Genomic DNA, 576,716 nt, shown 5'->3' on the forward strand with positions numbered 1-576,716 from the left:
ATCTGAACTGGGTGGGCAGATTTAAATGGCCACCCTATTGTGACGTCAGCCATGACACATCGGTCCGACTATTGGTGTTATGCACATCAGCTGAACGTCGACCAGGTAAGTACCCAGCGTTAGGAGTTGGTTGTTTGGTAGTTTATCTCTCTATACTTTATTACTCTCCATGGCTTAGTACCTCTGCCCCTGTGGGTTACACTGACACTTAATGCCACTGTGAGCCAGCAATTGATTTCCCTTGTTGTACGTAAGTAATTTAACACAGCTACGATCAGGCACTCAGACATGCGGGGGGACGCCCAGCCCAGGGCTAGTCCGCCCCGCATGTCAGTGCCGCCCCGCCCCCCCTCCGCAGAAATGCGAAAGCATCGCACAGCGGCGATGCTTTTGCATCTCAGGAGTTACTCCCACCCAGCGCAGCTCCTGAGAACCTCCTCGCTGCCCCGGGTCGCAGTGGCTGCGTGTGACGTCACGCAGCGGCCGCAGCCCCCCCCCCCCCCCCCCAACGGTCCGGCCACACCTGCGTTGGCCGAACCGCGCCCTCTAAATGGCGGTGTCCATCCCCCTCCCACCCAGCGACCGCCTCTGCCTCGGAGGTGATCGCTAGGCAACGACGGCTGGCATGCACATGCGCAGTTCCGACCCGATCGTTGAGCTAAACTGCAGCGAGCGATCGGGTCGGAATGACCAACCCCCCTAGTGCAGCTCTCTGTATTATTCACCATATCTACCATCTCAGTATGTACATAATGTTATGGCGGCCTCTCATGGTATAAAAGACACACATGTCTAACTACAAGCAGCATGTATGCAGCATAGCAAAGTGCCTACGCGCGTTTCGCATTGAGCTTCTTCAGAGCAATATCTACTAGCATCTCCCCTATAGACCACGAATGTAAACAATCTGCACTACACACCATGACAACACGGCCGCTGAAGTGACCATTACGTTCTGCTCCCGTCCATTGGTTGCCACTGACGTCCATCGCACAACTCAGCATTTCATTGGTAGACGTTGTCTATTTTCCCAGGCAGAGGCCTCCCCTTTGCGAGTCCCGTTAGACCATGTGACTGAGCTGCTGTCTTCACATTGGCTACACCCGCCGGAGTGTCGCAGGCACCAGTGACTGTATGAGAGCCGCTTTCATATTGGCTACCGGCCTGTTTGATCCAGCATGACGTCAGCTATGGGTTCTCCCGTTGGAGAATGGAACATCATTTCGCAGTAGAAGTTACGCAACTGTAAAGGACATTAGGGGGGGCTGCGAATGCATGGACTGGACCGGTGGCGTAACGTTGTTCCCACCAGCGCAGGAGAACCACGTGATGCTGGGGCTACTGAGCTGCCAGGCAGACAGGTTGGTGCATGCAATACAATCACTATTCACTGCAGTGTCATTGGGCACCGTATGGGCATCATAGCAGTGTGCATGCCTGTGTGACAGTGTGCACTGTGCTTCTTCTTGCCTGTCTTATATGACAATGCATGCTAATGACCATAAACTGTGCCTCTGGGCAGAATACAGACAGTCAGTGTCATTCAGCTGCAGGAGACAGTGACTGCAAAACATCTTAAAGCCCTGATCAACCCAACTTTTCAAGCTATGTGCAAATCATATTGGTGAATGGACTTTCCACTGTATAAAACCAAATTTTAATATATTAAACTCCCCGTCGTCAGAAATGGCACCAGTACCTTGCACAGTTTTCAGCCAGTGGATGTTGATATAGGGAAAAAGGTGCAAATGGCAAAGCACAGCGTGTCAGTTATGCTTTCTGTGAAAACATGGGGTTGGTGTACGCATCTTTCAGTAAGCATTGTGGTAATGAGTAATCCCTCTGATACTCTGCCATGCCTTTTATTTACAGCTTTTCTTTGCCAGTGCTCTCTAATTGGCATTGCTGGCTTGGGGACCCATTGCTGTGACCTCTCTGCTTTCTTTACTGGGCATGCTTCACATATTATTGCACAAGCTGACAATGCAGCTGCAAGTGCTGAAGAGAATGTGATGCATGGATACAGTGGCGTACACCTGTAATACATTTGTAGTATATATTAAATATATTATTTCGTTGGCACTATATATTTAGTAGGTGCTTTTATGTGTGGGATAAATAATCTGCTGTACCGATTCATTCTTTGGGTATCTTGTATCATGTATTTGAACTTCATGTAAATGTTGCCACTGTACAATGTTACCTTTGTAGTGGGCAAAAGATGGCTGTCTCTTTTACAAAACATGTTTGCTGCATATGTAAAGCGCTTTGGGGAGATTGTATTGTTTTTTGGGCACCTGATGGAGCAATTCATTTGTTGCTGCAGTGTAGTGCGAATGCCATGTTAGCCCATATTTCTGCTCATGACCTACTGAGGTGGCGAGTAGAAATCAGTGAAAAGTCCATGTTTTGGCAGCCCTAACCAGTACTTTAGATGGGCTTAGTTGGGTTACGTGGCTTAACATGGTTCTTTTGGGCTTGAAAATCAAATTAATGTAATGGGCATCTGCGGCAGTTGAGCCCCATAGTAGCAACAATTGAATAGCTCTGTCAGACCGCATTACTTAGAGTGCCCGTCAAAACAACTGACTCTCCCCCTTTGAGTCTTTTCAGAAAGAAGAGTTATATAAATATTATTATTATTAGTATTGTTATTATTACTTTGTAAAAGTAGTAGTATGAGAAAATAAAGAGCTATAATGTACTGACCAGTAAAGTCCAGTAATCTCTTTAGTGAAATTGGCTGACTCCTGTTGTGTCTATCTATATGAATGATGATATAACAGTTTAACCAGTTCTCGCTAGTTTTTTCTTTTATAATGTGAGGTGCTGTATTTTTGTAGAAAGAGATCATTCCTTATGAAATGTTATATTTGTTGGTCACATTCTTTTAGCAGTGTGCTTATGTTATGACCTGAGGGTTCCAGTTACAGAACTACAGCAGAAACATATTGACGTTGCTCTACCACAACATAGTGAATATTGTATAACATTATAAACATTTACCATACATAATGCATTAGAAAAAGATAGTCATTCTTAAACCAGGTTCAAAACGTAGTGTTAAGGATGCTAAAGGATGGTTTGCAGTGATGTAAATGGGGTGCTTACATGGGTAAGAGAATTTGTGAAACGCTAGAAGGGCTAAAGATACTGGGGTGACAAGAAAGAGTAAATTAATTAGTGTAGACTGACAGGGCCATCTAGAGCTGAGAAGAGCCTGGGTATTGGGGAGGGACATGGCCAAATCAGGGAGGTGTGGCCATGTCCCCATTCAAAAAAATAAAAATACCATGCAAAGTGCACATAGGGCCTAATTCAGACCTGATCGCAGCAGCAAATTTGTTAGCCAACGGGCAAAACTATGTGCACTGCAGGGGTGGCAGATGTAACGTGCAGAGAGAGTTAGATTTGGGTGGGTTATATTGTTTCTGTGCAGGGTAAATACTGGCTGCTGTATTTTTACACTGCAATTTAGATTTCAGTTTGAACACACCCCACCCAACTCTAACTCTCTCTGCTCATGTTACATCTGCCGCCCCCCCTGCAGTGCAACATGGTTTCTCTGACGTCCTAAGTGGATGCTGGGGACTCCGTCAGGACCATGGGGATTAGCGGCTCCGCAGGAGACAGGGCACAAAACTAAAGCTTTAGGATCAGGTGGTGTGTACTGGCTCCTCCCCCTATGACCCTCCTCCAAGCCTCAGTTAGGTTTTTGTGCCCGTCCGAGCAGGGTGCAATCTAGGTGGCTCTCTTAAGGAGCTGCTTAGAAAAAGTTTTTAGGTTTCTTATTTTCAGTGAGTCCTGCTGGCAACAGGCTCACTGCATCGAGGGACTTAGGGGAGAGAAGTTCAACTCACCTGCGTGCAGGATGGATTGGCTTCTTAGGCTACTGGACACCATTAGCTCCAGTGGGAGTCGGAACACAGGTCTCACCCTGGGGTTCGTCCCGGAGCCGCGCCGCCGACCCCCCTTGCAGATGCTGAAGATTGAAGGTCCAGAAACCGGCGGCAGAAGGCTTTTCAGTCTTCATGAAGGTAGCGCACAGCACTGCAGCTGTGCGCCATTGTTGTCACACACTTCACACCAACGGTCACGGAGGGTGCAGGGCGTTGCTGGGGGCGCCCTGGGCAGCAATGTATAATACCTTATTCTGGCTAAAAATACATCACATATAGCCCCTGGAGGCTATATGGATGTATTTAACCCCTGCCAGGTCTCAGAAAAACGGGAGAAGAAGCCCGCCGAAAAGGGGGCGGGGCCTATTCTCCTCAGCACACAGCGCCATTTTCCCTCACAGAAAGGCTGGTGGGAAGGCTCCCAGGCTCTCCCCTGCACTGCACTACAGAAACAGGGTTAAAACAGAGAGGGGGGGCACTTATTTGGCGATATGTATTGTAACACTGTAGGGGTGCAAGGCGCCTTTTCCTGGGGAATATGGCCGCACGCAGCAGCTGAGGAACAACACAAGTCCAGTTTCTGGTACAACTGACCCCGGCCAGTTTTATTGAAAAAGAAAATAAAACAAACCCCAAAATAAAAATACCTTGCCTGTCCGGCACTAACTAAACATAAGATATTCCTAACTGTCACTAAACAAAACACAGAGTTCTTCAGTACATACTGTATAGCGTACATACTGTATAGCTTACTTGCATCAGAAAGCGTGTCTCTCACACACAGATCCTGCAGCCTTCCCAGGCAGTCTGCCCATACTAATCAGGCTAGCAGCACTATAACACTCTTACACAGCTGAAACCCTGATTAGCCCTCTGTGAGGCCAAAGACCCGAACTGGGCCCAATGTCTAGAACTCGCCTTATCTCTCTCTCAGAGCCTTTACCCAGCTTTTACAGCAAACTGAAAAGGTTCAGACAAAACAAAAAGCATTTTTCCTAGAAGTTAACATTTTCTAAAACATGTAAGACAAGAACCTGGGACAAATATACCTGCCCTCAAACACTATCCCAGTGTTCTTGTCACATATCCCCCTCCCCTGTTTCGACCTAGGGGCCGGAACACTTGTAGCCCCCAAACAGAAGATGCGAGACAATGCATCTGCGTTGGCCAATTGTGTTCCCGGTCTATGTTCGACAGTAAACTTAAAGTCCTGCAACGCTAGAAACCATCTAGTTACACGAGCATTCTTGCCTCTATTTACATACATCCATTTTAAAGGGGCATGGTCTGTCACTAGTCTGAATTGTCTACCCAAGAGGTAATATCTCAAGGTATCTAGTGCCCACTTAATGGCCAAAGCCTCCTTTTCCACAATGGCATACCTTTTTTCATGCTCATTGAGTTTCCTACTCAAATAAATGATAGGGTGTTCGTCCCCATCTCTGGTTTGGGACAGCACAGCACCTATCCCTACCTCTGAGGCATCTGTCTGTACCACAAATTCTTTTGAAAAATCTGGTGTTATCAACACCGGTTGTGAACACAAAGCCACTTTTAACGCTTGGAACGCCTTTTCTGCATCAGGGTTCCATTTCACCACATTTGACTGCTTCCCTTTGGTAAGGTCTGACAACGGCACCGCTGTGGTCGCAAAATTAGGAATAAACCGTCTATAGTACCCAGTAATTCCCAAAAAAGCCCTTACCTGTTTTTTATTCACTGGACGAGGCCAGTTTTGAATAGCATCAACTTTATTCAATTGGGGCCTAATCAGACCTCTGCCTATGGTGAAGCCCAAGTATTTGACCTCCTCCATTGCGAGGCAGCACTTCTTTGGGTTAGCAGTTAACCCTGCCTCTCTGATTGAGTCCAGTACTGCTTGTACTTTAACCAAATGGGACCCCCAGTCTGTACTGTGAATTACCACATCATCCAAATAGGCAGCTGCATATTTTCTATGGGGCCTCAAAATTTTATCCATCGCCCGTTGAAAGGTTGCTGGAGCCCCATGCAACCCAAAGGGTAACATCTTATACTGGTACAGCCCCTCCGGAACCGAAAAGGCTGTTTTTTCTTTGGCGCTATCAGATAAAGGTATTTGCCAGTAACCTTTGGTCAGGTCCAATGTGGTGAGAAACCTGGCTGTTCCCAGCCTTTCTACAAGCTCATCCACACGGGGCATGGGGTATGCGTCAAACTTGGACACCTCATTTAACTTACGAAAGTCATTACAGAAGCGTATGCTACCGTCGGGCTTCGGGATGAGCACTATGGGACTGGACCACTCACTGTTAGACTCCTCTATGACTCCCAGTTCTAACATGGTTTTAACTTCCTTAGAAATAGCTTCTCGCTGAGCTTCAGGAATCCTATATGGCTTTAAATGAACCCTGACCCCTGGTTCTGTGACAATGTCATGTTTTATTATGGTCGTTCGGCCAGGCAGCTCTGAAAATACCTCCCTATTTTGGATGAGAAATTCTTTAACCTGATTGTTCTGATCAGCTGATAATGTCTCTGACACCTTCACTGCGGGAAGCAACCGGGGTGAAGACACCGAAGGGCAAGGCTCCGCTGACAGAGACAACCTATCTTTCCAGGGTTTGATTAAGTTAACATGGTAGATCTGTTCGGGTTTTCTCTTTCCCGGCTGGTATACTTTGTAATTAACCTCATTCACTTTTTCCCTAATCTCAAATGGACCCTGCCATTTAGCTAGGAATTTGCTTTCCACAGTGGGTACCAAAACAAGAACTCTATCTCCAGGAGCAAATTCCCGTATCTTGGCACTCCGGTTATAGACCCTCTGTTGAGCACTTTGGGCCTGTTCCATGTGCTCTCTGACAACAGGTACCACGGCTGCAATCCTATCCTGCATTTGTGTTACATGCTCAATAACGCTTCTATAAGGAGTGGGCTGTCCTTCCCACGTCTCTTTGGCAATATCCAACAGCCCTCTGGGGTGTCTACCATACAACAAATCAAATGGAGAAAACCCCGTAGAGGACTGAGGAACTTCTCTGACGGCCATTAACAAGTAGGGCAACAAACAATCCCAGTTTTTCCCATCTCTCTCAACAACCTTTTTTAACATACTTTTTAATGTTTTATTAAACCTTTCCACCAACCCGTCAGTTTGGGGATGGTAGATGGACGTCCTGAGGTGAGTGACCTTAAATAACTTGCACAACTCTTTCATGATCCTTGACATAAATGGAGTACCTTGGTCAGTCAAAATTTCTTTTGGTATTCCCACTCTACTAAATACCTGCACCAGCTCCCTAGCTATTGCCTTGGTTGTGATAGTGCGTAAAGGGACAGCCTCAGGATATCGAGTGGCATAGTCCATAATTACCAGGATATACTGATGGCCCCGAGCAGACTTTAACAAGGGCCCCACGAGATCCATGGCTATTCTGTCAAACGGGACCTCTATAATAGGCATGGGAACTAGTGGGCTCCTGAAATGGGGTCTAGGGGCATGATACTGGCATTCAGGACAGGAAGAACAATATTCAGACACTTCTTTATAAACCCCTGGCCAAAAGAACCTTTGTAAAACTCTTTCAGTGGTTTTTTCTGCCCCTAAATGTCCTGCGGTAACGTGACTATGAGCTAAATCTAGTACCGTTCTCCGATAAGGCTGGGGAACTACCAGCTGTTCCACCACATCCTCACCCCTTTTGACAATGTGGTACAAGAGCTCATTACAGATGGCCATGTGGGGATACGTAACCCTGTCACCTGGTACCACAGGTTCCCCATTAACAATCTTAACATTCTCTCTAGCCTTTATTAAGGTAGGATCCTTTAACTGTTCAGACGCAAACAGATCCTTCTTTACCTCCAGGTCAGGCACGCTTTCAGTTCTAACTACTATGTCTCTGTTCCCGGCAAGAGGGTCCTCACTGGACTCCCCATCTGTCACTTCCCCAGCCAAACTAGCAAAAGGCAAAGGGCCAGAAAGTTCCGAAGACCCACGTACATCCATAAAATCACCGGTATTATCAACTGGCTTTTTACTTCTCACATCTGTTGATAACCGTGATTCCCACAGTTTCCAAAAATGAGGAAAATCCCTCCCTATTATGGCCTCATGCACCAAGGTAGGGACCAGTCCCACTTTAACCATTGCTGACCCACAACAAGTTTCTATATTCACCTCAGCAGTGGCATAATGTTGGGTATCCCCATGTATGCAAGTTACCCCAATAGGTATTTGCTGGACCTTTAAGGGGTTCACTAACCCAGCTTTCACGAGGGTAACTAAACTTCCTGAATCTAGCAAGGCCTCTACCCGGTTACCCTCTAAGAACACATCACACATTTGTTTTTCCAGCTCAGGTGAAGGTACCACAGTACAGGCTAACCTAGCAAAGAAAGACATTCTGCGACATTCAAAGGCAGCATCACATTGCATGGGTTCTTGCGTGACTGGGCAATTGGCAATAACATGACCTGGCATACCACACCTAAAACATTTAACCACACGATTATCAACCCGTTTGGGCAGCATAGACCGTTCTATCCCCATTGGCCTGTCTCCAGGGCCAGTGTTTACAGTCTCTCCAGCCTTGCGTTCTCTTAACCGCCCAGCAACGTTTTCCCACGGAACAGTCTTACCAGTCTTTACTGAAGGGCGCTGTCGAGGATCTATGGGTTGCTGGGTGGTCATCAGTAGTTCCTCTGCTGCCAAATACCTCTCTACCATGTCCACTAATTGGTCAGCAGTACCCGGGTTTCCATGGCTCACCCACTTGCGCAGGACCATGGGCAAAGATCTCAAGTAGCGGTCCATGACGACTCTTTCCACCATCTGGGGACCAGTTAATGTCTCTGGCTGTAGCCATTTTTTTGTTAGCTGAATAAGGTCGTGCATCTGGGAGCGCGGAGGCTTCTCCATGGCGTACAGCCAACGGTGCACCCGTTGTGCTCGTACTGACAGCGTGACTCCCAGGCGGGTCAGGATCTCAGTCTTTAGTTTATCATAGTCCCGAGCCTCAGCAGGGCTTAAATCAAAGTAAGCTTTTTGGGGCTCACCTGACAGGAAAGGTGCCAGCAGACTGGCCCACTGTGCTTTCGGCCAGTTCTCACGCTCGGCAGTCCTTTCAAACGTGGTCAGATAGGCCTCCACATCATCAGCCTCTGTCATTTTCTGCAGGAAGTGACTGGCCCGTATAGAACTAGAGCTGGTTGGAGCACTGACGGCCACATCTCCAACCCGAGCTGCAAGTCTCTGCACCACTTCTGCTAAGGCCTCTCTATCCTGACGCTGTTGCCTGTAAAGTTCATCAACAACTGCCTGCTGTTGTCTCTTATTTTCCTCCATTGCCACCTGCTGCTGTCTTATATTTTCCTCCATTGCCACCTGCTGCTGTCGGTTGGCCTCCTGCTGAACCGCTGTAGCTTGCAGCAAGGCTTTAAGCAGATCCTCCATGTCGACAGATTTTTCAGGCGGCTTTGTAGCTGCTTTCACCCAGGACATATATCAAACCCTCAGGGGTGAGTCTCAGTAACTTCACACTGGGCTGTATCTGCATAAACCACCGTTTTCTGCAGGCCTCACAAAGCTGCTGCTTTCACTTATGCGCAGAACGGTGTGCTCGCATTCTCCACCAAGTTGTAACACTGTAGGGGTGCAAGGCGCCTTTTCCTGGGGAATATGGCCGCACGCAGCAGCTGAGGAACAACACAAGTCCAGTTTCTGGTACAACTGACCCCGGCCAGTTTTATTGAAAAAGAAAATAAAACAAACCCCAAAATAAAAATACCTTGCCTGTCCGGCACTAACTAAACATAAGATATTCCTAACTGTCACTAAACAAAACACAGAGTTCTTCAGTACATACTGTATAGCTTACTTGCATCAGAAAGCGTGTCTCTCACACACAGATCCTGCAGCCTTCCCAGGCAGTCTGCCCATACTAATCAGGCTAGCAGCACTATAACACTCTTACACAGCTGAAACCCTGATTAGCCCTCTGTGAGGCCAAAGACCCGAACTGGGCCCAATGTCTAGAACTCGCCTTATCTCTCTCTCAGAGCCTTTACCCAGCTTTTACAGCAAACTGAAAAGGTTCAGACAAAACAAAAAGCATTTTTCCTAGAAGTTAACATTTTCTAAAACATGTAAGACAAGAACCTGGGACAAATATACCTGCCCTCAAACACTATCCCAGTGTTCTTGTCACATAATATATATATTAAAATGCTATAAGGGAAAAACACTTATATAAAGGTTGTCCCTGTATAATATAGCGTTTTTGGTGTGTGCTGGCAAACTCTCCCTCTGTCTCCCCAAAGGGCTAGTGGGGTCCTGTCCTCTATCAGAGCATTCCCTGTGTGTGTGCTGTGTGTCGGTACTTGTGTGTCGACATGTATGAGGACGATGTTGGTGAGGAGGCGGAGCAATTGCCGGTAATGGTGATGTCACTCTCTAGGGAGTCGACACCGGAATAGATGGCTTATTTAAGGAATTACGTGATAATGTCAACACGCTGCAAGGTCGGTTGACGACATGAGACGGCCGGCAAACCAATTAGTACCTGTCCAGGCGTCTAAAACACCGTCAGGGGCGTTAAAACGTCCTTTTACCTCAGTCGGTCGACACAGACACAGACACGGACACTGACTCCAGTGTCGACGGTGAAGAAACAAACGTATTTTCCTTTAGGGCCACACTTTACTTGTTAAGGGCAATGAAGGAGATGTTACTTTTTTCTGATACTACAAGTACCACAAAAAAGGGTATTATGTGGAGTGTGAAAAAACTACATGTGGTTTTTCCTGAATCAGATAAATTAAATGAAGTGTGTGATGATGCGTGGGTTTCCCCCGATAGAAAATTATTGGCGGTATACCCTTTCCCGCCAGAAGTTATGGCGCGTTGGGAAACACACCTTAGGGTGGATAAGGCGCTCACACGCTTATAAAAACAAGTGGCGTTACCGTCTCCAGATACGGACGCCCTCAAGGAGCCAACTGATAGGAGGTTGGAAAATATCCTAAAAAGTATATACACACATACTGGTGTTATACTGCGACCAGCGATCGCCTCAGCCTGGATGGGCAGCGCTGGGGTGGCTTGGTCGGATTCCCTGACTGGAAATATTGATACCCTTGACAGGGACAGTATTTTATTGACTATAGAGCATTTAAAAGATGCATTTCTATATATGCGAAACTCTGGCATCAAGAGTAAGTGCGATGTCCATATCTGCCAGACGATGTTTATGGACACGACAGTGGTCAGGTGATGCAGATTCCAAACGGCACATGGAAGTATTGCCGTATAAAGGGGAGGAGTTATTTGGGGTCGGTCCATCGGACCTGGTGGCCACGGCAACAGCTAAAAAATCCACCTTTTTTACCCCAAGTCACATCTCAGAAGAAAAAGACATAGTCTTTTCAGCCTCAGTCCTTTCGTCCCCATAATATCTGCCCAGAGATAGAGGTAAGGGAAGAAGACTGCAGCAGGCAGCCCATTCCCAGGAACAGAAGCCTTCCACCGCTTCTGCCAAGTCCTCAGCATGACGCTGGGGCCGTACAAACAGGTGCGGTGGGGGGTCGTCTCAAGAGTTTCAGCACGCAGTGGGTTCACTCGCAAGTGGACCCCTGGATCCTACAAGTAGTATCCCAGGGGTACAGATTGGAAGTTCGAGACGTCTCCCCCTCGCAGGTTCCTGAAGTTTGCTTTACCAACGTCTACCTCCGACAGGGAGGCAGTATTGGAAACAATTCACAAGCTGTATTCCCAGCAGGTGATAATCAAAGTACCCCTCCTACAACAAGTAAAGGGGTATTATTCCACACTATATTGTGGTACTGAAGCCAGACGGCTCGGTGAGACCTATTCTAAATGGAGTCACTCAGAGCAGTGATAGCGAACCAGGAAGAAGGGGACTATATGGTGTCCCTGGACATCAAGGATGCTTACCTCCATGTCCAAATTTGCCCTTCTCACAAAGGGTACCTCAGGTTCGTGGTACAAAACTGTCACTATCAGTTTCAGACGCTGCCGTTTGGATTGTCCACGGCACCCCGGGTCTTTACCAAGGTAATGGCCGAAATGATGATTCTTCTTCAAAGAAAAGGCGTCTTAATTATCCCTTACTTGGACGATCTCCTGATAAGGGCAAGGTCCAGAGAACAGTTGGAGGTCTGAGTAGCACTATCTCAAGTACTTCTACGACAGCACGGGTGGATTCTAAATATTCCAAAATCGCAGCTGTCTCCGACGACACGTCTGCTGTCCCTAGGGATGATTCTGGACACAGTCCAGAAAAAGGTGTTTCTCCCGGAGGAGAAAGCCAGGGAGTTATCCGAGCTAGTCAGGAACCTCCAAAAACCAGGAAAAGTGTCAGTGCATCATTGCACAAGGGTCCTGGGAAAAATGGTGGCTTCTTACGAAGCGATTCCATTCGGCAGATTTCACGCAAGAACTTTTCAGTGGGATCTGCTGGACAAATGGTCCGGATCGCATCTTCAGATGCATCAGCGGATAACCCTGTCTTCAAGGACAAGGGTGTCTCTTCTGTGGTGGCTGCAGAGTGCTCATCTACTAAAGTGCCACGGTTATGCATTCAGGACTGGGTCCTGGTGACCACGGATTCCAGCTTGAAAGGCTGGGGAGCAGTCACACAGGGAAAAAATTTCCAGGGAGTGTGATCAAGTCTGGGGACTTCTCTCCGCATAAATATACTAGAGCTAAGAGCAATTTACAATGCTCTAAGCTTAGCAAGACCTCTGCTTCAAGGTCAGCCGGTATTGATCCAGTGGGACAACATCACGGCAGTCGCCCACGTAAACAGACAGGGCGGCACAAGAAGCAGGAGGACAATGGCAGAAACTGCAAGGATTCTTCGCTGGGCGGAAAATCATGTGATAGCACTGTCAGCAGTTTTCATTCCGGGAGTGGACAACTGGGAAGCAGACTTCCTCAGCACGACCTCCACCCGGGAGAGTGGGGACTTCATCGAGAAGTTGTTTCCACATGATTGTGCACTGTTGGGAAAGACCAAAGGTGGACATGATGGCGTCCCGCCTGAACAAAAAACTGGACAGGTATTGCGCCAGGTCAAGAGACCCTCAGGAAATAGCTGTGGACGTTCTGGTAACACCATGGGTGTACCAGTCGGTGTATGTGTTCCCTCCTCTGCTTCTCATACCAAAGGTACTGAGAATTATAAGACGTAGAGGAGTAAGAACTATACTCGTGGCTCCGGATGGGCCAAGAAGGACTTGGTACCCGGAACTTCATGAGATGCTCACAGAGGACTCAGGGCCTCTGCCGATAAGAAGGGACTTGCTTCAGCAAGTACCGTGTCTGTTCAAAGACTTACCGCGGGTGCGTTTGACGGCATGGCGGTTGAACGCCGGATCCTAAAAAAAAAAAAAAAAAAAAAGGCATTCCGGAAGAGGTCATTCCTACCCTGGTCAAAGCCAGGAAGGAGGTGACCGCACAACATTATCACCACATGTGGCGAAAATATGTTGCGTGGTGTGAGGCCAGGAAGGCCCCACGAAGAAATTTCAACTCGGTCGATTCCTGCATTTCCTGCAAACAGGAGTGTCTATGGGCCTCAAATTGGGGTCCATTAAGGTTCAAATTTCGGCCCTGTCGATTTTCTTCCAGAAAGAATTGGCTTCAGTTCCTGAAGTCCAGAAATTTGACAAGGGAGTACTGCATATACAACCCCCTTTTTGTGCCTCCAGTGGCACTGTGGGATCTCAACGTAGTCCTGGGATTCCTCAAATCACGTTGGTTTAAACCGCTCAAATCTGTGGATTTGAAATATCTCACATGGAAAGTGACCATGATGTTGGCCCTGGCCTCGGCCAGGCGAGTGTCAGAATTGGCGGCTTTGTCTCACAAAAGCCCATATCTGATTGTCCATTCGGACAGGGCAGAGCTGCGGACTCGTCCCCAGTTTCTCCCTAAGGTGGTGTCAGCGTTTCATCTGAACCAGCTTATTGTGGTACCTGCGGCTACTAGAGACTTGGAGGACTCCAAGTTGCTAGATGTTGTCAGGGCCCTGAAAATATAGATTTCCAGGACGGCTGGAGTCAGGAAAACTGACTTGCTGTTATCCTGTATGCACCCAAAAAAAAAACTGGGTGCTCTTGCTTTTAAGCAGACGATTGCTAGTTGAATGTGTAGTACAATTCAGCTTGCACATTCTGTGGCAGGACTGCCACAGCCAAAATATATAAATGCCCATTCCACAAGGAAGGTGGGCTCATCTTGGGCGACTGCCCGAGGGGTCTCGGCTTTACAACTTTGCCGAGTTGCTACTTGGTCAGGGGCACACCCTGGCTGAGGAGGACCTGGAGTTCTCTCACTCGGTGCTGCAGAGTCATCCGCACTCTCCCGCCCGTTTGGGAGCTTTGGTATAATCCCCATGGTCCTGACGGAGTCCCCAGCATCCACTTAGGACGTCAGAGAAAATAAGATTTTACTTACCGATAAATCTATTTCTCGTAGTCCGTAGTGGATGCTGGGCGCCCATCCCAAGTGCGGATTGTCTGCAATACTTGTACATAGTTATTGTTACAAAAAAATCGGGTTGTTATTGTTGTGAGCCGTCTGTTCAGAGGCTCCTACGTTTGTCATACTGTTAACTGGGTTTAGATCACAAGTTATACGGTGTGATTGGTGTGGCTGGTATGAGTCTTACCCGGGATTCAATATCCTTCCTTATTGTGTACGCTCGTCCGGGCACAGTATCCTAACTGAGGCTTGGAGGAGGGTCATAGGGGGAGGAGCCAGTACACACCACCTGATCCTAAAGCTTTAGTTTTGTGCCCTGTCTCCTGCGGAGCCGCTAATCCCCATGGTCCTGACGGAGTCCCCAGCATCCACTACGGACTACGAGAAATAGATTTATCGGTAAGTAAAATCTTATTTTTGCCCATTAGCTAACATATTTGCTGCTGCGATCAGATCTGCATAAGGCCCATAGTCCCCAGTAGCAGCTGGCCTAGGCCACAATGCGTGGCACTGTAAAGTTGGCCTGCGAGCTTCAAAGGGGTTTCCGATGGGCTCCTCCAATAAGCCCGGACCCCCCGGAGTCTAATAAGATAGCTGCTGTTACTTGTTGTTACACTGTACAATTATCTGGAAGATAATCCGCCAGATCTGGCTGGTTGGAATGAAAAACTGGCGATGGATGTGAGCAAATGACAATCGGACATTTGCTCCCAAACACTGGAAAATGGACAAAACCTGTCTTTCAGACAAATTGGTTAAATCCATGATTTAACCAATTTGTATGAATGACAGTTTTTGTCTGTATTCCAGTGTTTGGGAGAAAATGGTCAATTGTCATTTGCTCTCATCCATCACCAGATTTTCTTTACAACCAGCCAGATTTGGCGGATTATCTTCCAGATAATTGTATGGTGTATGGCCAGCATTAGGCTGCTATATATCATGCGGCATAGTAGTAGAGCACTCCATGACCTTATATCAGGGGTGTATACGGGGCCATTACATTACTTTTGGATTCCTGGCATTAGAATATTTACCAGGCTCTGCTGATTCATTGTTTGCCTGATTTCAACACCTGTGTTTTCTAGACTTAACTGTTGCATCAGTGTCGGATTACTAATCAGCAAAATAGAGTTATTGGGAAAACTCTAGGTGTGTACACACGGTGAGATAAATCTGTAAGATTTTCTCTCTACAGTCAAAATCTTAAGGAAAGTTAGTGCATATCTCAAGGTGTCAGGCAGCTTGCGATACCAATTCGATCCCGATGCGCGCTCCTGTGGGGTCGGTATCGTAAGGCTAGATAGACTGTGCAGGCAAGTCAATCTTGACTATCTAGTGGGGTATGGGTCATTAGGTCGACCACTATTGGTCGACATGTCCACTAGGTCGACAAATACTAGGTCGACATGAGTTTTTTTAAAAACAATTGGTGTCGTTTTCTTCATAAAGTGAGGGGGAACCCCAATTAGTTCTCTGTGTCCCCTCGCATGGTGAGCGAACGGGCAAGGTGCCTCGTTGTGCTCGGCACATGTTTCTATTCCTGATAGTAGTCCATGTGGATGGTAAGGTATGAAAAAGTTAAAAAAATAAAATAAATACATTTATAAACTCTTGTTGACCTAGTGACCATGTCTACCAATAGTTGTCGACCTAATGACCGTATACTATCTAGTACAAAGTATAGTCAAAGTTGGCACTAAGGCCCCATACACTACTGCGACATGTCCATCTGACATGTCGCAGGCGATCACCTCCGGCAGCCTCCCGGGCGGCAGGATCGCCCAAGATACATCGTATGCTGTCCTTTTGCATACGATATATCTTGGGCGATCCCAGCCATGCCTGCGGGGTCCGACATATCACGAGTGCAGCACATTCAATCTGGAGGATCCGATCCGATGCTCAATGGGCCGCACATCGGATCGGATACACAGCCAAAATGCACGATTTTCACCCAGAATATCGGCCCGAATTGGGCTGAAATCGGGCATAATCGTGCTAGTGTATGGGGCCCTTTAGTCAAAATCGCACATAGACAAAATCTTAAGCACAGATAGTCCAAATCTGTTCTATCTGTGCGCTGGAGGAGGTCAAGGGAAATCGCATAGTCAAGATCGGGCATAGCAGGGATCTCACCGTGTGTACACACCATAAAGCGACAAAAAAAATAAATAAATTTATATCAATCAAACAAGATGATACAAGTTTTATTTATTTTTGTTGTTGGAAGTTTACGTTGAAAGCACATAGGGGTATCCAATTAACTGCTATAATGCGATTTCACCATAAAAACGGCTTTTTATCGCATCTGCGAAAACTCATTATCCAGCTAGCAGCGAAAAGTCTCCATAGGTTTTATCGCAAATTTCTTTTCACCATCTCTGAGCTGGTGATAAGTCGTGCAAAATCCCTATTTCTCTATCGTCCTAAGTGGATGCTGGGGTTCCTGAAAGGACCATGGGGAATAGCGGCTCCGCAGGAGACAGGGCACAAAAAAGTAAAGCTTTACTAGGTCAGGTGGTGTGCACTGGCTCCTCCCCCTATGACCCTCCTCCAGACTCCAGTTAGATTTTGTGCCCGAACGAGAAGGGTGCAATCTAGGTGGCTCTCCTAAAGAGCTGCTTAGAGAAAGTTTAGTTTAGGTTTTTTTCTTTACAGTGAGTCCTGCTGGCAACAGGATCACTGCAACGTGGGACTTAGGGGGAAAGTAGTAAACTCACCTGCATGCAGAGTGGATTTGCTGCTTGGCTACTGGACACCATTAGCTCCAGAGGGATCGAACACAGGCCCAGCCGTGGAGTCCGGTCCCGGAGCCGCGCCGCCGACCCCCTTGCAGATGCTGAAGCGTGAAGAGGTCCGGAAACCGGCGGCTGAAGACTCCTCAGTCTTCATAAGGTAGCGCACAGCACTGCAGCTGTGCGCCATTTTCCTCTCAGCACACTTCACTGGGCAGTCACTGAGGGTGCAGAGCGCTGGGGGGGGCGCTCTGAGAGGCAAATATAAACCTTATACAAGGCTAAAAATACCTCACATATAGCCCATAGGGGCTATATGGAGATATTTAACCCCTGCCTGACTGGAAAAATAGCGGGAGAAGAACCCGCCGAAAAAGGGGCGGGGCCTATCTCCTCAGCACACGGCGCCATTTTCTGTCACAGCTCCGCTGGTCAGAACGGCTCCCAGGTCTCTCCCCTGCACTGCACTACAGAAACAGGGTAAAACAGAGAGGGGGGGCACATTAATGGCTATATATATATATATTAAAGCAGCTATAAGGGAGCACTTAATATAAGGATATCCCTTGTATATATAGCGCTTTGTGGTGTGTGCTGGCAGACTCTCCCTCTGTCTCCCCAAAAGGGCTAGTGGGTCCTGTCTTCATTAGAGCATTCCCTGTGAGTTTGCGGTGTGTGTCGGTACGTGGTGTCGACATGTATGAGGACGATATTGGTGTGGAGGCGGAGCAATTGCCAAATATGCAGATGTCACCCCCCAGGGGGTCGACACCAGAATGGATGCCTTTATTTGTGGAATTACGTGATGGTTTATCTTCCCTTAAACAGTCAGTTGAGGACATGAGGCGGCCGGACAATCAATTAATGCCTGTCCAGGCGCCTCAAACACCGTCAGGGGCTGTAAAACGCCCTTTGCCTCAGTCGGTCGACACAGACCCAGACACGGGCACTGATTCCAGTGACGACGGTAGAAATTCAAACGTATTTTCCAGTAGGGCCACACGTTATATGATTTTGGCAATGAAGGAGACGTTACATTTAGCTGATACTACAGATACCGTAAAACAGGGTATTATGTATGGTGTGAAAAAACTACAAACAGTTTTTCCTGAATCAGAAGAATTAAATGACGTGTGTGATGAAGCGTGGGTTGCTCCTGATAAAAAGTTGATAATTTCAAAAAAGTTATTGGCATTATACCCTTTCCCGCCAGAGGTTAGGGCGCGCTGGGAAACACCCCCTAAGGTGGACAAGGCGCTCACACGCTTATCCAAACAAGTGGCGTTACCCTCTCCTGAGACGGCCGCACTTAAGGATCCATCAGATAGAAAGATGGAAGTTATTCAAAAGAATATATACACACATGCAGGTGTTATACTACGACCAGCTATAGCAACTGCCTGGATGTGCAGTGCTGGAGTAGTTTGGTCAGAATCCCTGATTGAAAATATTGATACCCTAGATAGGGACAATGTTTTACTGTCGTTAGAACAAATAAAGGATGCATTTATCTATATGCGTGATGCACAGAGGGATATTTGCACACTGGCATCTCGGGTGAGTGCTATGTCCATTTCAGCCAGAAGAGCCTTATGGACACGACAGTGGACAGGCGATGCGGATTCAAAACGTCACATGGAGGTTTTGCCGTATAAAGGGGAGGAGTTATTTGGAGTTGGTCTATCAGACTTGGTGGCCACGGCTACTGCCGGGAAATCCACTTTTTTACCTCAAGTCACTCCCCAACAGAGAAAGGCACCGACCTTTCAACCGCAGCCTTTTCGCTCCTACAAAAATAAGAGAGCAAAGGGCTTGTCGTACCTGCCACGAGGCAGAGGAAGAGGGAAGAGACACCAACAGGCAGCTCCTTCCCAGGAACAGAAGCCCTCCCCGGCTCCTGCAAAAACCTCAGCATGACGCTGGGGCCTCTCAAGCGGACTCGGGGACAGTGGGGGGCCGTCTCAAAAATTACAGCGCGCAGTGGGCTCACTCGCAGGTAGACCCCTGGATCCTGCAGATAATATCTCAGGGGTACAGGTTGGAATTAGAGACGGATCCTCCTCATCGTTCCCTGAAGTCTGCCTTACCAACCGTCTCTTCCGAAAGGGAGAGGGTGTTGGAAGCCATTCACAAGCTGTACGCTCAGCAGGTGATAGTCAAAGTACCCCTATTACAACAAGGAAAGGGGTATTATTCCACTCTATTTGTGGTACCGAAGCCGGATGGCTCGGTAAGGCCTATTCTAAATCTGAAGTCCTTGAACCTCTACATAAAAAAGTTCAAGTTCAAGATGGAGTCACTCAGAGCAGTGATAGCGAACCTGGAAGAAGGGGACTTTATGGTATCCTTGGACATCAAGGATGCGTATCTACACGTTCCGATTTACCCCGCACACCAGGGGTACCTCAGGTTCATTGTTCAAAACTGTCACTATCAGTTTCAGACGCTGCCGTTCGGATTGTCCACGGCGCCTCGGGTCTTTACCAAGGTAATGGCCGAGATGATGATTCTTCTTCGAAGAAAAGGCGTATTAGTTATCCCATACTTGGACGATCTCCTAATAAGGGCAAGGTCCAGAGAACAGCTGGAGACAGCTTTAGCACTATCTCAAGAGGTGCTAAGACAACACGGGTGGATTCTGAATATTCCAAAATCCCATTTAATCCCGACAACTCGTCTGCTGTTCCTAGGAATGATTCTGGACACGGTTCAGAAAAAGGTTTTCCTTCCAGAGGAAAAAGCCAAGGAGTTATCCGATCTGGTCAGGAACCTCCTAAAACCAGGAAAAGTGTCAGTACATCAATGCACAAGAGTCCTGGGAAAAATGGTGGCTTCTTACGAAGCAATTCCATTCGGCAGATTCCATGCAAGAATATTCCAAAGGGATCTGTTGGACAAATGGTCAGGGTCGCATCTGCAGATGCACCTGCGAATAACCCTGTCACCAAAGACAAGGGTGTCACTTCTGTGGTGGTTGCAGAAGGCTCACCTATTAGAAGGCCGCAGATTCGGCATTCAGGATTGGATCCTGGTGACCACGGACGCCAGCCTGAGAGGCTGGGGAGCAGTCACACAAGGAAGAAACTTCCAGGGAGTATGGACGAGTCTGGAAAAGTCTCTTCACATAAACATTCTGGAACTAAGAGCAATCTACAATGCTCTAAGCCAGGCGGAACTTCTCCTGCAAGGAAAGCCGGTGTTGATTCAGTCGGACAACATCACGGCGGTCGCCCATGTAAACAGGCAGGGCGGCACAAGAAGCAGGAGTGCAATGGCAGAAGCTGCCAAGATTCTTCGCTGGGCGGAGAATCACGTGATAGCACTGTCAGCAGTGTTCATCCCGGGCGTGGACAACTGGGAAGCAGACTTCCTCAGCAGACACGATCTTCATCCGGGAGAGTGGGGTCTACATCCAGAAGTCTTCAACATGTTAATAGACCGTTGGGAAAGACCAATTGTAGACATGATGGCGTCTCGCCTCAACAAGAAACTGGACAAATATTGCGCCAGGTCAAGAGATCCACAGGCAATAGCTGTGGACGCACTGGTAACTCCTTGGGTGTACCAGTCAGTGTATGTGTTTCCTCCTCTGCCGCTCATACCAAAGGTATTGAAGATCATACGGCAAAGAAGAGTAAGAACAATACTAGTGGTTCCGGATTGGCCGAGAAGGACTTGGTATCCGGAACTTCAAGAGATGCTCACGGACGAACCGTGGCCTCTACCTCTGAGAAGGGACCTGCTACAGCAGGGTCCCTGTCTTTTTCAAGACTTACCGCGGCTGCGTTTGACGGCATGGCGGTTGAACGCCAGATCCTAAAAGGGAAAGGCATTCCAGAAGAAGTCATTCCTACCTTGATTAAGGCACGGAAGGAAGTCACCGTGAAACATTATCACCGCATTTGGCGAAAATATGTAGCGTGGTGCGAGGATCGGAGGGTTCCGACGGAGGAATTCCAACTGGGTCGTTTCCTACATTTCCTGCAATCAGGATTATCTATGGGTCTCAAATTGGGATCCATTAAGGTTCAAATTTCGGCCCTGTCAATATTCTTCCAAAAAGAATTGGCCTCTGTCCCTGAGGTCCAGACTTTTGTCAAGGGAGTACTGCATATACAGCCTCCTGTGGTGCCTCCGGTGGCACCGTGGGATCTAAATGTAGTTTTAGATTTCCTCAAATCCCATTGGTTTGAACCATTGAAAAAGGTGGATTTGAAATATCTCACATTGAAAGTGACTACGTTACTAGCCCTGGCCTCTGCCAGGAGAGTATCTGAATTGGCGGCTTTATCTTATAAAAGTCCTTATCTAATCTTCCATTCGGATAGGGCAGAACTGCGGACTCGTCCGCATTTTCTCCCTAAAGTGGTATCAGCATTTCATCTGAACCAACCTATTGTGGTGCCTGCGGCCACTAGCGACTTGGAGGACTCCAAGTTGTTGGACGTTGTCAGAGCCTTAAAAAATATACATTGCAAGGACGGCTGGAGTCAGAAAATCTGACTCGCTGTTTATATTGTATGCACCCAACAAGTTGGGCGCACCTGCTTCTAAGCAGTCGATTGCTCGTTGGATTTGTAACACAATTCAACTTGCACATTCTGTGGCAGGCCTGCCACAGCCTAAAACTGTAAAAGCCCACTCCACAAGGAAGGTGGGCTCATCTTGGGCGGCTGCCCGAGGGGTCTCGGCATTACAACTCTGCCGAGCAGCTACGTGGTCGGGGAAGAACACGTTTGTAAAATTTTACAAATTTGATACCCTGGCAAAGGAGGACCTGGAGTTCTCTCATTCGGTGCTGCAGAGTCATCCGCACTCTCCCGCCCGTTTGGGAGCTTTGGTATAATCCCCATGGTCCTTTCAGGAACCCCAGCATCCACTTAGGACGATAGAGAAAATAAGAATTTACTTACCGATAATTCTATTTCTCGGAGTCCGTAGTGGATGCTGGGCGCCCATCCCAAGTGCGGATTATCTGCAATACTTGTACATAGTTATTGTTAACTAATTCGGGTTATTGTTAAGGAGCCATCTTTAAGAGGCCCTTTCTGTTGTCATACTGTTAACTGGGTTTAGATCACAAGTTGTACGGTGTGATTGGTGTGGCTGGTATGAGTCTTACCCGGGATTCAAAATGCCTCCCTTATTGTGTATGCTCGTCCGGGCACAGTACCTAACTGGAGTCTGGAGGAGGGTCATAGGGGGAGGAGCCAGTGCACACCACCTGACCTAGTAAAGCTTTACTTTTTTGTGCCCTGTCTCCTGCGGAGCCGCTATTCCCCATGGTCCTTTCAGGAACCCCAGCATCCACTACGGACTCCGAGAAATAGAATTATCGGTAAGTAAATTCTTATTTTCTCTAACGTCCTAAGTGGATGCTGGGGACTCCGTAAGGACCATGGGGAATAGCGGCTCCGCAGGAGACTGGGCACAAAAGTAAAGCTTTAGGACTACCTGGTGTGCACTGGCTCCTCCCTCTATGACCCTCCTCCAAGCCTCAGTTAGATTTTTGTGCCCGAACGAGAAGGGTGCACACTAGGTGGCTCTCCTGAGCTGCTTAGTGAAAAGTTTAGTTTTAGGTTTTTTATTTTCAGTGAGACCTGCTGGCAACAGGCTCACTGCATCGAGGGACTAAGGGGAGAAGAAGCGAACTCACCTGCGTGCAGAGTGGATTGGGCTTCTTAGGCTACTGGACATTAGCTCCAGAGGGACGATCACAGGCCCAGCCATGGATGGGTCCCAGAGCCGCGCCGCCGGCCCCCTTACAGAGCCAGAAGACAGAAGAGGTCCGGAAAATCGGCGGCAGAAGACGTCCTGTCTTCAACAAGGTAGCGCACAGCACTGCAGCTGTGCGCCATTGCTCTCAGCACACTTCACACTCCGGTCACTGAGGGTGCAGGGCGCTGGGGGGGGGGGGCGCCCTGAGACGCAATAAAAACACCTTGGATGGCAAAAAATGCATCACATATAGCTCCTGGGCTATATGGATGCATTTAACCCCTGCCAGAATACATAGAAAAACGGGAGATAAGGCCGCCGATAAGGGGGCGGAGCCTATCTCCTCAGCACACTGGCGCCATTTTCCCTCACAGCTCCGTTGGAGGGAAGCTCCCTGGCTCTCCCCTGCAGTCACTACACTACAGAAAGGGTTAAAAAAGAGAGGGGGGGCACTAATTACGCGCAGTATTAAAGATACAGCAGCTATAAGGGGAAAAACACTTATATAAGGTTATCCCTGTATATATATATAGCGCTCTGGTGTGTGCTGGCAAACTCTCCCTCTGTCTCCCCAAAGGGCTAGTGGGGTCCTGTCCTCTATCAGAGCATTCCCTGTGTGTGTGCTGTATGTCGGTACGTTTGTGTCGACATGTATGAGGAGAAAAATTATGTGGAGACGGAGCAGATTGCCTGTAATAGTGATGTCACCCCCTAGGGGGTCGACACCTGAGTGGATGAACTGTTGGAAGGAATTACGTGACAGTGTCAGCTCTGTATAAAAGACAGTGGTTGACATGAGACAGCCGGCTACTCAGCTTGTGCCTGTCCAGACGTCTCATAGGCCGTCAGGGGCTCTAAAGCGCCCGTTACCTCAGATGGCAGATATAGACGCCGACACGGATACTGACTCCAGTGTCGACGGTGAAGAGACAAATGTGACTTCCAGTAGGGCCACACGTTACATGATTGAGGCAATGAAAAATGTTTTACACATTTCTGATAATACGAGTACCACCAAAAAGGGGTATTATGTTCGGTGAGGAAAAACTACCTGTAGTTTTCCTGAATCTGAGAAATTAAATGAGGTGTGTGATGATGCGTGGGTTTCCCCCGATAACAACTGATAATTTCTAAAATGTTATTTGCATTATATCCTTTCCCGCCAGAGGTTAGGGTGCGTTGGGAAACACCCCCTAGGGTGGATAAAGCGCTCACACGCTTGTAAGGGCTCTACTCTCTCCTGAGATGGCCGCCCTTAAGGATCCTGCTGATAGAAAGCAGGAGGGTATCCTAAAATGTATTTACACACATACTGGTGTTATACTGCGACCAGCAATCGCCTCAGCCTGGATGTGCAGTGCTGGGTTGGCGTGGTCGGATTCCCTGACTGAAAATATTGATACCCTAGATAGGGACAGTATATTTTTGCCTATAGAGCATTTAAAAGATGCATTTCTATATATGCGTGATGCACAGCGGAATATTTGCCGACTGGCATCAAGTCTAAGTGCGTTGTCCATTTCTACCAGTAGAGGGTTATGGACACGACAGTGGTCAGGTGATGCGGATTTCAAACGGCATTTGGAAGTATTGCCTTATTAAGGGGAGGAGTTATTTGGGGTCGGTCTTTCAGACCTGGTGGCCACGGCAACAGCTGGGAAATCCACGTTTGTACCCCAGGTCGCCTCTCAACATGAGAAGACGCCGTATTATCAGGCGCAGTCTTTTCGTGGACAAGCGGGCAAAAGGTTCCTCATTTCTGCCCCGTGATAGAGGGAGAGGAAAAAGGCTGCAGAAATCGGCCAGTTCCCAGGAACAGAAACCCTCTCCCGCCTCTGCCAAGCCCTCAGTATGACGCTGGGGCTTTACAAGCAGAATCAGGCACGGTGGGGGGCCCGTCTCAATGAATTTCAGCGCGCAGTGGGCTCACTCGCAAGTAGACCCCTGGATCCTTCAGGTGATATCTCAGGGGTACAAATTGGAATTCGAGACGTCTCCCCCTCGCCGTTTCCTAAAGTCGGCTTTACCGATGTCTCCTTCTGACAGGGAGACCGTTTTGGAAGCCATTCACAAGCTGTATTCCCAGCAGGTGATAATCAAGGTACCCCTCCTGCAACAGGGAACGGGGTATTATTCCACACTGTTGTGGTACCGAAGCCGGACGGCTCGGTGAGACCGATTCTAAATCTAAAATCTTTGAACACTTACATACAGAGGTTCAAATTCAAGATTGAGTCACTCAGAGCAGTGATTGCGAACCTGGAAGAAGGGGACTACATGATGTCTCGGGACATCAAGGATGCTTACCTTCATGTCAAAATTTACCCTTCTCACCAAGGGTACCTCAGGTTTATGGTACAGAACTGTCACTATCAGTTCAGACGCTGCCGTATGGATGGTCCACGGCACCCCGGGTCTTTACCAAGGTAATGGCCGAAATGATGATATTCCTTCGAAGGAAGGGAATTTTAGTTATCCCTTACTTGGACGATTCCCTGATAAGGGTAAGATCCAGGGAACGGTTGGAGGTCGGTGTAGCACTATCTCAGGTAGTGTTGCGGCAGCACGATTGGATTCTCAATATTCCAAAAATCGCAGCTGGTTCCGACGACTCGTCTTCTGTTCCTAGGGATGATCCTGGACACAGTCCAGAAAAAGGTGTTTCTCCCGGAGGAGAAAGCCAGGGAGTTATCCGAGCTAGTCAGGAACCTCCTAAAACCGAGCCAAGTCTCAGTGCATCAATGCACAAGGGTTCTGGGTAAAATGGTGGCTTCCTACGAAGCAATCCCATTCGGCAGATTCCACGCAAGAACTTTCCAGTGGGACCTGCTGGACAAATGGTCCGGGTCGCATCTTCAGATGCATCAGCGGATAACCCTGTCACCAAGAACAAGGGTGTCCCTCCTGTGGTGGTTGCAGAGTGCTCATCTTCTAGAGGGCCGCAGATTCGGCATTCAGGACTGGGTCCTGGTGACCACGGATGCCAGCCTGCGAGGCTGGGGAGCAGTCACACAGGGAAGGAATTTCCAGGGCTTATGGTCAAGCCTGGAGACATCACTTCACATAAATATCCTGAAGCTAAGGGCCATTTACAATGCTCTAAGCTTAGCAAGACCTCTGCTTCAAGGTCAGCCGGTGTTGATCCAGTCGGACAACATCACGGCTGTCACCCACGTAAACAGACAGGGTGGCACAAGAAGCAGGAGGGCAATGGCAGAAGCTGCAAGGATTCTTCGCTGGGCGGAAAATCATGTGATAGCACTGTCAGCAATTCCGGGAGTGGACAACTGGGAAACAGACTTCCTCAGCAGACACGACCTCCACCCGGGAGAGTGGGGACTTCACCCAGAAGTCTTCCACATGATTATAAACCATTGGGAAAAACTCGACCGGTATTGCGCCAGGTCAAGGGACCTTCAGGCAATAGCTGTAGACGCTCTGGTAACACCGTGGGTGTACCAGTCAGTGTATGTGTTCCCTCATCTGCCTCTCATACCCAAGGTACTGAGATTGATAAGATGGAGAGGAGTAAGCACTATATTCGTGGCTCCGGATTGGCCAAGAAGGACTTGGTAACCGGAACTTCAAGAGATGCTCACGGAGGATCCGTGGCCTCTACCTCTAAGAAGGGACCTGCTCCAGCAAGGACCCTGTCTGTTCCAAGACTTACCGCGACTGCGTTTGACGGCATGGCGGTTGAACGCCGGATCCTGAAGGAAAAAAGGCATTCCGGATGAAGTCATCCCTATCCTGATCAAAGCCAGGAAGGATGTAACCGCAAAGCATTATCACCGCATTTGGCGAAAATATGTTGCGTGGTGCGAGGCCAGTAAGGTCCGACGGAGGAAATTCAACTGGGTCGATTCCTACATTTCCTGCAAACAGGAGTGTCTATGGGCCTGAAATTGGGGTCCATTAAGGTTCAAATTTCGGCCCTGTCAATTTTCTTCCAAAAAGAACTAGCTTCAGTCCCTGAAGTTCAGACGTTGTAAAAGGGGTACTGCATATACAGCCTCCTTTTGTGCCTCCAGTGGCACCTTGGGATCTCAATGTAGTTTTTGGGTTCCAAAAAGTCACATTGGTTTGAACCACTTAAATCTGTGGAGTTAAAATATCTCACATGGAAAGTGGTCATGCTGTTGGCCCTGGCCTGGGCCAGGCGCGTGTCAGAATTGGCGGCTTTATCCTGTAAAAGCCCTTATCTGATTTTCCATTCGGACAGGGCGGAATTGAGGACTCGTCCTCAGTTTCTCCCTAAGGTGGTTTCAGCATTTCACCTGAACCAACCTATTGTGGTACCTGCGGCTACTAGGGACTTGGAGGACTCCAAGTTGCTAGACGTTGTCAGGGCCCTGAAAATATATGTTTCCAGGACGGCTGGAGTCAGAAAATCTGACTCGCTGTTTATCCTGTATGCACCCAACAAGCTGGGTGCTCCTGCTTCTAAGCAGACTATTGCTCGTTGGATTTGTAGTACAATTCAGCTTGCACATTCTGTGGCAGGCCTGCCACAGCCAAAAATCTGTAAATGCCCACTCCACAAGGAAGATGGGCTCATCTTGGGCGGCTGCCCGAGGGGTCTCGGCTTTACAACTTTGCCGAGCAGCTACTTGGTCAGGAGCAAATACGTTTGTAAAATTCTACAAAATTGATACCCTGGCTGAGGAGGACCTGGAGTTCTCTCATTTGGTGCTGCAGAGTCATCCGCACTCTCCCGCCCGTTTGGGAGCTTTGGTATAATCCCCATGGTCCTTACGGAGTACCCAGCATCCACTTAGGACGTTAGAGAAAATAAGAATTTACTTACCGATAATTCTATTTCTCGTAGTCCGTAGTGGATGCTGGGCGCCCATCCCAAGTGCGGATTGTCTGCAATACTGGTACATAGTTATTGTTACCAAAAAATCGGGTTATTGCTGTAGTGAGCCATCTTTTCTAGAGGCTCCTCTGTTATCATGCTGTTAACTGGGTTTAGATCACGAGTTGTACGGTGTGATTGGTGTGGCTGGTATGAGTCTTACCCGGGATTCAAAATCCTTCCTTATTGTGTACGCTCGTCCGGGCACAGTATCCTAACTGAGGCTTGGAGGAGGGTCATAGGGGGAGGAGCCAGTGCACACCAGGTAGTTCTAAAGCTTTACTTTTGTGCCCAGTCTCCTGCGGAGCCGCTATTCCCCATGGTCCTTACGGAGTCCCCAGCATCCACTACGGACTACGAGAAATAGAATTATCGGTAAGTAAATTCTTATTTTTCTCTGACGTCCTAGTGGATGCTGGGAACTCCGTAAGGACCATGGGGAATAGCGGCTCCGCAGGAGACTGGGCACAAAAGTAAAGCTTTAGGACTACCTGGTGTGCACTGGCTCCTCCCCCTATGACCCTCCTCCAAGCCTCAGTTAGATTTTTGTGCCCGAACGAGAAGGGTGCACACTAGGGGCTCTCCTGAGCTGCTTAGTGAAAAGTTTAGTTTTAGGTTTTTTATTTTCAGTGAGACCTGCTGGCAACAGGCTCACTGCATCGAGGGACTAAGGGGAGAAGAAGCGAACTCACCTGCGTGCAGAGTGGATTGGGCTTCTTAGGCTACTGGACACCATTAGCTCCAGAGGGATCGAACACAGGCCCAGCCATGGAGTCCGGTCCCAGAGCCGCGCCGCCGGCCCCCTTACAGAGCCAGAAGCAAGAAGAGGTCCGGAAAATCGGCGGCAGAAGACATCCTGTCTTCACCAAGGTAGCGCACAGCACTGCAGCTGTGCGCCATTGCTCCTCAGCACACTTCACACTTCGGTCACTGAGGGTGCAGGGCGCTAGGGGGGGGCGCCCTGAGCAGCAATAAAAACACCTTGGCTGGCGAAAATACATCACATATAGCCCCCAGGGCTATATGGATGAATTTTAACCCCTGCCAGATTACACTGAAAAATGGGAGAAAAGGCCGCAGAGAAAGGGGCGGAGCCTATCTCCTCAGCACACTGGCGCCATTTTTCCTCACAGCTCCGTTGGAGGGAAGCTCCCTGGCTCTCCCCTGCAGTCACTACACTACAGAAAGGGTTAAAAAAGAGAGGGGGGCACTAATTAGGCGCAGTATAAACAATACAGCAGCTATAAGGGGAAAAACACTTATATAAGGTTATCCCTGTATATATATAGCGCTCTGGTGTGTGCTGGCAAACTCTCCCTCTGTCTCCCCAAAGGGCTAGTGGGGTCCTGTCCTCTATCAGAGCATTCCCTGTGTGTGTGCTGTGTGTCGGTACGTTTGTGTCGACATGTATGAGGAGGAAAATGATGTGGAGGCGGAGCAAATTGCCTGTAATAGGGATGTCACCCCCTAGGGGGTCGACACCTGAGTGGATGAACTGCTGGAAGGAATTACATGACAGTGTCAGCTCTTTACAAAAGACAGTGATTGACATGAGACAGCCGGCTACTCAGCTTGTGCCTGTCCAGACGTCTCATAGGCCGTCAGGGGCTCTAAAGCGCCCGTTACCTCAGATGGCAAATACAGACGCCGACACGGATACTGACTCCAGTGTCGACGGTGAAGAGACAAATATGACTTCCAGTAGGGCCACACGTTACATGATTGAGGCAATGGAAAATGTTTTCTCTAACGTCCTAGTGGATGCTGGGGACTCCGTCAGGACCATGGGGAATAGCGGGCTCCGCAGGAGACAGGGCACATCTAAAAAAGCTTTTAGGTCACATGGTGTGTACTGGCTCCTCCCCCTATGACCCTCCTCCAAGCCTCAGTTAGGTTTTTGTGCCCGTCCGAGAAGGGTGCAATCTAGGTGGCTCTCTTAAAGAGCTGTTTAGAAAAGTTTTTTTTTTTTAGGTTTCATTCAGTGATTCCTGCTGGCAACAGGATCACTGCAACGAGGGACTTAGGGGAGAGATCTCCAACTCACCTGCGTGCAGGATGGATTGGGATCTTAGGCTACTGGACACTGAGCTCCAGAGGGAGTCGGAACACAGGTCAGCCTGGCGCCGCCGATCCCCCTTACAGACGCTGAAGAGAACGGAGGTCCGGAAACAGGCGGCAGAAGACTTCACAGTCTTCATGAAGGTAGCGCACAGCACTGCAGCTGTGCGCCATTGTTGTCACACGGCTCACTGACCTAGTCACGGAGGGTGCAGGGCGCTGCTGGGGGCGCCCTGGGCAGCAATATAAGTACCTTATTGGCAAAATAAATACATCACATATAGCCATTAAGGCTATATGTATGTATTTTAACCCAGGCCAGTTCTTAAAAACCGGGAGAAAAAAACCCGCCGAAAAGGGGGCGGAGCTTATTCTCCTCAGCACACAGCGCCATTTTCCCTCACAGAAAGGCTGAGGGGAAGGCTCCCATGCTCTCCCCTGCACTGCACTACAGAAACAGGGTTAAAACAGAGAGGGGGGGCACTGATTTGGCGATATAAATATATATATTAAATGCTATTAGGGAGGAACACTTTTATAAAGGTTGTCCCTGTATAATTATAGCATTTTGGTGTGTGCTGGAAAACTCTCCCTCTGTCTCCCCAAAGGGCTAGTGGGTCCTGTCCTCTATCAGAGCATTCCCTGTGTGGGTGCTGTATGTCGGTACGTGTGTGTCGACATGTATGAGGAAAGTGTTGGTGAGGAGGCGGAGCAAATTGCCTGTAATGGTGATGTCACTCTCTAGGGAGTCGACACCGGAATGGATGGCTTACTTGTGGAAGTACGTGATCATGTCAACACGCTGCGAGCCGGTTGACGACATGAGACGACCGGCAAACAAATTAGTACCTGTCCAGGCGTCTCAGACACCGTCAGGGGCTTGTAAAAACGCCCATTTACCTCACGGACACTGACTCCAGTGTCGACGGTGAAGAAACAAACGTATTTTCCTTTAGGGCCACACGTTACATGTTAAGGGCATGAAGGAGGTGTTACATATTTCTGATACTACAAGTACCACAAATAAGGGTATTTTGTAGGGTGTGAATAAACTACTTGTAGTTTTGCCTGAATCAGATAAATTAAATGAAGTGTGTGATGATACGTGGGGTTCCTCCGATAGAAAGTTATGGGCGGTATACGCTTTCCCGCCAGAAGTAAGGGCGAGTTGGGAAACACACCTTAGGGTGGATAAGGCGCTCACACGCTTATAAAACAAGTGGCGTTACCGTCTCCAGATACGGCCGCCCTCAAGGAGCCAGCTGATAGGAAGCTGAAAAATAGCCTAAGAAGTATATACACACATACTGGTGTTATACTACGACCAGCAATCGCCTCAGACTGGATGTGCAGCGCTGAGGGGGCTTGGTCGGATTTCCTGACTGAAAATTTTGATACCCTTGACAGGGACAAGATTTTATTGTCTATAGAGCATTTTAAGGATGCATTTCTATATATGCGTGATGCGCAGAGGGATATTTGCATTCTGGCATCAAGAGTAAATGTGATGTCCATATCTGCCAGACGAAGACACGACAGTGGTCAGGTGAGGCAGATTCCAGACGGCACATGGAAGTATTGCCGTATAAAGGGGTGGTCCATCGGACCTGGTGGCCATGGCAACAGCTGAAAAATCCACCTTTTGTTCCCCGAGTCACATCTCAGCAGAAAAGGACACAGTCTTTTCAGTCTCAGTCCTTTCGTCCCCATACGGGCAGGCGGGCAAAGGCCAGTCATATCTGCCCAGGGGTAGAGGAACGGGAAGAAGACTGCAGCAAGCAGCCCATTCCCAGGAACAGAAGCCCTTCACAGCTTCTGCCAAGTCCGCAGCATGACGCTGGGGCAGTACAAGCGGACTCAGGTGCGGTAGGGGGTCATCTCAAGAGTTTCAGCACGCAGTGGGCTCACTCGCAAGGGGACTCCTGGATCCTACATGTAGTATCCCAGGTGTACATTGGAAATTCGAGACGTCTCCTCCTCACAAGTTCCGGAAGTCTGTTTTACCAACGTCTACCTCCGACAGGGAGGCAGTATTGGAAACAATTCACAGGCTGTATTCCCAGCAGGTGATAATCAAAGTACCCATCCTACAACAAGGGAGGGGGTATTATTCCACACTATATTGTGGTACTGAAGCCAAACGGCTCGGTGAGATCTGAAATATTTGAACACTTACATACAAGCGTTCAAATCAAGATGGAGTCACTCAGAGCAGTGATAGCGAACCAGGAAGAAGGGGACGAGATGGTGTCACTGGATATCAGGGACATTTACCTACATGTCCAAATTTGCCCTTCTCACCAAGGGTACTTCAGGTTCGTGGTACAGAACTGTCACTATCAGTTCAGACGCTGCCGTTTGGATTGTCCACGGCGCCCCGGGTCTTTACCATGGTAATGGCCGAAATGATGATTCTTCTTAAAAGAAACTTGGACGCTTTCCTGATAAGGGCAAGGTCCAGAGAACAGTTGGAGGTCGGAGTAGCACTATCTTTAATAGTTCTACGACAGCACGAGTGGATTCTAAATATTCCAAAATCGTAGCTTTTCCGAGGACACGTCTACTGTTCCTAGGGATGATTCTGGACACAGTCCAGAAAAAGGTGTTTCTCCCAGAGGAGAAAGCCAGGGAGTTATCCGAGCTAATCGGGATCCTCCTAAAACCAGGAAAAGTGTCAGTGCATCATTGCACAAGAGTCCTGGTAAAAATGGTGGCTTATTACGAAGCAATTCCATTCGGCAGATTTCACGCAAGAACTCTTCAGTGGGATCTGCTGGACAAATGGTCCGGATCGCATCTTCAGATGCATCAGCGGATAACCCTATATCCAAGGACAAGGGTGTCTCTCCTGTGGTGATTACAGAGTGCTCATCTTCTAGAGGGCCTCAGATTCAGCATTCAGGAGTGGATGCTGGTGACCACGGAGGCCAGCCTGAGAGGCTGGGGAGCAGTCACACAGGGAAAAAATTTCCAGGAAAGTGTGATCAAGTCTGGAGAATTCTCTCCACATAGATGGAGCTAAGAGCAAAATTATAAGGCTCTAAACTTAGCAAGACCTCTGCTTCAAGGTCAGCCGGTATTGATCCAGTGGGATAACATCACGGCAGTCGCCCACGTAAACAGAAAGGGCGACACAAGAAGCTGGAGGGCAGTGAAAAAACTGCAAGGATTTTTCGCTAGGCGGAAAATCATGTGATAGCACTGTCAGCAGTGTTCTCTCCGGGAGTGGACGACTGGGAAGCAGACTTCCTCAGCAGGCATGACCTCCACCTGGGAGAGTGGGAACTTCATAGGGAAGTTTTTCCGCATGATTGTGAGCCATTGGCAAAGACCAAAGGTGGAAATGATGGCGTCCCGCCCGAACAAAAAACGGGACAGGTATTGCGCCAGGTCATGAGACCTTCAGGCGATAGCTGTGGATGTCCTAGTAACACCGTGGGTGTAACAGTCGGTGTATGTGTTCCCTCCTCTGCTTCTCATAACCAAGGTATTGAGAATTATAAGACATAGAGGAGTATGAACTATACTCGTGACTCCGGATTGGCCAAGAGGGACTTGGTACCCGGAACTTCAAGAGATGCTCACAGAGGACTAAGGGCCTGGGGAGCTAAGAAGGGACTTGCTTCAGCAGGTACCATGTCTATTCCAAGACTTACCGCGGCTGCGTTTGACGGCATGGCGGTTGAATGCCGGATCCTGAAGGAAAAAGGCATTCCATAAGAGGTCATACCTACCCTGGTCAAAGCCAGGAAGGAGGTGACCGCACAACGTCATCACCACATGTGGTGAAAATATGTTGCGTGGGTGAGGCCAGGAAGGCCCCACGAAGAAAATTCAACTAGGTCGAATTCTACACTTCCTGAAAACAGGAGTGTTTTGAGCCTAAAATTGGGGTTCTTTAAGGTTTTAAGTTTCGGCCCTGTAGAATTTCTTCCGAAAAGAATTGACTTCAGTTCCTGAAGTCCAGATTGTCAAGGGAGTATTGCATATACACCCCTTTTTGTGCCTCTAGTGGCACCATGGGATCTCAACATAGTGTTGGGATTCCTTAAAATCATATTGGTTTGAACCGCTCAAATCTGTGGATTTGAAATATATCACATGGAAAGTGAACATGCTGTTGACCAATATCTCACATGGACAGTGACCATGCTGTTGGTCCTGGCCTCGGCCAGGCGATTGTCAGAATGGGCGGCTTTGTCTTACAAAAGCCCATATTTAAATTTCCATTCGGACAGGGCAGAACTGGGACTCGTCTCCAGTTTTCTTCCTAAGGGGGTGTCAGGTTTTTCACCTGAAACAACCTATTATGGTGCCTGCGGCTTCTAGGGACTTGGAGGACTCCAGGTTAATAGACGTTGTCAGGACCCTAAAAAAATATATATATATATATATATATATATATATACATATATATATATATATATATATATATAGTTTAGGACGGCTGGAGTCAGAAAGTCTGACTTGCTGTTTATATTGTATGCACCCAACAAGATGGGTGCTCCTGCGTCTAAACAGACGATTGCACGTTGGATCTGTAGCACAATCCAACTTGCACATTCTGTGGCAGGCGTGCCACAGCCTAAATCTGTAAAGGCCCACTCCACTAGGAAAGTGGGCGCATCTTGGGCGGCTGCCCGAGGGGTCTCGGCATTACAACTTTGCCGAGCAGCTACGTGGTCAGGGGAGAACACGTTTGTAAAATTTTACAAATTTGATACTCTGGCTAAGGAGGACCTGGAGTTCTCTCATTCGGTGCTGCAGAGTCATCCGCACTCTCCCGCCCGTTTGGGAGCTTTGGTATAATCCCCATGGTCCTGACGGAGTCCCCAGCATCCACTAGGACGTTAGAGAAAATAAGAATTTACTTACCGATAATTCTATTTCTCGTAGTCCGTAGTGGATGCTGGGCGCCCATCCCAAGTGCGGATTGTCTGCAATGCTTGTACATAGTTATTGTTACAAAAATCGGGTTATTCTTGTTGTGAGCCATCTTTTCAGAGGCTACTTCGTTTTGTTATCATACTGTTAACTGGGTTCAGATCACAAGTGGTACGGTGTGATTGGTGTGGCTGGTATGAGTCTTACCCGGGATTCAAGATCCTTCCTTATTGTGTACGCTCGTCCGGGCACAGTACCTAACTGAGGCTTGGAGGAGGGTCATAGGGGGAGGAGCCAGTACACACCATGTGACCTAAAAGCTTTTTTAGATGTGCCCTGTCTCCTGCGGAGCCCGCTATTCCCCATGGTCCTGACGGAGTCCCCAGCATCCACTACGGACTACGAGAAATAGAATTATCGGTAAGTAAATTCTTATTTTACACATTTCTGATAATACGAGTACCACCAATAGGGGTAATATGTTCAGTGAGGAAAAACTACCTGTAGTTTTCCTGAATCTGAGAAATTAAATGAGGTGTGTGATGAAGCGTGGGTTTCCCCCGATAAAAAACTGATAATTTCTAAAAAGTTATTGGCATATATCCTTTCCCGCCAGAGGTTAGGGTGCGTTGGGAAACACCCCCTAGGGGGGATAAAGCGCTCACACGCTTGTCAAAACAAGGGCTCTACCCTCTCCTGAGATGGCCGCCCTTAAGGATCCTGCTGATAGAAAGCAGGAGGGTATCCTAAAATGTATTTACACACATACTGGTGTTATACTGCGACCAGCAATCGCCTCAGCCTGGATGTGCAGTGCTGGGTTGGCGTGGTCGGATTCCCTGACTGAAAATATTGATACCCTAGATAGGGACAGTATATTATTGCCTGTAGAGCATTTAAAAGATGCATTTCTATATATGTGTGATGCACAGCGGGATATTTGCAGACTGGCATCAAGAGTAAGTGCGCTGTCCATTTCTGCCAGAAGAGGGTTATGGACACGACAGGGGTCAGGTGATGCGGATTCCAAATGGCATATGGAAGTATTGCCTTATAAAGGGGAGGAGTTATTTGGGGTCGGTCTTTCAGACCTGGTGGCCACGGCAACAGCTGGGAAATCCACGTTTGTACCCCAGGTCGCCTCTCAACATAAGAAGACGCCGTATTATCAGGCGCAGTCCTTTCGTTCCCATAAGGGCACGTGGGCAAAAGGTTCCTCATTTCTGCCCCGTGACAGAGGGAGAGGGAAACGGCTGCAGAAATCAGCCAGTTCCCAGGAACAGAAGCCCTCTCCCGCCTCTGCCAAGCCCTCAGCATGACGCTGGGGCTTTACAAGCAGACAGGGAGGCAGTGTTGGAAGCCATTCACAAGCTGTATTCCCAGCAGGTGATAATTAAGGTACCCCTCCTGCAACAGGGAAAGGGGTATTACTCCACACTGTTGTGGTACCGAAGCCGGACGGCTCGGTGAGACCGATTTTAAATCTAAAATCTTTGAACACTTACATACAGAAGTTCAAATTCAAGAGAAGGGGACTACATGGTGTCTCTGGACATCAGGGATGCTTACCTTCATGTCCAAATTTACCCTTCTCACCAAGGGTACCTCAGGTTTGTGGTACAGAACTGTCACTATCAGTTTCAGACGCTGCCGTTTGGATGGTCCACGGCACCCCGGGTCTTTACCAAGGTAATGGCCGAAATGATGATATTCCTTCGAAGGAAGGGAGTTTTAGTTATCCCTTACTTGGACGATCTCCTGATAAGGGTAAGATCCTGGGAACAGTTGGAGGTCGGTGTAGCACTATCTCAGGTAGTGTTGCGACAGCACGATTGGATTCTCAATATTCCAAAATCGCAGCTGGTTCCGACGACTCGTCTTCTGTTCCTAGGGATGATTCTGGACACAGTTCAGAAAAAGGTGTTTCTCCCGGAGGAGAGAGCCAGGGAGTTATCCGAGCTAGTCAGGAACCTCCTAAAACCGAGCCAAGTCTCAGTGCATCAATGCACAAGGGTTCTGGGAAAAATGGTAGCTTCCTACGAAGCAAAGCCATTCGGCAGATTCCACGCAAGAACTTTCCAGTGTGACCTGCTGGACAAATGGTCCGGGTCGCATCTTAAGATGCATCAGCGGATAACCCGGTCACCAAGGACAAGGGTGTCCCTCCTGTGGTGGTTGCAGAGTGCTCATCTTCTAGAGGGCCGCAGAGTCGGCATTCAGGACTGGGTCCTGGTGACCACGGATGCCAGCCTGCGAGGCTGGGGAGCAGTCACACAGGGAAGAAATTTCCAGGGCTTATGGTCAAGCCTGGAGACATCATTTCACATAAATAACCTGGAGCTAAGGGCCATTTACAATGCTCTCAGCTTAGCAAGACCTCTGCTTCAAGGTCAGCCGGTGTTGATCCAGTCGGACAACATCACGGCAGTCACCCATGTAAACAGAAAGGGTGGCACAAGAAGCAGTCAATGGCAGAAGCTGCAAGGATTCTTCGCTGGGCGGAAAATCATGGGATAGCACTGTCAGCAGTATTCATTCCGGGAGTGGACAACTGGGAAGCAGACTTCCTCAGCAGGCACGGCCTCCACCCGGGAGAGTGGGGACTTCACCCAGAAGTCTTCCACATGATTGTAAACCATTGGGAAAAACCAAAGGTGGACATGATGGCGTCCCGCCTAAACAAAAAATTGGACAGGTATTGCGCCAGGTCGAGGGACCCTCAGGCAATAGCTGTGGACGTTCTGGTAACACCGTGGGTGTACCAGTCAGTGTATGTGTTCCCTCCTCTTCCTCTCATACCAAAAGTACTGAGAATTATAAGACGGAGGGGAGTAAGAACTATACTCGTGGCTCCGGATTGGCCAAGAAGGACTTGGTACCCGGAACTTCAAGAGATGCTCACGGAGGACCCGTGGCCTCTACCTCTAAGAAGGGACCTGCTCCAGCAAGGACCCTGTCTATTCCAAGACTTACCGCGGCTGCGTTTAACGGCAGGGCGGTTGAACGCCGGATCCTGAAGGAAAAAGGCATTCCGGATGAAGTCATCCCTACCCTGATCAAGCCAGGAAGGATGTAACCGCAAAGCATTATCACCGCATTTGGCGAAAATATGTTGCGGGGTGCGAGGCCAGTAAGGCCCCGATGGAGGAATTTTCAACTAGGTCGATTCCTGCATTTCCTGTAAACAGGAGTGTCTATGTGCCTAAAATTGGGGTCAAATTTCGGCCCTGTCAATTTTCTTCCAGAAAGAACTAACTTCAGTTCCTGAAGTTCAGACGTTTTGTAAAAGGGGTACTGCATATACAGCCTCCTTTTGTGCCTCCAGTGGCACCTTGGGATCTCAATGTAGTTTTTGGGTTCCTAAAGTCACATTGGTTTGAACCACTTGAATCTGTGGAGTTAAAATATCTCACATGGAAAGTGGTCATGTTGTTGGCCCTGGCCTCGGCCAGGCGCGTGTCAGAATTGGGGGCTTTATCCTGTAAAGGCCCTTATCTGATCTTCCAGACAGGGCGGAATTGAGGACTCATCCTCAATTTCTCCCTAAGGTGTTTTCAGCGTTTCACGTGAACCAGCCTATTGTGGTACCTGCGGCTACTAGGGACTTGGAGGACTCCAAGTTGCTGGACGTAGTCAGGGCCCTGAAAATATATGTTTCCAGGACGGCTGGAGTCAGAAAATCTGACTCGCTGTTTATCCTGTATGCACCCAACAAGCTGGGTGCTCCTGCTTCTAAGCAGACTATTGCTCGTTGGATTTGTAGCACAATTCAGCTTGCACATTCTGTGGCAGGCCTGCCACAGCCAAAATCTGTAAAAGCCCATTCCACACGGAAAGTGGGCTCATCTTGGGCGACTGCCCGAGGGGTCTCGGCTTTACAACTTTGCCGAGCAGCTACTTGGTCAGGGGCAAACACGTTTGCTAAATTCTACAAATTTGATACCCTGGCTGAGGAGGACCTGGAGTTCTTTCATTTGGTGCTGCAGAGTCATCCGCACTCTCCCGCCCATTTGGGAGCTTTGGTATAATCCCCATGGTACTTACGGAGTTCCCAGCATCCACTAGGACGTCAGAGAAAATAAGAATTTACTTACCGATAATTCTATTTCTCATAGTCCGTAGTGGATGCTGGGCGCCCATCCCAAGTGCCGATTGTCTGCAATACTTGTACATAGTTATTGTTACAAAAATCGGGTTATTGTGGTTGTGAGCCATCTTTCCAGAGACTCCTCTGTTATCATGCTGTTAACTGGATTCAGATCACAGGTTGTACGGTGTGATCGGTGTGGCTGGTATGAGTCTTACCCGGGATTCATAAATCCTTCCTTATTGTGTACGCTCGTCCGGGCACAGTATCCTAACTGGAGGAGGGTCATAGGGGGAGGAGCCAGTGCACACCAGGTAGTCCTAAAGCTTTACTTTTGTGCCCAGTCTCCTGCGGAGCCGCTATTCCCCATGGTCCTTACGGAGTTCCCAGCATCCACTACGGACTATGAGAAATAGAATTATCGGTAAGTAAATTCTTATTTTAAGGTAAAAATATGGAGATGTGGTTCAAAACCCTTGGGTGTCCCCCCCCCCCCCCCCCCCCTCCCCACTGAATAACTAATTAGGCACTAAGATGTCTTTTAATTTATTTTTAATTGACCAATGATGGCATAAATTTTGGCGTCCAAAAATGTGAAGTAATGCAAATTGGGGTACACGGTATGGGACAGGTATATTGGGGTGCTTTTTGAGTGGGACAAGTGTTTTTTAGGCTTGCTGGTGGGAGTAAACTGTTTCCACTTTTTTTTTTTTTTTTTAAAGTCCCCTAAAATGACCTAAATATATACTTAATTCATTTTTATGTACCCCAAATTTAATGAGAGCACTTATTTTGCTGAAATAAACGGCTTTCTATAATTTTTAATTTAAAATAAATAAATAAATGCATATCTCCTATATATTAGCCCAGAGTGACTGTGTGTATAACGCTGGGCGGAGTCCAGTGCTGTAACTAGACATTTTAGCGATGTGTGCAAAAAAAACAGCATCGCCGCCCCCCCCCCCCTTAATATACAAAGAAGAGCCAGTGCGCGCCGCAGGCGTGCGCCAAAAATATAGGGGTGTGGCTTCATGGGGAAGTGGCGTGGCCACAGAACTCCCTTTTACACATTACGGCAGGCAGAGTCCCCTTTTACACATTAGGCAGGTAGTGCTCCCTTTTACAAATTACGGCAGGCATAGCTCCCTTTTACAAATTACGGCAGGCATAGCTCCCTTTTATACATTACAGCAATTGTAAAGCGCAACGGAATATGCTGCGCTATATAAGAAACTGTAAATAAATAATAAAATAAATTACAGCAGGCAGAGCTCACTTTTACACAACATAGAGTCCCCCTTTTAACACATTACGGCAGGTAGAGTCCCCCTTTCACTCATTACGTCAGGCAGATTCCCCCTTTTTTACACATTATGGCAGGCAGTCCCCCTTTTTACACATTATGGCAGGCAGTCCCCCTTTTTCACACAATATAGCATGCAGATCCCCTTTTTCACACAATATGGCAGGCAGTCCCCCTTTTTCACACAATATGGCAGTCTGTCCCCCTTTTTCACACAATATGGCAGGCTGTCCCCCTTTTTCACACAATATGGCAGGCTGTCCCCCTTTTTCACACAATATGGCAGGCTGTCCCCCTTTTTCACACAATCTGGCAGGCTGTCCCCCTTTTTCACACAATATGGCAGGCTGTCCCCCTATTTTACACATTATGGCAGACAGTCCCCCTTTTTCACACATGATGGCAGGCAGTCCCCCTTTTTCACACATTATGGCAGGCAGTCCCCCTTTTTCACACATTATGGCAGGCAGTCCCCCTTTTTCACACAATATGGCAGGCAGTCCCCCTTTTTCACACAATATGGCAGGCAGATCCCCTTTTTCACAGAATATGGCAGGCAGGCCCCCTTTTTCACAGAATATGGCAGGCAGGCCCCCTTTTTCACACAATATGGCAGGCAGATCCCCTTTTTCACACAATATGGCAGGCTGTCCCCCTTTTTTATACATTAGACAGGCAGAGTCCCTTATTTCTCTGACGTCCTAGTGGATGCTGGGAACTCCGTAAGGACCATGGGGAATAGACGGGCTCCGCAGGAGACTGGGCACTCTAAAAGAAAGATTAGGTACTATCTGGTGTGCACTGGCTCCTCCCTCTATGCCCCTCCTCCAGACCCCAGTTAGAATCTGTGCCCGGCCAGAGCTGGGTGCTCCTAGTGGGCTCTCCTGAGCTTGCTAGAAAAGAAAGTATTTGTTAGGTTTTTTATTTTCAGTGAGATCTGCTGGCAACAGACTCACTGCTACGTGGGACTGAGGGGAGAGAAGCAAACCTACCTGCGTGCAGCTAGCTTGTGCTTCTTAGGCTACTGGACACCATTAGCTCCAGAGGGTTCGAACACAGGGCCTGACCTCGATCGTCCGTTCCTGGAGCCGCGCCGCCGTCCCCCTTGCAGAGCCAGAAGACAGAAGAAAAGATGAAATCGGCGGCAGAAGACTCCTGTCTTCATTAAGGTAGCGCACAGCACTGCAGCTGTGCGCCATTGCTCCCGCAGCACACCACACACTCCAGTCACTGTAGGGTGCAGGGCGCTGGGGGGGGGGGTACAAGAGGGGTTAAAAAGAGAGGGGGGGCACATAAATTTAGGCGCAAATCGATACAGACAAGCAGCTATTGGGAAAATCACTTATTAGCAGTGTGAATCCCTGTGTTATATAGCGCTGTGGTATGTGCTGGCATACTCTCTCTCTGTCTCCCCAAAGGACTTTGTGGGGTCCTGTCCTCAGTCTGAGCATTCCCTGTGTGTGTGCGGTGTGTCGGTACGGCTGTGTCGACATGTTTGATGAGGAGGGTTACGTGGAGGCGGAGCAGAGGCAGATAAGTGTGGTGTCGCCCCCGACGGGGCCGACACCTGATTGGATGGATATGTGGAAGGTCTTAACCGACAGTGTCAACTCCTTACATAAAAGGTTCGATGACGCAGCAGCCTTGGGACAGCCGGGGTCTCAGCCCGCGCCTGCCCAGGCGACTCAGGAGCTGTCAGGGGCTCATAAACGCCCACTAGCTCTGATGGTAGACACAGATGTCGACACGAAGTCTGTCTCCAGTGTAGATGAGGATGAGACAAATGTACAGTCTACAAAAGCCATCCGATACATGATTACTGCAATGAAAGATGTATTGCACATTTCTGATATTAACCCGGTTACCACCAAGAGGGGTATTATGTTTGGGGAGAAAAAGCAGCCAGTGACTTTTCCCCCATCTGATGAATTAAATGAGTTGTGTGAAGAAGCGTGGAGTTCCCCTGATAAGAAACTAGTAATTTCTAAGAGGTTACTGATGGCGTACCCTTTCCCGCCAACGGATAGGTTACGTTGGGAAACATCCCCTAGGGTGGACAAGGCGCTAACACGCTTATCTAAAAGGGTGGCACTGCCGTCTCAGGATACGGCCGCCCTAAAGGATCCTGCGGATAGAAAGCAGGAAGCTATCCTGAAGTCTGTGTATACACACTCTGGTACTCTACTGAGACCTGCTATTGCTTCAGCCTGGATGTGTAGTGCGGCAGCAGCATGGACTGATACCCTGTCAGACAACATTGATTCCCTCGACAGGGATACTATTTTGCTAACCATCGAACATATAAAAGACGTCGTCTTATATATGCGGGATGCACAGAGGGACATTTGCCTGGTGGCATCTAGAATTAATGCAATGTCCATTTCTGCCAGGAGAGTATTATGGACTCGGCAGTGGACAGGTGATGCTGATTCTAAAAAACACATGGAGGTTTTGCCTTATAAGGGTGAGGAATTGTTTGGGGACGGTCTCTCGGACCTCGTATCCACAGCAACTGCTGGGAAGTCGACTTTTTTGCCCCAGGTTCCCTCACAGCCTAAGAAAGCACCGTATTATCAAATGCAGTCCTTTCGGCCTTAGAAAGGCAAGCGGGTCAGAGGAGCATCCTTTCTGGCCAGAGGCAAGGGTAGAGGAAAGAAACTGCACCAGGCAGCCAGTTCCCAGGAACAAAAATCCTCCCCTGCTTCCACTAAGTCCACCGCATGACGTTGGGGCTCCACAGGCGGAGCCAGGTGCGGTGGGGGCGCGTCTCCGAAACTTCAGCAACCAGTGGATTCGCTCACAAGTGGATCTCTGGGCTGTACAAATTGTATCTCAGGGATACAAGCTGGAGTTCGAGGCGACTCCCCCTCGCCGTTACCTCAAATCAGCCTTGCCAGCTGCTCCCAGGGAAAGGGAGGTAGTACTGGTGGCAATTCACAAGCTGTACCTCCAGCAGGTGATAATCAAGGTCCCCCTCCTTCAACAGGGCAGGGGTTACTATTCCACAATGTTTGTGGTACCGAAACCGGACGGTTCGGTGAGACCCATCCTTAATTTAAAATCCTTGAACACTTATATAAAGAAGTTCAAGTTCAAAATGGAATCACTCAGGGCGGTTATTGCAAGCCTGGAAGAGGGGGATTTTATGGTGTCGCTGGACATCAAGGATGCTTACTTGCATGTCCCCATTTACCCACCTCACCAGGAATACCTCAGGTTTGTGGTACAAGACTGTCATTACCAATTCCAGACGTTGCCGTTTGGTCTCTCCACGGCACCGAGAATATTTACCAAGGTAATGGCCGAAATGATGATACTCCTTCGGAAGAAGGGAGTTATAATTATCCCGTACTTGGACGATCTCCTCATAAAGGCGAGGTCCAAAGAGCAGTTGTTGGTCAGCGTAGCACTCTCTCAGGAAGTGTTGCAACAGCACGGCTGGATTCTGAATATCCCAAAGTCGCAGCTGATTCCTGCGACGCGTCTGCTTTTCCTGGGCATGATTCTGGACACAGAACAGAAGAAGGTGTTTCTCCCGGTGGAGAAGGCCCAGGAATTGTCATCTCTGGTCAGGGACCTCCTGAAACCAAAACAGGTATCGGTGCATCACTGCACGCGAGTCCTGGGAAAGATGGTGGCTTCTTACGAAGCAATTCCCTTCGGCAGGTTCCATGCAAGGATCTTTCAGTGGGATCTGTTGGACAAATGGTCCGGATCGCATCTACAGATGCATCGGTTGATCACCCTGTCCGCAAGGGCCAGGGTGTCTCTTCTGTGGTGGCTGCAGAGTGCTCCTCTTCTCGAGGGCCGCAGGTTCGGCATACAGGACTGGGTCCTGGTGACCACGGATGCAAGCCTCCGAGGATGGGGGGCAGTCACTCAGGGAAGAAACTTCCAAGGACAGTGGTCAAGTCTGGAGACTTCACTACACATAAATATACTGGAACTAAGGGCCATTTACAACGCCCTGAGTCAAGCAGAGCCCCTGCTTCAAAACCACCCTGTACTGATTCAGTCAGACAACATCACGGCGGTCGCCCATGTAAACCGCCAGGGCGGCACGAGAAGCAGGATGGCAATGGCAGAAGCCACAAGGATTCTTCGATGGGCGGAGAATCACGTGCTAGCACTGTCAGCAGTGTTCATTCCGGGAGTGGACAACTGGGAAGCAGACTTCCTCAGCAGGCACGACCTCCACCTGGGAGAGTGGGGACTTCATCAAGAAGTCTTCACACAGATTGTAAATCGCTGGGAACTGCCACAGGTGGACATGATGGCGTCACGCCTCAACAAAAAGCTAAAAAAATATTGCGCCAGGTCAAGGGACCCTCAGGCGATAGCTGTGGACGCACTAGTGACACCGTGGGTGTACCAGTCGGTTTATGTGTTTCCTCCTCTTCCTCTCATACCCAAGGTACTGAGGATAGTAAGAAAGAGGAGTAAGAACTATACTCATCGTTCCGGGTTGGCCAAGAAGAACTTGGTACCCAGAACTACAAGAAATGATCTCAGAGGACCCATGGCCTCTGCCTCTCAGACAGGACCTGTTACAACAGGGGCCCTGTCTGTTCCAAGACTTCCCGCGGCTGCGTTTGACGGCATGGCGGTTGAACGCCGAATCCTAGCGGAATAGGGCATTCCGGATGAAGTTATTCCTATGCTGATAAAGGCTAGGAAAGACGTGACCGCAAAACATTATCACCGAATATGGCGAAAATATGTTGCTTGGTGTGAGGCCAGGAAGGCCCCTACAGAGGAATTCCAGCTGGGTTGATTCCTGCACTTCCTACAGTCAGGAGTGTCTATGGGCCTAAAATTAGGATCCATAAAGGTCCAGATTTCGGCCCTATCTATTTTCTTTCAAAAAGAACTGGCTTCACTGCCTGAAGTTCAGATGTTTGTTAAGGGAGTGCTGCATATTCAGCCCCCTTTTGTGCCTCCAGTGGCACCTTGGGATCTTAACGTTGTGTTGGATTTCCTGAAATCACACTGGTTTGAGCCACTTAAGACCGTGGAGCTAAAGTATCTCACGTGGAAGGTGGTCATGCTGTTGGCCTTAGCTTCGGCTAGGCGTGTGTCAGAATTGGCGGCTTTGTCATGTAAAAACCCATATCTGATCTTCCATATGGACAGGGCAGAATTGAGGACTCGTCCCCAATTTCTCCCAAAGGTGGTATCAGCGTTTCATTTGAACCAACCTATTGTGGTGCCTGCGGCTACTCGGAACTTGGAGGATTCCAAGTTGCTGGACGTAGTCCGGGCTTTGAAAATTTATGTTTCCAGGACGGCTAGAGTCAGAAAAACTGACTCGCTATTTATCCTGCATGCACCCAACAAGCTGGGTGCTCCTGCTTCAAAGCAGACTATTGCTCGCTGGATCTGTGGCACGATTCAGCAGGCTCATTCTGCGGCTGGATTGCCGCATCCAAGATCGGTGCAGGCCCATTCCACAAGGAAGGTGGGCTCTTCTTGGGCGGCTGCCCGAGGGGTCTCGGCATTACAGCTTTGCCGAGCTGCTACTTGGTCGGGTTCAAACACATTTGCAAAATTCTACAAGTTTGATACCCTGGCTGAGGAGGACCTTGAGTTTGCCCATTCGGTGCTGCAGAGTCATCCGCACTCTCCCGTCCGTTTGGGAGCTTTGGTATAATCCCCATGGTCCTTACGGAGTTCCCAGCATCCACTAGGACGTCAGAGAAAATAAGAATTTACTCACCGGTAATTCTATTTCTCGTTAGTCCGTAGTGGATGCTGGGCGCCCGTCCCAAGTGCGGACTCTCTGCAATACATGTATATAGTTATTGCTTCACTAAAGGGTTATTGTTATGAGCCATCCGTAAACGGAGGCTCAGTTGTTGTTCATACTGTTAACTGGGTATGGTTATCACAAGTTGTACAGTGTGATTGGTGTGGCTGGTATGAGTCTTACCCTGGATTCCAAATCCTTTCCTTGTTGTGTCAGCTCTTCCGGGCACAGTTTCCCTAACTGGGGTCTGGAGGAGGGGCATAGAGGGAGGAGCCAGTGCACACCAGATAGTACCTAATCTTTCTTTTAGAGTGCCCAGTCTCCTGCGGAGCCCGTCTATTCCCCATGGTCCTTACGGAGTTCCCAGCATCCACTACGGACTACGAGAAATAGAATTACCGGTGAGTAAATTCTTATTTTCACACATTATGGCAGGCAGTTCCCCTTTTTCACACATTATGGCAGGCAGTACCCCTTTTTCACACATTATGGCAGTCAGTCCCCCTTTTTCACACATTATGGCAGGCAGTCCCCCTTTTTTCACACAATATGGCAGGCAGTCCCCCTTTTCACACAATATGGCAGGCAGGCCCCCTTTTTCACACAATATGGCAGGCAGGCCCCCTTTTTCACACAATTTGGCACTCACTCCCTTTTTTATACATTAGACAGGCAGAGTCCCCTATTTTACACATTATGGCAGGCAGTCCCCCTTTTTCACACATTAGGGCAGGCAGTCCCCCTTTTTCATACATTAGGGCAGGCAGCCCCCCCTTTTCACACATTATGGCAGGCAGTCCCCCTTTTTCACACAATATGGCAGGCAGTCCCCCTTTTTCACACAATATGGCAGGCAGATCCCCTTTTTCACACAATATGGCAGGCAGATCCCCTTTTTCACACAATATGGCAGGCAGGCCCCCTTTTTCACACAATGTCAGGCAGGCCCCGTTTTTCACACAATTTGGCATACACTCCCCCTTTTTTATACATTAGACAGGCAGAGTCCCCTTTTTCACACATTATGGCAGGCAGTCCCCCTTTTTCACACATTATGGCAGGCAATCCCCCTCTTTCACACAATATGGCAGGCAGTCCCCCTAGTTTACACAATATGGCAGGCAGTCCCCCTTTTTCACACAATATGGCAGGCAGATCCCCTTTTTCACACAATATGGCAGGCAGGCCCCCTTTTTCACACAATATGGCAGGCAGGCCCCCTTTTTCACACAATTTGGCATGCACTCCCGTTTTTATACATTAGACAGGCAGAGTCCCCTATTTTACACATTATGGCAGGCAGTCCCCCTTTTTCACACATTATGGCAGGCAGTCCCCCTTTTTCACACATTATGGCAGGCAGTCCCCATTTTTCACACAATATGGCAAGCAGTCCCCCTTTCTTATACGTCCTGGAGGATGCTGGGGACTCCAAAAGGATCATGGGGTATCCGCAGGAGACATGGGCACTTTAAGACTTTAAATGGGTGTGAACTGGCTCCTCCCTCTATGCCCCTCCTCCAGACCTCAGTTAGATTCTGTGCCCAGAGAGACTGGACACACAACAGGGGAGCTCTCCTGAGTTTCTCTGGAAAATACTTTATTTAGGTTTATTATTTTCAGGGAGCACTGCTGGCAACGGGCTCCCTGCTTCGTGGGACTGAGGAGAGAGAAGCAGACCTACTTCTGTGAGTTAAAGGCTCTGCTTCTTAGGCTACTGGACACCATTAGCTCCAGATGGTCTGATCACTTGGTTCGCCTAGTTGCTCGTTCCCGGAGCCGCGCCGTCGTCCCCCTCACAGAGCCAGAAGAAAGAAGCCGGGTGAGTAACCGAAGTACAGAAGACTTCAATAAAGACGCCATTGCTCCCACACACAAGTGGCACTACATGGGCGCAGGGGAGGTGCCCTGGGCAGCAATAAAACCTCAATTTCAGTCTGGCAAAAGGGATATACAGTGCATAGACACTGTATACAGACCCCCGCCAGTATAAAAAAATAGCGGGACATAAGCGCGCCATTAAGGGGACTGGGTTTGGTCCTCCCAGCTCTAATCATCACCATTTTCTCTTCACAGTGAGCTGCAGAGACGCTGGTCCTGGCCTCCTACACTTTTGTCACAAGTAACAGGGTGCTAAACGGGGGGGGGGGGGGGGGCAGCAGATTTGGTGTTGAATTATTGTTTATAAAAAGCGCTGACAGGTCTGGGGCATTATATATACTTTCAGACCGGGATAGGCGCTGGGTGTGAGCTAGCAAACTCCCTCTGTGTTTCTGTAATAGACCTTATTGTGGGTCTGTCCCCTATAGCCCAGTGCGATAGTGGGTGTGGGTACGAGTGTGTCGACATGTCTGAGGCTGAATGCTCTTCCCAGGAGGAGACTGGAGTGGGGACAGAACAGAGTGGGGGAGTGAATCTGTCGGCACCCCGACTGCTGATTGGGTAAATATGTGGAGTGTCTTGAATGCAAATGTGGCTTTATTAAATAAGAGATTGGATAAATCTGAGGCTCAGAACCAAACATGGAGACAGTCCATAGAAGATGTTTTTTTCCCAAACGCAGACACCCTCAGGGTCACAGAAACGGTCGTTTACCCAAATAGCAGACACGGATACTGACACGGATTCGGATTCCAGTGTCGACTATAGTGATGCCAGGTTGACTCCTAAACTGGCTAAGAGCATTCAGTACATGATTGTGGCGATAAAAGACGTGTTACATATCACAGAAGACCTTGCTGTTCCTGAGACAAGGGTCTGTATGTTTAAAGGAAAGAAACCTGTGGTAACGTTTCTTTCATCTCATGAACTGAACACTCTTTTTGAAAAGGCTTGGGAAAATCCTGACAAAAAGTTGCTGATTTCCAAGAGAATTATTATGGCATACCTGTTCCCCTCTGAGGATAGGGAAAAGTGGGAGTCAACCCCCAATGTGGACAAGGCTCTAGCACGGCTGTCCAAGAAGGTGGCGCTTCCGTCCCCTGACACGGCGGCCCTAAAGGATCCTGCGGATCGTAAGCAGGAAACTACTTTGAAATCTATTTATGTCACTATGGGTACGCTGCTCAGACCTGCCGTGGCATCGGCATGGGTGAGTAGTGCAATTGAAAAGTGGGCAGATAACTTATCATCTAAATTGGACACCATGGATAGGGATAGCGTTCTCTTGACACTGGGTCATATCAGGGATGCTGCAGTCTATCTAAAGGAGGCTGCGAGAGATATTGGCCTCTTGGGATCAAGGACCAATGCCATGGCAATCTCGGCTAGGAGAGCTTTACGGACTCATCAATGGAATGGTGATGCTTACTCTAAGAAGGCTATGGAGTCTCTGCCGTATAAAGGTGGTGTTTTGTTTGGTGAGGGCCTCGCGGACCTGGTATCTACAGCTACCGCGGGTAAGTCATCTTTTCTACCGTATGTCCCTGCACAACAAAAGAAAACGCCTCTTTATCAGATGCAGTCCTTTCGGTCTAATAAATTCAAAAAAGGACGAGGATCCTCCTTCTTTGCTGCTAGAGGTAGGGGAAGGGGAAAAAAAGTCGCCGGCTGTGGCAAGCTCCCAAGAGCAGAAGTCCTCCCCGGCCCCTACCAAATCCACCGCAGGACGCTTGGGCTCTGCTGCTGGAGTCCGCACCGGTGGGGGCACATCTTTAACTCTTTAGTCAGGTTTGGGCTCATTCGGCCCTAGATGCTAGAAATAGTGGTCCAAGGGTACAAACTGGAGTTTCAAGACGTACCGATTTTTAAAATCGGCCTTACCAGCTTCTCTTCCGGAAAGGGAAGTAGTATGCGCTGCGATACAAAAGCTGTGTCTACAGCAAGTTATTGTCTCGGTCCCCCCATCACAGCAGGGAGAAGGCTTTTATTCAAGCCTGTTCGTGGTTCCGAAGCCGGATGGCTCGGTCAGACCGATTCTGAACTTAAAATCCCTCAATTTATATCTGAAAAGATTCAAATTCAAGATGGAATCTCTCCGAGCAGTGATCTCCAGTCTGGAAGGGTTTTTTTTTTTTTGCGTCAGTCGACATCAAAGATGCCTACTTACATGTCCCAATATATCCTCCACATCAAGCTTACCTGAGGTTTGCTGTTCAGGATTGTTATTACCAATTTCAGACGTTGCCTTTTGGTCTTTCCACGGCTCCGAGGATTTTCACCAAAGTAATGGCGGAAATGATGGTGCTCCTGCGCAAGCAGGGTGTCACAATTATCCCGTACTTGGACGATCTCCTGATAAAGGCGAGATCAAAGGAGCAGTTACTAAGAAACGTTGCGCTCTCCCTGACAGTCCTGCAACAACATGGTTGGATCCTAAATTTGCCAAAGTCACAGTTTGTTTCAACAACACGGCTGTCATTCTTGGGAATGATCCTGGACACGGAACTCCAGATAGTGTTTCTCCCAGGGGAAAAAGCTCTGGAAATCCAGAACATGGTCAAGGAGATTCTGAAACCAACAAGAGTGTTGATTCATCAATGCACTCGGGTGCTGGGGAAGATGATGGCAGCCTACGAAGCCATTCCGTTTGTCAGGTTCCATGCCAGGGTGTTTCAGTGGGACCTGTTGGACAAGTGGTCCGGGTCTCACCTGCACATGCACTGGAAAATAAGCCTATCTTCCAGGACCAGAGTATCTCTCCTTTGGTGGCTCTAAAGTTCTCACCTCCTAGAGGGATGCAGGTTCGGGATCCAGGATTTAGTCCTGGTGACCACGGATGCAAGTCTCCGAGGCTGGGGGGCAGTCAGACAGGGGGAAAATTTCCAGGGAAAATGGTCAAGCCAGGAAGCTTGTCTGCACATAAACATTCTGGAATTAAGAGCCATCTACAACGGCCTTCTACAAGCGGAACATATTTTCTCGTTCTGCCTGTCCTCATTCAGTTGGACAACATAACAGCAGTGGCGTACATAAACCGCCAGGGTGGAACAAAGATGGCGATGGCGGAGGCCACAAAAGTTCTCCACTGGGTGGAAAAACATGCAAGCGCTCTGTCAGCGGTCTTCATTCTGGGCGTGGACAACTGGGAAGCAGACTTCCTCAGCAGACACGATCTCCATCCACGAGAGTGGGGTCTTCATCAAGAAGTCTTTGCAGAAGTGACAAGTCATTGGGGAATTCCTCAAATAGACATGATGGCGTCTCGCCTCAACAAGAAGCTTCAGAGATATTGTTCCAGGTCGAGGGACCCTCAAGCCAGTGCAGTGGACGCCCTGGTGACACCGTGGGTGTTTCAGTCGGTATATGTGTTCCCTCCACTTCCACTCCTTCCAAAGGTGATAAGGATCATAAGAAGAACAAGGCGATATTCAGGCGATATTCATTGTTCCAGATTGGCCACGGAGGGCCTGGTATCCGGAACTTCAGGAATTACTCATAGGAGATCCCTGGACTCTTCCCCTGAGAGAGGACCTATTACAGCAAGGGCCGTGCGTGTTCCAAGACTTACCGCGGTTGTGTTTGACGGCGTGGCGGTTGAACGCAAAATCCTAGCTCGGAAGGGTATTCCCGGTGAAGTCATCCCCACTCTACTTAAAGCTAGAAAGGAAGTAACGGCGAAGCATTATCACCGTATTTGGAGAAAATATGTGTCTTGGTGGGAATCCAAGAAGGCTCCTACGGAAGAATTTCAGCTGGGTCGTTTCCTCCATTTTTTGCAAGCAGGTGTGGATGCAGGCCTAAAGTTAGGCTCCATTAAAGTGCAGATTTCGGCCTTATCAATTTTCTTTCAAAAAGAATTGGCCTCGCTTCCAGAGGTTCAGACTTTCGTGAAAGGAGTGCTGCACATCCAACCTCCATTTGTGCCCCCAGTGGCAACATGGGACCTTAACGTGGTTTTGCAGTTTATGTCACACTGGTTTGAACCTTTACGAAAGGTTGAGTTAAAATTTCTCACTTGGAAAGTGGTCATGCTTTTGGCCTTGGCGTCCGCAAAGCGGGTGTCGAAATTAGCGGTTTTGTCTCACAAGAGCCCTTATTTGATCTTCCATGTGGATAGAGCGGAATTGAGAACTCGTCAACAATTTCTGGCAAAGGTGGTTTCTTCGTTTCACATGAACCAACCTATTGTGGTGCCTGTGGCTACGGAAGCCTTGGCTGATTCAAAGTCTCTCGATGTAGTCAGAGCTTTGAATATTTATGTCGCCAGAACGGCTCAGATTAGGAAAACAGAGGCTCTGTTTATCCTGTATGCTCCCAACAAAATTGGGGCTCCTGCTTCTAAGCAGACTTTTGCACGCTGGATCTGTAATACAATTCGGCATGCTCATTCTATGGCTGGATTGCCGTTACCGAAGTCTGTGAAGGCCCATTCTACCAGGAAGGTGGGCTCATCTTGGCCGGCTGCCCGAGGAGTCTCGGCGGTTCAACTTTGCCGAGCAGCTACTTGGTCGTGTTAAGAATGCCAAATTGATTTCTCACAAATATTTAAAATGCCCGCTCTAATATATATTGTAAATGCCTGGATCTCTTATTACCATATCCCATGAATGTGCGCTATACATCGCAAAACACTGCATCCCATAAGAGAAAACAATACACCCACACATTATCTGAGTTCCAAAGCTCATTGATGTATATATTTGTTATTAAAAGGATATGGATTCAATATATATTACAAAGTACAGTATACCTATAGTTACATGATTACAACTCACACAGTAAGCAGTTAATACATAAAGTTACATACAGTTACATGCCATTACATACAGTTTCAGTTACAGGCCAGCGATACAATTACCATTCCCTCCAATGCATCTTATGTCTCTCTCTCTCTCAGTAAATATGTATAGGAACTGATCTGCCAGCAAGTCCATCATCGTCTCAGACCTTACAGCCACTAACTTCCTGTGTGGTCAATGTGTTATCTAGTTTCTGGGGGAGGGATTCACGATGAGTCACCAGTTCCTTTGTATATGCTAATCAGGTTCAGCCTTGAAGACATCCAAAGGGCTGGCCTGAGTTTCCTGTCCACTGTCCTGTTTGGAATATCTGTTGTTCTAATAAAAGTGATTTTAGCTTTCATACATTTAATCATAATTCCGTGTTGCAATGTCCTACAACTTAATAACAAGTATCAAATTAATCTACACATCAATCTGGTTGCTTCAATAGTAAACATGACCGGTCTATCTTGTTTCGTTCAAATAATACACATATTATGACACCACTCCATCATATACAATTCTAAATCATCATGATGTCTGGCGCTTGATATTATTATAATTATGTACTGTATGAGAAGTGTCTAATCCATCTCTGTGGCATGTCCGTGTAAATGCGTGTGTTACCATATATTGCTGTGCTTGCTGCGCGTATTTGCAAGTATAGCGACTCATAATGTGTGTAGTTTTGTATGTTCTCTTTATGTAATATTTTTTTTGACTTCGACAGTCCACCCTTTGGCAGCAAACAATAACTGCCATCAGTTATTAACATAAGAAAAAATATTTCATACCATAATCGGTGTCCTAGACACAAGTATGTATGCATTTCGCAAATCAGAGAAATAGAACAAAACAACTCTTGTTCATAACAAATCAATTACAATGACTGGTCTTTCTGCAGTCCTTTAGTACGCTCAGGTAGTGTTCAACAGTGCTGCCTCTCAGTCTTCACGGAACAGAGTCTCTGGTGATACGAGGTTCTCTTTGCTCTTTGAACACACAGTTCACTTGGAACACACAGCTCACTTCGAACACACAAACTCGATGAATGTGAGCAATAAACTACTTTGTCACGAGTTCTCTCCGGGTCAGCGACCTTCTTGCAGTGGGACGAGTGGACTCAAATCTCTCTTTCGGCGACCTTTAGTGCTGTCAACAAAACTTGGTATGGTCCTTCCCACCTGTCTATTAGGCAACCTGAGCATAAGAACAATCACACAGTCTCTTGGTTCACAATCAAGACAGTTTGTATTTGGCATACCAGCAATCAACAGTTTCAAGTTCTTTTGTCAAGTTCTCAAATGCTGGCTCATCTCAATAAGGTACTGTACTGTCACCTCATTGGTGTATTTCTGATCCTTGTGCGGATCAATCATGACATGAGGTTGTCTTCCAAAAACAACCAAAAAACACAAATACCAAAACAAAAACAAAAACTATCACTGACCTGGTTTGGGAGTGTTGTGGACTCAGGGTTTCTTCCGGTGACCGGGAAGAGGAACCGCAACTGGGCCGCAGCAGAGATGGCCGAATGTAGGTTTTCCTCATGCAGGATTTGGTCGGCAGACAGGAGGCACGTGTGGACGCTGGAGGTCTCCTGAAAGACAAGACTTGAAAAGGCGCTGATGAATCGGTGAAGAGTACCGGACGCTGGAGGCACAAACTGCGCTTGGGAGCACTGGATATTTGGAGACACTGAGGTGCTTGGAGGCGCTGAGGTGCTTGGAGGCGCTAAAGTGCTTGGAGGCACGGAGGTGCTTGGAGTCACGGAGGTGCTTGGGGGCGCTGAAACCGCAGGAATACAAGTGCTCTGGAGATCACCACTTCTTAGACAGAATAGACGATACTCAGGCGCCGGAGCTCTGCCCGGCGTCTTAATTTAAACTTCCCGCCAGTGTCTGATTGGTGGGCCGGGTAGATGACGTCACCCGCACCTTTAGTGGACGCCGAGCGTACCCGCGACGTCCACACTATGACCGCTGGACGGAGCGCCGAGAGCCGGAGACCGCCAGCGAGGACGGCCGCCCGGAGACTCAGCGCGCCTGGAGAGGTAAGTACGGCGGCTGCGGCGGCTGCATGACAAAAATAAATTTCGAAGAGGGTGATTCGTTGAGTGAAGATCTGGGAGTGGTTCCGAAGCTACATAATACTAGTGGCAGTATCTATGATCACAATAGTACAATTCAAGCTTTGCTCCTACTTCTAGGGGTACCATTATCTACACACAAATTTCTGTGCAATTTTTCTTTGCGGTAAACACAGCAGCATCCGTGGCGGCAGGAAATGCCTCTACCCAATTTGAGAAAACATCAGTGCACACCAATACATAACAATAATTCCTAAAGGGTGTTAACTGTACGAAGTCGACTTGTATTTCCTGAAAAGATCCGTCTGCAGGAGGGATATGGGATGGCTCTGTTGGTATTGCTTTACCAATATTCTTCCTCAAGCAAGTAAGACAGGTCATTGCTCTCTTTACCTGCATGAGAAAAGAATCCTGGCGCACACCAGTAGGCTCTCATCAGCCTGCACCTACCCTCTTTGCCTAGATGAGTCAGACCGTGTGCCACCTCAGCTAGACTTGGAAGGTATGCTCTGGGGGCTACTGGCTTACCGTGTCCACCTGCCCACAGTCCTGAGGACTCCTGGCCATACCCCTTTGTCCTCCAGACTGCCTCTTCCTGCATGGAACACAAATTTTTTGTATCTTAATTTTCTATTGTGTGTTTGCAATGTAGAGTACCATGAGCATAACTCATGAGAAAAAAGAAACATCTCTAGAGGAGGAAGGAAGAAGAAAATGAAAAAGAAAATGTCAGGTTTGCCATTCACCAACAGACATATCGGTGTCTATACAAAATTTCCCTTCACCAGTATTCCCATTCTCCACCCTTTGTGCATGACAAGGCACACTGCAGTAATACTGGTGTCATCGTGCTGTTGAGATATACTGGGTTCGGGCAGAACTCTGAAGGACCTAGGCATGTGGAGTTTGAACTGTAATTGGGTCCATGTATTGTACCACCCTGTGTGAACACAAAAGATGAAGAGGAAACTGTCGAGAAACAGAATAAAGGTTGGTGACAGATGAGTTTGTAGATGTGAAGAAGATTTTATAAAAATTTGACAACTGGATTGGGCACTACGGGGAAGTGATTCTCTACTTGGTCTATACCCCTAAAAAAAATTGTGTTTATCGTATCGCTATTGGGACTATCCCAGCCATCAATCCAGTGTCCTGTCCATCCTAAGTTCATAGGGAACCCGGTATCTGTGAGATAATTTCCTCTACCTGTGATGGACATGCATCTAGAACAGTAGAATGCGACATTTAGCCTTTGAGGGGTGTCTAGTATATTTTGTACTTCTTGAGCATGGTTCTCAGGTATATCCAAGAAGACACCCTCAGGAGTACAATATGTGACACACCGCATTGTACACACTAAGTCTCTGCCGAGTAGATTAGTCGGAGCCGATGTAGCCAACAGAAAAGACTGTTTGGTTTGCAAGGGCCCTATCGTAATCTCTGCAGGTCTACTCAAAGGGTATTGTTGCATCGTTCCTGTTACTCCTATTGCCCGAATCTGTGTTTTCTATATTGCTCGTGATTCCTTACTATATGTCCCTTGGACATATAGTAAGGAATACCCGCCGGCTAAAGTGTGTGAAGGAGCTGGGCGCACCTCACTGCGGGCGGCAGCGCTGCAGCTAGCGGTGGGGTTGCCGGAGCTGGAGATAACAGAAGCAGTATGGAACCTGCACAGCGGCAGGTGCCCCACAAGACTGCAGCTAAGAAGCATGTAGTGTGCCAAAAAGTGACGCTCCTCTGCGCCAGAGAGCTCCTGCTGAGTTTGCTGATGTGGGGGGGGGTCAAGCACACAGAGAGCCGGTGCCCGTCTGTCTGTACGGCATACCCCCTCACACACCCCCATACCTCCCAACTGTCCCGATTTTTGCGGGACAGTCCCATTTTTTTGGGGTCTGTCCCGCTGTCCCACCCACGGGCCGCAGTGTCCCGCAGTGAAGGGGGGGCAGTTGGGAAGCTCCTGTACTCGCTGTTCTGCTTATCAGAGCAGCGGTGAATAGACGCTGTGCACATGCGCACAGCGTCTATTTAATGGAGACAGAGGGAGAGGGGGCATCAGGGGGTACGGATTAAGAGGGGGTTCCGGCAGCAGAGCCGGATTAAGGGGGGGGGCCACGGGGTACATACCCCGGGACCCACAGTTTTAGGGGGCCCCCCAGCTGCAGTAGCTCTGTCCCAGCTCTGAAGCTCCCTCGTCCTGCCTGCAACAGCAGCAGCATTGTGCTACAGTCAGCACACACTGCTGCGTGTTGGCAGGTCTGCTTTCTTCTGCCTGTGCGGGTGTGTAGGAGGGAGCAACCACCCCCTCTGGATTTACCCCTAGCTTAGGGGCCAAAATTCCATTAAAAAAACAACAACCCGAAATTTGCATAAGAGGCCGTGGCCACGCGGGCCGCGATTAGGCCACGCCCCCCAAACACACAGCAGGCACAGCAATGAGATGAGACAGGGGGGCCCTAAGTGCCCTGGGCCCCCCGGACTCATAATCCGCCTCTGGAGGCATGGCAGCAGCTCGCAGAGCGCTGGGCATGCCCCCTCACTGACGAAAACGGGGGCCCTCCTGTGAAGCCACGCCCCCTTTTCGGTGGTCACACCCCTTTTCGCTGCGCGTGTGTCCCTCCTACCTGAAGAAAGCTGGGAGGTATGCACCCCTTCCTGTGCCATGCCCATACCATCTGCTTCTGCTCCTAGTCTCTTATAGATTTGCCCAGATCTGTGACTCATTTGACTATCTCCGCCCAGTGTTGTGACTCCGCCCAGCGTTAGCAAATGAGTCACAAAGTCACAGATCTGGGCTATTATATAGGAGATGTACACAAATGATACCATACTTACCTGTTCCACTGGTCTCAGCCACTTCCCCCACAGGCTACTGCTCTTCTTTTACCGGTTGGATACTCCTCTGGGTGCATGAGAAATGGCTGAAAACTATTAGGTCACCTTCTCCTCCTAAATAAAACTTCAACATTCATTAGTACATATATAGGTTACAGTCATATTTTTATTATTTTCTATAGTTTGTATGCTGGCCGTAACTGCTTCCACATCTACATAAGGCGGTGTACTTGCATTCTCTTTTTTTCTTCCTACTTATTTATTTATTGTTGCTACAAGTTCAAACAATTCTTATATTTCCATTCTTGTCTTATATGACTTTGGTTAAACATACCACCTGCAATACCTTAGGATCAAACTCACCAACCCCTCTTGCTGTCACAGGTTTAAACAATTTGTATGTCTGACCCTTTGTTTTCGAGATTTTATCAGACATATTCTTATCCTTAAGTTCTGCAATACCTCTGGTTCAAAGCTGCCCACCCTAGGGAATGATACCCTATCTTTGTCAGTCATACGTACCCATTCAGACAAAAAGTCTTCCGTGTGTGATCCATATTTACCACACATAACAAACCTCGCTGACCCCCTGGGCCGCGGCTCTTCATCCTGAACCCTGGCTACAAAATGTCCACCGCTTGTGCAATTGGATCTCATTGCGGACTTTTTCCTTTTTACGCAATCCCCAATGCACAATACGAATAGACGGTGAAAGTTCTTAGAGCGCTTTCACCCACTCGTTCTCCGCTGAGTACCACGACTCACTCCAATAGTGACCACCGCGAACCCAGTGAGGCCCCTATCTGGTTTCTATTCACTGGAAGTGTTTAGGAGTGACTTACCTATTCCAGTGAATATACACCGCTGGAGATTTTCCTGAGAGAGACCAGCGAAAACTCCCTATACACTTATACACAAATCACGCTTGCGTATGCTCTACACAGCGCTAATGATACCACGATTTTACGCAAAAGTTCGTAAAGGGGTATCAAGTTGCGCTGTATATATCGCACCCACAAACGCCGGTCCAATTGCACAGCGTATAGGTACTTGTTACCTAACTGCCGTACAACCACGGGTCAATGTACAAACTGTGACCCTCAGCCCGGAGCGTAATACAAAAACCTTTTTACTTCAATACTTCGCAATACTTATGCACTATCACGCTCCTTTGCAAATCACCTCACGATTTGCGTATTAAACCTTATACTAACGTGAGTCAGCCACTTCACGCCACCAAGCCTCCTCTTACTTGATGTACCACACGACGGGATCCCGAATTCCCTGGTTTAAATATCCACTCACTCCTACGTTCGCTCACTCAAATACACTTTGTTTTTCTGTACAGAAAATTTGGATTCATTCAGGTAGGCAGCTTTACCCCAGAGGCAATACAGTTTTTAAACTAAATTTAGAGTAACCTGCTTTTGAAATCTGATAGTTATGTGCTATTGTATTAAATGTCTACTATCCCACCTTTGAACTAAACGACACTATTGTGTGGTTTTGTTATGCGCACACAACCCTATGCAAGCTTGCGTAATTACGCAACTGTGCGTACCTCTATGCCACGTGTGCGGCCTTGCGCCACATGCACGTTTTTGTATGCTGTCCTCACGTTCCATACCACGTGTACCAATGTGCGTACGCAATAAACAAATCACACAACTTCGATAAATGAGAGCAATAAAAACTACTATTGCCCACTAAACACAACACACACTTGTTCCATTTAACCCTATTACGACTGGGCCAGAACTGCGTTTTGTGTCTTTACGCTTACTTCCTTAAAATACTGTTATTTCAGTTTTAACTATATAGCAACAAATGTATCCTATTTCACACAGATCTATAGTGACTCTAGCAATAATCAATAATTTAAATGATATGATTTAGATTGGATAGCTATCCTGCAGAACATACACTGATATAAACACACACATAATTATAATAATATTATATATAATGTACCATTCACTGGTCTCCTATGAGACTCATTTACCCATTCAGTGCTTCTAATTTGCATATCAAAGCTATGTGCTTTTGCCTGCCTGTAAAAGTGGTTTTTCACTGCTAAGAAAAAGCAGTTACACAGGTTAATTAACATTTCAATGGCTATCCTAAACTAGCAAGCAGATTTAACTAAATCCTGGAGGAAAAAGAAAAAAAACTTTGTTTATATCTGTGTGTAATTCTTACATCAAGTATTCATCTATTAACTCTCACTAGGCCCAGCTGAAACTATTTGTAATTGACTATGGCATGGGTTAAATAAATGCATTGGTAACTCCTAAATGGTGTTTGATGTGACCAAGGAAAGCTGATTATTCTGAGCAGTGAAAAACAGCCATTTAGAAAATGACTTTCCCAAAATGGCCGCTGCTCCTCCCCCTTCCACATCCATGAGGGTTACACAAAATGGTGGACAGGCCATGTGGTTAGTCCAAAATGGAGGACAGACCATGCGGCTTCCTTTGTCACAAAGAAATCACACACCATACAAGCACCAGAAGTTATTTTAAGCCTGAGTTAAAAAAAAAAAACTATATCAAGGCTATGCAGCAACTTTTAAATTTACTTTTAAACCTACTTAAACAGATAAACAATCCAATCTGAATCAAACACAATATGACTTATTTGAACCTTGTTTTGCAACAATAAAAATACATTTTAGCATCTTAAATATTATGAGAAACGCATTGTCCCTTGAAATTTCATATCATTGGCTTACTGATAACACAACAATACATTAACGTGGATGTTATTTTCATCAGCTTCGCAATGCGTCCATCGGAGCCGGTCAATTAGAGCCGCGTTTGTAATGTACAGTGCATCATTAAGACCCTGATATCCCGTAAGAGCCCCTATCTAAGAATGCCAAATTGATTTCTCACAAATATTTAAAATGCCCTCTCTAATATATATTGTAAATGCCTGCATCTCTTATTACCATATCCCATGAATGTGCGCTATACATCGCAAAACACTGCATCCCATAAGAGAAAACAATACACCCACACATTATCTGAGTTCCAAAGCTCATTGATGTATATATTTGTTATTAAAAGGATAGGGATTCAATATATATTACAAAGTACAGTATACCTATAGTTACATGATTACAACTCACACAGTAAGCAGTTAATACATAAAGTTACATACAGTTACATGCCATTACATACGGTTTCAGTTACAGGCCAGCGATACAATTACCATTCCCTCCAATGCATCTTATGTCTCTCTCTCTCAGTAAATAAATACAGGAACTGATCTGTCAGCAAGTCCATCATCGTCTCAGACCTTACAGCCACTAACTTCCTGTGTGGTCAATGTGTTATCTAGTTTCTGGGGGAGGGATTCATGACGAGTCACCAGTTCCTTTGTATATGCTAATCAGGTTCAGCCTTGAAGACATCCAAAGGGCTGGCCTGAGTTTCCTGCCCACTGTCCTGTTTGGAATATCTATTCTAATAAAAGTGATTTTAGCTTTTATACATTTAATCATAATTCCGTGTTGCAATGTCCTACAACTTAATAACAAGTATCAAATGAATCTACACATCAATCTGGTTGCTTCAATAGTAAACATGACCGGTCTATCTTGTTTCGTTCAAATAATACACATATTATGACACCACTCCATCATATACAATTCTAAATAATCATGATGTCTGGCGCTTGATATTATTATAATTATGTACTGTTTGAGATAAGTGTCGAATCCATCTCTGTGGCATGTCCGTGTAAATGCGTGTGTTACCATATATTGCTGTGCTCGCTGCGCGTATTTGCAAGTATAGCGACTCATAATGTGTGTAGTTTGTATGTTCTCTTTATGTAATTTTTTTTTTTTTTTTTACTTCGACAGTGTTCAAACACTTTTGCTAAGTTCTACATGTTTGATACCCTGGCTGATGAGGACATCGTGTTTGCTCAGTCGGTGCTGCAGAGTCGTCCGCACTCTCCCACCCGGTCTGGAGCTTTGGTATAAACCCTATGGTCCTTTTGGAGTCCCCAGCATCCTCTAGGACGTATGAGAAAATAGGATTTTAATACCTACCGGTAAATCCTTTTCTCTTAGTCCGTAGAGGATGCTGGGCGCCCGTCCCAGTGCGGACTCTATCTGCAGTACTTGTTGATAGTTATTGCTTTTGTTACACAAAGGTTGTGTTTTGGTTATGTTCAGCCTGTTGCTGTTTTTGGTTCATGCTGTTAACTGGTATTTTCTTAAAAGCCATGTTGTACGGTGTGTTGTGGTGTGAGCTGGTATGTATCTCACCCTTAGTTTAACAAAAATCCTTTTCCTCGAAATGTCCGTCTCCCTGGGCACAGTTCCTATAACTGAGGTCTGGAGGAGGGGCATAGAGGGAGGAGCCAGTTCACACCCATTTAAAGTCTTAAAGTGCCCATGTCTCCTGCGGATCTCGTCTATACCCCATGGTCCTTTTGGAGCCCCCAGCATCCTCTACGAACTAAGAGAAAAGGATTTACCGGTAGGTATTAAAATCCTATTTTTTTCACACAATATGGCAGGCAGTCCCCCTTTTTCACACAATATGGCAGGCAGTCCCCCTTTTTCACATATTATGGCAGGCAGTCCCCCGTTTTTCACACATTATGGCAGGCAGTCCCCCTTTTTCACACATTATGGCAGGCAGTCCCCCTTTTTCACACAATATGGCAGGCAGACCCCCTTTTTCACACAATATGGCAGGCATATCCCCTTTTTCACACAATATGGCAGGCAATCCCCCTTTTTCACACAATATGGCAGGCAGACCCCCTTTTTCACACAATATGGCAGGCAGTCCCCCTTTTTCACACAATATGGCAGGCAGTCCCCCTTTTTCTCATAATTTGGCAGGCAGTCCCCCTTTTTCACACAATTTGGCATGCACTCCCCCTTTTTTATATATTAAACAGGCACAGTCCCCTATTTTACACATTATGGCAGGCAGTCCCCCTTTTTCACACAATATGGCAGGCAGTCCCCCTTTTTCACACATTATGGCAGGCAGTCCCCCTTTTTCACACAATATGGCATGCAGACCCCCTTTTTCACACATTATGGCAGGCAGTCCCCCTTTTTCACACAATTTGGCAGGCAGTCCCCCTTTTTCACACAATTTGGCATGCACTCCCCCTTTTTTATATATTAAACAGGCACAGTCCCCTATTTTACACATTATGGCAGGCAGTCCCCCTTTTTCACACAATATAGCAGGCAGTCCCCCTTATTCACACATTATGGCAGGCAGTCCCCCTTTTTCACACAATATGGCAGGCAGTCCCCCTTTTTCACACATTATGGCAGGCAGTCCCCCTTTTTCACACAATATGGCATGCAGACCCCGTTTTCCACACAATTTGGCATGCACTTCCCCTTTTTTACACATTAGGCAGGCAGAGTCCCCTATTTTACACATTATGGCAGGCAGTCCCCTTTTTTAACCCATTATGACAGGCAGTCCCCCTTTTATGGGGGGGGGGGGGGGAGAGAGAGAGAAAGAAAGACAGACAGAGAAAAAGAGTGGGTTATACTCGCCTTCATCTGTGACCTGCGATCCGGCATCCACGGCAGGCTGTTAGTCTCGCTCCTGAGTCCCTCCGACAGAGACAAAAACAAACACTTTTCTCCTTGAGGGGCTGCAGTATACGAGAAATTAATAAATGGGTTCAATACGTCAGCAAGCTTTTAGGGTAGTTTCCCATGGTCCAGCCAATCAGGCACAAGTTTTTTTTTTTTGTATGTATTTTTTTTAAACACTGAATTTTATAATGTGGTAGCGTTGGCGTGTCATAAAAACAATTGCTCTGTCTCCTCTATCAGTGGTTGGCACAACACTACAATCTCCTGTGCTGCAAAGTGTGTCGGGAAGTGGATTTTTGGATGAGTACGTGGTGATTTTAGATATCAGGTGCATTCCAAGATTTTATCGAATGGTTCAAATGGTCAATTTTCTTTTAACTACGCATGCGTCTAAGTAACTAAAAAGTCACACACAGCATGCGTCCTACAGTGTGTATGCAGTCGCAGGACCGATTGAGACGCACATTGAGAATTCTATTGGGCGTCCCTGGCGGTGACTGGGAGGTGGCTCTTCGCACGCATCAAGATGCACAGTTTTATGGGAGTGTTGCATAACTGGTTGGGAACTCAGACGCTTAATAGCTCACAGTACTCTGACGGAGATTCTGCATCTAGCATGTGGCTACTGCAAGTTTTGATGGTGAAGAAATGTAGTATGGCAAAGGTGTTGTAATGTTTTCTATTTGCCATGATAGAAGCAAGAGGAACTAATCAGAAGCACCCACATGTGACCATGTAATTCCATAATTTTATTTATGTCCTTATTGAATTGTGCAAAAAACTGTGTGTGCGTCATGCAGTAAATAGGAAAGTGGATGGGACATGCTGTCATGAATTTGGAGGCCCCTAGGCATCAGGTATTGTACTGTTTCTATCAGTCAGAGCTGTAGAGAGAGAGAGAGAGAGAGAGAGAGAGAGAGATCTATTCTATACACATATTTTGTGGGTTTCAGTCAGGGAGCTATTTTTGTGAACGTAAGCACATGGACGCATGATATTAGCTTGCAATTGATATTAATAGACACAAATGTCACTGGTCTTATGCTCATTGCAGTGTGGGTAGAACACAATGTAAAGTTTCTTGTAGACATTATTGATTCTTATCCTAAGTGGAAAGTACAAACAAACACAAATGTAACTAGAGGTAAATGTGTGGAACACTGGCACAAGGATTCAGTCACCTGCCTTCTGCATACATCGAAGGAATTATGCTTTTTTGAAGCTTACTTAGTAAATGCAGCACAGTCACATGGGAACCTTAGAGGAGTGTAGGTTTGCTTATGATACAGAAACAAACTCATTAGGTGGAGATGAGCACATGAGCCCAGCTGTTACCCAGTCTGGGTAGCGCACTGCTGAAGTTGAGCAATACGAAGTTGCAGCACCCCGCCTTGCTTCTGCTAGGTAAGCTTGCAGTCTACGCCTATCTACACACAATAACCCTGCTCCCTCCCATTTATTTCAGTGGTACCAGAGCATTAAAGGTGTGATTGATAAGCCATGTGACTATTGTTTAATGGCACTGTGCGTCTAAAGAAATATGCTTTATCTGTGTATTACCGATTCAGTCACCATGTCTCCTTTCACAATGTCAGCAGCAGAAAGTTGACATTGCTTATGCCGACTTGGTAAAAATGTCAACATTTCTATTAGGGTCAGAGGGCCTTATTCTGAGATGGATGCAAGAGGGGGGCGGTGCTGCGTCTTCGGTTGGTGCGGATCTGAGAAGTTTTGCTAATACTACAGGTGCTGTCTTTTGTTAAGAGACGCCCATCAGCAGCTTATTAGATCCACCCCTTGCGCCCCGGAGACATACATCTGTTGCAACAACTGACCATATAGTTAATCAGAATGTCTTTTGCAACTGAGACAGCGGGGCCAGAAGCATTGCATGCGAAGACGCAGTCGCATTGCGTATGAAGACGCAGCCGGTTGTTGCAATAAGCCCCCAGAATGGTAACAACACTCCTGCGTATTAGTCGCCACTCCACGCTAACTCCCGTAAACTGTCACTGGCTGTCAATCAAAGTGCATCTAGATTCACATAGCAAGACCATATTGGGAAGTGCGCAGTGTGGCCCAAGTATCATCAATTTGCAAAAAAAATGAATGTGTGATTCTCTGAATCTAGCCCATAATGGCAGAAAAAACAATCACAATTCTAACAGTCGGCACAACATCTGTGTCGACATGTGAAATAATAACAATAATTTTCTTTATAAAGCAAACTCTCCCCTATAGGACTCAAGGCGCTTGAATGTCTAACAATATACCAAACCTAAGTTTATCTGTCATGAACATATTTGTCAGATGAGCCAATATTCAGGCTGCTTATATTAGTAACCATTTATCGCTAATGGATGGGGAACAAAGTACAACATAAAGGTTAAAGTCTGAAGAATGATTTTGTTAAGCTCACAAAATATTTGCCTCCTTTGTCAGTGACACTTGCATGATATGATATGAAATGAAAATACTATTTAAGCAAAGTAACCAGTGGACTAAAACACTTGTAAGCTCTTAAACACATTTCAGATAGTAAACGATTTACAAACAGCTGTAAAGTGGATCATTGTCAGGATTAGCCTATAAAATCAGTTCTTTATGGCATCTGTCAATATTAAGATCTCTGGCAAGATAAAGCGGCACACTACCCAGAGGAGGTTTTACCACAAGGCGACCAAAGCGGCTGCTTAGGACCCTGTGGGCCCTGCTGGTCCCAGGGGCCCGCCTATAAGGCTGTATAAAGGGCATTTCTATATCCAAGTTGGCTAAAGGACTTCTGATGTCACCAGGGGGAGGAGCAAGGTTACCCGTAATGTACCCTTGCAGGCTGTGCTATGTGCTTGGTGACTCTCTTTGCTTGCCACCGGGTTAATAAAGGGAGTAGTAGTTGACGTGGGTAGTGAAAGTATTATCCCACTGGCCTTGCTTCTCTCCCTGATGTCAGAGGTCCTTGGATCTAGCATCTACCATGTAAAAAACTCCTCCAATATGCAGCGGAAACAACTAGTGCAGTTGACACTCGGAGAAGAGGGAAAGAGCAGACACGGGAGTGCAACAGAGACTCAGAGAGGAGGGGAGGGGAAATGCACTTGGAGAGGAGGAAAGGGGCGGGGATGGTAAGTACAATTGAGACGCCACGGGGAGGTAGTGGGAGTGCCCCCTTCTCTTGTCTGCCTCCTCCAAGTCCTTCTAGTTACAGCCGTGGCCGCTGCTGTGTACAATGAATGATGGGCATTTCAGTACTCCTGTACTGCCGGTTGTGGGCCCCTTTACTTCGGTGGGCCTCGGTGCATTGCACCTGCTGTACCGCTGGAAGTTCCGCCACTGCTTCCAGTGTACTTTATAACAGAATTTGTTTTCATTCTATAGAACATCCACCTACTTCAAATTCCAATCAGTCGGGAGTGGGGAATGAGGGGTGGACAGTGTTATTTTAAGTACAATGTCTAACATCCACCTTCTACAATCATGGCTGGGGAGGAGGCACACACAGACTGGTGATATATAAATATGCTATAATACTCTATTTTAAGTTTCTTCACTCCCCCCGTCACCTGGCTCTATAGCCCTGCATTTTAATATGAACAAGAGTTTGCAGATTGGCCTGCAGGTATGAACGAGGCGGCACCAACGATAAACGAACACGGGGCCGCGCATCGTTCATCAGTGGTGCCTACACACTGAACGATATGAACGAGAACGTTCATTTCGTTCAGTAAAATAAGTGTATAGGGCCCATAACTGTGTGGAGTTTGTATATTCTTGTACTTGCATGGGTTTCCTCGGGGTACTCCGGTTTCCTCCCACAATCCAAAAATAATCCAATACTGTAGGCTAATTTCTCTCAAAAAACCTAACCCTAGCGTGAATGTATGTACATGTCGTAGGGAATATAGATTGTAACTCCACTTGGGAAGGGACTGGTGTGAATGGCCAAATGTTCTCTGTAAAGCACTACGGAATATATTTGCGCTATATAAATAACTGGTAATCAATAATGAATACAACTACCACCCGGGGACCTGTCTGCTACAATTGGTGGGGGAGGGGGGCACACTGAGGATTGCTTGAGGAAGGGGGGACCCAAATCGGTGTCTTGGTTAGGGACCGATGAGGTCTAAATCCGCCTCTGACACTACCACACCAGATTACACCTACTGTGGTTTATTCCTGTTTATAAATGTCCCATCATCTACCTGTTAATTATAATACTGTACAATAATAATATAGATGTAGCAGACTAATACCTGACCAGTTACTATCTGATATGGGGGAATGGATATGATATACCGACTGACGGGATGCCGGCTGTCAGTATACCAACAGCGGGATCCCGTCTGCCAGTATACCGACAGTGAGTCCCCTCGTGGGCTAGCTCCGCTCGACACGCTTCGGGCCCGGTGGTAAGTTACGCTCGCCGCAGGTTCTATTCCCACTCCGTTGGTGTTGTGGACCCACCAACCGAGTGGGAATTACTGGGGGGTGTCCGCTTTCCGACCGGCGGCAATATGTCGGCTGTTGAGATTCTGGCGTCTGACTCCTGAACATCGGGATCCCGACAGCCAACGTTATAACTACAACCCGATATGGGAAGTCTCGTCATTTATATGTACCAAAACACATAAAAGCAAAAAGTTGGATGGATCACAATATTTATTTAAATGTAAATAAGAAGATAAAGCCGATTAACTGTAGCCGAGGAGAGATAACAAGCCGGAGAAGTGGAAACCGTTTCTATGGTCAGGACATCCCTGTCATTAGAAACTGAAAGGAAGAAGATACCGAGAGCGCCTTACAGTTCTAATATATTTATTTTCTAAGGGACACTGGCTAGTCCTTGATGGATGTAAATTATTACTGCAACATAAGGCATGTCATGTGGGAGGCTGGTACAATGTATCAAATTTTGTTAATAGACAAGAAGCCAGTCATAAACCCAGAACATTTGTGTCTACGGTATCACCCTAATCAAATTAAAAAATACAAAAAAATATCTATAGTGTATAGATCTGAATTGTCGAAAAAGCTATATAGTGTAGAAAAAATGTTTTAAGGCACTGTGGGGTGGATGTACTAAGCCGTGGAGAGAGAGAAACTACCAACTACTTCCCTGTAGTGTCCTTTTGTACGGCGCTGCGAAACACTTGTGGCTGTTAGCACCGGGAGGCACGTGTCCTGGGCCGTTGCCGTGGAGCCGGAACACCGCACCTCCCGCTGACCCCCGCCCGGCGCCTAGCAACAGGCGGACGCCAGGCGCAAGGTTTTCTGGACCCCGCCCGGCACCTAGCAACAGGCAGACGCCGGGCGCTGTGAGCCGCCGGATCCCTAGCAACGAGGACGCCGGAGGCAGACTGCGTTCCCCGATGCTGGGTAACTAAGTACCCAGCTGTGTACAAGGAGTGCAGCAGGACAGCTGCACGATATTTTTATTAAGGAGTTTTTTCTGTGATTGGTGCAGCACCATTTATATTCTCTTCCTGGTCACTCCAAAGACGTTGGTGATAGTTCTTACTTCTGTGTGAACCTGTCAGCTCGTTGGAGATCCTGCCTGTGTTGTGCTGTGATCTGGAGACTTTGATCGATTCTTGACCAGATCTTGCCAGCCGGTGTTCAGGTTTTCATGGAGTATCCACGCAAACAGTTCTTTGTATATATTTATACCTTTAACATCCCTGAGCATTGTTGCTCTCACTGTTTATTTGCTTATAACATCTAAGACCATTGTTGTTCTCATTATCACTCGTGCATTGATGTTGCAGGGTTAGGTAAGCTCCCCCTTACTCACTCACTTGCAGTCTCGGGTGGTGCCTTGTCACTTAATAAGACCGGGGGCATCAGAGTTTGGGCGGACCTAATTTGCCCATTCAAATGCAGCTGCCGTGGGCAGAAGAACACTAGCACCACAGGCACCATCTGACCACTAAGGGGTAACGGAGTCAGGTGTAGAGCACGAGTTGCTGCAGACATCAATTCTAGCTGCAGCTTTACCTGTGAGTTCTGAAACCTCCCAGTTGTTGCATACTCCCCTGAATTCCAGGTACTCATCCATAACAGTATCACCAGCCAAAAAAAACGTAGCGGCGTGGGTCGTTTGTCTTCGGATGGAACCAACACAAAATCCGGCTCAGATTCTGGCGGGCCAGGGTTTGACCCAGCAGCTACAGGATCTTACTCTTCAAGTGGACACTCGGGAGGAAACTTGTAGGACCCAGACTGTCTCATTATCCGCTCTCCGGGATCCGAAGCTAAACCTCCCAGATAGGTTTTCTGGAGACCGTAAACAGTTATGTTGCAAGCTGTATTTCAAGCTCAGGCCTTTCTCTTCGGGCACTGAGACCCAGCGAGTAGGGATCATAATTTCCCGGTTACAAGGTGACCCACTGTCTTGGGCCTTTGGCCTTTCAGCAGATCACCCTAGTCTGCTTTCCGTGGATTCCTTCTTTAAAGCCTTAGGTGTTCTCTATGATAATCCAGATCGGGCAGCGTCCGCAGAGGCCCATTTTAGTTCTCTTAAACAAGGGAGAAACTCTGCCGAGGTATATTGTACCGAATTTCGCTGATGGGCCAATGATTGTGGCTGGAATGACCCAGCACTTTGGAGTCAGTTTCGGTTAGGATTAACAGAACAAATCAAGGATTTTCTCATCCAATATCTTTCTCCGGCCACCCTGGATGCACTCATGGAGTTAGCCATCAAAGTATATAGGCGGATTCAGGAACGAAGAATGGAGAGGAAGGTCCCCTCACCTGCGTCTCGTTGGATGGTGTCAGAGGTTGTAGGGGATATGGAGGAACCCATGCAAATCGGGGCTTTCTGTTTAACGCCTCAAGAGAAGGTGAGATGTCGCACTCTTGGACTGTGTCTATTGTGGGACCAAGGGACATCTGGGGAACATTTGTCCACAGAAGGTGGAAAACTGGTAGACCCGAGAAATTTTGGGAGAGTCTTTTCGGGTCTCTGTTAAATCTCCCCAAATAATTTGTTGTTGTTACCCGTTAGGATAACAACCCCTTCTGGTCCTAGTGAGGTTACTGTTTTTGTTGATTCCAGGGCTGCCGGAAATTGTATGGACTTGGAATTTGCTCTTGCCAGAGAAATTCCTACAGAAACTCTGCTTACCAATTCCCTTTTGTGGATTGGATGGTAGTCCTCTCCAAAACTGTCGGGTCAGTACCCGGGCTCCAGTCCTCCAGTTATTTGTCGGAGTGTTCCATTGTGAAGAGTTATCTTTTTTTTTTCTGGTACATTGCCCCCTAACTCCTATTGTTCTGAGCCTGCCTTGGCTTAAGATTCATAGTCCAGTATTCAACTGGAGTACTGGAGATCTGGTTTCTTGGGTAACGGAATGTGCAATCAAATGCCTGACCATGCTGGTTCGCTCAGCTCTTCCTGTCCCTGAAGGATTGCCAACCCAGTACATATCTTTTACAGACATTTTCTCCAAACAACAAAAGCTGAATCTCTGCCTCCTCACCGTCCTTATGATTGTGCAATCAATCTCATACCTGAAGCTAGACTTCCCAAGGGCCGTCTTTACGCTCTCTTTGCCCGAGACGAAAGCTATGGAGGAATATATCCGGGAGAGTTTAGAAAAAGGCTTCATCAGGCCTTCTAAATCACCGGTAGGAGACGTTTTTTTTTCTTTGTATGTAAAAAGGACTGCTCTTTACGGCCATGTATTGACTACAGGGGACTGAATAAGATTACAATAAAAAATTCATACCCATTACCCCTGATCACTGTCTTGTTTGATCAGCTCAGAAGTTCTACAATATTTTCCAAGATCGATTTACGAGGGGCATATAATCTCCTTCGGATCTGGCAGGGAGATGAATGGAAGACCGCATTCAATACTCATTCGGGTCACTATGAGTACTTGGTTATGCCTTTTGGACTCTCCAACGCTCCTGCCGTCTTCCAGGATCTCATAAATGATGTTCTTCGGGATTTCCTTGGAAAATTTGTTGTCGTCTATATCGATGATATTCTGATCTACTCTGCCTCACTTAAAGAACATCGAGCTCATGTAAAAGTGGTCCTCACCAAACTAAGGGAAAATCATCTGTATGCAAAATTGGAAAAATGTGAATTTGAGGTTGAGAAGGTGGCCTTTCTAGGATACTTCATCACCTCCAAGGGGTTTTCTATGGATCCTAAGAAACTTCAGGCAATTGTGGAATGGGTCCATCCTTCCAATCTAAAAGCTACTCAACGTTTCCTTGGTTTTGCAAACTATTACAGGAGATTCATTGATTATTTTTCCTCAATTGTTGCTCCAATTGTGAGCCTGACCAAGAAAGGTGCAGATCCTGCTCATTGGCCACCACAGGCGGTAAAGGCTTTTGAGGATCTCAAAAAAGCGTTTCTCTGCTCCTGTTCTTCGGCATCCCGATCCAAATCTACCTTTCATTGAAGAAGTGGATGCCTCCAAAGTAGGCGTTGAAGCTATCCTTTCGCAAGAGGATCCACTCCGTCATAAGCTCCATCCCTGTGCCTTTTTCTCTCTAAAATTTTCTCCTGCTGAAGTCAACTATGACGTAGGGAATCGAGAGCTTCTAGCAGTCAAATGTGCTTTGGAAGAATGCAGACACTGGCTGGAGGGAGCAAGGCATACAATAACTGTTTTCACAGACCACAAAAATTTAGTCTACCTTGAATCTGCTAAAAAATAAAATCCTCGACAAGCCAGATGGGCACTATTTTTTGCCAGGTTCAATTTCATGATTACCTATAGGCCCGGCTCTAAAAACATCAAAGCTGACGTTTTATCCCAAAGTTTTCTGTCTTGTCATGAAGTCTCTAAGCGTCCGGAGCCGATTCTTTCCCCAGGGTGTATCCTTGCTGGCCTAACCATGAATCTTGTCTCTCAAGTCCAGTCAGCACAGATGCAGGCCCCATCTGAGACTCCTTCAGGACTCCTGTTTGTTCCAGAGAAACTCAGATCAGCTGTGTTATCTGAATTCTATGACAACAAGACTTCAGGACATCCAGGAGTTAATAAGACTCTACATCTTCTCTCACGCTCTGTATGGTGGCCAACTATTAAGGCAGACATTCAAGAGTTTGTTAGGGCCTGTCCTGTCTGTCCCAAAAACAAGTCTCCTCGTGTTCTTCCTTCTGGACAATTACTTCCCCTGTCTGTACCCTCCAAGCCATGGACCCATTTGTCAATGGATTTTATTGTAGATTTACAAAAAACATATAGGATACCACTGAACCGGCGCTGTAGGGAGGTCAATTGTTTTCGTGTTCATGCAATCTCATTTCTTTGGCTCAATGTACCCAAAAGAAAGAACATAGAAGGAACATGGTGTGATACCTTCTAAAAACAAATTTAATATCACAAGTTCACATAAAATTAAAATATAAAAGGTCAGTGTGTTATGACCAGTAATCTCTTGTTCTATTTAAACAACAATAGATATCTAGGCATTCTTTGGTGGACTGTATCCTGAAAGGATAGGCAATGGGTAATTACCAAATGCAGGTTGAAAACTGGCACAAACAGTTTTACTGGCGTATGGACTTCAGGCTTTCCAGCTGCAGCAGGAGAGTTCCTCTGATGTCCGTCCGCCTTCCTTCTTTGGCATAGATCGTACCACGTCCTCCTCTCACGAGTAGATCCACCGGGATACAGTCCACCAAAGAATGCCTAGATATCTATTGTTGTTTAAATAGAACAAGAGATTACTGGTCATAACACACTGACCTTTTATATTTTAATTTTATGTGAACTTGTGATATTAAATTTGTTTTTAGAAGGTATCACACCATGTTCCTTCTATGTTCTTTCTTTTGGGTACATTGAGCCAAAGAAATGAGATTGCATGAACACGAAAACAATTGACCTCCCTACAGCGCCGGTTCAGTGGTATCCTATATGTTTTTTGTTTGTCTATTCGTCATTGGAGTGTGGTGAAACTCCTTTTTAGTTTACCCGGATAGCAGCTGTGGTAGCGCACTTTTTTGCCCTTTTACTTCTGTATATCACATTTATTGTAGATTTACCAAGATCTTCCAAATGTTCGGTCATCTGGGTGGTGGTTGACCGTTTCAGTAAAATGGCTCATTTCATTCCTCTGTCTAAATTGCCTAATGCTAAGGATCTTGCTTCTTTATTCGTTCAGCACATATTCTGTATTCATGGCCTACCACAAGACATTGTCTCGGATAGAGGCTCTCAATTCATAGTCCGTTTCTGGAGTTCTTTCTCTGCGGAACTAGGAATCAATATCAGTCTCTCGTCAGGATATCACCCTCAGCCCAATGGCCAGACAGAACGGGTTAATCAATCTTTGGAGCAATATCTACGATGTTATATCTCTAAATGCCAGGATGATTGGGTTGACTATCTACCCTTTGCAGAGTTTGCGTATAATAATTCTGAACATTCTTCAACTTCCATGTCTCCTTTCTTCTGTGTTTCCGGTATTCATCCTAAATTCAATACTTTCACTCCATCACGACTGTCTAGTTCTTCTTCTTTTTCTCCTGTGTCTCGCCTTAGGAGTACATCAAGCCTTGGAGGATGTGGCAGTCCGATCTAAGAGATTTGCTGACCGATTTCGGAAACCTTGTTCTTTTAAAGTAGGGGACATGGTATGGTTATCTGCGCGAAACATCAAGCTCCACCAGAAATCTAAAAAATTGGGTCCCCGTTACATTGGACCATTTCAAATCATCCAGAAAATCCTGTTGTTTTTCGTCTGCAATTACCCAGGTCTTTGAGAATCAATAATACCTTCCATTGTTCTTTATTTAAATTGCCATTTGTTTCTAAGAAATTTTAAAGTAAGAGGTTTCAGGACACCTACTCCAGTCTTGATTCAAGGACATCAATAATTTTGTTGTTGAGAAAATTCTGGACTTCAAGTTTGTACAGGGTCAAGTACATTTTTTAGTTCATTGGAAAGGTTACGGCCCTGAAGAGAGAACTTGGTTGCCTGGGAAGTTTCCTTCATGCTCCTGAATTAAAGAAATGATTTTTCAAGAAATATCCCCAGAAGCCTGGAGCTGGGGGTTTCTTAACCCCTCTTCAAGGGGGGGTTACTGTTAGCGCTAGGGGGTGCGTGTCCCGGCCGTTGCCGTGGAGCCGGGACGCCGCACCTCCCGCTGACCCCAGCCCGGCGCCTAGCAACAGGCAGGCACCGGCTACAAAGTCTCCTGGTCCCCGCCCGGCGCCTAGCAACAGGCAGACGCCGGGCGCTGTGAGCCACCGAATCCATAGCAACGGGGATGCCGGAGGCAGACTGCGTTCCCCGTTGCTGGGTAACTAAGTACCCAGCTGTGTACAAGGACGTGCAGCAGGACAGCTGCACGATATTTGTATTAAGTAGTTTCTTCTGTGATTGGTGCAGCACCATTTATATTCTCTTCCTGGTCACTTCAAAGATGCTGGTGATAGTTCTTACTTCTGTGTGAACCTGTCAGCTCGTTGGAGTTCCTGTCTGTGTTGCTGTGACCTGGACACTTTGACAGATCGATTCTTGACCAGATCTTGCCAGCCGGTGTGTAAAGGTTTTCGTGGCGTATCCACGCTAAAGGCCCATACACACTTGTCGATAAAATAAGTGACGTCGCTCATTTCCCCCCGCCCTGAGCGACTTCGCTCATTTTATCAGCAAGTGTGTATGCAGCCAGCGACAGCCGATGCGCAGCCCTGCGGGTCGGCAACGGTCGTCGCTGTCGGCAGTGCATGCATGCAGGATCTGGACTGTTGTTCAGGACCTGCATGTACGGCTGGTGGAGGCGTGACGTCACTGAGTGATATGAGCGGTCATATAGCTCAGTGTGTACAGGCGGCCGCCGACCGGCCGGCCCGGGAGGGGAAACATTAGACGTCGTCGCTTATAGAGTGACATCGCCTAATGTGTGCGGACCTTTGTTTATATTTATATTTATATCTTTAACATCCCTGAGCATTGTTGCTCTCACTGTTTATTTGCTTATAACATCTAAGATCATTGTTGTTCTCATTATCACTTGTGCATTGGTGTTGCAGGGTTAGGTAAGCTCCCCCTTACTCGCAGTCTCGGGTGGTGCCTTGCCACTTAATAAGACCGGGGGGCATCGGAGTTTGGGCGGACCTAATTTACCCATTCAAACGCGCCTGCCGTGGGTAGAAGAACACTAGCACCGCAGGCACCATCCGACCACTACGAGGGGTAACTGAGTCAGGGGTAGAGCACGAGTTGCTGCAGACATCAATTCTAGCTGCAGCTTTACCTGTGAGTACTGGAACTTCCCAGTTGTCGCATACTCCCCTGAGTTCCAGGTACTCATCCATATCAGTGGCGCCTTATAAATAAAATGTAATAACAACCAATCCGCTCCTAACTGTCATTTTCATGCACAGCCTGTGATATGACAAGTCGGTGCTAATTAGCTGGTACTTTATCTCCCCTATTTCGTTTTTTTTTTTTTTTTTTTATAGGATAAAACTTATTTTAACAAATATTTTGTTAGTTTTTAACCAGTATTAATACATATGTAACGATTTTTAATTAATTCATAAAGTTTAAGTAAAAAAGAAATAAAGTAACTTCTTGCTTTTAGGTGTTTGGGAATATTGATCTTGGGCCAGATGTAATGACGTCCGAGTTGGCTGGAGGTGCGGGTTCCTGGCCGAACTCATGCCTTGTAAATGATTGCCGATTTAAGAAAAAAGTCTGAGTTTGAGCGGGAACCCGCACCTCCGGCCATCTTGGACGTCATTACATCCGGCCCCTTTTCGGTAACAATGCTTGGAATGCTTTTAATCTTTTTTTTACTTATTAGGTCATCATGAATCTGCATTTTGGAAACTGACACAGCTGACGAACATAAAGCGAAACGATGGACACCACCTCTGAGCTGCTGTGGAAGAACGTGTCTTCTGCCAATATGACTGACACCCTGGGTGAACAAACAAACGTCACCAATGGGAGTCCCACCATGTCCATAAACAGGCTCTTCCCTGCTCTCTTGGAATGTTTTGGAATCATCCTGTGCGGCTATATTGCCGGGAGAGCCAACATGATAACTTCCACTCAGGCCAAAGGACTAGGCAACTATGTTTCCCGTTTTGCACTTCCGGCTCTGCTGTTTAAAAATATGGTTGTCCTGGATTTGTCTGACGTTAATTGGTCGTTCCTGTATAGCATTGTGATTGCCAAAGCCTCTGTGTTCCTAATAGTATGTGTGTTAACTTTATTAGCGGCAAATCCGCAAACTAAATACAGCAAAGCTGGCCTTTTCCCTATATTTGCAACTCAGAGCAATGATTTTGCACTTGGCTATCCCATAGGTAAGATGTTTTGTGACTTGTTTTAGTTTAGTGAGAAAATTGTATTTAACAGTTTTTTCATTTCATGGTGTATTCGTCTGAAAGACAGCACACATTATATCTGTGCCCAGCCATTAAAGTAAAGCTATGTCCGTATCCCGTCCTGCCTCCTCCATCCTGCAGTCCTTACCCCGTTCCAGCTGGTCCTCCATCCTCTCCTACTAAGGCCTGTCCTGTCACTCGCTGCAGCTGGAGCCGTTGAAGTGGGGCGTGCATGTCGGAGATGGGACAGATCTTACAGTATATAGATACTTGCACTGTACATTGCATTTGTTATTTTTGTTTTACATTTTTTTGTTTTGTTTCCTTTATTATCTGGGCTTGTAAGAAATACAGGTGACCTTGAAACTCCAGTTTACTTCTGCTTTGCTTTGTAAGTCAGCGATGCTATTCGGTTCCGTGTATTAGTAGTCTTCATTGTTTTTACTACGTGTTTTAAAAAAACTGTTTAGAGTTTATATATGTTTAAAATGCGAGTAGTAATCCTTTATGTAAACAGTCTCGCTGTATTTAACTTCAAAGAGACAGTTAATAAGATGATAATTTTTATGTTGTGTGCTTCTGTTTTATTCTTTTTCACCATTTTATTTATAAATAATTTTATTAACAGTGTAACTGCAAAAATGTGATCTTCTTTATACACATAGCAATATAACAGTTTATATGAAAATGACAGCAATATTTATTAACACCCTAGCAGTGGCGTCAGTAGAAGGGTACAGGGGGTGCAGCCCGCACCCGGGTGTCACCCTCAGACTGGTGACACCAAACTGCCATCTCCTCTGCAGTGACAGGAGCCAGGTGCTGCAGTATTACACTCTCCTGCAGCACCCCGCTCCTGCCACAGAACCTGCAGCACCCGGCTCCTGCCACAGAAGAGGAGCCGATGGTGTAGGCAGCGCAGTCACCAAGGGCAGCCCAGCATCTCCAGGGATGCTGGCCTGTCCCCGGAGTGATGTCATCCGGAATTCCAAGAGACCATGCCCCCTCCAATTTAGGCCACACCCCATTTCAGCCACGGGCGCACCAAGTGATACAGAGTGTGCACCGGGTGTCACCAGACCCCGTGACACCTCTGTGTCCTAGTTACCAGCCTGTTAAAATGATGGAACAGCATAACAGTAATGTCAGTGCCGGCGGCTGTGCCATCCAGTGGCCGCCATTTTGCAAAACTCTTGAATTCCCCCCCAGAGTGAGGAGCAGCATAAGCCTTTTATTATAGAGGATTTGAGAGCAGAATTGTCTTTTTCTCTATCGTCCTAAGTGGATGCTGGGGTTCCTGAAAGGACCATGGGGAATAGCGGCTCCGCAGGAGACAGGGCACAAAAGTAAAGCTTTTACAGGTCAGGTGGTGTGTACTGGCTCCTCCCCCTATGACCCTCCTCCAGACTCCAGTTAGATTTTGTGCCCGGCCGAGAGCTCTCATAAAGAGCTGCTTAGAGAGTTTAGCTTAGGTTTTTTATTTTACAGTGATTCCTGCTGGCAACAGGATCACTGCAACGAGGGACAGAGGGGAGAAGAAGTGAACTCACCTGCGTGCAGGATGGATTGGCTTCTTGGCTACTGGACATGAAGCTCCAGAGGGACGATCACAGGTACAGCCTGGATGGTCACCGGAGCCACGCCGCCGGCCCCCTCACAGATGCTGAAGCAAGAAGAGGTCCAGAATCGGCGGCTGAAGACTCCTGCAGTCTTCTTAAGGTAGCGCACAGCACTGCAGCTGTGCGCCATTTTCCTCTCAGCACACTTCACACGGCAGTCACTGAGGGTGCAGGGCGCTGGGGGGGGGCGCCCTGGGAGGCAAATGAAAACCTTTAAAAAGGCTAAAAATACCTCACATATAGCCCCAGAGGCTATATGGAGATATTTACCCCTGCCTAAATGTACTAAATAGCGGGAGACGAGCCCGCCGAAAAAGGGGCGGGGCCTATCTCCTCAGCACACGGCGCCATTTTCTGTCACAGCTCCGCTGGTCAGGAAGGCTCCCAGGTCTCTCCCCTGCACTGCACTACAGAAACAGGGTATAACAGAGAGGGGGGGCAGAATAAATGGCAATATATTAATATAAAAGCAGCTATAAGGGAGCACTTAATCATAAGGCTATCCCTGTCATATATAGCGCTTTTTGGTGTGTGCTGGCAGACTCTCCCTCTGTCTCCCCAAAGGGCTAGTGGGTCCTGTCTTCGTATAGAGCATTCCCTGTGTGTCTGCTGTGTGTCGGTACGTGTGTGTCGACATGTATGAGGACGTTATTGGTGTGGAGGCGGAGCAATTGCCAAATATGAGGATGTCACCTCCTAGGGGGTCGACACCAGAATGGATGCCTTTATTTGTGGAATTACGGGATAGCGTCAACTCGCTTAAGCAGTCGTTTGCCGACATGAGGCGGCCGGACACTCAATTAGTGTCTGTCCAGGCGCCTCAAACACCGTCAGGGGCTGTAATACGTCCCTTGCCTCAGTCGGTCGACACAGACCCAGACACAGGCACTGATTCCGGTGGTGAAGGTGACGAATCAACCGTATTTTCCAGTAGGGCCACACGTTATATGATTTTGGCAATAAAGGAGATGTTACATTTAGCTGATACTACAGGTACCACTAAACAGGGTATTATGTGGGGTGTGAAAAAACTACCAGTAGTTTTTACCGAATCAGAAGAATTAAATGACGTGTGTGATGAAGCGTGGGGTGCCCCGATAAAAAACTGCTAATTTCAAAGAAGTTATTGGCTTTATACCCTTTCCCGCCTGAGGTTAGGGAGCGCTGGGAAACACCTCCTAGGGTGGACAAAGCGCTAACACGCTTATCAAAACAAGTGGCGTTACCCTCTCCTGAGACGGACGCACTTAAAGATCCATCAGATAGGAGGATGGAAAATATCCAAAAAGGTATATACACACATGCAGGTGTTATACTACGACCAGCTATTGCGACTGCCTGGATGTGCAGTGCTGGGGTAGTTTGGTCAGAGTCCCTGATCAAAAATATTGATACCCTGGACAGGGACAATATTTTACTGTCGTTAGAACAAATAAAGAATGCATTTCTTTATATGCGTGATGCACAGAGAGATATCTGCACACTGGCATCACGGGTAAGTGCTATGTCCATTTCGGCCAGAAGAGCTTTATGGACACGACAGTGGACAGGCGATGCGTAGAGGAGTTATTTGAGGCCGGTCTATCGGATTTGGTGGCCACGGCTACGGCCGGGAAATCCACCTTTCTACCTCAAGTCACTCCCCAACAGAAAAAGGCACCGACCTTTCAACCGCAGCCCTTTCGTTCCTTTAAAAATAAGAGAGCAAAGGGCTATTCATATCTGCCACGAGGCAGAGGACGAGGGAAGAGACAGCAACAGGCAGCTCCTTCCCAGGAACAGAAGCCCTCCCCGGCTTCTACAAAAGCCTCAGCATGACGCTGGGGCTTCGCAAGCGGACTCGGGGGCGGTAGGCGGTCGTCTCAAAAATTACAGCGCGCAGTGGGCTCACTCGCAGGTAAATCCCTGGATCCTGCAGATAATATCTCAGGGGTACAGGTTGAAATTAGAGACAGAGCCACCTCGCCGTTTCCTGAAGTCTGCTTTACCAACGTCCCCCTCAGAAAGGGAGACGGTTTTGGAAGCCATTCACAAGCTGTATTCTCAGCAGGTGATAGTCAAGGTACCTCTTCTACAACAAGGGAAGGGGTATTATTCCACTCTATTTGTGGTACCGAAGCCGGATGGCTCGGTAAGGCCTATTCTAAATCTGAAGTCCTTGAACCTATACATAAAGAAGTTCAAGTTCAAGATGGAGTCACTCAGAGCAGTGATAGCGAACCTGGAAGAAGGGGACTTTATGGTATCCTTGGACATCAAGGATGCGTATCTCCACGTTCCAATTACCCCTCACACCAGGGGTACCTCAGGTTCGTTGTACAAAACTGTCACTATCAGTTTCAGACGCTGCCGTTTGGTTTGTCCACGGCACCTCGGGTCTTTACAAAGGTAATGGCCGAGATAATATTTCTTCTTCGAAGAAAAGGCGTATTAATTATCCCATACTTGGACGATCTCCTAATAAGGGCAAGGTCCAGAGAACAGCTAGAGATGGGTTTAGCACTATCTCAAGAGGTGCTAAAGCAGCACGGATGGATTCTGAATATTCCAAAATCCCAATTAATGCCGACAACTCGTCTGCTGTTCCTGGGGATGATTCTGGACACAGTTCAGAAAAAGGTTTTTCTTCCCGAAGAAAAAGCCAAGGAGTTATCTGACCTGGTCAGGAACCTCCTAAAACCAGGAAAGGTGTCTGTACATCAATGCACAAGAGTCCTGGGAAAAAATGGTAGCTTCTTACGAAGCAATCCCTTTCGGCAGATTCCATGCAAAGGGATCTGTTGGACAAATGGTCAGGGTCGCATCTTCAGATGCACCTGCGGATAACCCTGTCGCCGAGGACAAGGGTATCCCTTCTGTGGTGGTTGCAGGAGGCTCATCTATTGGAGGGCCGCAGATTCGGCATACAGGATTGGATCCTGGTGACCACGGATGCCAGCCTGAGAGGCTGGGGAGCAGTCACACAGGGAAGAAATTTCCAGGGAGTGTGGTCGAGCCTGAAAAAGTCTCTTCACATAAGCATTCTGGAACTAAGAGCAATCTACAATGCTCTAAGCCAGGCGGAACCTCTGCTTCAAGGAAGACCGGTGTTGATCCAGTCGGACAACATCACGGCAGTCGCCCATGTAAACAGACAGGGCGGCACAAGAAGCAGGAGGGCAATGGCAGAAGCTGCCAGGATCCTTCGCTGGGCGGAGAATCACGTGATAGCACTGTCAGCAGTATTCATCCCGGGCGTGGACAACTGGGAAGCAGACTTCCTCAGCAGACACGACCTTCACCCGGGAGAGTGGGGACTTCATCCAGAAGTTTTCCACATGCTATTAAACCGTTGGGTAAAACCAATGGTGGACATGATGGCGTCTCGCCTCAACAAAACACTGGACAGGTATTGCGCCAGGTCAAGAGATCCGCAGGCAATAGCTGTGGACGCGCTGGTAACACCTTGGGTGTACCAGTCGGTATATGTGTTTCCTCCTCTGCCTCTCATACCAAAGGTATTGAGGATTATACGGCAAAGAGGAGTAAGACTAGTGGCTCCGGATTGGCCAAGAAGGACTTGGTACCCGGAACTTCAAGAGATGGTCACGGACGATCCGTGGCCTCTACTTCTGAGAAGGGACCTGCTTCAGCAGGGTCCTTGTCTTTTTCAAGACTTACCGCGGCTGCGTTTGACGGCATGGCGTTGAATGCCAGATCCTACAAGGAAAAGGCATTCCAGAAGAAGTCATTCCTACCTTGATAAAGGCAAGGAAGGAAGTCACCGCGAAGCATTATCGCCGTATTTGGCGAAGATATGTTGCGTGGTGCGAGCAGCGGAGTGCTCCGATGGAGGAATTTCAACTGGGTCGTTTTCCTACATTTCCTGCAATCAGGATTGTCTATGGGTCTCAAATTGGGATCTATTAAGGTTCAAATTTCGGCCCTATCAATATTCTTCCACAAAGAATTGGCCTCAGTCCCTGAGGTCCAGATTTTTATCAAAGGAGTACTGCATATACAGCCTCCTGTGGTGCCTAAGGTGGCACCGTGGGATCTAAATGTAGTTTTAGATTTCCTCAAATCCAATTGGTTTGAACCACTAAAGAATGTGGATTTGAAATATCTCACATGGAAAGTGACTATGTTACTGGCCCTGGCTTCGGCCGGGAGAGTATCTGAACTGGCGGCTTTGTATTATAAAAGCCCTTATTTAATTTTCCATTCGACATAGGGCAGAGCTGCGGACGCGTCCGCATTTTCTCCCTAAGGTGGTATCAGCGTTTCACCTGAACCAGCCTATTGTAGTGCCTGCGGCTACAGACGACTTGAAGGACTCCAAGTTGTTGGACGTTGTCAGAGCCTTAAAAATATACATTTAAAGGACGGCTGGAGTCAGAAAATCTGACTCGCTGTTTATACTGTATGCACCCAACAAGTTGGGTGCACCTGCTTCTAAGCAGTCGATTGCTCGTTGGTTTTGTAACAAAATTCAACTTGTACATTCTGTGGCAGGCCTGCCACAGCCTAAATCTGTTAAGGCCCATTCCGCAAGGAAGGTGGGCTGATCTTGGGCGGCTGCCCGAGGGGTCTCGGCATTACAACTCTGCCGAGCAGCTACGTGGTCAGGGGAGAACACGTTTGTAAATTTTTACAAATTTGATACCCTGGCAAAGGAGGACCTGGAGTTCTCTCATTCGGTGCTGCAGAGTCATCCGCACTCTCCCGCCCGTTTGGGAGCTTTGGTATAATCCCCATGGTCCTTTCAGGAACCCCAGCATCCACTTAGGACGATAGAGAAAATAAGAATTTACTTACCGATAATTCTATTTCTCGGAGTCCGTAGTGGATGCTGGGCGCCCATCCCAAGTGCGGATTATCTGCAATACTTGTACATAGTTATTGTTAACTAATTCGGGTTATTGTTTAGGAAGCCATCTTTCAGAGGCTCCTCTGTTATCATACTGTTAACTGGGTTTAGATCACAAGTTGTACGGTGTGATTGGTGTGGCTGGTATGAGTCTTACCCGGGATTCAAAATCCTCCCTTATTGTGTACGCTCGTCCGGGCACAGTGCCTAACTGGAGTCTGGAGGAGGGTCATAGGGGGAGGAGCCAGTACACACCACCTGACCTGTAAAAGCTTTACTTTTGTGCCCTGTCTCCTGCGGAGCCGCTATTCCCCATGGTCCTTTCAGGAACCCCAGCATCCACTACGGACTCCGAGAAATAGAATTATCGGTAAGTAAATTCTTATTTTTGATCTTGTTTTTTTTTTTTCCTCTACAGTCTGTGACTAAAGCATTTGCCTGTGTGTTCTCTTCTAGTTGAAGCCTTGTACCAGACCACATATCCTAAATACCTCCAATACATATATTTGGTGGCACCTGTGTCTCTCATGATGTTGAATCCCTTAGGTTTCGTTTTCTGCGAGATACAAAAATGGAGAGACAACCCGAACACTTCACAAGGCAAATTCAAGATCCTGGGATTTGCTCTCCTCCGTGTCTTCCAAAACCCCATTGTATTCATGGTATTCATTGGTATCGCCTTTAACTTTGCACTCGGCCAGAAGATCCCCATCTACTTAGAGAACTTTCTGGATGGTCTTGCCAGTTCCTTCTCTGGATCGGCTTTATTTTATCTGGGCCTTACCATGGTTGGACAGATTCGGAAACTCAAGAAATTTTCTTTTGTGGCGTTGCTGTTACTTATCACTGCAAAGCTGTGAGTATGATTTATGGGCCTTTTGTTTGACAAAGAACATATGGCAGCTGTTTTTTGTTTTATTATTGTATTGTAAAACGTTTTATCTCTGGGCCAAGGTAATTGGCTGTGTGAAATCTTGTTCACCAGTACTCGCTCTGCAGATGGTAAATTCAGCACATTCCTTCTCACTTACAATCCTGATAATGGAAATACTGTAGGCCACAGCAAGTGCCACTGAGTGACATTAGCATTCTAGGTAGAAATATATCATATAGTTTTAACAGGAATATATGTATGTAAAATTTGTGCTAATTTTGTCAGATTTTCAAAACAAAAACTTGAGTAGAGGTTTTGTGTTTTGGAAACCGAACAATGTGGATTGACTTTGTAGTATGCAAATTTCTCTGACGTCCTAAGTGGATGCTGGGACTCCGTAAGGACCATGGGGAATAGCGGCTCCGCAGGAGACTGGGCACAACTAAAGAAAGCTTTAGGACTACCTGGTGTGCACTGGCTCCTCCCACTATGACCCTCCTCCAGACCTCAGTTAGAATCTTGTGCCCGGCTGAGCTGGATGCACACTAGGGGCTCTCCTGAGCTCCTAGAAAGAAAGTATATTTTTGTTTTTTTATTTTACAGTGAGATCTGCTGGCAACAGACTCACTGCAGCGAGGGACTAAGGGGAGAAGAAGCGAACCTACCTAACTGGTGGTAGCTTGGGCTTCTTAGGCTACTGGACACCATTAGCTCCAGAGGGATCGACCACAGGACCCGACCTCGATGTTCGGTCCCGGAGCCGCGCCGCCGGCCCCCTTACAGAGCCAGAAGCAAGAAGTGTTCCGGAAAATCGGCGGCAGAAGACTTCTGTCTTCAACAAGGTAGCGCACAGCACTGCAGCTGTGCGCCATTGCTCCTCATGCACACCTCACACTCCGGTCACTGATGGGTGCTGGGGGGGGGGGGGGGCGCCCTGAGGGCAATATAAACACCTTGGCTGGCAAATCATCACAATATATAGTCCCAGGGCTATATATGTGATAAATTACCCCTGCCAGAATCCATGAAAAAAGCGGGAGAAAAGTCAGCCGAAAAAGGGGCGGGGCTATCTCCCTCAGCACACTGGCGCCATTTTTTCTTCACAGTGCAGCTGGAAGACAGCTCCCCAGGCTCTCCCCTGTAGTTTTCAGGCTCAAAGGGTTAAAAAGAGAGGGGGGGCACCAAATTTAGGCGCAATATGTGTATACAAGCAGCTATTGGGGGAAAAATAAAACACTCAGTTATAGTGTTAATCCCTGCATTATATAGCGTTCTGGTGTGTGCTGGCATACTCTCTCTTTGTCTCCCCAAAGGACTTTGTGGGGTCCTGTCCTCAGTCAGAGCATTCCCTGTGTGTGTCGGTACGGCTGTGTCGACATGTTGGATGAGGAAGGTTACGTGGAGGCGGAGCAGAGGCCGATAAATGGGATGTCGCCCCCTGTGGGGCCGACACCAGTGTGGATGGATAGGTGGAAGGTATTAATCGACAATGTCAACTCCTTACATAAAAGGCTGGATGACGCAACAGCGGTGGGACAGCCGGCTTCTCAGCCCGCGCCTGCCCAGGCGTCTCAAAGGCCATCAGGGGCTCAAAAAAAAAAAAAAAAAGCCCGTTACCTCAGATGGCAGACACAGATGTCGACACGGAGTCTGACTCCAGTGTCGACGAGGTTGAGACATATACACAATCCACTAGGAACATCCGTTGCATGATCTCGGCAATGAAAAATGTGTTACACATTTCTGACATTAACCCAAGTACCACATAAAAGGGGTTTAATGTTTGGGGAGAAAAAGCAGCCAGTGTTTTGTTCCCCCATCAGATGAGTGAATGAAGTGTGTAAAGAAGCGTGGGTTCCCCCGATAAGAAACTGGTAATTTCTAAAAAGTTACTGCTGGCGTACCCTTTCCCGCCAGAGGATAGGTCACGTTGGGAGATATCCCCTAGGGTGGATAAGGCGCTCACACGTTTGTCAAAAAAGGTGGCACTGCCGTCTTAGGATACGGCCGCTTTGAAGGAGCCTGCTGATAAAAAGCAGGAGGCTATCCTGAAGTCTGTATATACACACTCAGGTACTATACTGAGACCTGCAATTGCCTCAGCATTAATAGCGCTGCTGCAGCGTGGTCTGATACCCTGTCAGTTAATATAAAGACGTCGTCTTATATATGAGGGATGCACAGAGGGATATTTGCCGGCGGGCATCCAGAATTAATGCAATGTCCATTCTGCCAGGAGGGTATTAGAGACCCGGCAGTGGACAGGTGATGCTGACTTTAAAAGGCACATGGAGATTCTGCCTTATAAGGGTGAGGAATTGTTTGGGGTTGGTCTCTGGGACCTCGTATCCACAGCAACAGCTGGTAAGAAAATTTTTTACCTCAGGTTTCCTCACAGCCTAAGAAAGCACCGTATTTTCAGGTACAGTCCTTTCGGCTTCAGAAAAGCAAGCGGGTCAAAGGCGCTTCCTTTCTGCACAGAGACAAGGGAAGAAGGAAAAAGCTGCACCAGACAGCCAGTTCCCAGGATCAAAAATCTTCTCCCGCTTCCTCTGAGTCCACCGCATGACGCTGGGGCTCCACAGGTGGAGACAGGTGCGGTGGGGGCGCGTCTCGGGAACTTCAGGGACCAGTGGACTTGCCCACAGGTGGATCCCTAGGTTCTGCAAGTAGTATCACAGGGATACAAGCTGGAGTTCGAGGCGACTCCCCCTCGCCGTTACCTCACATCAGCCTTGCCTGCTGCCCTCGGAGAAAGGGAGGTAGTACTGGTGGCAATTCACAAGCTGTACTTCCAGCAGGTGAAATCAAGGTACCCCTCCTTCAACAAGGCCGGGGTTACTATTCCAAAATGTTTGTGGTACCGAAACCAGACGGTTCGGGGAGACCCATTCTAAAATTGAAATCCTTGAACACTTATATACGAAGGTTCAAGTTCAAAATGGAATCGCTCAGGGCGATTATTGCAAGCCTGGAGAATTTCATGGTATCACTGGACATCAAGGATGCTTACCTGCATGTCCCTATTTACCCTCCTCACCAGGATTGTCATTACCAATTCCAGACGTTGCCGTGGGTCTGTCCCCGGCACCGAGGGTATTTACCAAGGTAATGGCCGAAATAATTATCCCGTACTTGGACGATCTCCTTTTATAAAGGCGAGGTCCAGGGAGCAGTTGTTCGTCGGAGTAGCACTATCTCGGGAAGTGCTACAACAGCACGGCTGGATTCTGAATATTCCAAAGTCGCAGCTGGTTCTTACGACGCGTCTACTGTTCCTGGGTATGGTTCTGGACACAGAACAAGAAAAAAGGGTTTCTCCCGGAGGAGAAGTCCAAGGAGTTGTCGTCTCTAGACAGAGACCTCCTAATACAAATACAGGTATCGGTGCATCAATGCACGCGAGCCCTGGGAAAGATGGTAGCTTCTTGCGAAGAAATTCCATTCGCCAGGTCCCATGCAAGGATCTTCCAGTGGGATCTGTTGGACAAGTGGTCCGGGTCGCATCTTCAGATGCATCGGCGGATAACCCTGTCTCCAAGGGCCAGGGTGTCGCTGTTGTGGTGGCTGCAGAGTGCTCATCTTCTAGAGGGCCGCAGATTCGGCATACAGGACTGGGTCCTGGTGACCACGGATGCCAGCCTTCAAGGCTGGGGGGCAGTCACACAGGGAAGAAACTTCCAAGGACTATGGACAAGTCAGGAGACTTCACTACACAAAAATATTCTGGAACTAAGGGCCATTTACAATGCCCTAAGTCAAGCTAGACCCCTGCTTCAACACCGGCCGGTGCTGATCCAGTCAGACAACATCACGGCGGTCACTCATGTAAACCGACAGGGCGGCACAAGAAGCAGGATGGCGATGGCAGAAGCCACAAGGATTCTCCGATGGGCGGAAAATCATGTGTTGGCACTGTCAGCAGTGTTCATTCCCGGAGTGGATAACTGGGAAGCAGACTTTCTCAGCAAACACGACCTCCACCCGGGAGAGTGGGGACTTCATCCAGAAGTCTTCCAAATGATTGTACACCGTTGGGAAAGGCCACAGGTGGACATGATGGCGTCCCGCCTCAACAAAGAGCTAAAAAGATATTGCGCCAGGTCAAGGGACCCTCAGGCGATAGCTGTGGACGCTCTGGTAACACCGTTTGTGTACCAGTCGGTGTATGTGTTCCCTTCTCTGCCTCTCATACCCAGGGTAATGAGAATAATAAGAAGGAGAGGAGTAAGAACTATACTCATTGTTCCGTATTGGCCAAGAAGAGCTTGGTACCCAGAACTCCAAGAAATGATCTCGGAGGACCCATGGCCTCTGCCGCTCAGACAGGACCTGCTGCAGCAGGGGGCCTGTCTGTTCCAAGACGTACCGCGGCTGCGTTTGACGGCATGGCGGTTGAACGCCGGATCCTGAAGGAAAAGGGCATTCCGGAGGAAGTTATTCCTACGCTAATTAAAGCTAGGAAAGAAGTGAACGCAAACCATTATCACCGCATATGGCGGAAATATGTTGCGTGCTGTGAGGCCAGGATGGCCCCAACGGAGGAATTTCAGCTAGGTCGATTTCTGCACTTCCTACAGTCAGGGGTGACTATGGGCCTAAAATTGGGTTCCATTAAGGTCCAGATTTCGGCTCTATCGATTTTCTTCAAAAATAGAACTGACTTCACTGCCTGAAGTTCAGACTTTTGTTAAGGGAGTGCTGCATAGTCAGCCCCCGTTTGTGCCTCCAGTGGCACCGTGGATTTCCTGAAGTCGCATTGGGATTGAGCCACTTAAATCCGTGGAGCTAAAATACCTCACGTGGAAAGTGGTCATGCTGTTGGCCTTGGCGTCGGCCAGGCGTGTATCAGAATTAGCGGTTTTATCATGCAAAAGCCCTTATCTAATTTTTTTATATGGATAGGGCGGAATTGAGGACTCGTTCCCAATTCCTTCCTAAGGTGGTATCAGTTTTTCATGTGAACCAACCTATTGTGGTGCCTGCGGCTACTTGGGACTTGGAGGATTCCAAGTTACTGGACGTAGTCAGGGCCCTGAAAAATATATGTTTCCAGGACGGCTGGAGTCAGGAAAACTGACTCGCTATTTATCCTGTATGCACCCAACAAGCTGGGTGCTCCTGCTTCTAAGCAGACTATTGCTCGCTGGATCTGTAGCACGATTCAACTTGCACATTCTGCGGCTGGACTGCCGCACCCTAAATCTGTAAAAGCCCATTCCACGAGGAAAGTGGGCTCTTCTTGGGCGGCTGCCCGAGGGGTCTCGGCTTTACAAATTTGCCGAGCTGTTACTTGGTCGGGTTCAAACACTTTTGCAAGAGTCTACAAGTTTGATACCCTGGCTGAGGAGGACCTAGAGTTTGCTCATTCGGTGCTGCAGAGTCATCCGCACTCTCCCGCCCGTTTGGGAGCTTTGGTATAATCCCCATGGTCCTTACGGAGTCCCAGCATCCACTTAGGACGTCAGAGAAAATAAGATTTTACTCACCGGTAAATCTATTTCTCGTAGTCCGTAGTGGATGCTGGGCGCCCATCCCAAGTGCGGATTGTCTGCAATACTTGTATATAGTTATTGCCTAACTAAAGGGTTATTGTTGAGCCATCTGTTGAGAGGCTCAGTTATATTTCATACTGTTAACTGGGTATAGTATCACGAGTTATACGGTGTGATTGGTGTGGCTGGTATGAGTCTTACCCGGGATTCAAAATCCTTCCTTATTGTGTCAGCTCTTCCGGGCACAGTATCCTAACTGAGGTCTGGAGGAGGGTCATAGTGGGAGGAGCCAGTGCACACCAGGTAGTCCTAAAGCTTTCTTTAGTTGTGCCCAGTCTCCTGCGGAGCCGCTATTCCCCATGGTCCTTACGGAGTCCCAGCATCCACTACGGACTACGAGAAATAGATTTACCGGTGAGTAAAATCTTATGTATGCATGTTTACTTTTTAGGTATTTTATGCAAATTGTATAAATCGCTTATTATGTCTACTTGGGCTATATGTTCTGTATGCTAAATAAATAGCTGTCACATTTTTAATACTTTGATTTTATCAAAGTTGCATTTGTGGACACTTCTCTCTGAGTAAAGGCTGTACAATGGCCATGAGGTGTAATGAGAATACACTTTTGGAAAATTTCACAAGGGAATTCTCTTCATCATTCCCAGGGGGAGATGTATCAAAGCTTGGTGAGAGATAAAGCGGAGAGAGAAAGTACCAACCAATCAGCTCCTTTCATTTTTCAAACACACAGGTAAACGTATTGTGACGCTATAACACTTCCTGCTTCGCCTCATTACCGAGGTGAAGCAGGAAGATACATCGACAAGATGTATTTCGCTCCCCGCTCCGGCGATGTCTCCCGAGCACACATCGCTTCAGCTCGGAGCGGACGCTCTATGTTTCCCTGACCCGGCCGGCTCCTCTACGCATATGCGGGATCTCGCTACTCACGCGAGATCCCCTGCGCACCCCGCAGCCAGCACCCGCCACAGGCAGGGACAGGTCTGTTGCTGTTGTGATCTATGGTCATCGCCACCTGCAGCTGTCAAAATCGACACTGCAGGTGTCGTATCGGTCTGTTATCTTTTAGATAGCAACGCCTATATGGACAGGGGGGCATAGCGCCCCTGTCACTGTGCACTCTCCACAGCCTTCTTACATGGGGGAGAAGCAGTATAGCGCACATAACGTGCACTGATACCGCGTCTCCCCCATAGGGCCCGTTCTTACATTTACCCCACAGCCTGTAAAATTACAGTTAGGGGCTGATTGGTACTTTGGGGCAGGTGTGTTAAACATGGAGAAGTGATAAGTGCAAGGTGATAATGCCAACGGCCAGTCAGCTCCTAACTGCAATTTTTCAAATCCGTAATGATTGGCTGGTGCGTTGTCACCTTGCACTTATCACTGTTTTATCACTTCTTTATCCCTTCTCCAGGTTAATAGATCTTCCCCATTATCTCCAAGCTTTGATACATCAACTTCGGGTGTGGTATGTTAGGTAGATTAGACTTAGATCGATACTGTCTAGGTTGACCACTGTTGGTCGACAGTAAGTAGGTTGACAGGGACTCTAGGTCGACATGTACTAGGTCGACATGAGAAAAGGTCGACAAGGTTTTTTTAACTTTTTTTTTGGTGTTGTTTTCTCCGTACAGTGACCGGGAACCCCAATTAGTGCACCGTGTCCCCTCACATGGCTCACTTCTCTCGCCATGCTTCGGGCAAGGTGCCTCGCTCTGCTACCGCTGCCCTCGGCACAGGTTACCGTTCCCAATTGTAGTCCACGTGGATTGTAAAGTATGAAAAAGTTCAAAATATGAAAAAAATTGTGAAAAGCTCATGTCAACCTTTTATCATGTCGACCTAGAGTCCCTTTCGACCTAGAAACCATGTCAACCTACTTACGGTCGACCTACTTACTGTCAACCTAAAGACCGGATCCCATCAATTTCACCCCCACACATGTGGACTGGAAGTGGACCTAATCAGATGGTTAAGTACAAGATACATTTTGTCAACGCAAAGGCAGGGGACGTCCGATTCTCCCATAAAACAAATTGTTTGTTTTTGGGTTCTTTTTTATGTTCTACACCTTGCAGCTACCTGTCTTTAAGCCATATTAAGGCTCGGATATAAACGCTTGTATACATACCTACAGCAATAATTGTTCTGGTGCTTATTTTTGCTAAATTTATACCTGTTTAATTGAAACAGACTCTTTAAGAACAAGAACAAATACAACACACAAAAAAGGAGGGGAGGATATGGGACAGAAAGGGAGGAATAAAAGGGAGGGGGTGGGGGAGAGTGTGGAGCTCCAGAATACGAATAGAGAGGATACCTGAGGAGGGCCAGCTTTCCACATGGGCGAGTAGACTGGACAGGAAACTGAGCTCAGGCAGCATTCATCAGTTACAGTCGTGAGGATTTCAATTCCAACCCCAGGTGCCAAGTAGTTGTGAACTCCTAATTCATCTCCAAAGTTGACCGGAGATCCTCCATAGACATATACATGTCAGTTCAGGTGAGCCGTTCCTTCAGAGTAGGCGGAGAAGTAGAAAGATAACAGAAAAATATCCGGGCGCCAAAGAAAGAATAAAGCAGCAGACCAACTGGTCAAAAGGTATCCCCGAATACCAAAAGATAAATAGCGTGAATAGTGAGGTTTATGACCAGCTGAAATGCGCTAGAATGACAATATATAAGCAGATAATACTTCCCTCACAGGTGTTCTTTCATGAATCTTCATGTATATTTCATGAACCCGAAGTCCATATACAAAAAAAACTGAAATAATTCCAAAAATAGTGTAATATGTTTCGTAAACGAAATGGAATACAATAAGCCAATACAGATAATAAGTGAAAAACACTTAAAGGTGTGGATGGGGGTTTACCAGATAGGTAGAGTTAAAAAGCCTTGTATTGAAAATGAGAATATCTTCACACACCATGTGATAATCAATCAATATGGAGGTTTACCAGATTCCAATGAAGTATGGACCTTAAGATTTATTTCCCTCATAGGTTTTCTGTCGTAGGGCTTTGTACGTACAACATACGTTCGGAATCAGACTTCCATGAGGTATGGACTTTCAGATGTATCAAATGAGGAAGGAAGAGGTCCCGAAACGCGTCGGCATTGTATGACAGGAGCTCCATCTTTGTTGGGAATTTTTACCATACGGACAGAGTTCTTCTGGACTTAGGAGATAGGTTCTGGAGCCGGTTTCTCCTTCTCATTTGATACATCTGAAAGTCCATACCTCATGGAAGTCTGATTCCGAACGTATGTTGTACGTACAAAGCCCTACGACAGAAAACCTATGAGGGAAATAAATCTTAAGGTCCATACTTCATTGGAATCTGGTAAACCTCCATATTGATTGATTATCACATGGTGTGTGAAGATATTCTCATTTTCAATACAAGGCTTTTTAACTCTACCTATCTGGTAAACCCCCATCCACACCTTTAAGTGTTTTTCACTTATTATCTGTATTGGCTTATTGTATTCCATTTCGTTTACGAAACATATTACACTATTTTTGGAATTATTTCAGTTTTTTTTGTATATGGACTTCGGGTTCATGAAATATACATGAAGATTCATGAAAGAACACCTGTGAGGGAAGTATTATCTGCTTATATATTGTCATTCTAGCGCATTTCAGCTGGTCATAAACCTCACTAGGCGGAGAAGTAGATCGCCAATGAACTGGGATCACTGCTTTTGCATCACTATTTAGGAACTTTAGTAAGGATTTTTTATAGGTTGTCAGAGGGTCAGGGTATAAATTAAGGAGGCAGAAAGAAGGGTCAGAAGGGACCTCCGCACCCACTATCAACCTGGAGATGGATATCACTTGGTCCCAGAAAGGACGGAGTAGCCGGCAGTCCCACCAAATGTGCAGTGGGGAACCAACCTCTACATTACACAGCCAGCATGTGTTTGGCGCCCAAGAAACATTGTAGCTAGAGTAAGGAGATATCTATCCCATCATGATAGGACTTTGAATTGTGTCTCAATCACAGAATACTTAACAGAGCTAATGGGCCCTACACTATTATTATTATTATTATTACCAGTTATTTTTCTCTAACGTCCTAGTGGATGCTGGGGACTCCGTCAGGACCATGGGGAATAGCGGCTCCGCAGGAGACTGGGCACAAAGTAAAAGCTTTAGGACTAGCTGGTGTGCACTGGCTCCTCCCCCTATGACCCTCCTCCAAGCCTCAGTTAAGATTTTGTGCCCGAACGAGAAGGGTGCAATCTAGGTGGCTCTCCTGAGCTGCTTAGAGTAAAAGTTTAAATAGGTTTTTTATTTTCAGTGAGACCCGCTGGCAACAGGCTCACTGCATCGAGGGACTAAGGGGAGAGAAACGAACTCACCTGCGTGCAGAGTGGATTGGGTTTCTTAGGCTACTGGACATTAGCTCTAGAGGGACGATCACAGGCCCAGCCATGGATGGGTCCCGGAGCCGCGCCGCCGGCCCCCTTACAGATGCTGAAGCAAGAAGAGGTCCATAAATCGGCGGCAGAAGACTTTCCTGTCTTCATAAGGTAGCGCACAGCACTGCAGCTGTGCGCCATTGCTCTCAGCACACTTCACACTCCGGTCACTGAGGGTGCAGGACGCTGGGGGGGGGGCGTCCTGGGAAGCAATGAATTTACCTTAGTTGGCAAAAAATACATCACATATAGCTCCTGGGCTATATGGATGTATTTAACCCCTGCCAGTTTTCCAGAAAAAAGCGGGAGAAGAGCCCGCCGTGAAGGGGGCGGGGCCTATCTCCTCAGCACATAGCGCCATTTTTCCCACACAGCTCCGCTGGTAGGAAGGCTCCCAGAATCTCCCCTGCATCCTGCAACTACAGAAACAGGGTAAAAAAGAGAGGGGGGCACTTATTTGGCAAAATAACAGATATAAGCAGCTATAAGGGATAGACACTTATTGTAAGGTTGTCCCTATACATATATAGCGCTCTGGTGTGTGCTGGCAAACTCTCCCTCTGTCTCCCCAAGGGGCTAAGTGGGTCCTGTCCTCTATCAGAGCATTCCCTGTGTGTGTGCTGGGTGTCGGTACGTGTGTGTCGACATGTATGAGGAGGAAAATGATGTGGAGGCGGAGCAGAGTGTCTGTAACAGTGATGTCACCCCCTAGGGGGTCGACACCTGAGTGGATGTACTGTTGAAAATTACGTGACAGTGTCAGCTCTATATAAAAAAACAGTGGTTGACATGAGACAGCCGGCTACTCAGCTTGTGCCTGTCCAGACGTCTCATAGGCCGTCAGGCAGATGGCAGATACAGACGCCGACACGGATACTGACTCCTGTGTCGACAGTGAAGAGACAACCGTGATTTCCAGTAGGGCCACACGTTACATGATTGAGACAATGGAAAATGTTTTATACATTTCTGATAATACGAGTACCACCAAAAAAGGGGTATTATGTTCGGTGAGGGAAAAACTACCTGTAGTTTTCCTGAATCTGAGAAATAAAATGTGTGATGATGCGTGGGTTTCCCCCCGATAACAATTAATAATTTCTTAAAAAGTATTGGCTGCATACCCTTTCCCGCCAGAGGTTAGGATGCATTGGGAAACACCCCCTAGGGGGGATAAGGCGCTCACACGCTTGTAAGAACAAGGGCTCTACCCTCTCATGAGATGGCCGCCCTTAAGGATCCTGCTGATAGAAAGCAGGAGGGTATCCAAAAAAAGGTATTTACACACATACTGGTGTTATACTGCGACCAGCTATCGCCTCAGCCTGGAGGTGCAGTGCTGGGTTGGCATGGTCGGATTCCCTGACTGGAAATATTGATATCCTAGATAAGGATAGTATATTATTGCCTATAGAGCATTTAAAAGATGCATTTCTATATATGCATGATGCACAGCGGAATAATTGCCGACTGGCATCAAGTATAAGTGCGTTGTCCAATTCTACCAGTAAAATGGTCAGGTGATGCGGATTCCAAACGGCATTTGGAAGTATTGCCTTTGAAAGGGGACATTTGGGGTCGGTCTTTTAGACCTGGTGGCCACGGCAACAGCTGGGAAATCCACGTTTGTACCCCAGGTCGCCTCTCAAAATAAGACGCCGTATTATCAGGCGCAGTCCTTTGTTGGCAAGCGGACAAAAGGTTCCTCTTTTCTGCTCGTGACAGAGGGAGAGGAAAAAGGCTGCAGAGATCAGCCATTTCCAAGGAACAGAAACCCTTTCCAGCCTCTGCCAAGCCCTCAGTATGACGCTAGGGCTTTACAAGCTCAGGCACGGTGGGGGCCCGTTCTCAATGAATTTCAGTGCGCAGTGGGCTCACTCGCAAGTAGACCCCTGGATCCTTCAGGTAATATCTCAGGGGTACATATTGGAATTCGAGACGTCTCCCCCTCGCCGTTTTCAAAAGTCGACTTTACCGACGTCTCCCTCTGACAGGGAGGCAGTTTTGGAAGCCATTCACAAGCTGTATTCCCAGCAGGTGATAATCAAGGTACCCCTCCTGCAACAGGGAACGGGGTATTATTCCACACTATTGTGGTACCGAAGCCAGACGGCTCGGTGAGACCGATTCTAAAATCTAAAATCTTTGAACACTTACATACAGAGGTTCAAATTCAAGATTGAGTCACTCAGAGCAGTGATTGCGAACCTGGAAGAAGGGGACTACATGATGTCTCGGGACATCAAGGATGCTTACCTTCATGTCAAAATTTACCCTTCTCACCAAGGGTACCTCAGGTTTATGGTACAGAACTGTCACTATCTGTTCAGACGCTGCCGTAGGGATGGTCCACGGCACCCCGGGTCTTTACCAAGGTAATGGCCAAAATGATGATGTTCCTTCGAAGGAAGGGAATTTTAGTTAACCCTTACTTGGACGATTCCCTGATAAGGGTAAGATCCAGGGAACAGTTGGAGGTCGGTGTAGCACTATCTCAGGTAGTGTTGCGGCAGCACGATTGGATTCTCAATATTCCAAAATCGCAGCTGGTTCCGTCGACGTGTCTTCTGTTCCTAGGGATGATCCTGGACACAGTCCAGAAAAAGGTGTTTCTCCCGGAGGAGAAAGCCAGGGAGTTATCCGAGCTAGTCAGGAACCTCCTCAAACCGAGCCAAGTCTCAGTGCATCAATGCACAAGGGTTCTGGGTAAAATGGTGGCTTCCTACGAAGCAATCCCATTCGGCAGATTCCACGCAAGAACTTTCCAGTGGGACCTGCTGGACAAATGGTCCGGGTCGCATCTTCAGATGCATCAGCGGATAACCCTGTCACCAAGGACAAGGGTGTCCCTCCTGTGGTGGTTGCAGAGTGCTCATCTTCTAGAGGGCCGCAGATTCGGCATTCAGGACTGGGTCCTGGTAACCACGGATGCCAGCCTGCGAGGCTGGGGAGCAGTCACACAGGGAAGGAATATCCAGGACTTATGGTCAAGCCTGGAGACATCACTTCACATAAATATCCTGAAGCTAAGGGACATTTACAATGCTCTAAGCTTAGCAAGACCTCTGCTTCAAGGACAGCCGGTGTTGATCCAGTCGGACAACATCACGGCAGTCACCCACGTAAACAGACAGGGTGGCACAAGAAGCAGAAGGGCAATGACAGAAGCTGCAAGGATTCTTCGCTGGGCGGAAAATCATGGGATAGCACTGTCAGCAGTATTCATTCCGGGAGTGGACAACTGGGAAGCAGACTTCCTCAGCACGACCTCCACCCGGGAGAGTGGGGACTTCACCCAGAAGTCTTCCACATGATTATAAACCGTTGGGAAAAACTCGACAGGTATTGCGCCAGGTCAAGGGACCCTCAGGCAATAGCTGTAGACGCTCTGGTAACACTGTGGGTGTACCAGTCAGTGTATGTGTTCCCTCCTCTGCCTCTCATACCCAAGGTACTGAGATTGATAAGATGGAGAGGAGTAAGCACTATATTCGTGGCTCCGGATTGGCCAAGAAGGACTTGGTAACCGGAACTTCAAGAGATGCTCACGGAGGATCCGTGGCCTCTACCTCTAAGAAGGGACCTGCTCCAACAAGGACCCTGTCTGTTCCAGGACTTGCCGCGGCTGCGTTTGGTGGCATGGCGGTTGAACGCCGGATCCTGAAGGAAAAAAGGCATTCCGGATGAAGTCATCCCTATCCTGATCAAAGTCAGGAAGGATGTAACCGCAAAACATTATCACCGCATTTGGCGAAAATATGTTGCGTGGTGCGAGGCCAGTAAGGCCCGACGGAGGAAATTCAACTGGGTCGATTCCTACATTCCTGCAAACAGGAGTGTCTATGGGCCTGAAATTGGGGTCCATTAAGGTTCAAATTTCGGCCCTGTCAATTTTCTTCCAAAAGGAACTAGCTTCAGTCCCTGAAGTTCAGACGTTTGTAAAAAGGGTACTGCATATACAGCCTCCTTTTGTGCCTCCAGTGGCACTTTGGGATCTCAATGTAGTTTTTTGGGTTCCAAAAGTCACATTGGTTTGAACCACTTAAATCTGTGGAGTTAAAATATCTCACATGGAAAGTGGTCATGCTGTTGGCCCTGGCCTGGGCCAGGCGCGTGTCAGAATTGGCGGCTTTATCCTGTAAAAGCCCTTATCTGATTTTCCATTCGGACAGGGCGGAATTGAGGACTCGTCCTCAATTTCTCCCTAAGGTGGTTTCAGCATTTCACTTAAACCAACCTATTGTGGTGCCTGCGGCTACTAGGGACTTGGAGGATTCCAAGTTGCTGGACGTAGTCAGGGCCCTGAAAATATATGTTTCCAGGACGGCTGGAGTCAGAAAATCTGACTCGCTGTTTATCCTGTATGCACCCAACAAGCTGGGTGCTCCTGCTTCTAAGCAGACGATTGCTCGTTGGATTTGTAGTACAATTCAGCTTGCACATTCTGTGGCAGGCCTGCCACAGCCAAAATCTGTAAAAGCCCATTCCACACGGAAAGTGGGCTCATCTTGGGCGGCTGCCCGAGGGGTCTCGGCTTTACAACTTTGCCGAGCAGCTACTTGGTCAGGGGCAAACACGTTTGCTAAATTCTACAAATTTGATACCCTGGCTGAGGAGGACCTTGAGTTCTCTCATTCGGTGCTGCAGAGTCATCCGCACTCTCCCGCCCGTTTGGGAGCTTTGGTATAATCCCCATGGTCCTTTCGGAGTCCCCAGCATCCACTAGGACGTTAGAGAAAATAAGAATTTACTTACCGATAATTCTATTTCTCATAGTCCGTAGTGGATGCTGGGCGCCCATCCTAAGTGCGGATTGTCTGCATTACTTGTACATAGTTATTGTTACAAAAATCGGGTTATTGTTGTTGTGAGCCATCTTTTCAGAGGCTCCTTCTGTTATCATGCTGTTAACTGGGTTCAGATCACAAGTTGTACGGTGTGATTGGTGTGGCTGGTATGAGTCTTACCCGGGATTCAAAATCCTTCCTTATTGTGTACGCTCGTCCGGGCACAGTATCCTAACTGAGGCTTGGAGGAGGGTCATAGGGGGAGGAGCCAGTGCACACCAGCTAGTCCTAAAGCTTTTACTTTGTGCCCAGTCTCCTGCGGAGCCGCTATTCCCCATGGTCCTTTCGGAGTCCCCAGCATCCACTACGGAATATGAGAAATAGAATTATCGGTAAGTAAATTGTTATTTTTTGCAGTTTGTAAATGCCCATTATTCTCTGTTTCTGTTTTATTTGGTTATTTTAATGCGTTGGGTATGGGATGCTGGCGGCTGGGATCCTGTCCGTCAGAATTCTGTCCGCGGGGCGAGTGCTAGCAAGCCCCTTGCGGGCTCACTGCGCTCGCCACAGTGAGAATAGCCCCTGTTAGCCGGGATTCCGGCTGCCGGCATTGTCAGCAGTCAGGAGTCCGGTGTTGGTAGCCTGACCGCCAGGATCCCGACTGCCGGCAATGTAAGTGTATCCCATTTTAACACCCACTTCTTAAAACACACGAAAATAAAGTTTATAGACTCTCTTTATTTTTGCTTTTGTCAGATTCTGATAACTAGTCTTCTAGATAGCATGTTTTTTTTTTCCTATATCCTGTACGTTTTGTTCCTGTTTTCTTATTTTGCTTTAATAAGCAGTTGTTGAACCCCCTGCCCTATATTCTTGCACTGTTGCAGAGTATTCCTGGCTGTCATTATTCCTATTTTGAAAGATACAGTTTTGCTACAGACAAACTCTAGCAAATTGCCTAATTTGTAGTAAATGCCATTGACAAACTATTCATGAGTGTAGCATGGTCGTGTATGAATGTACGCAACTAAATTCCATAATCTTATGAAGACTCCAAAAATACTAATTATGGAGCTCTCGTCATGAGCAGGGAGGGTAATAATATAAGACATAAAATGCTATTTACGTTGTAGGTTAGGTCTTTCAAAACCCATCAAAGTACTTTTACATTGTCCCTAAACTGTAGCCTTGTGTAACTCAACAATGACTGACTGTCTAACATCAGGTTTGTAGGATCTTAAATGACTGCTATACCTAGTGATGGTTGGCTGGTGGCAGCTAAAACACTGAAATATGTCCGTATTTTACTTTTCCTGGGAACATGCTCTGTGTATTTGAGTTATATGCTAAGAAATGGGGATAGTATTAATCGTTTAAATGAAAATGAGTTCTCCCTGGGTCTGATGTAATACCCTTCCAGGCCCTGGGCTTATTATTCACAATTACATAAATAAATGTCCCACCATCATGGCAGCAAAACCTGTTGAAGGACACTGGAAATTATATCAGATCTGTCAAGGGGGTGTAGTCAGGAACACTGCATCAGGATCCTGACGGTCAGAATACAGACGCCGCAATCCCGACAGGCAGAATCTGGCAGCGCCACCACAGCTATTCCCACTCCTGGGTGTCCACGACATCCATGGAGTGGGAATAGAATCTTTGGCAAGCCACCGAGCCTGCAAGGGGCTTCGTTGTGCTTGCCCTCCTGCCGGCATTCTGGCGATCAGGATCCCGGCGACGGTATTCTAACCGCCGGGGCCCGACCGCCTGGATTTCGTACACAACCCCTGTCAAGGTGTGGTAGCTTCTATATCTGTATTTTGTGACCTCAGTAGCTTACTTTTATTTTTTACAGATTCAAGTGTATTTTAGGTTATTTGATCCTTAACGGAGGAAATGTGATTCATTTTATTTTCCAGGCTGTGACACATTCTTAGTAATGACATGGATTGTTTTTAATAAGCTTTCCAGCTCTTTATGTGTGCCCAAGCACTGTGGGGGCTGAGAACAGGATTTTATGACAAGAGGATTGTTAATAAAAAAATGTGTTACCTTTTAGGTGCACCCTTTGCCTACACACAATGAAGGCAGACATTGTTTGGGCTGATCCATTGCTTTATAATGCTGCTGTCACTGGTTCCTAGCACATGATCCATTGCTTTATAATGCAGCTGTCACTGGTTTCTAGCACATGATCCATTGCTTTATAATGCTGCTGTTACTGGTTCCTAGCCCGTTGATCTGTGCAGAGTCCTTGTATAGACCTATTGAGCTGATAAAGTGGCTGCCTGCGGTTTATAGGTGACAGGCTTTAAGTTCACAAATACTGTCTCTCAGTTATCTTCATCTGCTTCTTGTTTCAGGCTGGTTCTCCCGCTTATCTGCAGGGAAATGGTGGAACTGCTGGACAGGAGTAACTCCATGGTTAACCACACCAGCTTATCTAACTATGCATTTCTGTACGGAGTCTTCCCCGTGGCACCCGGAGTCGCACTTTTCGCAAACCAGTTCAACATGGAAGTGGAGATTGTACGTGTTTGGAAAGTTCAGTTGTGTTAACTTATGATATTGTGGCATTTCCAGAGATATGTGTTCTGATCATCCTGAAATAATTGATAGGACAGGTATTTATTATATAAGTGATCATTTTCCCTGTACAGCAAGTCTTCTACAGTAATAATTTGGTAAACCTTATATACATGGAATAAAATAGAACCAAACCTAAAAAAAAAAGAGGAAACCTATTTTTTGTTATTTCAAAACTTCTATTCCTGCTTGTGAAAGTAACATATGGGAATTATAGACTAGCTTATGTCAGCTCTACTACCTCAGCGTTTTCCTGTTGGTGCGCTGCTGTTTTGGTATATGGAAGTTACTGGTGCAGAGGTTTACATTCTAAGCACTGCGGAGATGCCTCTGATGTGTCAAGTGACCAGAATTATCATTTAAGTATTGCTTACGATAGGTAGCCAGATCTGACGGGATAGGTCTTCAGTGCTCGGAGCAAGTAGCAGGTTCACTGATAGCCTCATTCCATAATATTGGTGCTGCCATAGGCAAGCAAACAGCGGTCATCATCTGCATTATTCACTATGTCCCGATAATGGTCTTATTGATTTCTAGCAGATCCTCTTACAATATCGCAGTCCACATCCAGTTGTTGTTATAAGGGAAGAAACAAATTACCAAGTAATTGGTCTGGCGCTGATTATGAGCTAGTTCTGCTAAATGCAGCCAATGAAAAAGTGATAGTTAGTCCCAATGCAAATGAATATTAAAACCGAAAAAAATAGCGCTAATAAACTGGATATGTTTAAAATGACATACATTTATTACATATTCCACAGAATTGATTGTTGCAACAAATATCTAAAAATATGATAATAAGGGCATATCAAAGCACTGCTTATATTTGATTGATTAAAATCCTGAACATATGAGCTGGGACTTGTAGTTCATCTTAGGAGTGTAGCCACAGTCCTGGGAAATAAAGATGGTGCGAAGATTATATTACCTGCTGTATTGGAAGATACGAGACCTCTGATGGCTTGATTATGGACTCCACTTTGTCCTAGTGAAAGCGCCGGTCCACCGCAAATGTCCACTTGGTCGCAATATTCCCTGGGATTGAAAAAATGCCCCGGTATTGGCCACCCTAGTGCTGATCCCGGCTGTCTCCATTTCAAGCAGGGAAGTAGCCATCAGCTCGCAGCAGCTCCAGGGATCGCACAGCAGACAGGTTATCAGCTGATTACAGAGGTACCCCTGGACTTGGGTATTTATGTTTGGTCCAGTGTGGCAATTTGGAAATGTCACACTAATATTAGATTTTCTGTAATATTCGTAAAACCTCCAGTGGGACCAATAGGTAATGGTAGAGGAAATCCAAGAGGGAGCAATTGTTTTCCATGACACTGTATACTTTTTGTACCCTTAATAAAGTATGTTGCAGTATATGCAATCTTCTATATAGTGACAATATCAACATTGGTAGGTTTAGTGCAACCCAGCGCTAACAGCAGCTGACAGCAATAGATAAATACATTGACGAGATTGCAACACTGATGTGTACTGTACATATACTGTATACAATAGCGATGCATGTCTGTTAAATTGTACTATTTCATTGATCTTCACCCAATTTATCATTTGGATTATGACATAATGCAGTGACTTCTTCAGTGCAACACATGGGTTTAAATGTAACCCATGCACACAGTGAAGCCAATTAATTTGCTGCGAACCAACACTGATGCACTCTCTGTCATTTGTAAGGACTTGTGTGCGTTTATTGTATTATCAGTGGTGCCTATTCATCACCATTCCTAGCGCCATCCTGTCCCTGTCAATGACAATGTTGCAGTATTGATGATCAAGTCTTTCATTAAAACAATTTTTGCTTGCAGATCACTTCAGGCATGGTGATCAGCACCTTTGTATCTGCTCCTATCATGTATGTCTCCGCCTGGCTGCTCACTATCCCCACAATGGACCCCAAGCCCCTAATGTCGGCTCTGCAGAACGTCAGCTTCGATATCAGTATTGTCAGCTTGGTGGCCTTGGTAAGTTTATAGAAAGCGATAAACTGTATTACACGTACTGGATAATTAAAATGTATTATAGTCAATTGTTTTTGGCAGCGGTTCTGAAATTTCAAACTCACAGGTGTGCTGTGTGACTGCTCTAACAAAGTATAATGTGTTGGTGGACAGCCCTGCACTCTGCATGGGTCATAGGTAGTTAATCAATTGACCACATTGCTCTCAAACACTTAGTGTTCTGCATGGTTTTTTGTAACCCATCAGCACTGTCAGGAGGTGTAGCATTGCCCCTGGCAACTGTATTCGCTAATACCTTGCTGTGAGTGGCCGCTGATTGCAGCATGCGGCATAGGCAGGCTGCATGATACTATGGAGTGATCACAGAGGTAAAAATTGATTGCATGGAATAAAAAATATAATAGCAATAATAATTCTATTTGTGTCGCTACAAGTGTTCTGCAGTACATACAGTTATACATCAGTACATAGGATAACTATTAATGCAATGTTACATCCAAACACAGGGTAGAGGGTATGAGGAAAGTGAAGGGTAAGAATACGGAGTCACTATGGTTAGTAAAAGCAAGTAATGATGATTCATAGGAGAGAAGGGAGAAATGAGTAGGCAGTAAGTCCGCACTCACTGATCCTGTAGCCAATAAGTGGGCTGACTGGAATGGTCATAGTCATTGGTGGGGGATGGGAGACAGGGGCAATGGTGTCAGGGATAGTACTAGAAGGAGAGTACAGGGAAGAGAGCCCGGCATGTAAGGACTTGCAGTCTCAGTAACTGTGTAGTGTGCATTAACGCCTTCAGTGCAGTGCATGGTGCCCATATCCTAAATGGCACTGGCTAACCCTGGAGAAATGTTATAGGGCATTATTCATTGTACTATTATGCCTTATTACATATTAGTGATTTTTTTTTTTTTCCAAACAGGTACTAAGTTGTTAGGGCATATAAATGTAGGATTTAGTTGTGGGGCCATACCAATTTATTACACTGAACGGTTAGGTTTTTCTTTATGGCCTAGGGGAGCCATAATATAAGGATAGAGATTATTATCTTGTGACTTTGGTATAAAGCAGACTTACCAGTCTCTCCGCCAAGTCACTGATCTATGCACTTTGCAGAAGGATTTCCAGCAATTTTGAGGAACGTGATTGTACTCCTCTAGTGACTTTTTTACAAAGTAGAGGCGGCTGTATTTTTAGTTAGTATATCATGTATTATTTTATATGTTTTTTACAGATCTGGTCTCTTGCTGTTTTACTTCTGAGTAAAAAATACAAAAGACTTCCTCATGTACTTACTGCAAATCTACTTCTTGCTCAGGTCAGTATAATTTTGCTACTTTTTTGTACCAAGTCTACAATCCCTCTACTGGTCATCACACAGCAGTGTGCTAGTCTTACATGGTCTGCTGCTAATCCATATTCTGCTATCATTGTGTGGTGAGCTATTGGGCCACGTTCTATCTAAATAATGATGTCCTAAAGATGATGTTGAGAAGCATACAGAAGCCTGCCTGTACTCATAACTCTTTAGCAGTATGTGCTTTTATCCCCTTTTTCATCAGCTCATTGTCTGTATTGGAATGGTGCTGTGGAATTTCATAATACAAGAGAGGAACGTAGTGGGGCAGATCCTGGTGTTTGCCATCCTGTACAGTGCCCTCTACAGCACTTACATGTGGACAGGTAATTTCTATAATTAATGAAACCTAGAACAGGGGCAGCCTCTGCAAATGTTATGCTTGTTTAAACATTGTTCATCTTTTGAAATTGGTCAAATGTGTTGTTTCATAAGTAAATGATTGCTTTAGTATTTAGGCCCTCATTCCGAGTTGATCGCACCAAGCAACTTTTTGCTGCTGGTGCGATCAACTAATCTCCGCCTATGGGGGAGTGTATTTTAGCATAGCAGGGCTGTAAACGCTTGTGCAGCCCTGCTATGCTAAAAAAGTTTCACACAAAACAAGACTAGCCCTAGACCTACTTACCCTGTGCGACGGCTCCAGTGATGCAGGTCCCGGCTTTGACGTCAGACAGCCGCCCTCCGTTCGCCTGGACACGCCTGCGTTTTTCTTACCACTCCCCGAAAATGGATGGTAAAGGTGAGTATCCGCCCCGGAACGACTCCCACCTGTTCATCTTCTTGCGATCGCCGCTGCGATCACATTTGTCGATTGTAGCCAGGCAACGACGCGCGTGTGCAATGCGTCCGCCGCGCATGCGGATTTCCATCCCGTTCGCACCGCAGTGAATAACCGCTGCGTGCGAACGGGTTGGAATGACCCCCTTAGTGTTTACAAGTGCAGAAGGAGTACAAATATACTTCTCCATTATACTTTTACTTAATTAGTGCAACCTTAGATACGGTATTTGCCATACAAATGTTTGATCTAGTCCTTTTTGGTATAGGGATACCAAATATGTATATGTTATGTAAGATGTGGTGGCAGAATGAAGCCTATACATTTTTATATTGAAGATTGATAGGTAGATATGCTCTGGAATGGAAAATCTAATTTCAGTATGAGGCTGTAAAATATATACACAAGGGTAATCCGGAAAGTAAAGACCATTTGCGCATTCCTGCTGCGCTGGTATTTCACCCTCCCCAGTTCATGGTTGGACGGTCTCCCTAACCTAAGCTCTAAGTGCTCTTTGAGTAGCAGTGCTGTTATTTTTGTGTTTGGTGATGTTGTCCGTTGTTAAAATGAAGTGTATAATACAAAAGACATCTGACTATGAAGTGAGACGTGTTATTTGATTCTTGAATGTGCAGAAAGAGAGACCTGCTGAAATTTATCATCAATTAAAGCCAGTGTATGGTGATATTTCTCATATCACTATACACCCTGGCTTTAATTGATGATAAATTTCAATAGGTCGCACAGTGGTGCGAAATGTTGGATATTGGACGAACAATCGTGCATGATGAAAATCGGCGCCCTTCGCAGTTTTGGGTGGAAGGTTTTCGATCATCCACCCTATAGTCCAGACCTTGCTCCAAGTGATTTTCATCTTTCTCCTAAGCTCAAAGAATAAGTGGGTGAAAACATTTTTGAAGGGATGATGACTTCAAGCTTGCAGTCAATAACTAGTGCAGAGAGGGGGGAGTGGGTAATATTCACTGCGCTAGATCGAGGAGCATGGGTCTACAAATGCCCCCCTCTGCTCTGCCCAATACTGCTGGCTGTGCTTGTATAGCAGCACAGCCAAGTGGCACATTGGGAAATGAGAGAGCGGAGACTGCTGCTGTAGTAATCCCCTTTCACTGTCCGATACGCTGCTGGGCTGCACTGCTATGCAGGCACAACCAGAGGTAGTAGGTAGAGAGGAAAGGGGTTCCCTGAAGCCGCTTCCCCCCCCCCCCCCCCCCCCCCCCCTGTGCTGAGTGTGTGGCAATTAGTCATTTATTACATTTTTTTAAAGTGGGTGTGGCCACACCTTTCCGGATTTGACCATGCCCTCTGAGTTTTCAGGGGAGCTAGAGTTTTTGCCGGCCCTGCAGCTAAGTACAACAATGGGATTCTAAAGCTCGTGGACATATATGATAACTGCTTAAATGGAGGTGATTTTGTGGCCAAAGTCCTCTGTGTTTAAAAATACAAAAAAAAAAAAACTAACAGAAAATATTTTTTTTTTTTACACAGCCAAAAGGTCTTTATTTTCTGGATTACCCTTATGTGTTATGTATTTGTGTGTCTATATATCTTTTTATTTATTTGTTATCTACTCTCTGAACTAGATCTGACGCCTCTGTTAAATGCATATTTAACTGTTTGTCCATCACTATTAACATACAGTAAAGACCTGATACATGTCTCCTTGCAGTAGCATGGGGTTCTCGAAACTGAGGGAAATGCCGATAATGTCACCAATGTAACATCACAGGATTTCCTGTTTAGGCTTCACCATTAAGTTATACTGAACTCTCAATTTGAACATTGTACAAACCATTGATTCTTCCGATTCGCTCCATTTGCAATCCAAAGCCAGAGGTATTAGGTTTTTAAATAAATACATATTTAGGGCTGAATTAAGTAATGGCCAAAATAAACAGGCTTCCCTGTGATTTTTTGACAATTTTTTTTCTGGCCAACTCAATTGAAATCTATTTTTTTTTTCACCTGAAAATTAAAAACACATAGGATTCGGGGTAAGTTCCGGGACCTATGTGTATTCGCGGACGAAAATAACAGGTCACTTATCTGCAACTTTTTTTCGGGACCTCAGTAGGCCCCGGGAAAAAAATCCCAGATAAGTGCCGGCGTCTGCGCTAATTGGATTGCCCCCAAGGGATCAATTAGCCACAGTAAATTAACGCAGTTAATTGAATCCCCCCTTAGTATGTGCAATAAAAATACTCTGTAAGTTTAGAAAAAAATGTATCAGTATTTTTTCATTTCAAATTCCTTGGTTCCCCCTTCCACCTGTCTTCCTAGGCCTGATCTCATTATCCTTGCTTTTACTAAAGAAGAGAGAAGTTGGAAATGTTCCTGTAATTATAATATCCTTAGTTGGTTGGTGGTAAGTACTGAATACATAAGTACTTACACATAAGGCCTCATTTAGAATTTGTAGTAAATATAGCTAGAAGGAGCAATTTTGGACCTTAGTAAAACCTTGTTGTGTTGCAAGGGAAGCAAATTTACAGTGTGCAGACAGATTTAGAGTTGGTAGGAGAGCACACTGTAGCTGATAAACTGTTCTGTATGTGTGTTCTGCATGCAAATTTAGACAGTATTTTCCCTGCATGCAAAACCAGAAATTCCATTTTTAACTGTTGTATTGTAGTTTGTCCAGGGGCAAATTTACTCAGTTTATAGTTTGATTTGCTGCTAACTAAATGATCCCATAATGTATTCATTTAAATATTGTAAGGGCCATGTGTTAAATTAACTATTTCTTTAACAATCTGTTAATGTGTATTTGAATTTCATTTTTTTCTGGGAAGAAATGCATTTTTTACAGACTACAGATGTCTGTCTTTTTACGCCCTACATAGTAAATATAAATGTGTGTTGAACAATATAAAAAAACAACAACAAGTGTATTGAATACATTTACACACAGGATGGTGGCAGATTGGAGAGTTCGTATATTGGAAAATTATGAACAATTAACTTTCTACTTTAGAGTTGAGCAAGATGATTTTCTGTGTTGAATGCTGAGCCTAAAACAGGCGACTTCCTCGCCACGTATAACTGTATAACATAGGTAGCGCACAATTCGAGAAAGGTGTCCTGGAAAGTGTTTGTGTGTGTTTGTGTGTGTGTGTGTGTGTGTGTGTGTGTATTTATCTTCTGTACCAACTAACAGCCCCTTTGCTATCTGGAAACAACCTGTCCCATTTACCTACCCACTTGTGTGATGAAATCGGAAAGTGATCCTGTTGCTTGACTTTGGGACCATGCAGAGTGATTGGCTCGTGTGTCTCAGCAGTATAAAATTTAGGACAAAAGTAATACAGGTTGAGTATCCCATATCCAAATATTCCGAAATACGGAATTTTTTGAGTGAGAGTGAGATAGTGAAACCTTTGTTTTTTGATGACTCAATGTACACAAACTTTGTTTAATACACAAAGTTATTAAAAATACTGTATTAAATGACCTTCAGGCTGTGTGTATAAGGTGTATATGAAACATAAATGAATTGTGTGAATGTAGACACACTTTGTTTAATGTAAAAAGTTATAAAAAATATTGGCTAAAATTACCTTCAGGCTGTGTGTATAAGGTGTATATGTAACATAAATGCATTCTGTGCTTAGACTTGGGTCCCATCACCATGATATCTCATTATAGTATGCAATTATTCCAAAATACGGAAAAATCCGATATCCAAAATACCTCTGGTCCCAAGCATTTTGGATAAGGGATACTCAACCTGTAATAAGCAATCATTTCCAATGTCACACTATAAGTGAGAATGTTAATTGTGTTTGTTTTTTCCATCCAGCATTCCTATATTAGTCGTGTGTGTTCTCCTGAGTGTAGGCGAACGTTGTACGGACAACATTGACTCCGCTTTCTTTTACGGGAAGGCTCAGGTAAGTCCCTGAGATGCCATTACTGGCAGACACATTTTCCAAAGTGATAATGCTGTTAAGGTGTCAAAGTTTTTGGTTGTAAACTTCTTCTAATACTGATTTTGTGAATCTGCTATTTGTGCAGCAGTATACATTGGTTTCCACAGGGAAACATTGGGTGTAGAGTGGATCTGGATCCAGAGGCAACAACAGGTAAAGCTTTAGCTGTCCCAGGATGCATAGGGGCCTCTTCTATAACCCCGCCTCCAGGCACTGAGAGCTGAGTTTTGAGTTGGTGCCTGCAGCAGCAGGTCACTGAACAGAGGGGCCCTTAAAGCTTTTCAGTTTGAAGAAAGAGTCTTTGCTTTTGAGCTGGCAGCACTGTATGTCATTGTGACATTAAGTGCTGCAGCTCCATCACCTCCCAACCTAGGCACAGTCACAAACTGCTCTCCGGGATCGCATGGCTGTTACGGGGAGGAGGTAAGAGGATACCCTAGGTGGGACCCGCCATTAAACTGCGATCCGTCCGTGGTCTGGGGAGACTACCAATATCTCTTGCCCTGCCTCTGGTACGGAACAGGCCTGTTCAGGTACAGTCAGACAGCGCCACCACAGTGGCATACATAAACCATAAAGGCGGCACTAGAAGCCACATGGCATTGATGGAAGTGTCAAAAATCTTTTGTTGGGCGGAATGTCATCTGCCAGCCATATGGGCAGTGTTCATTCCGGGTGTCCTAAACTGGGAAGCGTACTTCCTCAGTCGCCAGGACATTCACTCCGGAGAATAGAGTCTTCATCCAGAAGTCTTCCAACTTCTAGTGGACAGGTGGGGTCTACCGGACGTAGATCTCATGGCGTCTCGGCACAGTCACAAGGTTCAGGTCTTGGGATCATGAACCAGGGATCCACAGGGTGCACTCGTGGAGGCACTGGCGGCTCCGTGGAACTTTCAGCTTCCTTACATATTCCCTCCGGTGTCACTCCTGCCCAGGTACTGTGGAAGTTCAAGCAAGAAGGAGGTATGCTGATTCTGGTCTCCTGCGTGGCCCAGACGGCATTGGTTCTCAGACCTGCAGGGTGTCTCGTCGGAGCGTCCTTTCCAAGACCTCATCAGACAGGGCCCTTGTCTCTACCCGGACATGTCCAGACTGGCTTTGACGGCGTGGCTCTTGAAACATCTCTCCTGAAGGCCAAAGGATTTACTGATCCGGTTGTTCAGACTATGCTGAAGGCCTGCAAATTGGCCTTTGCCTGGATTTATTACAAGTTTTGGCATTCTTACTTCACCTGGTGTGCTGATAAGAATTATGATTCAAAACTTCCAGAATTCTGGCTTTTCTGCAAAGAGGCTCTTCGTCTAGCCTCCCTCAAGGTGCACATATCTGCCTTGCCGGTTTGGTTTCAGCACAAGATTGCCTCTAATCCTTGCCTCTAATCCTGCCTCTAATCCTAATTCACACACGTTTACTCAGAGTGTTTTACGTATTCAGCCTCCTTATGTCCCCCCAGTGGCTCCATGGGACCTGTCTATAGTATTGAAAGCCCTCACGGCCAAGGTCCTGTTCTTGCTGGCTATTGCTTCTGCAAGACGGGTGTCAGACTTAGGCGCTTTGTCCTGTCGTCCACCCTTTCTGATTTTTCACCGTGCCAGGGCGGTTCTACGAACTCGGCCCGGTTATTTATCAAAGGTGGTGTCATCCTTTCACCTTTAACCAAGAGATTGTGATCCCGGGCTTTATCTCTTCGGACTTGTCAATCAAAGAACGTTCTTTGAATATGATAAGGGCTCTCTATGTCTATGTGGACAGGACTGCTTCCATTAGGCGTTTGGATACCCTTTTTAACCACCAAACAAAAATAATAATAATTGAAGCGCTGTACAGCCAGATATATTATTATAAATTTATTTAAAAAACACATACATATACATACAACAACACTAAACACACGGCCGGTGTAAATTAAAATCAATTTGATAATTAATTCCAAAATTCATTGATACTACACACTAACCATTGGATATACATCATGCAATATTCTCTAAGAAAGTGCAACAAACAACTCAGTACTTGTTAGTTGATTAATTGATGTACATTAGTCCTCAGAAAAGACTTTGTTAGTCCTTCAGTAGTTTGAGCCTCAGTTCAAATCAAATGAACATGCAGATCATTTAGTGCAAATTGATGTTAGAAACACTATCCACAACTGTTAATCAAACACTGCATGCATAGATGGATATAAGCCTCTGCTGAGGTTTGAAGCAAGATTGCAATTGATTAGTGAATAATCAGAGAATATCTGTAGCAATGTCTATAGTCACGATTAATGTGTTTCCAAATTAGTACATTTTAAAAGTTTTTGTTAGTAAATGGCATGCACTCACAACTTGGCACATTCCCCGTTGCTACGGGCGATGAAAAGGACACTGGAATCTTGGTTGGCTTTTCGTGCAGTGATTACCCCCAGTACCTGCAGATTGTACTGGGAGCCGATCCCCCCTCCAGCTAGACAATTGCTGTATGACACTTTAGCTTGTCCGGGGTCCCGCCGCACCAAGTCCGTTAATTGATGTCCAAATGGTTAGCAGGTCGCAGCCGTGCATAAAGATCCAACTCTACGCGTTTCTCCGCCTCTATACTCGGCGGCTTCCTCAGGAGTAATAAATCTTATGCTCCCATTCATTCATTTAAGTAGTGGGAACTTTTTGTATTTCCGGGCGCTTTGTCCGTATACACGCGCTTGCGCATTACATGCGCTCCACTTGCGTGTCACCGCTCCTCAGATTCCACAGCCGACTTATTTGCACATGCGCCCTACGTATATTATTTCCGTAGTCACACTGACTGGTGCATGTGTAGTTCAAGCGCAGCAGATTTCATTCAAAGGCTCATTTGTTATTTCTTCCAAATTAGTATCATTATAAATTACGATTCCAGCGGTACATTATTTCACATCATAGTCGCAAGAATATTTTACACTTCTCCAATTAATTAGACATTCTTATTCTATTAATGCAGCACATTGTATTATCTACTCTGTACTTGTAATCACCACTTATTTAGATACATCTGAAATCATAATAGAAATCGGGCGGCATAATCTAAAGAAAAAAAGGAACCCTGCATATCTCATAGGAGATGTTTCTACACTGTCACACCATAATTACACAATATGAGAAATCCTCCCCATTATAGTACATGATGTCAATCCCACAATTACTGTTAATAATAAAGAATTGATAAAAAAATAATAAAATATAATGATAAAAACATGATCAGAGACATAAATATATAGATGACAATAATATTTGCATAGACCAAATGATTATACTTATAAGTCCATGATTCTTATCTACCCCATGGATGGATCACCAACCCTGATGACCATCAAATGAGGCCCCGACAATTAAGCCCCATGTCGAGTCAGTACTCGGATGACACCCCCCAATCATTAACATAATAATATTCCTAAGAGGCTCATATGACTCCCACAATCCATCTATTATAAGTGGCATACTTGGTTCCCTGTACGGGATTCGTTTTAATGAATATTATTTAACTCTACTGTGTCGTTTAAACCATACGGTACTAAGGTCCCTAACCGGAAAATCCAATATGCCTCTCTCTTACATAAGAGGCCAAAACGATCTCCTCCTCGTGCTGTTTTTCTTATCTGTTCGATACCGAACATCTGGATGTTGTTTATATTCCCTAGTTTACAACTGGTAATATGGGTATAAAGACTTTGTTTCCTTAATTTATTCCCTATATTTCTCTTATGCTCCATCAGCCTCTCATGTACCGTTCTGGTCGTCCGACCTACGTACTGTTTCTTACAGCCACAAATCAATAAATAAATGACAAAAGAAGACTTGCAATTAATAAAATCCTTAATATCAAATGATTCTCCTGTATTTAAGGACTCAAAGGTCGTCACTTTTCGGTGACAAAAGGAACAAGTTTGACATTTAATATTCCCACACTTGTGGAAGCCCAATGGCTTCTCAGGAAACCAGCTCGATGTAATCTTACCAGACCCTATATTCTTCATATGGCTAGGTGCTAACTTTATTTTAAGATTGTCAGACCTTCTAAACGTTACCTTATCACTACACCCCGATCCCTTATTAAGAATTTCATCCATCTTCAACAAGGAATGATTTTTCTTTATGATTTTTCTAATGTCATAGGCATGTGAATTGTATTTTGTCACGAAATTTGCTGATCTATCATCTACCCCCTCCTGTTGTTGATCGCCATCCCTTGTTTTTCTTCCCTGTAATAACTGAACCCTATCAATCTGGCATACCTCCCCATAAGCCTTGGTCACTACATCCCGAGGATAGCCTTGTTCAAGGAAGGACATCTTCAACTTTTCTGCCTGGTGATTGAACATTTCTATGGAAGAACAATTTCTTTTATGTCTAATAAACTGACTCTTAGGTATGTTGTCACGCCATTTTTGCAAATGGCTACTCCCATAATTTAAATAGCGGTTTTGATCAACCTCCTTAGTAAAGGTGCAGGTCTTCAATTCATCATCCTTCACCTCTAGAGAGATATCCAAGTATGAAATATCAGTTAAACTATATGTGTAAGTGAACTTTAAACCAAAACAATTAGTGTTTAAACTAGTCAAAAAAGTGATAAGTGACTCCTCACCACCACCCCAAATTAAAAACAGATCATCAATAAACCGACAATACAGGACGAGATCCGCACCGAGCCCGCCCCCCCACACATGTTCCTCTTCAAAGCGGCCCATGTATAGGTTCGCGAACCTCGTCCCCATCGCGGTTCCTTTCAACTGTAAATAATAATTGGAATTGAAAATAAAATAATTGTGATGAAGTATAAATTCAATGGACTGTTTTAGAAATTCACATAGTTCTTTTGTTAACGATCCATCTGTTTTCAAATAGTGCTCAGCTGTAGCTACACCTAAGTCCTGCGGGATATTAGAATAAAGTGCTTCTACATCACAAGTGACTAAATAATAACCCCTTTTCCACCGAACATTGTGAATAATATTAAGAAAATGTGTAGTGTCCTTAATAAAGGATTTTAAATTGCGTACATGTCCTTGTAAAAAAGAATCCACATAATGTGACAAATTGTTAGTGAGTGAATCAACCCCCGAAATAATCGGGCGACCTGGTGGAGAAATAAGAGTTTTATGTATTTTTGGCAAATGGTAATACGTGGGTGTGACTGGGTGAGCTGTAAATAAAAATTTGAAAGTGTCCTTAGATATCACTCCAGAGGTCAGGGCTAGAGAAAGCATATTCTTCAACTTAATTTGAAAGCCAGTTGTCGGGTTGGTGGATAGTTTCTTATAAACAGTCTGATCGTCTAACTGTCTATAAGCCTCCAGAAGATAGTCGCTTCTATTCTGGAGTACTATCCCACCCCCCTTGTCTGCCGCCTTTATTATTAATTCATTATCCATACTTAGACTTTTAATAGCCAGTCTTTCTCCCTTAGATAAATTATCCTTAAAATAACTTTTCTCCGCCCTGTTACATAAGGTCCGAAAGTCTTCCAAGGTTGATTTATAGAAATGTTCTACATAAACCCCACGATATTGTAGAGGGTAGAAATCTGACCGTCTCCTTTTGATGTGAAGCATAGAACCCCATTTATGTAACAGGGCGGAGAAAAGTTATTTTAAGGATAATTTATCTAAGGGAGAAAGACTGGCTATTAAAAGTCTAAGTATGGATAATGAATTAATAATAAAGGCGGCAGACAAGGGGGGTGGGATAGTACTCCAGAATAGAAGCGACTATCTTCTGGAGGCTTATAGACAGTTAGACGATCAGACTGTTTATAAGAAACTATCCACCAACCCGACAACTGGCTTTCAAATTAAGTTGAAGAATATGCTTTCTCTAGCCCTGACCTCTGGAGTGATATCTAAGGACACTTTCAAATTTTTATTTACAGCTCACCCAGTCACACCCACGTATTACCATTTGCCAAAAATACATAAAACTCTTATTTCTCCACCAGGTCGCCCGATTATTTCGGGGGTTGATTCACTCACTAACAATTTGTCACATTATGTGGATTCTTTTTTACAAAGACATGTACGCAATTTAAAATCCTTTATTAAGGACACTACACATTTTCTTAATATTATTCACAATGTTCGGTGGAAAAGGGGTTATTATTTAGTCACTTGTGATGTAGAAGCACTTTATTCTAATATCCCGCAGGACTTAGGTGTAGCTACAGCTGAGCACTATTTGAAAACAGATGGATCGTTAACAAAAGAACTATGTGAATTTCTAAAACAGTCCATTGAATTTATACTTCATCACAATTATTTTATTTTCAATTCCAATTATTATTTACAGTTGAAAGGAACCGCGATGGGGACGAGGTTCGCGCCGAGTTTCGCGAACCTATACATGGGCCGCTTTGAAGAGGAACATGTGTGGGGGGGCGGGCTCGGTGCGGATCTCGTCCTGTATTGTCGGTTTATTGATGATCTGTTTTTAATTTGGGGTGGTGGTGAGGAGTCACTTATCACTTTTTTGACTAGTTTAAACACTAATTGTTTTGGTTTAAAGTTCACTTACACATATAGTTTAACTGATATTTCATACTTGGATATCTCTCTAGAGGTGAAGGATGATGAATTGAAGACCTGCACCTTTACTAAGGAGGTTGATCAAAACCGCTATTTAAATTATGGGAGTAGCCATTTGCAAAAATGGCGTGACAACATACCTAAGAGTCAGTTTATTAGACATAAAAGAAATTGTTCTTCCATAGAAATGTTCAATCACCAGGCAGAAAAGTTGAAGATGTCCTTCCTTGAACAAGGCTATCCTCGGGATGTAGTGACCAAGGCTTATGGGGAGGTATGCCAGATTGATAGGGTTCAGTTATTACAGGGAAGAAAAACAAGGGATGGCGATCAACAACAGGAGGGGGTAGATGATAGATCAGCAAATTTCGTGACAAAATACAATTCACATGCCTATGACATTAGAAAAATCATAAAGAAAAATCATTCCTTGTTGAAGATGGATGAAATTCTTAATAAGGGATCGGGGTGTAGTGATAAGGTAACGTTTAGAAGGTCTGACAATCTTAAAATAAAGTTAGCACCTAGCCATATGAAGAATATAGGGTCTGGTAAGATTACATCGAGCTGGTTTCCTGAGAAGCCATTGGGCTTCCACAAGTGTGGGAATATTAAATGTCAAACTTGTTCCTTTTGTCACCGAAAAGTGACGACCTTTGAGTCCTTAAATACAGGAGAATCATTTGATATTAAGGATTTTATTAATTGCAAGTCTTCTTTTGTCATTTATTTATTGATTTGTGGCTGTAAGAAACAGTACGTAGGTCGGACGACCAGAACGGTACATGAGAGGCTGATGGAGCATAAGAGAAATATAGGGAATAAATTAAGGAAACAAAGTCTTTATACCCATATTACCAGTTGTAAACTAGGGAATATAAACAACATCCAGATGTTCGGTATCGAACAGATAAGAAAAACAGCACGAGGAGGAGATCGTTTTGGCCTCTTATGTAAGAGAGAGGCATATTGGATTTTCCGGTTAGGGACCTTAGTACCGTATGGTTTAAACGACACAGTAGAGTTAAATAATATTCATTAAAACGAATCCCGTACAGGGAACCAAGTATGCCACTTATAATAGATGGATTGTGGGAGTCATATGAGCCTCTTAGGAATATTATTATGTTAATGATTGGGGGGTGTCATCCGAGTACTGACTCGACATGGGGCTTAATTGTCGGGGCCTCATTTGATGGTCATCAGGGTTGGTGATCGATCCATGGGGTAGATAAGAATCATGGACTTATAAGTATAATCATTTGGTCTATGCAAATATTATTGTCATCTATATATTTATGTCTCTGATCATGTTTTTATCATTATATTTTATTATTTTTTTTATCAATTCTTTATTATTAACAGTAATTGTGGGATTGACATCATGTACTATAATGGGGAGGATTTCTCATATTGTGTAATTATGGTGTGACAGTGTAGAAACGCATCTCCTATGAGATATGCAGGGTTCCTTTTTTTCTTTAGATTATGCCGCCCGATTTCTATTATGATTTCAGATGTATCTAAATAAGTGGTGATTACAAGTACAGAGTAGATAATACAATGTGCTGCATTAATGGAATAAGAATGTCTAATTAATTGGAGAAGTGTAAAATATTCTTGCGACTATGATGTGAAATAATGTACCGCTGGAATCGTAATTTATAATGATACTAATTTGGAAGAAATAACAAATGAGCCTTTGAATGAAATCTGCTGCGCTTGAACTACACATGCACCAGTCAGTGTGACTACGGAAATAATATACGTAGGGCGCATGTGCAAATAAGTCGGCTGTGGAATCTGAGGAGCGGTGACACGCAAGTGGAGCGCATGTAATGCGCAAGCGCGTGTATACGGACAAAGCGCCCGGAAATACAAAAAGTTCCCACTACTTAAATGAATGAATGGGAGCATAAGATTTATTACTCCTGAGGAAGCCGCCGAGTATAGAGGCGGAGAAACGCGTAGAGTTGGATCTTTATGCACGGCTGCGACCTGCTAACCATTTGGACATCAATTAACGGACTTGGTGCGGCGGGACCCCGGACAAGCTAAAGTGTCATACAGCAATTGTCTAGCTGGAGGGGGGATCGGCTCCCAGTACAATCTGCAGGTACTGGGGGTAATCACTGCACGAAAAGCCAACCAAGATTCCAGTGTCCTTTTCATCGCCCGTAGCAACGGGGAATGTGCCAAGTTGTGAGTGCATGCCATTTACTAACAAAAACTTTTAAAATGTACTAATTTGGAAACACATTAATCGTGACTATAGACATTGCTACAGATATTCTCTGATTATTCACTAATCAATTGCAATCTTGCTTCAAACCTCAGCAGAGGCTTATATCCATCTATGCATGCAGTGTTTGATTAACAGTTGTGGATAGTGTTTCTAACATCAATTTGCACTAAATGATCTGCATGTTCATTTGATTTGAACTGAGGCTCAAACTACTGAAGGACTAACAAAGTCTTTTCTGAGGACTAATGTACATCAATTAATCAACTAACAAGTACTGAGTTGTTTGTTGCACTTTCTTAGAGAATATTGCATGATGTATATCCAATGGTTAGTGTGTAGTATCAATGAATTTTGGAATTAATTATCAAATTGATTTTAATTTACACCGGCCGTGTGTTTAGTGTTGTTGTATGTATATGTATGTGTTTTTTAAATAAATTTATAATAATATATCTGGCTGTACAGCGCTTCAATTATTATTATTTTTGTTTGGTGGTACTTCTTGGGAGAATCAGTGTTCTCCCTTTTTGAAGCTGCAGTACACCCAGATTGAAGTGGGAAGTCAGTTTGGGAAATTCTCCCTAATTAAAGTCAGCGCCTTGACAAAAATCTTTTTTCTTTTTAGTATTGTTTACCCTTTTTAACCAGTATGGTTTCCACAAACGTGGCTGGCCTGCGAACAAGCAAACCTTGGCCAGATGGATTAGAATGGTGATTGCACATGCTTACGAGCAAGCTGGTCTTCCAGCTCCTGCTTTGATTAAGGCCCATTCTACCCGGTCTGTTGGACCTTCTTGGGCAGCCCGCCGTGGCCCGTCCGCAGAACAGTTGTGCAAGGCGGCTACGTGGTCCTCTGTGAACACGTTTCTTAGGTTCTATGCCTTTGATACTTTTGCCTCCCAGGATGCTTCTTTTGGTCTCTGGATTCTCACATATGCTGAGGCGCGTTCCCTCCCTTGAGGAACTGCTTTAGGACATCCCCGATGTTTCCAATGTACCTGCTGCAGAAAAGGAGAGTCATGGTAGACTAACCATTGTTAACTCTTTCTGCGAGGTACATTGGGTTCCACAAGGCGCCCACCCTGACGCACCTAGCTTCTTTGGGTTTGTATGGCATTAGCTACTGGTACCTACTCCTGTTGTGTGAATGTGTTCTTATTTGTCTAACATCTGCCTTCTCTCTTGCCTGCTCCTACATTGGACTGGTTATCAAAACTGAGCTCTCAGTGCCTGGAGGCAGGGTTATAGAGGAGGCCCCTATGCATCCTGGGACAGATAAAGCTTTACCTGTTGGTGCCTCTGGCTCCAGATCCACTCTACACCCAATGTTTCCCTGTGGAACCCAATGTACCTCGCAGAAAGAGAGTTAACAATGCTAAGTCTACCATAACGCCTTTTTTCTTGACATCGGCCTCCCTTTAGGCCATTCATTAGTGAAGTTTGAGAGCTTATAAAATAGGCAAAGCTAATTAAAATCTTATACTTTGAAAGCATTAGAAGTATGTTCATTAGTTCACACCAAAGCTTCCCTGCTGCGTAGTGTAACATGCGCTTAATGTAGGGAGAGGGAACGTCAGAGCAAAGCAAGTGCTTCTTAGATGGGTGCAGCAGGCCAATCACTTGCCTTCATTTTTGAACGATCATCATATTTAATAGCCAGAGCTGAGCTCAGGCATCTACAGGCGATTAGCAGCTATATGCAACTTGTTTGCATCTCCACTGATGGCTGATTGGAGAAATTGGGTGGTAACAATACATTATCGTTCAAAGTTTAGCGAGGGTGTGTAAGCATACGTGACTCTATGCCTGTTTCTCAGATGGATATATTGCTAGTGCGCACTGATAATGCCATCGGCTATGAAACCAAGCATATGGATAGTAACTGTACACCTCTGCAGACGGGAGATTATCTGCATTTTTATCCATGCATGCAATGCGGCCTTAATTCAGCTTTTGTGTAAACGCCTCCAAATGATTGCAGTTAAACATGGTGTTTGAAGCCTTAATGGTTAGCCCTGATATTTGTGTAGCACTACATTTATTCTTCGGTATCTTGAATGGGTTGGGTATAATATGTCGACATTTATCAATCATTATGTTGAATTGTCATAATGTTGACATTGACCACGTAGACAGTGATGAAATGTGACCATATCATCCCTGGTGGCCCAGCAGTGTCTTCTGGGTCTCGATGGTCATGTGACCTCCGATTCTGCAGTGGTCTGGTAAGTATTTCTCTGCTATACCTAACCAGGCTTGCCTACCCTCCCACAGTCAGCGGGAAGATCACGTTTTTTACTTGAGGTTCCCACTGCCCCACAAACCTTGCTAGTCCTCTTGGTTTTCCAGTCACAGTGTCCCTCTGCAAAATATCCAGGCTTTGCATGTGTGAGTGTGGAAATGCCAGGAGGTGGATCCTACATGGGAGACATTGCAACAGATGCGCTCTTGCGCCCAAGATGGGTGCGCTCCAGGAGAGAGGGTAACTCCAGCCCCTGTAACTGTACTGTAGCCATCTTCAGTGCTGGGAGCTTCTGTTAAGGGAAGGAATGGTGCATTTACTGTATCACAGGCTTTTGTGGAGTCAGCACCACCTACCCCATCACCCCTCTCAATGTAGCCAGTGAGCAGAACATTAACACTGGCTGCTGGCACTGCTGGACGGCTCTTCTGTGTCCATATGCATCCTACTCCAGCTGCCATTGTGTAACCCACTCTCACACCCATTGTGTGATGCCAGCATGCCCCTCTGGCTGAGGCACTACTGCTGGCATCATTACAGAGAGCTACTATATGTATATTCCAAAATATGTGTCACTCTGGTGTTATACAGCAGCTGCAAACCACCAGATACAGAATAATGTTCCCTATTTTCTTACCATCACACCTTACTGCCCCCCTTCCCCTCCCCCCTCCCCCCTCCCCCCTTGTGGCGAATCATCATGACTCGTACTTGGTGCATATTTTAATGTGGGGATTTCCATGTGTCAGGCAATTTTAGCTCACCTGAAAGTATTTCTTTGAGCTTTTTTTGGGTATATTCTGAAAACATGATTAGTTGGTAGTGATAAACATATGAGATGTTACCCAGTAGCTGTATAGAGAAAGGTGGCGGGGATGGGCTGCAGAGTGAGAAAATACCTATAGGGGGTAATTCCAAGTTGATCGCAGCAGGAAATTTTTTAGCAGTTGGTCAAAACCATGTGCACTGCAGGGGGAGCAGATATAACATTTGCAGAGAGAGTTAGATTTGGGTGGTTATTTTGTTTCTGTGCAGGGTAAATACTGGCTGCTTTATTTTTACACTGCAATTTAGATTTCAGTTTGAACACTACCCACCCAAATCTAAAGGGGGGTACACACGGAGAGATCCGGGCTTAAAATCTAAGCAATCTTGCTAGATTGCTTAGATTTTAAGCACGGATCTGCCGTGTGTATGCCCTCCAGCGATAGCGATGCGCGGCCCCGCGCATCGCTATCGCCGATGCTAGATTGAGCTGCATGCAGGCTCAATCTAGCGGGTCGCTCACTTCACCGTTGTGTGAAGTGAGCGGCCCCCCCGTCGGCTTTCCCCCTCGCTCAGCACATCTCGCTGTGCTGAGCGGGGTGAGAGATGTGTGCTGAGCGGTCTGTGTTAAGATCGCTCAGCACACATCTCTCCCGTGAGTACCCCCCTTTACTCTCTCTGCAAATGTTAAATCTGCCACACCTGCAGTGCAAATGGTTTTGCCCAACTGCTAACAAATTTGATGCTGCGATCAACTTGGAATTACCCCCATAGCCCATTTATTTATGACTCAGACTTGCCGACCCGCTTTTTGCCTAAGTTCCCCGCTGCACTGCAAATTGACCATCAGCTCCCAGATTCCCACTGCCCGTAGCCAGCCTTGCACGAGTCCGGGGCCTGCAGGGGAGACCTTGCAACATATGCTGTTTAAAGGCCAGCCGCCGGCACTGCCGTGGGGTTGTGGGTAGCGATGGCCGTCTAGCACTGAATCGCTAGCACGCTGGGTGAGGTCTCACATCTGAGGCTGTTTCTCGGCAGAAGAGGCAGTTGGGTTGCAGCAGTGGTCTCTTCCTCCCATGGTGGCCTGTTTAAAATAAAGAAATGTAAACACATTAACATTTCAATTTTAAAGCAGTAGTTGCCACCAGGGCCGGATTAATGTCTGTCACATGTATAGCTCACATTTCTACGTGTATAATGATGTAGGTGTGATGTCAATATGTAGCCCTGCCGAGTAATGTAGGTGTGATGTGGGTGTGTAGCCCTTCTGTGTAATGTAGCTGTGATGTCTGTGTGTAGCCCTGTTGTGTAATGTAGGTGTGTAGCCCTGCTGTGTAATGTAGCTGTGATGTCGGTGTGTAGCCAGTATTGCGCTTTGTACTTTAGTTTTTACCTGCCACTGCATGACACCCCCCTGAGTGACAATAGATATGCCCATAGGTGGAGATAGACACGCCCTTTGGGTGGAATGTAACACGCCCTCCACATTGGCGTGCCGCGATCTATGTGGCGCATTAGAGTCCAAGCTATAGTGTCACTGAAACTACTTTGCAAAAGTAGGCAAGTATGTCCCTAACCCTTCCACTGGAGCCTAACCTTAACCTCCCCCTGGTGCCTAACCTTAACATCTCCCTGGTGCCTAACCTTAACATCTCCCTGGTGCCTAACCTTAACATCTCCCTGGTGCCTAACCCTGACCACCCCCTGGAGCCTAAACTTAACCTCCCCCTGGTGCCTAACCCTAACCTCCCCCTGGTGCATAGCCTCCCCCCTGGTGCCTAACCTTAACCTCCCCCTGGTGCCTAACCTTAACCTCCCCCTGGTGCCTAACCCTAACCTCCCCCTGGTGCCTAACCCTAACCTCCCCCTGGTGCCTAACCCTAACCTCCCCCTGGTGCCTAACCCTAACCTCCCCCTGGTGCCTAACCCTGACCACCCCCTGGAGCCTAACCTTAACCTCCCCCGGGTGCCTAACCCTGACCACCCCTTGGAGCCTAACCTTAACCTCCCCTGGTGCCTAACCCTGACCACCCCCTGGAGCCTAACCCTAACCTCCCCCTGGTGCATAGCCTCCCCCCTGGTGCCTAACCCTAACCTCCCCCTGGAGCCTAACCCTAACCTCCCGCTGGAGCCTAACCCTGACCAGCCCCTGGTGCCTAACCCTGACCAGCCCCTGGAGCCTAACCTTAACCTCCCCCTGGTGCCTAACCCTAACCTCCCCCTGGTGCATAGCCTCCCCCCTGGTGCCTAACCCTGACCTCCCCCTGGTGCCTAACCCTGACCTCCCCCTGGTGCCTAACCCTGACCTCCCCCTGGTGCCTAACCCTGACCTCCCCCTGGTGCCTAATCCTGACCTCCCCCTGGTGCCTAATCCTGACCTCCCCCGGGTGCCTAACCTTAACCTCCCCCTGGTGCATAGCCTCCCCCCGGGTGTCTAACCCTAACCTCCCCTGGGTGCATAGCCTCCCCCCTGGTGCCTAACCCTCACCTCCCCCTGGTGCCTAACCACCGCCTGGAGCCTAACCTCCCCTTGGAGCCTAACCCTAACCTCCCCCTGGTGCCAAACCCTAACCTTCCCCTTGTGCCAAACCCTAACCTCCCCCTGGTGCCAAACCCTAACCTCCCCCTGGTGCCTAACCCTGACCACCCCCTGGTGCCTAACCCTGACCACCCCCTGGAGCCTAACCCTAACCTCCCCCTGGTGCATAGCCTCCCCCCTGGTGCCTAACCCTAACCTCACCCTGGTGCATAGCCTCCCCCTGGTGTCTAACCCTTACCTCCCCCTGGTGTCTAACCTCCCCCTGGAGCCTAACCCTAACCACCCCCTGGAGCCTAACCCTAACCACCCCTTGGAGCCTAACCCTAACCACCCTCTGGAGCCTAACCCTAACCTTCCCCCCCCTAACCTTCCCCTGGAGCCTAACCCTAACCTTCCCCTGGAGTCTAACCCTAACCTCCCCCTGGAATCTAACCCTAACCTCCCCCTGGAGTCTAACCCTAACCTCCCCCTGGAGCCTAACCCTAACCTCCCCCTGGAGCCTAACCCTAACCTCCCCCTGGAGCCTAACCCTAACCTCCCCCTGGAGCCTAACCCTAACCTCCCCCTGGAGCCTAACCCTAACCTCCCCCTGGAGCCTAACCCTAACCCTTACCTCCCCCTTGTGCATAACCTCCCCCCTGGTGCCTAACCCTGACCTCCCCCCTGTGCCGGGGCCTAATCCTGACCTCCCCCGGGTGCCTATTCCTGATCTCCCCCGGGTGTCTATTCCTGTCCTCCCCCGGGTGCCTAATCCTGACTTCCCCCTGGTGCCTAACCCTGACCACCCCCTTGAACCTAACCTTAACCTCCCCCTGGTGCATAGCCTCCCCCTGGTGCATAGCCTCCCCCCTGGTGCCTAACCCTAATCTCCCCCTGGTGCCTAACCACCCCCAGGTGCCTAACCCTGACCTCCCCAGGGTGCCTAACCCTGACCTCCCCCTGGTGCCTAACCCTGACCACCCCCTGGTGCCTAACCCTAACGCCTGCAACCTAATCCTAATATCTGCATTCTGATAGTGTCTACATTTCACCTGTCAACATTTTAACAATGTCATCATAGCTGTTGACGTGGTGTCAACATGAATGTCAACATTGTTATTGTCAACCTTTTGACTACATCCCGTATTGAAGACTGAAGCGATGTCGGTAGTGATATCTGTGTTTCCATATTCATTCTTGTTTATTGCAGATCATCAGCACAGCAGTGATCCTGTCGAGCAGTATACTGTTATCTGGCATTTCTCTTATGTGCATGAGTCGAACTGGGCAAGCTGACAACTACCAGGTACTGAACCAGTCATCCCAAAGCAGCAGTAGCAGGACAGCAGACACTTCAACAGAGTCCAAGCCAGAAAGCCCTGCATGCACTCCATTAAACTCTAGAAGAGGTAAGCGCAGAGTTCCGTGGCTATACTGAGGATTCAGTACTCGTGAAAATTGAGATGGATAAAGAAGCGGCTATCTTTACGGTTAGATAACTGAAAACTGTAACAGTGATCATTGTTCATGTGTAATTAGCCAGATTATTATTATCAACCTTGGCTTTATTCTGTGTTTGGTCTATTTGACTTCTGTTTATATTTCTCATACGTCCTAGAGGATGCTGGGGTCACCATTAGAACCATGGGGTATAGACGGGATCCGCAGGAGACATGGGCACTTTAAGACTTTGAAAGGGTGTGAACTGGCTCCTCCCTCTATGCCCCTCCTCCAGACTCCAGTTTTAGAATTGTGCCCAGTGAGACTGGACGCACTACAGGGAGCTCTACTGAGTTTCTCTGAAAATACTTTTTTGTTAGGTTCTTTATGTTCAGGGAGGCTGCTGGCAACAGTCTCCCTGCTTCGTGGGACTTAGGGGAGAGAAGTATGACCAACTTCCAGTGAGTTCAAGGGCTCTGCTTCTGGCTACAGGACACCATTAGCTCCTGAGGGCTTGATCGCTGGGTACGCTCAGATGCTCGCTCCCGCAGCCTGCCGTCACCCCCTTTCAGAGCCAGAAGTCAGAAGACAGGTGAGTAACCGAAGAAAAGAAGACTTCAACTTCAGTAACTGCATTTTCTGAGGTACCGTGCAGACGCTGCGCTCCAAGCTCCCACTCACCCGGCACTGCAGGGGGAGGGGGGGGGGGGGAGGGAGACGCTGGTCCTCCTCACTGACAAGTACCAGGGGTGCAAAACGGAGGGGGGAGGCATATAATTGGTGCAATATATATATGTGATAAAAGCGCTATAGGTTTGAGGCATTATCTTGGCGCTTTCAGACCCGTTTTCTCAGCGCAGGGTTGTGAGCTGGCAAAACCCCTCTGACAGACTTTACTGTGGGTCTGTCCCCTATATGCCCGGTGTGTCTGTGGGTGTTTGGTGCACGTGTGTCGACATGTCTGAGGCTGAAGGCTCTTCCCAGGAGGAGGCTGTATTAGGGACACAGACGGCTGCGGGGGTGACCCTGTCGGCACCGCCGACATCTGATTGGGTAAATGTGTTCAACGCTTTGAATGCTAATGTGGCTCTTATTAGTAAGAGGCTAGATAAGTCTGAGTCACAGACCCAGGCATAGAAGAAATCTGTGGAAGATATGTTATTCCAAAGTCAGGTCCCCTCAGGGTCACAAAAACGTACGTTGGCCCAGTTGGCAGAAACTGATACAGACACGGACACTGATTCCAGTGTCGACTATAGCGATTCCAGGTTAGAACCAAAATTGGCTAAAAGCATTCAGTATAAGAGTTGTGGCGGTTAAAGATGTATTACATATCACTGAGAACCCGGCTGTCCCTGATAAAAGGGTCTGTATGTATAAAGAAAGGAAACCTGAGATAACGTTTCCTCCCTCTCATGAACTGAACACGCTATTTGAAAAAGTTTGGGAAGGTCCTGACAGAAAGTTTCAGATTCCCAAAAGAATTATGGCAGCTTATCAGTTTCCCTCGACGGATAGGGAAAAGTGGGAGTCACCCCCCACCGTGGACAAGGCCTTGTCTCGTTTGTCTAAAAAGGTGGCTCTCCCGTCACCTGACACGGCGGCCCTTAAGGATCCTGCGGATCGTAAACCAGAAACTACGTTGAAGTCCATTTATGTGACCACGGGTACACTACTCCGACCTGTCATTGCATCTGCGTGGGTAAGTAGTGCTATCGAAAAGTGGGCAGATAACTTGTCATCTGATATAGATATCCTAGTTAGGGATGGCATCCTCTTGACGCTGGGTTATATCAAGGACGCTGCAGCATAACTTAAGGAAGCTGCGAGAGATATTGGTCTTTTGGGATCAAAGGCCAATGCCATGGTTGTGGATTCACCAATGGAATGCTGATGCTGACTCCAAGAAAATTATGGAATCTCTGCCATATAAAGGTAAGGCCTTATTTGGAGACGGCCTTGATGATTTGGTATCTACGGCTACCGCAGGTAAGTCATCCTTTTTACCTTATGTTCCTCCACAACAAAAGAAACCGCACCATTATCAGATGCAGTCCTTTCGGCCCAATAAATTCAAAAAGGGCCGAGGTTCTTCCTTCCTTGCTACTAGAGGAAGGGGAAGAGGTAAACGATCTCCAGGCTTGTCGGGCTCCCAGAAGCAGAGGTTCTCCCAGGCTTCTGCCAATTCCACCGCATGACGTTGGGGCTCCTGTGCGGGAGTCCGCACCGGTGGGGGCCCGTCTGAAACTTTTCAGTCAGTTTTGGGATCGTTCGAACCTAGACCCTTGGATTTTACAAATAGTATCCCAGGGGTACAAGCTGGAGTTTCAAGACGTCCCCCCTCGCCGGTTTTTCAAATCGGCCTTACCAGCTTTTCTCCCGGACAGGGAGGTAGTTTGCAACGCAATACAAAAATTGTGTCAAAATCAAGTTATCGTCAAGGTTCCCCAGTCACAACAGGGAGAAGGTTTTTATTCGAGCCTGTTTGTGGTCCCGAAGCCGGACGGCTCGGTCAGACCAATCCTAAACCTGAAATCCCTGAATTTCTACCTAAAGAGATTCAAATTCAAGATGGAGTCCCTCCGAGCAGTGATCTCCAGTCTGGAGGAAGGGGATTTTATGGTATCGGTGGACATAAAAGATGCCTATTTACATGTTCCCATTTATCCTCCGCATCAGGCTTATCTGAGACTTGCAATTCAGGATTGTCATTACCTATTTCAAATGTTGTCGTTTGGTCTGTCCACGGCTCAGAGGATTTTCACCAAAGTGATGGCGGAGATGATGGTTCTCCTTCGCAAGCAAGGAGTCACAATTATCACATACTTGGACGATCTCCTGATAAAGGCGAGATCCAGGGGCCAGTTGGTCCGAAACGTTGCACTCTCCATGACAGTTCTTCAACAACATGGTTGGCTCCTAAACTTGCCAAAATCACAGTTGATTCCGACGACGTGGTTGTCGTTTTTGGGAATGATATTGGACACAGAACTACAGAGAGTCTTTCTTCCTGTGGAAAAGGCTCTGGAACTTCAGAGTCTGGTCAAACAAATCTTGAAACCAGCAAGAGTGTCAATCCATCAATGCATTCGGTTGCTGGGGAAGATGATTGCGGCCTTCGAGGCCATTCAGTTTGGCAGGTTCCATGCCAGGGTGTTCCAGTGGGACCTGTTGGACAAGTGGTCCGGGTCCCATCTACACATGCAACAGAGGATAATCCTGTCTTCCAAGACCAGGGTATCACTCCTGTGGTGGCTGCACAGCTCTCGCCTCCTAGAGGGGCGCAGGTTCGGGATACAGGACTGGATCCTAGTGACCACGGATGCAAGCCTCAGAGGCTGGGGGGCAGTCACAATGGGAGAAAACTTCCAAGGAAGATGGTCAAGTCAGGAAACTTGTCTCCACATAAACGTTCTGGAGTTAAGTGAAAAAGGGGGTGTGCTCTCTCTACAATGGCGCTGGTCTCTCTTACGGTCACCTATGTATGTGGATAATACCAAGGTGTGAAAGTGTATGTTGAAACACACTGGTATGGTAAATAAAATGGAATTTCTCTATCGTCCTAGTGGATGCTGGGGTTCCTGAAAGGACCATGGGGGGATAGCGGCTCCGCAGGAGACAGGGCACAAAAAGTAAAGCTTTAGGATCAGGTGGTGTGCACTGGCTCCTCCCCCTATGACCCTCCTCCAAGCCTCAGTTAGATTTTTGTGCCCGGCCGAGAAGGGTGCAATCTAGGTGGCTCTCCTAAAGAGCTGCTTAGAAAAGTTTAGCTTAGGTTTTTTATTTTACAGTGAGTCCTGCTGGCAACAGGATCACTGCAACGAGGGACTTAGGGGAGAAGAAGTGAACTCACCTGCGTGCAGGATGGATTGGCTTCTTGGCTACTGGACATTAGCTCCAGAGGGACGATCACAGGTACAGCCTGGATGGTCACCGGAGCCTCGCCGCCGGCCCCCTTGCAGATGCTGAAACGAGAAGAGGTCCAGAATCGGCGGCAGAAGACTCCTCAGTCTTCTTAAGGTAGCGCACAGCACTGCAGCTGTGCGCCATTTTCCTCTCAGCACACTTCACACGGCAGTCACTGAGGGTGCAGGGCGCTGGGAGGGGGGCGCCCTGGGAGGCAAATGAAAACCTTTTTTGGCTAAAAATACCTCACATATAGCCTCCGGGGGCTATATGGAGATATTTAACCCCTGCCAGAATCCGTTAAGAGCGGGAGACGAGGCCGCCGAAAAAGGGGCGGGGCCTATCTCCTCAGCACACAGCGCCATTTTCCCTCACAGAAAGGCTGGAGGGAAGGCTCCCAGGCTCTCCCCTGCACTGCACTACAGAAACAGGGTTAAAACAGAGAGGGGGGGCACTAATTTGGCGTTAGAAATATATAAAAAAGATGCTATAAGGGAAAACACTTATATAAGGTTGTCCCTATATAATTATAGCGTTTTTGGTGTGTGCTGGCAAACTCTCCCTCTCCCTCTCCAAAGGGCTAGTGGGTCCTGTCCTCTATCAGAGCATTCCCTGTGTGTGTGCTGTGTGTCGGTACGTGTGTGTCGACATGTATGAGGACGATGTTGGTGAGGAGGCGGAGCAATTGCCTGTAATGGTGATGTCACTCTCTAGGGAGTCGACACCGGAATGGATGGCTTATTTAGGGAATTACGTGATAATGTCAACACGCGCCAAGGTCGGTTGACGACATGAGACGGCCGACAAACAATTAGTACCGGTCCAGACGTCTCAAAAACACCGTCAGGGGTTTTAAAACGCCCGTTTACTTTAGTCGGTCGACACAGACACAGACAGGGACACTGAATCCAGTGTCGACGGTGAATAAACAAACGTATTCCTTATTAGGGCCACACGTTAAGGGCAATGAAGGAGGTGTTACATATTTCTGATACTACAAGTACCACAAAAGAGGGTATTATGTGGGATGTGAAAAAACTACCGTAGTTTTTCCTGAATCAGATAAATTAAATGAAGTGTGTGATGATGCGTGGGTTCCCCCCGATAGAAAATATGGGCGGTATACCCTTTCCCGCCAGAAGTTAGGGCGCGTTGGGAAACACCCCTTAGGGTGGATAAGGCGCTCACACGCTTATCAGAACAAGTGGCGGTACCGTCTATAGATAGGGCCGTCCTCAAGGAGCCAGCTGACAGGAGGCTGGAAAAATATCATAAAAAGTATATACACACATACTGGTGTTATACTGCGACCAGCGATCGCCTCAGCCTGGATGTGCAGAGCTGGGGTGGCTTGGTCGGATTCCCTGACTAAAAATATTGATACCCTTGACAGGGACAGTATTTTATTGACTATAGAGCATTTAAAGGATGTATTTCTATATATGCGAGATGCACAGAGGGATATTTGCACTCTGGCATCAAGAGTAAGTGCGATGTCCATATCTGCCAGAAGATGTTTATGGACACGACAGTGGTCAGGTGATGCAGATTCCAAACGGCACAAAGGTGTATTGCCGTATAAAGGAAGAGGAGTTATTTGGGGTCGGTCCATCGGACCTGGTGGCCACGGCAACTGCTGGAAAATCCACCGTTTTTACCCTAAGTCACATCTCTGCAGAAAAAGACACCGTCTTTTCAGCTTCAGTCCTTTCGTCCCTATAAGAGTCATATCTGCCCAGGGATAGAGGAAAGGGAAGAAGACTGCAGCAGGCAGCCCATTCCCAGGAACAGAAGCGTTCCACCGCTTCTGACAAGCTCTCAGCATGACGCTGAGACCGTACAGGACCCCTGGATCCTACAAGTAGTATCCCAGGGGTACAGTTTGGAATGTCGAGACGTTTCCCCTGCGCAGGCTCCTGAAGTCTGCTTTACCAAGGTCTCCCTCCGACAAGGAGGCAGTATGGGAAAAAATTCACGAGCTGTATTCCCAGCAGGTGATAATTAAATTACCCCTCCTACAACAAGAAAAGGGGTATTATTCCACACTATATTGTGGTACTGAAGCCAGAAGGCTAGGTGAGACCTATTCTAAATCTAAAAAAATTTGAACACTTACAAAGGTTCAAATCAAGATGGAGTCACTCAGAGCAGTGATAACGAACCGGGAAGAAGGGGACTATCTGGTGTCCCGAGACATCAGGGATGCTTACCTCCATGTCCCAAATTTGCCCTTATCACTAAGGGTACCTCAGGTTCGTGGTACAGAACTGTCACTATCAGTTTCAGACGCTGCCGTTTGGATTGTCTACGGCACCCCGGGTCTTTACCAAGGTAATGGCCGAAATGATGGTTCTTCTTCGAAGAAAAGGCGTCTTAATTATCCCTTACTTGGACGATCTCCTGATAAGGGCAAAGTCCAGGGAACAGTTGGAGGTCGGAGTAGCACTATCTCGGATACTGTTACAACAGCAGGGGTGGATTCTAAATATTCCAAAATCGCAGCTGATCCCGACAACAAGTCTCCTGTGCTTAGGGATGATTCTGGACACAGTCCAGAAAAAGGTGTTTCTCCCGGAAGAGAAAGCCAGGGAGTTATCCGAGCTAGTCAGGAACCTCCTAAAATCAGTGCATCATTGCACAAGGGCCATGGTAAAAAAATGGTGACTTCCTTCGAAGCAATTCCAGTCGGCAGATTTCATGCAAGAACTTTTCAGTGGGATCTGCTGGACAAATGGTCCGGATAGCATCTTCAGATGCATCAGCGGATAACCCTATATCCAAGGACAAGGGTGTCTCTCCTGTGGTGGTTACAGAGTGCTCATCTTCTAGAGGGCCGCAGATTCGGCATTCAGTTTTGGATGTTGGTGACCACGGAGGCCAGCCCGAGAGGCTGGGGAGCAGTCACACAAGGAAAAAATTTCCAGGGAGTGTGATCAAGTCTGGAGATTTTTCTCCACATAAATATAGCTAAGGGTAAATTTATAATGCTCTAAGCTTAGCAAGACCTCTGCTTCAAGGTCAGCCGGTATTGATCCAGTGGGATAAAACATCACGGCAGTCGCCCACGTAAATAGACAGGGCGGCACAAGAAGCAGGAGGGCAGTGGCAAAAACTGCAAGGACTTTTCGCTGGGCGGAAAATCATGTGATAGCACTGTCAGCAGTGTTTCATTCCGGGAATGGAAACTGGGAAGCAGACTTCCTCAGTAGGCACGACCTCCACCCGGCAGAGTGGGAACTTCATGGGGAAGTTTTCCACATAATTGTAAACCGTTGGGAATTACCAAAGGTGGACATGATGGCGTCCCGTCTGAACAAAAAACGGGACAGGTATTGCGCCAGGTTAAGAGACCCTCAGGCAATAGCTGTGGACGTTCTGGTAACACCGTGGGTGTACCAGTCGGTGTATGTGTTCCATCCTCTGCTTTTCATACCTAAGGTACTGAAAATTATAAGACGTAGAGGAGTAAGAACTATACTCATGGCTCCGGATTGGCCAAGAAGGACTTGGTACCCGGAACTTCAAGAGATGCTCACAGAGGACTTATGGCCTCTGCCGCTAAGAAGGGACTTGTTTCAGCAAGTACCATGTCTGTTCCAAGACTTACCGCAGCTGCGTTTGACGGCATGGCGGTGGAACGCCGGATCCTAAGGGAAAAGGCATTCAGGAAGAGGTCATTCCTACCCTGGTCAAAGCCAGAAAGGAGGTGACCGCACAACATTATCACCACATGTGGCGAAAATATGTTGCGTGGTGTGAGGCCAGGAAGGCCCCACGAAGAAATTTCAACTCGGTCGATTCCTGCATTTCTTGCAAACAGGAGTGTCTATGGGCCTCAAATTGGGGTCCATTAAGGTTCAAATTTCGGCCCTGTCGATTTTTCTTCCAGAAAGAATTGGCTTCAGTTCCTGAAGTCCAGAAGTTTGTCAAGGGAGTATTGCATATACAACCCCCTTTTGTGCCTCCAGTGGCACTGTGGGATCTCAACGTAGTTCTGGGATTCCTCAAAACACATTGGTTTAAAACCAGTCAAATCTGTGGATTTGAAGCATCTCACATGAAAAGTGAACATGCTCTTGGACCTGGCCTGGACCAGGCGAGTGTCAAATTGGTGGTTTTTTTCTCAAAAAAGCCCATATCTGTTTGTCCATTCGGACAGGGCAGAGCTGCGGACTCGTCCCCAGTTCTCTCCCTAAGGTGGTGTCAGTGTTTCACCTGAACCAGCTTATTGTGGTGTCTTGCGCCTACTAGGGACTTGGAGGACTCCAAGTTGCTAGATGTGGTCAGGGCCCTGAAAATATAGGTTCCAGGACGGCTGGAGTCAGGAAAACTGACTTGCTGTTATCCTGTATGCACCCAACAAACTGGGTGCTCTTGCTTTTAAGCAGACTTTTGCTAGTTGGATGTGTAATACAATTCAGCTTGCACATTCTGTGGCAGGCCTGCCACAGCCAAAATATGTAAATGCCCATTCCACAAGGAAGGTGGGCTCATCTTGGGCGGCTGCCCGAGGGGTCTCGGCTTTACAACTTTGCCGAGCGGCTATTTAGTCAGGGGCAAACACGTTTGTAAAATCCTACAAATTTGATACCCTGGCTAAGGAGGACCTGGAGTTCTCTCATTCGGTGCTGCAGAGTCATCCGCACTCTCCCGCCCGTTTGGGAGCTTTGGTATAATCCCCATGGTCCTTTCAGGAACCCCAGCATCCACTAGGACGATAGAGAAAATAAGAATTTACTTACCGATAATTCTATTTCTCGGAGTCCGTAGTGGATGCTGGGCGCCCATCCCAAGTGCGGATTATCTGCATTACTTGTACATAGTTACAAAAATCGGGTTATTATTGTTGTGAGCCATCTTTTCAGAGGCTCCGCTGTTATCATACTGTTAACTGGGTTCAGATCACAGGTTGTACAGTGTGATTGGTGTGGCTGGTATGAGTCTTACCCGGGATTCATAAATCCTTCCTTATTGTGTACGCTCGTCCGGGCACAGTACCTAACTGAGGCTTGGAGGAGGGTCATAGGGGGAGGAGCCAGTGCACACCACCTGATCCTAAAGCTTTACTTTTTGTGCCCTGTCTCCTGCGGAGCCGCTATCCCCCCATGGTCCTTTCAGGAACCCCAGCATCCACTACGGACTCCGAGAAATAGAATTATCGGTAAGTAAATTCTTATTTTAATACAATACTAGCATACAATGTCTAAAAACAAGCAATACATAAAAAAACAAGTGGACTAGGAACAGGCCATGGGGAGAATGTGATCCTACCGATGCAGGTGGAGGAGCCGCAGGTGTCAAATAAAGGCAGGGTACCCCGGGAAATACCCTGCTGGTGGCTCCTCTGATCGAATTCCCTTCCAGGCGATCAGGAAAACAGTCCGCCATATGTCCAGGGGGTGGGCAGCGCCACAAGGTATCTCCATTTTATTTACCATACCAGTGTGTTTCAACATACACTTTCACACCTTGGTATTATCCACATACATAGGTGACCGTAAGAGAGACCAGCGCCATTGTAGAGAGAGCACACCCCCTTTTTCATTTTGCATTTTTGTACTGAGCCCTCAGGGAGCTCTGGCACTCTCCACATGGCCAGCTGTCTCAGTCCTATACAGCGCAGACTTGCTACTCCCGCCCTCCAGTTCTGGAGTTAAGGGCCATTTACAACGGCCTTCTGCAAGCGGAACATCTTCTTCGAGATCTGCCTGTACTGATCTAGTCGGACAGTGTAACAGCAGTAGCATACATAAACCGTCAGGGCGGAATAAAAAGCAGAGCGGCAATGGCAGAAGCCACAAGAATTTTCCGTTGGGCGGTAAAGCATACAAGCGCTCTATCAGCGATCTTCATTCCAGGAGTGGACAACTGGGAAGCAGACTTCCTCAGCATACACGATCTCCATCCAGGAGAGTGGGGACTCCACCAAGAAGTCTTCGCAGAGGTGACAGGTCGTTGGGGAGTTCCTCGAGTGGACATGATGGCTTCTCATTTCAACAAGAAGCTACAGAGATATTGTTCCAGGTCAAGGGACCCTCAAGCAATAGCAGTGGATGCACTGGTGACACCGTGTGTGTTTCAGTCGGTGTATGTGTTCCCTCTACATCCTCTCATTCCAAAAGTTCTAAAGATCATAAGAAGAACAAAGGTCCGAGCGATCCTCATTGTTCCAGACTGGCCAAGGAGGGCTTGGTATCCAGATCTTCAGGAATTACTCATTGGAGATCCCTGGCCTCTTCCTCTGCGCGAGGACCTGTTACAACAGGGGCCGTGTGTGTATCAGGACTTACCGCGGCTATGTTTGACGGCGTGGCGGTTGAATGCAAAATCCTAGCCCGTAAGGGTATTCCCAGTGAAGTCATTCCCACACTTATTCAGGCCAGGAAAGGGGTAAAGTCCGTACATTACCACCGTATTTGGAGGAAATATGTTTCTTGGTGTGAATCCAGGAAGGCTCCTATGGAAGAGTTTCAGCTAGGACGGTTTCTCCATTTTCTACAAGCAGGTGTGGATGCGGGTCTAAAATTGGACTCAATTAAGGTTCAGATTTCAGCCTTATCGGTTTTCTTTCAGAAACAATTGGCCTCCCTTCCAGAAGTTCAGACTTTTTCGTGAAAGGCGTATTGCACATTCAACCTCCATTTGTGCCTCCAGTGGCACCATAGGATCTTAATGTGGTGTTGCAGTTCCTTCAATCAGATTGGTTTGAACCTTTACGGAAGGTGGAGTTCAAATTCCTCACTTGGAAAGTGGTCATCCTGTTGGCCTTGGCATCTGCAAGGCAGGTGTCTGAGTTAGCAGCCTTGTCTCACAAGAGCCCTTATTTAATCTTCCATGAAGATAGAGCTGAATTGAGGACACGTCAGCAATTTTTTTTTTAATTCAATAATTTTTTATTTGATTTTTGATTTTGCATTAACATCTTACATACAAAACAAATCTAAAACTACAAACATACCCAGATTACACAGAAACAGCTGTACCTTTACAGGGCACATGGAACAGCCAGTGGATAACATTGCATAAAACACACAGTCGCAGCTCGTCGGTGTTTGGGCGTGGCATACCCAAACACATCACTATCCATAGTAGCAAAAGCATAGCACGTTAAGCGCAGTATAATGATACATAGCGTAGCATCACAGCAACGCCGGGCGCGAGGGCACCCACCCCCAAATCATCCCAGGCTAAAAGAAAAAAGGAAAGGGGGTACAAGTCTAAACATCATCTATCTCGAAAATATCTAGATTCCAACCACCTACCCCATATTGTGAATAATTTCTTCTCCACCTTCCTAGCCAGGAACACAAATTTGTCGTGTGCAATAGTTTCATTGACCAGGGATATCCAGGCCCCAGGTGTCGGGGCCTCAGCAGCCAGCCACAGCCTGGCTATGCAGACCCTAGCCAGGGCGCATAGATTGATGACATATCGCCTGCTGGACGGATCAAGAGCTTCCTCGTCCACAACCAGCAATGTACACAGCACAGGCGTACATATAGAAGAGGGAATACCGGTATCAATTATGGTGCGTATAACAACCTTCCAGAACAGAGACACGCTAGGGCACACCCAGAGCAGATGCCAAAAGTCAGCACCCATGGCTCCACACTTAGGGCACCGTGAGCCATGAGATCCCCCAATGTGTGTTAGCCTTACCGGGGTCATATACACCCTATGTAAAATATATAGTTGTATTTGCTGGTATCTGACAGAGGAAGTGGAGATCCGATGGGATCCCAGGGCAGTGTTCCATGCATCATCGGATAGCACACCTATATCCGACTCCCATCTACCCCGGAGACAAGTCAGAGGGTCACTATGGTGCATCTGAAGAATACGACCATATATCTTCGAGACCAAGTGTCCCGAGTCCAGTGTTCGCAGCATTAATTTGACCGGGGAATCAACTAGGACCGGAGGGCCATTCGGAAACTGGGCGGCCAGAGCGTGTCTCAGCTGAAGGAAACGAAAGAAAAACCCGGAGGGGATATTGTGTGCCTGTTGGAGTTGCTGGAATGAGTTAAGGGTCCCATCGCTATATAAATGGCCTAAAGAGTACACTCCCCAGTGTCCCCAGACCTCCCGGACCTGAAGTCGGCATAGCTCTGGCAGCCCATGAGCATTATCCAGTGGGGCATCAGGATCAACACCGTGGCCTCGCATCACAGAGTGCACCAATTTCCATATCAGGATGGATTGTTTAATCAGTGGCAATGAGGACATTTTGACGCTACCGCAAAGGAGTAGCTGTAACGGGGAGCCACCGGGATAGTCATGGCGTATCATCAGTGAGTGCAAGGCCAGGGCATCGAGGTCGCCAACCCACTCCCAGACACGTGCCAGCTGTGCTGCATAGTAATAAAAATGGAAATTCGGGAGGGCCAGACCCCCCAGTTCCCGTGACCTGGTCAGGGTATCCAGTCTCAGACGTGCCCGCCTGCTAGCCCACACCAGGGAGGAAAGCAACCCATTTATTTGTTTAAAAATCTTCTGCGGAATATAAACGGGGGAGTGCTGCAGGACATACAGGAGTTTGGGCTGAAAAACCATTTTAACCATGTTAACCCTTCCCGTAACCGTTAAAGGTAACTTCCCCCAGGCCTTCACCCGGGTACGGAGATACGTAATTTGAGGAGTGATATTCAGGGGGGAGAATTTCTGAGGATCATTAGACACCCAGATGCCTAGATATTTGAAGGAGTCCACCCACCGCAGCGGGAGAGTTACTAACGGGGCGGAGGGGACTTCACCCTGAAGTGGGGTGATAGAGGATTTTTCCCAATTAATTAGGAGCCCAGAGTAACGCCCGAATCCAGTAATAACTTCTAAGATCTTAGGCATAGACTCCGCATAGCGATCCACAAACATCAAAATATCATCGGCGTATAAGGCCACCTTATCCTCACGGGCACCCACTTTAAAGCCATAGATCCCCACATCCGCCCTCACGAGGCACGCAAGGGGCTCAATGGCCATGGCAAACAGAGTAGGAGATAGTGGGCAACCCTGTCGTGTACCCCTAGATAGAGGAAAGGAGTGGGATACAAAGCCATTCACCGCAACCCTCGCCGATGGAGAGGAATATAGTAATTGAACATATTTAATAAAGTTTGGGCCTATGCCAAATCTGCGCATAACTTCCCACAAATAATCCCACTCCACAGAATCAAAAGCCTTCGCGGCATCCAAAGAAACGACTATGGAGGAGGAAGGGTCCCTATGGGGAATCTGTAGGAGGGTATACAGACGTCTAAGATTAATGGAAGTCGATTTAGTGGGCATAAATCCCGTCTGATCCGGATGTATTATATGAGAAATAACTGCATTTAATCTGCCCGCCAGCACCTTGGCCAAAATTTTAATATCAGTGGGTAAGAGGGATATAGGGCGATAGGACTCGACTTTCCTAAGATCTTTGTCAGGTTTGGGGAGAACCACAATCACTGCCTCCGCCATGGATGGAGGGAGAGATTCCTGTGTGAAGATTTGACTATACAACTCAAGTAGACGGGGAACAAAGAAATCCAAGTGATGCTTATAGACCTCGGAAGGTATGCCATCCAAGCCTGAGGCCTTCCCACCAGGGGAGGCCCTCACGGCTGCCACAATTTCATCAGAGGAGATAGGCGCCTCTAACATAGCACAAGCCTCGCTGGACAAAGTGGGGAAGCAAACCCCGTCTAGATAATCATTCAGTTGTGACAAAGTACAATCCAGTTTGGATTCATATAAACGGCTATAGTAAGATACAAATTCAGCCGCCATTTGCGGAGTCTGTGTCAGGGGAATACCAACAGAGTTCACAATCTCTAGCACAACACCAGTAGGTCTATCACCTCGGGCCAGGGAGGCCATGTATGACCCGGGCCTATCACCAGTAGCGTAAAATGTATGGGAGGAGAAAAGGAGTCTATGCTGAGTCTTTTCCATCAGATAATCCTTCCATTCCTTCTGAGCCGACAACCAGGCTAGCCTAGAACTGTTCAAAGAATCTTGTAAATATTGTAATTCTGCAGCGACACTCCGGGCCTCCAACTCCACCTCCCGCCGCCTATAAAATGACTTCAGACTAGACACCCTTTTAATCAAACTCCCCCTCAGAAAGGCCTTAAACGTGTCCCATAGAATAGAGATAGATTTTTCAGCACTATTTAGTTCAAAGAATTCCCGCCATGCAGCCACCAAGTCCGAGCCGTCCCCCATATGTACAAGCCAGAATGGATTAAATTTCCATACAGCTTGGCCTCTAGAGCAGTTAAAGTCTAAGGTAAAGGACAAGGGGGAGTGGTCAGAGATACCCCTAGTCTCGTACCTAATACCACTAACCCGGGGCACCATGTCGTTCGAGAGGAGGGCCAGATCAATCCTGGAGAACGAAGAATGAGAGTGTGAAAAACAGGAGTATTGTTTAAGAGACGGGTGTCTCAATCTCCAAGGATCAACCAGGCCCAAAAAACGGAGTTCCCAGGACATGCTGCGAATGAAGACATAGAGAGCCTGTCCTTCGCCGCATCTAGCACATAATTGAAGTCCCCCAGGCAAATAACGGAGATCCCGGGGGATGAGGCCATGAACCCAGCAGCCTTCTTAAGAACATCAGGGGAATAAGGAGGGGGGGGCACATATACAGCTAGAAGGAGGACAGGAACATAAAATAGTCTACATTTCAAAAACACATATCTCCCCCAGGGGTCCGTTTGTATAGACTCCAGCACAAAGGGGACGGTCCGCCTAATAAGGACTGAAACACCACGAGAGGCAGAAGTGTGCGTGGAGTGGTATGCCCATCCCACCCAGGGTCTTTTCAAGGATAAAATCTTACTACCCACCAGGTGAGTCTCCATGAGGCAGACAATATCAGCGGCATAATGTTTAATCTGTCGGAGTACCAGGGACCTCTTGACTTTATCATTGAGCCCTCTCACGTTCCATGATAACATTCTAAGCCCAGCCATAGGACGTCAGGAGTGTAATGAGCGCAATCCCCCGCGGCCGGCCACGCCCGCCACGCAGAAGCGCAGTCGCCGCGCGCCAATGCTTAAATAATGCAGCTGCGATCCACATACATACACAACATAAACTGCAACACATAAAATAAGTACAACCCGAAACTATTCCCTGCCCCCCTCCCTGTATACCACCCCCAACATGCAGCATACTTGGATCCCAAAACAAAATACAAACACCTAAAGAAAAAAATAAACAATACTTCGTAGCACCATTAGCTAGTGCAAACGCACCGCAATCGGGGCCAAGAATATAATGACCCTCGGGAGAGAACAAAATATAGAGGCAGCCACCAGCCACCGATTACCGCCCCCCTCCATAAAATTGAGGGGAGATTATAGAGGTCCACCCCCTGGGTCAACCTAATACACAAAGCGAAACATATACGGATATCAGAGAAACAAACATAGCAAACCATATATGCAGCCCTCTCCCGCCCTCCCCCCCTGGGAGAGGCGAGCATAAAAACAAAAAAAACTAAATGAATGAATAAAAATACAAAAACCACATAACAGAGATATCCGAGCAGGCAAATGAGCAACCACACAACCCGTCCCAATCTCAGGAGCGGAGTAGTGGGGAATAAAATGGTCATCAGTATCAATCAGACCCTCCCACATCCTACCGCCTTGCAGTGACTAGCTTATATGAACACAACAGGTAAAATACACAGCAAGGAAAACAAAAAAGGGGGAACCGGAGAAAGTCTGCCTCCAGAGTTAGGCCGGGTGTTCAAGGATTCGCAAGGGCCCGTCTCGCCGGAAACCGTCTGTCCAGCCATACCATGGCCTCACGAGGAGTTGCAAAAAATTTTGTTTCACCATCAGCCACCACCCGCAGCCGAGATGGGAAGAGCATGGCATATGGCAGGTCAAGTTCACGGAGTCTCCTCTTAACAGGCAGGAATTGAGCCCTATCTTTTTGTACATCCACCGCAAAGTCCGGGAACACAGATATGGGCGCCCCGTTCCATTTCAAAGGGCCTTTGGTACGAGCCAGCCGTAACACTATGTCACGGTCACGGAAATGGAGAAACTTAGCAATAAAGGTGCGGGGTGGAGCCCCTGGGGGCAATGGGCGCAGTGGAACTCTATGAGCCCGTTCAACTGAGAAGTATGGCGAGAACTCCTCAGATCCAAAGGCGTCCCGGAGCCATTTCACGAGAAACTCCTCGGGAGCGGAGCCCTCCTCCTTCTCGGGCAGGCCAACGAAGCGGACATTATTACGTCGCAGACGTCCCTCCATGTCTGTCAGCTTTTTGCGCACATCCGTCATCCGAGATTCTAACACATCGGTGTGACGGCCCAGCGGACCGACAGAGTCTTCAACATTGGATATACGGGTCTCTGCCTCTCCCACTCTCTCCCTAACCCGCTGCAGGTCTTGATGAATAATGGAGAGGTCCGACTGCACCTGCCCAATTTTGTCAGCCAGACGTGCCTCGCTGGCGGTCACAGCATCCAACACTCTCTGTAGTGCGGCATCTGGAGGGTCAGAGGAGGCGGAACTATATGCAGGAGATGGGGGTGATGCCTCAGATCTTACAGTCTCTCCCCTCTGTTGCTGAGATCCAGGATTACGGACAAACTTATCCATTGCTCCCGCCGCCGCTCCAGTCTGGCGGCCTTTCACCATTTTGGACAGCACGGTGTCACTCCCTCCAGTCGACCGGGTATATCAAAGCAAATATAGGCAGGGGGGGGCGCCCGCACCACCACCCCACACAGCGACTAGCGGCGTGAAAGAGGATATAGATATGTATAAATAGGCAGCAGGGTTTGAGATTCCAAGTGAAAAGCAAAATGTCCGCTGAAGGTATCAGGGGGGGCAGGGACCGTCTCCCCCGAACAGAACCGTGGGTTGCAAGGGATCCGTCCCCTGACGCCAACCCCCAGGCTCAGCAGATCCGCTCACTTTACTTATAATAGAGGCAGGGTCGACAAGCCGGAGGAACGAAGCAGGGGGGGGGGGAGGATAGATTATATGCAGCTCACTGACACAGCTCCAAGCACGAATATTACTAATAGCCCTCACAGTGGTGGCTCGTATCTCACATATCAGGGTCCCAGTCTGGAAGGGGACAGGAGCCAGGTGTCCTGAAAATGGCCGCATAGGCAGGGGTTTTCATATAGGACAGCTGCACTGCCAGAGGCTCCGGCTAGAGGCACAGCTAGAGGCTCCGGCAACCAAGTCCCCCAGTCAGCTTCAGCGGACGGCGGCGGATAGCGGGAGCCGCACTTCCGGTTCCCCAGGCGGCGAGAGTCCACGGCAGCCGGGCAGCGCAGGCACACTGGATCTGAGATCCGCAGATCGACAGGGCGGCAGAGGAGAGTCCCACACTCCCGTCCCCCAGCGGGAACGGCTGGCCGCAGCGGGCGACGGAGCACCACAGGAGCCGGACTTCCGGGCAGGGGGAGACACGAGGCAGCGCCGGCTCAGCACGAATCAAGCAGGGCTCCAGGGCATCAGGTAACAGCCGCAGCCTGCTTGAACTCACTCCAGGGGGGGCAGGAGACACTCACAAGTCGATGGTCACAGCTGTGGACCCAGGGGGGGAATATAGGATATTAATTCAGGATCAAACGGCTGGAGAGCTGCACACTGCAAGTGCTACTCCATGCCCGTCCAGGCCACGCCCCCCACGTCAGCAATTTTTACCGAAGGTGGTTTCCTCTTTCCACATAAACCAACCTATCGTGGTTCCTGTGGCTACTGACGCCTTCGTTGAGTCAAAATCTCTGGATGTGGTCAGAGCTTTGAAGATTTATGTCGCCAGAACGGCTCAGATTAGGAAAACAAAGGCTCTGTTTGTTCTGTATGCTCCCAACAAGGTTGGGTGTCCCAGTGCGTACTGTATCTGCAGTTAATAGTTCTGATTACACACAGGTTGTGTTACGTTTATTGTCAGCATATTGCTGCAAATTGTTCATGCCGTTGGCCTGTGTTCTGTTGAATGCCATGTTCTGCGGCATGCTTGAGGTGTGAGCTGGTATGAATCTCCCCTTCGTTTAACAATAAATCCTTTCCTCGAAATGTCCGTCTCCCTGGGCACAGTTCCTATAACTGGAGTCTGGAGGAGGGGCATAGAGGGAGGGGCCATTTCACACCCTTTCAAAGTCTTAAAGTGCCCATGTCTCCTGCGGATCCTGTCTATACCCCATGGTTCTACTGGTGACCCCAGCATCCTCTACGGACTAAGAGAAAAGGATTTACCGGTAGGTATTAAAATCCTATTTTTTGTTGCTTTTATTTTGAAGTTCTATATTTATTTTGAGAACTTCTGTTTGCATTTGGTGTCATTTTATATTGTGGCCATTGTTGGAATGGTATCCGGACTCTGGGTCGACACCACTTAGGTCGACACCCATTAGGTCGACATTAAATAGGTCACTAGAAATAGGTCGACACGACCATTAGGTGTATTCAAAAAAAGGTCGACATGAGTTTTTCACATTTTTTTTCTTCTTTTTGTGCCCTTTTTCATACTTTACGATCCACGTGGACTACGATTGGGAACGGTAACCTGTGTCGAACACAGCAAGGCACCTTGCCCGAGGCATGGTGAGCGAGGCGAGCCAGGCAAGCCATGCGAGTTGACATGGTGCACTAATTGGGGTTCCCGTCACTTTACGAAGAAAACGACACCCAAAAAAATGAAAAACTCATGTCAACCTACAGTAATGGCAGTGTCGACCTATTTCTAGTGTCGACCTAGCCACTGTCAACCAATAGGTGTCGACCTTGAGTCCCATACCCGTTGGAATAGTAGCACAGTCTAGTCAGCTTCTTGTACATGTTACTACAACTCTCTAACATCCACTGTCAGTGATAGAGAACCTAGTAAACTCCAACTTACTAAAGGGCTGCACATTTCCTTTAATAAAAAAGCCACATGTTGACCTTTGTACTCTCTCATCGCTCATCCAGAATACTTCTGCCACTCAGATTCCCCACTTGCTCCAAAATTCCCCCCAAGCCCCCACTTACTACACAATGTCCACACACATCACTGAAGTACCCCATGTGTCAGTAGTTGGATACACTGATCTTGCCAAATGCCTCCACCGGTACACTGGTATTCCACAGGGAATAACATCGGGATGTAGAGTTGGATCTTGATCCGAGGCACCAACAGGCTAAAGCTTTGACTGCTCCCAGGATGCCTTTCACCGCCTCCTCTATAACCCAGCCTCCGTGCACAGGAGCTCAGTTTGTTAGTTGGTGCCTGCAGTGCAGGCAGCTAACAAGGACGGCTGCGCTAGGCAGCCCTGAAAAGAGCTTTTACAGAAGATAGAATACTTCAAGGGCCGCAGCATAGGCACTTACAAGTGCTATATGTCATTCTGACATATCGTGCTGCGGCTCCCTCACCTCCCCCGGCGGCGCTGTATACTCCCGCGCCCTGGTTGCCGGGTACTTACAGCGGAGGGCTCCGGTTTTCTTTAGGGCACACACACTTGCCGCTACTCTCCAGGATCGCGTCAAGGGAGGAGGTGAGGCGTTCCCCCAGGCGGGACCCGCTGGAAATCACGATCCGGCGCGATCTCTTGGAGACGAACCGCGCGTGTCGGTGTGGACACTGTGGCCATACAGGGACCCCACTAGACCACCAGGGCAAGGGCACAGATCGGATTCTATAAAAATCAGTTTTACTAAGGCCCACAGTACCCGGTGGGGAAGTCCAGCAAGGGGATAAGGCTCTGACCTGTAGCCCCTCCCTCAGCCCCAGGCGCCATTTACTGCAAATGTTCCCGCCCTGGAGCTGCATCTCTCTGTCTCCCTCACTCCCTGTCCGCATTTGGGCGCCATTTCACACATACTGAGCTGATTCTGGGACTGCTGGGCAATGTCTCCTCTGTAAAGCCGCCTGCATCATCCGCACTGTGCATTTACAGGACATTTGAGTATTCTACATGTCTGTTAGACAGTGTTAGTTAAGAACAAGTGCATACTTTCAGTTATATTTTTAGTACAAGTACCCTGGGATATACATCCACTCTTTACTGTGCATTGTTATATCTATATAGCTTTACTTAGTAGTGAAATTACTTAGTATTTCTAGTCCAGTGCAGTTTTATTGTTGTTTGTAATAACTTCTGCATTGTACATGTGACTGTGTGTGTGCCAATAGCTGCTGTGTGATCTCCATTCCGTGTATCCCACACATATTGCGATCCCTATATTCTTTACCCTGAGGGGGGCAAAGTGCGTCAGAGTTTTCATATAATATAGTGTTTCACAGGATATACTTATTTGGTATTTTTCTCTGTGTTTTACAGTCACCACATACCTCTTAAATCCTCTGTTTGTGCTCTGCTTGTAGTCACACTATACAGGGTTTTTTTTGTCAGGTAATTTGTCTGCTTACATTGTACTATTACACCCTAAGGTTACGCTTACAAATAATATCTGCTAAACGGGGTGGTAGCTCCATGGCTGATCCTGCACCAGGCAGTGCTGACGCCACAGATTACCCGAAGGAATACATAGCAGCTGAGAGTTCAGGTACTGGGGGTTCTATACCCCACAGTCAGTCTGCAGCATCGGGGGGCAAATAAAGACTCGCCGTGGGCTACCTTCTCTAATTAACTGACTACGCTGGTAACTAGACTTGCGCCTCCTTTGTGCCCTATGTACCTCCTGTGCCATTACAGCCACATATTGTCCCTGCAGTTAATCCGCCATGGGCAGATACCCTGTCTTCTCAGTTACAGCAATTAAATCAGTCTTTGGCTAAACAAAATCCTAACCCTCGCCCGCCTAAGACCAAGGGGTCATCTAAACGGGCCATTACCTCCTCACAATCCACACATGTTTCCGATACTTCATCCGATGAAGATGGCACTTACACTGACCCATCAGACACTGATGCAGATGCTTCTGATGGGGAATCACTGTCACAAGTGGATGTTCCTGACCTCTTGGAGGCTATCAGGCTGATTCTTCAAATTGATGATGACGAAGAGCCTCCAGCTACCTCTAAGAAACCAGATAAGTTTAACCGTCAGAAGGTTACTAAATTAGTTTTACCCCATTCTGACCACTTGATTGGCATATGTCAGGAATCCTGGGAATTTCCAGGAAAGAAATATTCCCTGTCTAAAAAGATGATAGCTCGTTATCCCCTCTCTGCAGAGTTAAGTAAAAATTGGGAAACACCACCAACATTGGATTCACAAGTTGCGCGTCTGGTGGTGTCCTCTGCTCTGCCTGTCACTACCATCACCTCGCTGAAGGAACCGACGGATAAGCGTGTGGAGGGTTGCTTGAAGTCCATTTACACTCTTGCAGGAGCTGTGCATAGGCCCACTATTGCGGCTTCTTGGGCGGCAAAAGCTATTGAAGCCTAGGTTCAGGAAGTTGAAGCGGAACTATCGTCTGATTTTCCTGTTAATGTTAGACAATGTCTTTCATATATTATTACAGCCTCTCATTATATTCAGGAGGCGGCATCTGATGCAGGTGTCCTGGCGGACAAAGCATCTACTACGTCCAATCTGGCTCACCGAATTCTCTGGTTGTGGTCCCGGTCCGTAGATCTGGACTCTAAAAAGACCTTGGGGGTGATCCCTTTTAAGGGAAATATATTTTTTGGGGAAGATCTCAACAAAACTGTTGCTGACTTGGCATCAGCTAAGACTGCATGTCTGCCTAGTACTACTCCTTCGGCTCCAAAGGCTTAGAGTACTTCCTTTCGTTCCTTTCGACCTCCAAGTAAATTAAAGGGTCAGGCGTACCCGAAACAGACTCGCACTTCCAAATCCACTAAGCCCAAACCTCCACGTGCCTGGGATGCCCATAAGCCTGCTTCCAAAACAGACAAGCCTGCTGCATGACGGGGCGGGCCTCCCCCTGGGGGATCCCAGGGTGGGAGGCTAACTGCTACGGTTTGCCCAGGTGCAGTTACAGACCACTTCGGACGCCTGGATAAGGGAAGTCGTCACTCACGGATACACCATCTCTTTCAAGAAACGTCCCCCTCGCCAGTTTTGCTCAACAAACATCCCTTTGGATCAGTTGAAAGCAAAAACTCTCCATTTGGTGGTACAATCTCTCCTGGATACAGGAGTGATAGCTCTGGTGCCTCTGGCTCAGAGAGGCAGGGGGTACTATTCAACGCTGTTCCTAGTCCTGAAACCAAATGGGTCCTCTTGACCCATTCTCAGCCTCAAGTCTTTGAACAAATTTGTGAAAGTTTCCAAATTCCTAATGGAAACGCTTCGCTCTATTGTTCTGGCTTTGGAACCCGAGGACTATATGGTATCACTGGACATACAGGATGCTTACCTGCATATTCCTATTGCCAAGTCGCATCAGCAATACCTGAGGTTTGCTGTTGGCAACCTACATTTTCAATTCCAGGCCTTACCTTTTGGTCTGACCACGGCTCCACAAATTTTCACCAAGGTCATGACGGCTCTCCTCCGCCGTCAGGGCATCAGTATCCTGCCGTATCTGGACTACTTGTTGATCCTGGCGAACAACAGAGGTTCTCCTTTGTCATCTGGAACGGACGGTCCAATTCCTACAAGCCCACGGGTGGCTCATCAACTGGAAGAAATCTCCCTTGGTCCCTGCTCAGAGCATGGTGCACCTGGGGGCGTTGTTGGACACACACAACCAGCAGTTGTTTTTGTCTCCGGAGAAGGTCCTGAAACTTCAGGACAATATAAGACACTTCCTATCCCGCCCACGTGTGTCGATACACTCGGCTATGCAAGTACTGGGCATCATGGTGTCGGCTTTCGACATGGTAGAGTACGCTCAATTTCACTCCCGCCCTCTCCAGAGGTTAATTCTTTCCAAATGGGACGGCCTGCCTCACCGGATCAGGACTCACATGATCTCCTTAACTCCGGAGGTTCGCCTGTCACTGACCTGGTGGCTAGAGGACCAGCAATTGAGCAGGGGTTGTCCCTTCTGGATCTCCAACTGGGTCCTTCTGACGACGGATGCCAGTCTACAGGGTTGGGGCGCGGTGTTGGAGCAACACTCTCTTCAGGGTCGGTGGACCAGGGAGGAGTCTCTCCTCCCAATAAACATTTTGGAATTACGGGCAGTGTTCAATGCATTGACACTAGCCCTGCCTCTAGTACAGAACAGGCCTGTTCAAGAACAGTCGGACAACGCCACCACAGTGGCGTACATAAATCATCAAGGCGCACTCGAAGCCGCATGGCAATGAGGGAAGTGTCAAGGATACTTCAGTGGGCGAAACGCCATCTGCCAGCCATATCGGCAGTGTTCATTCCGGGAGTCCTCAACTGGGAAGCGGACTTCCTCAGTTGTCAGGACGTACTTGCCGGAGAGTGGAGCCTTCATACAGAAGTCTTTCAACTCCTAGTGGACAAGTGGGGCCTACCAGACGTAGACCTGATGGCGTGTCGACACAATCACAAGGTTCTGGTCTTCGGAGCAAGGACAAGGGATCCTCAAGCAGCGTTCGGGGACGCACTGGCAATTCAATGGAACTTTCGGCTGCCGTATGTGTTCCCTCCGGTGTCACTCCTGCCCAGGGTAATACGGAAGTTCAAGCAAGAAGGAGGAATACTACTTCTAATCGCTCCATCGTGGCCCAGACGGCATTTGTTCTCAGACCTGCAGGGTCTCTCGATAGAGCGTCCTCTTCTGCTTCCACAGCTCCCAGACCTCCTCGTTCAGGGCCCTTGTGTCTACCAGGATCTGGCCCAACTGGCTTTGATGGCGTGTCTCTTGAAGCTTCAGTACTGAGGGCCAAAGCTTTTTCTGAGGCGGTAATTCAAACTATATTGAAGGCCCGTAAACCGGCTTCTGCTCGGATTTATTAGGGACTGGAATTCTTACTTCACATGGTATGCTGCTAAGAATTTTGATGCATTCAAGTCCAGTATTGCCAATCTTTTGGCATTCCTACAACAGGGCCTGGACTTAGGTCTTTGTCTGGCCTCCCTCTAGGTTCATATTTCTGCCTTGTCGATATGGTTTCAGAGAAAAATTGCGACTCTGCCTGATGTTCATACATTCACTCAGGGTGTTTTACGGATTCAACCTCCCTATGTTCCTCCTGTGGCTCCTTGGGATTTGTCGGTTGTTCTGGACGCCTTACAAGAGTCTCTGTTTGAACCTCTTGAGTCTGTGGACATTAAATGGCTTACTTTTAAGGTCCGGTTTTTGCTGGCTTCGCCTCTGCTAGACGGGTTTCAGACTTGGGTGCCTTATCCTGTCAGTCACCTTTTTCTGATTTTTCACCGTGACCAGGTAGTTCTTAGAACTCGCCCTGGTTATCTGCCTAAGGTGATGTCGTCTTTCCACCTTAACCAAGAGATTGTGGTTCCGGCCTTAACCTCTCCAGGTTAATCCTCCAAAGAGAGGTCTTTGGATGTGGTACGGGCTCTCCGTATTTAGGTGAAAAGAACAGCTTCGCTTAGGAGATCTGATTCTCTCTTTGTTCTCTTTTGGTTTTCACAAATGTGGCTGGCCTGCTAATAAGCAGATCTTGGCCAGATGGATTAGAATGGTGATTGCACATGCTTATGTACAGGCTGGACTTCCTGCTCCTGCTACCATCAAAGTCCATTCTACTCGGTCTGTTGGACCTTCTTGGGCAGCCCGCCGTGGTGCGACCTTTGAACAATTGTGCAAGGTGGCTACGTGGTCCTCAGTGAACACGTTCATAAGGTTCTATGCCTTTGATACTTCCGCCTCCCAGGATACTTCCTTTGGATGCCGGGTTCTTGTGCCCGCTACAGTGTGTCTCCTCCCATGAGGAACTGCTTTAGGACATCCCCAATGTTATTCCCTGTGGAATACCAGTGTACCCCGCTGCAGAAAAGGAGATTTATGGTAAGAACTTACCCTTGTTAAATCTCTTTCTGCGAGGTACACTGGATTCCACAGGGCGCCCACCCTGACGCACTTAGCTTCTTTGGATCTGTATGGCATTAGCCGCTGGTACCCTCTCCTGTTGTGAGAGTGTGGTTCGCTGTGGCTACAAACTGTTATTGTCTCTTTTTACCTGCTACTGCATTGGACTGGTTAACAAAACTGAGCTCCTGTGCACGGAGGTGGGGTTATAGAGGAGGCGGTGCAAGGTATCCTGGGAACAGTCAAAGCTTTAGCCTGTTGGTGCCTCAGATCAAGATCCAACCCAACACCCTGATGTTATTCCCTGTGGAATCCAGTGTACCTTGCAGAAAGAGATTTAACAAAGGTAAGTTCTTACCATAAATCTCCTTTTTATTAGTAGCCACATAAAAGTTGCTTTATGTGCACTATCCCCACCCCCAATTAGATATGCTGCGTGACCTTCCATCATGGTATAGAAAAGGTCAAATGATGCACAGTCCAGAAGCAGGACCAGCAGCATGCTTTCTTTAATTCCTTCCATTCAGAGGTTTAAAAAGTATGCGTAATGCAAGAGACTGGATACATGTTTCTGACGCCCGTTACAGAGAGGTTAGCCACAAGTAAGATGACGCCCACTGCAAGAAGGTGACATTGCCAAGAAGAAATACATGACACTTCTGCCCTATGAATATGTAGTGAATAAGGTGAAAGGACTTGGTCTATCTAATGCTTTGGCTACGGGGCAGGAATAACACTGTGGTGTCTTCTGTGCAGAGATCTGTGCATGTGGTCAGGAGAACGGTGATGCTTGTCAGCCTGTCGGGTCGCCAACTGGGCTGAATATAAATGAGGCTCCCAGCATCGAAGATGGTACAGTATACAGATTGTTAAGATCATACAGTGTGCTCTGTCACTATATAAAAACCTCATCTTTCATGATCATTTACTGACATTAGAACTGCGTAATCTTAGTATTTACTTTAAGTGCAGCTTTTTATGCTACTAGAATTCTAGCCTGATAAATGTTAATACTTTATGTGTGGATTGGTTAGAAAAGTGACCACTATCAAACTTCGAATGAACACAGATGGGCCAGGTGAGTGTAACAGATGCTTGGTACTTCTGGCACAGCATTGAGGGTAAAAAAGAAAAATGACCAGAATGTCAGCGAACATAGGCCCTCGTTCCGAGTTGATCGCTCGCTAGCTACTCTTAGCAGCCGTGCAAACGCATAGTAGCCGCCCATGGAGGAGAGTTTTTTTTCGCTATGCAAGAGTGCGAACGCGTGTGCAGCCGAGTGGTACAAAAACATTTTGTGCAAAAAAAAGACCAGCCCTGTAGTTACTGTACTTATTCTGTGCGATGATTCCTGCGACGAAGGTCCCGGAAATTGACGTCCGATACCCCACTTCCTGTCAATCTCCTTGCGATCGGCTGTGCGAATGGAATCGTTGCTAGAAGCAGTGCAAAACAACGATGCTCTTTGTACCCGTACGCCGTGCATGCCCATTGCGGCCCATACGCATGCAGTAGTTTTGCAGTTTTTTTAAATGACCGCTACGCAGCGAACAACGGCAGCTAGCGATCAACTCGGAATGAGGGCCATAAAGTAATGCTTAACTGAAGGGACAGGAATTGGTGTATTTCATTCTATGTGTCCTAATTCTGAATTTCCCCTCTAAAAGCCCATGAATGTTTAAGTCGATGCAATTCCCAGAGTTGTCGTCTGTCCCAAGAAGAACAGCAGCTGCACAGTGGAGACCGGCAGATAGCAAGACATGTGTTGCTGTGCTTACTTCTCATTGTGGGGCTCTTTGCCGTAAGTAGGTTGGACAGTGCCTGTTCCTTCTCACCAGCTGAAATAACATTTTCTGCACTGCTTGTAAAGAGACTTGGGGCCTAATTTATGTTTAAACGCACATGCCTACGCAGCTACGATTTTCCAGGCTATGGACTTGCTAAACATCGCAAGTGAAGCTGCCGCCAAGAAAAGAATATAGATGCCTTTCAGAGCCATCGCAAAGTGCTCAGCAACTGCAAATGCAGCACCGACGCAACAACAAGGAACATTGACTCCTAGAGTTGACCTATGGCTCCGCAGACTGGCCGAGGCAGTAGCTACGCTTGCGCCATGTTTCTCTACGTACGTGATCGCAGCTGAAAGCACATACACTCCTCAAAAATGGCCAGTACACCCGTTTCTCTTACGTCTTAGAGGATGCTGGGGACTCCGTAAGGACCATGGGGATAGACGGGCTCCGCAGGAGACATGGGCACTTTAAGAAAGACTTTAGATCTGGTGTGCACTGGCTCCTCCCTCTATGCCCCTCCTCCAGACCTCAGTTTGATACTGTGCCCAGTGGAGACTGGGTGCTTTTCAGAGAGCTCTCCTGAGCTTTCTGACAGAAAGTATATTTGTTAGGTTTTTTATTTTCAGGGAGCCTGCTGGCAATAGACTCCCTGCATCGAGGGACTGAGGGGAGAGAAGCAGACCTACTTCTGTGAGTTTCAAGGCTCTGCTTCTTAGGCTACTGGACACCATTAGCTCCAGAGGGAGTCAGAACACAGGTCTCACCCTGGAGTTCGTCCCGGAGCCGCGCCGCCGTCCTCCTCCTCACAGAGCCGGAAGATAGAAGCCGGGTGAGTATGAGAAGAAAAGAAGACTTCAGAGGCGGCAGAAGACTTCATGAGCTTCACTGAGGTAACGCACAGCAGTGCAGCTGTGCGCCATTGCTCCCACACACCTCACACACGGCAGTCACTGAAAGGGTACAGGGCACAGGGGGGGTGCCCCGGGCAGCAATATAAACCTCATTTCTGGCAAAAGAGATATATATACAGCTAGGCACTGTATATATAAAGAGCCCCCGCCAGTTTTTATTATATTTAAGCGGGACAGAAGCCCGTTGCCGAGGTGACAGGGCTTCTCCCTCAGCACTCACCAGCGCCATTTTCTCCACAGCACAGCTGAGAGGAAGCTCCCCGGAATCTCCCCTGCTTATCCACGGTGAAAGGGGGTTTCAGAGAAGAGGGGGGGGGGGTCACATAATTGGCAGCAAATAATAGTATTACAGCGCTACTGGGTAAACACATTGTGTGTTTTTCCTGGGGTATTAGCGCTGGGTGTGTGCTGGCATACTCTCTCTCTGTCTCTCCAAAGGGCCTTGTGGGGGAACTGTCTTCAGATAAGAGGATTCCCTGAGTGTGTGGTGTGTCGGTACGTGTGTGTCGACATGTCTGAGGTAAAAGGCTCTTCTAAGGAGGAGATGGAGCAAATGTGTGTGTGTGGTGTCTCCGTCGACCACGCCGACACCTGACTGGATATGTGGAATTAAGTGCTGAGGTAAATTTATTGCACAAAAGATTAGAGAACAGACAGGGAATCTACCCATGTCTGTCCCTATGTCGCAGGGACCTTCAGAGTCTCAAAACGCCCACTATCCAAAATAATAGACACTGATACCGACACGGAGTCTGACTCCAGTGTCGACTACGATAATGCAAAGTTACAGCCAAAACTGGCAGAAAAGTATTCAATATATGATTATTGTAATAAAAGATGTTTTGCATATCACTGATGACCCATCTGTCCCTGACACGAGGGTACACATGTTTAAGGGGAAGAAAGCTGAGATAACATTTCCCCCCTCTCATGAACCAAATGAATTGGGTGAAAAAGAGCGGGAATCTCCAGACAAGAAACTGCAGTTTCTCAAAAGAATTCTCATGGCGTATCCTTTCCCTGCTAGGGCCAGGATACGATGGGAATCCTCCCCTAGGGTGGACAAGGTGTTGACATGTTTACCCAAAAGGTAGCGCTGACATACCAAGATACAGCTACCCTCAGGGATCCTGCAGATAGCATGCAGAAAAGTACTTTGAAGTCCATTTACACACATTCTGGTACACTACTCAGACCGGCGATTGTGTCGGCAGGGATTTATAGCGCTGTAGCAGCGTGGACAGATACCTTATCAGCGGAGATTGAAACCCTAGATAAGGATACCAAGTTATTGACCCTAGGATATATAAAAGATGCTGTCTTATATATAAGACATGCTCAAAGAGACATTGGTCTACTGGGTTCTAGAGTCAACGCTATGTCGATTTCTGCTAGACGTGTCCTGTGGAACATGCAATGGACAGGTGATGCCGACTAAAAGAGGCATATGGAGGTTTTACCTTACAAGGGTGAGGAATTGTGTGTAGAAGGGCTCTCGGACCTGGTCTCCACAGCTATAGCTGGTAAATCTGATCTTTTGCCTTATATTCCCTCACAGCCTAAGAAAGCACGACATTATCAAATGCAGTCCTTTCGGTCGCAGAAAAACAAGAAAGTACGAGGAGCGTCCTTTCCTACCAGAGGTAAGGGCGCAGGACACAGCTAGTTCCCAGGAACAGAAGTCCTCCCCGGCCTCTACTAAATCCACCGCATGACGCTGGTGCTCCGCTAAGGGAGTCCGCCCCAGTGGGAGCACGTCTTCGACTCTTCAGCCACATCTGAGTTCACTCACAAGTGGATCCCTGGGCAATAGAAATTGTTTCTCAGGGTTACAAGCTGGAATTCGAAGAGGTGCCTCCTCGCCGGTTTTCCTGATCGGCCCTACCGGCTTCTCCCCCAGAAAGGGAGATCATATTAAATACAATTCACACATTGTATCTCCAACAGGTGGTGCTCAAGGTTCCCCTCCTTCAACAAGGAAGGGGATATTACTCAACCTTGGCTGCAGTCCCGAAACTGGACGGTTCGGTCAGACCTATTTTAAAATTAAAATCTCTGAACCTATACTTGAAAAGGTTCAAATTCAGGGGAGAATCGCTCAGAGCGATCATCGCCGGCCTGGAAGGGGGGGATTTTATGGTGTATCTAGACATAAAGGCTGCATACCTTCATGTTCCCATTTATCCACCCCATCAGTCGTACCTGAGAATTACGGTACAGTATTGTCATTACCAATTTCAGGGTAATTGGCGGAAATGATGGTGCTCCTACGCAAGCAAGGAGTCACAATTATCCCATACTTGGACGATCTCCTAATAAGGGCGAGATCAAAAGAGCAGTTGTTGAACAGCGTGTCACCTTCGCTGAAGGTGTCACTGCAACTCAGCTGGATTCTCAATATCAGTTGGTTCCTATGACTCGTCTGCCCTTCTTGGGTATGATTCTGAATACGGACCAGAAATGGGTTTATCTTCCGATAGAGAAGGCCCAGGAACTAATGACTCTGGTAAAACACATATTAAAGCAGAAACAGGTGTCAGTGCATCAACTCGGGTCCTGGGAAAGATGGTGGCATCTTACGGGGCCAGTCCCTTCAGCAGGTTCCATGCAAGGACTTTCCAATGGGATCTACGGAACAAGTGGTCCGGATCACATCTACAGATGCATCAGTTAATCACCCTGTCCCCTAGGGCCAGGGTGTCTCTCCTATGGTGGCTGTACAGTGCTCACCTTCTGCAGGGTCGCAGGTTCGCCATCCAGGACTGGATTCTGGTAGCCAGGGACGCGAGCCTCCGAGGTGGGGGAGCAGTCACACAGGGAAGAAACTTCCAAGGTCTTTGGGTCAAGTCAAAAAAACTTGTATTCAAATCAACATCCTGGAGCTGAGGGCCATACACAACGCCCTTCGGCAAGCGGAAACATTGCTTCGCGACCTACCGGTTCTGATCCAGTCAGACAACATCACCGCAGTGACTCATGTAAACCGCCAAGGCGGCACAAAGAGCAGAGTGGAAATGGCAGAAGCCACCAGGATTCTCCGCTGGGTGGAAAATCATGTAAGCGCACTGTCAGCAGTTCATTCCGGGAGTGGATATCTGAGAAGCAGACTTCCTCAGCAAACACGACCTGCATCCAAGAGAGGATTTCTTTAGGAAGCCTTCGCACAGTTTGCAAGTCAGTGGGAACTGCCACAGATAGACATGATGGCGTCCCGCCTCAACGAGAAGCTACAGAGGTATTGCGCCAGGTCAAGAGACCCTCGGGCAGTAGCTGTAGATGCCCTAGTGACACCGTGGGTGTTCCAGTCGGTCTATGTATTTCCCCCTCTTCCTCTCATACCCAAGGTGTTGAGAATGGTAGGAGGGAGAGGAATGAGAACAATCCTCATTGTTCCAGATTGGCCACGAAGGACCTGGTTTCCGGATCTGCAGGAAATGCTCACAGAAGATCCGTGGCCTCTTCCTCTAAGACAGGACCGGTTGCAACAGGGGCCATGTCTATTTCAAGACTTACCGCGGCTGCGTTGGACGGCATGGCAGTTGAACGCCGAATCCTAGCGGATAAGGGTATTCCGGATGAGGTCATTCCTACGCTAATAAAGGCTAGGAAGGACATGACATCTAAACATTATCACCGTATGTGGCGAAAATATGTTTCTTGGTGTGAGGCCAGGAATGCTCCTACGGAAGAATTCCATCTGGGCCGTTTCCTTCACTTCCTGCAAACTGGAGTGAATTTCGGCCTAAAATTAGGATCTATTAAGGTTCAGATTTCGGCCTTATCCATTTTCTTTCAAAAGGAATTGGCCTCTCTCCCTAAAGTACAAACTTTTGTGAAGGGAGTACTGCATATTCAGCCTCCTTTTGTACCTCCGGTGACGCCTTGGGACCTTAACGTGGTGTTAAGTTTCATTAAGTCACACTGGTTTGAACCACTTAAAACGGTGGAGTTGAAATATCTCACTTGGAAGGTAGTCATGTTATTAGCCTTGGCTTCGGCTAGGCGAGTGTCGGAATTAGCGGCTTTATCACATAAAAGCCCCTCTCTGGTTTTCCATATGGATAGAGCGGAATTGCGGACCCGTCCTCAATTCCTGCCAAAAGTGGTTTCATCTTTTCATATGAACTATTGTGGTGCCTGTGGCTACGCATGACTTGGAGGATCCCGAGTCCCTTGATGTGGTCAGGGCTTTGAAAATTTACGTGGCCAGATCGGCTACAGTCAGAAAAACAGAAGCACTGTTTGTCATGTATGCAACCAACAAGATTGGTGCCCCTGCTTCAAAGTAGACTATTGCTCGCTGGATCTGTAACACGATTCAGCAGGCGCATTCTACGGCGGGATTGCCGTTACCTAAATCGGTCAAGGCCCATTCCACTAGGAAGGTGGGCTCTTCTTGGGCGGTTGCCAGAGGGGTCTCGGCGCTACAGCTGTGCCGAGCTACTACTTGGTCGGGTTCAAACTCCTTTGCAAAGTTCTAGAAGTTTGATACCCTGGCTGAGGAGGACCTCCTGTTTGCTCAATCGGTGCTGCAGAGTCATCCGCACTCTCCCGCCCGTTTGGGAGCTTTGGTATAATCCCCATAGTCCTTACGGAGTCCCCAGCATCCTCTAGGACGTAAGAGAAAATAAGATTTTAAACCTACCGGTAAATCTTTTTCTCGTAGTCCGTAGAGGATGCTGGGCGCCCGTCCCAAGTGCGGACTACTTCTGCAAGACTTGTATATAGTTATTGCTTAAATAAGGGTTATGTTATAGTCTCATCGGTCTTGGACTGATGCTATGTCGTTTTCATGCTGTTAACTGGATAGTATATCACAAGTTATACGGTGTGATTGGTGTGACTGGTATGAATCTTGCCCTTGGATTAACAAAAATCCTTTCCTCGTACTGTCCGTCTCCTCTGGGCACAGTTTCTCTAACTGAGGTCTGGAGGAGGGGCATAGAGGGAGGAGCCAGTGCACACCAGATCTAAAGTCTTTCTTAAAGTGCCTATGTCTCCTGCGGAGCCCGTCTATCCCCATGGTCCTTACGGAGTCCCCAGCATCCTCTACGGACTACGAGAAAAAGATTTACCGGTAGGTTTAAAATCTTATTATTTTTGCCGCCACTCCCACATTATCTCCCCCAAACCATCCCTTGCTCTCAATCATGCTGCGTATAAAATGTCAGTGCAAGAGCGATTGTACCACGATCGCCATGTGATCGCACATGTGCAGTCTGCTAATAATCGCTCCATTGTGAAAACATCTGAATTGTGTACAAACATAAATTACGTCCTTAGATACCAAAGACTCTAGTGCTATATCTCTCTCTATCATTCTCCCTCTTCCTACCCCCCCCTCTCTCTCTCTCTCTCTCTCTCTCTCTCTCTCTCTCTCTCTCTCTCTCTCTCTCTCATTATCTCATGGAAGTAGTGGGGCATTGATTTATCGTTTTAGTGTAAATTATTTGCGTGTTTTTATTACACTAAAAATAAAAAACACTAAAACTTAACTCGGGTTGCAAGGGGCTTGTTGCGCTCATGCTCCCCCGCCGACAGTCCACTGCGGGATACCGGCGTCGGTATGCTGACGCGTACCCAACCCCCTGTTTTACGTGTCTTTTTGTTTTAACAGAATGTTTCCAGCTGCTTCTGGTGGTTGTTTAATCTGGAACCGGGGAGACTTTATGTTGAACTTCAGTTCTTTTGTGCAGTATTTAACTTTGGTCAGGTAAGTAGGTATATTATAATTTGTGATTTACCAACATTTTATTGTCCTTACAGACACGTTGAGTAAGGCACATGTATAACAAAAAAACCTTATCCGTATTGGAATATCAGACATTAATATAGTCTATGGGGGTCATTCCGAGTTGATCGCTCGCTGACGTTTTTCGCAGCACAGCGAACAGGTCACTACTGCACATGCGTGTGCACCGCAATGCGCAGGCACGTCGTACGGGTACAAAGCGGATCGTAGCTGGGTGATGGATTTAACGAAGAATCTATTCGCACAGCCGATCGCAAGGAGATTGACAGGAAGAAGACATTTGTGGGTGTCAACTGACCGTTTTCTGGGAGTGTTTGGAAAAAACGCAGGCATGTCCAAGCGTTTGCAGGGCGGGTGTCTGACGTCAATTCCGGGTCCAAAAAGACTGAAGTGGTCGCAAGGGATGAGTGTCCAGAGCTACTCAGAAATCGCAAAATACTGTTTCGTCCCGCTCGGCTGCACAAACGTTCGCACACTTGCAAAGTGAAAATACATTCCCCTATAGATGACGACTATCTGATCGCTGCAGTGCAAAAAAAAAAACGAGCGAGTGATCAACTCGGAATGAGGGCCTATGTCTACATGTATAATGGCCCAAAGGAAAATCACATACTCGTTAGACTACTATCTCTGAATGTGTAAACTCACAGGTATAAAAAGAGCAATCACTCTCTTATTGAGCTACTTTAGAAGTCACATTCGTATATGTCCCATCAATGCAAAATATATTAAAAACATTTGGGTCATAAAGAACAGAAAATGTGAATAGAAGGTAAAATATATTAATAGGCTCCATGCCGCAGTTCTGTCTAGATAAGCCCACGGAACACTTATCCTACTTGCCAAATCCCTGTTGAGACACACCCATTCCGCTGCATGTAGCGATGCATAGGAATGTGCATTGCCTGTAGTCACTCATAGTTGCGCACACTTGGATACGGAGCAGCCAATACGTTTATGTAAATCTTGCCCAATATTCAATCCCATATATTCCAGGGCAGTTACAACGCTTGGTATCTCTCCTGTGAATTATGTCTGTTTTTACTGGATAATTAAATTGTCTACCTGTGACCTAACACTCAACATCCAAATGTACATTTCATTATTGGGCAAAAAAAAGAAAAAAGACGTTAAGATAGGCCACAGTAGTAAATGGTGCAACAAATAATTCACTTGTTCAATACAGTACAGTGGCTATGGATTGAAAGATTAGCTAGTTTTTGTGTTATACTGTATATGAGGTATTTATATGTGTGTGCTATGTGATCTCATCTCCCTCCTTAGCAAATGATATAAACACATTTTAAACCTTGCACATGATCTGTATGCACTAAGAGGAAGTTGAACTTCAGCACTGGTTTTGTACCAGCCTGATATGTCAGGGGTTTAACATTGGAGAACAAGGAGAAATAATACATACAATTAATGGCCCTCATTCCGAGTTGTTCGCTCGCAAGCGGATTGTAGCAGATTTGCTCATGCTAAGCCGCCGCCTACTGGGAGTGAATCTTAGCATCTTAAAATTGCGAACGATGTATTCGCAATATTGCGATTACACACCTCGTAGCAGTTTCTGAGTAGCTTCAGACTTACTCGGCATCTGCGATCAGTTCAGTGCTTGTCGTTCCTGGTTTGACGTCACAAACACACCCAGCGTTCGCCCAGAGACTCCTCCATTTCTCCGGCCCCTCCTGCGTTTTTTCCGGAAACGGTAGCGTTTTTTCCCACACGCCCATAAAACGGCCTGTTTCCGCCCAGTAACACCCATTTCCTGTCAATCACATTACGATCTCCAGAACGATGAAAAAGCCGTGAGTAAAATTCCTAACTGCATAGCAAATTTACTTGGCGCAGTCGCAGTGCGAACATTGCGCATGCGCATTAAGCGGAAATTCGCTGCGATGCGAAGAATTTTACCGAGCGAACAACTCGGAATGAGGGCCAATGTTTCAGTGCAGCGTGCATGTTGTATTGGCTGGCATTACTATTGTTTTATATATGTTATGCACCCATGGCAAAATGAATTTGCTACTGACAAAAAAAAAATGTGTCGCTATATAAATAACTGGTAATAATAAATCAAATATATGTTACCAACACTATATAGAAGTTCCACTATGATTTTTATTTTATTTTATTTTTACCACTGATACTAATCATATAACCTGTCTTAATTTCTGAATTGATTTTAACAAACACAGTCCAGATGAGTTTCATTTTTACCAGTGCTGTCTCCACACACCTAAATGTGTAGATTACCTTTCATTTTCCATTAGCTGTCTTTAATGAGCTTATTGCAGGCATGTCCAAACTACGGCCCTCCAGCTGTTGTGAAACTACATATCCCAGCATGCCCTGACACAGTTTTGCTGTCAGAGAATGCTAAAGATGTTTCAGGGCATGCTGGGATGTGTAGTGTCTCAACAGCTGGAGGGCTGCAGTTTGGAAATGCCTGGCTTATTGGAATGTGAGAGAAAAAAACCTGCACATATGTTTTGTTAGTGCTACCTTGGCCTGCAGTATCTTCTTTTTCTAGATTTGTCATTCTGTGTGATGTAGTTCATCACATTATGAACATTACCTGTGTATAGTGCAAGTAATACCTGCCTTTGACCTGTCATATACAGGGTTTCATCTCATTTGGCATATTTGGATTGGACAAACATTTGATCATTCTTCCATGCAAGAAAAGGTATGTGTGTTTCCATACTGATTGTATGCGCTCCGTACAAGTTTGTGAACTTCTGATTATGATATCCTATAGAGTAACTATTAGTAGCATGATTCTTATAATGTACTTCATGACAGTGTTGGACTGGTGCATGAAGGGTCCACAGGGGGAATGCACTGGTAGGGGCCCACTGAAGGGAGGCAACACAAAGCTAAAGGGGTGGTGACAGTCAGGGATGTGGCTAGCCTACCAGAGGATCACAAGTAGAGTAAGAAAACTGCACAGGTCCGGAGCCAAATTAAGAATACAAAAAACATTATTACTGGTGAAATTGGTATTCTGGTTATAGTTTAAAACCAGTAATAATTTTTATGTCCAGTGTCCAGAAGGGATTGCGATATAATGTAACCCCCCTGGATTCCGATATGGCAGGAGAGGGAGGGGGCGCGACCCTTTTGGGGGCGGTCCGGCCCCCTTGGCATCACTGATGGGAGTGTACCCCAGCTATGGCATCACTGATGGGGGTGTGCTGCTGGGCTCCCCCCCAAGCTCTCCATTTAATGGGCATCTATTCACCCGTCGGCAGGCTGTTTTAGCAGGGCGCTGCCAAAGGGGCAGGGTACATTTTCCCTTTTAAAAATTGGTGAGGGTGCAGTGCCCTGCTTAAACAGCCTTGCGTGAAGACTAGAGATAAGAAGCTGTAGTTCTAGTCACCTTGGGATAGCTTGGATACAGCTGCAACAATGTAAAGACTGAAATATATCAACGGTAAGGGAAAAAAACATATTCATTGCCATTACATTAAGGTGCCAGTGCCTGCTGCAGTTTTTCTGTGATTCGGGAGTATCTACACTTTTCAATGGAGCATGCAGACTTAACTGTCTCAAAAATCATTGCCTGTACTACATTACGTCACCCATCACAGAGTATTGCAGTGACCACCATACTCTACAGGGAACATCGCAGTGACCGTTTTACCATACAAAGAGAGTCACAGTGACTGCCATATAATGCAGAGAACATAAGAATAACTGCAAGATAATGCAGAGAGTATAACAATAACTTAAGTTAATGCAGAGAACATCACAGTGACCACTATATAATACAGAGAACATCGCAGTGACCACTATATAATACAGAGAACATAGCAATAACTCAAGTTAATGTAGAGTGTTGGTGACCCCCATATAATGTAGAGGATATCGCAGTGACCCCCAAAAATAGAGACCATCAGTGCCTACCGTATAATGCAGACCCCATCACTGACATAGCCTGGGGCTCCTCCACCCGCTGACTGTGAGTGATGTCACAGCTTATTCCTGAAAATGGAACCAGTGGTGTTTATGCGGGAATCCGCCCCCCGTCCCCTCCCCTTCCAGTCACCTGCAGGCACCACTGGGTCAGCCAAAAGCCTCTTACTACTCAGCATTGCAAGCAGCTGCATTGTGCTTCGCAGCCAGTGATCTGGCTAAACCCGTAGGCCCCACTGTACCTAGAGGGCTTGACTATGAAACAACGGGACCCACTGGGGATCTGATTCTCTGGTGGCTCAGTCTGACCCTGCTTCCTGGGATGACATATGACTAGAGATGACTGCATATACCGCAGTTTCCGGACTGTCCTATTCTTGCATGTAATCCCTTCTGTATGAAACACCATATTACATCCAACCTAATTTTGCTTGTACCCCAGACTTGAATTCCTCTGGAATGGTCGGGAACCCAGTGTGAGTACTGAGGAGACCAGGCTGCCAGAGGAAATCCGGATGACGTGTCACCAGTTTGTACACTACCACAAAGACCAGTGCATCAGGAGCATAGTCAAGGAGAGAAGGTATCCTCATTTTACATGGCATAACATGAAGCTAAATTACAGGAATACATCTTATGCTATATAGGTCCTAGAAATATGTCTAGAGGATATATTTTTCCTATGTGATGTAATTATAGTTGTACTGAAGGATGTGCATGGCTGCAATATGTTACTGAGAGAAAACTACTTGGGGTCTTGAGTTTTGTTCTCCAGGCCACCATTTAAAGCAACCATTAGTGGGAAGATACGGCAAAGATACAGACAATCACATACAGTACACCTCTACAGACAGCGGCAGCTCCTCACTTACCTGAATTGCAACAACACATTATGTCTAACAACTGCAGTGTTTTTCCACTTACTATAGAAATACCGATGAAATTGTCAGTTAACTATTTCTATTAACTCCACATATTAATGGGCATCTAAGTGCAATGGAGAGTTAAGATATTGGGTTGCCTGCAGAATTCATTAAACTGTATATCACCAAAACAATATAGTGTCAGCAGTATCCGGCCAGACCTAGCTAGCTTACTTCAGTGAGTGATACTCGGCAGGAGTACTGATGGGGAGATTTATCATAGTGTGAAGAGAGATAAAGTTCCAACGAATCAGCATCTGACTGCCATGTTAGAGGCTGTGTTTGAAAAATGACAAGGGCTGATTGGTTGGTAATTTATTTTTCAAGCTTTGATAAATCTCGCTGAGTCCATCCTTCAAACTTGGTCTGTTAGCGGACTATGAGGACCAAGTTCAAGGAATACTGATCTGGTTTGGCCAAAGAGGGCTTCCCAAGATTGTAAGCGAGACCCTCACATTCCTGGGGCACCTTCTTTGGGCACTACTTTGGGTAGCGGCCAGGATTTCCCCTCAATGTGGACCTGTTATGCACTTAATGTTTAATGTTTCCTATGGATCTCCAAGGAACCAATGATTCACAAAGGCGCTGCCTAATATTTGTTCAACGTTCAAAATGACTCCCTGCATTATGAGATGACAAATCTATTTTAGAAAGGTTTTCCACCTTCAGATTGATTTGCTTTGTTGATTCTTTTCTTCAACTTGTGTTAAAAGCAGTGATTTATCTATTACCTTCAGTGTCTTCCACATGCACTGCGTATACTCTAATGTGAAGACGTGAGGTTTAGTATCAGTGGACAACAAAAGTAGGAAAGATAATGCAATGTAATTAAAAAAAATAAAATAAAAACTTGCTGAAATACATATAAAACAAAGTTTTATAAGGTGTTTAGCCCATTTAAGACATATTGCAGTATAAGAAAATGAGTGTTTCCATATGATTTGTGTAACCTGCATTCATACTGTACTCTGCACATGCTAAGCAGTGATACTTGTTACCACAGCCAGTTTCTCCAACGATGTCTGTTGTGCCATGTCCACATATATGTGCAAGAATGATGTCTTACTGTTTTGCTGATGTATTTGTGCATGTAAGCATCTGTCATCTGTCATTCTCTTCCCTCTTACGTCACACTTTCTGCACTTACTGTGGTTCTTCTCCACTCTAACATGCATGTTGTCATCTGTATTGTGTTTAGAAACCAATTTTTGTCCCGTTTGACCTCTCAGCCATGTGAACCAAGTGACTGTAAGTTATATATATAAAAGATCCAGAAGAAGCTGCTAGCCACGAAGGTGCAAACACAATTGCCTCTGTTAAACCTTTACAATCTGCAAGGAAAGAACCTGTTTACTATACGATAAAGGCAAAACATCTTTCGTCATTAGTTCTTTTTAATTGTATTTCTTGTTATACATACATGGTAGAAAGCAGTTAGCTAGCTGTAATAGCCGGAATCAACTAGAGGCTCTATTTGCTATCTGTCAGTTTTTCAAAGCCGATGATGATTGGTGGCTTTGACCAATGGATTTAAAGCAGCAAAAAAAGAAATGATAAACTGACAGATAATAAGAATTTACTCACCGGTAATTCTATTTCTCGTAGTCCGTAGTGGATGCTGGGAACTCCGTAAGGACCATGGGGAATAGACGGGCTCCGCAGGAGACTGGGCACTCTAAAAGAAAGATTAGGTACTATCTGGTGTGCACTGGCTCCTCCCTCTATGCCCCTCCTCCAGACCTCAGTTAGGGAAACTGTGCCCGGAAGAGCTGACACAACAAGGAAAGGATTTAGAATCCAGGGTAAGACTCATACCAGCCACACCAATCACACTGTACAACTTGTGATAACCATACCCAGTTAACAGTATGAACAACAACTGAGCCTCCTTTTACGGATGGCTCATAACAATAACCCTTTAGTGAAGCAATAACTATATACATGTATTGCAGAGAGTCCGCACTTGGGACGGGCGCCCAGCATCCACTACGGACTACGAGAAATAGAATTACCGGTGAGTAAATTCTTATTTTCTCTGACGTCCTAGTGGATGCTGGGAACTCCGTAAGGGCCATGGGGATTATACCAAAGCTCCCAAACGGGCGGGAGAGTGCGGATGACTCTGCAGTACCGATTGAGCAAACTCAAGGTCCTCCTCAGCCAGGGTATCAAACTTGTAGAATTTAGCAAATGTGTTTGAACCCGACCAAGTAGCAGCTTGGCAAAGCTGTAAAGCCGAGACCCCTCGGGCAACCGCCCAAGAAGAGCCCACCTTCCTTGTGGAATGGGCTTTCACTGATTTAGGATGCGGCAGTCCAGCCGCAGAATGTGCCAGCTGAATCGTGCAACAGATCCAGCGAGCAATAGTTTGCTTTGAAGCAGGAGCACCCAGCTTGTTGGGTGCATGCAGGATAAATAGCGAGTCAGTTTTCCTGACTCCAGCCGTCCTGGAAACATAAATTTTCAAAGCCCGGACTACGTCCAGCAACTTGGAATCCTCCAAGTCCCGAGTAGCCGCAGGCACCACAATAGGTTGGTTCAAATGAAACGCTGATACCACCTTTGGGAGAAATTGGGGACGAGTCCTCAATTCTGCCCTGTCCATATGGAAGATCAGATACGGGCTTTTACATGACAAAGCCGCCAATTCTGACACACGCCTAGCTGAAGCTAAGGCCAACAGCATGACCACCTTCCACGTGAGATACTTTAGCTCCACGGTCCTAAGTGGCTCAAACCAGTGTGATTTCAGGAAATCCAACACAACGTTAAGATCCCAAGGTGCCACTGGAGGCACAAAAGGGCGCTGAATATGCAGCACTCCCTTTACAAACGTCTGAACTTCAGGCAGTGAAGCCAGTTCTTTTTGAAAGAAAATAGATAGGGCCGAAATCTGGACCTTTATGGACCCCAATTTCTCTAACGTCCTAGTGGATGCTGGGAACTCCGAAAGGACCATGGGGAACAGCGGCTCCGCAGGAGTCTGGGCACAACTAAAAGAAAGCTTTTAGACTACCTGGTGTGCACTGGCTCCTCCCACTACGACCCTCCTCCAAGCCTCAGTTAGATTTTTGTGCCCGGCCGAGCTGGATGCACACTAGGGGCTCTCCTGAGCTCTTAGAAGAAAGTATATTTTAGGTTTTTTATTTTACAGTGAGACCTGCTGGCAACAGGCTCACTGCAACGAGGGACTAAGGGGAGAAGAAGCGAACCTACCTGCTTGCAGCTAGCTTGGGCTTCTTAGGCTACTGGACACCATTAGCTCCAGTGGGACCGACCGCATGGAACTGGCCTTGGTGTTCGGTCCCGGAGCCGCGCCGCCGTCCCCCTTACAGAGCCAGAAGCAAGAAGAAGTCCGGAAAATCGGCGGCATGAAGACTTCTGTCTTCTCCAAGGTAGCGCACAGCACTGCAGCTGTGCGCCATTGCTTCTCATACACACTTCACACTCCGGTCACTGAGGGTGCAGGGCGCTGGGGGGGGCGCCCTGAGCAGCAATAAAAACACCTTGGCTGGCAAAACAATCACAATATATAGCCCCAGAGGCTATATATGTGATAATTACCCCTGCCAGAATCCTTAAAAAAGCGGGAGAATAGTCCGCGAAAAAGGGGCGGAGCTATCCCCCTCAGCACACTGGCGCCATTTTTCCCTCACAGTTCCGCTGGAAGGAAGCTCCCTGGCTCTCCCCTGCAGTCTACACTACAGAAAAAGGGTAAAAAAGAGAGGGGGGGCACTAAATTTAGGCGCAGTAAATATTATAGCAGCTATAGGGGACATAATTCAGTTAGTCCCTGCAGTATATAGCGCTCTGGTGTGTGCTGGCATACTCTCTCTCTGTCTCCCCAAAGGGCTTCTGTGGGGTCCTGTCCTCTGTTTAGAGCATTCCCGGTGTGTGTGCGCGGTGTGTCGGTACGGCTGTGTCGACATGTTTGAGGAGGAAAATTATGTGGAGGCGGAGCAGATGCCTGTAGAAGTGATGTCACCCCCTGCGGGGCAGACACCTGAGTGGATGGTTTTATGGAAGGAATTACGTGCAAGTGTCGACTCCTTACACAAAAAATTTGACGACATGCCAAATGCGGGACAGCCGGCTTCTCAGCTTGTGCCTGCCCAGGTGTCTCAAAGGCCATCAGGGGCTCTAAAACGCCCGCTACCTCAGATGGCAGACCCAGATGTCGACACGGATACTGATACCAGTGTCGACGACGATGAGTCTAATCTAATGTCCACTAAGGCCATTCGCTGCATGATTGAGGCAATGAAAGAGGTGTTACACATATCAGATTTAAACCCAGGTACCACAAAAAAGGGTATTATGTTTGGGGAGAAAAAACTACCCGTAGTTTTTCCCCCATCTGAAGAATTAAATGAAGTGTGTGAAGAAGCGTGGGCTTTCCCTGATAAAAGATTGATAATCTCAAAAAAATTACTAATGGCGTTCCCTTTCCCGCCAGAGGACAGGGCACGTTGGGAAACACCTCCTAGGGTGGATAAAGCGCTCACACGTTTGTCTAAAAAGGTGGCACTTCCGTCTCCGGATACGGCCGCCCTGAAGGAGCCTGCGGATAGAAAACAGGAGGCGATCCTGAAGTCTATATATACACACACAGGCATTATACTTAGGCCAGCTATTGCGTCAGCATGGATGTGCAGTGCTGCCGCTGCGTGGTCAGATTCCCTGTCAGAAAATATTGACACCCTAGACAGGGACACTATTCTGCTAACCATAGAGCATATAAAAGACTCAGTCTTATACATGAGAGATGCACAGAGGGAGATCTGCCGGCTGGCATCTAAAATAAGTGCATTGTCCATTTCTGCTAGGAGAGGCTTATGGACCCGGCAGTGGACAGGGGATGCAGATTCCAAAAGGCACATGGAAGTTTTGCCTTATAAGGGTGAGGAGTTATTCGGGGATGGTCTCTCGGACCTCGTTTCCACAGCGACAGCTGGGAAGTCAGCATTTTTACCCCATGTTCCCTCACAGCCTAAAAAAGTGCCGTTTTATCAGGTACAGTCCTTTCGGTCCCAGAAAAACAGGCGAGGAAAAGGCGGGTCCTTTCTGTCCAGAGGCAGAGGTAGGGGAAAAAGGCTGCAACAAACAGCTAGTTCCCAGGAGCAAAAGTCCTCCCCCGCTTCTTCCAAGTCCGCCGCATGACGGTGGGGCTCCACAGGCGGAGCCAGGTACGGTGGGGGGCCGCCTCCAAAATTTCAGCGATCAGTGGGCTCGCTCACAGGTGGATCCCTGGATCTTTCAAGTAGTATCTCAGGAGTACAAGCTGGAATTCGAGGCGTCTCCCCCCCGCCGTTTCCTCAAATCAGCCTTGCCAGCAACTCCCTCGGACAGGGAGGCTGTGCTAGAGGCAATTCACAAGCTGTATTCCCAGCGCGTGATAGTCAAGGTGCCCCTACTTCAACAAGGACGGGGTTACTATTCCACACTGTTTGTGGTACCGAAACCGGACGGTTCGGTGAGACTCATTTTAAATTTGAAATCCTTGAACACATACATAAAAAAATTCAAGTTCAAGATGGAATCGCTCAGGGCGGTTATTGCAAGTCTAGACGAGGGGGATTACATGGTATCCCTGGACATCAAGGATGCTTACCTGCATGTCCCCATTTACCATCCTCACCAGGAGTACCTCAGATTTGCGGTACAGAATTGCCATTACCAATTCCAGACGCTGCCGTTTGGTCTGTCCACGGCACCGAGGGTGTTTACCAAGGTAATGGCGGAAATGATGATACTCCTTCGAAAAAAGGGAGTTTTAATTATCCCATACTTGGACGATCTCCTAATAAAGGTGAGATCCAAGGAGCAGTTGTTGGTAGGAGTAGCACTATCTCAGGAGGTGCTACACCAGCACGGTTGGATTCTAAATATTCCAAAGTCACAGCTGGTTCCGACGACACGTCTACTGTTCCTGGGAATAATTCTGGACACAATCCAGAAAAAAGTGTTTCTCCCAGAGGAAAAAGCCATGGAGCTGTCGTCTCTAGTCAGAAACCTCCTGAAACCAAAACAGGTGTCGGTGCATCACTGCACGCGAGTCCTGGGAAAGATGGTGGCTTCTTACGAAGCAATTCCTTTCGGCAGGTTCCATGCCAGAATCTTTCAGTGGGACCTGTTGGACCAATGGTCCGGATCGCATCTTCAGATGCATCGGCTAATAACCCTGTCTCCAAGAACCAGGGTGTCTCTGCTGTGGTGGCTGCAGAGTGCTCATCTTCTAGAGGGCCGCAGATTCGGCATACAGGACTGGGTCCTGGTGACCACGGATGCCAGCCTTCGAGGCTGGGGGGCAGTCACACAGGGAAGAAACTTCCAAGGACTATGGTCGAGTCAGGAGACTTCCCTACACATAAATATTCTAGAACTGAGGGCCATTTACAATGCCCTAAGTCAAGCAAAACCCCTGCTTCTACACCAGCCGGTACTGATCCAGTCAGACAACATCACGGCGGTAGCCCATGTAAACCGACAGGGCGGCACAAGAAGCAGGACGGCAATGGCAGAAGCCACAAGGATTCTCCGATGGGCAGAAAATCATGTGCTAGCACTGTCAGCAGTGTTCATTCCTGGAGTGGACAACTGGGAAGCAGACTTCCTCAGCAGGCACGACCTCCACCCGGGAGAGTGGGGACTTCTGACCCATAGCACCAGGCTTGCCCCCATGTCGTGGCCCCTATATACGGAGTTCTCCTCCCAATGGGCCATGAACAAGTTGGCATAGCTGGGGGCAAACCTGGTGCCCATGGCCGTTCCATGTAACTGTAGATAGAACGTATCCTCAAAGTTGAAAAAGTTGTTATTGAGTATTAATTCAATACCATCGGTGATTAATGTTTTTAAATCTTCATTAATATTCTCTTGGTTTAGGAAAAAAGAAGTTGATTCAACACCATGTTTGTGGTCAATGACTGTGTATAATGAAGTGACATCAGCGGTTACTAAAATGAGGTCTGTTTCCCTGTGTACCATATTGAGTTTTTGTATTACTGAAGTGGAATCTTTGAGATAAGATTTGGTTTTTTGAACAAGAGGTTGTAACAGATGGTCGATGTATTGAGACATATTAGAAGTAATGGACTCTGTACCTGCAATTATGGGTCTCCCTGGTGGATGTTTGTCATCTTTGTGAATTTTTGGGAGGGTATACATAACTGGGATCGATGGATGTACAATTTCCATATATTTCCGTTCGTTTCCTGTTATAACTTTTTTTCTTTCGTATTTTTCAAGTAAATGGATGAGTTTCTTTCTTACCCCCTCTGTGGGGTTCCCTCGTAGTTTTTTATATGTCCTACAGTCATTTAGTTGTCTCTCAATTTCGATTTTGTAGTCCTCTACATTTTGTATTACCACAGATCCTCCTTTATCCGCCGGTTTTATGACGATACTGTTGTTATCCCGTAGATTTTTTAAGGCTTCCCTTTCTTTACGATTGAGATTATGTTTCTGGATATTTCTGAACGAACTATTTTCAATCTCATCCTTGACGATTTTTTCAAAGGTTTCAATAAAGCAACCTTTTTTATGTGCTGGATAGAATACTGACTTAGGTTTGAATTGTGTAGCAGTGTTATTTTCTGTAGTTATCGGTTGTTCGTGGAAGAATTTTTTAAGAGTGAGCTTCCTGATAAATTTTTGGAGGTCCACATATGCTCCAAAGCGGTCCATCTTGCTGGAAGGTGCATATTTTAAACCTTTCTTTAGCACACTTTCTTCATCATGTGTCAATACATGATGACTTAGATTGAAGATTTTTGTATATTCCATCTGTTCTTCCTCCACTGGAAGCTGAGAGTTGATGGTTTCTTTTTGTAAATTGATTCTATTTCGTTTTTCTCTTCTTTTCCTCGTTTGATAAATTCTGCTGTGAATTTTCCGTGAATTGGATCCCCGTGTTCCCCGTTTATGCTGGTCTTTCTTCTTCTTTACCTTCTTCCCCGTCGTGGTCTGTCCTGATCTAATAAAACTTCCTCGTGGTCCTGTTGTTCTTTCCATGTTGTTAATCTTTCAGGTTTCCGGGTGGGAGTTTTATTCTTATTCAGTGGTCTGTAGTTTCTTCGATTGCTAGGGGTTATAGTCCTAGATGGTGGTCTTCGATAAGAATCCCTCCTTCGAACTGGGGAATAATGCCTTTCGGTGTATCTAAATCTTCCATTGTTTTGTTTCCTTGAATCCCTCCAATCCGGAATTCTTCGTTCTCTGTTGGTGTTATACTCGTACTCATTTCCTCGGGGTGAACTCCTCCATGAATTTTCGGTCCTTTGATGGTAAGTTCTCCTTCTTAAATCTCGAAATCTGGTGTGATTTACATCCAGATCTTGGGTTCTGGGCTTGAAAAAATTCCTTTCTTTTCTTGTGATGAGGTGTTGCTTGCCATCCTTAAAATCCATCAAATCCCGGGTATATTTTCTTTTCTTTTTTTGCATGAGCTCTTTTTCGTTTTGTGCCACTTTCTCTATTATCCCCCTTTCTATATCTTTAAAATCCTGTAATTCTTTAAAGGGTTCTACCGTAACCCTCAAGGACTCTATTTCTGTTTCCAAATCTTTGAGCTCCTTTCCTCTTTCCCTCACGATGAGCCTCATTAGAGAAATGGAGCAGGAATCGATAATACGTAGCCATTCTTTTTCAAAGGTCTGGGATTTGTTAGTAAAGGAAGGTAATTTATCTATTCTTAAACCTCGTGGCATAATATCTTCTGCAATATATCTCTCTAATGACAGAATCTCCCACCATATCCTACCTTCTTTTAACAGGGAATTTTCTAATTTAGACATAATGTCCTCCAAATCTTCATCTAAAATATCTGTAGAATGGCATCTCTCTGAAAATATTTCTTCAAATTTCTCTTTCCTCACATCTCTGTGGGCAAACATTATGTGGTGTTATGGGCAGCGGTGGATTGGATCCTAGAGTGACTCAAGATATATATAATACAAACAAAGTGGATGAAATCCTACCGCGCCCTCTGGATTGCTGCAATGGGTCTGTAGAGGGAGATGTCACACAATCTCCAATACAATAGAAGCAAGAAAAGATTATCTACTACCTTAATGCGCTATCCAACACAACATACAGCAAAACTACAATGTCACAAATGGTAGATCACGATGTGTTCCCAAAATGATATTTCTACAGTCCTAGTTGTGTATAGTTCAATATGATGAAAATGTCAAGTGGAATTTTCTTGAAAGCAGAAAAAACGGGGGAAGGTTTTCAGAGGGTACACACCGTACTCACGTAGATGAAGGCTGTTCAAAGCTCATAAAGGTTTCTTTCTCCAGTGGAAATTTTTATTAGATGTCCTTGAGATGGAACCTCTTCATATCAGTGTTCGATTTCCCGTATGGACCCGGAAATATAAACAGTAGAAATACTGATAGTGTAGTAGGTTTCAGCAAATACCATGACAATCAGTTGTAGTTATAACTGGAAGCTATGATAGCAGATAGAGGATTCTCCAACGTGCCCAACTTACATAGGTGCGTGTATGAATCCCCATATAAAGGTATCTTTCAACAGATCAGTAAGGCCGGGAAAAAAAGAACATGAAGGATATCTCTTAATAAAGCGTACCCGACTCACGTTTGGGAAGAGTAAATGATGCTCATAAAGGTATCTTTCAGATGTTTCTCCTTAGTGGAAGGTTGGAGGTCCCGAGCCATTAGATGATCTTTCTCTGGCGGTCTCCTCCTGATTAGTTCGTGACGTCCTCCCAAAAGAACCTCTTGTTCAAAAAAACAAATCTTATCTCAAAGATTCCACTTCAGTAATACAAAAACTCAATATGGTACACCGGGAAACAGACCTCATTTTAGTAACCGCTGATGTCACTTCATTATACACAGTCATTGACCACAAACATGGTGTTGAATCAACTTCTTTTTTCCTAAACCAAGAGAATATTAATGAAGATTTAAAAACATTCATCACCGATGGTATTGAATTAATACTCAATAACAACTTTTTCAACTTTGATGATACGTTCTATCTACAGTTACATGGAACGGCCATGGGCACCAGGTTTGCCCCCAGCTATGCCAACTTGTTCATGGCCCATTGGGAGGAGAACTCTGTATATAGGGGCCACGACATGGGGGCAAGCCTGGTGCTATGGGTCAGATATATTGATGACGTCTTCTTTATCTGGAGAGGGGACTCCAACTCGCTGGATGTTTTTTGTGAACATCTTAACGCAAATGACAGAAACATCCAACTCACCTTTGTTCGGAGTCAAGAACAGATTAATTTCTTGGACTTGACCATTTTTGTTAAAAAAGGAAAAATGGAGACCAAGACATATGTAAAACCGACTGATTGTAACTCGTTTATACCATTTTCCAGTAACCATCACCCCAATTGGTTAACTTCGGTCCCAAAAAGTCAGTTTTACAGAATAAGAAAAAATTGCTCCAGAATTGAAGACTATGAAACACAAGGATTAAAACTCAAGAGACAATTTCTTCATAAAGGTTATAAAGAGGACAAGATAGAAGAACCCTTTGTATATTATGAAAAGACTAACAGGGAAGAGATGATTATCATAAATCCTGATACGACCATTACAAACAACAACACGGAAACACCAATAAATAAGAAGACAAAATCTGGAAAAGAAAAACCTGGAATTACCTTCATCACTAAATATAATAGTCAGTACAAAGATCTTGAACATATTATAAAGAAACATTGGAATGTGTTACTGCAGGACTCTATCCTGCGAGAATACATCACGGAGAAACCAAGATTCGTCTACCGGAAAGCTGACAACATTCGATCTAAGGTAGTTGTCAGCATGTTGGACACTGGGAAGAAGAGAAACCCCATCAAATCAAAAGGCTTCTACCGATGTGGCTCTTGCCAAATGTGCAGGAATTGCAAGGGAACCAACTCAGCAATTACTAAATATAAATCCACCTCTAATCAAAAAGAATTCCCTATCAGAGACTTTATAACCTGCGACAGTAAGAATGTGGTCTACTTACTGGAGTGTATATGTAAGAAACAGTATGTAGGTCGGACAACTCGAAAACTAAAAGAAAGAACTAGCGAACATTGAGGAACATCAGGAAAGGACTAATCACACATGGTGTGTCAGCCCATTTTAAAAATGACCATGAATGTAACATCACCCACCTGGTTTCTTTTTGTGGGATTCATGTTATTCAAAACAACTGGAGGAAAAATGATTCGGAGGAAAGACTAGCACGGAAAGAAATGCAAACCATTTTTAATTTGGGGACATTGGTCCCAAAAGGTCTTAATTTAGACTTTGAAACCAAATGGTTCCTTTAAAATATGGGTTCACACTCCGAATGGACCACTATGTCTTCTTCCCCCTAAATCCCTGTAGAAATTCAGCACATGCCCAACATTTTTAAAGGAAACAGAATACAACACCTTGACCCTTTTTCCATTTTTTATTTATTTTTTATTTTTTAATTAATTCTATTCTTATTCATCTTTACTCATTATTTTAATTTTTTACCACATATAACTTTCTCTAAAAACTGGGAACATTACTCTCTTTATCTGCCACCTACAAAAGATCTCTGAGGGAGCTTTACGCGGCTCTCCTTCACTAACAGGTGTGGAACGCAAAACTCCCGTTGTTCCGGGACTGTGGAACGCACACGTCACCCCGCTTTGCCGTGCATTTACGTCAACTAGACGGGACGCGCAAGGGGGAACACGGAACATGTCCCTCGCGCGTCTCCGTCCATCTTGCACACGGATGTGACGTTAGATTTAGAATGCAGGTTCCTTCCTGCTTGGAATCTTATAATTTATTCACCCCCTTGATATCCGGCCACTTCCGGGACCTTATAAGGTCAGGACCGGACATCCGCCGGATTTGGTTTGCGTCCCAAAGGGTTGGAACGCAAACCACTAATTTTATGTTTTTTAACATTCTGGTTCAAACCCTTATTATCAGTTTACATATAATTTACACTATATTATTTACACTGTTTATGTATTATAGTTTCTAAAGGTGTTTTCTAGTATAAGGGACACTTTTACCCTTAATTGAAACGGACCTCCCCTCCCCACCCCCTAAGGGGATGGATTAAGGTTTTTAGGTATATATGGACAAACTGTACTATGGATACTTACCTTGATAAAGACTTAATGTCGAAACGCGTTGGTTTTAACTGAAGGACACTTGTTTTCTTGGGGGTTCAGTTCCTGGGAGTGTGTAAGTCCGGACCTCACCACCACCCAGGTTCTGGTCTGCTTGATTCCATCTGCCCCCCATTTTTTCACTTGAACCTTTAACACACATGATATTGTGTTTTGTTTTTTTAATAATAAATACCCATCAAAATTTTTTGAAGTCTCCCCCTTTTTTGACCTTCACTTGGGGTTTGGCCCCTGGTTTTATCTTTTGGGAGGACGTCACGAACTAATCAGGAGGAGACCACCAGAGAAAGATCATCTACTGGCTCGGGACCTCCAACCTTCTACTAAGGAGAAACATCTGAAAGATACCTTTATGAGCATCATTTACTCTTCCCAAACGTGAGTCGGGTACGCTTTATTAAGAGATATCCTTCATGTTCTTTTTTTCCCGGCCTTACTGATCTGTTGAAAGATACCTTTATATGGGGATTCATACACGCACCTATGTAAGTTGGGTCCGTTGGAGAATCCTCTATCTGCTATCATAGCTTCCAGTTATAACTACAACTGATTGTCATGGTATTTGCTGAAACCTACTACACTATCAGTATTTCTACTGTTTATATTTCCGGGTCCATACGGGAAATCGAACACTGATATGAAGAGGTTCCATCTCAAGGACATCTAATAAAAATTTCCACTGGAGAAAGAAACCTTTATGAGCTTTGAACAGCCTACATCTACGTGAGTACGGTGTGTACCCAGTGAAAACCTTCCCCCGTTTTTTCTGCTTTCAAGAATATTCCACTTGACATTTTCATCATATTGAACTATACACAACTAGGACTGTAGAAATATCATTTTGGGAACACATCGTGATCTACCATTTGTGACATTGTAGTTTTGCTGTATGTTGTGTTGGATAGCGCATTAAGGTAGTAGATAATCTTTTCTTGCTTCTATTGTATTGGAGATTGTGTGACATCTCCCTCTACAGACCCATTGCAGCAATCCAGAGGGCGCGGTAGGATTTCATCCACTTTGTTTGTAAAAGGAGTGCTGCATATTCAGCCCCCTTTTGTGCCTCCAGTGGCACCCTGGGATCTCAACGTGGTGTTGAATTTCCTAAAATCACATTGGTTTGAGCCACTAAAGACCGTGGATCTAAAATATCTCACGTGGAAAGTGGTCATGTTATTGGCCTTGGCTTCGGCCAGGCGTGTATCAGAATTGGCGGCTTTGTCATTTAAAAGCCCTTATCCGATTTTCCATATGGATAGGGCAGAATTGAGGACTCGTCCCCAGTTTCTCCCTAAGGTGGTATCAGCTTTTCACTTGAACCAACCTATTGTAGTGCCTGCGGCTACTAGCGACTTGGAGGATTCCAAGTTGCTGGACATAGTCAGGGCCTTGAAAATTTATGTTTCCAGGACGGCTGGAGTCAGGAAAACTGACTCGCTATTTATCCTGTATGCACCCAACAAACTGGGTGCTCCTGCTTCTAAGCAGACTATTGCTCGCTGGATTTGTAGCACAATTCAGCTGGCGCATTCTGCGGCTGGACTGCCGCATCCTAAATCAGTTAAAGCCCATTCTACAAGGAAGGTGGGCTCATCTTGGGCGGCTGCCCGAGGGGTCTCGGCTTTACAACTTTGCCGAGCTGCTACTTGGTCAGGGGCAAACACGTTTGCAAAATTCTACAAATTTGATACCCTGGCTGAGGAGGACCTTGAGTTCTCTCATTCGGTGCTGCAGAGTCATCCGCACTCTCCCGCCCGTTTGGGAGCTTTGGTATAATCCCCATGGTCCTTTCGGAGTTCCCAGCATCCACTAGGACGTTAGAGAAAATAAGATTTTACTCACCGGTAAATCTATTTCTCGTAGTCCGTAGTGGATGCTGGGCGCCCGTCCCAAGTGCGGATTGTCTGCAATAATTGTACATAGTTATTGTTCACTAACGGGTTATTGTTATGAGCCATCTGTTGAGAGGCTCAGTTATGTTTCATACTGTTAACTGGATATGGTATCACGTGTTATACGGTGTGATTGGTGTGGCTGGTATGAGTCTTACCCGGGATTCAAAATCCTTCCTTATTGTGTCAGCTCTTCCGGGCACAGTATCCTAACTGAGGCTTGGAGGAGGGTCATAGTGGGAGGAGCCAGTGCACACCAGGTAGTCTAAAAGCTTTCTTTTAGTTGTGCCCAGACTCCTGCGGAGCCGCTGTTCCCCATGGTCCTTTCGGAGTTCCCAGCATCCACTACGGACTACGAGAAATAGATTTACCGGTGAGTAAAATCATATTTTTAGGCCCATAGTCACCCCTGACTGTAGGAAGTGCAGAAATCGACCCAGCTGGAATTCCTCTGTTGGGGCCTTCCTGGCCTCACACCAAGCGACATATTTCCGCCATATGCGGTGATAATGCTTTGCTGTCTCATCCTTCCTAGCTTTTATCAGCGTAGGAATCACTTCATCTGGAATGCCCTTTTCCGTTAGGATCCGGCGTTCAACCGCCATGCCGTCAAACGCAGCCGCGGTAAGTATTGGTACAGACAGGGCCCCTGCTGTAACAGGTCCTGTCTGAGAGGCAGAGGCCATGGGTCCTCTGAGATCATTTCTTGTAGTTCTGGGTACCAAGTTCTTCTTGGCCAATCCGGAACGATGAGTATAGTTCTTACTCCTCTCTTTCTTACTATCCTCAGTACCTTGGGTATGAGAGGAAGAGGAGGGAACACATAAACCGACTGGTACACCCACGGTGTCACTAGTGCGTCCACAGCTATCGCCTGAGGGTCCCTTGACCTGGCGCAATATTTTTTTAGCTTTTTGTTGAGGCGGGACGCCATCATGTCCACCCGTGGCAGTTCCCAGCGATTTACAATCTGTGTGAAGACTTCTTGATGAAGTCCCCACTCTCCCGGGTGGAGGTCGTGCCTGCTGAGGAAGTCTGCTTCCCAGTTGTCCACTCCCGGAATGAACACTGCTGACAGTGCTAGCACGTGATTCTCCGCCCATCGAAGAATCCTTGTGGCTACTGCCATTGCCATCCTGCTTCTCGTGCCGCCCTGGCGGTTTACATGGGCGACCGCCGTGATGTTGTCTGACTGAATCAGTACTGGGTGGTTTTGAAGCAGGGGCTCTGCTTGACTCAGGGCGTTGTAAATGGCCCTTAGTTCCAGTATATTTATGTGTAGTGAAGTCTCCAGACTTGTCCACTGTCCTTGGAAGTTTCTTCCCTGAGTGACTGCCCCCCATCCTCGGAGGCTTGCATCCGTGGTCACCAGGACCCAGTCCTGTATGCCGAACCTGCGGCCCTCGAGAAGATGAGCATTCTGCAGCCACCACAGCAGAGACACCCTGGCCCTTGGGGACAGGGTGATCAACCGATGCATCTGAAGATGCGATCCGGACCATTTGTCCAACAGATCCCACTGAAAGATCCTTGCATGGAACCTGCCGAAGGGAATTGCTTCGTAAGAAGCCACCATCTTTCCCAGGACTCGCGTGCAGTGATGCACCGACACCTGTTTTGGTTTCAGGAGGTCCCTGACCAGAGATGACAATTCCTGGGCCTTCTCCACCGGGAGAAACACCTTCTTCTGTTCTGTGTCCAGAATCATGCCCAGGAAAAGCAGACGCGTCGCAGGAATCAGCTGCGACTTTGGGATATTCAGAATCCAGCCGTGCTGTTGCAACACTTCCTGAGAGAGTGCTACGCTGACCAACAACTGCTCTCTGGACCTCGCCTTTATGAGGAGATCGTCCAAGTACGGGATAATTATAACTCCCTTCTTCCGAAGGAGTATCATCATTTTAAATTCAGAATGGGTCTCACCGAACCGTCCGGTTTCGGTACCACAAACATTGTGGAATAGTAACCCCTGCCCTGTTGAAGGAGGGGGACCTTGATTATCACCTGCTGGAGGTACAGCTTGTGAATTGCCGCCAGTACTACCTCCCTTTCCCTGGGAGCAGCTGGCAAGGCTGATTTGAGGTAACGGCGAGGGGGAGTCGCCTCGAACTCCAGCTTGTATCCCTGAGATACAACTTGTACAGCCCAGAGATCCACTTGTGAGCGAACCCACTGGTTGCTGAGGTTTCGGAGACGCGCCCCCACCGCACCTGGCTCCGCCTGTGGAGCCCCAACGTCATGCGGTGGACTTAGTGGAAGCAGGGGAGGATTTTTGTTCCTGGGAACTGGCTGCCTGGTGCAGCTTCTTTCCTCTACCCTTGCCTCTGGCCAGAAAGGATGCTCCTCTGACCCGCTTGCCTTTCTGAGGCCGAAAGGACTGCACTTGATAATACGGTGCTTTCTTAGGCTGTGAGGGAACCTGAGGTAAAAAAGTCGACTTCCCAGCAGTTGCTGTGGATACGAGGTCCGAGAGACCGTCCCCAAACAATTCCTCACCCTTATAAGGCAAAACCTCCATGTGTATTTTAGAATCAGCATCACCTGTCCACTGCCGAGTCCATAATACTCTCCTGGCAGAAATGGACATTGCATTAATTCTAGATGCCAGCAGGCAATTGTCCCTCTGGGCATCCCGCATATATAAGACGACGTCTTTTATATGTTCGATGGTTAGCAAAACAGTATCCCTGTCGAGGGAATCAATGTTGTCTGACAGGGTATCAGTCCATGCTGCTGCAGCACTACACATCCAGGCTGAAGCAATAGCAGGTCTCAGTAGAGTACCAGAGTGTGTATACACAGACTTCAGGATAGCTTCCTGCTTTCTATCCGCAGGCTTCTTTAGGGCGGCTGTATCCTGAGACAGCAGTGCCACCTTTTAGATAAGCGTGTCAGCGCCTTGTCCACCCTAGGGGATGTTTCCCAACGTAACCTATCCGTTGGCGGGAAAGGGTACGCCATCAGTAACCTCTTAGAAATCACTAGTTTCTTATCAGGGGAACTCCACGCTTCTTTACACAAATCATTTAATTCATCAGATGGGGGAAAAGTCACTGGCTGCTTTTTCTCCCCAAACATAATACCCCTCTTGGTGGTAACCGTTTAATATCAGAAATGTGCAATACATCTTTCATTGCAGTAATCATGCATCGGATGGCTTTTGTAGACTGTACATTTGTCTCATCCTCATCTACACTGGAGTCAGACTCAGTGTCGACATCTGTGTCTACCATCTGAGCTAGCGGGCGTTTATGAGCCCCTGACGGCTTCTGAGACGCCTGGGCAGGCGCGGGCTGAGACCCCGGCTGTCCCAAGGCTGCTGCGTCATCGAACCTTTTATGTGAGGAGTTGACACTGTCGGTTAAGACCTTCCACATATCCATCCAATCAGGTGTCGGCCCCGTCGGGGGCGACACCACACTTATCTGCCCCTGCTCCGCCTCCACGTAACCCTCCTCATCAAACATGTCTACACAGCCGTACTGACACACCGCACACACACAGGGAATGCTCAGACTGAGGACAGGACCCCACAAAGTCCTTTGGGGAGACAGAGAGAGAGTATGCCAGCACACACCACAGTGCTATGTAACACAGGGATTTACACTATAAAAAGTGATTTACCCAATAGCTGCTTAAATATCTTATTTGCGCCTAAATTTATGTGTCCCCCCTCTCTTTTTTACCCTTCTTGTATCAGGATACTGCAGGGGAGAGCCTGGGGAGCTGCTTCCAGCGGAGCTGTGAAGGGAAAATGGCGCTGGTGTGCTGAGGAAGAAGGCCCCGCCCCCTCAGCGGCGGGCTTCTGTCCCGCGTTTTATGTAACTTAATGGCGGGGTTTTTTACACATATACAGTTTTCAGACTGTATTATGTGTAGTTTAAGTGCCAAAAGGTATTCTAATTGCTGCCCAGGGTGCCCCCCCCCGCGCCCTGCACCCTACAGTGACCGGAGTGTGTGGTGTGCTGTGGGAGCAATGGCGCACAGCTGCGGTGCTGTGCGCTACCTTAATGAAGACAGGAGTCTTCTGCCGCCGATTTCATCGCTTCTCTTCTGTCTTCTGGCTCTGCAAGGGGGACGGCGGCGCGGCTCCGGGAACGGACGATCGAGGTCAGGCCCTGTGTTCGAACCCTCTGGAGCTAATGGTGTCCAGTAGCCTAAGAAGCACAAGCTAGCTGCAAGCAGGTAGGTTTGCTTCTCTCCCCTCAGTCCCACGTAGCAGTGAGTCTGTTGCCAGCAGATCTCACTGAAAATAAAAAACCTAACAAATACTTTCTTTTCTAGCAAGCTCAGGAGAGCCCAATAGGAGCACCCAGCTCTGGCCGGGCACAGATTCTAACTGAGGTCTGGAGGAGGGGCATAGAGGGAGGAGCCAGTGCACACCAGATAGTACCTAATCTTTCTTTTAGAGTGCCCAGTCTCCTGCGGAGCCCGTCTATTCCCCATGGTCCTTACGGAGTTCCCAGCATCCACTAGGACGTCAGAGAAAATAAATATAGCCTGGGGTCTTTAAGCTTTAAAGTGCTAGCACCAGCTTTAAGGAGGCACAATAGATAATAGATTACTCCTCTCCCAGCGTTCCCTGAATGTAGGCAGTATTCTTTCTCCTGAAGAGTTGAGGGAAGGATCCGCAGTGATATAAATTGCGTCTTCAAGACCCCTTGTAAATTCCAAGCGAGAAATTTAATAAAGGTCGATTTGCCGTTTTTTCTTTTGCAAATCGTGAATTTACTAATGATTCATTTTCATGGAAGTCACATGTCATGGACTCCAAATCGTGATAAATCACTATCGGTACAATCATCGTCAAAATAACATTGGTATCAATGGAATTCACACATTTACTAAGAATTGTCTTTGCAAATGCGCACAAATTTGCACCAAAATCACACAAAAATTACACCTCAATGCACCAAATCAATGCTCTGGGTTTTATGAGCATCTTGACATGTGAAAAACATTTTTTTCACTTAGTTCCATCAAAAGCCCAACCAAAATCGCACCTTAATATACCACTTCCAAAAAGCAACATGTAAAAACCATCTTAATTATGAGTATAAAAATCAGAATGCCAATAAAAGCCCAGCAAGTCACCTGCAGCGTTCAGTTTCTGCTCCCAGCCATGGCTGAGTTTGGTTATTTCATGTGGCCTGCACCCTCTGACTGAAAGGACCCAGGAGTAAGAAGCAGAACAGAGGAACCAGCAGGTAGGGTGATTTAGGGGCAGTTTTATAACCGCTTGGTGCGTTTTTTGACCAATCAGAATGTGTTTGAGTATTTTGACGCTTTTTGGCGACTTTTTGCGCGCATTGAGGCGTGATTTGCTTTGTGTTGGCATGTGACTTCTGGGGCATTCTACTGCAAATTATAGCGCATTTAATTGTGACTTCCCATGCACAAATGGCACAATCAACACAAATCACACACACCAAAAATCGACATCATACACCATCGAAAGACGACACAAGTGAAAATGCTTTTTAGTAAATGTGTGATTTTTGGTTCTGGCGATGAGGCAATTTGTAATCTCAACCAAAATCTATTCTTAGTAAATCTTCCCCATGTCAGCAGGGACATGCTGATGCACTGGAATAGTGTAATTAGGCTCCCGGACACCTCTTCTTTTCATACTTTGCTTCTGCAACTCCTGGAAGCAGTATATGCCAAACTTATCAAGTATGTACTGAATACTTTTTGAAGGTCTTTGGCACCTGTGTGCAGCTATCTCTAGGGTTGAGGTGTAGTGGCAGATAGGGCCACGAGACAAACAAAAATGTAGTCATTTCTTTCTTTCAAATGCTGTTAGGGGACTATAAAGGGCTGGAGGGACTCAGTGCCAGTCTCCCTGGCTTTTTGTAATGGTTGATAACTTTACAGTGATTTGTTGTTGATGAGATCTTGATGGAGTCTCTCCTGTCGTGAAATGACCAGGCTTAGAACCAGGGGAGAATTCTCATTGCACACTATGTAGAGATTGATATTTGCTCCCCAAGAATACACAGTAAAAGACGCATGCAAGTAAAAGTACATATACATGCATAATGATTTCAAGATACATCCAGCTTAGTAGCAGCGTTTGTTAGCCCTCTGTCAGACATATACCTGCGTGTACCGACACTGCCCCATGCTCTGTCAGACATATATGTGCGTGTACTGACACTGTCCCATGCTCTGTCAGACATATATGTGCGTGTACTGACACTGTCCCATGCTCTGTCAGACATATATGTGCGTGTACTGACACTGTCCCATGCTCTGTCAGACATATACGTGCGTGTACTGACACCGCCCCATGCTCTGTCAGACATATATGTGTGTATACTGACACCGCCCCATGCTCTGTCAGGCATATACGTGTACCGACACTGCCTCATGCTCTGTCAGGCATATACGTGTACCGACACCGCCCCATGCTCTGTCAGGCATATACGTGTACCGACACTGCCCCATGCTCTGTCAGACATATATGTGCGTGTACTGACACTGTCCCATGCTCTTTCAGGCATATACGTGTGTATACTGACACCGTCCCATGCTCTGTCAGACATATACGTGCGTGTACTGACACTGCCCCATGCTCTGTCAGACATATAGATGTTTATACTGACACTGCCCCATACTCTGTTAGACATACGTGCGTATACTGACACTGCCCCATACTCTGTTAGACATACGTGCGTATACTGACACTGCCCCATGCTCTGTCAGACATATAGATGTTTATACTGACACTGCCCCATGCTCTGTCAGACATATAGATGTTTATACTGACACTGTCCCATACTCTGTTAGACATACGTGCGTATACTAACACTGCCCCATGCTCTGTCAGACATATACGTGTGTATCCTGACACTGCCCCATGCTCTGTTAGACATATACATGTGTATCCTGACACTGCCCCATGCTGTCAGACATATAGATGTTTATACTGACACTGCCCCATACTCTGTTAGACATACGTGCGTATACTGACACTGCCCCATACTCTGTTAGACATACGTGCGTATACTGACACTGCCCCATGCTCTGTCAGACATATACGTGTGTATACTGACACTGCCCCATGCTGACATATACGTGAGTATCCTGACACTGCCCCATGCTCGGTCAGACATATACGTGTGTATACTGACACTGCCCCATGCTGACATATACATGTGTATCCTGACACTGCCCCATGCTCTGTCAGACATATACGTGTGTATACTGACACTGCCCCATGCTGACATATACATGTGTATCCTGACACTGCCCCATGCTCTGTCAGACATATAGATGTTTATACTGACACTGCCCCATGCTCTGTCAGACATATACGTGTGTATACTGACACTGCCCCATGCTCTGTCAGACATATACGTGTGTATACTGACACTGCCCCATGCTCTGTCAGACATATACGTGTGTATACTGACACTGCCCCATGCTCTGTCAGACATATACGTGTGTATACTGACACTGCCCCATGCTTTGTCAGACATATACGTGTGTATACGGACACTGCCCCATACTCTGTTAGACATACGTGTGTATACTAATGCTGCACCATGCTCTGTCAGGCATATATACTGACACTGCCCCATGCTCTTTCAGACATATACGTGTGTATCCTGACATTGCCCCATGTTCTGTCAGACATATATGTGTGTATATAAACACTGCACCAGAGACTAGACGCTGCTTCACAGAATTTGGGGTGTATTCAATTGCAGTCGGAACGACTTTTTTAGGTCTGAAACTGTTCAGACCTATTAAATTTCCCTACCGTTTTTCTGACAGTTCGGCAATTCCGATTTGTCTGAAAACACGTGGATCAGCGGAATAGCCGCGGATCCACGTGTTTTGTCGGAATCGCGACCAAGTCCGACAGGTTTTAGCCCCGTTTACGACAATGTCAATTCGACTTTAAAAAAGTCGGATTGGCATTGTCGGGAACGGCCAAATCCGAATACTGCATTGTCGGATCCTTTCCGACGGAAAGGATCTGACAAGAATTGAATACACCCCGTAGTAGTGAATGCTAAAGTTGCATTAATCCATTTGTACATAAAGTAATGATGTATCGTATAAACAGGAGAGAATAGTATCTGGATAGGTAATAATTTCTGTCTAAATTGTAATTCTACACAAATACAAAGTAAATGACATTAAATACAAACATCTGTTGTGGTCCCCTTTCCAAACCAAGTGGGAATCTTCTTTCCTGCGGTAGTTCAAGAGGAAATCTAAAGTACTGTAATGCAGATTGGCAGACACTACGCCATAGAATATAGCTGCTGCACAGTATACATTATCTATTACTTTAGTAAAAGGCTGCTGTAGTATGGGGATTTTGGGGGGGAATGTTTCCATCACTCCACACACCCTTCATCATCTTCTTATATCCCATAACACTATAATGGACTCTAACCTATCATGCTGTCCTGTTTTCTTCTGTTTTTCTTTACCTGCTGCCAAATACACAGCGTTGGTACAAGAGTTACTGAACATTGCGGTGAATCATTCCTTTGACATACAGGTGTGGCGCCAGGACTTCCACAGGAATTTTCTGGGGCTCCGACTTGGTGAGCTGGCTTGTAGAGGTGGGATTGGCGTCCGACCGCGGGGAAGCTGTAAATTATGGCGAGAGACTGCTGAAAGGAGGGGTCATCCAGCATATCACAGATGAATTTGAATTCCGCGATGAGACGCTCTACTATCGTATGCTGAAAACGCTGGACGCCACCCCCTAGTGCAGATGGGACACTTGGAATCTTGTGTGTTGCTTTCCATAGGTCAGATGATAAGATTCCCTCTTTTCCTGCATGTATGAAGCCATCGTCAACACAATGGCTCCTAAGGGTTGTTTATCTGCCTATGCAAAACCATTAAATGGGACGTTTCTTAATGAGTTCTAGGGAAAAATCCCGAAATCTTATCACTGAGCTTTTAAAATGGTACATATCCTAAAAAGTGTCAAACTGTTATTCAGAAAACCATTTACTTACTGTTGCCTGTAATAAGCCATATAAGAAACCTGTGCCATGCAGTAGTATTTACTTTTCTATGTTTTTACCTAATGGAGATGATGGGAGTATGGACTAACCAGCAAATCTTTGTATACAGGTCTCATATTTTATTGCTGTAGAACAAATCCAACACTGACAGACTGCCGCACACTAATTGCCATATCAGGCTCCGTCATATTTGCACTTTATGCATAACTTATGTTGGTCAGTATTTAATATATTTATACAAGTCTTTTGGTTCTTATGGATTGAAGTTGCATGCAGTTTTACCCTTATCCAGTGTGAATCTGACATACCGTTTCTGTAGACATGGAGCCATGAGGGAGTATTAACATGCCTCGGAAAGCATTTATTATTGAAGGTTGTAGTTATCATAGGACCAATAAGCAAAGTATATCTATATTAATAGTAATGGGAAAAAAAGTTCTCCTATAAATAAAGTAATATATTTACGTTTGCCCCAGCTGAAGGAGCCCTTGTAATATGGTCTCTGAGTTTGCTGGAGGTGCAGAATTGTTTCAGAGAATGGGCGTATTTTTAAAGCAGGAATCATTTACAAGGCAAAAATATTTTAAAATACGGACATTCTCGACCGACATCCCACACCTAGACCCTACTTACATACACCCCCTAGAGTGCTATAACCATACATTAATTAAACTGCAGAAATTCCTGAACTGAAGGAGCTCTTATTAGTATTTTGTAATACTTGTAGGGGCGTTTCCACCTCAGATTACTTGAATTTCTTAGTTTATGAATTTGCACCTTTTAAACTTTTCCAAATACATTTTTCTTTCTCGCTTACTGCTATAATTAATATAATTTGTACTAAAGGGGGAATTCAATTACATGTGAAGAGGACAAATCGGTGTTCGCTGCGGTGTTTTAGCAACGGCAGCCTAATCTGCACCCTTCGCCCGGCCGAATTAGCCTAAAAAAAGTTTGCTGCCTGCGGGGCACTGAGCACTTTTGAGTGAGATCCCTGCCGCCATAAAAAGTGCGGCAGTGTCACACGAATTCACCGGCACATAATTGAATACATCTTGCCCTGGCCCATGACACTGTTCAACTGTTTTCTTTCTATTGGACATAACTTATTAATAGACTTTGTCTCCTATCCCAAAACTGTGAAAACAAACCATCCTGTCTCGTGATAAAGACATGGCTAGAAAGATAAAACCACATGTCTAGTAAAAAGTTAGGAGAAAACACACACGTCTCGCACCAGTTATTGTGTGGCATGTACAAGGCAATACAGTGCACTGGTTAAATTTAGAACTCTCCATTTCAGATACTTGTGACTGTTTTAAGTTGATTTTCGCATGTTGTGCCATAATACAGAGGACAGTCTTCAAGCAGATTAGTCGCTTCCACAGATATTTTGTGGGCTAATTAGCTATTTAGTCTTAACCATTGTGCTTGAATGCAGTTTAGTAAACCAGACATAGAAAACTACCGTTCCCCACAGTACACGGAGACTTGGATGCACCTAGAATGCAGTATGTTCTATCTGTGTATTCATTGCTTCTGTGTATGTATAACACATTTACCATCTCTGTGATAACGGGCAATTTGGCAAACCCTTGTATTGTACGTTGTGTAAGCCTCTAGACCAGGCCTGGCCAACCTGTGGCTATGAGAATACCCATGGTAAAGCATGATGGGCCAGGTCTGCTCTAGAGAAGGTCTTTAAAGCCCGCCAGATAGTAATCAATAACCAGTTTTAGTTCTCTCCTCCACATCCCTGCTGCTTCATTAAAATACAGCAAAGTTGAAATGGAACATTTATTATTTTAGAGTCGCTGCAATATTGCTGCTATACATCCTGTTAGAGAGCATTCATAAATGGTGCTCCCCTTCTGCAAAGCCAGTGATTCCAAAATGATATTTTGAGCAAGCAATTAACTTTGCTGTTGTTTTAATTTATTTCATATTTATTATGTTTTACCTGGAATCGTGGTTATTAATGGCTGAAGTTGGACAGTGTTATATTTTCTTAACTGAAACCGATGTGAAAAAACTACTGAATTGAGATGTGGTAGAGCTACAGTTTTACAATGTATCTGTGAGTAGATTGCAAATCGGTGGTTCGCTAAACTGACGTCCTGCTAGCAAAAGGAATAAGACGCGTGGCTCGCTTAGCTGATGTGGTGCTAGCAGAAGGAAGAATAAGACGCGTGGCTTGCTTAGCTGATGTTGTGCTAGCAGAAGGAATAAGACGTGTGGCTTGCTTAGCTGATGTGCTAGCAGAAGGAGTAAGACGCGTGGCTCGCTTAGCTGATGATGTGCTAGCAGAAAGAATAAGACACATGGATCGTTTAGCTGATGTTATGCTAGCAGAAGGAGGAATAAGACGCGTGGCTCGCTTAGCTGATGTGCTAGCAGAAGGAAGAATAAGACGCGTGGCTCGCTTAGCTGATGATGTGCTAGCAGAAGGAATAAGACGCGTGGCTCGCTTAGCTGATGTTGTGCTAGCAGAAGGAATAAGACGCGTGGCTTGCTTAGCTGATGTGCTAGCAGAAGGAATAAGACGCGTGGCTTGCTTAGCTGATGTGCTAGCAGAAGGAGGAATAAGACGCTTGGCTCGGTTAGCTGATGATGTGCTAGCAGTAGGAGGAATAAGACGATGGCTCGGTTAGCTGATGATGTGCTAGCAGAAGGAGGAATAAGACGCTTGGCTCGGTTAGCTGATGATGTGCTAGCAGAAGGTTTCAACCATTCAGACGATAGATGAAAATAGTTCCCAGTAATTGATAAGAGCAGTACATCCATTTCTTTGTATGGAAAGAAGATATAGTTACACTGGAAAAAACAAAACTGACAACTAGACAATTATAATGTTCACATTTATTTTATTCAACAAAATTAAATCTAGCTTGTGGTTCTGCCATTCTCACATTATTGTACAATTGGATTTTATTTGTTAAATAAATTGGCTGATAATTTAACTACTGCCTCACTGTTTTCATTGTTATTTCCAGAGTGTAATTGAGGTCGTACTGTCGAAAATTACTAATTTGGTGAATATAATCATATACACCATAGAACTGACATAGAATTAGTACGATAAAGAACTAGGTTATACACAGAGGTAAATTAAATGAGCAGGACTAGAATAAGCTGTAGCCAATTGGAGCGGTGAGCTGAACGGGATGCGGACGGGATCCCGGCGGTCGGAATCCCGACACCGGCATTCCGACTGGCACAATCCCGACATTCTCCCTCTGTGAGTGTCCACGACACCCATAGAGGGAGAATAAATTAGTGTGCCGAGCGCAGCGAGGCACCGTGCCCGCAGCGTGGCAAGCGTAGCGTGGTGAGCCCGCAAGGGGCTGCGTTGCGCTCGCCCCCCTGTCAGGATTGTGCCGGTCGGGATCCCAGTGTCTGTATTCCGACCGCCGGGATCTCATACTGATCCCAGCTGAACTGATCAGGACCAGAACACACTGTAGCCAGTTGGAGCAATCAGCTTCAGGTAATGGCTATGGGAGAACCTATCTGTTGCACAAAGCTGCAGGTTATATTGGTGTCCGCAAGCCAAGAACTACTTTAACAGCAGCAATTATCCTCAGCTAACACGTGTGTCCAGATGACGTAAACCTGAAGTGGTAGAGGCTGGGGCCAAAGTATACTCCTCCTAAACATTAACCACAGTACTCAGGTGAGGCTGCTATTAAACTGGAGATGGATGATTGTGGTAAGTTTACAACATCTATATGAAAATAAGGCCATACACACAACTCTCCTATGTATACAATATTCAGACATCCCGCTGCTATCTCACTTGGATTCTGCTCCACTGGGTGACAGATGATGAAAAGACTTGCTCACATGTGAAACAATTATAAACACGTCCTGAGGGGGGATTTTTAACAGCACCTAATGCAAAAATGCAATTACAGGTGAATGATACCGTCTGCAAAGCGAATTTCTAATGCAAAAATGCAATTACAGGTGAATGATACCGTCTGCAAAGCGAATTTCAGGTCATCCTAGAAACAAGTTTCACGGCAAACAAAGACTGGAAACTAGGCCTGTGATGTACCACAAGACGGCTAAGAGTGTTACTCGTACAGCTTTAGTTCTTCTTCCACACAATTTGAAAACAGTGTTGTTAGTGCAGGGCTGTCATTACTTCCAGTCTTTAGGAAGGATTCTACCTCTTCAAGCTTCTGTTTTTCCAAATTCTTCATCTGCTTCAGCAGCTCAGTTCCCTGTAATAAAACGTGCATATTTCTCAGTGTACAGAGACTGCAATACCTGGTATCTGCCATCATAAACTGTCACCCTAAACCAGTGGTGCCCAAACTGGGTGCCGTGGGATGGCGATTCCAGGACCAACGCAATCGTTTTATTGTCCATGTGAGAGACAGCCACCAATTTTGGTTTTGCCAATCATAAAATATGTGGCCACAGCCCTGTCCAGCAAAGCTTCTTCAACCTGTCCAAAGCTTAATAAATAGACCCCTAAGGGGAATATTTAACACAGCCTGGAGAGAGATAAAGTACCAACCAATCAGCTCCTGTCTTGAAAAATGGAAGTTAGGTGCGGATTGACTTAGACATTACCTCTCTCCAGGCTTTGATACATATGCCCCTAGAGAACAATAAAGTGGCGAGATATACAGCACTAACCAATCAGTTCCTAACTGCCATGCTACAGATTTTGAAAAAGGACAGGAGCCGAGTGGTTGGTACTTTATCTCTCTTCAAGCTCTGATAAATAACCCCATAAGTTATTATTATCCATAAGGTTTTTTTTTTTTTTTTTAAATGTTCAGATCACAAGATTTATTTTTTTATTTTGCTGTAAAAGTGCCTCAGACACCTAGTGTAATCATTAAGTTGTCATTTTTACCTGTGATGTTTCCATGATCCTCAGGGCCTTTTCATGTTTCGTATACAGCTCGTGCCTCCTGTCAGGCTGTGTTTGAAATCTTGGCTGGAGTTTGACAGGATCATCGGAGCCAAACAAGGGGGAGGCGGTTCTTACTAACTGCTGAATCTGGGGCACAAAGACGAATGGCTTAAACACAGATCTAGAAAGAAAACAATATTGTAAAGAAAAGACAATGCCATTTTTCAAAGAGTGTAATCAAAGTTTGCATAAAAAAAGAAAAAAAAGATATGCCCACTTAAATAACAAAGTCTCGAACCCCCAAAGTCTCGAACCTTCCTCTTCTGAAAAACTAGTAAAGGGGGGTACACACGGAGAAATCAGTGTTTAAAATCAAGCAGGGATCTGCCGTGTGTATGTCCCCCAGCGATAGCGATGCGCGGCCCCGCACATCGCTATCGCCGGTGCTAGATTGAGCCTGCATGCAGGCTCAATCTATCGGGTCACTCACTTCACCGCTGTGTGAAGTGAGCGGCCACCCGTCGTCCCCCCTACTTGCTCAGCACTTCGCGCTGTGCTGAGTGGGGGGAGATATGTGTGCTGAGCGGTCTGTGTTAAGATCGCTCAACACACATCTCTCCCGTCAGTACCCCCCTTTAAGCTATGTACAAGATGCTTGAGGGCCAAGCACAATTAAGTGATCCACAGTAGTGTAACAACCACCACCTGCTATGTATATTATAATAAGATTTTACTTACCGGTAAATCTATTTCTCGTAGTCCGTAGTGGATGCTGGGGACTCCGTAAGGACCATGGGGAATAGACGGGCTCCACAGGAGACATGGGCACTTTAAGAAAGAATTTAGATTCTGGTGTGCTCTGGCTCCTCCCTCTATGTCCCTCCTCCAGACCTCAGTTAGAGAAACTGTGCCCGGAAGAGCTGACAGTACAAGGAAAGGATTTTGGTAATCCAGGGCAAGATTCATACCAGCCACACCAATCACACCGTATAACTTGAGATAAACATACCCAGTCAACAGTATGAACAACAACAGAGCAACAGGTCAACCCTGATGCAACCATAACATAACCCTTATTTAAGCAATAACTATATACAAGCATTGCAGAAGAAGTCCGCACTTGGGACGGGCGCCCAGCATCCACTACGGACTACGAGAAATAGATTTACCGGTAAGTAAAATCTTATTTTCTCTAACGTCCTAGTGGATGCTGGGGACTCCGTAAGGACCATGGGGATTATACCAAAGCTCCCAAACGGGCGGGAGAGTGCGGATGACTCTGCAGCACCGATTGAGCAAACACAAGGTCCTCCTCAGCCAGGGTATCAAACTTATAGAACTTTGCAAAAGTGTTTGAACCTGACTAAGTAGCCGCTCGGCAAAGTTGTAATGCCGAGACCCCTCGTGCAGCCGCCCAAGTAGAGCCCACCTTCCTAGTGGAATGGGCCTTAACTGATTTTGGCCACCGAATGAGCCTGCTGAATCGTGTTACAGATCCAGCGAGCAATAGTCCTGCTTTGAAGCAGGAGCACCAAGCTTGTTGGAAGCATACAGGATAAACAAAGACTCTGTTTTCCTGACCCTAGCCGTTCTGGCTACATAAACCTTCAAAGCCCTGACTACATCAAGCAACTCGGAATCCTCCAAGTCCGTAGTAGCCACAGGCACCACAATAGGTTGGTTTATATGAAAGGATGAAACCACTTTCGGCAGAAATTGTGGACGGGTCCGCAATTCTGCTCTATCCGCATGGAAAACCAGATAGGGGCTTTCATGTGACAAAGCCGCCAACTCTGACACACGCCTAGCCGAAGCCAAGGCTAATAGCATGACCACCTTCCACATGAGATATTTCAACTCCACCGTTTTGAGTGGTTCAAACCAGTGGGATTTCAGGAAACTCAACACCACGTTAAGATCCCAAGGTGCCACTGGAGGCACAAAAGGGGGCTGAATATGCAGCACTCCCTTTACAAACGTCTGAACTTCAGGTAGAGAAGTCAACTCCTTTTGAAAGAAAATGGATAGGGCCGAAGTCTGGACCTTAATGGACCCCAATTTGAGGCCCAAATTCACTTCTGACTGTAGGAAGTGAAGGAAACGGCCCAGCTGGAATTCTTCCGTAGGGGCATTCCTGGCCACACACCAAGCAACATATTTTCGCCATATACGGTGATAATGTTGAGCTGTCACGTCCTTCCTAGCCTTTATCAGTCTAGGAATGACCTCATCCGGAATGCCTTTCTCCGCTAGGATCCGGCGTTCAACCGCCATGCCGTCAAACGCAGCCGCGGTAAGTCTTGGAACAGACAGGGCCCCTGTTGCAACAAGTCCTGTCTTAGAGGAAGAGGCCACGGGTCCTCTGTGAGCATTTCTTGCAGATCTGGATACCAAGTCCTTCGTGGCCAATCTGGAACAATGAATATCGTTCTCACTCCTCTTTTTCTTATTATTCTCAGCACCTTGGGTATGAGAGGAAGAGGAGGAAATACCTAGACCGACTGGAACACCCACGGTGTCACCAGGGCGTCTACAGCCTGAGGGTCTCTTGACCTGGCGCAATACCTCTGTAGTTTTTTGTTGAGGCGGGATGCCATCATGTCCACCTGTGGCAGTTCCCACCGACTTGCAGTCTGTGCGAAGACTTCCTGATGAAGTCCCCACTCTCCCGGGTGGAGGTCGTGTCTGCTGAGGAAGTCTGCTTCCCAGTTGTCCACTCCTGGAATGAACACTGCTGACAGTGCGCTTACGTGATTTTCCGCCCAGCGAAGAATTCTGGTGGCTTCCGCCCTCGCTACCCTGCTCCTTGTGCCGCCTTGTCGGTTTACATTAGCCACTGCGGTGATGGTGTCTGACTGAATCAGAACCGGTTGGTCGCGAAGCAGGGTCTCCGCTTGACGTAGGGCGTTGTATACGGCCCTTAGTTCCAGGATGTTGATGTGAAGGCAAGTCTCACAGACCTTGGAAATTTCTTCCCTGTGTGACTGCTCCCCACCCTCGGAGGCTTGCATCCGTGGTCACCAGGACCCAGTCCTGAATGCCGAATCTGCGGCCCTCGAGAAGGTGAGCACTCTGCAGCACCACAGGAGAGACACCCTGGCCCTGGGGGATAGGGTGATTAACCGATGCATCTGAAGATGTGATCCGGACCACTTGTCCAGTAAGTCCCATTGAAAGGTCCTCGCATGGAACCTGCCGAAGGGAATGGCCTCGTATGATGCCACCATCCTTCCCAGGACTCGAGTGCAGTGATGCACTGACACCTGTTTTGGTTTTAATAGGTTCCTGACCAGTGTCATGAGCTCCTGAGCTCTCTCTATCGGGAGATAAACCCTTTTCTGGTCTGTGTCTAGAATCATGCCTAGGAAAGGCAGACGAGCCGTAGGAACCAACTGCGACTTTGAAATCCAGCCGTGTTGCCGTTACACTTCCAGAGAAAGTGCTACGCTGATCAGCAACTGCTCTCTTGATCCCGCTTTTATGTTAGGAGATCGTCCAAGTATGGGATAATTGCGACCCCTTGCTTCCGCAGGAGTACCATAATTTCCGCCATTACCTTGGTAAATATTCTCGGTGCCGTGGAGAGACCAAACGGCAACGTCTGAAATTGGTAATGACAATCCTGTACCACAAATCTGAGGTACGCCTGATGAGGTGGATAAATGGGGACATGAAGGTATGCATCCTTTATGTCCAGATACACCATAAAATCCCCCCCTTCCAGGCTTGCGACGACCGCTCTCAGCGATTCCATCTTGAACTTGAACCTTTTCAGGTATATGTTCAGGGATTTTAAATTCAATATGGGTCTGACCGAACCGTCCGTTTTCGGGACTACAACATGGTCGAATAATAACCCCCTCCTTGTTGAAGGAGGGGAACCTTGACCACCACCTGTTGAAGATACAATTTGTGAATTGCAGTTAACACTATTTCCCTCTCGTGGGGGGAAGCCGGCAGGGCCGTCGGTGAGGGGCCATCTCCTCGAAGTCCAACTTGTATCCCTGAGACACAATATCTATTGCCCAGGGATCCAACAGGGAGTGAACCCACTTGTGGCTGAAATTTCGAAGACGTGCCCCCACCGGGCCTAGCTCCGCCTGTGGAGCCCCAGCGACATGCGGTGGATTTTGTAAAGGCCGGGGAGGACTTCTGTTCCTGGGAACTAGCTGTGTTGTGCAGCTTCTTTCCTCTGCCCCTGGCAAGAAAGGACGCACCTCGGACTTTGTTTCTTTGTGATCAAAAGGACTGCATTTGATAATGTCGTGCTTTCCTAGGCTGTGCGGGAATATAAGGCAAAAGATCAGAATTACCAGCTATAGCTGTGGAGACCAGGTCCGAGATCCCTTCTCCACACAATCCTCAGCCTTGTAAGGTAAACCTTCCATATGCATCTTAAGTCGGCATCACCTGTCCATTGCATGTTCCACAGGACACGTCAAGCAGAAATCGACATAGCGTTGACTCTAGAACCCAGTAGACTAATGTCTCTTTGGGCATGTTTTATATATATATATATATATATATATACATACATACATACATACATACTAGGGTCTCAATCTCTGCTGATAAGGTATCTGTCCACGCTGCTACAGCGCTATAAACCCATGCCGACACAATCGCCGGTCTGAGTAGTGTACCAGAATGTGTGTAAATGGACTTCAAAGTACTTTTACTGCATGCTATCTGCAGGATAGCTGTTAAGTCAGCGCTACCTTTTGGGCAAACGTGACACCCTAGGGGAAGATTTCCATCGTATCCTGGCCCTAGTAGGGGAAGGACACTCCCTGAGAATTCTTTGTGGGAAACTGCAGTCTCTTGTCTGGAGATTCCCGCTCTTTTTCTTCATGAGAGGAGGGAAATTTACCTCAGCTTTCTTCCCCTTAAACATGTGTACCCTTGTGTCAGGGACAGATGAGTCATCAGTGATATGCAAAAAAATTTTATTACAATAATCATATATTGAATACTTTCCTGCCATTTTGGCTGTAACTTTGCATTATCGTAGTCGACACTGGAGTCAGACTCGTGTTGATATCAGTGTCTATTATTTTGGATAGTGAGCATTGAGAGACTCTGAAGGTCTCTGCGACATAGGGAAAGACATGGGTAGATTCCCTGTCTGTTCTCTAATCTTTTGTGCAATAAATTTACCTTAGCACTTAATTTCACATATCCAAACAGGTGTCGGCGTTGTCGACGGAGACACCACTCACACACATATTTGCTCCATCTCCTCCTTAGGGGAGCCTTTTACCTCAGACATGTCGACACACACGTACCGACACACCACACACTCAGGGAATGCTCATCTGAAGACAATTCCCCCACAAGGCCCTTTGGAGAGACAGAGAGAGTATGCCAGCACACACCCCAGCGCTATAAACCCAGGAATAACACAGTAACTTAATGTTAACCCAGTAGCTGCTGTTTATATTGATTTTTGCGCCTAATTATGTGCCCCCCCACCCTCTCTTTTTACCCTCTTCTACCGTGTATCTGCAGGGAAGAGCCTGGGGAGCTTCCTCTCAGCGGAGCTGCGGAGAAAAAAGGCGCAGGTGAGTGCTGAGGAAGAAGACCCGCCCCCTCGACGGCGGGCTTCTGTCCCGCTTAAATATACATTTTCTTGGCGGGGGCTCATACATATATATACAGTGCCCAACTGTATATATGTGTACTTTTGCCAAAAGAGGTCCATATGCTGCCCAGGGCGCCCCCCCCTGCGCCCTGCACCCTTACAGTGACCGGAGTATGTGAGGTGTGTGGGAGCAATGGCGCACAGCTGCAGTGCTGTGCGTTACCTCAGTGAAGAACGGAGTCTTCTGCCGCCGATTTCGAAGTCTTCTTGCTTCTCATACTCACCAGGCTTCTGTCTTCCGGCTCTGCGAGGGGGACGGCGGCGCGGCTCTGGGATCGGACGACGAGGGTGAGATCCTGTGTACGATCCCTCTGGAGCTAATGGTGTCCAGTAGCCTAAGAAGCAGGACCTAGCTTCAGAGAGTAGGGCTGCTTCTCTCCCCTCTGTCCCACGATGCAGGGAGTCTGTTGCCAGCAGAGCTCCCTGAAAATAAAAAACCTAACAAAATACTTTCTTACAGCAAGCTCAGGAGAGGTCACTGAACAGCACCCAGCTCGTCTGGGCACAGTCTCAAACTGAGGTCTGGAGGAGGGACATAGAGGGAGGAGCCAGAGCACACCAGAATCTAAATTCCTTTCTTAAAGTGCCCATGTCTCCTGAGGAGCCCGTCTATTCCCCATGGTCCTTACGGAGTCCCCAGCATCCACTAGGACGTTAGAGAAAATAGGCTTATATAGAAGAAATGAAGCTCTAATAACCCACAAGCCAACAGCCATGTCATCATGTAGTGTAATTCCTATGTTCTCTACTGCTCCTGTTTCATGGGGAGCAAAGCAACGTGCCTGTGGATATACCTCAGGCAAGGTAGCGAGCTGGTACACTGTATACTGTAACTGATACGCTTATCATACCATATAAGCACTGTGGGACATCCTCTGGCTTATCAATACGACTAGAAGTTTCCCAATGGGTAAGTGCCAGTTCTAGTCCTACAGACCTACCTGGAGGGGTCAGGAGTTCCAGTGAAGAAGTGGCAGCATGGCTGGTTGGGATCCTGTGGCAGAATGGACACCATGCTTCCAGTTGTCATAAACCCTCCTTCCATGTTAATTCCACTTTTCTTGTCTGAAAGGATTTCCATCATGCTTTCAGCTGTTAAGTCTCCTAAAACAAATGTAGATATAGAGATGCATCAGCTACATCATTTATACAGTTTTGAAATATGATGCTAATTTGCAAGCGACAAAACAAAACATGAACCTGTGGATATACCTGGAAACGTGCATGATAGAGTGTAAGTGGAATATTTACAAAGCGGCGTGTTTGACCTCAACATTTAAGTTGGCACTAATAATACCCCTTTCACACCGCACAAATAACGCGGTACTGATCCGGTGTATTGCTGGGTTGACACGGATCGCTGCGCAGTGGGAAAGGGTCACTCCAGAAATCCCGGGTCGCCTGACCCGATAATTCAATAAAGAAGGTTTATTCCCTGGTTATTACCGGGTCAGGTGCAGTGTGAACGGGTTGCCGGGTCAATGTGACCCGGGACCTGTTCACAGCAAAGGGAGAGGCGGCGCGGAGATGATCTTATCTCCCAGCGCCGCCCCCGATGGCAACCCGACCTGGCATATTGCAGTCAGGAGGCCAGTAGAAAGGTTCCAGGGCCGGGTCGCACCCGGGAAGGACCAGTTTCAAATTCCCGGGTACGACTTGGCATTTGCGATCTGAAAGCGGTATTAGTAAGTGCACGGCAGGCATGTTTTGCACTTAATATTGGTGCTGCTTTAGATTTTGAGGTCAAAGCAGCTGCTTTGTAAATATCTCTTAAGAGTGAAATTAAAGTCCAATCTACTTCTACTTTAGGATCAAACTATTCATTGTTTTTCCTAAGATACAGGTCAGCAAAGCCTCAAATTAGTATTTTAATACTTGTGTCACTGTTTTAAAAATGTTGTTGTGTAGCTGGAAATGTGCCTAGAAATTCCACAGTACAACTCCAAGAAGTGTTGAAGGACAAAAACTTGATAACATCAACACTGAGCAAGAGTTTGTAAAATCAGGTCAGGAACACTAGGATGCTCCCTTGAAGCACTCTCCTCGTCTCTGATAAATAGTCCTGGCCTACAAAGCAATCTCTTGCTTTTCACTTCTGTGCAAAACTATGTAGTAGTCCAGTGGTTCTCAAACTCGGTCCTCAGGACCCCACACGGGGCCTAATTCAGATCTGATCGCTGGGCTGCGTTTTTTGCTGTCCTGTGATCAGATACACTCGTCCTGTAGGCGGCGACTATTTTCACTGTGCAAGTGTGCAATGCTATGTGTAGCAGAACTGCTCAAACTGCTGAACAGGACCGGAGCTGACATCAGACACCCTCCCTGAAAACGCTTGAGCCCGCCTTCGTTTTTCCGGACATGCCTTGAAAACGGTCAGTTGCCACCCACAAACAGCCTCTTCCTGTCAATCACCTTGCGAACGCCCGTGCAAATGGATCTGTCAAAGTCAGAAAAATATCTCTATGCACACTACCATATTTGCACCTCACACAGGTCCGTGCTGCGCATGCGTACGCTCTCCCGTACGTGCGCATACTCACAGTCGCGGGCACCCGCAGGCGCATGGTATGCGTATTTACGGTAGAGTTTATGCGATCATAGCGTGCGACTCAATCATTACATATTTTCACTAATAATGTATTTTGTAGATCATGGTCCCTTTGATAGATTCTGAAAGTTTGGTTAATATAGAATGTTTATGAACAGAGGAATCCCTCTTTGTTTGATACGAAGGGTCAGACAGGAGTAATACAGTGGTGTTTAGTATCCATCGGAAGAATATTTAATTAGAAATATTCCGGTGTTGGTTTGAAGCAGATCAATCGCTCGTGCGAATAGTTATGGACATAAGAAGTTTATGAACATTTACTTTATTTGCACTTTATTACCCATGCGGCGGGAAACCCAGTTTCCCTCCCACCTGAGCAGTTGGAAATAGTCACAGCCCACCTGTATGAATCAACCTATGACCTTTTGTTATAATGCGAAGCCGAATTCCTGTGTCCAATGAACAATGAGATTGTAGGGACCATTGAATTGTATTGTGTGTGGGGCATAAATAGCGGGCCGACCATATCCAACTTCACTCTCTTCAACGGTTCTCATTGCTGATAATCGGGAGCTGGATATCGAGGCGCATGCGATCGTTCCCCTTGTGCGTAAGTTCTCTCCGTAATCATATTGTCTTACTGTGAGCCATTTCTCTCTCTCCCTCTCTTCTCTTTCTCTCGTATTTTTCCTTGATTAGAATTGAATTGTATTGTATTGTATTTCCTGTGTAGTTATCTGGTTAGTTGGTTTATGTTATATTGTAGTGTATGCTTTGTACTGTGATTCCTTTTACAAGTATAATAGTCATAATACACATAATAGGTTTCGGACCCTATGCCCAGGTATCTGTGTATTCTTTATAGTGTTAAGTATTCCCTGAGCATCGGTGACACTCAAGCAGCTTTGTAGTTAATCAGGTTACACAAGGTTGCACTTACACTTTGTCTCTACACTAAGGTATACTGTGTATCTCACTGTTAAAGGTATAGATATAAAGGTTTAAACGTTGTAAGCGTCTGCACCGCTGGTGATCTCCTCGTGGTCCCGAGCGTACGCTACGCTATAGCGAGTGATCACGTTAGTCGGCAGCCAATAGCGTGCCTGCCTGTGATCACTGGGCCGTAAGCGAACGTGACGCTTGAGCGTCTCGACTACGGTTGAGCGATCGCTACACAACTTGCGTACCCTTACGGTACTTCTTACGTAGATAGCGTACAGTGTTCTTAGACCTCTTAAAGTGTTTTATATACGATAAATATTCAGCTTTATCAGATCCTTCACACCAACCTGACGCTGACCGCCGATGCCCGTTGTAGCCGTCCGACAGGCCTGCGCATTGCGGCTGAGACGCTTGCCCAGTTTGGATCTGAACGCCTGCTGTGCAAAAACGCACAGCAGCGATCAGATCTGAATTAGGACCACAGTTCAAGTTTTCCAGATCACCTAGCTGGTGCACAAGTGTATTCACTACCCACTGATACATATTAAAAAGGTCCATAGGTGGAGCCGATTATTTCACTGGTAATTCTGTGGGGAGACCTGGAAAATGTGAACTATTTGGGCTCCTGAGGACAGAGTTTGAGAACCTGTGGTCTAGGCCATTATCTCAAAGTATGCCCTGATCCACCCCACTGCTGATTTGCAAGTGCAATTATTTGGATTTCATCCCAGAAGAACATTTGTGCTGTGAGTTAGTCAAAAACTTACTTTATTGACATATTCACTATTATCTACCGTATTTGCCGGCGTATAAGACGACTGGGCGTATAAGACGACCCCCAACATTTCCACTCAAAATATTGAGTTTGTTATATACTCGCCGTATAAGACTACCCACTCTTCCGCACACCTTCCACACACATGCTGGTGCCATGATAGGGTTGATAGGGGTTTGACTGCTGGACATTTTCTATGCTGTATTGTACTGTACAATGGTGCAGTACTGTGGTTGGCTGTATACAAAGCCTGATTGGATTGGTCCCTGCTCCCTGTCTGCCCTCCCTATCTCCCTGTCACTAGCAGCAGTCTATTAATACCAAGTGACATACTGTATATTATGACAGCATGTGCAAGGGGCGGGCCGGAGCGCCGCTGCTTCCCGCCGAGCAGAACGGACCGGTCACGCCGAAAAGGCTGGCACCCCTGTATCGCTGCTGATGCTCGCTGCAGCCACGCTGATGACCCGCCGCGGCCGCAGTGCATCAGGAGGCCACTATAGCACCCGGCGTATGAAGTGCACCCGGCGTATAAGACGACCCCCCCACTTGGAGGCATGTGTTTCAGGGCAAAAAAGTCGTCTTATACGCCGGCAAATACGGTACATGGCGCCACCAAGTGACCATACAGTGAGAAGGTAGAAATGGTTCCCAGTTTCTTTAGGCTTCCTAGCACTATGACATATTCATCGTGGATTTACCATTATACCAAGAAGAAACGTTGGTTGTGTGTGTCCAGTAGTGCCCCCAGGTGCACCATGCTCTGAGCAGGGACCAGTGAGGACTTCTTCCAAGTGATGAGCCACCCTTGTGCTTGTAGGAATTGGACCGTCCAGATGATGGATGAGAACCTCTGGGGAGTTCGCCAGGATCAGCAAGTCGTCCAGATACGGCAGGATCCTGATACCTTGCCGACGTAGAATGGCCGTCATGACTGCCATGACCTTGGTGAAGATCCGAGGAGCTGTAGTCAGTCCAAAGGGCAAGGCTTGGAATTGATAATGTAGGTTGCCAATAGCAAACCGCAGATACTGCTGATGCGACACGGCAATAGGTATGTGTAGGTAAGTATCCTGTATGTCCAGGGATACCATATAAGCCTTGGGCTCCAAAGCCAGAACAATAGAGCGAAGAGTTTCCATACGGAATTTGGATACCTTCACAAATTTGTTTCAAGATTTGAGGTTGAGAATGGGCTTCGGAACTAGGAACAGTGTTGAATAGTACCCCCTGCCCCTCTGAGACAGAGGCACCGGCACTATCAATCCTGTGTCCAGGAGGGATTGCACCACCAAACGTAGAGTTTTTGCTTTTAACGGATCCGAAGGGATAACTGTCGAGCAAAACCTGTGAGGGGGACGTTTCTTGAAAAAGATGGCGTATCCGTGAGTGACAACTTCCCTCACCCAGGCGTCTGAAGTGGTCTGTAACCATACCTGGGTGAACTGCAGAAGTCGGCCTCCCACCCTGAGGTCCCCCACGGAGAGGCTCGCTCCGTCATGCAGCAGGCTTGTCTGGTTTGGAAGCAGGCTGACGGGCAGCCCAAGAACGTTTAGGCTTGGGCTTAGAGGTTTTGGAAGTGCAAGCTTGTTTCGGGTATGCCTGACCCTTTGCTTTACTTGGAGGTCGAAAGGAACGAAAGGAGGTACTTTTAGCCTTCAGAGCTGAAGGATTAGTACTTGGTAGGCATGCAGTCTTAGCAGACGCTAGGTCATTAACAATCTTGTTCAAATCTTCCCGCATAGTATGTCTCCCTTAAAAGGGATCAGCTCCAAGGTCTTTTTAGAGTCCAGGTCCACTGACCAGGACCGCAACCACAGAATCCGGCGAGCCAGAATGGACGTAGTAGACTCTTTGGGCGCCAGAACACTGGCATCAGAGGCCGCCTCCTGAATGTAATGAGAGGCTGTGTTAATATATGAAAGACTCTGGCATTATCAGAAAAATTCAGAGGTAGCTCTGCCTCAACAGCTTGAACCCAGGCTTCGTTACCCTTTGTAGCCCAAAAAGCTGCTATAGTGGGCCTATGTATGGAACCCGCAAGAGTGTAAATAGACTTCAAGCAACCCTCCACAGGCTTATCCGTCAGTTCCTTCAGAGAGGTGACAGTAGTGACAGGCAGAGTAGATGACACCACCAGACGTGCGACATGCGAGTCCACCGGTGGTGGTGTTTCCCAATTCTTACTTAACTCTGCAGAGAAGGGATAATGAGCTAGCATCTTTTTAAACAGGGAGAATTTCTTTCCTGGAGATTCCCAGGATTCCTGACGTATGTCAACTAAATGGTCAGAATATGACAAAACTAATTTAGTAACCTTCTGACGTTTGAACTTTTCAGGTTTCTTAGACGTATCTGGAGGGTCAGTTTCATCATCAATCTGAAGAATCGGTTTGATAGCCTCCAATAGGTCAGGAACATAAACCTGCATTGTAGATTCCTCATCAGAAGCATCTGCATCAGTGTCTGATGGGTCAGTATATAACCAATCTTCATCAGATGAAGTATCCGAAACATGAGTGGATTGGGAGGAAGAAATGGCCCGCTTAGATGTCCCTTTGGTCCTAGCAGGACGAGGGTTAGGCTTTTGTTTAACCAAAGACTGATTTCATTGCTGTAACTGAGTTGACAGAGTATCCGCCCATGGCGGATTAACTACAGGGACAATATGTGGCTGTAATGGCACAGGAGGTCCCACAGGGGGCGTAAGTCTCGTTACTAGCGTAGTCAGTAAATTAGAAAAAGCAGCCCAAGGTGGGTCTTGGTAAGCCACTGGTGCTGCAGACTGACTGAGGGGTACAGAACCCCTAGTACCTGGACCCTCAGCTGAAATATTTTCTTCAGATAAATCCGCAGCGTCAGCACTGCATGATGCAGGATCAGCCACGGATTTCCCGCCCTGTGTAACAGACATTATATGGAAACGTAGCCTTAGGGCGTAACAGTACAATTAGCCAGAAACAGTACCTGACAAAAAACCCCTGTGGAGTGTGACTGCAAATGCAGAACACAAACAGAGGATTTAAGTGGAATATGGTGGCTGAAATATACAGAGAAAAATACAAAACCGTATATCCTGTGAAACACTAATATATATATATATATATATATATATATATATATATATATATATATATATATATATATATATATATATATATATGTGTGTGTACCAGGAGAGCAAGCAGCGCCACAGATGCAGTATTCAAAGTATGAACACTAGTACGTGGACAAACTTAAAAATGCTATAATATCTGTCTGTATACAGCACTCCCTGTAAATTCACAGGGCGTCAGCTAGTTACCTCAAGTGAAATAAGGTACTGGTATAAGTACCTATGGAGGAAGTATTGTGAACAAAAAATGAGGTATTTAAAAGCGACCACTGGTGCTAGACAATTAAAATGAGGCAGGATACTTATATAAAAAATTGGTACATAAATTTATTTAGATAGCACTAAAACAAAACAGAGTTAAAAATTCTGAGCAAAAAACAAGGGGGTAACATGTGGCCAGCAGGGTAAAAACATGTACACAACAAGTTATTTTGCATAAAAAAAGACATGGGACATAAAAAAATGTAAGAAAAAGGGGGGGGGGGGAATTTCTACACATACAAAACTTTTTTAGTATATAAAAAAACCTTCCCTTAAAGTTCAAAACATAAAAAGTAGGAGTAAGAATATCTTAACTTTTGGTAAATGAGGTATGATCAAGGCAGCACCCAACGCGTTTCGTCCTATCTGGACTTCATCAAGGGGTGATCTAATGCTAGAGACAGATCCTATATATATACTGGGCTGTGCAGGAAGTGATAGATACATCACTTCCTGTAATTAATTAGGTACAGTGTTTGTAATTTGACAAAATGATTATAAAACACAGTATTTGCTGGTGTATGGATAAGGGTATCCCATCCTGTGAGTATAAAACAAAAATTATCAGCAGAAAGTTCCTAAAACAGAGGAGAATCACGGAGCAGCGAACTTTCTGTCCGGGGCGTCCGTGACGTCATGTCCGCCCCACATCCGGTGTCCCTGGCGGCCGGATGCGCATGCGCCGGCTCAGTGTGGCTGAATGAGTTTGGGCTGTAGTTGCTTATAGCCGCGAGTGCTTGTGTCCATGGTAACATAGGCCTCCGGCGGCCATTTTGATGTCCTCGATTTTCAGCTATAGCGGCGGCCATGTTTTAGGAGTCCAAGTTCTTGTTTGCACCGGGGCTGGCTGAGTTCAATGTTCAGTTCATTTTAATCCAGCTCTATTTCGAAATACATGGAGTATGACAGTAGGAGAAAGAAAATGCAAAGAAAAGAAGTTGTTAGCGCACTGCCAATATTAGTGTAGTTTCATTCTAATTGTATATTCATATTTATAGAATATAAAAGCTCGCATAGGGCAAATAAACATAAGTGGAAAAGATAATGGTCGGAGAGTATTTAATTCTAATCTAGGTGGACATAGTTCATAATTAATAAATAATAAATAAATATTTGGTACTGTGACTAATTCCTGGTGGTTTACATGAGATATATTAATACGAGTATGAACATATCCACAGTATTACTCCAGAGTTTTTGTTTTTACAATACCCGATCTTCCAAGGAGGTCCCCCATCCTTGTACTGGCCGGGCCCAAACTTGCTTAGCTTCCAAGATCGGACGGCATTGGGCGTTCCAAAGATGGTATGATTGTAAGGACAAGGAGGAGTCATAGATGGGGGTTCATGTGTATCCGTATACTTATAACACGTCAACCACATAAAAGGTGGAAATAATCCTCATGGAATCGATCACATTACATAGGAAGGCATAAGATTAATAGCCGAGGAACACATTTGCGAAAGATGTTGAATGTATTGGCAACAAGATGTGGTATCGTACTAAGAGCAAAATAATTTTTTAGAAAAATATATTTTTTATAAAATACTAAGGTGGATTTGGTATAAATGTTATACCCTTGATATTACAGCACCTGCTCTCCCCTGGTGGTCCCCCAGCCAGGTACTGGCCAGGCCCAATGCTGCTTTGCCTCCAAGATCGGCCAAGGTTAAGCCTCCCAGCGTGGTATGGCTGTAAATGATGGTTCCATTGTATGGATAAAAGTTAGGGTATGAAGGGAGGGTGGAGTAATGAGTAAAGGAAGGATGCTTACATTATAAGAAGGGTGCTATTTCGTATCCTTCATTAAGCCCATCAGGATGGAGAGTGTTTAGTTCATAAATCCAGAACATTTCTCTTCTAGAAAGGAGATTGCAAAGATCTCCGCCTCTGTCTCCCAAAGCCACCAGCTTGATACCTTTATATGTCAATGGGGTATATGCAATTCACGGCGAATCGCGGCAATTTTTCGCCGTTTTTTAATTCGACTAAATTCGCCAGGTGAATTCCGGAAGGTGGCTTCCGGAATTCACCATATTCAATGAAAAACGGATTCGCCAGAGTCGCGGGCGAAAATCGGCCGATTTGGCGGATTTTGCCGCGATTTTAAAAAACGGTAAAAAACCCGGAAAAAAAAATGGCGTGGGGTCCCCCCTCCAAAGCATAACCAGCCTCGGGCTCTTCGAGCTGGTCCTGGTTCTAAAAATCCGGGGAAAAATTGGCCAGGGATCCCCCGTATTTTTAAAACCAGCACCGGGCTCTGCGCCTGGTGCTGGTGCCAAAAATACGGGGGACAAAAAGAGTAGGGGTCCCCCGTATTTTTAACACCAGCATCGGGCTCCACTAGCTGGACAGATAATGCCACAGCCGGGGGTCACTTTTATGCCGTGCCCTGCGGCCGTGGCATTAAATATCCAACTAGTCACCCCTGGCCGGGGTACCCTGGGGGAGTGGGGACCCCTTCAATCAAGGGGTCCCCCCCCCCCCAGCCACCCAAGGGCCAGGGGTGAAGCCCGAGGCTGTCCCCCCCCATCCAATGGGCTGCGGATGGGGGGGCTGATAGCCTTTTGTGATAATAAAAAGATATTTGTTTTTTCCAGTAGTACTACAAGTCCCAGCAAGCCTCCCCCGCAAGCTGGTACTTGGAGAACCACAAGTACCAGCATGCGGGAGAAAAACGGGCCCGCTGGTACCTGTAGTACTACTGGGAAAAAAATACCCCCAAAAAAACAGGACACACACACCGTGACAGTAAAACTTTATTACACACTACCGACACACACATACTTACCTATGTTGACACGCCGACTGCCACGGTCTCCGACGATCCGAGGGTACCTGTGAAAAAATGATACTCACCTTCCAGCGTCCAGAGATAAATCCACGTCCAGAGAGATAAATCCACGTACTTGTAAAAAAAAAAAGAAAACGCAAATACCCGCTCCATACCGGACTGAAAGGGGTCCAATGCTTTCACATCAGACCCCTTTCTCCCGAATGCCGGGACATCACGTGACTCCTGTCACTGAAGTCCCTTCAGCCAATCAGGAAGCGCTACTTCCGTGGCGCTCACCTGATTGGCTGTGCGCTGTCTGTACTGTGACAGCACATCGCAAAGCCGCTCCATTACTTTCAATGGTGGGAACTTTGCGGGTAGCGGTGGGGTCACCCGCCGGTCAGCCGCTGACCGGCGGGTGACCTTACTGCTAGCCGCTAAGTTCCCACCATTGAAAGTAATGGAGCGGCTTTGCGATGTGCTGTCACAGTACAGACAGCGCACAGCCAATCAGGTGAGCGCAACGAAGTTGCGCTTCCTGATTGGCTTAGAGACCTTTCTGTGACAGCTGTCACTGACAGGTCTCATTCGGGGTAAGGGGTCTCATGTGTCAGCAGCATGGGACCCCTTTCAGTCCGGTGGTCCGTGTGTTCGTTTTCTTTTTTTGCCAAGTACGTGGATTTATCTCTGGACCCTGGTTGAGGTGAGTATATTGATCTTTTCTTTTCAGGTATCCGTGGATTCTACATGGAGAAGAGGACCGATGTCGGCGTGTGAACATAGGTAAGTATGTGTGTGTCGACGTATGAAATAAAGTTTTACTGTCGACGGTGTGTGTGTCCTGTTTTTATTTGGGTATTTTTTCCCCAGTAGTACTACAGGTACCAGCGGGCCCGTTTTTCTCCCGCATGCTGGTACTTGTGGTTCTCCAAGTACCAGCTTGCGGGGGAGGCTTGCTGGGACTTGTAGTACTACTGGAAAAAACAATATCTTTTTATTATCACAAAAGGCTATCAGCCCCCCCATCCGCAGCCCATTGGATGGGGGGGGACAGCCTCGGGCTTCACCCCTGGCCCTTGGGTGGCTGGGGGGGGGGGGACCCCTTGATTGAAGGGGTCCCCACTCCCCCAGGGTACCCCGGCCAGGGGTGACTAGTTGGATATTTAATGCCACGGCCGCAGGGCACGGCATAAAAGTGACCCCCGGCTGTGGCATTATCTGTCCAGCTAGTGGAGCCCGATGCTGGTGTTAAAAATACGGGGGACCCCTACTCTTTTTGTCCCCCGTATTTTTGGCACCAGCACCAGGCGCAGAGCCCGGTGCTGGTTTTAAAAATACGGGGGATCCCCTGTCAATTTTCCCCCCGCATTTTTAGAACCAGGACCAGCTCGAAGAGCCCGAGGCTGGTTATGCTTTGGAGGGGGGACCCCACGCCATTTTTTTTTATGATTTCACCGTTCCAGCATAAAAAAAATAAATAAAAAAAAAATAATATTTTAAAAAATATATAAATAATATTTGTGCCTCCAAAAAAAAAAAAAAAAAAAAAAGTACCTAATCCCTTCTAATATAAATAGATCTGCTATTCCCCAAAAAAAAAACAAAAAAAAAACATGTTTAAAATTTTTTTATTTGTTTTCACCCTCCAAAGTGTGGCGGATTGAAAATGACGAATTTGCTGTCTAAAAGCACTGCTGTCGAATTTCCAAACTTGAATTGAATATGCTTTGGTCGAATTGCAGCACTTGTATCATTGCAGAAAAGTCGAATTTGCAAAAATTCGAATTTCAAAAAGTCGAATTTTGAAAGTCCGTTTTTTGGTCGGAAAGCACTGAATTGCATAGGCGATTTTTTTTTTTTGGTCGAAAATGACCCGAAATTCGACAATTTCTGGAATTCGACCGCAATTGCATATACCCCAATGTCTCTGGGTCTGAGTTGTGGTGGTGGAAAAAATGTCTTGATACCGCATGTGTTAGAACCTTGTTCTTTACATTCCTGATGTGTTCTTGAATGCGAAGTTTCAAAGGTCTTTTGGTTTTACCGATATATTTTATTTTGCATGGGCATTCCAAGAGATATATTACTGACGAGGTATTACAGTTGATGAACTGTTTGATCCGGTATTCCTTGTTGGTATTGGAGTTAGAGAAGGATTTCCTGTTGTGATGGAGAAATTTGCAGATATTGCATTTGCCACATTTAAAACTGGCCACACATTTTGGCATAAGGTTTCTTGGGTCCGGGTTCCTTAGCATACTAGGTGCAATCAGGTCCTTTAAGTTTCGGGATTTTCTGTATACCAGTTTCGGTTCCTGGGTGAGGTGGTCCTTCAGGATAGGGTCCATCAGTAAAATATGCCAATGTTTTTTAAGGTTTTTTTGGATAAAGTTTCTCGTGTCTATTGAATGTGGTAATGAATTTAACTGTGTCTTCTTTGTTTTCCTTGGACTTATATTTTAGCATATATATATATATATATATATATATATATATATAGATAGATAGATAGGACCCTGCACACTTAGCCCCCCTCAGGGTACAGAATATAGTGATAGCAATGTGTGATACACGGAATGGAAACCACACAGCATCTATAGGCACACACAGTCACATATACAATGCAGAAATGATTACACGCAACAATAATACTGCACTGGACTAGTAATACTACATAACACTATGTATGTATACAGATATAACAATGCACAGTAAACACTGGATGTATCACAGAATACTTGTACTAAATATTCCTGTAGTTATGCACTTGTTCTTAACTAACACTGTCTAAACAACATGTAAAATACTTAAGTGTCCTGTAAATGCACAGCGCTGATGAGGCAGGCGGCTTTACAGAGGAGACAGTGCCCAGCAGTCCCAGAATCAGCGCAGCTCTGTGTAATGACACCCAAATGCTGACAGGGAGTGAGGGAGAGAGATGCAGCTCCAGGGCGGGAACATCTGCTGTAGATGGCGGCTGGGGAGAGGCTACAGGTCAGCGCCTTATCCCCTCTGCTGGACTTCACCAGCGGGTACTATGGAGCCGCAGCCGGATCGCAATTTCAGCGGGTCTCACCTGGGGGGCTCCTCTTACCTCCTCCCTAACCTCCGCTGTAAGTACCCGGCAACCAGGGTGCGGGAGTATACAGCGCCGCTGGGGGAGGTGATGGAGCCGCAGCACGATATGTCAGTATGACATATAGTATCAAGTGCCTATGCTACGGCCCTTGAAGTCTTTTTTCTTGTCAGAAAAGCTCTTTTCAGGGCTGCAGAATACAGCCCTCCCTGTTAGCTGCCTGCACTGCAGGCACCAACTTACAAACTTAGCTCCAGTGCCTGGAGGCGGGGATATAAAGGAGGCGGTGCAGTGCATCCTGGGAACAGTTAAAGTTTTAGCCTGTTGGTGCCTCGGATCAAGATCCAACTCTACACCCCGATGTTATTCCCTGTGGAATACCAGTGTACCCCGCTGCAGAAAGCTGCAATAAAATAATCTATAGGTCAGTGGTTTTCCAACTCAGTCCTCAGGACCCCAAACAGTGCATGTTTTCCAGGTCTCCTCACAGAAACATTAGTGTATGAATTAGCTCCACCTGTGGCTCTTTTAAAATATGTCTGCTAGGTGACTGGAAAACGTGACCGCAGGACTGAGTTTGAGCACCACTGATCTAGGTAATCCGATTTACATTTATGCTAAAAAATAAAATAAAGAAAAAGGCATCACATATAATGTAAATTATCAGCACAGAGTAGCCCTACAGCATCTCAAACACACAAAGAATGACTGAGGGAGGCCGAGTGTGACACAAAGTATTTCAGTGGCAAAAGAAATCTAACTGGGCTCATTACATACAGCCATTTGTAGGCAAAACTAAATGTCTCATTGAGGCCACTGGCTCCTAGTGAAAGGGTAAGTGGAATAATGTTTCAGAACATAAAATGGCTGCCTTGTGTGTGGCTATATACAGTGATTGTTTCAAAGCAATCTGAAGTATGTCTTTTGACACAAAAACAATGTAATAAAAATACATGTATTGCAGGGATAGGTTTAAGAAATGACATAGCAAAATATAACTGAACATTCTGAAAACACATCCTTTCCTTTCTGAGGATAATACCACAGCCTGGCATTTTGTCGCAGTGGACATGCCACAGGTGCCTACAGCAATACTTGCTGTTGTTGTTTCCAGGGGAAGAAAGGGATGTGGTTATCGGCCTAGTAAGTGGTTTAGGCATGCAAGACACAACCCCCGGTATAAAGTGTCTCAGTAAACAAAGGTATGGTAGAAGAATTAAAGGAAATGTACTAAAATCCCTTGAATGAGGTAGAAGAGATAAAAGTATACCAAATTAGCACTAGAGGACATAAAAAAAATTAAAATGGTAAACTTACCTTTATGTTTCCTGAGCAGTTTATATCCTTCACAAAATCTGTCTCCAGAAGATGATGATCTAGAGGGGTTGAAATAGGAATATACAGCTGCAAAATTAAATTCTTTTTTCCCATCCCACCAGCCTTTAGTTTTAGCATATTCCCTCATTCCTGGGTGTTCTCGATCAATCCTGGAGGTGATTGACAGGTTGTTGGATATGTTCTTTATGCCTTCTGTTAGGAAAGACATCAAGTTACTATTTGCACTCAGCTCACCGTTTGCTGGATGTCGTTCTACCCCATAAACCTCTACTCGTCAATAACTTTTTAAACTGTACATATCAATTTAAATGAAGTGCCACCATTACCTACATACAGCAGTGGCAGCTATTTTGTAGACAGACAATAATTATGAGAATGCCACCTACTACATTACTAGTAACCAGCTACAGCGATAAGATACTCCAGTATATATACAAGATGGCGGGGCTGACGCAGAGCTGAAGATATGTGGATTCGCGTTGCATATTTTCTCATACTCAGAATATGAACACGCCTAAATACAAGAATGCACTCATAATATTGTCTTTGCCTCCACACTTAAGGGCCGTATTCACGGGCCGATTTGGGGAGAGATGTGTGCTGAGCGAACCGCTCAGCACACATCTCTCCCCCCGTTCAGCACAGCGCGATGTGTGCTGAGCGTGCGGGGGGACCGCTCATTTCACCCAGCGGGTGAAGTGAGCTACCTGCTAGATTGGCCTGCATGCAGGCCAATCTAGCACCAGCGATAGCGATGCGCGGGGCTGTGCATCGCTATCGCTGTGAGGGGTACACATGGAGAGATCGCTGCTTAAAATCTAAGCAATCTACTCAGATTGCTTAGATTTTAAGCAGCGATCGCTCCGTGAGTACCCCCCTTTAGACTGGAGAGGTGAAACGGGCGTCCTCACACAGGCAAATTTCAGAAAGGGCATGTACATGCAAATACATCTTATTCCAATAAGCACTTAAAACACATATACACCTAATAGGACGTATATATGGTTAAAAAAAACAGGCAGATTAGATGGGCCAAGTGGTTCTTATCTGTCGTCAAATTCTATGTTTGTATCAAATTCTATCTTTTGCACTTAGGGCCTAATTCAGTAAGGACTGCAAATTCTGCCCTACACTGCAATCCAACCTGAATTAGCCCCTTAGTACGGGGCAGGTGCAGGTACCCACTGAAGGTAATGACAAGTACAGCTCTGAATATGTGAGAAAATACTTTCTATGCTGGTTTCTTATTAGTAATGTGCTCACGATGTCCTTCCAAGTGTGTCAGGCCCACTGGCTTCTGGTGGAAGAACGGACTGAACCTGATGAATTTAAGTTGCGTTCCCATATTTGCCCCCGCTGTGTGTATGTGACAGGGGAACTGTAGCAGAAACAGTACAAAACCCTGAGGTATTCCTGCAGTTATGATGGGCTGAAGGGGTAAACTTACCATCTACTTTCTCAGCAGCCCAGTACTGGCCCGCCGTCTCCAGTATCCATGCTTCCTTTCTGTCCGCTATAAGGAAACTGTTGTGGTAGGTAAAGGACATTGGGCTCTCCATACAGTTTCCCCCCTGACCATATTGTTCTAACAAGCCAACAATGACGTCCAGTGCCCCCTCAGCCGTCTCTGCTCTCTCCAAACCGAGCCTACAGAGAACACACGTTACAACAATCCAGCATTTATTACTTGGGGGTTTGTAAAGCAAACTGTACGAGCTTCACAACCTTACTAGGTCCATTCCTAGGAGGGCTTCTTTATCACCAATTTCTTCCTTTCCCCACACTGCTTCATTCCCAATGCACACACCGGAGTCATTGGCTCCCATCTCAGCGCCCCATAACCATGATGGCCGACTTAGGATCACTGGGTGGGTCTTCTCGGCCTGGTCAATCTCAATGTAAGTGCACTACACAGAAACAAATGTCAGCCAGTGAGACTTACTGAGGTAATATGTGTAAGCGGTGGTTGTGCTCACACAGGGGTAAATTTACAAAGATTGGAGTTCTATTGAAGATAGGATGTTGTCCATAGCAACCAATCAGATTCTACTTTTCATTTATCTAGCACCTTCTAGAATAGAATATCTGGAATGTGAGTGGTTGCTATGGGCAACATCCCATCTTAAATAGAAATCCCACCTTGGGGTAAATTTACCCCATAGTGTTAGCAGATCGCCCCGCCTTGCCCAACTGCGGCACCCTGCTAAAACAACCTGCCCAGTGCCATTCCCATCCAGTGTTCTGCGGGTGGGAAATGTTACTGTTTCCTATCGCTGCTGTGTGAACAGATGTATTCACATTGAGGGGAGAGCTCGGGAGAAGCCCAGTACTCCGTAACTGATGGGCACGCCCCCAAGAGTGACAAATTGGGTACGTGTCATGAGTACATGCCCCCTTGTAGCTGGCCACGTCCCCTTTTCGGAAGCACACGCGTCTTTGGTGCTCGCAGCGAATCCATGCCCGAACGTCAGCACCCTGCCCTGCCTCAATTCTAGCGGGAACACTAAATTAAATGGACACAATTGCATTACATTAATAGTTAACAACGGTGGCTGATTCATACGTGTATGCTGAATCGATATACTGCAGTTTGCGGATATTGACTGATCTGCACAAGCGCAGATCAGGTCCTCGGCTATCATTAAGGGTTATCCAGAGATCTGATGTTCACGTAGTTGATCTGATGCTGCAGCTGTGTGTTCGTCACATGTACACTCTGGGTGCAGCTGAACCAATATCTATTATTATTGTCACTGATTTGTAAAGAACAGTGTTCTGCTGTATAAGTTTATTACATATTTTACCAGGAACCAGTGATGTCACTGGGGCATACAGTCCTTTAAATTGCACCTGTCACCTTATTGTCATGACGCTGTAGTGCAAGACTAGGCTGAATTATCACAAGACAATGAAGAGCTATGGTTTGTGATTGGTCGTCCCAGTTATAACCCCTCCCTGCGGTAGTGAAGCTTCACAAATAAAAGCATAGACAAACAAACTGGTCTGGGGTATCTTGGCTAGACATGGTTCGTAGGTGGTCATTCAGAGTTGTTCGCTCGTTGCCGTTTTTCGCAACGGAGCGATCAGGTGGAAAATGCGCATGCTATGCCGCGCGCATGCGTTCAGTAATTTAACACAAAACTTTCGAGATTTGCACAAGCTCGAGCAACGTTTTTTCATTGCTCGAGTAATCGTAGTGTGATTGACAGGAAGTGGGTGTTTCTGGGAGGTAACTGGCCGTTTTCAGGGAGTGTGCCAAAAAAAACGCAGGCGTGCCAGGTAAAAACGCAGGACTGGCTGGAGAAACGGGGGAGTGGCTGGCCAAACGCAGGGCGTGTGTGTGACGTCAAACCAGGAACTAAATGGACTGAGGTGATCGCAATCTAGGAGTAGGTCTGGAGCTACTCAGAAACTGCAAGGAAATATTTAGTAACAATACTGCTAACCTTTCGTTCGCTATTCTGCTAAGCTAAGATACACTCCCAGAGGGCGGCGGCTTAGCGTTTGCAATACTGCTAAAAGCAGCTAGCGAGCAAACAACTCGGAATGACCACCATAGTTGTTTAATAGTTATTCAGTCTGTCTTTGGCAAGCACACATTTGAAAAGTATTAATTTTATAGTGTGGCAGCTATGAATTCCTACTAGTTTATTTGTCAAAAGAGAAGAACCCAGGTGCATATAATGCGAGTATGGAGTATGGGATATTGGGGGTTATTCAGAATTGTTAGCAAAGCAAAGAAGTTAGCAATTGAGCAAAACCATGTGCACTGCAGGGTGGGGCAGATGTAACATGTGCAGAGAGGGGAGGCGGTCAAGATCCCGCTGGACGGGATCCCGGCGGTCGAAATACCGACGCCGGAATCCCGACCAGCACAATCCCGACATATTCCCCCTCCGTGGGTGTCCATGACACCCATAGAGGAAGAATATAATAGTGTGCCGAGTGTAGCGAGGCACCGTGCCCGCAGCGTGGCGAGCGAAGCGAGCCCGCAAAGGGACGCGTTCCGCTCGCCACCCCTGTCGGGATTGTGTGGTCGGTATTCCTGCGTCGGTATTTCGACCGCCGGGATCCCGTCCAGCGGGATTTAGTACTGATCCCGCAGAGAGAGTTAGATTTGAGTGTGGTGAGTTCACACTGAAATCTAAATTGCAGTGTAAAAATAAAGCAGCCAGTATTTACCCTGCGCAGAAACAACATGACCCACCCAAATATAAATCTCTCTGCACATGTTACATCTCCATCTCCCCTACCTGCAGTGCAACATGGTTTTGCCCAATTGCTTTTTTGGTTTGCTAACAACTGCTGCATTATAGGTCATACACATAGATCTGGATAGATGGCTTTTTCCTCTACAGAGAACTGTCCTGAGCACTGATACACAAGTTAATTAGGTGGAACAACATGGGCAAAGAGTCATTTTTTTGAATGCTAGTTTGTAAACGTCAGCCATAAAAATTCCTTGGCCCGGATAGGCACAAGCATCCCATATCTAAGACCCAAGCCCTGTATGTGTGTGCGTATATTTATTCATTTTCTTCCAATCCCTATGAGTGATGCTGTACATGGGAAGAATACTTCTACCTCAAGTTTAGATCCTGGCTGATAAGACTGTCCTGGGAAGTATACAATCTCCTGCACTTCATCACTCGACCGGTCTGAGTTCTTTCCAAATATAACTCTGTTGCCTGTTGTTGCAGGAGGAAGGGCAACAAAGGTGTCACACGAGCAGGGTTCCATACTGACACCGCCACCTGAAAATTACATCACATCAGTGACTTTTCCATTTTTATGTAGAAAACAAGCAAGTTTATATACAAAGTGTAATCCTTCTACATTACATGACTGAGGACTTAACTGACTCACAACATTGTGAAAGTCTGGCCACGCATATAGGCCATGTCACAGATGTAGCAATACGAATAGGCTGTAAACCTACATCATGTACTAGAATAGTTACATAAAGTGAGACATCACCTATATACATAATCATACATCTTGCCAATATATCCTGTATAGAGGTCCTGATTCAGAGATGTATACGAAGACAATATTCTATGGCACAGAGAGATTATCGGCAGACTGCGCATGTGCTGTGTCCGCATTGCGCATACGTCAAGGTGCCGCTACGAATGCGCACGCAATGAGGATTCTGTCGCATTTGACAGGAAGTGACCTTTGGGGGTGTTAATATGGTGTTAGTGGGGAGTGGTTGTAAAAACGCTGGTGCGTCATGGCCGATTTTGGGGCTAGTTTCTGATGTCAGCTGCGAGTCCTAACATACAAAAACATGGTGCCTGCGTGACTAGTACCGGGTCCAATCTATGTAGCCATAGGTCTACCCTTCACCCCAGTGTTCCTTGTTCTTGCGTATAGGCTGCATATGTGTACGCAAGTGCGAGTGCGTTGCATTAGCTCCGGTGGGCGTCTCTTTTAATTTCTGGCTGACAGCATCACTTGCTGATAGCAGCTGCGAGGCCGAGAGAATCGCACTTGCAGCTGCATTAGCGTCCATCTGTGAATCAGGACCACTGTCTAACCATTTGCTGCTTATATCTCCAGTGCAGCCAAAACACAGTAGCTCTAACCTCTGCTCCATCTTCTACACAGGAAGCAGTCAGGATCTCGGCTGTCAGGAACCCGGCAGTCAGAATACCGATGCCGGGGTCACGACATTAGTCTGAATGCCGACACCGGAATCAAGAAAGGGAGCAACATCCCGTTGCCGAAATCTAGACAACCGGAATCCCGAACAAGTAAACACTGCGGTGCTGCAGGGGGGGGGGGGGGGGGGGGGGTAGGGTTAGGCTGCGGGTAGAGAGGCTAGAACACCCTTTACTCACCCCTGTCGGTATTTTCAACTTTGGTATCCCAGCGTCGGTATTTCCAACGCCGGGATACCATACACCGGAATCTCATACAGATCCCTTCCACACTCCTGTCTGCAGCAGGCACCGATTGCCGTGCCATCTAACCAATGTCACCAGTTTTGGACCAGTTTATATTAGAGTACCCCAATGTTACTTGAAGTACAAACCAGCGGTACGGGTGCAGCCTTAAACTCAGGACTTCTGAACAAGTCACCCTTATCACTAGCTGCCATTACACTGTGCTGTCCCATTCAGCTGGTGTTCATGTAATGTCACATATTCCTTAAGTTTATGTCACCAGAGTAAAAAATGACCAGGCTTAGGAAAGCTGATTGTTTTTTAAAAAGAGGCAGCAATCGACCTCTTCATAATTCCACCCATTCTCCAGCCAATTTACTTGTCAGATGTCTGGCTTAGATAATGGAACACGGTGTACATGAATCCCAGCCAAAAACACACAGTACAGCAGCATTGGAAATTCACATGAAATTAGTGTTTTGTGCCACCTGCTGGATAAATAAGGCACTGCATAACAAACGTATCTAATCAAATTCAATTGAATTGTAATCAATGCACTACACTATAATATAACTATGGGTCATATGTACATCTAATGTGCTTAATACATTGGAAATTGCAAAGAATAAGAGTGTAGAAGAATGTGAAATTAATTTTAGACAAAAGCAAATTGATGAGTAGGAGTATCATGTATTTAAATCAGAAGTGTTCAGTAATCTCAGCTGTCCATATATTGCACGTCTGCATTGTTATATCTGCTCCTGCTAACAAATTGTTATTTGCTTTTATAATAGCATTAAAATAGCTGTGTTTTTAATGAGCCCTCCTGGATAATAAAACTAGACACAGTTGCCACAATTGTTGCATTATGAAAACACATTACGGGACATTTCTTAAAAGCTCAAAAATAAATAAATAATGGCACTTGAAATTGCTATACAGGTATTATTCTAAATAATTTAGCGAGCAGAATATCTGATAAAAGCCTAAAGAATTGGCTTGTGAGCCCACATAAGCTAAAGGTGCGTACACACTGGACGATACATCGGCCATTCTATAGAACAGCCGATACATCGCTGGTCCTTCGGCCAGTGTGTACCGACGATATGTCGTTCACAGACATATCGCGTCAGCCCTGCAGCACACGCGATGACCAATAGGTCTACAGATATATTGGTACATCGTTCTGTGTGTACGGGTGATCAGCCGACCGCCCGTACAATTCCTGCACAAGCCAGCGGTGATGGACAGCGCAACTGGGCAGATGCAAGTAGCTGCCCGCCCAGTTTGTGACATCAGTCAAGACGGATCGGGCAGTGTGTATACACAACACATTGCCTGATCCGGCTATACATATATCTGCAGATCGACTGTGTATACCCAGCTTAACAAGTGGCCAATTAAATGTTCTCACCACTCCATTTGTATGTATTAATGCTGCCTCTGATAATTGCCACTTGAAAAACAGGGGTTCCGGATCGACAGCCAATAGGTCGACATGTACATAAGGTCGACAGGTACAAAAGGTCAATAGGTTCAAAAGGTCGACATGGCAATGGTCAACACAAGTTGTAGGGGTGTTTTTTTGCAATCTTTTCATCATTTACCATCCATGTGGACTACAATTGGGAATTGTAACCTGTGCCCAAAGCATGGAGAGCAAAGCATGCCCGCGAGTATACACGTTTTGACTAATTTGGCTTAGGTATGGTTAAACATACACAACATCCCAAAACTAAAAAATTGTGGTCGCCCATTTTTGTGTCACCCATTTTCCTTGTTGACCATTTGACCCCGTCAACATGTTGTACCTGTCAAACTTTTCCATGTCGACCTTTAAACCCTGTCAACCATATGTGTTGACCTATTCATTGTCTATCTTTTAATCCACACCCAAAAAAAGTTCTCAGAATTTTACGCAATTCATCACAAATGGTGCTTTCAGAAAACATATGGCTGAGAATGCACTCATAATGTAAATGCTGAAGTGTTCCAATTTCGGTTTTGTCTAATTAATTAGTGGTTAACTGTCAAGTCTTAAACAACAAGTCATTTTTTTTTTTTATAAATCAGTACCTCCTAGCATCAATATAATGTGTCATTTACATATACAGGAAATAGCCATTCACATGTATTTATAACAAATGCGATAATGTATTCTTTCGGCGGATTGACAGAGCAAGTTATTATTTTCTAACGGACAACTGTAAAGTTGACCCGACAACCGATAATCACCGTAAGCTTCCAAGAAGTCGGTGAGAACGAGTTACCATAAGATATACCGAACCTACCTTTATATGGCGCCACAAGGGAGCCACAGTGCCCAAGTACACAAATAAGCAAAACACGAAAAACAGTGACTTACAAAACCCATAAGACATAACAACAATTATAACTCAGCATAAATTAATCTTAAACTGTCATTGTATTTAAAGTAAAGTTATATGACCCACAAAAATCAGTAGTTCTGTTAACGGTGTCATGACACTTCTAAAGACTCGGGGACCTGTGGCTTAATGTAACGAGCACATCACGTTAACCACGATCAGTTTCACACTATTTAATACGTAACAAATGGATACCATACAGTATATGTATTTATTAAACACCCCCAATGTCTATCATACAGAATGCTGCAGAACCCACTAAGTCAGATATTCAATTGAAAGCATTAATAATTATCATTTAAAAAATACATTAAAGTATTTCTGAAAAATAATCTATACAACAAGTAACTGTAGAAAAAGTGGAAACATGTTTTAGTAGAAAAAAAAAATAATCAGATTGGTTTCTCTGGGCAACAATGCTATTCTTGTACCGTTTGTTTGATAATCATGAAGTTAAGAGCCCTGAGCGTGGGAAAGATCAACCACAGACTTTAGTGAGACTTTTCCCAACAGGCTGATGACTACATGGGGCCACCTGCAGGCCGTGGGATCAGGCCCTGTTCGACAGTCCTGCATTCAATTGCCGACACTAAAGGCCTAGAAGATGCTTAATACAGTTCTCTGGCTTTGATTGGCTATGTCTAGCTAGTCCCTGATGAAAATAGAAGAGGACTGGACAAGGCATCTCCATACTTACACCAGCCACAAACCATGGCTGCTCATCAAAGAGCCTATGCTTCTTCTTTTTCCAAGATCAGGCAAGCCATACCTCCCAACATGACCCATTCCAGGAAGGACAAATTGCTACTGGACTTCAGGCCTTATTCAGATATGGGTGCAGCTGCTTCATCTGGCCTGTGCACACGCATTGCCCATAGTGCGCCTGCGTGACCCGTCACCATGTGATTTCATACTGTCACACATGCTGGGCGACCTTGTCCTGTGCTGGCCGGCCACCATCATGTGAGTAAATGGACGCAGATCTTGCTACGGATTAGGGTTACCACCTCATCCCTTTAATTCTGGACACATTAATTACACAGCTTCTGTGGCTTATTAAAACCAGGTGAAATGGAGTCTTGAAGTAAGCCAGCCACAGAACCTGTGTAATTAATGTGTGTCCAGAATTAAAGGGATGAGGTGGTAACCCTACCACGACTGCAAGGTATGCCTCCATCTCTGAATTACCCCATTCATTCTTACTCTATGATTACCATCACCTGTGCTGAAACAGCTTTCATATTAAACAATTAATTCAACACAGTTGCAGCAATCATAAATTAAGAGTGAAGTCAAGGATCAGAGCATAATGTCCCTCCTAGAATGGGTCATGTTGAGAGGCAAGAATTCCCTGGTATGAAGACTCAATTGGCATAAGGGAGAGGGACTCCGATAGGCAAAGGGAGCATATTTTGGTCTACAGAATGACCACGTCTACGAATGGAATTTTTTTAGACATGTGGATGCGGAGTTATGAAAGGTTCCCCAATCATTATTTTAAAAGTTGGCTCCTGTCGAGCCATTAGGTTACTTAGTTGATGCAACAACCTGGCTGCCACTAATACCCTTTTCAGACAGAAATCCCGGCAATTACCTGGCATTTTAGTGCCGGGTCGTTTTGCCGGTCTCTGCCTGACCCCTGACCCCCCCTTTCACTCAGAGAAGCAAATTACTGGTTCAAGAATTTATACCCGGCAATTTCTGGAGCAACTAAGATACCAAGATATTTCGTCTCTGTGAAAGGGTCAACCCGCATCAAAATTCCCAGGTCTCCAACCCAGGTAAATTCTTGATCGAAGTACCAGGAATTTCAGCCTGGGTTGACCTTTTCACACAGAAAAAGCACCCGTGTTTTTTGGCAAATTACCAGGTAGAACTTCTTCATCCGAGAATTTGCCTTTCTGTCTGAAAAGGGTATTAGTAGCAGAGTACTGAGGAGTCGATACAAGCCAATACAGACATCAGCATGCTTACAGAGAGCTGAGCTACTGACACCAACAGACATCACAATGAACAGGAGCTTACTCAGTGCATACATGAATATACCATAAAGTGCAGGGCCGTAACTAGGTGTGTGCCAGCAGTGCGTTGCACACAGCGCAACTGCACTGAGAGCGCATCCGCTGGCACACACATGGGGCCGGGCCCCACAATTATTGCAGCTTCCGGCTACCTGGTTCTATACTTCCGGCCCTGGCAGCTGTTCCCGCCTGGCAGCTGTGACTGCACAGCTGCCGGGTGTCGGCCGGGGCATACATACGCTTGTCTCCTGTGCAATACAGCTGACTCAGAGCAGAGAAAATAGGATTTTGGTACTTACCAGATAAATCCTTTTCTTTGAATCCATAGGGGGCACTGGAGTACTCTTGGGATATGGACGGTTCCACTGGAACTAGGCACTGAATAGTTAAACTTGCTGTGTCGTAGAAACTCCCCGACCAGCTGCCCATGAAGTTCCCACAGAACGTGTGGAATGAGCGGTCACTGATGTAGGCGGCTGTAACCTAGCATGAAGGTAAGCCTGACGTATGGTCAGTTTTATCCATCTGGATAAGGTCTGCTTAGAGGCTGGCCAACCCCTCTTGGCAACATCATAGAGAACAAACAACGTATCCGTCTTACGAGCTGTGGACGTTCGAGACACATAAACGCATAAAGCGCGTACCACATCCAGAGTTTCAGAATGTCCTGATAACACAGGAACTACTATTGGTTGGTTGATGTGAAAAGATGACACTACCTTTGGTAAGAAAGCGGGATTCGTCCGAAGTTCCGCTCTGTCATCATGAAACACCAAATATGGTGGCTTGCATGACAAGGCACCCAAATCTGAAACCCGCCTTGCCGAAGCCAAGGCTAGAAGAAAAATTGTTTTCCAAGTGAGAAATTTAATATCCACTTGTTGTAAGGGTTCAAAATGAAATCTAAAACCAGATTCAAGTCCCATGGCGCTGTAGGTGGAATGAATGGAGGCTGTACTCTGAGGACACCCTGCATAAAGGTGTGTACTGATGGCAAAAGAGCCAATCGTCTTTGAAAGTAGATTGACAAAGCAGATATCTGCACTTTTAGTGTGGATAGACGTAGACCTCCATCTAACCCCGTCTGTAGAAATAACTAAAGACGGGATAACTTGAAAGAAGATGTCGGAAACTTGCGAGCTTCACACCAACCTATATAGGCACGCCAAATTCTGTAATAATGAGCTGCCGTAACCGGCTTTCTAGCTCGTAACATGGTTGGAATGACTGATTCTGGAATGCCCTCTCTTCTTAAGAGGGCGGTCTCAACAGCCACCCCGTCAAACGCAGCCACGCTAAATCGGGGTAAAGAAACGGACCCTGTTGTAACAGGTCCAGACGTAGTGGGAGCGGCCAAGGATCGTCTGCGAGTATTCCGCGAAGATCCGAGAACCAAGCTCTCCGTGGCCAATGAGGCGCCACTAGTATGACTGTGACGAACTCTCTTTTGATCCGTTTTAGCAATAGAGGAAGCAGCGGAAACGGTGGAAACAGATACACTAGACTGTATGGCCACCTGACTGTGAGAGCATCCACCGCCACTGCCTTTGGATCTCTCGTTCTGGACACGTACTGGGGCGTTTGATTATTGTGGCGAGATGCCATCAGGTCCACTTGCGGGTAACCCTACTTCTGGACCAGCATGTGAAACACTTCTGGATTTAATGCACATCCTGGATAAAAATCCCGGCAGCTGAGATAATCCGCCTCCCAGTTGTCCACTCCCAGAATGAATACTGCCGACAAAATCACCTCGGCCCAATTGAGGACTCGAGCTACTTCCCGCATTGCCATGCGGCTTTTCGTTCCTCCTTGTTTGTTGATGTATGTGACCACCGTCGCATTGTCTGACTGCACCTGAACAGCATGAGCCTGCAGCATTGCACTGCTTGTCGTAGCGCATTGTAAATTGCCCGGAGTTCCAGGACATTTATAGACAGCAATCTTTCGTGATCCGCCCAGAGACACTGGAGCTGAAAATTTTGAACTACAGCTCCCCAACCTCTGAGACTCACGTCCGCCGTGAGAATTATCCAATTCCAGGCGCCGAACCGTTTCCTGCGGTTAGATTCTGTACCTTGAGCCACCAGAGTAGAGACACCCTGGCCCTTGGAGACCACCTCACCCTGCGGTGAATCTGCAGAAGCGAGCCCTACCATTGTTTTTGGCATGCATTGCAGGCAGACACTGTACTCGTTAGGCCACAGCCAACCATTGCGAGTACATCCAGTTAAAAAGGACGTGAGTGAAGTCTTCCGAACTGAAGCGCTTCAAAAGCCGCCACCATTGTGTCTAATAGCCGAATGTACAAATGAACAGAGACTGTGCGAGGCTTGAGCACTAATTGTACCAGATGACGAATGACCTGTACTTCTGTCTGGGTAGGTAAATTCTTTGATTTACCGTATCGAGAATCATACCTAGGAATTGAAATCGTTGAGACGGAATCATTCAGGAATTTGCGTAGACAATGGTAGGAAATCAGATTTTCCCCCCCACTCTGTCTGCGATCTATTCTCGTTTGGAACTTAGCCAAAGTGGACGTTGTGCGCCACTAGCGAAGCTGAGACGCAAGAACCAACTGCCAATTTCACAGAAGCTGTAGGCAGCAAGAAGTGTAAGGTGGTCTTTATTTAGGGCAAACCTGAACTGGAGCGCCCTGCCACTACAGCCTTGTTACATCAAACCCTTACCAAAGCAGGGCGAAGCAACAGCCCTACTGCTGTGTAGGGTACACTCCGATAGGTAGTTAAACGCCCAATAATTGCAATTGTCTCTCATTGGAAATTGTTCAGCCTTCGCTGAGAACCTAACGTACTGGCCTGGTGCTATGAGGGCTGACGGCGAATCGACCGCAACAATCTAGCTGAAACAGTAAATTTTTCCCTCTCAGGCAGTACATGCGCCCGCATTCCCCCCAAAGAGGACCGGTAAGGGTCTGTCTGCGCAGTCGAATTTGTCCGACACACTGTGTGACCGACTCTGCAGCGAAGCTGCTTGTTTGATTATGCACTAGACTTAGTGATCATGTACCCCGACCAGTAAGTACATCACGGAAGTAATCTGTGTATAAACCTGCATTACCGTGCATGTGGTTTCCAGCAATAGTGAATCTTCCTGTAGAGACATGCTGTCAAAAACAATTAATAAATTAAATTCCTAACAACCCCCCAGAGGCTGAGTGTTGTAGGGCAGCAACCTCCAGCAAAGACCCAGGAAGTAACGTTAAAAATGGTGTCCTACCATGTTTTTTTATTATTATATATATATATATATATATATATATATATATATATATATATATTACACCTGTTAAACCAGGATCTGAACCAGTGTCCATGCAATCACAATGTTCACTGTGGGCGGGAAGCCTAACCACTTGGCTACAGAGCCACCTGTAAAAATAATAAGCAAAAGCTGCTGTTTAAACATCAACTCTGGTGATGAAATGGTTGCTGTAGTGACTTGCAATCCAGATGGTACCTGAACACACAATCCCTGGTTTAGGAGGGCAGTGTCCTATCCATTAGGCCACTGGGGAGGTGAGGCCTGACCTCACAATGTTTGCAGTGCTCAACAGATACTGTTTAATAAGCACTGTGTGCCAACCAATTGCGCCACTGTAGTCTTGCCAAAAAAGATTTTTTTATGTCAGCATATTATATATATATATATATATATATATATATATATATATATATATATATATATATATATATATACATATATACACATATAAAACCATGTATATTCACACATACTCAGACCTTGTAAATATATATATATATTTCATATATGCATACATACACATATATATTATATACCCATATACATATATCCAGATATATCCTGATTCAGAAGTATAATAATTCTTAGAAGTCTGAAACTGAAAGCGGTATAAATGTGACCACTCACAGGCTTAAAAACCTGAGAAGTCTGCTGCTTAACCGCAGCTTAGTTAATGGGTCCCGAATCCAGTGTGGTATGGCTGTAGATTTAAAAATACCTACAGCACCTTGTATTCCCAGGTGGCTAACCAGGCCCAACACTGCTCAGCTTCCAAGATCAGATGAGATCAGGCGTATCCAATTGTGGTGTGGCTAAGTGAATTAAGCAAAGCTGCTGCAGGTGAGCCTGAACTCACAATGCTTGCAGTGCTCCACAGATACTGTTTTCTAATCACCATGTGCTGACCAATTGTATAACACATCTTACTTTACAACAGTGAACAAAGCCAGTATTTGGCTGACCACAGCCATGATTCAGATTTGCAGTCTTTAGGATGATAAGAATTTACTCACCGGTAATTCTATTTCTCGTAGTCCGTAGTGGATGCTGGGAACTCCGTAAGGACCATGGGGAATAGACGGGCTCCGCAGGAGACTGGGCACTCTAAGAAATAATTAGGACTACTGGTGTGCACTGGCTCCTCCCTCTATGCCCCTCCTCCAGACCTCAGTTAGGGAAACTGTGCCCGGAAGAGCTGACACAATAAGGAAAGGATTTGGAATCCCGGGTAAGACTCATACCAGCCACACCAATCACACCGTACAACTCGTGATACTATACCCAGTTAACAGTATGAATAATAACTAAGCCTCACGAACAGATGGCTCATAACAATAACCCTTTAGTTAGGCAATAACTATATACAAGTATTGCAGACAATCCGCACTTGGGATGGGCGCCCAGCATCCACTACGGACTACGAGAAATAGAATTACCGGTGAGTAAATTCTTATTTTCTCTGACGTCCTAGTGGATGCTGGGAACTCCGTAAGGACCATGGGGATTATACCAAAGCTCCCAAACGGGCGGGAGAGTGCGGATGACTCTGCAGCACCGAATGAGCAAACTCAAGGTCCTCCTCAGCCAGGGTATCAAACTTGTAGAATTTTGCAAACGTGTTTGATCCCGACCAGGTAGCAGCTCGGCAAAGTTGTAAAGCCGAGACCCCTCGGGCAGCCGCCCAAGAAGAGCCCACCTTCCTCGTGGAATGGGCCTTTACTGATTTAGGATGCGGCAGTCCAGCCGCAGAATGTGCAAGTTGAATCGTGGAGCAGATCCAGCGAGCAATAGTCTGCTTAGAAGCAGGAGCACCCAGCTTGTTGGGTGCATGCAGGATAAACAGCGAGTCAGTTTTTCTGACTCTAGCCGTCCTGGAAACATAGATTTTCAGGGCCCGGACTACGTCCAGTAACTTGGAGGCCTCCAAGTCCCGAGTAGCCGCAGGCACCACAATAGGTTGGTTCAAATGAAACGCTGATACCACCTTAGGGAGAAATTGGGGACGCGTCTTCAATGCTGCTCTGTCCATATGGAAGATCAGATAGGGGCTTTTACAGGACAAAGCCGCCAATTCTGACACCCGCCTAGCCGAAGCCAAGGCCAAAAGCATGACCACTTTCCACGTGAGATATTTTAAATCCACGGTCTGAAGTGGCTCAAACCAATGTGATTTTAGGAAATCCAACACAACGTTGAGATCCCAAGGTGCCATTGGGGGCACAAAAGGTGGCTGAATATGCAGCATTCCCTTAACAAACGTCTGAACTTCAGGCAGTGAAGCCAGTTCTTTTTGAAAGAAAATAGACAGGGCCGAAATCTGGACTTTAATGGAACCCAATTTTAGGCCCATAGTCACTCCTGACTGTAGGAAGTGCAGAAATCGACCCAGCTGAAATTCTTCTGTGGGGGCCTTCATAGCCTCACACCAAGCAACATATTTTCGCCATATGCGGTGATAATGCTTTGCTGTCGCATCTTTCCTAGCTTTTATCAGCGTAGGAATGACTTCAACCGGAATGCCCTTTTCCATCAGGATCCGGCGTTCAACCGCCATGCCGTCAAACGCAGCCGCGGTAAGTCTTGGAACAGACAGGGCCCCTGCTGTAGCAGGTCCTGTCTGAGAGGCAGAGGCCAAGGGTCCTCTGAGATCATTTCTTGCAGTTCCGGGTACCAAGTCCTTCTTGGCCAATCCGGAACGATAAGTATAGTTCTTACTCCTCTCTTTCTTATTATCCTCAGCACCTTTGGTATGAGAGGAAGAGGAGGGAACACATAAACCGACTGGTACACCCACGGTGTCACTAGAGCGTCCACAGCTATCGCCTGAGGGTCCCTTGACCTGGCGCAATATCTTTTTAGCTTTTTGTTTAGGCGGGACGCCATCATGTCCACCTGTGGCCTTTCCCAACGGTTTACAATCAGTTGGAAGACTTCTGGATGAAGTCCCCACTCTCCCGGGCGGAGGTCATGCCTGCTGAGGAAGTCTGCTTCCCAGTTGTCCACTCCCGGAATGAACACTGCTGACAGTGCTATCACGTGATTTTCCGCCCATCGGAGAATCCTTGTGGCTTCTGCCATCGCCATCCTGCTTCTTGTGCCGCCCTGTCGGTTTACATGGGCGACCGCCGTGATGTTGTCTAACTGAATCAGTACCGGCTGGTTTTGAAGCAGGGGTCTTGCCTGACTTAGGGCATTGTAAATGGCCCTTCGTTCCAGAATATTTATGTGTAGGGAAGCCTCCTGACTCGACCATTGTCCTTGGAAGTTTCTTCCCTGAGTGACTACCCCCCAACCTCGGAGGCTTGCATCCGTGGTCACCAGGACCCAGTCCTGTATGCCGAATCTGCGGCCCTCTAGAAGATGAGCACTCTGCAGCCACCACAGCAGAGACACCCTGGCCCTCGGGGACAGGGTGATCAGCCGATGCATCTGAAGATGCGATCCGGACCACTTGTCTAACAGATCCCACTGAAAGATCCTTGCATGGAACCTGCCGAATGGAATTGCCTCGTAAGAAGCTACCATCTTTCCCAGGACTCGCGTGCAGTGATGCACAGACACCTGTTTTGGTTTCAGGAGGTCTCTGACCAGAGATGACAACTCCTTGGCCTTCTCCTCCGGGAGAAACACCTTCTTCTGTTCTGTGTCCAGAATCATACCCAGGAACAGCAGACGCGTCGTAGGAACCAGCTGCGACTTTGGAATATTCAGAATCCAGCCGTGCTGTTGAAGCACTTCCTGAGATAGTGCTACTCCGACCAACAACTGTTCCCTGGGCCTCGCCTTTATAAGGAGATCGTCCAAGTATGGGATAATTATAACTCCCTTCTTTCGAAGGAGTATCATCATTTCGGCCATTACCTTGGTAAATACCCTCGGTGCCGTGGACAGACCAAACGGCAACGTCTGGAATTGGTAATGGCAGTCTTGTACCACAAAACTGAGGTACACCTGGTGAGGTGGGTAAATGGGGACATGCAGGTACGCATCCGTGATGTCTAGTGATACCATGTAATCCCCTTCTTCCAGGCTTGCAATAACCGCCATGAGCGATTCCATTTTGAACTTGAACCTTCTTATATAAGTGTTCAAGGATTTTAAATTTAGAATGGGTCTCACCGAACCGTCTGGTTTCGGTACCACAAACATTGTGGAATAGTAACCCCGTCCCTGTTGAAGGAGGGGAACTTTTATTATCACCTGCTGGAGGAACAGCTTGTGAATTGCCGCCAGCACTACCTCCCTGTCCGGGGGAGTAGCTGGCAAGGCTGATTTGAGGTAACGGCGAGGGGGAGACGTCTCGAATTCCAGCTTGTATCCCTGAGATACCACTTGTAGAACCCAGGGATCCACTTGTGAGCGAACCCACCGGTCGCTGAAGTTCCGGAGACGGGCCCCCACCGCACCTGGCTCCACCAGTGGAGCCCCAGCGTCATGCGGTGGATTTAGTGGAAGCAGGGGAGGATTTCTGTTCTTGGGAACTGGCTGTATGGTGCAGCTTTTTCCCTCTACCCCTGCCTCTGGGCAGAAAGGACGCGCCTTTAACCCGCTTGCCTTTCTGGTGCCGAAAGGACTGTACCTGATAATACGGTGCTTTCTTTGGCTGTGAGGGAACCTGGGGTAAAAATGTCGACTTCCCAGCTGTCGCTGTGGAAACGAGGTCCAGGAGACCATCCCCAAACAATTCCTCACCCTTGTAAGGCAAAACCTCCATGTGCCTTTTAGAATCCGCATCACCTGTCCACTGCCGAGTCCATAATACTCTCCTGGCAGAAATGGACATTGCATTTATTCTAGATGCCAGCCGGCAAATATCCCTCTGTGCATCTCTCATGTATAAGACTACGTCTTTAATATGCTCTATGGTTAGCAATATAGTGTCCCTGTCAAGGGAATCAATATTATCAGACAGGGAATCAGACCACGCTGCTGCAGCACTGCACATCCATGCTGAAGCAATAGCAGGTCTCAGTATCGTACCTGAGTGTGTATATACAGACTTCAGGATAGCCTCCTGCTTTCTATCCGCAGGCTCCTTTAAGGCGGCCGTATCCTGAGACGGTAGTGCCACCTTTTTTGACAAGCGTGTGAGCGCTTTATCCACCCTCGGGGATGTCTCCCAACGTACCCTGTCCTCTGGCGGGAAAGGGTACGCCATTAGTAACTTTTTAGAAATCACTAGTTTTTTATCAGGGGATGCCCACGCTTCTTCACACACTTCATTTAACTCATCTGAAGGGGGAAAAACCACTGGTTGCTTTTTCTCCCCAAACATAATACCCTTTTTTGTGGTACCTGGGTTAATGTCAGAAATGTGCAACACATTTTTCATTGCCGTAATCATGCAACGGATAGCCCTAGTGGAATGTACATTAGTCTCGTCGTCGTTGACACTGGAGTCAGACTCCGTGTCGACATCTGTGTCTGCCATCTGAGGTAGCGGGCGTTTTTGAGCCCCTGATGGCCTTTGAGACGCCTGGGCAGGCACTGGCTGAGAAGCCGGCTGTCCCACAGCTGTTATGTCATCGAACCTTTTATGTAAGGAGTTGACACTGTCGGTTAATACCTTCCACATATTCATCCACTCTGGTGTCGACCCCGCAGGGGGTGACATCACATTTATCGGCACCTGCTCCGCCTCCACATAAGCCTCCTCATCAAACATGTCGACACAGCCGTACCGACACACCGCACACACACACAGAGAATGCTCTGACTGAGGACAGGACCCCACAAAGTCCTTTGGGGAGACAGAGAGAGAGTATGCCAGCACACACCACAGCGCTATATAAAACAGGGATTTACACTACACAAAGTGATTTTCCCTATAGCAGCTATAATACACAGTATTGCGCCTAAATTTAGTGCCCCCCCCTCTCTTTTTTATCCTATTGAGCCTGGAAACTGCAGGGGAGAGCCTGGGGAGCGTCCTTCCAGTGGAGCTGTGAAGAGGAAATGGCGCCAGTGTGCTGAGGGAGATAGCCCCGCCCCTTTTTCGGCGGGCTTCTCCCGCTCTTTTTATTAATATTATGGCAGGGGATTTTTACACATATATAGTTTATTAGACTATATTATGTGTTTTTTGCCATTTTTAAGGTAATCTAATTGCAGCCCAGGGCGCCCCCCCCCCCAGCGCCCTGCACCCATCAGTGACCGGAGTATGTGGTGTGCATGGGGAGCAATGGCGCACAGCTGCAGTGCTGTGCGCTACCTTAATGAAGAACGGAGTCTTCAGCCGCCGATTTTCTCCTCGGAATCTTCCGTCTTCTGGCTCTGCAAGGGGGACGGCGGCGCGGCTCCGGGACTGGACGACCGAGGCTGGGCCTGTGTTCGATCCCTCTGGAGCTAATGGTGTCCAGTAGCCTAGAAGCCCAAGATAGCTGCAAGCAGGTAGGTTCGCTTCTCTCCCCTAAGTCCCTCGTAGCAGTGAGTCTGTTGCCAGCAGATCTCACTGAAAATAAATAACCTAACAAATACTTTCTTTACTAAGAGCTCAGGAGAGCCCCTAGTGTGCAACCAGCTCGAGCCGGGCACAGATTCTAACTGAGGTCTGGAGGAGGGGCATAGAGGGAGGAGCCAGTGCACACCAGATAGTACCTAATCTTTCTTTTAGAGTGCCCAGTCTCCTGCGGAGCCCGTCTATTCCCCATGGTCCTTACGGAGTACCCAGCATCCACTAGGACGTCAGAGAAAATAAGAATTTACTTACCGATAATTCTATTTCTCATAGTCCGTAGTGGATGCTGGGACTCCGTCAGGACCTTGGGGAATAGCGGGCTCCGCAGGAGACAGGGCACATCTAAAAAAGCTTTTAGGTCACATGGTGCGTACTGGCTCCTCCCCCTATGACCCTCCTCCAAGCCTCAGTTAGGTACTGTGCCCGGACGAGCGTACACAATAAGAAAGGATCTTGAATCCCGGGTAAGACTCATACCAGCCACACCCATCACACCGTACAACTTGTGATCTGAACCCAGTTAACAGTATGATAACACAAACGAAGTAGCCTCTGAACAGATGGCTCACAACAACAGTAATAACCCGATTTTTGTAACAATAACTATGTACAAGCATTGCAGACAATCCGCACTTGGGATGGGCGCCCAGCATCCACTACGGACTATGAGAAATAGAATTATCGGTAAGTAAATTCTTATTTTCTCTAACGTCCTAGTGGATGCTGGGACTCCGTCAGGACCATGGGGATTATACCAAAGCTCCCAAACGGGCGGGAGAGTGCGGATGACTCTGCAGCACCGAATGAGAGAACTCCAGGTCCTCTTTAGCCAGAGTATCAAATTTGTAAAATTTTACAAACGTGTTCTCCCCTGACCACGTAGCTGCTCGGCAAAGTTGTAATGCCGAGACTCCTCGGGCAGCCGCCCAGGATGAGCCCACTTTCCTTGTGGAATGGGCCTTTACAGATTTAGGCTGTGGCAGGCCTGCCACAGAATGTGCAAGTTGGATTGTACTACATATCCAACGTGCAATCGTCTGTTTAGACGCAGGAGCACCCAACTTGTTGGGTGCATACAATGTAAACAACGAGTCAGATTTTCTGACTCCAGCTGTCCTTGAAATATATATTTTTAATGCTCTGACAACGTCCAGTAACTTGGAGTCCTCCAAGTCGCTAGTAGCCGCAGGCACCACAATAGGCTGGTTCAAGTGAAATGCCGAAACCACCTTAGGGAGAAATTGAGGACGTGTCCTCAATTCTGCCCTGTCCGAATGGAATATCAGATATGGGCTTTTGTATGACAAAGCTGCCAACTCCGAAACTCTCCTGGCTGAAGCCAGGGCCAACAGCATGGTTACCTTCCATGTAAGGTATTTTAAATCTACCGATTTTAAAGGCTCAAACCAATGAGATTTGAGAAAATTTAGAACCACGTTCAAATCCCACGGTGCCACTGGAGGCACTATTGGGGGTTGTATATGTAGTACACCTTTGACAAAAGTTTGTACTTCAGGCACTGACGCCAATTCCTTCTGGAAGAAAATTGATAAGGCCGAAATTTGAACTTTAATGGACCCCAATTTTAGGCCCATAGACAATCCTGCTTGCAGGAAATGTAAGAATCGACCCAATTGAAATTCTTCCGTTGGAGCCTTCTTGGCCTCACACCACGCAACATATTTTCTCCAAATGCGGTGATAATGTTGTGCGGTCACTTCTTTCCTGGCTTTAATTAAAGTAGGAATAACTTCCTCAGGAATGCCCTTCTCTTTTAGAATCCGGCGTTCAACCGCCATGCCGTCAAACGCAGCCGCGGTAAGTCTTGGAACATACAAGGTCCCTGCTGAAGCAGATCCCTTCTTAGAGGTAGAGGCCACGGATCCTCCGTGAGCATCTCTTGAAGTTCCGGATACCAAGTTCTTCTTGGCCAGTCCGGAGCTACCAGTATTGTTCTTACTCCTCTTTTCCGTATAATTCTCAGTACCTTTGGTATGAGAGGCAGAGGAGGGAACACATACACTGACTGGTACACCCACGGTGTTACCAGAGCGTCCACAGCTATTGCCTGAGGGTCTCTTGACCTGGCGCAATATCTGTCCAATTTTTTGTTGAGGCGAGACGCCATCATGTCCACCTTTGGTTTTTCCCAACGGTTCACAATCATGTGGAAAACTTCTGGATGAAGTCCCCACTCTCCCGGGTGAAGGTCGTGTCTGCTGAGGAAATCTGCTTCCCAGTTGTCCACTCCCGGGATGAACACTGCTGACAGTGCTACGACATGATTCTCCGCCCAGCGCAGAATCCTTGCAGCTTCTGCCATTGCACTCCTGCTTCTCGTGCCGCCTTGTCGGTTTACGTGGGCGACTGCCGTGATGTTGTCGGACTGGATCAACACCGGCTGACCCTGAAGCAGCGATTTTGCCAGGCTTAGAGCATTCTAGATCGCTCTTAGCTCCAGTATATTTATGTGAAGAGACGTCTCCAGGTTTGACCACACGCCCTGGAAGTTTCTTCCCTTTGTGACTGCTCCCCAACCTCGTAGGCTGGCATCCGTAGTCACCAGGACCCAGTCCTGTATGCCGAATCTGCGGCCCACTAACAGATGGGCAGTCTGCAACCACCACAGGAGAGACAACCTTGTTCTCGGTGACAGTGTTATCCGCTGATGCATGTGCAGATGCGATCCGGACCATTTGTCCAGCAGATCCCACTGAAATGTTCGTGCATGGAATCTGCCGAATGGAATCGCTTCGTACGAAGCCACCATCTTTCCCAGGACTCTTGTGCATTGATGTACTGACACAGTTCCTGGTTTTAGGAGGTTCTTGACAAGTTCGGATAACTCCCTTGCTTTCTCTTCCGGGAGAAATACCTTTTTCTGAACCGTGTCCAGAATCATGCCCAGGAACAGCAGATGTGTTGTCGGGGTCAATTGAGATTTTGGAAGATTTAGAATCCACCCGTGTTGCTGAAGCACTACTTGTGTTAGCGCTACACCGACTTCCAGCTGTTCTCTGGACTTTGCCCTTATCAGGAGATCGTCCAAGTAAGGGATAATTAATACGCCTTTTCTTCGTAGAAGAACCATCATTTCGGTCATTACCTTGGTAAAGACCCGAGGGGCCGTGGACAACCCAAACGGCAGCGTTTGAAACTGATAATGACAGTCTTGTATCACGAACCTGAGATACCCTTGGTGTGAGGGGTAAATCGGGACATGTAGATAAGCATCTTTTATGTCCAAGGACACCATGAAGTCTCCTTCTTCCAGATTCGCTATCACTGCTCTGAGTGACTCCATCTTGAACTTGAATTTCTTTATGTACAGGTTCAAGGATTTCAGATTTAGAATAGGCCTTACCGAACCGTCCGGTTTCGGTACCACAAATAGTGTGGAATAATACCCCTTTCCCTGTTGTAGGAGGGGTACCTTGACTATCACCTGCTGAGAATACAGCTTGTGAATGGCTTCCAAAACCGACGTCCTTTCTGAGGGAGACGTTGGTAAAGCAGACTTTAGGAACCGGCGAGGGGGAGACCTTTCGAACTCCAGCATGTAACCCTGAGATACTATCTGCAGGACCCACGGGTCCACTTGTGAGTGAACCCATTGATTGCTGAAAATCTTGAGTCGACCCCCCACCGTTCCTGAGTCCGCTTGTAAAGCCCCAGCGTCATGCTGATGGCTTTGTAGAAGCCGGGGCGGGCTTCTGTTCCTGGGCAGGGGCTGCTTGCTGCCCTTTCTTACCCTTTCCTCTGCCTCGCGGCAGATAAGACTGTCCTTTTGGTCGCTTTTTATAGGAGCGAAAGGACTGCGGCTGAAAAGACGGTGTCTTTTTCTGTTGGGAGGGGGTCTGAGGTAAAAAAGTGGATTTGCCGGCAGTTGCCGTGGCCACCAGGTCCGAAAGACCGACCCCAAACAATTCCTCTCCTTTATATGGCAATACTTCCATATGCCTCTTGGAATCCGCATCACCTGACCACTGTCGCGTCCATAAACTTCTTCTGGCAGATATGGACATCGCGCTTACTCTTGATGCTAGAGTACAAACATCCCTCTGAGCATCTCGCATATAAAGGAAAGCATCCTTTAATTGCTCTAGAGTCAATAAAATACTGTCCCTATCCAGGGTATCAATATTTTCAGTCAGAGAATCCGACCACACTACCCCAGCACTGCACATCCAGGCTGAGGCTATTGCCGGTCGCAGTATAACACCAGTATGTGTGTATATACTCTTCAGTGTAGTTTCCAGCCTCCTATCTGCTGGATCCTTGAGGGCGGCCGTATCAGGAGACGGCAACGCCACTTGCTTTGATAAACGTGTGAGCGCCTTATCCACCCTAGGGGGTGTTTCCCAGCGCGCCCTAACCTCTTGTGGGAAAGGGTATAATGCCAATAACTTCTTGGAAATTAGCAGTTTTCTATCGGGGTTAACCCACGCTTCATCACACACGTCATTCAATTCCTCTGATTCTGGAAAAAATACAGGTAGTTTTTTCACCCCCCACATAATACCCCTTTTTGAGGTACCAGCAGTATCAGAGATCTGCAAAGCCTCCTTCATTGCCGTGATCATATAACGTGTGGCCCTATTGGAAAATACGTTTGTTTCTTCACCGTCGACACTAGATTCATCTGTGTCGGTACCCGTGTCGACTGACTGAGGTAAAGGACGTTTTACAGCCCCTGACGGTGTCTGAGACGCCTGAACCGGTACTAACTGGTTTGCCGGGCGTCTTATTTCGTCAACTGACTTTTGTAATGTGCTGACATTATCACGTAATTCCATAACTAAAGCCATCCATTCCGGTGTCGACTCCCTAGGGGGTGACATTACCATCATCGGCAATTGCTCTGCCTCCACACCAACATCGTCCTCATACATGTCGACACACACGTACCGACACACAGCAGCCACACAGGGAATGCTCTAATCGAAGACAGGACCCCCTAGCCCTTTAGGGAGACAGAGGGAGAGTTTGCCAGCACACACCAAAAGCGCTATAAATGTATATAAACAACCCTAGAAGGTGTTGTTTACTATATATGCGCTCTTAATATATAAATATCGCCAATTTATGCCCCCCTTCTCTTTGTTACCCTGTTTCTGTAGTGCAGTGCAGGGGAGAGACCTGGGAGCCTTCCTCACCAGCGGAGCTGAGCAGGAAAATGGCGCTGAGTGCTGAGGAGAATAAGCTCCGCCCCTTTTCCGGCGGGCTTTTCTCCCGGTTTTTAAGAAACTGGCCTGGGTTAAAATACATACATATAGCCTTAATGGCTATATGTGATGTATTTATTTTGCCACTAAAGGTAATTATATTGCTGCCCAGGGCGCCCCCAGCAGCGCCCTGCACCCTCCGTGACTGAGTCAGTGAGCCGTGTGACAACAATGGCGCACAGCTGCCGTGCTGTGCGCTACCTTCAAGAAGACTGAGGAGTCTTCTGCCGCCTGCTTTCCGGACCTCCGTTCTGCCGTCTCTTCAGCGTCTGTAAGGGGGATCGGCGGCGCGGCTCCGGGACGAACCCCAGGCTGACCTGTGTTCCGACTCCCTCTGGAGCTAAGTGTCCAGTAGCCTAAGACTCCAATCCATCCTGCACGCAGGTGAGTTGGAAATCTCTCCCCTAAGTCCCTCGATGCAGTGATCCTGTTGCCAGCAGGAATCACTGAGATTGAAACCTAAAAAAAAACTTTTCTAAACAGCTCTTTAGGAGAGCCACCTAGATTGCACCCTCTCGGACGGGCACAAAAACCTAACTGAGGCTTGGAGGAGGGTCATAGGGGGAGGAGCCAGTACGCACCATGTGACCTAAAAGCTTTTTTAGATGTGCCCTGTCTCCTGCGGAGCCCGCTATTCCCCATGGTCCTGACAGAGTCCCAGCATCCACTAGGACGTTAGAGAAATAGGATTTTAATACCTACCGGTAAATCCTTTTCTCCTAGTCCGTAGAGGATGCTGGGCGCCCATCCCAGTGCGGGCTGTTCCTTGCAGTTGTAGTGTTACTGGTTATTTTTTGGTTACACGTGGGTTGTGTATAGGTTATGTTCAGCTTGTTGCTGTTGTCAGTTCATACTGTTATCTGTTTTCCTGCTACTCCGGTAGTACGGTATGTTTGTGGTGTGGGCTGGTATGTGTCTCCCCCTTAATTTAACAAAAATCCTTTCCTCGAAATGTCCGTCTCTCCTGGGCACAGTTCCTATAACTGAGGTCTGGGGGAGGGGCATAGAGGGAGGAGCCAGTTCACACCCAGTCAAATTCTTTTTTAGTGTGCCCAAGCTCCTGCGGATCCCATCTATACCCCATAGTCCTTTAGGAGTCCCCAGCATCTTCTACGGACTAGGAGTAAAGGATTTACCGGTAGGTATTAAAATCCTATTTTTTTACTCTGCTGCTTGCTGGGTATATGGGATGGAGTCTTTTCATTAGGGTCCAGATTGTGTGTGTTTGTTGCTGGATTTGGGGGGAAGGAGGGGGGGGGGGGGGTAGTGTTAGAGTTTTGCAAAGGACACTGCCTGGAACAGTTGTCTAGGTACAGCACAGGGGTTATCTTACTGGGCATGTAATTTGTCATGTGACACTTTGTCATTTTACACTTTATGTAATGTGTAGAAAGAGGACTCTGCCTGCCTAATATGTAGAAATGTGGTCTCTGCTGCCGTAAAGTGTAAAAGGGGACTTTACCTGCTGTACTGTGTAAAAGGAGCTCTACCTGGCGTAATGTGTGACAGGGACTCTACCTGACGTAATGTGTGTAAGTGGCGCTACTGTGCGGCGTAATTTGAATAATGGAGACTACTGTACAGCGTAATACGAATTGGTATAATTTTGTGTCCACACACCTTCCCCGTGAAGCCACGCCCCTATATCTACGGCACGCGCTTGCCCTATTTTACATATGGGGGGGGGGGGGGGGTTGCCGATGCTATTTCTTGCACACAGCGCTAAAATGTCTAGTTACGGCACTGATAGAGTGTATCATATGGGTTCACTTTGATGCCCACTGTTTTGTATGAGGGAGTCACTTACATGATTTCTGTATTAAAAGTGCAGCCTAGAAATTCACTTGAAAACGGTGACAGCATTGAGATGCATCAAACCTTCCAAAAAGCAACAGTCTATAAAATGCTACCTAGAATCGAATGCTATGGACAACGTCCCCTGTAATCTGTAGAAGGTTTGATATATCTCTAAAGAACCTGATGGGTATTCTCACTGATGTCACTGGTTATTGTTGGGGAATTATATCAAATCTTGGAGAGAGAAAATAAGATTTTACTCACTGGTAAATCTATTTCTCGTAGTCCGTAGTGGATGCTGGGAACTCCGTAAGGACCATGGGGAATAGACGGGCTCCGCAGGAGACTGGGCACTCTAAAAGAAAGATTAGGTACTATCTGGTGTGCACTGGCTCCTCCCACTATGACCCTCCTCCAGACCCCAGTTAGATTTCTGTGTCCGGCCGAGCTGGATGCACACTAGGGGCTCTCCTGAGCTCCTAGAAAGAAAGTTTATTTTAGGTTTTTTATTTTACAGTGAGACCTGCTGGCAACAGGCTCACTGCATCGAGGGACTAAGGGGAGAAGAAGCGAACCTACCTGCTTGCAGCTAGCTTGGGCTTCTTAGGCTACTGGACACCATTAGCTCCAGAGGGATCGACCGCATGGAACTGGCCTTGGTGTTCGTTCCCGGAGCCGCGCCGCCGTCCCCCTTACAGAGCCAGAAGAGGTCCGGAAAATCGGCGGCAGAAGACCTCAGTCTTCACCAAGGTAGCGCACAGCACTACAGCTGTGCGCCATTGCTCCTCATAACACACTTCACACTCCGGTCACTGAGGGTGCAGGGCGCTGGGGGGGGGGGCGCCCTGAGCAGCAATAAAAACACCTTGGCTGGCAAATATATCACAATATATAGCCCCAGAGGCTATATATGTGATAAATACCCCTGCCAGAATCCATAAAAAAGCGGGAGAAAAGTCTGCGAAAAAGGGGCGGAGCTATCTCCCTCAGCACACTGGCGCCATTTTCTCTTCACAGTGCAGCTGGAAGACAGCTCCCCAGGCTCTCCCCTGTAGTTTGCAGGCTCAAAGGGTTAAAAAGAGAGGGGGGGCACTAAATTTAGGCGCAATATTGTATATACAAGCAGCTATTGGGAAAAATTCACTCAATATAGTGTTAAACCCTAAATTATATAGCGCTCTGGTGTGTGCTGGCATACTCTCTCTCTGTCTCCCCAAAGGGCTGTGTGGGGTCCTGTCCTCAGTCAGAGCATTCCCTGTGTGTGTGCGGTGTGTCGGTACGGCTGTGTCGACACGTTTGATGAGGAGGCTTATGTGGTGGCAGAGCAGATGCCGATAAATGTGATGTCGCCCCCTGTGGGGCCGACACCGGAGTGGATGGATAGGTGGAAGGTATAAACCGACAGTGTCAACTCCTTACATAAAAGGCTGGATGACTTAACAGCTGTGGGACAGCCGGCTTCTCAGCCCGCGCCTGCCCAGGCGTCTCAAAGGCCATCAGGGGCTCAAAAACGCCCGCTCCCTCAGATGGCAGACACAGATGTCGACACGGAGTCTGACTCCAGTGTCGACGAGGTTGAGACATAAACACAATCCACTAGGAACATCCGTTACATGATCCCGGCAATAAAAAAATGTGTTACACATTTCTGACATTAACCCAAGTACCACTAAAAAAGGGTTTTATGTTTGGGGAGAAAAAGCAGGCAGTGTTTTGTTCCCCCATCAAATGCGTGAATGAAGTGTGAAAAAGCGTGGGTTCCCCCGATAAGAAACTGGTAATTTCTAAAAAGTTACTGATGGCGTACCCTTTCCCGCCAGAGGATAAGTTACGCTGGGAGATATCCCCTAGGGTGGATAAGGCGCTCACACGTTTGTCAAAAAAGGTGGCACTGCCGTCTTAGGATACGGCCACTTCGAAGGTACCTGCTGATAAAAAGCAGGAGGCTATCCTGAAGTCTGTATTTACACACTCAGGTACTAGACTGAGACCTGCAGATAGTGCTCCTGCAGCGTGGTCTGTGACCCTGTCAAACAGGGATACTATTTTGCGAACATAAGAGCATATTAAAGACGTCGTCTTATATATGAGGGATGCACAGAGGGATATTTTGCCGGCTGGCATCCAGAATTAATGCAATGTCCATTCTGTCAGGAGGGTATTAGAGACCCGACACTGGACAGGTGATGCTGACTTTAAAAAGGCACATAGAGCCTTATAAGGGTGAGGAATTGTTTGGGGATGGTCTCTGGGACCTCGTATCCACAGCAACAGCTGGGAAGAAAAATTTTTACCTCAGGTTTCCTCACAGCCTAAGAAAGCACTGTATTATCAGGTACAGTCCTTTCGGCTTCAGAAAAGCAAGCGGGTCAAAGGCGCTTCCTTTCTGCACAGAGACGAGGGAAGAGGGAAAAAGCTGCACCAGTCAGCCAGTTCCCAGAATCAAAATTCTTCCCCGGCTTCCTCTGAGTCCACCGCATGACGCGGGGGCTCCACAGGCGTAGCCAGGTACGGTGGGGGGCCGCCTCAAAAATTTCAGCGATCAGTGGGCTCGCTCACAGGTGGTTCCCTGGATCCTTCAAGTAGTATCTCAGGGGTACAAGCTGGAATTCGAGGCGTCTCCCCCCCGCCGTTTCCTCAAATCTGCCTTGCCGACTACTCCCTCAGGCAGGGAGGCTGTGCTAGAGGCAATTCACAAGCTGTATTCCACGCAGGTGATAGTCAAGGTGCCCCTACTTCAACAAGGACGGGGTTACTATTCCACACTGTTTGTGGTACCGAAACCGGACGGTTCGGTGAGACCCATTTTAAATTTGAAATCCTTGAACACATACATAAAAAAATTCAAGTTCAAGATGGAATCCCTCAGGGCGGTTATTGCAAGCCTGGAGGAGGGGGATTACATGGTATCCCTGGACATCAAGGATGCTTACCTGCATGTCCCCATTTACCATCCTCACCATGAGTACCTCAGATTTGTGGTACAGGATTGCCATTACCAATTCCAAACACTGCCGTTTGGACTGTCCACGGCACCGAGGGTCTTTACCAAGGTAATGGCAGAAATGATGATACTCCTTCGAAAAAAGGGAGTTTTAATTGTCCCGTACTTGGACGATCTCCTTCTAAAGGCGAGGTCCAAGGAGCAGTTGTTGGTCGGAGTAGCACTATCTCGGGAAGTGCTACAACAGCACGGATGGATTCTATACATTCCAAAGTCACAGCTGGTTCCTACCACACGCCTACTGTTCCTGGGGATGGTTCTGGACACAGAACAGAAAAAAGTGTTTCTCCCGCAGGAGAAAGCCAAGGAGCGGTCATCTCTAGTCAGAGACCTCCTGAAACCAAAACAGGTGTCGGTGCATCACTGCACACGAGTCCTGGGAAAAATGGTAGCTTCTTACGAAGCAAAATTCCATTCGGCAGGTTCCATGCAAGAACCTTTCAGTGGGACCTCTTGGACAAGTGGTCGGGATCGCATCTTCAGATGCATCGGCTGATAACCCTGTCTCCAAGGACCAGGGTATCTCTACTGTGGTGGCTGCAGAGTGCTCATCTTCAAGAGGGCCGCAGATTCGGCATACAGGACTGGGTCCTGGTAACCACGGATGCCAGCCTTCGAGGCTGGGGGGCAGTCACACAGGGAAGAAATTTCCAAGGACTTTGGTCAAGTCAGGAGTCGTCCCTACACATAAATATTATGGAACTGAGGGCCATTTACAATGCCCTAAGTCTGGCAAGGCCTCTGATTCAAAACCAGCCGGTACTGATCCAATCAGACAACATCACGGCAGTCGCCCATGTAAACCGACAGGGCGGCACAAGAAGCAGGATGGCGATGGCAGAAGCCACAAGGATTCTCCGATGGGCGGAAAATCACGTCTTAGCACTGTCAGCAGTGTTCATTCCGGGAGTGGACAACTGGGAAGCAGACGACCTACACCCGGGAGAGTGGGGACTTCATCCAGAAGTCTTCCAACTGTTGGTAAACCGTTGGGAAAGGCCACAGGTGGACATGATGGCGTCCCGCCTAAACAAAAAACTAGATATTGCGCCAGGTCAAGGGACCCTCAGGCAATAGCTGTGGACGCTCTAGTGACACCGTGGGTGTACCAGTCGGTTTATGTATTCCCTCCTCTGCCTCTCATACCAAAGGTACTGAGAATAATAAGAAAACGAGGAGTAAGAACGATACTCGTGGTTCCGGATGGGCCAAGAAGAGCTTGGTACCCAGAACTTCAAGAAATGATATCAGAGGACCCATGGCCTCTACCGCTCAGACAGGATCTGCTACAGCAGGGGCCCTGTCTGTTCCAAGACTTACCGCGGCTGCATTTGACGGCATGGCGGTTGAATTCCGGATCCTAAAGGAAAAGGGCATTCCGGAGGAAGTCATTCCTACGCTGATAAAAGCCAGGAAAGAAGTAACCGCAAACCATTATCACCGTATTTGGCGAAAATATGTTGCGTGGTGTGAGGCCAGGAAGGCCCCAACAGAGGAATTTCAGCTGGGTCGTTTTCTGCACTTCCTACAGTCAGGAGTGACTATGGGCCTAAACTTGGGTTCCATTAAGGTCCAGATTTCGGCTCTGTCGATTTTCTTCCAGAAAGAACTGGCTTCACTGCCTGGAGTTCAGACATTTGTAAAGGGAGTGCTACATATTCAGCCCCCTTTTGTGCCTCCTGTTGCACCTTGGGATCTCAACGTGGTGTTGAGTTTCCTAAAATCACATTGGTTTGAGCAACTTAAAACTGTGGATTTGAAATATCTCACGTGGAAAGTGGTCATGTTATTGGCCTTGGCTTCGGCCAGGCGTGTGTCAGAATTGGCGGCTTTGTCATGTAAAAGCCCTTATCTGATTTTCCATATGGATAGGGCAGAATTGAGGACTCGTCCCCAGTTTCTCCCTAAGGTGGTATCAGCTTTTCACTTAAACCAACCTATTGTAGTGCCTGCGGCTACTAGGGACTTGGAAGATTCCAAGTTACTGGACGTAGTCAGGGCCTTAAAAATTTATATATCCAGGACGGCTGGAGTCAGGAAAACTGACTCGCTTTTATCCTGTAGGCACCCAACAAAATAGGAGCAAAATAGGAACAAAAGTGGAGCATTTGCTCGTAGCAGCCACTGTAAACTGTAAAGGTGCATACACATGGTGCAATGTATTCTTGCAATTTTGACTATAAAGTTAGCACAAATCGCACTGTGTGTATACAGCTTGCGATACCGAAGCTCGGCCCCGCGGGGTCGGTATCACAAGAAAAATTAGACTGTGCAGACAAGGCAATTTTGACTATATTATGTACAATTTAGTTTCTAGTACAGTCAAAATCACAAGTAATTATAGTCAGTATCGGTGGTTCTGGGCTTCGGGGAATTCAAAGGAAATCGCAGACAAAACTTTTCTAGCACTGCCTGTAAAATGACAGAAGCTGATGGTATGGGATTCTCCACTTCATATCTCTCCAAAATTGAACACCCTCCCCCTATTAATTAGCATTCACGACATACAGTAGCACTGTCCACTACGCAATAGCATGCCCGCCAACGTTTAATAATAGTTTCCAAGGACACGTTGCTGATGAGGTAATGCGTTTATACTTGAGACCTTCCCTGGGTATTTGGCAACTATCAAAGTGATGCGAGATTATATTTATATATATATATATATATATATATATATATACATACATACATATACATACATACATAGATAGTATAACGACCTGCAATTCGCTACAAAAGTAAATTCCAAATGAATATGAATAATACCGAGATTCTCACTCATTGTGCCACTGGATTGGAACAGAAGAGCCTACACGACTGGAATCGCTCCTTCCAACCAAGTATTGACAGCAGAAAAGAACTCTTGAGTAGACGACGCTTATGTCAGTATCACCATATTGTGACTGGCAGAAGAGCAGCTGCCAACCAGTAGCGTCTTATTGACTACTGTGCAAGATGTATAAACGAGAGCTGTCTATTTTTTGATCGATTTGTGATTAAGAAAAAAAATGGTCCCCAGTTTTGATACGTCCGGAAGAGCAGCAGCGCCATCTTTCTGTAGAGTAAAATCCCCTAAACCTGAATGAATGGCCTCATGTAAAATGCTGCCGTCCTGGAGACATAACACTGTTTTGACCTCTAGTGAAACAGGAGACGCATTTGCTCAGGAAAATGCCTGCGCGCGGTGTACGCTCAGCCGACGCACTTCCGGGAAAGCAGCTGTGGGGAATGTTTGTGTTTCTAAGAGGCTGACGGGCTGTAATTGCAGCTGGTGGGGCGGGTGATACATTGTTGCCCTCTACCTGGGTGCCTGTCCGGCGCCGGGCGAGTTGCGAGGTTCCTTATTTATTGTTACTCCCCTAGCAGCAGTCGACACCATGGGGAAGTCATTCGCTAATTTCATGTGCAAGAAGGATTTCCATCCCGCCTCCAAGTCCAACATCAAGAAGGTGAGAGACCCCTGGAGGGCGGTATAGCATGCAGGCTACCAGGGGTAGTGTGGTCTGGGAGCCAGGGACATGGAGCTCCTGCTACCTGATGGTGCTACTCTGTATATTCAGATCTAGTGGTCCCTGATGACCCTTCTACCCTCCCTATGTTTATGGTTGGTTCTATATCGGAGTGGGAGAAAAGTACGCTCGCCACGCTTCGGGCTCGGAGGCTCGCTCCGCTCCGCCTGCCACCTGATTACTAAAGGTAATAGTTGGTGGCGTGGATAGTAGAGGAACTATCCCGCTGGCCTTGCTCCTCCCCCTTGTGTTGTGACTCCTCCCCTAGACGGAAAAGGTCCCTTAGCCCACTTGATTCTAGCATCTACCGTGGGAGAAGGGACCTTCTGACGTACCGAGGGGAGGAGACCCGTCACCAGGGGGAGGAGCTACGGCCGAACAAGGTACCCGAAAAGTACCCTCACGGGCTCGCTTCGCTCGCCACGCTTCGGGCACGGTGGCTCGCTTCGCTCGCCACCTAATTATTAAAGGTAATAGTTGGTGGCGTGGATACTAGAGCAACTGTACCGCTGGCGTAGCTCCTCCCCCTTGTGTCGTGGCTCCTCCCCCTGACGGAAAAGGTTCCTTAGGATGTTTATATTGATGTGTAAGGGGACGTACTAAAAGGAATGACACTCTGCTCTGCATAAATGGAATGCTAATTGACTTTAATGGGAGCACATTGAACTTTTATGTATATTTCAAAAGCTCTTAAAATTGTGAAGTACAGTATATCTAAAGCACACATCTTCCTAAGGTGATGTCACATATTTTACATCCAGAATGATGCAGAATGACAGCGTTTTTATTTGCTGCCCCTAAGCAAAATTAGCAATAAACCAATACATTTGTCCCATGATCCCCTAAGCACACACACTAATCGTTTTCCATATGTGTCCGCCTACATCTGTACACTACTATTTATGTCACAGAATGATGGCGGTTTTATTTTCCGCCCCTAAGCAAAATTATCATTAAAAAGCAGTGCATATGTCCCATATAAACCCCCAAGTTTCCTATGGTTCCCCTAAGTGCACTCACTAATCCTTTTCCATATGCGTCCGCCTACATCTGTACCCTACTATACATGTCACATAATGCGGAAATGACGGCGGTTTACTATGGAATGACAGCTGTTTTATTCGCCGCCCGTAAGCAAATATAGCAATAAAACAATGTGTGCCATATAGATATCTGATTTTTCCCTAAGTGCACACATCATAGTGCCAGCTTCTTACCAGTCCAGGCTTCTATATATTATTTACATATAACTACTACCTGACCCTATAAGCGGTCTGATGGCTGATACCATCCCCTCTCTTTTTCATCCCAGAGTATACAACCCAATGAACTTCAGATCAAATAAAGACAAGGAGGCGGACGTAGGGGAGAAAGGGATCACAGCTTTTATTTAGAACTGATGGTTATTTAAGTCATCCTTCAGTACTCGGGAAAGGAAAAAACCCATGTGGGGGAAACCTTTGGGGAACCATGGCTGGAAGGACTGCCCTTCCCTCTGGGCATTAAGAGGCTCTGCAGCTGTAGTGGGGATGTAAGTGGCGGGCAGGGGTGCCAGGAGCCATCAAATTCACCTTTACAAAAGGCAAAACAGACCAGACTCATAACGGGCAGCAGCAATCTTGTGTGCATTCATCCCACTCTCTAATGCACTGTTTTTCAACCACTGTGCCGTGGCACACTAGTGTGCCCTGAGCAGTCTCCAGGTGTGCTGCCATAGAAGCACAGCCAGGCCCGTTAGTGTTTTGCCGCTACTGAGGCCCTGGAATGATCAATACTGGTGGGTTTAGTGGTTGCAGAGCCAGTTCTAATTTTGGGCCCGGGCAGTGTTGGGCTCTTCTGGCTTTCTCAGATGTGGCTCAGGTGTTACCTATGGAGAAGCTGCGACATGACATCCTAGGACACTGCACCATGCATCACCATTATATCTGAGTGTTGGCAATATTAAAATTTTGTTCAGTGTGCCGCGAGTTGTAAAAGGTTGAAAATCTCTGCTCTAATGATTTCATGCTAAAAAATGCCAAACCTGATCACTAATATCCCTTTTACACCTACGAGCACGGGTCGCAGCCGGGAGCCTGACACGGGAGCTGCCCCCTGCTGCGACCCGTGCTCGGTCCCTTTCCCATTAGCAGTCACAACCCGGCATATGCCGGGTTGGTGACGCTTCTAGCTACACGGCAGGGGCGGCGCAGGGAGATCACATGATCTCCCAGCGCCGCCCATCCATACAGTGTAAACGGGAGCCGTGTCGCATCGACACGGCTCCCGTTTACACTACACCCTACCCGGATCATTCCCGTGTCCTACCCAGGTAAATAGCCGGGTAGGATTCACGGGTCACTTGATCCGGGTTTACCCTTTTCCACTTGCCAAAAACACGGGTAAATGCGCGCCCCCGTGCATTTACCCGTGTTTTTTGAGCTAGTGGAAAAGGGGTATAAATTAATTTCCTTGTCTGGATTATCTCTCCTGACTCTGGGTGGGACTAGACTACACCACTGTCTGCGTTGGAGACTTCATCACTTTGTGGGGGTATGACTGCGTCACAATCTGGGTGGGTACTGGCAGACGCGTCACTCTGAGAATCCGGTGCTGCCTGTCCTATGGTGTGTTCCTGGACAAATGCAGATTCTTTCTCTTGCGCTGAAGAAGAAACGGAATCCCCATCCAACCTGTAATACAAAAAGAGTCATTGTATCATTTGCTCATTAGTGCTGTGCCCGCTAGATGAACAGTTAGCTCCCTTTTCTCTATCGTCCTAGTGGATGCTGGGGTTCCTGAAAGGACCATGGGGAATAGCGGCTCCGCAGGAGACAGGGCACAAAAAGTAAAGCTTTAGGATCAGGTGGTGTGCACTGGCTCCTCCCCCTATGACCCTCCTCCAAGCCTCAGTTAGATTTTTGTGCCCGGCCGAGAAGGGTGCAATCTAGGTGGCTCTCCTAAAGAGCTGCTTAGAAAAGTTTAGCTTAGGTTTTTTATTTTACAGTGAGTCCTGCTGGCAACAGGATCACTGCAACGAGGGACTTAGGGGAGAAGAAGTGAACTCACCTGCGTGCAGGATGGATTGGCTTCTTTGGCTACTGGACATTAGCTCCAGAGGGACGATCACAGGTACAGCCTGGATGGTCACCGGAGCCTCGCCGCCGGCCCCCTTGCAGATGCTGAAACAAGAAGAAGGTCCAGAATCGGCGGCATGAAGACTCCTCAGTCTTCTTAAGGTAGCGCACAGCACTGCAGCTGTGCGCCATTTCCTCTCAGCACACTTCACACGGCAGTCACTGAGGGTGCAGGGCGCTGGGAGGGGGGCGCCCTGGGAGGCAATGAAAACCTATTTTTGGCTAAAAATACCTCACATATAGCCTCCGGGGGCTATATGGAGATATTTAACCCCTGCCAGAATCCGTTAAGAGCGGGAGACGAGGCCGCCGAAAAAGGGGAGGGGCCTATCTCCTCAGCACACAGCGCCATTTTCCCTCACAGAAAGGCTGGAGGGAAGGCTCCCAGGCTCTCCCCTGCACTGCACTACAGAAACAGGGTTAAAACAGAGAGGGGGGGCACTAATTTGGCGTTAGAAATATATAAAAAAGATGCTATAAGGGAAAACACTTAGTATCCCAGGGGTACAGATTGGAATGTCGAGACGTTTCCCCTGCGCAGGCTCCTGAAGTCTGCTTTACCAAGGTCTCCCTCCGACAAGGAGGCAGTATGGGAAACAATTCACGAGCTGTATTCCCAGCAGGTGATAATTAAATTACCCCTCCTACAACAAGAAAAGGGGTATTATTCCACACTATATTGTGGTACTGAAGCCAGAAGGCTAGGTGAGACCTATTCTAAATCTAAAAAAATTTGAACACTTACAAAGGTTCAAATCAAGATGGAGTCACTCAGAGCAGTGATAACGAACCGGGAAGAAGGGGACTATCTGGTGTCCCGAGACATCAGGGATGCTTACCTCCATGTCCCAAATTTGCCCTTATCACTAAGGGTACCTCAGGTTCGTGGTACAGAACTGTCACTATCAGTTTCAGACGCTGCCGTTTGGATTGTCCACGGCACCCCGGGTCTTTACCAAGGTAATGGCCGAAATGATGGTTCTTCTTCGAAGAAAAGGCGTCTTAATTATCCCTTACTTGGACGATCTCCTGATAAGGGCAAAGTCCAGGGAACAGTTGGAGGTCGGAGTAGCACTATCTCGGATACTGTTACAACAGCAGGGGTGGATTCTAAATATTCCAAAATCGCAGCTGATCCCGACAACAAGTCTCCTGTGCTTAGGGATAATTCTGGACACAGTCCAGAAAAAGGTGTTTCTCCCGGAAGAGAAAGCCAGGGAGTTATCCGAGCTAGTCAGGAACCTCCTAAAATCAGTGCATCATTGCACAAGGGCCATGGTAAAAAAATGGTGACTTCCTTCGAAGCAATTCCAGTCGGCAGATTTCATGCAAGAACTTTTCAGTGGGATCTGCTGGACAAATGGTCCGGATCGCATCTTCAGATGCATCAGCGGATAACCCTATATCCAAGGACAAGGGTGTCTCTCCTGTGGTGGTTACAGAGTGCTCATCTTCTAGAGGGCCGCAGATTCGGCATTCAGTTTTGGATGTTGGTGACCACGGAGGCCAGCCCGAGAGGCTGGGGAGCAGTCACACAAGGAAAAAATTTCCAGGGAGTGTGATCAAGTCTGGAGACTTTTCTCCACATAAATATAGCTAAGGGTAAATTTATAATGCTCTAAGCTTAGCAAGACCTCTGCTTCAAGGTCAGCCGGTATTGATCCAGTGGGATAAAACATCACGGCAGTCGCCCACGTAAATAGACAGGGCGGCACAAGAAGCAGGAGGGCAGTGGCAAAAACTGCAAGGACTTTTCGCTGGGCGGAAAATCATGTGATAGCACTGTCAGCAGTGTTTCATTCCGGGAATGGAAACTGGGAAGCAGACTTCCTCAGTAGGCACGACCTCCACCCGGCAGAGTGGGAACTTCATGGGGAAGTTTTCCACATGATTGTAAACCGTTGGGAATTACCAAAGGTGGACATGATGGCGTCCCGTCTGAACAAAAAACGGGACAGGTATTGCGCCAGGTTAAGAGACCCTCAGGCAATAGCTGTGGACGTTCTGGTAACACCGTGGGTGTACCAGTCGGTGTATGTGTTCCATCCTCTGCTTTTCATACCTAAGGTACTGAGAATTATAAGACGTAGAGGAGTAAGAACTATACTCATGGCTCCGGATTGGCCAAGAAGGACTTGGTACCCGGAACTTCAAGAGATGCTCACAGAGGACTTATGGCCTCTGCCGCTAAGAAGGGACTTGTTTCAGCAAGTACCATGTCTGTTCCAAGACTTACCGCAGCTGCGTTTGACGGCATGGCGGTGGAACGCCGGATCCTAAGGGAAAAGGCATTCAGGAAGAGGTCATTCCTACCCTGGTCAAAGCCAGAAAGGAGGTGACCGCACAACATTATCACCACATATGGCGAAAATATGTTGCGTGGTGTGAGGCCAGGAAGGCCCCACGAAGAAATTTCAACTCGGTCGATTCCTGCATTTCCTGCAAACAGGAGTGTCTATGGGCCTCAAATTGGGGTCCATTAAGGTTCAAATTTCGGCCCTGTCGATTTTTCTTCCAGAAAGAATTGGCTTCAGTTCCTGAAGTCCAGAAGTTTGTCAAGGGAGTATTGCATATACAACCCCCTTTTGTGCCTCCAGTGGCACTGTGGGATCTCAACGTAGTTCTGGGATTCCTCAAAACACATTGGTTTAAAACCAGTCAAATCTGTGGATTTGAAGCATCTCACATGAAAAGTGAACATGCTCTTGGACCTGGCCTGGACCAGGCGAGTGTCAAATTGGTGGTTTTTTTTTCTCAAAAAAGCCCATATCTGTTTGTCCATTCGGACAGGGCAGAGCTGCGGACTCGTCCCCAGTTCTCTCCCTAAGGTGGTGTCAGTGTTTCACCTGAACCAGCTTACTGTGGTGTCTTGCGCCTACTAGGGACTTGGAGGACTCCAAGTTGCTAGATGTGGTCAGGGCCCTGAAAATATAGGTTCCAGGACGGCTGGAGTCAGGAAAACTGACTTGCTGTTATCCTGTATGCACCCAACAAACTGGGTGCTCTTGCTTTTAAGCAGACTTTTGCTAGTTGGATGTGTAATACAATTCAGCTTGCACATTCTGTGGCAGGCCTGCCACAGCCAAAATATGTAAATGCCCATTCCACAAGGAAGGTGGGCTCATCTTGGGCGGCTGCCCGAGGGGTCTCGGCTTTACAACTTTGCCGAGCGGCTATTTAGTCAGGGGCAAACACGTTTGTAAAATCCTACAAATTTGATACCCTGGCTAAGGAGGACCTGGAGTTCTCTCATTCGGTGCTGCAGAGTCATCCGCACTCTCCCGCCCGTTTGGGAGCTTTGGTATAATCCCCATGGTCCTTTCAGGAACCCCAGCATCCACTAGGACGATAGAGAAAATAAGAATTTACTTACCGATAATTCTATTTCTCGGAGTCCGTAGTGGATGCTGGGCGCCCATCCCAAGTGCGGATTATCTGCATTACTTGTACATAGTTACAAAAATCGGGTTATTATTTGTTGTGAGCCATCTTTTCAGAGGCTCCGCTGTTATCATACTGTTAACTGGGTTCAGATCACAGGTTGTACAGTGTGATTGGTGTGGCTGGTATGAGTCTTACCCGGGATTCATAAATCCTTCCTTATTGTGTACGCTCGTCCGGGCACAGTATCCTAACTGAGGCTTGGAGGAGGGTCATAGGGGGAGGAGCCAGTGCACACCACCTGATCCTAAAGCTTTACTTTTTGTGCCCTGTCTCCTGCGGAGCCGCTATTCCCCATGGTCCTTTCAGGAACCCCAGCATCCACTACGGACTCCGAGAAATAGAATTATCGGTAAGTAAATTCTTATTTTCCCACATAATGTGCAGCTGCACTCGCCTACTCTTCTGGAACATCCATATTTATTTAGGAAGTCCGTGGGCTCCCTACTGAAGTGGGAGAAATGGGTGAAATTATGATATGATATGCTCAGAAAATCGCATCATCTTGTACCTGACCCCTCTTGACAGACCTGTAATGTAAAGCATTATGTCATGAGGTGAGCCCTATGAGACGCACCCAGCTACGCCCCCTCAGTGATCCGCTGCATGTCCCCTCCTGGATTTTTTCAGTGGAGGAAGATTACAGGAGGAAGTTGTCACGTATGTGATCGTGTTGCACAGAGGCCACTTCCGAAGGAGGGTTCCGGCTCTGGCCTTCTTCAGGTTGCTGAAACCCTGGGGACCAATGCCGGGAATACTTCACATTCCTGATATGCATCCGGAAAGTATTCACAGCGCTTCACTTTTTCCACATTTTGTTATGTTGCCGCCTTATTCCAAAATGGAAGAAATTAATTTTTTCCCTCAAAATTCTACACACAATACCCCATAATGACAACGTGAAAAAAGTTTTTTTGAGGTTTTTGCAAATCTATTAAAAATAAAAAAACTAAGCTGTCTTTCCATTGTAAACCGCCTTCATTCCACATTATGTGACATGTATAGTAGGGTACAGATGTAGGCAGACACATATGGAAAAGGATTAGTGTGTGCGCTTAGGGGATCATAGAAAAATCGGGGGTTTTATATGGGACATATGCACTGCTTTCATGCTAATTTTGCTTAGGGATGGTGGATAAAACAGCTGTCATTCCATAGCAAACCGCCGTCATTCTGCATCATTCTAGATGTAAAATATGTGACATCACCTTAGGAAGATGTGTGCTTTAGATAAACTTCATAAGAGTTTTTGAAATATACATATAAGTTCAGTGTGCTCCCATTATAGTCAATTGGCATTCCTTTTAGTATCTCCTATGTGTAAGAACATCTGACAGTAACTTCCTGTGTTACATTGTGTGTGCAAAGATATTTACATTACTTGTCAGCTCTAGTGACAAATCCTTGCCACGCTGATACCGCTTTTATACTAAAATAACGGGTCGCAGCCGGGAGCCGTACACGGATGCAACCCGTCAAGAGACACCTTTCAGACAGCGTCTCGACCCAGCATAATGCCAGGTTGGTTATGTCACCACCGACACGCGGAGGCGGCAGTTGGAGATTAAAATACTTCCAAGCACCTCCTCTTTATGCAGTGAACGGGTCCAGGGTCACATCGACCCGGCTAACCCTGGATCAACCCTGCAAGCTAGACAGGTTTGAGTCCCAGTTAGCTGAACCCGGGTTAACCACATAGGCATTTCTAGCACACTCTACACCCATATATTATACTTACCACTCTGGAGTCCCGCTGCGGTGGCCCTGCACTGTGGATTGAAATCACTTGGAAAATGGCTACCGCAGTAATTTCCGAGTGATTTGCGCATTATGCCAAAGTGTACTGCTGCCAGTGTGGAGGGGGGCCCGCAATGGAGGCTGCACGCGGGTCCCCGACTCTCTTAAAACGCCCCTGACTCCTGAGTTATCGCGGCATTAAACCTGGTTTTTAGTGGCGGTGTGAAAGGGGTATGACTTAATTATTATTCAGTTCTGTGCAGAAGTTTTAGGCAGGGGTTGAAAAAATGCTGCAAAGTAAGAATGCTTTCAAAAATAGAAGTGTTAATGGTTTATCAATTAGCAAAATGCAAAGTGAATGAACAGAAGAGATATCTAAATCAAATCAGTATTTGGTGTGACCACTCTTTGCCTTCAAAACAGCATCAATTCTTCTAGGTACATTTGCACACAGTTTTTGAAGGAACTCAGCAGGGAGGTTGTGCCAAACATCTTGGAGAAATAACCACAGATCTTCTGTGGATGTAGGTTTGCTCAAATCCTTCTTTCTCTTCAAGTAATCCCAGACAGACTCGATGTTGAGATCAGGGCTCTGCGGGGTTATATCATCATTTCCGGGACTCCTTAATGACATTGGCTGTATGTTTGGGGTCGTTGTCCTGCTGCAGAGTAAATTTGTAGCCAATCAGATGCCTCCCTGATGGTATTACATGATTAAGTACCTGTCATGCCAAGTACGTATCTCGATTGATTGATTTGACAATTGCTGGTAAAGGCTAAATCCAGGTTCTTTATTACTCTTGTATTTAGTTGATTGGTTCATTGCTACTACTAATTTGTATATATCCTATTCTCTAAATAAAATGAATTGATGTACATGTTTTAATTCCAGGTATGGATGGCAGAGCAGAAAATATCATATGACAAGAAGAAACAGGAAGATTTAATGCAACAGTACGTAAAAGAACAAGATTCTTACAACAATCGGTGAGTTCATTTATAATGGAGAGTGACATTTGTCCTCTTCTAAAGACGTATCCCATTTCCTCCTAACTGATGGTCCTTCCTGTACTATAGTATAATATATATAAAATGATATGGAAGAGTGTTGAGTGCGTATGTAACACATAATGTAAACTGCTATAGTTTGAAAGTACTTTTTCCTGTAACCCAATAGCATATCTCCCGACATGACCCATTCCAGAAGGGACAAAATACTCTGCTCCTGGGCTTCCTTCTTAATGTATGCTTACCATCACCTGTATAGAAACACGTTTGTTATCAATTAACCTGTACAAAACAGGTGACAGCAATCCTAAATTAAGAGGGAAGTCCAGGAACAGGGTCATTATTTATTTGTTCGTTGACCTGCTCCATATGATGATGGTGCTTTTTTGTTTGTTTTTACCTTTAAAAAACAAATCATGCATAATATATTAGTTTAGTTGTCTGGAACGTGTTTGTATCGGGTGGCCGGCAGTTGGGAGACCGCCAGTCACCATACCGACGCCGGGATCCCGTTTAGAAGATGGCCGGCAGGAAGGGGGGGGGGGGGGGGGGGGGGCGAGCGCATCTAAGCCCCTTTCGGGATTGGCAGCTCACTGCGTTTGCCACAGGTTCTAGTCCCACTCTATGGGTATTTTAGACACCTACGAGTGGGAATAGTCCCTGTTCGCCATGCCGACCGGCGGGTTAGTCAGTGTTCGGGATGCTGGCGCCGGTATTGTGACCGTCTGTTACATAACCGCATCCCTCTGGAATATTATATTTGTATGTACAGACGATGTACATGTAGTCATTTGTTAGCATTCATTATTCTCATTACATAACATTTTTAAAAGAGATCTTATTGCTTGGAACATACTGGCGCCATTGCCGTTTACTCATCTGCGTATTAGGGGTGTTTTCACACTGCCTGAGGAAACCGTGCATTGTACCAAGAAACACACTGCAAGTACCATCCTTAGGGAGAATTTAATTTCTTTTTCTTTGTTTTTATTGTCTGCTATTTTATTTGTGAAATTGTGTGCTACTGTATATTAGTCATTTATAGGTTTTTAAAAAGAAAAAACTTATCAATTCGATTGGAATAATATTTGCACTCTTCCTTTGTTTTCTCTGTTACATGTTATTATATCTTTCTCTTACTTCCTAGAGGATGCTGGGGACTCCGTAAGGGGTATAGATGGGCTCCGCAGGAGATATGGGCACTATAAAGAACTTTAGAATAGGTGTGCACTGGCTCCTTCCTCTATGCCCCTCCTCCAGACCTCAGTTAGATCCTGTGCCCAGAGGAGATTGGGTGCATTACAGGGGAGCTCTCCTGAGTTTCTCTGATAAAGAATTTTGTTAGGTTTTTTATTTTCAGGGAGCACTGCTGGCAACAGGCTCCCTGCATCGTGGGACTGAGGAGAGAGAAGCAGACCTACTTAAGTGATAGGCTCTGCTTCTTAGGCTACTGGACACCATTAGCTCCAGAGGGAGTCGGAACGCAGGTCTTCCCTCGCTGTTCGTCCCGGAGCCGCGCCGCCGTCCTCCTCGCAGAGCCGGAAGATAGAAGCCGGGTGAGTATAAGAAGAAAAGAAGACTTCAAAGCGGCAGAAGACTTCAGATCTTCACTGAGGTAAGCGCGGCGCGCCATTGCTCCCACACAATACACACACTAGCGGGCACTGATGGGCGCAGGGGGGGTGCCCGGGCCAGCAATAAAACCTCTATATCTGGCATTTTTAGGTGGGACACTGCAGCGGCAGTAATTCTTTGAATCCCCCGCCAGTTTTGAGATACTTTGAGCGGGACCGAAGCCCGCCGCTGGAGGGGGCGGAGCTTGGTCCCTCAGCACTAACCAGCGCCATTTTCTCCACAGAGATCTGCAGAGAAGCTGGCTCCCCGGTCTCTCCCCTGCTGAATACGGTGACACAGGGCTGAAAAGAGGAGGGGGGGCACTTGTAAGGCGCAGTGAGTGTATTAACACAGTGATTAAGATAAAAGCGCTATTATCTGGGAGTTTATTTTCAAGTGTCAGTTGGCGCTGGGTGTGTGCTGGCATACTCTCTCTCTGTCTTTCCAAAGGGCCTTATTGGGGAACTGTCTCCTTTATAACTATATCCCTGTGTGTGTGGGGGTGTCGGTACGAGTGTGTCGGCATGTCTGATGCGAAGGCTCAGCTAAGGAGGAGGTGGAGCAGATGATTGTGGTGTCTCCGTCGGCAACGCTGACTCATGATTGGATGGACATGTGGAATGTTTTAAATGCAAATGTGACATTATTACATAAGAGATTGGACAAAGCAGAGTCCAGGGAAAAAGCAGGGAGAGTCAATCCACGGCTTCGGCTGGGTCACCGGGCCCTTCTAGGTCTCAAAAACGTCCCCTGTCCCAAATAGCAGACACTGATACCGACACGGACTCTGACTCCAGTGTCGACTACGATGAAGCGAGGTTACACCCAAGGGTGGCAAAAAGTATTCATTATATGATTGTTGCAATAAAAGATGTTTTGCATATCACAGATGACCCCTCTGTCCCTGACACGAGGGTGCGCATGTATAAGGAAAAGAAACCTGAGGTAACCTTTCCCCCATCCCATGAACTTAACGAGTTATTTGAAAAAGCTTGGGAAACTCCAGATAAAAAACTGCAGATTCCCAAGAGGATTCTTATGGCGTATCCTTTCCCTGCACAGGACAGGGTACGTTGGGAATCCTCACCCAGGGTGGACAAGGCTTTAACACGCCTGTCCAAGAAAGTGGCGCTACCGTCTCCGGACACGGCAGCCCTCAAGGATCCTGCTGATCGCAGACAGGAAACTACTTTAAAGTCTATTTATGCGCATACAGGTGCTTTGCTCAGACCGGCAATAGCATCGGCGTGGGTGTGTAGTGCGGTGGCAGCTTGGACAGATACCATGTCAGCTGACCTTGATACCCTAGATAGGGATACCATTTTATTGACCTTAGGCCACATTAAAGACGCAGTCTTATATATGAGGGACGCTCAAAGAGACGTTGGGCTGCTGGGTTCGAGAGCCAACGCCATGGCGATTTCTGCTAGGCGAGCCCTGTGGACCCGCCAATGGACGGGTGATGCCGACTCAAAGAGGCATATGGAGGTTTTGCCATACAAAGGTGAAGTTTTATTTGGGGAAGGTCTCGCGGACCTGGTGGCCACAGCTACCGTGGGTAAATCTACCTTTTTGCCTTTTGTTCCCCCGCAGCATAAGAAAACTCCACAATATCAGATGCAGTCCTCTCGGTCGCATAAGTCCAGAAGAGGTCGGTGCTCATCTTTCCTCGCCAGAAGTAAGGGTAGAGGAAAGAGAGCTTCTGCTCCGGCTAGTTCCCAGGAGCAGAAGTCCTCCCCGGCTTCTACTAAATCCACTGCATGATGCTGGTGCTCCACTGAGGGAGTCCACACCGGTGGGGGCACGTCTTCGACTCTTCAGCCAGGTCTGGGTTCTGTCAGACGTGGATCCTTGGGCGATGGATATTGTATCCCAAGGCTACAAACTGGAATTCGAAGAGGTGCCCCCTCGCCGTTTTTTCAAGTCTGCCTTGCCAGCTTCTTCCCCAGAGAGGGAAGTAGTGTTCGCTGCAATTCAAAAGCTGTATCAACAGCAAGTGATTGTCAAGGTTCTCCTAGTTCAACAGGGGAAAGGGTACTATTCGACCCTGTTCGTGTTCCCGAAGCCGGATGGTTCGGTCAGACCCATTTTAAATCTAAAATCCCTAAACCTGTACTTGAAAAAGTTCAAATTCAAGATGGAATCGCTCCGGGCTGTGATCTCCAGTCTGGAAGGGGGGGATTTTATGGTGTCACTTGACATAAAGGATGCATACCTTCATGTCCCCATATATCCTCCTCATCAGGCGTACCTGAGATTCGCTGTACGGGACTGTCATTACCAGTTTCAGACGTTGCCGTTTGGGCTTTCCACGAGATGATGGTGCTCCTGCGCAGGCAGGGAGTCACAATTATCCCGTACTTGGACGATCTCCTGATAAAAGCAAGATCGAGAGATCAATTGCAGAAGAGCGTGTCGCTCTCCCTGAGAATACTACAACAACACGGTTGGATTCTCAATCTGCCAAAGTCACAATTGATTCCAACGACTCGACTATTATTCCTAGGCATGATTCTGGACATGGAACAGAAGAGGGTTTTTCTCCTGTTGGAAAAAGCCCAGGAACTCCAGAACATGGTCAGAGACTTGCTAAAACCAAAAAGAGTGTCTGTTCATCAATGCACTCGAGTTCTGGGGAAAATGGTGGCAGCCTACGAGGCCATCCCCTTCGGCAGGTTTCATGCAAGGACGTTTCAGTGGGACCTACTGGACAAGTGATCAGGGTCCCATCTACTAATACATTGTCCCCCCGGGCCAGGGTGTCTCTCCTGTGGTGGCTGCAAAGTGCTCACCTTCTAGAGGGTCGCAGGTTCGGCATTCAAGACTGGGTTCTGGTGACCACGGACGCGAGCCTCCGAGGATGGGGAGCAGTCACACAAGGAAGAAGTTTTCAGGGCCTTTGGTCAAGCCAGAAGTCTTGTCTACACATCAACGTACTGGAATTGAGGGCCATATACAACTGCCTACAACAAGCGGAGAATATTCTTCGCGGCCTATCGGTTCTGATTCAATCAGACAACGTCACAGCCGTGGCTCATGTAAACCGCCAAGGCGGGACAAGGAGCAGAGTGGCAATGGCGGAAGCCACCAGGATTCTGCGCTGGGCGGAAAATCACGTAAGCGCTCTGTCAGCGGTCTTCATTCCGGGAGTGGACAACTGGGAAGCAAACCTCCTCAGCAGACACGATCTCCATCCAGGAGAGTGGGGACTTCAATGCACAAAATGGTAAGCTGCTCAATCAGATTGTGATGTCAATCAGGTGCTAAAAGGGAGGGGTAATTCTGTGTAGGAAAAAACAATTTGTGTTCCCTATTGCACACCGAGTGAAAAATATTACTACATAATAGTCAGATAATACGGAGATCTTAGTTGCGTATATCTGCAGATATAGGGTTAAGCCCCCAGGCCGATCGACAAGGCTTCTCCGTCACTGGGGGTCCATAATACTAGGTATGGGTCCGGGGTGCAGGACCCCATAATGTCGGCACAGGTCGGCTACCCCAGGTCAGCACACAGGTGAGAATTAATAAGGGTTAATAAGAAGCACAGAAGTGCTATGTAAGTGGTGTGATTAAAATAATACAAAAATATATACAAAGTGATAGGGAAAATCATAAGTGTTAATAAAGCGTTAGGGTGTGCCGACCTGAAGCCGCCCAGCCATACCGACTCAGGGGCCACCGCACCCAACACCCACCCCATAAATAATTACAAATATGTCTGGGTTAAATTCCCAGTGTAAGGCCACATGATAATGCCTCCTACAGCATCTGAGAGCCAGCTTACCTGGAGATACCCCTAGCTTCTCCAATGGCACTCTGGAGTCAGCAGGAGTGGGGACTTCATCAAGACGTTTTTACAGAGATAACAAGTCTTTGGGGAATTCCTCACATAGACATAATGGCGTCACGCCTCAACAAGAAGCTTCGGAGGTATTGTGCCAGGTCAAGGGACCCTCAGGCAGTAGCGGTGGACGCCCTGGTGACACCTTGGGTGTTTCAGTCGGTCTATGTGTTCCCCCCTCTTTCTCTAATCTCAAAAATATTGAGAATCATAAGACAAAAAAAAAAAAAAAGTGAGAACAATCCTCATTGTTCCAGATTGGCCTCGAAGGGCCTGGTATTCAGATCTTCAGGAGATGCTCACAGGAGATCCATGGCCTCTTCCTCTTAGGGAGGACCTGTTACAACAGGGGTCCTGCGTGTTCCAAGACTTACCGCGGTTACGTTTGACGGCATGGCGGTTGATCACCGAATCCTAGCTGGGAAAGGTATTCCGGAGGAGGTCATCCCTACTCTGATAAAGGCTAGGAAGGAGGTGACGGCAAAACATTATCACCGTATCTGGAGGAAATATGTTTCTTGGTGTGAAGCCAAGAATGCTCCTACGGAAGATTTCCATCTGGGCCGTTTTCTCCACTTTCTACAGACAGGAGTGGATATGGGCCTAAAATTAGGCTCCATTAAGGTACAAATTTCGGCCCTATCTATTTTCTTTCAGAAGGAATTGGCTTCTCTCCCAGAAGTCCAGACTTTTGTAAAGGGAGTACTGCACATCCAGCCTCCTTTTGTGCCCCCAGGGGCACCCTGGGACCTTAACGTGGTGTTACAGTTCCTGAAGTCTCACTGGTTTGAACCTCTTCAAACGGTTGAATTGAAATCTCTCACTTGGAAAGTGGTCATGTTGTTGGCCTTGGCATCTGCAAGGCGGGTGTCCGAATTGGTGGCCTTGTCTCACAAGAGCCCCTATTTGACCTTCCATGTGGATAGAGCAGAGTTGAGGACTCGTCCTCAATTTTTGCCTAAGGTGGTTTCTTCATTTCATGTGAACCAACCTATTGTGGTGCCCGTGGCTACGGGTGACTTGGAGGATTCCAAGTCCCTGGATGTAGTCAGGGCCTTAAAAATCTATGTAGCCAGGACGGCTCAAGTTAGGAAAACAGAAGCACTGTTTGTCCTGTATGCAGCCAACAAAGTTGGCGCTCCTGCTTCTAAGCAGACTATTGTTCGCTGGATCTGTAACACGATTCAGCAGGCTCATTCTACGGCGGGATTGACGTTAACAAATTCAGTAAAGGCCCATTCCACTAGGAAGGTGGCCTCTTCTTGGGCAGCTGCCCGGGCGTCTCGGCTTTACAGCTTTGCCAAGCAGCTACTTGGTCAGGTTCAAACACTTTTGCAAAGTTCTATAAGTTTGATACCCTGGCTGATGAGGACCTTGCGTTTGCTCAGTCGGTGCTGCAGAGTCGTCCACACTCTCCCGCCCGGTCTGGAGCTTTGGTATAAACCCCATGGTCCTTACGGAGTCCCCAACATCCTCTAGAACGTAAGAGAAAATAAGATTTTAAACCTATTGGTAAATCTTTTTCTCCAAGTCCGTAGAGGATGCTGGGCGCCCGTCCCAGTGCGGACGAAATCTGCAAGGCTTGTATATAGTTGTTGCTTACATAAGGGTTATGTTACAGTTGAGATCGGTCTTTAGCTGATACTGGTTTTTTGTTCATACTGTTAACTGGTTGCGTATATTCCAGGTTATACGGTGTGGATGGTGTGGGCTGGTATGAATCTTGCCCTTAGGTTAACAAAATCCTTTCCTCATATTGTCCATCTCCTCTGGGCACAGTTTCTCTGAGGTCTGGAGGAGGGGCATAGAGGGAGGAGCCAGTGCACACCCATTCTAAAGTTCTTTTATAGTGCCCATATCTCCTGCGGAGCCCGTCTATACCCCATGGTCCTTACGGAGTCCCCAGCATCCTCTACGGAGTAGGAGAAAAAGATTTACCGGTAGGTTTAAAATCTTATTTTATTTTGTGAGTGCGTTCTTGCATATTAAGTATTTTATTGAAAATATATTAGAAATACTTCTTTCTCATATGTCCTTGGGGATACTGGGAATCCATTTAGTACCATGGGGTATAGATGGGTCCACAAGGAGCCTTGGGTACTTTTAAAATTTGATAGTGTGCGCTTGCTCCTTCCTCTATGCCCCTCCTACCAGACTCGGTTTAGAATATGTGCCCGGAGGAGCCGGTCACGTCGTTGGAAGCTCCTGAAAAGTTTTCTGCATTTATTTTGTATGTTTGTTCTTTTCAGGCAGGACTGGAAGTTACCAGCCTTCCTGATTCATGGGACTTAAGGGGGGGGGACGGCCCAACCTCTTGAAGGGTTAATGGTCCCGTTCCCCACTGACAGGACACTAGCTCCTGAGGGAACTATTCACAAGCCCAACCACGGCGAGCGTACATTCCCGCAGCACGCCGCCACCCCTAACAGAGCCAGAAGATAGAATGGTGAGTACTAAGCCGGCGTCCCGGTTAACTAGTCGCTGGCCATTATGGCGGCATGAGGGTACGGAAACGCACGGCTTCTCATGGGGTGGCTGGATCTCCAGACTCAGTACACAGTGCAGACGCACCGCTTCTGAGGGAGCGAACTGAGTCTAAGTACACTACGTGTGTACACAGTACCCAGACTGGCATTACAGACTTAAAAGGGGGCTGACTCCATTTTAGGCACTAAAATACCTCAGCCAGTATAAAAAAAAAAAGCGGGAAGACTGCGCGCCATTGAAAGGGTGGGGCTTCACTATGAGCGGATCCAGCAGCTCACCAACGCCATTTTCCCTCTGCAGTGGACACAGACGCTGACTGACAGGGATGCGCAGCTCTTCCGGAGAGACTCCATATTACCTCAGCGGTACCAGGGGGTTATAGCAGGGGGGGAGCACTTACTAGTGTACTAAGCCCCAATCTGGGTACTTAGTCTGCGACCCGGCTAAGCTTGGCATTAGCAGTAAGGGCACTGTGTGCTGTCTCCAGACTATCTCTGTGTCTCTCTTAAAGGGCTCTTTGTGGGTTAATTCTGCATTTAACCTCTTCCTGTGTGTGTGTGCTGTCACAGTATGTCAGGCAAAGAGTGTGTTTCATGTAAGGCACAGTGTCCTCTTCTCCAGGGGGTTCACTGCAGTATACTCAGTGCAGTACACCCTCCCAGGCTAGCGGGGCAGAGCCAGCTTGGCTGGATTCCATTAGGGGAATGATTTCCAATATTTCTACTAAATTGTCCAAAGAGAAGCAATACTTAAGACAATCGATAACTGAGTTCATGAACAGAGGACTCTGTACCCAAATTTGTCCGCAAAAACTTCCTTTGTCTGACTCTGATGATAAGGGGTCAGACATGGAGGAGAGGGAGGTGGACTCAGAGGTGGGGGAGGCTACTCTGTCACAGGGAATAGAGGTTCTCATAGAAGCTATTGGAGAAGTTCTGCATATCCCTGATAAGGTAACAGAGGAGACTGAGGAATCTTATTTTAATATAAAAAATAAATCCTCAGCCACTTTTCCTGTGTCAAAGGAACTAAATACCCTGTTTAAAGAACCGTGGGTTAATCCTGATAGGAAATTTCAAATCCCTAAAAGGTTGATATTATCTTTTCCCTTTCCTCCTGAGGATGGGAAAAAATGGGAAAATCCACCGATAGTGGATGCATCAGTATCCATGCTGTCACGGAAAATTGTATTGCCTGTCTCGGGTGCAGCCTGCCTAAAAGACACTGCTGATCATAGAATTGAGAATACACTCAAATCTTTCGATACAGCTGCTGGGGTGGCCCAGAGACCCACTATAGCATGTTGGTGGATTACTAAGGCCATCGCCAAATGGTCGGGTAACCTAATTGAGGGGTTAGGTACCTTGCCTCAGGGGGAGATTATTTTACTCCTGCCACATATAAAGGACTGCGAATTTTATGGTGGAAGCCATAAAAGAAATAGGCTTGCTTAATGCACGCACCCCTACTATAGTAGTTTCAGCACGCAGAGGCTTATGGCTACGCCAGTGGACTGCTGACGCAGACTCCAGGAAAGGCGTAGAAGGCCTAGCCTTCACAGGAGAGACCTTATTTGGAGATGGACTAGACACATGGATCTCCAAAGCTACTGCGAGTAAGTCCACGTATCTTCCTTCTGCAGCTCCCCCAGACCTAATATACAGTCCTTTCGGACTGCCAAGTTTAAGGGCAAAACCAAAGATTCTTCTACAGCCACCAGAGGCGCTAGAGATAAACCACGAAAACCAGCGACTGCTGGTTCACAGGAACAGAGCTCATGCTCTGCTTTCTCAAAGCCTTCAGCATGACGGTGGACCGCGATGCCTGAAAGACTGGCAGGTGGGAGCCCGACTAAAATTTTTCAGTCACATCTAGACAACGTCATGCCAGGATCCCTGGGTCATAGATCTTATTTCCCAGGGCTACAGACTGGAGTTTCAGGAGCTCCCACCTCACAGATGCTTCCTGTGAAACTGATAAGCCGGATTGAAGAAAGTATAACCTTACAGGATGCCATTCAAAAACTGGTACAGACTCAGGTCATTGTTCCCGTTCCGCCTCATCTGCAAAACAAGGGATAGTATTCCAACTTGTTTGTAGTACCAAAACCGGACGGTTCGGTAAGACCGATTTTGAACCTCAAGTCGTTGAACCCGTACTTACGAGTGTTCAAATTCAAGATGGAGTCTCTGAGAGTGGTGATCTCAGGTCTGGAGGAGGGGTAATTCCTTGTGTCTCTGGATATCATGGATGCGTACCTTCACATTCCGATCTGGCCGCCTCATCAGGCTTATCTACGGTTTGCACTGCAGGACTGTCACTACCAGTTCCAGGCCCTGCCATTTGGTCTCTCCACAGCACTGAGAGTGTTCACCAAGGTGATATCATCTCTGCTATTTCTGCTCCGCAAACAGGGAGTGAACATAATTCCGTAACTAGACGATCTTTTGATAAAGGCACCGTCCAGGGAGCAGTTGTTGGACAGCATTAGCCTCTCAACCAGACTACTCCTGGATCACGGGTGGTTTCTGAACTTGCCAAAATCTCACCTGGAACAGACGCAGAGGCTTCCTTTCCTGGGAATGATACTGGACACAGAGTCTCAGAGAGTGTTCCTTCTCTTGGAGAAGGCTATGAAAATCCAGTCGATGGTTCGGACTGTCCTGAAGCCAACACGGATCTCGGGGCATTTATGTATTCGCCTGCTGGGGAAAATGGTGGCCTCTGATAAGGCGCTTCAGTATGGAAGGTTTCATGCGAGGCCCTTCCAGCTGGATCTGTTGGACAAATGGTCCGGATCGCATCTTCACATGCACCAGAGGATCTGTCTGTCGCTAAAAGCCATAATCTCCCGTCTGTGGTGGCTACAGACTTCTCGCCTCGTCAAGGGTCGGAGGTTCGGGATTCAGAATTGGATTCTGCTAACCACAGACGCAAGACTCGGAGGTTGGGGCGCAGTCACCTAGGGGGTGCAGTTTCAAGGAAGATGGTCAAGTCAGGAAGTCGTCCTTCCAATAAACATCTTGGAGCTCAGGGCAATCTGCAATGCCCTTCTGCAGGCCTCATCTCTACTTCAGAATCAGGCCATTCAAGTCCAGTCAGACAATGTAACCACGGTAACGTACATAAACCGACAGGGCGGAACGAAAAGCAGAGCAGCAATATCATAGGTGTCAAGAATTCTCCTCTTGGTGGAAAAACACGCTGTGGCGTTGTCGGTGGTCTTCATTCCGGGAGTAAACAACTGGGAAGCAGACTTCCTCAGCAGACACGACCTGCACCTGTGGGAGTGGGGCCTCCACCCGGAGGTGTTCCGGTGGATGACACGTCGGCGGGGATATCCATGATGGCCTCTCGACTCAACAAGAAGCTCATGCGGTATTGTTCCAGGTCGAGGGACCCACAAGCAGTGGTTGTAGACGCTCTGACAACTCCGTGGGTCTACCAGCTGGTGTACGTGTTTCCTCCACTTCCTCTGATCCCAAGAATTCTAAAGAGAATAAAAAATGAAAAGGTTCAAGCCTCATTGCTCCGGACTGGCCTCAAAGGGCCTCGTACATGGATCTTCTCGAGATGCTGATCGAAGATCCGTGGCCTCCACCTCTTTGCTAGGATCTTCTGCAACAGGGCCCGTTCGTCTATCAAGACTTACCGCGGCAACGTTTAACGGCATGGAAGTTGAACGGCTGATTCTAGCCAGGAGAGGGATTCCTGACAAGGTCATCCCGACTGTGATCCAAGCCAGGAAGGGGGTAACGTCTAAACATTACCAGCGTATATGGAAGAAATATGTCTGTTTGATGTGAGAGCAGACAATATTCTGTGGTGGAATTTCATCTGGGACGTCTCCTACTTTTTCTGCAGTCGGGAGTGGATGTGGGCCTTCGCCTAGGCTCAATTAAAGTCCAAATTTCGCCTTGTCTATTTACTTTCAGAAACAATTGGCTTCTCTCCCTGAGGTCCAGACATTTTTGAAAGGTGTTCTGCACATCCAGCCTCCCTTTGTGCCTCCCACGGCACCTTGGGATCTCAATTTGGTGCTACAGTTCCTCCAATCAGACTGGTTTGAACCGTTACAGGAGGTTGACGTAAAGTACCTTACGTGGAAGACCGTCACACTGTTGGCCTTGGCTTTAGCAAGACGTGTGTCTCTGTTAGGGGCATTGTCTCACAAGAGCCCCTACTTAATTTTCCATGAGGATAGAGCTGAACTCGGAACTCGTCAGCAATTTTTTCCTAAGGTGGTGTTCACGTTTCACATCAACCAACCTATTGTGGTTCCGGCTGTTACGGACACCTCTGCTACTTCAAAGTCTTTGGATTTTGTGAGGGCCTTGAAGGTGTACGTTAAGAGGACAGCTCTTCACAGGAAATCTGACTCGCTGTTTGTTCTCTATGATCCCAATAAAATTGGGTGTCCTGCTTCAAAGCAGTCAATTGCGCACTGTATCAGGCTCACTATCCAGCATGCTTATTCCATGGCAGGATTGCCGGTTCCAAAATTAGTACAGGCCCACTCTACTAGGTTGGTGGGTTCTTCTTGGGTGGCTGCCCAGGGTGTCTCGGCTTTACAGCTCTGCCAAGCAGCTACTCGGTCAGGTTCGAACACATTTTGCAAAGTTTTACAAGTTCTATACTTTGGCCTCTGAGGACCTTCAGTTTGGTCAATCAGTTCTGCAGGAACCTCAGCACTCTCCCACCCGGTTTGGGAGCTTTGGTACTTCCCTATGGTACTAAATGAATTCCCAGTATCCTCAAAGACGTAAGAGAAAATAGGATTTTAATTACCTACCGGTAAATCCTTTTCTCGTAGTGGGGGATACTGGACGCCCGCCCAGTGCTTAGTTCTTCCTGTACTGTTACTTGGTTAAGTATTCTGGTTTGTTCAGCTGTTGCTGTTCGTGTTTCAAGTTTGGTTAGCATGGCTTTCCTATTGTTCTGTGTGTGCTGGTTCGTAATCTCACCACTTTCCTTATCTATCCTTCTCTCAGTGTATGTCAGTCTCCTGGGGCACAGTTTCCTAGACAGAGTCTGGTAGGAGGGGCATAGAGGGAGGAGCCAGTGCACACTATCGAATTCTTTAAGTGCCGAAGGTTCCTAGTGGACCCGTCTATACCCCATGGTACTAAATGGATTCCCAGTATCCTCTGTGGACTACGAGATAAGGATTTACTGGTAGGTAATTAAAATCCTATTTTCCATGTCATTGGACGATCCTTTTCTATCGTTGGTTTCTCACAAATAGATTTTCATATTAGGTTGGTTCACCCCCCACTCAGAGAACCTAATATCACCAGGGTTCACATTCTAATGGTTTAACCTAGTATCCTCTATATTGGGATCTCTGGGTGTAATTCTGAGTTGATTGCAGCAGCGAGTTTGTTAACAATTGGGCAAAACCATGTGCACTGCAGGGGGGGCAGAGATAACATTTGCAGAGAGAGTTAGATTTGGGTGGGTTATATTGTTTCTGTGCAGGGTAAATACTGGCTGCTTTATTTTTACACTGCAATTTAGATTTCAGTTTGAATACACACCACCCAAATCTAACTCTCTCTGCACATGTTATATCTGTCCCCCCTGCAGTGCACATGGTTTTGCCCAACTGCTAGCAAATTTGCTGCTGCGATTAACTCTGAATTAGGCCCTCTGTTCCTACGCTGATGTAAAACGTATGGTTCTTGCATTTCCCATCTGTATAACTTAAAAACCATTTTGTCCACTGATTCTTACTTCTACCCAGACGTCCTATCTTGCTAGTTTGTAGTATCGGGTATTTAATAATTTTCAATTATTTACCAGATATGAAACAAAAAGGTCTTAACAACATATGTTTACTGTATAAATTGGGGGTTCCTAAACTTTCTTAAATCATGGCACACTAGAGTGTCAACAATTTTTTTTTCACTTCACCGCTAGGCCAAAAATTTCTTATTGGAAAATTCTGTAGAGATTATTAGATTAAGAAAATTGGGCTGACCTGTTATACTTAGTTATGTGGTGGACAGGGCTGCGCTGCGCTTCTGTTTGTCCACACTTTAATGAACGGCAGCCACCAGCTCTGATTTTGTTTGTCACAGTGACCATACATTAATTGAGTTTTGTCCTGGACCATCAACCCGTGACACCCCCCTGCAGAATCCTGGGCTGCCACTGCACCCAGTTTGGGAATCAGTGGTATAAATTAACAGCAAAATATACCTTGGCAGAACTTGCATGCAATACGTTATATCTTATGGGAGCTCTGTAAAATAACTTACACCTGTTTCTCTTTTCGCATAAACAGATTGCTTCTGGGTGATGAACGTGTGAAAAATGGGCTAAATTTCATGTATGAAGCCCCTCCAGGAGCTGAGAAAGGTACATTGCTAATGTCATAGTAGAGCAGAAAGGTATAGAGGAAATAATCTATAGGATTCCCTGGTTTTAAAGGGGATTAATCATTAGTGTGTTAACCTTGGTAATCAATTACACGAAAACCACAAACTGATAAACTGCATACTGTACAGAGATGAATGGGGGTAATTCTGAGTTGATCGCAGCAGCAAATTTGTTAGCATTTGGGAAAAACCATGTGCACTGCAGGTGTGGCAGATATAACATTTGCAGAGAGAGTTAGATTTGGGTGAGTTATATTGTTTCTGTGCAGGGTAAATACTGGCTGCTTTATTTTTACACTGCAATTTAGATTTCAGTTTGAACATACCCCACCCAAATCTAACTCTCTCTGCACATGTTATATCTGCCCCACCTGCAGTGCACATGGTTTGCCCAACTGCTAACAAATTTACTGCTGCGATCAACTCTGAATTAGGCCCAATGATCAGTGCCAGTTTGCACGTGGAGTTATTGGCTAATTATTGCCAATCACCTGCACATATCTAGAAACAATTCTTCCTACTCCAGTAATGCGCATACCCAGTTCCTCCCAGCAGTGGCTCCTTCTCTGAAAGCTTTCTTTGGCCAGTTACTACAGTTCTCTCTCCAGGTCAAGTCTTACAAGAGTGGTATGCAGTTTGCGCACCAGGAACATAATGTTGCCAGGTTGAATGGCTTAGGGTGTGTACACACGGTGAGATCCTTGCTATGCACAATTTTCACTTGCGATTTCCCTTGATCTCCCTGGAGCCCAGATAGCACAGATTTTAACTAACTTTTCTTGAGATATGGACTATGTGTGTTTTTACGATTTTGGCTTATGTGAGATGACATTGACATGTGAGATGAATTAGATAGTACACCGATCTAGCAAGGATTGACTTGCCTGCACAGCCTATCTTTTCTTGCGATGCCGACCTGGCGGGACCGTGCATCAGGATCGAATCGGGATCGCAAGGTGACTTTCACCTTGCGATTTGCACTAACTTTTCTTGTGATTTTTGACTATATAGTCAAAATCGAAAGAAAATATCTCACCGTGTGTACACACCCTAAGTCTACAGAAATAGAACAAAATATAAACACAAGTACATTAATGTCCATGTTGCAGATTTTTCTTTTCTTTAACGTCCTAGTGGATGCTGGGGACTCCGTAAGGACCATGGGATAGACGGGCTCCGCAGGAGACATGGGCACTTTAAGAAAGAATTTAGGTTCTGGTGTGCACTGGCTCCTCCCTCTATGCTCCTCCTCCAGACCTCAGTTTGATACTGTGCCCAGACGAGCTAGGTGCTTTTCAGTGAGCTCTCCTGAGTTTGCTGAGAGAAAGTATTTTGTTAGGTTTTTTATTTTCTGGGAGCTCTGCTGGCAACAGACTCCCTGCATCGTGGGACTGATGGGAGAGAAGCAGCCCTACTCTCTGAAGCTAGGTCCTGCTTCTTAGGCTACTGGACACCATTAGCTCCAGAGGGATCGGTACGCAGGATCTCACCCTCGCCGTCCGGTCCCGGAGCCACGCCGCCGTCCCCCTCGCAGAGCCGGAAGACAGAAGCCGGGTGAGTATGAGAAGCAAAGAAGACTTCACAGGCGGCAGAAGACTCCGTGTTCTTCACTGAGGTAACGCACAGCACTGCAGCTGTGCGCCATTGCTCCACACACCTACACATACTCCGGTCACTGTAAGGGTGCAGGGCGCAGGGGGGGGGGGGGGGGCGCCCTGGGCAGCATTTGGGACCTCTTTTGGCAAAGTTAAGCATATATACAGCTGGGCACTGTATATATGTATGAGCCCCCGCCGAAAAATTGCATATTTAAGCGGGACAGAAGCCCGCCGCCGAGGGGGGGGGGGCTTCTTCCTCAGCACTCACCAGCGCCATTTTTTCTCCACTGCTCCGCTGAGAGGAAGCTCCCCAGGCTCTCCCCTGCAGATACACGGTAGAAGAGGGTAAAAAGAGAGGGGGGGCACATAATTAGGCGCAAAGAAGCAATATAACAGCAGCTACTGGGTTAACATTAAGTTACTGTGTTATTCCTGGGTTTATAGCGCTGGGGTGTGTGCTGGCATACTCTCTCTCTGTCTCTCCAAAGGGCCTTGTGGGGGAACTGTCTTCAGAGAAGGGCATTCCCTGTGTGTGTGGGTGTCGGTACGCTTGTGTCGACATGTCTGATGAGGAAGGCTATGTGGAAGCAGAGCGGGAGCAAATGAATGTGGTGTCTCCGCCGACACCTGATTGGATGGATATGTGGAAGGTTTTAAATGATAATGTTAATTCCTTGCATAAAAAGTTAGAAAAAGCTGAAGCCTCGGGACAGTCAGGGTCCCAACCCGTGCCTGATCCTATGTCGCAGAGGCCGTCAGGGTCTCAGAAGCGCCCACTATCCCAAACTGTTTACACAGATACCGACATGGATTCTGACTCCAGTGTCGATTACGATGATGCAAAGTTACAGCCAAAATTGGCTAAATCCGTCCGTTATATGATTATAGCAATTAAGGATGTGTTGCACATCACACAGGAAACCCCAGTCCCTGACAAGAGGGTGCATATGTATGGAGGAAAGAAGCCGGAGGTAACCTTTCCCCCTTCACATGAGCTAAATGAGATGTGAAAAGGCTTGGGAATCTCCAGATAAAAAACTGCAGATTTCCAAAAGGATTCTTATGGTGTATCCTTTCCCGCCAACGGACAGGTTACGCTGGGAATCCTCCCCTAGGGTGGACAAAGCTTTAACACGCTTATCCAAGAAGGTAGCCCTGCTGTCACAGGATACGGCTACCCTCAAAGATGCTGCGGATCGCAAACAGGAGGTTACCCTGAAGTACATTTATACACATTCAGGTACCTTACTGAGGCCGGCTATCGCGTCGGCCTGGGTGTGTAGTGCTGTAGCAGCATGGACGGATACCTTATCTGAGGAAATTGATACCGTAGACAAGGATACTGTATTGTTGACCCTGGGGCATATTAAAGACGCTGTCCTATATATGAGAGATGCTCAAAGAGACATTAGTCTACTGGGTTCTAGAATAAATGCTATGTCGATTTCTGCCAGAAGGGTTCTGTGGACTCGGCAATGGACAGGTGATGCCGACTCAAAAAGACATGGAGGTTTTACCTTACAAGGGTGAGGAATTGTTTGGGGAGGGTCTCTCGGACCTGGTCTCCACAGCTACAGCTGGAAAGTCAAATTTTTTGCCTTTTATTCCCTCACAGCCTAAGAGAGCACCGTATTATCAAATGCAGTCCTTTCGATCACAAAGAAACAAGAAAGTCCGAGGTGCGTCCTTTCTTGCCAGAGGCAGGGGCAGAGGTAAGAAGCTGCACAACACAGCTAGTTCCCAGGAACAGAAGTCCTCCCCGGCCTCTACAAAATCCACCGCATGACGCTGGGGCTCCACAGGCGGAGCTAGGCCCGGTGGGGCACGTCTTCGAAATTTCAGCCACAAGTGGGTTCACTCCCAGGTGGATCCCTGGGCGATTGAAATTGTGTCTCAGGGATACAAGCTGGAATTCGAAGAGATGCCCCCTCACTGATACCTCAAATCGGCCCTACCAGCTTCCCCCCACGAGATGGAAATAGTGTTAACTGCAATTCACAAATTGTATCTTCAACAGGTGGTGGTCAAGGTTCCCCTCCTTCAACAGGGAAGGGGTTATTATTCGACCATGTTTGTAGTCTCGAAACCGGACGGTTCGGTCAGACCCATATTGAATTTAAAATCCCTGAACATATACCTGAAAAGGTTCAAGTTCAAGATGGAATCGCTGAGAGCGGTCATCGCAAGCCTGGAAGGGGGGGATTTTATGGTGTCTCTGGACATAAAGGATGCATACCTTCATGTCCCCATTAATCCACCTCATCAGGCGTACCTCAGATTTGTGGTACAGGATTGTCATTACCAATTTCAGACGTTGCCGTTTGTTCTCTCCACGGCACCGAGAATATTTACCAAGGTAATGGCGGAAATGATGGTACTCCTGCGGAAGCAAGGAGTCACCATTATCCCGTACTTGGACGATCTCCTCATAAAAGCGAGATCAAGAGAGCAGTTGCTGAACAGCGTCGCACATTCTCTGGAAGTGTTACGGCAACACGGCTGGATTCTGAATATTCCAAAGTCGCAGTTGGTTCCTACGACTCCTCTGCCTTTCCTGGGCATGATTCTAGACACAGACCAGAAAAGGGTTTATCTCCTGATAGAGAGAGCTCAGGAACTCATGACACTGGTCAGGAACCTATTAAAACCAAAACAGGTGTCAGTACATCACTGCACTCGAGTCCTGGGAAAGATGGTGGCATCATACGAGGCCATTCCCTTCGGCAAGTTCCATGCGAGGACTTTTCAATGGGACTTACTGGACAAGTGGTCCGGATCACATCTTCAGATGCATCAGTTAATCACCCTATCCCCCAGGGCCAGGGTGTCACTCCTGTGGTGGCTGCAGAGCGCTCACCTTCTCGAGGGCCGCAGATTCGGCATTCAGGACTGGGTCCTGGTGACCACGGACGCCAGCCTCCGAGGTTGGGGAGCAGTCACACAGGGAAGAAATTTCCAAGGTCTGTGGTCAAGTCAAGAGACTTGCCTTCACATCAACATCCTGGAACTAAGGGCCATATACAACGCCCTACGTCAAGCGGAGACCCTGCTTCGCGACCAACCGGTTCTGATTCAGTCAGACAACATCACCGCAGTGGCTCATGTAAACCGACAAGGCGGCACAAGGAGCAGGGTGGCGATGGCGGAAGCCACCAGAATTCTTCGCTGGGCGGAGAATCACGTAAGCGCACTGTCAACAGTGTTCATCCCGGGAGTGGACAACTGGGAAGCAGACTTCCTCAGCAGACACGACCTCCACCCGGGAGAGTGGGGACTTCATCAGGAAGTCTTCGCACAGATTACAAGTCGGTGGGAACTGCCACAGGTGGACATGATGGCATCCCGCTTCAACAAAAAGCTACAGAGGTATTGCGCCAGGTCAAGAGACCCTAAGGCGATAGCTGTGGACGCCCTGGTGACACCGTGGGTGTTCCAGTCGGTCTATGTATTTCCTCCTCTTCCTCTCATACCCAAGGTGCTGAGGATAATAATAAAAAGAGTAGTGAGAACAATCCTCATTGTTCCAGATTGGCCACGAAGGACTTGGTATCCAGATCTGCAAGAAATGCTCACAGAGGACCCGTGGCCTCTTCCTCTAAGACAGGACTTGTTGCAACAGGGGCCCTGTCTGTTCCAAGACTTACTGCGGCTGCGTTTGACGGCATGGCGGTTGAACGCCGGATCCTAGCAGAGAAAGGCATTCCGGATGAGGTCATTCCTACGCTGATAAAGGCTAGGAAGGACGTGACAGCTCAACATTATCACTGTATATGGCGAAAATATGTTGCTTGGTGTGAGGCTAGGAATGCTCCTACGGAGGAATTCCAGCTGAGCCGTTTCCTTCACTTCCTACAGTCCGGAGTGAATTTGGGCCTAAAATTTGGTTCCATTAAGGTTCAGATTTCGGCCCTATCCATTTTCTTTCAGAAGGAGTTGGCTTCTCTACCTGAAGTTCAGACGTTTGTAAAGGGAGTGCTGCATATTTAGCCTCCTTTTGTGCCTCCAGTGGCACCTTGGGATCTTAACGTGGTGTTGAGTTTCCTGAAATCCCACTGGTTTGAACCACTTAAAACGGTGGAGTTGAAATATCTCACGTGGAAGGTGGTCATGCTATTAGCCTTGGCTTCGGCTAGGCGTGTGTCAGAGTTGGCGGCTTTGTCACATAAAAGCCCTTATCTGGTTTTCCATGTGGATAGAGCAGAATTGCGGACCTGTCCACAATTTCTGCCGAAAGTGGTTTCATCTTTTCATATAAACCAACCTATTGTGGTGCCTGTGGCTACTACTGACTTAGAGGATTCCGAGTTGCTTGATGTGGTCAGGGCTTTGAAGGTTTATGTAGCCAGAACGGCTAGGGTCAGGAAAACAGAGTCGTTGTTTATCCTGCATGCATCCAACAAGCTTGGTGCTCCTGCTTCAAAGCAAACTATTGCTCGCTGGATCTGTAACACGATTCAGCAGGCTCATTCTGCAGCTGGATTGCCGCTGCCAAAATCAGTTAAGGTCCATTCCACTAGGAAGGTGGGCTCTTCTTGGGCGGCTGCCCGAGGGGTCTCGGTATTACAACTGTGCCGAGCGGCTACTTGGTCAGGTTCAAACACTTTTGCAAAGTTCTACAAGTTTGATACCCTGGCTGAGGAGGACCTCTTGTTTGCTCAATCGGTGCTGCAGAGTGATCCGCACTCTCCCGCCCGTTTGGGAGCTTTGGTATAATCCCCATGGTCCTTACGAAGTCCCCAGCATCCACTAGGACGTTAGAGAAAATAAGATTTTACTTACCTGTAAATTAATTTCTCGTAGTCCGTAGTGGATGCTGGGCGCCCGTCCCAAGTGCGGACTTCTTCTGCAATGCTTGTATATAGTTATTGCTTCTATAAGGGCTATGTTATGGTTGCATCAGGGTTTGACCTGATGCTCTGTCGTTTGTCATACTGTTAACTGGTTGTTTTCACTTGTTATACGGTGTGATTGGTGTGGCTGGTATGAATCTTGCCCTGGATTGCCAAAATCCTTTCCTTGTACTGTCAGCTCTTCTGGGCACAGTTTCTCTAACTGAGGTCTGGAGGAGGTGCATAGAGGGAGGAGCCAGTGCACACCAGAACCTAAATTCTTTCTTAAAGTGCCCATTTCTCCTGCGGAGCCCGTCTATCCCATGGTCCTTACGGAGTCCCCAGCATCCACTACGGACTACGAGAAATAGATTTACTGGTAAGTAAAATCTTATTTTTTGTTATGTAGCCTTGATTGAGTCAAAGGATCAAATATAGAAATACATGTCCTGGCCTGACTTGTTAGTTGAAGTGTTGCTCTCTACTAGAGCGTGTCTACTAAGTACACTTGAAATTGGAAACTCTTCTTTACAGTCGGATCCTTCGATTCTGTGTGACTACTGCCATAGCGCCATCTGCTGACATTGTATCGTTATATCATTTGTCTGCTGACAAAAATGACGTTCTAATAGGAGCAGTATATGGTCACTGCCACTGATAGGAATAGTCCTTCGCTATAGATTCGGTTTTTACTATTAAATGACTAAGGTGACTATATTTGCTTTGGGATGATCATCTGTATTTGGTCAGGGGAAAAAAAAAGTTCCCAAAAATGGACCTAATGTTAGTACTAAATTTGATTTAGAAAATCTCACAGCTTTTATTTCTCTTACGTCCTAGAGGATGCTGGGGTCCACATTAGTACCATGGGGTATAGACGGGTCCACTAGGAGCCACTGGCACTTTAAGAGTTTGAGAGTGTGGTCTGGCTCCTCCATCTATGCCCCTCCTGCCAGACTCTGTTTAGAAATTGTGCCCAGAGGAGCCGGTCACAGCTAGGGGATCTTCTTTAGTTTTATTATATTTCTAAGAGTAAAGTTAGGCAAAGGGAGGCTGCTGGCAGCAGCCTCCCTGCTTCGTGGGACTTACGGGGGGGGGGGGGGAGGGAGGGGGGGTAGTATCCGCCCTGAGGTGTTTTGAGCCACTATCTCCGCTGACAGGACATTAGCTCCTGAGGGTGATAATCGTTAGCCTGCTCACTTCGGCAGCATGCCGCCACCCCCTAACAGAGCCAGAAGAATTCCGGTGGCGAGTGAGTCACCGGCCCCCTCGGCAAGCGGGGAGCCGGTGTGAAGATGGCGGCAACAGGGTGGGAGCACAGTATTACCTGAGCTCCGGAGGCTCAGCGGTACATAATGCGGCGCTGTGAGGGGCACCCTGAGCCAGCGCAGATGCCCTACATTGGTCAGCAAGTCTGTCAGGGACCTCTGTTTCACTGCCAGCAGAAATTCTCAGGCCAGTATAAAGAATTAAAGAGCGTGAACCATGTTCAGGGGGCCGAGCTTCTCCTCAGAGCGGACCCTGCAGCGTTCAGCGCCATTTTCCTGCCTGCAGATCCTCTACAGAGACGCTGACAGGGAGAGCTGTCCCTCAAAGCAACTCCAGCTATTCTGTGCGGTACCAGGGGGTTGTAGAAGGGCGGAAGGCTGTGTAAATATTGTGTAGTCTATTAAGGTACACAGTAAGCGCTGGGTAGTTTGTATTATTTCTACCTCGGTAAGCGCTGTGTGTGGGTTGGCTCCAATTTCTTTGTCTATCTGTGACGTACTCGGGGGGAGACTGTGCCTGACATTTTTTTGTGTGTGTGTGTTTGTTGTCTCACATAGCCATGTCTAGGGACTCTGTGTCATATGCTGCAGAGGATGTTTCCTCTCAGGAGGAATCCATTCCATGTACACAGGAATGTAATGTCTTGTCTCAGATCCCTATTAATAAGCCTGAGTGGTTGACCTCTATTAAGGGGATGATCTCTCAGATCTCTACCAGGGTAGCTCATACTGAGACTGAAAATCAGGTGCTAAAGAACTCTATGGCAATTTGGTCAGGTTCTGTTCCTATTGCTGCAAAATCCCCTAGTATGTTCCCACAGAAACGTGCACTTGCCCAGATTATGCAAGATGACACGGATACAGACTCTGATACAGCAGACGGTGATGGGGACGTGCTGAGGGGGGTGGCATCCCTTGCAAAGGGGGTGCAGGCCATGATTGAGGCCATTAGAGATGTGTTAAATATTACTGACAACACCTGAGCAGGTTGAGGAGGCTTACTTCACAGACAATAAGAAAGCCTCGCTAACCTTCCTTGCGTTTTAAGGAATTGAACGCTTTATTTGAGAAATCCTGGGAAAACCCGGAGAAAAAAAATTCCAGATTCCCAAAAGGATTCTGGTTGCTTTTCCCTTCCCTGAGGAAGATAGAAAAAAATGGGAAACCCCACCCATAGTTGACGAATCTGTTTCCAGACTGTAGAAAAAGGTGGTTTTACCTGTCCCTGGGTCTACCGCGTTAAAAGAACTGGCTGAATGTAAGATTGACACTACGCTCAAATCCATATACAGTGCTTCAGGGGTGGCGCTGAGGCCTGCTATTGCCTGCGCATGGATCTCTAAAGCTATAGTAAAGTGGTCAGGCACGTTACTAGAGGATTTGGATTCAATGGATAGAAGTGACATTTAATTATTTTTACGTAACATACAGGATTCTGCGGGGTTCATGGTGGAATCCATGAAGGACCTGGGTACGCTGACTGTAAGGATATCTTCCATGTCTGTCTCAGCTCGCAGGGGACTCTGGCTACGCCAATGGTCTGCAGACGCAGAATCCACTAGAAGTGTGGAGAACCTATCCTACACAGGTCAGGCTTTATTTGGGGAAGCGTTGGATGCGTGGATTTCCATGGCAACCACGGGTAAGTCACCTTTCCTTCCCTCAGCTACGCCTTCTACGAAGAAACCATCGCAGTCCTTTCGGACCGCTAAGACAAAGTCCAAGCCTTCTACCGCCTTCTTTAGAGGTGGGTGGGCAAAATCCAAACAGCCGGCACCTGCAGGCTCCCAGGACCAGAAACCGGCTTCTGGTTCCTCAAAATCCTCAGCATGACGGTGGACCACACAGCCTGGAGGACGGTCTGGTGGGTGCGAGACTCGGACGTTTCAGCCACGTCTGGGTCTCGTCCGGCCTGGATCCCTGGGTACAGGATATTGTGTCCCAGGGGTACAGACTGGAGTTACAAGAAACCCCACCTCACAGATTCTTCAAATCAGGCTTGCCAACTTTACTGTCAGACAGAACTGTTCTACAGGAAGCTATCCAAAAATTGGAAAAATCAAAGGTCATTGTTCCAGTTCCACCTCATATGCACAACGTGGGTTACTATTCAAACCTTTTTGTGGTACCGAAACCGGATGGTTCGGTCAGACCAATTTTGAACTTGAAATCACTAAACCCTTATCTAAGGAAGTTCAAATTCAAAATGGAGTCTCTGAGAGCGGTGATCTCAGGTCTGGAGGAGGGGGAGTTTCTGGTATCCCTAGATATCAAGGATGCGTATCTCCACATTCCGATTTGGCCTCCGCACCAGGCTTATCTCAGATTTGTACTGTTAGACAGTCACTATCAGTTTCAGGCACTGCCATTCGGTCTTTCCACGGCACCAAGGGTGTTCACCAAGGTGATGGCAGGGATGATTGTTCTCCTCCGCAGACAGGGAGTGAATATAATTTCATACCTGGACGATCTGCTGATAAAGGCGTCGTCCAAGGAGAAGCTGTTGCAGTCCATTGCTCTCATGACTCATCTGCTTAGGGTCCATGGTTGGATTCTGAACCTTCCAAAGTCACATTTGTAGCCGACAAGAAGATTGTCTTTCCTGGGGATGATCCTCGACACGGAAGTGCAGAGGGTGTTTCTACCGGAGGAGAAAGCGTTGGTGATACAAACAATGGTCCGGGATGTCCTGAGGCCAGCCCGGGTTTCGGTTCATCAGTGCATTCGCCTTCTGGGGAAGATGGTTGCCTCCTACAAGGCTCTACAATACGGAAGATTTCATGCTCGATCCTTCCAATTGGATCTCCTAGACAAGTGGTCGGGTTCTCATCTACATATGCACCTGAGGATACGTCTGTTGCCGAAAGCAAGGATTTCACTCCTCTGGTGGCTACAAATGCCTCACCTTCTGGAGGGCCGCAGGTTTGGGATTCAGGACTGGATCCTTCTAACCACGGATGCAAGTCTCCGAGGCTGGGGCGCAGTTACTCAAGGGGAAACCTTCCAAGGAAGGTGGTCAAGTCTGGAATCCAGTTTTCCAATAAACATTCTGGAACTAAGAGCGGTCTTCTCCAAGCGACTCACCTTCTGCGAGATCGACCCATTCAAGTGCAGTCGGACAATGTAACCACAGTGGCCTACATAAACCGACAAGGCGGAACAAAGGTCAGAGGTAACAAGAATCATATTCTGGGTGGAAAAGCACACGTTAGCACTGTCAGCAATTTTCATTCCGGGAGTGGACAACTGGGAAGCGGACTTCCTTAGCAGACACGACCTCCATCCAGAGGTGTTCACGGAGGTGACAAAACTTTGTGGAGTTCCTCAAATAGACATGATGGCCTCCTGCCTCAACAAGAAGCTTCGGAGGTATTGCTCAAGGTCAAGAGACCCGCAAGCAGTAGCTGTGGACGCCCTGGTAACTCTGTGGGTGTTCCAGTCGGTGTACGTGTTTCCTCCGCTTCCACTAATTCCGAGGATTCTAAAGCTCATAAGGAGAACAATAGTTCAAGCAATCCTCATTGCTCCGGACTGGCCAAGAAGGGCTTGGTACGCGGATCTACTGCGGGAATATCCGAGGCCTCTTCCTCTTCGGGAAGATCTACTACAGCAGGGGCTTATCAAGACTTACCGCGGCTACGTTTGACGGCATGGAGGTTGACCGCCAGATCTTAGCTCGGAGGGGCATTCCGAACAGGTTTATTCCTGGCTAGGAAAAGAGTAACGTCTAAACATTACCATTGCATTTGTAAAAAATATGTATCTTGGTGTAAGTCCAAGAAATTACCTACGGAGAGGTTTCAACTGGGACGGTTTCTCCTCTTCCTGCATGCAGGTGTGGATATGGGCCTGAGGTTGGGATCCGTAAAAATCCAGATTTCGGCTCTATCCATTTTCTTCCAGAAACAATTGGCTTCCCTCCCTGAGGTTCAGACTTTCTTGAAAGGGGTTCTGCACATCCAGCCTCCCTTTGTGCCGCCTACAGCGCCCTGGGATGTTAACGTGGTGTTACAGTTCCTCCAATCGGTTTGGTTCGAACCTCTACCGGAGGTTGAGGTTAAGTTTCTCACGTGGAAGGCTGTCACTTTGTTGGCCTTAGCTTCTGCTAGACGTGTGTCGGAGTTGGGGGGCCTTGTCTTGTAAGAGCCCCTACTTGATCTTCCATGAAGATAGGACTGAGCTCCGGACACGTCAGCAGTTCCTTCCAAAGGTTGTGTCGGCATTTCATATCAACCAACCTATTGTTGTGCCAGTTGCTACTGACTCCTCAATTTCTTCAAAGTCCTTAGATGTTGTTAGGGCTCTGAAAATGATGAGGACTGCTCGTCACAGAAAATCGGACTCTGTCTTGTATGATCACAAGAAACTTGGGTGTCCTGCTTCTAAGCAGACGATCTCTCGCTGGATCAGGTTCACTATCCAGCATGCATATTCTACGGCAGGATTGCCGTGTCCTACATCTGTTAAGGCCCACTCTACTCTTAAGGTGGGTTATTCCTGGGCGTTCCCTGGGTGTCTCGGCTTTACGGCTTTGCCGAGCGGCTACTTGGTCTTTGTCGAACACGTTTGCTAAGTTTTTTACAAGTTCGATACTTTGACCAAACTTCAGGTCCTCAGAGGCCAATCAGTTCTGCAGGAGCCTCCGCGCTCTCTCTACCGTTCTGGGAGCTTTGGTACATCCCCATGGTACTAATGTGGACCCCAGCATCCTCTAGGACGTAAGAGAAAATAGGATTTTAATTACCTACCAGTAAATCCTTTTCTCGTAGTCCGTAGAGGATGCTGGGCGCCCGCCCAGCTCTTCATGATCCTGCAGTGGTTACTTAGTTGAGTACTGCTTAGTTCTTGGTTAAGTACTGTTTTGTTACTTGGTTAAGTAATCTTGTTCAGCCGTTGCTGAGTTTTCAAGCTGGTTAGCTTGGTTTGCCTTGTATGTGTGAGCTGGTGTGAATCTCGCCACTATCTGTGTAAAATTCTTCTCTCGAAGTTGTCCGTCTCCTCGGCACAGTTTCTAGACTTTGTCTGGTAGGAGGGGCATAGAGGGAGGAGCCAGGCCACACTCTCAAACTCTTAAAGTGCCAGTGGCTCCTAGTGGACCCGAAAAAGGTAAATGGAGCTCCTCTCCGGTGCGCGGAATAGGCTGCCCTAACCGTGTATATCAGAAGAGGACGTTCCCACTCCTCAAAATATTGCACAGAAAAAAACTTTGATAATACACTGTAGGGGGCGCCAAATGACAATGGATAACACTCTATATAATCAAAATATCAAAAGTTTGATACGTCCCTTATAAATACTTGATTTCAGGCACGGATAGGTTTCTTTATGTTCCTCTTATATGGACCAGCTTTCGCAGTGGGACTTCAATCAGCGGTATCATATGTGGATAGAAGGATTGAAAAGCATCTAGTGTAACACCATTTTTTATTCCTTCATATAAAATATATATAAAACTCTTTTTGAAAAATCAAACTCCAAATAAAATTATTCCATAAAACAGAGCACATAAAACATTTAGGGTGTTCTCCAGGCTGTATGTGCAAAAGTAAAGAATTACCGGATGGTCTGAGGATAATTTATCCCCAAACAGGCGTGTTCTTAATACCAGGCAACCTCCAGGGAAACGGTGTCCTGGACTCTCCGGCAATACTCCTTTCCACAACCATCAAAGAGACACCTCTGGATGCGCCGACGCGTTTCAGGCCTCTCTGGGCCCTTTCTCAAGGCTAATGTGCTCACTTAGAAAACCAAAAATGTTTTTATTTCCAAATGCACCAATCACATTATTGATTGGGAGCAATTTGGAAATAACTGTGAAAACCTGTGTAAAACATGGCCACCTCCATAAGTTTACTCTTGTTGTCATGGTTACCACTTCCTGTTACGTATCCCATAATCACTTCTAACCAGAGAGGTTTCCAAATAGGCTCTCTATAAGGCGAAGTTCCCCACATTTCGTTTAGTCTTTAGGACATATAATAAACATTTCTCTACTGTCCCGGGATCTGATATATTAGATCTTTACTGAATGAGGCTTGATCCGGTTACTAAGTGACGTTCCTAGTCCGTTGCTATGGACAGGACGTCACTTCCGCTTTCAAGGCTCGTTTTTCAGACGGGACGTCACTTCCTTCTTTGAATCCCGTTCTTCAGACGGAACGTCACTTCCGCCCTTAATGCTACGTCGCATTGATGGAAAAGGACGTAGCCTTGCTTCTAGTTGGCAAACGGGGCGTGGCAGGGCGGTGTTTATGTAGTTCCACGTCAGAATAGGGCGTGACAAGGCCCTGTACTGTTTGATGTAATCTGTTTTTTAACATAATACTCAAAAAAAAGTTCAAGAAATTCAAAACAAGGAGGAATACGGTCCTGGAGTGGTTTCTCTCCCTCTGATCTCCTTCCAGTTTTTTTAAAACAAATTGTTACAATTAAAAGTCCAAAATTAGAGTCCATAGTTCAAATCCATCCAATGTACATAGTGTATTTCAAAATCCGTAGTGAACCTAATAATTAAGAAATTTAGTTTTAATGTATAATCTCACCACAAGGATAAGAAATACAATTGACGGCTGTGCATTCATTTATAGTAGAAATGCATAGGTATATAAATAGCCCATAAAGTGCAGTTATAAAAAACTAAAAATATGTTGCAAATACATATATTAAAAATTCTATTAAAATAAATAAAAGATATTACAAATTCACAAAAACCATTTGACCTCAAAGTCCGCATTAAGACCCCCTGGTACTAATGTATTGTATTTATAGATTAACTGCATCTCTGTCCTGGCCAGTACTTTAGATGTATTTTTTTGACGGTGATTGGCTTCTATCCGTTTAATACCTACAAATCGTAGGATGTGTCCTGTATCACAATTATGTATTTTTTTAAAGTGATTGGACAAAGCATGGGTGTCCAACCCTTTTTTCACATTTCTCAAATGTTCACCTATACGTACTTTTAAAGGTCTAGATGTCCTACCAATGTAAAACATATGGCAGGAACATTCTACAGCATAAATGACATTTTTGACATTACATGTGATAAAATCAGATATTTGGTGTGTCTGCCCATTTATATCTAATTTTTCCATTTTTTTCCCACTATCTGTTTTTATAGTTTTACATCCTAAGCAGGACCCACACCGGTGGAAACCTTTAGTATTTATTCTCCCTTCTTTTTTTAAAATTGGTAGATCACTTCTAACAAGGTTGTTTTTCAGGTTCGGTGCTCTTTTGTAGATAAATGAGGGTTTATCTGGTAAAACTTCCATTAGTATTGGGTCTTTTTTCAAAATATTCCAGTGCTTTCTGACCACCCTTTCCATAGCTTTATGTTGGATATTATAGTTGGTTATAAATGCATATTCAAAATTATTTTGTTCACCCTTAAACTGCTCTTTCAAAAGTTCTCCTCTATCCATTTCCATGGTTTGTTCTTTTATTTTTCTTACATGTTCCACCTCATATCCACTATTTTGGAACCTTTTTTCCAGTTGTTCTGCTTGTTGTTTAAATGTGAATTTGTAATATCTTTTATTTATTTTAATAGAATTTTTAATATATGTATTTGCAACATATTTTTAGTTTTTTATAACTGCACTTTATGGGCTATTTATATACCTATGCATTTCTACTATAAATGAATGCACAGCCGTCAATTGTATTTCTTATCCTTGTGGTGAGATTATACATTAAAACTAAATTTCTTAATTATTAGGTTCACTACGGATTTTGAAATACACTATGTACATTGGATGGATTTGAACTATGGACTCTAATTTTGGACTTTTAATTGTAACAATTTGTTTTAAAAAAACTGGAAGGAGATCAGAGGGAGAGAAACCACTCCAGGACCGTATTCCTCCTTGTTTTGAATTTCTTGAACTTTTTTTGAGTATTATGTTGTTAAAAAACAGATTACATCAAACAGTACAGGGCCTTGTCACGCCCTATTCTGACGTGGAACTACATAAACACCGCCCTGCCACGCCCCGTTTGCCAACTAGAAGCAAGGCTACGTCCTTTTCCATCAATGCGACGTAGCATTAAGGGCGGAAGTGACGTTCCGTCTGAAGAACGGGATTCAAAGAAGGAAGTGACGTCCCGTCTGAAAAACGAGCCTTGAAAGCGGAAGTGACGTCCTGTCCATAGCAACGGACTAGGAACGTCGCTTAGTAACCGGATCAAGCCTCATTCAGTAAAGATCTAATATATCAGATCCCGGGACAGTAGAGAAATGTTTATTATATGTCCTAAAGACTAAACGAAATGTGGGGAACTTCGCCTTATAGAGAGCCTATTTGGAAACCTCTGGTTAGGAGTGATTATGGGATACATAACAGGAAGTGGTAACCATGACAACAAGAGTAAACTTATGGAGGTGGCCATGTTTTACACAGGTTTTCACAGTTATTTCCAAATTGCTCCCAATCAATAATGTGATTGGTGCATTTGGAAATAAAAACATTTTTGGTTTTCTAAGTGAGCACATTAGCCTTGAGAAAGGGCCCAGAGAGGCCTGAAACGCGTCGGCGCATCCAGAGGTGTCTCTTTGATGGTTGTGGAAAGGAGTATTGCCGGAGAGTCCAGGACACCGTTTCCCGGGAGGTTGCCTGGTATTAAGAACACGCCTGTTTGGGGATAAATTATCCTCAGACCATCCGGTAATTCTTTACTTTTGCACATACAGCCTGGAGAACACCCTAAATGTTTTATGTGCTCTGTTTTATGGAATAATTTTATTTGGAGTTTGATTTTTCAAAAAGAGTTTTCTCTATCGTCCTAGTGGATGCTGGGGTTCCTGAAAGGACCATGGGGAATAGCGGCTCCGCAGGAGACAGGGCACAAAAAGTAAAGCTTTAGGATCAGGTGGTGTGCACTGGCTCCTCCCCCTATGACCCTCCTCCAAGCCAGTTAGATTTTTGTGCCCGGCCGAGAAGGGTGCAATCTAGGTGGCTCTCCTAAAGAGCTGCTTAGGAAAGTTTAGCTTAGGTTTTTTATTTTACAGTGAGTCCTGCTGGCAACAGGATCACTGCAACGAGGGACTTAGGGGAGAAGAAGTGAACTCACCTGCGTGCAGGATGGATTGGCTTCTTGGCTACTGGACATCAGCTCCAGAGGGACGATCACAGGTACAGCCTGGATGGTCACCGGAGCCTTGCCGCCGGCCCCCTTGCAGATGCTGAAGTAAGAAGAGGTCCAGAATCGGCGGCAGAAGACTCCTCAGTCTTCTAAAGGTAGCGCACAGCACTGCAGCTGTGCGCCATTTTCCTCTCAGCACACTTCACACGGCAGTCACTGAGGGTGCAGGGCGCTGGGAGGGGGGCGCCCTGGGAGGCAAATGAATACCTATTTTGGCTAAAAATACCTCACATATAGCCTCCGGAGGCTATATGGAGATATTTAACCCCTGCCAGAATCCGTTAAGAGCGGGAGACGAGGCCGCCGAAAAAGGGGCGGGGCCTATCTCCTCAGCACACAGCGCCATTTTCCCTCACAGAAAGGCTGGAGGGAAGGCTCCCAGGCTCTCCCCTGCACTGCACTACAGAAACAGGGTTAAAACAGAGAGGGGGGGCACTAATTTGGCGATATGCTTATATATATATTAAGATGCTATAAGGGAAAACACTTATATAAGGTTGTCCCTATATAATTATAGCGTTTTTGGTGTGTGCTGGCAAACTCTCCCTCTGTCTCTCCAAAGGGCTAGTGGGTCCTGTCCTCTATCAGAGCATTCCCTGTGTGTGTGCTGTGTGTCGGTACGTGTGTGTCGACAGGTAGGAGGACGATGTTGGTGAGGAGGCGGAGCAATTGCCTGTAATGGTGATGTCACTCTCTAGGGAGTCGACACCGGAATGGATGGCTTATTTAGGAAATTACGTGATAATGTCAACACGCTGCAAGGTCGGTTGACGACATGAGACGGCCGACAAACAATTAGTACGGTCCAGACGTCTCAAAAACACCGTCAAGGGTTTTAAAACGCCCGTTTACTTTAGTCGGTCGACACAGACACAGACAGGGACACTGAATCCAGTGTCGACGGTGAATAAACAAACGTATTCCTTATTAGGGCCACACGTTAAAGGCAATGAAGGAGGTGTTACGTATTTCTGATACTACAAGTACCACAAAAGAGGGTATTATGTGGGATGTGAAAAAACTACCATAGTTTTTCCTGAATCAGATAAATTAAATAAAGTGTGTGATGATGCGTGGGTTCCCCCCGATAGAAAATTATGGGCGGTATACCCTTTCCCGCCAGAAGTTAGGGCGCGTTGGGAAACACCCTTTAAGGTGGATAAGGCGCTCACACGCTTATCAAAACAAGTGGCGGTACCGTCTATAGATAGGGCCGTCCTCAAGGACCAGCTGACAAGGCTGGAAAATATAATAAAAAGTATATACACACATACTGGTGTTATACTGCGGCCAGCGATCGCCTCAGCCTGGATGTGCAGAGCTAGGGTGGCTTGGTCGGATTCCCTGACTAAAAATATTGATACCCTTGACAGGGACAGTATTTTATTGACTATAGAGCATTTCTATATATGCGAGATGCACAGAGGGATATTTGCACTCTGGCATCATGAATAAACGCGATGTCCATAACTGCCAGAAGATGTTATGGACACGACAGTGGTCAGGTGATGCAGATTCCAAACGGCACAGTATGGCCGTATACAGGAAGAGGACTTGTTTGGGGTCGGTCCATCGGACCTGGTGGTCACGGCAACTGCTGGAAAATCCACCGTTTTTTACCCTAAGTCACATCTCTGCAGAAAAAGACACCGTCTTTTCAGCCTCAGTCCTCTCGTCCCTATAAGATCATATCTGCCCAGGGATAGAGGAAAGGGAAGAAGACTGCAGCAGGCAGCCCATTCCCAGGAACAGAAGCGTTCCACCGCGTCTGACAAGTTCTCAGCATGGCGCTGAGACCGTACAGGACCCCTGGATCCTACAAGTAGTATCCCGGGGGTACAGATGGGAATGTCGAGACGTTTCCCCTTCGCAGGCTCCTGAAGTCTGCTTTACCAAGTCTCCCTCCGACAAGGAGGTAGTATGGGAAAAAATTCACAAGCTGTATTCCCAGCAGGTGATAATTAAATTACCCCTCCTACTACAGAAAAGGGGTATTATTCCACACTATATTGTGGTACTGAAGCCAGAAGGCTAGGTGAGACTTATTCTAAAAATTTGTTTTTGAACACTTACAAAGGTTCAAATTAAGATGAAGTCACTCAGAGCAGTGATAACGAACCAGGAATAAGGGGACTATATAGTGTCCCGGGACATCAGGGATGCTTACCTCTAGGTCCCAAATTTGCCCTTCTCACTAAGGGTACCTCAGGTTCGTGGTGCAGAACTGTCACTATCAGTTTCAGACGCTGCCGTTTGGATTGTCCACGGCACCCTGGGGTCTTTACCAAGGTAATGGCCGAATTGATGATTCTTCTTCGAAGAAAAGGCGTCTTAATTATCCCTTACTTGGACGATCTCCTGATAGGGGCATAGTCCAGGGAACAGTTGGAGGTCGGAGTAGCACTATCTCGGATACTGCTACAATCAGCACGGGTGGATTCTAAATATTCCAAAATCGCAGCTGATCCCGACGACACGTCTGCTGTGCCTAGGGATGATTCTGGACACAGTCCAGAAAAAGGTGTTTCTCCCGGAAGAGAAAGCCAGGGAGTTATCCGAGCAAGTCAGGAACCTCCTAAAAACAGTGCATCATTGCACAAGGGTCCTGGTAAAAATGGTGGCTTCCTACGAAGCAATTCCATTCGGCAGATTTCACGTAAGAACTTTTCAGTGGGATCTGCTGGACAAATGGTCCGGATCGCATCTTCAGATGCATCAGCGGATAACCCAATATCCAAGGACAAGGGTGTCTCTCCTGTGGTGGTTATAGAGTGCTCATCTTCTAGAGGGCAGCAGATTCGGCATTCAGGATTGGATGCTGGTAACCACGGAGCCCAGCCTGAGAGGCTGGGGAGCAGTCACACAAGGAAAAAATTTCCAGGGAGTGTGATCAAGTATGGAGACTTTTCTCCACATAAATATACTGGAGCTAAGGGTAAATTTATAATGCTCTAAGCTTAGCAAGACCTCTGCTTCAAGGTCAGCCGGTATTGATCCAGTGGGAAAAACATCACGGCAGTCGCCCACGTAAACAGACAGGGCGACACAAGAAGCAGGAGGGCAATGGCAGAAACTGCAAGGACTTTTCGCTGGGCGGAAAATCATGTGATAACACTGTCAGCAGTTTTTCATCCCGGGAATGGAAACTGGGAAGCAGACTTCCTCAGCACGACCTCCACCCGGGAGAGTGGAAACTTCATTGAGAAGTTTTTTCCACATGATTGTAAACCGTTGGGAAATACCAAAGGTGGACATGATGGCGTCCCGTCTGAACAAAAAACGGGACAGGTATTGCGCCAGGTCAAGAGACCCTCAGGCAATAGATGTGGACGTTCTGGTAACACCGTGGGTGTACCAGTCGGTGTATGTGTTCCCTCCTCTGCTTCTCATACCTAAGGTGCTGAGAATTATAAGACGTAGAGGAGTAAGAACTATACTCATGGCTCCGGATTGGCCAAGAAGGACTTGGTACCCGGAACTTCAAGAGATGCTTACAGAGGTCTTATGGCCTCTGCCGCTAAGAAGGGACTTGCTTCAGCAAGTACCATGTCTGTTCCAAGACTTACCGCAGCTGCGTTTGTCGGCATGGCGATGGAAAGCCGGATCCTAAGGGAAAAAAGGCATTCCGGAAGAGGTCATTCCTACCCTGGTCAAAGCCAGAAAGGAGGTGACCGCACAACATTATCACCACGTGTGGCGAAAATATGTTGCGTGGTGTGAGGCCAGGAAGGCCCCACAAAGAAATTTCAACTCGGTCGTTTCCTGCATTTCCTGCAAACAGGAGTGTCTATGGGCCTCAAATTGGGGTCCATTAAGGTTCAAATTCGGCCCTGTAAATTTTCTTCCAGAAAGAATTGGCTTCAGTTCCTGAAGTCCAGAAGTTTGTCAAGGGAGTATTGCATATACAAACCCCTTTTTTGTGCCTCCAGTGGCACTGTGGGATCTCAACGTAGTTCTGGGATTCCTCAAATCACATTGGTTTAAAACCAGTCAAATATGTGGATTTGAAGCATCTCACATAAAAAGTGACCATGCTCTTGGCCCTGGCCTGGACCAGGCGAGTGTCAAATTGGTGTTTTTTTCTCAAAAAAGCCCATATCTGTTTGTCCATTCGGACAGGGCAGAGCTGCGGACTCGTCCCCAGTTCTCTCCCTAAGGTGGTGTCAGTGTTTCACCTGAACCAGCTTATTGTGGTGCCTTGCACCTACTAGGGACTTGGAGGACTCCAAGTTGCTAGGAGTTGTCAGGGCCCTGAAAATATGTTCCAGGACAGCTGGAGTCAGAAAATCTGACTCGCTGTTTATACTGTATGCACCCAACAAGTTGGGTGCGCCTGCTTCTAAGCAGGCGATTGCTCGTTGGATTTGTAACACAATTCAACTTGCACATTCTGAGGCAGGCCTGCCACAGTCTAAATCGGTTAAGGCCCATTCCACAAGGAAGGTGGGCTCATCTTGGGCGGCTGCCCGAGAGGTCTCGGCATTACAACTCTGCCGAGCAGCTACGTGGTCAGGGGAGAACACGTTTGTAAAATTCTACAAATTTGATATCCTGGCAAAAGAGGACCTGGAGTTCTCTCATTCGGTGCTGCAGAGTCATCCGCACTCTCCCGCCCGTTTGGGAGCTTTGGTATAATCCCCATGGTCCTTTCAGGAACCCCAGCATCCACTAGGACGATAGAGAAAATAAGAATTTACTTACCGATAATTCTATTTCTCGGAGTCCGTAGTGGATGCTGGGCGCCCATCCCAAGTGCGGATTATCTGCAATACTTGTACATAGTTACAAAAATCGGGTTATTATTGTTGTGAGCCATCTTTTCAGAGGCTCCGCTGTTATCATACTGTTAACTGGGTTTAGATCACAAGTTGTACGGTGTGATTGGTGTGGCTGGTATGAGTCTTACCCGGGATTCATAATTCCTCCCTTATTGTGTACGCTCGTCCGGGCACAGTACCTAACTGGCTTGGAGGAGGGTCATAGGGGGAGGAGCCAGTGCACACCACCTGATCCTAAAGCTTTACTTTTTGTGCCCTGTCTCCTGCGGAGCCGCTATTCCCCATGGTCCTTTCAGGAACCCCAGCATCCACTACGGACTCCGAGAAATAGAATTATCGGTAAGTAAATTCTTATTTTATATATATTTTATATGAAGGAATAAAAAATTGTGTTACACTAGATGCTTTTCAATCCTTCTATCCACATATGATACCGCTGATTGAAGTCCCACTGCGAAAGCTGGTCCATATAAGAGGAACATAAAGAAACCTATCCGTGCCTGAAATCAAGTATTTATAAGGGACGTATCAAACTTTTGATATTTTGATTATATAGAGTGTTATCCATTGTCATTTGGCGCCCCCTACAGTGTATTATCAAAGTTTTTTTCTGTCCTAGTGGACCCGTCTATACCCCATGGTACTAATGTGGACCCCAGCATCCTCTACGGACTATGAGTAAAGGATTTACCGTTAAGTAATTAAAATCCTATTTTCTATGTAATTGTTCTCTGCGGTTCTACTTTGTAATGTTGTTTTTTTTTTTTTTTTTTCTCCAATTCGTGACTCGTCAAATCAAAGAAACCAAGGAGGTAAGTATGCTGCCAAATGCAAACTGTGCATATTGCCCTGGTGTGCTTTGTTTTGTGTTATGGGCTTACATTGTATAGTTATTATAGTAGTGATGACCAAATCACAGAATATAATGAAGTTCAGTAAAAAGTACTTTTTATTCTGTAAAGGAGTACTACCGCTTTAGTTTACATCACCTTGTCTAAAGAAAAAATGACGGCAATCTGACTTCAGTATATTTATGAACTTGTAAAAATGCGCAGTGGTGCTCCTATGTGAATGCTACCACTGCGGGATGTATTGCATGAACACTAAATGTATCCCGTATAGTACTTGTATAGCACTTGTAATCTGTCCTAGTGTAAGAGACAGGTGGAGTCCTCTGCTGCCAGTTGCTCCCTTGAAAGATACATTTGTTTGCTAAATGGAATATCCCCCAATTGATGATGACTTGCATTTTTCTTTAACGTCCTAGTGGATGCTGGGGACTCCGTAAGGACCATGGGGAATAGACGGGCTCCGCAGGAGACATGGGCACTTTAAGAAAGAATTTAGATTCTGGTGTGCTCTGGCTCCTCCCTCCATGTCCCTCCTCCAGACCTCAGTTTGAATCTGTGCCCGGACGAGCTGGGTGCTGTTTAGTGAGCTCTCCTGAGCTTGCTATAAGAAAGTATTTTGTTAGGTTTTTTTATTTTCAGGGAGCTCTGCTGGCAACAGACTCCCTGCATCGTGGGACTGAGGGGAGAGAAGCAGCCCTACTCTCTGAAGATAGGTCCTGCTTCTTAGGCTACTGGACACCATTAGCTCCAGAGGGATCGTACACAGGATCTCACCCTCGTCGTCCGATCCCGGAGCCGCGCCGCCGTCCCCTTCGCAGAGCCGGAAGACAGAAGCCGGGTGAAAGAAGCAAGAAGACTTCGAAATCGGCGGCAGAAGACTCCAGTCTTCACTGAGGTAGCGCACAGCACTGCAGCTGTGCGCCATTGCTCCCACACTACACCCACATACTCCGGTCACTGTAAGGGTGCAGGGCGCAGGGGGGGGGCGCCCTGGGCAGCAATTAGAGACCTCTTTGGCAAAAGTTTGCATATATACAGTTGGGCACTGTATATATGTATGAGCCCCGCCAAAAATTGTACATGAAAGCGGGACAGAAGCCCGCCGTCGAGGGGACGGGGCTTCTTCCTCAGCACTCACCAGCGCCATGTTTTTTCTCCACAGCACCGCTGAGAGGAAGCTCCCCAACCTCTCCCCTGCAGTTACATAGAAGAGGGTAAAAACAGAGGGGGGGCACATAATTAGGCGCAAAAATCAATATAAACAGCAGCTACTGGGTTAACATTAAGTTACTGTGTTATTCCTGGGTTAATAGCGCTGGGGTGTGTGCTGGCATACTCTCTCTCTGTCTCTCCAAAGGGCCTTATGGGGGAATTGTCTTCAGATAAGCATTCCCTGAGTGTGTGGTGTCGGTACGTGTGTGTCGACATGTCTGAGGTAAAAGGCTCCCCTAAGGAGGAGATGGAGCAAATATGTGTGAGAGAGGGTGTCTCCGTCGACAACGCCGACACCTGTTTGGATATGTGTAATTAAGTGCTAAGGTGAATTTATTGCACAAAAGATTAGAGAACAGACAGGGAATCTACCCATGTCTGTCCCTATGTCGCAGAGACCTTCAGAGTCTCTCAATGATCACTATCCAAAATAATAGACACTGATATCGACACGGAGTCTGACTCCAGTGTCGACTACGATAATGCAAAGTTACAGCCAAAAGGAAGAAAAGTATTCAATATATGATTATTGTAATAAAAGATGATTTGCATATCACTGATGACTCATCTGTCCCTGACACAAGGGTACACATGTTTAAGGGGAAGAAAGCTGAGGTAAATTTCCCTCCTCTCATGATGAAAAAGAGCAAGAGCGGGAATCTCCAGACAAGAGACTGCAGTTTCCCACAAAGAATTCTCAGGGAGTATCCTTTCCCCACTAGGGCCAGGATAAGATAGGAATCTTCCCCTAGGGTGTCACGTTTGCCCAAAAGGTAGCCCTGACGTAACAGCTATTCTCAGGGATCCTGCAGATAGCGTGCACATTCTGGTACACTACTCAGACCGGCGATTGTGTCGGCATGGGTTTATAGCGCTGTGGCAGCGTGGACAGGTACCTTATCAGCAGAGATTGAGACCCTAGTATGTATATATATATATATATGTGTATATATATATATATATATATATATATATGTGTATATATATATATATATATATATATATATATATATCTCTGACGTCCTAAGTGGATGCTGGGGACTCCGTCAGGACCATGGGGAATAGCGGCTCCGCAGGAGACAGGGCACAAAATTAAAAGTTTGACCACTAGGTGGTGTGCACTGGCTCCTCCCCCTATGACCCTCCTCCAAGCCTCAGTTAGATTTTTGTGCCCGGCCGAGAAAGGTGCAATCTAGGTGGCTCTCCTAAAGAGTTGCTTAGAATAAAAGTTTGTTAGGTTTTTTTATTTTCAGTGAGTCCTGCTGGCAACAGGCTCACTGCAACGCGGGACTAAGGGGAGAAGAAGCGAACTCACCTGCGTGCAGGATGGATTGGGCTTCTTAGGCTACTGGACACTAGCTCCAGAGGGACGATCACAGGTACAGCCTGGATGGGTCACCGGAGCCGCGCCGCCGTCCCCCTTACAGATGCTGAAGTGAGAAGAGGTCCAGAAATCGGCGGCTGAAGACTTTCCAGTCTTCTTAAGGTAGCGCACAGCACTGCAGCTGTGCGCCATTGCTCTCAGCACACTTCACACCGCGGTCACTGAGGGTGCAGGGCGCTGGGGGGGGGGGGGCGCCCTGGGCAGCAATGAGATTACCTATACTGGCTAAAAATACATCACATATAGCCCCTGGGCTATATGGATGTATTTAACCCCTGCCAGGATTTCAGAAAAACCCGGGAGAAGAGCCCGCCGAAAAGGGGGCGGGGCCTATCTCCTCAGCACACAGCGCCATTTTTCCCACACAGCTCCACTGGTAGGAAGGCTCCCAAGCTCTCCCCTGCACTGCACTACAGAAACAGGGTAAAATCAGAGAGGGGGGGCACTTATTTGGCGATATTCATAATATTTAAGCTGCTATAAGGGGAACACACTTATTTAAGGTTGTCCCTATATATTTATAGCGCTTGGGTGTGTGCTGGCAAACTCTCCCTCTGTCTCCCCAAAGGGCTAGTGGGGTCCTGTCTTCTATCAGAGCATTCCCTGTGTGTCTGCTGTGTGTCAGTACGTGTGTGTCGACATGTATGAGGACGATGTTGGTGTGGAGGCGGAGCAATTGCCTGTAGTGGTGATGTCACCCCCTAGGGAGTCGACACCGGAATGGATGGCTTTGTTTATGGAATTACGTGATAATGTCAGCACGCTGCAGAAGTCGGTTGACGACATGAGACGGCCGGCAAACCAATTAGTACCTGTCCAGGCGTCTCAGACACCGTCAGGGGCTTTAAAACGCCCATTACCTCAGTCGGTCGATACGGACACCGACACGGACACTGACTCCAGTGTCGACGGTGAAGAAATAAACGTATTTTCCAGTAGGGCCACTCGTTACATGATCACGGCAATGAAGGAGGCTTTACATATTTCTGATACTGCAAGTACCACAAAAAGGGGTATTATGTGGGGTGTGAAAAAACTACCTGTAGTTTTTCCTGAATCCGATGAATTGAATGAAGTGTGTGATGAAGCGTGGGTTAACCCCGATAAAAAACTGCTAATTTCAAAGAAGTTATTGGCATTATACCCTTTCCCGCCAGAGGTTAGGGCGCGCTGGGAAACACCCCCTAGGGTAGATAAGGCGCTCACACGCTTATCAAAACAAGTGGCGTTACCGTCCCCAGAAACGGCCGCCCTCAAAGACCCAGCTGATAGGAGGCTGGAAAATACCCTAAAAAGTATATACACACATACTGGTGTTATACTGCGACCAGCTATCGCATCAGCATGGATGTGCAGTGCTGGGGTGGCTTGGTCGGAGTCACTGACTGAAAATATTGATACCCTGGATAGGGACAGTATTTTATTGACTATAGATGCATTCCTTTATATGCGAGATGCACAGAGGGATGTTTGCACTCTGGCATCAAGAGTAAGTGCGCTGTCCATCTCTGCCAGAAGAAGTTTATGGACGCGACAGTGGTCAGGTGATGCGGATTCCAAGCGGCATATGGAAGTATTGCCGTATAAAGGGGAGGAGTTATTTGGGGTCGGTCTATCGGACTTGGTGGCCACGGCAACAGCCGGAAAATCCACCTTTTTACCTCAGGTTACCTCCCAGCAGAAAAAGACACCGTCTTTTCAGCCGCAGCCTTTTCGTTCCCATAAGAACAAGCGGGCAAAAGGGCATTCATATCTGCCCCGAGGCAAAGGAAAGGGTAAGAGACTGCAGCAAGCAGCTCCCTTTCAGGAGCAGAAGCCCTCCCCCGCTTCTGCAAAGTCCTCAGCATGACGCTGGGGCCTTACAAGCGGACTCAGGTGCGGTGGGGGGTCGCCTCAAGAATTTGCGGTGGGGGGTCGCCTCAAGAATTTCAGCGCGCAGTGGGCTCACTCGCAAGTGGACCCCTGGATCCTGCAGGTAGTATCTCAGGGTTACAGGTTGGAATTCGAGACGTCTCCCCCTCGCCGGTTCCTGAAGTCTGCTTTACCAACGTCTCCCTCCGACAGGGAGACGGTATTGGAAGCCATTCACAAGCTGTATTCTCAGCAGGTGATAGTCAAGGTACCCCTTCTACAACAAGGAAAGGGGTATTATTCCACGCTGTTTGTGGTACCGAAACCGGACGGCTCGGTAAGACCTATTCTAAATCTGAAGGCTTTGAACATGTACATACAAAAGTTCAAGTTCAAGATGGAGTCACTCAGAGCAGTGATAGCGAATCTGGAAGAAGGGGACTTTATGGTGTCCTTGGACATCAAGGATGCTTACCTCCATGTCCCAATTTGCCCTTCACACCAAGGGTACCTCAGGTTCGTGGTACAAAACGGTCATTATCAGTTTCAGACGCTGCCGTTTGGATTGTCCACGGCACCCCGGGTCTTTACCAAGGTAATGGCCGAAATGATGATTCTTCTTCGAAGAAAAGGCGTATTAATTATCCCTTACTTGGACGATCTCCTGATAAGGGCAAGATCCAGAGAACAGTTAGAGGCCGGTGTAGCACTAACCCAAGTAGTGCTGCAACAGCACGGGTGGATTCTAAATTTTCCAAAATCCCAGCTAAGCCCGACGACACGTCTGCTGTTCCTAGGGATGATTCTGGACACTGTTCAGAAAAAGGTGTTTCTTCCGGAGGAGAAAGCCAGGGAGTTATCCGAACTTGTCAGGAACCTCCTAAAACCAGGAAAAGTGTCTGTGCATCATTGCACAAGAGTCCTGGGAAAAATGGTGGCTTCTTACGAAGCGATTCCATTCGGCAGATTCCACGCACAAATTTTTCAGTGGGATCTGCTGGACAAATGGTCCGGATCGCATCTGCAGATGCATCAGCGGATAACCTTGTCTCCGAGGACAAGGGTGTCTCTTCTGTGGTGGTTGCAGAGTGCTCATCTGTTAGAGGGCCGCAGATTCGGAATACAGGACTGGGTCCTGGTGACCACAGATGCCAGTCTGAGAGGCTGGGGAGCAGTCACACAGGGAAGAAACTTCCAGGGCGTGTGGTCAAGCCTGGAGACGTCTCTTCACATAAATATACTGGAGCTAAGAGCGATCTACAATGCTCTAAGCCTGGCAAAACCTCTGCTTCAGGGTCAGCCGGTGTTAATCTAGTCGGACAACATTACGGCAGTCGCCCACGTAAACAGACAGGGCGGCACAAGAAGCAGGGGGGCAATGGCAGAAGCTGCGAGGATTCTTCGCTGGGCGGAAAATCATGTGATAGCACTGTCAGCAGTGTTCATTCCGGGAGTGGACAACTGGGAAGCAGACTTCCTCAGCAGACACGACCTTCACCCGGGAGAGTGGGGACTTCATCCAGAAGTCTTCCACATGCTTACGATCCGTTGGGAAAAACCAATGGTGGACATGATGGCGTCACGCCTCAACAAAAAACTGGACAGGTATTGCGCCAGGTCAAGAGATCCTCAGGCAATAGCTGTGGACGCCCTGGTAACACCATGGGTGTTCCGGTCAGTGTATGTGTTCCCTCCTCTGCCTCTCATACCCAAGGTACTGAGAATTATACGGCAAAGGGGAGTAAGAACGATACTCGTGGCTCCGGATTGGCCAAGAAGGACTTGGTACCCGGAACTTCAGGAGATGCTCACGGAAGATCCGTGGCCCCTACCTCTAAGAAGGGACCTGCTTCAGCAGGGTCCTTGTCTATTCCAAGACTTACCGCGGCTGCGTTTGACGGCATGGCGGTTGAACACCGGATCCTGAAGGAAAAAGGCATTCCGGAAGAAGTCATTCCTACCCTGATTAAAGCCAGGAAGGAAGTGACCGCACAGCATTATCACCGCATTTGGAGAAAATATGTTGCGTGGTGTGAGGCCAGGAGGGCCCCGACGGAGGAATTTCAACTCGGTCGATTCCTACATTTCCTGCAAACAGGATTGTCTATGGGCCTCAAATTGGGGTCCATTAAGGTTCAAATATCGGCCCTGTCGATTTTCTTCCAGAAAGAATTGGCTTCAGTTCCTGAAGTCCAAACTTTTGTCAAAGGAGTACTACATATACAGCCCCCGGTTGTGCCTCCAGTGGCACCGTGGGATCTCAATGTAGTTTTGGAATTCCTCAAATCCCATTGGTTTGAGCCACTTAAATCGGTGGATTTGAAATATCTTACATGGAAAGTGACCATGCTACTGGCCCTGGCTTCGGCCAGGAGAGTGTCAGAGTTGGCGGCTTTATCGTACAAAAGCCCATATCTGATTTTCCATTCGGACAGGGCAGAACTGCGGACGCGTCCTCAGTTTCTCCCTAAGGTGGTATCAGCGGTTCACCTGAACCAACCTATTGTGGTGCCTGCGGCTTCTAGCGGCTTGGAGGACTCCAAGTTGTTGGACGTTGTCAGAGCCTTAAAAATATATATTTCAAGGACGGCTGGAGTCAGAAAGTCTGACTCGCTGTTTATACTGTATGCACCCAACAAGCTGGGTGCTCCTGCGTCTAAGCAGACGATTGCTCGTTGGATTTGTAGCACAATTCAACTTGCGCATTCTGTGGCAGGCCTGCCACAGCCAAAATCTGTAAATGCCCACTCCACAAGGAAGGTGGGCTCATCTTGGGCGGCTGCCCGGGGGGTCTCGGCATTACAACTCTGCTGAGCAGCTACGTGGTCAGGGGAGAACACGTTTGTAAAATTCTACAAATTTGATACCCTGGCTAAGGAGGACCTGGAGTTCTCTCATTCGGTGCTGCAGAGTCATCCGCACTCTCCCGCCCGTTTGGGAGCTTTGGTATAATCCCCATGGTCCTGACGGAGTCCCCAGCATCCACTTAGGACATCAGAGAAAATAAGAATTTACTTACCGATAATTCTATTTCTCGTAGTCCGTAGTGGATGCTGGGCGCCCATCCCAAGTGCGGATTGTCTGCAATACTTGTACATAGTTATTGTTACAAAAATCGGGTTATTATTGTTGGAAGCCATCGTTTCAGAGGCTCCTCTGTTATCATGCTGTTAACTGGGTTCAGATCACAAGTTGTACAGGGTGATTGGTGTGGCTGGTATGAGTCTTACCCGGGATTCAAAATCCTTCCTTATTGTGTACGCTCGTCCGGGCACAGTATCCTAACTGAGGCTTGGAGGAGGGTCATAGGGGGAGGAGCCAGTGCACACCACCTAGTGGTCAAACTTTTAATTTTGCGCCCTGTCTCCTGCGGAGCCGCTATTCCCCATGGTCCTGACGGAGTCCCCAGCATCCACTACGGACTACGAGAAATAGAATTATCGGTAAGTAAATTCTTATATATATATATATATATATATATATATATATATATATATATATATATATATATATATATATATATATATATATCTATATCTATATCATGCCCAAAGAGACATGAGTCTACTGGGTCCTAGAGTCAAAGCTATGTCGATTTCTGCTTGACGTGTCCTGTAGAATATGCAATGGACAGATGATGCCGACTAAAGAGGCATATGGAAGGCTGAGGATTGTGTGGAGAAGGGTTCTCGGACCTGGTCTCCACAGCTATAGCTGGTAATTCTGATATTTTGCCTTATATTCCTGCACAGCCTAGGAAAGCACGACATTATCAAATGCCGCCTTTCGAACAAAGAAACAAGAAAGTCCGAGGTGCGTCCTTTCTTGCCAGAGGCGGGGGCAGAGGAAAGAAGCTGCATAACACAGCTAGTTCCCAGGAACAGAAGTCCTCCCCGGCCTCTACAAAATCCACCGCATGTCGCTGGGGCTCCACAGGCGGAGCTAGGCTCGGTGGGGGCACGCCTACGTAAGTTCAGCCACAAGTGGGTTCACTCCGTATTAGATCCCTGGGCAATAGATATTGTGTCTCAGGGATACAAGCTGGACTTTGAGGAGATGCCCCCTCACCGACGGCCCTGCCGGCTTCCCTCCACGAGAGGGAAACAGTGTTAACTGCAATTCGCAAATTGTATCTTCAACAGGTGGTGGTCAAGGTTCCCCTCCTTCAAGGAGGGAGTTATTATTCGACCATGTTGTAGTCCCGAAACCAGACGGTTCGGTCAGACCCATATTGAATTTAAAATCCCTGAACATATACCTGAAACGGTTCAAGTTCAAGATGGAATCGCTAAGAGCGGTCATTGCAAGCCTGAAAGGGGGAGATTTTATGGTGACTCTGGACATAAAGGATGCATACCTTCATGTCCCCATTTATCCACCTCATCAGGCGTACCTCAGAATTGCGGTACGGGATTGTCATTACCAATTTCAGACGTTGCCGTTTGGTCTCTCCACGGCCCCCGAGAATATTCACCAAGGTAATGGCGGAAATAATGGTGCTCCTGCGGAAGCAAGGTGTCACTATTATTACGTAATTGGACGATCTCATAAAAGCGAGATCAAGAGAGCAGTTGCTGAACAGCGTATCACTTTCTCTGGAAGTGTAACGGCAACACGGCTGGATTCTATATATTAGAAAGTCGCAGTTGGTTCCTACAGCTCATCTGCCTCTCCTAGGCATGATCCTAGACACAGACCAGGAAAGGGTTTATCTCCCGATAGAGAGAGCTCAGGAGCTCATGACACTGGTCAGGAATCTATTAAAACCAAAACAGGTGTCAGTGCATCACTGCACTCGAGTCCTGGGAAGGATGGTGGCATCATACAAGGCCATTCCCTTCGGCAGGTTCCATGCGAGGACCTTCCAATGGGACTTACTGGACAAGTGGTCCGGATCACATCCACAGATGCATCGGTTAATAACCCTATCCCCCAGGGCCAGGGTGTCTCTCCTGTGGTGGCTGCAGAGTGCTCACCTTCTCGAAGGTCGCAGATTCGGCATTCAGGACTGGGTCCTGGTGACCACGGATGCAAACCTCCGAGGGTGGGGGGCAGTCACACAGGGAAGAAATTTCCAGGGGCTGTGGTCAAGTCAGGAGACTTGCCTTCACATCAACATCCTGGAACTAAGGGCCATATACAAAGCCCTACGTCAAGCGGAGTCCCTGCTTCGCGACCAACCGGTTCTGATTTAGTCAGACAACATCACCGCAGTGGCTCATGTAAACCGCCAAAATATGTGGCTTGGTGTGAGGCCAGGAATGCCCCTACGGAGGAATTCCAGCTGGGCCGTTTCCTTCACTTCCTACAGTCGGGAGTGACTTTGGGCCTTAAATTGGGTTCCATTAAGGTTCAGATTTCGGCCTTATCCATTTTCTTTCAAAAAGAACTGGCTTCTCTGCCTGAAGTTCAGATGTTTGTAAAGGGAGTGCTGCATATTCAGCCCCCTTTTGTGCCTCCAGTGGCACCTTGGGATCTTAACGTGGTGTTGAGTTTCCTGAAATCACACTGGTTTGAACCACTCAAAACGGTGGAAGTAAAATATCTCACGTGGACGGAGGTCATGCTATTAGCCTTGGCTTCGGCTAGGCGTGTGTCAGAATTGGCGACTTTGTCACATAAATGCCCTTATCTGGTTTTCCATGCGGATAGAGCAGAATTGCGGTCCCTCTCACAATTTCTGCCGCAAGTGGTTTCATCCTTTCATATAAACCAACCTATTGTGGTGCCTGTGGCTACTACTGACTTGGAGGATTCCGAGTCACTGGATGTGGTCGGGGCTTTGAAGGTTTAGGTAGCCAGAACGGCTAAGGTCAGGAAAACAGAATCTTTGTTTATCCTGTATGCTTCCAACAAGCTTGGGGCGCCTGCTTCAAAGCAAACTATTGCTCGCTGGATCTGTAACACGATTCAGCAGGCTCATTCTGCGGCTGGGTTGCCGCTGCCTAAATCCGTTAAGGCCCATTCCACAAGGAAGGTGGGCTCTTCTTGGGCAGCTGCCCGAGGGGTCTCGGCATTACAGCCGAGCGGCTACTTGGTCAGGTTCAAACACCTTTGTAAAGTTCTACATGTTTGATACCCTGGCTGAGGAGGACCTTGTGTTTGCTCATTCGGTGCTGCAGAGTCATCCGCACTCTCCCGCCCGTTTGGGAGCTTTGGTATAATCCCCATGGTCCTTACGGAGTCCCCAGCATCCACTAGGACGTTAGAGAAAATAAGATTTTACTTACCGATAAATCTATTTCTCGTAGTCCGTAGTGGATGCTGGGCGCCCGCCCCAAGTGCGGACTTCTTCTGCAATGATTGTGTATAGTTATTGCTTAAATAAGGGTTGTGTTATAGTTGCATCAGAGTTTATCTGATGCTCTGTGATTGTTCATACTGTTAACTGGGTAAAGTTATACGGTGTGATTGGTGTGGCTGGTATGAGTCTTACCCTGGATTCCCAAAATCCTTTCCTTGTACTGTCTGCTCTTCCGGGCACAGTTTCTCTAACTGAGGTCTGGAGGAGGGACATGGAGGGAGGAGCCAGAGCACACCAGAATCTAAATTCTTTCTTAAAGTGCCCATGTCTCCTGCGGAGCCCGTCTATTCCCCATGGTCCTTACGGAGGCCCCAGCATCCACTACGGACTACGAGAAATAGATTTACCGGTAAGTAAAAACTTATTTTTTTGCTTACATTTTAAAAATTAGATCACTGGTTTATTCTTCTAACCAACCTACTTGTTTACTGAAAATGTTTTCGCATAATCTTCCTTATTCACGCAAGTTAACTGGGCAGGCAGCCACAATACTGATTGGATACTTTTGGTTACTTTACGTTAAGACAATGGAAGTTGCTCATTGCAAAAGTTAATCGTCAGTGCTGTAAAGAAACAGCTGTCGAAATGTAAGAGGGTAGTTCAATAAGTAAGGTAACAAGACCTCTCACGTGTGTAATGTACTTTATTTCATTCTAATTTCCCGTTAGGCCAGAGCAGGTAGTCCTCTACTTCCCCTCACGGCCACTAGACCGCACCTCATATCAGTCATCCTGTCCCAAGTGTTTTTTTCTTTTGTTTTTGTTTTTTCAATCATCGTAACATTAGATCATCACCATTGGCACATGGAAAACCATCATGACCATCACAACTTTGATTTCCCCAGTGGCTGCTCATCTGAGCAGCTGCCAGGTGCATGATGTAGGGGGTGGTTTCATTTACATCTCCCGGACAGCTGCTCCTCTCTGCAGCCGCCGGATGGAAGGTCCTGCCATGTTGATTGGCAGCACGCAGACACTGGGAAGGGTGCAGGAGAGGCAGAGGTCCCTGTGAGTGACAGTTGCTAGAAGTCTATCTTCCGCCAACCGGAGTTTAACGTACATGTACAAGTTGAATACATTTACATAAAGAGAGATTTTAATACCTTATTTATTGAACCACCCTCGTACTTTTCCTCATCCCTAGGTTAGCAGAATAGCAGTTGCAATGTTTACAAATGTTCCTGATTTAAATATTATATCTATCTATCTATCTATCTATCTATCAATCTATCTATATATATCCCAAAAGAAAGGCGGCACTCAGAGACTTTGTAAATCACACCAGGTTCTTTAGTGAAAACACTGCAAAGTTACAACATCAACGTTTCGGGGTGTGTAGCCCCTTCATCAGGATAACCCCACACTGCAAATAAACTTACAACATCAACGTTTCGGGGCGTGTAGCCCCTTCATCAGGATAACCCCACACTGCAAATAAACGAACATTTATAGGTGCACTCACCCCTCATTGCTGTCCCCCACTGGCTGCCGCCGTCACCGTGTCCCAGGCCCAGCGTCCGTCCCCACGAGCAGAGCAATTCCGCCGGAAGTGACGTAGCGGGTCCCGGTCACGTTGCCGCGGCAACCTAAGAAACCATAACATACCATACATATGAGAGCTCCGATCTGTCACAGCCCGTATCTGCTTCACTATAACTACGCCCGATAGCATGACTGTTCTCTCTTATATACATAAAGTGCTGAATGCAAATGGTGATTATTGGTAAACAATTAACCGTGCTGGCCGGGGAACCCCGTCGCCCGCAGTGTCAAATCCTTATAAGTGACATCCTCCTTTGTATATAGATACTGTGTTAACAGTACCCGTGTTCAAAATGGTATGCAAAATCGTGTAAAAAATGTACATGCTTATCTCTCGTGTCCACATATACACTGCAATAAAAAACTACCTAAAGTGCATACAGTTAGTTAAAAAAGTTAATAAAACATTCATTATAAAAAACATCATGTCATGCAACCACATCTAGCGCAGACTCCAATGGAGCCCTAAACAGGTCTTGATCGAGATCGTGCTCTCTGTTAATAATCCAACATCACACCTTTTAAAGTGCATAATTAAGTGTACATATAGAAAAACATCTACAATAATTTATACAACAGAACACATGTAAACTCCACACCATTGTAAGCAGCAACTCTTTCATGACCAACATATCACCCTATACATTGCTTTTTCAACTTCTTGGCTTAACCCACATCTCACTCGCCGGGTTAAAGGCCTACCTCACTTAAAACAATACTCTGACCTCATGTACACAGATTCCTATCTTCTTGAGTCAGTTGATCAAAGGAAATTACTCAACCCTAATGACTCATTTAACCCTTTTGGTCTAATGGTGTCCAATCTGAAAATCCACCGGGATTCCAACTGGAGCAGTTTTAATGCTCTGTTGCCCCCCCTGATGGATTCTGGTACCTGGTCAATAATCCGGTACTTCAAGGTCGCCATACCATGTTTTAATTTTGCAAAGTGACGTGCCACCGGCTGGTCACTATTCCCAGAGACCAAAGCTGCCCTGATCGCTTGTCTGTGTTGGGCCATTCTTATTTTAAACAAACATTCTGTTCTGCCCACATAGTACAGGCCACAGGGGCACATAATTACATATACCACAAATTTGGAATTGCAAGACAGCGGCCAATTAATGGTATATTTTTTTGCAGAATGTGGATGTGTTATACTCACCCCTGCAGACATGTAACTGCAAGTGGTGCACCCAATACATCTATAGCAGCCATTTGGTCTACTTAAAAAATGTGAAGGAGCTGGTTTCTTAAATTTACTCATCCGTTTTCACTACGAGATCTTTAATATTACGGCCCCTCCTGTAGCTGGACATGATTTGTGTGTTCTTTAATGTTTTAAGTTCAGGGTCCGTAGTGATAATAGGCCACAGGGCTTTGGCTCTTTTGTTGGTGTAGCGGCTGTTAATATTATATGTATTCACCCACGGTAATTTATCCTGTTTCTTGCCCGTCACAGTTTTAGTCAGCAGGTCAACTCTATTCGGGGCACATGCTTTAGCCCTTGCTTGTTTCAATAAAGGTATAGGATACCCCCTCTCCACAAACTTAGCCTCCATGCTGTCTAATTGTTTTTCACGGTTTGTGGCATTATTTGTAATTCTGCAGACCCGCAAGAATTGGGAGTAAGGCAAACCCTGTATGGTAGGGGCCGGATGAAAACTGTTATACTTCAATAGCATATTTCTATCAGTGGGTTTAGAATATAGATCTGTATCAATCTTCCCTTCACTGATTCGGATAGAAATATCCAAGAAATCAATGTGGGTGTGACTACATAGCATCGTGAGCTTAATCGTGCTTTCTGAGCTGTTATGTTTAGCTATGACGTTCACTAGAGACTGCTCATCTCCTGTCCAGAAGATGAGCAAATCATCTATATAACGGTAATATAGAAAAATTTGCTCAGCCACAGTGGGATCTTCATAGAACAACCCCTTCTCTGTTTCCCACATGAAAGTGTTTGCAAAGGCCGGAGCCACTGCTGACCCCATCGCACACCCCATTGTCTGCCTGAAGAACTTGTCTTCAAACAAAAAGTAGTTGTGCGTTAAGGTAAACTCCAGTAATTCAATAAACAAGTCCACATCAGGACCTGTATATGCCGTGTTCCCTGTGATTAGCCTTCTAACCGCCTGGAGGCCCCCTGCGTGCGGAATGCATGTGTACAAACTAGATACATCAATTGTAGCCATCAACATGTTTGGTGGTACCGAATCAAACTGTAGAAATTTTTTTAACAATACATTGGAGTTTTTCAAATGTGTAGACGTCTGCTGAATGCATGGTTGTAAGTAGGAATCTAAAAAGATGGCCAGTGGTTCGCACAGCGATCCCCGGGCCGACACAATCGGCCTCCCAGGCGGTCTCTGTGCGTGCTTGTGTATTTTCGGGAGCGTGTAGAACACTGGTACTACAGGGTGTGTGTTTAATAATTTCTGAGTAATAGTTTTGGACAACAATCCCTGTTCACACGCTCTCTTCAAAATACCCGATAATTCCTCCACATAAGACACTGTAGGGTCCCTCTCTAAAGGGCAATATGTATCCGTATCACTCAATAAACGATGACATTCAATGACATAATCACTAGTATTGAGGATAACAATGGAACCCCCTTTATCAGCCCCCCTTATGATAATGTCCTGCCTCTTACTCAAAGCCTTAAGGGCCAAGTTTTCTTCTCTGGTCAGATTATCATATACAGGGGGACTGGGGCCACCCCCCGCAGCCTCTAGCAACCTGCTAAATGTTTTCACAAATGCATTGTTTGACACAGGGTCAAATTTGGATGAAGGGCCTAATTTCAACACTCTAGCTGGGACATCATTCAACATCGGTTGACCAGAGTCTTTGGAAAAATGTTCTTTAAGTTTTAAAGTGCGGTGCAGTTTGAATGAATCAAGTTTCCATTGGAACCTATTTGGTCTATTAGTAGGGACAAACGTTAGACCTTTTTCCAAAACGCTTACCTCAGTGGGTGACAGCAAGCTTGAGGATAAATTGAAGATCAAGTCTTTTTGGCCCTGGGCGGGCGTCCTCTTCGCTTGCCTTCTTGTTTGTCCACCGCGTCTGGTAGATCTAATTCTCGGACTGTTGGAATTGCCCGAGTCCTTGCCCCTAAAGGGGTCACATCCCTAGGTCCTTGTCTTCTTGGTCTGGCTTGATCATCCGAATCACTCGCTGATGTTGTGCCGCTGCGCATTATCGGTCTTCTTCGTCGAAACCTCGGTACATTCTGTGCAGGTCCACTGTTCCCCATGTTGCCCAACCAGGAATAAACGCGATGTTGGGCATAGTCCTGTGGGACCTTAAGTAATTTCTCACGTTTAAATTTGAGCAATTATATATATATATATATATATATATAATGTTGTGCTGCTATTTTAGGGGCACAGTGTTCACTGTTGAAGTAACCTATTTTTTCTTACATATTTTTGTAGCAAGAGGGGGAGACGACTGAATACAAATTTGAGTGGCAGAAGATGGCTCCTCGAGAAAAGTAAGAAATGGCATTATAATTATGAGTCCTCGTGGCATGTCATGCAAGTTGATGTCCTTTCTAAATATTTTTTAGTAATATGGGGAGATTCAGTTCCCTGCAGGGTGATGCTCACATCCACTAAGTGCAGTTTATCATGGAAATGTTAATGTCCAGAATGTAACCGACTTCAAATGGGTTCCAAGGTATGGACAGGCCGTGTCTAGATACAGTCAATAGGTTGAGACCATGTGGTCGAAATGCATTATGTCAGCGTGGTCAAAAGGTAGACTGTGCTTAAGGTTGATGTGCCAATGGTCTGCACAAGTGTTTTTTCACATTCTTCAACTTTTGCTTGATTTACCATCCACGTGGACTACGAATGGGAATGGTAAACCCGAGGTGTTACAAGCGAAGTGAGCCCGCTAGGGTATATGTTTGCAATAATTGTGGACACACGCGATGAAACACAGAAAATGACACCAAAAAAACTTTAAAGACGATTTGTACCTGTCTACCTTTTCTACGGTGTACCTTTTCCATGTCGCCCTTTTGACCCTACCGACCTAATGCATGTCGACCTAATGACTGAGTATTGAAGATCTTCTATACCACACCCCTTCAAATTCACTTTTTGAAAGGGTCACTGCATATATGGAAAATTATTTATAAGCAGAAGTTCTAGTTGGATAACATGGACTATTTGGACAATTGAAAAGATATGGGTCAAATGTAATCGGTACCTCTTTAGACAATTTTTTATTTTATTTGTGGTGGGGGGGGGGGGTTGATTTTTGCAGTGCAATTTAAAAATAATATATGGCATCAGCTTTCATAATTTTGGATCAAAGATGAAAAAAGGTCAAGTGGAACGAAGAACTGATCAGCTTGACGGGATTTTGACGCCATTCATCCTGAAGTTACTCTTTTTGTGTTCCATAAATATAGTAACGGGAAAGCGTGCTCCAACGAGTGAGGCTCCCAGTTTTAAAATAGATAAGAGATCAGGATGCTTAGTACTTGAGCCAAAGAAAAAGCTGTTTTCAAAGTGAGAAAAATAGAGATTGCCGTAGGTGATTAGTACTGAAGACACCGTGTATGTATTTTATTTTTAATATATAAAATTAACGAAAACCAGAAAATTACAGTGACTTTGAGACCTGCAGGATTCATTTAAGTACTAGACGTGTACCCTAAGGGGGATATCCTTTTAGATCCGTTAAAACATCGGGTGCGAAAAACGTATGTTTGCGATTTTTCACCAGTATTTTTTTACAGGCCGTCCAGATTGATCGCCTGTAAAAAAAAAAAAGCCCTTTCTCCCGAAAACACACAGGTTCAGTGAAACCTGTGTGTTTTAGGTAGAAACAGTGCAAAGACGGGGCTCTTTCAAGGGATTTGGTTTAGCCTGCCTGAGGCAGGTGAAACAAAATCCCTGAGGACCTGGACAACCTGCAGTGTCCCATGCCCGCTGTAGTAGCAGCAGGATGGGACTGCAGGCATGGCGCCACGGCCCGGAAGTTGCCACCGATACGGTGACCCCCGGCGGGGAAGCCGTGGCAGTGCCGTGGCCGCATCCCTCCGTCCCTGGCAGTGGTCACATGGCGGGGAGCAGCTATGTGACTGGGGGGGAGCCGGAGGAGCAGCGCTGCATCGGGAGCTGTCAGCAGCCGGCACCACGTGCAGCATCGGGTAACCCCCGACAAGCCCCCGCTCGTACTGGCTTATCGGGGTAATAGGATAGCCCCCGGCGGGACAATTAGCCCCGGTAAATTATTAGGGCTAATTGGACATCCCCCCCTAAATAGGAACCTGGGGCCGCATAAATAAATAATGAATTTCTACATTTTAGCCTAGGGGCTGTTGTCTCACAGACTGTGCATTACTATATTGACACATTCAGTCTGAGAGGAAGATATTTCTATTCACAGTGTTTTATAGTAGACCATAATGTGGTATAGCTCCCAAAATGTTTAATTAGCAACATTATTGAAAGCTATGGTAGCATTACAGAGCCCAAAGGTATAGAATTCCCTTTATGTATTAAACACAGCTTTTTCATGTATCATTCTCTTCTATCCAGATTAAGTTACTGGCTTCATTTAAATTGAGTTTTGTATCTGGCAAAGCTCCAAAGACACCATCAAATAAAGGGAAGGTGTAGCTGCTTTTAAAGGGCCACCAATACAAGGTCTAACTGAGGGTTCGTATTAGTATATTATTTTTTGGTGCGGAAGAGGCAGGCCCTGAAGGATTTCCTCCATTGTCCATTGGGAGGAAAGGTATTTGGGATGGCTCTTTATTCAAGCAGCAGGTAAAGTGTAAAAAAAAAATTAAATAAAAGTAGGAGACTGTTTCAGAAGCCAGGGTAAGCCTACAGGTAGCAGATTAAGACTATAAGAATAATGAATTTGCTCTACATTTAGAGCGCCCTCTTGAAAAAGATGGTCTGTACTGTAAATTTATTGCCACTTTAAAACATCGGCCAGACTTGCCAGGATCTCGCCGATGCCTGCAAGTCACATGCTCTTACATTTGCCCCATAGTCATATATCGGGTTTCTTGATTTAATAATGAAATGGAAAGAAAATTAAAGAAATACAGCCAATGCTATACTTAATGGATGTATTGCAGATTAATACACCACTGATGTCATTGAGGAGAAATACCATAAGGATATTAGATACAGGACTTAAATAATAAAATAACAATGCTGTAAAGGTATTTCTCTATCGTCCTAGTGGATGCTGGGGTTCCTGAAAGGACCATGGGGAATAGCGGCTCCGCAGGAGACAGGGCACAAAAAGTAAAGCTTTCCGATCAGGTGGTGTGCACTGGCTCCTCCCCCTATGACCCTCCTCCAAGCCTCAGTTAGATTTTTGTGCCCGGCCGAGAAGGGTGCAATCTAGGTGGCTCTCCTAAAGAGCTGCTTAGAGAAAGTTTAGCTTAGGTTTTTTATTTTACAGTGAGTCCTGCTGGCAACAGGATCACTGCAACGAGGGACTTAGGGGAGAAGAAGTGAACTCACCTGCGTGCAGGATGGATTGGCTTCTTGGCTACTGGACATCAGCTCCAGAGGGACGATCACAGGTACAGCCTGGATGGTCACCGGAGCCTCGCCGCCGGCCCCCTTGCAGATGCTGAAACATGAAGAGGTCCAGAATCGGCGGCAGAAGACTCCTCAGTCTTCTAAAGGTAGCGCACAGCACTGCAGCTGTGCGCCATTTTCCTCTCCGCACACTTCACACGGCAGTCACTGAGGGTGCAGGGCGCTGGGAGGGGAGCGCCCTGGGAGGCAAATGAAAACCTATTTGGCTAAAAAATACCTCACATATAGCCTCCGGGGGCTATATGGAGATATTTAACCCCTGCCAGAATACACTAAAGAGCGGGAGACGAGCCCGCCGAAAAAGGGGTGGGGCCTATCTCCTCAGCACACAGCGCCATTTTCCTTACACAGCTCCGCTGGTCAGGACGGCTCCCAGGTCTCTCCCCTGCACTGCACTACAGAAACAGGGTAAAACAAGAGAGGGGGGGCAAAATAGTGGCAAAAATTATATTATAAAAGCAGCTATACAGGGAGCACTTATTATAAGGCTATCCCTGTCATATATAGCGCTTTTGGTGTGTGCTGGCAAACTCTCCCTCTGTCTCCCCAAAGGGCTAGTGGGGTCCTGTCTTCGTTAAGAGCATTCCCTGTGTGTCTGCTGTGTGTCGGTACGTGTGTGTCGACATGTATGAGGACGATATTGGTGTGGAGGCGGAGCAATTGCCAAATATGGGGATGTCACCTCCTAGGGGGTCGACACCATAATGGATGCCTTTATTTATGGAATTACGGGATAGTGTCAACACGCTAAAGCAGTCGTTTGACGACATGAGACGGCCGGACAATCAGTTAGTGCCTGTCCAGGCGCCTCAAACACCGTCAGGGGCTGTAAAACGCCCTTTGCCTCAGTCGGTCGACACAGACCCAGACACAGGCACTGATTCCAGTGGCGACGGTGACGAATCAACCGTATTTTCCAGTAGGGCCACACGTTATATGATTTTGGCAATGAAGGAGGCGTTACATTTAGCTGATACTACAGGTACCACTAAACAGGGTATTATGTGGGGTGTGAAAAAACTACCTATAGTTTTTCCTGAATCAGAAGAACTAAATGATGTATGTGATGAAGCGTGGGTTGCCCCCGATAAAAAGATGCTAATTTCAAAGAAGTTATTAGCTTTATACCCTTTCCCGTCAGAGGTTAGGGCGCGCTGGGAAACACCTCCTAGGGTGGACAAGGCGCTCACACGCTTATCTAAACAAGTGGCGTTACCCTCTCCTGAGACGGCCGCACTTAAAGATCCAGCAGATAGGAGGATGGAAAATATCCAAAAAAGTATATACACACATACAGGTGTTATACTACGACCAGCTATAGCGACAGCCTGGATGTGCAGTGCTGGAGTAGCTTGGTCAGAGTCCCTGATTGAAAATATTGATACCCTGGATAGGGACAATGTTTTACTGTCTTTAGAGCAAATAAAGGATGCATTTCTTTATATGCGTGATGCACAGAGGGATATCTGCACACTGGCATCACGGGTAAGTGCTATGTCCATTTCGGCCAGAAGAAGTTTATGGACGCGACAGTGGTCAGGCGATGCGGACTCAAAACGGCATATGGAAGTTTTGCCGTATAAAGGGGAGGAGTTATTTGGAGTCGGTCTATCAGATTTGGTGGCCACGGCTACAGCCGGGAAATCCACCTTTTTACCTCAAGCTACTCCCCAACAGAAAAAGACACCGACTTTTCAACCGCAGCCCTTTCGTTCCTTTAAAAACAAGAGAGCAAAGGGATATTCATATCTGCCACGAGGCAGAGGAAGGGGGAAGAGACACCAACAGGCAGCTCCTTCCCAGGAACAGAAGCCCTCCCCCGCTTCTACAAAAGCCTCAGCATGACGCTGGGGCTTCTCAAGCGGACTCGGGGGCGGTGGGCGGTCGTCTCAAGAATTTCAGCGCGCAGTGGGCTCACTCGCAGGTAGATCCCTGGATCCTGCAGATAATATCTCAGGGGTACAGGTTGGAACTAGAGACAGATCCGCCTCGCCGTTTCCTGAAGTCTGCTTTACCAACGTCCCCCTCCGAAAGGGAGACGGTTTTGGAAGCCATTCACAAGCTGTACTCTCAGCAGGTGATAGTCAAGGTACCTCTTCTACAACAGGGAAAGGGGTATTATTCCACTCTATTTGTGGTACCGAAGCCGGACGGCTCGGTAAGACCTATTCTAAATCTGAAGTCCTTGAACCTGTACATAAAGAAGTTCAAGTTCAAAATGGAGTCACTCAGAGCAGTGATAGCGAACCTGGAAGAAGGGGACTTTATGGTGTCCTTGGACATCAAGGATGCGTACCTCCACGTTCCAATTTACCCCTCACACCAGGGGTACCTCAGGTTCGTTGTACAAAACTGTCACTATCAGTTTCAGACGCTGCCGTTCGGATTGTCCACGGCACCTCGGGTCTTTACAAAGGTAATGGCCGAGATGATGATTCTTCTTCGAAGAAAAGGCGTATTAATTATCCCATACTTGGACGATCTCCTAATAAGGGCAAGGTCCAGAGAACAGCTAGAGAGGGGATTAGCACTGTCTCAAGAAGTGCTAAAACAGCACGGCTGGATTCTGAATATTCCAAAATCCCAGTTAATGCCGACAACTCGTCTGCTGTTCCTAGGGATGATTCTGGACACGGTTCAGAAAAAGGTTTTTCTCCCGGAGGAAAAAGCCAAGGAGTTATCCGAGCTTGTCAGGAACCTCCTAAAACCAGGAAAGGTGTCTGTACATCAATGCACAAGAGTCCTGGGAAAAATGGTGGCTTCTTACGAAGCAATTCCATTCGGCAGATTCCATGCACGAATTTTCCAGAGGGATCTGTTGGACAAATGGTCAGGGTCGCATCTTCAGATGCACCAGCGGATAACCCTGTCTCCAAGGACAAGGGTATCTCTTCTGTGGTGGTTGCAGAGTGCTCATCTATTGGAGGGCCGCAGATTCGGCATACAGGATTGGATCCTGGTGACCACGGACGCCAGCCTGAGAGGCTGGGGAGCAGTCACACAAGGAAGAAACTTCCAGGGAGTGTGGACGAGCCTGGAAACGTCTCTTCACATAAACATTCTGGAACTAAGAGCAATCTACAATGCTCTAAGCCAGGCAGAACCTCTGCTTCAAGGAAAACCGGTGTTGATCCAGTCGGACAACATCACGGCAGTCGCCCATGTAAACAGACAGGGCGGCACAAGAAGCAGGAGTGCAATGGCAGAAGCTGCAAGGATTCTTCGCTGGGCAGAGAATCATGTGATAGCACTGTCAGCAGTGTTCATCCCGGGAGTGGACAACTGGGAAGCAGACTTCCTCAGCAGACACGACCTTCACCCGGGAGAGTGGGGACTTCATCCAGAAGTCTTCCACATGCTGGTAACCCGTTGGGAAAGACCAATGGTGGACATGATGGCGTCTCGCCTCAACAAAAAACTGGACAGGTATTGCGCCAGGTCAAGAGATCCGCAGGCAATAGCTGTGGACGCGCTGGTAACGCCTTGGGTGTACCAGTCGGTGTATGTGTTTCCTCCTCTGCCTCTCATACCAAAAGTATTGAGAATTATACGGCAAAGAGGCGTAAGAACGATACTAGTGGTTCCGGATTGGCCAAGAAGGACTTGGTACCCGGAACTTCAAGAGATGATCACGGAAGATCCGTGGCCTCTACCTCTAAGGAGGGACTTGCTTCAGCAGGGTCCCTGTCTGTTTCAAGACTTACCGCGGCTGCGTTTGACGGCATGGCGGTTGAACGCCGGATCCTAAAGGAAAAAGGCATGCCGGAAGAAGTCATTCCTACTTTGATTAAAGCAAGGAAGGAAGTAACCGTGCAACACTATCACCGCATTTGGCGAAGATATGTTGCGTGGTGCGAGGATCGGAGTGCTCCAACGGAGGAATTTCAACTGGGTCGATTCCTACATTTCCTGCAATCAGGATTGTCTATGGGTCTCAAATTGGGATCTATTAAGGTTCAAATTTCGGCCCTGTCGATTTTCTTTCAAAAAGAATTGGCTTCAGTTCCTGAAGTCCAGACTTTTGTTAAGGGAGTGCTGCATATACAGCCTCCTGTGGTGCCTCCAGTGGCACCGTGGGATCTCAATGTGGTTTTGGAATTTCTAAAATCTCATTGGTTTGAACCACTAAAAAAGGTGGATTTGAAATATCTCACATGGAAAGTGACCATGTTACTAGCCCTGGCTTCGGCCAGGAGAGTGTCAGAACTGGCAGCTTTATCTTACAAAAGCCCATATCTGATTTTCCATTCGGACAGGGCAGAACTGCGGACTCGTCCGCATTTTCTCCCTAAGGTGGTGTCAGCATTTCATCTGAACCAGCCTATTGTAGTGCCTGCGGCTACAAGTGACTTGGAGGACTCCAAGTTACTGGACGTTGTCAGAGCATTAAAAATATATATTGCAAGGACAGCTGGAGTCAGAAAATCTGACTCGTTGTTTATATTGTATGCACCCAACAAGATGGGTGCTCCTGCGTCTAAGCAGACGATTGCTCGTTGGATCTGTAGCACAATCCAACTTGCACATTCTGTGGCAGGCCTGCCACAGCCTAAATCTGTAAAGGCCCACTCCACAAGGAAGGTGGGCTCATCTTGGGCGGCTGCCCGAGGGGTCTCGGCATTACAACTTTGCCGAGCAGCTACGTGGTCAGGGGAGAACACGTTTGTAAAATTTTACAAATTTGATACTCTGGCTAAGGAGGACCTGGAGTTCTCTCATTCGGTGCTGCAGAGTCATCCGCACTCTCCTGCCCGTTTGGGAGCTTTGGTATAATCCCCATGGTCCTTTCAGGAACCCCAGCATCCACTAGGACGATAGAGAAAATAAGAATTTACTTACCGATAATTCTATTTCTCGGAGTCCGTAGTGGATGCTGGGCGCCCATCCCAAGTGCGGATTATCTGCAATAATTGTACATAGTTATTGTTAACTAATTCGGGTTATTGTTAAGAAGCCATCTTTCAGAGGCTCCTCTGTTATCATACTGTTAACTGGTTTTGATCACAAGTTGTACGGTGTGATTGGTGTGGCTGGTATGAGTCTTACCCGGGATTCAAAATTCCTCCCTTATTGTGTACGCTCGTCCGGGCACAGTACCTAACTGGCTTGGAGGAGGGTCATAGGGGGAGGAGCCAGTGCACACCACCTGATCGGAAAGCTTTACTTTTGTGCCCTGTCTCCTGCGGAGCCGCTATTCCCCATGGTCCTTTCAGGAACCCCAGCATCCACTTCGGACTCCGAGAAATAGAATTATCGGTAAGTAAATTCTTATTTTTTTATTGTTTTATGAATAATTGAACGACTCTGAGATCACAAAGTACCATATCCAAGGATCTAGCTCTAGTGCAGTGATGGCTAAACTTGACACTCCAGCTGTTGTTGAACTACACATCCCAGCATGCCCTGCATCAGTTTTAGCATGGCCAAATAACAAAACTGTAGCAGGGCATGCTGGGATATGTAGTTCAACAACAGCTGGAGTGTCAAGGTTAGCCATCACTGCTCTGGTAGGTGCAGGGAGTGCGACTGCCTCTGGTGACACTGCCTGCAGCTTCTCCTTTGCTCTGTGTCCTCACTGATGCTGGGGTGAGGCATGGCTGTGGTCTGGGATGTCCCATCATTATTGAATGACTACTGAGACACTGAGCCAGCTAGGACTGGATGTACGGGTGGGGCGGGGGCGTCAGAAGTGTGTATTATGTCCCCACTTTTGGACTCGTAGTTGCCTAGATCAAAGAGGGAACTTAACAATTTAGTCCATCTGTAGCTTTATAGTTGTCATGGATGCTGTGTTACGTGCTCTTGCTGTAGGAAAAGGCCCATAGAGGTCAATGCTTGACTTCTGAGTGGGGGTATTTCAGGGAGAAGGTAGGATATTTTATCTGTCCTTCGGCTGTAATTCTATTTAACATGGACACATTTTTGTTTTTCTCACTTGTAGGTATGCTAAGGATGATATGAATATCCGAGATCAGCCCTTTGGTATACAGGTAAGTCTATTTGTAAAAAAAAAATCACGTTGTTACTTCTCACGTAATGATCAGTATGACTGACCGTATGTATTTGGGTAATAAACTACAGCCACATGATTAAAACTTTACAGTGGAATTGGGGATAGGCATAACCATCCTATTGCTGAACGTGGCACTAATAAGTATTGTTTGTGCTGCACAGATGAGTATCTGCAATCTGTTCATGCCGGTCTGGCCTGGAATAATCAGAAGTTACTCACTGCATGTTTCAATGAAAGCGCATTCTACGTCTTTAGTCATGGACTATAACTATGGAATTTACGGTCTGATAATAGGGGTATACGTTCAGAAGACGGCATTCATAATGACATGTCTGTAGCTGATTTTTGGATGATATGGTTAGGCTATGAATAAGGTTAGGGTTCGTATCATGTATACTAGCCTCTGCAACGGAGATCTGCATGATCAACATGCCACATGTCAACTTCACTTCCAAATCAATAAATAAATGTCGACAAATTCTATCACACCCAATAATGGGAATACATGTACATGTATTGGACAAGCAGTGTTTAATCGGCTTAACTCTGCCAATCCACCTGCTTCATTGCTTCCGGTCAGTATTCCCTCCATTTATCCGTCGGAGAGACGGAGGATTTCTACAGACAACGCATTTGGCTTGGATCTGAATGGTCAGTAATATTCATGCAACTTACTGCACATACTTTATAGCTGATTGTCTTACCAGGAACAGACTTACCTGAATTATTGCCTCCACAAAGGTGACTATCATTGGGATATATCCGTTTATATTAACTTCATTAATTTTACACTGAAATCCAAGAACATTATTTAATATATTCTTAATCCAGTAACTGTTTAATCACTATATATACCTGATCCAATTTGTGCATATATATTAATTGAGCCACCTCTTTGAGAAAATAGATTTTGTTTCATTTGGAATACTGATACAAGTTGGGTAATATGTACATTGTAATTTTAATACTGTGTGAATTACTGTTGTATACGTGATAGGTATGAAAAGTGTTATTATAGTAGAAATGTATTTTCTTCTGTGGTACTTCATGGCAGCCATTACTCTGGGATTGTATCCCATCCTCCTAATATTAGACAGGTAGTTTTTTCAACAGCTAGGTACCGCCCACTTTGGGTATAAAGTGCCACTCCTCCTATTCCTCCCCAGTCTTCTTCCTGTCTCCTAGTAAGACAGTGTAGAGTTTGTTGTTTTGTGTGTACAGAGCTTACCTCTAATGTTCCCAGCTATTACATCTACTATTGCTATGCTGGAAGAGGGTAGCTCCCGGGGGAGACTGGCAAAGTGTGCTAGGGGCGACGAAGGTAAGTCCCCATTTACAGCTTAAGGTGTCCGTTCGCTGCTGCTGCACTCGGGTAAGATCGCTCTGCTGTCCGCTGCACCGTGGCGCCACATAGTCTTTTCCCCTGTGCCTTTTGCTCTCTATATTCCGCCGCGCCAGTGAGCCAAGTCCGGGACCGGAAGTGCGGCTGTGTGGGCGGAAGGGCGGCTAGAGGAAGGGGACGCTGGCAGGCGGAAGTGAGTGGAGAGCCTGGAGGCGGAGGCTGGTGGGCGGAAGTGCTGGATGGTAGACGTCAAAGAGTGCTTAGAGGGACGGTCAGGCGCCGGATGCTCTGTGGTATGGAAAAGGAGCCTTCTACCCAAAAGCTGGCTGTTGCCCTAAAGAAGTTAGTCCTCATAGAGGGCATATTCAGTTATGTTTTAGTACTAGGGTAGTTAGGGTAGGTTTTAATATCAATATTATAATATTTCTCTAACGTCCTAAGTGGATGCTGGGAACTCCGTAAGGACCATGGGGAATAGCGGCTCCGCAGGAGACTGGGCACAACTAAAGAAAGCTTTAGGACTACCTGGTGTGCACTGGCTCCTCCCTCTATGACCCTCCTCCAGACCTCAGTTAGAATTTTGTGCCCGGCCGAGCTGGATGCACACTAGGGGCTCTCCTGAGCTCTTAGAAAGAAAGTAATATTTAGGTTTTTTATTTTCAGTGAGATCTGCTGGCAACAGACTCACTGCTACGAGGGACCTAGGGAAGAGAAGCGAACCTACCTGCTTGCAGCTAGCTTGGGCTTCTAGGCTACTGGACACCATTAGCTCCAGAGGGATCGAACACAGGCCCAGCCTCGGTCGTCCGGTCCCGGAGCCGCGCCGCCGTCCCCCTAGCAGAGCCAGAAGCAAGAAGACGTTCCTGAAAATCGGCGGCAGAAGACTTTGGTCTTCATTAAGGTAGCGCACAGCACTGCAGCTGTGCGCCATTGCTCCCCAGGCACACCACATACTCCGGTCACTGATGGGTGCAGGGCGCTGGGGGGGGGCGCCCTGGGCTGCAATATAAGTACCTTACTTGGCAAATTAACACATAATATAGCCTTTAAGACTATATATGTGTAAAATCCCCTGCCATAACTGTATAAAAAAAGCGGGAGAAGCCCGCCGGAAAAGGGGCGGGGCTATCTCCCTCAGCACACTGGCGCCATTTTCCCTCACAGCTCCGCTGGAAGGATCGCTCCCCAGGCTCTCCCCTGCAGTTCCAGACTACATAGGGTAAAAAAGAGAGGGGGGGCACTAAATTTAGGCGCAATCTGTGATATATAAGCAGCTATAAGGGGTAAAATCACTGTGTAGTGTGTATCCCTGTTTTATATAGCGCTCTGGTGTGTGCTGGCACACTCTCTCTCTGTCTCCCCAAAGGGCTTTGTGCGGTCCTGTCCTCAGTCAGAGCATTCCCTGTGTGTGTGCGGTGTGTCGGTACGGCTGTGTCGACATGTTTGATGAGAGGCTTATGTGGAGGCGGAGCAGGTGCCGATAAATGTGATGTCACCCCCTGCGGGGTCGACACCTGAGTGGATGGATATGTGGAAGGAATTACGCTACAGTGTCAACTCCTTACATAAAAGGTTTGACGACATATCAGATGTGGGACAGCCGGCTTCTCAGCCCGTGCCTGCCCAGACGTCTCAAAAGCCATCAGGGGCTCTAAAACGCCTGCTACCTCAGATGGCAGACACAGATGTCGACACAGATACTGACTCCAGTGTCGACGATGATGAGACTAGTGTACATTCCAATAGAGCCACACGTTACATGATTACGGCAATGAAAAATGTGTTGCACATTTCTGATATTACCCCAGGTACCACAAAAAAGGGTATTATGTTTGGGGAGAAAAAACTACCAGTGGTTTTTCCCCCTTCTGATGAATTAAATGAAGTGTGTGAAGAAGCGTGGGCTTCCCCCGATAAGAAACTAGTAATTTCTAAAAAGTTACTAATGGCGTACCCTTTCCCGCCAGAGAATAGGTCACGTTGGGAGACATCCCCTAGGGTAGATAAAGCGCTCACACGCCTGTCAAAGAAGGTGGCACTACCGTCTCCGGACACGGCCGCCCTAAAGGAGCCTGCTGATAGGAAGCAGGAAGCTATCCTGAAGTCTGTTTATACACACTCAGGTATTATACTGAGACCAGCTATTGCTTCAGCATGGATGTGCAGTGCTGCAGCTGCGTGGTCAGATTCCCTGTCAGAAAATATTGATACCTTAGACAGGGACACTATATTGCTAACCATAGAGCATATTAAAGACGCAGTCTTATACATGAGAGATGCACAGAGGGATATTTGCCGGCTGGCATCTAAAATAAGTGCAATGTCCATTTCTGCCAGGAGGGGTTTATGGACTCGGCAGGGGATGCAGATTCTAAAAGGCACATGGAAGTTTTGCCTTACAAGGGTGAGGAGTTGTTTGGGGATGGTCTCTCGGACCTCGTTTCCACAGCGACAGCTGGGAAGTCAGCATTTTTACCCCATGTTCCCTCACAGCCAAAGAAAGCACCGTATTATCAGGTACAGGCCTTTCGGCCCCAGAAAGGCAAGCGGGTTAAAGGCGCGTCCTTTCTGCCCAGAGGCAGAGGTAGGGGGAAAAAGCTGCAGCATACAGCCAGTTCCCAGGACCAAAAGCCCTCCCCCCGCTTCCTCTAAGTCCACCGCATGACGCTGGGGCTCCACAGGCGGAGCCAGGTACGGTGGGGGCCCGTCTCACGAACTTCAGCAACCAGTGGGCTCGCTCACGGGTGGATCCCTGGATTCTACAAGTAGTATCTCGGGGGTACAAGCTGGAATTCGAGACGTCTCCCCCTCGCCGTTTCCTCAAATCTGCCTTGCCAACAGCTCCCCCGGACAGGGAGGCAGTGCTGGAGGCAATTCACAAGCTGTATTCGCAGCAGGTGATAGTCAAGGTACCCCTCCTTCAACAAGGAAGGGGTTACTATTCCACAATGTTTGTGGTACCGAAACCGGACGGTTCGGGGAGACCCATTTTAAATTTGAAATCCTTGAACACCTATATAAAAAGGTTCAAGTTCAAGATGGAATCGCTCAGGGTGGTTATTTCAAGCCTGGAGGAAGGGGATTACATGGTATCACTGGACATCAAGGATGCTTACCTACATGTCCCCATTTACATTCCTCACCAGGAGTACCCCAGATTTGTGGTACAGGACTGTCATTACCAATTCCAGACGTTGCCGTTTGGTCTGTCCACGGCACCAAGGGTATTTACCAAGGTAATGGCCGAAATGATGATACTCCTTCGAAAAAAGGGAGTTTTAATTATCCCATACTTGGACGATCTCCTTATAAAGGCGAGGTCCAGGGAGCAGTTGTTGGTCGGGGTAGCACTATCTTGGGAGGTGCTACAACAGCACGGTTGGATTCTGAATATTCCAAAGTCACAGCTGGTTCCTACGTGTCGTCTACTGTTCCTGGGGATGGTTCTCGACACAGAACAGAAAAAAGTGTTTCTCCCGGAGGAGAAGGCCAAGGAGTTGTCGTCTCTAGTCAGAGACCTCCTAAAACCAAAACAGGTGTCGGTGCACCACTGCACACGAGTCCTGGGAAAGATGGTGGCTTCTTACGAAGCAATTCCATTCGGAAGGTTCCATGCAAGGATCTTTCAGTGGGATCTGTTGGACAAGTGGTCCGGATCGCATCTTCAGATGCATCGGCTGATAACCCTGTCTCCGAGGGCCAGGGTGTCGCTGCTGTGGTGGCTGCAAAGTGCTCATCTTCTAGAGGGCCGCAGATTCGGCATACAGGACTGGGTCCTGGTGACCACGGATGCCAGCCTTCGAGGTTGGGGGGCAGTCACACAGGGAAGAAATTTCCAAGGACAATGGTCAAGTCAGGAGACTTCCCTACACATAAATATTCTGGAACTAAGGGCCATTTACAATGCCCTAAGTCAGACAAGACCCCTGCTTCAACACCAGCCGGTGCTGATCCAGTCAGACAACATCACGGCGGTCGCCCATGTAAACCGACAGGGCGGCACAAGAAGCAGGATGGCGATGGCAGAAGCCACAAGGATTCTCCGATGGGCGGAAAATCATGTGTTAGCACTGTCAGCAGTGTTCATTCCGGGAGTGGACAACTGGGAAGCAGACTTTCTCAGCAGACACGACCTCCACCCGGGAGAGTGGGGACTTCATCCAGAAGTCTTCCAAATGATTGTACAACATTGGGAAAGGCCACTTGTGGACATGATGTCGTCCCGCCTCAACAAAAAGCTAAAAAGATATTGCGCCAGGTCAAGGGACCCTCAGGCGATAGCTGTGGACGCTCTGGTAACACCGTGGGTGTACCAGTCGGTGTATGTGTTCCCTCCTCTGCCTCTCATACCCAAGGTACTGAGAATAATAAGAAGGAGAGGAGTAAGAACTATACTCATTGTTCCGGATTGGCCAAAAAGAGCTTGGTACCCAGAACTTCAAGAAGTGATCTCAGAGGACCCATGGCCTCTGCCGCTCAGACAGGACCTGCTGCAGCAGGGGCCCTGTCTGTTCCAAGACTTACCGCGGCTGCGTTTGACGGCATGGCGGTTGAATGCCGGATCCTGAAGGAAAAGGACATTCCGGAGGAAGTTATCCCTACGCTTATTAAAGCTAGGAAAGAAGTGACCGCAAACCATTATCACCGCATATGGCGGAAATATGTTGCGTGGTGTGAGGCCAGGAAGGCCCCAACGGAGGAATTTCAGCTAGGTCGATTTCTGCACTTCCTACAGTCAGGGGTGACTATGGGCCTAAAATTGAGTTCCATTAAGGTCCAGATTTCGGCTCTATCGATTTTCTTCCAAAAAGAACTGGCTTCACTACCTGAAGTTCAGACATTTGTTAAGGGAGTGCTGCATATTCATCCCCCTTTTGTGCCCCAGTGGCACCTTGGGATCTCAACGTGGTGTTGGATTTCCTAAAGTCGCATTGGTTTGAACCACTTAAAACCGTGGAACTAAAATATCTCACGTGGAAAGTGGTCATGCTGTTGGCCTTGGCTTCGGCCAGGCGTGTGTCAGAATTGGCGGCTTTGTCATGTAAAAGCCCTTATCTGATTTTCCATATGGATAGGGCGGAATTGAGGACTCGTCCCCAATTTCTCCCAAAGGTGGTTTCAGCGTTTCATTTGAACTAGCCTATTGTGGTGCCTGCGGCTACTCGTGACTTGGAGGACTCCCAAGTTGCTGGACGTAGTCCGGGCCCTAAAAATCTATGTTTCCAGGACAGCTGGAGTCAGAAAGACTGACTCGCTATTTATCCTGCATGCGCCCAACAAGTTGGGTGCACCTGCTTCAAAGCAGACTATTGCTCGCTGGATCTGTAGCACGATTCAACTTGCACATTCTGCGGCTGGACTGCCGCATCCTAAATCTGTGAAAGCCCATTCCACGAGGAAGGTGGGCTCTTCTTGGGCGGCTGCCCGAGGGGTCTCGGCTTTACAACTTTGCCGAGCAGCTACTTGGTCGGGGTCAAACACATTTGCTAAATTCTACAAGTTTGATACCCTGGCTGAGGAGGACCTAGAGTTCGCTCATTCGGTGCTGCAGAGTCATCCGCACTCTCCCGCCCGTTTGGGAGCTTTGGTATAATCCCCATGGTCCTTACGGAGTTCCCAGCATCCACTAGGACGTCAGAGAAAATAAGATTTTACTCACCGGTAAATCTATTTCTTGTAGTCCGTAGTGGATGCTGGGCGCCCGTCCCAAGTGCGGATTGTCTGCAATACTTGTATATAGTTATTGTTTAACTAAAGGGTTATTGTTGAGCCATCTGTTGAGAGGCTCAGTTCTATTTCATACTGTTAACTGGGTATAGTATCACGAGTTATACGGTGTGATTGGTGTGGTTGGTATGAGTCTTACCCGGGATTCAAAATCCTTCCTTATTGTGTCAGCTCTACCGGGCACAGTATCCTAACTGAGGTCTAGAGGAGGGTCATAGAGGGAGGAGCCAGTGCACACCAGGTAGTCCTAAAGCTTTCTTTAGTTGTGCCCAGTCTCCTGCGGAGCCGCTATTCCCCATGGTCCTTACGGAGTTCCCAGCATCCACTACGGACTACGAGAAATAGATTTACCGGTGAGTAAAATCTTATTTTTTCTCCCGATATCTGCCAAGAACATGGGGAGTAGATGCCTTCTCGCTGCCATGCAATTTCAAGCTGGCTTATGTGTTTCCTCCGTTCCCGATGATTGCCCGTGTTATAAAGACGATCCGGGAAGAGAAGGCACAGGTCATAATAGTTCTTCCTTTCTGGCCAAAGAGAGTCTGGTTTCCCTCAGTAATGAGGATGGCTGTACAGGAGCCTTGGAGACTGCCTCCGAGGAAGGATCTGCTACACCAAGGACCGTTGATGCATCCAAATCTCCAGCAGCTTCATTTGACGGTATGGTAATTGAACGGCAATTGCTCAAGAAAAAGGGCTTGTCTGAGCAGGTAATTTAATTTATTGATTCAGGCAAGAAAGAAAGAAAGTATCATCAGATGTGTATTATAGAGTTTGGAGAACTTTTATTTCCTGGTCTAATTCGAAATTTGACGCTCAAAAAGCAGATACGTCTCAGGTCTTGCAGTTCCTGTACGAGGGCTTTGAAAGAGGTCTGGCGGTAACAACTATTAAAGTCCAAATAGCAGTGCTTAGTTTGTTCCTAGAGCGAAGATTGTCAGAAGATGATTTGATAAAGAAATTTTGTCAGGATACGTCCTCGAGTTAGATCAATCCTTGCGCCATGGGACATGAATTTGGTGTTAAATGCTTTAATGGCACCTACTTTTGAGCCATTACAGGAGATTTTCAAAAAAATTATTAACATAGAAAGTGGATTTTCTGGTGGCTATCACGTCAGCCAGAAGAGTTGGTGAGTTACAGGCCCTATGGTCAGAAGAACCTTATTTAAATTAATTCCTGGACAGAATCTTTCTTAGAACTAATCCGAGTTTTCTACCTAAAGTAGTATCAGAATTTCATTTGAATCAAGAAATTGTGTTACCATCCTTTTATCCAGAGCCACAGAACAGGGAAGAGGAAAGGATGCACAATTTAGATTTAACCCGAGCTGTCTCGACTTACTTGGAAAGAGTGAAGTAGTTTTGGTAGACCAAACATCTGTTTGTGCTACATTCAGGACCAGAGAGAGGTGACACACCCACTAAACAGACCATTTCCAGATGAATTGGAGAACTGTTAACATTTGTATATGAAGAAAGTGGTTGTACAGTTCCGGAAGAACTAAAGGCACACTCTACCAGGGCTATGGCAGCTTTATGGGCTAAGAAGGCTCGAGTATCGGCAAAAGACATATGTGCAGCAGCTACCGGGTCATCCATACATACGTTTTCTAGTCATTATGCGTTGGATGTTGTAGACGCCCATTTTGGGAAGCAGGTCCTTGAGGGGGATTTGGAATAAATAGTTATTACTATTCAGCATTAAGCCGTGGTCTCCTTTCTGGTTTGTTACCCTCCCTATATTGAGCGTTGGTATATCCCAGAGTAATGGCTGCCATGAAGTACCGCAGAAGAAAAAAGCAAATTATACTTATCGATAATTTCATTTCTTCAAGATACTTCATGGCAGTCTTCAATATTCCCTCCCTTAGTAAGTTTTTTTCATAGGAGTCATCGATAAGGAGACACTCAAAAGACTAGGGAGGAAGAGGAGGAGTAGCACTTTATACCCAGAGTGGGCGGTACATAGCTGTTGAAATAACTACCTGTCTAATATTAGGAGGATGTGATACAATCCCAGAGTAATGGCTGCCATGAAGTATCTTGAAGAAATGAAGTTATCGGTAAATATAATTTGCTTTTTTTGTAGTTATATTGTTCACCAACACCAGTGCACACTTGAGATAATTAGTGTAAGGTGATTTATTTTATAAATGTGTCTTAACGTGATGACACCTGTATCTTGTGACTTTTATATGCAGCACAATGGAACGTGTATTTGAAAAAAGGTGCGTCTGCTACATTGTAGCACTTTGTATACAAGCTCAGAGACTCTCACTCACAGATATACAGGTGTCACTTATCTAATTAATCCACTCAGTCGCCTGGTTTGCTCGAGGTGCATCGCGTCACACCTAAATTTAATTAAAAAAAATAAAAAGTTTTCCAAAGTTAGAAAATTCTCATGGACCTGGTGCACCAAGAGGGGCGGTTTGGCGCAACTTCAGCAATTATGTATGAGGGCATGTGTAGGTGGCTTATACAGGGTGATTCAAAAGTAGCAGTAGACACTTTTGTTTCAAAAACTGTGCAGGAAATGGAAAAACTGACTTAGATTCAAGATGGACAAGTTCAAGATGGTGCCCATGTTCGGTACATACCCTAAAAGATAGCCCACCTCACCCACACCTTACTGGAGTATTCAGTTTTCCCATTTCCTGCACAATTTTTGAAACAAAAGGGTGTACTGCGACTTTTGAGTCACCCTGTACTTTGAAATGGACGTACAGTCAGTCTATGAGATTACTATAGGACAGTCTGGTCTGTTAAGTAGCTGAAAACATATACATGAATTAAAGGCAGTGGATATACATAACTAAATGCTAGTGGGTAAGTGGTTCTCTATCACAGCACACACCTTAGCCTGGCAGGCTTGCTTTGCAGAAATGCACTGTTTGGATTAGGTAAGTCACACACCGATATCACCAATGATCATTCTTGGCACTTTGAGCAGTATCCGAACCCATTCCTGCACTGGTCTAAAGATGTAGTTGAAGCTTTTGTATGTCCATGACAATTGCAAGGGAAGATAAATCACTATTTAACAGACCGGTAGTGGGATGTAACACTAAACAATCCATTTTTTCCTTCATTGTGCATATGTAAAAATGTTAACTTTGTGGTTTAGTGGCACTTCATTCAAATTCATTACTTTACCCTTTACAGCAGGGGATAGGGTGGAGTGTGCTCACCTAAAGGTCCCCACTTAATAATGAAAGTCTCTGGGAGTTGGGAGTAGGGGCAGGGCTTAATTACATCATAGATCTTGCCTGGTGGGTGTGATTACATCATTAAGCACCACCACTTCAAGCCACTACACTACAGAAATTTTCACAATCTAGAAAATGTTTGGGAGAGCATCAGAAATGCTTGATTTCTTTTGTTTTATCTAAATGATAAAACTTTGATTGTCTTTTATTTCAAGACTGCAGAGTTGTCTGAAGTCTAACGATTCTTTCAAAATGTGTTCAGCAGTAGTTACAATTGTGATTTCCATCATGCACTTCTGTCACGTTCATACAGCTTTCCTTGGCTCTTACACGGTGTAAAGAAAGTTAGTAATTCTGGGCAAAAAGCTCAAATGGCAAAGCAGTTAAGTGCCTTAAAGCAAACTTTTGTGATGATCTCTGGCAAATTGATAATCCTTTTTGCAGACTTTGTCACAGCCTAACCTGGTGCATGCTGAAGATGCTCCAGTCTATAATTTTATTATTAAAGTACTGCAGATGTTTTGTAGTTTAACTATGGAGTTGTTGAAAAGTTCACTTTTGTGCTCTAAACTTTGCATTTTCTCATACAATGCTTACAGGTTCGCAATGTGAGGTGTATTAAATGCCACAAATGGGGCCACGTGAACACAGACAGAGAATGCCCATTGTTTGGACTTTCGGGGATCAATGCAAGCTCAGTCACTGCAGATGGGGCAGGTAGGAACTACAGATATCTCTGCACCTGTCCTTGCTTATAAGACTTCTCAAACAGGGCTTTGAGTTGACCAAGAACTTAAGACTGTTTCCCAACCTCTCTCCTCCAGTCACACTAATACCCCTTTCCCACCAGAAATGCAGGGGCAAAACCCGGGAATTCTGCCACGGGCTCATGCAGGGACATTCCCGGGTTGGCACCTTTTATACCAGCATTTGGAGCCGAGACATCCCGAGTCTGCAACTTTCATACTGAACCCGGGATGGCCCTGCATTTTCCGAAAATGGGCGTCTCAGAAAAAACACAAGACCAGGAAGTGCCCTGAATAGCCAATCAGCATCAGCAGAGGCAACCCGGGAAGGTGGGACATGTCCCTGCACCATTCACACTGTCCAGGTTCCAGGGAACATCCCGGGACCAACCCTGATTGCAGGGTTTAAATGCAGGGACAGAAATCCCGGGTTTTTGTCCCTGTACCCTTTCACACTGAGAAATTTCCCAGGTTGAAGCGCGTTCATGTGTTTTAACCCGGGAAATTTTGGGCTGTGTGAAAGGTGTAGAACATTCTCGGTTTTAAGCATAGTCCTACTTGACATGGCGCTTTCAGGCAAAATGAAATAGGATCCAGGATAAGTTCCTGGACATGTGTGTTTTCATGACTGTGGCCGTGAAAAACTTAATTTAAAAGGGATTTTGTTTCGAGACCTCATTGGGTCATGGAAAAAATGCCCGATAAGTTCATTCATCGGATCTAATTGGATAGCTAACTACTGCGGCTAATTTAATTCCTCCCTAAAATACTGCAGATTAGCTTTTCCTTTGATTTATTATATGACATTATTAGAGAAAAACTTAAGGGGATTCATTATAAAACATAAGGATTGATGAATATGATTGGTCTCCTAGTACAGCTGGTGAACAGTTTGTATAATAAATAAAAATCATTTTTTACATGTCCATCTTTAGCCCTAGCTTTAGCTGCTGCATCAGTTAGACACGCATGCCTGGAACATTGTATCCTGTTATTTAAAGAATATATATTTAAGCATCAGTTATTAAATATTAATTGTTGAAATGCTAATTTCTCTATCGTCCTAGTGGATGCTGGGGTTCCTGAAAGGACCATGGGGAATAGCGGCTCCGCAGGAGACAGGGCACAAAAAGTAAAGCTTTTCCGATCAGGTGGTGTGCACTGGCTCCTCCCCCTATGACCCTCCTCCAGACTCCAGTTAGATTTTTGTGCCCGGCCGAGAAGGGTGCAATCTAGGTGGCTCTCCTAAAGAGCTGCTTAGAGAAAGTTTAGCTAGGTTTTTTATGTTACAGTGATTCCTGCTGGCAACAGGATCACTGCAGCGAGGGACTGAGGGGAGAAGGAGTCAACTCACCTGCGTGCAGGATGGATTGGCTTCTTGGCTACTGGACATCAAGCTCCAGAGGGACGATCACAGGTACAGCCTGGATGGTCACCGGAGCCGCGCCGCCGGCCCCCTTGCAGATGCTGAAGACAGAAGAGGTCCAGAATCGGCGGCTGAAGACTCCTGCAGTCTTCTAAAGGTAGCGCACAGCACTGCAGCTGTGCGCCATTTTCCTCTCAGCACACTTCACACGGCAGTCACTGAGGGTGCAGGGCGCTGGGAGGGGGGCGCCCTGGGAGGCAAAATGAGTACCTATAAAGGCTAAAAATACCTCACATATAGCCCTAGAGGCTATATGGAGATATTTAACCCCTGCCTGATTTCTCAAAATAGCGGGAGACGAGCCCGCCGGAAAAGGGGCGGGGCCTATCTCCTCAGCACACGGCGCCATTTCCTCTCACAGCTCCGCTGGTCAGGACGGCTCCCAGGTCTCTCCCCTGCACTGCACTACAGAAACAGGGTAAAACAGAGAGGGGGGGCAAATTTATGGCGATATTTTTATATAACAAAGCAGCTATAGGGGAGCACTTATTATAAGGCTATCCCTGATATATATATAGCGCTTTTGGTGTGTGCTGGCAAACTCTCCCTCTGTCTCCCCAAAGGGCTAGTGGGTCCTGTCTTCATTAGGAGCATTCCCTGTGTGTCTGCTGTGTGTCGGTACGTGTGTGTCGACATGTATGAGGACGATATTGGTGTGGAGGCGGAGCAATTGCCAAATATGGGGATGTCACCTCCTAGGGGGTCGACACCAGAATGGATGCCTTTATTTATGGAACTACGGGATAGTGTCAACACGCTAAAGCAGTCGTTTGACGACATGAGACGGCCGGACAATCAATTAGTGCCTGTCCAGGCGACTCAAACACCGTCAGGGGCTGTGAAACGCCCTTTGCCTCAGTCGGTCGACACAGACCCAGACACAGGCGATGACTCCAGTGGTGACGGTGACGAATCAACCGTATTTTCCAGTAGGGCCACACGTTATATGATTTTGGCAATGAAGGAGGCGTTACATTTAGCTGATACTACAGGTACCACTAAACAGGGTATTATGTGGGGTATGAAAAAACTACCTATAGTTTTTCCTGAATCAGAAGAACTAAATGACGTGTGTAATGAAGCGTGGGTTGCCCCTGATAAAAAGCTGATAATTTCAAAGAAATTATTGGCATTATACCCTTTCCCGCCAGAGGTTAGGGAGCGCTGGGAAACACCTCCTAGGGTGGACAAGGCGCTAACACGCTTATCTAAACAAGTGGCGTTACCCTCTCCTGAGACGGCCGCACTTAAAGATCCATCAGATAGGAGGATGGAAAATATCCAAAAAAGTATATACACACATGCAGGTGTTATACTACGACCAGCTGTAGCAACTGCCTGGATGGGCAGTGCGGGGGTAGTTTGGTCAGAATCCCTGATTGAAAATATTGATACCCTGGACAGGGACAATATTTTACTGTCGTTAGAACAAATAAAGGATGCATTTCTTTATATGCGTGATGCACAGAGGGATATATGCACACTGGCATCACGGGTAAGTGCTATGTCCATTTCGGCCAGAAGAGCTTTATGGACGCGACAGTGGACAGGCGATGCGGATTCAAAACGGCATATGGAAGTTTTGCCGTATAAGGGGGAGGAGTTATTTGGAGTCGGTCTATCAGATTTGGTGGCCACGGCTACAGCCGGGAAATCCACCTTTCTACCTCAAGTCACTCCCCAACAGAAAAAGGCACCGACTTTTCAACCGCAGCCCTTTCGTTCCTTTAAAAATAAGAGAGCAAAGGGCTATTCATATTTGCCACGAGGCAAAGGTCGAGGGAAGAGACAGCAACACGCAGCTCCTTCCCAGGATCAGAAGCCCTCCCCGGCTTCTACAAAAGCCTCAGCATGACGCTGGGGCTTCTCAAGCGGACTCGGGGACGGTGGGCGGTCGTCTCAAAAAATTACAGCGCGCAGTGGGCTCACTCGCAAGTAGATCCCTGGATCCTGCAGATAATATCTCAGGGATACAGGTTGGAATTAGAGACAGATCCACCTCGCCGTTTCCTGAGGTCTGCTTTACCAACGTCCCCCTCCGAAAGGGAGACGGTGTTGGAAGCCATTCACAAGCTGTACTCTCAGCAGGTGATAGTCAAGGTACCTCTTCTGCAACAAGGGAAGGGGTATTATTCCACTCTTTTTGTGGTACCGAAGCCGGATGGCTCGGTAAGGCCTATTCTAAATCTGAAGTCCTTGAACCTGTACATAAAGAAGTTCAAGTTCAAAATGGAGTCACTCAGAGCAGTGATAGCGAACCTGGAAGAGGGGGACTTTATGGTATCCTTGGGCATCAAGGATGCGTATCTCCACGTTCCAATTTACCCCTCACACCAGGGGTACCTCAGGTTCGTTGTACAAAACTGTCACTATCAGTTTCAGACGCTGCCGTTCGGATTGTCCACGGCACCTCGGATCTTTACAAAGGTAATGGCCGAGATGATGATTCTTCTTCGAAGAAAAGGCGTATTAATTATCCCATACTTGGACGATCTCCTAATAAGGGCGAGGTCCAGAGAACAGCTAGAGATGGGATTAGCACTGTCTCAAGAAGTGCTAAAACAGCACGGGTGGATTCTGAATATTCCAAAATCCCAGTTAATGCCGACAACTCGTCTGCTGTTCCTAGGGATGATTCTGGACACGGTTCAGAAAAAGGTTTTTCTCCCGGAGGAAAAAGCCAAGGAGTTATCCGAGCTTGTCAGGAACCTCCTAAAACCAGGAAAGGTGTCTGTACATCAATGCACAAGAGTCCTGGGAAAAATGGTGGCTTCTTACGAAGCGATTCCATTCGGCAGATTCCACGCAAGAATTTTCCAAAGGGATCTGTTGGACAAATGGTCAGGGTCGCATCTTCAGATGCACCTACGGATAACCCTGTCTCCAAGGACAAGGGTGTCTCTTCTGTGGTGGTTGCAGAGTGCTCATCTATTGGAGGGCCGCAGATTCGGCATACAGGATTGGATCCTGGTGACCACGGACGCCAGCCTGAGAGGCTGGGGAGCAGTCACACAAGGAAGAAACTTCCAGGGAGTATGGACGAGCCTGGAAACGTCTCTTCACATAAACATTCTGGAACTAAGAGCAATATACAATGCTCTAAACCAGGCAGAACCTCTGCTTCAGGGAAAACCGGTATTGATCCAGTCGGACAACATCACGGCAGTCGCCCATGTGAACAGACAGGGCGGCACAAGAAGCAGGAGGGCAATGGCAGAAGCTGCAAGGATTCTTCGCTGGGCAGAGAATCATGTGATAGCACTGTCAGCAGTGTTCATCCCGGGAGTGGACAACTGGGAAGCAGACTTCCTCAGCAGACACGATCTTCACCCGGGAGAGTGGGGACTTCATCCAGAAGTCTTCCACATGCTGGTAACCCGTTGGGAAAGACCAATGGTGGACATGATGGCGTCTCGCCTCAACAAAAAACTGGACAGGTATTGCGCCAGGTCAAGAGATCCGCAGGCAATAGCTGTGGACGCGCTGGTAACGCCTTGGGTGTACCAGTCGGTGTATGTGTTTCCTCCTCTGCCTCTCATACCAAAAGTATTGAGAATTATACGGCAAAGAGGCGTAAGAACGATACTAGTGGTTCCGGATTGGCCAAGGAGGACTTGGTACCCGGAACTTCAAGAGATGATCACGGAAGATCCGTGGCCTCTACCTCTAAGGAGGGACTTGCTTCAGCAGGGTCCCTGTCTGTTTCAAGACTTACCGCGGCTGCGTTTGACGGCATGGCGGTTGAACGCCGGATCCTAAAGGAAAGAGGCATGCCGGAAGAAGTCATTCCTACTTTGATTAAAGCAAGGAAGGAAGTAACCGTGCAACATTATCACCGAATTTGGCGAAAATATGTTGCGTGGTGCGAAGATCGGAGTGCTCCGACGGAGGAATTTCAACTGGGTCGATTCCTACATTTCCTGCAATCAGGATTGTCAATGGGTCTCAAATTGGGATCTATTAAGGTTCAAATTTCGGCCCTGTCGATTTTCTTTCAAAAAGAATTGGCTTCAGTCCCTGAAGTCCAGACCTTTGTTAAGGGAGTGCTGCATATACAGCCTCCTGTGGTGCCTCCAGTGGCACCGTGGGATCTAAATGTGGTTTTGGACTTCCTAAAATCTCATTGGTTTGAACCACTAAAAAAGGTGGATTTGAAATATCTCACATGGAAAGTGACCATGCTTCTAGCCCTGGCTTCTGCCAGGAGAGTGTCAGAATTGGCAGCTTTATCTTACAAAAGCCCATATCTGATTTTCCATTCGGACAGGGCAGAACTGCGGACTCGTCCGCATTTTCTCCCTAAGGTGGTGTCAGCATTTCATCTGAACCAGCCTATTGTAGTGCCTGCGGCTACAAGTGACTTGGAGGACTCCAAGTTACTGGACGTTGTCAGAGCATTAAAAATATATATTGCAAGGACAGCTGGAGTCAGAAAATCTGACTCGTTGTTTATATTGTATGCACCCAACAAGATGGGTGCTCCTGCGTCTAAGCAGACGATTGCTCGTTGGATCTGTAGCACAATCCAACTTGCACATTCTGTGGCAGGCTTGCCACAGCCTAAATCTGTAAAGGCCCACTCCACAAGGAAGGTGGGCTCATCTTGGGCGGCTGCCCGAGGGGTCTCGGCATTACAACTTTGCCGAGCAGCTACGTGGTCAGGGGAGAACACGTTTGTAAAATTTTACAAATTTGATACTCTGGCTAAGGAGGACCTGGAGTTCTCTCATTCGGTGCTGCAGAGTCATCCGCACTCTCCCGCCCGTTTGGGAGCTTTGGTATAATCCCCATGGTCCTTTCAGGAACCCCAGCATCCACTAGGACGATAGAGAAAATAAGATTTTACTTACCGATAAATCTATTTCTCGGAGTCCGTAGTGGATGCTGGGCGCCCATCCCAAGTGCGGATTATCTGCATAAGTTGTACATAGTTATTGTTAACTAATTCGGGTTATTGTTAAAGGAAGCCATCTTTCAGAGGCTCCGCTGTTATCATACTGTTAACTGGGTTTAGATCACAAGTTGTACGGTGTGATTGGTGTGGCTGGTATGAGTCTTACCCGGGATTCAAAATCCTCCCTTATTGTGTACGCTCGTCCGGGCACAGTACCTAACTGGAGTCTGGAGGAGGGTCATAGGGGGAGGAGCCAGTGCACACCACCTGATCGGAAAAGCTTTACTTTTTGTGCCCTGTCTCCTGCGGAGCCGCTATTCCCCATGGTCCTTTCAGGAACCCCAGCATCCACTACGGACTCCGAGAAATAGATTTATCGGTAAGTAAAATCTTATTATCGATCTTTTCTCAAACTTAATGTTTTAACAAAGGAAACATTTTAGCGATATTCGCGTTTCACCAACACAGAAAAGCGCACGTGTATTGTCCCTTATACGGCCTGATTATATTTCCCTAGTAAACGTTTCCGCAGTCTTTTTGATGCATCATTAAAGAATGTTTGTGCAGCCTTAGGGTAGCTGAATGACTGGCTAAAAGCAGTTCATGCAAGAAACATCTCTACAGCATATTAAGTGCATTTATGACATTTTATATAATAGTTATAATAGCTACACTAAAGGTCAAGTTGCCTTGATTATCATAGCAGTAATGCTTCTGTTGTCTGCTACTGTATGGGATTCCAGAACTACGCTGACCCTTTCTGCAGCAAAACAAGATTGCTGTGTTCTATATAGCCTATTGAATTGCTTTAGTTTTTATTTATTTATTTATTTAAATGTTCTTTTTATTCTTCTTTCTTCTAAACCCCACGAAGAATGGTTTGCTACAAGGGTATTAAAGTGAGAACTGCACTTAAAATGCTTTTCTGGAGAACAAGCTAAAATGACCTGTACTCTACTTCTCTGCCGTGGCGGCCTCCACCACCCCCTCCTCATACACGCACATTAATCCTACACAAGTTTAATTATTTATTTAATTTTGGCATGTTTATAACTCATTTCAGTTGTTTTATGTAGAGATTTTTGTAAGATATAGATCAAAATGCTCACTTGATTGCAGAAACTATATATTTTATTTGTGCAAGGCCCCATTATTGAATACATTTATTCCCATACATAAGTGCCCAAATTAATAAGAACACTATTATCAACAATTAGTGTGATGGGTACTAGTTCATGAAAAGAAAAATAATGAAATAGTGATATGCAATAGTTTTGCAATATGTGTACTACCCTTAATGAGATGCTGAACACAAATGTGATTAATGGCTATAGATTGCTGGTAACCAGACTGTGAGATAATAATTGCTGTATTATAGGTCCCCAGCCAGCTAACAATGCTGGGATATGTAATGGCACAGATTGAATATAAAAGGCACAGGTGTCTCGCAAATGTTTGCAGTTTTCTTTTACTGCAACCTTCTCAGCAATGTCCTGTTAGCTCCTGTCTTATATAGTGATATATTATCAGTCCCTGCCCATCGGTGCTTGCAATTCTTTCTCCTTCTCTTGTGCCCCCGTAGAAAATAAAAAATCCGGCACACCTTCTTGTTTCTATACAGTCAAGTGTATTTCTCAAATACAACATAAAATATATTGTTACATCATGGCACAGATCCCACTGTTGCAGAGCTATGCAGCGCTCTTTCTTCAGGTGCTGCATTTATGGTTTCCTAAGGGGACGTGGGTCTGTGTATTTTCTATTACATGATTGGAGGGGGTTGCTGTAAAATTGTAGTGAAAACCTATGCAGAAAGCAGCACATACAAACTTCACACAAATAGGGCCCTGGATGAAGTCGATCCCATGACCCCAGTGCTGTGAGGCAGCACTGCTAATTTGCTAATGGATTAGTAATTTACTGTGTACCTCATAACTGTGCCATGAAATATACGACTAAGCCGTGCCGTGCTTCTTATTTGCTCAATCAGTTAATCAATTTGCATCTGTTACACACTCCAAGGGGTGTATTTACTAAGGTGCATGTTTGTAGAAGTGGAGATGTTGCCCATAGCAACTTATCGATTTCTAGCTATTGTCTTTAGAAGGTGCAAGATAAATAATAAGTGGGATCTGATTGGTTGCTATGGGACACTTCTTAAAAACCCGCACTTTAGTAAATATACCCCCTAATGTGATAAAAGCACAAGGTATGCATGCCATGTACACCACTAGTGGACTAGTCTAAAAAGACGCTAATCTGAGAAAACCGGCAAAAGGCCTGGGATCAGTATGACTGCCACACTATGCCTGCCACCAAGCCACATTCTGCAGTTTTACACTGCCATGATTGCGAGTAAAGTGCAACTCCTAAATCCCCCTGAACACTACAAGTCTATTGGTGCACAGCTGCGGTGTGAAAAAAATCCAAAATGGAAATATCCAAAACTAGGTATCCGTGGCGCAGCATTAAAGTCGCCATAATATGTAGTAACGTTAGGTGAATGATGACACATCTGTCCTTTTAATGCATGTTGCTACACTGCCTAGAGATAATGCTGTACTCCTTAACAAATGTTATACAGTACATCCGGAAAGTATTCACAGCGCTTCACTTTTTCCACATTTTGATATGTTACAGCCTTATTCCAAAATGGAATAAATTAATTTTTCCCCTCAAAATTCTACACACAATACCCCATAATGGCAACTTGAAAAGTTTTTTTTAAAATGTTTGCAAATTTATTAAAAAAAAAAAAAAAAATAAGAAATCACATGTACATAAGTATTCACAGCCTTTGCCATGAAGCTCAAAATTGAGTGCATCTTGTTTCCACTGATCATCCTTGAGATGTTCCTACAGCTAAATTGGAGTCCACCTGTGGTAAATTCAGTTGATTGGACATGATTTGGAAAGGCACACACCTGTCTATATAAGGTCCCCACACTTGACAGTGCATGTCTGAGCACAAACCAAGCATGAAGTCAAAGGATTTGTCTGTAGACCTCCCAGACAGGATTGTCTCGAGGCACAAATCTGGGGAAGGGTACAGAAAAATATCTGCTGCTTTAAAGGTCCCAATGAGCACAGTGGCCTCCATCATCCGTAAATGGTAGAAGATCGGAACCAACAGGACTCTTCCTAGAGTTGGCCGGCCGTCTAAACTGAGCGATCAGGGGAAGAAGGGTCCTAGTCAGGGAGGTGACCAAGAACCCGATGGTCACGCTGTCACAGCTACCTCATTCCTCTGTGGAGAGAGGAGAACCTTCCAGAAGGACAACCATCTCTGCAGCAATCCACCAATCAGGCCTATATGGTACAGCGGCCAGACGGAAGTCGTTCCTTAGTAAAAAGCACATGCCAGCCTGCCTGGAGTTTGCCAAAATGTACCTGAAGGAGTATGAGACCATAAGAAGCAAAATTTTCTGGTCTGATGAGACAAAGATTGAACTCTTTGGCGTGCATGCCAGGCGTCATGTTTGGAGGAAACCAGGCACCGCCCATCACCAAGCCAATACCATCTCTACAGTGAAGCATGGTGGTGGCAGCATCATGCTGTGGGGATGTTTTTCAGCGGCAGAAACTGGGAGACTAGTCAGGATAGAGGGAAAGAGGAATGCAGCAATGTACAGACATCCTGGATGAAAACCTGCTCCATTGCGCCCTTGACCTCAGACTGGGGCGATGATTCATCTTTCAGCAGGACAACGATCCTAAGCACACAGCCAAGATATCAAAGGAGTGGCTTCAGGACAATTCTGTGAATGTCCTTGAGTGGCCCAGCCTGAGCCTAGACTTGAATCCGATGGAACATCTCTGGTGAGATCTAAAAATGGCTGTGCACCGACACTTCCCATCCAACCTGATGGAGCTTGAGAGGTGCTGCAAAGAGGAATGGGTGAAACTGGTCAAAGATAGGTGTGCCGAGCTTGTGGCATCATATTCAAAAAGACTTGAGGCTATAATTGCTGCCAAAGGTGCATCAACAAAGTATTGAGCAAAGGCTGTGAATACTTATGTACATGTGATTTTCTTAGTTTTTTATTTTTAATAAATTTGCTAAAAATCTTAACAACCTTTTCTCACGTTGTCATTATGGGGTATTGTGTGTAGAATTTTGAGGGGGAAAATTAATTTATTCCAGTTTTGAATAAGGCTGTAACAGAACAATGTGGAAAAAGAAGCGCTGTGAATACTTTCCGAATGCACTGTATATTGTATGGTCTAAAGAAATATTTGCCATTTCAGATTTTATTTACCTCTAGATTCAAATACAATTACAGTATGTGGTCGTTTGAGGGGATGTTCGGAATCTTAGTTCAATAAAGCAATCTGAACGTGACCCGAATCGCTTGTCCATTCTGCCTGATGTATAAATGTGGCATGCTTTTCTCCATAGTCATCAAACCGCCCTGCTGACTGCAATATTTCTCCTAGCCGAATGGTTCTTTTTGATAGCATATCAGAGCACAGAAAACGCGATAGGGTAGATCTATAAATACACATGGCTATGGTGAAGGTCGTAACCCTACAGCATGCGGAGTCTCTTCTGATGAAGCCCAACCTGGATGCTATAAGAATCAGAAATCAGAGACTTCGAATGATGAAAAAGACCTGTAAGGTAGCGCCACATGATGGCTTGGTCTTGGGAAAGTTCAGATATATCCTAAAGTATTAGTTTACATTCTTCTTGGATAGCTGATTCATATACCCGTCTGTTCTCCTTCCTGCGCTGTAGGTGTCTGGTGACCCTATTGACAGAGAGGTGACAGTGGGTATGAAAGGAAAGACAAAACTAAGCCAGATTCTCCAGGCATCAATCGTAAGGCAAATGGGAAAAGTCCTAGGGTAAAAAGATCAGTGAGACACAACTTTTAAACAAGCGCCATCCTTACCCCTGACTGTTGCTCCCTGCCCGTGGCGCATTATTCTGACGGGCAAATTTGACATATTACAGAACAAGAAAAAAAAAATCTAGTCGCTGTTAGCACTTGGGTACGTTTTGTTTGACCTTGTTGAAAAGTTTTACTGAGTACATGCTACATAGATCATTGTAAGTCCATAAAAGTTTTAGTAGTATTTGCCCATGTAAATGCTTTCTAGTGCTGACAAAAAAAGAAATCCATTAAGCTGTACTTCAAAACATCTATAGATCTAGATAGATATTCATTTTAATGCTTTGGACGTTATCCGATTAGATGCTGTAAAACATCAGGTGTGAAATGTAGTTTTACCCCCCCCCCCCCCATCCCCCCCGATGTTTCACCAGTATTTTTTTTTTCAGGCTATCCGATTAGATTGCCTGTAAAAAAACCCACACAGGTTCAGTTGAATTTGTGCGCATTCGCCGGCCAAAGCAAACAGAGCTGCTTTTGGGAAACAAAATCCCAGATAAGCTCTTTTAATACTGTTTTTTTAAATATAGGTAATTTTCACAAACTATTCATATTCTGAAACCGTCAAAGTATTTATATTATACAATATTTTCTTCCCATACTTGCGTGGGTTTCCTCCGGGTACTCCGGTTTCCTTCCACAGTCCAAAAGTAAACTGGTACTGTAGCTTAATTTGCTCCCTACAAAAATAATCCTAGTGTGTAAGCATGTGCATGTGTTTAAAGCAGACTAGATGGGTGAAATGGTTTTTAACTGCTGTCCAATATTTCTATCTTGGCTTTCTTGTTGAAATATGGCTTCATAAACACAACAGGAAATGCCTACCATTGACATTTGTGTAAGGGCATAAAAAGTCTGACAGTGGTGTAAAGTAAAGCCGCCTAGCTGCTTTTATAAATACTTTTTTTTCTTTTCTTTTTTTAATACCCGTGTTGACATAATAGTAACAGTTTTTTTACAGCATTCATATATATATATATATATATATATATATATATTGTCTTAAAATGTTGACTGTCACAAAATGTTCCAGATCTGCTTCAGTCACAAGGAGATTGTTCCCCTAACTGTGTATAGCCATTTTCTTTTAAAGACTACTTAATACTGACAAAGAAATAAAAACTTGAAAGTGTCGCCATCATTTACATACATTTTTAAATCCGTTCTTGGTTGCTGAAATTTTGTATGACTTGTATATTAAAGCAGACACCCGCTGAGCTTACATGCTGGATATATATATAATAAATGTACACTTTAGATCCATTTTTGGTATATTTCAACTGTGGCTGTCTTTTAGTAAGTGCTGTTTGTCATTTTATCTTCACAGCTTAGTTTGGTGTGCGAGCCTGTGGGGGTTTTCCCCTTCTGTTTCTTTTCTGAAGCTTTTTTTGCACTTATTCACCTCCTGCTTGTGTTATGTGCTATTACCATGTGTGCACCTGAAAATGCATATGAAAAAGCTTGTGAAGTACAACACATACAGTATGTAGCTTATCCTTGGTGGTGAGAAACTGATTTACTCCTTTTCAGTGCAGTGACTTCCAATGCCTTTGTCTCTCAGTCCCTATACTTGAGGTGCTAATGGAACATAAAAGGAGAGGTACATAATATAATGTTTTGCCAGGCTTCGTATTACAATACAGGTTGAGTATCCCTTATCCAAAATGCTTGGGACCAGAAGTATTTTGGATATCGGATTTTTCTGTATTTTGGAATAACTGCATACCATAATGAGATGTCATGGCGATGGGACCTAAGTCTAAGCACAGAATGCATTTTCCTATAACGTCCTAGAGGATGCTGGGACTCCGTAAGGACCATGGGGATAGACGGGCTCCGCAGGAGACATGGGCACTCCAAGAAAGACTTTGGATCTGGGTGTGCACTGGCTCCTCCCTCTATGCCCCTCCTCCAGACCTCAGTTTGATACTGTGCCCAGTGGAGACTGGGTGCATTTTATGGAGCTCTCCTGAGTTTCCTCTAAAGAAAGTATTTTAGTTAGGTTTTTTATGTTCAGGGAGCCTGCTGGCAACAGACTCCCTGCATCGAGGGACTGAGGAGAGAGAAACAGACCCACTTCTCTGAGTTTCACGGCTCTGTTTCTTAGGCTACTGGACACCATTAGCTCCAGAGGAATCGGTACGCAGGTCTCACCCTCGCCGTCCGTCCCAGAGCCGCGCCGCCGTCCTCCTCGCAGAGCCGGAAGATAGAAGCCGGGTGAGTATGAGAGGAAAAGACTTCAGATGCGGCAGAAGACAGCTTGATCTTCATAGAGGTAACGCACAGCAGTGAAGCTGTGCACCATTGTTCCCATTCACCTCACAAACATCGGTCACTGTAAGGGTGCAGGGCGCAGGGGGGGTGCCCTGGGCAGCAATATAAACCTCTCCTGTGGCAAATGTACATATATACATGTACAGCTGGGCACTGTACATGTATATAAAGAGCCCCCGCCATGTTTTTAAGAATTTTGAGCGGGACAGAAGCCCGCCGCCGAGGGGGCGGGGCTTCTCCCTCAGCACTCACCAGCGCCATTTTTCTCCACAGCACTTCTGAGAGGAAGCTCCCCGGACTCTCCCCTGCTTGATACCACGGTGAAAGAGGGTTTTAAAGTAGAGTGGGGGCATATAATTGGCGCATATACATACTTGAAAAGCGCTACTGGGTAAACATTCTGTGTTTTTTCCTGGGTCATATAGCGCTGGGGTGTGTGCTGGCATACTCTCTCTCTGTCTCTCCAAAGGGCCTGGTGGGGAACCGGTCTTCAGAAAAGAGCTTCCCTGTGTGTGTGTGGTGTGTCGGTACGCGTGTGTCGACATGTCTGAGGTTGAAGGCTCACCTAAGGAGGAGGGGGAGTGTATGAATGTAAGGTCTCCGTCGGCAGTGCCGACACCTGACTGGATGGATATGTGGAATGTTTTAAGTGCTAATGTTAATTTATTGCACAAAAGATTAGACAAAGCTGAAGCTAGAGTACAGTCAGGGAGTCAACCCATGTCTGTCCCAATGTCGCCGGGACCTTCGGGGTCTCAGAAGCGCCCACTATCCCAAATAGTAGACACAGATACCGACACGGATTCAGACTCCAGTGTCGACTACAATGATGCAAAATTACATCCAAAAGTGGCTAAATGTATTCGATATATGATTGTTGCAATAAAAGATGTTTTGCATATCACTGAGGAACCCCCTGTCCCTGACACGAGGGTACACATGTATAAGGGAAAGAAACCTGAGGTCACCTTTCCCTCCTCACATGAGCTGAACGAATTATGCGAAAAAGCGTGGGAAACTCCAGACAAAAAACTGCAGATTCCCAAAAGGATTCTTATTGCGTGTCCTTTCCCGCCAAAGGACAGAATACGGTGGAAATCCTCCCCTAGGGTAGACAAGGCTTTGACACGCTTATCAAAAAAGATAGCGCTCCCATCCCAAGATACGGCTACCCTCAAGGATCCTGCTGACCGCAAGCAGGAGGTTACCTTGAAGTCCATTTACACACATTTTGGTACGTTACTCAGACCGGCAATAGCGTCGGCCTGGGTTTGTAGTGCTGTAGCAGCATGGACAGATTCCTTATCAGCGGATATTGAGACCCTTGATAAGGATACCATTTTAATGACCCTAGGGTATATAAAAGATGCTGTCTTATATATGAGGGATGCTCAAAGAGACATTAGTTTACTGGGTTCCAGAATAAACGCTATGTCTATTTCTGCTAGGCGAGTCTTATGGACCAGACAGTGGACAGGTGATGCCGACTCAAAGAGGCATATGAACTTTTTTGCCTTATATTCCCTCACAATCTAAGAAAGTGCCTCATTATCAAATGCAGTCCTTTTGTTCAAATAAAAGCAAAAGAGTATGTGGATCGTCCTTTCTTGCCAGAGGTAAGGGCAGAGGGAAAAAGCTGCACAACACAGCTAGTTCCCAGGAACAGAAGTCCTCCCCGGCCTCTGCAAAATCCACCGCATGACGCTGGGGCTCCCCTGAGGGAGTCTGCTCCAGTGGGGGCACGTCTTCGACTTATCAGCCACATCTGGGTTCACTCACAGGTGGATCCCTGGGCAATAGAAATTGTTTCCCAGGGATACAAGCTGGAATTCGAAGAGGTGCCTCCTCGCCGGTTTTTCAAATCGGCGCTACCGACTTCTCCCCTGGAAAGGGAGATAGTGTTACATGCGATTCATAAATTGTGTCTTCAACAAGTGGTGGTCGAGGTTCCCCTGCTTCAAAGAGGTAAGGGGTACTACTCAACTCTGTTTGTGGTCCCAAAACCGGACGGTTCGGTCAGACCCATTTTGAATTTAAAATCCCTGAACCTTTACTTAAAACGGTTCAAATTCAAAATGGAATCGCTCAGAGCGGTCATCGCCAGCCTGGAAGGGGGGGATTTTATGGTATCTCTGGACATAAAGGATGCATACCTGCATGTTCCCATATATCCTCCTCATCAGGCGTACCTCAGATTTGCGGTACAGGATTGTCATTACCAATTTCAGACGTTGCCGTTTGGGCTTTCCACGGCCCCGAGAATTTTCACCAAGGTAATGGCGGAAATGATGGTGCTCCTGCGCAAGCAGGGTGTCACAATTATCTTGTACTTGGACTATCTCCTCATAAAAGCGAGATCACGGGAGAAGTTGCTGAACAGCGTATCACTTTCACTGAAGGTGTTACAGCGACATGGCTGGATTCTCAATATTCCAAAGTCGCAGCTGAATCCTACGACTCGTCTGCCCTTCTTGGGCATGATTCTGGACACAGACCAGAAAAGGGTTTTTCTTCCGATAGAAAAAGCGCAGGAACTCATGACTCTAGTCAAGAACCTGTTGAAGCCAAAACAAGTGTCAGTACATCATTGCACTCAAGTCCTGGGAAAAATGGTGGCGACGTACGAAGCCATTCCCTTCGGCAGGTTCCATGCAAGGACTTTCCAATGGGACCTATTGGACAAATGGTCCGGGTCACATCTGCAAATGCATCAGCGGATCACCCTGTCCCCCAGGGCCAGGGTATCTCTCCTGTGGTGGCTGCAGAGTGCTCACCTTCTAGAGGGCCGCAGGTTCGGCATTCAGGATTGGATCCTGGTGACCACGGACGCGAGCCTCCGAGGTTGGGGACCAGTCACACAGGGAAGAAATTTCCAGGCCTTTGGTCAAGTCAAAAGACTTGTCTTCACATCAACATCCTGGAACTAAGGGCCATATACAATGCCCTACGTCAAGTGGAGACCTTACTTCGCGACCGACCAGTTCTGATCCAGTCAGACAACGTCACCGCAGTAGCTCATGTAAACCGCCAGGGCGGCACAAGGAGCAGAGTGGCGATGGCGGAAGCCACCAGAATTCTTCGCTGGGCGGAGAATCATGTAAGCGCACTGTCAGCAGTGTTCATTCCGGGAGTGGACAACTGGGAAGCAGACTTCCTCAGCAGACACGACCTGCGTCCGGGAGAGTGGGGACTTCATCAGGAAGTCTTAGCACAGATTGCAAGTCGGTGGGGACTGCCCCAAATAGACATGATGGCGCCCCGTCTCAACAAAAAGCTACAAAGGTATTGCGCCTGGTCAAGAGATCCTCAGGCGGTAGCTGTGGATGCCCTAGTGACACCGTGGGTGTTCCAGTCGGTCTATGTATTTCCTCCTCTTCCTCTCATACCCAAGGTGTTGAGAATAATAAGAAAAAGAGGAGTGAGAACAATACTCATTGTTCCGGATTGGCCACGAAGGACCTGGTATCTGGATCTGCAGGAAATGCTCACAGAAGATCCGTGGCCTCTTCCTCTAAGACAGGACCTGTTGCAACAGGGTCCCTGTCTGTTCCAAGACTTACCGCAGCTGCGTTTGACGGCATGGCGGTTGAACGCCGGATCCTAGCGGAAAAAGGTATTCCGGATGAGGTCTTTCCTACGCTAATAAAGGCTAGGAAGGACGTGACATCTAAACATTATCACCGAATATGGCGAAAATATGTTTCTTGGTGTGAGGCCAGGAATGCTCCTACGGAAGAATTCCATCTAGGCCGTTTTCTTCACTTCCTACAAACTGGAGTGAATTTGGGCCTAAAATTAGGCTCCATTAAAGTTCAGATTTCGGCCTTATCCATTTTCTTTCAAAAGGAATTGGCCTCTTTACCTGAAGTACAGACTTTTGTGAAGGGAGCACTGCATATTCAGCCTCCTTTTGTACCTCCGGTGGCGCCTTGGGACCTTAACGTGGTGTTAAGTTTCCTTAAGTCACATTGGTTTGAACCACTTAGAACAGTGGAGTTGAAATATCTCACTTGGAAGGTGGTCATGTTGTTAGCCTTGGCTTCGGCTAGGCGAGTTTCGGAATTAGCGGCTTTATCACATAAAAGCCCCTATCTGGTTTTCCATATGGATAGAGCGGCTGCCCGAGGGGTAAATCTTTTTCTCGTAGTCCGTAGAGGATGCTGGGCGCCCGTCCCAAGTGCGGACTTCTTCTGCAAGACTTGTATATAGTTTTGCTTACATAAGGGTTATGTTATAGTTTTCATCTGTCTTGGACTGATGCTATGTTGTTTTCATACTGTTAACTGGTTAGTATATCACAAGTTATACGGTGTGCTTGGTGTGGCTGGTATGAATCTTGCCCTTGGATTAACAAAAATCCTTTCCTCGTACTGTCCGTCTCCTCTGGGCACAGTTTATCTAACTGAGGTCTGGAGGAGGGGCATAGAGGGAGGAGCCAGTGCACACCCATCTAAAGTCTTTCTTGGAGTGCCCATGTCTCCTGCGGAGCCCGTCTATCCCAATGGTCCTTACGGAGTCCCAGCATCCTCTACGGACTACGAGAAAAAGATTTACCGGTAGGTTTAAAATCTTATTATGTTTCATATACACCTAATACACACAGCCTGAAGGTAATTCCAGACAATATGTTTTATAACTTTGTGCATTAAACAAAGTGTGTGTACATTCACACAAATCATGTATGTTTCATATACACCTTATACACACAGCCTGAAGGTCATTTAATACAATATTTTTGATACTTTTGTGTATTAAACAAAGTTTGTGTACATTGAGCCATCAGAAAACAAAGGTTTCACTATCTCACTCTTACTCAAAAAATTCCGTATTTCGGAATATTTGGATATGGGATACTCAACCTGTATCTGTATAAGGGCAATTTATCATTGAAAAGCAGCCACAGATATCTATCTATCTATCCTATCTATCTATCCTATCTATCTATCCTATCTATCTATCCTATCTATCTATCCTATCTATCTATCTATCTATCTATCTATCTATCTATCTATCTATCTATCTATCCTATCCTATCCTATCCTATCCATCTATCTTATCTAGCTGTCTATCGATCTATCTATCTTATCTAGCTGTCTATCGATCTATCTATCTTATCTAGCTGTCTATCGATCTATCTATCTTATCTAGCTGTCTATCGATCTATCTATCTTATCTAGCTGTCTATCGATCTATCTATCTTATCTAGCTGTCTATCGATCTATCTATCCTATCTAGCTGTCTATCTATCTGTCTATATCTGTCTGTCTGTCTATCTATCCTAATTATCTGTGTATCTAGCCTCTCTATCTATCTATCTATCTATTTATCTATCTATCTATCTATCTATACTTTCTAGCTGTCTATCATATCCTGTCTATCCTTCCTATCTGTGTGTGTGTGTGGGTGTGTGGGGGTGTGTGTGTGTGTGTGTAGATAGATAGATAGGTCTGTGTGTGGAGATATATATATATATATATTTGGAAGTGGGTCCGGTTGTGCTACATCCACACTCAGGAAAAAAGTTCCCTATAAAACATGTTTTAACCTGCACGTCCAAATACGTGATTTATATCATTAAATGCCCCTGTGGGCTTGCCTATATTGGCAAGACCTCCTGTACCTTTAGAGAACGGGCAGCGCAACATAGGTCGGCCATAAGACAATCCCTGGAAGGAAAAGAGATCGAACAGCCTGTCGCAAGACATTTTAGGGAAGCGCGACATACAATGGCTGCCCTACGGTATAAACTAATCGACCATGTTCCCCCGTTACCTAGAGGAGGGGATCGGAATAAGAAACTACTTCAGCTGGAGGCGCATTGGATATTCGAGTTCAATACGGTTGCTCCATTTGGACTAAATGAAAACCTCTCCCTCTCTTGCTTTCTATGATATTCCGCTTCTAACTTTTTCTCCTTTGCCTTCTGCATGTCTTTTTGTCAGTGTTTGCCATCAGGGTCATTCCTCTTAAATTCATTAGGTTGTAGTTATGGATTTACCGCATACTGAGCCCATGTAATATGTGGGCATGTTTTTTGGACTTTTATGAACCCAATATACCTGATTTGGGTGCTACTGTTGATAGTAAATCTTTACCATTTTTAGGAATCTATATATATTTTTTCTACTTTTTTCTCTAATGTATTTTTATTAGTTACCCTAATGGCACCCACTGCAACCCTAATATAATTGTTTGGAACCCAGTGAGGCTTTGTGATTGGAGTAGGCTTACTGCTTTTATGGAGTAATTGTTAGCCTGATTACTATCCTTTTCTATTCCATCTGGCTTTTATGTTGGTGTGGGTTTCTACACTGGTTATATTGAAGGATTTGGGAATGGATGTTAAGTCATCTAATATCCCCAGTTCTTTATGGGTTAATGGTCGCCGCGTTCAGCGGCTTTTTTTCCCCTTCTGTTCCTGCACAAGGTTGCCTCGGGCTCTGTGCTCCGGCTCCCCGGCGTTTGTGTTGTGGTGTGTCAGAGTGGTAGCTATGACTACTACCTCCGCCCATGAGGCGGGGTTTGAACTGCTTACAGGAGCTGGACGCAGCGCGTCTTCAGCTCCGTTTACTACTGTTGGTATGACAACCACCTTTCTCACCCTCCACGTAGCAGTGGAGGATGACGTCAGCGCAGAGGGCCGGAAGCGGAGGGCACGAGGCGTGTCTCACGTGTGTGGTGTTATATAAGGTATGTCTGTTTTATACATTTTGTATCCTGACGAAAGGTGTGAATAAAGACACCTGAAACGTTGACACGCTAATCGGCCTGGTGAGCTGTTTTATTCATAGAAAATCCTTTGGAGTGCCACCCATCACCTTACCATATATATATCTCTATATATATCTCTATGTGTATGTATATAATTAAAATAATAAATTATATTATGCATGCGGGCTACATACTGGCTTCTGTTGCATGCAGCCTACAAATACTGGGCAGCTTTATTTTAACACCGCAATTTAGTTTTGAGTTTGGACACTTCCCTCCCAAAGTGACTTGCTCATTTTTGCTTTACTCCCACCTCAGGATCAGGTCCGTAGTCTTATGGGCCCTACACACCTGCCGGTTGCAGGGTGAGGTGCCCGACGGACGCCCCAGCGATGGGTGGAGTTTCTTCACTCCACCCGACCCCATAGCCCTGCATGCTAATATGGACGAGATTGTCCATATTGGCTTGCCTGTATAAACGAGCCGGCACCAACAATGAACAAGCGTGGGGGCACGCATCGTTCATTGTTGGTGCATACACACTGAAAGATATGAACGATATCTCATTCATTAATGAATGAGATCGTTCATATCTTTCAGTGTAATCGCTAAGTGTGTAGGGCCCATTACTCTCACATCTGAGACTGTTCAGTTGAACTATACAAGACCGCTTCTGGACACTGTGGGGTAAGTGTAATACAGCTTGCATAAATTGGCAATTATGTCCATTGTTTTGATTGGGCAATAATTTAAAAGGGTTTTTCTTTTTTCTTTTCTTTTTTTTCTTCAAATAAATGTTTTTATTGTTTTAAAGCACAACAAGTATCAACGATACAAAATTCAGTGTGCACGAAAGAGGTTACATGTGTATGGCAGTAGGCAAACATCCAAACAGTTTCTTGTATCCTAACAGAGGAAGAGTGACCCCACATGAGTAGATATTCACTACTGTTTCTCCACCTAAAGTAAACCTTTTACAAATCACTGTAAGAAAGGAATTAGTACAACCAATGGTCATGTGAAGACATTTGTTGTATCCGTAACAGTATTGCTATCTGTATAAATGCCGATGAGCCAATGCAGGCGAAAGAAAAGAAAAAAAATTGCGGCGGAGTGAGCTGCACAGGGCAACAAAACCCTATCCCTGAAAACTCAAGGCCAAAAAGGAGGATTCAATTCAGAACTCCTGTTGTTCACTGAAGCGAAGATCTCCCAAGATTCTCCATTCATACCACATGGTGTTCTTTAGAGCATCTTCAACTCTACGTTGAAGTTCCCTAGGTAGAGTTGAAACATAGCTTTCCTATGAATCGAAAAATCTCTGGGTTAAGCGCTCCTTTATTCAGGGAAGGTTCTATAAAGTCATTGTTAAGAACATGGAACAAATTACTTTGAAACATCAGCAAAGAAGGCGGAGAAGGCGAAATCCAATTTTGTAAGATTACTTTTCGGGCAGCAGCAGTAATTGGCAACAATAGCTTTCCTCATCCTTTATCAGTTCTTTGTGTGGTAGGTATCTTCCTGAATATAGCCCATTCTGCAGTGAATGGGTTATAGTTGACTAATTGGTCTAGGGAGAATTTCCTAAGCCAGATTGACGTAGAAGAGGGCAAGACCAGAAACAATGGCGGAAATCTGCTTGAGGAGCCTGACACTGTAAACCGTTCTGTGAAGTGGTCATATGGTTTTGCCTTTGTAAATGATCGCCCTTTAAAAAAATTGGCCTGACTAGCTGGATACTCACCCCAGTGTCACTCTGTTGAATTTTCTTTTTGCTAGGATGTCAATTGCTATATAACTTTAATTACTTTTTTCAACTTGTATATATATTCAATTGTGATTTATTTTAGAGACACATTTGGTAGTTATTGCGCAGCCCTTTCTCAATTTCTATTTCTGTATATATTTTTGCATTTTCATCCATTAACGTATGCTTTATAATCATTCAATAGTCAAGACATAAATGTATTGAAAAATGCCAAATCTATAGTATAGTAAACGTGGCGGAAGGCAGTTTTCTGCTAAAACATATGGGTACAGCCATTTTCTGCAGACTTTCTGCATGTTAATAAAATACGTTCACAGCAACATTTGGGTGTGTCACTGATTAGAAATATTGCGCCTTTTGCGATTTTTTTGATTCATATCTTCTCATTAGGTGCATTACAAGACCAAAAGCAGGTGGAGACTCAACTTCACCCCCGATTGTGCTTGTTGAACATCTTGTTCCAAAATATGGAATAGCCATTCCCCTTTGCTGATATAGCAACCTCTGATCTTCTTGAAAGACTTTATTGTAGATTTTGGATCATGGCTGCAGGGATTCGCACTCCTTCAACCGCAGGAGCACGAGAGAGGTCAGGCATTGGCTTTGGGTAATCAGGCCTACCTCGCAGCCAGTGTTCCAAATGATCTCAAAGGTGTTCATAGGGGATGAGATAAGAGCTCAGTGCAGACTACTCAATTCTTCCACAACAAAGTTGGCAAACCATTTTGATTTGAATGGAGCTCTATGAAAGCATGAAAAACCTAATTCTTCCTCCACTAGCCTCTTCAGTTGGCAGATTGAATTGGGTCAGGAAGCGTTCTCCTGGCATCCACCAAATCCAGTTTGGTTCTCCAGGCTGCAAGATGGTGAAGTGTGATTCGTCACTACAGATAATGTGTTAAATTGCTTCAGAGTTCAATAGTGGTGCTGACTTTTGGCATTGGGAATGGTGACCTGTGGCTTGTGTGTGACTACACAAACCCAACCCATGAAGCTCCTGATGAACAGATCTTGTGCTGTCCATTGATTCTATAGACAGGCGCATTACCATACAGCAGTCCTCCTCTGTGAGCCTGCGTGTGTAAGCTTTGCAGCCAAGTTGTCCCCTTCGCAATAACAGCACTGACAGCTATCAAAGACTGACCTAGCAGGACACAAACTGACTACTTGGAAAGGTGGCATCCTGTGACTGTTCCACACTGAAGCTATGGAGTACGACCCACACTACTGCTTATGTTTCACTATTGAGATTGCATTGATTTTATGAACCTGTTAGCTGTGGCTGAAATGGCCAAACACACTATTTAGAAGTAGTGTCCACATACCTTTGGAGATGAAGTGTACATGATGTTACCACAGACTTCTGTTAAATGTGTTGTAATCTTAGGTGTGCCTTACCAAAGATCGGTGTCCTCCTTGCACCTTTCTATTTATTTATGGGTTTATCCCCTCAAACATGAGTGTTCAACATTTTTAAATGTTCAATTATGGAGTGCGTGTTAGACAGTCAAGGCCAAGCAAAACTACAAATGATAGCGATTGCCATTGTTTATAGAGCGTCATATAATTGGATTCCTGAGTTTGTTGGTAACTGGGCTGTGAAATTGATACACCAAACCTTTGACTCCGACCTGTCTATTTTACCACTGTCCTCTGACTCCTTTATAAATGGCAACTTGTACTGTATTTCTTTAAGGTTCAAATAGTTATGAGGTAGTAGAAGACTACATGTAAACTATGACAGCAGGATGGGTAAATTATATCGCAATGTAGTAACTGGTAATTGTCAGTGTAGGGTGTGAATGCAGGTGATGGTGCAGCTCTGGGTAATTACCAGTGGCGGCTCCAGAGGTGGGGCTACAGCCCAGTCCAAAATTCAAATAGGGGAGCCACACCAACTGCCGCCTCTAACATTGCCAAACGAGACTCACTGGCAGTTGGTGTGAATTTTGGACTGCACTGCAGCCCCACCTCTGGAACCGCTACTGGTAATTATAATAGGTATGCAAGATAATAAGCCGGCTAGAGGAGTTCCGGAGGAAATGGGCAATGACGCCTTTACATGTGTTAATGCAATCTCTGACATAAGTTGTAATTTAGAAACTGGAGTTGGTACATTTCTACCGACTCTGCCCAAAATGGTCTCTGACCCCACAACCCTGGTTGTTAATTTTTTTTATTTTTTTTTGCCATCGGTAAGGTTAGAGATAAAGATGTGTGGCTATTTTTAGTCAGATATTCTAAAGGCATTACAAGGTACATTAATGTGAAGCTTCCTGACCTGCGTCTCTGGCACGGTTATGGTATAAAAGGTTGACTTTTGGGGGGGGGGGGGGGTTCCATTTGCAGGTTTTAGCACATGAATCCCCAAATAGTGTGGCTCTCTCCCCAGTTTTAGTCCACGTGGAAAGTAAAGAATGAAAAAATGCAAACAAATTCCAAAAAACTCGTTGACCATGTCCACCTATGGGTCAAATGGTACTGTAAGCATTTGCCAAATCTTAAATGATAAATGGCATTCTTTAGTTTTCAGGAGAAACGATAAAGCATTTAAGTCTTCATAGAGTAATGCTAATTATGGTGCCATGTCTAAAAAAAAATAGTGACTGGCTAAAAAGCTCTGTGATCCATGTAGAGACTGACTGACTGCCTTATTAGTGCACTAGTCAGAGGCCTCTATCTGCGCAGGTATCTCACGTTCCTTTTTTTTACAATTCCTCCAGTCCAATACCGAAACCAAGCTGCCAGAGCCCATGTCTTTTAAACTTAATGGAGTTATTTCAGTCAGTAGAAAATGTTTCCTGTCCATTCATAATATTCATTTCTGCAGGAATAATAAGTATGAAATGAGAATTTAATGCCCGTTTTTGTGTGGCACAGATTTACGTCTCCGCAAAAAAGAAGCAAGCTGTCGCTGCCAGCTTTCTGAGTGGAATAATGATTATGCAAAGTGGCTAAATTATAAGTGTGAGCAATTCTGCACCGCTGTAGTGCGCTGTGAACATGAAAGTTTCTAGCTGTCAGCTAGTGTCGCATATTTATCTTGGATGCTTGCTTTGTGATGGGCAGCGAGAACTTCTCAGCTTAATCTAGGTAACACCAGGATCCTTTGCCGCTTTCTCCTGTAATGAGAAATACCCTACCCGACAATACACTGGGCACGTTCTACACAGTAATAGTAAGTTACATAAGAGGGGAATCTGGCTCCTCACTTAAACACAAATGCAATTATTTTGTATTCCGAATCTCCTGGCCGCTATTTTGGAAAATCATATCCGATGCTTTTCCCAGCAGAAGATTATTGAGTTGAATTTAGCTGTGATTTCACTTAACAAAGCTTCAAACGCATTCCTACAGCGGAGTTAGAATACAGGTAGCGAGATATCAATGATTCATTGAAACCAAAATTCCTCTTCCCAGGGCCATCAATGCACCCCTCAGAGTTAATGGCGGAGATGAGAAACAGTGGGTTTGCGCTGAAACAAAGTGTGCTGGGAAGAAAGCTGACCGTAAATGATCCATCGCAGGTAATGATCTCCTCATTCCTTTATTCTTTATCAGTAAGCTGAAAATATCTATACATTTACATGGGATTGCCTGCAAATTGCCACTTTGCACTCGGCAATATGCATATCCATAGGGTAGTGAGCGAGAGACCATTAAAATTGCTTGTGATAACATTTTATTATTTATTTATTTCCATCCTCTTTATAGCAGAAGTTTCAAAGGAAAAGCAATACAATTTTTGCAATATTTTTTATTTTATATATTGTGATAGGGGAAGGCTTGTCGGCGCTTAACCGCGATACCGAATTATACTAGAATGCAGACCAGGATATTATGAGTGATCAAATGGTCTCCTTATTCAGACACTCCCTTTAATATATTTGGGCATCAGCTACACCTTAAAGAGAGAAGCGTTGGTAAAGTGCTTCATGTACAGTGTAAAAGCAAAAAAGAATAAGGTGATTTTAAGCGACCAATGGTGTCTTATAATTTGGAGGAGACTCAGATAAAAATAGTAAAAATTTAATGTACTGTAATTAGCACCAACATAAAAATAAATAAAAGCAATGGCCCTAAACAAGGAGCCAGCAATCAGTAAGAAATCAATGGAACTAGATAAAAGATGTAAAAAAATGCATACGTTGGTATACAATTAATAGTTCAAACTAATAAAAGACAGAAGAAAAAAATTCCTAACAGTATAAAATTGGAAATAAGATCAGCATAAAAATAGTATAGATAAGATTCTTAGCTTTTTGAGATGGTTTATATCATAACACCCAACGCGTTTCGTCCTCTCTGGACTTCATCAAGGGGTCTTGATGAAGTCCAGTCCATAGTTTGAACTATTAATTGTATACCAACGTATGCATTTTTTTACATCTTTTATCTAGTTCCATTGATTTCTTACTGATTGCTGGCTCCTTGTTTAGGGCCATTGCTTTTATTTATTTTTATGTTGGTGCTAATTACAGTCTATTAAATTTTTACTATTTTTATCTGAGTCTCCTCCAAATTATAAGACACCATTGGTCGCTTAAAATCACCTTATTCTTTTTTGCATGTGTATATATATATATATGTTAGTATAATTAATTTATTTTTTATTTGTTTTTGTGTAATTTTTTATTCTATTATTTTTTTTTTCATTTCATTGGGATTTTGCATAAATTGTACAGCTCCCCCTCTCAGACCAAGGCTGCAGACGGTGAACCTGAGTAACAGCCATCATCCCCATACCACATTGTTTGGTCTGTGCTACCTGCTGGCTAAACCGCCGAGAGCCTTTGAAAAAGAAGAATAGAGAGGAATTTAGTTCTAGATGGACACAATCATGGATGGCAGCACTCCACGTTGACTTGATAGCGCTGGGATAAGAACTGGGTGCATTAGACTTGTATCCTGGCACACACAGATTGCTGTAATTGAATATTCATAATAAGAGGCAGATATCTCCACAGCAACAACACACCTAAGTGTAATGCCAGCACTGCCTGATGGCCACTCCGTAAAGCTTTCTCTCGGAGCAATCTCTTTCACAGGCACTTTTAGTGATGGATTTGTCAAGAGCTTTAGAATCCAGACAAAGCACTGTGTGGATACAAACTGAAACACATTAGGCCAGTTTGTAAGGGATGGGGGCTATTTCATCTTGGTACAGTTTCTATTATATTCATGTCTTATATCCTTTTTTCTTTTCACTGGTCTTTGTCTACCTGCATGCTACATTGTTTGTGCATTGTACAGTATTGCTTTTATAGTTGATGATAGAGACACAGACTTCCTACTAACAGCTGGACTTATAAACAAGGAACAATCTTGTTCTCTCGTCTATCCTGGAAAAACACATACAGAATTATTATGGGTTTACTTAAGTTGTCAGCCATGGTAGCTTTGTGTGACAGGAAGGTCTGGCGTTCCCACTTGGAGTTTTTTTTTTTTTTTTTATAAATGGTTTGAGGTTTCACTACTGGCCACATCCTTTTGGTGCTGCTTGTTTGATATGGAACTTAGACAGCAAGTGGCCGGTGGGCCGGTGTAACGTTTTAAGCTGTAGCATGGTTGGAATCACCATAATTCCGTCTCCTGTAGCTGCTTGCATCTGGGGGGCTTTTATCACTGCTGCTGCATCTCTTTGCTGGTTATTAGGGCTAGCTCTTCCTGACCATTTGTTTTGGTTCAGGTTTGGGGTCAAGATAGGACAGGGAGCAGAGGGATTAGTGTGCCGGCTCTTTCTCTCATAGGAACATAGGAGGTTTAGGTGTCTCCTGGGATCTTTAATAATGGTGATGTTGCTTGCTCAGAGGTGGCTCGTAGAACAGCTGTTACTCACAACACCTACTGTAGTGTTCATTCTAGCACCTACTCAGTGAGGAAGGGCATATTTGAATTTTTAAGGGCAATTTTAGTCAGTAGCTGTAGTGATTGGTTGGGATCGGGTGACCGGCGGTCGTGATCCCAGCGGCAACTGCCGGGATAATATCTACATCACGTAGTTATATATCACGTCTAAAATTTTGGCCTTCAAAGTTAAAATATGTGCTCCAGGTTGCTGGGATGAACACTAACCTACTGGTAGGTAGTGAGAGGTTTATGCTGTTAGTACCTGTGGCTTTGGCCCTTTAACTAGTCCAGCTTGATTCCTTTATCTCATAGCAAATCCGTATGGAACCGTACAGTAAGTGACAGGGGGTCTGTACGCCAGGTGTCAGTGTGCCAACAAGTTAGAGTGAGCAGGGCGGGGGGCGGGGCTCTTCATGCAAATAAATCATATGAAATGACCAAAAATGGATGAAACAGATGACACTGCCCAAATAAGCTTACAGTCTAAAAGCTGTGGGGAAAGCTTGATTCATAAGGTGGAGGAATAGCCATCGTAGCTGTTGGTGGGGAATGTGACTGCTGTATGGCAGCATCATTATCAGTCACTGATAAAGTGGTGACTGGCATTTCTGTGCAGCTAACGGAGTGGAAAAGACAGAAGGTGAAGACATGAAAGATGAATTAGTCATTACAGCTATCATGGTAGAAGACACTGATTCCATTGCTTACAAGTCCGACTGTATAGGCCTACATGCACTGCCGTTTCTCTAGAGCAGCAGTGGCCAACCTGTGGCTCTTTCTTTCTTCAAATGTGGCTCCTAACACACAAATTCATATGTCCACAACAGATCCGGTAACCACTGCTCTCCAGAAAAACACGCAGCAGCATTACGGGGACTTAGAACTGAGGGAGTCAGATGCTAGAGACGAGACACCCACCAGCAAACAGAGGACACATAAGGGGCTGCTGCAGTGGCATGATTTGGGGGAAGCTGAAGTGACACAGGAGGGTGCTGGCTGAAGTGACACAGGAGGGTGCTGGCTGAAGTGACACAGGAGGGTGCTGGCTGGAGTGACACAGGAGGGTGCTGGCTGAAGTGACACAGGAGGGTGCTGGCTGAAGTGACACAGGAGGGTGCTGGCTGAAGTGACACAGGAGGGTGCTGGCTGAAGTGACACAGGAGGGTGCTGGCTGAAGTGACACAGGAGGGTGCTGGCTGGAGTGACACAGGAGGGTGCTGGCTGGAGTGACACAGGAGGGTGCTGGCTGGAGTGACACAGGAGGGTGCTGGCTGGAGTGACACAGGAGGGTGCTGGCTGAAGTGACACAGGAGGGTGCTGGCTGAAGTGACACAGGAGGGTGCTGGCTGAAGTGACACAGGAGGGTGCTGGCTGGAGTGACACAGGAGGGTGCTGGCTGAAGTGACACAGGAGGGTGCTGGCTGGAGTGACACAGGAGGGTGCTGGCTGGAGTGACACAGGAGGGTGCTGGCTGGAGTGACACAGGAGGGTGCTGGCTGGAGTGACACAGGAGGGTGCTGGCTGGAGTGACACAAGAGGGTGCTGGCTGGAGTGACACAGGAGGGTGCTGGCTGGAGTGACACAGGAGGGTGCTGGCTGGAGTGACACAGGAGGGTGCTGGCTGGAGTGACACAGGAGGGTGCTGGCTGAAGTGACACAGGAGGGTGCTGGCAGGGTGCTGGCTGAAGTGACACAGGAGGGTGCTGGCTGAAGTGACACAGGAGGGTGCTGGCTGAAGTGACACAGGAGGGTGCTGGCTGAAGGGACAGGAGGGTGCTGGCTGAAGTGACACAGGAGGGTGCTGGCTGAAGGGACAGGAGGGTGTTGAGTGACAGGAGGGTGCTGGCTGGAGGGACAGGAGGGTGCTGGCTGAAGGGACAGGAGGGTGCTGGGTGAAGTGACAGGAGGGTGCTGAGTGACAGGTGGGTGCTGGCTGGAGGGACAGGAGGGTGCTGGCTGAAGTGACACAGGAGGGTGCTGGCTGAAGTGACACAGGAGGGTGCTGGCTGAAATGACACAGGAGGGTGCTGGCTGAAGTGACACAGGAGGGTGCTGGCTGAAGTGACACAGGAGGGTGCTGGCTGAAGTGACAGGAGGGTGCTGGCTGAAGTGACAGGAGGGTGCTGGCTGAAGTGACACAGGAGGGTGCTGGCTGAAGTGACACAGGAGGGTGCTGGCTGAAGTGACACAGGAGGGTGCTGGCTGAAGTGACACAGGAGGGTGCTGGCTGAAGTGACACAGGAGGGTGCTGGCTGAAGTGACACAGGAGGGTGCTGGCTGAAGTGACACAGGAGGGTGCTGGCTGAAGTGACACAGGAGGGTGCTGGCTGGAGTGACACAGGAGGGTGCTCGCTGGAGTGACACAGGAGGGTGCTGGCTGGAGTGACACAGGAGGGTGCTGGCTGGAGTGACACAGGAGGGTGCTGGCTGGAGTGACACAGGAGGGTGCTGGCTGGAGTGACACAGGAGGGTGCTGGCTGGAGTGACACAGGAGGGTGCTGGCTGGAGTGACACAGGAGGGTGCTGGCTGGAGTGACACAGGAGGGTGCTGGCTGGAGTGACACAGGAGGGTGCTGGCTGAAGTGACACAGGAGGGTGCTGGCTGGAGTGACACAGGAGGGTGCTGGCTGGAGTGACACAGGAGGGTGCTGGCTGAAGTGACACAGGAGGGTGCTGGCTGGAGTGACACAGGAGGGTGCTGGCTGGAGTGACACAGGAGGGTGCTGGCTGGAGTGACACAGGAGGGTGCTGGCTGGAGTGACACAGGAGGGTGCTGGCTGGAGTGACACAAGAGGGTGCTGGCTGGAGTGACACAGGAGGGTGCTGGCTGGAGTGACACAGGAGGGTGCTGGCTGGAGTGACACAGGAGGGTGCTGGCTGGAGTGACACAGGAGGGTGCTGGCTGAAGTGACACAGGAGGGTGCTGGCAGGGTGCTGGCTGAAGTGACACAGGAGGGTGCTGGCTGAAGTGACACAGGAGGGTGCTGGCTGAAGTGACACAGGAGGGTGCTGGCTGAAGGGACAGGAGGGTGCTGGCTGAAGTGACACAGGAGGGTGCTGGCTGAAGGGACAGGAGGGTGTTGAGTGACAGGAGGGTGCTGGCTGGAGGGACAGGAGGGTGCTGGCTGAAGGGACAGGAGGGTGCTGGGTGAAGTGACAGGAGGGTGCTGAGTGACAGGTGGGTGCTGGCTGGAGGGACAGGAGGGTGCTGGCTGAAGTGACACAGGAGGGTGCTGGCTGAAGTGACACAGGAGGGTGCTGGCTGAAATGACACAGGAGGGTGCTGGCTGAAGTGACACAGGAGGGTGCTGGCTGAAGTGACACAGGAGGGTGCTGGCTGAAGTGACAGGAGGGTGCTGGCTGAAGTGACAGGAGGGTGCTGGCTGAAGTGACACAGGAGGGTGCTGGCTGAAGTGACACAGGAGGGTGCTGGCTGAAGTGACACAGGAGGGTGCTGGCTGAAGTGACACAGGAGGGTGCTGGCTGAAGTGACACAGGAGGGTGCTGGCTGAAGTGACACAGGAGGGTGCTGGCTGAAGTGACACAGGAGGGTGCTGGCTGAAGTGACACAGGAGGGTGCTGGCTGGAGTGACACAGGAGGGTGCTCGCTGGAGTGACACAGGAGGGTGCTGGCTGGAGTGACACAGGAGGGTGCTGGCTGGAGTGACACAGGAGGGTGCTGGCTGGAGTGACACAGGAGGGTGCTGGCTGGAGTGACACAGGAGGGTGCTGGCTGGAGTGACACAGGAGGGTGCTGGCTGGAGTGACACAGGAGGGTGCTGGCTGGAGTGACACAGGAGGGTGCTGGCTGGAGTGACACAGGAGGGTGCTGGCTGAAGTGACACAGGAGGGTGCTGGCAGGGTGCTGGCTGAAGTGACACAGGAGGGTGCTGGCTGAAGTGACACAGGAGGGTGCTGGCTGAAGTGACACAGGAGGGTGCTGGCTGAAGGGACAGGAGGGTGCTGGCTGAAGTGACACAGGAGGGTGCTGGCTGAAGGGACAGGAGGGTGTTGAGTGACAGGAGGGTGCTGGCTGGAGGGACAGGAGGGTGCTGGCTGAAGGGACAGGAGGGTGCTGGGTGAAGTGACAGGAGGGTGCTGAGTGACAGGTGGGTGCTGGCTGGAGGGACAGGAGGGTGCTGGCTGAAGTGACACAGGAGGGTGCTGGCTGAAGTGACACAGGAGGGTGCTGGCTGAAATGACACAGGAGGGTGCTGGCTGAAGTGACACAGGAGGGTGCTGGCTGAAGTGACACAGGAGGGTGCTGGCTGAAGTGACACAGGAGGGTGCTGGCTGAAGTGACACAGGAGGGTGCTGGCTGAAGTGACACAGGAGGGTGCTGGCTGAAGTGACACAGGAGGGTGCTGGCTGAAGTGACACAGGAGGGTGCTGGCTGAAGTGACACAGGAGGGTGCTGGCTGAAGTGACACAGGAGGGTGCTGGCTGAAGTGACACAGGAGGGTGCTGGCTGGAGTGACACAGGAGGGTGCTGGCTGGAGTGACACAGGAGGGTGCTGGCTGGAGTGACACAGGAGGGTGCTGGCTGAAGTGACACAGGAGGGTGCTGGCTGAAGTGACACAGGAGGGTGCTGGCTGAAGTGACACAGGAGGGTGCTGGCTGAAGTGACACAGGAGGGTGCTGGCTGGAGTGACACAGGAGGGTGCTGGCTGGAGTGACACAGGAGGGTGCTGGCTGGAGTGACACAGGAGGGTGCTGGCTGGAGTGACACAGGAGGGTGCTGGCTGGAGTGACACAGGAGGGTGCTGGCTGGAGTGACACAGGAGGGTGCTGGCTGGAGTGACACAGGAGGGTGCTGGCTGGAGTGACACAGGAGGGTGCTGGCTGAAGTGACACAGGAGGGTGCTGGCTGAAGTGACACAGGAGGGTGCTGGCTGAAGTGACACAGGAGGGTGCTGGCTGAAGTGACACAGGAGGGTGCTGGCTGAAGTGACACAGGAGGGTGCTGGCTGAAGTGACACAGGAGGGTGCTGGCTGGAGTGACACAGGAGGGTGCTGGCTGGAGTGACACAGGAGGGTGCTGGCTGGAGTGACACAGGAGGGTGCTGGCTGGAGTGACACAGGAGGGTGCTGGCTGGAGTGACACAGGAGGGTGCTGGCTGAAGTGACACAGGAGGGTGCTGGCTGAAGTGACACAGGAGGGTGCTGGCTGAAGTGACACAGGAGGGTGCTGGCTGAAGTGACAGGAGGGTGCTGGCTGAAGTGACACAGGAGGGTGCTGGCTGAAGGGACAGGAGGGTGCTGAGTGACAGGTGGGTGCTGGCTGGAGGGACAGGAGGGTGCTGGCTGAAGGGACAGGAGGGTGCTGAGTGACAGGAGGGTGCTGGCTGGAGGGACAGGAGGGTGCTGGCTGAAGTGACACAGGAGGGTGCTGGCTGAAGTGACACAGGAGGGTGCTGGCTGAAGTGACACAGGAGGGTGCTGGCTGAAGTGACACAGGAGGGTGCTGGCTGAAGTGACACAGGAGGGTGCTGGCTGAAGTGACACAGGAGGGTGCTGGCTGAAGTGACACAGGAGGGTGCTGGCTGAAGTGACACAGGAGGGTGCTGGCTGAAGTGACACAGGAGGGTGCTGGCTGGAGTGACACAGGAGGGTGCTGGCTGGAGTGACACAGGAGGGTGCTGGCTGGAGTGACACAGGAGGGTGCTGGCTGGAGTGACACAGGAGGGTGCTGGCTGGAGTGACACAGGAGGGTGCTGGCTGAAGTGACACAGGAGGGTGCTGGCTGAAGTGACACAGGAGGGTGCTGGCTGAAGGGACAGGAGGGTGCTGGCTGAAGTGACACAGGAGGGTGCTGGCTGAAGTGACACAGGAGGGTGCTGGCTGGAGTGACACAGGAGGGTGCTGGCTGGAGTGACACAGGAGGGTGCTGGCTGGAGTGACACAGGAGGGTGCTGGCTGAAGTGACACTGGAGGGTGCTGGCTGAAGTGACACAGGAGGGTGCTGGCTGAAGTGACACAGGAGGGTGCTGGCTGAAGTGGCACAGGAGGGTGCTGGCTGAAGTGACACAGGAGGGTGCTGGCTGGAGTGACACAGGAGGGTGCTGGCTGGAGTGACACAGGAGGGTGCTGGCTGGAGTGACACAGGAGGGTGCTGGCTGGAGTGACACAGGAGGGTGCTGGCTGAAGTGACACAGGAGGGTGCTGGCTGAAGTGACACAGGAGGGTGCTGGCTGAAGTGACACAGGAGGGTGCTGGCTGAAGTGATACAGGAGGGTGCTGGCTGGAGTGACACAGGAGGGTGCTGGCTGAAGTGACACAGGAGGGTGCTGGCTGAAGTGACACAGGAGGGTGCTGGCTGATGTGACACAGGAGGGTGCTGGCTGAAGTGATACAGGAGGGTGCTGGCTGAAGTGACACAGGAGGGTGCTGGCTGAAGTGACACAGGAGGGTGCTGGCTGGAGTGACACAGGAGGGTGCTGGCTGGAGTGACACAGGAGGGTGCTGGCTGGAGTGACACAGGAGGGTGCTGGCTGAAGTGACACAGGAGGGTGCTGGCTGAAGTGACACAGGAGGGTGCTGGCTGAAGTGACACAGGAGGGTGCTGGCTGAAGGGACAGGAGGGTGCTGGCTGAAGTGACACAGGAGGGTGCTGGCTGAAGGGACAGGAGGGTGCTGAGTGACAGGAGGGTGCTGGCTGGAGGGACAGGAGGGTGCTGGGTGAAGTGACAGGAGGTTGCTGAGTGACAGGAGGGTGCTGGCTGGAGGGACAGGAGGGTGCTGGCTGAAGTGACACAGGAGGGTGCTGGCTGAAGTGACACAGGAGGGTGCTGGCTGAAGTGACACAGGAGGGTGCTGGCTGAAGTGACACAGGAGGGTGCTGGCTGGAGTGACACAGGAGGGTGCTGGCTGGAGTGACACAGGAGGGTGCTGGCTGGAGTGACACAGGAGGGTGCTGGCTGAAGTGACACAGGAGGGTGCTGGCTGAAATGACACAGGAGGGTGCTGGCTGAAGTGACACAGGAGGGTGCTGGCTGAAGTGACACAGGAGGGTGCTGGCTGAAGTGACACAGGAGGGTGCTGGCTGGAGTGACACAGGAGGGTGCTGGCTGGAGTGACACAGGAGGGTGCTGGCTGGAGTGACACAGGAGGGTGCTGGCTGGAGTGACACAGGAGGGTGCTGGCTGGAGTGACACAGGAGGGTGCTGGCTGGAGTGACACAGGAGGGTGCTGGCTGAAGTGACACAGGAGGGTGCTGGCAGGGTGCTGGCTGAAGTGACACAGGAGGGTGCTGGCTGAAGTGACACAGGAGGGTGCTGGCTGAAGTGACACAGGAGGGTGCTGGCTGAAGGGACAGGAGGGTGCTGGCTGAAGTGACACAGGAGGGTGCTGGCTGAAGGGACAGGAGGGTGTTGAGTGACAGGAGGGTGCTGGCTGGAGGGACAGGAGGGTGCTGGCTGAAGGGACAGGAGGGTGCTGGGTGAAGTGACAGGAGGGTGCTGAGTGACAGGTGGGTGCTGGCTGGAGGGACAGGAGGGTGCTGGCTGAAGTGACACAGGAGGGTGCTGGCTGAAGTGACACAGGAGGGTGCTGGCTGAAGTGACACAGGAGAGGGACGGGAGGGTGCTGGCTGGAGGGACGGGAGGGTGCTGGCTGAAGGGACGGGAGGGTGCTGGCTGAAGGGACGGGAGGGTGCTGGCTGAAGGGACGGGAGGGTGCTGGCTGGAGAGACAGGAGGGTGCTGGCTGAAGGGACAGGAGGATGCTGGCTGAAGGGACAGGAGGGTGCTGAGGGACAGGAGGGTGCTGGCTGGAGGGACAGGAGGGTGCTGGCTGGAGGGACAGGAGGGTGCTGGCTGAGCTGGAGTGACAGGAGGGTGCTGGCTGGAGTGACACATGGGGGAGCTGAAGTGTATTATGTGAATCTGGATTTTTCAATATATTTTATGTGGATCTGGCGTTTTCAATGTATTTTATACCAGGGGCGTGGCCTAGAAGGCACAAGGCCACACCCCATTTTTGCATGTGCGCCTTCGGCTCGATGTCGGCTCTTTGACGTACCTAACACATTTTTGGGGCTGTTTGTCTCTGACTGGTTGGCCACCCCTGCTCTAGAGCTCGGCATGACTACATACTCATATTATCCTCACTTCCTCTTTCACCTGCAACCACACGGCTGACGTTCTATGTATGTACCTTCCACTTAATTGTTGTCCACATTTTAAAACATCTGGATACTGAACTTTCTTGCTATTATTTTGGATTTGCATATTTTGGTCCATTGTCACTAGACATGAGCTGTGCAGAGTTTTCTTTGTAAAATAACTTTGGTACTGTGTGGCCGGTTACAGCTTTGCGTAAACGGAAACGTTGTTTTTTTTTTTTTTTTCAGTTGACCACTTTCAGTGCTGTTAGATTAATATACTCACTTTGAGTCTCTTGAGTTTATTACACGTTACTCTAACTCCTTTCTCCAGGTATATGTGGTCAGCGAAGCAGAGGAAGAAGAGGATGATCCAGAAGTGGAGTTTTTAAAATCCTTGACTACAAAACAAAAACAAAAGCTTCTAAGGTATGTATAATAATGGCTCTTTGCTCATGTTGAAATGGCTCCACGGCCAGAATTGTATGTGTGACACCAGCTTTTACGGCCAAGAGTGTACTTGTGACACTAGCATGCTTGTTAGATCTGATATTGCTGAAAAGTATTTCTTCATTTTTGTATGCAGAAATACTGTAACTTCCGTTTTTGGCTTTTAAAAAAGCCTTTTAGAGCCTAAAATCTGATAAAATCAACGCTTTCAAGGCTTTATGCCCTTTTATAACACATGGGGGTATATTTACTAAGCTCCCGATTTTGACCGAGATGCCGTTTTTTCTTCAAAGTGTCATCTCGGTAATTTACTAAGCAAAAATCACGGCAGTGATGAGGGCATTCGTAATATTTTGGAAGTCCTAGGAAAAAATCACGAATCAATACACCATCGGTCAAATACGCCTGCAATTTGGTAGAAATCGGGAATTTACTAAAAGGTGCAAATCACAAACACTGCCGACAATAGCCAAACACTGCCGTGCTGAAATACAAATCGTGAAAAAGTGCTAAAAAAAAAACAGACCTGCTTTTTTTTACCGTGATTGGATAGGCATGCACGGATCCATGAGATCCGTGCATGTTTTTCAGTGGGAAGTGGTGGGAAATGTTTGAATTTGTTAAAAAAAAAAATGCGTGGGGTCCCCCCTCCTAAGTTAAACCAGCCTCGGGCTCTTTGAGCCGGTCCTGGTTGCAAAAATATGGGGAAAAAATTGACAGGGGTTCCCCCATATTTAAGCAACCAGCACCGGGCTCTGCGCCTGGTCCTAGTTCCAAAAATACGGGGGGCAAAAAGCGTAGGGGTCCCCCGTATTTTTGAAACCAGCACCGGGCTCCACCAGCTGGACAGATAATGCCACAGCCGGGGGTCACTTTTATACAGCGCCCTGCGGCCGTGGCATTAAATACCCAACTAGTCACCCCTGGCCGGGGTACCCTGGAGGAGTGGGAACCCCTTAAATCAAGGGGTCCCCCCCCCTCCAGCCACCCAAGGGCCAGGGGTGAAGCCCGAGGCTGTCCCCACCCATCCAAGGGCTGCGGATGGGGGGCTGATAGCCTTTGTTGAAAGTGTTGAATATTGTTTTTAGTAGCAGTACTACAAGTCCCAGCAAGCCTCCCCCGCAAGCTGGTACTTGGAGAACCACAAGTACCAGCATGTGGCGGAAAACCGGGCCCGCTGGTACCTGTAGTACTACTACTAAAAAAATACCCCAATAAAGACATAAGACACACACCTTGAAAGTATAACTTTAATACATACATCCACACCACCATATACACATACTTACCTTATGTTCACACGAGGGTCGGTCCTCTTCTCCATGTAGAATCCATGGTGTACCTGTTGAAAAAATTATACTCACAAAATCCAGGGTAGAAGGCTCTTCTGCTTGTAATCCATTTGTAATCCACGTACTTGTCAAAATAAAAAAACGGACACCCGACCTCGAACTGAAAGGGGCCCCATGTTTTCACATGGGACCCCTTTCCCCGAATGCCAGAAACCCCCTCTGACTTATGTCTAAGAGGGTTTCTTCAGCCAATCAGGGAGCGCCACGTTGTGAGGTTACTTTCGGTCACCCGCTGACAACAAAGTTCCCACCATTGGTTACAATGGAGCGTATAGGCGCTACATTGTAACACTGCCGTGTGCCGCCTGTCAGACAGTACAGGAGCACACAGCCGATCAGGAGGGTGCCACAACGTGGCGCTCCCTGATTGGCTGAAGAAACCCTCTTAGACATAAGTCAGAGGGGGTTTCTGGCATTCGGGGAAAGGGGTCCCATGTGAAAACATGGGGCCCCTTTCAGTTCGAGGTCGGGTGTCCGTTTTTTTATTTTGACAAGTACGTGGATTACAAGCAGAAGAGCCTTCTACCCTGGATTTTGTGAGTATAATTTTTTCAACAGGTACACCATGGATTCTACATGGAGAAGAGGACCGACCCTCGTGTGAACATAAGGTAAGTATGTGTTTATGGTGGTGTGGATGTATGTATTAAAGTTATACTTTCAAGATGTGTGTCTTATGTCTTTATTGGGGTATTTTTTTAGGAGTAGTACTACAGGTACCAGCGGGCCCGGTTTTCCGCGTATGCTGGTACTTGTGGTTCTCCAAGTACCAGCTTGCGGGGGAGGCTTGCTGGGACTTGTAGTACTGCTACTAAAAACAATATTCAACACTTTCAACAAAGGCTATCAGCCCCCCATCCGCAGCCCTTGGATGGGGGGGACAGCCTCGGGCTTCACCCCTGGCCCTTGGGTGGCTGGAGGGGGGGGGGACCCCTTGATTTAAGGGGTTCCCACTCCTCCAGGGTACCCCGGCCAGGGGTGACTAGTTGGGTATTTAATGCCACGACCGCAGGGCGCTGTATAAAAGTGACCCCCAGCTGTGGCATTATCTGTCCAGCTAGTGGAGCCCGGTGCTGGTTTCAAAAATACGGGGGACCCCTACGCTTTTTGTCCCCCGTATTTTTGGAACCAGGACCAGGCGCAGAGCCCCGTGCTGGTTGCTTAAATATGGGGGAACCCCTGTCAATTTTTTTCCCCATATTTTTGCAACCAGGACCGGCTCAAAGAGCCCGAGGCTGGTTTGGCTTAAAAGGGGGGACCCCACGCAATTTTTTTTTATTAAGTTTAAACATTTTTTTTTTTTTTACAAGGTGCACAATGAAGCCCAGTACGGATCTCTCAGATCCGGCCGAGATTCATTGTATTAAAGTCGGCAGTGTTTTACAAGTCACTCACGTAAAACACTGCCTAAAAAAACGAATGACATCGACATCGGAAAAACCGAAAATGCAGAATACGGCAGCTTAGTAAATTAGTCGTAATAAATTCAAAAAGTTGCAAATTTACACTTGCGATGTCATTCGTGATTGAACTTTGACCTCAAACGGGAAAATGCGAATCTTAGTAAATTTACCCCATGGTGTGTTGCATCTCAGTATTTTTATTTGATCCTCACCTTTATTTCCCTGTAGAAGACATGATATACAGGGTATTTCAAAAAGATGAACCCAATTTCAAAGCAATGTATTTCACGATGGTACATGTTACAATTACACAAAAAGTTACACAGTGTTTAATCAGTTATCAGATTTTACGAACCATTTTAGAAATGCTCTATGTGGCCCCCACATGCTGTACGGACAACCCCGAGACGATACTTGAATCCGTCCCAAACGCCTTTTAGTATTGTTTTCCACTGAAGTCACTGCTGCCGTGATTTTGTTGGTTGCCATCTTGTAATTGACTGAGGCTAGGGGCTATTGCTGAGACAGTGATCTAGCATTAGTTAATTGAAACTCTATGCCCTGCCCTTTCAAGTGGTAAGAGTTTAATTCACAGGCAGTTCTAGGTTGCAAAGATAAAGCAGTATCAAATGGGGTCCATCCTTTTGAATTTCACCCTCACCAACCTTCCTCCCCCCCCCCCCCCCAAGCCTTTTTGTTACTTATTCAAGGGCAAGTATTACAGTGGGTATTGCATGTGAAAAGGTCTAGACGGCGTCCAAAACTTCTCAAGTGTATTCGCTACGCTGTTATCTATAAAGACGTACTCTTTCTAGAGACCCACACCTTGTCCCAAATGTCCAATCACAGTGCCAATATGCACCTGCCCAATATAAAATGACAAAGGTTCATCCAAATTCGCACCAGTATCATGGAATGGGAGAATTACTGTGACTGTCAGGATGGATAATGTACTTAGTGCTACTTCTGTATATAATTTTATTTCTTTTTAACAATGTCTAATTCATTCTACTGCCATTTAAATTGAACCTGTAAGCTGCTAATATAATAATTTTCTCTCCCATGCGACGTTGAGAAATTCCTGGAGCGAATCAATCGCATGAGTAAGAGGGGAAAAAGTTACTAGTTACTGTTGTCACATATAATTTGCTTTGTTACACTGCAAATCACATATTCAGTCCTCTGTTGTCTAAAACTAGACGTACATCTTATCAAATTGACCCGTTCCACATGGGTGTCCTTATTAAATGGTTTCATGTCCCCGTTCTTTATTGCTGCAGTCAAATATGAAGTCTGATTTAACAGCATGATCCTTGTATTTGTAAAGTGGCAATGTATATTGTAATTGGCTCGTCCATTGAGGAAAATATTCAACTGTGCATAGAGCAAGGGGAATTATAGGATTTAGAACTGGAGTTGTTTGAATAGTTTCTCTACTGGTTAACTTTGCTTTCACAGCAGGGATGCTGGGATTACACAAAACAATTGTGGGTGTTACATAAATTACACATACATAGTTTTACATTCTTACAAAAGATATGGCAAACTATAGGCTGAGTATCAGGTTCTTTTATGCAGTGTGTTTGAACAATGTAGAAACCAGGGGTCTTTTTCCTATAATTTGGGCACAGAACACATCTTTTCTCTTGTAATATTTTCTGCTATATCAGGATCAGCTAAATACTAATACGTTAAAGACCAAACATGAAAAAACGGGCACTTGAAATATTCTATGGGGTGTATTCAATAAGCGTCGGATCCATTCCGACATGCAGTTGTCTGAATGGATACGACAACCCCTATTCAATGGATGGCCAAATCCGACTGTCTGATTTGGCCGTACACAGGGTCCTGTCCTGCAGCTGCTGTCAGCGGATGCGCTGATAGCAGCAGCCAGGCGTGCAAATGGCGGCCGAGAGCGGGACGGCGACAGGGGTAAGCTGGACAGCGGGGGGGAGCAGAGATCGGCGGCCGGAGCTGGCTGCGGGGGGACATGTCTGGGGAGGCGGGTGGAGGCACTGCAGGGAAAGAGGTGCCTGCGGGCCGCGGGGGAAGCAGAGATCGGCGGCTGGAGCTGGCTGCTGGGGGACATGTCTGCGGCGGGTCTCTCCCTGCTGCGCCTCCCTCGCCGCCGCAGACATGTCCCCCCGCCGGCTGCCGATCCCAGCTCCCCCAGCCGCCCGCAGCACCGCTTGTCTCCTCACCTCATTCCGACTTGTTTTCAAGTGGGATTGGGTTTGTCGGAAAGGGGGGCAAAACCTGTCGGATTTGGCCCCATTTCCAACGAAAGCACGTGGATCGGCGGCTATTCGGAAAAAATCAGCCTCTATTGAATAGGTCGGAATCCCTTCCGACCTATTTCTGTCAGAAGCTGCAGAAGCTTTCCGACAAGAAAGCAGCTTCCAACAGTTATTGAATACACCCCTGTGTATGTATGTATGTGTGTGTGTGAATGTGTATATGTATATATGTATGTGTATGTGTATATATATATATGTGTGTGTGTGTGTGTGTGTGTGTGTGTGTATATATATGTATATATATATATATATATATATATATATAAATATATATGTGTGTGTGTGTGTATATATATATATATATATATATATATATATATATTTCTCTGACGTCCTAGTGGATGCTGGGAACTCCGTAAGGACCATGGGGAATAGCGGCTCCGCAGGAGACTGGGCACAAAAGTAAAGCTTTAGGACTACCTGGTGTGCACTGGCTCCTCCCCCTATGACCCTCCTCCAAGCCTCAGTTAGATTTTTGTGCCCGGCCGAGAAGGGTGCACACTAGGGGCTCTCCTGAGCTTCTTAGTGAAAGTTTAGTTTTAGGTTTTTTATTTTCAGTGAGACCTGCTGGCAACAGGCTCACTGCATCGAGGGACTAAGGGGAGAAGAAGCGAACCTGCCTGCTTGCAGCCAGCTTGGGCTTCTTAGGCTACTGGACACCATTAGCTCCAGAGGGACCGAACACAGGCCCAACCTCGGAGTCCGGTCCCAGAGCCGCGCCGCCGGCCCCCTTACAGAGCCAGAAGCAAGAAAAGGTCCGGAAAAATCGGCGGCAGAAGACATCAGTCTTCAACAAGGTAGCGCACAGCACTGCAGCTGTGCGCCATTGTTACTCAGGCACACTTCGGTCACTGAGGGTGCAGGGCGCTAGGGGGGGGCAATGTAAACACCTTGGCTGGCGAAAATACACCACATATAACCCCCAGGGCTATATGGATGTATTTTAACCCCTGCCAGAACTCACCAAAAAGCGGGAGAAAAGGCCGCCGAGAAGGGGGCGGAGCCTATCTCCTCAGCACACGGGCGCCATTTTCCATCACAGCTCCGCTGGAAGGACGTCTCCCTGACTCTCCCCTGCAGTCCTGCACTACAGAAAAGGGTAAAAAAGAGAGGGGGGCACTAATTTGGCGCAGTTCTAATAATAACAGCAGCTATAAAGGGAAAAGCACGTTTTATAGTGGTATTCCTGTCTATATATAGCGCTCTGGTGTGTGCTGGCATACTCTCCCTCTGTCTCCCCAAAGGGCTAGTGGGGTCCTGTCCTCTATCAGAGCATTCCCTGTGTGTGTGCGGTGTGTCGGTACGATTGTGTCGACATGTTTGAGGAGGAAAATGAGATGGAGGCGGAGCAATTGTCTATTATAGAGTTGTCACCCCCTAGGGAGTCGACACCTGAGTGGCTGAGCTTATGGAAGGAATTGCGTGACAGTGTCAGTTCTTTACGAAAGACAGTTGACGACATGAGACAGCCGGCTACTCAGCTTGTGCCTGTCCAGGGGTCTCAAACACCATCAGGGGCTTTAAAACGCCCGTTACCTCAAATGGCAGACACAGACACGGATACTGACTCCAGTGTCGATGATGAGGAGACAAACGTGACTTCCAGTAGGGCCACACGTTACATGATTGAAGCAATGAAAAATGTATTGCATATCTCTGATAATACAAGTACCACTAAAAAGGGTATTCTGTTTGGTGAAAAAAAAAAAACTGCCTGTAGTTTTTCCTGTATCCGAGGAATTAAATGAAGTGTGTGATGAGGCGTGGGTTTCCCCCGATAAAAAACTGATAATTCCTAAAAGGTTATTGGCATCATACCCTTTCCCGCCAGAGGATAGGGCACGTTGGGAAACACCCCCTAGGGTGGATAAAGCGCTCACACGCTTGTCTAAACAGGTAGCACTACCCTCTCCTGATACGGCCGCCCTAAAGGAACCTGCCGATAGAAAGCAGGAGAATATCCTAAAATGTATATACACTCACACGGGTGTTATACTGCGACCAGCAGTCGCCTCAGCCGGGATGTGCAGTGCGGGCGTGGCGTGGTCGGATTCCCTGACTGAAAATATTGATACCCTAGATAGGGACAGTATATTACTGACTATAGAGCATTTGAAAGATGCATTTTTATATATGCGTGATGCACAGAGGGATATTTGCCGACTGGCATCAAGAGTTAGCGCGCTGTCCATTTCTGCAAGAAGAGGTTTATGGACGCGGCAGTGGTCAGGTGATGCGGATTCTAAAAGGCACATGGAAGTATTGCCTTATAAGGGGGAGGAGTTATTTGGGGTAGGTCTATCAGACCTGGTAGCCACGGCAACTGCTGGAAAATCCACATTTTTACCCCAGGTAGCTTCTCAACCTAAGAAGACGCCGTATTATCAGGCGCAGTCCTTTCGGCCCCATAAGGGCAAGCGGGCAAAAGGCGCCTCATTTCTGCCCCGTGGCAGAGGGAGAGGAAAAAGGCTGCAGCAAACAGCCAGTTCCCAGGAACAAAAGCCCTCTCCCGCCTCCGCAAAGTCCTCAGCATGACGCTGGGGCTTTACAAGCGGACTCAGGCACGGTGGGGGCCCGTCTCAAGAAGTTCAGTGCGCAGTGGGCCCACTCGCAAGTGGACCCCTGGTTCCTTCAGGTGGTATCTCAGGGGTACAAATTGGAATTCGAGACGTCTCCCCCTCGCCGTTTCCTAAAGTCTGCTTTACCGACGTCTCCCTCAGACAGGGAGGCAGTATTGCAAGCCATTCACAAGCTGTATTCCCAGCAGGTGATAATCAAGGTACCCCTCCTGCAACAGGGAAAGGGGTACTATTCCACACTATTTGTGGTACCGAAGCCGGACGGCTCGGTGAGACCAATTTTAAATCTAAAATCCTTGAACACTTACATACAAAGGTTCAAATTCAAGATGGAGTCACTCAGAGCAGTGATTGCAAACCTGGAAGAAGGGGACTATATGGTCTCTCTGGACATCAAAGATGCTTACCTACATGTCCCAATTTACCCTTCTCACCAAGGGTACCTCAGGTTTGTGGTACAGAACTGTCACTATCCGTTTCAGACGCTGCCGTTTGGATTGTCCACGGCACCCCGGGTCTTTACCAAGGTAATGGCTGAAATGATGATACTCCTTCGAAAGAAGGGAGTTTTAATTATCCCTTACTTGGACGATCTCCTGATAAGGGCAAGATCCAGGGAACAGTTGGAAGTCGGGGTAGCACTATCTCAGATAGTGCTGCGGCAGCACGGTTGGATTCTCAATATTCCAAAATCGCAGCTGATCCCGACGACACGCCTTCTATTCCTAGGGATGATCCTGGACACAGTCCAGAAAAAGGTGTTTCTCCCGGAGGAGAAAGCCAGGGAGTTATCCGAGCTAGTCAGAAATCTCCTAAAACCAGGCCAAGTCTCAGTGCATCAATGCACAAGGGTCCTGGGAAAGATGGTGGCTTCTTACGAAGCAATCCCATTCGGCAGATTCCACGCAAGAACCTTCCAGTGGGATCTGCTAGACAAATGGTCCGGGTCGCATCTTCAGATGCATCAGCGGATAATCTTGTCACCAAGGACAAGGGTGTCTCTCCTGTGGTGGTTGCAGAGTGCTCATCTTCTAGAGGGCCGCAGATTCGGCATTCAGGACTGGGTCCTGGTGACCACGGATGCCAGCCTGAGAGGCTGGGGAGCAGTCACACAGGGAAGAAATTTCCAGGGCTTATGGTCAAGCCTGGAGACATCACTTCACATAAATATCCTGGAGCTAAGGGCCATCTGCAATGCTCTAAGCCTAGCACAATGGCAGAAGCTGCAAGGATTCTTCGCTGGGCGGAAAATCATGTGATAGCACTGTCAGCAGTGTTCATTCCGGGAGGGGACAACTGGGAAGCAGACTTCCTCAGCAGACACGACCTCCACCCGGGAGAGTGGGGACTTCACCCAGAAGTCTTCCACATGATTGTGAACCGTTGGGAAAAACCAAAGGTGGACATGATGGCGTCCCGCCTCAACAAAAAACTAGACAGGTATTGCGCCAGGTCAAGGGACCCTCAGGCAATAGCTGTGGACGCTCTGGTAACACCGGGGGTGTACCAGTCAGTGTACGTGTTCCCTCCTCTGCCTCTCATACCCAAGGTACTGAGAATCATAAGAAGGAGAGGAGTAAGGACTATACTCGTGGCTCCGGATTGGCCAAGAAGGACTTGGTACCCGGAACTTCAAGAGATGCTCACAGAGGACCCGTGGCCTCTACCTCTTAGAAGGGATATGCTCCAGCAAGGACCCTGTCTGTTCCAAGACTTACCGCGGCTGCGTTTGACGGCAGGGCGGTTGAACGCCGGATCCTGAAGGAAAAGGCATTCCGGATGAAGTCATCCCTACCCTGATCAAAGCCAGGAAGGATATAACCGCACAACATTATCACCGTATTTGGCGTAAATATGTTGCGTGGTGCGAGGCCAGGAAGGCCCCTACAGAGGAATTTCAACTGGGTCGGTTCCTGCATTTCCTGCAAACAGGACTGTCTATGGGCCTAAAATTAGGGTCCATTAAGGTTCAAATTTCGGCCCTGTCGATTTTCTTCCAGAAAGAACTGGCTTCAGTTCCTGAAGTTCAGACGTTTGTCAAGGGGGTACTGCATATACAGCCTCCTTTTGTGCCTCCAGTGGCACCTTGGGATCTCAATGTAGTTTTGGGGTTCCTAAAATCACATTGGTTTGAACCACTCACCACTGTGGACTTAAAATATCTCACATGGAAAGTGGTAATGCTGTTGGCCCTGGCTTCAGCCAGGCGTGTCTCAGAATTGGCGGCTTTATCCTATAAAACGCCTTACCTAATTTTTCATACGGACAGGGCAGAATTGAGGACTCGTCCTCAATTTCTCCCTAAGGTGGTTTCAGCGTTTCACCTGAACCAGCCTATTGTGGTACCTGCGGCTACTAGGGACTTGGAGGACTCCAAGTTGCTGGACGTAGTCAGGGCCCTGAAAATATGTTTCCAGGACGGCTGGAGTCAGGAAATCTGACTCGCTGTTTATCCTGTATGCACCCAACAAGCTGGGTGCTCCTGCTTCTAAGCAGACTATTGCTCATTGGATTTGTAGTACAATTCAGCTTGCACATTCTGTGGCAGGCATGCCACAGCCAAAATCTGTAAAAGCCCATTCCACAAGGAAGGTGGGCTCATCTTGGGCGGCTGCCCGAGGGGTCTCGGCGTTACAACTTTGCCGAGCAGCTACTTGGTCAGGGGCAAACACGTTTGCTAAATTCTACAAATTTGATACCCTGGCTGAGGAGGACCTGGAGTTCTCTCATTCGGTGCTGCAGAGTCATCCGCACTCTCCCGCCCGTTTGGGAGCTTTGGTATAATCCCCATGGTCCTTACGGAGTTCCCAGCATCCACTAGGACGTCAGAGAAAATAAGAATTTACTTACCGATAATTCTATTTCTCGTAGTCCGTAGTGGATGCTGGGCGCCCATCCCAAGTGCGGATTGTCTGCAATACTTGTACATAGTTATTGTTACAAAAATCGGGTTATTATTGTTGTGAGCCATCTTTCCAGAGGCTCCTCTGTTATCATGCTGTTAACTGGGTTCAGATCACAGGTTATACGGTGTGATTGGTGTGGCTGGTATGAGTCTTACCCGGGATTCAAAATCCTTCCTTATTGTGTACGCTCGTCCGGGCACAGTATCCTAACTGAGGCTTGGAGGAGGGTCATAGGGGGAGGAGCCAGTGCACACCAGGTAGTCCTAAAGCTTTACTTTTGTGCCCAGTCTCCTGCGGAGCCGCTATTCCCCATGGTCCTTACGGAGTTCCCAGCATCCACTACGGACTACGAGAAATAGAATTATCGGTAAGTAAATTCTTATTTATTATTATTAGCCGGGTCAATGCGACACGTTTCCCGTTCACTCTCTATGTAAGGGCGGCGCTTGGAGATCATGTGATCTCCAAGCGCCGCCCACGTCACGTCACTGCTGACGTCAGCAACCCGGCAATATGCCGGGCTGCTAACTGTGGTGTGAAAAGCGCCTGAGGCGGGTTCGCACCCTGCAATCTCCCGTGTCAGGCTCCTGGGTGCGATCCGCCTCAGGCAGTGTGATGGGGTATTACTATCGTGCTTCTGCAGGGGAGAGCCTGGGGAGCTTCCTCTCAGCGGAGCTGTGGAGAGAAAATGGCGCTGGTGAGTGCTGAGGAAGAAGCCCCCCCCCCAGCGCCGGGCTTCTGTCCCGCGATTTTGTGTAAAGTAATGGCGGGGGCTCATGCATATATTCAGTGCCCAACTGTATATATGCCCACTTTGCCAAGAGGTCTCTAATTGCTGCCCAGGGCGCCCCCCCCTGCGCCCTGCACCCTACAGTGACCGGAGTGTGTGGGTGTAATGTGGGAGCAATGGCGCACAGCTGCAGTGCTGTGCGCTACCTCATATGAAGACTGGAGTCTACTGCCGCCGCTTTTGAAGTCTTCTTGCTTCTCACGCCGGCTTCTGGCTCTGCGAGGGGGACGGCGGCGCGGCTCTGGGATCGGACGACCACGTGTGCGTTCCTGTGTTCGATCCCTCTGGAGCTAATGGTGTCCAGTAGCCTAAGAAGCACGACCTATCCGCAGTTAGTAGGGCTGCTTCTCTCCCCTCAGTCCCACGATGCAGGGAGTCTATTGCCAGCAGATCTCTCTGAAAATAAAAAATCCTAACAAAATACTTTCTATTTAGCAAGCTCAGGAGAGCTCACTAAAGTGCACCCAGCTCGTCCGGGCACAGATTCTAACTGAGGTCTGGAGGAGGGACATAGAGGGAGGAGCCAGTGCACACTAGTATTCCTAATTCTTTCTTAAAGTGCCCTGTCTCCTGCGGAGCCCGTCTATTCCCCATGGTCCTTACGGAGTCCCCAGCATCCACTAGGACGTTAGAGAAATTTATATATATATATATATATATATATATATATATATATATATATATATATATATAATAAGAATTTACTCACCGGTAATTCTATTTCTCGTAGTCCGTAGTGGATGCTGGGAACTCCGTAAGGACCATGGGGAATAGACGGGCTCCGCAGGAGACTGGGCACTCTAAAAGAAAGATTAGGTACTATCTGGTGTGCACTGGCTTCTCCCTCTATGCCCCTCCTCCAGACCTCAGTTAAGGAAACTGTGCCCGGAAGAGCTGACACAACAAGGAAAGGATTTGGAATCCAGGGTAAGACTCGTACCAGCCACACCAATCACACTACAACTTGTGATAACCATACCCAGTTAACAGTATGAACAACAACTGAGCCTCAGTAACAGATGGCTCATAACAATAACCCTTTAGTTAAGCAATAACTATATACATGTATTGCAGAGAGTCATGTATTGCAGGACGTGGCTTCATGTGGAAGGGGTGTAGGCAAAAAATAATACAGATTCATATTAGGCTGCACAATAGTCTCCATTATTCAAATTGCGCCACACAGTGCCACTTCCACACATTACACCAGGTAGAGCCCCTTTTACACACATTACGGCAGGTAGAGAGCCTTTTTACACATTAACATTTTATTTAGGATAATTATTGTGCAGCAAGCAAATTATCCAGTGTCTTATGGCCCCTGGGGAAAGGTGTGACACGGTGACAGAACACAGTGGGGGTGACACGGTGACAGAACACGGGGGGGGGTGACACGGTGACAGAACACGGGGGGGGTGACACGGTGACAGAACATGGGGAGGGGTGACACGGTGACAGAACACGGGGAGGGGGGGTGACAGTGACAGAACACGGGTGTGTGACACGGTAACAGAACGCGGTGGGGGTGACACAGTGAAAGAACACGGGGAGGGGGGTGACTGTGACAGAACATGGTGGGGGTGACACGGTGACAGAACACGGGGAGGGGGGTGACAGTGACAGAACACGGGGGGTGTGACACAGTGACAGAACACCGTGGGGGTGACAGTGACAGAACACGGATGTGTGACACGGTGACAGAACATGGGGGGTGTGACACAGTGAAAGAACACGGGGAGAGGGGGTGACAGTACACGGTGGGGGTGACAGTGACGGAACAGGGGGGGGTGACATGGTGACAGAACATGGTGGGGTTGACAGCGACAGAACACGGGGAGGTGACACAGTGACAGAACACGGGGGGTGTGACACAGTGACAGAACACGGGGAGGTGACAGTGACAGAACACGGGGGGTGTGACACAGCGACATAACACAGGGAGGTGACACAGTGACAGAACACGGGGGGTGTGACATAGTGACAGAACACGGGGGGGGTGACATAGTGACGGAACATGGGGGGGTGACAGTGACAGAACACGGGGGGGGTGTGACATAGTGACAGAACACGGGGTGTGACAGTGACAGAACACGGGGGGGGGGGGGTGACATAGTGACAGAAAACGAGGGGGGTGACAGTGACAGAACACGGGGGGGGGGGGGGTGACACAGTAACAGAACACGGGGGGGAGGGGGTGACATAGTGACAGAACACGGGAGAGGTTGGTACAGCGAGAGCTAAAGATCTCTACCCCAAACCTAAAAATAGTATTGACGCCACTGCCCGCACACACAAATATATGCACACTATCACACACGCACACACTTTCTTTCACTTTTCCCATTAACTTACTGATCTGGCTGGCAGTGGCAGGAAGGATGGATCTGTAGCAGTCTGGCTCTTGTCCCGTGTAGCTCCGCCCCCTGAGGTCCCGTGTAGCCCCGCCCCCTCATCGGCACGTAGCCCCGCCCCCTTCTCGCCTGAACACAGCCGTTGTCACTGGGGACTCTGGAGGAGGCTGCTACAATGCAGGAGCAGGAGGGGAGAGAGGCGCCGCCGGCAGCTTGGAGGTACTGCAGTGCAGAGCAATGACGAGCAGCTCAGCCGGTCGGGCCGCTTGTCATTGCTCGCTGGTGGGAGGCAGTGGGCCGGGCAGGATCGGTTTGCGGGCCGCATCCGGCCCGCGGGCCGTATTTTGCCCACCCCTATTCTAGATGATAATAATACCCTAAAATCTGGATCTAGTTGAGGTGGATTTGAAGTGGATTTTCTAATAAAGTATTTTCTAAAGTCTAATGCAGTAACACATGACCATAGTTCCAAATATATAAAGATGATATAACACAGCTAGGTGGTAGGGTCGTATAAGGGTATCATATCCATGACCCATCTGTACAGTCTGTGTTACATCTAGCGCAGACATCAGGGCATGGAAAGAGAAGACCTTTACAAGTGAGGGTAAAGATGCTGAAAGGTGTAGCTCATTTGCTGCTAACTATATCGTAAGAATATATTTGACTTCTACCAAGAAGGTAATAGTGTACAGTAGGTTAAAACCAAAATTAGAATTTGTATGTAGGGAAAATGGACCTAATTCAGATGATTGACATGCGGCCATTAGAGGGCAGGGAAGGGGCAGTGATGGCCAGCATTGCTGAAAACTGGGGCATCTCGACCCTGCTTTCTGGGCATGGTGAAGCCAATGGCTGCGTCCTTCCACACAGTGTCACTGGCTTCAGCAGTATTACTTCCCCAGTTATCCTGAGTAACATGAGGGTTACTCAGATGATCAGATGCTGCATACTCGGACGCAGCAGCTGATCACAGAAGCCGGCATGAGGTGTCTATAGACACAAGACGCCCCCTGCGGCATTAGCATCTTTTAGCACAGCCACTGCGTCCATCTCTGAATCTGGCTCAATGTTACTGTTGCCAAAATGTGCTGGATTTAAGGCAACAAAGAGAGAATACGTTCACCTTATGCAGGGGCAAATACGAACCACTTTGCCCGTCTAGTCTGACCTAAACACATGTACATGCACACACTTACACACTAGGGATACTTTTTGTCCTGAGCCAATTAACCTATCAGTATAATTTTGGATTGTTGCAGGAAACCTACGCAAGCACAGGGAGAATATACAAACTCCACACAGTTAGGGCCATGGTGGGGATCGAACCCATGACCTCAGTGCTTAGAATGAACCCTCCTGAAGTAATATGTGTCAGTTGGTTGTTGCACATGATGCTATCTGAATCGTACCATGGAAATGGTTCTAAGTTACATGCAAACTTTGCCTGTGTGCAGAATATACACTGGAATGGGTGCAGATGCAATGCATACATGACTACTCTCTGGGAGGCTCTCCAGTGAGAGACCAGTCTCCCAGATCCTGTCCACTCCCCCCAGTGAAGTGGCCGGTCTGAGGGCTTGATGACATGATTTGCGGTGAACCATGTCTTCATGGCCACACCAATACCGTACAATGCCACAAATATTGCACCTCCCACATTGATGGCTCTTGGAGATTATACTCCTTTCACACCACAAAAATAACCCAGTATTGACCCGGTATATTGCCGGGTCGACACGGGTCGCTGTGCGGTGTGAAAGGGGCCATGGTCGAATTCCCGAGTCGCCTGATCCGGTAATTCAAACTGGGAATCAAGCAGTGTTATTCCTAGGTGAAATACCGGGTCAGGTGCAGTGTGAAAGGGATGGTGGGTCGATTCGACCTGGGACCCGTTCACTGCATAGGGAGAGGCGGCGCGGAAATTGTGATTTCCCAGCGCCGGCTCCGCCCATGATATCAATATTGCCGGGTCGAGGTGGCAGTGTGCAAGGGTCCAATGTTGGGTCCCACCCGGGAAGGACCCTCTCCAATTCCCGAGTGGGACCCGACATTGCGATGTGAAAGGTGTATTAGTGAAGCCACCCTACTTCATCAAATTGGTCCCTTGTGGCCAGTCCCTACACTGACTCACAAAAACATGAGAACGGCTCGCATCCTTTGTCGCCAGCTATCACACAGATTTTAAAACAGACAGAACCTTACCCAAGCATACTGATTAATGGGCACCTGGGGAATTAGCTGGCAAGAATTGGGAAAATGGGGTGCGAGAGAAAATATGATGGTATTATAAACAATAAGCTTTAATCCACAGCATTCCGTTATCTACCATGCCTGAAGTAAAGTTCACCCAGTCGGCTGGGTCTGGGGGGACTTTATATGGGGTCTGGAGGATTTTGGAAATAAGCCCCCTTGTGACTGATCGTGGGAACCAGATAGAGGACAGAATAATGTTTCCAGTGGGTTTCTTGATTGCGTATGGTTATATGCTATTATGCTATCCTAACTACTGGCTCTGGTACACATAAATATTATCTTTGAATAGCAATTGTCAAGTACTAACTATGGTGGTCATTCCGAGTTGTTAGCTCGTTGCCGTTTTTCGCAACGGAGCGATTAGGTGAAAAATGGTACGCAGCGCGCATGCGTTCAGTAATTTAACACAAAACTTTGGAGATTTGCACAAGCTCAAGCAACGTTTTTTCATCGCTCGAGTGATCGTAGTGTGATTGACAGGACGTGGGTGTTTCTGGGCGGAAGCTGGCCGTTTTCAGGGAGTGTGCTAAAAAAACGCAGGCGTTCCAGGTAAAAACGCAGGAGTGGCTGGAGAAACGGGGGAGTGGCTGGCCGAACGCAGGGCGTGTTTGTGACGTCAAACCAGGAACTAAACGGACTGAGGTGATTGCAATCTAGGAGTAGGTCTGGAGCTACTCAGAAACTGCAAGGAATTATTTAGTAGCAGTTCTGCTAATCTTTCGTTCGCTATACTGCTAAACTAAGATACACTCCCAGAGGGCGGCGGCCTAGCGTTTGCAATGCTGCTAAAATGAGTTTTAAGGTAAGAACTTACCTTTGTTAAAATTCTTTCTGCGAGGTACACTGGGCTCCACAAGGAGAGACATTGGGGTGTAGAGTAGGATCTTGATCCGAGGCACCAACAGGCTCAAAAGCTTTGACTGTTCCCAAGATGCATAGCGCCGCCTCCTCTATAACCCCGCCTCCCTGCACAGGAGCTCAGTTTTTAGTTAACCAGCCCAATGCAGTAGCAGGAAAGTAAAATGATTGATGTCTAAAATTAATAAATACACAATCCAAAAGAATAAGTCTTGGAGTCTGAAGAGGAATGAGGTTTCTCTTGATGGATGGCTTTGGTACCATAAAAAGCTTTGAGACTCAATTCTTTTTGTCTATTTTTATGTATTTAACAGATGATTATGTGACACATATACAAATGACTAATCGTGGCAATCTGTAATACCCCATCAGACTGCCTGAGGCGGATCGCACCCAGGAGCCTGACACGGGAGATTGCAGGGTGCGAACCCGCCTCAGGCGCTTTTCACACCACAGTTAACAGCCCGGCATATTGCCGGGTTGCTGACGTCAGCAGTGACGTGGCGTGGGCGGCGCTTGGAGATCACATGATCTCCAAGCGCCGCCCTTACATAGAGAGTTAACGGGAAACGTGTCGCATTGACCCGGCTCCCGTTCACACCGCACATGAACACAGGTTATGCGCGCTCATGTGCCAAAAACCCGTGTTCAGAGGTGCTGGTATGAAAGGGGTAGAAGAGAGAACTTGAGGACAAACTTAGTGTTGTCTTATCAGTTTTTTTTCTCAGCAGAACATCATTTCTTGGTGAAGAAAACTAAAATTGATTCTTTATGGCTGTGCTAACCACTTTATACAAAGCATTAACTTTTCAAAAGATAGAAAGCATTAGTGTGACGCTGAATGCTAAAGCAGCAAAAAAACATATCTTTAGTATGTAAGGTCTCAGGTGCAGGGCCCTTCATCCTCTGGTTCATCTACCACACTATCCTTGCTTTCCCTGCTCCTTGTTTCCTTGTCCCCTTCAGCAACTCTAAATCTGTGTGCTTGCCCTTCATTGGGTACGGTATCATTGCATCCCTCCCAACATTGTTAAACTGGAAATCGGGATCTTCCAAGTACCGGAGGCACGTGCGTTTCGAAAAGGGGGTGGGGCCTCATCGGAAGGGGTGGAGCCTAGTGGCAAACCCCCATTTGCCTCACATTGGAGGCGTCCCCAGCACTCTTCAACATACTGGGCTGTCTCTAGAGCTCTCCCTTCACTGTGAATAGATGCTATGCACATCACACGGTATCTATTCACCTGCTGCAAGCTGCAGTGACGTTGCATCCCACAACCTTTTCCCCTCCCGTGAGACACTGGGAAGGGCGGTGGGACAGTCCCAGAAAAACATGACTGTTCTGCCGCCAGCAGGACAGTTGGGAAGTATGCCATTAAGTGTTAAACTGCCACAGGGATCCCGGCGCCTGGGATTAGTAGTGCGGAGATCGTTGCTCTCCTAATCTCAGCTCTGGAGTAGGCCCTGAAGCTGCGGCCTCGATTTATTGATTAGAGATATTACTTTTATCGCGGCCGCTGCTGCATCACCGCGCCTGAGTCCTGCCGACCCTTAGCTGTCTTATACCCCTCTAGGATATTACCTTGGGCTGACAATGATGATTGCAGGTCCCGCTGCCTCTGTCTGGTGAGCCAGCTCTGGGATGGGACCCTTAGCCCGTGTGATCTACGGCTGCATGTTATCAGCCCTGAAGTGTCTGGCAACCCTTGATTAAAAGCTGCCGTGATAGCACTAGGCAAAATTTTTGGAAAGAAAATGGTAAAGAAATATGCCTGCTGTTGGTTTTAACCAGGTCCAGCGCTCAGCAAAGGGATGCAAAGCAGCGAGGCGCCAAGTGGGAGAAGCGCTCTCCCTGCTCTGCAACCCTGCTAATGTCCCCTCCCTTTTGCTGCCGGCTGCACCTGTCGCACTGTATGACAGGCAGTGGTGCCGGTAGCCTGAATTTAGCGTCCATCCCCATCAGTCAGGGGTTCTCAAACTCGGTCCTCAGGGGCGCACACAGTGCATGTTTTGCAGGTCTCCTCACAGAATCACAAGTGAAATAATTAGCTCCACCTGTGGACCTTTTAAAATGTGTCTGTGAGTAATTAATACACCTGTGCACTTGCTGGGTTACCTGCAAAACATGCACTGTGTGCGCCCCTGATGACCGAGTTTGAGAACCCCTGCCATCAGTGATCAGGGACTGAAGGAGCAGAGTTTCACAGGACTGAGGTTGCGGAGCTACACAGGACCAGGGCTGCTGTGTGTCAGAGGGTGAGGATGAGCTGCTACAGATCTGGTCAGTGGAGTGGAGGGAAAGAGAGAAAGTGTGGGTGTTTATTATGTGTATAAGCAGTGCTACTACTGTGGGCATTATATATATAAGTGGCGCTACTACTGTGGGCATTATGCATATAAGCGGCACTACTACCAGGCCATTATGCATATAAGGGGTGATACTACCGTGGGAATTATGCATGTAAGGGGCGCTACTACAGTGGACATTATTTTTATAAGAGGCGCTACTACTGTGGGCATTATGTGTATAGGCAGCGCTACTACCGTGGGCATTATGCTTATAAGCCGCGTTACTACTGTGGGCATTATGTGTATAAGGGGTGCTACAAACATGGGTATTATGTGTATGAGGGGCACTACTAATCTAGTGGGGGCATTGTGTGTATAAGGGTCGCTATTACTGTGGGTATTATGTATAAAGGGCACTGCTGCTGTGAGTATTATGTGCATAAGGGGAGCTACTACTGTGGCCATTATGTGCATAAGAGGCGCTACTGTGGGCATTATGTGTATAAGCAGTGCTACTACTGTGGGCATTATGTGTTTAAGGGGCACTAATACTGTTGGCATTATGTGTATAAGGCACGCTACTACTGTGGGCATTATGTGTACAAGCAGCGCTACTACTGTGGGCATTGTGTGTATAAGGGGCGCTACTACCATGGGCATTATGTGTATAATGGCACTACTACTGTGGGCATTATGTGTGTAAGCAGCACTATTAATGTGGACATTATGTGTAAACGCAGCACTACTACTCTAAGCATTATCTGTGTAAGTAGCACTATTACTGTGGGCATTAGGGCTACTACTGTGTGTTGTAACATGAATAAGGGACACTACTATGTGGTGTAATATGAATCAAGGGCATTACATGCAGTGCAATGTATAAGATTGTGCTACTATGTGGTGTAATTTAAAATGGGGGTACTATTATGTGGCCACGCCCCCTTCCTTGTGATACCACACCCCTTTATTTCGGCATGTGCTCATTGACCCTTTTTGAAAGTATGGCAGGGCGCCGGTCTTAGTTTTACCTATATTAACCACTAGCAGAAGCACCCAGTGTTGTCCGGCTTTAAATCTTCAAGTGATGAAGTTATCAGTGAGTTGGATGTAACTATCAACATGTGAAAAATAATTAACAGCTTAGCAGCTCTTCCAACACACCCATGAGGTGGCTGCCCAATGTCGTTTTTTTTTTTTAGGTGGGGTGTCGCCAGTAGCCCTAATCCCCACTTATTGCTGTAGCTCACCTAGCCAACAGCAATCCACATAGTGAGCTCTTCAGCATGTCGCTGTTTCTAGACACTTCCACTTCTGGCCAAGATCTTGTATTACCATTCTGACAGCTTTACGGTAATATGTTTGATTTGCTCTCTGTAGTCCCTTCCACAAGTCTCTGTAGTCTGTCGAGGTGATCTCCTCATAAGGTATATATGCCCTCATAGCATTAATATACCTGACTGTGGCCCAGATATCTGAATATTCGACCAGATTTTCTACTGCATATAGCAGCATTGGCTTAAGCAGATGTTTCCTCGCCAACTTTTGATAAATAGCCTGTACGTATCTGGGGTCCTGCCAGTCACTGCCCTCTTCCAGCACCATGACCCTGCAGCCCAGGTGAGGAAGGCATCGGTTGAGACAGACTACTGCAGCAGACACAATGTCCATGTCCTGGTTGCCAAGTTTGATCATCATTAGTGAGAGGACCGGTTCTGTAATCAGCCTCTTGATGGGACTCCATGGGAACACGCGATATCTGTTAACTATTTCTCCAAATAGTACCATTGATAGCAGTTGTATGTCGTGGTGGCCAGAGTCCATAAATCTGATGATGTAGGGGAGGACTTTGTCATACTTCTTCCATGTCTTATGATGACGCATCTGTATTACTGCCAGTAATGTTTTTAGCAGCATGGGAACCAGTTCCATGTTTGCCAATTGGATTTTTTGCAGAATAGCTGTTATAAATACATTTCTGTACCTCATGGCCTGGTCTGGTGATCCCCTGGTGGAATTTGTGATGCCTTCAAGTACTTTCATGCAAATGTTGTTATCAATGTCATGCAACATGCGTAACATCTCCTTAATGATGACATCATAAAAGTGTCCAGTGATACAATCTGGATAACTCATTAGTGCTGCACAAATAATGGTGATGGTCATTTTGTTGTGGATGATGCTAGATTTCCACAAAGGCATCAGATGATTAAAAATGTCCTTCCAGCGCTCGGTCTGCACAAGCCATTTAACATAGTCATTGGCAGATCTGCACTGTGAGAACGCTGCGTCAGTTTGAGTTGGCTGATGGAATTTGCTTGTTCCATAAGGAAGAAGTGGTGTTCCTCTTTTCTCTGTACCCAACATAGATGTTGTAGATGAATCATCCAGTAGAGACTGTACTTGTACTGTGGCGGCCAGTATTATATCCTGATTATCAGTATTAGGCCTGCTTTGTGTTTCCCAGGTATTCAGTAGGGCGCAGGCTCTGGTGAAATGTCCCTTTATTCCTGGCTCTAGCGCAGCAGCAGATTTCATGGCCAGCGCAGCATTGTGTATCATTATAGCCAGAGATCTCTGTGTGCTGGGATCAGTTGCAGATTCCATGAAAGAATATATCCCAGGCAACATATAACTCAGGAAATTAAGTGGCACGCTTGTATAGGATATTACAGCTGCCAGTGTGGTAAGTGCTGATAGCGGAGGGGGGCACGAGGATGCCTGTATACAGGTCTGCAGCTCCCAGATGGTAATCAGCGTGTACTTATTGGCTAAAAGGTAGAGGACTTTACTTGCTGCAAGCCAAGGAGCATCTCTCTCCATCTGGTCGGCCTCTACCATGGAGCTTAGGACGATGGGCACTGTGTGCTCCGTAAACAGGTCAGCTGCGTCCTTCCTTATTTCTAATACGTTGCAAAAAAAGTCCAGGATTATCTGCCCCTCGTAACTGGACAGCCCCTTGCAACGTAGGACCTCACTTAGCATATCGATGGTAGGGATAAGTTTCTCAGATGCCATCTTGTCAATGATCTCAGGCAAACATTCCCTTAACAGTGGGGAATAGAAGATCTTAAGCAGCTGAAGATCATTCTCCATCTTTTGGATAAATATCCTGGAGGGTGACATGATGGGTAATTTCTTCTGATCTTCTTGCAGAATCACATCCGAAGTTAGACGGACTCTATGCGTAGTGTTTTAAAAACGGTAAGATAGACTTACCAGTCGTAATCCAAATATAAATCACGAAATACTCAGAGAGTAGCGCTGTGGGATAAACTATCACCACAAATGGCCAGCCACTGACTAGCTAGCCTTTACATAGGGCTGTGTGCCTTTATGACATCACTATGAGCTCATAGGCCTGTGTGCCATTATGACATCACTGTGAGCTCGTAGGGTACACATTCCTGTTTAGCATGTGAACCATTTTCATAGAGTTACTGTGTGACTGAGTTGACATGCAGGCTTTGTAATACAAGATCAGGGACGTAAGCCAGCATATTACCCAAGTGTAGTAAAAACAATTGTTAGGGAAGAAAAATGTTGATAAAGGTTTGAAAAACTGCTGGAGCACTGAATAAACTGGATGGAATTGCTGAATATTTGTAGTTGTCCTTTGTATTGTGTTGAATGGAATCTTCCTCGCATTCATTTTCTCAATACAAATGGTTATATCATGTAACTCATAGCTCAGACTTGGTGAAACAGCAGCACCCTGGATGTGATCAAAAGGCTGAGAGATTGGAGGAAGTGGGTTTTTGATTTGTGATTTCATAAAGAACCCTCTAGATCAGGGGTGGGCAATTATTTCAGCTGAGGGGCCACTTGACATTTCCTGTCAGTATCCGAGGGCCACATACAAAATAGCAGCTCGCCCCACTTGCCAAAAATATAGGGACGTGGCTTCATGTGGAAGGGGTGTGGGCAAAAAACAATACAGATTCATATTCGGCTGCACAATAGTCTCCATTATTCAAATTGCGCCACACAGTGCCACTTACACACATTACACCAGGTAGAGCCCCTTTTACACACATTACGGCAGGTAGAGAGCCTTTTTACACACTAACATTTTATTTAGGATAATTATTGTGCAGCAAGCAAATTATCCAGTGTCTTATGGCCCCTGGGGAAAGGTGTGACACGGTGACAGAACACGGTGGGGGTGACAGAACGCGTTGGGGGTGACAAAGTGACAGAACACAGTGGGGGTGACACGGTGACAGAACACGGGGGGGGTGACACGGTGACAGAAAACGGGGGGGGGTGACACGGTGACAGAACACGGGGAGGGGGGGTGACAGTGACAGAACACGGGTGTGTGACACGGTGACAGAACGCGGTGGGGGTGACACAGTGAAAGAACACGGGGAGGGGGGTGACTGTGACAGAACATGGTGGGGGTGACACGGTGACAGAACACGGGGAGGGGGGTGACAGTGACAGAACACGGGGGGTGTGACACAGTGACAGAACACCGTGGGGGTGACAGTGACAGAACACGGATGTGTGACACGGTGACAGAACATGGGGGGTGTGACACAGTGAAAGAACACTGGGAGAGGGGGTGACAGTACACGGTGGGGGTGACAGTGACGGAACACGGGGGGGGTGACATGGTGACAGAACATGGTGGGGTTGACAGCGACAGAACACGGGGAGGTGACACAGTGACAGAACACGGGGGGTGTGACACAGTGACAGAACACGGGGAGGTGACAGTGACAGAACACGGGGGGTGTGACACAGCGACATAACACAGGGAGGTGACACAGTGACAGAACACGGGGGGGAGTGACATAGTGACAGAACACGGGGGGGGTGACATAGTGACAGAACATGGGGGGGTGACAGTGACAGAACACGGGGGGGGGTGTGACATAGTGACAGAACACGGGGTGTGACAGTGACAGAACACGGGGGGGGGGGGGTGACATAGTGACAGTGACAGAACACGGGGGGGGGGTGACACAGTAACAGAACACGGGGGGGGGGGGTGACATAGTGACAGAACACGGGAGAGGTTGGTACAGCGAGAGCTAAAGATCTCTACCCCAAACCTAAAAATAGTATTGACGCCACTGCCCGCACACACAAATATATGCACACTATCACACTCACACACACACACACACACACACACACACACACACACTTTCTTTCACTTTTCCCATTAACTTACTGATCTGGCTGGCAGTGGCAGGAAGGATGGATCTGTAGCAGTCTGGCTCTTGTCCCGTGTAGCTCCGCCCCCTGAGGTCCCGTGTAGCACCGCCCCCTCACCGGCACGTAGCCCCGCCCCCTTCTCGCCTGAACACAGCCGTTGTCACTGGGGACTCTGGAGGAGGCTGCTACAATGCAGGAGCAGGAGGGGAGAGAGGCGCCGCCGGCAGCTTGGAGGTACTGCAGTGCAGAGCAATGACAAGCAGCTCAGCCGGTCGGGCCGCTTGTCATTGCTCGCTGGTGGGAGGCAGTGGGCCGGGCAGGATCGGTTTGCGGGCCGCATCCGGTCCGCGGGCCGTATTTTGCCCACCCCTACTCTAGATGATAATAATACCCTAAAATCTGGATCTAGTTGAGGTGGATTTGAAGTGGATTTTCTAATAAAGTATTTTCTAAAGTCTAATGCAGTAACACATGACCATAGTTCCAAATATATAAAGATGATATAACACAGCTAGGTGGTAGGGTCGTATAAGGGTATCATATCCATGACCCATCTGTACAGTCTGTGTTACATCTAGCGCAGACATCAGGGCATGGAAAGAGAAGACCTTTACAAGTGAGGGTAAAGATGCTGAAAGGTGTAGCTCATTTGCTGCTAACTATATCGTAAGAATATATTTGACTTCTACCAAGAAGGTAATAGTGTACAGTAGGTTAAAACCAAAATTAGAATTTGTATGTAGGGAAAATGTACCTAATTCAGATGATTGACATGCGGCCATTAGAGGGCAGGGAAGGGGCAGTGATGGCCAGCATTGCTGAAAACTGGGGCATCTCGACCCTGCTTTCTGGGCATGGTGAAGCCAATGGCTGCGTCCTTCCACACAGTGTCACTGGCTTCAGCAGTATTACTTCCCCAGTTATCCTGAGTAACATGAGGGTTACTCAGATGATCAGATGCTGCATACTCGGACGCAGCAGCTGATCACAGAAGCTGGCATGAGGTGTCTATAGACACAAGACTCCCCCTGCGGCATTAGCATCTTTTAGCACAGCCACTGCGTCCATCTCTGAATCTGGCTTAATGTTACTGTTGCCAAAATGTGCTGGATTTAAGGCAACAAAGAGAGAATACGTTCACCTTATGCAGGGGCAAATACGAACCACTTTGCCCGTCTAGTCTGACCTAAACACATGTACATGCACACACTTACACACTAGGGATACTTTTTGTCCTGAGCCAATTAACCTATCAGTATAATTTTGGATTGTTGCAGGAAACCTACGCAAGCACAGGGAGAATATACAAACTCCACACAGTTAGGGCCATGGTGGGAATCGAACCCATGACCTCAGTGCTTAGAATGAACCCTCCTGAAGTAATATGTGTCAGTTGGTTGTTGCACATGATGCTATCTGAATCGTACCATGGAAATGGTTCTAAGTTACATGCAAACTTTGCCTGTGTGCAGAATATACACTGGAATGGGTGCAGATGCAATGCATACATGACTACTCTCTGGGAGGCTCTCCAGTGAGAGACCAGTCTCCCAGATCCTTTCCACTCCCCCCAGTGAAGTGGCCGGTCTGAGGGCTTGATGACATGATTTGCGGTGAACCATGTCTTCATGGCCACACCAATACCGTACAATGCCACAAATATTGCACCTCCCACATTGATGGCTCTTGGAGATTATACTCCTTTCACACCACAAAAATAACCCAGTATTGACCCGGTATATTGCCGGGTCGACACGGGTCGCTGTGCGGTGTGAAAGGGGCCATGGTCGAATTCCCAAGTCGCCTGATCCGGTAATTCAAACTGGGAATCAAGCAGTGTTATTCCTAGGTGAAATACCGGGTCAGGTGCAGTGTGAAAAGGATGGTGGGTCGATTCGACCTGGGACCCGTTCACTGCATAGGGAGAGGCGGCGCGGAAATTGTGATTTCCCAGCGCCGGCTCCGCCCATGATATCAATATTGCCGGGTCGAGGTGGCAGTGTGCAAGGGTCCAATGTTGGGTCCCACCCGGGAAGGACCCTCTCCAATTCCCGAGTGGGACCCGACATTGCGATGTGAAAGGTGTATTAGTGAAGCCACCCTACTTCATCAAATTGGTCCCTTGTGGCCAGTCCCTACACTGACTCACAAAAACATGAGAACGGCTCGCATCCTTTGTCGCCAGCTATCACACAGATTTTAAAACAGACAGAACCTTACCCAAGCATACTGATTAATGGGCACCTGGGGAATTAGCTGGCAAGAATTGGGAAAATGGGGTGCGAGAGAAAATATGATGGTATTATAAACAATAAGCTTTAATCCACAGCATTCCGTTATCTACCATGCCTGAAGTAAAGTTCACCCAGTCGGTTGGGTCTGGGGGGACTTTATATGGGGTCTGGAGGATTTTGGAAATAAGCCCCCTTGTGACTGATCGTGGGAACCAGATAGAGGACAGAATAATGTTTCCAGTGGGTTTCTTGATTGCGTATGGTTATATGCTATTATGCTATCCTAACTACTGGCTCTGGTACACATAAATATTATCTTTGAATAGCAATTGTCAAGTACTAACTATGGTGGTCATTCCGAGTTGTTAGCTCGTTGCCGTTTTTCGCAACGGAGCGATTAGGTGAAAAATGGTACGCAGCGCGCATGCGTTCAGTAATTTAACACAAAACTTTGGAGATTTGCACAAGCTCGAGCAACGTTTTTTCATCGCTCGAGTGATCGTAGTGTGATTGACAGGACGTGGGTGTTTCTGGGCGGAAGCTGGCCGTTTTCAGGGAGTGTGCTAAAAAAACGCAGGCGTTCCAGGTAAAAACGCAGGAGTGGCTGGAGAAACGGGGGAGTGGCTGGCCGAACGCAGGGCGTGTTTGTGACGTCAAACCAGGAACTAAACGGACTGAGGTGATTGCAATCTAGGAGTAGGTCTGGAGCTACTCAGAAACTGCAAGGAATTATTTAGTAGCAGTTCTGCTAATCTTTCGTTCCCTATACTGCTAAACTAAGATACACTCCCAGAGGGCGGCGGCCTAGCGTTTGCAATGCTGCTAAAATGAGTTTTATGGTAAGAACTTACCTTTGTTAAAATTCTTACTGCGAGGTACACTGGGCTCCACAAGGAGAGACATTGGGGTGTAGAGTAGGATCTTGATCCGAGGCACCAACAGGCTCAAAAGCTTTGACTGTTCCCAAGATGCATAGCGCCGCCTCCTCTATAACCCCGCCTCCCTGCACAGGAGCTCAGTTTTTAGTTAACCAGCCCAATGCAGTAGCAGGAAAGTAAAATGATTGATGTCTAAAATTAATAAATACACAATCCAAAAGAATAAGTCTTGGAGTCTGAAGAGGAATGAGGTTTCTCTTGATGGATGGCTTTGGTACCATAAAAAGCTTTGAGACTCAATTCTTTTTGTCTATTTTTATGTATTTAACAGATGATTATGTGACACATATACAAATGACTAATCATGGCAATCTGTAATACCCCATCAGACTGCCTGAGGCGGATCGCACCCAGGAGCCTGACACGGGAGATTGCAGGGTGCGAACCCGCCTCAGGCGCTTTTCACACCACAGTTAGCAGCCCGGCATATTGCCGGGTTGCTGACGTCAGCAGTGACGTGGCGTGGGCGGCGCTTGGAGATCACATGATCTCCAAGCGCCGCCCTTACATAGAGAGTTAACGGGAAACGTGTCGCATTGACCCGGCTCCCGTTCACACCGCACATGAACACAGGTTATGCGCGCTCATGTGCCAAAAACCCGTGTTCAGAGGTGCTGGTATGAAAGGGGTAGAAGAGAGAACTTGAGGACAAACTTAGTGTTGTCTTATCAGTTTTTTTTCTCAGCAGAACATCATTTCTTGGTGAAGAAAACTAAAATTGATTCTTTATGGCTGTGCTAACCACTTTATACAAAGCATTAACTTTTCAAAAGATAGAAAGCATTAGTGTGACGCTGAATGCTAAAGCAGCAAAAAAACATATCTTTAGTATGTAAGGTCTCAGGTGCAGGGCCCTTCATCCTCTGGTTCATCTACCACACTATCCTTGCTTTCCCTGCTCCTTGTTTCCTTGTCCCCTTCAGCAACTCTAAATCTGTGTGCTTGCCCTTCATTGGGTACGGTCTCATTGCATCCCTCCCAACATTGTTAAACTGGAAATCGGGATCTTCCAAGTACCGGAGGCACGTGCGTTTCGAAAAGGGGGTGGGGCCTCATCGGAAGGGGTGGAGCCTAGTGGCAAACCCCCATTTGCCTCACATTGGAGGCGTCCCCAGCACTCTTCAACATACTGGGCTGTCTCTAGAGCTCTCCCTTCACTGTGAATAGATGCTATGCACATCACACGGTATATATTCACCTGCTGCAAGCTGCAGTGACGTTGCATCCCACAACCTTTTCCCCTCCCGTGAGACACTGGGAAGGGCGGTGGGACAGTCCCAGAAAAACATGACTGTTCTGCCGCCAGCAGGACAGTTGGGAAGTATGCCATTAAGTGTTAAACTGCCACAGGGATCCCGGCGCCTGGGATTAGTAGTGCGGAGATCGTTGCTCTCCTAATCTCAGCTCTGGAGTAGGCCCTGAAGCTGCGGCCTCGATTTATTGATTAGAGATATTACTTTTATCGCGGCCGCTGCTGCATCACCGCGCCTGAGTCCTGCCGACCCTTAGCTGTCTTATACCCCTCTAGGATATTACCTTGGGCTGACAATGATGATTGCAGGTCCCGCTGCCTCTGTCTGGTGAGCCAGCTCTGGGATGGGACCCTTAGCCCGTGTGATCTACGGCTGCATGTTATCAGCCCTGAAGTGTCTGGCAACCCTTGATTAAAAGCTGCCGTGATAGCACTAGGCAAAATTTTTGGAAAGAAAATGGTAAAGAAATATGCCTGCTGTTGGTTTTAACCAGGTCCAGCGCTCAGCAAAGGGATGCAAAGCAGGGAGGCGCCAAGTGGGAGAAGCGCTCTCCCTGCTCTGCAACCCTGCTAATGTCCCCTCCCTTTTGCTGCCGGCTGCACCTGTCACACTGTATGACAGGCAGTGGTGCCGGTAGCCTGAATTTAGCGTCCATCCCCATCAGTCAGGGGTTCTCAAACTCGGTCCTCAGGGGCGCACACAGTGCATGTTTTGCAGGTCTCCTCACAGAATCACAAGTGAAATAATTAGCTCCACCTGTGGACCTTTTAAAATGTGTCTGTGAGTAATTAATACACCTGTGCACTTGCTGGGCTACCTGCAAAACATGCACTGTGTGCGCCCCTGATGACCGAGTTTGAGAACCCCTGCCATCAGTGATCAGGGACTGAAGGAGCAGAGTTTCACAGGACTGAGGTTGCGGAGCTACACAGGACCAGGGCTGCTGTGTGTCAGAGGGTGAGGATGAGCTGCTACAGATCTGGTCAGTGGAGTGGAGGGAAAGAGAGAAAGTGTGGGTGTTTATTATGTGTATAAGCAGTGCTACTACTGTGGGCATTATATATATAAGTGGCGCTACTACTGTGGGCATTATGCATATAAGCGGCACTACTACCAGGCCATTATGCATATAAGGGGTGATACTACCGTGGGAATTATGCATGTAAGGGGCGCTACTACAGTGGACATTATTTTTATAAGAGGCGCTACTACTGTGGGCATTATGTGTATAAGCAGCGCTACTACCGTGGGCATTATGCTTATAAGCCGCGTTACTACTGTGGGCATTATGTGTATAAGGGGTGCTACAAACATGGGTATTATGTGTATGAGGGGCACTACTAATCTAGTGGGGGCATTGTGTGTATAAGGGTCGCTATTACTGTGGGTATTATGTATAAAGGGCACTGCTGCTGTGAGTATTATGTGCATAAGGGGAGCTACTACTGTGACCATTATGTGCATAAGAGGCGCTACTGTGGGCATTATGTGTATAAGCAGTGCTACTACTGTGGGCATTATGTGTTTAAGGGGCACTAATACTGTTGGCATTATGTGTATAAGGCACGCTACTACTGTGGGCATTATGTGTACAAGCAGCGCTACTACTGTGGGCATTGTGTGTATAAGGGGCGCTACTACCATGGGCATTATGTGTATAATGGCACTATTAATGTGGACATTATGTGTAAACGCAGCACTACTACTCTAAGCATTATCTGTGTAAGTAGCACTATTACTGTGGGCATTAGGGCTACTACTGTGTGTTGTAACATGAATAAGGGACACTACTATGTGGTGTAATATGAATCAAGGGCATTACATGCAGTGCAATGTATAAGATTGTGCTACTATGTGGTGTAATTTAAAATGGGGGTACTATTATGTGGCCACGCCCCCTTCCTTGTGATACCACACCCCTTTATTTCGGCATGTGCTCATTGACCCTTTTTGAAAGTATGGCAGGGCGCCGGTCTTAGTTTTATCTATATTAACCACTAGCAGAAGCACCCAGTGTTGTCCGGCTTTAAATCTTCAAGTGATGAAGTTATCAGTGAGTTGGATGTAACTATCAACATGTGAAAAATAATTAACAGCTTAGCAGCTCTTCCAACACACCCATGAGGTGGCTGCCCAATGTCGTTTTTTTTTTTTTTAGGTGGGGTGTCGCCAGTAGCCCTAATCCCCACTTATTGCTGTAGCTCACCTAGCCAACAGCAATCCACATAGTGAGCTCTTCAGCATGTCGCTGTTTCTAGACACTTCCACTTCTGGCCAAGATCTTGTATTACCATTCTGACAGCTTTACGGTAATATGTTTGATTTGCTCTCTGTAGTCCCTTCCACAAGTCTCTGTAGTCTGTCGAGGTGATCTCCTCATAAGGTATATATGCCCTCATAGCATTAATATACCTGACTGTGGCCCAGATATCTGAATATTCGACCAGATTTTCTACTGCATATAGCAGCATTGGCTTAAGCAGATGTTTCCTCGCCAACTTTTGATAAATAGCCTGTACGTATCTGGGGTCCTGCCAGTCACTGCCCTCTTCCAGCACCATGACCCTGCAGCCCAGGTGAGGAAGGCATCGGTTGAGACAGACTACTGCAGCAGACACAATGTCCATGTCCTGGTTGCCAAGTTTGATCATCATTAGTGAGAGGACCGGTTCTGTAATCAGCCTCTTGATGGGACTCCATGGGAACACGCGATATCTGTTAACTATTTCTCCAAATAGTACCATTGATAGCAGTTGTATGTCGTGGTGGCCAGAGTCCATAAATCTTATGATGTAGGGGAGGACTTTGTCATACTTCTTCCATGTCTTATGATGACGCATCTGTATTACTGCCAGTAATGTTTTTAGCAGCATGGGAACCAGTTCCATGTTTGCCAATTGGATTTTTTGCAGAATAGCTGTTATAAATACATTTCTGTACCTCATGGCCTGGTCTGGTGATCCCCTGGTGGAATTTGTGATGCCTTCAAGTACTTTCATGCAAATGTTGTTATCAATGTCATGCAACATGCGTAACATCTCCTTAATGATGACATCATAAAAGTGTCCAGTGATACAATCTGGATAACTCAGGAGTGCTGCACAAATAATGGTGATGGTCATTTTGTTGTGGATGATGCTAGATTTCCACAAAGGCATCAGATGATTAAAAATGTCCTTCCAGCGCTCGGTCTGCACAAGCCATTTAACATAGTCATTGGCAGATCTGCACTGTGAGAACGCTGCATCAGTTTGAGTTGGCTGAAGGAATTTGCCTGTTCCATAAGGAAGAAGTGGTGTTCCTCTTTTCTCTGTACCCAACATAGATGTTGTAGATGAATCATCCAGCAGAGACTGTACTTGTACTGTGGCGGCCAGTATTATATCCTGATTATCAGTATTAGGCCTGCTTTGTGTTTCCCAGGTGTTCAGTAGGGCGCAGGCTCTGGTGAAATGTCCCTTTATTCCTGGCTCTAGCGCAGCAGCAGATTTCATGGCCAGCGCAGCATTGTGTATCATTATAGCCAGAGATCTCTGTGTGCTGGGATCAGTTGCAGATTCCATGAAAGAATATATCCCAGGCAACATATAACTCAGGAAATTAAATGGCACGCTTGTATAGGATATTACAGCTGCCAGTGTGGTAAGTGCTGATAGCGGAGGGGGGCACGAGGACGCCTGTATACAGGTCTGCAGCTCCCAGATGGTAATCAGCGTGTACTTATTGGCTAAAAGGTAGAGGACTTTACTTGCTGCAAGCCAAGGAGCATCTCTCTCCATCTGGTCGGCCTCTACCATGGAGCTTAGGACGATGGGCACTGTGTGCTCCGTAAACAGGTCAGCTGCGTCCTTCCTTATTTCTAATACGTTGCAAAAAAAGTCCAGGATTATCTGCCCCTCGTAACTGGACAGCCCCTTGCAACGTAGGACCTCACTTAGCATATCGATGGTAGGGATAAGTTTCTCAGATGCCATCTTGTCAATGATCTCAGGCAAACATTCCCTTAACAGTGGGGAATAGAAGATCTTAAGCAGCTGAAGATCATTCTCCATCTTTTGGATAAATATCCTGGATGGTGACATGATGGGTAATTTCTTCTGATCTTCTTGCAGAATCACATCCGAAGTTAGATGGACTCTATGCGTAGTGTTTTAAAAACGGTAAGATAGACTTACCAGTCGTAATCCAAATATAAATCACGAAATACTCAGAGAGTAGCGCTGTGGGATAAACTATCACCACAAATGGCCAGCCACTGACTAGCTAGCCTTTACATAGGGCTGTGTGCCTTTATGACATCACTATGAGCTCATAGGCCTGTGTGCCATTATGACATCACTGTGAGCTCGTAGGGTACACATTCCTGTTTAGCATGTGAACCATTTTCATAGAGTTACTGTGTGACTGAGTTGACATGCAGGCTTTGTAATACAAGATCAGGGACGTAAGCCAGCATATTACCCAAGTGTAGTAAAAACAATTGTTAGGGAAGAAAAATGTTGATAAAGGTTTGAAAAACTGCTGGAGCACTGAATAAACTGGATGGAATTGCTGAATATTTGTAGTTGTCCTTTGTATTGTGTTGAATGGAATCTTCCTCGCATTCATTTTCTCAATACAAATGGTTATATCATGTAACTCATAGCTCAGACTTGGTGAAACAGCAGCACCCTGGATGTGATCAAAAGGCTGAGAGATTGGAGGAAGTGGGTTTTTGATTTGTGATTTCATAAAGAACCCTCTAGATCAGGGGTGGGCAATTATTTCAGCTGAGGGGCCACTTGACATTTCCTGTCAGTATCCGAGGGCCACATACAAAATAGCAGCTCGCCCCACTTGCCAAAAATATAGGGACGTGGCTTCATGTGGAAGGGGTGTGGGCAAAAAATAATACAGATTCATATTAGGCTGCACAATAGTCTCCATTATTCAAATTGCGCCACACAGTGCCACTTACACACATTACACCAGGTAGAGCCCCTTTTACACACATTATGGCAGGTAGAGAGCCTTTTTACACATTAACATTTTATTTAGGATAATTATTGTGCAGCAAGCAAATTATCCAGTGTCTTATGGCCCCTGGGGAAAGGTGTGACACGGTGACAGAACACGGTGGGGGTGACAGAACGCGTTGGGGGTGACAAAGTGACAGAACACAGTGGGGGTGACACGGTGACAGAACACGGGGGGGGTGACACGGTGACAGAACACGGGGAGGGGGGGGTGACAGTGACAGAACACGGGTGTGTGACACGGTGACAGAACGCGGTGGGGGTGACACAGTGAAAGAACACGGGGAGGGGGGTGACTGTGACAGAACATGGTGGGGGTGACACGGTGACAGAACACGGGGAGAGGGGTGACAGTGACAGAACACGGGGGGTGTGACACAGTGACAACACCGTGGGGGTGACAGTGACAGAACACGGATGTGTGACACGGTGACAGAACATGGGGGGTGTGACACAGTGAAAGAACACGGGGAGAGGGGGTGACAGTACACGGTGGGGGTGACAGTGACGGAACACGGGGGGGGGTGACATGGTGACAGAACATGGTGGGGTTGACTGACAGAACACGGGGGGGGGTGTGACATAGTGACAGAACACGGGGGGGGGGGTGACATAGTGACAGAAAACGGGGGGGTGACAGTGACAGAACACGGGGGGGGGGGTGACATGACACAGTAACACAACACAGGGGGGGGGTGACATAGTGACAGAACACGGGAGAGGTTGGTACAGCGAGAGCTAAAGATCTCTACCCCAAACCTAAAAATAGTATTGACGCCACTGCCCGCACACACAAATATATGCACACTATCACACACACACACACACACACACACACTTTCTTTCACTTTTCCGATTAACTTACTGATCTGGCTGGCAGTGGCAGGAAGGATGGATCTGTAGCAGTCTGGCTCTTGTCCCGTGTAGCTCCGCCCCCTGAGGTCCCGTGTAGCCCCGCCCCCTCATCGGCACGTAGCCCCGCCCCCTTCTCGCCTGAACACAGCCGTGGTCACTGGGGACTCTGGAGGAGGCTGCTACAATGCAGGAGCAGGAGGGGAGAGAGGCGCCGCCGGCAGCTTGGAGGTACTGCAGTGCAGAGCAATGACAAGCAGCTCAGCCGGTCGGGCCACTTGTCATTGCTCGCTGGTGGGAGGCAGTGGGCCGGGCAGGATCGGTTTGCGGGCCGCATCCGGCCCGCGGGCCGTATTTTGCCCACCCCTACTCTAGATGATAATAATACCCTAAAATCTGGATCTAGTTGAGGTGGATTTGAAGTGGATTTTCTAATAAAGTATTTTCTAAAGTCTAATGCAGTAACACATGACCATAGTTCCAAATATATAAAGATGATATAACACAGCTAGGTGGTAGGGTCGTATAAGGGTATCATATCCATGACCCATCTGTACAGTCTGTGTTACATCTAGCGCAGACATCAGGGCATGGAAAGAGAAGACCTTTACAAGTGAGGGTAAAGATGCTGAAAGGTGTAGCTCATTTGCTGCTAACTATATCGTAAGAATATATTTGACTTCTACCAAGAAGGTAATAGTGTACAGTAGGTTAAAACCAAAATTAGAATTTGTATGTAGGGAAAATGTACCTAATTCAGATGATTGACATGCGGCCATTAGAGGGCAGGGAAGGGGCAGTGATGGCCAGCATTGCTGAAAACTGGGGCATCTCGACCCTGCTTTCTGGGCATGGTGAAGCCAATGGCTGCGTCCTTCCACACAGTGTCACTGGCTTCAGCAGTATTACTTCCCCAGTTATCCTGAGTAACATGAGGGTTACTCAGATGATCAGATGCTGCATACTCGGACGCAGCAGCTGATCACAGAAGCCGGCATGAGGTGTCTATAGACACAAGACGCCCCCTGCGGCATTAGCATCTTTTAGCACAGCCACTGCGTCCATCTCTGAATCTGGCTCAATGTTACTGTTGCCAAAATGTGCTGGATTTAAGGCAACAAAGAGAGAATACGTTCACCTTATGCAGGGGCAAATACGAACCACTTTGCCCGTCTAGTCTGACCTAAACACATGTACATGCACACACTTACACACTAGGGATACTTTTTGTCCTGAGCCAATTAACCTATCAGTATAATTTTGGATTGTTGCAGGAAACCTACGCAAGCACAGGGAGAATATACAAACTCCACACAGTTAGGGCCATGGTGGGAATCGAACCCATGACCTCAGTGCTTAGAATGAACCCTCCTGAAGTAATATGTGTCAGTTGGTTGTTGCACATGATGCTATCTGAATCGTACCATGGAAATGGTTCTAAGTTACATGCAAACTTTGCCTGTGTGCAGAATATACACTGGAATGGGTGCAGATGCAATGCATACATGACTACTCTCTGGGAGGCTCTCCAGTGAGAGACCAGTCTCCCAGATCCTGTCCTCTCCCCCCAGTGAAGTGGCCGGTCTGAGGGCTTGATGACATGATTTGCGGTGAACCATGTCTTCATGGCCACACCAATACCGTACAATGCCACAAATATTGCACCTCCCACATTGATGGCTCTTGGAGATTATACTCCTTTCACACCACAAAAATAACCCAGTATTGACCCGGTATATTGCCGGGTCGACACGGGTCGCTGTGCGGTGTGAAAGGGGCCATGGTCGAATTCCCGAGTCGCCTGATCCGGTAATTCAAACTGGGAATCAAGCAGTGTTATTCCTAGAGGAAATACCGGGTCAGGTGCAGTGTGAAAAGGATGGTGGGTCGATTCGACCTGGGACCCGTTCACTGCATAGGGAGAGGCGGCGCGGAAATTGTGATTTCCCAGCGCCGGCTCCGCCCATGATATCAATATTGCCGGGTCGAGGTGGCAGTGTGCAAGGGTCCAATGTTGGGTCCCACCCGGGAAGGACCCTCTCCAATTCCCGAGTGGGACCCGACATTGCGATGTGAAAGGTGTATTAGTGAAGCCACCCTACTTCATCAAATTGGTCCCTTGTGGCCAGTCCCTACACTGACTCACAAAAACATGAGAACGGCTCGCATCCTTTGTCGCGAGCTATCACACAGATTTTAAAACAGACAGAACCTTACCCAAGCATACTGATTAATGGGCACCTGGGGAATTAGCTGGCAAGAATTGGGAAAATGGGGTGCGAGAGAAAATATGATGGTATTATAAACAATAAGCTTTAATCCACAGCATTCCGTTATCTACCATGCCTGAAGTAAAGTTCACCCAGTCGGCTGGGTCTGGGGGGACTTTATATGGGGTCTGGAGGATTTTGGAAATAAGCCCCCTTGTGACTGATCGTGGGAACCAGATAGAGGACAGAATAATGTTTCCAGTGGGTTTCTTGATTGCGTATGGTTATATGCTATTATGCTATCCTAACTATTGGCTCTGGTACACATAAATATTATCTTTGAATAGCAATTGTCAAGTACTAACTATGGTGGTCATTCCGAGTTGTTAGCTCGTTGCCGTTTTTCGCAACGGAGCGATTAGGTGAAAAATGGTACGCAGCGCGCATGCGTTCAGTAATTTAACACAAAACTTTGGAGATTTGCACAAGCTCGAGCAACGTTTTTTCATCGCTCGAGTGATCGTAGTGTGATTGACAGGACGTGGGTGTTTCTGGGCGGAAGCTGGCCGTTTTCAGGGAGTGTGCTAAAAAAACGCAGGCATTCCAGGTAAAAACGCAGGAGTGGCTGGAGAAACGGGGGAGTGGCTGGCCGAACGCAGGGCGTGTTTGTGACGTCAAACCAGGAACTAAACGGACTGAGGTGATTGCAATCTAGGAGTAGGTCTGGAGCTACTCAGAAACTGCAAGGAATTATTTAGTAGCAGTTCTGCTAATCTTTCGTTCCCTATACTGCTAAACTAAGATACACTCCCAGAGGGCGGCGGCCTAGCGTTTGCAATGCTGCTAAAATTAGTTTTATGGTAAGAACTTACCTTTGTTAAAATTCTTACTGCGAGGTACACTGGGCTCCACAAGGAGAGACATTGGGGTGTAGAGTAGGATCTTGATCCGAGGCACCAACAGGCTCAAAAGCTTTGACTGTTCCCAAGATGCATAGCGCCGCCTCCTCTATAACCCCGCCTCCCTGCACAGGAGCTCAGTTTTTAGTTAACCAGCCCAATGCAGTAGCAGGAAAGTAAAATGATTGATGTCTAAAATTAATAAATACACAATCCAAAAGAATAAGTCTTGGAGTCTGAAGAGGAATGAGGTTTCTCTTGATGGATGGCTTTGGTACCATAAAAAGCTTTGAGACTCAATTCTTTTTGTCTATTTTTATGTATTTAACAGATGATTATGTGACACATATACAAATGACTAATCATGGCAATCTGTAATACCCCATCAGACTGCCTGAGGCGGATCGCACCCAGGAGCCTGACACGGGAGATTGCAGGGTGCGAACCCGCCTCAGGCGCTTTTCACACCACAGTTAGCAGCCCGGCATATTGCCGGGTTGCTGACGTCAGCAGTGACGTGGCGTGGGCGGCGCTTGGAGATCACATGATCTCCAAGCGCCGCCCTTACATAGAGAGTTAACGGGAAACGTGTCGCATTGACCCGGCTCCCGTTCACACCGCACATGAACACAGGTTATGCGCGCTCATGTGCCAAAAACCCGTGTTCAGAGGTGCTGGTATGAAAGGGGTAGAAGAGAGAACTTGAGGACAAACTTAGTGTTGTCTTATCAGTTTTTTTTCTCAGCAGAACATCATTTCTTGGTGAAGAAAACTAAAATTGATTCTTTATGGCTGTGCTAACCACTTTATACAAAGCATTAACTTTTCAAAAGATAGAAAGCATTAGTGTGACGCTGAATGCTAAAGCAGCAAAAAAACATATCTTTAGTATGTAAGGTCTCAGGTGCAGGGCCCTTCATCCTCTGGTTCATCTACCACACTATCCTTGCTTTCCCTGCTCCTTGTTTCCTTGTCCCCTTCAGCAACTCTAAATCTGTGTGCTTGCCCTTCATTGGGTACGGTCTCATTGCATCCCTCCCAACATTGTTAAACTGGAAATCGGGATCTTCCAAGTACCGGAGGCACGTGCGTTTCGAAAAGGGGGTGGGGCCTCATCGGCAGGGGTGGAGCCTAGTGGCAAACCCCCATTTGCCTCACATTGGAGGCGTCCCCAGCACTCTTCAACATACTGGGCTGTCTCTAGAGCTCTCCCTTCACTGTGAATAGATGCTATGCACATCACACGGTATATATTCACCTGCTGCAAGCTGCAGTGACGTTGCATCCCACAACCTTTTCCCCTCCCGTGAGACACTGGGAAGGGCGGTGGGACAGTCCCAGAAAAACATGACTGTTCTGCCGCCAGCAGGACAGTTGGGAAGTATGCCATTAAGTGTTAAACTGCCACAGGGATCCCGGCGCCTGGGATTAGTAGTGCGGAGATCGTTGCTCTCCTAATCTCAGCTCTGGAGTAGGCCCTGAAGCTGCGACCTCGATTTATTGATTAGAGATATTACTTTTATCGCGGCCGCTGCTGCATCACCGCGCCTGAGTCCTGCCGACCCTTAGCTGTCTTATACCCCTCTAGGATATTACCTTGGGCTGACAATGATGATTGCAGGTCCCGCTGCCTCTGTCTGGTGAGCCAGCTCTGGGATGGGACCCTTAGCCCGTGTGATCTACGGCTGCATGTTATCAGCCCTGAAGTGTCTGGCAACCCTTGATTAAAAGCTGCCGTGATAGCACTAGGCAAAATTTTTGGAAAGAAAATGGTAAAGAAATATGCCTGCTGTTGGTTTTAACCAGGTCCAGCGCTCAGCAAAGGGATGCAAAGCAGGGAGGCGCCAAGTGGGAGAAGCGCTCTCCCTGCTCTGCAACCCTGCTAATGTCCCCTCCCTTTTGCTGCCGGCTGCACCTGTCACACTGTATGACAGGCAGTGGTGCCGGTAGCCTGAATTTAGCGTCCATCCCCATCAGTCAGGGGTTCTCAAACTCGGTCCTCAGGGGCGCACACAGTGCATGTTTTGCAGGTCTCCTCACAGAATCACAAGTGAAATAATTAGCTCCACCTGTGGACCTTTTAAAATGTGTCTGTGAGTAATTAATACACCTGTGCACTTGCTGGGCTACCTGCAAAACATGCACTGTGTGCGCCCCTGATGACCGAGTTTGAGAACCCCTGCCATCAGTGATCAGGGACTGAAGGAGCAGAGTTTCACAGGACTGAGGTTGCGGAGCTACACAGGACCAGGGCTGCTGTGTGTCAGAGGGTGAGGATGAGCTGCTACAGATCTGGTCAGTGGAGTGGAGGGAAAGAGAGAAAGTGTGGGTGTTTATTATGTGTATAAGCAGTGCTACTACTGTGGGCATTATATATATAAGTGGCGCTACTACTGTGGGCATTATGCATATAAGCGGCACTACTACCAGGCCATTATGCATATAAGGGGTGATACTACCGTGGGAATTATGCATGTAAGGGGCGCTACTACAGTGGACATTATTTTTATAAGAGGCGCTACTACTGTGGGCATTATGTGTATAAGCAGCGCTACTACCGTGGGCATTATGCTTATAAGCCGCGTTACTACTGTGGGCATTATGTGTATAAGGGGTGCTACAAACATGGGTATTATGTGTATGAGGGGCACTACTAATCTAGTGGGGGCATTGTGTGTATAAGGGTCGCTATTACTGTGGGTATTATGTATAAAGGGCACTGCTGCTGTGAGTATTATGTGCATAAGGGGAGCTACTACTGTGACCATTATGTGCATAAGAGGCGCTACTGTGGGCATTATGTGTATAAGCAGTGCTACTACTGTGGGCATTATGTGTTTAAGGGGCACTAATACTGTTGGCATTATGTGTATAAGGCACGCTACTACTGTGGGCATTATGTGTACAAGCAGCGCTACTACTGTGGGCATTGTGTGTATAAGGGGCGCTACTACCATGGGCATTATGTGTATAATGGCACTACTACTGTGGGCATTATGTGTGTAAGCAGCACTATTAATGTGGACATTATGTGTAAACGCAGCACTACTACTCTAAGCATTATCTGTGTAAGTAGCACTATTACTGTGGGCATTAGGGCTACTACTGTGTGTTGTAACATGAATAAGGGACACTACTATGTGGTGTAATATGAATCAAGGGCATTACATGCAGTGCAATGTATAAGATTGTGCTACTATGTGGTGTAATTTAAAATGGGGGTACTATTATGTGGCCACGCCCCCTTCCTTGTGATACCACACCCCTTTCTTTCGGCATGTGCTCATTGACCCTTTTTGAAAGTATGGCAGGGCGCCGGTCTTAGTTTTATCTATATTAACCACTAGCAGAAGCACCCAGTGTTGTCCGGCTTTAAATCTTCAAGTGATGAAGTTATCAGTGAGTTGGATGTAACTATCAACATGTGAAAAATAATTAACAGCTTAGCAGCTCTTCCAACACACCCATGAGGTGGCTGCCCAATGTCGTTTTTTTTTTTTTAGGTGGGGTGTCGCCAGTAGCCCTAATCCCCACTTATTGCTGTAGCTCACCTAGCCAACAGCAATCCACATAGTGAGCTCTTCAGCATGTCGCTGTTTCTAGACACTTCCACTTCTGGCCAAGATCTTGTATTACCATTCTGACAGCTTTACGGTAATATGTTTGATTTGCTCTCTGTAGTCCCTTCCACAAGTCTCTGTAGTCTGTCGAGGTGATCTCCTCATAAGGTATATATGCCCTCATAGCATTAATATACCTGACTGTGGCCCAGATATCTGAATATTCGACCAGATTTTCTACTGCATATAGCAGCATTGGCTTAAGCAGATGTTTCCTCGCCAACTTTTGATAAATAGCCTGTACGTATCTGGGGTCCTGCCAGTCACTGCCCTCTTCCAGCACCATGACCCTGCAGCCCAGGTGAGGAAGGCATCGGTTGAGACAGACTACTGCAGCAGACACAATGTCCATGTCCTGGTTGCCAAGTTTGATCATCATTAGTGAGAGGACCGGTTCTGTAATCAGCCTCTTGATGGGACTCCATGGGAACACGCGATATCTGTTAACTATTTCTCCAAATAGTACCATTGATAGCAGTTGTATGTCGTGGTGGCCAGAGTCCATAAATCTTATGATGTAGGGGAGGACTTTGTCATACTTCTTCCATGTCTTATGATGACGCATCTGTATTACTGCCAGTAATGTTTTTAGCAGCATGGGAACCAGTTCCATGTTTGCCAATTGGATTTTTTGCAGAATAGCTGTTATAAATACATTTCTGTACCTCATGGCCTGGTCTGGTGATCCCCTGGTGGAATTTGTGATGCCTTCAAGTACTTTCATGCAAATGTTGTTATCAATGTCATGCAACATGCGTAACATCTCCTTAATGATGACATCATAAAAGTGTCCAGTGATACAATCTGGATAACTCAGGAGTGCTGCACAAATAATGGTGATGGTCATTTTGTTGTGGATGATGCTAGATTTCCACAAAGGCATCAGATGATTAAAAATGTCCTTCCAGCGCTCGGTCTGCACAAGCCATTTAACATAGTCATTGGCAGATCTGCACTGTGAGAACGCTGCATCAGTTTGAGTTGGCTGAAGGAATTTGCCTGTTCCATAAGGAAGAAGTGGTGTTCCTCTTTTCTCTGTACCCAACATAGATGTTGTAGATGAATCATCCAGCAGAGACTGTACTTGTACTGTGGCGGCCAGTATTATATCCTGATTATCAGTATTAGGCCTGCTTTGTGTTTCCCAGGTGTTCAGTAGGGCGCAGGCTCTGGTGAAATGTCCCTTTATTCCTGGCTCTAGCGCAGCAGCAGATTTCATGGCCAGCGCAGCATTGTGTATCATTATAGCCAGAGATCTCTGTGTGCTGGGATCAGTTGCAGATTCCATGAAAGAATATATCCCAGGCAACATATAACTCAGGAAATTAAGTGGCACGCTTGTATAGGATATTACAGCTGCCAGTGTGGTAAGTGCTGAAAGCGGAGGGGGGCACGAGGACGCCTGTATACAGGTCTGCAGCTCCCAGATGGTAATCAGCGTGTACTTATTGGCTAAAAGGTAGAGGACTTTACTTGCTGCAAGCCAAGGAGCATCTCTCTCCATCTGGTCGGCCTCTACCATGGAGCTTAGGACGATGGGCACTGTGTGCTCCGTAAACAGGTCAGCTGCGTCCTTCCTTATTTCTAATACGTTGCAAAAAAAGTCCAGGATTATCTGCCCCTCGTAACTGGACAGCCCCTTGCAACGTAGGACCTCACTTAGCATATCGATGGTAGGGATAAGTTTCTCAGATGCCATCTTGTCAATGATCTCAGGCAAACATTCCCTTAACAGTGGGGAATAGAAGATCTTAAGCAGCTGAAGATCATTCTCCATCTTTTGGATAAATATCCTGGATGGTGACATGATGGGTAATTTCTTCTGATCTTCTTGCAGAATCACATCCGAAGTTAGATGGACTCTATGCGTAGTGTTTTAAAAACGGTAAGATAGACTTACCAGTCGTAATCCAAATATAAATCACGAAATACTCAGAGAGTAGCGCTGTGGGATAAACTATCACCACAAATGGCCAGCCACTGACTAGCTAGCCTTTACATAGGGCTGTGTGCCTTTATGACATCACTATGAGCTCATAGGCCTGTGTGCCATTATGACATCACTGTGAGCTCGTAGGGTACACATTCCTGTTTAGCATGTGAACCATTTTCATAGAGTTACTGTGTGACTGAGTTGACATGCAGGCTTTGTAATACAAGATCAGGGACGTAAGCCAGCATATTACCCAAGTGTAGTAAAAACAATTGTTAGGGAAGAAAAATGTTGATAAAGGTTTGAAAAACTGCTGGAGCACTGAATAAACTGGATGGAATTGCTGAATATTTGTAGTTGTCCTTTGTATTGTGTTGAATGGAATCTTCCTCGCATTCATTTTCTCAATACAAATGGTTATATCATGTAACTCATAGCTCAGACTTGGTGAAACAGCAGCACCCTGGATGTGATCAAAAGGCTGAGAGATTGGAGGAAGTGGGTTTTTGATTTGTGATTTCATAAAGAACCCTCTAGATCAGGGGTGGGCAATTATTTCAGCTGAGGGGCCACTTGACATTTCCTGTCAGTATCCGAGGGCCACATACAAAATAGCAGCTCGCCCCACTTGCCAAAAATATAGGGACGTGGCTTCATGTGGAAGGGGTGTGGGCAAAAAATAATACAGATTCATATTAGGCTGCACAATAGTCTCCATTATTCAAATTGCGCCACACAGTGCCACTTACACACATTACACCAGGTAGAGCCCCTTTTACACACATTATGGCAGGTAGAGAGCCTTTTTACACATTAACATTTTATTTAGGATAATTATTGTGCAGCAAGCAAATTATCCAGTGTCTTATGGCCCCTGGGGAAAGGTGTGACACGGTGACAGAACACGGTGGGGGTGACAGAACGCGTTGGGGGTGACAAAGTGACAGAACACAGTGGGGGTGACACGGTGACAGAACACGGGGGGGGTGACACGGTGACAGAACACGGGGAGGGGGGGGTGACAGTGACAGAACACGGGTGTGTGACACGGTGACAGAACGCGGTGGGGGTGACACAGTGAAAGAACACGGGGAGGGGGGTGACTGTGACAGAACATGGTGGGGGTGACACGGTGACAGAACACGGGGAGAGGGGTGACAGTGACAGAACACGGGGGGTGTGACACAGTGACAACACCGTGGGGGTGACAGTGACAGAACACGGATGTGTGACACGGTGACAGAACATGGGGGGTGTGACACAGTGAAAGAACACGGGGAGAGGGGGTGACAGTACACGGTGGGGGTGACAGTGACGGAACACGGGGGGGGGGGTGACATGGTGACAGAACATGGTGGGGTTGACTGACAGAACACGGGGGGGGGGGTGACATAGTGACAGAACACGGGGGGGGGGGTGACATAGTGACAGAAAACGGGGGGGTGACAGTGACAGAACACGGGGGGGGGGGTGACATGACACAGTAACACAACACGGGGGGGGGGGGGTGACATAGTGACAGAACACGGGAGAGGTTGGTACAGCGAGAGCTAAAGATCTCTACCCCAAACCTAAAAATAGTATTGACGCCACTGCCCGCACACACAAATATATGCACACTATCACACACACACACACACACACACACACACACACACACACACACACTTTCTTTCACTTTTCCCATTAACTTACTGATCTGGCTGGCAGTGGCAGGAAGGATGGTCTGTAGCAGTCTGGCTCTTGTCCCGTGTAGCTCCGCCCCCTGAGGTCCCGTGTAGCCCCGCCCCCTCATCGGCACGTAGCCCCGCCCCCTTCTCGCCTGAACACAGCCGTTGTCACTGGGGACTCTGGAGGAGGCTGCTACAATGCAGGAGCAGGAGGGGAGAGAGGCGCCGCCGGCAGCTTGGAGGTACTGCAGTGCAGAGCAATGACAAGCAGCTCAGCCGGTCGGGCCGCTTGTCATTGCTCGCTGGTGGGAGGCAGTGGGCCGGGCAGGATCGGTTTGCGGGCCGCATCCGGCCCGCGGGCCGTATTTTGCCCACCCCTACTCTAGATGATAATAATACCCTAAAATCTGGATCTAGTTGAGGTGGATTTGAAGTGGATTTTCTAATAAAGTATTTTCTAAAGTCTAATGCAGTAACACATGACCATAGTTCCAAATATATAAAGATGATATAACACAGCTAGGTGGTAGGGTCGTATAAGGGTATCATATCCATGACCCATCTGTACAGTCTGTGTTACATCTAGCGCAGACATCAGGGCATGGAAAGAGAAGACCTTTACAAGTGAGGGTAAAGATGCTGAAAGGTGTAGCTCATTTGCTGCTAACTATATCGTAAGAATATATTTGACTTCTACCAAGAAGGTAATAGTGTACAGTAGGTTAAAACCAAAATTAGAATTTGTATGTAGGGAAAATGGACCTAATTCAGATGATTGACATGCGGCCATTAGAGGGCAGGGAAGGGGCAGTGATGGCCAGCATTGCTGAAAACTGGGGCATCTCGACCCTGCTTTCTGGGCATGGTGAAGCCAATGGCTGCGTCCTTCCACACAGTGTCACTGGCTTCAGCAGTATTACTTCCCCAGTTATCCTGAGTAACATGAGGGTTACTCAGATGATCAGATGCTGCATACTCGGACGCAGCAGCTGATCACAGAAGCCGGCATGAGGTGTCTATAGACACAAGACGCCCCCTGCGGCATTAGCATCTTTTAGCACAGCCACTGCGTCCATCTCTGAATCTGGCTCAATGTTACTGTTGCCAAAATGTGCTGGATTTAAGGCAACAAAGAGAGAATACGTTCACCTTATGCAGGGGCAAATACGAACCACTTTGCCCGTCTAGTCTGACCTAAACACATGTACATGCACACACTTACACACTAGGGATACTTTTTGTCCTGAGCCAATTAACCTATCAGTATAATTTTGGATTGTTGCAGGAAACCTACGCAAGCACAGGGAGAATATACAAACTCCACACAGTTAGGGCCATGGTGGGAATCGAACCCATGACCTCAGTGCTTAGAATGAACCCTCCTGAAGTAATATGTGTCAGTTGGTTGTTGCACATGATGCTATCTGAATCGTACCATGGAAATGGTTCTAAGTTACATGCAAACTTTGCCTGTGTGCAGAATATACACTGGAATGGGTGCAGATGCAATGCATACATGACTACTCTCTGGGAGGCTCTCCAGTGAGAGACCAGTCTCCCAGATCCTGTCCACTCCCCCCAGTGAAGTGGCCGGTCTGAGGGCTTGATGACATGATTTGCGGTGAACCATGTCTTCATGGCCACACCAATACCGTACAATGCCACAAATATTGCACCTCCCACATTGATGGCTCTTGGAGATTATACTCCTTTCACACCACAAAAATAACCCAGTATTGACCCGGTATATTGCCGGGTCGACACGGGTCGCTGTGCGGTGTTAAAGGGGCCATGGTCGAATTCCCGAGTCGCCTGATCCGGTAATTCAAACTGGGAATCAAGCAGTGTTATTCCTAGGTGAAATACCGGGTCAGGTGCAGTGTGAAAAGGATGGTGGGTCGATTCGACCTGGGGACCCGTTCACTGCATAGGGAGAGGCGGCGCGGAAATTGTGATTTCCCAGCGCCGGCTCCGCCCATGATATCAATATTGCCGGGTCGAGGTGGCAGTGTGCAAGGGTCCAATGTTGGGTCCCACCCGGGAAGGACCCTCTCCAATTCCCGAGTGGGACCCGACATTGCGATGTGAAAGGTGTATTAGTGAAGCCACCCTACTTCATCAAATTGGTCCCTTGTGGCCAGTCCCTACACTGACTCACAAAAACATGAGAACGGCTCGCATCCTTTGTCGCCAGCTATCACACAGATTTTAAAACAGACAGAACCTTACCCAAGCATACTGATTAATGGGCACCTGGGGAATTAGCTGGCAAGAATTGGGAAAATGGGGTGCGAGAGAAAATATGATGGTATTATAAACAATAAGCTTTAATCCACAGCATTCCGTTATCTACCATGCCTGAAGTAAAGTTCACCCAGTCGGCTGGGTCTGGGGGGACTTTATATGGGGTCTGGAGGATTTTGGAAATAAGCCCCCTTGTGACTGATCGTGGGAACCAGATAGAGGACAGAATAATGTTTCCAGTGGGTTTCTTGATTGCGTATGGTTATATGCTATTATGCTATCCTAACTACTGGCTCTGGTACACATAAATATTATCTTTGAATAGCAATTGTCAAGTACTAACTATGGTGGTCATTCCGAGTTGTTAGCTCGTTGCCGTTTTTCGCAACGGAGCGATTAGGTGAAAAATGGTACGCAGCGCTCAGTAATTTAACACAAAACTTTGGAGATTTGCACAAGCTCGAGCAACGTTTTTTCATCGCTCGAGTGATCGTAGTGTGATTGACAGGACGTGGGTGTTTCTGGGCGGAAGCTGGCCGTTTTCAGGGAGTGTGCTAAAAAAACGCAGGCGTTCCAGGTAAAAACGCAGGAGTGGCTGGAGAAACGGGGGAGTGGCTGGCCGAACGCAGGGCGTGTTTGTGACGTCAAACCAGGCACTAAACGGACTGAGGTGATTGCAATCTAGGAGTAGGTCTGGAGCTACTCAGAAACTGCAAGGAATTATTTAGTAGCAGTTCTGCTAATCTTTCGTTCCCTATACTGCTAAACTAAGATACACTCCCAGAGGGCGGCGGCCTAGCGTTTGCAATGCTGCTAAAACGAGTTTTATGGTAAGAACTTACCTTTGTTAAAATTCTTACTGCGAGGTACACTGGGCTCCACAAGGAGAGACATTGGGGTGTAGAGTAGGATCTTGATCCGAGGCACCAACAGGCTCAAAAGCTTTGACTGTTCCCAAGATGCATAGCGCCGCCTCCTCTATAACCCCGCCTCCCTGCACAGGAGCTCAGTTTTTAGTTAACCAGCCCAATGCAGTAGCAGGAAAGTAAAATGATTGATGTCTAAAATTAATAAATACACAATCCAAAAGAATAAGTCTTGGAGTCTGAAGAGGAATGAGGTTTCTCTTGATGGATGGCTTTGGTACCATAAAAAGCTTTGAGACTCAATTCTTTTTGTCTATTTTTATGTATTTAACAGATGATTATGTGACACATATACAAATGACTAATCATGGCAATCTGTAATACCCCATCAGACTGCCTGAGGCGGATCGCACCCAGGAGCCTGACACGGGAGATTGCAGGGTGCGAACCCGCCTCAGGCGCTTTTCACACCACAGTTAGCAGCCCGGCATATTGCCGGGTTGCTGATGTCAGCAGTGACGTGGCGTGGGCGGCGCTTGGAGATCACATGATCTCCAAGCGCCGCCCTTACGTAGAGAGTTAACGGGAAACGTGTCGCATTGACCCGGCTCCCGTTCACACCGCACATGAACACAGGTTATGCGCGCTCATGTGCCAAAAACCCGTGTTCAGAGGTGCTGGTATGAAAGGGGTAGAAGAGAGAACTTGAGGACAAACTTAGTGTTGTCTTATCAGTTTTTTTTCTCAGCAGAACATCATTTCTTGGTGAAGAAAACTAAAATTGATTCTTTATGGCTGTGCTAACCACTTTATACAAAGCATTAACTTTTCAAAAGATAGAAAGCATTAGTGTGACGCTGAATGCTAAAGCAGCAAAAAAACATATCTTTAGTATGTAAGGTCTCAGGTGCAGGGCCCTTCATCCTCTGGTTCATCTACCACACTATCCTTGCTTTCCCTGCTCCTTGTTTCCTTGTCCCCTTCAGCAACTCTAAATCTGTGTGCTTGCCCTTCATTGGGTACGGTCTCATTGCATCCCTCCCAACATTGTTAAACTGGAAATCGGGATCTTCCAAGTACCGGAGGCACGTGCGTTTCGAAAAGGGGGTGGGGCCTCATCGGAAGGGGTGGAGCCTAGTGGCAAACCCCCATTTGCCTCACATTGGAGGCGTCCCCAGCACTCTTCAACATACTGGGCTGTCTCTAGAGCTCTCCCTTCACTGTGAATAGATGCTATGGACATCACACGGTATATATTCACCTGCTGCAAGCTGCAGTGACGTTGCATCCCTCAACCTTTTCCCCTCCCGTGAGACACTGGGAAGGGCGGTGGGACAGTCCCAGAAAAACATGACTGTTCTGCCGCCAGCAGGACAGTTGGGAAGTATGCCATTAAGTGTTAAACTGCCACAGGGATCCCGGCGCCTGGGATTAGTAGTGCGGAGATCGTTGCTCTCCTAATCTCAGCTCTGGAGTAGGCCCTGAAGCTGCGGCCTCGATTTATTGATTAGAGATATTACTTTTATCGCGGCCGCTGCTGCATCACCGCGCCTGAGTCCTGCCGACCCTTAGCTGTCTTATACCCCTCTAGGATATTACCTTGGTCTGACAATGATGATTGCAGGTCCCGCTGCCTCTGTCTGGTGAGCCAGCTCTGGGATGGGACCCTTAGCCCGTGTGATCTACGGCTGCATGTTATCAGCCCTGAAGTGTCTGGCAACCCTTGATTAAAAGCTGCCGTGATAGCACTAGGCAAAATTTTTGGAAAGAAAATGGTAAAGAAATATGCCTGCTGTTGGTTTTAACCAGGTCCAGCGCTCAGCAAAGGGATGCAAAGCAGGGAGGCGCCAAGTGGGAGAAGCGCTCTCCCTGCTCTGCAACCCTGCTAATGTCCCCTCCCTTTTGCTGCCGGCTGCACCTGTCACACTGTATGACAGGCAGTGGTGCCGGTAGCCTGAATTTAGCGTCCATCCCCATCAGTCAGGGGTTCTCAAACTCGGTCCTCAGGGGCGCACACAGTGCATGTTTTGCAGGTCTCCTCACAGAATCACAAGTGAAATAATTAGCTCCACCTGTGGACCTTTTAAAATGTGTCTGTGAGTAATTAATACACCTGTGCTCTTGCTGGGTTACCTGCAAAACATGCACTGTGTGCGCCCCTGATGACCGAGTTTGAGAACCCCTGCCATCAGTGATCAGGGACTGAAGGAGCAGAGTTTCACAGGACTGAGGTTGCGGAGCTACACAGGACCAGGGCTGCTGTGTGTCAGAGGGTGAGGATGAGCTGCTACAGATCTGGTCAGTGGAGTGGAGGGAAAGAGAGAAAGTGTGGGTGTTTATTATGTGTATAAGCAGTGCTACTACTGTGGGCATTATATATATAAGTGGCGCTACTACTGTGGGCATTATGCATATAAGCGGCACTACTACCAGGCCATTATGCATATAAGGGGTGATACTACCGTGGGAATTATGCATGTAAGGGGCGCTACTACAGTGGACATTATTTTTATTTTTATAAGAGGCGCTACTACTGTGGGCATTATGTGTATAAGCAGCGCTACTACCGTGGGCATTATGCTTATAAGCCGCGTTACTACTGTGGGCATTATGTGTATAAGGGGTGCTACAAACATGGGTATTATGTGTATGAGGGGCACTACTAATCTAGTGGGGGCATTGTGTGTATAAGGGTCGCTATTACTGTGGGTATTATGTATAAAGGGCACTGCTGCTGTGAGTATTATGTGCATAAGGGGAGCTACTACTGTGGCCATTATGTGCATAAGAGGCGCTACTGTGGGCATTATGTGTATAAGCAGTGCTACTACTGTGGGCATTATGTGTTTAAGGGGCACTAATACTGTTGGCATTATGTGTATATAAGGCACGCTACTACTGTGGGCATTATGTGTACAAGCAGCGCTACTACTGTGGGCATTGTGTGTATAAGGGGCGCTACTACCATGGGCATTATGTGTATAATGGCACTACTACTGTGGGCATTATGTGTGTAAGCAGCACTACTACTCTAAGCATTATCTGTGTAAGTAGCACTATTACTGTGGGCATTAGGGCTACTACTGTGTGTTGTAACATGAATAAGGGACACTACTATGTGGTGTAATATGAATCAAGGGCATTACATGCAGTGCAATGTATAAGATTGTGCTACTATGTGGTGTAATTTAAAATGGGGGTACTATTATGTGGCCACGCCCCCTTCCTTGTGATACCACACCCCTTTCTTTCGGCATGTGCTCATTGACCCTTTTTGAAAGTATGGCAGGGCGCCGGTCTTAGTTTCACCTATATTAACCACTAGCAGAAGCACCCAGTGTTGTCCGGCTTTAAATCTTCAAGTGATGAAGTTATCAGTGAGTTGGATGTAACTATCAACATGTGAAAAATAATTAACAGCTTAGCAGCTCTTCCAACACACCCATGAGGTGGCTGCCCAATGTCGTTTTTTTTTTTTTAGGTGGGGTGTCGCCAGTAGCCCTAATCCCCACTTATTGCTGTAGCTCACCTAGCCAACAGCAATCCACATAGTGAGCTCTTCAGCATGTCGCTGTTTCTAGACACTTCCACTTCTGGCCAAGATCTTGTATTACCATTCTGACAGCTTTACGGTAATATGTTTGATTTGCTCTCTGTAGTCCCTTCCACAAGTCTCTGTAGTCTGTCGAGGTGATCTCCTCATAAGGTATATATGCCCTCATAGCATTAATATACCTGACTGTGGCCCAGATATCTGAATATTCGACCAGATTTTCTACTGCATATAGCAGCATTGGCTTAAGCAGATGTTTCCTCGCCAACTTTTGATAAATAGCCTGTACGTATCTGGGGTCCTGCCAGTCACTGCCCTCTTCCAGCACCATGACCCTGCAGCCCAGGTGAGGAAGGCATCGGTTGAGACAGACTACTGCAGCAGACACAATGTCCATGTCCTGGTTGCCAAGTTTGATCATCATTAGTGAGAGGACCGGTTCTGTAATCAGCCTCTTGATGGGACTCCATGGGAACACGCGATATCTGTTAACTATTTCTCCAAATAGTACCATTGATAGCAGTTGTATGTCGTGGTGGCCAGAGTCCATAAATCTGATGATGTAGGGGAGGACTTTGTCATACTTCTTCCATGTCTTATGATGACGCATCTGTATTACTGCCAGTAATGTTTTTAGCAGCATGGGAACCAGTTCCATGTTTGCCAATTGGATTTTTTGCAGAATAGCTGTTATAAATACATTTCTGTACCTCATGGCCTGGTCTGGTGATCCCCTGGTGGAATTTGTGATGCCTTCAAGTACTTTCATGCAAATGTTGTTATCAATGTCATGCAACATGCGTAACATCTCCTTAATGATGACATCATAAAAGTGTCCAGTGATACAATCTGGATAACTCATTAGTGCTGCACAAATAATGGTGATGGTCATTTTGTTGTGGATGATGCTAGATTTCCACAAAGGCATCAGATGATTAAAAATGTCCTTCCAGCGCTCGGTCTGCACAAGCCATTTAACATAGTCATTGGCAGATCTGCACTGTGAGAACGCTGCGTCAGTTTGAGTTGGCTGATGGAATTTGCTTGTTCCATAAGGAAGAAGTGGTGTTCCTCTTTTCTCTGTACCCAACATAGATGTTGTAGATGAATCATCCAGCAGAGACTGTACTTGTACTGTGGCGGCCAGTATTATATCCTGATTATCAGTATTAGGCCTGCTTTGTGTTTCCCAGGTATTCAGTAGGGCGCAGGCTCTGGTGAAATGTCCCTTTATTCCTGGCTCTAGCGCAGCAGCAGATTTCATGGCCAGCGCAGCATTGTGTATCATTATAGCCAGAGATCTCTGTGTGCTGGGATCAGTTGCAGATTCCATGAAAGAATATATCCCAGGCAACATATAACTCAGGAAATTAAGTGGCACGCTTGTATAGGATATTACAGCTGCCAGTGTGGTAAGTGCTGATAGCGGAGGGGGGCACGAGGACGCCTGTATACAGGTCTGCAGCTCCCAGATGGTAATCAGCGTGTACTTATTGGCTAAAAGGTAGAGGACTTTACTTGCTGCAAGCCAAGGAGCATCTCTCTCCATCTGGTCGGCCTCTACCATGGAGCTTAGGACGATGGGCACTGTGTGCTCCGTAAACAGGTCAGCTGCGTCCTTCCTTATTTCTAATACGTTGCAAAAAAAGTCCAGGATTATCTGCCCCTCGTAACTGGACAGCCCCTTGCATCGTAGGACCTCACTTAGCATATCGATGGTAGGGATAAGTTTCTCAGATGCCATCTTGTCAATGATCTCAGGCAAACATTCCCTTAACAGTGGGGAATAGAAGATCTTAAGCAGCTGAAGATCATTCTCCATCTTTTGGATAAATATCCTGGAGGGTGACATGATGGGTAATTTCTTCTGATCTTCTTGCAGAATCACATCCGAAGTTAGACGGACTCTATGCGTAGTGTTTTAAAAACGGTAAGATAGACTTACCAGTCGTAATCCAAATATAAATCACGAAATACTCAGAGAGTAGCGCTGTGGGATAAACTATCACCACAAATGGCCAGCCACTGACTAGCTAGCCTTTACATAGGGCTGTGTGCCTTTATGACATCACTATGAGCTCATAGGCCTGTGTGCCATTATGACATCACTGTGAGCTCGTAGGGTACACATTCCTGTTTAGCATGTGAACCATTTTCATAGAGTTACTGTGTGACTGAGTTGACATGCAGGCTTTGTAGTACAAGATCAGGGACGTAAACCAGCATATTACCCAAGTGTAGTAAAAACAATTGTTAGGGAAGAAAAATGTTGATAAAGGTTTGAAAAACTGCTGGAGCACTGAATAAACTGGATGGAATTGCTGAATATTTGTAGTTGTCCTTTGTATTGTGTTGAATGGAATCTTCCTCGCATTCATTTTCTCAATACAAATAGTTATATCATGTAACTCATAGCTCAGACTTGGTGAAACAGCAGCACCCTGGATGTGATCAAAAGGCTGAGAGATTGGAGGAAGTGGGTTTTTGATTTGTGATTTCATAAAGAACCCTCTAGATCAGGGGTGGGCAATTATTTCAGCTGATGGGCCTCTTGACATTTCCTGTCAGTATCCGAGGGCCACATATAAAATAGCAGCTCGCCCCACTTGCCAAAAATATAGGGACGTGGCTTCATGTGGAAGGGGTGTGGGCAAAAAATAATACAGATTCATATTAGGCTGCACAATAGTCTCCATTATTCAAATTGCGCCACACAGTGCCACTTCCACACATTACACCAGGTAGAGCCCCTTTTACACACATTACGGCAGGTAAAGAGCCTTTTTACACATTAACATTTTATTTAGGCTAATTATTGTGCAGCAAGCAAATTATCCAGTGTCTTATGGCCCCTGGGGAAAGGTGTGACACGGTGACAGAACACGGTGGGGGTGACAAAGTGACAGAACACAGTGGGGGTGACACGGTGACAGAACACGGGGGGGGTGACACGGTGACAGAACACGGGGAGGGGGGGTGACAGTGACAGAACACGGGTGTGTGACACGGTGACAGAACGCGGTGGGGGTGACACAGTGAAAGAACACGGGGAGGGGGGTGACTGTGACAGAACATGGTGGGGGTGACACGGTGACAGAACACGGGGAGGGGGGTGACAGTGACAGAACACGGGGGGTGTGACACAGTGACAGAACACCGTGGGGGTGACAGTGACAGAACACGGATGTGTGACACGGTGACAGAACATGGGGGGTGTGACACAGTGAAAGAACACGGGGAGAGGGGGTGACAGTACACGATGGGGGTGACAGTGACGAAACACGGGGGGGTGTGACATGGTGACAGAACATGGTGGGGTTGACAGCGACAGAACACGGGGAGGTGACACAGTGACAGAACAATGGGGGTGTGACACAGTGACAGAACACGGGGAGGTGACAGTGACAGAACACGGGGGGTGTGACACAGCGACATAACACAGGGAGGTGACACAGTGACAGAACACGGGGGGGGTGACATAGTGACAGAACATGGGGGGGTGACAGTGACAGAACACGGGGGGGGGGGTGACATAGTGACAGAACACGGGGTGTGACAGTGACAGAACACGGGGGGGGTGACATAGTGACAGAAAACGGGGGGGGGTGACAGTGACAGAACACGGGGGGGGGGGTGACACAGTAACAGAACACGGGGGGGGGGGGGGTGACATAGTGACAGAACACGGGAGAGGTTGGTACAGCGAGAGCTAAAGATCTCTACCCCAAACCTAAAAATAGTATTGACGCCACTGCCCGCACACACAAATATATGCACACTATCACACACACACACACAAACACACACACTTTCTTTCACTTTTCCCATTAACTTACTGATCTGGCTGGCAGTGGCAGGAAGGATGGTCTGTAGCAGTCTGGCTCTTGTCCCGTGTAGCTCCGCCCCCTGAGGTCCCGTGTAGCCCCGCCCCCTCATCGGCACGTAGCCCCGCCCCCTTCTCGCCTGAACACAGCCGTTGTCACTGGGGACTCTGGAGGAGGCTGCTACAATGCAGGAGGGGAGAGAGGCGCCGCCGGCAGCTTGGAGGTACTGCAGTGCAGAGCAATGACAAGCAGCTCAGCCGGTCGGGCCGCTTGTCATTGCTCGCTGGTGGGAGGCAGTGGGCCGGGCAGGATCGGTTTGCGGGCCGCATCCGGCCCGCGGGCCGTATTTTGCCCACCCCTACTCTAGATGATAATAATACCCTAAAATCTGGATCTAGTTGAGGTGGATTTGAAGTGGATTTTCTAATAAAGTATTTTCTAAAGTCTAATGCAGTAACACATGACCATAGTTCCAAATATATAAAGATGATATAACACAGCTAGGTGGTAGGGTCGTATAAGGGTATCATATCCATGACCCATCTGTACAGTCTGTGTTACATCTAGCGCAGACATCAGGGCATGGAAAGAGAAGACCTTTACAAGTGAGGGTAAAGATGCTGAAAGGTGTAGCTCATTTGCTGCTAACTATATCGTAAGAATATATTTGACTTCTACCAAGAAGGTAATAGTGTACAGTAGGTTAAAACCAAAATTAGAATTTGTATGTAGGGAAAATGGACCTAATTCAGATGATTGACATGCGGCCATTAGAGGGCAGGGAAGGGGCAGTGATAGCCAGCATTGCTGAAAACTGGGGCATCTCGACCCTGCTTTCTGGGCATGGTGAAGCCAATGGCTGCGTCCTTCCACACAGTGTCACTGGCTTCAGCAGTATTACTTCCCCAGTTATCCTGAGTAACATGAGGGTTACTCAGATGATCAGATGCTGCATACTCGGACGCAGCAGCTGATCACAGAAGCCGGCATGAGGTGTCTATAGACACAAGACGCCCCCTGCGGCATTAGCATCTTTTAGCACAGCCACTGCGTCCATCTCTGAATCTGGCTCAATGTTACTGTTGCCAAAATGTGCTGGATTTAAGGCAACAAAGAGAGAATACGTTCACCTTATGCAGGGGCAAATACGAACCACTTTGCCCGTCTAGTCTGACCTAAACACATGTACATGCACACACTTACACACTAGGGATACTTTTTGTCCTGAGCCAATTAACCTATCAGTATAATTTTGGATTGTTGCAGGAAACCTACGCAAGCACAGGGAGAATATACAAACTCCACACAGTTAGGGCCATGGTGGGAATCGAACCCATGACCTCAGTGCTTAGAATGAACCCTCCTGAAGTAATATGTGTCAGTTGGTTGTTGCACATGATGCTATCTGAATCGTACCATGGAAATGGTTCTAAGTTACATGCAAACTTTGCCTGTGTGCAGAATATACACTGGAATGGGTGCAGATGCAATGCATACATGACTACTCTCTGGGAGGCTCTCCAGTGAGAGACCAGTCTCCCAGATCCTGTCCACTCCCCCCAGTGAAGTGGCCGGTCTGAGGGCTTGATGACATGATTTGCGGTGAACCATGTCTTCATGGCCACACCAATACCGTACAATGCCACAAATATTGCACCTCCCACATTGATGGCTCTTGGAGATTATACTCCTTTCACACCACAAAAATAACCCAGTATTGACCCGGTATATTGCCGGGTCGACACGGGTCGCTGTGCGGTGTGAAAGGGGCCATGGTCGAATTCCCGAGTCGCCTGATCCGGTAATTCAAACTGGGAATCAAGCAGTTTTATTCCTAGGTGAAATACCGGGTCAGGTGCAGTGTGAAAAGGATGGTGGGTCGATTCGACCTGGGGACCCGTTCACTGCATAGGGAGAGGCGGCGCGGAAATTGTGATTTCTCAGCGCCGGCTCCGCCCATGATATCAATATTGCCGGGTCGAGGTGGCAGTGTGCAAGGGTCCAATGTTGGGTCCCACCCGGGAAGGACCCTCTCCAATTCCCGAGTGGGACCCGACATTGCGATGTGAAAGGTGTATTAGTGAAGCCACCCTACTTCATCAAATTGGTCCCTTGTGGCCAGTCCCTAAACTGACTCACAAAAACATGAGAACGGCTCGCATCCTTTGTCGCCAGCTATCACACAGATTTTAAAACAGACAGAACCTTACCCAAGCATACTGATTAATGGGCACCTGGGGAATTAGCTGGCAAGAATTGGGAAAATGGGGTGCGAGAGAAAATATGATGGTATTATAAACAATAAGCTTTAATCCACAGCATTCCGTTATCTACCATGCCTGAAGTAAAGTTCACCCAGTCGGCTGGGTCTGGGGGGACTTTATATGGGGTCTGGAGGATTTTGGAAATAAGCCCCCTTGTGACTGATCGTGGGAACCAGATAGAGGACAGAATAATGTTTCCAGTGGGTTTCTTGATTGCGTATGGTTATATGCTATTATGCTATCCTAACTACTGGCTCTGGTACACATAAATATTATCTTTGAATAGCAATTGTCAAGTACTAACTATGGTGGTCATTCCGAGTTGTTAGCTCGTTGCCGTTTTTCGCAACGGAGCGATTAGGTGAAAAATGGTACGCAGCGCGCAGTAATTTAACACAAAACTTTGGAGATTTGCACAAGCTCGAGCAACGTTTTTTCATCGCTCGAGTGATCGTAGTGTGATTGACAGGACGTGGGTGTTTCTGGGCAGAAGCTGGCCGTTTTCAGGGAGTGTGCTAAAAAAACGCAGGCGTTCCAGGTAAAAACGCAGGAGTGGCTGGAGAAACGGGGGAGTGGCTGGCCGAACGCAGGGCGTGTTTGTGACGTCAAACCAGGAACTAAACGGACTGAGGTGATTGCAATCTAGGAGTAGGTCTGGAGCTACTCAGAAACTGCAAAGAATTATTTAGTAGCAGTTCTGCTAATCTTTCGTTCCCTATACTGCTAAACTAAGATACACTCCCAGAGGGCGGCGGCCTAGCGTTTGCAATGCTGCTAAAATGAGTTTTATGGTAAGAACTTACCTTTGTTAAAATTCTTACTGCGAGGTACACTGGGCTCCACAAGGAGAGACATTGGGGTGTAGAGTAGGATCTTGATCCGAGGCACCAACAGGCTCAAAAGCTTTGACTGTTCCCAAGATGCATAGCGCCGCCTCCTCTATAACCCCGCCTCCCTGCACAGGAGCTCAGTTTTTAGTTAACCAGCCCAATGCAGTAGCAGGAAAGTAAAATGATTGATGTCTAAAATTAATAAATACACAATCCAAAAGAATAAGTCTTGGAGTCTGAAGAGGAATGAGGTTTCTCTTGATGGATGGCTTTGGTACCATAAAAAGCTTTGAGACTCAATTCTTTTTGTCTATTTTTATGTATTTAACAGATGATTATGTGACACATATACAAATGACTAATCATGGCAATCTGTAATACCCCATCAGACTGCCTGAGGCGGATCGCACCCAGGAGCCTGACACAGGAGATTGCAGGGTGCGAACCCGCCTCAGGCGCTTTTCACACCACAGTTAGCAGCCCGGCATATTGCCGGGTTGCTGATGTCAGCAGTGACGTGGCGTGGGCGGCGCTTGGAGATCACATGATCTCCAAGCGCCGCCCTTACATAGAGAGTTAACGGGAAACGTGTCGCATTGACCCGGCTCCCGTTCACACCGCACATGAACACAGGTTATGCGCGCTCATGTGCCAAAAACCCGTGTTCAGAGGTGCTGGTATGAAAGGGGTAGAAGAGAGAACTTGAGGACAAACTTAGTGTTGTCTTATCAGTTTTTTTTCTCAGCAGAACATCATTTCTTGGTGAAGAAAACTAAAATTGATTCTTTATGGCTGTGCTAACCACTTTATACAAAGCATTAACTTTTCAAAAGATAGAAAGCATTAGTGTGACGCTGAATGCTAAAGCAGCAAAAAAACATATCTTTAGTATGTAAGGTCTCAGGTGCAGGGCCCTTCATCCTCTGGTTCATCTACCACACTATCCTTGCTTTCCCTGCTCCTTGTTTCCTTGTCCCCTTCAGCAACTCTAAATCTGTGTGCTTGCCCTTCATTGGGTACGGTCTCATTGCATCCCTCCCAACATTGTTAAACTGGAAATCGGGATCTTCCAAGTACCGGAGGCACGTGCGTTTCGAAAAGGGGGTGGGGCCTCATCGGAAGGGGTGGAGCCTAGTGGCAAACCCCCATTTGCCTCACATTGGAGGCGTCCCCAGCACTCTTCAACATACTGGGCTGTCTCTAGAGCTCTCCCTTCACTGTGAATAGATGCTATGCACATCACACGGTATATATTCACCTGCTGCAAGCTGCAGTGACGTTGCATCCCACAACCTTTTCCCCTCCCGTGAGACACTGGGAAGGGCGGTGGGACAGTCCCAGAAAAACATGACTGTTCTGCCGCCAGCAGGACAGTTGGGAAGTATGCCATTAAGTGTTAAACTGCCACAGGGATCCCGGCGCCTGGGATTAGTAGTGCGGAGATCGTTGCTCTCCTAATCTCAGCTCTGGAGTAGGCCCTGAAGCTGCGGCCTCGATTTATTGATTAGAGATATTACTTTTATCGCGGCCGCTGCTGCATCACCGCGCCTGAGTCCTGCCGACCCTTAGCTGTCTTATACCCCTCTAGGATATTACCTTGGGCTGACAATGATGATTGCAGGTCCCGCTGCCTCTGTCTGGTGAGCCAGCTCTGGGATGGGACCCTTAGCCCGTGTGATCTACGGCTGCATGTTATCAGCCCTGAAGTGTCTGGCAACCCTTGATTAAAAGCTGCCGTGATAGCACTAGGCAAAATTTTTGGAAAGAAAATGGTAAAGAAATATGCCTGCTGTTGGTTTTAACCAGGTCCAGCGCTCAGCAAAGGGATGCAAAGCAGGGAGGCGCCAAGTGGGAGAAGCGCTCTCCCTGCTCTGCAACCCTGCTAATGTCCCCTCCCTTTTGCTGCCGGCTGCACCTGTCACACTGTATGACAGGCAGTGGTGCCGGTAGCCTGAATTTAGCGTCCATCCCCATCAGTCAGGGGTTCTCAAACTCGGTCCTCAGGGGCGCACACAGTGCATGTTTTGCAGGTCTCCTCACAGAATCACAAGTGAAATAATTAGCTCCACCTGTGGACCTTTTAAAATGTGTCTGTGAGTAATTAATACACCTGTGCACTTGCTGGGTTACCTGCAAAACATGCACTGTGTGCGCCCCTGATGACCGAGTTTGAGAACCCCTGCCATCAGTGATCAGGGACTGAAGGAGCAGAGTTTCACAGGACTGAGGTTGCGGAGCTACACAGGACCAGGGCTGCTGTGTGTCAGATGGTGAGGATGAGCTGCTACAGATCTGGTCAGTGGAGTGGAGGGAAAGAGAGAAAGTGTGGGTGTTTATTATGTGTATAAGCAGTGCTACTACTGTGGGCATTATATATAGAAGTGGCGCTACTACTGTGGGCATTATGCATATAAGCGGCACTACTACCAGGCCATTATGCATATAAGGGGTGATAATACCGTGGGAATTATGCATGTAAGGGGCGCTACTACAGTGGACATTATTTTTATAAGAGGCGCTACTACTGTGGGCATTATGTGTATAAGCAGCGCTACTACCGTGGGCATTATGCTTATAAGCCGCGTTACTACTGTGGGCATTATGTGTATAAGGGGTGCTACAAACATGGGTATTATGTGTATGAGGGGCACTACTAATCTAGTGGGGGCATTGTGTGTATAAGGGTCGCTATTACTGTGGGTATTATGTATAAAGGGCACTGCTGCTGTGAGTATTATGTGCATAAGGGGAGCTACTACTGTGGCCATTATGTGCATAAGAGGCGCTACTGTGGGCATTATGTGTATAAGCAGTGCTACTACTGTGGGCATTATGTGTTTAAGGGGCACTAATACTGTTGCCATTATGTGTATAAGGCACGCTACTACTGTGGGCATTATGTGTACAAGCAGCGCTACTACTGTGGGCATTGTGTGTATAAGGGGCGCTACTACCATGGGCATTATGTGTATAATGGCACTACTACTGTGGGCATTATGTGTGTAAGCAGCACTATTAATGTGGACATTATGTGTAAACGCAGCACTACTACTCTAAGCATTATCTGTGTAAGTAGCACTATTACTGTGGGCATTAGGGCTACTACTGTGTGTTGTAACATGAATAAGGGACACTACTATGTGGTGTAATATGAATCAAGGGCATTACATGCAGTGCAATGTATAAGATTGTGCTACTATGTGGTGTAATTTAAAATGGGGGTACTATTATGTGGCCACGCCCCCTTCCTTGTGATACCACACCCCTTTCTTTCGGCATGTGCTCATTGACCCTTTTTGAAAGTATGGCAGGGCGCCGGTCTTAGTTTTACCTATATTAACCACTAGCAGAAGCACCCAGTGTTGTCCGGCTTTAAATCTTCAAGTGATGAAGTTATCAGTGAGTTGGATGTAACTATCAACATGTGAAAAATAATTAACAGCTTAGCAGCTCTTCCAACACACCCATGAGGTGGCTGCCCAATGTCGTTTTTTTTTTTTAGGTGGGGTGTCGCCAGTAGCCCTAATCCCCACTTATTGCTGTAGCTCACCTAGCCAACAGCAATCCACATAGTGAGCTCTTCAGCATGTCGCTGTTTCTAGACACTTCCACTTCTGGCCAAGATCTTGTATTACCATTCTGACAGCTTTACGGTAATATGTTTGATTTGCTCTCTGTAGTCCCTTCCACAAGTCTCTGTAGTCTGTCGAGGTGATCTCCTCATAAGGTATATATGCCCTCATAGCATTAATATACCTGACTGTGGCCCAGATATCTGAATATTCGACCAGATTTTCTACTGCATATAACAGCATTGGCTTAAGCAGATGTTTCCTCGCCAACTTTTGATAAATAGCCTGTACGTATCTGGGGTCCTGCCAGTCACTGCCCTCTTCCAGCACCATGACCCTGCAGCCCAGGTGAGGAAGGCATCGGTTGAGACAGACTACTGCAGCAGACACAATGTCCATGTCCTGGTTGCCAAGTTTGATCATCATTAGTGAGAGGACCGGTTCTGTAATCAGCCTCTTGATGGGACTCCATGGGAACACGCGATATCTGTTAACTATTTCTCCAAATAGTACCATTGATAGCAGTTGTATGTCGTGGTGGCCAGAGTCCATAAATCTGATGATGTAGGGGAGGACTTTGTCATACTTCTTCCATGTCTTATGATGACGCATCTGTATTACTGCCAGTAATGTTTTTAGCAGCATGGGAACCAGTTCCATGTTTGCCAATTGGATTTTTTGCAGAATAGCTGTTATAAATACATTTCTGTACCTCATGGCCTGGTCTGGTGATCCCCTGGTGGAATTTGTGATGCCTTCAAGTACTTTCATGCAAATGTTGTTATCAATGTCATGCAACATGCGTAACATCTCCTTAATGATGACATCATAAAAGTGTCCAGTGATACAATCTGGATAACTCATTAGTGCTGCACAAATAATGGTGATGGTCATTTTGTTGTGGATGATGCTAGATTTCCACAAAGGCATCAGATGATTAAAAATGTCCTTCCAGCGCTCGGTCTGCACAAGCCATTTAACATAGTCATTGGCAGATCTGCACTGTGAGAACGCTGCGTCAGTTTGAGTTGGCTGATGGAATTTGCTTGTTCCATAAGGAAGAAGTGGTGTTCCTCTTTTCTCTGTACCCAACATAGATGTTGTAGATGAATCATCCAGCAGAGACTGTACTTGTACTGTGGCGGCCAGTATTATATCCTGATTATCAGTATTAGGCCTGCTTTGTGTTTCCCAGGTATTCAGTAGGGCGCAGGCTCTGGTGAAATGTCCCTTTATTCCTGGCTCTAGCGCAGCAGCAGATTTCATGGCCAGCGCAGCATTGTGTATCATTATAGCCAGAGATCTCTGTGTGCTGGGATCAGTTGCAGATTCCATGAAAGAATATATCCCAGGCAACATATAACTCAGGAAATTAAGTGGCACGCTTGTATAGGATATTACAGCTGCCAGTGTGGTAAGTGCTGATAGCGGAGGGGGGCACGAGGACGCCTGTATACAGGTCTGCAGCTCCCAGATGGTAATCAGCGTGTACTTATTGGCTAAAAGGTAGAGGACTTTACTTGCTGCAAGCCAAGGAGCATCTCTCTCCATCTGGTCGGCCTCTACCATGGAGCTTAGGACGATGGGCACTGTGTGCTCCATAAACAGGTCAGCTGCGTCCTTCCTTATTTCTAATACGTTGCAAAAAAAGTCCAGGATTATCTGCCCCTCGTAACTGGACAGCCCCTTGCATCGTAGGACCTCACTTAGCATATCAATGGTAGGGATAAGTTTCTCAGATGCCATCTTGTCAATGATCTCAGGCAAACATTCCCTTAACAGTGGGGAATAGAAGATCTTAAGCAGCTGAAGATCATTCTCCATCTTTTGGATAAATATCCTGGAGGGTGACATGATGGGTAATTTCTTCTGATCTTCTTGCAGAATCACATCCGAAGTTAGACGGACTCTATGCGTAGTGTTTTAAAAACGGTAAGATAGACTTACCAGTCGTAATCCAAATATAAATCACGAAATACTCAGAGAGTAGCGCTGTGGGATAAACTATCACCACAAATGGCCAGCCACTGACTAGCTAGCCTTTACATAGGGCTGTGTGCCTTTATGACATCACTATGAGCTCATAGGCCTGTGTGCCATTATGACATCACTGTGAGCTCGTAGGGTACACATTCCTGTTTAGCATGTGAACCATTTTCATAGAGTTACTGTGTGACTGAGTTGACATGCAGGCTTTGTAGTACAAGATCAGGGATGTAAACCAGCATATTACCCAAGTGTAGTAAAAACAATTGTTAGGGAAGAAAAATGTTGATAAAGGTTTGAAAAACTGCTGGAGCACTGAATAAACTGGATGGAATTGCTGAATATTTGTAGTTGTCCTTTGTATTGTGTTGAATGGAATCTTCCTCGCATTAATTTTCTCAATACAAATGGTTATATCATGTAACTCATAGCTCAGACTTGGTGAAACAGCAGCACCCTGGATGTGATCAAAAGGCTGAGAGATTGGAGGAAGTGGGTTTTTGATTTGTGATTTCATAAAGAACCCTCTAGATCAGGGGTGGGCAATTATTTCAGCTGAGGGGCCACTTGACATTTCCTGTCAGTATCCGAGGGGCCACTTGACATTTCCTGTCAGTATCCGAGGGCCACATATAAAATAGCAGCTCGCCCCACTTGCCAAAAATATAGGGACGTGGCTTCATGTGGAAGGGGTGTGGGCAAAAAATAATACAGATTCATATTAGGCTGCACAATAGTCTCCATTATTCAAATTGCGCCACACAGTGCCACTTCCACACATTACACCAGGTAGAGCCCCTTTTACACACATTACGGCAGGTAGAGAGCCTTTTTACACATTAACATTTTATTTAGGATAATTATTGTGCAGCAAGCAAATTATCCAGTGTCTTATGGCCCCTGGGGAAAGGTGTGACACGGTGACAGAACACGGTGGGGGTGACAGAACGCGTTGGGGGTGACAAAGTGACAGAACACAGTGGGGGTGACACGGTGACAGAACACTGGGGGGGGGTGACACGGTGACAGAACACGGGGAGGGGGGGTGACAGTGACAGAACACGGGTGTGTGACACGGTGACAGAACGCGGTGGGGGTGACACAGTGAAAGAACACGGGGAGGGGGGTGACTGTGACAGAACATGGTGGGGGTGACACGGTGACAGAACACGGGGAGGGGGGTGACAGTGACAGAACACGGGGGGTGTGACACAGTGACAGAACACCGTGGGGGTGACAGTGACAGAACACGGATGTGTGACACGGTGACAGAACATGGGGGGTGTGACACAGTGAAAGAACACGGGGAGAGGGGGTGACAGTACACGGTAGGGGTGACAGTGACGGAACACGGGGGGGGTGACATGGTGACAGAACATGGTGGGGTTGACAGCGACAGAACACGGGGAGGTGACACAGTGACAGAACAATGGGGGTGTGACACAGTGACAGAACACGGGGGGAGTGACATAGTGACAGAACACGGGGAGGTGACAGTGACAGAACACGGGGGGTGTGACACAGCGACATAACACAGGGAGGTGACACAGTGACAGAACACGGGGGGGGTGACATAGTGACAGTACATGGGGGGGTGACAGTGACAGAACACGGGGGGGGTGTGACATAGTGACAGAACACGGGGTGTGACAGTGACCGAACACGGGGGGGGGGGTGACATAGTGACAGAAAACGGGGGGGGTGACAGTGACAGAACATGGGGGGGGGGTGACACAGTAACAGAACACGGGGGGGGGGGGGTGACATAGTGACAGAACACGGGAGAGGTTGGTACAGCGAGAGCTAAAGATCTCTACCCCAAACCTAAAAATAGTATTGACGCCACTGCCCGCACACACAAATATATGCACACTATCACACACACACACACACACACACACACACACTTTCTTTCACTTTTCCCATTAACTTACTGATCTGGCTGGCAGTGGCAGGAAGGATGGTCTGTAGCAGTCTGGCTCTTGTCCCGTGTAGCCCCGCCCCCTGAGGTCCCGTGTAGCCCCGCCCCCTCACCGGCACGTAGCCCCGCCCCCGTCTCGCCTGAACACAGCCGTTGTCACTGGGGACTCTGGAGGAGGCTGCTACAATGCAGGAGGGGAGAGAGGCGCCGCCGGCAGCTTGGAGGTACTGCAGTGCAGAGCAATGACAAGCAGCTCAGCCGGTCGGGCCGCTTGTCATTGCTCGCTGGTGGGAGAGGCAGTGGGCCGGGCAGGATCGGTTTGCCCACCCCTACTCTAGATGATAATAATACCCTAAAATCTGGATCTAGTTGAGGTGGATTTGAAGTGGATTTTCTAATAAAGTATTTTCTAAAGTCTAATGCAGTAACACATGACCATAGTTCCAAATATATAAAGATGATATAACACAGCTAGGTGGTAGGGTCGTATAAGGGTATCATATCCATGACCCATCTGTACAGTCTGTGTTACATCTAGCGCAGACATCAGGGCATGGAAAGAGAAGACCTTTACAAGTGAGGGTAAAGATGCTGAAAGGTGTAGTTCATTTGCTGCTAACTATATCGTAAGAATATATTTGACTTCTACCAAGAAGGTCATAGTGTACAGTAGGTTAAAACCAAAATTAGAATTTGTATGTAGGGAAAATGGACCTAATTCAGATGATTGACATGCGGCCATTAGAGGGCAGGGAAGGGGCAGTGATGGCCAGCATTGCTGAAAACTGGGGCATCTCGACCCTGCTTTCTGGGCATGGTGAAGCCAATGGCTGCGTCCTTCCACACAGTGTCACTGGCTTCAGCAGTATTACTTCCCCAGTTATCCTGAGTAACATGAGGGTTACTCAGATGATCAGATGCTGCATACTCGGACGCAGCAGCTGATCACAGAAGCCGGCATGAGGTGTCTATAGACACAAGACGCCCCCTGCGGCATTAGCATCTTTTAGCACAGCCACTGCGTCCATCTCTGAATCTGGCTCAATGTTACTGTTGCCAAAATGTGCTGGATTTAAGGCAACAAAGAGAGAATACGTTCACCTTATGCAGGGGCAAATACGAACCACTTTGCCCGTCTAGTCTGACCTAAACACATGTACATGCACACACTTACACACTAGGGATACTTTTTGTCCTGAGCCAATTAACCTATCAGTATAATTTTGGATTGTTGCAGGAAACCTACGCAAGCACAGGGAGAATATACAAACTCCACACAGTTAGGGCCATGGTGGGAATCGAACCCATGACCTCAGTGCTTAGAATGAACCCTCCTGAAGTAATATGTGTCAGTTGGTTGTTGCACATGATGCTATCTGAATCGTACCATGGAAATGGTTCTAAGTTACATGCAAACTTTGCCTGTGTGCAGAATATACACTGGAATGGGTGCAGATGCAATGCATACATGACTACTCTCTGGGAGGCTCTCCAGTGAGAGACCAGTCTCCCAGATCCTGTCCACTCCCCCCAGTGAAGTGGCCGGTCTGAGGGCTTGATGACATGATTTGCGGTGAACCATGTCTTCATGGCCACACCAATACCGTACAATGCCACAAATATTGCACCTCCCACATTGATGGCTCTTGGAGATTATACTCCTTTCACACCACAAAAATAACCCAGTATTGACCCGGTATATTGCCGGGTCGACACGGGTCGCTGTGCGGTGTGAAAGGGGCCATGGTCGAATTCCCAAGTCGCCTGATCCGGTAATTCAAACTGGGAATCAAGCAGTGTTATTCCTAGGTGAAATACCGGGTCAGGTGCAGTGTGAAAAGGATGGTGGGTCGATTCGACCTGGGGACCCGTTCACTGCATAGGGAGAGGCGGCGCGGAAATTGTGATTTCCCAGCGCCGGCTCCGCCCATGATATCAATATTGCCGGGTCGAGGTGGCAGTGTGCAAGGGTCCAATGTTGGGTCCCACCCGGGAAGGACTCTCTCCAATTCCCGAGTGGGACCCGACATTGCGATGTGAAAGGTGTATTAGTGAAGCCACCCTACTTCATCAAATTGGTCCCTTGTGGCCAGTCCCTACACTGACTCACAAAAACATGAGAACGGCTCGCATCCTTTGTCGCCAGCTATCACACAGATTTTAAAACAGACAGAACCTTACCCAAGCATACTGATTAATGGGCACCTGGGGAATTAGCTGGCAAGAATTGGGAAAATGGGGTGCGAGAGAAAATATGATGGTATTATAAACAATAAGCTTTAATCCACAGCATTCCGTTATCTACCATGCCTGAAGTAAAGTTCACCCAGTCGGCTGGGTCTGGGGGGACTTTATATGGGGTCTGGAGGATTTTGGAAATAAGCCCCCTTGTGACTGATCGTGGGAACCAGATAGAGGACAGAATAATGTTTCCAGTGGGTTTCTTGATTGCGTATGGTTATATGCTATTATGCTATCCTAACTACTGGCTCTGGTACACATAAATATTATCTTTGAATAGCAATTGTCAAGTACTAACTATGGTGGTCATTCCGAGTTGTTAGCTCGTTGCCGTTTTTCGCAACGGAGCGATTAGGTGAAAAATGGTACGCAGCGCGCAGTAATTTAACACAAAACTTTGGAGATTTGCACAAGCTCGAGCAACGTTTTTTCATCGCTCGAGTGATCGTAGTGTGATTGACAGGACGTGGGTGTTTCTGGGCGGAAGCTGGCCGTTTTCAGGGAGTGTGCTAAAAAAACGCAGGCGTTCCAGGTAAAAACGCAGGAGTGGCTGGAGAAACGGGGGAGTGGCTGGCCGAACGCAGGGCGTGTTTGTGACGTCAAACCAGGAACTAAACGGACTGAGGTAATTGCAATCTAGGAGTAGGTCTGGAGCTACTCAGAAACTGCAAGGAATTATTTAGTAGCAGTTCTGCTAATCTTTCGTTCCCTATACTGCTAAACTAAGATACACTCCCAGAGGGCGGCGGCCTAGCGTTTGCAATGCTGCTAAAATGAGTTTTATGGTAAGAACTTACCTTTGTTAAAATTCTTACTGCGAGGTACACTGGGCTCCACAAGGAGAGACATTGGGGTGTAGAGTAGGATCTTGATCCGAGGCACCAACAGGCTCAAAAGCTTTGACTGTTCCCAAGATGCATAGCGCCGCCTCCTCTATAACCCCGCCTCTCTGCACAGGAGCTCAGTTTTTAGTTAACCAGCCCAATGCAGTAGCAGGAAAGTAAAATGATTGATGTCTAAAATTAATAAATACACAATCCAAAAGAATAAGTCTTGGAGTCTGAAGAGGAATGAGGTTTCTCTTGATGGATGGCTTTGGTACCATAAAAAGCTTTGAGACTCAATTCTTTTTGTCTATTTTTATGTATTTAACAGATGATTATGTGACACATATACAAATGACTAATCATGGCAATCTGTAATACCCCATCACACTGCCTGAGGCGGATCGCACCCAGGAGCCTGACACGGGAGATTGCAGGGTGCGAACCCGCCTCAGGCGCTTTTCACACCACAGTTAGCAGCCCGGCATATTGCCGGGTTGCTGACGTCAGCAGTGACGTGGCGTGGGCGGCGCTTGGAGATCACATGATCTCCAAGCGCCGCCCTTACATAGAGAGTGAACGGGAAACGTGTCGCATTGACCCGGCTCCCGTTCACACTGCACATGAACACAGGTTATGCGCGCTCATGTGCCAGAAACCCGTGTTCAGAGGTGCTGGTATGAAAGGGGTAGAAGAGAGAACTTGAGGACAAACTTAGTGTTGTCTTATCAGTTTTTTTTCTCAGCAGAACATCATTTCTTGGTGAAAACTAAAATTGATTCTTTATGGCTGTGCTAACCACTTTATACAAAGCATTAACTTTTCAAAAGATAGAAAGCATTAGTGTGACGCTGAATGCTAAAGCAGCAAAAAAACATATCTTTAGTATGTAAGGTCTCAGGTGCAGGGCCCTTCATCCTCTGGTTCATCTACCACACTATCCTTGCTTTCCCTGCTCCTTGTTTCCTTGTCCCCTTCAGCAACTCTAAATCTGTGTGCTTGCCCTTCATTGGGTACGGTCTCATTGCATCCCTCCCAACATTGTTAAACTGGAAATCGGGATCTTCCAAGTACCGGAGGCACGTGCGTTTCGAAAAGGGGGTGGGGCCTCATCGGAAGGGGTGGAGCCTAGTGGCAAACCCCCATTTGCCTCACATTGGAGGCGTCCCCAGCACTCTTCAACATACTGGGCTGTCTCTAGAGCGCTCCCTTCACTGTGAATAGATGCTATGCACATCACACGGTATGTATTCACCTGCTGCAAGCTGCAGTGACGTTGCATCCCACAACCTTTTCCCCTCCCGTGAGACACTGGGAAGGGCGGTGGGACAGTCCCAGAAAAACATGACTGTTCTGCCGCCAGCAGGACAGTTGGGAAGTATGCCATTAAGTGTTAAACTGCCACAGGGATCCCGGCGCCTGGGATTAGTAGTGCGGAGATCGTTGCTCTCCTAATCTCAGCTCTGGAGTAGGCCCTGAAGCTGCGGCCTCGATTTATTGATTAGAGATATTACTTTTATCGCGGCCGCTGCTGCATCACCGCGCCTGAGTCCTGCCGACCCTTAGCTGTCTTATACCCCTCTAGGATATTACCTTGGGCTGACAATGATGATTGCAGGTCCCGCTGCCTCTGTCTGGTGAGCCAGCTCTGGGATGGGACCCTTAGCCCGTGTGATCTACGGCTGCATGTTATCAGCCCTGAAGTGTCTGGCAACCCTTGATTAAAAGCTGCCGTGATAGCACTAGGCAAAATTTTTGGAAAGAAAATGGTAAAGAAATATGCCTGCTGTTGGTTTTAACCAGGTCCAGCGCTCAGCAAAGGGATGCAAAGCAGGGAGGCGCCAAGTGGGAGAAGCGCTCTCCCTGCTCTGCAACCCTGCTAATGTCCCCTCCCTTTTGCTGCCGGCTGCACCTGTCACACTGTATGACAGGCAGTGGTGCCGGTAGCCTGAATTTAGCGTCCATCCCCATCAGTCAGGGGTTCTCAAACTCGGTCCTCAGGGGCGCACACAGTGCATGTTTTGCAGGTCTCCTCACAGAATCACAAGTGAAATAATTAGCTCCACCTGTGGACCTTTTAAAATGTGTCTGTGAGTAATTAATACACCTGTGCACTTGCTGGGTTACCTGCAAAACATGCACTGTGTGCGCCCCTGATGACCGAGTTTGAGAACCCCTGCCATCAGTGATCAGGGACTGAAGGAGCAGAGTTTCACAGGACTGAGGTTGCGGAGCTACACAGGACCAGGGCTGCTGTGTGTCAGATGGTGAGGATGAGCTGCTACAGATCTGGTCAGTGGAGTGGAGGGAAAGAGAGAAAGTGTGGGTGTTTATTATGTGTATAAGCAGTGCTACTACTGTGGGCATTATATATATAAGTGGCGCTACTACTGTGGGCATTATGCATATAAGCGGCACTACTACCAGGCCATTATGCATATAAGGGGTGATACTACCGTGGGAATTATGCATGTAAGGGGCGCTACTACAGTGGACATTATTTTTATAAGAGGCGCTACTGTTATGCACACCAGTGCCTGCAGGAAAGTACTGGTGTCAGTACTGTTATGCACTCCAGTGCCTGCAGGAATGTACTGGTGTTTGAACTGTAATGCAAAACAAATGGACTTACAGACAGACTGGGGAATATGACATAACGTACACAGAAGGTGATAGGGTAACAAAATACACACAAAGTGAACAGAGAAGCCCAGAGGCTAAGGAACTGGGTATCTCCCTTGTATTAGAACTGCTCAGATGGGAAAAGCAAGATGTTGTGTTTTAATACGTAGAGAACCCGAAATGCTGTTGCTAAGGGCAACAGCAAAACCCTAAAGGGTTACCAACGGGTGTGGCAGTAAACTCCTTGGTCAGAGATGGAATGATAGACACAAGGAGAGTCTCCACAATCCTAATTCTCACTTGCAGTGCACAGGTTCAGCTTACTGCCACTAAACTGACCCCTGACACCTAGCACAGTGAGACAGGATTAGACAGGCAAGTCTTAGAATACAGCCGCAAACTTGCTAAGTTCACAGAGTAGTAACAGAACCCCAGCAAGCTAAACGACTGACTCCAGTCTTACTGCTAGGTCTGGATTGGCAGAGTGTAATACCAAATCCCCAGGCCTATTTGCAGTAAGCAACAAACAAATACAAAGCTACACAGTACTGGCTAACTTTCAGAAACTGACTAACCAACAAAGATTCAGCAGCATCTGCTTACCCTGAGAAGAGGCCTTATAAAGCAGGTGCTGTCCACGCCCCACTCAGACCTCACAGACTGTGAGCACAAAAACCAGCACCGGATCCCCTGCCATGCACAGAGCCTATAACCACTGCACAGCAAAAGACCCGAACCGGAGTATCAGCTGCGCTCAGGTCACTCCGCTAGCACTTGTCTCCCGGTTGCCATGACGACGTGGCAGCACAGGGCAGGAGACCCTAACAGTACCCCCCCTCTGACGAGGGGTCAAAGAACCCCTACCACCGGGTTTATCGGGGAACTGCGAGAAGAAAGAGCGTATCAGTCTGGGGGCATGAAGATCACAACTGCGCACCCACGACCGCTCCTCCGGGCCATACCCCTTCCAGTGCACCAAAAATGACAGCCGACCCCGAACCACCTTGGAGTCAAGAATCCTTTCAACAACAAACTCCCTCTGGCCACGTATCAGAAGAGGGGAAGGTCTTCCACTGGAAGAAGGATTACTAATCGCCCGTTTTAAAAGGGAACAATGAAATGTTTTATTGATACCCAAAGAACGGGGCAGATCTAACTGAAATGCCACCGGATTGATAACCCTGGTGATCTTATAAGGGCCGATGAACCGGGGGCCTAACTTATGAGATGGCTGTCTCAACTTCAAATTCTTGGTAGACAACCAGACGAAATCTCCTAATTTGAAGCTGCAGGGTCTTTTCCGCTTATCAAAAACCCTTTTGGTCACTAATGACACAGACACAAGGGCTTTCTTCACTTTCCGCCAAATACCTCTAAGGACCGAAACCACAGAGGAACCACCAGGCGTGGAGTCCAGGGGGTCAAAAGAATTGGCCTTAGGATGATGCCCATACACACAAAGGAAGGGAGAGATCCCTGTAGCAGAGTGAGCCGCGTTGTTATAGGCAAACTCCGCCATGGACAGATGAGCAACCCAGTCAGTCTGACACTTGGAGACATAACACCTGAGGAACTGCTCCAAGGACTGGTTCACCCTTTCAGTCTGCCCATTAGACTGCGGATGGTAGCCCGACGACAAGCTGACAGAAATCTGGAGATCGGAACAAAATGCCCTCCAGAATTTGGCCACAAACTGGGATCCGCGGTCAGAGACCACATCAAGTGGCAACCCGTGGAGACGCACAACATGCAGCATAAATAATTCAGACAGGCGTCTGGCCGATGGCAGCCCAACCAGTGGAACGAAGTGCGCCATCTTCGAAAACCTGTCAACGACAACCCAGATGGCTGTCATCCCCGAGGATTTGGGCAAGTCCACCACAAAATCCATTGAAATGTGGGTCCATGGCTTAGATGGGATAGAGAGTGGATGTAATGGGCCAACAGGAACCCCTCTAGGAGTCTTATTTCGGGCACAGATGTCACATGCCCGAACCCACTGATCCACATCCTTAGCCACCGAGGGCAACCACACCGCCCTAGATAGCAACTCCCGAGTTCTGGCAATACCCGGGTGACCTGCAGACTTCTTGGCATGGAATTCCAGGAACACTCGCTGTCTTAACCTAGGAGGCACAAACAAAAGACCTACCGGAAGGTCTGGAGGAGCCTGCTCCTGTGCTCTAAGGACTAATGATAAGAGGTCCTGGGTAATGCCCACTTTAATACATGATGGGGAAACAATGGGCAACGGCTCCTCGGTGGTCTCCTGGATTGGAGCAAAACTCCGCGAGAGCGCATCAGCCTTGATGTTTTTTGACCCAGGGCGATATGTTATCAAAAAATTAAAGCGAGCAAAAAACAAAGCCCATCGTGCCTGCCTGGCATTGAGACGCTTCGCTGACTCTAAATATGCCAGATTCTTATGGTCAGTTAGAATTGAGACCACAAACTTAGCCCCCTCAAGCCAGTGTCTCCACTCCTCGAGTGCATCCTTAATAGCCAACAATTCCCGGTTACCCACGTCATAATTCATCTCGGCAGGCGAAAATTTACGGGAAAAGTAAGCACAGGGATGAAGGCGATTATCAGACACTCCCATCTGAGAAAGCACTGCCCCAATACCCATCTCAGAGGCATCCACCTCCACCACAAAAGGACGCTCTGGATCTGGGTGTCGCAGCACCTTGGCCGAAACAAATGCCCTTTTGAGACGGGCAAAAGCCGCTTTAGCCTCACAAGACCAGTGAGCAACATCCGCCCCTTTCTTAGTGAGTGCTACCAAGGGCGCCACTATAGACGAAAATCCAGCGATAAATCGTCTATAAAAATTCGCAAAGCCCAGGAAACGCTGAAGCGCCTTCAAACTAGTGGGCTGCACCCAATCCAGGACTGCCTGTACCTTGGAACCCTCCATTTGGAAACCTTCTGGGGAGATAATATATCCTAGAAATGCGATTTGCTGAACTTCAAATTCGCACTTCTCCAGCTTCGCCCCAAGCCGGTGGTCTCTGAGTTTCTGGAGGACTAAGCGTACATGCTTCCGATGTTCCTCCAGGGAATGGGAGAAGATTAGGATGTCATCTAAGTATACAACTAAGAATCTATCCAAATATTCCCTGAGCACATCATTCATGAAATCCTGGAAGACTGCCGGGGCATTACAGAGCCCAAAAGGCATCACCAAATATTCATAATGCCCTGAGTGGGTATTAAAGGCAGTCTTCCATTCATCCCCCTCTCTTATTCGGATTAGAGTGTACGCACCGCGTAGGTCAATCTTAGAAAAAATGGTGGCAGTACGAAGCTGGTCAAACAAGACCGAAATGAGAGGCAGTGGGTATGAGTTTTTAATCGTGATACGGTTCAATTCCCTGAAGTCGATGCAGGGTCGCAACGAACCGTCCTTTTTACCCACAAAGAAGAACCCCGACCCAACTGGAGACGGTGAAGGTCTGATAAATCCCTTAGCCAAGTTCTCCTGAATGTACTCTGCCATAGCCTGAGTCTCAGGACGTGACAGGGAGTACAACCTGCTCTTGGGAAGCTTAGCATTTGGCAACAAATCAATGGCACAGTCATAGGGGCGATGGGGAGGTAGTACCTCTGCAACTTTTTTGGAGAACACGTCCGCAAAATCTGCATAACACCCTGGCAATCCTGGCAAACTTAGCTGCGAGAGCCTGACTGGAAGGCTCAAGCAACTCCTGAAACAATCAGTACCCCAACTAAGAATCTCCCCAGAGACCCAGTCAAATTGAGGATTGTGGGCCCTTAACCAGGGTAACCCCAACACCAATGGGGCAAAAGTACAGACAGTCACATAAAAGGACAATTTTTCAGAGTGTGTGGCTCCAATAAACAAAGAAATCTGGCTAGTGCAAGAGGTAATTTTACCTTGGGATAATGGTTCCCCGTTTAACCCACAAATCTCAATTTCCGATGCCAAGGGTACTAAGGGAACAGAGTGTTTCAGGGCGAATTGGCGGTCCATAAAAACCCCGTCGGCCCCACTGTCCACAAAGGCCTCAGTCTTGACAGTTTGACCGAGGATCTTCAAGGTCACCGGAATGATAAAAGTCTTCTTGGGAAATTCTGACTTCTGGCCTGACAGGATATTTCCCATCACCCTCAGGCCCTGAAGTTTTCCGGCTTTTCTGGGCATGATACTACCACATGACCTTTATTCCCACAGTACAAACACAACCCCTGCTGTCTCCTCCGCGTCTTCTCACTCGAGGAGAGGCGGGTAGCCCCAATCTGCATAGGCTCCTCGGAAAATTCCTCAGAGTCTGAGGTTCCCTTGGGAAGGAAGGAAATCTCAGTCTCCCTTTCAAGCCTACGCTCTCTCAGCCGTCTATCCACCCGGATGGATAACTGCATGAGCTGATCCAAGCTATCAGGCAAGGGATATTGTACCAGTTGGTCCTTTATCTGGTTAGAAAGACCTCTTCGGTACTGGTGTCTCAGGGCTGGGTCATTCCACTGGGTATCATGGGCCAACCTCCGAAACTCCGTACAGTAAACCTCAACGTGCCTTCGCCCTTGCTTAAGGATCGAAATCTGAGCCTCGGCTGAGGCCGTCTTGTCAGGGTCATCATACAACATGCCCAGTGCCGTAAAAAAAGCATCAACACTTTTAAGCGACGGACAGTCAGGCTGCAACCCATATGCCCAGACCTGTGGGTCTCCTTGTAGCAAGGAAATCACTATGCCCACCCGCTGAATCTCCGACCCAGAAGACTGAGGCCTAAGCCGGAAGTATAGCTTGCAGCTCTCCTTGAAACAAAAGAACTGCGAGCGATCTCCAGAAAAACGATCCGGGAGATTTACTTTCGGCTCCTTAACCCCTGCAGGTGCTGCTGCTGCAGGAGCTCCGCCAGCAGCCTGGGAGGTGTGCATTTTAATGGACAAATCATTAAATTGTCGAGTCAGGACCTGCACCTGATCGACCACCTGTTGCAACGTATTTTGAGGGGTATGCTCCATATTCCCACAAAATTTCAACAGGAGTATTAGGCTGCTGAATATGTTATGCACACCAGTGCCTGCAGGAAAGTACTGGTGTCAGGACTGTTATGCACTCCAGTGCCTGCAGGAATGTACTGGTGTTTGAACTGTAATGCAAAACAAATGGACTTACAGACAGACTGGGGAATATGACATAACGTACACAGAAGGTGATAGGGTAACAAAATACACACAAAGTGAACAGAGAAGCCCAGAGGCTAAGGAACTGGGTATCTCCCTTGTATTAGAACTGCTCAGATGGGAAAAGCAAGATGTTGTGTTTTAATACGTAGAGAACCCGAAATGCTGTTGCTAAGGGCAACAGCAAAACCCTAAAGGGTTACCAACGGGTGTGGCAGTAAACTCCTTGGTCAGAGATGGAATGATAGACACAAGGAGAGTCTCCACAATCCTAATTCTCACTTGCAGTGCACAGGTTCAGCTTACTGCCACTAAACTGACCCCTGACACCTAGCACAGTGAGACAGGATTAGACAGGCAAGTCTTAGAATACAGCCGCAAACTTGCTAAGTTCACAGAGTAGTAACAGAACCCCAGCAAGCTAAACGACTGACTCCAGTCTTACTGCTAGGTCTGGATTGGCAGAGTGTAATACCAAATCCCCAGGCCTATTTGCAGTAAGCAACAAACAAATACAAAGCTACACAGTACTGGCTAACTTTCAGAAACTGACTAACCAACAAAGATTCAGCAGCATCTGCTTACCCTGAGAAGAGGCCTTATAAAGCAGGTGCTGTCCACGCCCCACTCAGACCTCACAGACTGTGAGCACAAAAACCAGCACCGGATCCCCTGCCATGCACAGAGCCTATAACCACTGCACAGCAAAAGACCCGAACCGGAGTATCAGCTGCGCTCAGGTCACTCCGCTAGCACTTGTCTCCCGGTTGCCATGACGACGTGGCAGCACAGGGCAGGAGACCCTAACAGCAACTACTGTGGGCATTATGTGTATAAGCAGCGCTACTACCGTGGGCATTATGCTTATAAGCCGCGTTACTACTGTGGGCATTATGTGTATAAGGGGTGCTACAAACATGGGTATTATGTGTATGAGGGGCACTACTAATCTAGTGGGGGCATTGTGTGTATAAGGGTCGCTATTACTGTGGGTATTATGTATAAAGGGCACTGCTGCTGTGAGTATTATGTGCATAAGGGGAGCTACTACTGTGGCCATTATGTGCATAAGAGGCGCTACTGTGGGCATTATGTGTATAAGCAGTGCTACTACTGTGGGCATTATGTGTTTAAGGGGCACTAATACTGTTGGCATTATGTGTATAAGGCACGCTACTACTGTGGGCATTATGTGTACAAGCAGCGCTACTACTGTGGGCATTGTGTGTATAAGGGGCGCTACTACCATGGGCATTATGTGTATAATGGCACTACTACTGTGGGCATTATGTGTGTAAGCAGCACTATTAATGTGGACATTATGTGTAAACGCAGCACTACTACTCTAAGCATTATCTGTGTAAGTAGCACTATTACTGTGGGCATTAGGGCTACTACTGTGTGTTGTAACATGAATAAGGGACACTACTATGTGGTGTAATATGAATCAAGGGCATTACATGCAGTGCAATGTATAAGATTGTGCTACTATGTGGTGTAATTTAAAATGGGGGTACTATTATGTGGCCACGCCCCCTTCCTTGTGATACCACACCCCTTTCTTTCGGCATGTGCTCATTGACCCTTTTTGAAAGTATGGCAGGGCGCCGGTCTTAGTTTTACCTATATTAACCACTAGCAGAAGCACCCAGTGTTGTCCGGCTTTAAATCTTCAAGTGATGAAGTTATCAGTGAGTTGGATGTAACTATCAACATGTGAAAAATAATTAACAGCTTAGCAGCTCTTCCAACACACCCATGAGGTGGCTGCCCAATGTCGTTTTTTTTTTTTAGGTGGGGTGTCGCCAGTAGCCCTAATCCCCACTTATTGCTGTAGCTCACCTAGCCAACAGCAATCCACATAGTGAGCTCTTCAGCATGTCGTTGTTTCTAGACACTTCCACTTCTGGCCAAGATCTTGTATTACCATTCTGACAGCTTTACGGTAATATGTTTGATTTGCTCTCTGTAGTCCCTTCCACAAGTCTCTGTAGTCTGTCGAGGTGATCTCCTCATAAGGTATATATGCCCTCATAGCATTAATATACCTGACTGTGGCCCAGATATCTGAATATTCGACCAGATTTTCTACTGCATATAGCAGCATTGGCTTAAGCAGATGTTTCCTCGCCAACTTTTGATAAATAGCCTGTACGTATCTGGGGTCCTGCCAGTCACTGCCCTCTTCCAGCACCATGACCCTGCAGCCCAGGTGAGGAAGGCATCGGTTGAGACAGACTACTGCAGCAGACACAATGTCCATGTCCTGGTTGCCAAGTTTGATCATCATTAGTGAGAGGACCGGTTCTGTAATCAGCCTCTTGATGGGACTCCATGGGAACACGCGATATCTGTTAACTATTTCTCCAAATAGTACCATTGATAGCAGTTGTATGTCGTGGTGGCCAGAGTCCATAAATCTGATGATGTAGGGGAGGACTTTGTCATACTTCTTCCATGTCTTATGATGACGCATCTGTATTACTGCCAGTAATGTTTTTAGCAGCATGGGAACCAGTTCCATGTTTGCCAATTGGATTTTTTGCAGAATAGCTGTTATAAATACATTTCTGTACCTCATGGCCTGGTCTGGTGATCCCCTGGTGGAATTTGTGATGCCTTCAAGTACTTTCATGCAAATGTTGTTATCAATGTCATGCAACATGCGTAACATCTCCTTAATGATGACATCATAAAAGTGTCCAGTGATACAATCTGGATAACTCATTAGTGCTGCACAAATAATGGTGATGGTCATTTTGTTGTGGATGATGCTAGATTTCCACAAAGGCATCAGATGATTAAAAATGTCCTTCCAGCGCTCGGTCTGCACAAGCCATTTAACATAGTCATTGGCAGATCTGCACTGTGAGAACGCTGCGTCAGTTTGAGTTGGCTGATGGAATTTGCCTGTTCCATAAGGAAGAAGTGGTGTTCCTCTTTTCTCTGTACCCAACATAGATGTTGTAGATGAATCATCCAGCAGAGACTGTACTTGTACTGTGGCGGCCAGTATTATATCCTGATTATCAGTATTAGGCCTGCTTTGTGTTTCCCAGGTATTCAGTAGGGCGCAGGCTCTGGTGAAATGTCCCTTTATTCCTGGCTCTAGCGCAGCAGCAGATTTCATGGCCAGCGCAGCATTGTGTATCATTATAGCCAGAGATCTCTGTGTGCTGGGATCAGTTGCAGATTCTATGAAAGAATATATCCCAGGCAACATATAACTCAGGAAATTAAGTGGCACGTTTGTATAGGATATTACAGCTGCCAGTGTGGTAAGTGCTGAAAGCGGAGGGGGGCACGAGGACGCCTGTATACAGGTCTGCAGCTCCCAGATGGTAACCAGCGTGTACTTATTGGCTAAAAGGTAGAGGACTTTACTTGCTGCAAGCCAAGGAGCATCTCTCTCCATCTGGTCGGCCTCTACCATGGAGCTTAGGACGATGGGCACTGTGTGCTCCGTAAACAGGTCAGCTGCGTCCTTCCTTATTTCTAATACGTTGCAAAAAAAGTCCAGGATTATCTGCCCCTCGTAACTGGACAGCCCCTTGCATCGTAGGACCTCACTTAGCATATCGATGGTAGGGATAAGTTTCTCAGATGCCATCTTGTCAATGATCTCAGGCAAACATTCCCTTAACAGTGGGGAATAGAAGATCTTAAGCAGCTGAAGATCATTCTCCATCTTTTGGATAAATATCCTGGAGGGTGACATGATGGGTAATTTCTTCTGATCTTCTCGCAGAATCACATCCGAAGTTAGACGGACTCTATGCGTAGTGTTTTAAAAACGGTAAGATAGACTTACCAGTCGTAATCCAAATATAAATCACAAAATACTCAGAGAGTAGCGCTGTGGGATAAACTATCACCACAAATGGCCAGCCACTGACTAGCTAGCCTTTACATAGGGCTGTGTGCCTTTATGACATCACTATGAGCTCATAGGCCTGTGTGCCATTATGACATCACTGTGAGCTCGTAGGGTACACATTCCTGTTTAGCATGTGAACCATTTTCATAGAGTTACTGTGTGACTGAGTTGACATGCAGGCTTTGTAATACAAGATCAGGGATGTAAGCCAGCATATTATCCAAGTGTAGTAAAAACAATTGTTAGGGAAGAAAAATGTTGATAAAGGTTTGAAAAACTGCTGGAGCACTGAATAAACTGGATGGAATTGCTGAATATTTGTAGTTGTCCTTTGTATTGTGTTGAATGGAATCTTCCTCGCATTCATTTTCTCAATACAAATGGTTATATCATGTAACTCATAGCTCAGACTTGGTGAAACAGCAGCACCCTGGATGTGATCAAAAGGCTGAGAGATTGGAGGAAGTGGGTTTTTGATTTGTGATTTCATAAAGAACCCTCTAGATGATAATAATACCCTAAAATCTGGATCTAGTTGAGGTGGATTTGAAGTGGATTTTCTAATAAAGTATTTTCTAAAGTCTAATGCAGTAACACATGACCATAGTTCCAAATATATAAAGATGATATAACACAGCTAGGTGGTAGGGTCGTATAAGGGTATCATATCCATGACCCATCTGTACAGTCTTTGTTACATCTAGCGCAGACATCAGGGCATGGAAAGAGAAGACCTTTACAAGTGAGGGTAAAGATGCTGAAAGGTGTAGCTCATTTGCTGCTAACTATATCGTAAGAATATATTTGACTTCTACCAAGAAGGTCATAGTGTACAGTAGGTTCAAACCAAAATTAGAATTTGTATGTAGGGAAAATGGACCTAATTCAGATGATTGACATGCGGCCATTAGAGGGCAGGGAAGGGGCAGTGATGGCCAGCATTGCTGAAAACTGGGGCATCTCGACCCTGCTTTCTGGGCATGGTGAAGCCAATGGTTGCGTCCTTCCACACAGTGTCACTGGCTTCAGCAGTATTACTTCCCCAGTTATCCTGAGTAACATGAGGGTTACTCAGATGATCAGATGCTGCATACTCGGACGCAGCAGCTGATCACAGAAGCCGGCATGAGGTGTCTATAGACACAAGACGCCCCCTGCGGCATTAGCATCTTTTAGCACAGCCACTGCGTCCATCTCTGAATCTGGCTCAATGTTACTGTTGCCAAAATGTGCTGGATTTAAGGCAACAAAGAGAGAATACGTTCACCTTATGCAGGGGCAAATACGAACCACTTTGCCCGTCTAGTCTGACCTAAACACATGTACATGCACACACTTACACACTAGGGATACTTTTTGTCCTGAGCCAATTAACCTATCAGTATAATTTTGGATTGTTGCAGGAAACCTACGCAAGCACAGGGAGAATATACAAACTCCACACACTTAGGGCCATGGTGGGAATCGAACCCATGACCTCAGTGCTTAGAATGAACCCTCCTGAAGTAATATGTGTCAGTTGGTTGTTGCACATGATGCTATCTGAATCGTACCATGGAAATGGTTCTAAGTTACATGCAAACTTTGCCTGTGTGCAGAATATACACTGGAATGGGTGCAGATGCAATGCATACATGACTACTCTCTGGGAGGCTCTCCAGTGAGAGACCAGTCTCCCAGATCCTGTCCACTCCCCCCAGTGAAGTGGCCGGTCTGAGGGCTTGATGACATGATTTGCGGTGAACCATGTCTTCATGGCCACACCAATACCGTACAATGCCACAAATATTGCACCTCCCACATTGATGGCTCTTGGAGATTATACTCCTTTCACACCACAAAAATAACCCAGTATTGACCCGGTATATTGCCGGGTCGACACGGGTCGCTGCGCGGTGTGAAAGGGGCCATGGTCGAATTCCCGAGTCGCCTGATCCGGTAATTCAAACTGGGAATCAAGCAGTGTTATTCCTAGGTGAAATACCGGGTCAGGTGCAGTGTGAAAGGGATGGTGGGTCAATTCGACCTGGGACCCGTTCACTGCATAGGGAGAGGCGGCGCGGAAATTGTGATTTCCCAGCGCCGGCTCCGCCCATGATATCAATATTGCCGGGTCGAGGTGGCAGTGTGCAAGGGTCCAATGTTGGGTCCCACCCGGGAAGGACCCTCTCCAATTCCCGAGTGGGACCCGACATTGCGATGTGAAAGGTGTATTAGTGAAGCCACCCTACTTCATCAAATTGGTCCCTTGTGGCCAGTCCCTACACTGACTCACAAAAACATGAGAACGGCTCGCATCCTTTGTCGCCAGCTATCACACAGATTTTAAAACAGACAGAACCTTACCCAAGCATACTGATTAATGGGCACCTGGGGAATTAGCTGGCAAGAATTGGGAAAATGGGGTGCGAGAGAAAATATGATGGTATTATAAACAATAAGCTTTAATCCACAGCATTCCGTTATCTACCATGCCTGAAGTAAAGTTCACCCAGTCGGCTGGGTCTGGGGGGACTTTATATGGGGTCTGGAGGATTTTGGAAATAAGCCCCCTTGTGACTGATCGAGAACCAGAACCAGATAGAGGACAGAATAATGTTTCCAGTGGGTTTCTTGATTGCGTATGGTTATATGCTATTATGCTATCCTAACTACTGGCTCTGGTACACATAAATATTATCTTTGAATAGCAATTGTCAAGTACTAACTATGGTGGTCATTCCGAGTTGTTAGCTCGTTGCCGTTTTTCGCAACGGAGCGATTAGGTGAAAAATGGTACGCAGCGCGCAGTAATTTAACACAAAACTTTGGAGATTTGCACAAGCTCGAGCAACGTTTTTTCATCGCTCGAGTGATCGTAGTGTGATTGACAGGACGTGGGTGTTTCTGGGCGGAAGCTGGCCGTTTTCAGGGAGTGTGCTAAAAAAAACGCAGGCGTTCCAGGTAAAAACGCAGGAGTGGCTGGAGAAACGGGGGAGTGGCTGGCCGAACGCAGGGCGTGTTTGTGACGTCAAACCAGGAACTAAACGGACTGAGGTGATTGCAATCTAGGAGTAGGTCTGGAGCTACTCAGAAACTGCAAGGAATTATTTAGTAGCAGTTCTGCTAATCTTTCGTTCCCTATACTGCTAAACTAAGATACACTCCCAGAGGGCGGCGGCCTAGCGTTTGCAATGCTGCTAAAATGAGTTTTATGGTAAGAACTTACCTTTGTTAAAATTCTTTCTGCGAGGTACACTGGGCTCCACAAGGAGAGACATTGGGGTGTAGAGTAGGATCTTGATCCGAGGCACCAACAGGCTCAAAAGCTTTGACTGTTCCCAAGATGCATAGCGCCGCCTCCTCTATAACCCCGCCTCCCTGCACAGGAGCTCAGTTTTTAGTTAACCAGCCCAATGCAGTAGCAGGAAAGTAAAATGATTGATGTCTAAAATTAATAAATACACAATCCAAAAGAATAAGTCTTGGAGTCTGAAGAGGAATGAGGTTTCTCTTGATGGATGGCTTTGGTACCATAAAAAGCTTTGAGACTCAATTCTTTTTGTCTATTTTTATGTATTTAACAGATGATTATGTGACACATATACAAATGACTAATCATGGCAATCTGTAATACCCCATCAGACTGCCTGAGGCGGATCGCACCCAGGAGCCTGACACGGGAGATTGCAGGGTGCGAACCCGCCTCAGGCGCTTTTCACACCACAGTTAGCAGCTCGGCATATTGCCGGGTTGCTGACGTCAGCAGTGACGTGGCGTGGGCGGCGCTTGGAGATCACATGATCTCCAAGCGCCGCCCTTACATAGAGAGTTAACGGGAAACGTGTCGCATTGACCCGGCTCCCGTTCACACCGCACATGAACACAGGTTATGCGCGCTCATGTGCCAAAAACCCGTGTTCAGAGGTGCTGGTATGAAAGGGGTAGAAGAGAGAACTTGAGGACAAACTAAGTGTTGTCTTATCAGTTTTTTTTCTCAGCAGAACATCATTTCTTGGTGAAGAAAACTAAAATTGATTCTTTATGGCTGTGCTAACCACTTTATACAAAGCATTAACTTTTCAAAAGATAGAAAGCATTAGTGTGACGCTGAATGCTAAAGCAGCAAAAAAACATATCTTTAGTATGTAAGGTCTCAGGTGCAGGGCCCTTCATCCTCTGGTTCATCTACCACACTATCCTTGCTTTCCCTGCTCCTTGTTTCCTTGTCCCCTTCAGCAACTCTAAATCTGTGTGCTTGCCCTTCATTGGGTACGGTCTCATTGCATCCCTCCCAACATTGTTAAACTGGAAATCGGGATCTTCCAAGTACCGGAGGCACGTGCGTTTCGAAAAGGGGGTGGGGCCTCATCGGAAGGGGTGGAGCCTAGTGGCAAACCCCCATTTGCCTCACATTGGAGGCGTCCCCAGCACTCTTCAACATACTGGGCTGTCTCTAGAGCTCTCCCTTCACTGTGAATAGATGCTATGGACATCACACGGTATATATTCACCTGCTGCAAGCTGCAGTGACGTTGCATCCCACAACCTTTTCCCCTCCCGTGAGACACTGGGAAGGGCGGTGGGACAGTCCCAGAAAAACATGACTGTTCTGCCGCCAGCAGGACAGTTGGGAAGTATGCCATTAAGTGTTAAACTGCCACAGGGATCCCGGCCTGGGATTAGTAGTGCGGAGATCGTTGCTCTCCTAATCTCAGCTCTGGAGTAGGCCCTGAAGCTGCGGCCTCGATTTATTGATTAGAGATATTACTTTTATCGCGGCCGCTGCTGCATCACCGCGCCTGAGTCCTGCCGACCCTTAGCTGTCTTATACCCCTCTAGGATATTACCTTGGGCTGACAATGATGATTGCAGGTCCCGCTGCCTCTGTCTGGTGAGCCAGCTCTGGGATGGGACCCTTAGCCCGTGTGATCTACGGCTGCATGTTATCAGCCCTGAAGTGTCTGGCAACCCTTGATTAAAAGCTGCCGTGATAGCACTAGGCAAAATTTTTGGAAAGAAAATGGTAAAGAAATATGCCTGCTGTTGGTTTTAACCAGGTCCAGCGCTCAGCAAAGGGATGCAAAGCAGGGAGGCGCCAAGTGGGAGAAGCGCTCTCCCTGCTCTGCAACCCTGCTAATGTCCCCTCCCTTTTGCTGCCGGCTGCACCTGTCACACTGTATGACAGGCAGTGGTGCCGGTAGCCTGAATTTAGCGTCCATCCCCATCAGTCAGGGGTTCTCAAACTCGGTCCTCAGGGGCGCACACAGTGCATGTTTTGCAGGTCTCCTCACAGAATCACAAGTGAAATAATTAGCTCCACCTGTGGACCTTTTAAAATGTGTCTGTGAGTAATTAATACACCTGTGCACTTGCTGGGTTACCTGCAAAACATGCACTGTGTACGCCCCTGATGACCGAGTTTGAGAACCCCTGCCATCAGTGATCAGGGACTGAAGGAGCAGAGTTTCACAGGACTGAGGTTGCGGAGCTACACAGGACCAGGGCTGCTGTGTGTCAGAGGGTGAGGATGAGCTGCTACAGATCTGGTCAGTGGAGTGGAGGGAAAGAGAGAAAGTGTGGGTGTTTATTATGTGCATAAGCAGTGCTACTACTGTGGGCATTATATATATAAGTGGCGCTACTACTGTGGGCATTATGCATATAAGCGGCACTACTACCAGGGCATTATGCATATAAGGGGTGATACTACCGTGGGAATTATGCATGTAAGGGGCGCTACTACAGTGGACATTATTTTTATAAGAGGCGCTACTACTGTGGGCATTATGTGTATAAGCAGCGCTACTACCGTGGGCATTATGCTTATAAGCTGCGTTACTACTGTGGGCATTATGTATATAACCAGCACTACTGCCTTTGGCATTATGCATATAAGCAGTGCTACTACCATGGGCATTATGTGTATAAGGTGCACTACTACTGTTGGCATTATGTGTATAAGGGGTGCTACTAGTGTGGGCATTATATGTATAAGCAGTGCTACTACCGAGGGCATTATGCGTTTAAGCGACGCTACTATTGTGGGCATTATGCGTATAAGCTGCGCTACTACCGTGGGCATTATGTGTATAAGACTCGCTACTACTGTGGGTATCATGTGTATAAGTGGCGCTACTACTGTGGGTATTATGTGCATAAGGGGCACTACTACTGTGGGCATTATGTGTATAAGAGGCCCTACTAGTGGGGGCATTGTGTGTATAAAGGGCGCTATTACTGTGGGTATTATGTATATGGGGCGCTGTTGCTGTGATCATTATGTTCATAAGGGGCGCTACTACTGTGGCATTATGTGCATAAGCAGTGCTACTACCATGGGCATTATGTGTATAAGGGGCACTACTACTGTGGGCATTATGTGTATAAGGGGTGCTACAAACATGGGTATTATGTGTATGAGGGGCACTACTAATCTAGTGGGGGCATTGTGTGTATAAGGGTCGCTATTACTGTGGGTATTATGTATAAAGGGCACTGCTGCTGTGAGTATTATGTGCATAAGGGGAGCTACTACTGTGGCCATTATGTGCATAAGAGGCGCTACTGTGGGCATTATGTGTATAAGCAGTGCTACTACTGTGGGCATTATGTGTTTAAGGGGCACTAATACTGTTGGCATTATGTGTATAAGGCACGCTACTACTGTGGAAATTATGTGTACAAGCAGCGCTACTACTGTGGGCATTGTGTGTATAAGGGGCGCTACTACCATGGGCATTATGTGTATAATGGCACTACTACTGTGGGCATTATGTGTGTAAGCAGCACTATTAATGTGGACATTATGTGTAAACGCAGCACTACTACTCTAAGCATTATCTGTGTAAGTAGCACTATTACTGTGGGCATTAGGGCTACTACTGTGTGTTGTAACATGACTAAGGGACACTACTATGTGGTGTAATATGAATCAAGGGCATTACATGCAGTGCAATGTATAAGATTGTGCTACTATGTGGTGTAATTTAAAATGGGGGTACTATTATGTGGCCACGCCCCCTTCCTGGTGAGACCACACCCCTTTCTTTCGGCATGTGCTCATTGACCCTTTTTGAAAGTATTTCTAATTAACCCCTTGCGCTATTAAATAAAAGGCAACATGACGTGAAGACACATGATTAATTGGTTAAGATAGTTTTAATATCCATAAAATAAATTATAAACATATAAAAAATGAATTGATTAGTATGCGCATACAAATAAAAAAGCTAAATACTAAACCTACTATTTGAGCATAAGAAGTGGATCATATAGCTAATTGTGACCATAACGGATTATTCAATAATCATAAGTTGACGATGTCCATATTTCATATTCTCAAAATAGGATAGTCCCATTAAATGTGCTCGTAGAATTTGATTTAGGTATGTACCAAACAGGTAAATTGAACCAATATATCAGTTGTGAGTGGTTCTTTTACATGTGGAGATATTCACCAGACAGCACGGAGGAAATTTTAATTGTCACCTGGGGCTTAGGTGCTTGCCGTGCACCAAGCCCCAGGTGACAATTAAAATTTCCTCCGTGCTGTCTGGTGAATATCTCCACATGTAAAAGAACCACTCACAACTGATATATTGGTTCAATTTACCTGTTTGGTACATACCTAAATCAAATTCTACGAGCACATTTAATGGGACTATCCTATTTTGAGAATATGAAATATGGACATCGTCGACTTATGATTATTGAATAATCCGTTATGGTCACAATTAGCTATATGATCCACCTCTTATGCTCAAATAGTAGGTTTAGTATTTAGCTTTTTTATTTGTATGCGCATACTAATCAATTCATTTTTTATATGTTTATAATTTATTTTATGGATATTAAAACTATCTTAACCAATTAATCATGTGTCTTCACGTCATGTTGCCTTTTATTTAATAGCGCAAGGGGTTAATTAGAATTGTTTGTGCTACACCTGGTTTCAATCAGGTGTGATTGTGTTGGCCACTTCCACTGGCCATTCTACCCTATTTGCGGCTATTTAGATTATATGAGTTGTATGAGAACTTTATACCTTTTATATAATTACTGTTGATAGCGCCTGACTTCAGTACTAGCTTTTTGAAAGTATGGCAGGGCGCCGGTCTTAGTTTTACCTATATTAACCACTAGCAGAAGCACCCAGTGTTGTCCGGCTTTAAATCTTCAAGTGATGAAGTTATCAGTGAGTTGGATGTAACTATCAACATGTGAAAAATAATTAACAGCTTAGCAGCTCTTCCAACACACCCATGAGGTGGCTGCCCAATGTCGTTTTTTTTTTTAGGTGGGGTGTCGCCAGTAGCCCTAATCCCCACTTATTGCTGTAGCTCACCTAGCCAACAGCAATCCACATAGTGAGCTCTTCAGCATGTCGCTGTTTCTAGACACTTCCACTTCTGGCCAAGATCTTGTATTACCATTCTGACAGCTTTACGGTAATATGTTTGATTTGCTCTCTGTAGTCCCTTCCACAAGTCTCTGTAGTCTGTCGAGGTGATCTCCTCATAAGGTATATATGCCCTCATAGCATTAATATACCTGACTGTGGCCCAGATATCTGAATATTCGACCAGATTTTCTACTGCATATAGCAGCATTGGCTTAAGCAGATGTTTCCTCGCCAACTTTTGATAAATAGCCTGTACGTATCTGGGGTCCTGCCAGTCACTGCCCTCTTCCAGCACCATGACCCTGCAGCCCAGGTGAGGAAGGCATCGGTTGAGACAGACTACTGCAGCAGACACAATGTCCATGTCCTGGTTGCCAAGTTTGATCATCATTAGTGAGAGGACCGGTTCTGTAATCAGCCTCTTGATGGGACTCCATGGGAACACGCGATATCTGTTAACTATTTCTCCAAATAGTACCATTGATAGCAGTTGTATGTCGTGGTGGCCAGAGTCCATAAATCTGATGATGTAGGGGAGGACTTTGTCATACTTCTTCCATGTCTTATGATGACGCATCTGTATTACTGCCAGTAATGTTTTTAGCAGCATGGGAACCAGTTCCATGTTTGCCAATTGGATTTTTTGCAGAATAGCTGTTATAAATACATTTCTGTACCTCATGGCCTGGTCTGGTGATCCCCTGGTGGAATTTGTGATGCCTTCAAGTACTTTCATGCAAATGTTGTTATCAATGTCATGCAACATGCGTAACATCTCCTTAATGATGACATCATAAAAGTGTCCAGTGATACAATCTGGATAACTCATTAGTGCTGCACAAATAATGGTGATGGTCATTTTGTTGTGGATGATGCTAGATTTCCACAAAGGCATCAGATGATTAAAAATGTCCTTCCAGCGCTCGGTCTGCACAAGCCATTTAACATAGTCATTGGCAGATCTGCACTGTGAGAACGCTGCGTCAGTTTGAGTTGGCTGATGGAATTTGCCTGTTCCATAAGGAAGAAGTGGTGTTCCTCTTTTCTCTGTACCCAACATAGATGTTGTAGATGAATCATCCAGCAGAGACTGTACTTGTACTGTGGCGGCCAGTATTATATCCTGATTATCAGTATTAGGCCTGCTTTGTGTTTCCCAGGTATTCAGTAGGGCGCAGGCTCTGGTGAAATGTCCCTTTATTCCTGGCTCTAGCGCAGCAGCAGATTTCATGGCCAGCGCAGCATTGTGTATCATTATAGCCAGAGATCTCTCTGTGCTGGGATCAGTTGCAGATTCCATGAAAGAATATATCCCAGGCAACATATAACTCAGGAAATTAAGTGGCACGCTTGTATAGGATATTACAGCTGCCAGTGTGGTAAGTGCTGAAAGCGGAGGGGGGCACGAGGACGCCTGTATACAGGTCTGCAGCTCCCAGATGGTAACCAGCGTGTACTTATTGGCTAAAAGGTAGATGACTTTACTTGCTGCAAGCCAAGGAGCATCTCTCTCCATCTGGTCGGCCTCTACCATGGAGCTTAGGACGATGGGCACTGTGTGCTCCGTAAACAGGTCAGCTGCGTCCTTCCTTATTTCTAATACGTTGCAAAAAAAGTCCAGGATTATCTGCCCCTCGTAACTGGACAGCCCCTTGCAACGTAGGACCTCACTTAGCATATCGATGGTAGGGATAAGTTTCTCAGATGCCATCTTGTCAATGATCTCAGGCAAACATTCCCTTAACAGTGGGGAATAGAAGATCTTAAGCAGCTGAAGATCATTCTCCATCTTTTGGATAAATATCCTGGAGGGTGACATGATGGGTAATTTCTTCTGATCTTCTCGCAGAATCACATCCGAAGTTAGACGGACTCTATGCGTAGTGTTTTAAAAACGGTAAGATAGACTTACCAGTCGTAATCCAAATATAAATCACGAAATACTCAGAGAGTAGCGCTGTGGGATAAACTATCACCACAAATGGCCAGCCACTGACTAGCTAGCCTTTACATAGGGCTGTTTGCCTTTATGACATCACTATGAGCTCATAGACCTGTGTGCCATTATGACATCACTGTGAGCTTGTAGGGTACACATTCCTGTTTAGCATGTGAACCATTTTCATAGAGTTACTGTGTGACTGAGTTGACATGCAGGCTTTGTAATACAAGATCAGGGACGTAAGCCAGCATATTACCCAAGTGTAGTAAAAACAATTGTTAGGGAAGAAAAATGTTGATAAAGGTTTGAAAAACTGCTGGAGCACTGAATAAACTGGATGGAATTGCTGAATATTTGTAGTTGTCCTTTGTATTGTGTTGAATGGAATCTTCCTCGCATTCATTTTCTCAATACAAATGGTTATATCATGTAACTCATAGCTCAGACTTGGTGAAACAGCAGCACCCTGGATGTGATCAAAAGGCTGAGAGATTGGAGGAAGTGGGTTTTTGATTTGTGATTTCATAAAGAACCCTCTAGATGATAATAATACCCTAAAATCTGGATCTAGTTGAGGTGGATTTGAAGTGGATTTTCTAATAAAGTACTTTCTAAAGTCTAATGCAGTAACACATGACCATAGTTCCAAATATATAAAGATGATATAACACAGCTAGGTGGTAGGGTCGTATAAGGGTATCATATCCATGACCCATCTGTACAGTCTGTGTTACATCTAGCGCAGACATCAGGGCATGGAAAGAGAAGACCTTTACAAGTGAGGGTAAAGATGCTGAAAGGTGTAGCTCATTTGCTGCTAACTATATCGTAAGAATATATTTGACTTCTACCAAGAAGGTAATAGTGTACAGTAGGTTAAAACCAAAATTAGAATTTGTATGTAGGGAAAATGGACCTAATTCAGATGATTGACATGCGGCCATTAGAGGGCAGGGAAGGGGCAGTGATGGCCAGCATTGCTGAAAACTGGGGCATCTCGACCCTGCTTTCTGGGCATGGTGAAGCCAATGGCTGCGTCCTTCCACACAGTGTCACTGGCTTCAGCAGTATTACTTCCCCAGTTATCCTGAGTAACATGAGGGTTACTCAGATGTTTAGATGCTGCATACTCGGACGCAGCAGCTGATCACAGAAGCCGGCATGAGGTGTCTATAGACACAAGACGCCCCCTGCGGCATTAGCATCTTTTAGCACAGCCACTGCGTCCATCTCTGAATCTGGCTCAATGTTACTGTTGCCGAAATGTGCTGGATTTAAGGCAACAAAGAGAGAATACGTTCACCTTATGCAGGGGCAAATACGAACCACTTTGCCCGTCTAGTCTGACCTAAACACATGTACATGCACACACTTACACACTAGGGATACTTTTTGTCCTGAGCCAATTAACCTATCAGTATAATTTTGGATTGTTGCAGGAAACCTACGCAAGCACAGGGAGAATATACAAACTCCACACAGTTAGGGCCATGGTGGGAATCGAACCCATGACCTCAGTGCTTAGAATGAACCCTCCTGAAGTAACATATGTCAGTTGGTTGTTGCACATGATGCTATCTGAATCGTACCATGGAAATGGTTCTAAGTTACATGCAAACTTTGCCTGTGTGCAAAATATACACTGGAATGGGTGCAGATGCAATGCATACATGACTACTCTCTGGGAGGCTCTCCAGTGAGAGACCAGTCTCCCAGATCCTGTCCACTCCCCCCAGTGAAGTGGCCGGTCTGAGGGCTTGATGACATGATTTGCGGTGAACCATGTCTTCATGGCCACACCAATACCGTACAATGCCACAAATATTGCACCTCCCACATTGATGGCTCTTGGAGATTATACTCCTTTCACACCACAAAAATAACCCAGTATTGACCCGGTATATTGCCGGGTCGACACGGGTCGCTGTGCGGTGTGAAAAGGGCCATGGTCGAATTCCCGAGTCGCCTGATCCGGTAATTCAAACTGGGAATCAAGCAGTGTTATTCCTAGGTGAAATACCGGGTCAGGTGCAGTGTGAAAGGGATGGTGGGTCGATTCGACCTGGGACCCGTTCACTGCATAGGGAGAGGCGGCGCGGAAATTTTGTGATTTCCCAGCGCCGGCTCCGCCCATGATATCAATATTGCCGGGTCGAGGTGGCAGTGTGCAAGGGTCCAATGTTGGGTCCCACCGGGAAGGACCCTCTCCAATTCCCGAGTGGGACCAGACATTGCGATGTGAAAGGTGTATTAGTGAAGCCACCCTACTTCATCAAATTGGTCCCTTGTGGCCAGTCCCTACACTGACTCACAAAAACATGAGAACGGCTCGCATCCTTTGTCGCCAGCTATCACACAGATTTTAAAACAGACAGAACCTTACCCAAGCATACTGATTAATGGGCACCTGGGGAATTAGCTGGCAAGAATTGGGAAAATGGGGTGCGAGAGAAAATATGATGGTATTATAAACAATAAGCTTTAATCCACAGCATTCCGTTATCTACCATGCCTGAAGTAAAGTTCACCCAGTCGGCTGGGTCTGGGGGGACTTTATATGGGGTCTGGAGGATTTTGGAAATAAGCCCCCTTGTGACTGATCGTGGGAACCAGAAAGAGGACAGAATAATGTTTCCAGTGGGTTTCTTTATTGCGTATGGTTATATGCTATTATGCTATCCTAACTAGTGATGAGCGGGTTCGGTTTCTCTGAAACCGAACCCCCCCGAACTTCAGCCTTTTTACACGGGTCCGAGCCGTGCTCGGATTCTCCCGTGTGGCTCGGGTAAACCGAGCGCGCCCGAACGTCGTCATCCCGCTGTCGGATTCTCGCGAGATTCGGATTCTATATAAGCAGCCGCGCGTCGCCGCCATTTTCACACGTGCATTGAGATTGATAGGGAGAGGACGTGGCTGGCGTCCTCTCCGTTTATATAGTTGATAATTAATTATATACACTTACAGTTGATCTGATTGCTTATGCTTAGCTTATTGTGGGGAGGATTGGGGAGCAGCTGTTAGGAGGAGTACAGTGCAGAGTTTTGCTATCCGTTCTCTGCCTGAAAAAAACGCTCCATAGCATATCTGTGCTCAGCCTCAGTGTGCTGCATGATATATCTGACTGTGCTGAGTGCTCACACTGCTTAATTGTGGGGGAGACTGGGGAGCAGCTATAGCAGGAGTACAGTGCACAGTTTTGCTGACAGTGACCACCAGTATACGTTTGTCTTCCTGAAAAACACTCCTGTGGTGTCTTTTTTTCTTTATACTATAAACGCAGTCTGCTGACAGTGTCCACCAGGTCCATTATACTGTATATAGCAGTACGGTAGGCCACTGCTGTACCTACCTCTGTGTCGTCACTCGTCGACATACATAAAGTATGCTATCCATCCATCTACATTGTATACCTGTGGTGTCTTTTTTTTCTTTATACTATAAACGCAGTCTGCTGACAGTGTCCGTCCATTATACTGTATATAGCAGTACGGTAGGCCACTGCTGTACCTACCTCTGTCTTCACTCGTCGACATACATAAAGTATACTATCCATCCATCTACATTGTATACCTGTGGTGTCTTTTTTTCTTTATACTATAAACGCAGTCTGCTGACAGTGTCCACCAGGTCCATTATACTGTATATAGCAGTACGGTAGGCCACTGCTGTACCTACCTCTGTGTCTTCACTCGTCGACATACATAAAGTATACTAGTATATCCATACATCTACATTGTATACCTGTGGTGCCTTTTAGTTGTGCGCATTAAAATATGGAGAACAAAATTGTGGAGGTTAAAAAAATAGGGAAAGATCAAGATCCACTTCCACCTCGTGCTGAAGCTGCTGCCACTAGTCATGGCCGAGACGATGAAATGCCATCAACGTCGTCTGCCACGGCCGATGCCCAATGTCATAGTACAGAGCATGTAAAATCCAAAACACAAAAGATCAGTAAAAAAATGACCCCAAAATCAAAATTAAAAGCGTCTGAGGAGAAGCGTAAACTTGCCAATATGCCATTTACGACACGGAGTGGCAAGGAACGGCTGAGGCCCTGGCCTATGTTCATGGCTAGTGGTTCAGCTTCACATGAGGATGGAAGCACTCAGCCTCTCGCTAGAAAAATGAAAAGACAATGGCAAAAGCACAGCAAAGAACTGTGCGTTCTTCGAAATCACATCCCCAAGGAGAGTCCAATTGTGTCGAGTCCAATTGTGTCGAGTCCAATTGTGTCGGTTGCGATGCCTGACCTTCCCAACACTGGACGGGAAGAGCTTGCGCCTTCCACCATTTGCACGCCCCCTGCAAGTGCTGGAAGGAGCACCCGCAGTCCAGTTCCTGATAGTCAAATTGAAGATGTCAGTGTTGAAGTACACCAGGATGAGGATATGGGTGTTGCTGGCGCTGGGGAGGAAATTGACAAGGAGGATTCTGATGGTGAGGTGGTTTGTTTAAGTCAGGCACCCGGGGAGACACCTGTTGTCCGTGGGAGGAATATGGCCATTGACATGCCTGGTCAAAATACAAAAAAAATCAGCTCTTCGGTGTGGAATTATTTCATAACAAATGCGGACAACAGGTGTCAAGCCGTGTGTTGCCTTTGTCAAGCTGTAATAAGTAGGGGTAAGGACGTTAACCACCTCGGAACATCCTCCCTTATACGTCACCTGCAGCGCATTCATCATAAGTCAGTGACAAGTTCAAAAACTTTGGGTGACAGCGGAAGCAGTCCACTGACCACTAAATCTGTAACCAAGCTCCTGCAAACCACACCACCAACTCCCTCAGTGTCAATTTCCTCCTTACCCATGAAAGCCAATAGTCCTGCAGGCCATGTCACTGGCAAGTCTGACGAGTCCTCTCCTGCCTGGGATTCCTCCGATGCATCCTTGAGTGTAACGCCTACTGCTGCTGGCGCTGCTGCTGTTGCTGCTGGGAGTCGATCGTCATCCCAGAGGGGAAGTCGGAAGACCACTTGTACTACTTCCAGTAAGCAATTGACTGTACAACAGTCCTTTGCGAGGAAGATGAAATATCACAGCAGTCATCCTGCTGCAAAGCGGATAACTGAGGCCTTGGCAGCCTGGGCAGTGAGAAACGTGGTTCCGGTATCCATCGTTACTTCAGAGCCAACTATAGACTTGATTGAGGTACTGTGTCCCCGGTACCAAATACCATCTAGGTTCCATTTCTCTAGGCAGGCGATACCGAGAATGTACACAGACCTCAGAAAAAGACTCACCAGTGTCCTAAAAAATGCAGTTGTACCCAATGTCCACATAACCACGGACATGTTGACAAGTGGAGCAGGGCAGGTTCAGGACTACATGACTGTGACAGCCCACTGGGTAGATGTATTGCCTCCCGCTGCAAGAACAGCAGCGGCAGCACCAGTAGCAGCATCTCGCAAACGCCAACTCGTTCCTAGGCAGGCTACGCTTTGTATCACCGCTTTCCAGAATACGCACACAGCTGAAAACCTCTTACGGCAACTGAGGAAGATCATCGCAGAATGGCTTACCCCAATTGGACTCTCCGGGGGATTTGTGGCATCGGACAACGCCAGCAATATTGTGCGTGCATTACATCTGGGCAAATTCCAGCACGTCCCATGTTTTGCACATACCTTGAATTTGGTGGTGCAGAATTATTTAAAAAAACGACAGGGGCGTGCAAGAGATGCTGTCAGTGGCCAGAAGAATTGCGGGCCACTTTCGGCGTACAGGCACCGCGTACAGACTGGAGCACCACCAAAAACGCCTGAACCTGCCCTGCCATCATCTGAAGCCAGAGGTGGTAACGAGGTGGAATTCAACCCTCTATATGCTTCAGAGGATGGCGGAGCAGCAAAAGGCCATTCAAGCCTATACATCTGCCCACGATATAGGCAAAGGAGGTGGAATGCACCTGTCTCAAGCGCAGTGGAGAATGATTTCAACGTTGTGCAAGGTTCTGCAACCTTTTGAACTTGCCACACGTGAAGTCAGTTCAGACACTGCCAGCCTGAGTCAGGTCATTCCCCTCATCAGGCTTTTGCAGAAGAAGCTGGAGACATTGAAGGAGGAGCTAAAACAGAGCGATTCCGCTAGGCATGTGGGACTTGTGGATGGATCCCTTCATTCGCTTAACCAGGATTCACGGGTGGTCAATCTGTTGAAATCAGAGCACTACATTTTGGCCACCGTGCTCGATCCTAGATTTAAAACCTACCTTGTATCTCTCTTTCCGGCAGACACAAGTCTGCAGAGGTTCAAAGACCTGCTGGTGAGAAAATTGTCAAGTCAAGCGGAACGTGACCCGTCAACAGCTCCTCCTTCACATTCTCCCGCAACTGGGGGTGCGAGGAAAAGGCTACGAATTCCGAGCCCACCCGCTGGCGGTGATGCAGGGCAGTCTGGAGCGAGTGCTGACATCTGGTCCGGACTGAAGGACCTGCCAACGATTACTGACATGTCGTCTACTGTCACTGCATATGATTCTCTCACCATTGAAAGAATGGTGGAGGATTATATGAGTGACCGCATCCAAGTAGGCACGTCAGACAGTCCGTACGTATACTGGCAGGAAAAAGAGGCAATTTGGAGGCCCTTGCAGAAACTGGCTTTATTCTACCTAAGTTGCCCTCCCTCCAGTGTGTACTCCGAAAGAGTGTTTAGTGCCGCCGCTCACCTTGTCAGCAATCGGCGTACGAGGTTACTTCCAGAAAATGTGGAGAAGATGATGTTCATTAAAATGAATTATACTCAATTCCTCCGTGGAGACATTCACCAGCAGCAATTGCCTCCAGAAAGTACACGGGGACCTGAGATGGTGGATTCCAGTGGGGACGAATTAATAATCTGTGAGGAGGGGGATGTACACAGTGAAAGGGGTGATGAATCGGAGGATGATGATGAGGTGGACATCTTGCCTCTGTAGAGCCAGTTTGTGCAAGGAGAGATTGATTGCTTCTTTTTTGGTGGGGGCCCAAACCAACCAGTAATTTCAGTCACAGTCGTGTGGCAGACCCTGTCGCTGAAATGATGGGTTCGTTAAAGTGTGCATGTCCAGTGTTTATTTATACAACATAAGGGTGGGTGGGAGGGCCCAAGGACAATTCCATCTTGCACCTCTTTTTTCTTTCATTTTTCTTTGCATCATGTGCTGTTTGGGGAGTATTTTTTTGAAGGGCCATCCTGCGTGACACTGCAGTGCCACTCCTAGATGGGCCAGGTGTTTGTGTCGGCCACTTGGGTCGCTTATCTTAGTCACACAGCTACCTCATTGCGCCTCTTTTTTTTCTTTGCGTCATGTGCTGTTTGGGGAGTATTTTTTTGAAGGGCCATCCTGCGTGACACTGCAGTGCCACTCCTAGATCGGCCAGGTGTTTGTGTCGGCCACTTGGGTCGCTTATCTTAGTCACACAGCTACCTCGGTGCAAATTTTAGGACTAAAAATAATATAGTGAGGTGTGAGGTGTTCAGAATAGACTGAAAATGAGTGGAAATTATGGTTATTGAGGTTAATAATACTATGGGATCAAAATGACCCCCAAATTCTATGATTTAAGCTGTTTTTTAGGTTTGTTTTTTTTTAAAAACACCCGAATCCAAAACACACTCGAATCCGACAAAAAAATTTCGGTGAGGTTTTGCCAAAACGCGTTCGAACCCAAAACACGGCCGCGGAACCGAACCCAAAACCAAAACACAAAACCCGAAAAATTTCCGGTGCACATCACTACGATAGAAGAGGGTGTAAAGAGAGGGGGGGCACATAAATTTGGCGTAAAAACAATATATACAGCAGCTACTGGGTTAACACTACGTTACTGTGTGATTCCTGGGTCATATAGCGCTGGGGTGTGTGCTGGCATACTCTCTCTCTGTCTCTCCAAAGGGCCTTGTGGGGGAACTGTCTTCAAATAGAGCATCCCCTGTGTGTGTGGTGTGTCGGTACGTGTGTGTCGACATGTCTGAGGTAAAAGGCTCCCCTAAGGAGGAGATGGAGCTAATATGTGTGTGTGAGAGGGTGTCTCCGTCGACAACGCAGACACCTGTTTGGATATGTGTAAGTGCTAAGGTGAATTTATTGCACAAAAGATTAGAGAACAGACAGGAAATCTACCCATGTCTGTCCCTATGGCGCAGAGACCTTCAGAGTCTCACAATGCTCACTATCCAAAATAATGGACACTGATATCGACACGGAGTTTGACTCCAGTGTCGACTACGATAATGCAAAGTTACAGCCAAAATGGCAGAAAAGTATTCAATATATGATTATTGTAATAAAGATGATTTGTATATCACTGATGACTCATCTGTCCCTGACACAAGGGTACACATGTTTAAGGGGAAGAAAGCTGAGGTAAATTTCCCTCCTCTCATGAGGAAAAAGAGCGGGAATCTCCAGACAAGAGACTGCAGCTTCCCACAAAGAATTCTCAGGTAGTAACCTTTCCTCACTAGGGCCATGATGTGATGGGAATCTTCCCCTAGGGTGTCACGTTTGCCCAAAAGGTAGCCCTAGCTATTCTCAGGGATCCTGCAGATAGCGTGCACATTTTGGTACACTACTCAGACCGGCGATTGTGTCGGCATGGGTTTATAGCGCTGTGGCGGCGTGGACAGGTACCTTATCAGCAGAAATTGAGACCCTAGTATGTATATATATGTATATATATATATATATATATATATATATATATATGTATGTATATATATATATATATATATATATATATAGAGAGAGAGAGAGAGATATATTAAAGATGCTGTCTTAAGAGATATATATCATAAAACATGCCCAAAGAGACATGAGTATACTGGGTCCCAGAGGCAAAGCTATGTCGATTTCTGCTTGACGTATCCTGTAGAATATGCAATGGACAGATGATGCCAACTTAAGAGGCATATGGAAGGCTGAGGATTGTGTGGAGAAAGGTTCTCGGACCTGGTCTCCACAGCTATAGCTGGTAATTCTGATATTTTGCCTTGTATTCCTGCACAGCCTAGGAAAGCACGTCATTATCAAATGCAGCCTTTCGAACAAAGAAACAAAGTCCGAGGTGCGTCCTTTCTTGCCAGAGGCGGGGGCAGAGGAAACCAGCTGCACAACACAGCTAGTTCCCAGGAACAGAAGTCCTCCCCGGCCTCTCCGAAAATCCACCGCATGTCGCTGGGGCTCCACAGGCGGAGCTAGGACCCGTGGGGGCACGCTTTAAGTTCAGCCACAAGTGGGTTCACTCCCTGTTAGATCCCTGGGCAATAGATATTGTGTCTCAGGGATTCAAGCTGGACTTTGAGAAGATGCCTCCTCACTGACAGCCCTGCCGGCTTCCTCCTCCCCCGAGAGGGAAACAGGTTTAACTGCAATTCACAAATTGTATCTTCAACAGGTGGTGGTCAAGATTCCCCTCCTTTAACAAGGAGGGGGTTATTATTCGACCATGTTGTAGTCCCGAAACCAGATGGTTCGGTCAGACCCATATTGAATTTAAAATCCCTGAACATATACTTGAAAAGTTCAAGTTCAAGATGGAATCACTCAGAGCGGTCATCGCAAGGGAGAGGGATTTTATGGTGTCTCTGGACATAAAGGATGCTTACCTTCATGTACCCGTTTATCCACCTCATCAGGAGTACCTCAGATTTGTGGTACAGGATTGTCATTATCAATTCCAGACGTTGCCGTTTGGTCTGTCCACGGCACCGAGAGTATTTACCAAGGTAATGGCAGTAATGATGGTGCTCCTGCGAAAGCAAGGAGTCACAATTATCCCATACTTGGACGATCTCCTCATAAAGGCGAGGTCCAGAGAGCAGTTGCTGATTAGTGTAGCACGCTCTCGGGAAGTGTTACAACAGCACGGCTGGATTCGGAATATTCCAAAGTCGCAGCTGATTCCTACGACGCGTCTGCCCTTCCTGGGCATGATTCTGGACGCAGACCAGAAGAAGGTTTTTCTCCCGACGGAGAAAGCTCAGGAACTCATGACACTGGTCAGTGACCTCTTAAAACCAAAACAGGTGTCGGTGCATCACTGCACGAGAGTCCTGGGAAAGATGGTGGCGTCATACGAGGCCATTCCCTTCGGCAGGTTCCATGCGAGGACCTTTTCAATGGGATCTGTTGGACAAGTGGTCCGGATCGCATCTACAGATGCATCGGCTGATCACCCTATCCCCCAGAGCCAGGGTGTCTCTTCTGTGGTGGCTGCAGAGTACTCACCTTCTCGAGGGCCACAGGTTCGGCATTCAGGACTGGGTCCTGGTGACCACGGATGCAAGCCTCCGAGGATGGGGGGCAGTCACTCAGGGAAGAAGTTTCCAAGGGCTGTGGTCAAGTCAGGAGACTTGCCTTCACATCAAAATCCTGGAACTAAGGGCCATATACAACGCCCTAAGTCAAGCGGAGACCCTGCTTCGCAACCAATCGGTGCTGATTCAATCAGACAACATCACCGCAGTGGCTCATGTAAACCACCAAGGCGGCACAAGGAGCAGGGTGGCGATGGCGGAAGCCACCAGAATTCTTCGATGGGCAGAGAATCACGTACCAGCACTGTCAACAGTTTTCATTCCGGGAGTGGACAACTGGGAAGCAGACTTCCTCAGCAGGCACGACCTCCACCTGGGAGAGTGGGGACTTCATCAAGAAGTCTTCGCGCAGATTGTAGGTCGGTGGGAACTGCCACAGGTGGATATGATGGCATCCCGACTCTACAAAAAGCTACAGAGGTATTGCGCCAGGTCAAGAGACCCTCAGGCGATAGCTGTAGACGCACTGGTGACACCGTGGATGTTCCAGTCGGTTTATGTGTTTCCTCCTCTTCCTCTCATACCCAAGGTGCTGAGAATCATAAGAAAAAGAGGAGTGAGAACAGTACTCATTGTTCCGGATTGGCCAAGAAGGACTTGGTATCCAGAGCTGCAAGAAATGCTCACAGAGGACCCATGGCCTCTGCCTCTAAGGCAGGATCTGTTGCAGCAGGGACCTTGTCTGTTCCAAGACTTACCGCGGCTGCGTTTGACGGCATGGCGGTTGAACGCCGGATCCTAGTAGAAAAAGGTATTCCGGATGAGGTTATTCCTACGCTAATAAAGGCTAGGAAGGACGTGACGACTAAACATTATCACCGTATACGGCGAAAATATGTTGCTTGGTGTGAGGCCAGGAATGCCCCTACAGAGGAATTCCAGCTGGGCCGTTTCCTTCACTTCCTACAGTCGGGAGTGACTTTGGGCCCAAAATTGGGGTCCATTAAGGTCCAGATTTCGGCCCTATCCATTTTCTTTTAAAAAGATCTAGCTTCTCTACCTGAAGTTCAGACGTCTGTAAAGGGACGGCTGCATATTCAGCCCCCGTTTGTGCCTCCAATGGCACCTTGGGATCTTTACGTGGTGTTGAGTTTCCGGAAATCACACTGGTTTGAGCCACTTAAAACCGTGGAGTTAAAATATCTCACGTGGACTGTGGTCATGCTATTAGCCTTGGCTTCGGCTAGGCGTGTGTCAGAATTTGCGGCTTTGTCACATAAAAGCCCCTATTTGGTTTTCCATATGGTCAGGGCAGATTTGCGCACTCGTCCACAATTTCTGCCAAATGTGGTGTCATCTTTTCATATGAACCTATTGTGGTGCCTGTGGCTGCTCGTGACTTGGAGGATTCCGAGTTACTCGAGGTAGTCAGGGCTTTGAAGGTTTATGTAGCCAGAACGGCTAGAGTCAGGAAAACTGAGTCGCTGTTTATCCTGTATGCATCCAACAAGCTGGTTGCTCCTGCTTCAAAGCAAACTATTTCTCGCTGGATCTGTAACACGATTCAGCAGGCTCATTCTGCAGCTGGATTGCCGCTTCCAAAATCCGTAAAAGCCCACTCCACTAGGAAGGTGGGCTCTTCTTGGGCGGCTGCCCGAGGGGTCTCGGCATTACAGCTTTGCCGAGCGGCTACTTGGTCAGGTTCAAACACTTTTTTGCAAGGTTCTACAAGTTTGATACCCTGGCTGAGGAGGACCTTGTGTTTTCTCATTCGGTGCTGCAGAGTCATCCGCACTCTCCCACCCGTTTGGGAGCTTTGGTATAATCCCCATGGTCCTTACGGAGTCCCCAGCATCCACTAGGATGTTTGAGAAAATAAGATTTTACTTACCGGTACATCTATTTCTCGTAGTCCGTAGTGGATGCTGGGCGCCTGTCCCAAGTGCGGACTTCTTCTGCAATACTTGTACATAGTTATTGCTTAAATAAGGGTTATGTTATGATTGCATCAGGGTTATCTGATGCTCTGTTGTTATTCATACTGTTAACTGGGTAAGTTTATCACAAGTTATACGGTGTGATTGGTGTGGCTGGTATGAGTCTTACCCTGGATTCCAAAATTCTTTCCTTGTACTGTCAGCTCTTCCGGGCACAGTTTACTTAACTGAGATCTGGAGGAGGGACATAGAGGGAGGAGCCAGTGCACACCAGTATTCCTAATTCTTTCTTAAAGTGCCCTTTCTCCTGCGGAGCCCGTCTATTCCCCATGGTCCTTACGGAGTCCCCAGCATCCACTACGGACTACGAGAAATAGATTTACCGGTAAGTAAAATCTTATTATATGTATGTATGTATGTATATATATATATATATATATATATATGTGTGTGTGTGTGTGTTTGTACATTGAGCCATCAAAAAACAAAGGTTTCACTGTCACTCTCACTCAAAAAAGTCTGTATTTCGCATATATAATGTGTGTGTGTGTGTGTGTGTGTGTGTGTGTGTGTGTGTGTGTGTGTATGTGTATGTATATATATATATATATATATATATACATTTTTGTATTTTATTTTTGTTCACTATATGCAGCAGATTAGACCACATATAACCAGTTTGTGGTGTCTTCTAACTAGTACCCCTTTTCCACTAGAAGTCTCGGGTCTTCTAAGCCAGGTCAGACCCTAGATGGACCCCTTTTCCACTACGGCGCCGACCCGGGAATATCCCGTGTAGGCGCCGTTTACACTGCACCCGGGTACAGTGTCTTCTGCCCGGCGCTTGGAGATCATGTCATCTCCAAGCGCCGGGAAAAGCGTCCGATCGGGACCCCCGGGGCATGGCCTTGGTCCCATTAGGCCACGCCCCCAATTCCATGCTGCTCACCGTCACGCTGGGGGCAAGCCCGGCACTCTGGAAGCTGCTGGGCTGTCCCCAGCCTCCGGCACACGCTTTCCCGGCCAGCGCTGCTGTCTGCATAGCATAAGAGACAGCAGCGCTGACAGCATGCGCTATCCCCCCGACTGCCCGCGAGACCCTGTGGTCAGGGAGGTGTGGGATCTTCCCATGCTGGAGACGGGTCCCGGGGATTTTCAGAGGGAGCCGTTTCCACTAGCAAAAAACACGGGTAAATGCGCGCCCCTGTGCAAAAACCCGTGTTTTTTGAGCTAGTGGAAAGGGGGTATAGCTTACCATAAGATCTCACGTTCTGATTTCATTGTATTATCTGAATCTTTCCTGCAACTGTTTATATGTGGTTTTATTGCTCTTGCATAACACAGAATGCTTATTGTATCCACTGCAAAGAGCTGAACTGTCGTTTCCAAGGGCAATTATAATTAATAGCTCATTGTCGGCTCTATCGGTACTGCTGAAAAGCACAGGAGCAAGACAGGATGATGATGATGACCTGTACTTGGTAAATGTTTTAATAAGTAAAAGACTATTTTTGGAAAGTTGAATTCTAGACATAAGTTTATCATTGCCTGGCATGTCTGTATAGCTGATTCTGTTTTTGGTGTTTGTTCCGAATCTAGAAAGCTAGATCACCTTGAAAAGAAAAAAAAGAAAGGGAAGAAAAAGAAGCTGCAGAAGAAGAAAAGCAAAAATAAGCACAAAAAGCGAAAGAGCAGCAGCCACAGTAGCAGTTCCTCCAGCGACTCTTCCAGCAGTAGCGACAGCGAGTCTGACACCAAGGACAAGAAGAAACATCGGAAGAAGTCTAAGAAAGCTAAGCTTGCTAAAGAGTCTGACGACAGCAGTGATTGTGAAGACAAAGCTGTGTCACGGAAAATTAAAAGGACTGATGAACCTTCAACTAGCTGTGGGAAAAGTGAGGGGGGTCGAGAGGACAGTAGCACCAGTAAAAATGTCCACAGATCCCTGGATGAAAATGAAAAGAAGGAACATCACAGAATGGAGGAATACAGGAGTGCTCAACAAAGAGATGAGCGGTTAGACAAAAGCCATAGGCATGAAAAAGCAAGTGAGAAAAGTGACAGAGCTAGAAACCATCGGCATAGAAGCAGGAGTCCAAGCAGAAGTAATCACAGAGATGGGAATGAGTATGAGTCTACAAAACTGAAAGACAAGGGGAAAGACAGAGATCACAGAAGTGGAGACAGGGAGAGAAGTAGGAGCAGAGAGAGGGATCACAAAAGGAGGTAGCCTAGTTGTACATTGTTTAAAAAGAATGGTAAATCCTCATTGTCTTAATCTGGTTTTTAAACATTTGGTTTCCTCTTTACAATAAACATATTACTCCTTCCTAATAACAGAGTGTGTTTTAGAAGTGTTACACAAAGGTGTCACTGCCTTTTTAGCTATTAATGCAAGTTTTGGAACTGCAACTGCATGGAAATGCCAGTTTTGATACATTGAGCAGAATTTGGTTTTCTGAATGGAGCCCTGCTTACCTTTATCTATAATGTGTGAAAAGCAATCACTGTAATCTGCGACTTGTTAAGCCACCCGCCTGTGGCACTGCCATTCTAAACACTTGAACTGCATATCAATGTGGTTAAAATTTCCTCTTATTGAGATCAATGCATGTTTGCAATGGAGCGGAGCGATCTCTACAGTAGCCGATATCGGGTTGCGATATCTTCGACTGTAGAGATCGCTCCGCTCTTGATCGCTGTTTTCGGTCTGCCGATCCTATCTCGGGGAGTCCTCCGCCTCACACGCTGCTGGGAGCCTGCAGAACGCACGCAGGAGAGAGAGTTGGGTGCGCTGAATTGGTGGCTGCCTCTTTTCTGTGAAGCAAGTCTGGGGAAATGGCATCCATGCTGCTCACCAGGCCTATCGCACAGGCCCTGCAACACAAATCCAGGTTATCTGTACCATGGATTCCAAGTGTCTGAAATACACATAAAGCAATAGAGATATATAATATTTTATTTCCTTTTGTGCAAAATAAATTAGTTATCTTAATTTCTCTAACGTCCTAGTGGATGCTGGGACTCCGTCAGGACCATGGGGGATAGCGGCTCCGCAGGAGACGGGGCACATCTAAATAAAGCTTTTAGGATCACATGGTGCGTACTGGCTCCTCCCCCTATGACCCTCCTCCAAGCCTCAGTTAGGTTTTTGTGCCCGTCCGAGAAGGGTGCAATCTAGGTGGCTCTCCTAAAGAGCTGCTTAGAAAAAGTTTTTTTAGGTTTAAATCTCAGTGAATCCTGCTGGCAACAGGATCACTGCATCGAGGGACTTAGGGGAGAGATTTCCAACTCACCTGCGTGCAGGATGGATTGGAGTCTTAGGCTACTGGACACTTAGCTCCAGAGGGAGTCGGAACACAGGTCCTCCTGGGGTTCGTCCCGGAGCCGCGCCGCCGATCCCCCTTACAGACGCTGAAGACGGAGGTCCGGAAAGCAGGCGGCAGAAGACTCCTCAGTCTTCATGAAGGTAGCGCACAGCACTGCAGCTGTGCGCCATTGTTGCTACACGTCTCACTGATTCAGTCACGGAGGGTGCAGGGCGCTGCTGGGGGCGCCCTGGGCAGCAATATTAAATACCTTTAGTGGCAAAATAAATACATCACATATAGCCATTAAGGCTATATGTATGTATTTAACCCAGGCCAGTTTTCTTAAAACCCGGGAGAAAAGCCCGCCGAAAAAGGGGCGGAGCTTATTCTCCTCAGCACTCAGCGCCATTTTCCTGCTCAGCTCCGCTGGTGAGGAAGGCTCCCAGGACTCTCCCCTGCACTGCACTACAGAAACAGGGTAACAAAGAGAAGGGGGGCATAATTTGGCGATATTGATATATTAAAAGCGCTTATATCAAAAACAACACCTTCTAGGGTTGTTTATATACATTTATAGCGTTTTTGGTGTGTGCTGGCAAACTCTCCCTCTGTCTCCCCAAAGGGCTAAGAGGGTCCTGTCTTCGATTAGAGCATTCCCTGTGTGGCTGCTGTGTGTCGGTACGTGTGTGTCGACATGTATGAGGACGATGTTGGTGTGGAGGCAGAGCAATTGCCGGTAATGGTGATGTCACCCCCTAGGGAGTCGACACCGGAATGGATGGCTTTAGTTATGGAATTACGTGATAATGTTAGCACATTACAAAAGTCAGTTGACGAAATGAGACGGCCGGAAAACCAGTTAGTACCGGCTCAGGCGTCTCAGACACCGTCAGGGGCTGTAAAACGTCCCTTACCTCAGTCAGTCGACACGGGTACCGACACAGATGAATCTAGTGTCGACGGTGAAGAAACAAACGTATTTTCCAATAGGGCCACACGTTATATGATCACGGCAATGAAGGAGGCTTTGCAGATCTCTGATACTGCTGGTACCTCAAAAAGGGGTATTATGTGGGGGGTGAAAAAACTACCTGTAGCTTTTCCAGAATCAGAGGAATTGAATGACGTGTGTGACGAAGCGTGGGTTAACCCAGATAGAAAACTGCTAATTTCCAAGAAGTTATTGGCATTATACCCTTTCCCACCAGAGGTTAGGGCGCGCTGGGAAACACCCCCTAGGGTGGATAAGGCGCTCACACGTTTATCAAAGCAAGTGGCGTTGCCGTCTCCTGATACGGCCGCCCTCAAGGATCCAGCAGATAGGAGGCTGGAAACTACACTGAAGAGTATATACACACATACTGGTGTTATACTGCGACCGGCAATAGCCTCAGCCTGGATGTGCAGTGCTGGGGTAGTGTGGTTGGATTCTCTGACTGAAAATATTGATACCCTGGATAGGGACAGTATTTTATTGACTCTAGAGCAATTAAAGGATGCTTTTCTTTATATGCGAGATGCTCAGAGGGATATTTGTACTCTAGCATCAAGAGTAAGCGCGATGTCCATATCTGCCAGAAGAAGTTTATGGACGCGACAGTGGTCAGGTGATGCGGATTCCAAAAGGCATATGGAATTATTGCCATATAAAGGAGAGGAATTATTTGGGGTCGGTCTTTCGGACCTGGTGGCCACGGCAACTGCCGGCAAATCCACTTTTTTACCTCAGACCCCCTCCCAACAGAAAAAGACACCGTCTTTTCAGCCGCAGTCCTTTCGCTCCTATAAAAACAAGCGACCAAAAGGACAGTCTTATCTGCCGCGAGGCAGAGGAAAGGGTAAGAGAGGGCAGCAAGCAGCCCCTGCCCAGGACCAGAAGCCCGCCCCGGGTTCTACAAAGCCATCAGCATGACGCTGGGGCTTTACAAGCGGACTCAGGAGCGGTGGGGGGTCGACTCAAGATTTTCAGCAATCAGTGGGCTCGCTCACAAGTGGACCCGTGGATCCTGCAGATAATATCTCAGGGTTACATGTTGGAGTTCGAAAGGTCTCCCCCTCGCCGGTTCCTAAAGTCTGCTTTACCAACGTCTCCCTCAGAAAGGACGTCGGTCTTGGAAGCCATTCACAAGCTGTATTCTCAGCAGGTGATAGTCAAGGTACCCCTCCTACAACAGGGAAAGGGGTATTATTCCACACTATTTGTGGTACCGAAGCCGGACGGTTCGGTAAGACCTATTCTAAACCTGAAATCCTTGAACCTGTACATACAGAAATTCAAGTTCAAAATGGAGTCACTCAGAGCAGTGATAGCGAATCTGGAAGAAGGGGACTTCATGGTGTCCCTGGACATAAAAGATGCTTATCTGCATGTCCCAATTTACCCCTCACACCAAGGGTATCTCAGGTTCGTGATACAAGACTGTCATTATCAGTTTCAAACGCTGCCGTTTGGTTTGTCCACGGCCCCTCGGGTCTTTACCAAGGTAATGACCGAAATGATGGTTCTTCTACGAAGAAAAGGCGTATTAATTATCCCTTACTTGGACGATCTCCTGATAAGGGCAAAGTCCAGAGAACAGCTGGAAGTCGGTGTAGCACTAACCCAGGTAGTGCTTCAGCAACACGGGTGGATTCTGAATCTTCCAAAATCTCAATTGACCCCGACAACTCGTCTGCTGTTCCTGGGAATGATTCTGGACACGGTTCAGAAAAAGGTGTTTCTCCCGGAGGAGAAAGCAAGGGAGTTATCCGAACTTGTCAGGAACCTCCTAAAACCAGGAACTGTGTCAGTACATCAATGCACAAGAGTCCTGGGAAAGATGGTGGCTTCTTACGAAGCGATTCCATTCGGCAGATTCCATGCACGGACATTTCAGTGGGATCTGCTGGACAAATGGTCCGGATCGCATCTGCACATGCATCAGCGGATAACACTGTCACCAAGAACAAGGTTGTCTCTCCTGTGGTGGTTGCAGAGTGCCCATCTGTTAGAGGGCCGCAGATTCGGCATACAGGACTGGGTCCTGGTGACTACGGATGCCAGCCTACGAGGCTGGGGAGCAGTCACACAGGGAAGAAACTTCCAGGGCGTGTGGTCAAACCTGGAGACGTCCCTTCACATAAATATACTGGAACTAAGAGCGATCTACAATGCTCTAAGCCTGGCAAAATCGCTGCTTCAGGGTCAGCCGGTGTTGATCCAGTCGGACAACATCACGGCAGTCGCCCACGTAAACCGACAAGGCGGCACGAGAAGCAGAAGAGCAATGACAGAAGCTGCAAGGATTCTGCGCTGGGCGGAGAATCATGTCATAGCACTGTCAGCAGTGTTCATCCCGGGAGTGGACAACTGGGAAGCAGACTTCCTCAGCAGACACGACCTTCACCCGGGAGAGTGGGGACTTCATCCAGAAGTCTTCCACATGATTGTGAACCGTTGGGAAAAACCAAAGGTGGACATGATGGCGTCTCGCCTCAACAAAAAATTGGACAGATATTGCGCCAGGTCAAGAGACCCTCAGGCAATAGCTGTGGACGCTCTGGTAACACCGTGGGTGTACCAGTCAGTGTATGTGTTCCCTCCTCTGCCTCTCATACCAAAGGTACTGAGAATTATACGGAAAAGAGGAGTAAGAACAATACTGGTGGCTCCGGACTGGCCAAGAAGAACTTGGTATCCGGAACTTCAAGAGATGCTCACGGAGGATCCGTGGCCTCTACCTCTAAGAAGGGATCTGCTTCAGCAGGGACCTTGTATGTTCCAAGACTTACCGCGTCTGCGTTTGACGGCATGGCGGTTGAACGCCGGATTCTAAAAGAAAAGGGCATTCCAGAGGAAGTTATTCCTACCTTGATTAAGGCTAGAAAGGAAGTGACTGTACAACATTATCACCGCATTTGGCGGAAATATGTTGCGTGGTGTGAGGCCAAGAAGGCTCCAACGGAAGAATTTCAATTGGGTCGATTCTTACATTTCTTGCAAGCAGGATTGTCTATGGGCCTAAAATTGGGGTCCATTAAAGTTCAAATTTCGGCCTTATCAATCTTCTTCCAGAAGGAATTGGCATCAGTGCCTGAAGTACAAACTTTTGTCAAAGGTGTACTACATATACAACCCCCAATAGTGCCTCCAGTGGCACCGTGGGATTTGAACGTAGTTTTGAATTTTCTCAAATCTCATTGGTTTGAGCCTCTAAAATCGGTAGATTTAAAATACCTTACATGGAAGGTAACCATGCTATTGGCCCTGGCTTCAGCCAGGAGAGTTTCAGAGTTGGCGGCTTTATCATACAAAAGCCCATATCTGATTTTCCATTCGGACAGGGCAGAACTGCGGACACGTCCTCATTTTCTCCCTAAGGTGGTGTCGGCTTTTCACTTGAACCAGCCTATTGTGGTGCCTGCGGCTACTAGCGACTTGGAGGACTCCAAGTTACTGGACGTTGTCAGAGCATTAAAAATATATATTTAAAGGACAGCTGGAGTCAGAAAATCTGACTCGTTGTTTATATTGTATGCACCCAACAAGATGGGTGCTCCTGCGTCTAAACAGACGATTGCACGTTGGATCTGTAGCACAATCCAACTTGCACATTCTGTGGCAGGCCTGCCACAGCCTAAATCTGTAAAGGCCCACTCCACAAGGAAAGTGGGCTCATCTTGGGCGGCTGCCCGAGGGGTCTCGGCATTACAACTTTGCCGAGCAGCTACGTGGTCAGGGGAGAACACGTTTGTAAAATTTTACAAATTTGATACTCTGGCTAAGGAGGACCTGGAGTTCTCTCATTCGGTGCTGCAGAGTCATCCGCACTCTCCCGCCCGTTTGGGAGCTTTGGTATAATCCCCATGGTCCTGACGGAGTCCCAGCATCCACTAGGACGTTAGAGAAAATAAGAATTTACTTACCGATAATTCTATTTCTCATAGTCCGTAGTGGATGCTGGGCGCCCATCCCAAGTGCGGATTGTCTGCAATACTTGTACATAGTTATTGTTACAAAGATCGGGTTATTACTATTGTTGTGAGCCATCTTTTCAGAGGCTACTTCGTTTTTTGTTATCATACTGTTAACTGGGTTCAGATCACAAGTTGTACGGTGTGATTGGTGTGGCTGGTATGAGTCTTACCCGGGATTCAAGATCCTTCCTTATTGTGTACGCTCGTCCGGGCACAGTACCTAACTGAGGCTTGGAGGAGGGTCATAGGGGGAGGAGCCAGTACGCACCATGTGATCCTAAAAGCTTTATTTAGATGTGCCCTGTCTCCTGCGGAGCCGCTATCCCCCATGGTTCTGACGGAGTCCCAGCATCCACTACGGACTATGAGAAATAGAATTATCGGTAAGTAAATTCTTATTATACTTTTAATAATAAAAAATAAATTGTAATAAGCCGTTTTTTTTTTCTTTTTCTAGTATATCACTTATGCTATGGCCATCCTGAGACGGCGATGGCAAAGTAGGACATCTGGCAGTACAAGTAAATGTGTGATAACTAGCTTCCCCACACTGATAGAGCATAGCAAACTGTCATTACAGAGCCTTCCAACTGGTGCTACTTGGCAAGGTCAGCCGTTGAGTGGCTGGTTTTACCAAGTGCGTACCAGCATGGTATCACCAGTGTTGGGTGGCAAGTGCTTCTATCACCATGTTCCTTCACTGGCAGCTGGAACTGCTCACTACTCCTGGGCAATGCTGAAACCTTCTTGATCAGTTCCTGTGGCTTAGGACTGCTGGATACATGACAGAGCTATGAGCCAGGAACTAGTGTTCAACATAAAACAACCGGGTTAGGGATTAAATTGTATATTTAAGAAGACTGCAATGCAAAGAGAGTTTTCTCACAGGAACCAGCAGTATCTTAATAGTAATAATGTGTATAGTCTCAATAAGATCTTGTTAGAGCTGTTAATTTGGCGTATATATATTACGTATACTTGACAACCGTAATGTTGTCCATTTTCTATTGGTTATTGGACCTTCTAACAGATGGAGACAGAATACACACACCAATTTACCCAAGCCAGACTGACTTGAAATGCTCCATTTTCAGCTGTCTCCATATTTATTTATGGCAAAATGTCCTTATTCCTGATCCAAAGGAGGATGAGGAGAAAAATTCCTATACAATTCTGGTCAACATTATTGGCCATGAATTTTAAGTACAATCTCTTCAGAAGTAAATGTACCATCTTTCAATCCTCATAACAAGTTTAATAAGATTAACTAACAAAAAAATCCTTTTCAATTTTAATATATTAATGTCAAAGGCTAAATAAAAAATACAACCTGCACAGTATTAAAGGCACCAATCAGTAATATTTGGTTGCTCACCCTTTGGCAACAATGACTGCCTCCAAACGTTTCTTGGAGCCATCTACTGTATAAGTTTCTGTCTGCTGGCAGTATCTCCCACTCTTCTGCAGTTTGTTGAAGCTCTTGCTTGTTTACAGGGCTCTATTTGCCAATGGCAGATCTCCGCGCTCTCCAAAGATTTTCAGTAGGTTTGAGATCAGTACTCATTGCTAGCCACTTTAAAACAGTATTTTTTATTTTCCTTTTCAGACATTTTTTTGTGCGTTTGTATGCGCTTTGTGTTTTTAGTGTCCTGGGAGACCATGATTACACTTGGTTTAATCTAGCTATTTTTTAATTGATTATAATTGCGAAGTGGTGTGCCAATAATAGTGTCATGGCAATATTTACATTTTTATAGCTTTTCCTCCTATTGCTTTTTCAAATTGTTTTATTCCTAGCAGTACTGTGCCAAACATGAGTGTCTGAAGATTAAAGTTGTTTAATAATATTCTTTGTTTATCCTATATAATAGGCTAACGCTGCTCCTCACCTCAAGTGTTTTGCCAGATGGTGCCCCATGGTTAAATTCAAGTATTGCTCCATTCGCGCGTGCACAACTATCTGCGCTGACGTTACTGTTATGATGTTACGTCATTTTGAAGGTCTGGTAATTGGAATGAAATATTGTACATGATGTACTTAAGATTCAAGGGTGCCAATAATGTTTACTAGACTAAGTTATGGACATAGTGATCTTAGTTGTTTATAAAATAAATAAAGCACTACCCACCTGCTATGAAGATGGAGGGTCATTAAAGAACAATGCAGTGACTTTCCTGGGAATGCTGTGGACAGAGTCTCCATGGAAGATCCCTGAGGAAGTCTACAAACAATCCAAGGATGGGCTGTTTCAAACAATAAGCAGACCCAGAGGTTTCTGGGTATTATGGGCGTTTGAAGAGCATATGTCCCTCATTTATGTGTAAGCTTGTGGCTCATTTATAGAACACAGTGTAAAAGACTGTTTACATGGGTAGGCAGAACACTTTATTATTTGTTAATAGTTTCTTAAATAGCACAGCAAATTCTGTAATTCACAGCAATAAAATAAAACAAAGCAATTGAAAACGGTCATAAAACAAAACTGGGTAACAGACCATCATTGAGGTAGGAAGACCCTGCTTGCAAGCTTGCAATCAATAGGGAAGTAGACATTGATATACAAGGATAGGTGTTATCCATTGCATAATGGTCCATCAGCTTGGTAAGGTTCCTGCTGGGTTGTATGGTATAGTCACACAGCAATGTTGGCCTGGGGTCAGGAGCATGAGAAAGTGCAAAAAAAGAAAATGTGTGGATTGTACAGTGGGGATGTAATTGGATAGGTATATTTATGAAGGTTTATGTGGGCGGTTCCGGAATTTGGTAAGCTTGCCTGAAGAGGTGAGTTTTTAGGGAATGCTTGAAGGTTTGGAGACTAGAGGAGAGTCTTGTGCGTGGGAGGGCATTCCACAGAGTGGGTGCAGCCTGAAGAAAGTCCTGCAATCATGAATGGGAGCGAATAATGAGTATGGATGAGATACTTAGATCTTGTGAAGAACAAAGAGGTTGGGTTGGAAGATGTACATTGGTGTAGGTTTGGTTAATGGCCTTGTGTGTCAGTTAAAGTATATACGGTAGAATACAGGTAACCAATGGAGGGACTGAGAGTCGATCCGAAAACGATGAACACCTAGCGAGAAAGATTAGCCTCGCAGCAGCTTTCAGAATGGATTGTAGTGGTGAGAGTCTCTTTTTGGTAAGACCATTAAGAAGACTATTGCTATAATCAATGCGGGAGATAATGGAGCATGGATTAGAGTTTTTGCAGTCTCTTGTGTAAGGTATGGTCGTATTTTGGATATGTGTTTTTTTTTTTTTTTTACATGCATGTTGCAAGATTTTGAGACAGATTGAATGTGGGGAGCAAAGGACAGTTCAGAGTTGAGGATGAAATTTAGGCAGCGAGCTTGTGGGGTAGGATTGATTTTGTCAAGTTCTCAACAGTGACAAAGATATTAGGTTGGTAACTACTATTGGTCAGTGGAAATATTCTGTTTTGGAAATATTACGTTTGAGGTGGTGAGATGACATCCAAGATGAAACGGAAGAAAGGCATTCAGTGACACGGACTAATACAGATGGTGACAAATCACGGGAGGATAGATAGATTTGAGTATAATCTATGTACTGAAATCCAAAAGAGCTGATTAGTTTACCATGAGATGAGGTATAGATTGAGAAAAGCAGAGGACCTGATACTGAGCCTTGCGGTACTCCAATTGATAGAGATAGCGAAGAGGAGGTGGATTCAGAAAAGTGGACACTGAAAGAGCGATTAGATAGGTAGATGAGAACCAAGAAAGTTCTGGTTCCTGAAGACCTAGGGATTGTAGTGTGTATGAGTGATCAACTGTGTCAAACGCAAGCAGAGAGCACTGCATGCTTGAACAGTGAAGGAACGGTACCAGTAAAAATATTTAACGGCAGCCAAAGAGACATTCTCAAGCCTCAAGGATTAGGTAATAGAAATAGACAATGTAGTTTCCTGGGGTATATGGTAAGTGGGAGAAACAGGCAGTTTAGTAGCTATAGTATGAGTCTGGTCTAAGCAATTGATGGGTACAGAAAATTACACATCACTGGAGTAGCAGCTGTTTGGTACCTATGATGCCTCCAATCTGGGGACTGGAACTTGCTGAAGTGGTCCGTGACCATACATACACCTCTTGCCATTGCTGGTTGGCTAATGGACCATAGCATACCTACATGGCTGTAGGTGGCACAGCCCAACCTCTGATTAAATTAAAATGGTAACTTCAGGAGAGAGGAGGAATAGCAGCTGGGCATATGCATGATCTACAAACTTAGCTAGTAGGCATGGTAACATTCACCAGTGACCAACCTGTAGATAAAGAGGCTGATGCCAGTTGAACATGTGCCTGTCTGTGTATCGTGCATGTTATTATACTGTGCATGTTCTGCAAGTACACACCATGCAGAATAATGCGCAATTTAGTCACCTATACAATAGCAACCGAAGTTGGCAGCAATGGAGGAATTATCTGTTGCACCAAGGACTACTCAAGTGTGCACTGATGAGGACCGTTATCAAAACAAGTGTAAACTTGCAAAGGTGCATACAACTCTACATACAGGTAAAAATACACCATGCGCGCAATGCTGGAGCAGTTACAGCTGCAGTTAGCATCAGCCTACAATACTAGTACTACTAATGCTTTTATCCAAGGAGCTGAAGACCTGTCGATGAGACAATGTAACTAAGCTACATGCAAAAGATTCGGTACGACTGGAAGATTCATCCCCTGGTAATCTGCCTTTATTCTGACAGTTGGGCAACTGACAAATGACTACATTCATACTGTTTGGCGAAATGGAACTGTAAGTGGACTATATGGATGGGTTCAATACTAACCCAAGTCCATTAAAGTCAAATGTGAGGAAACTGATCTCGAAGTGGAAGAACGTTAATTAAGCATTGACTTTTAATTGTTTTTTGTTTTTTTTCTTTGTTTTTACTGCTGGCAGATTTAAAAAAAAATTAAACCAAGGCCATGGTTTCCTATTTCACAGGAAAAAATGTTTCCAGTGTTAATATGAAATGGCCAAAAAATGGACTTTATTCACTTTAGCTCTGAACACTCCATATGTGGGTGGCAGGTGCAGGAGAAGAAATGTTGATTTATCTTTGGGAGCAAGCACACAGTTGCACATAGACTTGGGGTGTAAACTTGCCAAGACACAACAAGTGTGGGCATAGAAGCGAAGTTTCCTTGGCTGAGTTGGCTCACTCCCAATGTAGGACATTAAAGTCAGACAGCTTAAAAAAAATCTGCACAAGGTAGGAAACGCCCAGTTACTATGAAAATCCATCAACTGAGAAAATCTATCCAGATTTGCATGATTGGTATCTTAAACTGCCCCATTTACCGATCCTACACCTAACAATCCTATATGTTACACATTCGCCACTTCAGTGAAATTCTACATTCGTAACATGTCTTATTACCTGAATTAAGGTGCCCATACTATCGGGGCAATTCCCTGTTCTGTCGAAGCCTGGGTTGGGCAATCGCCAAAATCCAACATGTGCAATCTTTATTTTCTGATGCTGACCATAAAATTATTGGAATTGGGGAGTTGGGGATTTTTAACATGCTGGATATGTTTGATCCCAGAGAAAATGGCATTAATAAGCCTTTACCTATTGATAGAATCGCCCCTCAGATGTATGGCCCGCATTAATATTTCCTGTGGTGAAAAAAAGCAAATAACTTTAAAATCTGCTTTGTGTGGGGGAGGGAGCCCCTCTGTTGCCCCAGGCCCATACCTGCTGTGCTTGATGTAAATTTGGACATATGATCATTTAAAAATAAAAAAATTAATTCTGAAGGCTAAATATGTTTGAAACTTTTATGACTTTAGGCAGGCGAGATGAGAGAAGGCAGTGAATCCTGAGGTATATCAATCATGGCATATACAGGTTCAGTATCCCATATCCAAATATTCAGAAATACGGAATATTACGAAATACAGAATTTTTTGAGTGAGATAGCGAAACCTTTGTTTTCTCTAACGTCCTAGAGGATGCTGGGGACTCCGAAAGGACCATGGGGATAGACGGGCTCCGCAGGAGACATGGGCACTTTAAGAAAGACTTTAGGTCTGGGTGTGCACTGGCTCCTCCCTCTATGCCCCTCCTCTAGACCTCAGTTTGATACTGTGCCCAGAGGAGATGGGTGCACTTCAGGGAGCTCTCCTGAGTTTCCTGAGAGAAAGTATATTTGTTAGGTTTTTTATTTTCAGGGAGCCTGCTGGCAACAGACTCCCTGCATCGAGGGACTGAGGGGAGAGAAGCAGACCTACTTCTGTGAGTTTCAAGGCTCTGCTTCTTAGGCTACTGGACACCATTAGCTGCAGAGGGATCGGTACGCAGGTCTCACCCTCGCCGTCCGTCCCAGAGCCGCGCCGCCGTTCCCCTCGTAGAGCCGGAAGATAGAAGCCGGGTGAGTATGAGAAGAAAAGACTTCAGAGGCGGCAGAAGACTTCATGATCTTCACTGAGGTAACGCACAGCAGTAAAGCTGTGCGCCATTGCTCTCATACACCTCACACACGGCAGTCACTGTAAGGGTGCGGGACGCAGGGGGGGCGCCCTGGGCAGCATATAGACCTCTTTTTTTGCCACAAATAAGTATATATACAGCTGGGCACTGTATGTATGTATGTATGTGTATATATATATATATATATATATATATATATATATGAGCCCCCGCCAAATTTTACTGTTTTAAGCGGGACAGAAGCCCGCCACCGAGGGGGCGGGGCTTCTCCCTCAGCACTCACCAGCCCCATTTTCTCCACAGCACCGCTGAGAGGAAGCTGCCCGGACTCTCCCCTGCTTATACCACGGTAGAAAGAGGGTTTTAAAGAAAAGGGAGGGCACAAAATTAGGCGCATATTGTATATATAAAACAGCGCTATCTGGGTAAACATAAAATTATTGTGTTTTTTTTCCTGGGTCATATAGCGCTGATGTGTGTGCTGGCATACTCTCTCTCTGTCTCTCCAAAGGGTCTGGTGGGGAAACTGTCTTCAGATAAGAGGTTCCCTGTGTGTGTGGTGTGTCGGTACGCGCGTGTCGACATGTCTGAGGTAGACTGCTCACCTAGGGAGGAGCATATGAATGAGGTCTCCGTCGGCGGTGCCGACACCTGACTGGATGGATATGTGGAATGTTTTAAGTGCTAGTGTGAACTTATTGCACAAAAGATTAGACAAAGCTGAAGCTAAGGAACAGTCAGGGAGTGAACCCATGTCTGTCCCTATGTCGCCGGGACCTTCAGGGTCTCAGAAGCGCCCACTATTCCAAATAGCAGACACTGATGATGCAAAGTTACAGCCAAAAGTGGCTAAATGTATTATCGATATATGATTATTGCAATAAATGAAGTGTTTCATATCACAGAGGAACCCCCTGTCCCTGACACGAGGGTACACATGTATAAGGGAAAGAAGCCTGAGGTAACTTTTCCCTCCTCACATGAGTTGAACGAATTATGTGAAAAAGCGTGGGAATCTCCAGACAAAAAACTGCAGATTCCCAAAAGGATTCTTATGGCGTATCCTTTCCCGCCAACGGACAGGATCTGGTGGGAATCCTCCCCTAAGGTGGACAAAGCGTTGACACGCTTGTCAAAAAAGATAGCGCTGCCATCCGAAGATACGGCTACCCTCAAGGATCCTGCTGACCGCAAGCAGGAGATTACCATGAAATCCATTTACACACATTCTGGTACAATACTCAGACCGGCAATTGCGTCGGCCTGGGTTTGTAGCGCGGTAGCAGCATGGACAGATACCTTATCGGCGGAGATTGAGACCCTAGATAAGGATACCATTTTATTGACCCTAGGCCATATAAAGGATGCTGTCTTATATATGAGAGATGCTCAGAGACATTAGTTTACTGGGTTCCAGTATAAACGCTATGTCAATCTCTGCTAGACGAGTCCTCTGGACCCAGCAGTGGACAGGTGATGCCGACTCAAAAAGACATATGGAGGTTTTACCTTACAAGGGTGAGGAATTGTTTGGGGAAGGTCTCTCGGACCTGGTCTCCACAGCTACGGCAGGTAAATCGAATTTCTCTGACGTCCTAGTGGATGCTGGGAACTCCGTAAGGACCATGGGGAATAGCGGCTCCGCAGGAGACTGGGCACAAAAGTAAAAGCTTTAGGACTACCTGGTGTGCACTGGCTCCTCCCCCTATGACCCTCCTCCAAGCCTCAGTTAGATTTTTGTGCCCGGCCGAGAAGGGTGCACACTAGGGGCTCTCCTGAGCTTCTTAGTGAAAAGTTTCGTTTTAGGTTTTTTATTTTCAGTGAGACCTGCTGGCAACAGGCTCACTGCATCGAGGGACTAAGGGGAGAAGAAGCGAACTCACCTGCGTGCAGAGTGGATTGGGCTTCTTAGGCTACTGGACACCATTAGCTCCAGAGGGACCGAACACAGGCCCAGCCTCGGAGCTCGGTCCCGGAGCCGCGCCGCCGGCCCCCTTACAGAGCCAGAAGCAAGAAAAGGTCCAGAAAAATCGGCGGCAGAAGACATCAGTCTTCAACAAGGTAGCGCACAGCACTGCAGCTGTGCGCCATTGTTACTCAGGCACACTTCACACTCCGGTCACTGAGGGTGCAGGGCGCTAGGGGGGGGCGCCCTGAGCAGCAATGTAAAACACCTTGGCTGGCATAAATACACCACATATAACCCCCAGGGCTATATGGGTGTATTTTAACCCCTGCCAGATTCCACAGAAAAACGTGAGAAAAGGCCGCCGAGAAGGGGGCAGAGCCTATCTCCTCAGCACACTGGCGCCATTTTCTCTCACAGCTCCGTTGGAGGGAAGCTCCCTGGCTCTCCCCTGCAGTTACTACACTACAGAAAGGGGTTAAAAAAGAGAGGGGGGCACTAATTAGGCGCAGTATAACAATACAGCAGCTATAAGGGGAAAAACACTTATATAAGGTTATCCCTGTATATATATATATATATATATATATATATATATATAGCGCTCTGGTGTGTGCTGGCATACTCTCCCTCTGTCTCCCCAAAGGGCTAGTGGGGTCCTGTCCTCTATCAGAGCATTCCCTGTGTGTGTGCTGTGTGTCGGTACGTTGTGTCGACATGTATGAGGAGGAAAATGAGGTGGAGGCGGAGCAATTGCCTGTAACAGAGATGTCACCCCCTAGGGAGTCGACACCTGAGTGGATGAGCTTATGGAAGGAATTATGTGACAGTGTCAGCTCTTTACAAAAGATTGATGACATGAGACGGCCGGCGACTCAGTCTGTGCCTGTCCAGGTGTCTCAAAAGCCATCTGGGGCTCTAAAACGCCCGTTACCGCAGATGGCAGATACAGACGCCGACACGGATACTGACTCCAGTGTCGACGATTAAGAGACGAATGTGACTTCCAGTAGGGCCACACGTTACATGATTGAGGCTATGGAAAATGTTTTTACACATTTCTGATAATACCAGTACCACTAAAAAGGGTATTATGTTGGGTGAGAAAAAACTGCCTGTAGTTTTTCCTGCATCTGAGGAATTAAATGAAGTGTGTGATGATGCGTGGGTTTCCCCCGATAAAAAAGTTATTGGCATCATACCCCTTCCCGCCAGAGGATAGGGCACGTTGGGAAACACCCTTTAGGGTGAATAAAGCGCTCACACGCTTGTCTAAACAGGTGGCACTACCGTCCCCGGATACGGCCGCCCTTAAGGAACCTACTGACAGAAAGCAGTAAAATATCCTAAAATGTATATACACTCACACGGGTGTGATACTGCGACCAGCAATCGCCTCAGCCTGGATGTGCAGTGCTGGGGTGGCTTGGTCGGATTCCCTGACTGACAATATTGATACCCTAGATAGGGACAGTATATTACTAACTATAGAGCATTTAAAAGATGCATTTCTATATATGCGTGATGCACAGAGGGATATTTGCCGACTGGCATCAAGAGTAAGTGCGCTGTCCATTTCTGCCAGAAGAAGGTTATGGACAAGACAGTGGTCAGGTGATGCTGATCCCAAAAGGCATATGGAAGTATCGCCTTATAAAAGGGAAGAGTTATTTGGGGTAGGTCTAACAGACCTGGTGGCCACGGCAACGGCTGGAAAATCCACATTTTTACCCCAGGTAGCTTCTCAACCTAAGAAGACGCCGTATTATCAGGCGCAGTCCTTTCGGCCCCATAAAGCGGGCAAAAGGCGCCTCATTTCTGCCCCGTGGCAGAGGGAGAGGAAAAAGGCTGCAGCAAACAGCCAATTCCCACAAAAGCCCTCTCCCGCCTCCGCAAAGTCCTCAGCATGACGCTGGGGCTTTACAAGCGGTCTCAGGCACGGTGGGGGCCCGTCTCAAGAAATTCGAGACGTCTTCCCCTCGCCGTTTCATAAAGTCTGCTTTACCGACGTCTCCCTCAGACAGGGAGACAGTATTGCAAGCCATTCACAGGCTGTATTCCCAGCAGGTGATAATCAAGGTACCCCTCCTGCAACAGGGAAAGGGGTACTATTCCACACTATTGGTGGTACCGAAGCCGGACGGCTCGGTGAGACCAATTTTAAATCTAAAATCCTTGAACACTTACATACAAAGGTTCAAATTCAAGATGGAGTCACTCAGAGCAGTGATTGCAAACCTGGAAGAAGGGGACTATATGGTCTCTCTGGACATCAAAGATGCTTACCTACATGTCCCAATTTACCCTTCTCCAAGGGTACCTCAGGTTTGTGGTACAGAACTGTCACTATCAGTTTCAGACGCTGCCGTTTGGATTGTCCACGGCACCACGGGTCTTTACCAAGGTAATGGCCGAAATGATGATACTCCTTCGAAAGAAGGGAGTTTTTAGTTATCCCTTACTTGGACGATCTCCTGATAAGGGCAAGATCCAGGGAACAGTTGGAAGTCGGGGTAGCACTATCTCAGATAGTGCTGCGGTAGCACGGTTGGATTCTCAATATTCCAAAATCGCAGCTGATCCTGACGACACGCCTTCTATTCCTAGGGATGATCCTGGACACAGTCCAGAAAAAGGTGTTTTCTCCCGGAGGAGAAAGCCAGGGAGTTATCCGAACTAGTCAGAAACCTCCTAAAACCAGGCCAAGTGTCAGTGCATCGGTGCACAAGGGTCCTGGGGAAAATGGTGGCTTCCTACGAAGCAATTCCATTCGGCAGATTCCACGCAAGAACTTTCCAGTGGGACCTGCTGGACAAATGGTCCGGATCGCATCTTCAGATGCATTAGCGGATAACCCTGTCACCAAAGACAAGGGTGTCTCTCCTGTGGTGGTTGCAGAGTGCTCATCTTCTAGAGGGCTGCAGATTCGGCATTCAGGACTGGGTCCTGGTGACCACGGATGCCAGCCTGCGAGGCTGGAGAGCAGTCACACAGGGAAGAAATTTCCAGGGCTTGTGGTCAAGCCTGGAGACATCACTTCACATAAATATTTTGGAGCTAAGGGCCATTTACAATGCCCTAAGCCAAGCAAGACCTCTGCTTCAAGGTCAGCCGGTACTGATCCAGTCGGACAACATCACGGCAGTCGCCCACGTAAACAGACAGGGCGGCACAAGAAGCAGGAGGGCAATGGCAGAAGCTGCAAGGATTTTTCGCTGGGCGGAAAATCATGTGATAGCACTGTCAGCAGTGTTCATTCCGGGAGTGGACAACTGGGAAGCAGACTTCCTCAGCAGGCACGACCTCCACCCGGGAGAGTGGGGACTTCACCCAGAAGTCTTCCACATGATTGTAAACCATTGGGAAAAACCAAAGGTGGACATGATGGCGTCCCGCCTAAACAAAAAATTGGACAGGTATTGCGCCAGGTCAATGGACCCTCAGGCAATAGCTGTGGACACTCTGGTAACACCGTGGGTGTACCAGTCAGTGTATGTGTTCCCTCCTCTTCCTCTCATACCAAAAGTACTGAGAATTATAAGACGGAGGGGAGTAAGAACTATACTCGTGGCTCCGGATTGGCCAAGAAGGACTTGGTACCCGGAACTTCAAGAGATGCTCACGGAGGACCCGTGGCCTCTACCTCTAAGAAGGGACCTGCTCCAGCAAGGACCCTGTCTATTCCAAGACTTACCGCGGCTGCGTTTGACGGCAGGGCGGTTGAACGCCGGATCCTGAAGGAAAAAGGCATTCCGGATGAAGTCATCCCTACCCTGATCAAGCCAGGAAGGATGTAACCGCAAAGCATTATCACCGCATTTGGCGAAAATATGTTGCTGGGTGCGAGGCCAGTAAGGCCCCGATGGAGGAATTTTCAACTAGGTCGATTCCTGCATTTCCTGTAAACAGGAGTGTCTATGGGCCTAAAATTGGGGTCCATTAAGGTTCAAATTTCGGCCCTGTCAATTTTCTTCCAGAAAGAACTAGCTTCAGTTCCTGAAGTTCAGACGTTTGTAAAAGGGTTACTGCATATACAGCCTCCTTTTGTGCCTCCAGTGGCACCTTGGGATCTCAATGTAGTTTTGGGGTTCCTAAAGTCACATTGGTTTGAACCACTTGAATCTGTGGAGTTTAAAATATCTCACATGGAAAGTGGTCATGTTGTTGGCCCTGGCCTCGGCCAGGCGCGTGTCAGAATTGGCGGGCTTTATCCTGTAAAAGCCCTTATCTGATCTTCCATTCAGACAGAGCGGAATTGAGGACTCGTCCTCAATTTCTCCCTAAGGTGGTTTCAGCGTTTCACTTGAACCAGCCTATTGTGGTACCTGCGGCTACTAGGGACTTGGAGGACTCCAAGTTGCTGGACGTAGTCAGGGCCCTGAAAATATATGTTTCCAGGACGGCTGGAGTCAGAAAATCTGACTCGCTGTTTATCCTGTATGCACCCAACAAGCTGGGTGCTCCTGCTTCTAAGCAGACTATTGCTGGTTGGATTCGTAGTACAATTCAGCTTGCACATTCTGTGGCAGGCCTGCCACAGCCAAAATCTGTAAAAGCCCATTCCACAAGGAAGGTGGGCTCATCTTGGGCGGCTGCCTGAGGGGTCTCGGCTTTACAACTTTGCTGAGCAGCTACTTGGTCAGGGGCAAACACGTTTGCTAAATTCTACAAATTTGATACCCTGGCTGAGGAGGACCTGGAGTACTCTCATTCGGTGCTGCAGAGTCATCCGCACTCTCCCGCCCGTTTGGGAGCTTTGGTATAATCCCCATGGTCCTTACGGAGTTCCCAGCATCCACTAGGACGTCAGAGAAAATAAGAATTTACTTACCGATAATTCTATTTCTCGTAGTCCGTAGTGGATGCTGGGCGCCCATCCCAAGTGCGGATTGTCTGCAATACTTGTACATAGTTATTGTTACAAAAATCGGGTTATTATTGTTGTGAGACATCTTTTCAGAGGCTCCTCTGTTATCATGCTGTTAACTGGGTTCAGATCAGAGGTTGTACGGTGTGATTGGTGTGGCTGGTATGAGTCTTACCCGGGATTCAAAATCCTTCCTTATTGTGTACGCTCGTCCGGGCACAGTATCCTAACTGAGGCTTGGAGGAGGGTCATAGGGGGAGGAGCCAGTGCACACCAGGTAGTCCTAAAGCTTTTACTTTTGTGCCCAGTCTCCTGCGGAGCCGCTATTCCCCATGGTCCTTACGGAGTTCCCAGCATCCACTACGGACTACGAGAAATAGAATTATCGGTAAGTAAATTCTTATTTTTTTGCCTTATGTTCCCTCACAACCTAAGAAAGCGCCACATTATCAAATGCAGTCCTTTCGTTCAAATAAAAGCAAAAGAGTACGTGGATCGTCCTTTCTTGCCAGAGGTAAGGGCAGAGGTAAAAAGCTGCACAGCTAGTTCCCAGGAACAGAAGTCCTCCCCGGCCTCTGCAAAATCCACCGCATGCCGCTGGGGCTCCGCTGAGGGAGTCCGCCCCAGTGGGGGCACGTCTTCGACTTTTCAGCCACATCTGGGTTCACTCACAGGTGGATCCCTGGGCAATAGAAATTGTTTCTCAGGGATACAAGTTGGAATTCGAAGAGGTGCCTCCTCGCCGGTTTTTCAAATCTGCTCTACCGACTGCTCCCCTGGAACGGGAGATAGTGTTAAATGCTATTCGCAAATTGTGTCTTCAACAAGTGGTCGAAGTTCCCCTGCTTCAGAGAGGGAAGGGATACTACTCAACCCTGTTTGTAGTTCCGAAACCGGACGGTTCGGTCAGACCCATATTGAATTTAAAATCCCTGAACCTATACTTAAAACGGTTCAAGTTCAAGATGGAATCGCTCAGAGCGGTCATCGCCAGCCTGGAAGGGGGGGATTTTATGGTATCCCTGGACATAAAGGATGCATACGTTCATGTTCCCATATATCCACCTCATCAGGCGTACCTGAGATTTGGGGTACAGGATTGTCATTACCAATTTCAGATGTTGCCGTTTGGGCTTTCCATGGCCCCGAGGATTTTCACCAAGGTAATGGCGGAGATGATGGTGCTCCTGCGCAAGCAGGGTGTCACAATTATCCCATACTTGGACGATCTCCTCATAAAAGCGAGATCACGAGAAGTTACTGAACAGCGTGTCACTTTCATTAAAGGTGTTACAGCAACACGGCTGGATTCTCAATATCCCGAAGTCACAGCTGGTTCCTACGACTCGTCTGACCTTCTTGGGCATGATTCTGGACACAGACCAGAAAAAGGTTTTTCTCCCGATAGAAAAAGTTCAGGAACTCATGACTCTAGTCAAGGACCTATTGAAGCCAAAACAAGTGTCTGTGCATCATTGCATTCAAGTCCTGGGAAAAATGGTGACAACATACGAAACCATTCCCTTCGGCAGGTTCCATGCAAGGACTTTCCAATGGGACCTATTGGACAAGTGGTCCGGGTCACATCTACAAATTCATCAGCTGATCACCCTGTCCCCCAGGGCCAGGGTATCTCTCCTGTGGTGGCTGCAGAGTGCTCACCTTTTGGAAGGACGCAGGTTCGGCATTCAGGATTGAATCCTGGTGACCACGGACGCGAGCCTCAGCGGGTGGGGAGCAGTCACTCAGGGAAGAAACTTCCAAGGACTTTGGACAAGTCAAGAGACTTGTCTTCACATCAACATCCTGGGACTGAGGGCCATATACAACGCCCTACGTCAAGCGGAGAACTTGCTTCGCGACCAACCAGTTCTGATCCAGTCAGACAACATCACCGCAGTGGCTCATGTAAACCACCAAGGCGGCACAAGGAGCAGGGTGGCAATGGCGGAAGCCACCAAGATTCTTCGCTGGGCGGAAAATCATGTAAGCGCACTATCAACAGTGTTCATTCCGGGAGTGGACAACTGGGAAGCAGACTTCCTCAACAGACACGACCTGCATCCAGGGGAGTGGGGACTTCATCGGGAAGTCTTCGCACAGATTGCAAGTCAGTGGGGACTGCCCCAGATAGACATGATGGCATCCCGCCTCAACAAAAAGCTACAAAGGTATTGCGCCAAATCAAAAGACCCTCAGGCGGTAGCAGTAGACGCCCTAGTGACACCGTGGGTGTTCCAGTCGGTCTATGTGTTTCTTCCTCTCATACCCAAGGTGTTGAGAATAATAAGAAAAAGAGGAGTGAGAACAATTCTCATTGTTCCAGATTGGCCACGAAGGATCTGGTATCCGGATCTGCTGGAAATGCTCCCAGAAGATCCGTGGCCTCTTCCTCTACGGCAGGACCTGTTACAGCAGGGGCCATGTCTGTTCCAAGACTTACCGTGGCTGCGTTTGACGGCATGGCAGTTGAACGCTGGATCCTAGCGGAAAAAGGAATTCCGGATGAGGTCATTCCTACTCTGATAAAGGCTAGGAAGGACGTGACAGCTAAACATTATCACCGTATATGACGAAAATATGTTTCTTGGTGTGAGGCCAGGAATGCTCCTACGGAAGAATTCCATCTGGGCCGTTTCCTTCACTTCCTACAGACTGGAGTGAATTTGGGCCTAAAATTAGGCTCCATTAAGGTTCAGATTTCTGCCTTATCCATTTTCTTTAAAAAAGAATTGGCTTCTCTCCCAGAAGTACAGACTTTTGTAAAGCGAGTGCTGCATATTCATCCTCCTTTTATACCTCCGGTGGCACCTTGGGACCTTAACGTGGTGTTGAGTTTCCTTAAGTCGCACTGGTTTGAACCACTTCAAATGGTGGAGTTAACATGACCACCTTCCAAGTGAGATATTTTATTAGCCTTGGCTTCGGCTAGGCGAGTGTCGGAATTGGCGTCTTTGTCTCATAAAAGCCCCTATCTGGTTTTCCATATGGATAGGGCGGAATTGCGGACCCGTCCTCAATTCTTGCCTAAGGTGGTGTCATCTTTTCATATGAACCAACCTATTGTGGTGCCTGTGGCTACACGAGATTGGAGGATTCCGAGTCCCTTGATGTAGTCAGGGCTTTGAAAATTTATGTGGCCAGAACGGCTAGAGTCAGGAAAACAGAAGCACGGTTTGTCCTATATGCAGCCAACAAGGTTGGCGCCCTTGCTTCGAAGCAGACTATTGCTCGCTGGATCTGTAATACGATTCAGCAGGCGCATTCTACGGCTGGATTGCCGTTACCAAAATCGGTCAAGGCCCATTCCACTAGGAAGGTGGGCTCGTCTTGGGCGGCTGCCCGAGGGGTCTCGGCACTACAACTGTGCTGAGCTGCTACTTGGTCGGGTTCAAACACCTTTGCAAAGTTCTATAAGTTTGAAACCCTGGCTGAGGAGTCATCCGCACTCTCCCGCCCGTTTGGGAGCTTTGGTATAATCCCCATGGTCCTTTGGGAGTCCCCAGCATCCTCTAGGACGTTAGAGAAAATAAGATTTTAAACCTACCGGTAAATCTTTTTCTTGTAGTCCGTAGAGGATGCTGGGTGCCCGTCCCAAGTGCGGACTACTTCTGCGAGACTTGTATATAGTTTTGCTTACATAAGGGTTATGTTATAGTTCCACCAGGTTGGACTGATGCTACGTTATTTTTTTCATACTGTTAACTGTTTAATAGATACACACGTTATACGGTGTGATTGGTGTGGCTGGTATGAATCTTGCCCTTGGATTAACAAAATCCTTTCCTCGTACTGTCCATCTCCTCTGGGCACAGTTTCTCTAACTGAGGTCTAGAGGAGGGGCATAGAGGGAGGAGCCAGTGCACACCCAGACCTAAAGTCTTTCTTAAAGTGCCCATGTCTCCTGCGGAGCCCGTCTATCCCCATGGTCCTTTCGGAGTCCCCAGCATCCTCTACGGACTACGAGAAAAAGATTTACCGGTAGGTTTAAAATCTTATTTTCTGATGGCTCAATGTACACAAACTTTGTTAAATACACAAAGTTATTAAAAATATTGTATTAAATGACCTTCAGGCTGTGTGTATAAGGTGTATATGAAACATAAATGAATTGTGTGAATGGACACACACTTTGTTTAATGCACAAAGCTATTCAAAATATTGGCTAAAATGACCTTCCGCCTGTGTGTATAAGGTATATATGAAACATAAATGCATTCTGTGCTTAGACTTAGGTCTTATCGCCATATCATCTCATTATGGTATGCAATTATTCCAAAATACGGAAAAGTCCCATATCCAAAATACTTCTGGTCCCAAGCATTTTGGATATGGGATACTCAACCTGTAGTGACTTTCTATATAAACTGAGAAAAAAACAGCACTGGGTCTTATAAACAAAAAAATTATATTAGTGTTTCAGTTTACGAAGGAAACCTTTTTTAAATATTTTTATTGAAGCAATGAGCGATACAGTTAAAATAGCTGAGTCACAAGCAAATACTGACATGCCAAAGTCTGTGTATTGCATAAATCAGTGGTTCCCAACCTCGGTCTCAAGTACCTCCAACAGTTCATGTTTTCCAGGTCACCTAGCAGTTGAACAGGTGTAGGAGACATGGAAAACATGGACTGTTGGGGGTACTTGAGGACCGAGGTTGGGAACCACTGGCATAAATAGTGGGCTCCGTTTAGCCTTAACTCTGCGGGCTGGCCCAATGTGCCCTCTCACTGCACAAATATTTTAAAGATGCCTTGCCCACACAGGGTTACGTTTTGACTAGACCTAAGGGAAGCCGATGACACTGCACCTAGCTTTGTTGAACTCATTCTTCACATATTGGAGACAGAGCGCTATATAAATAAAAAAATTTGCAGCGGGGTACACTGGGGTTCCGCAGGGATAACATTGGGGTGTAGAGTTGGATCTTGATCCGAGGCACCAACAGGCTAAAAGCTTTGACTGTTCCCAGGATGCTTAGCGTCGCCTCCTCTATAACCCCACCTCTGTGCACAGGAGCTCAGTTTGTAAGTTGGTGCCTGCAGTGGCAGACAACAGGGAGGGCTGCGCTGAGCAGCCTGAAAAGAGCTTTTATTAGAAGAAAGAAGACTTCACAGCCACAGCATAGGCACTTAAAGTGCTAGATGTCATTTCTGACATTTCATGCTGCGGCTCCCTCACCTCCCAGCGGCGCTGTACACTCCCGCGTAACTACAGCGGAGGGCTCTGGTTCTTGAATAGGGTACACATACATTGCTGCTGCTCTGTGGGATCGCGTGTCCTCTGCGAGGAGGTAAGAGGGTCCCCCAGGCGGGACCTTGTGCAAACTACTCCTGTAGTAGTACTCCTGAAGTACTACTCCTTCAGCTCCGAAGGCTAAGAGTACTTCTTTTCATTCCTTTCTACCTCCAGTAAAAGCAAAGGGTCAGGCGTACCCGAAACAGGCTTGCACTTCCAAATCCACTAAGCCCAAACCTAAACGTGCCTGGGCTGCCTGTCAGCCTGCTGCCAAAACAGACAAGCCTGCTGCATGACGGGGCGGGCCTCTCCCTGGGCGATCCCCGAGTGGGAGGCCAACTTCTACGGTTTGCTCAGATATGGTCACAGACCACTTCGGACGTCTGGGTAACGGAAGTCGTTACTCATGGATACGCTCTTTCAAGACACGTCCCCCTCGCCAGTTTTGCTCAATAAACATCCCTTTGGATCCGGTAAAAGGAAAAAAAAACCCATTTAGTGGTACAATCCCTCCTGGACACGGGAGTGGTAGTGACGGTGCCTCTGGCTCAGAAAGGCAGGGGGTACTATTCAACGCTCTTCCTAGTTCCGAAACCGAATGGATCTTCCCGGCCCATTCTCAATCTCAAGTCTTTGAACAAATTTGTAAAAGTCTACAAATTCCGTATGGAAACTCTTCGCTAGATTGTTCTGGCCTTGGAGCTCAAGGACTATATAGTATCCTTGGACATACAGGATGCTTACCTGCATATACTTATTGCAGTGTCGCATCAACAATACCTGCGGTTTGCTATTGGCAACCTACATTATCAATTCCAGTCCTTGCCTTTTGGTCTGACCTCGGCTCCTTGAGTTTTCACCAAGGTCATCGCGGTCATGACGGCTCTACTCCGCCGTCAAGGTATCCGGATCCTGCCGTATCTCGACGACTTGTTGATCCTCGCAAACTCTCCACATGGTCTCCTTCGTCATGTGGAACTGGCGGTCCAATTCCTGCAAGCCCACGGGTGGCTCATCAACTAGAAGAAGTCTTCCCTGGTTCCTGCTCAGAGCATGCTGCACCTGGGAGCACTAATGGACACCCGCAAACAGAGGTTGTTTTTGTATCCAGGAAAAGGTCTTGATGCTTCCTCTCTCGCCCACGTGTTTCAATACACTCGGCGATGCAAGTACTAGGCCTTATGGTGTCTGCTTTCGACATGGTCGAGTACGCTCAATTTAATTCCCGCCCTCTGTAGAGGTTAATTCTCTCCGAATGGGATGGCCTACCTCAACGGCTCAGGTCTCTCATAATATCCTTGACTCCGGAGGTCCGTTTGTCACTGACCTGGTGGCTGCAGGACCAACAACTGAGCAGGGGTCGGCTATTCTGGATCTCCAATTGGGTCCTCCTGACACGGATGCCAGTCTGCGGAGTTAGGGCGCGGTGTTGGAGCAACACTCTCTTCAGGGTCGGTGGACCAGGGAGGAATCCCTCCTCCCGATAATCATTCTGGAATTGCGGGCAGTGTTCAGTGCATTGACACTAGCCCTGCCTCTAGTACAGAACAGCCTGTTCAGGTACAATAGGACAATGCTACCACGGTGTGCATAAATCATCAAGGTGGCACCCGAAGCAGCAAAGCACTGATGTAAGTGTCAAAGATTCTTTGTTGGGTGGAACGCCATCTGCCAGCCATATCGGCAGTGTTCATTCCGGGGGTCCTGAACTGGGAAGCGGACTTCCTCAGTCATCAGAACGTGCATGCCGGAGAGTGGAGCCTTCATCCGGAGGTCTTTCAACTCCTCGTGGACAAGTGGGGTCTACCAGATGTAGACCTGATGGCGTCTCGACACAATCACAAAGTTCCAGTCTTCAGAGCAAGGACAAGGGATCCTCAAGCAGTGTTTGTGGATGCACTGGCATTTCCATGGAACTTTCGACTGCCGTATGTGTTCCCTCCGGTGTCACTTCTGCCCGGGGTGATAAGGAAGTTCAAGCAAGAAGGAGGAATACTACTTCTAATTGCTCCAGAGTGGCCCAGACGGCATTGGTTCTCAGACCTGCAGGGTCTATCGATGGAGCGTCCTCTTCTGCTTCGGTAGCACCCAGATCTCCTCGTTCAGGGCCCTTGTGTCTACCAGGATTTGTCCCGGCTGGCTTTGACGGTGTGGCTCTTGAAGCTTCCGTACTGAGGGCCAAAGGTTCTTCTGAGGTGGTCATTCAAACTATGTTGAAGGCCCGTAAACCGGCTTCTGCTCAGATTTATCATAGGGTCCAGAATTCTTACTTCGCCTAGTGTGCGACTCACAATTATGATGCATGCAAGTTCATTACTACCAAACTTTTGGCTTTCCTTCAACAGGGACTTAGGCCTTCGTCTGGCCTCCCTCAAGGTTCATATTTCTGCCTTATCGGTGTGGTTTCTGAGAAAAATTGCGTCTTCGCCTGACGTTCATACTTTCACTCAGGGAGTTTTATGGATTCAACCTCCTTATGTCCCGCCTGTGACTCCATGGGATTTGTCTGTTGTTCTGGACACCTTACAAGAGTCTCCGTTTGAACCTCTTGAGTCTGTGGACCTCAAGTGGCTTACTCTTAAGGTTTTGTTTCTTCTGGCTATTGCCTCTGCTAGACGGGTTTCAGACTTGGGTGCCTTGTCCTGTCGGACACCGTTTCTGATTTTTCACCGTGACCATGCGGTTCTTAGAACCCACCCTGGTTATCTGCCTAAGGTGGTGTCATTTTTCCACCTTAACCAATAGATTGTGGTTCCGGCTTTTACCTCTCCAGGTTTATCCTCCAAAGAAAGGTCTTTGGATGTGGTACGGGCTCTCCGTATTTATGTGAAGAGGACAGCTTCTCTTAGGAGATCTGATTCCCTCTTTGTCCTTTTTGGTTTTCACAAACGTGGCTGGCTTGCTAACAAGCAGACCTTGGCCAGATGGATTAGAATGCTGATTGCACATGCTTATGTATAGGCTGGCCCTCCTGCTACCATCAAAGCCCATTCTACTCGGTCTGGTCAACCTTCTTGTGCGGCCCGCCGTGGTGCGACCCTTGAACAATTGTGCAAGGCGGCTACGTGGTCCTCAGTGAACACGTTCATAAGGTTCTATGCCTTCGATACTTCCGCCTCCCAGGATGCCTCCTTTGGACGCTGGGATCTTGTGCCCTTTACAGTACGTCTCCCTCCCATGAGGAACTGCTTTAGGACATCCCCAATGTTATCCCTGTGGAACCCCAGTGTACCCCGCTGCAGAAAAGGAGATTTATGTTAAGAACTTACCTTTGTTAAATCTCCTTCTGCGAGGTACACTGGGTTCCACAGGGCGCCCACCCTGACGCACTTAGCTTCTTTGGGTTTGTATGGCATTAGCCTCTGATACCTTCTCCTGTCGTGAGAATGTGGTGTATGTGGCTACTAACGGTTCTCGTCTCTTTTACCTGCTACTGCATTGGACTGGTTAACTAAAACTGAGCTCTTGTGCCAAAGGCGGGGTTATAAAGGAGGCGGCGCTAAGCAACCTGGGAACAGACAAAGCTTTTAGCCTGTTGGTGCCTCGGATCAAGATCCAACTCTACACCCCGATGTTATCCCTGTGGAACCCAGTGTACCTTGCAGAAAGAGATTTAACAAAGGTAAGTTCTTACCATAAATAATCTTCACCACCACCACCCAAAGACACCACCCATTCTACTGTTTGTGTTGTTGCTATGATTATTAACTATTAATAAATATTTTTGTGTGGTGTAATTGTGCTTGGTACACTATGGACATTTTTTAGTGCATTTACAGTTGATATAAGCATATATTCCTATGTGTTACCAAACATTTATCCATGTTCCAAGCACAAATATTTCCTAGTGTTCCTTGAATAGTTTTGGAAGCTTATGTTGGATTTTTGTGGTTAAAACAGTGGGGGTAATTCCAAGTTGATCGCAGCAGGAAATTTTTTAGCAGTTGGGCAAAACCATGTGCACTGCAGGGGAGGCAGATATAATATGTGCAGAGAAAGTAGATTTTGGTGGGGTGTGTTCAATCTGCAATCTAAATTGCAGTGTAAAAATAAAGCAGCCAGTATTTACCCTGCACAGAAACAAAATAACCCACCCAAATCTAACTCTCTCTGCAAATGTTATATCTGCCTCCCTTGCAGTGCACATGGTTTTGCCCAACTGCTAAAAAATTTCCTGCTGCGATCAACTTGGAATTACCCCCAGTGTGCGGTGCTCAGACAGGATAATGATAACAAATAGCTAAGTCCTGGGGTTAGATGTAATAGGGTGCAATTTTTTGTACTTTTTTTTTTTTAGGTGTCTAACTTATAATAGGGTGCGAATTTTAAGGTTAAACCGGAATTCGCATGCGATTATTGGCGATTTTTAGTAAAGGAAACAAGCGATTTTTATTAATAAAAACATGCAAATTTTAGGTCGTTTTTATTACTTAGGGAGGCTGCTGGCAACAGCCTTCCTGCTTCGAGGGACTTAGGGGGGGGGGGGGGGGGGAGTAGTGTCCGCCCTGCGGGGTCTGAGCCACTATCTCCACTGACAGGACACTGAACTCCTGTGGGGATCGAACGTTCCCCATCACAGGGGATCGCTCACCCCGGCAGCGTGCCGCCACCCCCTTACAGAGCCAGAAGATCAGAAGATGGCGAGATATGGCGGCACAAGGGTTGGAGCGCAGCTCTGAGAGGCTGCACTCCGGAAAGGCTCAGCGGCACACAGTGTTGGCGCTAATAAGGAGCGTCCTGAGCCAGCGACTCAATACCCTACACTGGTCACAGACGCTAACCGGAGACTGAATCCCCAGGCTAGCGTCAGAATCCTCCGTACTCAGACGCTCACAGGGGATGGAATCCCCCGTCTTGGAACAGAGTCCTCAGGCCAGTATAAAGAATTTGTGCGGGAAGACATGCCATCTTCAAGGGGCGGAGCTTCTCCTCAGAGCAGACCCAGCAGCATTCAGCGCCATTTTCCTGCCTGCAGTTCTTGTACACAGTCGCTGACAGAGCTGTCCCTCCAAGCAACTCCAGCTATCCTGTGCGGTACCATGGGGTTGTAGAAGGTGGGGGGGAGGCGGTGAATTACTTCTGTAACTATTACAGCACACGGTGGGCACAGGTAAAGGGTGTCCCTTGTCTAAGCAGCGCTGTGTGCGGGTTGGCTCCAATCTGTCTCTCTCTTGCCATTCTCGGGGGAAATTCTGTTTAGCCTCTCCTGTGTGTGTGGAGTGTTTGGGGTCTTCAGTTAGCTATGTCCAGGGACTCTATGTCATATGCAGCGGAGGATATGTCCTCCCAGGATGATCTCATCCCATGTAATCAGGAATGCACTGTTGTAGCGCAGATACCAGCAAGGAAGCCTGAGTGGTTATACTCTATCAAATCTATGATTTCTCAGATTTCTACTAGGGTTACTCAGAATGAATCTGCAACTCAGGTTTTACAGAATTCTATGGCAGTTTGGTCCGGTTCTGTTACCTCAGGGCCCTCCTCTGTAGGTTCCCATAAACGTGCTCTTGCCCAGATTATGCAAGACGACACAGATACCGACTCTGACACGGCGGACGGTGATGGGGATGTACTCAGGGGGGGCCGCTTCTCTTGCTAAAGGGGTGCAGTTGATGATAGAGGCTGTTAGAGATGTGTTGAATATTACTGACACAGCTCCTGAACAGGTTGAGGAGGCTTACTTCACTGATAATAAGAAATTGCCTGCGTCCAAAGAATTAAATGCTATTTTTGAAAAAGCATGGGAAAACCCAGAGAGAGAAAAATTCAGATTCCTAGAAAACTTCTGGTTGCTTTCCCCTTCCCGGAGGAGGATAGAAAGAAATGGGAAAACCCACCCATAGTGGACGCGTCTGTATCCAGATTCTCGAAAAAAGGTGGTTTTACCTGTTCCAGGATCTACCGCCTCAAAGGAACCGGCTGATCGCAAAAATAAGATTTTAAACCTACCGGTAAATCTTTTTCTCCTAGTCCGTAGAGGATGCTGGGGACTCCGTAAGGACCATGGGGTATAGACGGGCTCCGCAGGAGACATGGGCACTATAAAGAACTTTAGAATGGGTGTGCACTGGCTCCTCCCTCTATGCCCCTCCTCCAGACCTCAGTTAGAGAAACTGTGCCCAGAGGAGACGGACAGTACGAGGAAAGGATTTTGTTAATCTAAGGGCAAGATTCATACCAGCCCACACCATATAACATGGAATATACTAACCTGTTAACAGTATGAAACAAAACAGCATCAGCCCGAGACTGATCAAAACTGTAACATAACCCTTATGTAAGCAAAAACTATATACAAGTCTTGCAGAATTTAGTCCGCACTGGGACGGGCGCCCATCATCCTCTACGGACTAGGAGAAAAAGATTTACCGGTAGGTTTAAAATCTTATTTTCTCTTACGTCCTAGAGGATGCTGGGGACTCCGTAAGGACCATGGGGATTATACCAAAGCTCCAAAACGGGCGGGAGAGTGCGGATGACTCTGCAGCACTGATTGAGCAAACATGAGGTCCTCATTAGCCAGGGTATCAAACTTGTAGAATTTTGCAAAAGTGTTTGAACCCGACCAAGTCGCCGCTCGGCAAAGCTGTAATGCCGAGACGCCCCTGGCAGCCGTCCAAGAAGAGCCCACCTTCCTAGTGGAATGGGCCTTTACCGAATTTGGTAACGGCAATCCAGCCGTAGAATGAGCCTGCTGAATCGTGTTACAGATCCAGCGAGCAATAATCTGCTTAGAAGCAGGAGCGCCAATCTTGTTGGCTGCATACAGGACAAACAGAGCCTCTGTTTTCCTAACCCGAGCCGTCCTGGCTACATAAATTTTTAAGGCCCTGACTACATCAAGAGACGTGGAATCCTCCAAGTCCCCCGTAGCCACAGGCACCACAATAGGCTGGTTCATATGAAAAGAAGAAACCACCTTTGGCAAAAATTGAGGACGAGTCCTCAATTCTGCTCTATCCACATGGAAAATCAGATAGGGGCTTTTGTGAGACAAAGCCGCCAATTCGGATACCCTACTTGCAGACGCCAAGGCCAACAACATGACCACCTTCCAAGTGAGAAATTTTAATTCCACTGTCTGAAGAGGTTCAAACCAGTGAGACTTGAGGAACTGTAACACTACGTTAAGGTCCCATGGCGCCACTGGAGGTACAAAGGAGGCTGTATGTGCAGCACTCCCTTTACGAAAGTCTGGACTTCTGGGAGAGAAGCCAATTCCTTCTGAAAGAAAATTGATAGGGCCGAAATCTGTACCTTAATGGAGCCTAATTTCAGGCCCATATCCACTCCTGTCTGCAGAAAGTGGAGAAGACGGCCCAGATGGAAATCTTCCGTAGGAGCATTTTTGGCCTCACACCAAGACACATACTTTCTCCAGATACGGTGATAATGCTTCGCCGTCACCTCCTTCCTAGCCCTCATCAGAGTAGGGATGACTTCCGGAATGCCTTTTCCAGCTAGGATTCGGCGTTCAACCGCCATGCCGTCAAACGTAACCGCGGTAAGTCTTGGAACACGCAGGGCCCCTGTTGCAACAGGTCCTCTCTGAGAGGAAGAGGCCACGGATCTACTGTGAGCATTTCCTGAAGATCTGAATACCAGGTCCTTCGAGGCCAATCCGGAGCAATGAGAATTGTCCGCACTCTTTTTTTCGTCTTATGATTCTCAAAATCTTTGAGATGAGTGGAAGAGGAGGAAACACATAGACCGACCGAAACACCCATGGTGTCACCAGGGCGTCTACCGCTACTGCCTGAGGTTCCCTTGACCTGGCACAATACCTCCGAAGCTTCTTGTTGAGGTGTGACGCCATCATGTCTATTTGAGGAAGTCCCCAATGACTTGTTATCTCTGCAAAAACTTCTTGATGAAGTCCCAACTCTCCTGGATGGAGATCGTGTCTGCTGAGGAAGTCTGTTTCCCAGTTGTCCACTCCCGGAATGAACACTGCTGATAGTGCGCTTACATGATTTTCCGCCCAGCGAAGAATCCTGGCGGCTTCCGCCATTGCCACTCTGCTCCTTGTCCCGCCCTGTCGGTTTACATGAGCCACAGCTGGGACGTTGTCTGACTGAATCGGAACCGGTAGGTAGTGAAGAAGATTGTCCGCTTGACGCAGGCCATTGTATATGGCCCTCAATTCCAGTACGTTGATGTGAAGACAAGCCTCCTGGCTTGACCATAGTCCTTGAAAGTTTCTTCCTTGTGTGACTGCTCCCCATCCTCGGAGGCTCGCGTCCGTGGTCACTAGAACCCAGTCCTGAATGCCGAACCTGCGACCCTCTAGAAGGTGAGCACTTTGCAGCCACCACAGGAGAGACACTCTGGCCCTTGGGGACAGGCTGATTTTCTGATGAAGATGAAGATGGGACCCGGACCACTTGTCCAGAAGATCCCACTGAAAAGTCCGGGCATGAAACCTGCCGAAGGGGATGGCCTCGTAGGACGCCACCATCTTCCCCAGCACTCGAGTGCATTGATGGACTGACACTCTTTTCGGTTTCAACAGGTCTCTGACCAAGTTCTGGAGTTCCTGGGCTTTTTCCATTGGGAGAAAAACCTTCTTTTGTTCTGTGTCCAGAATCATGCCTAAGAATAATAGCTAAGTTGTTGGCACCAACTGTGACTTTGGTAGATTCAGAATCCAGCCGTGTTGCTGCAGCACTCTCAGGGAGAGCGCCACGCTTTCCAACAACTGACCTCTTGATCTCGCCTTTATCATTTCCGCCATTACCTTGGTGAAAATCCTCGGGGCCGTGGAAAGCCCAAACGGCAACGTCTGAAACTGGTAATGGCAGTCCTGTACAGCGAATCTCAAGTACGCCTGATGAGGGGGATATATGGGAACATGAAGGTACGCGTCCCTTATGTCCAGTGACACCATAAAATCCCCCCCCCCCCCACCAGGCTGAAAATAACTGCCCGGAGCGATTCCATCTTGAATGTGAACATTTTCAAGTACTGGTTTAGGGATTTTAAATTTAGAATGGGTCTGACCGAGCCAGAAATAGGGTTGAATAGTACCTCTTCCCCTGATGACCTAGGGGAACCTCGACCACTACTCGTTGTTGACATAGTTTTAGCTGCGATTCAAAAACTATCTCCCTCTCTGGGGGAGAAGCCGGTAGAGCCGATTTGAAAAATCGGTGAGGAGGCATGTCTTCGAACTCTAGCTTGTAGCCTTGGGATACAATTTCCATTGCCCAAGGATCCACGTCCGACTGAACCCAGACCTGGCTGAAGAGTCGAAGACGTTCCCCCACCGGCGCAGACTCCCTCAGTGGAGCCCCAGCGTCATGCGGTGGATTTGGCAGAAGCCGGGGAGGACTTCTGCTCCTGGGAACTAGCCGTAGCAGGCTGCTTTTTCCCTTACCTCTGGCGAGGAAGGACGATCCCCGACCTCTTCTGGACTTATGCGACCGAAAGGACTGCATCTGATATTGTGGTGTTTTCTTTCGCTGCGGGGAAACATAAGGTAAAAAGGTAGATTTGCCCGCGGTAGCTGTGGAAACCAGGTCCGCGAGACCTTCTCCAAATAAATCCTCACCTTTGTACGGCAAAACTTCCATATGCTTCTTTGAGTCGGCATCACCCGACCATTGACTGGTCCACAGGGCTCGCCTAGCAGAAATCGCCATGGCGTTGGCTCTCGAACCTAGCAGACCAATGTCTCTCTGAGCATCTCTCATATATAAGTCTGCGTCTTTAATGTGAGCTAAGGTCAATAAAATGGTATCCCTATCCAGGGTATCAATGTCATCTGACAAGGTATCCGTCCAAGCCGCAACAGCGCTACAAACCCAAGCCGAGGCTATTACTGGTCTGAGTAAGGTCCCCGTATGTGTATAAATCGATTTTAAGGTAGTTTCCTGTCTGCGATCAGCAGGATCCTTGAGGGCGGCTGTGTCTGGAGATGGCAGCGCCACCTTTTTGGACAAGCGCGTTAACGCCTTGTCCACCCTGGGTGAGGGTTCCCACCGTACCCTGTCCTGTGTCGGGAAATGATACGCCATAAGAATTCTCTTGGGAATCTGCAGTTTCTTGTCTGGAGCTTCCCAAGACTTTTCAAATAACGTGTTCAGTTCATGAGATGGGGGAAAGGTTACCTCAGGTTTCTTTTCCTTAAACATGTGTACCCTCTTGTCAGGGACAGAGGGGTCCTCAGTGATATGTAAAACATCCTTTATTGGAATAATCATATAATGAATACTTTTGGCCACCCTTGGGTGTAACCTCGAATCATCGTAGTCGACACTGGAATCAGAATCCGTGTCGGTATCAGTGTCTGCTACCGGGGACAGGGGACGTTTCTGAGACCCTGAAGGGCCTTGTGACACAGCCAAAGTCATGGATTGACTCCCTGTTCTATCCCTGGGTTCTGCTTTGTCCAACCTCTGATGTAATAAAGACACATTTGTATTTAAAACATTCAGCATATCCATCCAATCATGTGTCTGCGTCGCCGACGGAGACACCACAATCATCTGCTCCACCTCCTCCTTAGAAGAGCCTTCCGCTTCAGACATGCGACACACGCGTACCGACACCCCCACACACTCAGGGATATATCTATATGGAGACAATTCCCCAATAAGGCCCTTTGGAGAGACAGAGAGAGAGTATGCCAGCGCCAACTGACACTGGAAAACAATTCCCAGACAAAAACAGCGCTTTTATATCAATATACACTCACTGCGCCAATAAAAAGTGCCCCCCCCTCTTTTTTGCCCTCTGTCACCGTGTTCAGCAGGGGAGAGTCCGGGGAGCCAGCTTCTCTGCAGTGTGCTGTGGAGAAAATGGCGCTGGTTAGTGCTGGAAGACCAAGCTCCGCCCCCTCAGCGGCGGGCTTCGGTCCCGCTCTATTTTTCCATAGTGGCGGGGGATTTTACCATATAGTGCCTCCGCAGCCCCTATATCGGTGATTTTCAACCTTTTTTTTACTCGCGGCACACCGAACAATATTTTAAAATTGCCAAGGCACACACCATCAGTTCCCCACAGAAAAAAAAAAAAAAAAACACACATTGGCCCTCGTAGTAAAAAAAAATCCACACATACATTGGCCTACACAGAAAAAACAATCACATTGCTCCCAACATAAATCCTATTGCTCCCCACATAAATCAATCACATTGCTCCCTATATAAATCCTATTGCTCCCCACATGAATTATTCACATTGTTCCCCCATAAATCCTTATTCTCCCCACATAAATCCTAGTGTTCCCCACAGGAGAAAAAAAACAACCAAATATTAGCCCCTACTGGTCAGCTGTCCTTCTCCCTATCCCTCAGTGGCGGGGGTTGTTCATAGTGGAGTGCTGCGAATACTGAGCAGTGGGCGGTCGGGCAGGTGTGGATGTGGGTGGGCAAGGAAAGCTGTGTATGCAGGCAGGAACTGGAAGATGTGTGTGCAGGCGGGTGGGCTGGCAGGATGGTGAGACGCGGCGGCCATGACCTATGATATCACACCGCCGCGTCTTCAAGGCATACGTCACAGCCGGAGCACTATTGATCCTCTAAGAAGAGCCCGGGCCAACAGTTCACTCTGAAGGTGCAGGAAGCTGCTCTGGCTCCGCGGCACACCTTGCAACTGATCGCGGCACACTAGTGTGCCACGGCACACTGGTTGAAAAAGCCTGCCCTATATTATCATTAGCCAGTCCCAAGAGGTTTAAAATTGCTGCCCAGGGCGCCCCCCCTGCCCCCATCAGTGTCCGCTGTGTGTGGGAGCAATGGCGCGCAGCGTTACCACTGCGCGTTACTTCAGAGAAGATCCGAAGTCTTCAGCCGCCTTTGACGTCGTCTTTCTTCTTATACTCACCCGGCTTCTATCTTCCGGCTCTGTGAGGAGGACGGCGGCGTGGCTCCGGCTCCTGCGTTCCGACCCTCTGGAGCTAATGGTGTCCAGTAGCCTAAGAAGCAGAACCTATCACTTAAGTAGGTCTGCTTCTCTCCCCTCAGTCCCACGATGCAGGGAGCCTGTTGCCAGCAGTGCTCCCTGAAAATAAAAAACCTAACAAAATTATTTTCAGAGAAACTCAGGAGAGCTCCACTGTAGTGCCTCTAGTCTCCTCTGGGCACAGGATCTAACTGAGGTCTGGAGGAGGGGCATAGAGGGAGGAGCCAGTGCACACCCATTCTAAAGTTCTTTATAGTGCCCATGTCTCCTGCGGAGCCCGTCTATACCCCATGGTCCTTATGGAGTCCCCAGCATCCTCTAGGACGTAAGAGAAATTGATACTACGCTCAAATCCGGGTCTGGGACTCCAGGTCGACAACAAAAAGGTCGACACACCTTAGGTCGATGCCAATTGGTCGACACACCTTAGGTCGACATGGACAAAAGGTCGACATGGCCAAAAGGTCGACAGAAACAAGGTCGACATTGAAAAAGGTCGACATGAGTTTTTTTATGTTTTTTTGGTGTCGTTTTCTTCGTAGAGTGACCGGGAACCCCAATTAGTGCACCGCGTTCGCTCGCCATGCTTCGGGCATGGTGCCTTCGCTCCGCTCCGCTCGGCACAGATTACCGTTCCAATCGTAGTCCACATGGATCGTTAAGTATGAAAAAGTTCCAAAAAAGAAAAAAAAATTGTGAAAAACTCACGTCGACCTTTTTCCATGTCGACCTTGTTCCTGTCGACCTTTTGTCCATGTCGGCCTAAGGTGCGTCGACCAATTGGTGTCGACCTAAGGTGTGTCAACCTTTTTGTTGTCGACCTGGAGTCCGGATACCCTCAAATCCATATACACGGCTTCAGGGGCGATACTATGGCCTACTTTTGCCTGTGCATGGATTTCCAAAGCTATAGTAAAGTGGTCAGGCACATTACCTGAGGACTTGACGATGGATAAAAGTTATGTTGAATTGTTTTTACGTAACATGCAGGATTTTGCAGGATTTATGGTGGAATCCATGAAAGACCTGGGTTAAATGGCTGCAGGAATTTCTTCCATATCTGTCTCAGCTCGTCGAGGACTGTGGCTGCGCCAGTGGTCTGCCGACGCGGAATCCAGGAGAGGTGTGGAGACCCTACCCTACCCTACACAGGTCAGGCTCTCTTTGGGGAAGCGTTGGATGCATGGATCTCCACGGCTACAGCGGGTAAGTCCCCTTTTCTTCCCTCAGCTGCTCCTGCTATGAAGAAACCGTTTTTCTTCAACTGCATCATAGTCCTTTCGGATTACTAAACCGAGAGAGACCAAACCATCCAACACCTTCTTTAGAGGTGGCCGACCAAGATCCAAGAAACCTGCTGCAGTGGGTTCCCAGGAACAGAAGCCTGCTTCAGGTATGCCAAAGTCCTGTGCATGACAGTGGACAGCGCGGCCTGGAGGTAGGGCCGGTGGGGACGAGACTCAGACATTTCAGCCACGTCTGGGTGTTGTCCGGCCTGGACCCCTGGGTACTAGATTTTGTGTCCCAGGGGTACCGGCTGGAATTTCAAGATCTCCCTCCTCATCGTTTCTTCAAATCAGGATTGCCAGCTTTGCCGGCAGAGAGGGCTACCCTACAGGGAGCCATTCAGAAGTTGGTGGAGGCACAGGTCATTGTACCAGTCCCTCCACAAATGCAAAACACGGGTTACTATTCAAACCTTTTCGTGGTACCAAAACCGGATGGTTCGGTCAGGCCCATTCTGAACTTAAAATCACTAAATCCCTTTCTGAGGGTGTTCCAGTTCAAAATGGAGTCTCTAAGGGCGGTGATATCAGGTCTGGAGGAGGGGGAATTCCTGGTATCCCTGGATATCAAGGATGCGTACCTCCACATTCCGATTTGGCTGCCGCATCAAACTTATCTGTGATTCCCACTGTTGGACAGTCATTTTCAGTTCCAGGCCCTACCATTCGGCCTCTCCACAGCACCGAGGGTTTTCACCAAGGTGATGGCGGAAATGATGGTTCTCCTCCGCAGACAGGGGGTGAACATAATTCTATATATGGACGATTTGCTGATAAAGGCATTGTCCAAGGAGAAGCTGTTACGAACCATAGCTCTCACGACCCAGCTTCTCAGGGATCATGGTTGGATCCTGAATCTTCCAAAATCACATTTGGAACCAACCAGGAGGTTGTCCTTTCTGGGAATGATCCTCGACACGGAGGTGCAGAGGGTGTTCCTTCCAGAGGACAAAGATTTGGTGATTCAAGCAATGGTCCGGGATGTCCTGAAGCCAGCCCGGGTGTCGATTCATCAGTGCATTCGCATTCTGGCGAAGATGGTAGCCTCTTACGTGGCGCTGCAGTACGGGAGGTTTCATGCTCGATCCTTCCAACTGGATCTCCTGGACAAGTGGTCGGGATCCCATCTTCACATGCACCAGAGAATACGTCTGTCGCCAATGGCCAGGATTTCGCTCCTCTGGTGGCTGCAATTACCTCACCTTCTCGAGGTCCGCAGGTTCGGGATTCAGGACTGGATCCTTCTAACCACGGATGCAAGTTTCCGGGGCTGGGGCGCGGTCGCTCAAGGGGAAATCTTCCAAGGAACGTGGTCAAGTCTGGAAGCCGGCCTGCCGATAAACATTCTGGAACTAAGAGCCGTCTACAACGGTCTTCTCCAAGCGGCCCATCTTCTGAGAAATCGGGTCATTCAACTGCAGTCGGACAATGTAAGTACAGTGGCCTACATAAACCGACAGGGCGGAACGAAGAGCAAAGCTGCAATGTCAGAGGTAACAAAAATCATCCTCTGGGCAGAAAAACACGCGTTGGCGCTGTCAGCAATCTTCATTCCGGGAGTAGACAACTGGGAAGCGGACTTCCTCAGCAGACACTGGGTGTTCCAGACGGTGTATGTGTTTACTCCACTTCCACTCATTCCAAGAGTTCCCAAACTCATAAGAAGAACAGGAGTTCAGGCAATCCTCATTGCTCCGGACTGGCCAAGAAGGGCTTGGTACGCAGATCTTCTGGATCTACTACTGGAAGAGCCAAGGCCTCTTCCTCTTCGGGAGGACCTGCTGCAGCAAGACTAACCCCGGCTACGTTTGACGGCATGGAGGTTGAACGCCAGATACTAGCTTGGAAGGGCATTTCGAACAAGGTTATTCCTACCCTGATACAGGCTAGGAAAGGAGTAACGTCAAAACATTACCATCGTATGTGGAGAAAATATGTATCTTGGTGTGAATCCAAGAGGTTTCCTGCGGTGGAGTTTCAACTGGGACGTTTTCTCCTCTTCCTGCAAGCAGGTGTGGATATGGGCCTGAGGTTAGGATCCATAAAGGTCCAGATTTCGGCCCTCTCCATTTTCTTCCAAAAACAGTTGGCTGCCCTCCCTGAGGTACAGACTTTTTTGAAGGGAGTTCTGCATTTCCAGCTTCCCTTTGTGCCGCCTACGGCGCCCTGGGATCTCAACATGGTGTTGCAGTTTTTCCAGTCGGACTGGTCTGAACCTCCTACATGAGGCTGAGATTAAGTTTCTCACGTGGAAGGCTGTCACTTTGTTGGCCTTAGCCTCTGCTAGACGTGTGTCGGAGTTGGGGGCTTTGTCATGTAAAAGCCCATACTTGATCTTCCATGAAGATAGAGCTGAACTTAGGACACGTCAGCAGTTTCTTCCGAAGGTTGTGTCGACATTTCATATCAACCAACCTATTGTGGTGCCAGTTGCGACTGACTCCTCAATTTCATCAAAGTCCTTAGATGTTGTAAGGGCTCTAAAGATCTATGTTAAGAGGACCGCTCATCACAGAAAATCTGACTCTCTATTTGTCCTGTATGATCCCAAGAAAATTGGGTATCCTGCTTCTAAGCAGACGATTTCTCGCTGGATCAGGTTCGCTATCCAGCATGCGTATTCTGTGGCAGGCTTGCCGTGTCCTACGTCTGTTAAGGCCCACTCTACTCGTAAAGTGGGTTCTTCCTGGGCGGCTGTCCGGGGTGTCTTGGCTTTACAACTCTGCCGAGCGGCTACTTGGTCGGGGTCGAATACGTTCGCAAAGTTCTACAAGTTCGATACTTTGGCCTCTGAGGACCTAAAGTTTGGTCAATCAGTTCTGCAGGAGCCTCCGCGCTCTCCCTCACGTTCTGGGAGCTTTGGTACATCCCCATGGTACTAATGTGGACCCCAGCATCCTCTTGGACGTAAGAGAAAATAGGATTTTAATTACCTACTGGTAAATCCTTTTCTCGTAGTCTGTAGAGGATGCTGGGCACCCGTCCAGCGCTTCGTGATCCTGCAGTGGTTATTTAGTTCAGTACTACTTAGTTGTTGGTAAGTACTGTTTTGTTACTTGGTAAGTAATCCTGTTCAGCCGTTGCTGATGTTTCAAGCTAGTTCTTGGGTTGCGTTGTGTGTGAACTGGTGTGAATCTCGCCACTATCTGTGTAATCCTTCTCTCGAAGAGATCCGTCTCCTCGGGCACAGTTTCTAGACTGGGTCTGGTAGGAGGGGCATAGAGGGAGGAGCCAGCCCACACTCTTAAACTCTTATAGGCCCTACACACTGGCCGATTTTTTGAAAGATATGAACGATCTCGTTCATAAATGAACGAGAAATCGTTCATATCTTTCAGTGTGGAGGCTCCAGCGATGAACGATGCGCGGTCCCGCGCTCGTTCATCGCTGGTCCCCCGTCGGCTGTGCATGCAGGCCAATATGGACGATCTCGTCCATATTTGCCTGCAGTTCTATGGAGCCGCGTGACGGGGGGAGTGAAGAAACGTCACTCCCCCCGTCACTGCCCCCCCGCCGCCGGGTCGCTCGTCGGCTGTATCCGCCGTCGGGCAGCTCGGCGGCGGGTCGGCCAGTGTGTAGGGCCCCTTAAAGTTCCAATGGCTCCTAGTGGACCCATCTATACCCCATAGTACTAATGTGGACCCCAGCATTCTCTACGGACTACGAGAAAAGGATTTACTGGTAGGTAATTAAAATCTTATTTTTGCTGTGGAACCACAAGTACCAGCATGCTGGGAATTAACGGGCCCACTGCTACCTGTAGTTCCACAACAACATAAAAAATACCCCAAAAAAGACGAGACACACACCGTGAAAGTAAGTTTATTTACACACACACACACTTACACATACTTACCTAGTGTCCCACGCAGCACCTTGGTCTCCTTGTCCAAGTAGAATCCATTAGGGCAGTGGTTCTCAACCGCGGTCCTCAAGTACCCCCAACAGTTCATGTTTTCCAGGTCTCCTCACAGGATTGTAAGTGAAATAATTTGGTCCACCTGTGGGTCTTTTAAAATGTCAGTGAGTGATGAATATACCTGTTCAAGTTTTTCAGGTCACCTAGCAGTTGAACAGGTGTATTCATTACTCCCCCCCCCCCCTTCCCAGTCCTGTGGCTGCTGACACTCGGGGTGGGCAAGCAGGGTTATCCCAGTCACCCTGTAGGCACCGGCACCCGTCCGCTTCCAGCATATATGCAGCCTGAAGTGCCCAGCAGTGCTGCACTGGGCTGCCGTTCCCTCCCAGTGTCCCAGGCTGGAATGCACATGGCATTATGGCCGAGGGAGAGCATGGAGCATCGAATAGCCAGCAGCAGCACACCACAGCAGCGCATCTCAGTGTTGGTACTCGGGAGTAGCCTCAGACACCGGAGCGCTGCATCTGGCCACCCGGACCGAGCCCAACAATACAGAGGAACCGGTAGCTACTGTGAGCCAGGAGCTTGCCGTCTGCAGTGTGGAGGAGAGGATTTCTGTAAGTGCCCTGTCAGAGTTGGGGGTTGTGTGTGTGTGTGTAGCAGTTGTCAGTGTCAGGAGGGAGGGGAGGAAGGTGCTTGCATATACTGTATATGTGCCATCAGTGTGAGTTTGCATATACTGTATATGTGCTGTATCTATCCTGTCTGCCGTAATGTGTAAAAAGGGGACGCTGTCTGCCGTAATGTGTAAAAAAGGGGACGCTGTCTGCCGAAATGTGTAAAAAATAAACAAATTTAAAAAAAGGGAACGCTGTCTGCCGTAAAAGTGTAAAAAGGGGACGCTGTCTGCCGTAATGTGTAAAAATGGGACGCTGTCTGCCGTAATGTGTAAAAAGGGGACGCTGTCTGCCGTGTTGTGTAAAAAGGGGACGCTGTCTGCCGTAATGTGTAAAAATGGGACGCTGTCTGCCGTAATGTGTAAAAAAAAGGGGACGCTGTCTGCCGTAATGTGTAAAAAAAAAAAAAAAGGGGACGCTGTCTGCCGTAATGTGTAAAAAAAAAAAAGGGGACGCTGTCTGCCGTAATGTGTAAAAAAAGGGGACGCTGTCTGCCGTAATGTGTAAAAAGGGAACGCTGTCTGCCGAAATGTGTAAAAAAATTAATTAAAAAAAAGGGGACACCGTCTGCCGTAAAAATGTAAAAAGGGGACGCTGTCTGCCGTAAAAGTGTAAAAAGGGGACGCTGTCTGCCTTAATGTGTAAAAAGGGGACTGTCTGCCGTAATGTGTAAAAAAGGGGACTGTCTGCCGTAATGTGTAAAAAGGGGACGCTGTCTGCCGAAATGTGTAAAAAATAAATAAAAAAAAGGGGACGCTGTCTGCCGTAATGTGTAAAAAAGGGGACTGTCTGCCGTAATGTGTAAAAAGGGGGATGCTGTCTGCCATAATGTGTAAAAAGGGGACGCTGTCTGCCGTAATGTGTAAAAAGGGCTCTACCTGGTGTAGTGGTGCTACTGTGCTGCGTAATTTGAATAATGGAGACTACTGTGCACCGTAATATGAACTGGTAAAAAAAAAAAAAAAAGGGACTGTCTGCCATAATGTGTAAAAAAAGGGGACTCTGTCTGCCGAAATGTGTAAAAAATAAATAAAAAGGGGACACTGTCTGCCGTAAAAGTGTAAAAAGGGGACACTGTCTGCCTTACTGTGTAAAAAAGGGGACGCTGTCTGCCGTAATGTGTAAAAAGGGCTCTAGCTGGTGGAGTGGCGCTACTGTGCGGCGTAATTTGAATAATGGAGACTACTGTGCACCGTAATATGAATTGGTATTATTTTGTGGCCACACCCCTTTCCTGTGAAGCCACGCCCCTATATATTTTGCGCGCGCCTACGGAGCGCACTGCCCGTTTTACATAAAAGGGGGGGGGGGCGCTGATGCAATTTCTTGCACACAGTGCTAAAATATCTAGTTACGGCACTGGATGCCATACTGCGCCCTACGTCGCAGACCCGTCCTGCACATGCAGATTACAGAATATCTGGACTATGTGACATGCTGTTCTAGGGGGACATGAATCACGCCCACTCTTTTTACCATATTATGTTGTAGAGCTAGGACCACTTTAATGTGCCAATAACATCACAGGGCATGACAATGTACCTAACCACTGATAAAATCTAATATTAATTTATCTGACATAGGAAAATATTGTACTGCAATCTTTATTCAGTTTAAAAAAAAAAAAAAGTTCAAGCTGCCGCGTTCAGTAAATTATATATATTTGTAAAAGTACAAAGTAATGAAATAATAAATAAAACTGCTGTAGCTCCACCCTCCTAACCCCACACACAGCCCATCTGGGTAAGCACAGGCCTGGTTCAGGTGCAGTGGATCCCTTGACAGAAGCGCAGAACCTTGGCAGGTTGACCTTGTGTATCTGCCCTACTTGCCTAATTATGCAGTTTAGTTGTTATTTGTTGTGGCTGTCCTGTAGGCTGAAGTACATCTGACACTAGAATATGGCACATGCTTAATATAATGTAGTGAGAAATGCAGAGGTCAGTACACCTCTTACACCATGGAGAGCCAACTGATTTAGGGCCTTTTTAATGTATAGGCACATAGGGCCCAATCAGTGCAAGGTTGTTGGGCGCCCCCCTGCAAACTATACAAACCATACATAACAAAGTGACAGTGCGTGCGGAAGGCGCAAAAAACTGGTGGCGTGTGGCCACACAATAGTACCAATATAGTAGGTTGCATCACGGACCATACTTGGGGAGGAACAGGAGGGGAGTAAGTTATTGCTCACTACCTCTTGCATTTATTATTACACTTTGTACTATATTTTTGTCTGAATAAGTGGACAAGGCCCCAAAACGTCACCATTTGTGAGTGCCGCCTATATATATATATATATATATATATATATATATATACACATACACACTGCTCAAAAAAATTAAGGGAACACTTAAACAACACATCCTAGATCTGAATGAATAAAATATTCTTATTAAATTCTTTTCTCTGACGTCCTAGTGGATGCTGGGGACTCCGTAAGGACCATGGGGAATAGCGGCTCCGCAGGAGACTGGGCACAAATGTAAAGCTTTAGAACTACCTGGTGTGCACTGGCTCCTCCCCCTATGACCCTCCTCCAAGCCTCAGTTAGATTTTTGTGCCCGAACGAGAAGGGTGCACACTAGGTGGCTCTCCTGAGCTGCTTAGTGAAAAGTTTAGTTTTAGGTTTTTTATGTTCAGTGAGACCTGCTGGCAACAGGCTCACTGCATCGAGGGACTAAGGGGAGAAGAAGCGAACTCACCTGCGTGCAGAGTGGATTGGGCTTCTTAGGCTACTGGACATTAGCTCCAGAGGGACCGATCACAGGCCCAGCCATGGATAGGTCCCAGAGCCGCGCCGCCGGCCCCCTTACAGAGCCAGAAGACAGAAGAGGTCCGGAAAATCGGCGGCAGAAGACGTCCTGTCTTCAACAAGGTAGCGCACAGCACTGCAGCTGTGCGCCATTGCTCTCAGCACACTTCACACTCCGGTCACTGAGGGTGCAGGGCGCTGGGGGGGGGCGCCCTGAGACGCAATAAAAACACCTTGGATGGCAAAAAATGCATCACATATAGCTCCTGGGCTATATGGATGAATTTAACCCCTGCCAGAATACACAGAAAAACGGGAGATAAGGCCGCCGAGAAGGGGGCGGAGCCTATCTACTCAGCACACTGGCGCCATTTTCCCTCACAGCTCCGTTGGAGGGAAGCTCCCTGGCTCTCCCCTGCAGTCACTACACTACAGAAAGGGTTAAAAAAGAGAGGGGGGCACTAATTACGCGCAGTATTAAAAATACAGCAGCTATAAGGGGAAAAACACTTATATAAGGTTATCCCTGTATATATATAGCGCTCTGGTGTGTGCTGGCAAACTCTCCCTCTGTCTCCCCAAAGGGCTAGTGGGGTCCTGTCCTCTATCAGAGCATTCCCTGTGTGTGTGCTGTGTGTCGGTACGTTTGTGTCGACATGTATGAGGAGAAAAATGATGTGGAGACGGAGCAGATTGCCTGTAATAGTGATGTCACCCCCTAGGGGGTCGACACCTGAGTGGATGAACTGTTGGAAGGAATTACGTGACAGTGTCAGCTCTTTATAAAAGACAGTGGTTGACATGAGACAGCCGGCTACTCAGCTTGTGCCTGTCCAGACGTCTCATAGGCCGTCAGGGGCTCTAAAGCGCCCGTTACCTCAGATGGCAGATATAGACGCCGACACGGATACTGACTCCAGTGTCGACGGTGAAGAGACAAATGTGACTTCCAGTAGGGCCACACGTTACATGATTGAGGCAATGAAAAATGTTTTACACATTTCTGAGAATACGAGTACCACCAAAAAGGGGTATTATGTTCGGTGAGGAAAAACTACCTGTAGTTTTCCTGAGTCTGAGAAATTAAATGAGGTGTGTGATGATGCGTGGGTTTCCCCCGATAACAACTGATAATTTCTAAAATGTTATTGGCATTATATCCTTTCCCGCCAGAGGTTAGGGTGCGTTGGGAAACACCCCCTAGGGTGGATAAAGCGCTCACACGCTTGTAAGAACAAGGGCTCTACCCTCTCCTGAGATGGCCGCCCTTAAGGATCCTGCTGATAGAAAGCAGGAGGGTATCCTAAAATGTATTTACACACATACTGGTGTTATACTGCGACCAGCAATCGCCTCAGCCTGGATGTGCAGTGCTGGGTTGGCGTGGTCGGATTCCCTGACTGAAATATTGATACCCTAGATAGGGACAGTATATTATTGCCTATAGAGCATTTAAAAGATGCATTTCTATATATGCGTGATGCACAGCGGAATATTTGCCGACTGGCATCAAGTCTAAGTGCGTTGTCCATTTCTGCCAGTAGAGGGTTATGGACACGACAGTGGTCAGGTGATGCGGATTCCAAACGGCATTTGGAAGTATTGCCTTATTAAGGGGAGGAGTTATTTGGGGTCGGTCTTTCAGACCTGGTGGCCACGGCAACAGCTGGGAAATCCACGTTTGTACCCCAGGTCGCCTCTCAACATAAGAAGACGCCGTATTATCAGGCGCAGTCCTTTCGTGGGCAAGCGGGCAAAAGGTTCCTCATTTCTGCCCCGTGACAGAGGGAGAGGAAAAAGGCTGCAGAAATCAGCCAGTTCCCAGGAACAGAAGCCCTCTCCCGCCTCTGCCAAGCCCTCAGTATGACGCTGGGGCTTTACAAGCAGAATCAGGCACGGTGGGGGCCCGTCTCAATGAATTTCAGCGCGCAGTGGGCTCACTCGCAATTAGACCCCTGGATCCTTCAGGTGATATCTCAGGGGTACAAATTGGAATTCGAGACGTCTCCCCCTCGCCGTTTCCTAAAGTCGGCTTTACCGATGTCTCCCTCTGACAGGGAGGCAGTTTTGGAAGCCATTCACAAGCTGTATTCCCAGCAGGTGATAATCAAGGTACCCCTCCTGCAACAGGGAACGGGGTATTATTCCACACTGTTGTGGTACCGAAGCCGGACGGCTCGGTGAGACCGATTCTAAATCTAAAATCTTGAACACTTACATACGGAGGTTCAAATTCAAGATTGAGTCACTCAGAGCAGTGATTGCGAACCTGGAAGAAGGGGACTACATGATGTCTCGGGACATCAAGGATGCTTACCTTCATGTCCCAATTTACCCTTCTCACCAAGGGTACCTCAGGTTTGTGGTACAGAACTGTCACTATCCGTTTCAGACGCTGCCGTATGGATGGTCCACGGCACCCCGGGTCTTTACCAAGGTAATGGCCGAAATGATGATACTCTTTCGAAGGAAGGGAATTTTAGTTATCCCTTACTTGGACGATTCCCTGATAAGGGTAAGATCCAGGGAACAGTTGGAGGTCGGTGTAGCACTATCTCAGGTAGTGTTGCGGCAGCACGATTGGATTCTCAATATTCCAAAATCGCAGCTGATTCCGACGACTCGTCTTCTGTTTCTAGGGATGATCCTGGACACAGTCCAGAAAAAGGGGTTTCTCCCGGAGGAGAAAGTCAGGGAGTTATCCGAGCTAGTCGGGAACCTCCTATAACCGAGCCAAGTCTCAGTACATCAATGAAAGGGTTCTGGGAAAAATGGTGGCATCCTACGAAGCAATCCCATTCGGCAGATTCCACGCAAGAACTTTCCAGTGGGACCTGCTGGACAAATGGTCCGGGTCGCATCTTCAGATGCATCAGCGGATAACCCTGTCACCAAGCACAAGGGGTCTCTCCTGTGGTGGTTGCAGAGTGCTCATCTTCTAGAGGGCCGCAGATTCGACATTCAGGACTGGGTCCTGGTGACCACGGATGCCAGCCTGCGAGGCTGGGGAGCAGTCACACAGGGAAGGAATTTCCAGAGCTTATGGTCAAGCCTGGAGACATCACTTCACATAAATATCCTGAAGCTAAGGGCCATTTACAATGCTCTAAGCTCAGCAAGACCTCTGCTTCAAGGTCACCCGGAGTTGATCCATTCGGACAACATCACGGCAGTCACCCACGTAAACAGACAGGGTGACACAAGAAGCAGGAGGGCAAGTGATAAAGCTAAATATTTATCTTATTTAAAACCCTTTAAGAGGCCTAAGAACACTGTACGCTATTGACGTATGGAGTACCGTAAGGGTACGCACGTTGCGTAACAATCTCTTAGCCGTGGTCGAGACGCTCAAGCGTCACGTTCGCTCACGGCCAAGAGATCACAGGCAGGCACGCTATTGGCTGTTGACTAACGTAATGGTTCGCTATAGCATAGCGGACGCTCGGGACCACGAGGAGATCACCAGCGGCGCAGACGCTCACAATGTTAAACCTTTATATCTAAACCATAAACAATATAATATGCAGTAAAACCTTAGTGTAGAGAGAGGGTGTAGATGCAACACAGTGTAACCTTATTAACTTAAAAGCTGTTCGAGCGTCACCGACGCTCTGAGAATACTTAACACTATAAGAAATACACAGATACCGTGCTTAGGGTCTAACGCCTTATATGAATGTTATTACTTGCAAAAAGAATAATACAATACAAGTCACACACTACAATATAACATAGACTAACTAACCAGATAACTACACAGGAAATACAATATAATACAATTACGTTTGCAGGAAAATTTAAGAGAGAAAGGGGAGAAGAGAGAGAGAGAGAAATGGCCCACAACAACAAGAAAGACAATATGATTGCGGAGAAAACTTACGCACAAAGGGGAACTATCGCATGCGCCTCTGGACATCCAGCTCCCGATTATCAGCAATGAGAACCGTTGAAGAGTGAGAGCTGAATGTGATCGGCTTGTCTATTTATGCCCCACACACAATACAATTCAATGGTCCCTACAATCTCATTGTTCATTGGACACAGGAATTCCTCCTCGCATTATAACAAAAGGTCATACGTTGATTCATACAGGTGGGCTGTGACAATTTCCAACTGCTCAGGTGGGTGGGAAACTAGGTTTCCCGCCGCATGGATAAGTAAGTGCAAATAATAGTAAATGGACATAAACTTCTTATGTCCATAACTATTCGCACGAGCGATTAATTTGCTTCAAACCAACACCGGAATATTGCTAATTAAATACTCTTCCGATGGATACTAAACACCACTGTATTACTCCTGTCTGACCCTTCGTATCAAACAAAGAGGGATTTCTCCGTCCATGAACATTCTACATTAACCAAACTTTCAGATTCTATCAAAGGGACCATAATCTACAAAGTACATTATATGGTGAAAATATGTAACGAAAGAGTCGCCCGCTAGACGCATACAATCTCTACCGTAAATGCGCATACCATGCGCCCGCGGGTGCCCGCAACAGCGAGTATGCGCACGCACGGGAGAGCGCACGCATGTGCAGCAGGGACACATATGAGGTGCAAATATGGCAGTGTGCATCGTGATATTTTTCTGACTTTGACACAAGGCAGAAGCTGCAAGGATTCTTCGCTGGGCGGAAAATCATGTGATAGCACTGTCAGCAGTATTCATTCCGGGAGTGGACAACTGGGAAGCAGACTTCCTCAGCAGACACGACCCCCACCCGGGAGAGTGGGGACTTCACCCAGAAGTCTTCCACATGTTTATAAAACTCGACAAGTATTGCGCCAGGTCAAGGGACCCTCAGGCAATAGCTGTAGACGCTCTGGTAACACAGTGGGTGTACCAGTCAGTGTATGTGTTCCCTCCTCTGCCTCTCATACCCAAGGTACTGAGAATTATAAGATGGAGAGGAGTAAGCACTATATTCGTGGCTCCGGATTGGCCAAGAAGGACTTGGTAACCGGAACTTCAAGAGATGCTCACGGAGGATCCGTGGCCTCTACCTCTAAGAAGGGACCTGCTCCAGCAAGGACCCTGTCTGTTCCAAGACTTACCGCGGCTGCGTTTGACGGCATGGCGGTTGAACGCCGGATCCTGAAGGAGAAAGGCATTCCGGATGAAGTCATTCCTATCCTGATCAAAGCCAGGAAAGATATAACCGCAAAACATTATCACCGCATTTGGCGAAAATATGTTGCGTGGTGCGAGGCCAGTAAGGCCCCGACGGAGGAATTTTCAACTAGGTCGATTCCTACATTTCCTGCAAACAGGAGTGTCTATGGGCCTGAAATGGGGGTCCATTAAGGTTCAAATTTCGGCCCTGTCAATTTTCTTCCAAAAAGAACTAGCTTCAGTCCCTGAAGTTCAGACGTTTGTGAAAGGGGTACTGTATATACAGCCTCCTTTTGTGCCTCCAGTGGCACCTTGGGATCTAAATGTAGTTTTTGGGTTCCAAAAGTCACATTGGTTTGAACCACTTAAATATGTGGAGTTAAAATATCTCGCATGGAAAGTGGTCATGCTGTTGGCCCTGGCCTGGGCCAGGTGCGTGTCAGAATTGGCGGCTTTATCCTGTAAAAGCCCTCATCTGATTTTCCATTCGGACAGGGCGGAATTGAGGACTTGTCCTCAGTTTCTCCCTAAGGTGGTTTTCAGCGTTTCACCTGAATCAACCTATTGTGGTGCCTGCGGCTACTAGGGACTTGGAGGACTCCAAGTTGCTAGACGTTGTCAGTGCCCTGGAAATATAGGTTTCCAGGACTGCTGGAGTCAGAAAATCTGACTGGTTGTTTATTCTGTATGCACCCAACAAGCTGGGTGCTCCTGCTTCTAAGCAGACTATTGCTCGTTGGATTTGTAGTACAATTCAGCTTGCACATTCTGTGGCAGGCCTGCCACAGCCAAAATCTGTAAAAGCCCATTCCACAAGGAAGGTGGGCTCATCTTGGGCGGCTGCCCGAGGGGTCTCGGCTTTACAACTTTGCCGAGCAGCTACTTGGTCAGGAGCAAATACGTTTGTAAAATTCTACAAATTTGATACCCTGGCTGAGGAGGACCTGGAGTTCTCTCATTTGGTGCTGCAGAGTCATCCGCACTCTCCCGCCAGTTTGGGAGCTTTGGTATAATCCCCATGGTCCTTACGGAGTCCCCAGCATCCACTAGGACGTCAGAGAAAATAAGAATTTACTTACCGATAATTCTATTTCTCGTAGTCCGTAGTGGATACTGGGCGCCCATCCCAAGTGCGGATTGTCTGCAATACTGGTACATAGTTATTGTTACCAAAAAATCGGGTTATTGCTGTAGTGAGCCATCTTTTCTAGAGGCTCCTCTGTTATCATGCTGTTAACTGGGTTTAGATCACAAGTTATATGGTGTGATTGGTGTGGCTGGTATGAGTCTTACCCGGGATTCAAAATCCTTCCTTATTGTGTACGCTCGTCCGGGCACAGTATCCTAACTGAGGCTTGGAGGAGGGTCATAGGGGGAGGAGCCAGTGCACACCAGGTAGTTCTAAAGCTTTACTTTTGTGCCCAGTCTCCTGCGGAGCCGCTATTCCCCATGGTCCTTACGGAGTCCCCAGCATCCACTACGGACTACGAGAAATAGAATTACCGGTAAGTAAATTCTTATTTTGTTCTTTACATAGTTGAATGTGCTGACAACAAAATCACACAAAAATTATCAATGGAAATCAAATTTATTAACCCATGTAGGTCTGGATTTGGAGTCACACTCAAAATGAAAGTGGAAAAACACACCACAGACTGATCCAACTTTGATGTAATGTCCTTAAAACAAGTCAAAATGAGGCTCAGTAGTGTGTGTGGCCTCCACGTGCCTGTATGACCTCCCTACAATGCCTGGGCATGCTCCTGATGAGGTGGCGGATGGTCTCCTGAGGGATCTCCTCCCAGACCTGGACTAAACCATCCGCCAACTCCTGGACAGTCTGTGGTGCAACATGGCGATGGTGGATGGAGCGAGACATGATGTCCCAGATGTGCTCAATTGGATTCAGGTATGGGGAACGGGTGGGCCAGTCCATAGCATCAATGCCTTCGTCTTGCAGGAACTGCTGATACACTCTAGCCACATGAGGTCTAGCATTGTCTTGCATTAGGAGGAACCCAGGGCCAACCGCACCAGCATATGTTCTCACAAGGGGTCTGAGGATCTCATCTCGGTACCTAATGGCAGTCAGGCTACCTCTAGCGAGCACATGGAGGGCTGTGCTGCCCCCCAAAGAAATGCCACCCCACACCATTACTGACCCACTGCCAAACCGGTCATGCTGGAGGATGTTGCAGGCAGCAGAACATTCTCCTTGGCGTCTCCAGACTCTGTCACGTCTGTCACATGTGCTCAGTGAGAACCTGCTTTCATCTGTGAAGAGCACAGGGCGCCAGTGGTGAATTTGCCAATCTTGGTGTTCTCTGGCAAATGCCAAACGTCCTGCACGGTGTTGGGCTGTAAGCACAACCCCCACCTGTGGACGTCGGGCCCTCATACCACCCTCATGGAGTCTGTTTCTGATTGTTTGAGTAGACACATGCACATTTGTGGCTTGCTGGAGGTCATTTTGCAGGGCTCTGGCAGTGCTCCTCCTGTTCCTCCTTGCACAAAGGCTGAGGTAGCGGTCCTGCTGCTGGGTTGTTGCTCTCCTACGGCCTCCTCCACATCCCCTGATGTACTGGCCTGTCTCCTGGTAGCGCCTCCATGCTCTGGACACTATGCTGACAGACACAGCAAACCTTCTTGCCACAGCTCGCATTGATGTGCCATCCTGGATGAGCTGCACTACCTGAGCCACTTGTGTGGGTTGTAGACTCCGTTTCATGCTACCACTAGAGTGAAAGCACCGCCAGCTTTCAAAAGTGACCAAAATATCAGCCAGAAAGCATAGGAGCTGAGAAGTGGTCTGTGGTCACCACCTGCAGAACAACTCCTTTATTGGGGGTGTCTTGCTAATTGCCTATAATTCCCACCTGTTGTCTATTCCATTTGCACAACAGCATATGAAATTGATTGTCAATCAGTGTTGCTTCCTAAGTGGACAGTTTGATTTCACAGAAGTGTGATTGACTTGGAGTTACATTGTGTTGTTTAAGTGTTCCCTTTATTTTTTTGAGCAGTGTGTATGTGTGTATATATATATATATATATATATATATATATATATATATATATATATATATATACACAGGTTGAGTATCCCTTATCCAAAATGCTTGGGACCAGAGGTATTTTGGATATCGGATTTTTCCGTATTTTGGAATAATTAGATACCATAATGAGATATCATGGTGATGGGACCTAAATCTAAGCACAGAATGCATTTATGTATCATATACACCTTATACAAACAGCCTGAAGGTAATTTTAGCCAATATTTTTTATAACTTTGTGCATTAAACAAAGTGTGTGTACATACACACAATTCATTTATTTTTCATATACACCTTATATACACAGCCTGAAGGTCATTTAATACAATATTATTAATAACTTTGTGTATTAAACAAAGTTTGTGTACATTGAGCCATCAAAAAACAAAGGTTTCACTATCTCACTCTCTCTCAAAAAAGTCCGTATTTCGGAATATATGGATATGGGATACTCAACCTGTATATACAAAAACAATTCTCCCCTCCTGCGCTATTCTATTATAATATAAGGGATGTGAGAAACAGTATCCAAACGATACTAGTACAACTGGCTGCCTAATTCCACTAAGTTCCCTGTTAGGGGGAACTAAACATAGAAATGGAGTAAGAAATAGAGGAGTAGGGCGCCCAAGGATTATGTCAACCCCAAAATTTAGAGAACCTCAGAAAATTACACGGTATGATTAGATCTGGCATTAAAATATAAAAATATACTGGTCATTTAATAATTTATTAAAAAAATACAGAAGCATACATGGTGTCCATCATATTACATAATTAACAAGATGCAAATCTATGTTTTGTGGAAGGGTGCAGATAAACTTCTGCCTGTGTCCTTAATCTTCCTTATTGAGTATTCGGAGATAACATCAGAAAACAGAGTAATAGCCCAACGCGTTTCGTCTAATATCAAGACTTCATCAGGGATGTGTCTAGAATCATAGGACAACTAATCAATACTTAGCATTTATATAATCATTACAAGTTACAGTATACAGAAAAATGATTAAGAATAACAAAAAGAGAGTTCAGAAGGTGATTGAAGTCGGCTAATTCCAACCAAAAAGAACCTAATGGATCAATGAATTACCATTGATTAGTGTTAATGTGTGTAAGGCTTGAACAGAAGAAACTAAGAATTTCAAATAATAGCAATCTTTCTAAAAAAATGTTGTAACTCATATCGTACATATCAAACAGATTTATGTACTAAATACCCCATCCTTTATCTGTACATTAACTTATGGTTATATTTAAATTGATTCAATAGACTATTCCAAAATCTCTATATATGTATAATGGGTGTATAATGACATACCTCAAAGGTCAGCTCAAAAAATGAAGCTTATGCATACAAAAGATCCTTGTATGAATAAATGGATTTTGGAACCTGAGAATTCAAGTAATAAATTTCAGTTTGGTATCCATTAATATCTAGTTTTAATAAGAAAGAGGTTTAAAAAAAATCATTTAATAAGGTCTGGGTGACATATGCGTATGTATATAAATATATAAAGGAGACACGTTTGAAATAAACACAAATTCTGACTACTCATACATTAATCATCATAGAGAATGATACCCTTATGGGTGACATATTTGATTCAAGGCAATTTCTAATGCGAACAATATCCATTCATAAGTATCAGAATGTAGTACAGTAATACATACAACCGCTTTACAGGACACATACACGGAAATGTATGATAAATTAGATTAAATGGAGCCTTGTTCTAAATGTTGTATATAGGTACCTTACCTTCCAACAGCAAGTCAGTGAATGTCCAGTCCTCCATGCAGTGAAGCATGGGGAACAAGGCCTAACTTAAATAGGGGAGGAGGAATGACATCACCTCCTTAATAGGATCAATTAGTGATTTATCAATTAACATATAATTCTTAAGGAAATTTTATTTTTATTTTTTGTGATTTTTTCAGACCCTTATAAGCATGCAACCTACCAACCATTAAATATGGATCCAGATAATTTATCTTTTTCAATAATAAATCTAGGATTGCTATTATTTGAAATTCTTAGTTTCTTCTGTTCAAGCCTTACACACATTAACACTAATCAATGGTAATTCATTGATCCATTAGGTTCTTTTTGGTTGGAATTAGCCGACTTCATTCACCTTCTGAACCTCCTTAATTGATGGTTAGAATTTGGGTAGTCGACTCTAGAGGTATGTGGTGTAATACCCAAATATGTGAATTCGGTAATAGCCTTTTTACATATTTGATGACAACTTCAATTAATATGTTCCAATTAGGCTAGAGTGATATTACCACAATGGTGGTTATCGATTTTTCCGTATGAATATCTTTGATTGATTGTCTGGGTTCATCAAAATAGTTCTCTTTTGTCATCATTTATCAAATATCAGAGGTATGACCTGTTTTGTAATTATGAATTATTTTATGTTTCTTCCCTGTTCCCTTCATTCTCTCTGTGACTACGTTTGACTATAACACTGCTCTGTTATACCATGTCTTGCTTAATTGTTATTATACTGTTCACTTTTTATTATTCTTAATCATATTTTTCTGTATACTGTAACTTGTAATGATTATATAAATACTAAGTATTGATTAGTTGTCCTATGATTCTAGACACACCCCTGATGAAGTCTTGATATTAGATGAAACGCGTTGGGCTATTACTCTGTTTTCTGATGTTATCTCCGAATACTCAATAAGGAAGATTAAGGACGCAGGCAGAAGTTTATCTGCACCCTTCCACAAAACATAGGAGATTTGCATCTTGTTAACTATGTAATATGATGGACACCATGTATGCTTCTGTATTTTTTTAGTAAATTATTAAATGAACAGTATATTTTTATATTTTAATGCCAGATCTAATCATACCGTGTAATTTTCTGAGGTTCTTTAAATTTTGGGGTTGACCTAATCCTTGGGCGCCCTATTCCTCTATTTCTTACTCTATAATATACACACACACCGTATTTTATCCACCCCCACATACTGTATATAGAGATTGCTTGATATAGGCAGACAGATAGATAGATCAGACAGAGTAAGATAGATCATCACACAGAAAACAAACTCACCCAGCTGAAGTTCCCCACACACTCACAGCAGGGTCCAGGGCTGTCTCTCTATCTATTGTTCCTTCAGGCAGGTGGAGATGGGGGCATCTTGTGGCTCCTGGCAGTACTGCAGTCTGCAGTAACAGAAGCTGTCTGCTCCCGGCGCCATCACTAGTTACGTCCGACCCTTCCAGCTCCCCCTCTCCTCACGCTAGTGCCACTGCACTGACACAATGATCAGCGGCACGGGTGGATTAGAGGAGCAGTGCCTCATGCTGCCACGGCTCCGCTGTCTGCCACAGTGTGACAGACGCAGTGGCAGCCGACAGAACAGTGCACAGCACAGGGATGCAGAGCAGGGAGAGCGCCTCTCCTGCCTCGCGCCTCCCAGCTTTGCATCCCTTTGCTGAGCGGGTTCCGCCGTCACTGGGCCCAATGATTATAGGGGTCTTTGAGTAGGAGCGAGCTCTGATAGTGGATTACAAACAATCAAGAGTGGCCTCCCAGCCTGCAGCCAATGATTCTGAGGGTCTTTGAGTAGGAGTGAGCTCTGACAGTGAATTACAAACAGAGTGGACTCCCAACTTGCAGCCTAACAGTGAATAGCTGTCTCCATGCTGATTGGTGGATGGCTGACAGCCATTCACTGTATGAAACAGCGCAGGACTGCTGGAGAGGTAAGTTTTCATTTTGTTTATTTATTCCTGCAAATGGGTGGGTAGGGTCCTCAGTGCATTGCTTTGTCCAGGGCCTGCAATGCTGTTAAGACAGCCCATCTGCTGGTGAATGCTTTCTAAATTTTTCAAACACTGGGAAATTTAACTAAGGCAATGTTTTTGTCAGCGTAGGGCTATTTGAGTTTTACTTAAGGTGGGGTGAGTCACATAAAGGTCATACAATGACGGGGCACAACTGTGGAACTGCTATGAATACCAAAAGACACATTACAGAATAGTGCAAAATCCTAGATAATATGAATTCCTCTATGGGGGGAATTCAAGTGTTTTGTGAGGCGGTGGCCTCTAGATGTTTCCAGATGGATGTTGTTCCATCAAGCAGCAGCTGCATTTTAAAATCCTGTATTTCTTTACTGTTTGGTTTGTTTTTTTTACATTTTCTTGCACCTTATCTTCCACTTTTAATCTCCTAGTTTAGTACATCACCATAACAGGTTTTATTCTTACTGTATTTATCATTATTTAACACAAAACCTAGCTTCTCTTTATATGGACCTCTAGTACTGGAATAACTGGATCTTCTGCAAGAACTTCGCCTGATAAACCCGTCGGCTAAAATACACATTCTTCTAATATTCACTGGTGGCTTTACGGATCGGGGGAAAGCTCTGAACCTGTTCATTATGTTGTCATCGAACCAATTAACACCAAGCAGAAATAGCAACATGTTTAAAGCCTCAACCTTCTTTTTCCTCAGTCTAGAAAACATATATAATTTTACAAATTGCCTTTTACTTTTTATCCTGATCACAAGCTTTGTTCAAAGCCCCTGGATGTCACTTCTTTTCAGCAGAAAAAAAAAAAAGATATAAAATATTTTCAGGACTCATTAACAATGTAACTGTTTGGTTTCCAGCTTCCATACAAAGGGGATATTGCATGAGATGCTTTGGGATCTTTCATTAAAATCAGCAAAGCATATACCGTTAACAATTGTTAACAATACACTAATACGTTTTGTACAGATTGAATAACCTCCTAATGTGCTGATTTTAATGTCAGTTTCCTTAGTTTTACTTTTAATCTGGAGAAAATAGGGGGTCCAGCACAGCCCAATGTAAATGGTATTGTATTTTGTCTTTTAATTACACACTTTCTTTACCTCTCACAATATGCAAGGATTTTGGAAAATATTATTGTAAAAACATTTAAACCATGTTGTCAATTACAATTTTTTTTCCAACCATAGCTGACGCCAGTGTCAGGCTTATATATATTAGGTATACAACAAAACTAATCTTTGCTAGTGACAGGAGTCATTTCATTGACAGTAATTTGCATTTAAAGTGGGCCTAAGATTATAAATGTCATGTATTTATCATTCTTTACCTAATAACTGCAGGTATAATTATAATGAAGGCTATTAATCCTATATGTCTGCATGGAATACATACTAAATGGCGGTGGTCAGGATGCAGTCAGTCACATGACCAACTGCGGCATACCGACACTGAAAATGCGGACATCAGGTAAATATTTTAACCCCCCCAAACTGTCCCCTACCCTAACCCTCGGGGCATGGCGGCTAGGGATAACATTCGAGGTGCGGCGGCTACGGCTAACCTTCGGGGGTGGCTTGGTTTCAGGATATCGGCTGTGGTGATCCAGCACCAGTCCTGAGTGGTGTTGGGGTTCCAGTGTCTGTCCCATCAGCCGGGATGCTGAACGCATATTTTCTGGTCTTTATCAGTTATTGGATTTTATTTTTATCATTAACATTTATTTATATATTATTATTTTTAACTACTTTGTTGCTGACTTGTACATTGGAGATGTGCACTCCATATTAAAAAAAAAACTATTATCCTGCACAATTATTATTAAGATATCTGTTAAAAAAAAAAAAAAAGCTGGATGGTGGCGAATGTATTTTTCCTCAATTGTACCTGGAATACCGGTTAACCATGGTCGTGGAGAGTAGCTGTTATTACTCCGTGCCTTCTCTTAATGTGTTTTATTTGTGACATGCTCTTTTATGCCCCCCTTGCTTTTTGTTACTTTCTGTATTGAAAATTTGTGAAAATCTAATAAACAGATTTTGAAGAAGAAAAAAAAATGCTGGACGGTGTGCTTCTTCAATGCTGTCAAATAGCATTGTGGCTAGTTCAAATTGCTCCGTGTTTATTGTCCCTTGTGATGCGATGCATGCTCCCGTCTAGTCCATATCTCAAGGCAAAATAGTATGTGCAGGCAGGTATTTTTGTACTACATCGCATATGGGTGGTCATTCCGAGTTGTTCGCTTGCTAGCTGCTTTTAGCAGCATTGCAAACGCTAGGCCGCCGCCAGGGGCGGATCTAGAAGAAAATGATAGGGGGGGCACCATGGAAGGGGAAGTACATTTGCGTGCGGCTTCGGTGCATGTGAGGTGGCACTTCTTATACAATGCCCACAGTTGTAGCGCTCATTATGCAATCTCCACTGTACTGGTAGTGCCCCTTATATAGACCCCATAGTAGTGGTGCCCCTTATGCAATGCCCCTATTGCCCCCAGTAGTAATGTTGCCTGTAGTAATGCCCGCAGTCATATAGTGAGTGTGGCAAATTAAAATGAGACGTGATACACAGACATATGCCCCCAATAGTGCAGTGCCAAATCCACAATTGCCCCCACAGTGCCAGATCCACAATTGCCCCCACAGTGCCAAATCCACAATTGCCCCCACAGTGACAGATCCAAAAATGCCCCCACAGTGCCAGATCCAAAAATGCCCCCACAGTGCCAGATCCAAAAATGCCCCCACAGTGCCAGATCCAAAAATGCCCCCACAGTGCCAGATCCAAAAATGCCCCTACAGTGCCAGATCCAAAAATGCCCCCACAGTGTCAGGTATACAAATACCCCTACAGTGCCAGGTAAACAATTGCCCTCACAGTGCCAGGTAAACTATTGCCCCCACAGTGCCAGGTATACAATTGCCCTCACAGTGCCAGGTATACAAATGCCCCCACAGCAGGTATACAAATGCCCCCACAGCAGTTCTGCAGCTGCTTACCGCTGCTGCTTCTCTGCCCGGCTGGCTCTGAGGGTGTCAGGAGGAGAGCGCGGCTATGTCTGGCGGCGTGTAGGACTTCAAATTAGCCACCAGTTCGTGAGCCAATCAGAGCTCGCGGACCGGCGGCTCTTGATTGGCTGCCGGTCCGCGAGCTCTGATTGGCTCACGAACCGGCGGCTGGTTTGAAGTCCGCAACACGCCGCCAGATAGCCGCGCTCTCCTCCTGACAGCTGAGACACGCTGCCGCCGGACTGAGCGGCAGCGTGTCTCAGTGACACAAGCGAGGGGGGGACGGATGGGGCCACAAATGACAGGGGGGGCACGGGCCCGAGTGCCCCCCCCTGGATCCGCCACTGGCCGCCGCCCTCTGGGAGTGTATCTTCGCTTAGCAGAATAGCGAATGAAAGATTAGCAGAACTGCTACTAAATAATTCCCTGCAGTTTCTGAGTAGCTCCAGACCTACTCGTAGACTGCGATCACCTCAGTCCGTTTAGTTCCTGGTTTGACGTCACAAACACGCCCTGCGTTTGGCCAGCCACTCCCCTGTTACTCCAGCCACTCCTGCGTTTTTACCCGGCACGCCTGCGTTTTTTAGCACACTCCCTGAAAACAGCCAGTTTCCGCCCAGAAACACCCACTTCCTGTCAATCACACTACGATCACTCGAGTGATGAAAAAACGTAGCTCGAGCTTGTGTAAATCTACAAAGTTTTGTGTGAAAGTACTTAGCGCATGACCACCATAATACATTGTAGTGTTTTCAAAATTGGATGTAGTTCAAATAGCATACCCCACTTAGTACAAATCGCATAGCACACATTGTATAGGATCAAATCGCACCTAGCACAAATAGCATCGTGTGTGGGCACCAAAAGTTGTCTCACACTTTAACCACCAGTGATTGATTACCTGCAGTATGGAGTGTATGTGTGTATATACACACACACACACACACACACACACACACACACACACTTTTGGAAGCTACCATACTTTCCTATTTTGATGAAACGCGTTGGTGTTTGAAATCTGTGCCCACAATACCGTAAAGCCACGTTTGGTCCAAGCTCACATTCTGTCTAGGACGGTACGATTGAAACATTCCATCATGCAGTGAAAATGGTATCCGATCTCCAGCTATTTGGTGCATACAGTATACATTCATTGTGATATGTACTGAAAAAAAGGTATTTATATGGAAATATTGTTTCAATAAATTTTGTAATGTTTTTACTATATGTCAAAAAATGTCACTATTGGATACATTTGAATTAATGGTATATCAACTTTCATGAGATGGAAACATCACTTGTGTTAGACCACATATGTGACAAACACAGGGGTTGCCATCACACTGTGTCTACCGAAGCATCCTTATGATTCAAATTAGGTTACACATTGTTAGATAGAACTCTTGCTGGTGGGTTCTCTTCAAGAGTTGCAGATAAGATTTAAGATATATTTTTACTGTTGGTATGTATTTTAATAGAAGCGCAAGAAAAGGGATACATTTGTGTTGTACTATTTATTTATTTATTTATATACATTCTATTTATTTGTAACTTTATATCTGAATCTATGTATTGTTAAAGCTGGGCATACACTGTACAATTATCTGGCAGATCTGGCTGGTTGAAATTAAAATCTGGTAATGGATGAGAACAAATGACAATTGACCATTTGCTCCTAAACACTGGAATACAGACAAAAACTGTCAGTCATACAAATTGGTTAAATCCGTGATTTAAACCATTTGTCTGAACAACAGGTTTTGTCCATTTTCCAGTGTTTGGGAGCAAATGGTCGATTGTTATTTGCTCTCATCCATTACTACCAGAAAATTGTATAGGTTATGCCCCGCATTAGTCTTTGCTGTTCCGATATCAAAGAGAGATATTAATGTATGCATGTTCCTAAACCATTGGTACCTGTACTCTATGGGGGTACGAGACACATCACCCCATAAGGTTTCATACACATTTTTACATTATAAGACCACCTATTTTTGGGAAGCAGGTTTGTCAGCACCTGTGCATAAACAAAACTAAATACTCTCAGGCGCTATTAATATTTTAAAAATGTTTGCTTTTAGATCTACGGGTAAAGTATATCTCACTGCTACCATTTGGTTAACTCTGAATTAACCTTAATCCACCCATGGCCGCAACTAGGGGGGGGCTAAGGGGGCATGTAACCTGGCACTGGATCAGAGGGGGCGCCAGGACAGTCACTTAACCTCCTTAATACCCCCTGCGGTTGCAAGGAGCCGGACGCAAGGCAATGATTAAACAAAGTAAACTACAGCCCTTGCAAGGGCACTGGGAACTATAGTTTATGTTCAGTTTCTTCACTGCAAGGAGCCGGTCGCATTACAGTGAAGAAACTGAACATAAACTGCAGTTCCCAGCAGCCCTTGCAAGGGCTGTAGTTTACTTTTAGTTTATCCATTGCAGTGCGTCCGGCTCCTTGCAACCACAACCGCAGAGGGAGGTGGCGTCAGGGGGAGCCAGATTAAGAGGGATCACTGGGGGCAAGTTACCTCAGCCCGCCAAGTCTTTCATCCAGCATGGGAGAGTGGAGACCTCACTATCCAGCATCAGCCAGAGCCTGCCTAAATGGTGAGTGTGACATAGGAAACGGCACTGTATGTACTTATGTGTGTGTATCTCCCTCACCCCTGTCTCCCATCTCTCTCTCTCCCCCGTGGGGTGGCGTAATGAGGGGTACTACTGTGCAGTGTAATTAGAATAAGTTTGCACTACTGCGTGGTGCAGTTGTAATTTTTTTCATCTTTTTTTTTTTGTTCATTTGTATTTTTATTTTATTTTTTCTTTATGTATTTATTTTTGTACTTTTATTTATTCATTTATTTATTAAATTTTTTTGTTTTTGTTTTTTTGGGGTGGGGGTGTGGGTGCCGAAAATCCTAGTTTCGGCCCTGCTCCACCTTAGGGAGCGCCTTTATATATCAACCCTTATACATTACATCAATAATATAAAAATGTATTAAAAATACACAGATATAAAATCAATATACACTTTATAAACATTAATGTACCAGTCTTCAATAGAAATTGATCGCATGAAGTTTCCGGTTATTAGTTTCAGTGGGACTTTGATATATATGTGTATGTCCCTTTAAATTTTAAACAAAAGTTTTTCTTTCTTGCTGAATGCATTGCCTTGGGGAAAGCGCTGTACTGCATGCGCTATGCTTGAGCCTTTTTCTTGAGATGTTGTTAGCACCGTGTCGGCTTGTTAGTGGTATCAATAAGAGGGAGAACACCTGCTTTTTAATATATAGCATCAAGCCCTATGCTCGACCTCACATAAATGTATTTTATTGCTATGTTACCACAATTATGTTTAGTGCTAAGCCAGGGGTTAGTTGTGTCTCTTACCCCAATGCCTTGTAGCTCAGGAGAGTGTGGTGGCGTTGTTACTTTGCTGATGTCCACAGCTATTTACCACCCCCCTGGCATGCCCTCCAAATTCCTTGACAACTTTGCCTCCTGGCTTCCTCGCTTTCTCTCTTCTGACATTCCCTCTATTATCTTAGGAGACTTCAACATCCCAATTGATATTCCCACAAAATCCTCTGCCCCTAAACTCCTTAACCTTACATCTTCACTCTGTCTCTCCCAGTGGACCTCCTCCCTCCCTCTCCCATGTGAATGGGAGCTCACTGGACCTGGTCTTCACTCACCACTGTGATATTTCTGATTTCTCCAACTCCCCATTTCCCCTCTCAGACCACCACCTGCTCTCCTTTGACTTGCCTCTCTCTGCTACTCCATCTCTACCTCCTAACGCTACCATCACTAAACGTAATATTGAGGCTTTTGGCACCACTTCCCTATCCTCCCTACTCGACTCGCCTCTCTCTCCTATACTGTCTCTCTCATTCCCTGAAGAAGCCACATCCCTATACAATACTTCCCTTACTTCTGCTCTTGACTCTGTCGCTCCACAAACCACTGTTCACCTCAACCCTGGCACACCAAATGGACCTGATTGCAAAAATGCTCACGTACTGTTGAGCGACAGTGAAGGAAATCATGCTCTAAGGCAGACTTCCACCATTTCAAACTTATGCTCTCTTTATTCAGTTCTGCCCTTTCCCTCGCTAAACAGTCATACTTCAAGAACCTCATATCCTCCCAGTCTTCCAACCCCCGGCGCCTCTTTGCCACTCTCAACTCCCTCTGCCCACCCCCACCTCGTCTCCCCCCCCCCCCTTACTCTCTACTCTTCACTTTGCCACTTACTTCACATCCAATATTGACTCCATACATCAGGACATCACATCCCACCAAAAAATGAGCAACCATCCACCTCCTTTCCTTTACCACCTCTCCCCTTCCCTTTTTCTACCATGTATCTGGTGAGGAAGTCATAGCCCTCATCCGTTCCTCACCCCCCCCCCCTCCACCTCCCCACTTGACCCTATCCTCTCCCGCCTCCTCCCCTACCTCTCTACCTGCTCCCATCTTACCTACCTCCTCAATCTCTCCCTCTCATCTGGTACTGTCCCCTCTGCCGTCAAGCATGCACTCGTCTCCCCTATTCTTAAAAAAACTACCCTTGATCCACACACTCTCTCCAACTATCAACCCATCTCTTTCCTTCCTGTTGCCTCCAAACTCCTTGAGCTTGTCTATAACAGTCTTACTGCTTTTCTTTCCTCCCACTCACTACTTGACCCATTCTAGTCTGGCTTCTGTCCTCTCCACTCCACTGAAACTGCCCTTACAAAAAGTTTGCAATGACCACCTATCTACTAAATCCAAGGGTCACTATGGTTTTGCTTATTCTTCTTGACCTTTCTGCTGCTTTTGACACTGTGGACCACCCTCTCCTTCTGTAAATCCTTCACTCCTTTGGTCTGCGTGATGCTGTCCTCCTACCTCTCTGACCGTTCCTTCTCTGTCTCCTCTCATGGCTCCACCTCACTTCCACTAACTGTAGATGTACCCCAAGGCTCGTTTCTTGGTCCTCTCCTTTTCTCTCTCTATAGATCCTGTTTAGGAGAACTCATTAGCTTTTTTGACTTACAATATCATCTCTATGCTGATGATGCTCAAATCTACCTTTCCTCCCCTGACCTCTCTCCTGCTCTCCTCACTTGTGTATCCAACTGTCTCTCTGCTATCTCTTCTTGGATGTCCCAGTGCTTTCTTAAACTTAACATGTCTAACACTGAGCTGATCATCTTCCCACCCTCCCGCACAACTTCACCTCCCACAATTTCATTATCTATAGATGGCACTACTATCTCCTCTAGCACCCAAGTGCGCTGTCTTGGAGTAATCCTTGACTCCTACCTTTCCTTCAAACCACACATTCAGCACCTATCACAAACCTGTCATTTTCATCTCAAAAATATTTCCAGGATCAGACCCTTTCTCACTCAGGATGCCACTAAGACCCTTATCCACTCACTGGTTATCTCCAGACTGGACTACTGTAATCTCCTCCTGACTGGCATTCCTAACACATACATCTCTCCACTCCAATCTATCCTCAATGCTGCTGCCCGGATCATCTTCCTCACCAAACGCATTACATCCATCTACCCTCTCTTACTAGCCCTTCACTGGCTCCCCTTCCCCTTCAGAATCCATTTCAAGCTTCTCACTCCCTTACAAAGACCTCACCCACTCCTCTCCCAGTTACATCTGACGTTATCTCCCTTTACACTCCAGCCTGTCCTCTTCACTCTACTAATGCACGCCGCCTCTCCTGCCTTCTGATTACCTCCTCTCACTCCTACCTCCAAGATTTTGCACGTGCTGCTCCCTTTTTCTGGAATTCTCAACCTCTCCCCCTCAGACTCTCTCCACCTCTCTACAAAACTTCAAACGGGCTCTCAAGACCCACTTCTTCACCAAACCCAGCTGTCTATCAACCTAAGCCTTCTGTGGCCTACGCTCACTTTCTACCCCTGTCTGTGTGCCCCTCCCCCTTTAGAATGTAAGCTCTCATGAGCAGGGTGGTCTTCCCTCATGTGCTTTTACGTCTCTTACTTAACCTATCTTCTTTTCAATACTCCCTTTGATGGCACCAAATCCTTTGGTTTTCTGCCACCCTGATACTTACTTATTTTAGTGCTGTTTACTGACGCAGCTGTTTTTATATACCCTGTACTTGTCCTATATTGTATTGAACTGTAAGTCACTGTCTTCATGTTTTGCTTATTTGTTTACTCTGTAATTGGGTGCTGCAGATCCCATGTGGTGCCATATAAATAAATTATACTAATAATATTTCTCTGCAATCCCGGAAAGCTTCCAGATCATCAGTCGTTACAGTTGGTGACAGGATTAAGAGACCAGAGCATGGTATTAGAGGAGTATAACGTGTTTCTTCGTCCATACTGGATATGACGGTTTCATCACCCATGCATATCCGATCTAAGGTCAGGAACTGTTTAGCTGTAAGTGACGATGTGTATGGTTATTAATGTTACGCTTACTTCCCCAGAGTGAATCAGGAATTCAAAAGAACAGAGGGTTGCAGGTAAATCAGGGTGATTAGTGAAAGAATAACAGAAACACAGAGTATTTGCAAAACTGAGGCAAAGCAGGTAGTAAATACATACCTCCCAACTTTGTGTTTCCCCAAAGAGGGACACATGCGCGGCGAAGCAGTGCGCGCTCCCGAAAAGGGGGTGTGGTCTAAGAAAAGGGGCGTGGCTTCGCATGAGGACCCGCGATCGCGAGCCACGCCCCGTTTTCATCACTGAAGGGGCATGCCCAGCGCTCTGTGAGCCGCTGGCATGCCCCCTCTTCCTCTGACTCCCCTGAATAGATGCTGTGCGCATGCGCACAGCGTCTGTTCAACGCTGCTCTGCTAAGCAGGACAGCGACAGACAGAGCCTCCCAACTGCCCCCCCACCGCGGGACACTGCGGCCCGCGGGTGGGACAGCGGGACAGTCCCCAAAAAACGGGACTGTCCCGCGAAAATCGGGACAGTTGGGAGGTATGGTAAATAGTCCAGGTATATGCAGCTCTGGCAGAGACCAAACCACAAGATGCTTGCAGACTGAAATAATGTAAATGGGTTGTCCAGAGAAATGCAGAAATGACCAACAACTAAGGCACAGGATACTTGCCGACTGAGGTAATGTTGGTAAATGGATAATCCAGGTAAATGCATAAAGTAATAGAACTTGGAAAATAGAGTATTTGCAGATAATGGATATGCAGAAATACAAGACAGGAGCAGAGCCGGCCATAGGCATAGGCAAACTAGGCAATTGCCTATGGCATCTGGTATGCCTAGGGACATCAGCAGCTTCTGCTGATTAAAATGATATGCGGCATGCCTATATTCTGTGTGTAGCATTTCATATGCAGATACAGCCACAGTCTCACACAATATATAGGCATGCTGCATATCATTTGAATCAGCAGAAGCTGCTTGTGCATCCTAGCCACATAGCAATGCACATTAGATGCATTTTCATAAAAAAAGGTGCCCGACTTTAGCATTGAGGCAAGATTTATGAGGACACATCTGTATCCAAGCAGAGGTAACAGTGTTAGTGGCAGTGTGAGTGCTGTGTCCATGTGAGTGGGTTGGTTGTTCAGTAGTGTTTGGAATATGAATAAGGAGCATTATGTGTGTCATGTAAAAATGCATTAATAATGTGCAGCAAATGTGTAGGGGGCACCATGTGTGTCATTATGTGTATAAGGGCATTAATAATATGCGGCATATGTGTAAGGGACATTATGTGTAAAAGGGCATTAATAAAGGTCATAATGTGTAAGGCACATTATGTTTATAAGGACATTAATAATGTGTCTCATATGTGTAAGGGGCATTACTGTGTGGAATTATGTGTATAAATGCATTACCAATGTGTGGCAGTATGTGTATAAGGGGGTCTCCTATGTGGATTGCATATAGAAAGGGCACTACTGTGTCGTCTAATGTGAATAAAGAGCAATAGGGTGTGGTGTAATGTGAATAAGGAGCAATTCAGTGTGATGTAATGTGAATAAGGGGCTCTACTGTGAGGAGTAATGTTTATAAGGTAAAGTGATACTACTGTGGGATGTAATATGAATTATGGACACTATCGCATGATCAAATGTGAATAAAGTTGCAGTACTGTGTGGTGTAATTGGAATTGGGGGTACTATTGTGTGGCCATGACCCTTGCCAGCAAAAACAGCCCCCTTTTTGGGCTGTGCGCCAAATGTGCGAACTGTTCCTATTTAAAATATAGGGGGTACAAACACCGAAATAAGAACTGCTATGGACCATGAGGGGTGATGGTGTTGGGAAAGAGGTGCAAGGTCAGAGGCGGAACCAGCGGTGGTGCTAGGGGGCACCAGCCAAAATCTTGCCTAGGGCATCATATTGGTTAGGGCCGGCTCTGGACAGGAGTACCGGATACTGGCAAACAGGAGTGATGCAGATATCATAGGAACAGCTATGACGGACCTTGCACTTTGCAGGATGTAGACAGGCCAGGAATCAAAGAACAAGTGTAGCTTGGACTTTGCAGTTTGTTTGGCAGACAGGTATACCAAGAACAGCTCTGAAATCAGCAACCTCCTCACATCGGACCAGGAAACATAATGACCAGCAAGGTGTATAGATAGGCCTTAAGCAGACTTCAAAAGCCAAATGCCAGGCGTCCAGACTTTGCTGATTAAACGATCACTCATCAGGCACCTGATCTGCAAGAATGTCCAAAGAGCAGCACCTCAGGCAGGGAGCGAACCTGCAGTCCAGAAATGTCTGGTGACCCCTGGTGGTAAGACAACAAATAAACAAACAAACAAACAAACAGACATAACAATTAAAAATAAAATAAAAAGAACATGTTTCAGGATCATCGTTGATGAAAGACAACAAACGCCACCAACAATGTGTCTGTGTGTACTGTTTATTACTGTTGAAGTATATATTTCTGATTTTTTTAAATAAAAATAACATTATAAAGTTATTGTAATATTCTTGATGGGGAATGAGGAGGATGGGAGATTTCTATTTTTTTTTTCTAATGATGCAGATTTACTTATTAGGTGAGATTCAAATGATATATCACGCCCAATTTCCTTTTGAAAATGATCTCCGTTATTGTGCATATTGCGCCCATAGTAACCAGGTTTAGCTGTGTAGAGGGTTGGGTGCCTCACTACTCCGGGGGTAGCGAGCTGAAATAATGATACAACGTCCCTGAGGGCAGAAACAGAATGGGTGTGGAAAGGGGTGAAAAGAATTGAATCCCGCCTATTTTGTGATAACTTGTTCCTTGAGGTTGGGATGGATGCTTTGTCTATTTTCTATTATTAGATAGATGTAACCACTGAAGAGGCTCACATCTTACTTTATTACTTAATTTTCTATATAATCATAAATAATAATAATAATTGACATGGGGTACAAGAAAAAAAATGAACACTGAACAGATTTGAGCACTTAAAGGAGAAAAACCACTATCCTAGACAATATTGTGCTAGCTATGGATTAGATGAGACCACTTGGAAAAAGACTATGGGCCGGACGGTTTTTAAAGGGGCAATCACTTACAATGCAAAACCATGCCTTGTGAATGATTGCCCCTTTAAAAAATGTCAGAGTGCGGCTGGCATCCCACACGGCAACCGAACTCGGGCGTCATTACATCTGGCCCAATGTATTGTCCATTGTTCTGTTAAGCTGGCCATACACCTAAAGATTAATTGTCCGATCTGGCTGGTTGGAAAGAAAATCTGGTAATGACAATTGACCATTTGCTTCCAAACAGGCCAGGCGCTACCCGCTCAGCGAAGGGATGCAGTGCAGGGAGGCATTGGGACGGAGAGGCACTCCCCCTGCTCTGCATCCCTTCCCTGCTGCTGCGCCGTCCTGTCCCCCCTGCTGCTGCTGCCAGCTGCTGTGCCTCTCACTGTATGACAGGCAGCGGCGCTGGCAGCATGAAAAGCCTCCTCCCCTCCCCCAGTCACCTGTGACAGCGGCTGTGTGCAGTGCGGGTCCTGGAAAGGGGGCGGAGCTACACGAGATAGAGGGACGGCCCTACACGGGACCGGGCAGCTGAACAGTGGGAGAGTAAGCACTGCAGTGGCTGCCAGCCAGACTTGGTAAGTGGAGGGTGAGAGAGAAATGTGTGTGTGTATGGTGGCCGTGGGTGTGTATGTGTGAGGTATGTCTGTGTGCGCGCGCGTGCTTTATGGATGCTACTACTGAAGGGGCGGCATTACATGTAAGTACGCTACTACTACAGGGGGAGGCATTACGTATAACGACGCTATTACTGGGGGGGCATTACATGTAAGGACGCTACTATTACTGGGGCGGCATGACGTATAAGGACGCTACTACTGGGGGCATTACGTATAGGGACACTACTATTACTGGGGGGAAATTACGTATAAGGACGCTACTACTGGGGGCATTACATATAAGGATGCTACTACTACAGGGGCGGCATTATGTTTAAGGATGCTACTACTACAGGGCCGGCATTACGTATAAGGACGCTACTATTACTGGGGGGGCATTACGTATAAGGATGCTACTACTGGGGGCATTACTTATAAGGATGCTACTATTACTGGGGGGAGGGGGGGCATTACATATAAGGACGCTACTACTGTGGGCATTATGTATAAGGACGCTACTATTACTGGTGGGGGGGCATTACATATAACGATGCTATTACTACTGGGGGCCATTACGTATAAGGACGCTACTACTACTGGGGGGGCATTACGTATAAGGAAGCTACTACTACTTGGGGCATTATGTACAAGGACGCTTTTACTGGGGGGGCATTACGTATAAGGATGCTACTACTGGGGGACATTACGTATAAGGAAGCTACTACTACTGGCGGGGGGGGGGCATTATATATAAGGACGGTACTACTACTGGGGGCGCATTACGTATAAGGACGCTGCTACTACTACTAGGGGGAATTACGTTTAAGGATGCTTCTACTACTGGGGGGCATTATGTATAAGGATGCTACTACTACTGGGGGGGCATTACGTATAAGGACGCATCTACTACTGAGGGTTCACTACGTATAAGGACGCTACTACTACTACTGGGGGTGCATTATATATAGGGATGCTACTACTACTGGGGGGGCATTATGTATAAGGATGCTACTACTACTGGGGGGGCATTATGTATAAGGATGCTACTACTATTGGGGGGGCATTATGTATAAGGATGCTACTACTATTGGGGTGCATTACATATAAGGACGCTACTACTACGGGTGGGGCATTACGTATAATAAGATTTTACTTACCGGTAAATCTATTTCTCGTAGTGGATGCTGGGGACTCCGTACGGACTATGGGGAATAGACGGGCTCCGCAGGAGACATGGGCACTTTAAGAAAGAATTTAGATTCTGGTGTGCTCTGGCTCCTCCCTCTATGTCCCTCCTCCAGACCTCAGTTAGAGAAACTGTGCCCGGAAGAGCTGACCGTACAAGGAAAGGATTTTGGGAAAACAGGGTAAGACTCATACCAGCCACACCAATCACACCGTATAACTTGTGATAACTTTACCCAGTTAACAGTATGAACAATCACAGAGCATCAGATAAACTCTGATGCAACTATAACATAACCCTTATTTAAGCAATAACTATATACAAGCATTGCAGAAGAAGTCCGCACTTGGGACAGGCGCCCAGCATCCACTACGGACTACGAGAAATAGATTTACCGGTAAGTAAAATCTTATTTTCTCTAACGTCCTAGTGGATGCTGGGGACTCCGTAAGGACCATGGGGATTATACCAAAGCTCCCAAATGGGCGGGAGAGTGCGGATGACTCTGCAGCACCGAATGAGCAAACACAAGGTCCTCCTCAGCCAGGGTATCAAACTTGTAGAACTTTGCAAAGGTGTTTGAACCTGACCAAGTAGCCGCTCGGCAAAGCTGTAATGCCAAGACCCCTCGGGCAGCCACCCAAGAAGAGCCCACCTTCCTTGTGGAATGGGCCTTAACTGATTTAGGCAGCGGCAACCCAGCCGCAGAATGAGCCTGCTGAATCGTGTTACAGATCCAGCGAGCAATAGTTTGCTTTGAAGCAGGCGCCCCAAGCTTGTTGGAAGCATACAGGATAAACAAAGATTCTGTTTTCCTGACCTTAGCCGTTCTGTCTACATAAACCTTCAAAGCTCCAACTACATCCAGTGACTCGGAATCCTCCAAGTCAGTAGTAGCCACAGGCACCACAATAGGTTGGTTTATATGAAAGGATGAAACCACTTTCGGCAGAAATTGGGGGCGAATCCGCAATTCTGCTCTATCCGCATAGAAAACCAGATAAGGGCTTTTATGTGACAAAGCCGCCAATTCTGACACACGCCTAGCCAAAGCCAAGGCTAATAGCATGACCACCTTCCACGTGAGATATTTTACTTCCACCGTTTTGAGTGGTTTAAACCAGTTTGATTTCAGGAAACTCAACACCACGTTAAGATCCCAAGGTGCCACTGGAGGCACAAAAGGGGGCTGAATATGCAGCACTCCCTTTACAAACGTCTGAACTTCAGGCAGAGAAGCCAGTTCTTTTTGAAAGAAAATGGATAAGGCCGAAATCTGAACCTTAATGGAACCCAATTTAAGGCCCAAAGTTACTCCCGACTGTAGGAAGTGAAGGAAAAGGCCCAGCTGGAATTCCTCCGTAGGGGCATTCCTGGCCTCACACCAAGCCACATATTTTCACCATATACGGTGATAATGTTGAGCCGTCACATCCTTCCTAGCCTCTATCAGCGTAGGAATGACCTCATCCGGAATGCCTTTTTCTGCTAGGATCCGGCGTTCAACCGCCATGCCGTCAAACGCAGCCGCGGTAAGTCTTGGAACAGACAGGGCCCCTGTTGCACAAGTCCTGTCCTAGAGGCAGAGGCCACGGGTCCTCTGTGAGCATTTCTTGCAGATCTGGATACCAAGTCCTTCTTGGCCAATCCGGAACAATGAGTATTGTTCTCACTCCTCTTTTCCTTATGATTCTCAGCACCTTAAGTATGAGAGGAAGAGGAGGAAATACATAGACCGACGGTGTCACCAGTGCGTCCACAGCTATCGCCTGAGGGTCTCTTGACCTGGCGCAATATCTCTGCAGCTTTTTGTTGAGGCGGGATGCCATCATGTCCACCTGTGGCAGTTCCCACCGACTTGCAATCTGCGTGAAGACTTCTTGATGAAGTCCCCACTCTCCCGGGTGGAGGTCGTGCCTGCTGAGGAAGTCTGCTTCCCAGTTGTCAACTCCCGGAATGAACACTGCTGACAGTGCGCTTACGTGATTCTCCGCCCAGCGAAGAATTCTGGTGGCTTCTACCATCGCCACCCTGCTCCTTGTGCCGCCTTGGCGGTTTACATGAGCCACTGCGGTGATGTTGTCTGACCGAATCAGAACCGGTTGGTCGCGAAGCCGGGACTCTGCTTGACGTAGGGCGTTGTATATGGCCCTTAGTTCCAGGATGTTGATGTGAAGGCAAGTCTCCTGACTTGACCACAGCCCTTGGAAATTTTTCCCCTGTGCGACTGCCCCCCACCCTCGGAGGCTTGCATCCGTGGTCACCAGGACCCAGTCCTGAATGCCGAATCTGTGACCTTCGAGAAGGTGAGCACTCTACCGCCACCACAGGAGAGACACCCTGGCCCTGGGGGATAGGGTGATTAACCGATGCATCTGAAGATGTGATCCGGACCACTTGTCCAGTAAGTCCCATTGGAAGGTCCTCGCATGGAACCTGCCGAAGGGAATGGCCTCGTATGATGCCACCCTCCTTCCCAGGACTCGAGTGCAGTGATGCACTGACACCTGTTTTGGTTTTAATAGATTCCTGACCAGTGTCACGAGCTCCTGAGCTCTCTCTATATCGGGAGATAAACCCTTTTCTGGTCTGTGTCTAGGATCATGCCTAGGAGAGGCAGATGAGCTGTAGGAACTGCGACTTTGGAATATATAGAATCCAGCCGTGTTGCCGTTACACTTCCAGAGAAAGTGATACGCTGTTCAGCAACTGCTCTCTTGATCTCGCTTTTATGAGGAGATCGTCCAAGTACGTGATAATAGTGACACCTTACTTCCGCAGGAGCACCATCATTTCCGCCATTACCTTGGTGAATATTCTCGGGGCCGTGGAGAGACCAAATGGCAATGTCTGAAATTGGTAATGACAATCCCGTACCACAATTCTGAGGTACGCCTGATGAGGTGGATAAATGGGGACATGAAGGTATGCATCCTTTTTGTCCAGAGTCACCATAAAATCTCCCCCTTTCAGGCTTGCAATGACCGCTCTTAGCGATTCCATCTTGAACTTGAACCTTTTCAGGTATATGTTCAGGGATTTTAAATCAATATGGGTCTGACCGAACCGTCTGGTTTTGGGACTACAACATGGTCGAATAATAACCCCCTCCTTGTTGAAGGAGGGGAACCTTGACCACCACCTGTTGAAGATACAATTTGTGAATTGCAGTTAGCACTGTTTCCCTCTAGTGGGGGGAAGCCGGCAGGGCCGTTGGTGAGGGGGCATCTCCTCAAAGTCCAGCTTGTATCCCTGAGACACAATATCTATTGCCCAGGGATCTAACAGGGAGTGAACCCACTTGTGGCTGAACTTACGAAGGCGTGCCCCCACCGGGCCTAGCTCCGCCTGTGGAGCCCCAGCGACATGCGTTGGATTTTGTAGAGGCCGGGGAGGACTTCTGTTCCTGGGAACTAGCTGTGTTGTGCAGCTTCTTTCCTCTGTCCCCGCCTCTGGCAAGAAAGGACGCACCTCGGACTTTCTTGTTTCTTTGTTCGAAAGGCTGCATTTGATAATGTCGTGCTTTCCTAGGCTGTGCAGGAATATAAGGCTAAATATCAGAATTACCAGCTATAGCTGTGGAGACCAGGTCCGAGAACCCTTCTCCACACAATCCTCAGCCTTCCATATGCCTCTTTAGTCGGCATCATCTGTCCATTGCATATTCTACAGGACACGTCGAGCAGAAATCGACATAGCTTTGACTCTAGGACCCAGTAGACTCATGTCTCTTTGGGCATGTTTTACATATATATATATATATCTCTTAAGACAGCATCTTTAATATATATATATATCTCTATATATACATACTAGGGTCTCAATCTCTGCTTATAAGGTACCTGTCCACGCTGCCACAGCGCTATAAACCCATGCCGACACAATCGCCGGTCTGAGTAGTGTACCAGAATGTGCACGCTATCTGCAGGATCCCTGAGAATAGCTGTTACGTCAGGGCTACCTTTTGGGCAAACGTGACACCCTAGGGGAAGATTCCCATCGTATCCTGGCCCTAGTGGGGAAAGGATACTCCCTGAGAATTCTTTGTGGGAAACTGCAGTCTCTTGTCTGGAGATTCCCGCTCTTTTTCATCATGAGAGGAGGGAAATTTACCTCAGCTTTCTTCCCCTTAACATGTGTACCCTTGTGTCAGGGACAGATGAGTCATCAGTGATATGCAAATCATCTTTTATTACAATAATCATATATTGAATACTTTTCTGCCATTTTGGCTGTAACTTTGCATTATCGTAGTCGACACTGGAGTCAGACTCCGTGTCGATATCAGTGTCTATTATTTTGGATAGTGATCATTGAGAGACTCTGAAGGTCTCTGCGACATAGGGACAGACATGGGTAGATTCCCTGTCTGTTCTCTAATCTTTTGTGCAATAAATTCACCTTAGCACTTAATTACACATATCCAAACAGGTGTCGGCGTTGTCGACGGAGACACCCTCTCACACACATATTTGCTCCATCTCCTCCTTAGGGGAGCCTTTTACCTCAGACATGTCGACACACACGTGCCGACACACCACACACTCAGGGAATGCTCATCTGAAGACAATTCCCCCATAAGGCCCTTTGGAGAGACAGAGAGAGAGTATGCCAGCACACTCCCCAGCGCTATTAACCCAGGAATAACACAGTAACTTAATGTTAACCCAGTAGCTGCTGTTTATATTGATTTTTGCGCCTAATTATGTGCCCCCCCCTCTTTTTTTACCCTCTTCTACCGTGTATCTGCAGGGGAGAGGCTGGGGAGCTTCCTCTCAGCGGAGCTGTGGAGAAAAACATGGCGCTGGTGAGTGCTGAGGAAGAAGCCCCGCCCCCTCGACGGCGGGCTTCTGTCCCGCCTTCATGTACAATTTTTGGCGGGGCTCATACATATATACAGTGCCCAACTGTATATATGCAAACTTTTGCCAAAGAGGTCTCTAATTGCTGCCCAGGGCGCCCCCCCTGCGCCCTGCACCCTTACAGTGACCGGAGTATGTGGGTGTAGTGTGGGAGCAATGGCGAACAGCTGCAGTGCTGTGCGCTACCTCAGTGAAGACTGGAGTCTTCTGCCGCCGATTTCGAAGTCTTCTTGCTTCTTTCACCCGGCTTCTGTCTTCCGGCTCTGCGAGGAGGACGGCGGCACGGCTCCGGGATCGGACGACAAAGGGTGAGATCCTGTGTACGATCCCTCTGGAGCTAATGGTGTCCAGTAGCCTAAGAAGCAGGACCTATCTTCAGAGAGTAGGGCTGCTTCTCTCCCCTCAGTTCCACGATGCAGGGAGTCTGTTGCCAGCAGAGCTCCCTGAAAATAAAAAAAACTAACAAAATACTTTCTTATAGCAAGCTCAGGAGAGCTCACTAAACAGCACCCAGCTCGTACGGGCACAGATTCAAACTGAGGTCTGGAGGAGGGACATAGAGGGAGGAGCCAGAGTACACCAGAATCTAAATTCTTTCTGAAAGTGCCCATGTCTCCTGCGGAGCCCGTCTATTCCCTATGGTCCTTACGGAGTCCCCAGCATCCATTAGGACGTTAGAGAAAAGATGAATAAGATTGTGCTACATTGTGGCGTAATTTTAAATGGGGGTACTATTGTGGGGCCATGCCTCTTACTTGTGAGACCACACCCCTTTTCCCGGCACGTGCCAAAGGAATATAGGAGGGCGCAAATGTATAGTTTGCATTGGGGTGCCGACACCCTAGCACCGGCCCTGCTTCCAAACACTGAAAAACAGTCAATCAAATTGGTTAAATCCATTTGATTTAAACAATTTGTCTGAACAACCGTTTTTGACAGTTTTCCGGCATTTCAGAGCAAATGGTCAATTGTCATTTGCTCCCATCCATTACCAGATTTTCATTCCAACCAGCCAGATTGGACAATACATTTTTAGGTGTATGGCCAGCTTTAGACTATACAAGCAGATATCTTTATGTGGTGCTACCGCCACCTACTGTGGCACAGACACAAGTATCAAGTTGACACCTCGGCATAAATTCACAAAGTACCAACTGAAGAGTTTATACATAGCTAAAACAATGCTCATTCAGATGCATGGCTCAGGGCTCAGTTAGGCTGGGTACAAACTTGGCCTGCCGACTAAGCAGCCGATTTGAAAAGCATATTAACTTACCAATCGGCTGCTCAATGTTTCTGGGCAGACATCACAACTGGACGGGCATTTAAATTGCCTGCCCAGTTGTGATGTCCTTGTTGAGGTTCCTGTGGCCAGCATCAAGGGTCTTCCATCATTGCCTATGTGCAGTACGGGTCCAGCATTATCAGTCACACTATAGCTGCAGACATCAAGAGACAAATGAGTTTGTTGGAATACGCAATGAAGCAAGGATAAAAGTATACAGAGGAAAACGTAGACTGTAGACATGCTATAAGCAGACATCACTGACTTCACAAAATGTTTCCCCCTATACATACCTCCCAACTGTCCCGATTTTCACAGGGGGGCACAACATGTTTTGAATTTAAAATTTCTTGGTTCTGTATAAGGTAAAATCACACATATATATATATATATATATATATATATATATATATATATATATATATATAGCAATAAATGTCTCTCAGACTGGTGCCTTGAACTTTACCTACAACAGGCCTGATCTTCCCTGGGTGTGGTGCATGTTCTCATATCATACAATTGCTAGTAACCCTTGCTCCTAACATGCCTATACAAGCGCCAAATCTGTGAATGAAATCATAGCTTTTACAGGCGGTCTCCCTACATTTACAACATCACTTGTATAGAACAACACGGACATCTGCGTCTCCTCCTACCCTGTACTCACCTCATCTGTATTAGCGTAGTCTTCCAACTGATTTCCAACTAGTTTCACATTGTTGGCACGAAGGTAGCTAACATGACCATTCTCCGGCCTGACTTCTCTGCATCACTCTATCCATCTCACAGGCCTACTGCTTTACAGTCATGTCTACTTCATCTCACTACACTGATACCACCCAAGTCCTGAAAAAGGGATAGTTGATGAGAGTCCCATAGGGATAATAATTATTGCTTTTAATGTCTTAAATTTAAATCATAGGTCACCTAAAAGCTAGATCATGGCACCTATCTCCTAAGGAGCCGCTGCTTGTGTCAGTCAGCATGGTTGTTCTTCTCCGGCCACTACTGTGTCATTCTGCTCTTGTAAAAGGAAGCTTGATGTGTGCGGCAGCACAGAATTCAGGAATGAGCTCCAACTGCCAAGTGCCAACATCTAATGACTTCCCCTAAATGCCATGCACTTTGTATTCTGGAATGACCAATTTAAACTTTGTGATGAACTGGTCACAGATTGGTACATGATATGAGTGAAGGGCAGAGAACTCTATTGGCTGGGGCACTACTTATTTAAAATAAAACTTACCTTTTATTGTAATTGGGACTCACAAACACAAACAAAAAACATGAATTAGTGGTGGTTCATATGTGCATTATATTGGAACCTCTGCTGCACAGAGCTACTCAATCCAATGTTAGAAAATGTATCAATTATCAATAATATATCACCATTAACGTATATAAAATACTATAAAAGGAATGTGACATATTGTACTCAGTAGTTCTGCCTACAGTTGTGCGATGTCTGCTGCAACAGAATGTACTCTTAGTGGGCAGTCTACAATACCCAAAGTGTTGTCACGCATATAATAAGTGAGTACACACAGAAGATGATATCAATATGATACAAAAACAAGGTAGTTTGTGTAAAAAGTAGGAAGGAAGGCACAGACACATATATCGGATACTGGCTTCTGCTATTGTCCGTTGTGTCGGGATAGGACATTGGACAGAGTCAATGAGAGCACCCTTTTATGTATACAAGTATATATGTAAAGTTGCTTCTCCATCTGCTGTTAACACCTGATGATTCACAGAGGGAACCACCCTGCGTTAAGTACAGATGAACCCTGATTCACAGAGGGAACCACCCTGCGTTAAGTACAGATGAACCCTGATTCACAGAGGGAACCACCCTGCGTTAAGTACAGATGAACCCTATCCCAGTTACTTATGTACAAAAAAGCAGCAGTGAGAACATATAAAGCAGTGATTTTCAACCTTTTTTTACTCGCGGCACACCGAACAATATTTTAAAATTACCAAGGCACACCATCAGTTCCCCATAGAAAAAAAACAAAACGCACACATTGGCCCTCACAGTCAAAATTAAATAAAAAAATCCACACATACATTGGCATACACAGAAAAAACAATCACATTGCTCCCCACATAAATCCTATTGCTCCAAACATAAATCAATCACATTTCTCCCCACATAAATCCTATTGCTCCCCACATGAAGTATTCACATTGTTCCCCCAATAAATCCATAATTTCATATTCTCCCCACATAAATCCTATTGAAATCCTATTACTCCCCACAGGAGAAATAAAATAACAAATATCAGCTGTCCTCCTCCCTGTCCCTCAGTGGCGGGGGTTGTTCATAGTGGAGTTCTGCGAATACTGAGCAGCGGTCGGTTGGGCAGGTGTGGATGTGGGTGGGCAAGGAAAGCTGTGTATGCAGGCGGGAACTGGAAGATGTGTATGCAGGCAGGTGGGCTGGCTGGGTGGTGAGACGCGGCGGCTGTGACCTATGATATCACATCGTTTTCAAGGCATAGGTCATGGCCAGAGCATGACTGATCCTCTAAGACAGTGTTTCCCAACCGCGGTCCTCAAGGCACACTAACAGTCCTGGTTTTAGTGATATCCAGGCTTGAACACAGGTGACTAAATTAGTACCTCAGTTATTTTGATTTAACCATCTGTGCTGAAGCCTGGATATCAATAAAACCTGCACTGTTGGTGTGCCTTGAGGACCGCGGTTGGGAATGCCTGCTCTAAGAAGAGCCCGGGCCAACAGTTCACTCTGAAGGTGCAGGAAGCTGCTCTGGCTCCACGGCACACCTTGCAACTAGTCGCGGCACACTAGTGTGCCACGGCACACTGGTTGAAAAAGCCTGATATAAAGAGTCATGAAATCAGTAAAGATGAAATATTAGAAAATATCTATACAATGTATAGCAGGGCTGGCCAAACCAGTCCTCAAGATCTACCAACAGTTCACATTTTCCAGACCACCTAGCTGGTGCACAGGTGTAGTCATTACTAATTAAGATGTGCTGCATTCATTCCTAACTGACAATTCTACAGATCTCCAGGAGGCCTGGAAAACATGAACTGTTGGTAGATCTCGAGGACCGGTTTGGCCAGCCCTGATGTATAGTATCATGCTTGCCTACCTGACCCTCTCCATGAGGGAGAAAATGCTCTGTTCCTGGACTTTCCTGGTAATGTATGTTTGCCATCACCTGTGGTGAAACACCTTTCTTATCAATTACCTAGCTCACCACAGGTGATGGCAATCATACATTACCAGGAAAGTCCAGGAACAGAGCATTTTCTCCCTCATGGAGAGGGTTAGGTAGGCAAGTATGATAGTATACATATAACCGTATATTACTGCAATAGGAAAACCCAATGCCTATTTATTGTACACACAATTTCTGCATCAAAACAATTATTTTCTAGATAGAGATGTGCTAAATGAAAAAGTGTGAAGCTGTTCTTTATGCATGTCCCCAACTTCTACTTTTGCCCATTATATCACCCTGAGTGATAGTGAATGGTCAATGAGAGGAGAGTGTCGGAAACACATGCCCTGGAACATAAGTCTGCTTCTGCTGTCAATCACCAATGAAGAGGATTGGTGAGAGAGCAAGAAAAATGTGTATTAGTCTAGTTGAGGCTGCTGGTGAGAGAGAGAGAGTGTATAAAATGTGTAAATGCAAATAACTTCTCTCTCATAGACCCCAAAGACACATAGGGGGCCTGTCTATTATTATCATTCTAGGTCATAGTGAAAGGTCCCTGAATTATACTGGTTTCTCCCCACGTATGTTTCTCCCCACTTTATCTCTCTCCAAGGCTTAGTACATACCTCCCAACATGACCCTCTCCATGAGGGACAGAATGCTCTGCTCCTGGACTTCCCTCTTAATTTATGATTGCCATCACCTGTGCTGAAACACCTTTCTTATCCATTAACCTGTTCAACACAGGTGCCGGCAATCATAAATGAGGAGAGAAGTCCAGAAGCAGAGCATTGTGTCCCTCCTGGAGAGGGTCATGTTGGGAGGTATGTTAGTTCATAGACCCCCAAAGACACATAGGGGACCTGTCTATTATTATCACCCTAGGTCATAGTGATAAAAGAAAATATATATTACCATAGGACACAGGTTCTCAAACTCGGTCCTCAGTACCCCACACAGTGCATGTTTTGCAGGTCTGCTCACAGAATCACAGGTTAAATAATTAGCACCTCCTGTGGACCTTTTAAAATGTGTCAGTGAGTAATTAATACACCTGTGCACTTGCTGGGTTACCTGCAAAACATGCACTGTGTGGGGTCCTGAGGACCGAGTTTGAGAACCCCTGCCATAGGAGCTGAACGTTACTCTGCCAATCTGGTGATAGGATACCTGACGCCAATAGTGAATTTATACCCCTTTCAGACATAAAGCCCTGGCTTCAACCTAACTTGGACTCAGGACACTGAGCACAGGCTCTCTGTACTTGACCCTGTTCACATATAGGTGATTACCCAGGTTATGGCCGAGTCATCACCTTTCACACTGGACCTGGTTCTTCCACTGAACCAGGCCTCCTGGCTTACAGTGGGTGCTTGTCATCTCCAAGCGCTACTGTCCACCAGTTACTTTTAGGCATTACCCAGGCCATCAAGACCCGGATCATACCTATCAAACAGGACCTGGGGCATTGACCTGGCTTGCTAAGTTCAGGAATAACCCTGGTCAGTGAAAGGGGCACAGGACCCAGGACTGTCAACGGGGTAGACCCTTTTAGACATAAGCCGGACCAGGGTCAATGCACATTCATGGCAACAACAAAAAACCAAGTGTTTTTAGCAATGTCTGAAAGGGATATTAGTGCCTAACTGATCCAGTCTTTGTACTTATGCACAACAGAACCGAAAGTCCAGATTTGGGCTTTCAAATACACTATGATACACTATGAAAAAATTTATATAATGTATTATTTTGATACTGGTATGAAAAACACATTTTGCGTCAGTGTAGGTAATATTAGGTACCACATTTAAAACACAACAGAATTGCTTTGTAATACACTAGTAACTTAATTTAGCTTTACAAGCTGACATTTATATTTCTATAGTATACCAGCTATTGATTGCTGGCATACTTTATAATACAGTGAATAATACTGTATTATAAAGCACACTTTACTGTATTATAATAAAGCACACTTTACTGTATTATAAAGCACACTTTAGCATGTAATTAGACTACATTCACATTCTTTACATTCCAAAATAAATCTGCCAGTGTTCCAGAAGGGGGTGCTGTTGCTTTACCAATATACCAATTACATGTGATCATTGTTGCTGCAACCCTCTAACACTATACAAAACACAAACTATACTACAACTGTAATAATGCTGTGAGGGAGATATATTTTGGAGAATACTATTAAACAGTTGCTCAAAAACTGATTTAGTTTGATAATGTATCTTAGAAGTATTTTGTGTCATCAGTATTTTGCGCACACTGGCAGAGCCAGATTATCCTAGGGGTGACATGGTCGGCCGTCCGGGGACCCCCACACATTAGGGGCCCCCACAGACTGCTTTAGCTTTATAAATCGGAGCAGTCTCCCTCAGCAGCCGCCAAGGCTCCTCGGTGGCTGCTGACAGAGACTGCTCCGATATAAAATTCAATCTGTGGAGGCCCCTAGCGTGTGACTCAGTAACGCACGCCGGCGGCTCAGTCAGTTGGACGGAAAGCACTGAATTGCATTGACGATTTTTTTTTGGGCGAAAAATTCCCGAAATTCGACAATTTCGGGAATTCGACCGCAATTGCATATACCCCAGTGTCTCGCTGGATTTCACTTCACTACCCCGCAAGACACTGACTGAGCCGCCGGCGTGTGCTGATGTAAAGCTGCTGCTCCGTATGTGGGTGAGTGAGTGTGTGTGTGTGTGTGTGTGTGTGTGTATGTATGTATGTATGTGAGTGTGCGAGTGCCTGCCGACCCGCCTGCGCACATGGGGATTCTTTGGCCGCAATTTTTAGTGGTAGGGGCCCCAACACGTTTGTTGCCCAGGGCCCCCACCAGCCTTAATCCGGCCCTGCACAGCAGACACATTGCAGGAAAACAAGCATATTAGATGACATTAATCAGCTTTATTAATTTAGCATGTTCCCAATAATTTGAGTTACCAAATGGATGGTCACATGTGATTTCTATAAACCATTATTTTAATCATATTTATAAACATGGCCACAGATTTTCCTGTAGAACTCAGCATAAGACATCGCTAACATACTACATCAGAGTGGATGTTATTAAACTGAATTAATCATCCAAAAATAGATTTATGTCATTGGTTTATAAGTTGACCCAACTCACTTGAGAGACAGTTTATGCTTGCACAGCTTTGCTTTAGTTGCACCCAAGTCCCTCTCTTTTAGGGGCCTTTGTATCATTACACATTTGCGGGATATTCCCTGAAAAAGTGTGAAAATATTCATTACACATTGGGAATTTGGGCGAAAAATATTTAAGACATCCGCATTAAATAAAATGTGTATTGTGATATACTGTACATGCCCCTTAGGGCTTGTAGTCATTCACCAGCAAAAAAAATATAGTTGTAGGTGGTGGGGACACCACACCACAGCGGTGTGGTGGCAGTGCAGGTGAACTGTTGGGGGAGGGGGCGCAGGTGCCGGGGTTCTGACTCGGAATGGTGAAATATGAGGTACAGTCCTCCTAGCATCTGTACTGTGCTGAGGTGGTAGAGAGAGAGAGAGAGAGTATGTGTTTGTCAGGCAGCCAATGAGAGCTGCGAGATGAAGGGGGAACAGTCTCTCTCCAGCTCTTACTGCGCCTGTGCTACACTCATACTGTAGCTGATTATATAATAGATTTCATAAAAACTCACTACACATGGTTGCATGGATCCTGAATGCAGTTTATTTGGGTGTGATACAGGTTACCAGTAGTCGGGATGGCTGTAATTATTTTACCCCTACCCTAACCATAACCCACCTGTGGTGCCATCTAAAGCTAAAACACAGGGGGTGGTGGTTAGGGCTAAGATTCGGGGGGTGGCGGCAAGGGCTAAGACACCAGGGGTGGTGCTTGAGCTAAGAGTCAAGGGGTGGTGACTACGACTAACCCCACCCCGGGCCCTAATCCCCTCAGTTACCTCTATACTTACTTTCAGGATGCCGGCGGTCAGTGTTCCGGCGTCGGGACTCCAAGTGGTGTCGGGATTCTGGCATTGGTCACATGACTACCGGCATGACGAATGCCGGAATGCTAACTGCATCATGTTTATTTGGTTGGGACCCATCCAGCGAGCAGTGAGTATAGACAAGAGGTCAATTCAATTAGGATTTGGTTTTTTTAAGGCATTTGCAATTCAATTCCAAACTCACATTGCATTTTCCCAGCAAAATTTTCCCAGCAAATTCACATTCTTTGCGCGCACCCTCCTGAGCAGGTGCAAATGTAGGTAAAAATCTTTATTTTAAAGTAAACATGTATCAGGACACAATGCAGAACCTCTCATGCACTTCAAGTGGTTTAAATAGTAAAGTCTGGAAAATACAGACATCAGTTTTCAGGTGAATTTCTCTAAAATGCCCAGAAATGGGTTCAATGATGTGTAGAGGTGTTGTATATTGGTGGGAGAGGGGTTTTAAAACTTGCAGATGGGAGGTAAAAGTGTTTTTATCCAACTTTATAAAACTTGTACAAAAACACTGAAAAATCTAATTTTTCTGTTCCCCAAAAAATACTTTTTTTAAATATTTGCAGACAAAAACTTATTGCTTATGATTTCCCCTTCATTCATAAAAAAAAATCAGTCATTTACACCTTGTAAGAACCTCCAGCACTTTCCTTGTAGTCAATAATAGCCTTCTATATGGTCCTGCTATGTTAGTTGCCACATTCTTGGGCTCCAGGATGGTTTCCAAACTTTTTCTTGCTCTTCTGCAAGGTAGCATTTATTAGAAAGGTTGTGTGAATCTCACAATTTGCAGGGCGCACAACTTGACGCATTGGGGTCAATCCAATTGCGAGCTGTGAGTTGTTTCATGAAACTTGTAGACATTTGCACAAATGCGCAGTCCAGGGAATTCTCCAATCCAATTAAAAATGCCTAGTCACCGTACTTGCAGTGTCAGCCATATGCGATGTGAGAGAAGTTAATGAAAAAGTGGGGTGGCCTTCCTGGACCCCAGAAAGTGACAATTTTGTTGGCAGAATCATATAGATGGATGTTAGTGTGCAAAAGAAAATCAGGCGCTTTTTAAAGCTGTCAAATGCCTGATTTGTGCATTTAAAAAAAAAAAATATATATATATATAATCCACACGGACCGGCACTCCCTCCTCCACCTGTTTAGAGCTCCGGTAGCAATTTAGACAGCAGCATAGAAGAGGCGGCACTCCGAGACTTAGAAGGTGCAAATGGTTGTATTACACAAATAGACCGACGTTTCGGGGTCAATATACCCCTTTGACAAAGGGGTTTATTGACCCCGAAACGTCGGTCTATTTGTGTAATACAACCATTTGCACCTTCTAAGTCTCTGAGTGCCGCCTCTTCTTTGCTGCTATATATATATATATATATATATATATATATATATATATATATATATATTTACTGTGTGTGTGTATATATATATATATATATATATATATATATTTACTGTGTGTATATATATATATATATATATATATAAGCAAACTTTTTTTCATTTACTTTAATATTTAAAAAAATTCAATGCAAAAATAAGTAGGAAAAAAGATGCTTTTGTGGTTCTTGAGGTGACTTTAAAAAAAGTTAAAAAAAACTATTTTTTTTAAATACTGTAATTAAATTTGGGGTGCATAAAGCAATGAAAAAGTTGATTTTGGGGTAATTTGAGGTCTTTTATTTTTTAAAGACATAATTATTGGACTGATATAGCTAATTGGAAACTTCCAATTGCCTAATTACTCATTAGGGCAGTGTCCAAGGGGTTCTGCACGGTGTTCCATCATTGTAACCGTAAAATAAAGCTTTTCCCCACCATCTCTCACCAGTGGCATCACAAGGGGGTGCAGCCAGCACTCGGATGTCACCCGCTGAGAGGTGACACCAAAATGCCACCTCCTGCTGAGTGACAGGAGCTGGGTGCTGCACTGTAGCATTACGTGCAACACCCGCCTCCTGTCACAGTGTAAGAGCCGGCAGTGTAACCACAACAGTCTCCGGGGGCAGCCAGCATATCTCGGAACCCTGGAGTGAAGAAAACAAAGCCATGCCCCCTCCAACAATGACACGCCCCCTATTTGCATATGCGCCTACAGTGCGCAGATTGACTCTACATTGCTGCATCAGGTGTCTCTTTAGCAGAAGAGTAGCTAGGCGCCATGGTACCCGGAGCAAGGGTATGTTTTAGTGCCCTAATCCCCTGCACTGAATTGGGGGCTTAGCCAACATGTGGGGTTGAAAAGAAACAATATTTAAAAATTCTAAATTGGTGACAGGGCCGGTTCTAGACCTTGTAAAGCTCAGGGAGAAAGTTTCCTTTGGGTGCCCCCATGTTTAAAATAGGATCAGTGCATTTGAAGGCTTGCAACAACAATATAGAAGTTATACGGAAGGTGTAATGGTTAGCATTACTGCCCGACAACACTGAGGTCATTCGCACCATGGCCCTAACTGTATGGAGTTTATATATTTTCCCCCGTGCTTGCATGGGATTCCTCCGGGTACTCCGGTTTCCTCCCACAATACAAAAATATACTGGGAGGTTAATTGGCTCCCAACTGTGTGTGTGGAGTAAGAAATATATGTTGTAAGCTCCCATGGGGCAGACATGTGAATGGCAAAATATTCTCTGTAAAGCGCTGCCGAATATGTGTGCACTATATAAATAAGTGGTAATAATAAAGAAATAATAGCTTCATTGGGAAGGTGTGTGGCCACAGATTAGTACCAATTCACATTACACCGCACAGTAGTGTCCATTATTCATATTACACCACACAGTAGCACCCTTTATACATGTTATGCCACACAGTAGAGCCCCTTATACACATTAATTCACACAGTAGAGCCCCTTATATATACGTTACACTATGGTTGAGCCCCTTATACACATTACACCATGGTAGAGCCGCGGAAGTGCGCCCTCTAACTTTTTTGGCGGCCCGAGCTCATGCTCCACTGAAGCCACCCTCGCTACACCCCTGCTCTTTAGTAAGTGACGCCTCTGTCTCTCACCCTTAGTGAGGAGCAAATGGAAAAATGCAAGTTTACTCTGCCTGGTTCAATGCGAGTTTCTAATTGGATTGCAAAATGCAAATTTGCAGAGAAAACAGCACTTTGCAACTCACATTCTGCAATCACATCTAATAGGATTGACCCCACTGTATGTAAGTTTTCCTCATAGTGATAGTCATTTTTTATGCTCCTCTTAGACTAACAGCAAGGAACATGATGATATGTAAATGACTGTGAGTACTCACTGCTATATAACCCCTGCTGATTCTGCTCATATATAATGCAATATCTTCTTTTTCTTCTTCTTCTTCTTCTTCTTCTTTTTCTTCTTTTTCTTCTACTTCTTTTTTTATACAAAAGTATTTAGCAACTATATAGCAAATAATATAATAATAATTATTATTATTATTATTATCATTATTATTATAGTTGCTATATAGTTGCTAAATGCATTTGTGATACAGGGCGGGATGCATCAAGCATCACATTTTCAATGTGATACATCCCGCCACTGATCGCATGCATAGCGTGATTTAACAACACCATATGCATGTACAATTGCGATTAAAATGGCAAAGGACAGCTCTTCTGTAAACAGCTGTCTTTGCTATGAGAGAACTTCAGGGTTTATGACCTGGGAGTCCTTCTGCTCATGTGCAGCTGTCAGCCAGCATATGTGTGAGCTGTGGGGGACACTGGGAAGGATCCTATTGGATCCCTCTCTGGGAATTCTGCAGTGAGGAGCCCATAGGTTTCTATTAGGCAATGCCATCTATAGATAGCATTGCTTATTGGGTAGAAACTACTTTGTGCATATGGAAAATGTGGTCAAACCTCTGAAAACAGCACTTTTGACCGTATTTTAGCGTTAGTACATTCCACCCACAGTCATTTTGTACTAAATCCATGGTGTTTCTTTTTTTGGTAAGGCTAGCCAATGGGACTTTTGCTATGTGCTTTGGTTCATTGACCTCTTGAAATATAAGACACTGACACAGCTCTTGCGGAGAGCAGGTTTTCAGTAGGATTTCCTTCATGATGTGTTTTGTCTATTTTATCTATATCTATTTTCCCTCTATGGGGTTTATTCAATTAGTGTTGAAATTTCCGACAAGTCGGAAAAACTGCACTTTTCGACTTTTATAGGTCGAATCTGGATTCGACCTGTTCAATTCTAGTGCCGTTTTTCCGACTTGTCGGAAAACACGTGGATCTGCGGATTAGCAGTGGATCCACGTGTTTTGTCAAATTTGTGGTCATTTCCGACAGGTTGTTGGCCTGTTTTCGACAATGCTGAATCGACTTCAAAAAAAGTTGGATCAGCATTGTCGAAAACGGGCAAAAACCTGTCGGAAATGCCTGCAAATTTAATAGTGAAGTGTCGGATCCTCTCCATTGGAGAGGATCCAACACTTATTGAATTTACCCCTATAGTGACAAGATTTCCGTTCCCTGAAACAGAAAAATATCCCAAATGGCATTACACTTCCACCACCATACTTCAGCATATAAGTAGTACTATGATGATGTGATTGCATACATAGAGGCAGGGCCGGATTAACAATGGGGCGGATGGAGCTGCAGCTCCAGGCCCCCCACTGAAAATAGGCCCACAGGATCCAATGCAGTGCAGCCAGTGTTGACAGGAAAAAAAAAATCCTGTCACCACCAGCGCAGCAACCGCACTCACCCCCCAGATGCCCAACTGTACTGTAGCACCCGCTTGCCGAACTGTCTACACCCGGCGGCCCATTGCCTTTCTCATACTCTGCTCAGTCTGCTTCACGGCGCCACCCGAAGCTCCGCCCCCAATCCCACCTAAGCTCCGCCCCCAAGACCAGTCAAAGTGAAGTCCTCATTACAACAGAAGCCCTGCCCCCAGGCCTGTCTAAGCTCCGCCCCAGGACCCGCAGAAGCTCCTCCCCCCGGACCAGTCAGAAGCTTTTTTCAACTGAAGCTCCGTACCCGGACCTTCCAAAGCTCCGCCCCTGGACTTTCTGAAGCTCCGCCCCTGGACCAGTCTCAAGCTTCATCCTCATAGATCAATGCAAGCATCGTTCTCTGGCTGGTCTGAAGTGTGTGATGCACAATGAAAAAGGGGAAAGACCTGTCCTGGGGGAGTAGGCCACTATCTGTGTGAAAAGCATGGTCGTGTATTTTGGAGCAGACGTGCAACACCTAGCGAGTCGCAGAACACATCAGGATCTCCCTCTCCCCATATTTCAGTATGTGGTCTGTGTAAGTAAGTTGTCTGTCTGTGTGTGTGAGTAAGTAATGTCTGTCAGTAAGTGGTCTGTGTCAGTAAGTAGTGTGTGTGACGGTGTCGGTAAGTAAAGTCTGTCAGTAAGTTGTCTGTGTGTGTCAGTATGTAATGTCTGTCGGTAAGTGGTCTGTGTCAGTATGTTGTGTATGTGTGTTGCTAAGTAATGTCTGTCGGTAAGTGGTCTGTGTCAGTATGTTGTGTATGTGTGTTGCTAAGTAATGTCTGTCGGTAAGTGGTCTGTGTCAGTATGTTGTCTGTGTTAGTGTGTGTGTCGGTAAGTAATGTTTGTCAGTAAGCGTCTGTGTCAGTATGTTGTCTGTGTGTGTGTGTCGGTAAGTAATGTCTGTCAGTAAGTGGTCTGTGTGTGTGTCGGTAAGTAATGTCTGTCAGTAAGTGGTCTGTGTGTGTGTGTTGGTAAGTAATGTCTGTCAGAAAGTGGTCTGTGTCAGCAAGTTGTGTGTGTGTCGGTAAGTAATGTCTGTCAGTAAGCGGTCAGTGTCAGTAAGTTGTGTGTGTGTGTGTCGGTAAGTGGTCTGTGTCAGTAAGTTGTGTGTGTGTCTGTAAGTAATGTCTGTCAGTAAGCGGTCTGTGTCAGTAAGTTGTCTGTGTGTGTCGGTAAGTAATGTCTGTCAGTAAGTGGTCTATGTCACTAAGTTGCAAAATACCAATTTGGTAGATGTCAGTGCGCTGTCACAGCTGCTGGTCCGGGTATCACTATTGAGGTCTCTCCACCCTCACAATACACAAACAATACAACATATAGGATACCACTGGGTAAGCGCTGTCAGGAGGTCAAGGCCAAACGTATTCTGAAAGTCTTTTTCTCTTAGTTCGTCGAACCGGAAAAAGAAACAGAATTGTGGACTATAGTGCAGTACCTTAGGTTAAGGATTTTAATACACATCACACATGATAAAAAACAACATTAAGAACATCCAAGTTAAAATGACACTTTAAAAAGTTCATTTTTAAAGTGTCATTTTAACTTGGATGTTCTTAATGTTGTTTTTTATCATGTGTGATGTGTATTAAAATCCTTAACCTAAGGTACTGCACTATAGTCCACAATTCTGTTTCTTTTTCCGGTTCGACGAACTAAGAGAAAAAGACTTTCAGAATACGTTTGGCCTTGACCTCCTGACAGCGCTTACCCAGTGGTATCCTATATGTTGTATTGTTTATGTCACTAAGTTGTCTGTGTGTGTGTCAGTAAGTAATGTCTGTCAGTAAGTGGTCTGTATCCGTAAATTATCTGTCTGTGTGTCAGTAAGTAATGTCTGTCAGCAGGGCCGTAACTAGGTGTGTGCCATTGGTGCTTTGCCCACAGCGCGGATGCACTGAGGGTGCACCATCTGGCATCACACACCCCACCCATACAGCCGCTTTCTCACTACTTACTGCCGACTCAGCCTATCTCCCGCCTGCCGTCACCTATCTCCTACCTATCTCATCCTGCCTAATGTGTAAAAAAGGGGACTCTGCTGCGTAATGGGTAAAAAAAAAGGGGGGGGGGTCTCAGTCTGCCTTATGTGTAAAAAGAGGGACTGCCTGCATAATGTGTAATAAGGGGGACTCAGTCTGCCTTATGTGTAAAAAGAGGGACTGCATGCATAATGTGTAGAAAGGGGGACTGCCTGCAAAATGTGTAAAAAGTGGGACTGCCTGCATAATGTGTAAAAAGGGGGACTCGGTCTTCCTTATGTGTAAAAAAGGGGGGACTGTCCTGCGTAATGTGTAAAAAAAAAATAGGGGGATTCTGCTCCTGTAATGTGTAAAAAAGGGGGACTGTCCTGTGTAATGTGTAAAGAAAGTGGTACTCTCTGCCTGATGTTTAAAAAGAGGGACTCAGCCTGCCTAATGTGTAAAAAAGAGGACTCTGCCTGCCTAATGTGTAAAAGGGAGCTCTGCCTGACGCAATGTGTAAAATGGTGCTCTGTGGACACACCCCTTCCCCATGAAGCCACGCCTCTATATTTTTGGCGCACTGGTCCTATTTTGTATTTGGGGGGGAAGGGGGGGGGTGGCGCCGATGATGTTCATTGCACACAGCACTAAAATATCTAGTTACGGCACTGTAAATCAGTAAGTTACATAGTTTTTGAGATTGAAATAAGACAATTTGTCCATCGAGTTCAACCCATTTGGGGGCTCCTACGCTGTATTATTTTTAGGATTTTTTTTTAATTCTTATTAGTTTTTACATTTTATTTTAGTGCGTGACCTACCACCATAACCCTGTATATCCTTATCTATTAGGAATTTATCTAACTCATTCTTAAAAGTATAGACTTGGGCCCTCATTCCGAGTTGTTCGCTCGCAAGCTGCTTTTAGCAGCTTTGCACACGCTAAGCCGCCGCCTACTGGGAGTGAATCTTAGCATAGTAAAATTGCGAACGAAAGATTAGCAGAATTGCGAATAGACACTTCTTAGCAGTTTCTGAGTAGCTCCAGACTTACTCGGCATCTGCGATCAGTTCAGTGCTTGTCGTTCCTGGTTTGTCGTCACAAACACACCCAGCGTTCGCGCAGAAACTCCCCTCGTTTCTTCAGCCACTCCCGCGTTTTTCCCAGAAACAGCAGCGTTTTTTCGCACACACCCATAAAACGACCAGTTTCCGCCCAGAAACACCCACTTCCTGTCAATCACATTACGATCACCAGAACGAAGAAAAAACCTTGTAATGCCGTGAGTAAAATACCTAACTGCATAGCAAATTTACTTGGCGCAGTCGCACTGCGGACATTGCGCATGCGCATTAGCGACTAATCGCTCCGTTGCGAGAAAAAAATACAGAGCGAACAACTCGGAATGACCACCTTAGTCCGCCATTACTACTCTCTCAGGCAGGGAACTCCAAATTTGTATTGTCCTTACTGTGAAAAAACCTTTTCGCCTCAATGTGCGGAAACTCCTCTCCTCTAACCTAAGCGAGTGACCACGTGTCCTCTGTGCTGATCTTATAGAAAACAGGTCCCTCCCGAGCTCTGTGTATTGACCCCTTATATATTTGTAGATGTTGATCATGTCCCCTGTGTCAGTAAGTTATCTGTCTGTGTCAGTAAGTAATGTCTCTCAGTAAGTGGTCTGTGTCCAGTAGCGGATCTTGCCACGGGCAAGCAGGACTTTTGCCCGGGGTGCCGCCTTCCGGAGGGCGCCGCACCATGGCAAGATCCGCTGCTGCTGTCAGTGCTGTGTCCCCCGCTGGCGCTGTCCCCCGCCGTGAAGAGAACAAGACGCCTAGCGTCTAGTTTCTCTTCGTGGAGAGGACCTTTACTGTGCGGTGAGCGATGACGTCATCGCGCACCGCACATTTCAGCCACGCCCCTATTGCCCGCCCGGGGCGCTGCAAACCGTGGAACCGGCCCTGCCTGTGTCAGTAAGTTATCTGTGTGTGTCAGTAAATAATGTCTGTCTGTAAGTGATCTGTGTCCGTAAGTTATCTGTCTGTGTGTGTCAGTAAGTAATGTCTGTCAGTAAGTGGTCTGTGTCAGTAAGTTTATCTGCTGTGTGTGTGTGTGTGTGTGTGTTAGTAAGTTTGTCAGTGTTTATCAGTTAGTGGAATCTATGTTAGTATGTATCTGTCAGTAAAGGTGGTCCGTGTCAGAAATACTGGGTACACACTGGACGATATATCGGCCATTCAGTTGAACAGCCGATATATATCGTTTACTGATCGGCGCGTGTGTACCAGCAATATGTCTGTGAACGACGACATTCACAGACATATCTCGTCGGCCCTGCAGCACAGGGTGGAGGGGTGCATGCAGGTACTGTGACCATAAGGGATTGTGGTGTGGATACTGTAACCATTGGGGGTTGCAACGGGGAAGGGATTTTGCGAATGCTGTGACCATTAGCGAAGAAGAAAGGTGAAGTGGTGCGAGTACTGTGACCATTTGGGTGTGCCTGTGCTATGACCATAACTACGGATGTAGATTCTCGATTTTGCCATACAAGAAATATACAGTTTCTAATTGTTAATTATTTAATGTGTCAAAAACATATGTTAAAATGGGTATCCGAGCTCTGGGTTGACACCACTTAGGTCAACACCCATTGGTCGACAGTGAATAGGTTGACACTAGAAATAGGTCAACATGAAAAAGGTTAACATGCAAAAAGGTCGACATGAGTTTTTCACATTTTTCCTTTTTCATACTTTACGATCCACGTGGACTACGATTGGGAACGGTAACCTTGCTGAAGCATGATGAGCGAAGTGACCCATGCGAGGGGACGCGGTGCACTAATTGGGGTTCCCGGTCACTTTGCAAAGTAAACGACACCAAAAACACATATAAAAAAACTTGTGTCGACCTTTTTTCATGTCGCTCTTGTTCATGTCGACCTAATCGCAGTGTCGATCTATTTCTATGTCCACTAAGCCACTGTCAACCAATAGGTGTCGACCTATGAGTGTCGACCTAGACACTGTCGACCCTGGGTCCCGTACCCGTTAAAATGTATATAAAAAATGTATTTAAACATTTTCCATTGTTCATCGCTGCTGACCAGGAATGCCTGATGCTTCCGGGTGTGCAGTCACGTGATCAGACCTAGGCCTCGCTTTACTCAGAGGCACTTCACCCCCTGCAGCTGGGGGGAGACTGGGGATTCCTGCTAGTAAAGGTGCCTGTGGAGGTGGAGTAATAGGTCTTGGGAGTTCTGTATATAATATGGCATTCATTGCAATGGAGATCACTCTAATAATTGGTGTATTATATGGCAGTCACTGCAAAGCTCTGTGTATTATAATTTGGTCACTGTAACTATTTTCTTTATGTGGCAGTCACTGTGATGCGGTCTGTATTATATGATATTCACTGCAGTGCTCTCTTTGTCACATGGCAGTCTGTGTGATGGACTTTGTATTATATGGTGATCACTGCGATGCTCTATGTATCATATCACCGATTCTTTGTATTATATTGTGGTCACAAACATTTTCTTGTTATAGCTGCAATATTAAGTAGTTGAAGGTAGGCGCTAGCTATGTTCATCATGGAGATAGCCAGGCCCTTATGTAAACCACACCCACACCACATTGGTCACCCCCCCCCACATGACTAGTCATACCGCCACAGCGCTTGTCACACTTCCTGCCAAGGCACAAAATAGGCCCTTCATAATTTTCAGCTCCAGGCCCATGTGGACCTTAATCTGGCACTGCATAGAGGTCTTTGTAGTAAGGCAACCTACAGTGGATGGCCTTTGAGAGGACAAGTCTTCCATATTTTGCTTTACTTGTGGCATTAACAGTTATATTGTAATGTGCAGAGTTGTTTATTTGTCTCTGGTTGGCAACATTTAGAAACTCTGAAATCTTTATTCAAATTCAAACATTTTGACAGTTATGTTCCTTTATAGCACAAAAATGCTTTCAGAAAACTGACTCTTGCTTTTATTTTATAATTATATTTTATGAATGTTAGAACTACACCTGTCATGATTATAGCTTGATCAGGATAATTATGAAAACGGAATGTCAATGTTTTAAAAGAGGTTACTATGTTTAAGTCTAAAAAATGTCTGTCTATTGATTCTTGTCATGTTGTTTATATGTTTGATCCCCTGTTATAAGACGGAAAAGAAAACCTGTTTAGTTTTAGAGCTTTGTGTCAATCCAACGACCAAGTATAACATATATTCTTCACAGAAAGATAAGTGATCAAATTAATACATGCCACAAAGCATGACTGTGAAGATGCTTGTATAAACTTGTTACTTTTGAAAGTAAAAATATATATATTTTTGCAATATCTACTTTCCCCATAAGGAAGAAAAAGTGATGATGTATTTCTACAAGGAATTAATATAAATTCCTTTCTCTAACGTCCTAGTGGATGCTGGGAACTTCGAAAGGACCATAGGGAATAGCGGCTCCGCAGGAGACTGGGCACGGCTAAAAGAAAGCTTTTAGACTACCTGGTGTGCACTGGCTCCTCCCACTATGACCCTCCTCCAAGCCTCAGTTAGATTTCTGTGCCCGGCCGAGCTGGATGCACACTAGGGGCTCTCCTGAGCTCCTAGAAAGAAAGTTTATTTTAGGTTTTTTATTTTACAGTGAGACCTACTGGCAACAGGCTCACTGCATCGAGGGACTAAGGGGAGAAGAAGCGAACCTACCTGCTTGCAGCTAGCTGGGGCTTCTTAGGCTACTGGACACCATTAGCTCCAGAGGGATCGACCGCATGGAACTGGCCTTGGTGTTCGTTCCCGGAGCCGCGCCGCCGCCCCCCTTACAGAGCCAGAAGCAAGAAGAGGTCCGGAAAATCGGCGGCAGAAGACATCAGTCTTCACCAAGGTAGCGCACAGCACTGCAGCTGTGCGCCATTGCTCCTCATGCACACTTCACACTCCGGTCACTGAGGGTGCAGGGCGCTGGGGGGGGGGGCGCCCTAAGCAGCAATAAAAACACCTTGGCTGGCAAATATATCACAATATATAGCCCCACAGGCTATATATGTGATAAATACCCCTGCCAGAATCCATAAAAAAGCGGGAGAAAAGTCCGCGAAAAGGGGGCGGAGCTATCTCCCTCAGCATACTGGCGCCATTTTCTCTTCACAGTGCAGCTGGAAGACAGCTCCCCAGGCTCTCCCCTGTAGTTTGCAGGCTCAAAGGGTTAAAAAGAGAGGGGGGGCACTAAATTTAGGCGCAATATTGTATATACAAGCAGCTATTGGGAAAAATTCACTCAATATAGTGTTAATCCCTAAATTATATAGCGCTCTGGTGTGTGCTGGCATACTCTCTCTCTGTCTCCCCAAAGGGCTGTGTGGGGTCCTATCCTCAGTCAGAGCATTCCCTGTGTGTGTGCGGTGTGTCGGTACGGCTGTGTCGACACGTTTGATGAGGAGGCTTATGTGATGGCAGAGCAGATGCCGATAAATGTGATGTCGCCCCCTGTGGGGCCGACACCAGAGTGGATGGATAGGTGGAAGGTATAAACCGACAGTGTCAACTCCTTACATAAAAGGCTGGATGACGTAACACTATGGGACAGCCGGCTTCTCAGCCCGCGCCTGCCCAGGCGTCTCAAAGGCCATCAGGGGCTCAAAAATGCCCGCTCCCTCAGATGGCAGACACAGATGTCGACACGGAGTCTGACTCCAGTGTCGACGAGGTTGAGACATATACACAATCCACTAGAAACATCCGTTACATGATCCCGGCAATAAAAATGTGTTACACATTTCTGACATTAACGCAAGTACCACTAAAAAAGGGTTTTATGTTTGGGGAGAAAAAGCAGGCAGTGTTTTGTTCCCTCATCAAATGAGTGAATGAAGTGTGAAAAAGCGTGGGTTCCCCCAATAAGAAACTGGTAATTTCTAAAAAGTTACTGATGGCGTACCCTTTCCCGCCAGAGGATAAGTTACGCTGGGAGATATCCCCTAGGGTGGATAAGGCGCTCACACGTTTGTCAAAAAAGGTGGCACTGCCGTCTTAGGATACGGCCACTTTGAAGGTACCTGCTGATAAAAAGCAGGAGGCTATCCTGAAGTCTGTATTTACACACTCAGGTACTAGACTGAGACCTGCAGATAGTGCTGCTGCAGCGTGGTCTGTAACCCTGTCAAATAGGGATACTATTTTGCGAACATAAGACGTCGTCTTATATATGAGGGATGCACAGAGGGATATTTTGCCGGCTGGCATCCAGAATTAATGCAATGTCCATTCTGTCAGGAGGGTATTAGAGACCCGACACTGGACAGGTGATGCTGACTTTAAAAGGCACATAGAGCCTTATAAGGGTGAGGAATTGTTTGGGGATGGTCTCTGGGACCTCGTATCCACAGCAACAGCTGGGAAGAAGAAATTTTTTTTACCTCAGGTTTCCTCACAGCCTAAGAAAGCACTGTATTATCAGGTACAGTCCTTTCGGCTTCAGAAAAGCAAGCGAGTAAAAGGCGCTTCCTTTCTGCACAGAGACGAGGGAAGAGGGAAAAAGCTGCACCAGTCAGCCAGTTCCCAGAATCAAAATTCTTCCCCCGCTTCCTCTGAGTCCACCGCATGACGCGGGGGCTCCACAGGCGTAGCCAGGTTCGGTGGGGGGCCGCCTCAAAAATTTCAGCGATCAGTGGGCTCGCTAACAGGTGGATCCCTGGATCCTTCAAGTAGTATCTCAGGGGTACAAGCTGGAATTCGATGCGTCTCCCCCCCGCCGTTTCCTCAAATCTGCCTTGCCGACAACTCCCTCAGGCAGGGAGGCTGTGCTAGAGGCAATTCACAAGCTGTATTCCCAGCAGGTGATAGTCAAGGTGCCCCTACTTCAACAAGGACGGGGTTACTATTCCACACTGTTTGTGGTACCGAAACCGGACGGTTCGGTGAGACCCATTTTAAATTTGAAATCCTTGAACACATACATAAAAAAATTCAAGTTCAAGATGGAATTGCTCAGGGCGGTTATTGCAAGCCTGGAGGAGGGGGATTACATGGTATCCCTGGACATCAAGGATGCTTACCTACATGTCCCCATTTACCATCCTCACCAGGAGTACCTCAGATTTGTGGTACAGGATTGCCATTACCAATTCCAAACACTGCCGTTTGGACTGTCCACGGCACCGAGGGTCTTTACCAAGGTAATGGCAGAAATGATGATACTCCTTCGAAAAAAGGGAGTTTTAATTATCCCGTACTTGGACGATCTCCTTATAAAGGCGAGGTCCAAGGAGCAGTTGTTGGTCGGAGTAGCACTATCTCGGGAAGTGCTACAACAGCACGGATGGATTCTATACATTCCAAAGTCACAGCTGGTTCCTACCACACGCCTACTGTTCCTGGGGATGGTTCTGGACACAGAACAGAAAAAAGTGTTTCTCCCGCAGGAGAAAGCCAAGGAGCTGTCATCTCTAGTCAGAGTCCTCCTGAAACCAAAACAGGTATCGGTGCATCACTGCACACGAGTCCTGGGAAAAAGGGTAGCTTCTTACGAAGCAAAATTCCATTCGGCAGGTTCCATGCAAGAACCTTTCAGTGGGACCTCTTGGACAAGTGGTCGGGATCGCATCTTCAGATGCATCGGCTGATAACCCTGTCTCCAAGGACCAGGGTATCTCTACTGTGGTGGCTGCAGAGTGCTCATCTTCAAGAGGGCCGCAGATTCGGCATACAGGACTGGGTCCTGGTAACCACGGATGCCAGCCTTCGAGGCTGGGGGGCAGTCACACAGGGAAAAAATTTCCAAGGACTTTGGTCAAGTCAGGAGTCGTCCCTACACATAAATATTCTGGAACTGAGGGCCATTTACAATGCCCTAAGTCTGGCAAGGCCTCTGCTTCAAAACCAGCCGGTACTGATCCAATCAGACAACATCACGGCAGTCGCCCATGTAAACCGACAGGGCGGCACAAGAAGCAGGATGGCGATGGCAGAAGCCACAAGGATTCTCCGATGGGCGGAAAATCACGTCTTAGCACTGTCAGCAGTGTTCATTCCGGGAGTGGACAACTGGGAAGCAGACTTCCTCAGCAGACACGACCTACACCCGGGAGAGTGGGGACTTCATCCAGAAGTCTGCCAACTGTTGGTAAACCGTTGGGAAAGGCCACAGGTGGACATGATGGCGTCCCGCCTAAACAAAAAACTAGATATTGCGCCAGGTCAAGGGACCCTCAGGCAATAGCTGTGGACGCTCTAGTGACACCGTGGGTGTACCAGTCGGTTTATATATTCCCTCCTCTGCCTCTCATACCAAAGGTACTGAGAATAATAAGAAAACGAGGAGTAAGAACGATACTCGTGGTTCCGGATGGGCCAAGAAGAGCTTGGTACCCAGAACTTCAAGAAATGATATCAGAGGACCCATGGCCTCTACCGCTCAGACAGGATCTGCTACAGCAGGGGCCCTGTCTGTTCCAAGACTTACCGCGGCTGCGTTTGACGGCATGGCGGTTGAATTCCGGATCCTAAAGGAAAAGGGCATTCCGGAGGAAGTCATTCCTACGCTGATAAAAGCCAGGAAAGAAGTAACCGCAAACCATTATCACCGTATTTGGCGAAAATATGTTGCGTGGTGTGAGGCCAGGAAGGCCCCAACAGAGGAATTTCAGCTGGGTCGTTTTCTGCACTTCCTACAGTCAGGAGTGACTATGGGCCTAAACTTGGGTTCCATTAAGGTCCAGATTTCGGCTCTGTCGATTTTCTTCCAGAAAGAACTGGCTTCACTGCCTGGAGTTCAGACATTTGTAAAGGGAGTGCTACATATTCAGCCCCCTTTTGTGCCTCCTGTGGCACCTTGGGATCTCAACGTGGTGTTGAGTTTCCTAAAATCACATTGGTTTGAGCCACTTAAAACTGTGGATTTTAAATATCTCACGTGGAAAGTGGTCATGTTATTGGCCTTGGCTTCGGCCAGGCGTGTGTCAGAATGGGCGGCTTTGTCAGGTAAAAGCCCTTATCTGATTTTCCATATGGATAGGGCAGAATTGAGGACTCGTCCCCAGTTTCTCCCTAAGGTGGTATCAGCTTTTCACTTGAACCAACCTATTGTAGTGCCTGCGGCTACTAGGGACTTGGAAGATTCCAAGTTACTGGACGTAGTCAGGGCCTTAAAAAATTATATTTCCAGGACGGCTGGAGTCAGGAAAACTGACTCGCTTTTTATCCTGTAGGCACCCGACAAAATAGGTGCTCCTGCTTCTAAGCAGACTATTGCTCGCTGAATTTGTAGCACAATTCAGCTGGAGCATTCTGCGGCTGGATTGCCGCATCCTAAATCAGTAAAAGCCCATTCCACAAGGAAAGTGGGCTCATCTTGGGCGGCTGCCCGAGGGGTCTCGGCTTTACAACTTTGCCGAGCTGCAACTTGGTCAGGGGCAAACACGTTTGCTAAATTCTACAAATTTGATACCCTGGCTGAGGAGGACCTTGAGTTCTCTCATTCGGTGCTGCAGAGTCATCCGCACTCTCCCGCCCGTTTGGGAGCTTTGGTATAATCCCCATGGTCCTTTCGGAGTTCCCAGCATCCACTAGGACGTTAGAGAAAATAAGATTTTACTCACCGGTAAATCTATTTCTCGTAGTCCGTAGTGGATGCTGGGCGCCCATCCCAAGTGCGGATTGTCTGCAATACTTGTATATAGTTATTGTTAACTAAAGGGTTATTGTTATGAGCCATCTGTTGAGAGGCTCAGTTATGTTTCATACTGTTAACTGGATATGGTATCACGAGTTATACGGTGTGATTGGTGTGGCTGGTATGAGTCTTACCCGGGATTCAAAATCCTTCCTTATTGTGTCAGCTCTTCCGGGCACAGTATCCTAACTGAGGCTTGGAGGAGGGTCATAGTGGGAGGAGCCAGTGCACACCAGGTAGTCTAAAAGCTTTCTTTTAGTTGTGCCCAGTCTCCTGCGGAGCCGCTATTCCCCATGGTCCTTTCGGAGTTCCCAGCATCCACTACGGACTACGAGAAATAGATTTACCGGTGAGTAAAATCTTATTATTTCATATGTATATGTGCTGAAAAATTATACCATGTATGTTACAATTAATGATATGTTAACAAAATGCCATATCTCTGTCATATTCCAGAATGGAGTAATTGTATTTTTTTATGGACCAATTCATAGAAATGTTGAATAATATGGCATTAAATTGGTGGTAAAATTAATCAACATATGAGCACATCTCTTTTTCTCTGACGTCCTAAGTGGATGCTGGGACTCCGTAAGGACCATGGGGAATAGCGGCTCCGCAGGAGACTGGGCACAACTAAAGAAAGCTTTAGGACTACCTGGTGTGCATTGGCTCCTCCCACTTTGACCCTCCTCCAGACCTCAGTTAGAATCTTGTGCCCGGCTGAGCTGGATGCACACTAGGGGCTCTCCTGAGCTCCTAGAAAGAAAGTATATTTTAGGTTTTTTATTTCACAGTGAGATCTGCTGGCAACAGACTCACTGCAGCGAGGGACTAAGGGGAGAAGAAGCGAACCTACCTAACTGGTGGTAGCTTGGGCTTCTTAGGCTACTGGACACCATTAGCTCCAGAGGGATCGACCACAGGACCCGACCTCGATGTTCGGTCCCGGAGCCGCGCCGCCGGCCCCCTTACAGAGCCAGAAGCAAGAAGTGTTCCGGAAAATCGGCGGCAGGAGACTTCTGTCTTCAACAAGGTAGCGCACAGCACTGCAGCTGTGCGCCATTGCTCCTCATGCACACCTCACACTCCGGTCACTGATGGGTGCAGGGCGCTGGGGGGGGGGGGCGCCCTGAGGGCAATATAATACACCTTGGCTGGGAAATCATCACAATATATAGTCCCAGGGCTATATATGTGATAAATTACCCCTGCCAGAATCCATGAAAAAAGCGGGAGAAAAGTCAGCCGAAAAAGGGGCGGGGCTATCTCCCTCAGCACACTGGCGCCATTTTTTCTTCACAGTGCAGCTGGAAGACAGCTCCCCAGGCTCTCCCCTGTAGTTTTCAGGCTCAAAGGGTTAAAAAGAGAGGGGGGGGCACTAAATTTAGGCGCAATATGTGTATACAAGCAGCTATTGGGGGAAAAATCACTCAGTTATAGTGTTAATCCCTGCATTATATAGCGCTCTGGTGTGTGCTGGCATACTCTCTCTCTCTGTCTCCCCAAAGGACTTTGTGGGGTCCTGTCTTCAGTCAGAGCATTCCCTGTGTGTGTGCGGTGTGTCGGTACGGCTGTGTTGACATGTTGGATGAGGAAGGTTACGTGGAGGCGGAGCAGAGGCTGATAAATGGGATGTCGCCCCCTGTGGGGCCGACACCAGAGTGGATGGATAGGTGGAAGATATTAACCGACAATGTCAACTCCTTACATAAAAGGCTGGATGACGTAACAGCTGTGGGACAGCCGGCTTCTCAGCCCGCGCCTGCCCAGGCGTCTCAAAGGCCATCAGGGGCTCAAAAAAACGCCCGTTACCTCAGATGGCAGACACAGATGTCGGCACGGAGTCTGACTCCAGTGTCGACGAGGTTGAGACATATACACAATCCACTAGGAACATCCGTTGCATGATCTCGGCAATGAAAAATGTGTTACACATTTCTGACATGACCCAAGTACCACATAAAAGGGGTTTTATGTTTGGGGAGAAAAAGCAGCCAGTGTTTTGTTCCCCCATCAGATGAGTGAATGAAGTGTGTAAAGAGCGTGGGTTCCCCCGATAAGAAAATGGTAATTTCTAAAAAGTTACTGCTGGCGTACCCTTTCCCGTCAGAGGATAGGTCACGTTGGGAGATATCCCCTAGGGTGGATAAGGCGATCACACGTTTGTCAAAAAAGGTGGCACTGCCGTCTTGGGATACGGCCACTTTGAAGGAGCCTGCTGATAAAAAGCAGGAGACTATCCTGAAGTCTGTATATACACACTCAGGTACTATACTGAGACCTGCATTTGCCTCAGCAAAAATAGTGCTGCTGCAGCATGGTCTGATACCCTGTCAGATAATATTAATACCCTAGACAGGGATAATATTTTGCTAACATAGAGCATATTAAAGATGTCGTCTTATATATGAAGGATGCACAGAGGGATATTTGCCGGCTGGCATCCAGAATTAATGAAATGTCCATTCTGCCAGGAGGGTATTAGAGACCCGGCAGTGGACAGGTGATGCTGCCGTTAAAAGGCACATGGAGATTCTGCCTTATAAGGGTGAGGAATTGTTTGGGGATGGTCTCTGGGACCTCGTATCCACAGCAACAGCTGGGAAGAAAAATTTTTACCTCAGGTTTCCTTACAGCCTAAGAAAGCACCGTATTTTCAGGTACAGTCCTTTCGGCTTCAGAAAAGCAAGCGTGTCAAAGGCGCATCCTTTCTGCACAGAGACAAGGGAAGAAGGAAAAAGCTGCACCAGACAGCCAGTTCCCAGGATCAAAAATCTTCCCCCGCTTCCTCTGAGTCCACCGCATGACGCTGGGGCTCCACAGGTGGAGACAGGTGCGGTGGGGGCGCGTCTCGGGAACTTCAGGGATCAGTGGGCTTGCCCACAGGTGGATCCCTAGGTTCTGCAAGTAGTATCACAGGGATACAGGCTGGAGTTCGAGGCTACTCCCCCTCGCCGTTACCTCACATCAGCCTTGCCTGCTGCCCTCGGAGAAAGGGAGGTAGTACTGGCGGCATTTCACAAGCTGTACTTCCAGCAGGTGAAATCAAGGTACCCCTCCTTCAACAAGGCCGGGGTTACTATTCCAAAATGTTGTGGTACCGAAACCAGACGGTTCGGTGAGACCCATTCTAAAATTGAAATCCTTGAACACTTATATACGAAGGTTCAAGTTCAAAATGGAATCGCTCAGGGCGATTATTGCAAGCCTGGAGAATTTCATGGTATCACTGGACATCAAGGATGCTTACTTGCATGCCCCTATTTACCCTCTTCACCAGGAGTACCTCAAAATTGTGGTACAGGATGGTCATTACCAATTCCAGACGTTGCCGTTGGTCTGTCCCCGGCACCGAGGGTATTTACCAAGGTAATGGCCGAAATAATTATCCCGTGCTTGGACGATCTCCTTATAAAGGCGAGGTCCAGGGAGCAGCTGTTCGTCGGAGTAGCACTATCTCGGGAAGTGCTACAACAGCACGGCTGGATTCTGAATATTCCAAAGTCGCAGCTGGTTCCTACGACGCGTCTACTGTTCCTGGGTATGGTTCTGGACACAGAACAGGATAAAAAGGGTTTCTCCCGGAGGAGAAGTCCTAGGAATTGTCGTCTCTAGACAGAGACCTCCTAATACAAATACAGGTGTCGGTGCATCAATGCACGCGAGCCCTGGGAAAGATGGTAGCTTCTTACGCAGAAATTCCATTCACCAGGTCCCATGCAAGGTTCTTCCAGTGGGATCTGTTGGACAAGTGGTCCGGGTCGCATCTTCAGATGCATCGGCGGATAACCCTGTCTCCAAGGGCCAGGGTGTCGCTGTTGTGGTGGCTGCAGAGTGCTCATCTTCTAGGGGGCCGCAGATTCGGCATACAGGACTGGGTCCTGGTGACCACGGATGCCAGCCTTCGAGGCTGGGGGGCAGTCACGCAGGGAAGAAACTTCCAAGGACTATGGAAAAATCAGGAGACTTCCCTACACATAAATATTCTGGAACTAAGGGCCATTTACAATGCCCTAAGTCAGGCTAGACCCCTGCTTCAACACCGGCCGGTGCTGATCTAGTCAGACAACATCACGGCGGTCGCTCATGTAAACCGACAGGGCGGCACAAGAAGCAGGATGGCGATGGCAGAAGCCACAAGGATTCTCCGATGGGCGGAAAATCATGTGTTAGCACTGTCAGCAGTGTTCATTTCCTGAGTGGACAACTGGGAAGCAGACTTTCTCAGCAGACACGACCTCCACCCGGGAGAGTGGGGACTTCATCCAGAAGTCTTCCAAATGATTGTACACCGTTGGGAAAGGCCACAGGTGGACATGATGGCGTCCCGCCTCCACAAAAAGCTACAAAGATATTGCGCCAGGTCAACGGACCCTCAGGTGATAGCTATGGACGCTCTGGTAACACCGTGGGTGTACCAGTCGGTGTATGTGTTCCCTTCTCTGCCTCTCTTACCCAGGGTAATGAGAATAAGAAGAAGGAGAGGAGTAAGAACTATACTCATTGTTCCGGATTGGCCAAGAAGAGCTTGGTACCCAGAACTCCAAGAAATGATCTCAGAGGACCCATGGCCTCTGCCGCTCAGACAGGACCTGCTGCAGCAGGGGGCCTGTCTGTTCCAAGTCGTACCGCGGCTGCGTTTGACGGCATGGCGGTTGAACGCCGGATCCTGAAGGAAAAGGGCATTCCGGAGGAAGTTATCCCTACGCTAATTAAAGCTAGGAAAGAAGTGAACGCAAACCATTATCACCGCATATGGCGGAAATATGTTGCGTGCTGTGAGGCCAGGAAGGCCCCAAAGGAGGAATTTCAGCTAGGTCGATTTCTGCACTTCCTACAGTCAGGGTGACTATGGGCCTAAAATTGGGTTCCATTAAGGTCCAGATTTCGGCTCTATCGATTTTCTTTAAAAAAAAAAAATAGAACTGGCTTCACTGCCTGCAGTTCAGACTTTTGTTAAGGGAGTGCTGCATAGTCAGCCCCCGTTTGTGCCTCCAGTGGCACCGTGGGATCTCAACGTGGTGTTGGATTTCCTGAAGTCGCATTGGGTTGAGCCACTTAAATCCGTGGAGCTACGATACCTCACGTGAAAAGTGGTCATGCTGTTGGCCTTGGCGTCGGCCAGGCGTGTATCAGAATTGGCGGCTTTGTCATGCAAAAGCCCTTATCTGTTTTTTTATATGGATAAGGCGGAATTGAGGACTCGTTCCCAATTCCTTCCTAAGGTGGTATCAGTTTTTCATGTGAACCAACCTATTGTGCTACTTGGGACTTGGAGGATTCCAAGTTACTGGACGTAGTCAGGGCCCTGAAAAGTATATGTTTCCAGGACGGCTGGAGTCAGGAAAACTGACTCGCTATTTATCCTGTATACACCCAACAAGCTGGGTGCTCCTGCTTCTAAGCAGACTATTGCTCGCTGGATCTGTAGCACGATTCAACTTGCACATTCTGCGGCTGGACTGCCGCACCCTAAATCTGTACAAGCCCATTCCACGAGGAAAGTGGGCTCTTCTTGGGCGGCTGCCCGAGGGGTCTCGGCTTTACAAATTTGCCGAGCTGTTACTTGGTCGGGTTCAAACATTTTTGCAAGAGTCTACAAGTTTGATACCCTGGCTGAGGAGGACCTAGAGTTTGCTCATTCGGTGCTGCAGAGTCATCCGCACTCTCCCGCCCGTTTGGGAGCTTTGGTATAATCCCCATGGTCCTTACGGAGTCCCAGCATCCACTTAGGACGTCAGAGAAAATAAGATTTTACTCACCGGTAAATCTATTTCTCGTAGTCCGTAGTGGATGCTGGGCGCCCATCCCAAGTGCGGATTGTCTGCAATACTTGTTTATAGTTATTGCCTAACTAAAGGGTTATTGTTGAGCCATCTGTTGAGAGGCTCAGTTATATTTCATAGTGTTAACTGGGTATAGTATCACGAGTTATACGGTGTGATTGGTGTGGCTGGTATGAGTCTTACCCGGGATTCAAAATCCTTCCTTATTGTGTCAGCTCTTCCGGGCACAGTATCCTAACTGAGGTCTGGAGGAGGGTCATAGTGGGAGGAGCCAGTGCACACCAGGTAGTCCTAAAGCTTTCTTTAGTTGTGCCCAGTCTCCTGCGGAGCCGCTATTCCCCATGGTCCTTACGGAGTCCCAGCATCTACTACGGACTACGAGAAATAGATTTACCGGTGAGTAAAATCTTATTTATTGAGGTCACAGATGATGGGTTTCGGTTTGGAAAACTAAGAAATAAGTTTAAAAGTAGTGAAAAGAATTAGCAATGGGGGTAATTCTGAGTTGATCGCAGCAGCAAGTTTGTTAGCAATTGGGCAAAACCATGGCCCTCATTCCGAGTTGTTCGCTCGGTAAAAATCTTCGCATCGCAGCGATTTTCCGCTTAATGCGCATGCGCAATGTCCGCACTGCGCCAAGTAAATTTGCTATGCACTTAGTAATTTTACTCACGGCTTTTTCATCGTTCTGGCGATCGTAATGTGATTGACAGGAAATGGGTGTTACTGGGCGGAAACAGGCCGTTTTATGGGCGTGTGGGAAAAAACGCTACCGTTTCCGGAAAAAACGCAGGAGAGGCTGGAGAAACGGAGGAGTGTCTGGGCGAACGCTGGGTGTGTTTGTGACGTCAAACCAGGAACGACAAGCACTGAACTGATCGCAGATGCCGAGTAAGTCTCGAGCTACTCAGAAACTGCACAGAGATGTATTTTCGCAATAATGCGAATCTTTCGTTCGCAATTTTAAGAAGCTAAGATTCACTCCCAGTAGGCGGCGGCTTAGCGTGTGCAATGCTGCTAAAAGCAGCTTGCGAGCGAACAACTCGGAATGAGGGCCATGGTTTTACCCAACTGCTAACAAATTTGCTGCTGCGATCAACTCACATTTTGTAGAACAGTCTATTACTGAGAAAATGTACAAACCTAGTCTACCCCCAGTTTGCCATTTCTGTGTCTCATATCTCTTTTCTTTTAAGAAATTGTTCTGTATTTATATTTCTGTATCATTTTACCATATCTATTAATACTTATTAAATGTTATAACTTTTTACCATATTAAATACCAGCAGGAAGGTAGGAGAGAACAGCACAGGGTTGGAGAATCATCTAGCTCTTGTTAATGGGCTTTGCATACCTGAAGGGCCTGGTGAGCTGTGTAAGAGGAGACTTGGCCCC

At 46.9% G+C, this 576,716-nt stretch overlaps 3 protein-coding genes, 1 long non-coding RNA gene and 1 pseudogene across 7 annotated transcripts; 2 read left to right on the forward strand and 3 right to left on the reverse strand.

Moving 5' to 3' along the window:
• Positions 1–1,164: 1,164 nt before the first annotated feature.
• On the forward strand, positions 1,165–188,817 carry GPR155 (G protein-coupled receptor 155). 3 transcript variants are annotated; one of them, XM_063933431.1, is made up of 16 exons: positions 1,165–1,361; positions 75,741–76,248; positions 83,194–83,593; positions 100,718–100,883; positions 102,761–102,916; positions 104,148–104,231; positions 104,476–104,596; positions 107,350–107,434; positions 108,869–108,959; positions 124,519–124,717; positions 150,264–150,359; positions 151,175–151,308; positions 157,829–157,924; positions 160,591–160,655; positions 162,327–162,467; positions 164,006–164,194. In XM_063933431.1, exons 2-16 carry the CDS (start codon positions 75,798–75,800, stop codon positions 164,070–164,072), a joined length of 2,352 nt encoding a protein of 783 aa, XP_063789501.1. In that variant the 5' UTR covers positions 1,165–1,361; positions 75,741–75,797; the 3' UTR covers positions 164,073–164,194. The 3 variants fall into 3 exon arrangements, with proteins under 3 accessions (XP_063789501.1, XP_063789502.1, XP_063789500.1); XM_063933432.1 differs by lacking the exon at positions 164,006–164,194 and adding an exon at positions 185,327–185,473 and having other exon boundaries at positions 1,166–1,361; XM_063933430.1 differs by lacking the exon at positions 164,006–164,194 and adding an exon at positions 185,380–188,817 and having other exon boundaries at positions 1,167–1,361.
• SCRN3 (secernin 3) lies at positions 188,702–244,366 on the reverse strand. 2 transcript variants are annotated; one of them, XM_063933435.1, is made up of 8 exons: positions 244,048–244,366; positions 215,784–215,953; positions 212,925–213,106; positions 212,647–212,846; positions 211,179–211,391; positions 197,310–197,472; positions 190,728–190,908; positions 188,702–190,083 (listed from the first exon to the last, which is right to left on the reverse strand). In XM_063933435.1, exons 1-8 carry the CDS (start codon positions 244,049–244,051, stop codon positions 189,934–189,936), a joined length of 1,263 nt encoding a protein of 420 aa, XP_063789505.1. In that variant the 5' UTR covers positions 244,052–244,366; the 3' UTR covers positions 188,702–189,933. The 2 variants fall into 2 exon arrangements, with proteins under 2 accessions (XP_063789505.1, XP_063789504.1); XM_063933434.1 differs by having other exon boundaries at positions 244,036–244,364.
• On the reverse strand, positions 205,210–205,328 carry LOC134947238 (5S ribosomal RNA; annotated as a pseudogene).
• Positions 244,367–244,457: 91 nt separating the features above from the next.
• Positions 244,458–468,652, forward strand: CIR1 (corepressor interacting with RBPJ, CIR1). Its single transcript, XM_063933433.1, has 10 exons — positions 244,458–244,718; positions 253,965–254,059; positions 268,312–268,385; positions 290,824–290,834; positions 306,612–306,670; positions 315,700–315,748; positions 326,651–326,768; positions 352,186–352,292; positions 363,051–363,145; positions 467,915–468,652. Exons 1-10 carry the CDS (start codon positions 244,647–244,649, stop codon positions 468,543–468,545), a joined length of 1,311 nt encoding a protein of 436 aa, XP_063789503.1. The 5' UTR covers positions 244,458–244,646; the 3' UTR covers positions 468,546–468,652.
• A 53,823-nt stretch (positions 468,653–522,475) lies between these two features.
• On the reverse strand, positions 522,476–523,509 carry LOC134943422 (uncharacterized). The gene is made up of 3 exons (XR_010181522.1): positions 523,476–523,509; positions 523,035–523,106; positions 522,476–522,648 (listed from the first exon to the last, which is right to left on the reverse strand). It is a non-coding gene; the product is annotated as an uncharacterized LOC134943422 (long non-coding RNA).
• Between the last annotated feature and the right edge of the window lie 53,207 nt (positions 523,510–576,716).

This window comes from Pseudophryne corroboree, chromosome 7 (assembly GCF_028390025.1).
Source record: "Pseudophryne corroboree isolate aPseCor3 chromosome 7, aPseCor3.hap2, whole genome shotgun sequence".
NCBI lineage: Eukaryota > Metazoa > Chordata > Amphibia > Anura > Myobatrachidae > Pseudophryne > Pseudophryne corroboree.

Coding starts and splice junctions, on each gene's coding strand:
- CIR1 (XM_063933433.1), top strand. CDS start 244,647: ATGGGGAAGTCATTCGCTAATTTCATGTGCAAGAAGGATTTCCATCCC. Junction 244,719..253,964: donor CCAAGTCCAACATCAAGAAG/GTGAGAGACCCC, acceptor TTTTAATTCCAG/GTATGGATGGCAGAGCAGAA. Junction 363,146..467,914: donor CAAAAACAAAAGCTTCTAAG/GTATGTATAATA, acceptor TTCCGAATCTAG/AAAGCTAGATCACCTTGAAA.
- GPR155 (XM_063933430.1), top strand. CDS start 75,798: ATGGACACCACCTCTGAGCTGCTGTGGAAGAACGTGTCTTCTGCCAAT. Junction 102,917..104,147: donor TTGTCAGCTTGGTGGCCTTG/GTAAGTTTATAG, acceptor TGTTTTTTACAG/ATCTGGTCTCTTGCTGTTTT. Junction 107,435..108,868: donor ATATCCTTAGTTGGTTGGTG/GTAAGTACTGAA, acceptor TTTTCCATCCAG/CATTCCTATATTAGTCGTGT.
- SCRN3 (XM_063933434.1), bottom strand. Junction 197,473..211,178: donor ACTGCTCAGGAAACATAAAG/GTAAGTTTACCA, acceptor CATTTGTTTTAG/GAGACTTAACAGCTGAAAGC. Junction 190,084..190,727: donor GGATCATGGAAACATCACAG/GTAAAAATGACA, acceptor GTTTTATTACAG/GGAACTGAGCTGCTGAAGCA.